This window comes from Pogona vitticeps, chromosome 5 (assembly GCF_051106095.1).
Source record: "Pogona vitticeps strain Pit_001003342236 chromosome 5, PviZW2.1, whole genome shotgun sequence".
NCBI classification, from domain to species: Eukaryota; Metazoa; Chordata; class Lepidosauria; order Squamata; family Agamidae; genus Pogona; species Pogona vitticeps.
In genome coordinates, this window is record NC_135787.1 from 110003079 (window position 1) to 110519353 (window position 516275).

The following is a 516275-nucleotide window of genomic DNA, read 5'->3' on the forward strand; positions in this document are numbered from 1 at the left end:
CAGTGGGTCCGAGGCAGGGAGTGGTGGCGCCCAACGCCTGCCCTGACACACACGCACGAGGGTTCACCCCCAAAGTGTGGCCAGACTTTTCTCCGCCTCCCCGCCCCGTTTTGAGCGCGCAGAAAGGAGGCCGGCGTGGCTCCCTGGGGGAAGACTCGCTTCCGAAGGTGGCATTTTAGAAGGCGCAACCCCAAGGAACACACCCCAACCCCCAAAGAGACAAAAACGTGGGGCACCTGGAAGGCTCGGCAAGGAGCCTGGCTTATGAGCTGGTGGGTCCTTACATTCGCCCCCTCCCGCATGGTCTGTCCACGCTGCTGGCGTTCCAGTCGGGCTCTGCCTCCCGGAGCCCGCCTGGAAAGCCAGCACCACAGACGGACCCAGCGGTGGGAGGCAAGAGCTGGGGAAATTCAAATAGCCTTCCCGCCATTATTTGTCATGGCTGCCACTGTGTCCCCGCGGCCCAGCTGATGGCTCCTCAGGGCCCGGCACCGGGCCGCGGACCGGGGGTTGGGGACCCCTGGGCTAGATTGGTCATCGTTGCCCTTGCACCCCTCTGCTGGACCACTGCACCAGCAGAGGGGAGTGCCAAAATCTGGGATCGGAGGATAGGCAAGTGTTACATACAGCACTGATGGTACCTGTCTGTCATGGGTTTGGAGGGAAAGTTCCATCCTATGGGGAGTGGAAGGCGGGACATCAGGGAGGAGGAGCTGTACTGTATATATATTTGGAGCTTGTGTGGAGAGTGAAGAGTGGGAGTCTGTGTGTCAGACTGAGTACAACTGTGTGTCAGTTAGTACATACCTGATAGGTTCAGGTTTCTTTATAGGTAGCCAGAACTGATAGGTTCAGGGTCTGTGCTTTACTTTAAAGTGTTCTGTGTGAACCAAACTGTTGTATGTATGATTGAGACTAAGCCACGTTACAGTATCTTATTTACTTGATCTTTTTATTTACCCTGTTTGTTATTTAAATAAACCTTGTTCTTTTGTTTAGTAAAATCCATTCCTGGTCTGTGTGACTTCTTATAGGGAATGGTTGGTGGCAGCATAATGAAAGTGTGATATACTCCAGTAGGTCTGGGGTTGTCACATTGATTGGTGTCCAGCGTGTGGGATACGACTGGTCCAGTTGTCCAGTGGTCCAGCAAAACCTTGGCAAGTGTGCCCAGAGCAAGGGGGGTCTAGTCAGGGAAAATCTGAGAGCGCGTAGGTAATCTTCTAGGCTTACCTCACGGGGAGGTACGCTAGTGGAAGAACGTGCCACCTCAGATTGGGGACTAGATTAGGGAGCTCTGAGGCAACCCGTTTTGGCGGGAAAGGGCTGAGGCAAAGCTGAGTGAAGTAACAGTGATCTAGCCTGTCTGCTGAGAGGCCTAGCAGAGGGGGTGGATTCTGCCTGGCAACAGTAGCAAGTTAGTGCTGAAGGAACAGCAGCAATCTATAGAAGGCTGTTCCTGAGGCAAAAGGAAAAAAGTCGTCGCTTTATTTTGAGGCTTGACTTTTGAAGGCAGCCTGTTCTGGGGGGGATTATGCCCTTGACTCGAAGCCAAATGGCAGAAATGGGTGAAGTGAGAGAACCACAGGGTTCTGAGGAGGAATTTGGCTCAGTGCAGGATGAGAGCACGGGAGAACAGAACCCAGAACTCAGAAAAATGCTCCTAGCCCAACAGCATGAACTGAGGGTGAGGGAAATGGAGGAAAGATTAGAGAGAGAAAGAAGGGAGGAAAGGGAGAAACAAAGACAATTTGAATTAGAGAGAGAGAAAGTTGCTCTGGAAAAAGAAAGAATGGCGTTTGAAAGGGAGGAGAAACAGAGACAGTTGGAGGTAGAAAAAATGGCGTTTGAGTTAAGAAAATTGGAAATGATGAACCAGAACAATAATAACAATAGAGATTCTGAGGGGGGCCAATTGTCTAAAACTGACTTGAAAAAATTCCCTGTGTACAACAAGGGAGATTGCCCTGAGGTGTTCTTTTCCCTCGTGGAAAGAGCGTTTGTGGACTTCTCAGTAAGGGAAACTGAGAAGATGACTATTATGCGATCTTTGATCAGTGGCAGCCTGGCAGAAGTCTATGCAGAGATGCCAGTGGAACTGTTGAAAGACTTCGCTGAGTTTAAAAAACTGGTGTTTGCCAGACATGGGATAAATGCTGAACAGCTGAGGCAAAGATTCAGGTCACTCACAAAGAAACCAGAGCAGACTTTTACCCAAGTGGGGGCCCAACTGGTGAGGCTGCTAGAGAAATGGCTGTCTCAGGAGGGGACAGAGACCTTTCAGCAGCTCAAAGACTTGATAGCGCTGGAACAGTTTTATTCAGTCCTGCATGGGGAACTGAAGTTCCAGGTGAGGGAGAGGAAACCGAAATCTGTGACAGAGGCGGCAGAGATCGCAGATTTTATTTACCAAATAAGAAAGCCCTTAGGTGCTGAGGGGAAATCTGTAGGTAAACCCAAAGAAACCTACAGCAAGTACTCTCAGGGACCAGGGAAAAACCAGCAAGGGGGAGGGGCCCATGTTGAAGGGAAGCCCTCAGACATGAAACCACAAAGACCTCAGATTTTGGAGGGAAAACCAAAAACAGATGAGAAAGACTCCAAGTACAGCAGAAAATGTTATTTCTGTCAAGGAAAGGGCCATCTAATCTCAGAGTGTGAGAAATTAAAGCAGCTAAAGGGAAATGTGCCTCATGATTTGAGTGGAACCAAGCCAAAAGCTGTGTTCTGTGTCCAGAAAGAGCAAAGCTCCTTGCCACTGAGGGAGCCTGTTGCCATGGCGACTCAATCTGGAACAGTTACATCTGCTGATCAGGCTGGGGAAAATGGTCCTCTTGTGGAGGTCAAGCGCTGCTTACTAGTGAGGACAGATTCGCAGTTGTTTGAGACCGCAGGGGTGGACGTAGGAATACTTGACCATCAGTATAGGGGGCTAAGGGATACTTGTTCCCAGGTGACCCTGTGCCATCCAGATATTATTCCTAGGGAGTATATAATCCCAAATGAGAGCTTGAAGGTGGCAGGGATTGAGGGGCAGGTGATCTCACTGCCAGTAGCTGAGGTACCTGTGAGCTTTCAAGGCTGGAGGGGAGTTTGGCGGCTAGCGATTTCATCGACTCTGCCAGCAGCCGTGCTCGTGGGAAATGACCTGGCTGAACATGTGAAACGGGTGCTAGTGATTACACGCTCACAAGCTACCACGGGGACAGTTCAGGGGGGTATTGAAGAGCCCGAGGCGGAAGCAGATGAGGGTAGTCCCGAAGCTGTGGTAGAAACCTTAACCACAGACAGCAAATTTGGCCAAGAGCAAAAGGCAGACGCCACTCTCCGACAGTGTTTTGAACAGGTGACAGACACCCAGCTAACACCTGAAACCACAGCGAGATTTCGTGAGAAAAAGGGAATTTTATATAGAGAGACCCTGAGGAATATCTCAAAAGGGGGAGATGGGATCAGAAGTCAGCTAGTGGTACCTGAAAAGTATCGCCCCATGATCTTACAAAGGGGGCACTCTGACATGTTTGCTGCGCACTTAGGGATGAACAAAACACAGCAGAGAATCACACAAAATTTTTACTGGCCTGAAATAGGGAAGCAGATCAAGGAGTTCTGTAAACAATGTGATGTGTGTCAGAGGCAGGGGAATAACCGTGACAGGACCAAAGCGAAGTTGTGCCCTTTGCCTGTGATTGACACCCCGTTCAAGTGTATAGGAGTGGATATTGTGGGACCTTTGCCCAAGGCCACAAAGAGGGGGAACCGGTTCATACTCACCATTGTGGACCATGCCACAAGGTACCCCGAAGCCATACCCTTGACTAACATCGAAACTAACACAGTGGCAGATGCCTTGGTGGGGTATATGTCCCGGATGGGATTTGCCTCAGAAATAATCACAGATTTGGGCACATCGTTTACATCGAAGCTCATGAAACGGTTATGGCAAATCTGTGGAATTAGACACAAGGAAACCACTGCCTATCACCCCGAAAGTAATGGGTTAACGGAGAAGTTCAATGGGACTCTGATGCGCATGATTAGGGCTTACTTGGCAGAGAATCCAAACAATTGGGACCAGAAGCTGCAATCCCTTTTGTTTGCTTATCGATCAGTGCCACAAGCCAGTACCGGGTTCAGTCCGTTTGAACTTTTGTTTGGGAGAAGGGTGAAAGGTCCACTTGATTTAATCAAACAAAATTGGGAGCAGATCACCCAGGATGACCCACAAGATGTTGTGACATATATAGACTCTTTAATGAATGACCTAAAGAGAAACCTAGAGCTAGCAGCAGAGAACCTGCAAGCTCAGAAGGTTAGACAGAAAACCTGGTATGACCAGAAAGCCAGGGAGAGGCACTTTAACCCAGGGGAGGAAGTGCTTTGGCCTAGGCCCTGCAAAGAGAACAAACTGCAGCTGGGTAGCCCAGAAATAAAATACTTGGGTCACATGGTAGGGGGAGGAGTGATTAAACCCCTAGAGGCCAAGATAGAAGCCGTTCGTGATTGGCCCAGACCCAACACCAAGAAAAAAGTCAAATCATTTCTTGGGTTGGTGGGCTACTACAGAAAGTTCATCCCGAGGTTTAGCGAGATGGCGACTCCGCTGACCGATCTGACGCGGAAGAAGACTGATGACCACATCCCGTGGACCAGCGACTGTGAGGAGGCGTTCCGGAGGTTGAAGGAGGCGCTCATCAATTATCCAGTGCTGCGTGCTCCAGACTTCGACCGGGAGTTCATCATCTACACCGATGCGTCTAACAGCGGGGTAGGAGCAGTTCTTTGCCAGGAGGATGAAAATGGTGACCAGCATCCAGTGTCCTACCCGAGTAGGAAACTCCAGAAAGGTGAGAGACATTTGGCAACCGTGGAAAAGGAGTGCCTGGCCATAGTATATGCGATCCAGAAGGCCAAACCTTACATCTGGGGAAGACATTTTGTTCTGTGCACTGACCACTCACCACTGCAGTGGTTAAAGACAATGAAAACCCACAATAGTAAACTTATGAGGTGGGCTTTAAACCTGCAAGATTATGACTTTGAAGTGAAGGTGGTCAGAGGGTCAATGAACTGTGTTGCTGACGCATTGTCAAGAAGACCCGAAGAGTGAAGACGGCGAAGAAACATGGACTATGTATATTTTGGTGACTAAAAGTTAAATGTACCTGGTTTTTTTTTTTGAACAGGCATGGTTTGTATTAATAAAGGTGACTTAATGTATTGTAAATGTTAATGTTTAAATGCCTAATTGATATGTTTAACCTAGAGTGTAAGTATGAGTAAGTATGGGATTGTGTTATTGTATAACTGTTTTTGTGTGTTTTGATCCTGGTTGTTTTTTTGGAGAAAAGCACTTTAGCTTTCCCCCTGCAAAACAACTTATAAAGAGGGGAGGTGTTACATACAGCACTGATGGTACCTGTCTGTCATGGGTTTGGAGGGAAAGTTCCATCCTATGGGGAGTGGAAGGCGGGACATCAGGGAGGAGGAGCTGTACTGTATATATATTTGGAGCTTGTGTGGAGAGTGAAGAGTGGGAGTCTGTGTGTCAGACTGAGTACAACTGTGTGTCAGTTAGTACCTACCTGATAGGTTCAGGTTTCTTTATAGGTAGCCAGAACTGATAGGTTCAGGGTCTGTGCTTTACTTTAAAGTGTTCTGTGTGAACCAAACTGTTGTATGTATGATTGAGACTAAGCCACGTTACAGTATCTTATTTACTTGATCTTTTTATTTACCCTGTTATTTAAATAAACCTTGTTCTTTTGTTTAGTAAAATCCATTCCTGGTCTGTGTGACTTCTTATAGGGAATGGTTGGTGGCAGCATAATGAAAGTGTGATATACTCCAGTAGGTCTGGGGTTGTCACAGCAAGTACTTCTTTGTGGCAGCTTATGGCTCGTGTGCCCACAGAGAGGGCTCTGTGTGCCAGCTGTGACATGCGTGCCATAGGTTTGCCATCACTGATCTAGACAATATGCTTCCTCCAGGAAACCCTGGAGCTGAGAAACCATCACATGTGCCAATACCTTGCCCAGAAATGAAATATTTGAGACTGGCAGATAGCTGTCCAATAAAGTAGGATTCGAGGAGGGCTTTTTCCAATAATGGTTTTACTACTGCCTCCTTTAAACATGCTGGGATCCTACCCTGCTGCAAGGAGACATTCACCTCCTTACCCAGTTGGCCATTGCCCTCTTTGGCTGCTTTTATAAGCCAGGAAGGACAACCTCTCCAATAGCACCCACATGGTGGCTGAATCAAAAGCATTAGAAGCACCAGATAACATGGACAAGACTAGAAGGAAGGAACCAGACTTTTTAGCTGCAGTAGAAGCACTCTCATATTGAAACATGTTAATGGTAAATGTGACACACTTGCATTTACTGAACTAAAGAAAAAAATCCAGATATTGCACCAAGAGGATTCCAAATTCTGCAGGAAATGTAAATGTAAAATGCTACATTTCTTAGAACAACAGGTTTCCTCACAGGCATATGGGATGTGGGAATCGTAGACTGAGGCCCATATTTTAGATCCTGAGACTAGGGGTCAAATTAAATGTGCAGGACAGTTGTTTCTTTCTTAAGCACAAAAGGCTGGCTCTACCTTTGGGCAAAGTGAGGTGGCCAACTCAAACAGGTGGGAGTCTCAAGAAAGGACAGTAATATTGCTGTTATTGCAGGACTGGGGAGTGACACAAGGTTTTCTGCTTCATGTGACCAACCAACTTGGTTGCCTTGACTTACTACATACCTTGACTTCAGTGGGCAAGGTGTACCCACTTGCTGTTCTGTTTTAGGAAGCAAAATGTCTTGATTCATCTCTTAAGAATGTGTTTTCCCTTCTTTGAATATAAAGTAAACACAAATGCATAGGGGGCACTAATTCTCTCATAGAAAGCAGCATATAGGAGAGACTGAAACCTGATACACACACACCCTGCCTTGGCTGATTCAAGCAGTTCCCCCCTCGCCTTGATAAGATACCAGCTGTGAGCTGAGAAGAGGGAAAACCACTGTAAAGCAACAGGTTCATCTGCCATCTTCCTTGTTCTTCTTCTTGTTTTAAAGGACAACTTCTCCAATCCTTGCCTTATGCGCAAAGGAACCAATGCATACATAAGATCTGTGCCTGTGTCTAGAAGAAGCCTTGGCTTCATTAAGGGTGTATATGGGGAACAGCAGGCTTCATATTCAAAAAGAAAACCTGCAGGCAGCAGCATGATTCAAGCAATCATCCCAAAGTCTTCTGTCTTGCTTCCGAGATGACAGGAAAGAGCAAGAGGCTCACATTAAATTTAGAAAGGATAGGGTAGAACCACCTACCTGCAGGGAATTCCAAACAGTAAGCTCCCATGGGAGGCCTGAATTGTTTCACCAAGACAACACAGTCATAGTGGAGAGTTCTTTGTAAGACAGGAATAACAGCAACACCTGCCAACGTGGAGAGGAAATTTATCAAAGCACACTGACAAGACTGCACTGAAACAGAGAAAGGCACTTAGGTGATCTAGAAAGCATCTTTCCTGTCTGTCTTCCCAATGAGACTTTAGCCCTGCACCTATGCATTTCACAACACCGCAGCCAAAGAGTGACTGGCCCCAAGACTAAGTCAATGAATTTCAAGAACAAGCAGGGATCCAGGTCTCTGTTTTCAGCACTTGAACCCCCTATTCCACTCTCTTTACTTTAGAGCAGCCATTCTCAACAGAGACCATATGCCCCCTCCCGGCACCTCTGAAGGGGACTACAGATTGGAAACCAAACATTGTGGGTCCTCCAATGCAATGGCCCTGCCTTCCTCCCACCCCTTTCTACAGCCTGATGGAAAGGTCACTCTCAGGAGATGGATGATGAAAGGAGGAGTCAAATGGAGTCAGCTTCTCTGGAAAGCTGATACGGGTCCTGTTGACACACTAGGTTATTCATTGTTATGAACCACTGAGTTATGATACAAAAATAGCATCATGGTAAGAATTATTTCAATACCTAGCAAAAGTATACATTACAGTAAATGTCTGATGTGGGGAATTTGATGTTCTCACATGTAGATGAATGAATTCAACCAACTATTTCTGGTCCAGTATTTCAGCTCCCCAGCTTTTCAGACATTTAGAAAACTCAGTATTTATGGGGAGCAAGAGTTTCACATTTAGAAACAAAAGACTTCCTTACCATCAGCAGAAACTCCCTCTCTTCTGGTAGTACGTTTTACAGACTCCCACACTCTGTTAAAATTGAAGAAATGGGGAATGGATAGATGTCACAGAAGATAGGTTAAGTACAAAAGTGAGACCTTCATTAAGACATTTCAAGCACAGTGTCTTTTCCAGTTCATTTGAATTTTTTTCCCTAAATGATAGACGACTCTCAAAAATAAATGCCAAGCTGCGTACACACTTGCATTTACTGAACTAAAGAAAAAAAATCCAGATATTGCAACAAGAGGATTCCAAATTCTGCAGGAAATATAGATTTTTGCAATCTGGGTACACTGTGCAGGGTGAACAAATATATATGACCTTTTGTTTTGCCAAATTGGTTTTGCATTTTTCCCAGTTTTGCAGAGTGACTTCTGCTCTTTCTTGTCACAGGAAACAGCAAGACAAAGTTCTAGGCAGCCATCTGACCAGGATTAATTCTTTTTAGCAGTTCCACTGGATTCCAAGGTTTATTTATTACCATCAACCAAGTATTTATGCAAACAAAGGTGAAAAAATACGAGTCATGCTCAGTGGAATCTGATCCACTAGGGCAAAAGGAAGCACTCCAACACTGGAGGCAATCAAGAGACAGATGGATAGCCATCTGTCAGATCTGCTTTGAATTTGGTTGCTACGCTGAACAGAAGGGGGGGTTTGGACTCGATAGTTTTATAGGCCCTTTTCAACTCAATTCTTCTACAATCCTATGGAAAGGAAGACGTCCCTGTGCTTCTGCTGCACAGCTAGAGGTGTTTTTTTTTTTAAACCAACATTCAAAATGGTGCAGCAGATTCAACATTCCTGGCTTAACAAACCATGGCTTCATCAGCAGCCATGAACAAGTGATGGCTCCGGCAGAGAATTTGGGAACATCACATAAGAGTTCAGGGCCACTTTACACAGAGCAATGGCCTAGCCTATTACGTCCCATCACTGTTCAGACAGAAGAGTGAGAGAACACCTTCGACACAGCCGAATAAAATTCTCATCCTGTGGATGGGTATTGCAGCAAAAGATGATTTCCAAGGAAATTTCCTCATTATCAGAATAAGGAACCAGTCTTCAAGCCCTGGGAGTCCCCAGAATATAGTGGTGCCTCACTTGACGAGGATAATCCGTTCCAGCAAAATCACTGCAGAACGAAATCGTTGTCAAGTGAAAGTAAAAAACCCATCGAAATGCATTGAAAACTGGTTCAATGCGTTCCAATGGGTGAAATACCTCAGCGTCCTGCGAAGATCCTCCATAGGGCGGCCATTTTCCGGTAGCTGTATAGTGAAGAATCCATCCTAAAACACAGCGGGGAGCCATTTTGCACAGCAGGCGGCCATTTTGAAAATCCGGCGATCAGCTGTTTTGATCGTCATTAAGCGAAAAATCGGTTCCTGAAGCAGGGAACCAATCGTCGTTAAATGAAAAAAAACATACAAACATTGTTTTGTGATCGCTATAGCAATCGCAAAATACTCATCGTTAAGCAATTTCCTCATCTAACGAGGTAATCGTCAAGCGGGGCACCACTGTAGTTTAAATCCACTGGTTTAGCACATGGTAATTCCTTCATGGGGACACAGATGAAATGATGGGTTACCTTGTTTTACCTGTAGGGTCAAGGTAAATAGTCTCATCAAGCTTCACCCATTTTCTTTCAGTAATGGTCTAAAGAGAAGCATCAATTAAAAAAAATGAAAACCTGACACTAATGACATTCTGAACAAGAACAACAAAAAATACTACTATTGGCATTACAATTGCTTGTGTGGAAAACCATTTAACTTAAACTTCGTGAACTAAGCCTTGCTGGATTAGACAAAAAGCCTACCTACCCTGTTTTCCCGAAAATAAGACCTAACCTGAAAATAAGCCCTAGTACGGTATGATTTTCCAGGATGCTTGTAATATAAGCCCTACCCCAAAAATAAGCCCCAGTGAAGTGAAACCCTGCCCCCCCCACCATTGTGCACAACCAGAAGATGACATGACTGTATTTGAATAAAAGTAGATTGTTGTCCATGAAAAAATTAAAATATCCCCTGAAAAATAAGTGCTAATGTGTTTTTTAGCAAAAATTAATATAAGACCCTGTCTTATTTTTGGGGAAACACAATAGTTCAGCATTCCGTTCCCACCATGACCAGATGGATGCCTCTGGGAAGTCCACTAGCAGAACAAAACTGCCAAAGTACTCCCCAATCTTCCACAACACTATATCAAGCCGTTCCCCTGCGGATGTGATATTGAAACGGAATGTATGTATCTCTCTCCATCACGACTAATTTAATGGTGACAGGATATTATCCATAGATGAATGGGCCAACTGTTTCCCCACTGCCAAAAGGATGGGTATCAACATACTGATCCATTCTGGAATGAATGAACAATGGCTTCCCATGAAGCCTTTCCACTTTTAGGATCATAATGAAGACAGCCTTTTATAAATTTTCTTATGCGCTGTGGAAAAGGGACACGTGACCTAATCAGGAATCTTTAGACACATTAGCTATAAGAACATTTCAAAAAAGGCTGAATTCATCTAGAAGACATAATTTTAACATCTGGAACAAACAATTTAAAGGCTAGCACTGGTATTTTTACAGCAATGTTTTCTATGGATTCTGTTAGAATCACTTGTTACAGGCAAGTGGAAATGGGTGGGTTTATTTAGAATCTTTCCAGTTCAATATTGGGTAGCATCCATTTTACAATGGTGAGTTTAATGCTTAAATAAATCCCACTGATTCAATGGGTCAGTGGTTAAGAATATCAGTTGGATTCAAGCCCTAGTAACTGGTTTCCTCAATAATTCCTAGGGCCCAGGGCCTTATGCAGTGGTACTCAGGCACATGACACAAACCCTGTATTTACTGTCAGAGCAAACCTGGCAAGAGAATGGAAGGAGACCATTTAGCCACTGCAGTCACTAAAGAATTTAGAAGGAGAGACTCCAGCTATGAAGAGAGAGAGAGAGAGAGAGAGAAAGGTAAGAAATACAGCAAAAGAGCAGAAGTCAGAGGACATGGAAAAAGCAAGGAAGTAGGAAGTTGCAAGCCTATACACTTACTTGTGACCAAGACCCACTGATCAAAATGGAGGCTTGTTTTTAAGTGAATATATCCAGGATTTCTTTGTAAGATACCAGTAACAGTGGCTCTTGACCCTGCTGAAATAAGAGGTACAAACAGGGGCAGAAGCGACACAGCTCTCTCCCACCAGCAAATGGGGAGATACAGTACCTCACTCAAAGATAGCCTTATGGGAAGGAGGGTTTGTTTTAAATTGCTTTGGGCTAGCTGTTTAACCACTAAGGTGGAAAATAAGAAGTAAGGCTATGTGAGATGTAGACATTTTGCAGGTAAAACATGGACAGGAATCACTGGATTATTATTTTTTAACTGTTACCACACTGGACCACATAAGTGAAGATTGAGCAATTAGCTGAAAAGTTACACAAAAAGTACCAAGAAGTTAATGGATTGTGACCCCTTGCAGTGTTGTGACATCAATGGCAAATCATTACCCCAGCAGATTTGTCAGAGCAACCAAAGGATGGATGAGTCATTGAGGGAAAGGTATTGGAGCATTAACACAGGCCATCAAAAATTCCATGAGAAATGAGGCCCTGAAAGCAACAGAACACTGAAAATGAACCCCATGTGCCGTTGATGCTATCAACACATCCCACTGCAGACACTGGAAAATAGCACTGATACAGCATCTTTTCTGGCTCCAACTTGTCCAACATAAAAGGTAAAGTCCATCTCATTTCTTAGAATGTTATGGAAGATGTCTAAGCAATGCTATTTCTAAGCAATGTCAAAAAGAACAACTCAGGATGGAGAAGATTCGGCTCTCTATATGTTTTGGTTTACAACTTCCATCAGCCTTATATGGCATGGCCAGTTGTAAAGGATCATGGGGAATGCAGTGCAAAACATCTGGAGGGCCAAAGATTCAACATCCTTGATTGAGCATGGCCTCTAACCAGACCTTCTCCACGATTCATAATCATTGACCTCTATAATTCACTCAATGTAATGCTATAGTCTTCTTCAGGGATACCAAATCATTCGCTTTGTGCTGGGGAAAATGTTCCAAACAGGAGAAGGTCCTCTGTCTATGGAGGCTCCACACAATTAAGAACTCTGGAAAACCAAACCATATAGGCAATCTCACTGCACAGAAGCAGCTCTCTGGGTTAGAATGCCTGTCCTCACAGATAAAGTAGAATGCAAATGTGTGTGCCTCCCACACATTTCCTCTGCCCTGCTTTGGAATGGCTGAAGGGGACCAAGTTCTTCAAGAATCCAGGCTACCATATAGACCATGAATATTCCCTTGATTTCAAAGGGACATAAGACTCCTTGTTCACAATAGACCACAACACATTATTCTCAATACGTTACACAAAATAAAGATCCAATATCCAGCTTCCTTGCCTCAGACAAAAGAGAATTTGCAAGATCTCTGGACAGAAATGGCTTTGCACAGTCAAATGAAGATGACTTTTCTTGCATTCTCATAGACAGAAATACTGCACAGGTAGAGAACAAGAAAATATACTACTCTTTAGCAAAAAATCTGAACACAACCTTCAACCATATGGAAATAAGACACCAGTCTTTTTTTGAAAGAAACTCCATACCTGTTCTTTAATAATTGCTTCTTGGGCAGATTTTGGAGCTTCAGTGGATCCTTCTTGTTCCATGTTGAGGGATGTTGGTTCTGTCACGTCGAGCACAAAGTTCACCTTTCTACAAACCAGAGTCAATATTTGCCTTCAGGACCCAATCAGACCATTCATGCTTTTCATTATAAATCTTAAAAAAACCCATCCCTGCAGCAAATATTGAGTAACAGTAGTTTGACTAGAGACTGGATCTCACCAGCCAATTATATTAGACAGGGTCTTGTCCTCAGACAGCTTTCTACATTCACCTGGTGGAATGTCTGATCCAACGCAGCCGCAATATCCAACTCAGACTGCAATAATTACTCCTTTAAATCGGTCAAGAATTTTAAAAACCACTTGGCTGCTTTTAAAAGTGTTTTCCAATTAAAATGGCTGATTTTAAAATTCTGTTACAAAAACTACGGATGAATGCCATTTCAGAAGGCACATTCCACCATGTCTTCTACAAAGGAAGCAAATATGGAAGAGAAACCAGACAATTATGTTATTAATTGGAAAGAAGGGGTTGTTCTATCATGTTTTAATGGAATTTTATTACCTTGCCTGACTTTACTTAATAATTATATGTATCTATTTTATATTGATTTGGTTTTACTGGTCTTTGACCGTAATAAAATATACTACTACAAAGGAAGGATGACTTCCAGGTTGGTGTTTAGTGTTAAACCAATGGTGCTATGTAATGCTAGGCCATGTTTCAGGCACACATGTATGCGCAAAAAGGACTTCAAATGAAGCTTAAGGCTTGTGCATCTCTTTTTTTCCCTTCTCTCATTCTCCCCCCCCCCCCCAATGGGTAAGATGATAAATAAACCAGAATTTGGCCCCATTTTGTTCAATTGGTCACTTATTATGCATTCATCAGAAATGGTAGGTAAAAAACTCCATTGCTGAACAAGACAGCTACAAACCATTCAATGTTTAGAAACACTTTATAAACTATATTTTAATTTTAAACTACGATTCCTAAGTTCCATGTAACAAAAAAACACAAGTTAAGCAGAGTGAGGCCAAAACCTGGTTAATTCCTCTCCCAACCCATGCAGAAGGAAACGAATAGTAAGGATATATAGGGTGCTTGCTGCTCGTGCATATAGCAGAATAGCATACTAATTCGTGCATATAGCATACTAATTTGTGTGTTTCAGTCTTCAAAACCATGTTTAAATGCATTCAATTAAATACATTGGATTAACTTATTTAAACTGCATTTTAGTTTACAATCCCTGTAAAATCATATCCTCTTCAACATTAAATGTTTTGAGCACATATTGCCAATAAAAGCCTAAGTATAAGATTAACTGAAAAACCAAGAATTTCTATGTACTGAGAGAATACAAAGTTACTCTTTATGGATATACTTTTAAGATTGTTGTTGTTGTTTAGTTGTTAAGTCATGTCCGACTCTTCGTGACCCCATGGACCAGAGCACGCCAGGTCATCCTGTCCTCCACTGCCTCCCAGAGTTGGGTCAAATTCATGTTGGTAGCTTTGATGACCCTGTCCAAACATCTCACCCTCTGTTGTCCCCTTCTCTTCCTGCCCTCACACTTTCCCAACATCAGAGTCTTGTCCAGGGAGTCTTCTCATCAGATGGCCAAAATATTGGAGCCTCAGCTTTAGGATCTGTTCTTCCAGTGAGCACTCAGGGTTGATTTCCTTCAGAATGGATAGGTTTGTTCTCTTTGCAATCCAGGGGACTCTCAAGAGTCCCCTCCAGCACCACAATTGAAAAGCATCAATTCTTCGGCGGTCAGCTTTCTTTATGGTCCAGCTCTCACTTCCATACATAGCTACTGAAAAAACCATAGCTTTGATTATGCAGACCTTTGTTGGCAAGGTGATGTCTCTGCTCTTTAAGTTGCTGTCTAGTTTGTCATCGCTTTCCTCCCAAGAAGCAGGCATCTTTTAATTTCATGGCTGCTGTCACCATCTGCAGTAATCATGGCGCCCAAGAAAGTAAAATCTGTCACTGCCTCCATATCTTCCCCTTCTGTTTCCCAGGAGGTGATGGGACCAGTGGTCTCAGTTTTTTTGATGTTGAGCTTCAGACCATTTTTTGCGCTCTCCTCGTTCACCCTCATTAAGAGGTTCTTTAATTCCTCCTCATTTTCTGTCATCAGAATGGTATCATAGATCCCACGTTCCAGGTTCCTATGCAGTATTTTTCCTTACAGCATGGGACTTTCCTTTCACTTCCAGGTGCGTCCGCAGCTGAGCGTCCTTTCGGCTTTGGCCCAACCACTTCATTAGCTCTGGAGCTACTTGTCCTTGTCCTCCGCTCTTCCTCAGTAGCATGTTGGATGCCTTCTGACCTGAGGGGCTCATCTTCCAGCATCATATCTTTTAGCCTTTTGTTTCTGGTCATGGAGTTTTCTTGGCAAAGATACTGGAACGGCTTGCCAGTTCCTGCTCCAGGTGAATTGCATTTAGTCGGAACTCTCCACTATGACCTGCCCGTCTTGGGTGTCCCTGCACAGCATAGCCCATAGCTTCTCTCAATTACTCAAGACCCTTTGCCAAGACAAGGCAGCAATCCGTGAAGGAGACTTTTAAGATACCTAAATACTAGTCATTAATGGATTAAAACTAGAAAACAAACTTGATGCTATCAGAAGTATATAAACTGCCCTTGGGGTCAAACAGATTCAAGCTGGTTTAACAGGTATTTAAAACTATAAAGCAGGCCAAAGGCAGTAAACAAAATGCCAAGGGCACATTGCCCTCTTGTCCTGTTGCCTATAGTGCAATGATCTCATAGAACAAAGTACAGTTCTGCCTCATTTTTCCAAACCCATAGAACCGCAAAGAATTGTGAACCCAGTTAAGGAATAAACATCAAGCCGTTAAAGCAAAATCCTGCAATATTGTTTCAAAAATTCAAAGTTTTAACCAGCAACATAACCTTACTGGCAACATAAGCAGTTTTATCTTATCCACATCTGCTATTCAATTGGTGCACACTTACCAGCATGATGTTACAACATATTACAGGCATATTTTAAATTAAAAGGTACAATTTGATCCTACCAGTTTGCTCCAGTTGACCACTAGTGTTTGAATGTGTGTTGTTTACAAATGAGTTTGAGGATTAAACCATACACAGTGGTGCCTCGCTAGACAGTTACCCCGCATGACAGTTTTTTTGCTAGACATTGGCTTTTTGCAATCGCTATAGCGATTTGCAAAACAGTGATTCCTATGGGGAATTTCGCCGGACAATGTTTGGTCCCTGCTTCGCAAACTGGTTTTCGCTAGACAACAACTTTGACAGCTCCCTCCGTGCTCGCAAACAGGTGTTTTCGGGACCTAAGCTTCACAAGACAGTGATTTAAACAGCTGATCGGCGGTTCGCAAAGCAGCTTTCCAATGGCCGATCTTCGCTAGACAACGACGGTTCTTCCCCATTGGAACGCATTAAACAGGTTTCAATGCATTCCAATGGGAAAATGCTTTTCGCTAGACAATGATTTCGCTAAACAGCAATTTCAGTGGAACGGATCATCATCATCTAGCGAGGCACCACGGTACTGTATACAGAGTGTGCCGTCCCAGCATCTTACAATAAACTTTACAGTATAAACACACACACACACACAACCAACATCAGGCACAGTTCACTGTAAATTTCTCCTGAGAAAGTAAATCTTATTGGAAAGAGAGTGAGTTAAGAAGTGCATTCGTTTTGATTTCTGTGAGTTGAATCCAGACTAATAAAGAGCCATTCTAACTTGCCAACTGAAGCTCTGCTGAATCCAAACCCTTCTCAGGGATGTTGCAAACTACTTAGGTCTATCCTTGTGCTGTCCCAACTTTGTAGGGACAGAACAGTTGTGCCCCTCAGCTGGAGATTTTGATTTGATATAATCCTCTTCTGGTAGATCTTTGAGATTAATCTTTGAGAGATTTCTGCTGGCAGAAGAACCTTGTGACTTTTCCAAATTTGCTACAGCTGGCACATCTTTGAGAAAAGACTGCAATGTCAGCTAATCATGCTTCGGTTTGTCTCAGGTCAGGGGACATGACTGAGTGAAATCTTATACAGATTTCAAAGGGAGCCAATCTAACAAAGGCAGTACGAAACACATAGTTTTGGCATATAATGTAAAGCAAATAGCTCATGCTCAACATATTCTAGGAAGCATTGTCCTGCAGATTCAAAGGCCAATTTGGAGCAGTTACTTGGCAGAAGAAGGAGCAATATTTGTGCTACATCTGGTCACTCCTTCCTCTTGCTATTGACTGTTGCTTCTGGAGAGAAACAGGACAATATTTGTGAGTAAGTGAACTCACTGTGGTGTAAGACAGTAGACAATAAAGGCTCACTTCCAAACACGGCTCAACAGTAATTTTATTTATTTATTTATTTTATTTAAAATATTTCTCTTTTAAAAGGATCCAAGGCAGCTGTCTTTCTCTGTATTAACACACACCCTTCCTCTGTTGCTTCCTTCAACCATGATATTGCTTACAGATGGTCTTTAAAGCACACAACAGGTGTTTTTTTTTCCTTTTGCCTTGTTTTGTGTCTGTTAGAATGTTTACAGAATGAGACTTCAAAAGTACTGAATACCAAACAGAGGGAACAAATAATTGCACATGTGAAAGGCAATCATACACTACTCTTCCTTAGAGCCTGACATGAAAGTTTTACTCTGTGATCTCTGTATTCTGATCTACCTCATACTGTTTGTCTGAAAAAGTGGGCAAACTTCCACAAAAGCTTACATTAAAATACAGTACAGCAGTTTTCAAAGTGCCACAACATTTTTGTCTTTTTTTACTTTTTTCTTTTCGCTAGATGTTGAGGGGGCTGCCACTGTGGCTACATCTCCCCATAACAGAAAAAACCAAGGAGCCTCACTTTTTATACAATGCAGGACAGGTTTTATTCACCACAGCAGGTAACATAACAGATCACTTTAGAAAAGTGACTTCCCAAACTGCTCGTTACCAATAAAACTTCAGCTATCCAGCCGTAAACGCCTTCTTTCTTCTCTTGCGAGTCTCTCCACTTTTCAGACCTAAACTGCTTTCTCGGTGGTTCCAATTATTCTTTTAGGCTTGAATTTTGATGGTATGGTTTGCATTCTGTTTTTGAAATTTTGCAAACCACTACGGATAAGACCAACAGAAATAAACAGATTATAGCTATTAACTGAAAGAATGCACTCTGCATACACTCAAAGGCACTCTTTTCCTTCATTAATACTTAATATAACCCAGATTAAACCCAATTTAGAGTCCCTATTTAAAGGTCTGTGTCAGAACTCCTGAACTCTCTCTGTCTTCTTTTCCTTTCTCCTTCTCCCCACTGGAAGGGGCGGAAAATTATGCCCAGCTCCCCGAGATTTCCCCTCCTCAAAAAAAAAACAAACCACCATGTGATTTCGACAGTCGGGGGGGGGGGTCTCTGCGGCCACTTACTCCGACTTTACAACTCGCCACGGACCGTACCTTCAACTCGAAGGGAGAGCGCCCTTCGCTTCCGCCCTGCTGATTGGCTGGAACGAACCCGAGTTCGGAACAAGCCGCCGAGCTTGACGTCCGAAGTCTAACAGCAAAGCGCTGCACAAGCTCAGAGGTTGGCGCATGCGCACTTCAGCACAATCGGGGCCGGGCTCTCAGCTTCGCTTTATCTCTCCCTTCGGGCGAGGAGCTAGACAAGTAGAGTCACACACAGTAGCATTCTTCGGGGCTCACTTTGGAAGTAATTTTGACTTACCCGTTGAGCATAAAAAGCAATGGAAAGAAGACAGTGTTTTAAAAAAAATTTAAAGCGAGGTTCTGATTGAGCAGCGGGGGGTTGCTCAGCCTGCCCCTTCAACAAACCGGCCTGCTTCTTTTGTTATTTTTTTTTTAAATAGCTGCCGTGCATGTCAATTTAGCACGTGTTTTCTGCATTGAAAGTAAGTTTTGGGTGGAAATTCGAACCTGCCTCCGCCGCATCCCTAACGTGCAATAGTAACTGCCAGTGGCGGATAAACGAGTCGTTCTCCCGATTTGCCGTTTCGCAGATAATTAGGTATAATACAGTTGCATTTAACAAAGCAATATGGAACGAAGCACGCAAAATAAAAAGTGGATACAGCCGCTGTCTTTGCTGTCTTTTTATGTGGATATTTCCTTATCATATAACAGGTAAGCTAAATCTTTCGTTTCTTGTTTGCTACGGGCAACTTCGGGCTTCCAAACTGAGGTAGAAAAAAAGGGAATCGAAAGGAACTGCATTCTCTCTCCCCCCCCCCCCCGGTGTTCTATATTTTGCTTATCTCCATGTTTTGTGAACCTGCCTTCGAAAGAATGCCTCAATGGTCTGCGACTGATTGGGTCGGAAATATGTTTGTCATACCGCTAATCCAACCAGAGTCAGCCTCCTTTATCTGCCTTATGACGATTGGTTTCTCTCGCGCGCACACCCCCTCCGTCGACGTGACAGCCTCAGCTGAAGGCGAGAGGGCGGGGTTTTGGAGTCCACCGTACGTTTTATTCGGCGACAGGCACGCTCGTAAGCTCTTAACCAAATCAGAATAACGCTGGGGTGTCCCGCCCCTTCCGTTGATTGGTTAGTCCGGCTCACGGTGTCGAGGAAGAGAGTGAAGTCGTGTAGTAACAGGACAGAAGGGTGAGAAAATATGACTTGAAAATAAAACTAGGGGAGCAGTAGTGGGCTGGAGCGGCAGATTTATTGATAAATGTCATTGTCTCAGTCATGGTTTAAAAGTGTCTGGAGAAAGTGGGTTCCGGGCCAGGAAGATTTTGTGCTCCTAAATAGGCAGCAAGGCTCTCCTCGGGTCCCTGCGAACTGAATCCTATTGAAATCAGTAGGACGTATTTTGGCAGGAGGTGGAAATAGGATCGATTGTTTCTTTACATTTTCTGCTGGATCTCAGCGCTGCTAGAAAATTTGCGCCAGGGAATGGAAAGTTCATGCTTTATATTGAAGAAAGACCCTCCTGAAGATATGGCTATTACTCATATGCAAGGGAAATGTTCCTTTCGTCAACTAATACCCTGCATCAGAGGCATTAGTCTGCCCGAATTCTGCTGTTTCTTAGCACATTACAACATTCACCTCTCGCTTGACAGTTGCTGAGATATTGTAAGAAGGGTAAAATTAGGGTGTTTAATAAAATACCTGAAGTTTTCTTTCTGTTCCTTTCCTCTTCTCACCCTGTTTCTCCTCTTTGTTTGGTAGTGATGGAGCTTCATCCTCACTTTGGGAATTATTTTATTTATTTATTGTATTTATACCCCGCCTATCGAGTCATTTCAACCACTCTAGGTGAAATGTTATTTATTTTATCTTTTCTGTTTTTCAGATCTGTGGTGCCTTTCCTAGAGGAAAAGGCAACATAATGAAAAAGGAGCAGGTGCTGAACTGTCAGTTCTCTGTTTGGTACCCTCATTTCAAGACGCAGACCATCCGCAGGTGAGAGCGAATCCGTTGAGGCAAAGTTTTTCCTGAAGTGTAGAGTCAGAGAACAAGGAATGGGAGATAGTTGTTGCTGCTGTTACTACATGTGGTCACTTCAAACTTATGGCAACCCTGTGAAGGTGCAACCTCCAATATGTCCTGTTTTAATTACCCTGCTCAGCTCTTGTAAGCTTCAGGTTCTCCAGGTTTTGGTTTCCTTTAGGGAGATACAGTAATTGTTTTTGCTTTTTCTGTGTTTTTCGTAAAGCCACTGGAATGCTTATATCTGTGACTATTGCTTGAAACAGAATAAATATATGTTTATTAACATCAGCCTTCATTTATAGTAGGTAGAGAAAACCTCCATTTGAGGTTTGTATACAAATAGAGACCCTTGGCTAGGTACATATTCTACAGCATTGTCTCCTAATATATATATTATATTAGGAGACATTTTTATATATATGTATGTGTGTGTGTGTTTTCTTCCTCTTTGCAGGAGAAACACTTCTGTTTTTTTCATGTGTACAATTTCAAAATATAGGGAATACATTATGCTAGATAAGATGCATGTTATTGTTATGGAAGGTAGTACTGATCAGTGTAAGTTTTGAAAGACATACTAGCTAATAACTTTTCTGTTTGTAATATACAAACTTGACATCAACACAAAGGAGTCTTTCTAGGAAAAGGTATGCACAGAAACAAAACTGTTTAGTGGGGGGATAGGGAATCTGTAGTCCTCCACATCTTTGTTGAGCTGTGGTTACTCATATCACTGGATATTAAGTATATTGACTGGGGTTGATGGGCATTGAGTTTCTGCAGTACTTAAATGGCCACCATTTCCCACCACTCAGGAATTCTGTGCCTGAACAAATATTCAGTTTTTCATACCTTTCCACCACTTTCTAGTGTTGTCCAATCTCTAAAAACAACTCATGCAGCATTTCTAGAATATATACCCTGTCCCTGTAAGTAGCCCTGGTTATTTCTGGCTACCCATTTGGATTGTAAACATCATATGAGGTTGGACAATAACTGATATGATCAATGGTACTATACATGACACAAGGAAATATTATTGCAACCTCTGACCTTATTTTGGATCTCAGTGATCTGTTATTTCCTCATGTAAGAGATTTGATTGGAAATGTATTGGAAATGTATTGAATGATCCTCCTGATAGCAAAGTGATAAGCTGATTATGGCACACAAGAAAATGAATGGTTGCATCACAACTCTTTAGGAATTGCTAGGTTCCTAACCTTCTGGTACTCAGAACTCTGGTGTACATTCTGAGTGTTCGTTTGAATAGAGACATAAACCATGGGAAAGAAATTGTCCTTCGGGTTAAAAGACCAAATGCAACTGTATTTTAAAAATGCATTCATAAATGTTAAAAATTATTTCAACTTTAAATTGTTAAAAAAAAGGATTCTTGTCTTTTAAAAAAAAATTTAACCACCCTAAATTTCTTTTCAGTATCATCATTCCACTGCCACAGAATGTAACGGATTATTTGCTGGATGATGGGACACTGGTAGTTTCAGGAAGGTAAGAGCTTCTATTGTAGGAAGATTTGCATGTATTTTAAAAATAAGCATGAATGAATTGCTCACGCTTTTCAGAGATGTTCTAAAGAGGTGCCAGCATCCAGTTTTAGTTTCCTCTGTCCCATGGTGGGCATAGCTTTAAAGCCAGAGTAAAATGTTCATAATGTCATAGTTTTAAAATACATGTAGAATAATTCTTTTGTTGCAGCTGCCTATGTGACCAACAGAATGCCCTTATCTTGAATTTGTGTTGCCATCGCCAGCATCAGATTGTAGTGGAGTTGGATATAGGGCCTCGGATGGCTTTAGCGCTTTCCCTTGGGCAGTCTGACTCTTCCAGTGCAGCCTGAGCCAGAGGTCCACAACCCCACCTGTGGCAGTACTTCCAAGCACTGGCCCCTGGAGCTGGGGCCAAATAGTTGGAGATATAGCAAAAGTAGGAAGGCACGACTGGGGCATGGGGGTCCTCCATTTACCCTGGAGCATTGAGACCTCGGTTCCTCTCTTCCACGCTGCTCTCTTTCTCTTGGTCTTGTACCTTTTCCTCCTTTATACTCCCAACCATGCCAGATGTGTCTCCTTCCCCCCTGGACATCATCAGGGCAGCTCTCCTGGATCTCTCACCAAGGGTAAAGCCCCAGTGCTGAGGTCCATCAGTGGTAGATATGTGGGTCAGTGTCAGCAACTTTCCTCGGTTAACTGGTTCCTAGGATGCTGTGAAGGATGCTACAGTCAACTGTATTCCAGGCCAGTGGCCACTTTCTCACAATATTTTATGGGAAATATTTTGAGATAGGATGGTGGGTGTGTTTTCTTCAGCATAACCTCAACATTAATAATATGTTGGTTGAAGGAAAAAGTTATGCTGGCAGGCAAAAAAATTTAAGTTGGAAATTGTAATGTGTAGTGTACCCAAAGGCTTAGACTAAAGGTTCTTTCCAAATGAATTGTTGTCAGACATGTTAAATGTTAAAGGTTTTGGGTCAGAGTATCATTTGACTGAAAGGGTGTGTTCCTTTACTTTTCTTCTAGGGAAGATCCCCACCCATGCTCACAAGAAGATGATAATGCAGATAGTGAAGAGACAGAGGAGATACAGGTTTAATTCTTTTTTTCCTCAGGAAGTTAGATTGTATATTGGTATATCTGTGTCACTGCATAGATGGGATGACTTTCTTGTAACCTGGCTAGTGCCTTTATTTTGACTGCTGAATTGAAAGAGAAGGCACTGGCAATAATTTTTTTCATGTGGTCCTCTTGTATATCTCTGCCTGCTGTGCATTACTCTTTGATCACTGCTGTACTCATATCTTGGAGACTGAGATATAGACTGCTCCTTCACATTCCCGCTTGGCTTCTTTCTCTTGTGTCTTTGACTAGTGCCACCTTTCTCCCCGTAGGGGACCCAAGGTGGTTCACAACAGCTAAAGCTATACAACAATCAGACCTGCTTGAAGCAAGTGCATGCCTTCAAATAACCAATCTTTTGCTGAAGTTAGAACTTGATCTTATTGGCTGACCATCTCTGATTTTAATAAATATCCCCCCCTTAAGAGCAGTGGAAGGAAAATTGCTGTCCTATGAGTTATCCCCTTTGCCCTTGTTACATTTGGGATTTATGAAAGCCAAAGAGAATATTAGGAAAAGGACCTGGGATACAGCCCTGCAACTTAGCAGAGGATGGGTCCCATATTATTCAGTAGCTGGAAATCACAGTAAGATCTTTATCCCAGCAGATTACCTTTGCAACTTAGAACTTGTGAGACATGAGAGAACTTCCACCCTGGCCCATTTCAATTCTTTGCCTTAAGCAATTTTAGATGGAAGATGCCCATTGTAACCTTTGCAACCAATGTTTTTGCTCCTGCCAATCTGGTATGGTGGAAACCATGGGACATGTCCTACTGTATTGCACCTTTTATAAAGATTCATGTAATCTACTTACTTCCCCAAATTTAAAACATTATCTAGGTAGAGCTGATAAATGTTTACATTTTTCCCTCCTCTCTGATTCCTCAAGGGAAATTACAGCTACGGTTGCAAAATTCTGTGCAGTGGCTTGTATCATGAGAAAATAAATGATTAAATCACTGCAGCCGTCAGATTAGAAAATTAAACTTAACTGCAGTTTGAACTTTAGTCTGCTCTGTATTGCTTGTAAATACTGTATGATTTGCTGTATTTTAGTTTTGTATATCTGACATGGCTGATCAATAGTTTTGACAATAAGGCACAACAATCAGCAGTTTTAAAATATTATAGAGATATATACGATGTTAAAGAACAATTAACCATATATCAAGATTAAAAACTATTTTAAAATATTTTTTAAACACTTAAACATCTCTAGGTTTGATAAACATAGCATTCATGAGATACTTATTGCTTAAAAGCCTGCCTGAAAGGGAAGGTCTTTTCCTTTCAAATCAACCCAACCTAAGTGTGATGGGAAGGCTTGAGAACCAAATCTGCAGGAAGAGAAGAAAGGATCATTTAACTAGATACCTTTGGGGAGGAAGATATTTTCCTCTCTGAAGTTCACATTTATTCTCAAACAGCTGCCACCTCTCCCTGTAGAATGTGGGAAAGAGTTACTTCTGGCTTACGATAAATGCTTCTTCTAAGACAGAATGAGGTCCCTGTATAGGTCTGGTGGGAGGTTTCTCTCCCTGTGCTCTAGAAAGGGTACCTACTGCAATGGAAGCAGTATTGCACCTTTTGAGTTGCTGATTGGGAAGCAGTAGATGTGGCCTTAAATACATCTTTACATTTAAAGTGCTGATTTAAAAAAAAAGCATCAGTTGTGTCTGTACATGCACACGTGTGATAATTATTAAGATGACAACAGGAATGAGGACAGTATTAAACAATATGGCTTTTCTTCCTAATGCAAATAATAGCTCCAGAAGGAAGGATTTCTCAGCATTTGGTAGCAGGCTAAAGGATTGATTTTGTTTTTTTATGCCTCCCATGGCTCCAGTAATTTTCAGCTGTCCCAAAACTGATTTGGATCTGAAAGATGGCACAGAGGCTTCTAAGGGCACTCTCTTGTTTCTTTGGATGAAGCAGCTTTTCCCCAGGCACGAGTGGTCCCTTTGTTTTTTTTATACTCATACTTTTTCAGCATGGTGCAGAGGCTTCTGGGACATCATCTCAAAGTATGCTCCCCCAGCAGTGAGTGAGCTCCTTAATCAGGGAGAAGAGACCAGATAAAGTAGGGAGGGATCCCACGAATTTAGTTCAACTCCATACCAGTGCAGGAAATCACTTGAACTATTCTGCAGAAATATTATAAGACTTCTATTTAAAGACATACACACACACCTTTTTTTTTGTCTTCAGTGGTCTGATGATGAGAATACCACAACACTTACGGTAAGTCTCTTGCAGTTTTTTACAGTAAATTCTTTTTTATTTGTGTTTGCAGTAATGATGGTTATCAGAACTGAGCTTTAGATAATGCATATAGACTGAAGAATTGTTTTTACTCAGATTGATGTGACCACACCAGAGTTGCAGCTTGATTAGAGGTGGAATTACCTTTCCTCAAGACTTTTCCTCTTTTTTTGATGAAAACTTTTTGGAAGGGGTGCAGGAGCTGCAAAGATGGCTTTGGGACTAGGACTTTCTAGTTTGAATTACAGTATTTGAAAGTGTTGGTTTAAAAAAACCCAAATCCAATGTTTGGGATGAAGAACTCCTGTACCAGTCAAAGCTTTTATTCTTATTTGTTTCCCCGTGAGGTAATCTTTTCCAGTTAAGTCCTGTTGTCTTTGCTTTAGCCATGATCTGTAACGAAAGCTGCCATTTCTGGCTAATACATAGGGCCTCATTTCCATGTGTTCTTACTGAAATAGTAAGACTTGTCTAGGTTCTTTCGCCTTAGATTGTGGTTTCTTTGAATTGTCTGTACTTTCTTTTCTTCTTCCCCTGACACTGAGCTAGTTTCCTGTACCAAAGCAGGTAGATGGACAGGATTGAAGCAGGATTGAAGCTCCATTCTCTCTTATCCTCTATTTATTCCCTATCTTCTGTATGTCTGGTAGGCTCTGAACAGGATTATAAGAGGGTTGGTTTGCGTGGAGGACAATTTTGTCCAGCACTGTTCCACGTATCATATGACAGTCACAATAATTTAATTGTTATGTCATTTAAGCAGTTTGATTTTCATCATTACCGTTTTGTATTCTTTAAAAAAATGCTGAGCTGTTTTCATTGCATGGGGCTTGAAACTCCAGATAGCAAGAGGAACACTGGGGAGTTTGAAACTGTGATCCTAAGTTGTTTGCTACATCTTCAACTCCATTACAAATGCCTTTGCAAATATTAGCTTGTATAAAACAACCTCAGTGGTTAAGTTTTTTTCAAACCTGTTCAGTCTATGGCTGGTTTTGTATTTTCAAGTTTTTTTTCTTTTTATCTCTCACTGCCCATCTAGGCACCAGAATTCCCTGAGTTTGCTCTTAAAGTCGAAGAAGCCATCTGTTCTCTGGGAGGCAGTGTTTTTCCTAAGCTCAACTGGAGTGCTCCAAGGGTGAGAACATTAAATCTTAAAGAAACTCAAATGGTTTGTAAGAAATCCATGTGTTTGGAACCATTTAGAATATCCAAGAAAATAAATAAAATTAAAAGAGTTGATGAGGTACAAGCCAGTCTCTCAGGAGCCGGATGCTACTGCTAGTTTAGCACAGTTGTGTCAACCAAGTATAATAATTTTATCTGCATATTAAAAGATTATGTGAATAGAAATCCTTGCCTCACTGTTTAGGAATTCAGAGGGGGGTTCTCCATCTAATGCTCACTACAAGTAGGATAGCGTTCAGGAGCTGATATTGTTACTACCTCATCACATATTGTAATGCACTACAGGCAGCAACAGCCCTGTACCAACTTGTTGTTCCTAATCATCTGAAGATGCATCTAGACGAGGGAATTTGGAGCACCCTCTGTTGCACTTAAAGGGCTGTCACCTTCAGTGTGATCTATTTTATCTTGCACTTAAGCAATCCTTCCGCTCACACCAGAGAAAGACCTAGACAGCACTTCAGGTTGCTCCAATTTCTCGGTGTTTTAATTACTGTCACTGCTCCCCCTCCCCTTTCCCTGCTTTTTGTTGTGGCTGCCATTGCATGAGCTACAGCAACTTACTTTTTTTTTTTTTTGGTTTAATTTACGAAGTGGCATAACTCGCGCAATGTACAGCAATACATTAATGTAGCATGGCTAGTTCTTTATATCTGAAATACTGCTTCATTACATCACAGGGTTGTCACCCAAGCAAATAGTGTCCACAGCTTTATCTGGGAGCAAATTAAGCAATCACGGAAACTGCAGAATGGGATAATCAGGAGTGCTCCCAATCATACTGAATAAACTGCAGCCCTAGCACTGTACTAGAAAGGAGGGGAACAGCTCACAAAAGCGGTAGGATGGATTGCTCTTACTTAAAACACCTCTGGTCGCTGGAAAACAGGGCAAACTGAACTGCACCAGAAATGAACAACGTAGCAAGCTATATAAGATATATGCTCATTTGATTGCCCCCCCGTCTACTTTTTAAAATCCTAGCTCCCAGAACTGGCCCAATATATTCTGCTGTCTGATGTAAAGCAGTGAATTCATCTCCTTCCCCCTGCCGTATCAGGATGCATAATATCCATTATCACCTGCTATACATAAAGCACATATGTACTCCTGAGCTATGACCTATTCTGAGTATTCTGTGTATGTACACAGTTGCCCCATCCTGTTAATTTCTTATACTTTATTTGTTTTTCAGATCTGTTGCTTTTGTCTTCAGTAATAAATAACAGAAATTCTAGTTTAATTGATGTCTTCAAAAACAAAAAACCAAAGCCCAAAACATAGTGCTATTGTAGCATTGTAGTTTGCATTGTGCAAAGGATATAATCTGTGCCAATCTTGTCATACAGATGAGTAGTGATTAGCAATTTTTTTGTCCAGTTATCTGAAAAAATACTTCTATTTCTTGAAAAAAAAAAGCCTTCCGCAGCTAGGATCTTTACTATTAGTTACATAGTAGACCAGTCTAGAGCGTATCTTGCCAAGTTTTGTTGAGAGATGCTATGGTGCAGTTGAGGAGGAAATTTGTACTGTGTAATGGCCAACACAGATATTGGATGAACATTTAATTCTGTGCTTGCTTTGACACTGAGATTGCAATCCAGTGATCACTTACCAGAGAACTCCACTGAACTAAGAGGAACTGCCACTAAGACTACATAGAACTGGGCTGTAAAAGTACTAATTACAGTTTCAGTTATTCTTTCATGACAGTTCCAAAGAAGCAAAATGGGATATATTTGATATTTAAATCTCTGGCCCTCAGTTAACACTCCAGTTAACATTCACGGCCCAGCCAAGATGTGCCACCTGAGACAGAACGGCAGATGATGCCTCCCACTCGTCAAAGCCAAGGTCCTTCATATGCAAAGCTAGCCATATTATTTGGGCACACGAGACAGAAAATCGTACATGCACTTCTCCTTAAGTCTGGCAGTAATATACAGCAGTGACAAACCAAATAAGAAACTATGTGTTTCTCTTCCGTGACATCCCAAGTCTGATGCTTGTGGCGACCACCTCATTGGACCTCAGCACAGGGCTGGGCATGGTGGTATTCCATGCGTAGAAGTGGGGAAGCATGGCTTGTGAAAGGTCGGGTGGCCAGAAAAATGAAACTGCAGTGTGAGGATGGACAAAGCGTAACCTTCCAGATGTTGCTGGACTGTCTTTCATATCAGCTATCCTTAGCAAAACAAATGATGAGTTATAATAGCAGTCCAGCAATATCAGGAAAGGTAGCATTTTGCTTAGCCCTACTGCTGCTCAATTTTACCTGCACTGTTTTTCATCAGCATTTCTATATTTCATTTAAATGCCACCATTCATATGAAGAACTGGAAGTGTAGTACATGGAACAGCCCTGTGTTACCTTTCTAAACCTAAAGAGATGTGTTGGGCAAGAAAACAACCCCCTGTCTGTGGCAGTCTAGGCAGTGTTGGTTGAAGATAAACAGGATTTTGCTCAGTGGCTCTCCAATGCCAGTGTGAAAAATGTGGTTAAAATGTGGTTAAAATAAAACTTTTTTTCCTTAGGATGCCTACTGGATAGCAATGAATAGTTCGCTGAAATGTAAATGTCTCAGTGACATTTTCCTACTTTTCAAAAGTTCAGACTTCATTACTCGAGATTTCACCCAACCGTAAGTTTAACTGTATCGGCGTATCTGTTTTTTAAAGGATGATTAGGCTGGATCTCTGTGCTGTTTTCTTGCTGAGTTTTCAGCTTTAAAGGGGGGGGGGGGAATTACTGCCAGTTCTGGAAACTTGATTTTTCAGCTAAGTTTTAGATTCGATTCATTGTTACTTCTGAGGAGCAATGATGACTGGATTATTCAGCTATAGTTTCACTTCACCTAATGAGTTTGCTGATCTTTAATTTTTTCTTAGCTTTATTCTATCTGTAGAGTTGATTACAGTAGAAACATAACTCCAGGGAAGACAGATTAATTAAAACCACTTGAGAATCGCAGCTTATGTCTTGGCTGATAAATAGCTTCACATGCACCTCCATTCCAGTGTTGTCTCTTTGGGCCTCCTTTTTCTCACACACACATTCTGAACACCAGTCTTTCATTTTCTTGCCCATCTATCTTCCCTTCCTTAATAAGCAGCCACACTGTTTCCACTTTCCCTCAATTAGATTCTGTTCTCTGAGACTATTCCTTCCATTCTGTGAGGGTTCGGTCTTGGGATTAGCGGCCTCCACAACAAAGTCACGTGTCTTGACTATCAGGTAGTCGCTCACTTCTACAGGGCCTAGCGTATCTACAATCTCCTGATGTAGTCCTGTGAGATAAGGGGTTAGGATCAGTGCCCATTGTTCAGGTGGCCATTACGCGGAAGTCTCCACTCTCTCGAAGGTGTTGAAAAAGGCTGCCGGATCGTCGTGTGGCCCCATTTTCTGTATTTTTATGGGTTGATGTTTGGCCAGCATTACCTTAGATTGTCAGTTGTCTGTCGTGATTGTTGGGCTGACGTGTGCCTGCATCAGTTGGTTTATCAATAGCTGTTGTTCTGCTAGTTGTTTGATCAACATTTCTTGCCCTCTGCAGATCCAGTCATCTGGGTGTGGAGGCCTCCCTCGTTGGGTGCCAATATGTGAGGGTTCGGTCTTGGGATTAACGACCTCGGCAACAAAATCACGAGTTGTCTTGAACTTTAAACTAGGATTCATGTTTACTGGGGTGTTCAACACAAAGTCCTTATCAAGCAAGTTATCCCATAATTTCTTTCCCATCACTAACTAGTCGGATGGGGGTAGTCATCCTTCTTTCGCAAACAACTTAGTCGTCAACATTATCCCAGGGTCCAGTCCAACGGGGAACCTCAGTTTCCTTCAATAATTTGTTGGTTCTCTTGTCCAGGAGTGGGGTGGTCTCATCCTCATCCGCTGGTCGTCTTGGATTTCTCTGGTCTCTTGAAAGGGGTTCCAGGGTCGTATAGAAAAACCCTCCCACTTGCCTCCTCCACTGACCATTCTCTTCTTTCTCCTCTTGTTCAACTCTTCCCTTTTCCTCCCTCAACTGCCTTCTTCGCTTCCTTGCTTCTGATTCACCCCAATATGAAGGCTTTTGAGGGATCCCCCTCCTTTTACGATAATCAGCCTCCTCTCTCAGCACTTGCACACGCTCCCATTTTCCAGAACATGGGTCTTGTACCCAAACCATCTCCCAACCCCCAAGTATCGGATCTTCCCTCCTTTTTATTTTAGCCGACCCCACCTCAATCTCCACCCTCTTGGTCCTGGGTATTCCTACCAACTCTGCCGGGGTTTCAACAGCAACGGTTATCCTGCACATTTGTTCCTCCAAATTCCGGGTATCAGTTCCCTTTTGAATAGCCTCTTTTGGTGGGTCTGTCAAAGCGGTCTTTACTTCCCTCCCCACGCGTGGAATGGATGGCACTCCGGCAAGAGCCTCTTTGCTCTCGTCCTGGGTCTCACACATTCCCACTTTCCTTTTCGCATTCCTACACTCTTCATCTCTCTCTTTTTTCCCCCCTCACACACACACACAACAATCATGGACAGGATTCACTTCCATAAGTACACTTCATAAGTATAGTTTAGCAGAAGATTGGCCAGAATAGTGAACTGAACCTTCAGAAGAAGCTCCACAAGATGTGACAACAGCTGTCAAGCTACTCAAGCTACACAGTTTTGAAAGAACGTTCAAAACATTGGGTCAGTTGAGGGATGATGTAACTGTCAGTAGCTATGAGTCATGGAGGATATATATTTCAGTTAGTATTGAAATATGTCACTGTGCGTCAGGCGCTGAGGAAAATGGAAAGTGCTGTTGAACTCAAGTTCTGCTTCTTTAACAACCTGCCCACTTAACCACTTGTTTTTGATCTCGTCAAGGGAAGTAATTGTATATCTAACATTTTACAATTTTACTTTCCGTATCTAGAGATCAGGAGTATGACCACAAGTGGTTAAGTTACCACAGCACAACTCCACTGAAATTTAGCATGCATGTAAGCAGATACTCTTTGCTTGTGAGAAGAAAGTTAAAACTTAGAATCAGTGCATTAGACAGACATGATTCATGAAAAATATTGAGTTTGCAATACAGAGGACAGCACTCTACAACTGAAATAGGAGAGCAACGGATGAGATGAAATATCTGCAGTCTCCTTGCTTACTGAATTATTCTTCTGTTCAGTCCAGAAAATGATGTGCTGTAAATGATGCAGACCTTTTAAGATTAGTACAGGAGGTGGATTCAATTTTTTTCTGAAAAGTATTATGTAATTCTTGAGTACTCATTCTCGTTTTCAGTAGAGGAGAACAGTGCCAGTAATGGTGATCCACAAAGGTGATAGTTATGAATCCACAGCTACTTTATTTTTAATTATTTTAGGCTGATTTTAAATGTGTAATTCTTAGATAGGGGAACCTAATTATCTAAAATATAACCAAGTTTGTTTATATTAGACTTTGCAAGCCAGCCATTGCTACATCTTGTGGTTCTGCTTCGGAAGATTCTGTTTATTATCATGGCTAAATTAGTTTAACATTTTTCAAATTGTAGATGCAAGAGCACCTAAATAAAGTCTGTAATAAATAGATCTGTCGAGTCACAAAAACAGTTTTTATTAGTTAAAACGTTGATTAAGCTCCATAACCCTTGTCAAGAGAAAATTTGAAATGTAATTGTCATATCGAGCAAGTGCTGAACAAGTGAAACTTGGGTACATTTGTGTATTTCTGTGTTCTATTACTTGAACAGGTTTATACAATAAATTAAAAGAAAAGTTAAAAACCTTTAAGTCTCAGGGTGCCAGTAGACAGTTCTATAATTTAATAGCTCCAAATAAATATTAGGCTAGTGGGAAACTGATGATGATTTTATGCTACTTCACTACCTAATAATGTGCAAATTTTAAATAAATAGCATCATCTGATGAGAAAGGACTAGATTGGAAATGTAGTCTCTTTATTTTTCCATTGCTACTGAATTCTCATCTTAGGGGAGCATATTGCCATGTGGGTTGATCTTTGGTAGATACACATGTATTACTTTGATGTAAGAAAACAGTGGGCTTCATCAGATGATCATCCCTACTGAAGTCCTGACCCACTGAGAAAAGATTTCTGTCCCAATGCACTTTTGCTAGTTATTGTGCCTTTACTGCTAGAACCATGTCAACCAGACCTTTGTCTCTTGAGGTGTTCAGTTCTGGTGCTGTATAGGCGCTACAGGCGAGGATTCACTACAGATTTATGTGCTTGGTCTGAAATGATCTTCTTGGGTTCAGGTATGATGCCTGACTTCCTTCTATGCAGAATTCATGGTCTGCTCCTGTCCTGAAGAGGATTCTTAGGCAAACAGTAAACAAAGCTGGGGAAACTGATTTCCTCCCCTCCGCCCTAACTTCATCTTCTGGAATCTTACAGCTGTATCACTCAGGATGGAAGTTTAGCACAAAAAAGTAACTTTTCCTGGCTTTGAGAAAAAGATGATGCCTCCCTCCCATTTCACATACAAAGCCCAGAGGGACTGGCAGTTTATTCTGTTCACTAATGATGGGTTATTCTGAAACTACACACCCGAAGGCAACAGGTAGGGCTGAGCAGTACAGGGCAGGCTGAGCTTGCTCCTCTAGTGCAGTGGTCCCCAGCCTTGGGCCTCCAGATGTTCTTGGACTACAATTCCCAGAAGCCTTCATCATCACCTCTGATGGCCAGGAGCTGAAGTCCAAGAACATCTGAAGACCCAAGGCTGGGGACCACTGCTCTAGTGTCTTGCTGCTGTCTTCCAGCATCTGCCACCTGAAGCAGCTCCTTTCACATTGGCTAATGGTAGGGCTGACTCTGCCCTCTTTCACTTTGGAGATGGGGTTGGCCTGTTTGATCTTAAGTATTTGACTCAGATCAGCAAAGAGTGTTTCTAGCCCCTGGCTGCTTCTGTACTTTAAACGTTTTGATTTCAAGCTTTCTTAGACCTTTTCAATTACTGCCAGGAGGCTCAGAGTTTGCTTGGGCAAAGAAGCTTATGAAACCTGAACTGTGCTCAGAATTAAAAGCTTGGATTCCAGATTTGCATTCAAGTGGGAAGAAGTGAGATCTTATCTAGTTGATATTTTTGCTGCTTCCTTTGTATGGAGGGATGTTTATGACAGGAGGAGAATCATACTGAAGCCAAATGTGCCTGGATTGCACTTCCTAGATATACCTGCAAGGTGGCAGTGTTGAGCTGGCATAGAAGGTGTTTTCACTTAGTATGTTATCTGCTCTTCAAGATTTCGGCAGTTTTCAAAGACAAATTTAGTTTTTCGTGTGGACTTGCTTATGATGGACAGTTCAAATGTAGTTTTATTTGGAATTTCACAGATCTTTTTATGACCCTAACACAGTCATGGAAAGGCATAAATTACTGTATAAGTGTTTTGGCTAAGCAGGTCTGGATCCTTATCACTGTCTGGATGGGACCCTGCTTCACAAACCCCCCTATGTTCCATAATCAGGGATGTTGCATGTTGTGATTCAGCCTCTGGAAGGCCACAAGTTCCCCACCACTTCTATATCTGCATCTGTCTACAAATGAAAACACGCTAATTCCAGTTTCTTTTAACTTCTGATTAAAAGAATGTTATGGAGGGAAGAGATTTATTACATCTGTATCCACAAATAATTGTTTTTCAAATATAGTATATTCTTTTAATCAGGAGCTAAAGGGAGGTGATGATATTCATGTATTTTCAATTGAAGACAGATAAAATATAAAGCAATAGTCGGAAACCCAGTCCAGTCCAGCTGTTGAACTACAAGTTCCATCAACCCTGATGCTTCCCTGTATCCCCAGTCATACAAACTTATTAGTCTGTGGATTTCACTGCATGCCACACTCTTACTTCTTGTAATAACTCTCTAATAGTTCTGCTAGATTTGGAAATAGGATCTAATTTTTTTCTTATTCCGTGTCATTTGAAAATGACAGGATGTAATGCTGTGTTTAGAGTTACCATGCTTAATTGTTCAAAGAAAATGTTTCAACAGCGGCAGGGACAGAACTGCTTGGATTCCTGCTGGTTGATGGATGAGATAATTGCTACTTGTCAAAAGGGAAAGAAGTAGAAGCAAATTCTAGACCTGAGTAGATCACTGGTTCTCAGTCAGTGGAGAGTGGAGCATTCCCATAATAGTTAACTCCTCTCCTCAGAAGAAAGGGCCACATGAAAGCAGTCCTCCTTGTTTTGCTCTTCTTCCAGGGAAGAGTTTGCTTGCTTGATTCTGGGACCTTCCAGGCAGTGAATAAAATAAGATTATTTTGAAAAAGAAAGGCCCTAAAGGGAGTGGACTTCTTTGACTGTTTTAGCAGCTCATCCCCCTCATCCTCTCCCTTAGAAGAATGTTCTTCCTACACTTTTTCCCACCTGCTCAGTAGAGGCAGCAAAAAGCAGCGGAAAGGAAAGCATTCCTGTCACAAACACATGACAGACAAACAGCCCAAAGAGGGGACGGTCTTCCTCTTAGTTTTCTTTATCTGCCTGTTCCTTGTCATCAGGATTGGGTGCAGGGGAGATTCCTTCCACATCTGATGGTTTTACCACCAGCCAACATTTGCAGGGGAAGAAGGAGTTTACCTGGAACAAGCTTCTGGTGCTCTCTATATGCATAGCGAAGATGGTCATGCTTCACAGGTGGAGGAAAGTGAGTTATCTAATGAAGCCATGTCTTTAACTGCCCTCTCAGAGAGACACTGATTTAAGCCAGAGTCTTTTCCATTTATATTGAACAAACTTCTAAAAATCCTGCAGCTCAGTTCTTCTGCACCAGCCACTGGGAAACTCAATAGGGTTTCAGTAATGTTTTTCTACATAAATGGCATCCATATACTGTACGTTGATTCTTTTTTTTTTCTCAGAGATCCTGAAAGATGGATGGAAAGAGCTTAAAAGAACCAAGATTCCTCAGTCTCTCAAAAAAGCTTTCTTAATTCTCTGGTTGTACTATGAACTATTGCAAATACTAACATTAGTGACCCACTGACAGCTCATGTATCAAAATCTTTAAGCTTCTTCTGCTTAAAAAAATTAGCCATGCCAAAGTATGTTCAGAATTTTTAAGAATTGTTTTGAAGGCACTTGATGTAGCGGTACTGCTAAATATAAGCAGACTGATCTCTGGTGGAGGCCACCTGCTAACCACAAATAAGCCACCCAGGGCTTCTTTGAGGGAATGAAGAGGTATGCACAAGTTAAAAAACAAAACGCTGTATCAGGAGAACAGTGCTAGTTGCCACAGGCAGTGTCTCGTAGGTGCAAGAATACTTATTCAGTCATGTTTCAAATGGTGCTCACAGAACTTAATGAGATTTAACTTCTGTAAAGATACATACAGGTTGTATTGGAAGTTGTTAAACCCAAGCCCCAGTGATTTCAGTAGAATTTGCTTTGGGCTGGATCCAGCCTGTTACATTGCACAATTGCCACATAAATGTTCTTTCACATTTTAAAGTTTTACTTCTCAATTAATATTTTTCATTACCACCCATTAATGATGTTTTTGTGTTGAGTTCTTCTGCTTTAAAAAAAATTAGGAGATGGGGAAAAAAAGACGTTTCTTGTATTTCCCCATAGATTTATCCACTGTAGTGATGATTCTCCTGACCCCAGTATGGAATATCAGGTAAGAAGCTTTGTATAAAAGGGTAGATAGCAGTGCTGTACAAAAGCTTAAGTCGAACATATGCTAGCAACTGACTGTTAACATAAAGGGACTTCCTTCTCTCCCCCCCCCCCCGAAGGTTTCCATGCACCAGAACTTCTTCTGGAGCTGTTTTTGGGGCATACAGAGGATTGAATGGCAAGAGAGGAATTGCCTCCTTCCTAATTCTGCTGACAAAAGCAGTATTGTCAGACAACCCTGTTGGATCCTAATTTTTTTTTTAATTTTCTTATTGTTTTTTTCCCCTGTACTGACAAAGGTGCTATTGATATGTTATGCCACTAATTAAGCAAACAGGACATCTTTGGTTTTACCTTGAATGAACTCAGATTACGTAATTGACTCTTGTTGCTTCGGCAGAATTTGAACTACAGTATTTAAGTTTGGGGGGGGGGGGACATTGCAAACATTGTGTGTATGTTTTTAGAAGTGCTGAACAAATGTTTTTGGCATACCTTACGAAAATGTTTGTTCATATATACACTGTTGCTCTCCAAGTGTACCGCAGATTCTGCTGCGGCCAGTCAGCTGTGTATGGTTATTTTGGCATCCATGCATTGCCCATAATTTTCCAGCCATCTGGTTGACCAGTGTTCCAAATGGAATGCAGGATTCGGTGGGTCTTTGACAGATTTCCCACCATTCTATTAATATTTGTAATAGAAGTTCACAAAATATTTTCATGTTAGCTAAGTGTTTCTTGCAGATAAAATGTATCAGAAATCTCCCTTGAAGAATACTTCAGCTCTTTGGATGGGTTTACAGCAATCTTGTTTGTTTCCAAGTACTATGCTGTAAAATATTATTGACTATTGCTTAGGTTGTAAATGCGTTGTTTTATGCTAATTAATAATTACCTAGTTGCAATGATGATGACTACCATTACTGTTTTTATGCTTGTTTCCAATAGCTTGTACTCAGAAAATGGTGTGAATTGATTCCTGGGGCAGAATTCAGATGCTTTGTAAAAGAAAACAAACTGATAGGTGAGCATATTCTTCATGGTTCTTCAATTCATTGCTTTTCTAAGGCTTTATTTTATTTGTTTTCACAGGAGGTATCATGCCTTTCATATGAGGAATACATACTGGCTTAAAGCTTAGCCTAGTACAGGGGTCTCAAACTCAATTTACCTGGGGGCTGCTGGAGGCAGAGGCTGGGTGAGGCTGGGCTGCACCAGATTTTCCGCCAAGCGGAGCAAGAGCCCAAGGAAGCGGCCCAGGAGTTTCCTTAGCCCGGCTGGTACTCCAAAGAGGAGAAGTGTGCAAGCCCTCCTCACCAGCCACGACCCCCTCCAGCTCCTTCTTCACTACCACCACCACCAGCAGCAGCAAAATGAAGAAGCAGAGAAGGGAGGCAGCGCCAGCGACCGCCTAGCCGGGGGAGGGGAGGAGGACACGACCTAAAACTTTTTTAAAAACCCTCACAGAATCGCCTTGCCAAAGGAGAAAAGCCCCCATGGGTACCCACGAAATTAAACAAAACGGGGCACCCCCACAGGTGCTTGCGGGCACATGCGCACACACAAATACACACACACACACGGAGGTCCGGCAACCTTTCTCTGAGGGCCTCCCTCAAAAAAAGGCACACAGCAGCAGCTCCTACCCCCACCACGACAGGGGAGCAAACGTTGCGAGGCAAGCCCAGGCAGCCTCCAGAGCCGAGGTGGCTGAAGCAGGATGAAGAGGAGGAGGAGGAAGCATCACTGGGTGCTGAGGCGGCCGCTGGCCGGGCTGGTGCTGGGGGTGCCGAGAAAGAGATCCAGAGAGCCGCTTCCCTAAAATAGGCGGTGGCAGCTGCTGGTGGCGGCTTGGAGGCGCTCTTCGAGGACGGGCCGGGAGCAAGCTCCGCTCTCAGGCATCACTCGGTGACGGCTCAGGCACTCGGGGAAAAGGGCCAGCAGCGCGCCTCGCTCACTGGCTCTCCCCAAAGACAGCGCCTCTTGCATCCTCCATCTGGAACTGCAGCCTGCCAGCCGGCAGACATGCGAGCTGGCTGGCAGGCTGCAGTACCGGATGGAGGGTGCAAGAGGCGCTGTCTTGGGGGAGAGCCAGCGAGTGAGGCTAGGCTTTTTTTTTTTGACTCTTGACAGCAGAGGACGCGTGGGTGCTTTCGGGGGCAGGCAAGGCGGGGGCCGCAAATGGCCCCCGGGCCGCATGTTTGAGACCCCTGGCCTAGTAAATCATTGTGCTCAAGCAAGGTGGAACTAGAGTTGGATCATTAGAATCAATGGACCTTACAAAGTGTTGACTCACTGATTCAATGGGCCTACTCTAGCACAAGTCACTACATTAAGCAGCAGGATTTCAGCCACTGTGACCTAGCCATTAGTCATTTTCTTTTTTCTATCCTTGTTTAGTTCATAGGCACTTTATTTGTATATCATCGTTCCATATACATTATCCTTCAAGTGGTTTACAATGAAAGGTGACAAAGCAAAAAGTTAATGATGCTTTGCTATCCCAATAACAGGTGTAGTCAGGGGATGTTGGTGAGTTTTATAATTCTGAACTCTTACCTACATTTTTACAGCTTTTTTTAAATTTCAGGTTCAGTTTGCATGGCTCTTTGGGTTCAGCATACAGAAAAGCAATTAAAAATCTGATTCATGTCTTCTATATAGATTTTCACCTTTGCTGTTACAGAGTGAAGGGAAAACTAGCTAGATTGTCTGGAATGTTTCTCTGATCCCACCTCAGAACATTTTAGTAGACTGACTCTGGTGCATATGCTGAGTTCGAATATGCCCCTTGACATATTGCTATCTCTTAACCAATCTCAGCAATCTCCTGCTCGACTATACCACTATGACATCCTTGGGAGAAGAACAGGGTGCAAAGAAATCTTTATTTGTAACACTGAGAAATAGGTAAACATGTTTGCATGTGGCTCTTTGTTGGACAAGCTTTTGTAAGACTCTCTGTGTGGAAGTTACCCTGCTCAGATTTTCTGTATTTAATTTCACAACTTCACTGACCACTCTTATGACTAGCGTGATGGAGAAAAGGGAGAAGCAGCTTCTACTTCTGGATAACTGTCTTGGTGAAATATTTTACTCTCCTTCTGAAGTATTTTTTAAGTCATGCCAGATTTCAAGTAGCCCTGAGGTAATTAGCACAAAGGCATATTATCTCAGCCGTAGTCCCAAACACCACATTTTAAATGTTTTGTAAAGGAGATGAATTATTTAAAAACTAGATCAGCTTGGCCATTTTACATCCCTTGGTATCTGTTGTTGCAAAGATGATCAAAGGCTTTTGTAAACACAAGTAAAGAGAATGGCTAAATACAGTAGTGAGAACTCTCATTTTTATAAATTTGTTCAAGAAACAGCATGCATAATTCCTATTCCTGCAACAACCTGGCGTTCCATTTAAATGTTACACTAGTTCTGGTGACTGATATAATTTTTCTGACAGGTATTTCCCAGCGAGACTACACTCAGTATTATGAGCATATCTTTAAACAAAAAGAAGAGATTTGCAGATGTATCCAGGAGTTTTTCAAGAAACACATACAGTATAAGTTCTTTGATGAAGACTGTAAGTAAATCAGGAAGGGTTTTTTTTTTTAAGTTACAGTTTCTCTTCATAATAGAGTCTGCTTACGGAAATGCAGACTTATTTGTTCATAAAGCTGGTTGTTTTCTCATAAAAATTATTGGGACTGCAGTCTAGTAGAACTAGAAGGATGTATTGGAGTTAGGAAAAGCGGGAGAACAATGTATAGAGAGAGAGACTGCTAAAATTTCAGCTGTAATCACTCACATGGTTTAAAGAGGCAAGTTGCTTTTTAGTTAAAATTGGCTTGCTCCTTTGGCTGGATTAGTAGTTTTCCTAGATTTTTCCAGCACCTTTTTCCTGTGGTTTTGCCCTAAGTGCCCATGTAGTTTGTCAGATTGTGATTCACACTCTAACGTTATTTTATTCATTACATTTGGGTAAAGTGGGAGTGTTAGTCCCCAAGAGCAGAGAGTGGGGAAAAAAACAGCATACAACCTTCAGATGTCTATTAGCATTGGTGTGTACGATTTTGTAACATATACTCTAAGATTAAGCAGTTGGCACTCTTTCGTAGAATAAATAATTGACCTTTAATCAGCTAATTTGTAATTGATTTTTTTCAATTAGAAGATAATGGAGGGAGGGTTTCTATAGACAGAAATATTAATGTTTATCTTCTGGTGCCAAACAAACTATCATTCTGGCACAGCTGACAGATATCAGTAAAGCTATGATGACCAGTCAAATAAAAATTGCATCTGAACTGGTATTTTCCTGTGTTAAACTCTTTAATGGTGTCCTGTGACCTGTGTAAAAGGTTAATCACTGTTCCAAGACAAGCAATGGAATTTTTTTTTTTTTTTTGCTAGAAAAAGCCTCTTCTTGTGAGGGTGGATTCTACTGGCGGCTAGGGGCTGCCAGACCAATCTTGAAAGCCAGCAAGCAGCCCTGGGCCATGATCTCTCTACCCTTATTTTACGGCCCCACTCCTTATAGATCTTTAGAAGATTATTAAAGACAGAGTTGTTTAAGGAGGCTTTTGGCAACCTCCTAGGCTAATTTTGAGACCTGTGCTTTATATTTGTAAGCTAGAGATGGGTATGCAGTTCATGACGGTTCATCCTTTGGACAAAAAGGTGTTCAGCGCTTCCCAGCTCTGCCTCCTCCAGTTGATGCCCACTCAGAAGCAGCATCTAGAGGAGATGGGGCAGGGAAGCCAGGGCACTGCCTCTGAACGGGTGCCTGTCAGAGGAGGCAGAACTGGACAACACCTGTTCATGCAAAGGGCAAATTTATTTTATTTATTTTTTATTTATTTTGTTTATATCCCACCTATCTGGTTGGTTAAGACCACTCTAGGCGGCTAGAGGAACCGCTGAACCAGGAACAGTTACTATTTGTAATGATGCTCATTGATTATTTTTTATTACATCAAAGCACATGTTGTTTATTATGTTATGTTTCATGTAATTGGGTTTAATTTTAAATCATCAGGTGTCATTCTTACGTTGCTGTTTCTGTTTAGTTTGTGGTATGTATTTTGTTATTTTAACTGGGTGTATGCTCTGCTTAATTACGCAAACTGCCCTGAATAGTGTTTCACTAAGTTGGGTGCTCTGTCAGACAGAAAGATGATGATACAGTCCAGTAAGATTTAGTTTTCCCCAGTAGAGAAGACCCAAGATTATTGTAGTTGTTATATTCTGTAAACGTTTGTCTTCTCATCCATATATTTTTGAGAATGGGGCACAACAGTTGTTCAGTGTATTCATAATGTAGCCACACAGTTAATTTATAATGAAGAGGTGCAGTGTGATGAAGGCCGGTGTTTCCATGGTTTCAGAAAGGCACGAGTGCTCAGGTGACAGGGCTGTTCCCCATGGACTGATGGGGCTACACACAACCTCTGTCGTCTTCTAACGCAAGTACCAACTGCTGAGGGACGAAGTGGAAATAGCTGACATCTTTAGGTGCAGCTTTCCCCTGGCCTCCTTCACTCTTCCCTAGCATAAGGGGAAAAATACACCGTGAATTTTCCAAAAGCCTCAGAATGTAAGGTGTGAAATTGTTCTATTTGCCCCCTTTTTTGCTTTCTGCTAGCAGAATAACTATATTAACCTAACTTCTCCTTTTCCCCCCAACCCTATTTTTATTCTTTCCAGTTGTGTTTGATGTCTATAGGGACAGCTGGGTAAGTGAACGTTTTGGTTGGGCAACGTCTCATTTTCTCTGTATACAAATTCTGTTGCTTCCTACGTAATTAGAGATAACTTTATTCTGTGGTCTTTTCCTTCCCAAGACAAAGGTATCATGTGGCCTACTTCGGTACTCTAATATAAAAAAAGTGAACCAACATTGTACTCAAGCATAATGCAACTCAGGGTGCTGCCAGTCTTTGACTTTCTTTGAAATTTATTTCTAGCAAGCGTGACTAGTGCAGCTGAGATCCAGAGGTGTGTGAGTGCCAAAAGGATTCCCTCCCTCACTCTGAACAGCATTTCAGGAACAGATTTCCACACTTCTCTGTTTCAAAAGAGATTTGCCATGTGCTGTGTTAAGCTGGACAAGTTGTTAAATGCCCTTGGGGAAATAAAACTACTACTGTACTTTGGATGCCTGCCTGCCTTGTAATGAAATTTATTGGGAGTTGTTTAGTGTGAAGACAGTGCAAATAAATACAAATGTCACACATATAGATTATGTCAAATTGCTTTAGTTAAAGCCTAGAAAGGAGTAGAAACTGAGGTTCTATAATCAAAACTGCTGTCTAGTGTCAGTGACTGCAGTTGATGCTAGTAGAGTCAGTGGTTTATGCCTTCTATTACCACTGAATGGCTAAAATTCAGTGGTAATAGTAAGTTGCAACTAGAGTAGGCCCATTGAATCAAGGGAACTTACAGAGGACTTACCAAATCCTCACTGATTTCTTAGTTGCAGGTTTCTACTGGTTTTCAGCCATTATTACATAACATATCTAAATTCTTTATTTAAGCCCATTTGAATTTATTCTGCAATAATAGCTGCATCCTTATTTATGCTTAAGTTATTCTGCCAAATTGTTAGTTATAGCTTGCCATATCAAGCCTTTCCTTCTTTTCTATTCAAGTTTTGCTTTGTTACCAGGTTTTTTTTTTGCATCAATACACTCCTTATCAAACCAGATATAGGACCTGAGCTTGATAGTGTGGATTTTTGTTGCGCTATTTGAACCAGCTAAATCTACTAGTTTATTTATTAGTGTTTCATACAGCGTACTGCTTTGTTTAATTTGAGCTCTGGTAACATTTTACTCAAAGTGACAATTTTTTTAAACTTGATTAAGTATTGATGATTAAATAAGTAATGAATTTCTGAAATCAGTTAAGTTATATTTGGCTTTGTGCAGCCATTCTGCTATTAATATGTTGTTTCCTTGGTTGCTTGCTATTACAACATTGATAAAGCTTTAAAATAGCAACTACCTGGCAGGGTTTACTGTAAAATTCCTGAGCTTAATCTTAAAGCTGGTTTTAATTGCAACCCTTTTGCTTTAGAAGAGGTAATGCTATTACTCCCCAAAATATAATTCTTTAAACATGAACAAAAAAATTGCAGAGCATGTAATAGAACTACTCTGCCGTAGGCACCTGGGAAATTAATTACTGTAGTTGTCTTCCAGATCTAAAGATAATATCTGCTTCCACCCTTTCAGAGATATCTTATTGAAATGTGTTTGTTGCCTTATTTGAGGATAGAGACAGGGAAGGGGGGATGTACAATCATACATTGCCCAGAATCCTATTAGTTATGCATGTTGGCGTAAGTCACAAGTCTCAGTTGTTGATTAAAAGTTCAGAAGTCATTTGTTGTCACACATCAGTTGTGTCATTCAGCATGTGACAGGAAATGCCTGTGCTGACTTTCTGCAGCAATTTGCACCTGAAATTTACAGCAGTAGTTTTATTTTTTTTTGCATAGCTTTAAAGTATGCCAGGTGGCTTTGAAGACTGGATATTTAGGGACACTTTCAAGGTGATAGTTGCAAACCTGGATTTGGAGAGGGCAAGATCCTAGACAGAGTGGCATTCCTTAGACTGCAAGGATGTGTGTATCACTTTCTCAGCTGATTCATTCCTCAAGAATAGGAGCAGTCTATCTGATTGATGAGGACTTGAAATTTAAGCAGCATTGCTGTCAAAGGTCCACACTGATTGCTAAAGCACCCCACACTTTTTCAGTGACTCACCGAGGCCAATCCTGCTGTAGCTCTATTCATGCTTTTCAATTTTCTTTTTTATAATTCTTAAAAACCTTAATGTCCAGATCAGACCAGACCAGTCACTACGGTGAACAAAGAATTGTCACTATGGTGAACAAAGAACTGTAGTATACAGATATAAACATGTGAATCTACAATGCCCCCCCACACACACCTTTAATCCCAGCACCATTTATTTGCCTTTGAACTCCCATTGCTGTGGATAGAAATTTGTCTACATACTGTGTAGTTGCAATCAGAGGACAACGTAAAGAAACAATTTCTAAGCCAAAACTTCAGTGTTACTAATAATCAAGATCCTGGTTGTAAAGGACACTGTTTAGTTTCCAGTAGGTCAGCTCCATTGCAAGCAGATCTTGGGAGTAGCCGTATTGAAATCAGACTTGAATATTGCTAAAATATAAATGCAGTGGGTTTTTGGTGGATGGGCAGTATAACCTACCTCTCTTCTAGCAAAAGTTTCTAATACTCTCCACGGAAGTTAGCAATCTGTGTGTCAGACTGCAGGGAGGGATCACTAATTAAAAAAACATCTACAGGCTATTCAGTTTTTCTATTTTTCCCCTGTTATTTACAAGGCTGATCTACTCACATCTTTGTAAACTCCCAAGCAACTTAGTTTAGTTTGACTGTTCTTATCTGTAGGATGTTGACAGCCTTCCCTACCACATCTTGCTGAAAATGTTATTCTTTCATCTTACTGGCCAAGGGGTTGTGTTATCTAATTTTCCAGCAAGGCCAGATAATATATTGCATTTGGTGGAAGGATTATATCTGAAGTTAAGAGATCCCTTTGAGCTATACCTACTGGAAGCTCTGCTTTTCCATCACCACAGAGAAAACCCTGCAGGTTCTGTTTCTCCTCTGTACTTGGAGAAGATAGACAGCCCTTAGGTGTTATATTTTAGATAGCGAGAGAAAGGCCACAGAAGGTGTCCTTTCATATTGTTCAATCATAAAGAGTTCTGTTCTCTAGAATATTAATCTTTCTTCAGGAAACAGCTGCATTGGGAGTGAAAGATAAATGTTATAAAGTGTTTTTTAGATAAGGAATACAGTGTAGCCCAGGACAGTGGTAAAGCAAAGGCAGGCAGGCAATCAATCAATCAATCAATCAATCAATCAATCTTTAAAAAATCAAATATAGGGTGATTGTTAAGCTATATTGCCTTCTATGGTTCAGCCTGGAATAATTACCTGTGTCAAGGAGATCATCTTGAACACCTGTGGGTTTTCAGAGACGCGTACCACCCAAATGGTCCTGTTACCAATGTACTGAGGAACTAGTTTCATTACAAAGTATATATATGTCACGGATTTTGGCAACAGTAGAAATACGCAGAATTATTGAAGACACTTACAAGTTCTTCTTTGCTGCAAGACGGTTGTATTTACAAGTATTTACAGATATTAACAGGCAGGCATCTCAACAGCATGGCAGGAACTCTTTATACAATCGGGCATAATGCATGGCAGCAAGTGGTAGAGGAGGAAGAGAAAGACACAAAGATACAGTCCACTTATATACATGTACATGGCATTTTTAGTCCAATCAGAAGACAGATGACTTCATCCTTTGCACCTGGTCTTCTTCTGGTTTCAAGACATTGCGTCATCTCCAGAGTGATTCAGCATTCTCACATCTGTGCACAATGGCAGCTCGTTAATGAAACACTTATACATGTTCAGGCCTACAAAATTTCTATATTCTGACAATATATATTTTTTAAAAAGTTATTATGGTAGAAAATAATGTTTGAGTATGTGTTTTGCATGAGCCTGAAAGATTTGCTGTGACATTTTGCTGCTGACTGTTTCTGCATTCACCAATTTGAAGTTTCATATAGGATCTTCCCCAGCATGAGTCTCTCAAAAGAGCTTAGATTCCAGCTTCCATCATGGCCATTTGCCAGGGCTGGTGGGAGTTGCAGCTGAAGACATGCAACAGGACCCACTTAAGAGAAGGTTCTCTGGAGCATCAGAATTTTTAAAACCATTGTTAAGAGCTTAGGAGAAAATAACAGGATTATACACTTATCCTGAACATGAATTTCCCTCTTAATCCCATGGGGGAGAATGACAAAGCCACATACTTAAATTAATGTTTGAAATGATTAGGAAGTCTGATGATGGAGAACCTGCTTAGTATCAGATGTTACTAGTCTCTAAAAAATACTAAGTTTACCCTCAACTGTAATTAAAGCAGGTATGGGGAAAGAGGATATTCTCTGGCCAAAGTGTCTGCAGACTGCAGTTAAGACAGCCCTTGTGCCGTTGCTTTACCAGATCAAGGAGAGGGAGTAGCTAACTTTCCTCCCCACCACGTACTCTTGGTCACAATCATCCAAAAAGAAACAGATTACTTGATTTGAAAAAAAAAAACATTTCCTAGATGCTGTTAATAATAAATGCTGACTGTAATCCTTGGCACCATACAAATTTATATTAGGTTAAAAAAAGGTCATAAAAGTGCAATTTTGAAATCTTGGAAACATATGGAACTCTGTGTATTCCTCCTAATTAATGTTGATGAATGACAAGATCTCTGCTGAGCAAGGTGTGCTCACTATTAAGATTTGAAAAAAAATATTGTACAGTATCCCAGCATGACTGATTGCACAATACATTAGCAGAAGTGCTTCAGGGAAAGCATTTCTGCCATGGTGTAAGTGCAACTACTGCACATAAAACAGGACTTTGGCCAATAAAATATAGTTATACTTAAATGAGCATGCAAATCAGTGCTATCTTGAATTTTCATTATATTCCGGAATGTATTTTTATGTTGTCCCCTATGAACAGACTTATGCATTACCTCTACTATTTTAATTCCTGCAGGGCAGAGTGTGGTTGATCGATTTTAATCCATTTGGTGAAGTAACAGATTCTCTACTCTTTACCTGGGAGGAACTGAGGTCTGGGAACATTTTAAAAGATGACCAGAGTGAAGGTGCAGCCATGGAACAGGTAAGAATCAAATCAATGTTAATTTTTTTTTTTTTTAAAAAGTGCCACATTAAGCAGGTTTTCTTGATTCCTGTAGTCTTTTTCATGCCTGAACATCAGAATTCATTTTCCATGCATCACATTGTTACATACAGCACTGATGTTACCTGTCTGTCATGGGTTTGGAGGGAAAGTTCCATCCTATGGGGAGTGGAAGGCGGGACATCAGGAGGAGGGGCTGTACTGTATATATATGTGGAGCGTGTGTGGAGAGCTGGAGGAGAAGAGCTGAGAGAAGAAGCTTGAGTGGGAGTCTGTGTGTCAGACAGGGTACTACTGTGTGTCAGTCAGTACCAACCTGATAGGTTCAGGTGTCTGTATGGTTAGCCAGAACTGATAGGTTCAGGGTCTGTGCTTCAAGTTAAGTGTTCTGTGTGAACCAAACTGTGTGTATGTATGATTGAGACTAAGCCACGTTACTGTATCTTATTCACCTGATCATTTTATTTTTCCCTGTGTGTTATTTAATAAACCTTGTTCTTTTATTTGTTAAAAATCCATCCCTGGTCTGTGTGACTTCTTACAGGGAATGGTTGGTGGCAGCTTAGTTAACGTGTGGCATATCCCAGTAGGTCTGGGTTTGTCACATTGATTGGTGTCCAGCGTGTGGGATACGACTGGTCCAGTTGTCCAGCAGTCCAGCAAAGCCTTGGCAAGTGTGCCCAGAGCAAGGGGGGTCTAGTCAGGGACAATCTGAGAGCGCGTAGGTAATCTTCTAGGTGTGCCTCACGGGGAGGTGCACTAGTAGAAGAACGTGTAACCTCAGATTGGGGGCTAGATTAGGGAGCTCTGAGGCAGCCTGTTTTGGCGGGAAAAAAGCTGAGGCAAAATTGTAAAGTAGAAGTGATTTAGCCTGCCTGCTGCGAGGCCCAGCAGAGGGGGGTAGACTCTAACTCGCAACTGTTGCAAGTTAGTGCTGAAGGACAGCAGCAATCTATAGAGAAAGCTGGTTCTGAGGCAAAAGAAAAAAAAAAGTGGTCGCTTTATTTTGAGGCTTGACTTTTGAAAGCAGCCTGTTCTGGGGGGGGGGATTATGCCCTTGACTCGAAGCCAAATGGCAGAAATGGGTGAAGTGAAAGACCCCCAGGTTGACCAAGGTTCTGAGGATGAATTTGGCTCAGTGCAGGGTGACAGCACAGGAGAGCAGAACCCAGAACTCAGAAAGATACTCCTAGCCCAACAGCATGAACTGAGGGTGAGGGAAATGGAGGAAAGGGAAAGAGAGAAACAAAGGCAATTTGAATTGGAATTGCAGAGAGAGAAAATGGCGTTTGAGTTAAGAAGATTGGAACTGATGAATCAGAACAATAATAACAATAGGGATTCTGAGGGAGGCCAATTGTCTAAAGCTGACCTGAAGAAATTCCCTGTGTACCACAAGGGAGATTGTCCTGAGGTGTTCTTTTCCTTAGTGGAAAGAGCGTTTGTGGACTTCTCAGTAAGGGAAACTGAGAAGATGACCATCATGCGATCTTTAATCAGTGGCAGCCTTGCTGAAGTTTATTCAGAGATGCCACAGGAACTGATGAAAGATTTTGCAGAGTTTAAAAAACTGGTGTTTGCTAGACATGGGATAAATGCGGAACAGCTGAGGCAAAGATTCAGGTCAATCACCAAGAAACCAGAGCAGACTTTTACCCAAGTGGGGGCCCAATTGGTGAGGCTGCTAGAGAAATGGCTATCTCAGGAGGGGACAGAGACCTTTCAGCAGCTCAAAGACTTGATAGCGCTGGAACAGTTCTATTCAGTCCTGCATGGGGAACTGAAATTCCAGGTGAGGGAAAGGAAACCGAAATCTGTGGCAGAAGCAGCCGAGATCGCAGATTTTATTTCCCAAATAAGAAAGCCCTTGGGTGAGGGGAAAGCGATGGGGAAACCTAAAGAAACCTACAGCAAGTACTCTCAGGGACCAGGGAAAAGCCAGCAAGGGGGAGGGGCCCATGGTGAAGGGAAGCCCTCAGACATGAAACCAAGACCTCAGATTTTGGAGGGAAAACCAAAACAGGATGAGAAAGACTCAAAATATAGCAGAAAATGTTATTTCTGTCAGGGAAAGGGCCATCTAATCTCAGAGTGTGAGAAATTAAAGCAGCTAAAAGGAATTATGCCTCAGGATTCGAGTGGAACCAAGCCAAAAGCTGTGTTCTGTGTCCAGAAAGAGCAAGGCTCATTGTCACTGAGGGAGCCTGTTGCCATGGCTACTCAATCTGGAACAAGTACATCTGCTGATCAGGCTGAGGAAAATGGTCCTCTTGTGGAGGTCAAGCGATGCTTGCTCGTGAGAACAGATTCTCAGTTGTTTGAAACAGCAGGGGTGGACGTAGGAATACTTGACCATCAGTATCGGGGGCTGCGGGACACTTGTTCCCAGGTGACCCTGTGCCATCCAGATATTATTCCTAGGGAATATATAATCCCAAATGAGAGCATGAAGGTGGCAGGGATTGAGGGGCAGGTGATCTCACTGCCAGTAGCGGAGGTACCTGTGAACTTTCAAGGCTGGAGGGGAGTTTGGCGGCTAGCAATTTCATCAACTCTGCCAGCAGCCGTGCTCGTGGGAAATGACCTGGCTGAACATGTGAAACGGGTGCTAGTGATTACACGTTCACAAGCCACCACGGGGACAGTTCAGGGGGGTAATGATGAGCCAGAGACGGAAGCAGAGGGGAGTTCAGAAGCTGTGGTGGAAACCTTAACCACAGACAGCCGATTTGGCCAAGAGCAAAAGGCAGACGCCACTCTCCAAAAGTGTTTTGAACAGGTGACTGACGCCCAGCTAACACCTGAAACCCCAGTGAGATTTCTAGAGAAAAAGGGGATTTTGTATAGAGAGACCCTGAGGGATATCTCAAAAGGGGGAGATGGGATCCGAAGTCAGCTAGTGGTACCTGAAAAGTATCGCCCCATGATCTTACAAAGGGGGCACTCTGACATGTTTGCTGCGCACTTAGGGGTGAACAAAACACAGCAGAGAATCACACAGAATTTTTACTGGCCTGAAATAGGGAAGCAGATCAAAGAATTCTGTAAACGATGTGATGTGTGTCAAAGGCAGGGGAATAACCGCGACAGGACCAAAGCAAAGTTGTGCCCTTTGCCTGTGATTGACACTCCGTTCAAATGCATAGGGGTGGATATTGTGGGACCCTTGCCCAAGGCCACAAAGAGGGGGAACAGGTTCATTCTCACCATTGTGGACCATGCCACGAGGTACCCTGAAGCCATACCCTTGACTAACATTGAAACTAACACAGTGGCAGATGTCTTGGTGGGGTATATGTCCAGGATGGGATTTGCCTCAGAAATAATCACAGATTTGGGCGCATCGTTTACATCGAAGCTCATGAAACGGTTATGGCAAATCTGTGGAATTAAACACAAGGAAACCACTGCCTATCACCCTGAAAGTAATGGGTTAACTGAGAAGTTCAATGGGACTCTAATGCGCATGATTAGGGCTTACTTGGCAGAGAATCCAAACAATTGGGACCAGAAGCTGCAATCCCTTTTGTTTGCGTATCGATCAGTGCCACAAGCCAGTACCGGGTTCAGTCCATTTGAACTTTTATTTGGGAGAAGGGTGAAAGGGCCCCTGGATCTGATCAAACAAAATTGGGAGCAGATCACCCAGGATGACCCACAAGATGTTGTGACATACATAGACACCTTGATGAATGACCTAAAGAGAAACCTAGAACTGGCAGCAGAAAACCTGCAAGCTCAGAAGGTCAGACAGAAAACATGGTATGACCACAAAGCTAGAGAGAGGCACTTTGACCCAGGGGAGGAAGTGCTTTGGCTTAGGCCCTGCAGAGAGAACAAACTGCAGCTCAAATGGGCAGGACCATATAGGGTCATTTCCAAGATGTCAGACCTGAACTACCTTATAGAGCATGAGGAGAACCAAGCAAGGAGGGTGGTTCATGTGAATGCCCTAAAACCCTACTACAGAGGGGAACAGAGGGTTTTATTTGCGATAAAAGCAGCTGAGAGTGAGGAAGCTGAATTACCCTTCTGGGAGGGTAGAGGGGAAGTAAAATACAACCCAGAGGAGGTAAAGATCAGTCCTGCACTCACCCAAGACCAGCAGCAAGAACTAAAAATGCTGCTCATTAAATATCAACAGGTGTTTTCCAACAAGCCGGGGATAGTGAAGGGAGTGATGCATCGGATCCACACAGGGGATGCACCCCCGCAGGCAATATCCCCATACCGAGTAACGGGACCCTATAGGGACAAGGTGCGGAAGGAGCTGGACGAGATGCTTAGGGAAAACATAATCGTCCCCTCTTCTAGTCCTTGGTCCTCTCCGATAGTCCTTGTGGACAAGCCTGATGGGAGCATTAGGTTTTGTGTTGATTACAGGAAATTAAACCGCGTAACCACTCCTGATGCCTACCCAATGCCCAGGCTAGACAACCTGATTGAAACCATAGGGGGTTGTCGGTTCATCTCATCATTGGACCTGGTAAAGGGATATTGGCAATTAAGAATTGATCCCAGGGATCAAGAAAAGACTGCCTTTTGCAGCCCTTTTGGTCTCTATGAGTTTCGAGTCCTGAGCTTTGGTCTCAGAAATGCACCAGCCACATTCCAAAGGCTGATGGATCAGACCTTGGCAGGGCTCAGTGACTTTACTGTGGCCTACATTGACGACATAGGGATCTTCAGTAATACCTGGGAAGATCACCTGAAACACCTGGAGTTAGTGCTGCAGAGGTTAAGTGCAGCAGGGCTAACAGTAAAGGCCAGCAAGTGTCAGCTGGGTAGCCCAGAAATAAAATACTTGGGTCACATGGTAGGGGGAGGAGTGATAAAACCCCTAGAGGCCAAAATAGAAGCTGTTCGTGATTGGCCTAGACCCAACACCAAGAAAAAGGTCAAATCATTTCTTGGGTTGGTGGGCTGCTACAGAAAGTTCATCCCGAGGTTTAGCGAGATTGCGGCTCCGCTGACCGATCTGACGAGGAAGAAGGCTGATGACCGCATCCCGTGGACCAGCGACTGTGAGGAGGCGTTCCAGAGGTTGAAGCAGGCGCTAATCAACTATCCAGTGCTGCGTGCTCCAGACTTCGACCGGGAGTTCATCATCTACACCGATGCGTCTAACAGCGGGGTAGGAGCAGTTCTTTGCCAGGAGGATGAGAATGGTGACCAGCATCCAGTGTCCTACCTGAGTAGGAAACTCCAGAAAGGTGAGAGACATTTGGCAACCGTGGAGAAGGAGTGCCTGGCAATAGTCTACGCGATCCAGAAGGCCAAGCCTTACATCTGGGGAAGACATTTTGTTCTGTGCACTGACCATTCACCACTGCAATGGTTAAAGACAATGAAAACCCACAATAGTAAACTTATGAGGTGGGCTTTAAATCTGCAGGACTATGACTTTGAAGTGAAGGTGGTCAGAGGGTCAGTGAACTGTGTTGCTGACGCCTTGTCAAGAAGACCTGAAGAATGAAGACGGCGAAAGAAACATGGACTATGTATATATATTGATGACAAAAAGTTAAATGTACCTGTTTTTTGAACTTGGTTTGTATGAATAAAGGTAACTTGATGTAATGTATATGGTAAATGTTTAAATGCCTAACTGATATGGTTAACTTAGAATGTAAGTATAAGTAAGTATGATATTGTATGTATAAATGTTTTTGTATGTTTTGGATTCAGGTTGTTTTTTGGGAAAAAGCACGTTAGCTTTCCCCCTACAAAACAACTTATAAAGAGGGGAGGTGTTACATACAGCACTGATGTTACCTGTCTGTCATGGGTTTGGAGGGAAAGTTCCATCCTATGGGGAGTGGAAGGCGGGACATCAGGAGGAGGGGCTGTACTGTATATATATGTGGAGCGTGTGTGGAGAGCTGGAGGAGAAGAGCTGAGAGAAGAAGCTTGAGTGGGAGTCTGTGTGTCAGACAGGGTACTACTGTGTGTCAGTCAGTACCAACCTGATAGGTTCAGGTGTCTGTATGGTTAGCCAGAACTGATAGGTTCAGGGTCTGTGCTTCAAGTTAAGTGTTCTGTGTGAACCAAACTGTGTGTATGTATGATTGAGACTAAGCCACGTTACTGTATCTTATTCACCTGATCATTTTATTTTTCCCTGTGTGTTATTTAATAAACCTTGTTCTTTTATTTGTTAAAAATCCATCCCTGGTCTGTGTGACTTCTTACAGGGAATGGTTGGTGGCAGCTTAGTTAACGTGTGGCATATCCCAGTAGGTCTGGGTTTGTCACACACATATCCACCAGAACAATTTTTCTCTTGCTGGAAATGGTTTTCTCAACTTCCCATTAAAGCTGAATTATTCAGATAATGATTCAGTTCTTCTCTATCAATGATTTAAAACACCAGGAAATGTGCCCATATTGATGCACAATATTGTGCCTATATGACCATAGCATATAGCAAAGGGCAACCCAAATGTTGAAAACACCAATGACAGCAGTGAAGATGGTCTCTAGGATACCATGTAGTGCTCACTACCATTTACAAAGAGGCACCAAGCCGGGGGAAATCTGAAATAGGTTGTTTGGCCTGGATGAATGAAAATGTTAGCTTAAGTGTCAGCTAATTGGGTCCTAATTGACATGCTCAAAAGTTCAGATAGCCCCGCATGTGGAGCTGATTTATCATTTGAAAGCCTGTGTCTGGAGACTGATCTTAAAAATACTGAGATGATGTTTATGAAACATTCTAGAACAAAACTCAGTTATCTGCTTTTCTAAGGTATGGAGAAATTGAACATGCCTTACAAAATTGTATGTTAATTCCCTGATGATACATGACAGATACATGTCCTCTTCTGGAGGACACTCTAGTCCAGTGCTGGCAAACATTTTTGAGCACGAGTGCCCAAACTGCAACACAAAACCAACTTATTTGTTTCAAAGTGCTAACACTGCAATTAAACTTGAATAATGAGGTTTTAGTTTAGAAAAAACAACTGCCCTGCACTGCAAGGGTTAAATGCTTTTTTTTGGTCTAGGGATAGTATTAACAGTAATACTTACCCATCCTCCAATCCCCCATTGGGCTAGATTGGTAATGGCCACCATTGCACCCCTCCGCTGGACCACTGCATCAGCAGAGGGGAGTGCCGAAATCTGGTAAGATGGATAAGTATTTCTTGATGGCTGTGTGTGCCAGCTGTGGCACGTGTGCCATAGGTTTGCCATTGCTGCTCTAGTCTCTCACTTTCTTTAATCAACCCCCTTCTTTTTTTACTATTTCCATAATAGCTGTGATGGTTAGTTGACTTACAGTTCTTAGCTACAATACAGTGTATCATTTCCCAAAGCTCTTGCTGGCAAGCCTGTACCACACATGCTCAGTGTTGTAACAAAATCACAGTTTCTCCCATATTTCAGCCTCTACAGCCTGGATTCTTTGAATAAAAAAAGGAGGTGGGGCCAAGAATTATCTTTCAAGATAAGCAAGATTGGTCTTTTAAGTTTATGTGATTTATTTTAAATCTGGGGTCATTTGGGGTTACTTATTTCTGAGCAGGGAGATAATATAGTTTTATTTCTAAAAAATCATAACTCAAAAATTTTGTGTCCATACTTCCCCAAATTCGGCACAGAGCAAGACCAGACTGTCTGCTAAAGTTGTGCCAACTTTCATACTGACCATGCTGGTCCAATGTAAAAATTACATTTTTTTTGTTTGAGCTGCCCTCATTTTTTAGAATTGCCTTGAACATTGATTACCAGAATACACTTCCCCTTTTGTAAAGGAAGCACACGCAGACTTCTTTCTAAGAAAATAAGAAACTATTTAGAGAAATATGCTTGGGATAGGAAGGGTTATGAGGCCTCCTCTATTGTGCCTAATGGGCATGGAAACTATGACTACCAGGAAGTATTGCAGCAGATTCCTTTTAAAAACAATAACAACAGACCTGAGAAGATCATCCAGCCTCAGAGGTAGGGCTTGCCCTGGGTGAATGGAAGTTAGCTCTCTGCAGGTGTATGTTTATCAACTGAAACTCCTGGAATTCTGCTTGGGGAATACCTGGAGTATTCTGGGACCTGGAATACGAAAACAGGTAAAAGGGATGCCTCTAATGGTCATCTTTAGATGACCATTCTGTTTGACCATTCTCCTCTTCTGTTTGCCAGGAGGTGATGGGACCAGTGACCATGATCTTAGTTTTTTTAATGTTGAGCTTCAGACCATTTTTGTGCTCTCCTCTTTCACCCTCATTAAGAGGCTAATTCCTCCTCACTTTCTGCCATCAGAGTGGTATCATCTGCATATTGCAGGTTGTTGATATTTCTTCCGGCAATCTTAATTCCGGCTTGGGATTCATCCAGTCTGGCCTTTCACATGATGTATTTTGCATATAAGTTAAATAAGCAGGGAGACAAGATACAACCTTGTCATACTCCTTTTCCAATTTTGAACCAATCAGTTGTTCCATATCCAGTTCTAACTGTTGCTTCCTGTCCCACATATAGATTTCTCGGGAGATAGATAGGATGCCACCTAGAGTAGACCTTTGGTCTAGATGGGCGGGGTAGAAATCCAATAATAATAATAATAGCTTCCTAGAGTGGTTGTAATGACCAGATAGGCGGGGTATAAATAAAATAAAATAAATCATAATCATGATGGTGGTGGTGGTGGTGGTGGTGGTGGTTGTTAGGCACTCCCATTTCTTTAAGAACTTGCCATAATTTGTTGTGGTCTACACAGTCAAAGGCTTTTTCGTAGTCAATGAAGCAGAAGTAGATGTTTTTCTGGAACTCTCTGGCTTTCTCCATAATCCAGCACATGCAAGTGCTGCGCATTCCCTTTCCCCACCACTCACCTGGCTCCCTCACTCACCAGCCAGTGCGTGCTGCTCATCTCCTTCTCTTTGTGTGACCAGTCACAGCAGTAATGTGTGCTTCCGTTCTCAGATGATTTGTGCCCATTTCTAGTTCATGAACAACAGCCCACTGGCACTAGATACAATCATTAGTCCAGTGGTCCCCAGCCTTGGGCCTCCAGATGTTCTTGGACTTCAACTCTCAGAAATCCTGGCTAGCAGAGGTGGTGAAGGCTTCTGGGAGCTGTAGTCCAAGAACATCTGGAGGCCCAAGGTTGGGGAACACTGATATAGTCCACAGAAGTTTAGGCCAAATACAAAATGCTAAAGTAAGATGATATAAGTCTCTTGGTACTGCTGCTGCACACATAACTACCCCAATGGAAACATTTATGTAGTATACGGCATTTGTCTCAAATTTTCTTTTTAATAAAGCTGTTGGGGGAGGTTGTGTGTAAATGAAGTAAACCAAACCTGCTGTCATACTTTGATTAAAACTTGATAGGGTCATGGCAGGCCAAATAAAATGGGCCAGTCAACCAATCAATTGATTGTTCTCTCTCATGACTACATTTGAACAGTAGGAGTGATGGGGAGATACCCTTTACAAACTCTATTCACGAGCTTCTGCATATGGGGATGCAAGAACTTCTAGGTGTCTGGGGGGAAAAGTGCGGCACAAGATTAATGTAAAACTGGCATCCCAAGTTACAATCCTTCTTTTTCAAGGTGCTCATAACATTCTGTGCTCCTGGCAGAAACATAATTTCTGACGGGTAATAGAATTCTCTCTGCAGCTCACTTTAATTTATGAACATTTGCCTTATACCTTTAACAATATTTCATTTTCTCATGTTACTTCATTTATAAATGATGGGTTCTGCTTCACCATAAAACTGAACTGTCAGTTCCATTTTCAGCTCAAGGACTGAGAATGCTGATTTCTCAGTCCTTGTTACAGAAATGGGAGGCAGCCAGAGGCTCAGGGGGCACTGTGAGCAATCCTATTACCCCCACCTTGCCAATTAAACGGGCAGTGGGAGGGTGCAGAGGCAGCTCTTTGGGAATAGACTCCGCCAGCAGGCAAATTTGAACTCATCCATTCTCAGAATAGCCCTCCTCCAAATTCAGCTGTTGACTAAAGCTCTGTGAAGTCTTGAAACATTGGACTGCTGCAAAACACTGTGCAGCATTTCCTAACACAATGTGCATTTAGAAAATTATTGGTAAAATACAACTAGCTGAATTAAGCTTCTCCAGTGTGTTACAGAGTACAGTATGTTGTGAGATTCGTGCAGAGAATTTCAGATCAATACAGTAGTGATTTTAATCTGGTATTTCATGTTTATTCCCCCTGAATTTAGGACTGTCCATCATTCCGTTATACAAACAGCAACCTGACTGTCCAGCCTAGTCCCTATCTCAGCTACAGACTACCAAAAGATTTTGTAGATCTTTCCACTGGAGAAGATGTTCACAAACTAATTGACTTGCTCAAATTGGTAGGTAAAATTTTATAATACAGGGCTTTATCTTCAGATGTTTGTGGCAGTCATGTGCACAATTCCCAAAGCTATGCAATTTTGAAGTAATTATGTTGAGAGCGGTGTGTGTTTTCAGACAGTCCCAGTGGACATTGAACTTATATATGTGAATCACTGGGATTCTCATCAGGTAATCATGGCCTTGAAAATCATTATAATGTCATATAATACAAAGATTCTGTCCTGCAATGGCTTTTTTTTAATACATCTGTTGCCACACAGTCTTACATGCTTCCAAAAGGTATAGCATCTATACCTTGCTCTACAGCACGAAATGCAGTAGGTCCCCTGTATCTGTGGGGGATGGGTTCCAAGCCATGCCACCCCCACAGATACAGTCAACCCTCGACTTACAAACGTCACTACATGCGAACTTTTCGATTTATGAATGGCTCCGTTGACAAAAATTGGCATCGACTTGCGAACGAAGCCTCGACCTACCAATGAGGTTGAGGCTCTGTTCGCAAGTGAATGCCATTTTTTTTTGCTAACGGAGCCGTTCGTAAATGACTCCCTGCAAAAAGGCAGGGAGAAAGGGCTGGAAATTCAAATTTCCCACCCTTTCTCCCTGCCTTTTTGCCTTCGGAGCTCTCAGAGGGGTTCCCCCCCCGACATCAGAGGAAGCCCTTTGAGAGCTCCGAAGGTGCGGATCGCGGTGGTGGGGACCCCCAGGGAGGTCTCCCAGGGCTTGCCAGCCACCATGGGCAGGAAAGGGGCTACTTCCAGCTACTGCTGGAGCCCTAACCCGGGGGGCGGGCGAACGGGCGGCAGGAGCACAGACAGGAACAAAGAGAACGAGCCTGATTCTCTCCTCCCCTCCCGTGGGGCAGTGGGACTCCCGCCAAAAGCAAACAAGCAAACAAAAACCCACCACCATCACCAGCAGCACGACTCCACTTTGCTTCCTTTCCCCACCCCGGCCCCGGCCCAGCCCTACTGCCAGAGGAAATAGGTGGGTAAGCTCTGCTGGCTTGGCAAGGAGGAGGGTGTGGGTGGAGAAGACCTCTTACCGTTGCCCCTCTCAGGGGGATCGAGAGGAGTGTGTGTGTGTGTCTGTGTGGTGAGGGGGAAAGGGATGTGGGGGGGGAAAGAGATGGAGTACTCAGTGGGAGAGCACGCGCGCAGGCTATGCAAGCCTCCCTGCTGGCCGGGAGAGGCAGAGCCCCCTTTCCGCGTCCTGCGGTGGGTCCAGAGGCAGCCCATCACAAAGTCTCCTTTTGTGAAGAATGCTGCAGGCCAAGACAAGGGGACGGCCAGCAGAAAGGCTGCTTGGCTCGGATTGCCTGCATGGGAGGCTCTGGCAGGCGAGGGTTGCACTGGGCTTTTTACATTGGCTTCCATGGTCCTAAATTACACAAGTGCCATGCCGCACTGCCGCTTGTGCATGCGCCCGAGCATGGGGGGGGTGCCCCACCTTCACCAGCCAGTCCATGGGGGGTGCCCCACCTTCACCAGCCAGTCCACAGACCAAAAAACATTGGGGATCGCTTTATTAGATGACCTGTGAGGCCCCTTGCAAGTTGGATGGAATCTCTGGAGAGAATCAAGATTTGAAAATGAAGTTTCTCCTGCATTACATCAGGCTTTCACAAGCTTTTCATTCTTTCAGCTTTCAAACGCTACTGTTCAGTTTCTGCTCCAAAAGAAGTGTTAGATAGGGCAGGTGGGCATTGTGTTTGACAGTTTATTCTCTGTAAATCAGGCACATTGATCATAGCACAGAAGGCACCAGTTTCTCCTTAAAAATCAATCAGCTGCCTACTTGTTTTTCTGACAAGTTTAATCATATTGCTCCTCAGACACAAAGAAAAGACCAAATAACCCTTGATATCACATAGATTGAAATCTTCTCAACATTTCATCAAGTATTTCCTGTTACTCAGTTGACAGCAACTGCAGGAAAAAGAACTTTAAACTAATAGAAAAGAAAATTATCCATTTGTAGTAATGTTCTGAAAGAGCATCCATTTCCCATACTTATTATAAGATGTGACATGTGTGCTCATCAAACCCCATTATTGATCTAAAACCTGGAAGTGCTATCAAACTCTATAGAAGACTCTTAGTGGTGGAACATAAGTATGAGAGTAAGCACCCCAAATGTTGTAGCTACAGATCATGAAGCCTCCAGTTTCAAAGACAGGCACAAAAAGGATATGGGGCATGATCCTAGAAGCCGCAAAGTTCCCTCCTGACCTTGTTTGAGTACTTCAGTAAGAGCTGGAGCTTGATTGTAGCATGACCTTTGTCATGTTTGTTGGAGAGACCATGTGCAACAATACAGGAGCAACGTAAACGTTGGCTAATTGCCTGAGGACACTTCTCCTTTGGTAAAGGAATTACATCCACATGTCTTTCTGAAAAAAATAAGGAATTATTAGAGAAACATACTTGAGATAGGAAAGGTTATAGAAGTCTTAGTTCCAACTGACTTAGTTGAAGATATTAGGAACCATGGCCACCCTTTTCATATCCACAGAACAAATGCAAGATGTTTCCTCCTTGGAGGGGCAAGAGAAACCTGTGATGGAGAAGGAAGTGATGTCATCGACCCTAAGAATAGCTATCTAAGGTCAAAGGAAGGTCAGAGCAGGTAGAGGACAGTGTAGGAAAACTGAGATTTTCTCTCTCCCCCCTGTGCAAAGACAGGCATCTACTCAAATGTATGCTGAGTTTTACGTATCACTTCCAACAACAGTAAGGTCACATTATGGAAATAGTAACAAGACTGAAGTCCTGTTGCTTATTGTAAAAATAATCATAGCTTTCAGTCCATTCTGAGCTGGCAAATAAAAAATCTCCACCACAATTCTTGGGGGCATGCACACATCCCAAGTATCATGAAAAAGACTTTTTATTTGCCAACTAAGAATGGACTGAAATAATGAATTTTGTTACACTAAGAAACAGGATTTCAGCCATTCTTTGCAAGTGCTGGAACAGGCCATCAGGTTTAATGAACCACTAACAGCCAGTGGTTCAAAAATTCCCCAGGAGGCGGGAACAGGAGGAAGCATCAATAGTAGCCAGAACAGTGTGATTTTATGTACACTTAGGAATGTAGTCAGAACCTCATTCGTGAGTGGCAGTTTGTTACCAAGACCAAACAGAGTCTCCCAAACATGAGCATAAATCAATGATACAGTCATGGCCAAAAATATTGGCACCCTTGCAATTCTGTCAGAAAATGCCACCCTTCTCTCAGAAAATGGTTGCAGTTGCAAATGTTTTGGTGCTCACATGTTCCTTTCTTTGGTTTGCGTTGGAACAAGACAAAAAAAAAAAAACAGAAGAAAAGTCAAATCTGATACAATCCCACACAGAAACCAAAAAATGCACTGGCCAAAATTATTGGCACCATGTAAGAAATAACTGCTTTTCAAGCATGTGATGCTCCTTTAATTTGTATTTAGACACAGCTGCCGCAAGTAAGGGGTATGGGCAATATAGTAATTATACCTGCAACCAGTTAAGATGGAGAAAAGTTGACTCAACCTTTGTGTTGTGTGTGACACTGAGCATGGAGAAAAGAATGAAGTGTGAAGAGTTGTCTGTGGATTTGAGAGAAAAAAATTGTGGAAAAACATGAACAATCTCAAGGCTACAAGTCCAGAGATCTTAACGTTCCTGTGTCCACTGTGTGCAATATCAGGGGCTTGACAGCCCATGGTACTATAGCTAACCTCCCTGGACATAGACAGAACAGCAAAATTATTGAAAAATTACAACAAAGGGTTGTTTGAAAGTGGATACAGAACCCCGATTAACTTCCCAACAAATTCAAGCTGATCTGCAGACACAGGGTACAACAGTGTCAGCTCACACTATCCATCACCATCTGAATGAAAAGGGTAGGAGACCCAGGAGTAGTAGCTATAGTAGGAGACCCAGGAGGACACCACTGCTGACACAAAGGCATAAAAAGCAAGACTGGAGGATGCCAAAGCTTACGTGACAAAACCATAATCCTCCTGGGAGAACGTACTGTGAACAGATGAGACAAAAGTAGAGCTTTTTGGTCAGGGACATCATGGCACTGTTTACAGAAAAAGAAATGAGGCATGCAAAGAAAAGAACACAGTCCCTACAGTCAAACATGGTGGAGGTTCAAAGATGTTTTGGGGTTGCTTTGCTGCGGGTTAAACCGCTGAAGCCTCTGTGCTGCAAGGTCAGAAGATCTGCAGTCGTAAGCTCGAATCCACGTGACTGAGTGAGCCCCCGTCGCTTGTCCCAGCCCCTGCCAACCTAGCGGTTCAAAAGCATGCAAAAAGGCGAATAGATAAATAGGTACCACCTCGGTGTGAAGATAAACGGCGTTCCGTGTCTAGTCACGCTGGCCACATGACCACGGAGGATTGTCTGCGGACAAAACGCTAGCTCTGTGGGTTGGAAACGGAGATGAACACTGCCACCTAGAGTCAGACACGACTGGACAGATGGTCAAGGGGAACCTTTACCTTTGTTGTTTCTGTCACTGGATGCCTTGACTATGTGAACAGTATCATGAAATCTGATGATTACCAAAGAATTTTGGGGCACAACGTAGTGGCCAGTGCCAGAAAGCTGCATCTCAAGAGGTCATGGATCTTCCAGCAGGACAATGATCCGAAAAACACTTCAAAAAGAACTCAGAAATGGTTACAAACAAAGTGCTGGAGAGTTCTGAAATGGCCAGCAATGAGTCCAAATCTGAATCCTATAGAACACCTGTGGAGAGATCTCAAAACAGCAGTTGGGAGAAGGCATCTTTCAAATCTGAAGGCCCTGGAGCAGTTTGCAAAAGAAGAGTGGTCCAAAATTCCAGTAGAGAGGTGTAAGGAACTCATTCATGGTTACAGGAAGCGATTGATTTCAGTTATTTTTTTTCCAAAGGGAAAATATTAAGTTAAAAATGCCAATAATTTTGGCCAGTGCATTCTTGGGTTTCTGTGTGGGATTGTATCTGATTTGACTTTTCTTCTCCGTTTTTTGTGTTGTTCCAAAGCAAACCAAAGAAAGGAACATGTGAGTACCAAAACATTTGGAACTGCAACAATTTTCTGAGAGAAGGGTTGCATTTTCTGACAGAATTGCAGGAGTGCCAATATTTTTCGCCATGACTATAAGATTCTAGCCAGTATATATTTATTAAATGGCCCACTATATGTACATAATGATGCATTCATTGGTTCTGAAAGTTTGAAAGAGAATCTGTTGTATCAACAGCAAACCTTTGAATTAAAGGAGAGCTGTTCCATCTTCATAATAATACCTCAGGAATTCTGTTTCTGTGGATTTCCCTGCTTGAAAGGAGAGTTCCTTGTTCGGACTTTTAAAAAAATATAGTGGTGTTTTATTTAAATTTTATTTACTTGAATTATTTTAATCCCACATTTCTCCTTAAAAGGATCCCAGGTGTTAATACCATCTAAGAGCTGCTTTCTTCCCTAGAATTCTTTGCCTATTCCTGTGTGTTATCTTTGTCGGTGATGGTCAGGAACTAATATTGGATAAGGCAATCTTTATTATTTTTAGTTCATTTAAAAAACTGGTGATGGGCAATCACTGTCTTTGTGGCTTGGTATGCCTGGATGCACAGCTCCTGGTTATAACATTGAGGGGAAGTGTCTTTAAGATACTAACACAATATCTTGGTTGTCTTCTCAGAAAAGAAATCAGCAAGATGATGAAGAATTGTGACATGCTAGATAATAGCAATGAGAGAGCCACAGCTTCAATGGATAATATTTTAATTGGACCAGCTCTGAGAACATCAACTGTTAATATTATTCTTGCAGAACTGCAATGATTCAAATTTTGTGTGGACATTCAGTTGAATAAATATGTTTGCAGTTGACTTGCCAACATCTACTTGGGGAGACAGCTGCCCCTTACTGATATTGTTGGGTCTCCCTTCCCTACTGCTAAAGCTTGCTGTCTGTTGTAATCCCCAATGTGTTGACAACTCACTGCAGCTAACAGACTTCTGGTTTTGCTGTAGTGCTTCCTTTCGAACCACATTATGTCTTTAAAGACAAACCTATTGTCACCATGGCTCTGTACTCAACGGTGTGTGTGTGTGGGGAGAACCCAAAGGAGGAGTTGTCACAATCCCCTTGTTGCCTGAGCTCATTTTTGATGTTCTGAAAAAGGGAAAGATGACAGGAATGAAAGGACAAGGAACGTGGGAGGTACAGGAAGCAGCCAAACAATTATTGTGAAGGGGAGTTTCTTCAACAGTTGTGACTGGAAGCCTTTAGCATGAGTGGGAGTCATCTGTATTTTCCTTGGGCCCAAGACATGATGTATTGGCACACTCGGCCAGATCACCATCTGCCTTGCCTCAGAAGATGGGAGTCCCTGAGGAATTTTTTCAATGATAATCCTACTGCATGGGCAGGATTGTTTCAAATGAGGGGATCCATTAAGTACCCTGGCCGAAAGCCATGAAGGACCAGCACCACAGAAAACGGTTAACCAGTGAAGATACCAAAATACCTGTGTGATACGTTCCCACCAGCTGGTTCTGTTCTTACTGCCATATTTTGGACTAGCCAAAGATTCTGAGCAAAAATAGATCTGGATAGAACGCAGGCATGGTATAATTTTTCCAGTGATTGGGCAATCTCTATCCAAAAGGTGGAGAGCAGCTGATACAACAGGAGACATAAAATACTCCCAAGCCACTGATGTCTTTTGGATTTTAATAATGAAGTTGGATTTGGAAGACCCCCAACCTACACACCTAAGTAGAATTTAAAGGGACCTCAATTAAAGGTCACTTATCTTGCATTCATAAGGTTGGAATTTTGCATCAACTAAGAGAATTATATGCTTGATCATCTTTGAGTTAGGGTGGGGGAAAGCCATGTGTAAGCAGCTAGCCTTCAGCCTTTATGCTCATGAAAAAAGTTTTAAAATATATGGGTGACGTGTAGTGCAGTTTATTAAAAGGGAAGGGAGGGAGAGGGGTAGCAAGAGGTCTTCTGAAATTGGGGTTTATTGCCCTGCTATACTTTCTAGAAATGGTGGGAGTTGTCTGACATCAGAGTGATAGGTTGAGGAAGCAAATTTATATGGCCTATACTTCTCCTCTGTATAGCTATTTAGTTTATGAATACTGAATATTTTGGCACAGCCATATTAATCTGGAAGGTGTAAGTCTATGACATTTACATAGCATTATAATTCCCTCCATTTTGTAAACCCCCCTAACCCCAATTGTTTTAAGTGGAGGTGGAGGTTGTATAAAGAAATCATTATAGTTTGACTTCAAACTTGTAACATCTGCTAAGGAATCAGAACCTGGACATGCCTAGGCCAAATCTAGTTCCCTTCAGGAGGTCCACCTCCCTTGAACTAGCTACAAAAAAGGAGCAGAGAATGTGGTAATAGACCTTACTAACTGGCCCCTTGAGGCAGTGCAGGTTAAGGTGGCTCCCAAAGCAATGCTAGCTTTTTTGCTTCCAAAATGATGCTGGGAGAAAATTGGAAATGGGCGTGGTTACTGAAAACTGGAAAGGACACTTTTGGTATTTAATAATGCTGGTGGCCCTTTGAACATATAATTTAGGTAAGTGTCCTTGGCAGTATGCTGACGTAGTGTAAGCAAACTTTCTACCAATTTGTTCATCAGATCTAGAAGAAGTTAGACTCTTATCTTACCAACCCAATAGCTAATCTTCCCATTTTTGAATGTCCTCATGGTACAGCACTCTTTCCTGCCACCACCAGATTTCAGTAACCACGCCCATTTGTTAACACAGAAATCCTGCTGTCTTAGCATCTATCACTTCCATCAATGGTGGATTGGTCATAGTGGGTTGTTCCATTTTTGCTCTAGTGCCAAGTCTGATGATCCTCGGAATTATATTTACTTGGAAGTAAACCTTATGTTCAAAAGAGCTTCCCTTGTGTTGGGGTCCTGTTACCAGAGAATGCTTATGTCCATGAAGTTGGCTTAACAGGTTCAGTCATTCCAGGCATTTCTTCAAAATTTTGGGAATTGGCAACCCTCTGCACAGGCCAGTTAGATAAGCCTTCTTCGCTTTCAGATGCTCAAATGTTGTTCTAGTTTTTTCCATGTGTGTGCCTACTCCCCACTACCAACACCAAGTGTAACAAACTTGTTATACTGGTAGAAAGATGCACAGCTTAGAAAAGTGTGACCTGATGGCATTGGATATATGCTTGGCCGGAAGATGTGTGAACTGAGGTCCAAAAAAAAGCAATATTTCCAAATTCTGGGGAGAATGGGATACAAAATGGCATTTGGGGCCGGTACTAATCCTACTCAGTGTTACTAAGCACTGCCTCAACAAACAGCCATTAAACTATTTTCAGCAGTTGTACTGGAAGGAAGCTTTTATGCTTTCTCCTGACTTACATTGATTTGGCTTGGGTCAACTGGAGTTTTCTTTCAGCAGATCTGCCAGCTTTCTGCTCCTAAAATAACCCGTAACCTAGATTGCATATGCTGGTTTACACATCATTTGTTTTCTCTATGCCCTACCATTATCATGTGCTTGGTAGCTGGAAGCTGAATTTGTCAACTGGTGCCATTTAGAACATGTTCCAGATGAGGCAATTTTCAATTGCTATCCGGAGTGGGGTTAGAGAAGAAGTTAGCCATCACAGAATGCCAGTCATCGCTGGAAGTTGCAGTCATCAGGGGGATGGTATGCATATGTGAATTACTCTGCAGTGTGATGCAAGCTCCATTTATTTCTGTTGCATACATTGTTTGAGCGCTTGCTCCTTACTGTAGTCCTTCCAAGCACACCAATGTAATTTATTGCTCTGTTGGACTCATTCTCAGATTGCATAAAGCAATAACATGTTTAAAAGTGCTGGTGTGTAATTCGTCAGTCAGTGAAATAAATGTCAGACATTAAGTCCTTGAAGTAGTCTTGGATGCACAAATAAGAAAGAGCTTCTCATAGCAACCAGTTGTTTTGCCGTCCCAATCTACGGGAGATAAAAAACGGTCTCTGGGACCATTCAGAGTGTCATGTAGCTCACTCTTTTTCTCTATTGAAAACAGCACTAAAGGGGAAACCTCCACTTTGCTGAACATGTCCCATCATAAATAATGCAGAGTTACCTGGTCCTGGTCTTTGGATATTGAAAAAGGATGATGGTAGATTATCAACTTCCAAACAAGAATTCTCTCTCAAGATGAAAATGATGGGGTTTCAGGGGAATGGATAATTATAAAGTAAAGGAAGCGATCCAGTCAATCTCCTTGAGCCATGCCTTTCCTCTCCATCCTTTTATCCTATCACTTTAGATTTTTACTCTAGATTTATACTACAGAGGGAAAATGGCCACTTTAACATGGCTGGTTCCGCGGTCTCACACAACTTCCTATTGGTTTTCTTTCTCACAAGTGCATCTCTTTACCTTTTCCCTTAGGAATAAATGGTAGCCATTTGCTGATGTAGGGACAAATAAGTGTATTCAGGGACACATCTGGGGGACAGAGACTAAGCCATCTTCCTAGATAACTCTCCATTTATAAATCAAACCTGCTGCTTAAACACTGTAGAGTAGACAGTGGTGGACTATTGGGTGAATAGGGGAGAACATTGCTATTTTGAGCATTTGTTATGCTATGTGGGGAATATTTGGAGTTGTTGTCCAACTTACCTGGATAACATGAGGTTGGGGAAGGCTAGTCCTTGTACTAGGTAGCCTTCAAGTTTTATTCTTCTAGCCATGCCACAGATTTCTTCAGTATCCACCATTTTCTTCCACTGACATCACCACACGTCTACAGGTGCAAGACAAGCTGGGACTTCTTGGTTAAGGCTTCACCTTTGCTTTGATCTTGCTCATAGCCTTAGGCAAGCCATTGCCTAGCCACAATTTCAATTGCAGTATATGGATGATGTATCTGAGCTAACTAATAGGTTGCTACAAAGTAGTGGTTCCAACCTTTGGTTATTCAGATGTTCTTGGACTACAATTCCCAGAAGACTTCATCAACAGCTGTGCTGGCTGGGGTTTCTGGGAACTGCAGTCCAAGAATACCCAAGCTACCCAAGGTTGAGAGCCGCAGCTACAAAGATTAGGGATGTGTCCATATTTCCCCAAAAATTTCTTAGGCAGTGTTGTTTTGCAACCCTGTAAGGCCACCCTAGGACCTCAAAATTGAAAAAATGAGAAATATGTTACATACATGTATGTATGATTACATATAAATGGTTACACTTTCTTCTGCCAAAAATAACTGTTCCTGCTCCTGGAGTGGTTTTCATTTTGGGGCCCTTGAGAGAATGCCCCCAAGACCTCATTCTCAAAATTAAAAAAAAAAAAAAAAAAAGCACAAATGCCTGTACAGGCACTTCCTAATTGCCTTCTTTTAAGGGAAAATGGATTTCTTAGGACTCCATTCTTATGCCCAATGCAGTCCACGATGGGGGCTGGGAGTAAACATGTGGCGCCAATGTCCCCTAAGAGCACCGACCACCTGCTGTGCAAGGTAATTTTCCTTTGGGGTGATCATTGCAAACTGAACAGAATCTCTGTAGCAATCTGTTTGCAAAAGTACAGAGGGAGAAGGCACTGGAGTTGTTGAGAAGCACTGCTATCTTCACTTTAACATCCATGCCATCCTGCCACATCAGCAATCTGTAGTCAAATCCACACTCCTGCTGTTCCTGTTTTCTTACAACCTCTCTTGCTACGTGGGGCTGCCTTTGAAGACGATCCGGCGACTGCAACTCGTCCAGAATCGAGCTGCGTGGCTGGTGAGTGGTGGGGCCACTAGGGGATATATCAAGCCGATTCTGTTTAAATTACATTGGCTACCAGTTGCTGCCCGGGCCCAATTCAAAGTGCTTGTTTTGACATATAAAGCCCTAAACGGCTTGGGCCCTGGATACCTGAAGGACTGCCTCCTTCCATGTGAACCTACCCGGCAATTAAGATCTACCCAGGGGGCCCTTTTGAAAGAGCCATCCCTCAAGGAGGTGAGAGGGACGGCTTGTAGACAAAGGGCCTTTTCGGCAGCTGCCCCCAGACTATGGAATGCCCTCCCGACTGAGATTCGTCTGGCGCCGACACTGATGACATTTCGGCGCCAGGTCAAAACCTTCCTGTTCCAGAAGGCTTTTAATTGAAATAGCATCAACTGTGGGTCCTGATGGCAACTTTTAGAGCATATATTTTAATTGTATTTTAATTTTTTAATCTTTTGATTGTATTTTAATTGCTGTAAACCACCCAGAGACCTTTGGATAATGTGGGTGGCATGTAAGTTAAGTAAATAAATAAATAATGTCAGGCCAAATGAGGCAAATGTCTCCAGGTGTTTGGAACAGCTTTCTAACTCTGGTACAGAATTCAGTAAGGTGTCTCCACTGATGGAACTGATCCTGGCAGCAGAACTGAAATGGGGCAGCCCCCCTGCGCTACTGCAGCACCTCCCAAACCTGCTCTGGAAAGTTGGAAAATCTTCAGGAGCAGATTTTGGGAGGCATGGCAGGCTACAAGAAGGAGGAAACAAAAGTCCCATGACACCTGCGGTTGGCCATCAGCACAATATCAGATATAATGGGATAGTAAAGCACCTCTGTGTATCCTCTACCTAGAAAATGTTGGAAAGGGTTGCCACAAGTTGAAATCGACAGCACATCATCATTCATCATCATCATCATTTTTAAATTTATTTTTTACTATGTGAAAATACAGTTATGACATGCCTTGGCCTGATGTACTTTTCCGTTGCTGTTTAGAACTTAAGTCATAGGAAATGTTCCAGCTCCAGTGCTGAATGCTAATTCTCTCCCCCCCCAAGCACTTCTAGGTGAGTTAATGCTGGCTCTCTTTGATGTATATTTTCAGACGATTGGAATCAATTAACTTTGCCTAAGCTCTGCATTTAATATTGCAAAATCAATTACATTACTAGGAAGCATAAATCAAGATAATTCTTAATTATTACCTCTGGCAAATAGCTATGCAGTCAGTTTCTGAATAATGTCCATTTGCCATGAAGGCCTACTTTATTATTACACTTTGAAGTTGGTTTTTGTTTTTATTTTTTGTGTATAACTCTGTATATGAGAGATGCATAACAAGGTAGGTAACCTAAGGCAGTTGCAGCAACCATAATGAAATGTATGAGATGTAATAACTTAATGCCTGCGGAAGCTTTCTTTAAAGCAAACCACAGCTTGGGAATAAATGAACTAGCAGCATGGCAGAGGCCTGCTTCCAGCTAGTTATTTCTTAAATCACAAATGGAGAGATAGGCATATCATTTTCCTTCTTTCAGATTTTCTTGATTTTAAACAATCAAAAGACCTGAGAGGCAGGGAGGTGGAGAGCAGTACTCAACAGAATCGTAATAATTCTGTTGCCCTCACCAGATCCCATGGGTCTGAGTATGGATACCTGAAAATGGGGGCCCAGGAGAGAATGGGGATTCTGTTGGTGTACTGCCCACCCTGATGCTCAGCAATCTCCCCTCCTAAGCCGGATGATCTGGGCTCTGAGGTAGTGCTGGGATCCTCTAGGCCAGTCGTCCTCAACCTTGGGCCTCCAGATGCTCTTGGACTGCAACTCCCAGAAATCCTGGCCAGCAGAGGTGGTGCTGAAGGCTTCTGGGGGTTGTAGTCCCAGAACATCTGGAGGCCCAAGGTTGGGGACCACTGCCCTAGGCTTCAAGTACTGGGGGACTTCCATGCTGAGGCCACCTCATTAGGAACAGCTTAGGACTTCATGTTCTCCATGAGGACCATAGGTCTGTCCCAAGTGCTATTTGGCCTCACTTATGCTGAGGATACACCCTAGATCTAGTTTTCTGTGATGGGTAGGATGGTTGTGATCTGGGTATGGAGGAACCTTTTGTAGTTCCATTGTCATGGACAGATCATCACCTGGTAAGGTTTAAATTTACCGGAACTCACAACCTCACAAGATAGATGAATGCAACTGGTCTTGTGACAGCTCTTGGGGAGTTACCTGTCGAAGCCCTGGTTGGAAAGGAGAAATGGCTGCAGCTGTGGATGCAATTGCCCCTAAGTGTCCTCTCCCACAGATGAGAACCAGATGAGCCCCATGGCTTACCAGGAGGGCAGAACACTTGGTGTGAATCTGACAGAACATGGGCTAGAGCTAATTTGAAGGTCTATTCCATGGCAGTGGCTGCAGCAAAGAAAGGATTCTTCTCTGCCACCACTGCATCTGCATAGAGTTGCCCAGTGGAGTTGTTTCAAGTGGTCAGGGGTTTAATACATGCACCACAAAAAGAACAAGTTGCTAACTGCTCAACAACCAGCTGTGAGGAAGGCAAAGTCCCTTGGACCCACTCTGAAGTGGATGCTGTATTTGATACAGGTACTATAATTTTGCCCTCAGCTTGTTCCTGTTATAATGAATATCTTTCAATTGGTGCAGCCTGAGGATATGGACAGAAGTCTTGGAGAGGTGAAACCCACCACGTGTGTGCTAGATCCTTGCCCTTCCTGGCTTATAAAAGCAACCAGAAGGGGAATGGGCAAGTCAGGGAGAAGAATGGTGAATGCCTCCTTGCAGCAGGGTTGGATCCTAGCAAGTTAAGCTGTCCATTTCTGGGCCTACTTCAAAGTGTTGGTTATTTACTTGTAAAACCCGGCACAGTTTGGGTACAAGCTATCTGGTGGACCTTACCAGGCAGCTGTATGAATCCCATGAAAAGAGAAGCAGTCCTTTCAAAACTATTGGAAAGGATAGCATATGTTCTGGATCATGATGGTCTGTCAAGTCATACTGGTTTGGGGGCATGTAAAGCAAAGTGTATACAGTATTGCCCATGGTTTTTCATATGTTTAATGTATGCTTTTCCTTGTCCATGTACATCATTCTGCTTGCATATCAGATGGGCTACACCAGTGGTTCTTAACCTTTTTGAAAGAAACGCCCCCTTGAGCCATTGAGGAAGTTATCATCGCCCCCCCTCCCTGCGGTGATGATATTTATTTATTTATTTATTTATTTATTTATTTATTTATTTATTTATTTATTTATTTATTTATTTATTTAAGACACTTAAATCCAATGACCCCTGAAAACAAAATTCAATTCCAAGAAAATGAAATGCCCCCCAAAAGTAACATTTAATGATTTAGTTGCAAGCAAATTTTAAGACGCAAAAAGAAATATAAAAAGGGCATAAAAACAGACCGTAATGCAGAAACTAAAAATTTCAACACAAAAACTCTGAAACTGAATTAAGATTGGAGGAAAATATATATTCATGCACACTGTAAAAAGGCTGCAACCATCTTCACAGGTTTGGCTTGCTCCACCGCCCCCCTACCGCCCCCCCTTGTGCTCCAGCACCCCCACGCTGCCCCTTTTTGTTCTAACGCCCCCCTGAAAAATGAAATCGCCCCCTGGGGGGCATTATCGCCCACGTTAAGAACCACTGGACTACACTTTATTGCTCAGGCATCAAATGTACTAGGCCAGTGATGGTGAACCTTTTTGAGGCCGAGTGCCCAAACAGAAAAAAAAACAAAACAATCCAGCGGGTGCCAGACAGCGGGTGGCGGTGGAAGTGGAAGTTGTGGCGGAACAGGGAATCCTGGGCACAGAAGTGCCTCCAGACCCCACTCTAGATCCGCCTCCAGTTGTACCCACCCTGCCACTGCCTATAGCTCGGCTGGCCAGCTGCTCCGGATCCTGGTCCGCCATCTGTCGGGACGCTACCACTGCAGCTGCACTCGCCTCCTCAGATTTTGCTGCAGGGAGTAGCGATCTGGCGACTTATGGCTTGCGTGCCCACAGAGAGGGCTCTGCATGCCAGCTGTGGCACGCATGCCATAGGTTCGCCACCACTGCACTAACCTCTCTTTTTGATGCATCTACATGAATGCAGTTAGCAATAAGAAAAAGGACAAGACATAGTAGGCTGGTTAATACATTCATCACTCACTGTCTCATGTGCGAATCTTCTTTGAAAACTCCTCCAAGTGTAAAAAAAATAGTTCTGCACCTGGAGTTTGATCTTCAGCGACTTTCTGACAATTCAAAAGCATTGCTTAATACTTATGAAGGGATGAAGAACATCTTGTGTAAATCAAAGCTGACTTGTTTGCAAAAAGTATTTTGGAAGGTCATTATAATTAATCTTAAATATACATATTTGCCATTAGATCTGCTTTTTACAACTTTGGAAGGTGATTAAAAAGAAATGGAACTTTAAAAGTGTGTGGAGGGGAAACAACAGAAATTAATTAGATTGAAATAGAAATAGAATTTTTCTCATTCAAACAATGGTGGGCCAAGACTTGCTCTATTGTTATTCAATAACTTTACATACTGTTACAACAATGCCTCTGGGAAATATTAATAGTCAGTAAAAACAGTTCACAAAAGATAATAAATGAATGAATTAGTGGACAAGAAAGGATAAGCCCAGTAAAACGTCTCTTAGTTTATACCACCTGAGAAGACACTCACTATACTTTTAGAAACTGCAGATAGTTTATATGATTATGTCTGTTGCCATGGCTTTTCTTCCAGGTTTTGCAAATATACATTGTCAGTTGGATAGGACATTAATTCAGTCACTTTAAAAACTCCTATTTAAAACCATAAAGTCCAGTCTTCAGGGGCAGTGTTTTCCATTTTCAGCAGGGGAAGATTTGTGGGAGGTGGAAAGGATTCACAGCTAAGTTCTAACACATAGCTGTATTCAAGATCAAACAGCAAACAAGTCAATTTTAAGAGGACATGTTGAGCTGACTTTTTATAGCTCTTAATAATGATAGATTTATGTTCAAAGAATAATCCCATGGGTTGGAAGCACTGGGAAAGCTCCTGCTCCCATGCCCCCCCCCTTCGTGGTGCCACTGTTATTCTTCAATTGGAAACCCACCAATAGCTAAGGAGAGTGAGTTGCTTGGATGAGGCTGAATTGTGCCAGCTGAACTTGGAACAGTTTCGCAGAAGAGCACTGATGAAGAAGAGATCTAACTAAAGATGAAAGACTGCTTCAGAGCGGAGATTATTAATCTGCACTACCTTGACCATTGATTGCCTGAAAGTTCTATTTTGGGTTGTCTCTCTAAGGGTTATGGATCAGTGAAGAATATTTGTACTTGGTCTTGAACTTAAAAAAAAAAATTACGCAGCTTGACACCATTTAGACCAGTAAGTCTTAGAATAGACTTACTAAATTATGAGTTTAATATGTCAAACAGACAGGCTACAGTCTAGGGTCTATTATTATTTTTCACAATGCAGCTTTGGAGACATCTACAAATATTTCCTTCAGAAAAAAAAATACTAGTTAGGGGGCCCTTCTCAGTGGCCACACCTAGGGCCTATGACTTTGACAGGTACAGATTTGATAATGTCTCAAGAAAAAAACATTATTAAGATATGGGTTTCATGCTTTGATATGAAGACCAAAGACATTTATGAAGGAATCTTCCATGTACATGCGCACATGCACTCACGCACACGAAGAGCAGAGAATGGCAGGTCTGTAATGTGGAAAGAAAGAACCACCTACCTCTTAAAATAGTCACATGGAGAACTAGATTACATAGAGGTCATGTAAAAGACTATGGATAGGAGTTGACAGAACCAAGGTGCACCCTAAGAAAATGGGAGTTTTGCATTGACAGAACTCCTTCAGAGTGTGGAGAAGAACAGGCAACATCACACCTATGCCAGTGTACTCCAGCCCTTAAACATTTACCAGGGAAGATTTGATGTTATCCAGCCAAAATGCTCTTGATGTTGCCCCTTTCTGAGTGAAAACGACTTGATATGTTAATTGCACTATAGTATTTCTAGCACAAGGAAAAAAAGAAGACACATACAGCAGTTTTCAAGTGGTTCCTGAAAAAAATGGTTTAGAGAAAACATTGGTATTAATTAAAGTACTAGTATTAATAAGGTCATGAGAACCTGTGATGGAAATTGGTATGACACATACATTTTCATTTGATGGTGACCTCAGTGGTTGATTTTGAAGGCTTATAATATGGAAAAGTAGTGACTCATTACTAGTTAGGACAAGGGTACACATTTTGTGAGTCATTATGATTGTAAGCATAGCTGTCACTCACTGACAACATATAATGATTCAATAGTAGGTTTGCTAGGTTGGTGGCTTACCATGACATTTCAAGTCAAAACTAGAGACCAAGGGACTGGGACCTTGTGATGTCACAGAGGACAGGACTGGTGTAATAACTGTGAAATAATGTGTGTCCATGTGTAAACTGGGGACTGATGCAGGTATGTGCCTTGGGTTTCATAGTTCAGAAAATTTCAAGAGAGATACTGAAACCTCTTAGCTGTCACTCACAATATTTATTTATTTATTTACATACTTACTTATTTGGTAAGAAGGGAACTGTGATGCTATAAGAAATAAGAAGTGGGAAACAGGAAAGGGCTGTGTGATTCAGGTGCCATGGAGTCCATTCCCGCCCCCTAGAACTTGCTGGTCCACTCACTGGTCGCTGTGCGGTGCACATGTCCATCGTCATCAACATCACACCTATCATGGAAGTAACCTGGCCAGCACTTCCCCACCTCTTCACACAGCTGACTGCTCAACAGCTAAGCAGGGAAACTCTTCATCCCACCTCCTCGCCAGAGTGGTTGGCTGTGCGGGGAGGCGGGGAAGCACCAGCTGGGGTATGTCTGCAATTGGTGCAATGTCAACAATGACAGATGCATGTGTCATGTGGCAACCAATGAGTGGACTGGCCAGCTCTGGGGGACAGGTTTGAGACGTGAGGTGAGAGTGTAGAGGCTCTCACCACAGTGTCGTCCTCCCTCAAAAAGGAACAAGAGGTACAGACAGACCCACCTGCACCACCCATTGAGACCACCCAGACCGAGAGTGAATTGGCGGGAAGAAAGGAAAGAGGGAGGTCCGTCGTGAAGGTGGGAATGGGAGATATAAAAGGGGAGGTAGATGTAATAACAGGAGGCTGGGAACTGATATGAGTAGAAGACCCTGTGATGGAGAGCTCTCAGAGCACTCCTTTCAGTCAGGTCAGAGCTCTGATATGGGAACCTATCACATAACATAGCCGCCTAGAGTGGTCGAAATGACTAGATAGGTGGGGTATAAATAAATAAATAAATAAATAAATAAATAAATAAATAAATAAATAAATAAATAAATAAATAAATAAATAAATGACTAGAGAGGCAGAACCAGGGAAATAAAAGGAGAGAAAAAAGACAGTTAAAGACAGTTTAGGCTGTTAGGGTTGTGGTTGTGTTAGAGAGAAGAGTAATAGAGAGATAGAGAAAGAGGTAGGAATAGGACGAGTCTTGGAAAGTTTATGTGGTTAAGATTGGAAAGAGTTAACATTGCTAATAAATAAATAAATAGTTGAATATATAAATACCTTGATTAAAGTGAATCTACATAAGCAAACATAAATGTAATCAAAGCAACGTTTATTGAATGAATAATAAAAGACCATCCATGATTTTCTTTATATGATTTACCTACAAACCCATAAATAAACGTTATATTGGACAACACTGATCTAATAGTCATATTTGATACAGAGAGAAGCATATCCTCTGGTGGCAGCGAAAAAGAGTGAAAAGTACATGTCGTGCCTGAAAGGGAACCTGGTTGTGTAGAAAAACAAACAGGGGAAATGGTGTGTGTGTGACAGACACGTGGACCAGAAAGCCAGACAGGTCGGTGCACTTCTGTATAGATTTTGGGAAGGTAAACACAGTCTCCAAATTTGACACGTAACCAATGCCCAAAGTTGGTGACCTACTGGACAAGCTAGGGGGCACTGAATACCTATCCTTGATCGACCTAACCAAGGAGTACTGGCAAATTCCCGTGAGACCCCAAGATAGGGAGAAGACTGCTTTCTGCATCCCAATAGGCTTGTATCAATTTGTAAAAATGCCATTTGGGCTGCATGGTGCAGCTGTAACTTTTCAGCGATTTATGGACAAAGTATTAGCCCCAGTTCAGTATTGTACAGCTGCATACATCGATTGACATCATTGCTTTAGTCTTTTAACAAGTGTAGAGGCTCTTGCCGGAGTGTCATCCTCCCTCAAAAAAGAACAAGAGGCACAGACAGACCCACCTGCACCACCCATCGAGACCAAACAGCAGGGAGTCAATACCCGGGAATTAGAGCAGGAACTGTCGAAGATGACAGTGGCCACCCAGACCGGGAGTGAATTGGTGAGAAGAGAGGAAAGAGGGAGGTCTGTCATAGAGGTGGAAATGGGAGATATAAAAGGGGAGGTAGATATAATACCAGGAGGCTGGGAACTGATATGGGTAGAAGACCCGTGGACTGGAAAGTGGGAAAAGGTACGGGTCCCCAGCGAAGAAGATGACTACCGGCGGAGAAGGGGACAATAGGAAGGACACGCAGCGTCCTTCCTATTGGGGTGAGTCGGAAGCCAGAGAGTAGCGTAGGTATCTCAGGGAGGAAAAGGAGGCGGTAGACAGGGAGGAAAAAGAATGCCGGATATGTTGGCTAGAAGAAGCCCCAATGAGGGGATACCTGATGGACCATGGACCCTTCTTTGAGGAGAGGAAGAACCTTATGAGTCGGAGGGGTGAGATGAAGAGACCACCCCGTTATTGAACCCTGAGATAGAAAGTGTTAAAATGGAAAACAGTAGCCCGTTTTTGAAGGGACCTTGGGAGTACTTGAACTGTAACCCTGTTGTTAAAGACATTTGGATGCCCTCGCTGGGCCCATTGGTGATGAGATAAAATGCAGACGTTGAATTTGAGCATACAGATTTGTCATTACAGGTTCCAATAAAACCCACTTATTATTTTTCAACATGAGTGTCTCCAGTGTCTCAGTTAAAACCAAGGGAGGCAAAGTATGAACCCTCACAGGAGGGAATGGATCTCTGTGGCACCTATGGTGCCTCTATTTGTATTCATATCCCCATGGATACAAATACGAATAGCCCATCTCTGTAAGTAGCCCACCAAGGAAACAGCTGAGAATGAGCAAAGGTATACAAAGGAGATGAAAAATCAGAACATCTGCTATACAAAATAACATTTCTTGGGGAGGGAGGGACAGATTTTCCTGGCTACCACTGCAATTATTTCATTCGTACATGTAAACTTTTAAAATAAAGTTTTTGCAATTGTTTGCACAGCACAGAACACAGAACTCATCAAGGTTCATCCTACACCATCTTTAAAGCACAATCATAAAAGAGACAATAGTGTGTTGCTTTGTATTGTTTCATAGTCCTTGCTAAACACTGAGCATCCAGATCACAGTAACACAAAACCATGGCAAACACCTTGACTTTAAAATAAATATTTCTGGTATGAAACTAGAAAATAAACTTGCATCATTTTTAAACTCTTAACATTCTCACCCACTGGTCTGCTTATGGAAGTCACAGCTTTCTCTTCATCATGCTCAGCTCCATTCTTACATACACTTGGTTCAAAAAGGAACCAGCACTTGTCCATCCTCTGGTAAAGCAAGAAGAGTGGGCACTTATTTGTGCCAGCGAAGCTAAAGCCCCACGCTCAATCTCACAGGTCCCTTCTCCCAAGACTCACCCTGAGGATCAGACTGTAGCTCACTTGATCTTCCCCATCCTTTTGGTTTGCTCTTTGCCACCCTGCCGCATTCATATGACGTGCTGAGGAGATGGTGTGCAATAAAATGGTTTATTAGAAATTAGTTACCAAGTACCAAAAAGATGGACAGAAGCTGAAAAAAACAAGTAAGGGCCAGATATAGGTTCTGTTTTCAACTGGCCTTGAACTACCTTCCTTCCTCATTGACACTCCTTCCTTTTTTCTTCAGTCTTCACACTCAAATGTCACTGCCTCCTTCTGTGTTTCCCCTTAGCCGTATCTCTGTGGCCATGTTAGAACTGCTGCCTTGACCATTATACGAGATTGTCATCACCACAACAAACCTCCTACCCCTCCCCCATACCTTTGAAGTGGATGGAACAAGTGGGAAAACCCACTATGTCATGAGTTCTATGTCACATTATAAGGCCTGAGGATGGGAAAGTCACCAACCTGGTAATGCCAGTCTCTAAAATAAATACATAGAATCATGTCAGCTCTCATGGAAAAACTGCATTTGTGACATCTGCAGCCATTACTTTATTCTCCCACCCATGCCAAACTAGACATTACACCATTGACAGAATTAGTAAGTGCATAGATGTTAATACTGTATTCTTCTTTTTTAAAAGTAAGCAATAGGCCTGGCATGAGTGCTGTTCCAGACTGGAGGTAGATATGGCAATGCCTTCAACTCTTTCCCCCCACATGCCAGACTTTTAAAAATAAAATCGTGTGCTAATTAAAAGCTTCTAGTTGAGACACTCTGGTGCAAAATTAGCTCTATGGCAAGTTCCAAAGTACTAAACTCTGCCCCCTTCAAACACACCCCTAGAACAGAATAATACATGGAGATAGCAGGGAGAAAAAGGCTTGGGAACATATGGATTTTACCACTTCTGTTACCAGGACAAGCATTACATTATGTGACTGGCAGGAAAAACACTGGAACAATTAGTGTAGAACCAGGTACTTTTTATATGAATATGTACATGCTTTTGATATGCTCTCATTTAAGTTCAGATGTGCCTGTCACCTAGGGCAAGCTGCTAAGAAAACCTGAGGAATAAGAGCCTGATATTAAGTTTAACTAAGATTAACAACAAAATGGCTAGTATCTTCTCTATTAATCCTGATGCTCCATCATCTGTGAAGGGAAGATGGAAGTACATGTATTTATTTATAGAGTTGTCATGGTAAGTGGAATAGTATGGACTGTTAAATAGCATGACTCAAGAAATGAAAGCTCAAAGTCTGACTTATTCATTGTGGAAACACAGACAAATGTCTTGCTTTTGTGGAACTGAAATCCTGTCAACAACTTTTTATTTTCCCCAGAAGATGATAGCAAATGTCTCTGAGACAATGACTGCAAAATAGAGTGGTTACTTACCTGTAACTATGGTTCTTCTAGTGGTCCTCTGTGAATGCACAAAACTGGATAAAAACTGTGCTTCTGCTGGATCCTCAGAATATTCTAGAGCTGAAATGAAAGAAACATAGCCTCTAATGTGCATGCTCTACCCGCCTACAGCCTCAGTTCCACTTGTCCACCATAATGGGGAGGTTGGGCAGGATGTGTGGATTCACAAAGGACCACTAGAAGAACCATAGTTACAAGTAAGTAACCACTCTACGTGGCCTCTGTGAATCCACACAACTGGGTGACTGCCAAGCTCAGTTACTGGAAGGTGGGCCGTCACTCCCGTACTGAAGTAAGGACAGCTCTTCCAAACTTAGCTTCCTTTTTGGCCCTAAGATCCAGGTGATAATGTGTTACAAAGGTGGAAGGAGTAGACCACGTAGTTGTTCTGCAGATGTCCGAGACATCAATGCCTCTCATTAAGGCTGTTGAGGTTACCACAGATATAGTGGAATGCGCCTTAAGGTGGGGTCTTGCCTAATAGTTCGTACGCCAGAATGTTTGTAGAGGTGATCCACTGTGAAATTGTTTGTGAAGTCACAGCAGAATCTTTGTTAGGGCCTTGGAAACAAAGAAACAATCTGGATGAATTATGGAAGTCCTTAGTCCAAGATGTATAGAAAGCCAACGCGCGTCGAACATCTAAGGAATGGAGCATGCACTCAACATCTGAAGAAGGGTTAGGGAATAATTCTGGAAGAACTAACCATGAAGCATGAATCTTGTGTGGTCCACAGTGAGTCCCCCAGCCTGTTGGACTTGCATCTGTTGTTACTTGTGTCGTGAGCTGCAATGGACGGAATGGGGGTCCCATTAGAAAATTTGTTTTGGATGTCCACAATTTAGCTGTTCCGCCAGCTCGGGTGTGACTTGGAGATGCTTGGATGGATGATTTGTCATGGCATTGAAATGAAAAAGCTACCAGGCCTGGAGGGCCCGCATCTTTAGCCTGGCACGAGCAAGGGCAAACATTGTGGAGGCCATCAGACCGAGGAGATGTTGAGTGTGATGAGCAGATATTCTTGCGTATGGCTGAAGGGAACATACGGTTCTCTTTATCTGATACGTTCGGGTGGAAGAAAGACCCTTGCTCTGACAGAGTCTAGATGTGCCCCTATATAATCTATGACTTGGATTGGTTGTAGGCAGGATTTGTCTCTGTTGAGTTCTAGGCTGAGGGCTGTCAGGGTCTGGAAAACAAACTCGGTGTCTAGTAGGGCTTTGAGGTGCCCTACGGTGCCCTATGGTGCTCTACGGTGGGGCTACTATTAGCCAATTATCGATACTGTATATGGAAATATAACAATGTTGTGAAGCCAGAGGTAAACAGCTATCGGTGCCATGCATTAGGTAAATGTTCTTGGGGCCGTGGACAATCCAGAAGGAAGGGCACAGAATTGATAGGGCGTATCTACGAAGAAAAAAGAAAGGTATTTTTGATAATGTGGGTGAATGGAGATATGAAAGTCAGCATCCTTTAAATCAATAACGACAAACCAATCTTTTCTTTTCAGGAGATGAATGATGGACTCTAGAGTGACCATCCGAAAGCGTCTTGATTGAACAGAAGTATTCAGCAGCCTGAGATCGAGAATAGGTCTGAGGCTGCCATCCTTTTTGGGTACCACGAAATAGCAGGAGTAAAAACCTCTTAATATGTCATGGAAAGCTACTTGCTGAATTGCTTGCTTTTCTAGTAGAGATGAAATTTCTTCCTGTAGAATTTATGTGAATGGAGTAACCTTTATTTGACCTATAGGAGGACGTTCTATGAACTCTAAGAGATAGCCGAATTGGATTATGGGGGATTTAGTTTCATCAGGAGCCATCTGTAGGGTGGGTAAAACCTTGGCCCAAAGTTGCCTTTGATAGGCTCCTAGTGCATCCTGGTAATTTGACACCCTCAATAGAAAGGAGGCAAAGGAGTACATTCGTCGTCCCAAGAAGTCAAGCTTTCTGCCTTCATGGTTTGTAGGCATCACTTTGGCTTTAGTCCCAGTTTTGGAGATATTTGTCTGAACGATAATTGAATTGGGAGCTGGATGTTTAGACAGGAACAGGGTGTCACTGCCGTGTACTCTGTAATGCCCCTCCATCCTTCTAGAGATCTGCAGACTCCAAGTGTCCTTAATGATGTCCATGGTGACAGGGATAAATGCCAGGCTGAGAGGGTGAGATCTGCCTTGATCAGTATCACCGAATACGAGATTTTGTTTGGGAGGTGGTGGCTGCTCCACGTCAAGCTGAAGTGACTTGGCCATGCGAGTGAACATTTGTGAATAGGATGTAAGGTCCTGAGATGGGGAGGGTGGGTGCGAGTCTCCCACATCCAAGTCAGGTGTATTGATATTGGGGGGGGGGCTTCTTTGGAAACATCTGACAAAGGTTCCTCATCCTGGTCAGAGTTAGAGGACCCTGAGGATTCCCTTAGGGGAAAGATAGATGGTGAGGAAGATAAATGGCACTTTTTGAAGTCCCAAAGGTTTCCTTTAGAGAATGTTGACTTTAGGGTGGAATAGTATGGTGCTGAGACGCCAGAACTGCCGTTTTCTCAGGAACTGTAGATTTCCTTGACACTGAAACTATATCTGTAACGTGGTGTCGATCAGAAGCTTGATGTCAAGAGACTTTGGGTATCGAAACTTCGATATTGTAAGTGGGTCGATGTTGACGTCTCAGTGGCGATGGTGATGAAGAAGAGGATGAGGCATAAACACATCTCACCTTCTTACGTCTGTTAAAGTCTTTGAATTCATAGACATGTTTGGTGTCGGAGTCATCACGACCTCGATGGCGTTTAGATTTCCTCTCGATCTCGATGTAAATGGGATTGTCATCCTCAGAGGAATCTCGGTGTCGAGAGCTTCTAGGCAGAACGAGAACCTCTTGGTGTGATGTTCAACGTTGAGGGGGAGAAATATGCTTCCTCTTTGCGGTCTTTTCCCTGGGAGAAGCGTGATGTAGAGAGTCCTCCAAATTCGATAACCTTACTATGATCGCCCACCTGGTAGAAACAGGGCTAGAATGGGCAGATTCATGGCTAGATATGATATCAGCTTGAATGTGATCCGGAGACTGGGGCAGGCTTGGTATTGAAGCCGAAGCCTGCATTGCTCGGTGTCGAGTGGGAAGTTCTCTCTCCGAAGCATAGTCATGATCAGGCAAATCCCCAGACATTTCCACCAATACAGGAGATGGTACAGAAGCTGAGACTGGGGGAATTTCCCGAGGTTTGTCTTTGGGGGGCTTGTCTTTCCTGCTTTTATTAGATTTTTCAACAATGTTCCTCTTTTTCAGGTTGTCTGCAGTAGAGTGCTTAGATGAGGAGCCCATCAAAGGCTTTTTTGCAGGCATTTTGGAGGATTTCACTGGAGGGGAGCAGGAAGGTAAGGAGGGCAAGGATGGGGTGCCAGAATCAGTACGTGCAGCGGGCGTTAGAGATGGGTTTTGCTCCACATGCATCTTACGGGGAGAAACAGACTTGCTCCAGAGAAAAGCTTTAAGCCTCTGCTCCTGAGATTTCAAGGCTGGCTTTGAAGGATTCTTGCAATGAGGGCAGGAGATGATGTTCTTCCCCCAGACAATATAAGCAACGCTCGTGCCCGTCATTAAAGGGAATTTTAGATTTGCAAGAACTACACCTCTTGAAAAGTCCCAACGAAGCCATAAACCGAGAAACCCCAAAAGGTATGAGGGGAGAAAATCACTTAGAGAGTAAACAAGTCCAAATCGTCAATCCAAGAGGAAACGATAACTAGTCCGAATTCAGTAGGGTAGAGAAAAGTCCGTATAGAAAAAGGGTGGGAAACCAATAAATGGCCCAATAGCAAACAAAAGGCAAGCCAAAGTAAAAAAGTCTGAAGGTCAGTCCAAAATCCCAAAAAACGAAGCAACATGCAGATAGTAATAGAGAATAAGCCGAAGTCAAAAACAATCCAATTTTAATCACGAAAGAAAGAGAGCTCTAGTGAGGAGGTTCCAAATGCGACGGCGGGAAAAATGGAACTGAGATTGTAGGCGGGTGGAGCATGCACATTAAGGGCAACATACTACTATGTTTCTTTCATTTCAGCTCTAAAATATTCTGAGGATCCAGCACAAGTGCAGTTTATACCCAGTTATGTGGATTCACAGAGGCCACATAGAAGAAACAGTTATATTCAGGGGGTGGGAATGGGGTAAAAATACCTTTGAAAAGCAAATTCCTTTCAAGAGTAGGAGCATAACCAAATTGTGTAGTTAGAAAGGTTATAAGAGATTAGCCCAAATCACAAAATGTCTTTAACAAAATTCCACAGTTGGGTGATATCTTTATTTTTCCCCTCATTCCTCCAACTCTATTGTTTGCTTTGTTTTTAGTGATGTTTACTAGCTGCCTTGAGCAGTGTTTTTAATAGGCTGGGTAAAAATCTATCAAATAAATCAAATAAATAACTAGTTCATGTTTGTTGAAATATGATGACTTTGAGGTAGTAGCTAAATATTCTGAAAGACTCAGGAGCACAGTAATCTTATTTTTCTATGGAAAACCAATACTGTGATTTCAGTTGCTAAAATCATAATTTTTTGACGTTTTTAAATAGTCAAACAAGGCAGTAGCAAAAGTCTTTGGTAACATGACCAACTAGTTGATTTTGTTAGAAAGAAGAGAAATGTCACAATTCCCTGAAAGTTGTCTTATTTTCTAGTTATGGTAATATAAGTTTAAACACGTAGAATGTTCAGGTTTCGCCCTATTGTTATGCAGAGTGAGGCAGGTACTTCAGACAGCAGATCTCAAGTGTCATGGAAGGGCTACACATGACCAGTTTTTAAATTTGTTGTTGTTTTTAATTCTTTGTTGCCAGAGATTGAAAAAAAACTGCTTGTGGGATTTGCTGCTTCGTGTGTGTAAATAATTGGGCTAGCTTTGCCTATCTCTCTCTGTTCCTCCCTCTGTGTGTATGTGTGTGTGTGTGTGTGTGTAAACCAGTTTCAACAAGGTTTTGTGTGCTAAGAATGCTTGAGAAAGAATTTAATCATCTCTCAATCCACAGTCATGTCTATTGCTTCACACAATATCATTTCCCCCACTCCACTCTGAGTGAAGTGCTTTTAGTTTTTTTCTGCAGTAATAATACTGAGCTCACTTTTAATTATATGATGGACAGAATCCTGTGTCATTCAGTTACACTTGTGCAAGAGAAATCACATGGGAGTTGGTGGCAATTGCCCCTCCTTAATAAAGTGTTGGCTGTGTGTCTGGGTGCCTGGCCACCATCTTATTAATGAGACAGAAATTTGCCACCAATATTTATTCAGTTTTCTGTTGTTTTAAATCAGAAACAGGATTCTAGCCTTTATTATAACTCTAGAGCAATGGGAAAGATGCGCATCATTTTGGAAGTCTCTTAATCCACCTAGATGTGGCATTTGCCTGAGCTACTGATCCAACTAGTATGTATCTGGCAGCCCATCTGAGAATGGCAGTCTGATTCAGGGAATGCACTCTCGCCCCCACAGCTCTGCCCTCCAATAGAAGGGAAGAGTTGAATGGGCTGCCCTCACCGATCCTCCTATACCCATGGCATCTATTGCCTGAGGCAGCTGCCTTGTTCTCAGAGATGGAACATATTTAATTCTGGGGCTACAGAATTCTGGGAAACCCAAACCCAAACCACATCCTTTCCATCTCTGCTAATTTTGCCTAGTGTTGAAAGGCTGTTGTGCCTAAGACAGAAAGGTGGGCAAGTCATGTGGAGGGCAAGCTAGCTTACTGAACCTATCATCATCATCATCATCATCATCATCATCATCATCATCATCATCATCATCATCATCATCATCATCATCATCATCATCATCATCATCAACAACAACAACAACAACAACAACAACAACAACAACAACAACAACAACAACAACTGTATTGGCATAAACCTATGGAATTACAAATGTATGCCGAGCAGCTGAAGTGATATGTACTTTTTTGAAGAGAAGATGCGTATAAATGCTCAGGCATACGGCTGTCAAAGACATTTTGAAATTTGTGTTTGAACATTTCCAAAAGAAAGCAAATGGCACAGCAGTCCAGAGTAATGCTGCTTTTTGGAATATATGCTTGCAGGTCCCTGGGAGAAGGCATACAGTTTTGGAGAGCCAGCAAATAGCCACTTGTGTGTGACAAGGAAGGAAAACAACTGCAGTTTTCAGATATACAACTGTGTTAATAATGTCATTGTCACCTTGGAGGCTCATTTCCAGGTGTTAATATGAAATTTGCCATTCTGCTGGGTCCAAACTTCACACTTGGTTCTACTCCAGTCTACACATCATCAGTGCTGCATAGAAACCTGTGTCTGAGAAGTGGGAGTAATTCCAAAATAAATGTGTTAGACTTAAAGGTGCTACAATACAGTTGCTTTTGTTTCTGTTGCTGCTGAAAGAGGCAGAAGATTAGCCATAATACCAAAAAGAGGGAGCAAAGTTGCCCTTGTCAGATTACCATCATATAGTAATGTAGGTATACTTCCATTATGGGAAAAGGAAGTTTTTTGTGACACATTATTTTGTAATTAATTAATTCCAGTCTCCACTGGGAGAGTGTGATTTGGCCAGCACAGTGTGCTCCTCAAGTGGTACTCACATGTCTGTGCTCTACTAACTATGTTAAATATAATTTTTGAAGGTTTAGAAGAAGGGAATGATAAACCACTTCTTTGCCTGGAAAATCCTGGAAAACGGTAGCCATAAGTCGGAATTGATTTGACGGCACATGATGATGATGATTAGCTTTCCTAGGAGCCGGTTGGTAACCTTCCCCAGCTTAGCAACAGATTTTCCTCAATTCCTGCAATTAACTTTTGTCCCAGGCCCTTACAGGCTATCACCTGGAGAAGTAATTTAACACTTCATTTACATCTCAGTGGGGAAGAATTTGAATACCTGTTACAGTTACAATAGTGGACCCTAGAATTTAACATGCCAGAAATCTTATGAAAATTTTTGATATTGCCTGCTTTGGGAGAAGATCTATGGCTTGTCTGTCTGCAGCTTCATGTGGTGGTCTTGGCAAAGGGTTGTACAGTGGTGCCTTGCTTAACGATTACCTCGTTAAATGACGAAACCGCTTGACAATGAAGTTTTTGCAATCGCTTTTGCGATCGCAAAACAATGTTTAGATAGGGAAATTTCGCTTGACAATGATCGGTTCCCTGCTTCGGGAACCGTTTTTTCACTAGACGATGATTTTTGAACAGCTGATCGGTGGCTCTAAAATGGCCACCCGTCGTGCAAAATGGATCCCCGCTATGTTTTAGGACAGATTCCTCGCTTTACAGGCACCAAAAATGGCTGCCCTTATGGAGGATCTTCGCTGGACACTGAGATATTGAACTGGTTTCAATGCATTTCAATGGGCTTTTTCGTTTCACTTGAAGAGGATTTCGCATTGAACTGGTTTCAATGCATTTCAATGGGCTTTTTTGTTTCGCTTGAAGAGGATTTCACTTAACAGCTATTTCAACAGAACGAATTATCCTTGAAACCTAAGATCATCAAGGACTGCAATATGTTGTTAACTTCTGTCGGGCAGGCACATTCAGGTGGGCAAACAAAATGTGTAAACTAGGAGACAATATCAAGAATTTGGGGTGTGGAGATGGGTCTGAGACAAGTCAGTCTTCCAGGTCAACAGCAAGAAGACTTACAGAGACAGTAGATTCCTTCTCCAGTAGTGTATTTACAAAATATGTACAGCAGAGTTACGTACAACAGACGAAACAATACACTTATCTGTAAAATAAATGGACAGCAGGTTGTACAGCAACTCGCCAACACAATACTGCACATAGCACTGTAGTGCACAGCACTTAAATAGTATGAAACAACCAATCACGGGCACATAACCTGTTGCCCTCTCCTAGATGCTACATCATACCCAATACACATTTCAAGGATTGCATCAACTATATGTGCTGACCTTGTGGCTGCAGACCTGTTATAAAAATGGATGTATAATAGAACACTCTGGTTCATGTACAAAGAGTAAATTCTACTTTATGGGCCATAATATCCTTACAGACAAAAGCCAGATTACATATAGGAACACACCTAGTTACCTGTGGAGAATAAGAATTTCCTCTAGGGGACCAGGTTAGGAAACACTACAAAACTGAGTGTTCATTTTTAAAAAAATAAACTGTCACATTTATATGCAAGTATTCTGCATATAGATGTGACAGTTTAGTTTAAAAATGTGGGCGACTAGTTTTTATGGCAATAATGTGCAAGGTGGGATGAAAAATATACGGTGTCAACTCCCTTGGCTACAGCCATATTGTCACCAGCTGTTGCAATCAAATAAATAGTTGTTGGCCATATATATCTCTGATTGCTCACTTGATGGTGGGACTGATCCAGTGGAGAGTATGAATATCTATCAGTCTGCCTTCCTAATCTGTGTCCTTTTTGCTTTGCAGAGGATTTAGTTTTCAACATGAATCAGGGAGGAACAGCAGCTGCAAGGTGTTGAAAGACAAATCCCGATTGGTAGATACAGTCACTTCAGCCGCAGGCTTGTCATCACTGTATATACTGCTAATATATGGTGCTGACAACTATGTTGCCAAGAGATGTCTACTGAGAAAAAAAGAGAGATATATATATCATTATTCTGGAAGATAATGCCAAAACTGCAAAAGAAGAATAAGAAGAAAGTAAGTGCTAAGACGGGGGGGGGGGGGGGGGAGAGATTGGAATCGAAAAGGGCAACAAATAGACCACCTAGGATGAATCAGAATCTACAGTCACAGAATGTGGAGTGGCTGTGGAGGATGGCTAGAGTTCCACGTTTATCCTGGAAGACAGCATAGTTGCTTCAATATTTTGCTTTTGGAAGCCCCTGCATCAAAGAAGAATGTGGCCGTATACCAATCAAGACATCATCCATCCATCCATCCATCCATCCATCCATCCATCCATCCATCCATCCATCCATCCATCCATCCATCCATCCATCCATCCATCCATCCAACCAAGCGGTGGGCAACCTTAGAGGGTCTAACAGCTCATTCCTGTTTCTTAAAACACAAATTTGAGGGCTGTAACAAGGTGCAAGGAGGGACAGATTTCTTTAGAGGTAATTCTGCATCCTGGAGGTTTCTAGAGGTATAAACCCTTCCTTCCTTCCTTCCTTCCTTCCTTCCTTCCTTCCTTCCTTCCTTCCTTCCTTGATTGGAGTGCCAGGGACTATAAACATTTTTGTGGCTCATATGCAGCCTGCACGTTGTGTGCTTCCTACACTTCTCTGTGCCAGCTTTCCATAACAATGCAGTGTGGTCAAGAAACAGAAACCTAGATGAATCTTCACAAACCCAATAGCGGAGCAGGGAGGATTTCCCCTTTCCAGCAGTGTTTCTAATATGAGTTTCCTTCCTTTGCTGGATATAAGAAAATGCATACAATTTCTTTGTGGAGTAGTTTCTGTGGAAGAGCAGGATTAAAGCTTGAAGACACTGCAATAGTGGAAGCTAGATTTGTTTCCCATACCTCCCCCATCTTCAGTAGCAGAGATCCTATACAGATTTTTGTTTCCTTACTGGTTTTTACAGTTTGCAAAGCTTCCCTGCAAACAAACCAATTAATGCAAATGAGTTTGTGTAACAATTTACCTCTTCACTGAACAAAATGTAGAAAGATGAGGCTATTTAGATGTGCAGGCTTTGCATCTGAGAATTTCTTCCATCAAAGGCAGCCAGTGGTTTACTGACAGGAGAATACTTGAGTGCTGGAAAGCTACATTTACAACACTTAATTAAAAGGCTTGTTTCCCTCTTCCCTATTCAATAGCATTAATGCACATGCGATACAATAAAAACCCCATGCCAAGCTAATTTCAGCTCTGTTAGAAGCAGAGCAACAGTAACTGTTTGGCAAGTGCAGAGGAGAAAATGGGAAGATAAAAGATATTTCAATTTTAAATTTGCATGGGAACGTTATCAATTGCAATATAAAGAGCAGATTTATTGTGTTTAAACAAGGAGAGTGATTACTGTAAAGGCAAGTAAATTGTGTTCCTGATGTTTTCTGCTTTGAGGAAGCCTCTTAATTTCTCACCTCTTTTAAAACTGGTAAATTTGCTGAGGACCCTATTTGATTTATGTTGATAAATCCAAATAGCCCCATTTATTCCACTGGCACTCTCAAGAGGATTATCGTTGTGGTGGGGGCACAGCCTTCATGCCAAGTGTTGGTGCTCTTGGGTGGGGCAAAGTCTCTCGGATAATCCCTGCTACTCTTGATTAGCAGGACCAGCATAGGATTTAGATCTACCATCCAATGAGCAACAGCAGAAACTACAAATCCAGGCAAGAAGAGGAAGCATCTCTTTGAGCAACTATATCCTGCTTTGTGACCTTGTCTCTGTGATGTTGTCACTGCTGTCAGACAGAACCTGCCTTACCCTCAGGCAGACTCAGGAAGCAGGTCCTGAAAAGGCAAGTCAGTGACCCAACAGCTTCTGCTGGTGGTCCTCACTTCCATCAACTGGTCCCTTCCCTCCTTTAAAGCCATCCAAATGGGCAGCCAGAACTACCTCCTGTAGCAGTGAATTCCAAAGTTCTACTAAGTGCTGTGTGAAGTGGTCTTTCCTTTTATCTCTCCTGAATCTCTTGCCATTCAGCTTCAGTGGATGGAGCTGAATGGCAAGAGATATACATTACTGGATTACTAGAGAATATTTAAAGGCATTTTATTCTGGTTTGCTCCAGTTTGTTTGTTTGTTTGTTTTTTTGACAGATTTTCTGCGACCCTTGAAGCAGGTGAAATTAGCCCATGGTTCTGCCAAAATTGCAGGCTTCCAGGAAGACAGAATTACACCTGCATCATCTTCTTCTACTTCCTTGCAAGATATGAGCAAGGTTCTAATAATTTCATGCTCAAGTGCTTTTAATTTTTCTTCTATATTTATGCATTTAAATTTAATTTCTTAATTTCAAAGGACATTTTACCCTGTTTTCAGTCAAAAGGGCTTCAAGAAAGACTGACACACGATATTAAAAAATGACAAGAGAAAAGAAAAACGATGAAGAAGGAAGAGAGGGGGGAGTAAAGTGAAGTCAAATGATTAAACATGGTTAGAGATGAAGCAAAGCAAAGTGTGCTGCTTATATGGTGCTTAACGCTTTCTCTGAGCAGTTTACAATTTAATTATGCAGGTTACACATTGTCCCTCAATTTACTAACCTCAGAAGGATGGACGGTTGAGTCAACTTCGAGCAGGCTGCCTGAGCCCAAGACTGAACTCAGATCGTGAACAGAGCATTGCAATAGTGCAGTTTAACCACTGCATCATGAATCAGGACAAGTCCAAGCTATTTTGCTGCCTGAGGCATAAGGCAAGATGTGCCATTGCCATTCCGTGTCTAGGAACAAGTGTGCTTCCACACTGGCAATGAGACAATCTCTTTCACTGTGGACCACAGGCTGGTTCAGGGGGTGCAGGATGGTCTGTATGGCACACACAGTCCTGTCTCACAAGACAGAGGAGCTGTTCTTGCTGCCGCCTCCCCATCTGCCATACGAAGTTGTTGACTCATCCTGCCCAATGGTAGGGCCAGCCCTGAGTAGAGTGTTTTATGTTTTCCCCCTATAATTTTTGTGCACTGGTGCTATTTTCACCCAGCACAAATTATATATAAGATGCAGTTCTGTGCCACTAGCTTAGTGGGCTAGTCACAGGCAAGACATTGAAAAAGAAAGAAAGAAAGAAAAAAGGGGGGGGGTCCACTTTCTCAGCAACATGATTCACAATAGCTTGGCTGGATTTGCCAATCAACCAGGATTAAAGCACCTGGGAATTCATACTGATTATAATTACTAAGAAGGAACAGCTAGAATCCTTTGTGTCACTGATCCACAGCAGGCAGGCATGTTGCAGGCACCTCGTGTTAAAAGCACCAATGATTCCAAGCCTTCTTCCATTAGTAGTTATTTTACACCCTAACCAGCTTCTGCTAGGACAAAATCTCTGTTGATGCACTGGCAATGTTGTCACCTCGGTGCTAGGTGAAAATTCAAAGCTGCTGGCTGTCACTCTCCATATGTAATTTGCACACTTTCGACGGCTTCAGAAGCACTCCTCACATTCAAATGCCAGCGCTGGCCTCAGGCACCTTGTGCTACCTACGGATGGAGTGGCATAGGAACTTTTCAAGATATGAAGGAGTTCACTTTTGAATGAGAAAAAGAAAGACCATCTCCAAGCTATTAACTGATATTTTATTCCAGTGTGAGAATATGATCTCATCGTCCTGCTTTTGCAATGGTTATATTTTCTAGACCAAGGGGAAAGAGGGAGAGAGAATTGCTCTCCAATTATTATAGCTCTGTGCAGTTATAATTTTTTCCAGTTCTCTTGGAATAGGAATGGTCATGTTTTGTCAAGTTAATTCTGACTTATGATGATCCTTCTCTGTCCTAGAGACAAAGTAATCAGAAGTGGTTTACTTCATCCTTCTTCTTCTGCGGGCACCTTCAGACTGTGCAGCTTGCCCAAAGCTACTTTCTAGAAGGGGGATACTGACCCTTTTCTCCATCATTGCTTTCTTCATGTGCAGAGCAACCTGTCTGTAGAGGACAGCATCCTGTCCACACACAGCCTCTAGACATTACCAAGAACCATGATTTTCCAGGCTTAAAAGCGAGGGGGGCATCTCATGATGCTTTGAATCTAGTGTGTAAATTCCAGAAGAACAGACAAGAAGCCTCTCTCATGCCGTTGATCGCCAATGGATATGTGTGCCATTCCTAAGAAAAGGACAAGCTCCTCTTTCAAGAACATCTCTTTCCATTGCCCATGAACTGATGCGACAAGCCAACGTGTCTGTGTTCAATTGGAGGAAGGGGGGAGAGAAAGAGAGAAAATCCATGGGCAGCTCGTAGGAATGTTCTTGATCAGTCTAGCATCAACTGTGATATTGGTGTTTATTTCTCTTCTGTTTACCATTGCTGCAACTGTCATGTCACCTGATTACACTGCTTGACATGAACTTGTTCATCCGTCCGCCCATCCATCTGTCCGTCCATCCGTCTGTCCATCCGTCTGTCCATCCATCCATCCATCCATCCATCCATCCATCCATCCATCCATCCATCCATCCATCCATCCATCCATCCATCCATCCATCCATCCATCCATCCATCCTGTCTGTCTGTCTGTCTGTCTGTCTGTCTGTCTGTCTGTCTGTCTGTCTGTCTGTCTGTCTGTCTGTCTGTCTGTCTATCTATCTATCTATCTATCTATCTATCTATCTATCTATCTATCTATCTATCTATCTATCTATCTATCTAATCATGCTGCCCATCTAACAAACCAGCTACTCTGGGCAGTTTACAACAATACACCAGACAAACTATACTATAAAACTAAACAACTACAACCAAAGACTATAAACAGCTATAGCCACTCTGTGGCAGAACAGCCAGCAATAGGATTGACTGTAATGCATTCTAATTATTATTCTTTCTTTTCCTTCTTTTCTCCTCTCTCCCTTAACTAAGGAGGATCTCCTCAAAAGCTTCCCTAAATAGCTCAATTTTTCAGGAGCATTCTGAGAGCTGTAGTCCAAGTAACTAACTTTTGTAAGCTCTTGTAGCATTCACCCTTATCATGTTAAGTAGTTATGAATATTCATGTTGCTGAGAGGCGGAGCCGAGTGATATGTAAAAGAGGCGGAGTCAGAGAGTCAGTAAGAGTCAAGAGTCAGGGAGAGTGAGAGAGTGGAGAAGGAGATAAGAGTGTGGTATTTGGGAGATCTGAGGTGTGATTAGAGTGTAAAGTGAATAAGAACTGTAATGACAAATAGTAGGTTGAAACTGAAGATAATAGAAGTTACCTAACATCCATAATCAATAAAAACGTTTTATTTAAAAGACAGTGAAGTTTGGACCTGCATCTTCATCCTTCCATAATTAATGTTGATTTAGGGATCAACTGGTGGCAGCGGGGTAAAAAGGAATAGTAGCTTGCCTTTGTGTGCTCTGAGTCTGGACGGTCAGGCAAGGGGCACAAGGGTGAACGCCACAGCTCTGTTCAGCTTGTGGTTGGTTTGGTTATGCATGAGGAGGATCCAGCTATTGGATTCTTGACTTAATGGAAAATGGATGTGCTGGACACAGAGAATTTCCGGCCATAGCCTCCTAAATTGCTTGCCAAAAGCACAGATGTGTATTTAGCTTTGTCTCATGTTGCTGCTGTGTTTCTGGTTTATTACCAGATCAGCTACTCGTGGCATCCTCTGTCTGACTCCTTGCTTTGGAATCAGGCCAAGGAGTTGTCTGTGGTGGACTGCCTTCCTGTCTGCCAAGTGTGGATTCTTTTAAAAGGAGCTCTGACTTAACCTTTATGTTCAGTACAGTAGTTTGATTAGTGATTTTCAAAATTGGGTTCCCAGATATTCCATGGATGACATCTCCCAGAAATCCTGGCCAGCACAGCTAGTGGTGAAGATTAGGAACCACTGAGTTAGATCATTCAGAATAAGGGGCAGTTCGCTGCACTGGCCTCTAGATGAGTGTCTGAGTTAGGAGACGTGTATTTCTGCAAAAGGCCAGCTGTCTCAGAGCAAAGGGGCAGGTCTCATGGTAGCTGCATGTTTGTGGGCAGCAAGTTCTGGGCCATATCCTGAAAGCCGGCCTGGTTTCCAGTTCCCAAAACCAGTTATCAATGTCTAGATGTCAGACCAAAAAGTCCAGTGCAAGTGATTCATCATCTTAAACACAGGGGGACAGGCAGAAGCAAGTTGTCAGACATTCCAGGCTACAGATTGTTCCAAGGAGTCCAGGCAAGGCAAAGGTGAGCATGAGTGAGAGATGAGTAGTCTTGACAAACTATCAGTGCTTACCAAACGTACAACTCTCAGCATGCCTCCTTTGGGTTTACAATTGTTTCCAAGGGACCTTGAGACGCTAGTTTGCCTGAATCTTCTTAGCCATTGCTTTTCTCTTGGGCAAATTGGCCTCACGTCTGTCCAACCCTCCTCGTTGTCAAATGTCTCACTGGCAAGAACTGACCCTCAGCCTTCCTCAGGGGTGCTGTCACCTGGACCACTGGGTTCCTTCTTCACTTTCTCCCTCTGACTGCAAATTATCCTCTTTCCCTTCCAAAGATAACTGATGAAGATGAGTTAGGACAGGAAGACTACGTGAGACTTTGAACTTCTAGTTCAAAAAATACTGTCCACGATCATTTGGTGGAGCATGGCAGAACTCAGAGGGTGGGACCAAGTCAGACCCTCATCGTTTTGAAATGTGGAGCTTGAGAAAATAATGCGGGCCACAAGCAGAGCCAGTAGAATCTGATAGGTTTAGAAGTCAGGACACTTTCAAAAGATCATAAAATATCTAGAAATTGTTTGATTTAGGGCCTCACTAGGTAAGATGCTAATTCCATATCTAGAATGTGTGCATCTTTAAGAGGAAAAGACTGGCCAGAATGTTATTGCAAAAATCCATGTGAATAAGGACAATCTCACAGGAGATAGAGCGTGTGTGTTACCACTCCTTGTACAACTGCTCTTATGTCATTGTATAATGCAACCGGATTCTGTTCTATCTGTTTATTCTAACATGGGCTTGCCTCAATCTATATTTTGCAAATTGGCTTTCTTTTGTTTTGTAATTTGTAAACTGGGAGATAGCACATGTTTAGCTTTCATTCCAGATATCTCTGGCAAGTGGCAATGAAAGATTTGCATGCCCAGAGGGATAATGTAAGAGAAAGAAACATGCATTTGCCATAAAGTGTAATCTGAACCAGCACTACAGTTTTCATGTGGTGATATTTTAATACTATTTGAAATACTGTAGCACTCATGAAATGTTTGAGAAATACAGCAACTTACCAACAACAGCGATGGACTGTTTCAGCACATCTTTACTGTCATTTCCCTTAAAAGTAATATCCTCATTTCTACAAACTCTTTCTGAGATTGACTCCAAAGTTTGCTGACTATTCAGAGTTTAATACTTTTTTCAGGATGCAGGTTTGCTGTATGGGCTAGTAAAAAACAACATCATATAATTTGGCTATAGCAATACCAGAGGTAACATGGTTACAGTGCATCCCCACCCACCCCTTGGCCCTTGGCCCACAAGCGGGTATGTAATTTAATTTCTCTTGTTTTTTATTCATTTAATGACTGTCCTAATTGCCCTTCAAGTCTGTCATCTTCCTAAGTTGGTTCACAAGAAACAAATTAACAAAATTAATTTTAAGAACAAATTAAAATTAAATCAATAACAAAAGCAGTATATAGTGGTGCCTCGCCTGACGAGGATAATCCATTCCAGCAAAATCGCTGTAGAATGAAATTGTCATCAAGCGAAAGTAAAAAACCCATTGAAATGCATTGAAAACTGGTTCAATGCATTCCAATGGGCGAAATACCTCAGCGTCCAGCGAAGATCCTCCATAGGGCGGCCATTTTCCGATGCCTGTAAAGTGAGGAATCTGTCCTAAAACACAGCGGGGAGCCATTTTACACAGCAGAGAGCCATTTTGAAAGCCTGACGATCAGCTGTTTTGATCATCTATAAGCAAAAAATCGGTTCACGATCATCGTGAAGCGATTTTTACCTATTAAAACATTGTTTTGCGATTGCAAAAGCAATTGCCAAAACTTCATTGTTAAGTCATTTCCTCGGCTAATGAGGTAATTGTCAAGCGGGGCACCACTGTATACCCCCAAAATACTATCAACTAAAAACAACAGAAAATAACTTTTAAAATCCTCTTAAAAATAGCAGTTGATGAAGTCAGCCCCATATCTCTTGGAAGGGAGTGCCAGAGGGCAAGACTGACCATCGACAAGCCCCTACATTAAAAGGCTTGCAGCGGAGGGCATTAATTGATTCTAATGGAAAGTTTTGTCTCAGGCTGTGTGAAGTAACATGAAAGTTCTAGCAGTGACATATCTATACATTGCATTATTATTATGCATCAGTGAACCAACCCTTTTAGTGCTTGGAAAGTGGTGAATTTCCTCAGGGGAAAACATGGAATCCTTGTACACTGCAGGATTAAGTTTTAAACTTTCTTGTAAAGATATCCTTCATGAATAAAATGCACTGTATTCTTGCTCTTACTGGCAGTTCAATTTATGAGTGCAATATCATATTGTGTGAGTTCTTTCATGACTGCAATTGCGAATAGCTCCAAAGTAATTCAGGAGAGAGATTCCATTGTTTCAGATTGTACTTCTGGTATGTTATAACTTCATATTGATTGCTGTAAAATTTTCTACATCCTCTGGGGAAAAAACCCCAATTTTGTTGGATTCAGACTGTTGAGAAATGACTGCCGACTCATTTCCTTCAGGGACCTGCTAGATTACAGCCATTTTATCTCATTTCAGATTTTCTGTATGAAGTTGCTACAACTCACATATCTTTCTGCAACATGTTTTGGTCCAAAGGGAGATGACCTCTATCTCTTCCAATAATAATTCTGTCCAGAATAGAATTAGCTGACTGCTAGAAACTTTTTGAGCAGTTTCTTCGTCTGAATTCAGCGTATAATACTTTTCTAGGGTTTCTGATCCATGGCACATAGGACTTTGCTATAGTTTAATTATTTTCAATGCCATCTTAACACGTTTTAAGCAAAAGCACCTTGAACTTACAAAACGGTTGTAAGTTAATTAAAGGTATCTTAGTAATTTAATTGGATGAATATCAATAAACAGATCAATGTAAGTGGTGCCTTGCTTAGCGACATTAATGCGTTCCTGGAAAAATGTTGCTAAGCGATTTCATCGCTAAGTGAAATTAAAAAGCCCATAGAAACGCATTAAAAAGCTATTAATGCGTTCCTATGGGCTTAAAAACCTACCTTAAGTGAAAATCCTTCATAGCGCCACCATTTTCACTGCCTCTTAAGCAAGGCAAAACAGCAGGTGGCCATTTTGTTTTTCCGGCGGCCATTTTGAAACCGCCAATCAGCTGGCCGAAAATGGGGGCTTTGCAATGATTGTTTCCCCGCGATCATTGCAAAGCGAAAAAACCCCCATAGGGACCATCGCAAAGCAATCACAAAAGCAATCGCAAACACCCCATCGCTAAGCAATTTCGTCGCTCAACGGAGCGATCGCTAAGCGAGGCACCACTGTAATTTGCTTATTAAGACAAATGGGTCATTTGGAATTGTGTGAGAATGAATTGCCTCTCCTGAGATGGTTCTGCCACATTTCAATAAGTATTTATAACAAGAAAATCAAACAACAACAATTGAAGTCAAGCCAGTCATAGGATATCCTACCATACTGTTAAAACACAGTGAGGGAAATAAAAAAAATCATCCTGGCAATAATTTTTTTTAAAAAAATCACCTTCTTAATATATGTTTAGAGAGGCCATCCAGTTTTGCCAGAAATAAAATTCAGCTTTAAATTTGGAATGTCCTAGGCAAACAAAAGATCTGCGTTACTTTCAAAGTTCATCACCCTGTTGACTCTGATTCATGTGGTCATTTCTGTATTTTGTTCCTCTTGTTAGGCTATTTGTGAAAAAGAGGAATCCACTCATGAATGCTCTGTGTTTGTAAACAAAAATCTGGCCCAATAACTTATTTTTTTTAAGACAAGTGTAACACTATTGAGTTGTCTGTTTCTTCCTAGCTCCAATGTTGTTGTGTTTAAATTTAAGCTTGTATGCAAACTTTTAACATTCTGTTGTACTGAATGCTGAAATATAATTGCGGAAACCCCCTGCTGCAGATGAGCAAAATCATTCCAAAAGGAGATCATGCATCAAGACAGATGAAGAGAGTGTGCCAAGGACTGCTTCTTGCACATATGCCAGACATCATCCTATGTCGCAACTACCCATTACACTTCTTTCTTCATTAAATTTAGATCCCATACTTCTGCCAAAAATCATGCTTAAAATAGCTGATGTAAATCATCCGACAGTGCAGCACTAACTTGGAACCGAGATTCATAGAATCATAAAACTGTAGAATAGAAAAAAACACCTAAGAGTTATCATATCAAATATTTAAATGTATTCCTGTACTGTTTTGTACATATTATTGTTATAAATGTAAGCTCTTCTAGGATGCAAATAACTATGGTGCTAAACAGACCCACATTACATTTAGAAAACCAGCTAAAAATCAACTACAGACTTGTCATCTATAAACCCTACCTTTCCAGCAAGTAAGTACAGTACAGCTTTTAAGATCTGCAACCATCCAGTAGAGGGCAGTGTTACACAACAACACAAGTTAGCAAATACTTAAATTTGATTGCAGTCCCTCTGATCCAAGAGGAAGCCTAGCCTTCTACAAAAATTGGAGTTAAAAATACTTTTAATAAGAAGCAAAACCAAAGTCATAGGATTTATCACACATCTTGTAAATAATGAATTTGGAGCCTGCTGACTTCAAATATAAGATCTTTTACATGTGCAGATTCTCACGCTATGCTGTCAGTTTCTTTGGAAGCAAGGTTTGCTGGCTGTAAAATCTTTCTGACTAAGATCAAGCTGGTGGCTCACCTTCACTGTTTATTGTGCTCCCAAACGGAGTTGTGCCTGGACAGGACAATTTGATATTTCTACTCCTTTAATGATCATCTCTTCCTCACCCCCCACCCCCCAGATAAGTTCACTGATGGAGAACATCACTGAATCATCTCCTGTTTTGTAACAGACAAAACCAGGATGAGACATGTGAGTATGGAGGACACACATGCACACACATGGAGGGAGGGAGGGAGGGAGGGAGAGAGAGATGGTGGTGGTGGTTTGTATATATTAGCACAGGTGCTATTCTGGGCAATTTACAGCCAAAGAAACATAAACATAAAATAAATTACAAATAATATCCTAGGAAATAAACCTCACATATACATAAAGTGCATATACTGTATATACTTAAAGAGTTTCTGTAATTGTTTAGAATTCCATTGAGAATTCAAAAACAAAAGAGTTTTGTTATTAAGATATTATACTTCTTTTGTAACTACTTAAAATTTTTCTATTCATGCTGTCAGTATAGATTCCCAGTGCAGTATAATGGACAGAGTGATGGGCTAGGACACTGGAGAACAGGATTTGAATCCCCACTTAGCCATGGGAACTCACTTTGGGTAGTGGAACTGGTAAAACCACACCTTAAATATCTCACTTTCTTTGAAAGCCCTATTAGGGTTGCTACGTGTTGGTTCCAACTTGACAGCACAGAACATACACTTCCGTGCTTTAGTGGAGAGGAAGGCAGGGTGAGAATTATGTTTAGTTTGTTTTTGATATAAACTTTCCAAAAGATGCAGGGACGTGGTGGCGCTGCGGGTTAAACCGCAGAAGCCTCTGTGCTGTAAGGTCTGTAGATCTTCAGCTGTAAGATCAAATCCATGTGACAGAGTGAGCGCCCGTCGCTGGTCCCAGCTCCCGCCAACCTAGTGGTTCGAAAGCATGCAAATGCGAGTAGATAAATAGGGACCACCACGGTGGGAAGATAACAGTGTTCCGTGTCTAAGTTGCACTGGCCATGTGACCACAGATGATTGTCTTTGAACAAACGCTAGTTCTATGGCTTGAAAATGGGGATGAGCACCGCCCCCTAGAGTCGAACATGACTGGACAAAAATTGTCAAGGGGAACCTTTACCTTTTCCTTTACCTTCCGAAAGGTACAAATTTCATCATAAACGCAACAAAAATTACTTAGGGTTGATAAAATTTGAACGTGGAACATCATAAAATGGACACATTTATCTATTTAGGTAGAACATTAGGCTTTTAAAAGCCTGGCTTTGAATCTTTGTTTATTTAACCACATTTGCAGTGTGAAATAAGAATTCCGTATCATCAGCATAGAAACATAGCAGGCAGGTACATCAAGGTCTTATTTCTGCTGAGAATGGCTGTAGTTTTTGGATCTGGCCAATGCAGATGGCTGAGAAGTACAAGTACAAAGCAGTGTGATTAATGTGTGTGGGTGTGTTCCAAGATGATGACTGTGGGTCTTTTAGAATAAGAAATATCATCTTCAGTTTTTAATCTCAACATTTCTTCAACATTTCTGGTCTGTGTGATCTGCCAGTCTGGTGTTAAGGCTGCAGCTTGAGCTATATGATCCAATCTACTTTAGTGGCTTAAAGAACAAGGGTCTCAAACTTTTGCTGGGCTTGTGTGCATATTTAGGGTGTTAAGAAAGTGCTGTGGGCACTATCAGAAAATGTTTACCATGGGTGGCTGGGTGGGTCATGACACTTTTCCCAAATCACCTATAAATAAATGCCCTTTAAAATAATACTCATTCCGTACTTAGTCTTTCTCCCTCAGAATAGCAGCCACCCAGGGTCTCTTGTTTACCCGAATTTCCCCAGCTTCCTTTCCTTTTCCAACTCCTCATTTCCTCCACTCCTGCATCACTGTCCACTTGCAAAAGGGCAGAACGGTCATTTCTCTCTCCTCAGAGGCCACATCCCTGCCTGCTGGTAGCATCCAATTGGCATGCTTCTTTCTCCTTTCTCCTGGCAGTGTCCTATTGGGTGCCACTAGAAGACAGAAATGGAAAACCTCATTAGCTTTTCTTCTCTCTGCTGACAAGAGTCCAATTAGTACTGTTCTACTGTCGATTCTCTCCTGTGCACCTAATGGCTAACCAAAATGGCATGAATGTCTCAGCAAAAAATGTGGATGAGACTGGGAGACTGCAGCAGCCATTTTAATTTATTAATCTGTGAGCAGAAGGCACAAAGAGATCTGTGGGCACGATGGGCCCAGGGATATATGTGGGCCCCATGTGGGAAATCCCAGGCCCATAACAATAGGATTCTGGTTGCAGGGGGCTCTGTTTATGAGAACAGGGATACTTCATATGTTTTAAGTGAATGTGTCAAAGGTCCATGTGTATATACTCAGCCCTTCACCTGTTATGTCAAACACACGGGTATTACACAGATATGTGCATAAGGAAGCCAAAGGTAGCAGCCACCCCCTCCTGGGTGCACACAATTTGCCGGATATTCTTGCCTGTTACAGCCGGTTGCATTCAATTAGTGAGACAGATTAGTCTGCACAGATGTATAACTATGGCAATAAACAGTGTCTTGACCAATGTGACTAAAGGACAGAGGGTCTGGGTTTGAAAAATGGGAACAAGCCTGCTGTGCTACGCTGGTGGTTACAGTCCTGCTGTTTGGCACCATGTACTATGCTGACACATTGGGTGCCTTAGGGAATAACGCTGTTTCAGGAAGATGTGTCACTCTGTTAAATTCTGTATCGCACAACTGCCTTGGACATGCTTCAGCAATAGCATTGCATGATGACAGGTTTTGTTAAAAGCATACAAGAAACAGATTTGTATTGAGGCCATCTCACAAAGAGTGAATGGCCTCAGTACAAAGCAGTTTCTTACATACTTTCAATAAGGACTCCAGCAATGGTCTGTTCATACTTAGCTTTCTGAGATTCTTCAGACTGAGATGTCACTTAAATCTAGGACTTTATAGTTGACATGCAATGCACATATTCTGCTGCTGAGCTCTGGCTCTTCCCCTCCAGGATGCTGGCATAGCAATACTGATCCGTATTGCTGTGCCAGCAAATATGTCTTGAGATGCCTTACCGTATCATGGATCATGGCATTATTTTGCTGCAAAAGCCACATAACATGTAGCTGTTTACCTCTCTGGTTGCAAACCCTAACACTCCATCTTGTGTGTTCACACTTTCTTTTGGAAGTAACCTTCTTGGGAAGGAAAAGAATGAAAGAAACACGCTTCAGAAGGTATACAGGCAGAAATTTTCCCCAAAGTCCCTGAGAATTTGAAAGGTTATTTTGAAATGCTATTCTCTACCTCATAGTTCCTATTCACACGTACATGCATTGATATAATTTGATTTTCCTGTACTCTACACTTTATATAGAATGCTGCCTTATACTAAGCAAGGCCATTGACCACAGGTTGCTCATGGAATAGCATCCCTTCTCCAATCACAAGCTGCCTCTGCCATTGGTCCATCCAGCTCAGCATAATCAATCCCCACTAGTAGCAGCAGTAGTAATCATCATAATCGTCTTAGAACTGCAGAGCTAGAAGGGACCCTATGGATCATTGAGTCTAGCCTGTCACGAAGGGACAGTGGAGAACTCTCAGCCTCTGTTTTTTTCAGACTGCAATTTTCATTACCTGCCACAATATGATTTATAGGCCTGATCAAAGACAGTTGGTCATCTATTTATTTATTTATTTATTTATTGTATTTATACCCCGCCTATCTAGTCATTTCGACCACTAAGTCAAAGAATGATATGATACCTTGTTCCACCACATCAATTTTAGAAAAGCTGGCTGGACTGGCAACTGAAAGCTTCCCTCAGGACAGGCTGTTATTTGACATGGAGCTTTCTCCAGCAGGTCACCCTCTCTCTTGGATGCCTCCCTGTCTTATCTCCCATCTACGTACAGTACTTCTTTCTGTTGCCTAATGGTAAGGTGCCATGAGCCCAGTCTGGTAAGCTACTTTGAAGCAGAATGGACACCGTAACATACCGAAGCCACTATAATTGAGGAAGGACAAGATGATGCCCTCTCTGGGTTCCTTCTTAAAATGATCTTCAGAAGCTCTGTAACCAACTTGTTAATCCAGTGGTTCTCAAACTGGGTCCTCAGATGCTCTTGGCCTGTGATTCCCAGAAGCCTTCACCACTTCCTGTGCTGGCCAGGATTTCTGAGAGTTGTAGTCCAAGAACATCTTGGGACCCAAGTTTGAGAACTGCTGTGTTAAACCAATTGTACGGTAATTTGTTATTAGGAAATTACGACAGGTCTAATAAAGAATAAAGCCCCAGCAAAGAAAAATAACCTATAATTAGCCTTGATAAGAAATGTTTAGTATGTGGATTTCACTCAGGGATTTTAAAAAAAAGTACTTGGAAGTCAGAAAGTTTTAAAGCAGGAGTTTTATAAAACATACACATACAGAGTACCTCTCATACTGTGCGCAATTTCCCAAGAACTGGTGTGTACTGGAGCAAAACCAAAAGAGATTTGTTACAGGCGTGCAGGCTTTATTTACTTTTTCTGGGCCGCAGCCCATTTCATCAGAAGCATGGAGAAAAGCCCCAGTGGGCAGACATTTCTACACAAGCAGTAGAAGTGTGTGAAATGTAATAGAAACGCAAAAGGGGCTGGAATTGGGGATTAAAGATGATCCTTAAAGAGTCACTCTGCAAACATTAGCAGAGGACAAGCCCACCCAAAAGGACTCTCCCACATGGCGTTGTGTGGTAGCACTAATTACCGAGGGGACTGTATTAATTCTGATTTTTGCCTCCCACAAACTACCCACACAAGGTCTCCGAGCGGGTTTCAGAGTCCCCTGTCATTCTCCCGCCCGGAGCGAGGGAGAACAGGCTATGCGCTGAGACGTGCCCGGGCTGCGCCCGCCTTTCCCCTTGGCAAGCGAGTCCCTCCAATGCGGAGGACCTCCCGGTCTGGGCTGTCGCATTGTTGCCCTTGCTGCACTGTACTCTGGGGTCGCGTCTCACTCTCGGCTCGCCGGGAGGGTGGGGAAGCCGGGAGGCGGAGGGGAGCGCGCCTCAGCCGGCTCGAACAGAGGCCGGGGCGGAGGAGAGAAGGCAGAGACGTCCACGTCCTGGGTTTCCTCTCTCCCCGCCCTCCTTGGGCGCTTACATTTGAGAGAAAAAAGAGAGAGAGAGAGGGAGAGACAGAAAGACGACGCTTGGAAGCATCAGAGAAAGAGGCTTTGGTAGTTGTCGCGCGCGCGCTGGGAGGGGGGGCGCGCGGGATTCCTCACGCGCGTCCTTTTGCTGCAATGCGAATTCGTCTCGAGCCATTGGGGGAAAGGGAACTTAAAGGAGCCAAAAGCAGAATCCTGGACGGGGAGAGGCTGTGGCGGGGGGAGGGGGAAGAGGGAAGAGCCGGCGGAAAAAGAAGGCGTCGGGTTGTGGTTTGCTTGTGTGTGTGTGTGTGTGTGTGTGGGGGGGTGGCTTTTGCGGACTCTGTTCCCCGCCCCGCTATTACCATAACAACCAACTACAGCCTAATGTGTCACTGAAAACCCACTTAGCCAACCAGAACAGCAGCCGCCCGAGGCAACGGGAAGAGTCCACAGCCCTATCTTTATCTATCTCCCTCACACTCTTGTCTCCCTCACACACACGCGCACATTCAAACACAAGCTATTTAGCTTGGCGCCGCTCTTGGGAGAAGTTCACTTCTTGCTGAAGAAGAACTAGCAAAAAGATAAAATAAATAAAAAATTTTAAAAAAAGGGGGAGCGCGCGCTCTTCCTTCTGGAGGGCAGCAAATAAAAGAGGCGCCCGGCGTTTCCTACGGGGTCAACCAAGTAAAAGTGGAAGGCGAAGCCTCCTTCCCAGCTCTCTTCTGAGAACTTTTCTTTTTCTTTTGCTTGGGTGTGGTGTGGAATCGGCCGCGCTCCTAATTTGCTCCCGAAGTTGGTGTAAAACGCTGTCATTTGTCAGTGAGGCGGCTTTCAAACAGCCCCCCTCCCAAAACCCAAACAAACCCAACTTTGAATTAAAGTCAGCAGACAGGAAAAAAGAAAGGGGGGGGGGAATTGGTGAAGAAAAGCGGGAAGGAGAGGAGGGGGAAAGGAAGGGAACGAAATCTCTTTTGAAAAGGGAAAGTAAAGCAAAGAAGGCGGCAAAAGAAGAAGAATCGGGGAAGACGAAAAAGAAACGGCGGTGGGTGGCGTAGACCCGAAGAAGGAGGGGGGGGAGAAGGAAGGGAGAGAGGTGTTGCCGGGGGGGGGGGCGGGGGCGGTGAAGGGGAAGCCGGGCGAGCGCGAGAAGGCAGCACGAGCGCAGCAGCAACCAGGAAGTCGGCGCGCTCTAGTCGAAGGGAGAGAGGAGGGAGCCGCCGCCGCTGCCGCCGCCGCCGCCGCCACCCTCGGTCGCCAGCGAGTGGAAAGAAAGAGGAAGCACCCGAAGAGAAAGCAAAAGCCAGCTGGGGAAGCGCTGGCTGGCTGGCCGGCTGCTCGCTCGCTCGCTCGCCTCTTCTCCGCCTGGCTCCCGCTCTCCCGGAGCATCCTCCTTTCCCCGGGTGGGCTTCTGCCTCCCTCGCCGCCTGCTGCTGCCATGGCCCAGGAGAACGGCGAGGACAGCTCCTCCTGGAAGAAGCAAGCCGGCGACATCAACAAGATCTTCGAGTTCAAGGAGACCTTGGGGACGTAAGTCTCGCCACCCTCTTTCCTTTTTCCTCTCCTTACACTCCCGCCATCGCTCGGGCCGTCCAGCTTGGGTACCAGCCCCCCCCCGGGGGGGAGGGGGAAAGGGAGGCGAGCGGTCGTTCTCTCGTCCGGTCTTTTCCTTCTTCGAGTTCGAGGCTGGTGCTGGGAAAGGGAGGCGGTGGGTGCTGCTGCTGCTTCCTCTTCCTCCTCCTCCTCCTCCTCTTGCGACGGAGATAGCAAAAGAGCGCCTCTGTCCTGTTCCAGCAGCATCTCTTTGCGCCAAGCAGAAGCCGAAGAAGGAACAAAAGGTGGGAAAGTTACTGCTTTCCACGGCTGTGCTTATGCGTGAAAAACCGTGCATTGCAAGGTTGCTAATTCCGCCGTCCGCTAAAGAGGCTCCCCTCTACGCTGCCCTTAACAGGGTGGATGGGGGGGGGGACCCCAATCGCTCATAACTTTATCTCCTGGAAAGGACAGACCTTTCTCAGTTGCAGAAAAATCTATGGGACAGGCATCCCTTAGTGTCATAACCTCTGCACCTCAGAACGTCCAATACAGTACTTTATTTATTTCATTTATTTATTGGATTTCTATCCCGCTCATCTAGACCAAAAGTCTACTCCGGGCGGTTTACAAATTTTAAAACAATAAAACCAAAAACATATATTACAACTGATCTGCTCCCCCCACCCCTTTTCAGGCATGTGTTGCAGAAATGCAATAAGTCTGCAGAGCACCCCCACACACACACTTTTAGCAGTCCTGTAGACTTGCCCTACAAATCTAATGCAACTGAGCAACCCCCCCCAAAAGACCCTCCTCTTCAGACTACCCCATTGGAAGACCATAGAAGAGCATCTTCAGAAAATAGTTGCTACATAGTGTTCTGCAAAGCTCTATAGCCTTGAAGACAGGGAAGCTTGCGGTGCTTTAGAAACCCTTGCATGACACCTGCTGTGAGTAATCATACAGTGCAGAGAGCAACATTAAGCCCTCTTGTGAAGTTCCTGTAAACCAGTGATAGAATCTGAGAGATTAAGCATCTCACCTCCTCACACTTGTCCTTATTTTAAAATTAGAGGGGCTGACAATTTCAGGTCATCTGTGGCCATACATAAATCAGTTTTTATGGAGAGGTAAAACGTCTGAGCCAGTGTACTTTGGTCATATGCCCAGTACAATGTTTGTTACATTACAGAGTGTATTTGAGAGAATAAGCTGATATGGGTGTTCTGATATGTTTGTTTTTCAAGTCCACAATGTACATAATAAAGAGATGGACGTAATATCTATCTGCGATAGTGTGAAGATGAGATGCTTTTGTGGCCACATGATTTCTGTTTAGAAGGGAGTATGCAGGAAATAAATGCGCATTATGATTGTAGATAAAGTAAGGGTATGATGTAGTACATTAGAGATGTATGAATATAAAAATGAATATTCAGTGCGAGTTTCAGAGAAAAATCTGTGTCAGTTTGTTTTAGCAAAAATGAGAATCCTGTCACTTCTATTATGGCATAAACTTTTGTGGGTCAGTGATACCTGATGAAATTGGCAAAATATTATGCCACAATAAATGTGCTATTCTATAAGGTGGCAAAAGATTTTTGTTGTGTTTATTCCACGTTTGTGAGAAGACAATTGGAATTGTCAATATATGTCTGCAGCAGTGTTAGGCGACTTTGAACCTCTTCCAAACTTTTGAAAGGGTGCTATTGAACTGTTCCGTGTTTCTTCATGAACTTGATCACAAAAAAACAGAATCAATTTTAATTATAACAACACCTACCTTTTGGCAAAAAGTGCACCCATGCTGTCTAGTCGCAATAGAGAGAGAGAGTCAGGTACACATATTAGTAGAAACGGAATTTAAAAGTATGAAATAAGTATGGTTTGACTCCTATGCTTTCCTGTAAAGCTGACAGCAGAGTCTATTCATAGAAAAAAGCTGAAATAATCAGAGTGGATTGGATCTATTTTATCCAGTGTGTCACTGTAGCTTAACTGCTGTGGATTGACTATTTCCCTCTCTTTATTTATAGAGCCTGTATATAAAGATTAGCAAAATTGAAGGTTGTGTTGTTTTTTTAAAAAAAATGTTAAAATCAATATGTTTAAATAGTTTAAAGAAACAAGGTGTGATAGAAAAATGGTTTGTAGGTCTGCAAAATGTTTTCTTTTTATATGTGTTTTTTTTTTTTTAAAAATGTTCCTGTTGCAGATGTCTATGCTTTATAGGAAAGGTCAACATGGGCTGCTATGTAGCTGTTGATTTTAGATTTGTAAACACATCTGCTTGGATATGAACTGCAGCTGTATTTTTCACATGCATGCCTCTTTAGGCATGATAGACGGGATGGTCATTATAGCTTTTATGTCCCTAGCTACACAATGCACTTTCAGAAACAGTGCGCTGTTAGAATGCGCTGTTAGAATAATATTATTTATGTAATATTTCATTTCTGTTTCACTTTGTTTCCTATGAGAGGTTTTACAAAAATATAGCATTGCAATAGACAAGCAACATTAATTTGCCAAAATGTGAGTACAAAAATCAAACATTTAACATGGAAGTGGTTAATGTCTGGATGTGGATTGGAACTGAGCAGGCATTGGTTGTAGGTAGCCACTCATACTTTACTTATTGTTGTTGTTTCAATTTTTATATCACCCCATAGTACTAGAGCACTGTAGGTGGTATACAACATAATTATGCAAGCAACATCCCCCTCCCCCTCCATCTGGGTACTAATTAATAGACTTTAGAAGGATGGAAGGCTAAGTCCACCTTGAGCCTGTCTGGATCATTATAATTAATTGAACTACGTGCACTCAACTTTTTGGACATACTCTTCTGCTTCTTTCTGTTTACTATATCTTGTTGTAACAATATTCTGCAAAACAAAAACATTTTTTCATACTGTCATAAATATGTAATACTTTGTATGAGAGCATGTAAAGTCATCAAATTGTAAGTCATAATAAGGAACTCATTTTCCTGATGGTTACATGATAGAATTCTGTGTCTCTGTGTAAATAGTCTTTAAGGCAAACCACTCAGAATAAATTTGGTTGCTAAAGATGGCCCAAAGAGCATATAAATGTGGGAGCCACTCCTTTGCTCTTTTCTTCATGATAATGGCCATCAACAAATACCATGTGATGAATAGGCAGATTCGTACAAATGGTTTCCTGTTGTTGTTTGGTCGTTAAGTCATGTCCGACTCTTCGTGCCCCATGGACCAGAGCACGCCTGGCCCTCATGTCTTCCACTGCCTCCCGGAGTTTGGTCAAATTCATGTTTGTAGCTTGGATGACACTGTCCAACCATCTCATCCTCTGCCGTCCCCTTCTCCTCTAGCCTTCACATTTCCCCAACATCAGAGTCTTTTCCAGGGAGTCTTCTCTTTTCATCAGATGGCCAAAGTACTGGAGCCTCAGCTTCAGGATCTGTCCTTCCAGTGAGCACTCAGGCTTGATTTCCTTGAAAATGGATAGGTTTGTTAGTCTCCTCCATCACCACAATTCAAGAGCATCAATTCTTCGACGGTCAGCCTTCTTTATGGTCCAGCTCTCACTTCCATACAGTACATCCCTACTGGAAAAACCACAGCTTTGACTATGCGGACCTTTGTCGGCAAGGTGATTTCTCTGCTTTTTAAGATGCTGTCTAGGTTTCTCATTGCTTTCCTCCCAAAAAGCAGGTGGCCATGATCTTAGGTTTTTTTATAGTGAGCTTTAGACCATTTTTGCGCTCTCCTCTTTCACCCTCATTAAGAGTTAATTTAATTCCTCTTCACTTTCTGCCATCAAAATTGTATCATCTGCATATCTGAGGTTGTTGATATTTCTTCTGGCAATCTTAATTCCGGTTTGGGATTCGTCCAGTCCAGCCTTTTGCATGATGTATTTTGCATATAAGTCAAATAAGCAGGGAGACAATATACAGCCTTGTGGTACTCCTTTCCCAATTTTGAACCAATCAGTTGTTCCATATCCAGTTCTAACTGTTGCTTCCTGTCCCGCATACAGATTTCTCAGGAGATAGATAAAGTGATCAGGCACTCCCATTTCTTTAAGAACTTGCCATAGTTTGTTGTGGTCCACACAGTCAAAGGCTTTTGCATAGTCAATGAAGCAGAAGTAGATGGTTTCCTGTACCTTGTGCCAAAGAAAATGACTACAAATGACTACTAGGTCACCAGTGTAATTAACCATTATGTGTTGGTGTTGTACTTTATGATATGTGGCTACAAGGCAATATTTAGCTATATAATTTTCAGTTAGGAGATTATGATGTTAGCGGTGTATTTTATAGAACATTTGGATTTAATTTTATGAATGAAAAGAGAGACTGAGACAAGCTTGGTTGAAAAATACTGAGTCATAGAAAGCTGCATTCTGTGACCTGCATAAAATCATGCATTTTAATTCGAATTTCTTTAGTTGGAGTAACCTATTTTGTATTTCTGCCTAATTACATGTGGGTTTTTATGGTCAAAGGAAGAAACAAAGAGGAACCCCAAACCTGCCTTGCAATTGGGAAAATCCTTAATCTAACTGTCTGGCTTTGCCACAGGTTGACTTCATGCTTTCAGATATTTTTTGCTGCCATGAAGGCTATGATCTTGAACCTTTCAATGAGCTAGAGTCTGTATCCAGTACCAAAGTATGTGGTTTTCCGAGAATATTAATGACATGAATATAGGCAGGTGCATACCACACTGTGATTATGGCTACTGTTGTTAAAACCATAACTAGCAATTTTGGTAGCTTAAGCTAGCAGTATCATCTCCCAACCTGTACCAATAACTCCACCTTGCAACATCCCCCCAAAAGGAAGAGGATAGTTTGGTGCCCTTCCCCTAAAACAGAAAGTCTCTCCTGTTAGGAAAATGAAAGTGAATGGAACTGGAAACTGTCTTCAGGTTAAAATACTGCCAGCAACTTGGGACCCTCTTTGTACAGGTGGTAGATAAGTATATATAACTTTTAAATTAAAAATGTCCATGTTCAATACAATATTAGAAACTGTTGACTGAAAGATGTGTGTGTGGGGGGGGGGGGAGAGAGAAAACATATGTGTACTATAATATAGTTATGCAGTTAAGATTACCGGTATATATTAAGATTAATTCAGGTTAAAATACTGTTAGCAACTTTGGACTCTCTTTTGTATAGGTGGTAGATAGGTATATATAACTTTTAAACTAGAAATGTCCATGTTAAATACAATAATAGAAATTGCTGAGTGAAAAGTAAACATATGTGTATTATAACATAGTTATGTTATAATAGTTATGTAGTTAAGATTATATATTAGATAGTGTATTATGGCAACCACTTCAAATTTACAAGGCTTTTGCTGAATTTAATACTAGAAGTTTTGATCTGAAATACAGTATATATGTGCATATATATATACAGAGTGGAGAATATAATATGGTTTAAAGTAGGTTAATATGGTTACGTAGTCAAGACTATATATTACATATGATTGTATGGAGAACACCTCCCTGTGTGTATGTTTGGTATGTCTTGTATGTTTGTTTGTGATACAGTAAAAATTAAAAAAAAAAAGAACTGTGACTTGCTTTTGAATAAATATGTATATAATTGAGTTCTGAAAGCTTCTTTACAGCTGGTGGTTGATTCAGTGTCTTCCTTTCTCATACTCAAAATACGTATGGATTGGGTCCAGTCAGTGCTGTTTTGTTAATGTAGTCCAGTGTCTTGACTCTAGCAGAATTTATTGGGTTCTGAACTGTTCACTGTCTGACTAGAATGATGACTTCCACCAGTAAGTATTGTTATTTAGTGACATGTATAATATTGAAATATCTTTAAAATACTGAATTTAGAAAGGAAGTGTCCCATGTTCTACTCCCAGTTCTCTTCGTTCACATGGGGGATTCCAAGAGGCTTTTATGTGAGGAATCAACAGATGTGGAGATACTTGTAATACCTGATATCACTGGTCTGATTAATAGCCTGTTTTAGCCTCCGAGAGAAAGGGACAGTAAGCTATGGGTGAATGATCAAAGCTAAAGCTTCATGTTTTTCTTCTTCTCCCTGTTCTAAAAGTGCCCCGAGGCTACCATTACATTTATTTGTGTATAATGTGTAGTTTTGGCCTGGGTGAGTGAGTGTGTCAGCAGTGGCAATGACTGCCTTTATTTCTCTGCTTGGCGTGCAGATATTCCTGCAGATGCACGGTTTTCTTCCACATGCAAAAATGTGCAGCTTCTTATCATATATTCAGCCAAAAAAGCAGTTGCAGTGACTGTATTTGATTGATTAAACTTTTAGACTGCCTGACAACAAAAGTTCTGTAGGTGGAATACAGAATATGACAATATAAAATACAAATGGCAAACAATTCAGTGGGGTTTCCTCCCACACACGTGATCATAGGATGCAGTGCTGTGCACATTTATTTACTAAGACCTATTGCGCCTTAAACTGTCTGTAGAACTGATGTTGGTAGCATTTTCTGGTAGCATATAGATTCTGAAAGCAGGACATCAAACTGATAATTGCATGTTTGTCTTGTTTCTGCGGCATCTTTCAAAAGACTTTGAGCATGTAACCAATCTTATTGAGTCTAAGAATAGCTGAAATCTTTATACATTGTTCTTTAATTTTTCATGTAATGTAACCAAGGACTGATACAGATTATTTTGGATGGCTGTGATACTTCTGTGTGGCTGAACTCCTTCACACAATTTTAGAACTTAATTTTTTTTTTGGTAGTGATATAGAAATTGAACCATGTTCTTCACTGCCATGAGTTAGTGGGTGTTGAGTAGATGATTAATACTTTTTGCATTGTTGAAAGCCCGTGTCCTAGTATTAGCTTCTTATGACAACTGGTTTAGTATTCTTGCATATAATTGACAATGTGAGAGGAAGGATGGAACACTTTTTCTGATAGTTTTGGAATCTTGCAACATTTTAACGATTTAGAAGCTTTTAGATTGCTCAGAGAATATTTACATTTTAGGCTTTTACATAAAAACTTTTAGGAGTTTTTTTTTATTATTATTATTATTATTTTTTCAGAGGTGCTAGCAGCTTTTACAGCACTTTAGGAAGGTACTCCGTTGCTTTCTCAGGGAAAAACCAAACAGGCATGGCCCCTGGAATAGTGCTATGATGAAGAGACCTGGGGAAGGGTCCACCAGTCTGGGTTCTAGCTGGAGGGTGAGGAGCCTCTTTCAGCCTGAAATGTCAATTCATCTGGGAATTGGGGGATGCATTCCCATAGCTAAAGGGACAGAACTAAAGACAAAAGGTGGGACCAAAATACCAGCATATTTTAGCTTAAAGGTCTCAGTGCTAGAACATAAACGTAGGAGGGGCACTTCTTCAGTCTTTCACACTAGAGGAAAATGTACAAAAGTTGGGAAACCACCAAGCCATAGGATAAATAGTCCTCTGTAGCTGGATTTAGGACCCTGGGAGAGTCAGATTCATCCGAGGTCCTGAGCTTCCCTACCCTTGTTTTAAAACATGCTGCCTTATACCTGTATTTCTTGCCAGCTTCTATAAATATCTTCCCTAAGTTTGCAAGGTGCTCCCTTTAATTAAAACTCTCAATACTGTGTTTTCACGAAAATAAGACAGAGTCTTATATTAATTTTTGCTCCAAAAAACGCATTAGGGCTTATTTTCAGGGGATGTTTTATTTTACAGTCATGTCATCTTCTTCTGGTTGCTGCACAATGCGGCACAATGGTGGAGGGTGGGGTTTTTAAGGGCTTATTTTTGGGGTAGGGCTTATATTACGAGCATCCTGAAAAATCATACTAGGGCTTATTTTCAGGGGAGGTCTTATTTTCATGGAAACAGGGTATGTGTAGGCTGAGAAATACATTTTTAACATTCCTGTAGAATATGAGATTGCTTGAGATTTAATGGTGGCAGAAAATTTGTGAAGCACTAAGCAAAACATGCTCAAGCTTGCCAGGCTGCTCTAGACTCCAAAATGTTACCCTGTACACATAAGCTTGATCCACTGATTCTGTAAGAGAGAGAGAGAGAGAGCAGCTCTGAAACATGGTTCACCTGTCTTCAGAGCATGCATTTTTGCCAGTTATAATTTTATCTTCATTTTATTTTAAAACAATTGTTTTGGAACCTCTCTATTTTGATTCTCTAAGTCAATATTTTGCATTAGAAACTGGATTTGATTGGGTGCAGTGTATCTGGTTTGGAAGCTAGCCTTATCTATGACTTGGGATACTGGGACAAAGATGCTGACTTGAATGGAAAGGAATAAAACAAAAAACCTGAAAAAGGTGTCTATCCTTTCTCTTCTGTCTGTGAACCTGGTTTGTTGTGTATTTAGCCCATACAAGCTACTGGAAACTCTGGCCATAGTGTTGCTCCTCTGATGAGCAGAAATAAAAGTTTTCTTGTAGGTCTTGATGCAGATAGTTTGGCTTATCTTGAGGGGGAATTGAAACATGGGAAGGGCACAAAAAGCTGTATCGCTGTATAAATGGTATTTGACCCTTGATCATTTTTGGGGAAAATATCTATTAGGATAGATATTGGAGATGTTCTGTGATAAGTGGAGGTTCAATAATAATTACATGCTGTCAAGCCAATTCTGACTTTTGGCAACCCTTTCTGGGGTTTTCTAGGTATAGAGTAGTAAGTAGTTTTCCATTCCTTTCTTCTGAAGGCATCCTGAGACTGGGCAGCTTGCCCAAGGCTATAGAGGCTGGTTTTTCCCTGGCTCCGCAGCCAGATGCCTAACTTTCTGAGCTATACAACCAGCATAAAGGAAGGTCTACTGTATCACTTTTCATATATACAGCAAAAAGCTGGATGCTTGTTGACTTATGTGGTTGTGTAAGGGCAATCACACAAGTAATGTGACCTGTTTTTCTCAGCCATCTGTTGCATGCTGGGATCTCCTCTGGCTGTGCAGTCGATCATGTGACAGATAGCCCGGAAAATATGAAAAACACTTATGCAAATCCTCTTAGGCGCACAGAAAACTTCAGTTGGATTTTGGCCAAAGAGTCTTGTGACATTTTAAGACTAGCAAGTTTTAGTTACTAGAATGAAGCCTGCCTCATTAGAGGCATAGGGTGACTATAGTCCCCATGAACTTCTCCCAAATTTGTTTTTACTCTTTAAGGTGTTATATGACTTTTTGTTGTTTTTGCTGCAATGGAAGATTTAGAATTAGTTACCTGCTTATGTTTTATTTAGTCAAACTACCATATTATCTTGAAAATTTCTCTTTTACTTTAAACATGGAGCAATTTTGTTTGGGCAGTGCTTTTTGTTTGTTTGTTTAAATAAGTTTATTTAATATATGATAGTGAAAGAAGGATGTCTACTCGATCGACTGTAAATGGAACCTTTTTATAAATTTAACGACAATACATACTCATATATGCTATGGTCTATTATATTAGTTTTTATTTAAATTGTTGTGTGTATTATGCTGCACTGTATCTATTATATATTTTTTGGATTAAAAAGTGAAAGAAGCACTCATAAATACACTTCTGCTCAGCCATGTTTAGTGTATGATGGCCATAATTCAGTGGTGTCCAGAGCTTGCTGAAAACAACCTAATACATAATCCCACCACAGACAAACACTCTCTTTCTCATTTTGCTCTGTGGTAACCTTAATTTACCAGTAATCATTTTCCTTGTAAGCAAATATGAAGAACAATATTATTTATCTCCACAGAGATAAATAAGAAACCTAAAAATAGAAGATCTTGACTTGAATATATAATTATTTAGCTTTTATTTGTTATTTTCCATTAAGGATGTTAATTTGCTTAAAATTCTAAAAAAGGATGAGTGCTCCTATGTTTCTATATCCACAGTTTTACCTTATGTATTGGCACATCTGCTTTAGTACTACAAGAGCAAGTAAAATCTGAACTAGGACATTGAAAAGTAAATATATATAAATGGTGTGGGACTTTTTTCCAGGCTAGTTTTATGCCACCCAGAAGTCATTTTATAGGTATTAACTTTGCTCAAGCATTCCATTAATAAAATATAATCTGTGGACATATATTTTTCATTTGTATATAAAACCTTTGTGTTAAATTTTCAGGATGTGAAAGCAAGAGACAGATTTTGGAATTATTGCTCTATTATTGAATTTACTATTTTGCATAAAAACATTCTTCTGTTGTTTATCTTCTTGAATCATGTTAAGTACTGGTTCCTCAGAAATTTACTAAATAAAAGTGTATTTAGTTACATTTGTAGCAATAAGATTCTGGTGTGGAGTATCATATGGCATACACAGAAACTGGTGTCCTCTTAAATTTGTTCACATCTTGGTCACTTGCCATCCCTGTATGCCACCTTGGCTTACATTTTAGAACGGGGCGGGCAATTAATTTCTATAGGGGGCCACATGAAAAATCTGAACTGTGTTCGGGGGCCGAACCAACTTTACTCAGGTAAAAAAAGGTGTAGCCCTGGTGATGTGAGTCAAATGAGTGTTCCTTTATGAATAGAAACCTTCAAAGAGAACACGAACTGCGAGCACACAAAGTGGGGGCATGGAGAGGTCACTGGCTCTGAAGGTGGGAGGCAGGTAGAGTTGTGTGGCTGTAACTTGAAAGGAGAAGTGGGGTGTGGACCGGAAAGGAAGGAAGGAAGGAGAGAGACAGAATGAAAGAAGGAAGGCAAGAAAGAAAGAAAGAGAGAAGGAAGGAAAAAGAGAGGGAAGGAAGGAAGGAAGGAAAGAAAAGGAGAGAAGGAAGGAAAGACGGGAAGGAGAGAGTGCTGTAATCATGCACTGGAGAAATCATGGTGGGGATCTGCGTGGATATCCTGAAAATAAGAGCGGGAAGAACTGTATGGTAGAGGACACTTCCTGGGCAGGCGTGGGTGCAGAAGGAAGTCCACCGGACAGTGATGGGAAGACAGTGGTGGGAAGACAGTGGTGAGAAGACCCCCATCTCCTGGTGACCCCCCCGCCTCCCACCTTACCTCTTTCCACCAGGTTGTTCAGGTGGAAATGTTACTTGCTGGTTATCAACACCCAGCAAGTAACATTTCCTCCAGAGGCCAGCGTAAGTGGTGAAGTGCGGCCGCCCACACGGGGACTGCAGGAGTCTGAGCCTGAAGAGGCCTCACCCGTCCTCCAGCAGCAGCAGGTCCCTGTGGGGGACGGCTGGCAGGCCAGGCACTGCACTGATGCCGTGGCGGCGGCAAGGGAGCCGCCGTGGCCAGGCGCATCGCAAGGGCAAGTGGGGCAGGGGTGGCAAGAGGCAGCAGCACTGCTCGGGTGAGTGGGCACTGCCGGCACACTCCTTGCAGCTCTCCCGGTGGCGCCGCGGGACGGTCTCATACCAGTGGTCTATGAAGATGGCTGTGACAAGCAGCGCCAAGGAGCAGAGGCTGAGCGACAGCCTGAGCGTGCCCCCCAGTGCCTGCCTGAACACCCCCCATGGTAGCCTCCCCCTTCAGCGGATGCCCCTTCAGTCCTCGGAGAGCCCGTGCATGGTGTCCAAAGGGGAGGCTGAGAGGGCGCACCTGCTGGCACCCGGACGACCGCACTGTCTCATCTGGCCAAGCCACGGAGTGGACAGGTGGCGGTGGCGGTGATGGTATTGGTGGCAGCGTACCAGGATGATATTCAAAATCAGTTCCCCTTTTTCTATTTATACGATATGGGTTGGTTTAATCATAGAATGTATTAATCCAGCCCAGTGAAGCAAATAATTTTCTGGTTCATATATAAAAAGCAGGATTATTTATTATGTGTGAATAACCTTTAACTCTCACTCTTTTCACTTGAGAAAAGAATAGGAATTGAACTCTCAAAAAATTTCATGTGTAGAACTGCTGTTGGGATTACTAAGATTATTTAGATGAACTGTTTAGAAAATGCTCGAGCACCTTTTATGCATGTTAACTATTTTATTAATGAGCCATGGTGTGTGTACCTAAAGATCTCCCAGAATATTTGCTGCTGCTTTTACTACCTTCTTCCATGTAAACTTACATTTCACCAGCATAGTAAGCTGTTATCCAGGTATTTGCCACCCTCAGAGCTGAGTGAATGTAGATGGTCTTTTCAGGAATGGTGTGTTGTTTATAGAATTTCATCTCCAGAGAGATTAATGCACCACTTGTGTGCTTCTGGTTCACTCCCCACGGGCGGGTCGTGCCACACAAAGGACAGCGTGGGCACTTGCAGCACCTTTCGCCCGGTGCCAGGCTTTCTGCCATGCTAGGTGACCAGAGCTGGAGCTCCAACTCAGGAGCGGGGATGGGCAGGCCAGACTGGAGCTAGAAGGCCATCCCAGAGGGGACAAAACCTTGTGATCCAGAACCCTATTGGTCATTTGCATTGGCTCAACCCAGGAGAACAGGCTGCAAGTCATTAACAGCAATTCATTGTTGTAATTTATGCCACTGCATTTATAGAGGCATAAGTAATTACAGTGGTGCCCCGCTTGACGAAGATAATCCGTTCCAGGAAAATCGCTGTTAAGCGATATCATCATCAAGAGGAAAAAAAACATTAGAATGCATGGAAAACCGGTCTATGCATTCCAATGGGAGAAATACCTCATCGTCCAGCAAAGATTGCCCATGGAGAACCGCCGATCAGCTGTTCAAAATCACTGTAATACGAAGCTTCCCTCCGGAAGGGAGGGAAGCCATTTTGTGGAGCTGGGAAAATCATTGTATAGCGAAAAAACGGTTTGCGAAGCAGGCTACTAATCAACGTGATGCAAAAAAACCCCATTAGAACCATTATTTTGCGATCGCAATAGCGATCGCAAAAATGTCATTGTTAAGCGATTTCCACGTCATGCGGGGTAAGCGTCTAGACGGGCACCACTGTAATAGGATTCTGGCTTGAGTAAGGGTCAAAGGCCTCCTTTTGGATATATTTAAGATTAAATGTGTAAAAAGCAGTGTGCTTCTCTTCAGAACTGAATGGGTGGCTAGAGAGTTGGGTACCAGAAGTCAGGAATTCAATTCATTAGCATGCCTCCCTGGGAGAAGAGCCAACATGTGTGGCCTTGGACAGATTAAGCAATCCCAGAGCACCCTCAGAAAAAGGGAATAATAATAAAATTACTGTATTATTATAATCTTTTTAATAATAAGATTCGAAGGATGCTTTCTCCCAACTGCTGTTTTGAGATCTTTCCACAGGTGTTCTGTGGCAAGGGTCATCAACTCCCAGTCCGTGGCCCAGTGCCGGTCCATGGACTTGCTGGAACTGGGCCATGGCTACGGATCTCCACCCCCCCACGTATGTGTGGGTGTCATGCTTGCGAGGTGGGTGTGACATGCCTGTGGTGGGCGTGTCTCACTCTTGCACATGTGTATGAGCTCGACACGCCCACCTTAGGCATGACAAACCCATCGTGTGAGTGAGGGGTGCCCCGCCCCCCGTGCATGGAGCTCGCTTCCCCCAGTCGGTCCACGGCCCAAAAACGGTTGGGGACCTCTGCTTTAAACTTAACAATAAGATGTATTTTATAAAGGGAAACATAACTGTATCTTTGATAGGCAGTTACCGTCTTAGAAACTGAGGTTCTCAATTTATTACCAGTTGTGATACATACCCAATGAGTCATAGCTGACAATTGTGATTGCTTAATAGAACCTAATTTTACACTCATTTTCAAGAGTTAGAAAACAGTTGAAGTGAAGTTATTATGCACAAGCAAGTTACTGAAGCACATATTTAAAAGAAGAATCAGAAAAGAAACTCACCTGAATAACTCACCTGTCAGTTTTATTGCTTTGAAAACTCGTGGTGTGTTTGCAATAAAAAAATAAAATGCTAACAATTGTAAAAATGGTCTGTAAACATATATTTCTGCCTTGTTTCTGAATGGTGCAACTGAAATTAAAATTTTATTTCACAGTATAAAGATAATAACATGAAGCTTAAATCTCCTTCCCAGTTTAGCTACTGGCATACACTTTAAGTTTTTCTTAAATATTTACTTAGAATATTAATAATTACTTAGAATTATTTACTTAAAATATTACTAAGTAATATTTACTTAGAATAGTAAGTAAATATTCTAATTGTCAATAACATTTTGAAGTAGAACATAATATTTTGAGTTGCATATGTGAAATATCTGCTAGTTAGTCAATATGTATTTATGTATGTTTTGATAAACAATCTCTTGACTAAACTGAACAACTTTCTGGTTGAAACTGACAAAAAGATAAGTGATGATATAGCTACACTTTAGTTTACCCCACTATTTGTGCCAGAGTCAATATGGTTAAATTTGATATTTTCCCCCGCCAACCATGCAACATAAAGCTAATTGTATGTGAACCCGGTTTCTCCCCCCTCCAGAGGTACAGTATTTGTTGCTCTTTTATTCGTCCAGCAGGGGTAGTGTTATTTTGTAGAGATTCTGCTTTTTCCAGTTTCTAGGACATGGGATGACCTCTATTGGTCCAAAGGGACAGTGGCAGGTGTGTCATAGGATGATGTTGATGGTAGTATGTCTTTTACAATGTTATTTTTGGCAAGTGGCATAGCACTGAAACGATAAAACAACTTGTGAAATTGCAGTGAGTATCTGACATAGCGCTAAATGGGGAAAACATAATAAAAACTGCTTGGACGCGAGACTAGATGCTCACTTGAGGGGAATGTTCTTTCTGTATTGGTATACTGCATTGTGCTGAAGTAGATGCCTCAAGTGAGCAGCTCTTGCTAAGCAGTTTCACAAGTTGTTGTATCAGTACAGCTCTATGTCATTTGCCAAACATTTTTTTAAAGTGGGAAAGAGAGTGGTGTTAATGGCAGAGAAGAGCGGGGGACCCATGGTCCTTGTAAGAATTGAAGCAATTTGTGATGTGGACTCTTGCCCCCAAAATTACCAGGGAAAATTAAACATTCTGTTTGAATAAGAAAAACGATTTAACTGCCATAGGAAGCTTCAAACTGGCCCCAATCAAGCTGTAACAGCTTCTCTGTCTAGTCTAACCCTAATGTAAGGCTGTCCTGTTTTAGTAGTGAAGATACTGGATTTGTCCTAAGTATACTAAGGTATCTCTGCCTAATCTGAACATAGAAGTTGTGGAATTTCCTTTGCAAGTAAGTCTGCTGTTAAGCCAATTAATATTAATTAATTAAATGTCATTTCTTGTTCTAATTAATTGTGCCCCTAATTAATTGGGCAATTAGTGTAAAAAATATAAGAAGGGATGGTACCTGCGATGAGGTGATTCTTTGAGATTTCCATTGCACCTTCTATATTGATGAAGAGAGATGCTGTTTCTCATGTTAAATTGTGAAATTTAAAGATTTCTTCTTCAGCATATGATAGAAATGCTTGAGGGAGGGAAGTGTCGTGATAAAGCATGATTTTGATGGACAGTTTGAAAGTATGGCAAAAGTTATTGTTGTTCTATAAACCACAGTTTAATAACCACTGATATAGTATGCATTGTTTTTAAGAAGAATGCTTATCGTTACACTTTCCAAAAAGTAGAATGCTTTTAAAAACACAATAGTTTTGCAACTTCTATCTTATTAGCATGTAGTGAGAAAGATATATAGGCATCCTTCAGTCTCGAGAGACTATGGCAACATGCTCTGAATCGAGGAGTGTCCTCTCCAGAGCATGAAGCCCGGGTAAAGTAATATGGAGGATAAACTGTTACCCAAGCAGCAGATCCCCCCTCTCCACATTGCTGAAATGGTCCAATGGAAAGGCAAGAGCCGATACAACTGGTTCCAGCGACTTTGCAGGAGTTGCCAGAACAACACGAACTGCCTTCGGGACTCCAGCTCTGGATTTTGCCTCTAGGTTAACTCCTGAAGCCTTTTCCATGAGTGGATATAGCCACAAGGCAGTGGAGGTTTGAAATCGGAGTTTTCCTTCTCCTAGATGGGCTGCCTTCCATGGCTGACGAGCCCCACCTACCCGGCCTGCTCGAATAGTGCGAAAGTATGATGAGAAAGATATAACAGCTGAATTTCTAACTTCCTTCTTTTATTTTTATTAACTCAGGGTGAATGGAGAAAAATGATCGCTTTAGGAGAAACATGAGCATTTGGAAACCAGAATAAATACTATCATATTCAAGATACTAGAAGGATGAACAAATGATTGTCAAAGAGCATGTATCAGATGTATTTGAAGGTCCAGTTGCCTGGATCCAAAACTCCTATTGTGTTGGCAAAAGTTATTTCTAGTCATGCAGTGGGACGTTTGCCCATCTTTTTTACCTTCCATGCATGACATCTCTCAAACCCCCTGAAAATTTGCTTTAGGCTTTCTGGATCCTGTTCTGGAATGCTGCAGATGAGTGAACTGGTAAATGTTCCCTCCTGTGATGCTCAATTGTCTTTTAAATGCAAATCTTTGTCTCTTCAGTGCTGTTACAAATAGAACAATTTAGGCTAAATAGTACATGGAGTAGGAGATTGACAAGAACAAGAAGCCCCAGCGTATGAAATGGTCTATAGTTTTCATATAGCAGTGTGGGGGAAGAGAGGAAAAGCTGTTTAATACACAGAGAGATTCACTACATCTTCCATCCTGTTTGTGGGTTTTTAAATTACCTGTCGTTGGATGTTTGCCAGCCCTTATTACTGTGTTAGTTAAATGTTCCTTTTGTGGTTAGTTTTTACTTATAGCCCAGCGAAGACAGTGCTATTTGATGGAGTTAGTGAAATGATAGGTATGGAACATTCTTGTCTAGATATTTGCGTCTCTGAGATATTTCTGAGGATTAGAAGGATCCAGACATTTAATTTTTGTTGCTTTACTATTTCTTGGATGTGAAAGCAAATCCAGTTTTTTTCAGTTTTGTGTAATTAGTACTCTTGTATATTCGCGAAGGCTTTCACGGCCAGGATCTAATGGTTGTTCTGGGTTTTTCGGGCTCTTTGGCCGTGTTCTGAAGGTTGTTCTTCCTGACGTTTTGCCAGTCTCTGTGGCCGGCATCTTCAGAGGACAGCAACCAAGAGCACAGGTTGTTGTCCTCTAAAGATGCTGGCCACAGAGACTGGCGAAACGTCAGGAAGAACAACCTTCAGAACACGGCCAAAGAGCCCGAAAAACCCAGAACAACCAGTACTCTTGTATCTTGCTCTGTTGTGCTTTACTTGGCCACTTATTATACTGCCATGAATTTTAACTTACACTCATCTGTGAAATGGCTGCAATTAATTTGAAAATACACTTGTCTGTGATAACAGTTGGTCTCAGGGACTACCGTGTTTCTCCGATAATAAGACCTATCCCGAAAGTAAGCCCTCCCCTTAATTTGTAGGATTCCTCTAAAGTAAGCCCTCCCCCAAAAATAAGCCCTGTTGCCCTACTCGCGCCCTGGGTAAGCTTACCGAGGGCGCGAAAAAACATCCCTTCAGCAGAGCAGAATGCAGTAGGGAGAAAGCAGAGCTTCGCCCTTCATGGCAGTGCTTTCGTCTCAGGGCGCGCCGAACGGGATCCCGGGAGCCAACAGCCGCGCAAGCTCCTCCTCCGCCTGGAACTCCCCTGCCTGGCGCGCGAGGGAGAGAGAGGCACGAGCCCCGCGGGCGCCGCGCGGGCGCTCCTGCCCCCGGACCAGAGAGGAGGAGAACAAAAGCTTCAAGGCGGAGGGGAGGAGGCGACCAAGGCAGCATAGCGAGGAGCATCGCCTGCAAGCCGAGGAGGCACGCTCGCTCGCTGTGTTTTCCCCCTTCCCGGCAAAGCCCGCCTTTTGGCTCCCCTTCCTCCTCGTTTCGCTTCCCCAGCGGTGAGGGCTTCGCAGAGAGCCAGAAAGCGAGAGGAGCCAAGCAGGAAAGCAGGAAGGAGAAGCCCAGTTCTTCTCAGCCGCTGCCTTTCCCCAGCCTCCGTCTCCTCCCTGGCCGAGCCCAAGTAGCCGCCGCCGCCGCCGCCGCCGCCGCTGCTGGTGCGGCTGTTGCCAGCTTTCGGGGGAAAATGCTCTGGTTTCTCTTCAGATCGCATTTTTGGGGGAGGGCTTATTTTAATGACGGGTCATTAAAATAAGCCCTCCCCCGAAAATAAGCCCTCTGCCCTTTTCTTTCCCCCAAAAAATAATAAGACAGTGTCTTATTATCGGAGAAACACGGTAAGTGTGAGGGAACCTGCCCCAATTATTTCATAGTAACATGACTCCTTCCCGGTCCTTAGCCACTACTAATTGTTCTGTTGTTCACACTGTCACTGATATTGATAGAAGACATTGAAGAGTCTTACGGTTCCTTAAAGACTTAACACATTTTATTATGACTTAAGCTTTCGTAAGCTAGAGTTCATGTTGAGAATGGGCTCAAGTTCGCAAAAAAAAGTTAAAAAGAAAAAAGAAAACACTGATCTTTAAGAAGCCACAAGGTTTTTTTTGATGCTTTTGGTGTGTCAGACTAATGTCCCTCTCTTAGAAAAAATGTCACATTCAGAGGGAAAGTTCCTCAAATTAGTTGCTTCAGGTTCTGAATAACCTCTTCGCTATATACACAAACTGAATAGCAAAGCATGTGAAGATATTAGTCTGTACATTTCTCTAAATAAGCCAGATTGTGTTAAAATGAAGTGAATATGGTAATGAAAGGCAGAAAAAGACTATGTGAATTTTCCATTGCATGAATTCACCATTCCTATTAGGATGCCATTTGCAAACACACACTCCCATTTTGTTTTGGATAAGCTCATACTTACCCAGTTCATATGAGAAAACAATGAGCAAAAGACATTGCTTTAGAGAGAGAGATTGTCTATGCATGTACCTGTGTATAGGCAGACAGAAAAATAAATAATTTTATGACAAGTGAGACAGAATGCACATTATAGCTCAAACTTTACAAAACTAGCACAAAGTCTGCTTGAGCTGAATCAAAATGTCAATTCCCCCCTGAATATAAAGAATGTTTACAAATCTATATGGATTTGTTCCATTTCCTGTTTCTGTTAAAGGTCCAGCTGGCTGGGATATTATGGTTCAGGACCTTCTCGACTATAGCAACTGGAGAATGCAGTTCCCTTCCTTGGAGGGCATAGTACAGAGTTATTGGTTTTAATGATGAACAAGTGTTAGTTCTATGTGAACAAAGGAAATGCAGAGAAAAATAGTTTTGGTGTAAATTTAAGCTCTGCAAGCTGGATAATGTCATTTTTAGGCAACAGATATCATTAATTTAAATAAAATGAAAACTTCACATTTCTCCCTTCAGTTGCTGAGGCTCCTCAGGGATCAGTGGGGTCAGTGCTCTCAACTGCCCAGCCTGGGAAGATGGACTAAGTTGGGCAGATCTCACTGGAAGGAGGTGTTCTGCCAGGTATTGAGATCCCAAACCATTTAGGGCCTTGTATGTTAGCATCATCACATTAAAGATATCCATCTGTGGATGATGACGCCATCTATTTTGCAAGGCATACATTTATGCCAACAGGATTACAGCCTCTGTTTCAATTTAGTAAAGCTTCCTGAGAAAAGGTTTGTGGTAGCTAACAACTGTGGTATCATAATTCAATAATAATACCATCCAGTTAATTCCAATTCATGACCACTGTTCCCAGGGTTTTTCTAGGTAAAAAGTACTCAGATGTGATGGACCACACCCTACTTCTGATGGTGCTGTAGGATTGCGCAGGTTGTCCACGATTGCACTGGTTGCAGAGTCTGTAACTCTATTAGCATATGCTGTAGAGACAATCTTGGTTTATGCATTTCCTGAAGATTTGAACTCCTAACCTCCATGTCAGGCACTCCAGTCTTCTGAGCTATACCAGCTGATGCACTGTGGTATCGTCGTCGTTTCGTTGTTTAGTCATGTCCAACTCTTCGTGACTCCATGGACCACAGCACGCCAGGCCCTCCTATCTTCCACTGCCTCCCATAGTTGTGTCAATTTCATGTTGGTAGCTTCGCAGACACTGTCCAGCCATCTCATCCTTGGTCGTCCCCTTCTCCTCTTGCCTTCACACTTTCCTAACATCAAGGTCTTTTCCAAGGATTTTTCTCTGCTCATGAGATGGCCAAAGTATTGGAGCCTCAGCTTCAGGATCTGTCCTTCCAGTGAGCACTCAAGGTTGATTTCCTTCAAAATGGATAGGTTTGTTCTCTTTGCAGTCCAGGTGATTTTCAAGAGTCTCCTCCAGCACCACAATTCAAAGGCATCAATTCTTCGGCGATCAGCCTTCTTTAGGGTACAGCTCTCACTTCCATACATCACGACAGGAAAAACCATAGCTTCGACTATTCGGACTTTTGTTGGCAAGGTGATGTCTCTGCTTTTTAAGATGCTGTCGAGGTTTGTCATTGTTTTCCTCCCAAGAAGCAGGCGTCTTTTAATTTCATGGCTGCCGTCTCCATCTGCAGTGATCATGGAGCTCAAGAAAGTAAAATCTGTCACTGCCTCCATATCTTCCCCTTCAATTTCCCAGGAGGTGATGGGACCAGTGGCCATAATCTTAGTTTTTTTGATGTTGCGTTTCAGGCCGTTTTTTGCACTCTCCTCTTTCACCCTCATTACAAGGTTCTTTAATTCCTCCTCACTTTCTGCCATCAGAGTGGTATCATCTGCATATCGGAGGTTGTTGATATTTCTTCCGGCAATCTTAATTCCGGTTTGGGATTCGTCCAGTCCTGCCTTCTGCATGATGTATTTTGCATATAAGTTAAATAAGCCGGGGGACAATATACAGCCTTGTCATACTCCTTTCCCAATTTTGAACCAATCAGTTGTTCCATATTCAGTTCTAACTGTTGCTTCCTGTCCTACATATAGGTTTCTCTGGAGATAGACAAGGTGGTCAGGCACTCCCATTTCTTTAAGGACTTGCCATAGTTTGCTGTGGTCCACACAGTCAAGGCTTTTGCATAGTCAATGAAGCAGAAGTAGATATTTTTCTGGAACTCTCCGTCTTTCTCCATAATCCAGCGCGTGTTAGCAATTTGGTCTCTAGTTCCTCTGCCCCTTCAGAATCCAGCTTGTACTTCTCGGAGTTCTCGGTCCACATACTGCTGAAGCGTACTTTGTAGGATTTTCAGCATAACCTTGCTAGTGTGTGAAATGAGTGCAATTGTATGGTAGTTGGAGCATTCTTTGGCACTGCCTTTCTTTGGGATTGGGTTGTAGACTGAGAGATTCACATGGAGGTTAGAACTTGTTACAGTGGTGCCTCGCTTAACGAGCGCACCGTACAACGAAGATCCGTATAGCGATCCCTTTTTGGGGATCGCTATACGGAGCTGCCCCTATCGCTGCACTCGCTTTGCGACGATCGGGGCGTCCGGCGGCCATTTTGGAGCCGCCGATCAGCTGATCGGCGGCTCCAAAATGGCCACCGGATGACCCGAAATGGCCCCCGTCAGTGTTTTCGCGCCCTCCCCTCGCTTGCTGAGGGTGTGAAAACCCGGGGCCATTTCGGGTCCGTTTTGAAGCCGCAAAACAGCTGTTTTGCGGCTTCAAAACGGCCGCGGACGACCCAAAACGGCCCTGCGCGGCGTTTTCGCGCCCTCAGCAAGCGAGGGGAGGGCGCGAAAACGCGGAGCGGGCCATTTTGGGTCTGTTTTGAAGCCGCAAAACAGCTGTTTTGCGGCTTCAAAACGGCCGCGGACGACTCGAAATGGCCCCGCGCGGCGTTTTCGCACCCTCGGCAAGCGAGGGGAGGGCGCGAAAACGCGGCGCGGGCCATTTCGGGTCCGTTTTGAAGCCGCAAAACAGCTGTTTTGCGGCTTCAAAACGGCCGCGGACGACCCGAAATGGCCCCGCGCGGCGTTTTCGCGCCCTCCCCTCGCTTGCCGAGGGCGCGAAAATGGCTGCCCGGGGCCAGGAAACTTCTCTAAGTGGGAAGTTTAGGGCCGATTTGGAACGCATTAAATGAAGTTTAATGTGTTCCAATGGCTTTTTACTTCCCACTTAGCGAAGATTTCACATAGCGAAGGTTAATCCGGAACGGATTAACCTCGCTATGCGGGGCACCACTGTACACCTGAGGAGACAACTATAGTAGTTATTCACAGAAGGCTGAACCATTAAAATTTTCAATCTCTGCAGGTAGTATCATTTATCCTGCACAATGTCTAGTGTGTTATATACGGAAAAGCCCCATTTGTGTACTGGAAGAGATTGTGTTGTAATAGAGCTGGGAAAATGTAGTACCATCTTTCAAAAGACAGTGAAAGCTCTCCAAGCTGAAGAAGATAACTGCACTTTGTAACTGTAAATTGGAATCTCCAAGCATTCATTTGAATTAACTAGCCTCTGTATTTTTCTCATTGTAAACTATACTAAGCAGCAGCACTCTTGTTGAGAGCTAAACAAAGGCTCTGTCATATAAATAAAGTGTTAAGAACTTGGAAGGAAGCAGGAAGAGCAAGATAAATTGTTTAGAAGGGCAGAGGTCTGCTCCCCCCATATGCACATATGGGGGGGATTATACATGTAATTCTACACATGTTTATTTAGGGTAACTTCGTCCATATTCTGGGGGCTTACTCCCTTGTAGTGTGTGTAAGATTGCAGCCTTAATGACATGTTTTGGGATATGATTTAACCATGTTCAAATTGGTGAAGCTATTTACTACATTTCCATATACAGTATATAAAATTACAGTGACCTTTTGTTACCACTAATTAAATGCTGACCAAATTGCTTTTTTGAATTACAAATCCCAGCATTCCTTTGCCAGCATGGCCACTGGCCTTGATTCCTAAGAGACTGATAATTATAATTTTAAAAAGGAACTTTTAAAGGTTCTGTCACTATATGAGTGACCATCTAGAAGAGAGGTGCAGATCATAGTTAACTTTTTCTGGAGTAATTAATTCTTTTCTTAAATATTCTTGATGCTGGCTATCTCTGTGTGGAGCGAACTGATCTGAATATCATTGGAATTTGGAGAACTTCCAATGTCATCCTCATGTCAGCAAGGTTTTTTCTTTTATGTCTGCTTTCTCCAAGCACTTGTATTTCATATGCTTCTCAGAGGGGCCAGCTTGCTGTCCTCAATTCCTGTGTTCTTCCAGAAGTAATAGTTTTGCTAATGCTTTGTGAGAGAAGGCCTGGGATGACCAGGAAGGGAGGTCAAATCAATTCCACTGCTAAGCACCCAGTGTGTATTATTTACTGTTTGCACTGAATACTGGAACATTTCTTCTTTATAGTCTTAACTTCTTGTGTATTTTTAAGCATGGTCAAGTTAACTTGGTGATCAAATACCTAAATTGGCATTAAGTTATATTTCTAGAATAATGTTTGTTGAGACTTCGATCAGGATGTACATAAAAATGAAGGAAGAATTTGTTTTCTCTTTTTGTATTTCTGTGGTCTGATTCACAGATCCACACTACACTGAGCCCACTGATGACTATAATATAAAGTGGTAAATGTTGTGTACGACTAAATCATAGGGATGTTCCTAAACAAAGAATACAGGTTTCACTTCCTCTCACCTCAGGCACTGTGACTGAAATTCCGTTATCCCAAGAATCAAAACAGACTGGCAAATGGTTACTGCTCTTCGTAAGCCATGGTTCTTCTTCATGGCCTCTGTGAATCACACTCTGGGTGATCCGCACCTGCGCAGAGCCTCATCGGAAAGTTCTAGAGCTTCTGTGGTAGCAAAAAACACACACATTAGAATAAGGCCCCTCCCCTATCGTATAAGTATCTTGGCTCCAAAGCTCCCCTTTCAGTTTCTTTCAACGGCCGCATTAAGAGCCTCATAGTTCTGCTTCTGTGAGTAAAAGAGAAAGAGAGTTTATTCTTGATTCCTTCCTGTTATCAATCTTTTTTCCTTTAAACTTTTAGATCATATTATCATCAGAGATTTTTTCCTTTCTGCTTCGCTCGGCCTCCAGCCGCAGCATCATCGTTTTTTCTCCTCAAATTATTTTCTCCTATTCATGGCCCCTTTGGGCCCGTTTAAACACTGTGTGGTCTGTGATAACAAAATACCACTCTCCGACAGCCACACAAAGTGTCTTTTTTGCTTGGGAGAGGTGCACAAGATGTTCTCCTGCCAGCATTGTAAGGACTTCAAGCGTGGAGTTCTCCATTCTCGCTTATCCAGATTAAAACTCCATCTTTGAGATAAATCCCTTCAACCAACCACAATGGCCCAACCTCCTTGTAAGACCACCTCGCAAACCAAAGCAATGGGGAAAGCTCTTTTTGAAGCCTCAAAACAACGTCCATCGACCACACCATCCCACTCCGCTCCATCCACTTTGTCTAAAACTTCAAAAACCCATAAATCGAAGCACTCGATACCGAAATCCTCGATATCAAAGCCCTCCACTAAACGTCAAATATCCACCGAAGCCTCTTTGGTTCTGGAGCCTTCTCTGCCTAAAAGACCTAAACAGCATAAATCTAAAGCTGCAGTCATCTCTCAGCAGCCTCAACAAACCGCCGAATCAATCTCTATTGGTTCGCCTTCTGACGATGACGGAATCCTCTCTCATCAACCCTGCTCCCAATCACTGGAATGGGATGACAGAGTCGATCGATTAACATCTTCTCCTCCCAGTCCTCAACACTCTGTTCATTCAAGCAACGCTTCCATAGTTGCTTCACCTGACAGGGTTGATTCCGAACAACAACTAGAGACCATACCTTATTCAGTAACATCTGATCGTCCATCATGACCGCCCCAGATACATCAGCCCCAACAGTCCCTGGAGCTGTCTATTTCATCACACGTGGCTCAGACCCGCATTCAGCACTCTCATCGGGTTGCCATTTACCCCGACCGCCAATCAACCAGTTGCTTTATCCAGCTTGGCCATAGCTTCTCATGGCGGGCCTCCATCTCGACAGCCATCGGTGTTGAAACGGCCATATCACCATGACCCACAGGGAGCCCAACCTGCTCCCTACCTGGCACCTAAAAGATAGGATGGTCGAGCAATTTTCTTCTACATGCGAGGCTTTTACAGCTCCAGCCTCCCAATATTTTCCCGCTAACCCAGACGAGGGAAATCATTCATCTTGCTCGGCATCTCCAGTGTCTATATACTCCACTGCTTTACCAGCTCGTCAACAACCTCCGTTTCAACATCACCGAGACACAGGCTCTGATATCGATGATCCTCTATATCCATCCTGGTCCATGGACACTTGTTCTGTCCCTCTATCAACACACAATTTCCGTCGCCCAATAGAACGAAGCCATTGAACTCTACATCAATATGACCCCGACTTTAACACCGACATGCAACCATATCAAGTGACGTCCATGGACACTCAAATGACATCTCTCCATGTTGAAAATCCTCGACACCAACAAATGCCCATGGACATGCCAGCTCCATTGACATCGAGCCACAAACATTAATACTATGACACTCAACCTATCGACACCGAAGTCGATTGACAATCCGTCGATTCCTGACGCAATCCTGATTATTCTGATCACGGATCCAGACCTCAAACGCCGTCAGTATTACTTACCTCACCGGAATCCGGTCTTGTCAATCCCAAACCACCATCACCGGCGGAAGACTTCCAAACTTACACCCAACTTATTATCCATATGGCTAAGTCTCTCAATCTTCAAATCCACCCTCCTTTGACAGAACTGGCCAATCATCTAGATGACCCAATCTCTAAAGATACAGTTACTCCAGTACACATCTCGATGCTTCCGTCTCTACTCAGCACCGCTCAACGATCCTGGACAAAACCAGCCTCATCCCATACGATGTCTAAATGAATCAATAACCTCTACAGAGTCCATGAACCAGGAGCAATATTTCTACAAAAACAACCAGCTCCAAACTCTATTTTTGCCAAAGCCTCACAATCCAGATCTCGATATCAACAAACCCTCATACTACCAAATAAAGTCAGTACAAGGACTGACTCAATAGGAGGATGAATTTATTCATCAGCAGCATTCACCATGTGTGTCGCTAACTACCAGGGAGCGATGGGTGCATATCAACGTTTCCTTTGGGACAATATATCAACCTTTGTCGAATCTTTACCAGAAGATAAAAAAGTACTCTCCCATACCTTTCAAAAAGAAGGTATTTCTGTTGCCAAACAATAGATGCTTTCTGCTAGGCACATGGTAGATGCCACAGCAATGTCAATGGCCACCTCAGTAGCTTTGCGACATTTCTCTTGGCTAAGGACAGCTGGCCTGGCTGAGGATGCCCGCGCATGTATCGAAGACCTTCCATTCCATGGGGCAGACCTCTTTAATGCTGAAATTGATGATATTTTGGAAAATGTGCAAAATAAGAGATCAGCAGCTAGATGTTGGGGAGTTTATCCATCTTACCCACAACATCCCCAACAAAATCAGTGGAGACGACCGTACAACTCATATCAAAAATTCCAATGCGATCCTCCAAAACAATCATCTTATACACCCTATTTCAGAAATCAAAGAAATAAACCCCACCCACAACCCATTACTAGGTGCAATGACCGCAAGCACAACATCACGTTTGACGCTCCCACGTTTGGGCCCATGGGCAAGGCTAAAAACAAAGAAGGATTGTCTGCAAACGCTGATAAATCTGAGACATTTCTATAGCAGATTCTTGAGCAATTAATCAGGTCTGTTCTTTTGTTTGTCAAGAGAACTATGGCAAAATCAAGACCAATTTGCAGAGCAGATAATAAATACTCCATCTCTTTTCCACTGAGTGTCACTTTCATAGAAACCTGACAATTCTAATCATTGGCAATCACAGTTCAGTCATTTGCTTTCAGCTGTATTGCTTGCATAAGGTCTCAGGAGAGAATAATGGTGCAGCTTAATGATGGTGCAGTCTGGTCCTGAATGAAAACTGGATGATGCATTGTTTCAGTAGTCACAGTTTTGATTTTTCCCATGCACACATTGGTTTTCAGACTTTCCCTCTTTTCAGGAAACTCTTTTTACATCACCTTCTTCTGCACAAGGATCCACTGTAGAATTCTGGGAAATGTTCTGGGTAGCAGAACATTCTGTTGGCGATTGTGCTGAATGAGTTCATGGCAGATGTGAGATTAGGAAGAAGCCACAGGGTTAGGTGAGAAACACAATGGTGGTTTGTCTACCAATCAACTTCCATTGAACCATGTTGCTTCTGGTGCATCCCCTATGCTTTTTCCAATGTCTTGTCAGTTCTTTTCCCCATTTCCATCCTGGAATAGACTTCTTGAATCACTGTCTAATATTGTATTTTAAAAACTTAACCCTTGTGTTAAACAACACAGAACTAGGGTGAGGCTGAATAATTTCATAGCTAGGTTGTGGTTAGAGAATGTTAGCAAAAAGTGATTTAACAGATGAGTTATTTTGTTCAGAAATTGTGGCAGATAACTATCTTACAAATTAAACAAAGCAAAGCAATTAGCCAGGAATGTTTAACTTTCAGTTGACTGCTGGAAGGAATTTTGTGAAGATGTGGCACTGCTGAGCATGATTCCAGCCTGCAATCCTTACCTTCTTGTATAGCTCTTCTGCTGTGGGGAGATCTTCAGGCAGGCAGCGAATTTAATTAGTCCTGGAAAAAGTTTTTTATAGTATGTGTTGGGGGGCAGTGTGAATTCAATGAGATCATATCGTGTGGTGCTGTAAATTAATCCTGCCATGGCAACCAGTTTGCTTTAGGTCAGATCAGCTAAAAATGTGTAGGTGTTAGTTGTCTTTACTTACTGTTTTCTGTAAAATGACACCACCATCCCTATTATTGCAAATCCTTTTGGCTGCACTGGTGCTTAAAATCCCCCTGTTGATTCATGCAAGAGGTAACTTACCCAACAACATTTTGATCTTGCCCAGATATTTCCATTGACACTGTACAAGTTTGTGCAGCTATTTAACCACACCTTATGTCACTCAACATCAAAACCAGCTAGCTCTGCTTAACTCCACTGTTAGGAGCTCCAGTTCCCAGGAAACAAATAAATATGCAAACCATTATTTATGATACTGTTTTTAAAAACAGTGCAATGTGGCTTCATTGCATAGGAATTCCGCATTTCTAGGATCCTGCAAAATTTTACTGGAATCTTTAACTGCCTGAGAAACAGAAGTCTTGTTGCGGACAACTCTTCCAAGAACTGAATCAGAACTGATTGCACAACTTACTTGATCCAATGTAATTCTTCCTACAGTAGAAAACAGTATACTGTACATAGAATGTTGCACAGTTCAACCTATGTAAGGCACAGAAAGAAGAAGGAGGGAAATCCCCTTAATTGGGCTTCTATGTACAGTAATTCAAGTGTTTCAGCATATATTTCAGACACAGGAGGGCTGCACATTGTCACCCTGGTCTGGATTTTGTTGCCTCTGGCCTGTGTGCAGTAAAACTAGAATTTGGATAGCAGTGTTCTGGGGGTTCTGTTCACGTCCATCTAGCAGCAGGGCAACGTGATCTGTAAGAACTCATTTCCCTTGTACTGCACAGTTCTGATGATAAACATGTTTCCGGATGGCCCATAATACACTCTTGATGTATTTTAATAGGGTGTGCAATGATCTAGGAAGAGATAAATCCTGAACAGAGATTGCTCATCTCTCTTTTCTTCCCACCTTAAGGAATGTATTAATTCAGAGGTCCCTGAGAAATGCAGAAGCAAGCTAGTGTGTGTGATAGACAGTCTGGGCTGGAAAGGAAAGAGGCGGAGAGCTGACTTTACTGTTTGTGTGTTTCCTCTGTACATCTGATGGGGAACAGTAATTTGCTGGAGTGTTAATACTGTGCGCTTTCCTCCCATGTTCAGCCTCCATATGTGTTTCGATAAACTTTGTCCCATGCACATTGTAAAGAACTTCCTTTCAAAGAAACTGAAACCTGGAGATGTGCCTTTGGGTATGTGAACTGCTGAATAGCTCAGTGGATTAGGTCAGTGGTTCTTAACCTTGGGCAATAATGCCCCCCAGGGGGCGATTTCATTTTTCAGAGGGGTGGTAGAACGAAAAGGGGCGGCATGGGGGCGCTGGAGCAGAAGGGGGGCGGTAGGGGGGCGCTGGAGCAAGCCAAACCTGTGAAGATGGCTGCAGCCTTTTTACAGTGTGCATGAATATATATTTTCCTCCAATCTTAATTTAGTTTCAGAGTTTTCGTCTTGAAATTTTTAGTTCCTGCATTGCGGTATATTTTATGCCCTTTTTATATTTCTTTTTGCGTCTTAAAATTCACTTGCAACTAAATCTTAAAATGTTACTTTTGGGGGGCATTTCATTTTCTTGCAATTGAATTTTGTTTTCAGGGATCATTGGATTTAAGTGTCAAGTAAGTAAGTAAGTAAGTAAGTAAGTAAGTAAGTAAGTAAGTAAGTAAGTAAGTAAGTAAGTAAGTAAGTAAGTAAGTAAGATATCATCACCGCGGGGAGGGGGGCGATGATAACTTCCTCAATGGCTCAAGGGGGCGTTTCTTTCAAAAAGGTTAAGAACCACTGGTTTAGGTGTCTGGCTGCAGAGCCAGTGGTTAGGAGTTCAGTTCCCCACTCTGCCTCCTTGACAAAGGTTGGATTTGATGATCCGTACGGTCCCTTCCATCTCTGCAGTTTTAAGGTGGTGATGAAACATCATGCAACTCAGAAGTGGGATGCACATGTATAACAACAGACTTCTTATCTGTGCTTTACAAAAGGCATATGAGTGCCAAATATCTGGCTTGAAGTTGGATTCAGATCAGCTGCTCCTGTTTTGTCCACATAAACCATGATACTGGCATTATATGGGGAGGGGAGGGCGTTCTTTAATAGGCATTCATAGCTCCTTTCCAAAATTACTATACAGAGAAGTGTTTGGCAGAGAATCATGCCATCCATACAGTTCTAAAACTGATTAATGTGTGTACAGCAGAGATGACACTCCTGTAATTATATATTTTTTTCATCTACATGAACAGACACCTTTATGTAAGGATTTTATGAAACATAATGAATGCTGTACCCTCTTCACCCACCTGAGTGTGCTTAATTTAATTTCTGTTAGTCTCCGCTTACCCTTTTTAGCAGTAATGAAACTGATGAAAATATTGGCAGGATGAAGCGAAGGAGATGAAAGTAGCAAAAAAAAAAGTGTTTGCGTTTTGTAGACATGATTACACACACAGTTTTGACAATCCTTGTGAAGAAATGCCTTTAAATGTAGACACACAGGAAATAAAGGCTAGAAATCACATTCCAGGTTGCTTTTAAAACTGTTGGCTGTTTTTTACATAGCAATGTATTTAATGATGCAACCCTCAGTGTATTTTATGCCCACAGCTGTTTCTTATGTTATATACTGCCCTTCCTTGAAAAGCTCGAAATGACTTACAGAAGGATCCCTACAGCCTGTTGTCTAGGCCCTGAATTTACTCCTCCATATGAATAATTACATTATGCTTTCACACCTTTGCTATTAAATGCAGGGTGCAATCCTGTACAGGTTTACTTCAGTGTAATTTCCACTGAAATCAATGGCAGCCTCTTCTTAGAATGCAAGTCTTAGATTGGATATTTAAGAGAAAATTAAGTGTTATCATGCCAACATGCAGAATTGCTTGTGGTTTTGCTCAAGTAGAGTTATTATAATTCAAAAGCCAGCAGTGAAACTTCACATAAATAAAGAGGAACACTAAGGTTCTCAGGCTCTCAATCCAAAACGCACATCTTGCCATTTTTAAATATATCCCCAAAGCTCTTAAGTAAACTCAGGTGACGTCGGTGGTCCGAACCGCCTTTTACCATCTCAGGCGGGTGGCCCAGCTGCGGCCCTATCTTGATGTTGGGGCGCTCACCACTTTGGTGCACGCGCTCGTAATCTCAAGATTAGACTACTGTAATGCGCTCTACGTGGGGCTACCTTTGAGGCTGCTGCGGAAACTTCAGGTGGTGCAGAACGCGGCGGCCAGACTCCTTAGTGGGGTGAGAAAATTCCAACATATCTCGCCCACTCTGGCCGCATTGCACTGGCTGCCCATCCGATTCCGCATCGACTTCAAGGTGTTGATGCTCACGTATAAAGCCCTAAACGGTTTAGGGCCTCGATATTTGGCGGAATGCCTTCTACCACCAAGTTCTACCCGTGTCACTCGCGCGAGCCAGGAGGTGAGGTTGAGGAGCCTAACGCTGAGGGAGGCCCGGAAGGAGAAGACAAGAAATCGGGCCTTCTCGGCGGTGGCTCCTCGCCTCTGGAACAACCTTCCCCCGGACATTCGCGCGGCCCCCTCGCTGGGTATTTTTAAAAAGCAATTAAAGACAATGATGTTTCGGCAGGCCTTCCCCCCCACCCCCCTTAGTTAATCCTGATTTTCCTTTTTTCTTTTTCTTAGTTTATAATTTCATGCTTGAAAGTTTTCTTCTTTGTAAATTCGTTTTTAGTTATTGTTGTACCCCTGTTGTGAGCCGCCTAGAGTGGTCTATTCACTAGATAGGCGGGATATAAATAAAATAAATAAATAAATAAATAATTTTTTTTTCCAGGAGTGGACTCATCATCTGAGCAGGGGCACCTCTCGTGCCAAAGGTTTGAGGCAACCCCCCCCCTTTGCTATTCATACAGTGACATAAACCTGCAGGATTACTTACAGAGTGGTGGGGGTGGTGGGGGTGGTGGGAAGACAAGTCCCTGCCCCAAGGAGCTTACAGTTCAGCTTTCATGGGAGCAGGAGAAGGGAAAGAAGGCAGATTTCTCTTGCATCATCCTGGGAGAAGCAGATTGTGGGCATCATTGCCTTTGAAATGCCAAAGTTTCAAATAATGTATTTAATCTATTATTAAGTACTTTTTTTAAAAAAAAGTACCAGAACAGACTATAATTATTATACAAATGTCTTCCAGTGCCCCTCCCCAATTACATAATATCTCTCTATTTTTATTCTACATATTGTGTTCTGTCTATCTCAGCTTGTCAGATTTAACATATTCTTCCCCAGTTTAGAAGTGTACTTGCCTTAGAATAAATGCTGTACTTATATTTGGATGGATATCATAAGGCTGCACATTAAACACTGATGTGTAACAGTTTCTCCTGTGAACCTTTGCTCAGGGGATGCTATAAGAGTGACAATTTAGGGATTGTCTTTGTTTTATGACTAACAGGTGATTAGCCTTCAGGGTAACATTTTGGAGATTTTAACCCAAAGTTCTTTTAATGGCAAAAATATTATTTCATCACAAAGAGGATGAAATAGATGAAACAGTCCAAGAAAATATATACACAGTTTTGCATAAAGCCTTAAATAAAATATTTTTCTTGTTCTTTTTTGTTAGTGTTTGAGGCAGAATAACTGCAGGGATAAGAAATGTCACGTTTACTTTTATGTCCTCAACTCGCTCCTTTTGTTAATCAGAATCTGTTTTGACAAGTCAGCATTTTCTTATGGCTTTGCTGTACTTATCATGAGGACAAATAGAGAACTTTATTTCCCATTATTATCAGCAAATATAAGTGTCACTCTCAGTATTCGTGTAGCTTGGTAGTTCATGTAATTTGTATTGCTAGCTTTGCCAGATAGGACAGGTGTGTGTGTGTGTGTGTGTGTGTGTGTGTGTGTGTGTGTGTGTGTGTGTGTGTGTGTGTGTGTGTGTGTGTGTGTGTGTGTGTGCGCGCGCGTGCGCGCGTGCGCGCGTGCGCTATTTTTGAGAAATGCAGTAACAGCAGAGATGCCATCAATTTATGTGGCTTGCATAAACACACCTTCTGGATCTGTTGGCAAAATTATAATCCTACTTTATGGAGAGGTTTTGTTGGTTCTACTGTGAAAGAGCTTCAGGGAAATAAATATTGAACAGTCAGAGGGGTTACAGAGGGTCTTCTCTTCAGACTGTTATTCTCCATAGTGATGTTGGACAGGATGAGGCTTGCATCCTCCTTCCTTCATGTGTTTATTTGAATGACATTGCAGAATGCCCAAACTGAGCTAAACAATTCAGTTCTTTTTCTTCTGTGAAATTTCAGGTGCATGTTTACAAGGATAAAAACACATCTAAATGTGTGTTCATGTCTCTCTCTCTCTCTCTCTCTCTCTCTCTCTCTCTCTCTCTGTGTGTGTGTGTATGTGTGTGTGTGTGTGAGAGAGAGAGAGAGAGAGAAAAGTACAGTAACTTTACTCAATGAACCTGGATCTTTTCAGTGTTCAGATGAGGAACCAGTCACGAGCCACTACTCTAGGGTAGAAGCAAGAAAGAATATAAATGTAACAAAGCACATAAAGCATAGGTAGATCCTCCTTTTGCATTTTTCCACATGTCTTCATATATGCTGTAAAGCAAAGCAAAGCAAAGTGTGCCGCTTATATACCGCCCCATAGTGCTTCAAACACTCTCTGGGCGGTTTACAAGTTAATTATGCAGGTTACACATTGCCCCCCCCCCCCAGTGAGCTGGGTACTCATTTTACCAACCTCGGAAGGATAGAAGGCTGAGTCAACCTTGAGCCAGCTACCTGGGATTGAACCCCAGGCCGTGAGCAGTTTAACTGCTGCGCCATGAGGCTCTATACAAGGACAAACTGATAATGACTGCTCTGTGGATATATTTGAGATGAAGAATTAATGTGATCAGACTCTCATATATTCTCAGATGTTGCAATATTTGTAGATCACAGTTGTGTGCATGTGGATAGTTTTTTAATTCATGCTAATGTTGGAAGAAGCCAAAGTTTGCAATTTGAATTGCAAGTAACTAAGTTTTTTTGTCTTGATATGAAATCTTTGTGATTAATATCTGCCTGTGAGCCAACTCTCCCATATTAGAGCATTCAGCATTTGTCAAAGGGAAAAAAAAACCTCCACATCTAAACAGTTTCATTATGCATACTTATACGAGTAAAAGTTCCTTATGGAAGGTAAAAGTGGTTTATCTCTTTCTTTTCTGAAGTGAGCTGCTGAGTGGATAGATTGCCCTATGATTTCTTATAAACTAACAGAAAGGAAAGAACAACTACAAGCTTCCTTTGGTTAATCACAGAGCACTCAAATTGGCTTTCTGTGGTGCAGGATCAGTCAATCAGAACAGCAGGCCATTATACATGGTACTGCATCAGTTGATGCATTCAAAAAAGTCCTCCTGTGAGAGCTATCCTGCTTGAGGATATTAATAAGGAAATCACATGACTGAGTGCTTTATAAGTCAGGGTTTCTCTGCCTATGGCAGGAAATCAAGTGTCTCTGGCCCATAATCCAAATTTGGCCTGCCAGTTTGAGCCTTCTCACCTGCAGAGAACTGAGGCATGGCCAGTGCCCTTGCTTGTAATCCAAAGCTCAGAAGGAAGAAAGTTAGAAAATAGTAGTGCTCTTACCCTCTTTCCTCCTCAACCCATTCTCTGACTGTACAAGTTGTAGCCACAAAAAGCACTCCTTCAGTCTGTGGCTGAAGCCACTTCTCTTATTTCTTGTGTCTCTCACCATGGAAAGCAAGCACACACATGCCCCTGCTGTCCAAACTAGAATGACAAGTAGCAGGCAAGCCAGAACTTAACCTGACCATCACCTGGAAGATCTGCTCTTCCAAATGCCATCACTGTCCTCCCCCCCCCCCCCGCCATTCAGTGTCTCAGTTCTGGAGCTCAAACACCAGGTCAAGCTACTACTTGACTCAGCCAGCATCTTTCCCCCATATACTTACCAAGCCTCTTTCTCAAAGTCATTCTCTCTCTCTCTCTGTCTCTCTCACTCACACTGCATTTCTCTTCTAGGTTTATAAAGCCCTAAAGAGCCAAATAAATCAGTGAGTTAAGTATTTGGCTGCAGAACCAGAGGCTGGAAGTTTAATTCCTGCTATGCTTCCCTGCATGTGCAGCCTTAGACAAACTGCAGTTCTAGGGTGCCCCCAGAAGAAAAGAGTGATAAACCACTTTTGAGTACGTATCTTATATGTACCTAGAAAAGGTAAGGGGTTGCTATAAGTTGAAATTGACTTGACAGTACATAATTATAATTAAAGAATTCAGAATCAAAGTATCTAAGAACACTGCTGGTTGCATCCTGAATGGATTATTATGTTAATGTACATAGATAGATGCATTGTGCTACACAGGTATGCTCTATGCATGCAAATTATATCACTACAGTGTTTTACAATGCAGCTTCCTACCCCATGCTGAAAATTTTCTATGGACATCCTTATCTTAGAATTCCTTCTCCTTTATGGGTCACCACAGTACAGTATTTACATTTCGAGGAAGCTGGAATGCTGGGAGAGTTTGCTCATCATATCAAGTCACTTGATGCTCAGTGCTACTCATGGTGTGGAGAAGTGGCACCTCCCACATGGACAGATTTCCTCACAGTTAGGTCGGCTCCTTGTGAGGAGTGTTTCTGCTATGAATTCAAAATGTCCAGGTGACTGCTAGTATCGTTGCTTGCTGTCAGCTCTTTGACACATTTTGCCATTTTATTATTTATTTAAATTATTGGCACTATTTAGAGGTGTGCACATTTGTATCTGTGGACTGTATGTATGCAGGCATCCTTCAGTCTCGAGAGACTATGGTATGGAGGTTTTGGAACAGTGTCTTGTGTGGCTGAGAAGGCCAATTCGAGAGTGACAATCTCTTCCACATTGAAGACAAATACAATCTGTCCCCTGTCCAGCTCCCTGGTTTTGCTTGTTTCGGGACTGCCTCTTTGCCTCGGCCTGCTGTACAAGTGTCTCTTCAAATTGGGAGAGGCCATGATGCATCGCCTGCCTCCAGGCTGAACGCTCAGACGTCAAGGTTTCCCATCTGTTGAGGTCCATTCCTAAGGCCTTCAGATCCCACTTGCAGATGTCCTTGTAACGCAGCTGTGGTCTCCCTCGGGGGCGGCTTCCCTGCACTAATTCTCCATACAGGAGATCTTCTGGAATCCGACCATCAGCCATTCTCACGACGTGCCCAAGCCAACGTAGACGGCACTGTTTCAATAATGTATACATGCTGAAAATTCCAGCTCGTTCTAGGACTACTCTATTTGGAACTTTGTCCTGCCAGGTGATACCAAAAATCCGTCGGAGTCAACGCATATGGAAGGTGTTCAACTTCCTCTCCTGCCGTGCACAAAGGGTCCAGGACTCGCTGCAGTATAGGAGTGTGCTCAGGACACAGGCTTTATAGACCTGGATTTTGGTGTATGCCGTCAACTTCTTATTAAGCCCTATTCTCTTTGTGACTCTAGAGAACATGGTAGCTGCTTTCCCAATGCGTTTATCCAGCTCGACATCTAGGGAGAGAGTGTCAGAGATTGTTGAGCCAAGGTACACAAATTCATGAACAACCTCCAATTCTTGCATGGAGATAGTAATAGAGGGAGGTGAATTCACGCCCTGGCACATGACTTGTGTTTTCTTCAGGCTGATAGTTAGTCCAAAGTCTTGGCAGGCCTTGCTAAAATGATTTATGAGTTTTTGGAGGTCTTCGGCAGAGTGGGCAACAATGGCTGCATCATCGGCAAAGAGGAAGTCCCGCATGCATTTCAGTTGGACTTTGGTCTTTGCTCTCAATCTAGTGAGATTAAAGAGCTTCCACCTGATCTGTGGACTACAGCTCCCAGAATTCCCTAGGGAGCTTCTCAGAGCTGCAATCCAAAAATAAAAAATAAAAAATCAGCACTTCATATATAATTTCCCCGATAAACCTCAATTGGTTAACCAAATAGTAATGTTTTTATATTTGGTAAACCTATATCGCCTTTTTTGTTGTTTTATACCAATATTTTTATTTATTCTAGATTTCTTCCCTTCATTACAATACTTGTTAACTATTACTTGCCAAAATTTCAAATCGTCCTCTGTTAACTGTATTGGTAGCATTCTAAATAAAAACTTAATTTTTGGTAGGATCTTCATTTTTATCAATGTAATCCTTCCAAACCAGGATAGCTTAACATTACCGTATTCCTGTAATTTCTTTTTAATCACTTCTTTTAGTTTATTATAGTTATATTTTTATTTTATTTATTTATTTATTTATTGGACTTATATACCGCCCCATAGCACTACAAGCACTCTCCGGGCGGTTTACAATTTTTAATTATACAGGCTACACATTGCCCCCCCAGCAAGCTGGGTACTCATTTTACCGACCTCGGAAGGATGGAAGGCTGAGTCAACCTTGAGCCGGCTACCTGGGATTTGAACCCCAGGCCGTGAGCACAGTTTTAGCTGCAGTATAGCGTTTTAACCACTGCGCCACGAGGCTCTTATGAGCCTCAGCTTCAGGATCTGTCCTTCCAGTGAGCACTCCTTTAGTCTTTGAATATTTTGCTTTGAATTTTTGTAAGAAATGAAAAGAAGTTACATTTTCTAAAATTAGTAAGCAAATAAATGATTTTTAAAAAAAACCCTACCATTTCAGAATGATGTGTTTTGGACTTCTCTCACTAATGTAACATTGCACTATGAATGCTTCACATTACCAACAGAACAACAGGGTCATTGGCTTTCTATCAGCACTAAGATACGAGTTTTCCGTGGTGTGATCCTCACGTTGTAGGATAAAGCTGCCAATGTTGTGCCTATGATAAACACACAGTATGATTGCCTTAGCCTAACCTTGCTTTATGCTCTTCTTTATTCTTTTTAAGAAGATATAGTTGAAGCAGCTGGCAAGTTACTGAAACGAACTTCTTGATGTTTAATTGGAGTTCCTTACAAGCAATTTTGGTATCAGTGAGGCAAGTACCATAGCAGAGGCAGAAATGCCCAGAGGTATAAAACTAATTTCTGAGCAAATTCTTCACCTTTTGTTCTGAGTCAGCGTTTGGATGTGGAAAGGTTTTTGTGCATGGACAGACCAAAGAAACAATTGAAGGTTGGCACTTCAGCAAATGTCTTTTGCCAGAAGCCACTCAAGAAACCTAAAATAGTTTCCAGGAAAATATGCATCATTTACAGTGCAGCTTTAAGAAGACCGAAGTACTCAACAAGGCTTGTAGAAAACAGTGTCCTTTGAAAATGAACACACTGTTGTCCTCAGATTATGCAAGTGAAAAATTTAACTCAAGTGGCCAAATTCCATTTAGCCATACATTTACTTTAGTATCTGGATGGCGTAGGAAAATTCCTTCCAGATTTGTGGCTGAGACTTAAGTTTTACCACAGGAGCAGGAGTTGACTCTGGGAGAGAAAGTGATAATCAGTAATCCTGCTAAAGCAGCCGTGCTGTGTGTTTGTTATGTGCTGTCAAGTCAGAGCTGACTTATAGCAACCCTCATAGGGCTTTCAAGGTAAATGAGATATACGAGGAGTGACTTTACCAATTCCACACCCCCAGTGAGTTTCCACGGCTGAGTGGAGATTAAAACCAGGGTTCCTGAGTCCTAGTCCATCAGTTTGTCCACTACACTACACTGGGTATCCCACTATGTTTATGCAGGGGTAAATATCACTTAAATCAATATATTTAGGATTGGGGGGAATCTCTCTTAACAGTAAATAGATAGTTGTCCTGGAATTGGGATGGGCTCTTTTTAAAATTTGTTTTGGCTAGTTGCCTTCAGCCCAGTGACTCCATGCATGCTGCTGTGTTATAACCCTCTTTGTTTGATGACTTCCTTGTAAACTGATGGTTATGCTATTAGTATAACATATAGGGCTTCAACTATGTAAATAGAGAAAAACCTGGAATTTTTGTTAAAATTATCTATTTTGGGATTAATTTTGCTTTCTGTACTTTTTTGAATGTCTTGCCAGTTTTCCAGATATCTCTGGAAATGTGAAACAATCTTGTTCTTTCTAGTGAAACTGCTATTTTAACTCTGTGTTTTTTAGCTGGCAGGAGTAAGACATTCTTGTAAAGGATGATCACATTCAAGAAGGCTTTTGAAGAATTCCATATGCATACATACATTGGTCAGGGCAGTTTCTGTGAAGAAATATTTATGCTGAAGATTTGATGAAAAACCCCAGACACAGTTATAGTACAAACCAAAATATTTTTACTCAGAATTGAGGCCTCTGTGCTTGGGGAAGCTTACTCCCAGAAAAGTTCTTTGGGGTTGTTGCAGCTTGTCATTCTCTTGATAATACAGGATTCTATGATTAAACTGAAAAGGTGGATTGGCCTAAAGCCTCAGCATGATGTTTTGAGTTTTAATTTTATATACCTTTCAGGAGATACTGATTGTTGAGCTATACACATAGGTTTGTCATAAACTGGTAAAGATTCATAGATCTTACATTCCAAGTATCTATGCAGTATTTTTCTTTGTGGCATCAGACTTTCCTTTCACTTCCAGGCGTGTCTGCAGCTGAGCGTTCTTTTGGCTTTGGCCCAACCACTTCATTATCTCTGGAGCTACTTTTACTTGTCCTTTGCTCTTCCTCAGTAGCATATTGGATGACCTCCGACCTGAGGGGCTCATCTTCCAGCATCATATCGTTTACCCTTTTGTTTCTGTTCATGGGGTATGCTTGGCAAAGATACTGGAGTGGCACTGACAAATCCTACTCCAGGTGGATCGCGTTTAGTCAGAACTCTCCACTATGACCTGTCCGTCTTGGGTGTCCCTGCACGGCATAGCCCATAGCTTCTCTGGATTACTCAAGCCCCTTCGCCACGACAAGGCAGCAATTCGTGAAGGGGTTTTTCATACAGTGGGGTCTTGACTTGCGAACTTAATCTGTACTAAGTTCTGCTAAACATTGTACAGCAAGACACTGACTACTAGCTGGCAACAAAGAGTAAAACGTGCACAAGCATCTCCGAGTGATGAGAATTGCATTTATATTACTCTTTGTAGATACATTTAGTGCACACGGATCTGCTACAGGCATTCCAGAGATTTGTCATGAGAATGGGGCTTACGTTGGAGGGATCTTCTATTTCCTGACAATACCAGCATGTCATGGCTAGCACGTGATGTACGGCTGTGACTGCCATGCAGGGTGAAATTGTGTAAAAAAACCTGTTGCCTGTTGGATGGTCGCTGTGCCACCACTTATGACTGAGTACCACCCAGATTCTTATCTTCTGTGTTACATATTATGGGTGCCTGTGAGTGTGTCTTTATGTATTTTATTATTTCAGAAACTAAGCAGGCCACTCCAGCACTTTTCTAGCTCATGTATTAGTTCTTTAAAACAGCAGAAAACATCAACAAGCACTGGCCTGTTAGGTCCCTACCATTAAATAATTAATTTATAACTATCAGGCATCAGAAGGTTTTTGCACAATCTGTTTGCAGCGCAGATGCAAGTGTTCCCCTGCTGCATTCATTCTGCCCACCCCCTCCACAATAAGATAGTGTCTTCATAATGCCAGTAAGCTGAGTATATGCGATTTACTGTTTGGATGAGAAGGTAAATCTTAGGTTTATTTTAGCTTGCATGACTTTCTTCATTCTCAATGGAGCAGATATCAGAAATCATCTCTCTGCGTCTTCTCTATCTTTGTCTTATATTAGGCTTTCAGGAAATAGCCACCTTGCAAGTCAGCCAACCATTTTACAACAGTTTTATCCAGTGTCTTTGGCAATGCAAGGTTATATAGCATTTCCTACTCTGTTGTAGGAAACGATCTGCGCACAAGCTGGCCTCATCTTGTCTGGCTGGAAAGAAAGACGTACAATTATTATTCCCTCCATCCCGAGGTTTTTATTTTTAAACTGATTGACCAGTAGGTGTAGTAATTGAATTATATAGTCCAGAGTTTTGTTTCTGCACAGTATCTGGATTTTCGAAGCATCTGCGTCTTCATGAATTTAACTTTCATGCATATGCATCACAGCCAGGTCTGGTTCATTTGATGTTGTAAATAATTTAGTCTTGATTTAGTGATTTTAATTAAGAAGAAAACACACTAAATTTGATTGTACTTCTAAATTAATTGATTCCTTTCTCTCTACCCCCAGGCATTGTCAAATGATGGTCAAGAGTCAGACTTCTGTTTATTCCCTCTTTTAGAGGCTCATTTGATTATTCCACAAAGCCCTTACAGGTTGTAAATCCAGTTGGGATCTTTTCCTTCTGTAGATACACACAGCTTTGTCTGAAATACAAAAGAGCATTAGTTCAAAATAAAAACAGGGTCATGTCAGGTGTTTCTTGCAATTACAAAGCAGCAGTAGCTGTGAAGGAAGCAGAGAGAACATGTGGAAAGGGGAAATGGGCACAGAATGAAATTGGATTTGGCACCTACTTACTCCTGAAGCGAAAAGAAGTCATGTGCAAATGCTCAGTCCCCATACTGTGGAATGAGAACTGAAAGAAAACCCAGTTTTGGAATTATCTTTATCTGAAAGGTTGTTTTTGTAAATATTAGTGCTATGCCTAAAATTCCTCCTATGAGAGTTTCAACACTTCTCATTTCATTTGACAACAAAGACAGTCAAGGGAAAAGAAATTTCAGGAGAAGCTCCCAAAGGTGTGAGATATGAGCTTCTTATGCTTACCTTAGAAGGTCACTGAGGAAGATGTATATCATTTCTTCCATTCTACAACCATGTCTTTGACATATAGCCTCCCCCTACTGCTGATTCCTATCCTTTGGTTACAGTCTCATAGCCCAGAAGATAACATGTTAGGTGTCTGGCTGCAGAGCCAGAGGTTGGAAATTGAATCCCCCCACTGTGCCTTCTGTGAGTAGAGCCAGTCTGTCTGGCCTTGGGCAAGCTGAACAGTCCCAGGGTGTTTCCAAAAGAAGGAAATGGTAAACTGCTTCTGAGTACTGCCTATCTAGAAAACCCTGCAAAGGGTTGTCATTAGTCAGAATTGACTTGACAGCACATGATTGTTATTATTTTAACCATCTTCCCTCGGAATCTTTTACACGAGAAAATATGGCAACCTGAGAATTGTGAAGTGATGAAACAAATGTGTAGGAGAAAGAACAACAGGTACAGTACCCCCAGACACTTTCCATCATGGTGGTAAGCTCAAATATATCACCAAAAGAAATTCTAAAAGCCCCTAAGAATTTTTTAAAAAAAATATGGAAATCTCTCCCTCAGGAACTAAAACCTCTGGAAAAATTAAATAAAAATTCTGGAAAAGTTCCCCTGATGGATTATCTTAGTGGCATGATTGGTCACATACTTGATTTACTGGCGGGGTGGGGGACTGCTTGCAACCTGCATTTTCCCAACAGAATTCAGAAACCGTTTAAACTAGAAATGTTATAGCTTGTTGCAGTAGTAGATATGGGCACAAACCTTGGTTTCCCTTCCCCTGCCTCCTCGGCCAGTGACCCACTGATGGGTCTGGAGTGCACTCCTCCTCCTTCTTTTCTGTTCAACTAGTCCCTGGCAGGAGCATAGGTTTGCCTGCCCTGTTTCCTTGTCTGAGTGGACAATCACCTAAGGAGGTAGGGCACAGAATCCCTGCCGGAGACTGGTTGAACAGCCAAAGAGGAGGAGAGGAGTGCACGCCAGCTGGTGAGTGGGCGATTGGGGAAGTGAACTCATGGCACTTCTGGTGCTACAAGTATGAATTGGCATGAAGCTCTGAATTGAGGTGCCCCTCTATACTCAGTAGCCATGTATCTCTAAAATTTCATACTTCTATCAGGTCTCCCAAAAATTATAATAAATGTAAGTTTTCAAGGTCTGCAGATATCCCCATCATACAAAATGTTACAATTTAATATTTAAAAGTTTTCTACAATTTTTCCATTCTGAACATTTCACATGCTTATTCTGAGACTTAGTGTGTGATCAGATGGTGATTTATTCCACAGATGGGTCCAATTTGGGAATGGGCTGGTTTACTCTTCCCCCCCCCCCGTAACCACATGATATGTGGCAATCATTAACCAGTCTTTCCTTGGTTGATGCCTATCTGTAGCTTTTTGGTTCCCTATGAGGGGCTATGTCTTTGGTGTGGGTAGAATGATTCCATTTTGGTTCAGTTCCAGCATGTGTGATCACTGGGACTGAAGAAATGTAAATGTCTGTTTAAGCTATCTGCTTAAGCCACTTCACAGCCTTGGGAAACTGAAAGCTTGCTCCTATTCCCCCACCAAGTAGGAAAAAGCAAATGCAAATTTGTTTTTTTTAAAAGCCTTTGTAAGGCAGTGCTTAAATAGTTGTTCGACAAGCCAATAAAGCAGTGTCCATTTAGAAATATTTTTTTTCAAACGGAAAAGTTCCACCTGCTCTGCTATGCAGGAGAGAACAGGAGGGATCAAAAAGGAAGATCTCATTTTTTGGTCAATTTTTCTATTTCATTTCTATTTCTTTGAGGTGCTGTGAGGTTTCCTGCCCCCTAACCATCCATTCAAAACACATGCAAGAATTGCTCCAAAACGGCAAACCACACCTCAAAGCAACCCTGTTCATTATGATCTAGCTTGATCCAGCCCAGGACAATTTGGCCATCTAATTGCACCCTTAGTTATTGGCGCAAGGAATTCCAAGCTGACATATGCTAGAATGTGGGTCCCACCTGTAATTGGAATGCGGCCTCTGAGAACTTCTCCGAAATTGAACTTGGCCTTCAGGCTGAAAATGTTCTCCACCTTGAGGTTACTGGAATGGATTCTGAGGACACAAACATGGAAATGAAGGATGTACTATATAGTACCTCAGATTGAGGGTGCAGGGTGTTCACATGCACTAAAATAGTCCATGGTCTCTGTGTTATTACTTAATCTGAACAGAAGCGTAACATAGGTTGTGAATCAAGCTGCAACAAAACTGAATCATTCCCAATTTGTTTTCCAGTGTAATCATAGAACCATACAATACTGGAGTTGGAAGGGGACCTATGATTCCATTGAACCCGACTCCCTGCTCAATGCAGGAATCCAAATCAAAGTAGATCTGACAGATGGCTGTCTAACTTTCTCTTGAATTGCACTGTTCCACTGTTGTACTGCTGTAGCAGTTAGGGAGTTTTTACCCGAGATTCAACCAAAATCTGGCTTCCTGTAATTTGAGCCTCTTATTATGTGTCCTGCACTCTGGAATGATTGAGAACAGATTCTGCCTCTCCTCTGTATAACTATTCTTTTTTATAAGTATTCTTTTTTCAAGGCTAAACATGCCAACACTTCCAGTGTTCCGTCATAGCAGTTGCTTTCCAGTCCCCTGATCATCCCTGTTGCCCTCCCCTGAAACAGTTCCAGTTTTTCTGTATCCTTTTTAAAGTGCAGTGTCAATAACTGGACACAATCACCACCTAACTTTGCCATGCAAGAGACATTGCATTCTGTTTCTTTCCATATGGGCTTTTGCTTCCAAGTCTACTGTCCTTTTTAAAAAAAGCTTCTGTAAGATGGGCAGTGCCCATAGTTTGTTAGGGTATGTTGCTCTAGGAACATTCAGGTCCCTCTGCTCTTTTGCTTCTTTTCTTTTTCTTTCTATGTCACTTTTGGTATGTCAGGCTCATTTGTTAACCTTATGAATAAATTCTATTCCATTACTACCCATTTCCTGATAGATGATTCAATTGTTTCAGGCCAGAAACAGACATTGAAGATAGCCCATAATTACAGCTACAAACATGTTAATCTTTGAGAGAAGAAATTGATTTGGTTTTCTCGGGTCTGTGAAATCAGACTTATAGGAATCCAATTGTGGGTCACACAATTTTCCTGTTTCCTTTTAAAGCTCTTAGAAGCATATTTGAGAATGGATTTTAAGCCCTTTTATTGGCCTTAGAAATCCCGACACCAACAAGGGAAACTGACTACAGTGGAGCTTCTTCACCCGCCAACTAGGCAGCCTGGTACCCATTGCCAGAATTTTCTCTTGGGGGTGAGTGGAGAATATGAAGTTCAGTAAGTAAAGCCACTTCCTCAGGCTGGATCCTTGCCACAACTTCATGGATCTAGTAGGATGCAAAGATGTGTATTGAAAGTATCCTGGATTGTAACACAGCACTAATATGAAAGCATGACACTAAGAATCATTGGCTTGATCAGAAACAGTGATGTTACCTGGGAGATGGAGTTAGCATTTTGATTCTAGATTACAGCAGGCCATTATGTATCACAGGCAGCTCCAATAACCAAGGCATTTCATCCCTTGACATCAATGGAAACAAATGTGTTGCCCAATTCTATTTATGTTTACCTGTAGGTAAGTGGCAATGTATTCAGAGTACAGTCTTAAGATTGCAGTCTCAAATTTTCTTTTGGAGGTTGTGGCAGTTATGTTGTAAAAAACAAAGGATAATTTTTGACATGGGAATTGAGAGTGGTAAACTTTGTCTAGCTGTTACATGAAACTATAATTACCTGTCTTGGAAAGCATGCAGTGCCTAATGTATAGCCTTGTATGTGATTTTTTCAGTATTAAAGGGTAGAAAAGCCTCAGTGTAGGGAAAAGGTGTGTTTCTGTTAGAGAAAACGGACTTACTTTCCTTTTTTGCTAATTCCCGTAGATCAGGGATGAGCAATCTCTGTGGGGCTGAGAGCCATTTTTCAGATTTTCTGGTAGGTCAAGGATTGCAACCCCAGGGATATAACAAAAAAGTTCACTTATTTTTGTTTGTCAGTTTCTTTAAAAGAAAACACAAAAAACACTGGTTGTGTACTGTAAATATTAACTGAAGAATGAGTTTAACTAAAAAAAAAATCCCAAACAAACCTGAAAAATCATCTCTTGCCTCTAGTGATCCATTTAAAAGAGAGAGAGAGAGAGAGAGAGAGCTTTTCACACTACTTCTGTGGATTATTGTTTTACACCAGTGGTTCTTAACGTGGGCGATAATGCCCCTCAGGGGGCGATTTCATTTTTCAGGGGGGCGGTAGAACGAAAAGGGGTGCCGTGGGGGCGCTGGAGCAAAAGGGGGCAGTAGGGGGGCGCTGGAGCAAGCCAAACCTGTGAAGATGGCTGCAGCCTTTTTACAGTGTCCATGAATATATATTTTCCTCCAATTTTAATTTAGTTTCAGACTTTTTGTCTTGAAATTTTTAGTTCCTGCATTTGTTTTTATGCCCTTTTTATATTTCTTTTTGCGTCTTAAAATTCACTTGCAACTAAATCATTAAATGTTACTTTTTGGGGGGCATTTCATTTTCTTGGAATTTAATTTTGTTTTCAGGGGTCATTGGATTTAAGTGTCTTAAATAAATAAATAAATAAATAAATAAATAAATAAATAAATAAATAAATAAATAAGATATCATCACTGTGGGGAGGGGGGCGATGATAACTTCCTCAATGGCTCAAGGGGGCGTTTCTTTCAAAAAGGTTAAGAACCACTGTTTTACACTTTGAAGTAAGAGACCAGCTTTCCTCATTTCAGCACTTTCTGTATGTTTTGAACTGCAATGCCTATATTCCCAGTTCATTTGACCACTAAGTACTGTATGTTTGCTGGTCTTGAGGGCAGGCAGTTGTCGCCCAGGACATGTTGTAAAAGGATGGGGAAGATTGTTGTGTTATTATGTACAATGAAAGATTGAGAGATAGTATTTTTTTTAAAAAATTGAAACACAGTATTTTTCGCCATTAAAATAAGTGTGTTCAAGAAACCCTAATAGTCTGTTTTTCAATTGTATTTCCCCCCGACAATCACCATCACCAGAGAGAGATTTGACCATGATCTTGTAAACTCCTGTTCCTTCCACTCTGGAGAGAAATTAATGACTGAAGGGGAAATCTGCCATTGCTTGAATGCAGACACTTCCCTGATCTTGTGCCACTGAAATTGCAATCCTATACGTAGTCATTTGGAAACAAGTCCCTTTAAACTCTTTGAGACTTGTTTACTTCTGAGTGGTCATGTATACAGCAGTGTTATAAATCTTTTGGATGACCTAGATTGGTAAACATAGCATCTCCCATTCAGTTTTTCACTAAAAGTAGGCAGGGGACACTACAAGCTAGAGATTTAATTCTACTTCTCCCCAGGGACAATTCTAGGAAATAAACAATGTCCAACAAGTCGGTGGCTATATGGATGAACCTTCTTTTTCTATTGAAACAGATAACTGCTTGGCGCTCCCTCTAACTATGATTGTGGTTTTATGGGTTGTTATTATAAAATGGTTTGGAATGCAACTGAGAAGTCATGTAGAAATATGTATCATAATGAAACAATAAAAATATTATTATATCTATTCTGATAATAATAATACTCTCATAAAGTTCTTCGAGACTAAAAGCAGAAATAAGACTCTATGAACTTTTCCTCTTCCTTGCAGTATAAGATAGGACTGCCAATCAAGAGATATTTTATTGATTTAGTCAGTGCTTTGTGTTTTGTCTGGTATTGGGATAGTAAAAACCAATATACAGTATTTGAAATCCTTCCAGGAACCAGACCATCTAGCAGTTTTTTCCCCATAGCTTCATCTTCTGTCCCTGCATAAGAGACTAATGTGGTTGAAATTTTTTAAAAGCCTGCCCTGACCCCTAAAAACATAGCCTGTTTGTTTTTTAAAAGCATATTTCATGTGTTGGCTGTCATCTTGAATTCTTACCTCATAGACTTTCTGCTCAGATAAGTGCCTGGGATGTCCAAGTTCGACAATATAAGGGTTGCTTAAGGGAACAGATTTGGAAACAAGAAGGGCAATGAAGTTCCTTTACCATGACATCAGTTTGTTTATTATTGGTTTTTTTTTTTTCATCCTTGGCTTTGGAATAAAATATGAAGCTATATTTATCTTAAAATCTGATTTACAATCTACGTCACTGAGTTCTATTTCTAGAAGAGTGTATTTTGGGATGAAACATTGCAGATAGAACATGCCCACAGAAAGCTGAGTAACACTTCTCTGGTGTGAATATGTATACAGACAGAAAGGTGGCATGACAGCAGAATGGATTTATTGCGGATCTGTCCACATTAGAGTTGCAAATCCAGGCCAGCAAATGGTGCTTCTTGCATGAGTGATGATGGAATTTTCAGCTATGTGGATTCCATACGGCATATGAACTGGCAAGTTTTTATGGAATGTTAATCTTGAGGTTGCCTCATGATTGTTCAGCTGCAAGCCCTGCCAAACTTTTATTGGCTATGAAGGCAAGTTTTGGTGTCTCTGAACCTGGGAGAAAGAAATGTCAGCCATACAAATATGTCATCCATGCATTCTCTTAGGCAAATTGCCCTCTTTCAGCCTCAGATTATTGAGAGATTTGCTTGCATACGGTTGGTGATTTGTGCAAGTGAAATTGTGTAACACACAGATGAAGTGCTGCTGACTTCCTACAAGATGCAACAAAACATTTTGGATGGTGCTTGTTGCCCACTATAAATATATTTCTTTCTCCATAAAGGGGAGAGTCCTGACTTCTTTAGGTGCCTCTGCTACCACTACTAACCTAGGAACTGGTAATAAGAATGATTCTGCATAATGAAAAAGCAAGTCCCTGACCACTTCCTGTTCAGAGTCCAAGGTGAGGAGAAATGTGGTATGGCAGAGGCTTGCTTTGCATCAGCATTTGTCAGGTGCCTCTGTGCTTCAAACTGGCATAGAAGGAAGCCTGCACATAATTTCATCCGCTTTCAGCTTGAAGATACAGTACTTGTTAGTTGCAGCTTTGTGTCTTCATCCAGAAGCACAAAGTGAAAATAAAAAGCTGTTGCTAAACTTTGTAGCAGAGGATCATTTGTACTTCTCTAGTTGGTGAGAACCAACTGTACATGACTTAAGAAGCTGCGGGACAGATGTTGCAAGTGCATTGACTTTCTGGGGGAATACGTAGAATAGTGTGGCAGTTACAGCTTCCTAGCTCAGTTTTTTTCTGGCAAAGGGTCAATACTTATCAGCGCCCCCTTGTACAAGAATCAGCATCTCGGGGGGGGGGGAGAAGGGGGGAAGTGCTAGCCTAATCTCCCTGAAATATGTTTTATGTGGATTAATCTTTTTCCTCCTAGTCTGAGAATAATAATATTGCATCCCACTGATGGTCTAAATCAAATTAGTATAGTCCTGACACTAGTTAGTGGAAACTAGGTTTATGTATTACAAACCATTAATTATCCTGGAATAAATTGGGACAACATTCTTTAAAATGTGAACAACCTCATATACTGTAATACATGGAACTAAAGCAATTGTCAAGCACCATTTCTAGGAGAGTTGTCTGAAGTTTCTCAGTGAAAAGATATCCCGGAAGACAGTTTCTTAGTCACTATGATTATCCTCTCTGAACTGCACTTTCAGAGATATGTTGGTTATGTCACGACTAATGCTCAAATACATTCGAAGGCCACGTCATAATGTAGTGACACTCCATATATTTAACCTAAGGATGGTCTTGCAAATAAATTTTCTACATTTATTAGCTCCTCAAGATTTTCACTAGTTAGACTTACTTATTTTTTTAAATTTATATACCACCCCATTAGTTCTCACTTATGCTTCAGAAAGTCAGCTATGACACAGATATAGTACAGTATCAAAGAAAAATGTGTACTGTATGAAAGTTGCAGTTTACAAATCTCCCCTGTTTAGTTTACCTAGAAATATTTTCAGTTGTTACAGGTTGATTCGAGTTTCCCAGCCATCCTCATTCTAAGTGTGAAGGCCCAGAAAGCACATCAGAGTTCTTGACAGTTGGAAAGAAACTCCCAAAATCTCTGCAGTGGGCACGTCCATTGGTTGTCCCAGTTAATACAGAAAGGAGTTCATGAAGCTTGAAAACAACTGAGCTAGATTATTATCAACAGAATATTTTATTTTAATAACCAGATAGCTTGGTGTTTAACCTGCATGGCAAACCCTACAGATTCTAAAACTAGATTTAGTTATTGATTCACATCTTTTTTTATCTTGCTTTAGATATGCATTAAATCGTACCATCAAATGATATTTGTGGCAGCTAACAGTGTTAACACTTAACAACAAGCAGTTGCAGATCTCAGAAATCACACCATCAGAGCTACAAAAATGGCAGTATTAGGAACAGCATATGAACTGTGCTGATATTTAACAGATACTTAGGGTTGTGGTTAAACTTGTATCTGTTATATAATACCAGTCAGTGTTTTTATAATTTTGACTGTGCCCGGTGTTTTGGAAAGAATGTCCCTTCATGGACACAGGCCACAGGACAAATTAGGAGGCCGTGGATTACTGCAAATACAGCAGGTAGTAGAGGAGGAAAAAAGAAGAAGAAGAAGAATCGGAAAAACTAACAAAGTACAGAAGACCTGGCCATTGAAACATCTCGCTTGTAGATGAAACACACTTCAGTGGTCCCTGTATATCGGGGCTTTGGGAACAATATCAAGAATTTTCACACAGTACTATAAGCAGTTTCAGATCTCAGAAATCACACCATCAGAGCTACAAAAAACTGGCACTATTAGGAATAGCATACATACTGCACTGACATTTAACAGATATTTAGGTTGTACAGTATGTGCTATGTAATATCAGTCAGTGTTTTTATAATTTTGACAGTGCCTGGAGATTTTGAACAAAACAACAACAAGAAATTTAAGAATACAAATAAAAATATATTTCTTTGATCCCTGAACATTTCCTTTGTCTTCTCTCCTGTTTTAATGATTGTAACTGAGAGCAGTCTTTGGCTTATAGCCATACATTAGTTAGGACCTGGTGTTGACAAACAGAACAAGTACAGGAAGATCAAGTGGCAAGATAGACCAAGCCTGATCAGACTTCAGTTTCCTGAGCCTTGGTACATCTAGGTGCTATGATAATGAGGCATTCTGGCAGACTGTCATTGTATCGGGCCTTACATTCTAATAACGATGCTTAGAATTGTCACTGTTAACAGAAGCACTGGGTTCTGTTGAGATGTTCCATCTGTGAATGGAAAGTGAAGTTTGTACTCTGTGAAAGATGCCCCTTTTACAGTGTCCTGAGATGCTCTGCATATTTCAAGCTGACAGCATATATGGTACTGTTAAGTGCTACATGACAAGACACATGCATATTCCATTCAACATGATAAAGTCTGAAGTGAAAGGTAATGGAAACAGTTGTCATCTGTATGCAGATAAATTATCTGTGACTATCTCCATCGCATTCTGTTTCTCAGTGAACAGAAGCATTACTACTCAGTTGAAAACAAGAAGCCTAAGGAAAGGTGATATTTGTTCCCAGTTGCCATGTTTTCCTCAGATTTGCCAAAATAGCTGAGACATTTGAACAGCCCTGAATTTGGAAGTGAGGGGAACTGGGGCATGACACATTGTGCAGATAAGAGCTCCAACGATGCCCACGAATACTAGATTCCTTGCAAGTTTTGTCTGATAGAGATTCGCCTCCCTCATCCTGTTAAAGAAACTAATAGCTTTTCAAAAACTTTGGAGGGGGATTTCACTCTAATTAGACAATTGAGAAAAATACATGGTAAGGATGATGAAGTACCAAGATTAGTAATGGATCGAGTTTATAAATTGTGCTGTGGGGAAGGATTTTCTTGGACTGGTAATTTGTGGCAGGGCTCTGTTTCCTGAGAAAATTGTTCTGCGGCACTCAGTCAAGATGTGAAAGACAGAATTTTACTAATCTCATCTTCTTTTGCTTATTGTTTGGGAGATAATGTAGAATCCTGCCAGAATTCTTGTAACTGAACAAAACAGTACGAAATCATATTGTATAAAATTTCAGTACAAATGAATTATCTCAATAATTTTATCTTAATAAGGTTTTGGAAGGGAATAGAACGAACAAAGCAGATATTTGTTATATTTTCATTTTAATTCCCAAACTTAAGATCCTTATCCAGTTTTTGTTATATCCAAGCAATGTATGTCCAGCCCTAGGTAATGACTGAGGATGTGCATTTGCATATTTATTCACACATATCTGTCCATTTGCACATCTGGGAGTGGGTGAGCTTTTGTACTAAAGATTGTAGATCCATACATGTGCACCATTACACATGTGCATCTGACTGTGCACAGTCAAATTGTTCATGTCGTAAAACAATGGAACCTATTTGCACATCTGTTTTTCCCTTGTACCAGGTAAAGTGCTGTCATTGTTTTCTTGAAAATACTGCTAGGAGGCTAAAAGAAAGGCAAGGCCTAAGAAGTCTGTGGTCATTTATAAAATTACATGTTTAGTCATTAACTTTGAACCAATAGCATTTGGTATGGAATTGTTTAGCTAGAGACTTCTGTGCAGTACACATGCTCCATACCACTGGATTTATTTATTTATTTATTTATTTATTTATTTATTTATTTATTTATTTATTTATTTATTTGCTTTTTTTACCCTGCCCCTCTAGACAACGTCTACTCGGGGCGGCTTACATAAGTTAAAACATGTTAAAATAGCATATAAAATGCAATTATACAGTTAATTCTAAGCAACAGATTTCCAAGATGGCAATACTCAAAAGAAGAAAAAGAAAAAGAAAGAGATAATCAGTTGACCGGGGGGGGGGAAGGCCTGTTTAAATAACCAAGTTTTTAATTGGCTTTTGAAAACACCCAGCGAGGGTGCCAGTTGAATTTCAGTAGGGAGTATGTTCCACAGCCAAGGGGCGACCACCAAGAAGGCCCGGTTTCTAGTTTTCTCCTTCTGGGCCTCCCTCGGTGTCAGTCCCCTCAGCCGTCCCTGCTGGCTATGTCGGGTGATTCGGGTAGATCTGGTACACATACACTCCACAGCAATGCAGTTGAAAGTGCAGTTGGAATGAATTTTCAGGCATTAGCAGACATGGCTAAAAGAATTTTGTCTGCCAGCAACTGCCTCTGGAATCCTCTTTAATAACATTAATGGGGCCAGCTGAAAAGTTTGCCGCAGTTGGGAGTAAGCAAATCTGGAACATTGCAGTATAAGTACAGCATGCAAAAGAATATAAAATTGTCCCCTCCAATATATACCAATCTGATAGGAGCTTACTAAGATATGCAAATTAGCTCCAGTCCTCTGGCTAGATGCATCACATGAAGTTTCCAATATGGAGCACTTTGGAAATAGTTAAGGATGTTTTAGAGGCAATATAAATCCTTATTCATCTAACTTGAAGTCTCCCACAGCTGCTAGGGAGGAGCTCTGAGAAAAATACATAGCCCTAGGGAGGACTTTTGCCCATGGGCAGCCCCTCCTTGGAGTTCCCTCTCTTGCCAGACTAGGACAAGTAGCCAGGACAGTATGACTACATGAATCTTTATTCTAGGAAAGACAGCTGCTTATGTTAGCTCTCTGGGTCTTAAAAGGCCAGAAGAGGAAGCCCTGCACACTCATGCCTCTTTTAAGCTCCTGCCTTACTGTTATTTGAGGCTGAACTTAGCCATGTAAGAAGGGCAGAAGTAGGATGGAATTTCCGTTGAGTAGGAAATCTGACAATTTCAAAATGTGGAAATGGTGTAGCTTCCTGAAGAGCCACATCCATACAACATGTTGCTTGGGGGTGGGAACCCCAACAAATTGGTATAACACATATTAAATTAATTGAACCTCTTATGCTTGAATCCTACTTTGGAATGTGGTTGGTTGTGCACATCAATATCAGAATAATGGCAGCCAATATGCAGTGTAAGTCCAGAATAGCAGAAACCGCTACATAACCTGACCATACTTTCCTTTTGGACAAAATTACACATCTTTGCTTGAGGTGCGCAGTAGACTACTTGCTTACAGTTCTTTGATAGTGTTAACAAGCATGTCTCCTTAGCAAACCTCACAGAAGAGAAAAGTCTTTGAATTCCAGTCTTGAGAGAAAGATGGGATATAAATTTAACAACTAAATAAGCAAGTCATCATCTTCTGGATCAGTAACTGGTTGAGGAATGGAAAGGACATAAATAAATGCATGATTCTTACTATGGAGAGTTGTAAAGTGCGGTCCCCTGAGGATTCTATACCTGGCTTCATACTTAATTTTTAACTTTATTATAAATGATCTGGAATTAAGGGTGAATAGTGAGGTGGCCAGGATCTTCCCAAACTAGGGCAATATGCATTGAAATTAAAATTGTACTTCAGTTCAAGCAACTGTTTTATTGTGTACCCCTTTGGGGTACACAATAAAATAAAATACAATAAAACAATAAAACAAAATCACAGCTTCTCAGATACGCTGGTGGAGTTTTATACCGGCAATGCTGTGTTTATTTTGGAAAAGTAATTTAGTTGCACTGTTATTGCCTATAAAACAAACTAGACATGGCATTGTGGGTGACATTTTTGGGGCCTCTAATGTTATTGCCAGAATAGGTGTGGGGACACAGTTGGCATCTACGTTTGTAGCAGGGCCTTGCTTCTGTCTCCCCATCCATGCCATATGGCCCACTATGTGCCAATAATTGTTTAAGACAGGCAATGGGTCTGTTTGTAAATGCAGACTGGGTTGTAAATCATTGTGTGTTGAGTGGTTTGGGGAGCTACCAATGTTAACATAGGATTCTGCATTGTGGCCTCTGTGAATGTACACAGTTCAGGCAATCCTTAGATGTTCACCTAGGTAAAAATTTCCTTAAGGGAGTTGTCCTGGTCTAGTGCAGAAACTGAATGTGGGAAGCTTCCAAGCAGACTTGCACTTAGATTATCTCTCATCAACTGGTTAAAGTTGTTGTTCATCCATTTTGTTGTTGTTGTGTAATATAGTGTTTGGAACATAATTGAAAGGCCTCTTTCAATCTTGCGTGAGTGTTTAAATGCCTTGTTTATATGCTTCCTGAGGATTATGCAGCGAACTAAAAACAAATGGTTTACAGGCATACAAATACTCTTCTATCACTGGGAAAAATAGAAAGCAGCAAATGAATAAGCAAATAAAGAAATCTTTCTATTTTTGCCTACTCTGCTTGCCCTTATTTCTCCTGTTCTTTACAGGGTTCAACAACAGCCCTACTGACAACTTTTATACTTTCAGATGTTAAAGGAAATTTAAGTATAGGTGGGTAAGAACAATTGCTATCTTTCTCCCTTCTCCATCATATTCGTAAATTCTGGACATTTCTTGACACAGTTCACAAAGAAGCAGTCTTTCATGCATCCCTCATAATACAAGATGAACCGTGCTGGATGACGTACTTAGCACATTTTGCTTACCCGATCATCTGGGTCAGAGTTTTATCGTCAGCTGTATAAAGCATTTAGAACAAGACACTTCCTCCATGGCTCTTTCACTATTTTTAGCTAATCTCCGTGGCTACTCTACAGCTTTGTTCAGCCTAATTCAGCTTAGACTAATAGAGAGAGACAATCAGTGGGGACCTTAATGACTTGTCTGTTGAGCTCTGTCATTCCCTGGCTTCTTATACTTCCAGAATGCTCTCTTCACTCTTCTCTATTACTCCATATTTCTGTCTTGGAATCTTTGCAAATGAGCTCCCATTGAATGCAGCGTGGCATACTTTTTAGTGGGCACATGTTGGCTTGCACTGTAATTTGTTTCCCAGTTCATTCACACAATTCTCCATAGAAAAGGGATAAGTCTTGGAAAAGTTCCTTCTTTGTGCTACAGCAAAGAATTCGCTGGACATTAGGGGCCTTCGTCATCCTAGCAGGATGATTCTGATAGTTGTAGTCCAAAAAAGTAAAGTTTCCAAGCTCTTCAAAGAGATATCCACAAACAGAGATATGTCTCCAAAGGGTCTGGAGAGCTTTGGTATTTAGGATAAATATTTGCATTAGAGTCTCAACAGAGAATTATACACTATTTAGCAAACACAGTTTTGCTATTTAATATCACTTCAGAAGCATATCAGTGAAGAAGGAGACATCAACCCTTTCGCTGCTGATTCTGCCCAGAACATGCTTCAGGTTGCCCTCACCTTTACAACCATCCTTTTCCTGATCCCAGAGCCTGGGTCTGGGGAATAGTAACTGTGATAGTGGTGTTTATTTGCAAGGAAGAATTGGCAAGCGTGGAAGAGGTTTAGCACCCCTTGCCTGCTGGTGCAACTATTTCTCACCCATATTAGGAGGCAAACAGAAGAATCATGTGCTTACCTGGTAATGTGTGGTTCTGCCCTCAGAAGGACTTCTTCTTTTTTTGAACCGGAATGAGTTGCTTTTAGATATCATTGTTTACGCAGAGGTTCCTCTCACCTTGTGCCCTACTATAGTATGCAAGAGAGGAAATGCGCCACGTCTTGGAATGCGCACCCATGACCTATTTAGATCAGGATGAAAGAATTCCAAACTTTGAATATTTTCGCTACATGAATTAAAATTCTCTCCCCACCCTTGATCAGTTTGTAATTTGAATATTTAATTTACTCTTTTTTTTAAAAAAAGACATTTTCTTTTAATTTCTGCCCTGGATTAATTATGCTAACGTGAGTATAGAAAGAGAAATTCAAAGCCACCTTTATTTTCATACATAAAAACTAATGGCAGAGGCAAAAAAAGAGAGTTAAAGACAGAAATCAACTATCAAAATATGAGTTTCTGAAGAGTCAATCCTAATACACTAGTTTGTGGAGGAACATCTAAATAGGCCACAATGTCAGTAAAATGTATCAGTGCCTAGAGAATTCTGCACAGGTTGCATGTGGAACAATAAAAAGCAGCTCTTTAGTAGTATGGTCGCCAAGGGTTTTCTTGACATTGGCAGATAGGTCCCAGTGTGCCATTCATAACCTGCAACATATGTGGAGATCTGCAGGTAATAGAATGGACTGATGTTATAATCAGACTCCTCCAGGCCTACAGGACCTTTGATGTTTTTGTATGTGCAAATATGCCAAACTGTGCTGTTTTTCTCGTATTCTCTTGGCTCAGACACTGGATTTCATCCAGATGACTAGATTTTTCACATACAGTGTTGCCTGGGATCTACTGAACCATCTGAAAGACAGATATGAACATAGGACTTTGCTTACTAATTTTACAAGTCCCCAGAGAAAATGCCAGATTCTGCTCCCTCTCCTAAATCTGCTTTGTGATATATTTTCATTCACCTCAGGAAAAAAAATCCAGAGAGTCCCAGAAAGATTCATGGCAACCTGCTTGCTTTATTACTTCTTCTAGTGTAAAAGGATGTGAGAGAAGCAAGGCTCCAGCCACACCAACAACTGTGTCTTTGATAAGAATTCAGAATGTAAAACCTTTCACATCACATCATTTCATTATTGGCAAAAAGCATATGTATTGAAGTTCTGCCTGCAGCGTTAGTTCTTAAAAATAATTAGGAATCCTTAACGTTCTCTGCAAATTGCTGCAAGTTCAGAAATTGCCATGGGCGTTGGCTATCATACATCAGTCATATGACATGGCACGGGATAGCAAATGACTTTTAATTTGTGGTAATTAGGGGCTGAGGTCTACACCAATGGAGATATGTTGGCATAATTCTTTATTTGGATCCCAGCCATGTATTGCCTTAAGTTATAGAAGTTGTGGTATTTTAAGGAGACGATGTGAGCTGCTTTCAATTATCTGAGCCTGGGAGAGTGATTTCTATATTCATAACTTCCTGTTCTAAATGAGTGAAGATTTTCTGACCCTCGTGGGGCTAAAACTATTTTAGTCAATTTAAGCTTCTCTTATTTCTTCTTTAATTTTTGGTTCTCAGGATACATTTTCTTTCTCCTTTATACAGTACAGAGTATTTTTGAGACAATTTCAAAAAATGCTATCTGCTGTTAATCCAATGTCTTAAATCAAAGAATCTATCACCCTGGAGTAGGTTCATTAAATCAGCAGGGATTTAGTGATTTAACTCCCCCGTAGGATCCATTAATTCAGTGGGCCTACTCTAGTTGCAACTTGCTACTGGATTTCAGCCAGTGAGTTATAAGAAAGTCTTAACCATCACTTTAAAAAGTCCTCGGTTTAAACATCTTATATTAATTTTGCTTCTCATTTTTTTTCATTCTTTAGAGATTGAGAGCATGGTTACTCTAATGAAACAAATCAGGAGATGGGTTGTTTTTGAAATTGATTTAAAGCCAGATGGCAATCATGTGGTTTTGGGTTGTTCTATGTGTCCTCTTGGGAAAACTTTTAATTTGCTTTTAAATTATGTTATATATTGATTAAGGGGCTTTTAGAATTGGTGCATTTGAAGCTTTGTCCTGCACCCATCTACTAGGTGCCTCCTAACTCCTCGCTACTGCTGCCGCTGCTATGAGTTATTTTTAATCTAGTTTTTTTATTGCTTGGCATCTGAAATAGCGATACTATGACATAACAGACACAGAGAGAAAAAATTAAAAGACTGGACTGCAAGCTTCCACTGAAGACCACCACCACCTTGCCAGCAAAATCATTGCACACTGAGAAGAGAAGCTTGGGCTAGGAGGCTGAGGGGTTGTGATTTATGCTCAGGTCGTTCACCCACAGGAAGGGGAGTGCCGATACCATGATGCTGTTCAGCTTACATTCCATCTCCTGGGAAGGATCCACATCCACCTCTGCTGGCCTGCCAGCAGCAGTGGCGGCAGCACCACCTGCACTCACTGCCACTTCCACACTGGCCAAGAAATAGCAGCAGTACCCACCATCTTGGGTATTCTTCACCTCACCTTTGCCTTGAAGGCACAGAGGAGGTAGCTGAAGGGATGGAGAGGAAGTTCCCTGGTATAGAAGGTGGCCTGTGGTTTTCTGCTTAGTGATGCAACCCAATGGCATCACAGGCTGAGATCGAGTCCCATCGGGCAAGGTGGAGCTCTGGACGTCTCTGCTCGATCTACTGTGTTCAAAAAAGGAGAGAGCTCCCGGCGGATGGCCTCCACTTCAGATTTTAAAAATGCTGCAAACTGGTCAGGGGAAATACTAGTGGGAGGCCTATCACTTAGACCAATTCCAGATAGATTGCGGACTATACGGAAAAGTTCCGCCTGCTCATTTGAAGCTTTGCTTATCCAGACAGTGAAGTAAGCTCGACTGCCAGACCTCACCCTGGTAAGGTAAAGGTTAGTTGCAATCCTGACAGCTTTATGATTATAATCCATCGGGTTACGTCTCCACTTGCACTCTAGCCTTCTCCTACTTTACTTCATAGCTCGCAGCTTCGGGTTAAACCAGAATGCTGAACGAGCTCTGCAACGGATAGGGTGTTTAGGAGTGATCATGTCAACAGCCCTGGTAGCAGCGGCAAGCCAGTCATCAACCAGAGCCTTGACAAGCGCCAGTCAGCAGGATAAAACTTTGGATGGAGGCTCATAACATTGTACAGGAGGCAGCAACAAAAACCATCCAAAAGAAAAGGAAATGGAAGAAAGCAAAGTGGCTGTCCAATGAGGCCTTACAAATAGCAGAGAAGAGAAGGGAAACAAAATGCAAGGGAGATAGGGAAAGTTACAGAAAATGGAATGCAGACTTCCAAAGAATAGCAAGGAGAGACAAGAGGGCCTTCTTAAATGAACAATGCAAAGAAATAGTGGAAAATAATAGAAAAGGAAAAACCAGAGATCTGTTCAGAAAAAATTAGAGATATTAAAGGAACATTTTGTGCAAAGATGGACATGATAAAGGACAAAAATGGTAGGGACCTAACAGAAGCAGAAGATATCAAGAAGAGGTGGCAAGAATACACAGAGGAATTATACCAGAAAGATTTGGATATCCCAGACAACCCAGATAGTGGGTTGTAACCTCTGCGGATTAGAACCCGATTCAGTTTCGCATATTCTGTGTCACTGCCCCAAGTTTAGAGATCTCCGAGACCGAATTCTAGGTCCAATCATCTCAGGCTTCTCTGGTCCCCCCCCCAGCTTCTGACAGGTTTCCTCCTCCATGACTTTTCTCTGGAAACTATGACTCCAGTAGCTGAGTTCCTCGCTAAGGTGCTCACTCTTCAAACCTCAAAAAAACTAACCTAACTTCTCCTACTACTTTAATTTATTATCGGATTGTATGTTTTAACTGTTTTATGCCAATAAAGGTTGCTTTGCTTTGCTTGTTAGATAGTGTGGTTGCTGAGCTTGAGCCAAACATCCTGGAGAGTGAAGTCAATGGGGCCTTGGAAAGCATGGCTAACAACAAGGCCAGTTTGAAAAACTCAACAGTGGCCAGAGGATAGGAAAAGATCAGTCTGCATACCAATCCCAAAGAAAGGCAGTGCCAAGGAATGCTACAACTACTGTACAATTGCACTTATTTCACACGCTAGCAAGGTTATGCTCAAAATCTTACAAGGTAGACTTCAGCAGTATGTGGCCCAAGAACTCCCAGAAGTACAAGCTGGATTTCAAAGGGGCAGAGGAACTAGAGACCAAATTGCTAACATGCGCTAGATTATGGAGAAAGCCAGAGAGTTCCAGAAAAACATCTACTTCTGCTTCATTGACTATGCAAAAGCCTTTGTCTGTGTGGACCACAGCAAACTATGGCAAAGAAATGGGGGTGCCTGACCACCTTATTTTTTCCTGAGAAATCTATATGTGGGACAGGAAGCAACAGTTAGAACTGGATATGGAACAACTGATTGGTTTAAAATTGGGAAAGGAGTACGACAAGGCTGTATATTGTCCCCTGGTTTATTTAACTTATATGCAGAATACATCTTGCAAAGGGCAGGACTGGATGAATTCCAAGCTGGAATTCAGATTGCCAGAAGAAATATCAACATCCTCCAATATGCAGATGATGTCAGAAAGTGAGGAGGAATTAAATAACCTCTTAATGAGGGTGAAAGAGGAGAGTGCAAAAAATGGTCTGAAGCTCAACATCAAAAAAACCAAGATCATGGCCACTGGTCCCATCACCTCCTGGCAAATAGAAGGGGCAGATATGGAGGCAGTGACAGGTTTTACTTTCTTGGGCTCCAGGATCACTGCAGATGGTGACAGCAGCCACAACATTAAGAGACGCCTGCTTCTGGGGAGGAAAGCGATGAGAAACCTCAACAGCATCTTAAGGAGCAGAGACATCACCTTGCTGACAAAGGTCCAGATAGTCAAAGCTATGGTTTTTCCAGTAGTGATGTATGGAAGTGAGAGCTGGACCATAAAGAAAGCAGACCGCCGAAGAATTGATGCTTTTGAATTGTGGTGCTGGAGAAGGCTCTTGAGAGTCCCCTGGACTGCAAGGAGAACAAACCTGTCCATTCTAAAGGAAATCAAACCTGAGTGCTCACTGGAAGGACAGATCCTGAAGCTGAGGCTCCAATACTTTGGCCATCTCATGAGAAGACTCCTTCATGTTAGGAAAGTGTGAAGGCAGGAGGAGAAGGGGATGGCAGAGGATAGATGGTTGGACAGTGTTATCGAAGCAACCAACATGAATTTGACCCAACTCCGGGAGGGCCTGGCGTGCTCTGGTCCATGGGGTCATGAAGAGTCGAACAGGACTAAACAACAAAAATGCCCCCTTAGTAATCCCCTTTGACTTCCTTCTCTTTCTTTTGGATCAATACCCAAGCAAACATATGTTGCATGCCAATTCCAGCCTAATCTGGGGCTAGAAACAGACATTAGCTAATCCTTTACTAGTACAAGCATGTAAGTGCCACAGCAGGAGTTCATCTTACCTGTGAAATAAGCAAATTAGCTTGTTTTGTTTGGTGATTGACCTTTAGGAGTTGAGCAAAGGATTCCTTTGAAAAGTGATTGTCAAACATTTCCTTGTAACTTGTTACTTGTAGCTGTAATTCTGGGCTATCTCTAAAAGATTTCTGGACTGGAACCTCTGGGGAATTAAATATTTTCAAATGTTTTATATCCTAAATAAACACAAACTTATGAGTTAAATTTTGGAAGTTTGCTTTTCTTTTACTGTTTTCATCACAGCATATGCTGGGGAAAGCAGGTGTGTCCTTTTGACATTCTTTGTAAATTGGGTGAAGCTAATTATTGTGTCTGCCAGGTACAGGTAATCCTTGACTTAGTCTCTCTCCCCCTGTGCTACCTTGCCAGGGAAGGTTAGTCTTGCAAGAGCAAGCTCAGTATGAGGCAAACTGTGACTTTAAATCTGCATCCTTTTAAGAAATTAATCCAGACTTGGAAAAAGTTTTTTTGGACCATAACTTTTAGAATCCTTCAGATAGTGTGGAAGCTGTATTATGAAAGGTAGTTTTTCCAAGCTGTGGCCTTAACATGCACCAAATGAACAATAATATTCGTTTGGGAGAGACTTGGATTCTGAGTATTACATGTTTTCTCAGATGAGAAAGATAGAATGGCTGAATTTTTGTTGCTTAGTGTAGTACGTCACAACTAGAGTGAGATGACTGACCAAATTCCCACTGATTCAGTGGCCCTACTCTACTTGTGACATACTACACCAAGCAACAGATTTTCAGCTAGTACCTACAGTTTAAGCCTTTGGCTAACAGCAGGTGCAAATGGAGCACCCTTCTAACCTTTCCAGCCCCTTATAATTAACTCTTATATAATAAATCAGATTATTATATAATCCAGTTTCCTTTCCTTGTCCTCCAAGGTGACTTGGTGTTGGGGATCTTTCAGATTAGATCTGCCTCAGCACAGAACTAGCTAGAGTGCCAGTGCTGCATACTGTGGACCATCTTTGCAAACATCCACTTCTGTGGTTGTCTGCAGTAGGTAACAGTGGCTTCTAGCAGGTGAGCAGATAAAAGAAGCCTTTACGAACTGCCGGAGAGTTTACTTTCCTGCCTTTCCCAGTCATCGGTGGGCCAGTACAGATAAAAATAGCATAGGTACTGTATCTGGAAAAAGGTGGGTTAGTAATATTCTTTGTAACTGTGTTAATTTTAGAAACTTTATTGAAAGGCTGGTATCCATCCTTTTACCACTGCAGATGCATATTTGCAGTCATTTGAAGCAAGCAAAGGAACCACTGTATCGTTTGCTCATATAGCATTGTAAGTAGGGCCGAGGGCCCTCCAGATGTTGTTAGGGTACAACTCACATCAGGCCTAGCCAGTATAGCTGGTGGGGAGGAGGTGGGGGTTATGTCTATCAATATATAGAGGGCCACACTTTCCCCATTCTTCAATCAACCTGCTTTCAGTAAGCAGAAAAATCAAAAGAAAAAACAACATAGAGACAGCACCCTGTATTTTGTATAAGGGAGTGGCACAGTAATAAGATTGTGTGCATATGTACTTAGGCTTTGTTTCTGTTCTGCACATGTAACAAACCAACTGAGCAAACAATTTACAGTATATGGGTTCTTTCTCACCTATCTTTGAAAGGACATTTATTTCATACGTCTTGTGCTGCTGCTTTTTTTTCTTGTCTGTTTGTATGAACAAAACATTTTGGGATTTTAAAATGCATTCACATGCTATTTGTGTCTGTTCAGAATTCAATGAAAACCAATACTGTTGTGGCAGTCAAATGGTCTGTGATTAATTTGGTGTCCGCCAGCATGCTGATCAATAGGGAGAGTTGCTGCCTAATCATTGTTTGGTGATTTACTATCCGACTTTCTCATATTTCAAGAACTACAATAACAGTAAACGTCATTGCAGCTCATATTTGTCTCTTTGGGGGCAGTGAGGGTAAATATTCCTATCTGAAGAAGTTGAAGGCACTGTTTTCTTTTCAGAGATATGAATGTAAATTATCTAGTCACTGATAAAATGGATTATGTCTTAACAGTTATAGTTCTTCCACTGAATGCTGTCTCTGATGTTGTGTGGAATATTAAAATACTGTATTATGACAGGTAGTTGCCAACAGCTGTGTCTCTCAAGCCCTACAAGCAAAGTATGAAGGTAATAGCTCTGCCATACTATTTGCTCCACTCAGACTGGGACTCAGGGTGTGTCTCTTCTCTGTGCTGGGTTTATGCAAAAGCTTAATGACAGATTTCTAGTTCTGTGGCATTAGGTTTATGGGAGGCATAAGATCCTGTTGAACCATTCTCCAATCTGCGTGCCAGGTTCCATTTTCCAGAGATACTTTCTGCTGGAGGGTTTGCATCTCCTGTCTTGTGTTGTGCTTCTGGGAGTGTCGCACACCCCCAGTGTCCCTAGTTTGCTTCCCTCAAACCCAGGTCAACCTTTGGACGTGACTTGCTTGTTTCTCCTTTCACCAACTGCCACCAGTGGATCTTTGTCCACACTTTACCAATAATGTTGTGTAGACACGTGTTGCCAATATACTGTAACTGATCATTTATTATTTGGTTGTTGAATCACACAACTAGATTCATAGATGTTTTATTAGGTTGCGCTCATTAAACTTGGATATTAAACACGTTTCTTTATTTGTATTACTTCACATCAATCACTGGAATAAGATCTGATGACTGTCTATCTGTTTTATTATACTTCTATCCTTTAAATATTCTTTAACACATCAACCAACTACACCAACTTTCCAATCTCTCCTTCCCTCTCAGTCACCAACTGTCTCTCTGTCTCCTTGACTCCACCCTCCTGTCCTCTCATAGGCTCCAGCTCTAGAGCTCCACATGATGGACAGGTGGGATATGGGCATTCTGCCACAGGGGGTCATATGGCTTCTTGTAAGGATCGTGTTCCAAAAAAAGAACCAAGAGGCAAGTTTTAAAAAGCATACACAATACTAATGAAGTGTACTCAGGCAGCAAGTAAGCATTAAAGAGAACTCTTCAGTATTCATTAATAGAGCTGGGCATGAACCTTGGCTTGGAGGTTTGTGCCACTTCATACGCATGGCACCACAGGTGCCTTGCATTCTCTTTCCCCCACCTCCCCCAACCAATAACCCAGTCTTCAGCTGGTGTGCCCTCTCCTCCTCCTCCTCCTCCTCCTCCTCTTCAGCTGCTTGACCAGTCCCTGGAAGGACCATAGATTTTCCTGTCCTACCTCCTTGTCTGAGTGGGCGATCAGCCAAGGAGGCAGGGCAGGGAAACCTGTTCGAACAGCCAAAGAGGAGGAGGAGAGGAGTGTGCATTGGGTGTTGAGTGGGGGGTCCAGCTGTGGAGGCTGGGGAAGGGAACATGCAGTGCCTGGGGTGCCATGCATATGAACCAGCGCGGACCTCCAAACAGAGGTTTGTGCCCATCTGTACTCATTAACAACCTGTAGAGGTAGTTAGGAGTGGGGTATTGTACTCATCACTGTTTGTGTTACAGCATGTACAGATAAGATGTTAGATTATATCATGACATGACATAGATATTAGATTATATCATGACATATGTGTCAGTGTTTGCATCATAAGTAATTGATGCTCTTTTGGGAAATGCAACAGAAATAGCATGAGGACCAAGTATGAAAGAACTTTATGACAGCTATGATACTTTGGGACATGGTGCTAGAAAGCTGGTTTGATAATATGCTCAGAAGTCATTGGATATACACTGTGTCTTTCAATCTCTTGCTAGGAAGTAAATCTGTTTTGAAGAGGAAAAATTCAGTTTTCGAAGAAAAAGTGGGTGGAGCTCACTTTACAAAACCTTCCATTAACATTTTATCCCTCAGCCAAGCCAGTGAAATAGCTCAGCTATTTTCAAGGTAAGTCAGAGAATTAAGAAGTGGTTTTACCATTTCTGCTTCTCAACCCGCATGGCTGAGCATGGATTTAGCCCATGCTTCCTGAGTTATAGTTCATCCACTGTTTCCACTATACTGCACTGGCTTTCTCCTTTCAGGCAATCCATCTTTATGTAGACAGTTTTCATATGCCACTCAAATGCCTCTGAAGTTGATGAAGGCTTCTGATTAACAGTGCATTCATTTAATACAAGAGATTATCATGTTCTAATGAAAACATGGAGCTGTTTGTTTAGTTAGTTAAGTGCTGTCAGGTCAGAACCAACTTATAGTGACCTTAATAGGAATTTCAAGTTGAGTAAGATATTTAAGAAGTAGTTTTACCCGTTCCACTCCCTCACTGAGTTTCCATGATCAAGTTGGTATTCAAACCCTGGTTTCCAGAATCCTAGTTCCTCACACTGTCCACCACACTGCGTATTCAGTTAGCAAGTACATATGGAATATAATTGGATCCACACGAAGGCAGGGCTCTTCTTATCCTCTAATAATTGTCCAGTTGATGAAATTTTGAAAGATGCAGCTTATTGTTCGTAGTTAGGGAAAGCTACATGCCCTAAAATTTCCTGATCTATATTTCCCCACCCCATCTCATTACATTATGCATATATAATCAATGTGTCTCCAGGGTCTTGCGGCCTCTTGGACCAGCTACACCCCTTAATTTCCTTAACTCTGCTCTGCAAACCAAACATTCTTTCATCCAGTCTCTTGCTCCTTTATGGCCAGAGCATGGAAAAAATTCTTCTTTTGACTGCAGCGCTCAGAGTCTCCCAGCCCCTGGGGGATTCTGGGAGTTGTAATTTAAAAAAAAGGAAACTTTTCTCAGCTCTGCTCATGTACTGGACTTTATGCAACAGTCAGTACTTGAAGATGCATGGGGAGGACCCAGCCTGTTTGCCCCAGCCAGTGCAAGCAATGGAGTTACTGGACTAAAAAGTCAGTCTGAATGTAACATTCAATCGTCCTTGGAACACAAGTCTTCTGAACACTTCCTTATGGAGAATCAGTATTGATTCAATGAATGCTGGTATAAAATCAGTGTACTGCTGTAGTCTCTGAGTATTTAACAAGGACCAGCCAAATCAACTAGCGTCCGTCCCTCCGTCCGTCCGTCCGTCCGTCCGTCCGTCCGTCCGTCCTTCCTTCCTTCCTTCCTTCCTTCCTTCCTTCCTTCCTTCCTTCCTTCCTTCCTTCCTTCCTTCCTTCCTTCCTTCCTTCCTTCCTTCCTTCCTTCCTTCCTTCCTTCTGCTAAAAAATAAAAATATTTCTTCTATCCCTTTCTCATATCCACAACATAAGAATAGTGCATTAAATGATCAAGAGTTGGAACAGGATACGGAAGTTCAATGGTTTTATTTAAGTTAAGCTATTTGTGTGCTACATGTCATCAAGTCGATTCTAACTTGTGGTGAACATGATAAGGTTTTCAAGGTATGTGAGATATTTAAGGAGATTTTACTATTTCCACCCCCTACCTAGTGAGTTTCCATGTCCAAATAGGGATTTGAACTCAAGTCTCCTGAGTCCTTGTATTGATCAGACTCATTGTCTCTCTGCCTCTACCTGAACTCTATCTACTACACCACAGAGGCTGTCACAAAACTTTGTTTATTTAACATGAACTAAATTAGTTTGTTAATTTGGACTAAATACTTATTGCAGATTCATTTGACACTGAAATTGATTCAAATCTATAGTTCACCAACAAACCTTAAAAAGAATATTTAAGCTGCCAAATTGCCTTTGCAAAATGGCTGTCTATTTTCCCTCTCTGGGTCACTGACATACCTGGTTTGATGGAATTCTGTCACCCCAAGCAAACACTGGCTTGCTTCTGCATGGTTGTTTCAGTTCTTCACTTGCTTTTACAGCATTAGTGAGGCAGAGAGACAATGAGTCTGATCAATACAAGGTCCCATTGGGAGCCCCCATGTAAGCTTCTCAGAATGTTCAAAAGTGAGTGCAGGACAGAGGTATGAGGCATAGATTTTAAACAGCAAAATTGCTTTGTTCTTTTTCTGCTGGAGGGCTAGCTTTAGCAGACATCAAAAGTTAGGTGTGAAGAGTTACTATTTTTCTGCAGGTTCATTCAATAAATGGGAGTTCAATGGTATCTTTGAAGGGAGCAACTTCATCTATAAAACATACATTTCCATTTGCTCTGTGCTTTGAATCTGGAAGCTGTGGCAGATTTTGCTGAAGCGCTGTCTAGAACTATTCACTTAGTGTTACATAAAATGAGGTTCTCTTTGCCAAGGTTTGTTACTACAAAGACTTTTCTGTGTTTTATCACAAATGCACATTTGGCAAACATCAATTGAAATAGCTGCTGTTGTAAGAACAAACGTCCTGTAGGATGTATTTATTTATTAGATAAATCCAGAACAGTATCTCTAAAGGATTTATTTAATTTTTTTTTTAAATGATGACTCTCAGAGGACCACTCTGATTTTCTGCAGGGAAAAATACTACAGCTCTCTCTGTACTGTTTGTTTCAGTTCCTGCCACACAGAGACACAGCAGACACAGGCTTTCTGTTTTTTTAAAAAATATATTTGTTAGCTCTTTTAGAGGAACAAAAGGAAGAAAGACATTTTCTGGCTCAAATGATGAATATTTTGAAAACTTGCAGATATCATCTTAAAAACACCATCACTAGGCTGAGGCTTAATTCTGACGCCAAACCATGTTTTACACTGTCCACAGTTCGGAATCCAGACTTTTGGACCTTGTAGGAAAAAAACATTTACATAATTCGTATTAATTTCTTTAGAAGCCTGAGAAGTAGTTCGCAGACAGTGGTTTTTAAAAAGGTTGTTGATCATTGCCTAAACATGGAACAGAGCTACAGTTTTAATGAAGTCTTCTGAGCTGGTTGTAATCCCTCCAACCCCCAGTAGCCTTTCTTGGGCTAAATGTGAGCTTGTGGTACCTATGAATAGAGGGAGATTTTTCTTTTGGGAGACTTCATACTATACTAGTACAGTATCCCTGTGAGAGAAAGTGGATTTGTTCTTTCTTGCTGGCCATGCCTCCTGGTCACTTTTCCTGCCAGCCCCATCCAACAGACACCTGCATGTGTTGCGACAAGCACAACCCTGAGACAGGGAACATTTAGACCTCCAAAAATGTTGGGTGGTGATTCTCACAATTCTTTAACATTTTACCTTGCTGAGAGGGCACTATGAGAATTTGTTCCTCACCCTTGGTCTAACTTGCTATCAGGTGCTGAAGGCGACACTTCAACTCTTGTATGCCATGCTCATTTACTATATGGCAGGGCAATGTGGGGGCCCTCCAGATTTTCGGTACATCTCACCAGTGTACTTCAGTGGTGAGGAATGATGAGAGTTGCCATCCAGGAATGTCTCGAGAGCTATATGTTCTCTTCCCTCTCTCCCCACCCAATGCAGTCAACCTAGTTTAAAAGCTCTGAGGATGATTGTTTTTCTCCTTAGTCTTTAATATGCCACAACGTTTGTCTTTCTTGTTTTTTGTTTTGTTTTTTGTCTGATTGCATTGCATGGTGCCTTAATGTAGGTGCACATGCATTGACGGGAGAGATGTTGGAGAAGCATCCACTGTCCGTGATCATCTCTACCCCAACTCTGAAATAGAAACCCCAAGTTGGGAGCTGGCCTATTCATATGCACCAAAATTTAGATTTTCTTTAAGGATGAGCAGGAACATAATAGGAGCTGTGGTTTGTCACAGTCAAATATGACAAAACAGAGACTTTCCTTGGTAAATCGGGACAGCTGGCACATATTTATCATGGCATGCATTGCACAGCCCTGAATTCCTTAACATGATTTTGCATTATGCGTTTGCATCAACACAATAATCATTTTCTTCTTTTTAAAAACTCTTTGAATTGTAGTAGTTTAGAGAGAGTATTTAAAAGCAGATACTTCTCTCAAACAAATATGTCAGTGTTTCTAAGAAGGAAAAAAAATGACAGCTTTTCAAGTCTGGAGTTTGTTTGATCTGCCTCAGTTGTTTTTGCTATCACTTGTCTTGCTTTGAAATTATAGCAAAAGAGAAAAGCAGACCATAGGAGTCCTCTCATCCCTTGATGTATTTGTATCTCTTTTATAATAACAAGAGTCATTTGTTTTAACAGAGGGGTATTAGTTAATGAACTGTAATGCAAAACCCAATTAGGCATGTGCCTGCAATTACTTTAAAATGCCTTGTGATCTTATTTCAAGCCATTTTGCAGATAAATGACAGCCCTACCTATGCTTATAGAAGAACAAGGCCCAATGTAATCAGAGAGACTGCCTTCTGAATGAACATGCATTGGGTCAGGGCTTTGCATGAAGAATACACTTGAGATGTTAACTAGTGTTGCCACATTTGAACTGGTAAATTTATTGATAGACTCCTCACTTGTACAGGCTTGGGTCCAGACATAATCTGAGCAGACCCATAGAATAAATAGCAATGTCTATGTTAAATTCTGTTGCTTTCACTGCTTCTATTCTATGTATGAATCAGTCTGGATCCAACCCTAAACCTATGGACAGGCTGAGTAGGGTATCTTGGAGATCATTATAACCACAGTGCAACCATGAGTGATGTATATACTATGTGCACCTCTGCTCAGAAGAAATCCACATTTCTTTTTCAAGAACATGTGCACAGCTCTGCTGGATATTTTTTTGCATGTCCACTCAAAACTGCAAGTTAGAATGCTGCTTTCAAAAAGTTATTAATTACTCATTACTTTTTTAAAGAAAGGAAAAGGTGGGGAAAAAAAAGAAAGCCTGCTCCTAGTAAGTTACATTCAGTTATTTTAATATGATGGATGGTAACTGTAAAAACAATATAAAGTAGTGCCCCCAAATCTCCAAAATAACCACCCCAAAACCAATATTTTAAGAATGATGAGCACACATTGCTCATTATACCACAAAAGTAAATGAAGTTACCATCCATCATATTATTATTTTTTTCAGAATCCTATTGAGATTTTACTCTGGAGTAAATGAAATTGTGTAAATTGTGACAGCAGATTGCTCCTATTTAATGAGGCAATGGTTGAATTCTTATATATGTACCAGGCCCACAAATGATACCTTGTTAATTAATTGCAATTCACTATCATGATGTACACAGTCTCACTTTGGAATAAAATCACAGTAGGGTTTTGTTGATGCCACCATCAAAAAAGTAATATGTTATAAGTAATGTTTTTATTTGTGTCAAATTCCGTCCAGTCTCTGTTTAGAAGTATGTTTCACTTTCAATCAATCTTATTAAATGGTAACTGGGTATTAGATTACAGTTCTAATGGTATAATTGAAATTAATTTCAATGTTAATGTTTAGACTTGGAAAACAAGTCAATAAAAACAGTTGTTTTCAGTCCTTTATTTGTGTTACTCAGCAATTTCAAATTATGGATTGGGGTTTATGAGTTAAATCTGTAATGAAGGTGTTACTGGATTTGTTCATCAACCAGAGGTCTTTACAGTCTTATGGATATATGAGTTGCACATATCTTTAAATACAATTCATATGGACAGAACATACATCACAGCAGATCACTGATCTTAAAACTATAAAATATCTCCATGGCAACCAATGTAGTTACACATTTCAGTAATTAACTGGGGAGCAGTTGCTTTGTGACTGCATTATATTGACAGAAGTCATATTGACTAATTCTACCAAAGGGGCATATAGATAATTTGTAATCTACCATCGACATGACAGGTACTTTTCTATTTACATTACAGCAAGACCTATGTCATTTCCTCAACCAGTTTTGTACTTTTAAAATCATGGGCTTGGAAGAAATCCTGAGAACAGAAAACAAAATTACAATAATATGTGTTGATTTGAAATGCATTTTAAAAGTCTATAAACTAGTAACAGGTGCTAGCAAGCAATACAGATAGTCATGTGATTGCTGCGTGTGACCTACAAATTATATTTTTCCAACTCCTTCTGCTCTCATGTTTGAGACCCTCACTAAATCTTTCTGTGTTTGGACAGGATGTTTGCTGTGAACAAACAGTACTTGTTTAAACCAGAGCATCTGGAAGTTTCACATGCATGCTTGGTCATGCTGCTTTAAATACTTAAATGGGCACACCAATTTTTTGTGCATGCACCTCTCCCCCAATTTCCTAGACAAAGCCACATTTCTGTGTAGCAAAACAGTCTTCATGAGTCTATGGACCTATTCAGGCATTCATTTGAATATGTTTAGGCTAAATGAGTGATGAGGATGTGATCGTGCACCTAAGTTTCACCCTTGAAGTGTCACAGACCTTTGTGTGTTGAGTGCAAAGGTCAGATACAGTCTCTAAAATCATAGTTAGCTGAATGTAGTTATAGATTGCTAGTGACTGGAAACCCTGATAAGGCCAGGTCTTTGATTATGTGAACACATTCAGTCAAACTTAATTCTAGAGATTTCTTTGCACATATGCATCTCTTATGTTTTTGGATGCCTTGGGGCTTTTGGGTTCATGAGTTATACCCGCACCCATACTACACATTGCCATTTAACTCTGCGCTGAGGCTTATACACACATACACAACCACACAGAGACATGCACTCCTACACATGGTTTGACCAGATGTACACATGGTCTGAAGCTTAAATTGGCCATAGGTTCCTATATGGATGAATTAAACATGATTGCAACAATATCCTATGACTACATATGTATATTTATGTGGTAGTCCTGTAGAATTTGAGAAGTTGCATTTAAGAAGAATAGATATAATAGTGTTCCTTAAACCATCCCATAACTGATATAATGATAAGCTGAAGCCATCCCATAACCATGTTAGCATGAGATCCAAAGCATCATTCTGCCACTTGTGCTTCAGAAGTCTTTGAATTCATAAAGGTAAAAGCCTTGCTATACAATTTCTCTCCACTGCCACTTTTGAACAAGATTGTTTCCTGAAGGATTTTCATCAAAGTTTTGATCTGTGTCATTGGAAAAGACTTAAGCATGAAGATATTTAACTGTCTCCAGTGATACTGCACTAAATCTTTCAAGCTTACATAACTCTCCTCGCCTCACTTCATTTAGTACTGTCTCAGTGTGTAGTCCGTCCTATCCAGACCCCGTATATTACTTTAATTACAGGAGTGGAGAAGTTTTAATAGAAATCTCTCCAGTGGTCTTTTTTGACATAATACAAATAGGAAACAGATTTGAATGGAAAGTATTACTTAATAATCTCTCACACTCTCAGGCCCCGAGAGTAAACGCCAAATCGCAGCTCAAAGCCAAGCTGTATATCTGTTACATAGCCCCGTGATACTAAGATTTTGAATAGAACTCTTGAGACATACAGTTCTAGTAGCGCCAGTTGCTGTAGCTGAAAGTTCAACCAGTCTGGTAGGAGGAAATTTTCAGTGTTTTATACAACAAAGATTAATTAATTGTAGTGTAGGATGGCTCATAACTGCAAGTTCAGTAGGAAGTAGTTTGCCATACTGTCATGAAGTCTCTCTACATACAGTACAGGACTTGTACTTTTAAGGTTCTTTTTGTGCTTCTCACATGCAAGGTATTTGAAAATACATACATCATACAGACGCACTTAATCAAGTTTGGCTGCAGCTCTCTTATCAATCTATTTGGCCAGTGTGAGCTGTGGAATGGCCCTTATCCTCTGCAGCGCTGAGTCTTCTACATGGCAGTGCAAAGCACACCCTAATGGGGTGCCTCTGGGATTATGCTATTAAGTTATTCAGTTCTAAGCGTATCTCTTATGAGCACATCTGAGTGGTCAGTAGATATCAGGCTTAAAAAAAGATAAGTAGTTCCAACATTCTCGTAACGGTTAATAACTACGTATTACCATCATTTGTGCAGTCTCTTTGTTGGATGATGTCGATATAATGCAATATGTCTATATCAGGGAAAAACAAACCTTGCTCTTCAAATCGTGGTTTTCAAATATAGAAAATGATCACACATAGATATTCTCAATCTCTTGTTTTTGTTTCCGAAGGCAAGTGTTAAGTTGGCAGCCTTCCGTCTTTCGTTTGGCAGCCATAAGGTTTTGGTTTTGGGGATTTCAGGAATTTTTTTTTTCCTTCAGCACTTCAGTGAAAAACTACTCAGGCATTGTGATTGCTTTATCATCATTTTATCAGGCCAATAAATAGTAGATTGGCAGTTTCTTCATTAACCAAGAGTATTTCCTGATGTGATACTGAAATAACAAATCACTTAGATGCTAGATGTTCATTTGGGTCACTATTCCAGAATCCAGTACTGGACACCAACCTTTCAGACTGAAAGTACCATTAAGCAGAGTGGGGCAGATGGCAAATACACTGCTTCAGGGTATCATGAGAACAAATTGTTGTTTTTAAATTGTATAACTATAATTTTTGAAGGAAGGAGAGAAAGACTTGTGAATGTTCTATCTCAGGTGCTGAAATAACTTGCCTTGCTTTGATTTGCGCCATTGCTTGAGAGAAGGAAGCACCTTTGGTTGTTTCACCTCAGCCAGCAGAAAGATTCGAGGCCTCCATTAAATATTATAATCTTGGATACTGTTCTGAAAATGCATCATTTTTGTGCTAAACAAAGTAAAAAAATACATGGAGTCAATAAAACTATCTTGTACTAGGATCAGCCACTGTTTGCAGTTAGGCAGTATGTGAATAGTGTGTTCATATAGAAATGTTTGAATTATTTTTTTTTTCCAACACAAAGAGGGCACAGAGATTCAATCTCTGGGGAATGAAAGTCTTTTGGGTATTATTGAAGGAGTTAGATTCATTTGTTTAGTACCTGGTCTGAAGAATTTCTTTTTACCCATGATCTCTTAGTTCCTACCTCTTTCTGTTCTTTTTTAAAAATATCTTTCATCCTTCTTTTCCTCCCTTTGTCTCGCTGAATCATAGGACTGTAGAGCTGGAAGGGACCTGAAGGGACACCGAGTCCAGCTCCCCGCAGAAGCAGAAAATCTACCACCAAAGCAACCCTGTGGGTGACCATCCAGCTCTGCTTAAAAAAGCTCCAGTGGAAAAAAAAATCCATCATTTCTTGAGGCAGTCTCTTCCACAGTCAAGCAGCTGTTACTGTCAGGAAGTTTTTTCTAATGTTTAGTCAAAATAACTTCTCTTGTAATTTGGATGCGTTACTTAGAGTCCTACCATCCAGGGCAGGAGAAAACAAGCTTACTCTATATTCCACATGACAGTCCTTCAAATATTTGAAAACAGCTTTCATGTTGCTCATCAGTCTTCTCTTCACTAGGCTAAATATGTCCTGTTCCCTCAACTGTTCATCATAAGGCTTGGTTTCCAGACAGTTTATCATCCTGGTTGCCCTCCTCTGAACACAAATGATGTGGCATCATTACTTCCCTTGACCTAGACCATAGGTTCCCAAAGTGGTCTATATGGACCCCCAGGGGTCGATTTCGACTTGCAGGGGGGCCACGTCAGAGAAAAAAAATTGGGGCTGCACAAGATGTAAATGGGGGTTCTACGTGAGCAGATCCCATTAAGCAGATCATAATAAATATTTAGGTGATTCGTAATTACACCAAACACAGATTCTGTGTACATAATATTTCATAATATTTCATAATATTATTTAATTAGGTACTATGTACTATGTAATACGAATACGAATCCATGGCAGACCTTTCAACATCACAGTAATCCAAGTTTATGCACCAACCACTGATGCTGAAGAGGCTGAAATTGACCAATTCTATGAAGACTTACAAAACCTTCTAGAACTGACATCAGAGAAAGATGTTCTTCTCATTATAGGGGATTGGAATGCTAAAGTAGGGAGTCAAGACATAAAAGGAACAACAGGGAAGTTTGGCATTGGAGTTCAGAACGAAGCAGGGCAAGGGCTAATAGAGTTTTGTTAAGAGAACAAGCTGGTCATCACAAACACTCTTTTTCAACAACACAAGAGGCACATGGACATCACCAGATGGGCAATACTGTAATCAGATTGATTATATTCTGTGCAGCCAAAGATAGAGAAGCTCTATACAGTTAGCAAAAACAAGACCTGGAGCTGATTGTGGCTCTGATCATCAGCTTCTTATAGCAAAACCCAAGCTTAAACTGAAGAGAGTAGGAAAAACCACTGGGCTAGTCAGGTATAATCTAAACCAGTGGTTCTTAACCTTTGTTACTCGGATGTTTTTGAACTGCAACTCCCAGAAACCCCAGCCAGCACAGGTGGTGGTGAAGGCTTCTGGGAGTTGCAGTCCAAAACTCCTGAGTAACCCAAGGTTAAGAACCAGTGATCTAAACCAAATCCCTTATGAATACACAGTGGAAGTAAAGAACAGATTTAAGGAACTAGATTTGGTGGACAGAGTGACTGAAGAACTTTGGATGGAGGCTCGTAACATTGTACAGGAGGCAGCAAAAAAACCATCCCAAAGAAAAGGAAAAGCAAGAAAGCAAAGTGGCTGTCGAACGAGGCCTTACAAACAGCAGAGAAGAGAAGGGAAACAAAATGCAAGGGAGATAGGGAAAGTTACAGAAAATTGAGTGCAGACTTCCAAAGAATAGCAAGGAGAGACAAGAGGGCCTTCTTAAATGAACAGTGCAAAGAAAAAGAGGAAAATAATAGAAAAGGAAAAACCAGAGATCTGTTCAAGAACATTGGAGCTATTAAAGGAACATTTTGTGCAAAGATGGACAAGATAAAGGACAAAAATGGGAGGGACCCAACAGAAGCAGAAGATATCAAGAAGAGGTGGCAAGAATACACAGAGGAATTATACCAGAAAGATTTGGTTATCCCAGACAACCCAAATAGTGTGGTTGCTGAGCTTGAATCAGACATCCTGGAGAGTGAAGCCAAGTGGGTCTTAGAAAGCCTGGCTAACAACAAGGCCAGTGGAGTTGATGGCATTCCAGTTGAACTATTTAAAATCTTAAAAGATGATGCTGTTAATGTGCTATATTCAATATGCCAGCAAGTTTGGAAAACTCAACAGTGACCAGAGGACTGGAAAAGATCAGTTTACATCCCAATCCCGAAGAAGGGCAGTGCCAAAGATTGTTCCAATTACCGTAGAATTGAATTTATTTCACACGCTAGCAAGGTTATGCTCAAAATCCTACAAGATAGGCTTCAGCAGTATGTGGACCGAGAACTCCCAGAAGTACAAGCTGCATTTTGAAGGGGCAAAGGAACTAGAGACCAAATTGCTAACATGCACTGGATTATGGAGAAAGCCAGAGAGTTCCAGAAAAACATCTACTTCTGCTTCATTGGCTACACAAAAGCCTTTGACTGCATGGACCACAGCAAACTATGGCCAGTCCTTAAAGAAATGGGAGTGCCTGACCACCTTGTCTATCTCCAGAGAAACCTATATGTCTGACAGGAAGCAACAGTTAGAACTGGATATGGAACAACTGATTGGTTCAAAATTGGGAAAGGAGTACGACAAGGCTGTATACTGTCCCGCGGCTTATTTAATTTATATGCAGAATACATCATGCGAAAGGCTGGACTGGAGAAATCCAAAGCCGGAATTAAGATGGCCGGAAGAAATGTCAACAACCTCAGATATGCAGTTGATACCACTCTGATGGCAGAAAATGAGGAGGAATTAAAGAACCTCTTAATGAGGGTGAAAGAGGAGAGCACAAAAAATGGCCTGAAGCTCAACATAAAATAAAAAAATCAAGATCATGGCCACTGGTCCCATCACCTCCTGGCAAATAGAAGGGGAATATATGGACGCAGTGACAGGTTTTACGTTCTTGGGCTCCATGATCACTGCAGATGGTGACAGCAACCCCGAAATTAAAAGACACCTGCTTCGTGGGAGGAAAGAGATGACAAACCTAGACAGCATCTTAAAAAGCAGAGATATCACCTTGCCGACAACAAGTCCACATAGTCAAAGCTATGGTTTTTCCTGTAGTGATGTATGGAAGTGAGAGCTGGACCATAAAGAAGGCTGACCGCCTTCAAGAATTGATGCCTTTGAATTGTGGTGCTGGAGGAAGCTCTTGAGAGTCCCCTGGACTGCAAGGAGAACAAACCTAGCCATTCTAAAGGAAATCAAACCTGAGTGCTCACTGGAAGGACAGATCCTGAAGCTGAGGCTCCAATACTTTGGCCATCCCATGAGAAGACTCCCTGATGTTAGGAAAGTGTGAAGGCAAGAAGAGAAGGGGACGACAGAGGATGAGATGGTTTGACAGTGTTATCGAAGCAACCTACATGAATTTGACTCAACTCCGGGAGGGCCTGGCGTGCTCTGGTCCATGGGGTCATGTGGATGCTTCCACACCAGAATCAAAGAACATGAGAGACGCTGCAGACTAAAACAACCAGAAAAATCTGCAGTAGCTGAACATGCCCTAAAACAATCTGGACATAAAATTCTATTTCAAAATACTGAAATACTGGACAACACCAGCAATCATTACGTCAGACTGCACAGGGATGCACCAGCAGAACTTCAACAAAAAAGAGGAAATTGTGAAGCTCAACAAAACTTGGCTCCCAGCTCTCAAAAATACAGCATGCAAAAGGTCAATTAACTCTACCCAGCCACAAGGACAGGGGATCACTACACACAAAGGACCAGCTAATGACACCCATCAACCACAGTGGCAGATAATCTCTTCTCCTTAGCATAACAATATACCCACAACAAAACACACTTATCACCCATCTACAGAAGAAGGCAAAAGCCTATCTCACAGCTATAAATACTGCACTCCCAAGCCAACTACACCAGAGCACAGAGTGCTGTCCTCTGAAGATGCCGGCCACAGAGACTGGCGAAACGTTAGGAAGAACAACCTTCAGAACACGTCCAAAGAGCCCGAAAAACCCACAACAACCATTAAAACATGGCCGTGAAAGCCTTCGCGAATAAACTGCAAGATATTTTGCTCTTGCATAACAGACCAAGGTTGGTTGCTTTAATTGTTTTGGGCAGCAGCATTAGGGCCAAAAACAGGGGAAAACCCCTCAACATTTGTGTATAAAAATCACTGTGTTTTACATTTGGAAAGAATTTCTGCAAATTTTCAACAGAAGTTCTAAAATGTGGAAAATGCACATACTGTACTGTCTCGTCACATCATCTGGGAGGGAGAAAACTTTTGCAATCTTTTCTCTCTCACATGCAAAAAAAATATGCAAAGACGCCATTCCTACTAGGGAATATGCTTTGATATTTGTGCTGCAGCCAAAGATGCATTTAATTCTGTAAAACAGCACCACCTTCCATTACATGTCTTTGGCATTATGATTTAACCCCAAGTAAATTCTTCTTCAAAATGAAGGCCTTCTGGAGGTAATAAAGCACCTGCATGAGAACTTGTAGTACTTGGAGCTATGGGTGGTACAACAGAGAAAAGTATTATAAGAAAATGTGTGGGCAGAATAAAAGGGGATTCAAAGTGTAGAAGAAAACATTAAGATTTAAAAAAAGAACAATGGGAAGCATTGCTTTAATGCATTCCTTTAAGTCTCTGTAACCTTGGGAAATTATTTCTATTGGCAAAAGATTTCTACCATTGATTTTTACAGGAGGAGGGACTTTCCTGTCTGCAAAAGGATATTGCAGCAGAACTGCTGTTGTGTAATAGAATTGCTGGATAGCTCAGTGGTTTAGGAATCTGACAATAGAGCCAGAGGCTGGGAGTTTAGATTCCCCATTTTGCCTCTTTGACAAGGTCATGGATCACACTCTGTGATCCATAGGGTCCCTTCCAGCTCTGCAGTTCTAAGATTATGATAAATGCATCTAAGGAAAGTGGTCTGTCTCTGAGAGCTTAAAGAGCTCTTGATGAAGGCATTTCAATAATATACCTAGTTTCCAGATAGCATAATAATTTTCATATAGGAAATTCCTGCTACCAAATATTTGCTGTAACACACCATGTCATTCAGATTCTGTACTATTGTCAGGATGGAAACATATGCCAAGGTTCCCAAAGGATTCCTAAGAACAAAAAGGGACCCTCAAAGAGCCTCAGAACCTGAAAGTGTGTGTGTTTGTGGGGGGAATAGTTCATCTAGCTTGTGTGGCATATTTTTATGCCAACAGGATTTCAGCCATTATACATAAGCCCTTTCGTTCGTTCGTTTAGTCATTTAGTCATGTCCGACTCTTCGTGACCCCATGGACCAGAGCACGCCAGGCCCTCCTATCTTCCACTGCCTCCCGGAGTTGGGTCAGATTCATGTTGGTTGCTTCGGTGACACTGTCCCCTTCTCCTCTTGCCTTCACACTTTCCTAACATTAAGGTCTTTTCCAGGGAGTCCTCTCTTCTCATGAGATGGCCAAAGTATTGGAGCCTCAGCTTCAGGATCTGTCCTTCCAGTGAGCACTCAGGGTTGAATTCCTTTAGAATGGATAGGTTTGTTCTCCTTGCAGTCCAGGGGACTCTCAAGAGCCTCCTCTAGCACCACAATTCAAAGGCATCAGTTCATCGGCGGTCAGCTTTCTTTATGGTCCAGCTCTCACTTCCATACATCACTACAGGAAAAACCATAGCTTTGACTATTCGGACTTTTGTTGGCAAGGTGATATCTCTGCTTTTAAAGATGCTGTCAAGGTTTGTCATCGCTTTCCTCCCAAGAAGCAGGCGTCTTTTAATTTCGTGACTGCTGTCTCCATCTGCCCTTATAAGCCCTCACTCTATCTAATTATAATGGATGGTGTGCTCTATTGTCATACTGTAGTGTGATCATAGAATGGTGAATCTGCCCTGAAATCCCACCCCTATACCCAACTTCAGTGAATGTCCTGGGGTTCTAGTATGAAACAGGCAGAAAAGCTTCTCCCTATAGCTTCTCTCTGTGCATCATTTTGTACATTTCCACTAGTCTCTCCTTATGGCAGACCTGGGCAAAGTGCGGCCCCGAGGGCCACCTACGGTCCGCGAGCCGCTCCTGTCCGGCCTGCGGACAGTTTTGAACATCAAAACCATTTATAGCCTTTTGTCTAAAATTGATCAGTTGCTTATCTTTAAAATACTGCAAAACCCCTCTTTAGTATTTGTGAAGATTAACAAGTTTAAAATAAAAACAATCATAAAATCACTGTTTCATTTTATTTTTAAGTAAAGTTGGTTCGGCCCCCGAACACAGTTCAGAGTTTTCATGTGACCCCCCCCATAGAAATTAATTGCCCACCCCTGCCTTATGGCAATCTTTCATCATAGGAGAGCTGCTTCAGTCCCTTTTGATTCCCCCTTTCTGTGCCTTTTCCAGTTCTACAATACCTTTCTTTTGTTGTGGTGACCAGATTTCCGGATGTGGATTTGCACTCTAGATTTGTAGAATACTGGCAATTCTTAAGATTCCTTTTCTTCTTACAACCAACATAACATTTGACTTTTTATTAGCAACCCAACAGCGTGTGGGTTATTTACAACAATCCAGGGGCTTCTTTCTTTGGTCAGTTGCTCCCAGCTCAGATCCCATCAGTATGTATGTGAAGTAGAGATTTTCCATGCTAGTATACATCACTTTACACACATTTTACTTCTCTGTACTGTGCAGTGACCTTCAAATTCACTCAAGAGAGTCTTATGTACTCCTCCCTTTGCTTGATATATTAATGTTATGCTTTAATCAATTTTATTCGACTGTGTTATGATATTCAGTTTAGTAATATCAAATGGAATAGAAAATATTTACTGTGTTATATATTTAGCCGATTATATAAGCAAATAGAAAATCATATCTACAGGTAGGCAGAATCCATAATGATTTGCCTTGCGATCTTGAAGTCACCCTCCTGCCCAAACAAATAGATCCAAGGCTCTCATGCAGAGTGGCCCCCAGACTTTTATGGCTCCCTAGATTCTAGTCCAGCTCACTAATTAGTATACCACACTAGGTAAGCTTCTCTCACAAGTTGAAATTAGTATTTCAGTAGTGGTCAGTTGTCCAGATCAGCATAGAATTGGTAATGCTATCCTTTTGTATCTGCAACTATTGGGAGCTTTCACCACATGTGCTTGCCTTGTAGGTCTTGCTCTCAGTGGCAAAACAATAATATGGCAGAGTGTCCTCACATATCCCATGTCCTGGCCCAACTGCGTTGGCTGCCTGTGGCATCCCAGACCAGATTCAAGATGTTACTTTTAACATACAAAGCCAATGATTTAGGACCTTGCTACCTGTCGGAGTGTCTCTGTGACATTTACCACATAACCCCTGCTTGTTTCTCCAAACAAAGGGCTCATGGTGTGTCTTCCCACCAGCAGATAACAATTGGGATGTTCCCCCTTTTTCTCATGCCACCAGTGGATTTCCTTTATCCATGATGTATAAAGAAGTTTAGTCAGACACTTGTCAGATTGCTGCCAACAGAACTTATTTATTGAATTGTATTAACTTTAATCAGAATCACAATGTTATTTATTCAAAGCATATAATCAAATCATTCAAATATCATATATCTTGCCACTTTCACCACCTGCTCTATCTATTTATCTTGACCAGCTTATCTCTATTATTTCTCACTGTCTCCTTGGCTATCTCTCTATCTCTCTCTTGCTTCTTTCTCTCTGCCTTTCTACCTATCTCTCCTCTACCAAAACCCCTCTTATCTCTCCTGACTCCGCCCCTCCACTCCTCTCATAGGCTCATGCAAATGAGAACCAGACTGTGAGTGACACGAGTGACGTGGGGCAACTGTCACAGTCTCCTACAAAAATGCTACTCATTTTACCCAGTCTTACCAGGCATCACTGTTGTAGGTGTGGCCACAGTGAGAGAGGTGAGGAAGGCCTCCACTGGAAGTCAGGTCTTCTCAGTAGTGGCCCCCGTACTCTGGAATGGCCTCCCACTAGAGATCTGTCAGGCCCCCTCTCTTCAGAGTTTTAACAAACAGCTGAAAACCACACTTTTTAAGAAAGTCTTTAAGGATATCTTTCCTCCCCCCCCCCCCGTTACTGTATGTTTTGACCCTGTGTCACCTAAGAGCTGTTGTCATCATTCTGTTTGTTTATTTGGTTTGTTTTACAGGGTCAGGGATTATTTTTATTTATTATGGTTTAGGTGGAATGGATGAGGGGGGTTTAAGGTTCATATGGTACTTTACAGTATTGTAATTATTTCCCAGAGTGGTGGTTTCGACTAAGTTGGGTAGGATACAAATGCTAGAAAAATAAGTAAGTATTTATTTATTTATTGTATTTAAGTAAGTAAGTTTTGGTTTCCTGCTCCAAACTTGACCTGTACTGTGGGTGACAATTTGCAAATTTTATTCAGTATTCTGGGCTTAATTTGCTGTATGTTCTGTTTTTAAGACGGAATTACTAGGGTAAATTTGCTGTTGACATTATGTGTTTACAACAAAACAGCCTTCCACTTTCCTGATAGACTACACCTCCCATAGTCCCCATATGTGGCATGTGATGTGTCATAGATTAGAAGTTTCATGTTATCTGAAAGACACTCCCCCCCCCCAAAAAAAATCTTATCTAGCATAATTTTTTTGTTGGACTGCAATGAAATGCAGGAAGAGTCTACAGAAGTTTATGCTAAATATAATTTGACATTCCTTAACGCAGCGGTCCCCAACCTTTTCAGTCTGCGGACCGGCTGGGGAAGGCGGGGCACCCCTGCATTCGTGTGCATCCGCGAACAAGCGCTCTCTTGCACGAGCGTGCACATGTCTGTGCACATGTGCAAACTGCTGCATGGTGCTTGTCTGGGTACCCTTGCGCTCCTGCACATGAGCAAATGGCAGCACGGTGCTTGTACGGGTGTGCTGGAGGGTGTGCGCAGGCGCAAGGGCTGTGCAGGGGTGAATGCATGGGGGGGTGAGGCAGGAGGTCTGTCTCGGCAGCCCGGTCCGGCTCAGGCCACGGACTGGCACCGGGCCACAGACTGGGAGTTGGGGACCTCTACCTTAAAGAACCACAGGACTTCTCATTGTTTTTGGCTGCAACATGTTTAACACGGTACATCCTTGGAGATTAAGAAAAATACTTATTTTTATGTCATAAAAGTGCTAAAGGGGTTACTGTTTGAACTGTCATTCCAAGAATCAGGCTCTGAAAGAGAAAACACACACAAACATTATTTTTAAAGTTGGGCTCATATTAATAGAGTTGGCAATAGAAAGGCTTCTTCTAGTCCCCTCCCCACTCCTGTGTAAAACTAAAGCTAATTTTATTCCACATGGCTGAGTCATGATCTTATCACCCAAGAACAGACACTTCATAAAGACTGAATTAAACGAATCAATATCTTTTTTTAAAAAAAAGATCAGAAGATACCCCTGTGATACAAAATCTTAACAAAAGCCACTGCAGAAAAAAGGAAACAACTGCTTTACATGACCTTGATAAACACAGCCATAATTGCAACCTTGATGTAAGCCTTCATGAGCATGAAACACAACAGAAGGAAATTGTGCCTCTAGAGCCCCAGGGAAGGTTCTTTGGCACCACTTGACAAGGTTTTGTCACATGTTGTTACTTCCTTTCCCTCTGATGTTGTCCAGTGCCCTAAATTTCTCCCTACATATTTTGCTTGCATTGCTCAGAGAAGTGGCAGGACTTTTGCTTCCTAACCTGAAAATTCGGAAGACTTCAGTATTCATTTCCACATTCAACGATTAGAGAAATCAGTGGAGCTTGCTCTGGGGAAGATGGTTCATGAATTGTGACTTCCACAAGTATTGGTTTCTCAAAAGACAAGGAACATTTCCCTACCTTTAAATAAGATAAGTTTTAAATAACTTTGACTTACATGAAAGGAATTTGAAAACATACAACCAAGATGTATTTCTCTATGAATATAAGAACGTTCTTCCTCTTTATTAGTCCATTGGCATCTAGTTGGATATAAGCTCCTGTTTTGCTTCCTTTTTTGCTTCCTTTTGTGCTGTACTAATCCATCCCAAATCTGCTGATCTTTCAAAACCATCCATCCATCCCTCTAGCTTCTGGTCTTCCTTTGCTCCTTCTTCCTGTGATCATTGATGTATTGCTTTATTTCACCACCCATTCATCTCCGTTTCAGTGTTATTTGTTCTTTTACATCAGGTTTTTTTTTGTCCTTTGTTGAATAACTTGATTTCTTACTTTATCTATTAGTCTGATACTAAATACCTATCTTTCCATTCCTCTTTGAGCTTTTTTGCAAGCTTTTCCATTATGTGCAGTATTTTGTTAAAGTTCAGCATAGGTTAGTACTAGTAACACACATTGATTATAAACTCATCTTCTTGATTTTAAAGGGTTTTTTGTTTTTGTTTTTAAGAATTGCATTTTGTCTACCAAAAGCTGATCATGCAAATCTTATTTGTCTCTCTGCTTCTGCTTTCTTATTGAATTTCCCACACTGTGATATTTGCACAGGGTACCTATATATTTTGTACTTCTTCATAGTCTCTGTGAATGCACACTAATGGGTTAATCTGCGATTGCACAGAGGTTTCTAAAATTTTCTAGAGCTTTATCACGCGCTCGCCAGGACCACCCCCCTAGTACACGTGGTCCACCCGTCCTGGCGATGGCCTAGTTCCTTTTTGTCGCTGCTGAAGTTTAATCTCTCGACGAGCTCTCCATTCGCCTTGCTTTCGATTTCTTTCTAAACATAAAAATACAGAGGGAAAATAGTAAGACACTTTTCATCTTGTTTCTCCCTCTCCTGATCGCCTTCCCCTTCTCTTTCCCTTCCCTTCTCGCCATTTTATGGCCCCCCACAGGACCGTTCAAACGGTGCACCTCCTGCCCTAACAAGATTCCCTTTTCTCATGGACACAATTCCTCTCTCTTTTTTCTTGGGGAATCACACCAGCCTTCTTGTCAGGCCTGTAGAAACCTTACTAAACAAACCCTAAAACAAGCCCCTCAGATCCTTCCTCTGGGAACGCTCCCTCTGTCCATTACCACCTTCAATGGAATCCACTTCGGCTCCTCAACCTCCAGCAATTTCCACAGATGGCTTCTACTTCTCTGATTCCGAAATTGACTCCTTCGAGACCTAAGTTGAAGTCAGCATCGAAATCTAGGACCTCGGAATTGACATTGAAATCAACACTGATGTCAAAAACAACTCCAGCATCTGATCATTGTAAGCCCACAAAGAAAAAAGAGAAGCCATCAATAGACTCTTCTTCTACTCAATCCAGGTTTCCCTTGCTCAGCCTGCGCCTTCTGTTCCCATTCAAGACCAGCCGACCATATGTCTTGATTCACCTTCCACAGATGACGTCTCCATTCCTCTGCCATCTGGACATCCATCATCTCCTCTACTTACACACTCATCAGACTGGCCTAATACTTCTGCCGAGGTAACGTGATTCCTCAGTTGGCATACTTGAGCCCCAAATCTGTGGGTTGCTCTGTCTCCATTTTTGAGTCCAATTCAGCCTCTCCCTTAGCTGACACATTGCCCCCGTGCAAACGATCTCAAAAAACTCACTATATATCAGAGACTTGCCAATCCCAATGCCGAACATGCACAACCTCCAATACCATTGGGGTTGAGGGCATCCCATGATGCTCAGGGTCGCTACCGCTGCCCAAAATGGGTCATTCTGTATGGGTCATTTCTCCTCCTTTTCCTGATCAAGGCTGGGGGATGGGGGGGGAGGCTTGCTTCTACCTCGGCTTGAAGGGTTACAGGATCTAATATGCTTTCATTAACTCGTTACTCGTTACACCCAGTTTTCTTCTGTGTCATTGTTTTAGGTCCATCAAGGTTTCTTTATATAAAACATATATCTTGACTTACTTAGAGTCCTGGTCAGGATATTTTCCAAAATCCTTCTGTACTCTGCAAGGGGTGTCCCAGCTCTTTGCCCAACATGGCTTCCTCCTCAATCTGTGCACTCAGATGAGACTTCGGGGGGGGGGGGAGAGCAGCTTCCACCAACTTCACTCACCTTTCTGTCACCTCTGCTGCTTCAGACACTGCTTTTCTAGTGGACCATCCATTTGCCCCCTACATTGGGGGCTTCAAAACTGAGGGGTCCCGGTCAGTTTCAGGAGCACTCTTGAAACCCAACTGGTCTCATCATGATGAAATACCATGAGAATATTACTGTCTTCAAATAATTCAGCATTACTTTTTTTAATTAAATGATGTTCTATATGATGGGATGTCATCTGTTGCCACTTCAATCAAAGTCTATTTATACTGATTTATACTGGTATAAATGGCTTAGTTGGTGTAATTGCTGCTAATTAATGAGTTGCTGTTGGATGTCAAATCACATGAAGCACACAACCAGGAATGTGAATGGCAACTCATTAATTTGTGGCAATTTATGGCATTAAATTTTCCTGGCATAACCCTACAACACCAAATACTGGCCATATATGCTTGCACTGTAGTTTCTTTGTAAACTGGATTTCTGAAATGCAGTGTAGTCCATTAAATCAATATCAGTTCACTTCTTCATAAATATATACCTTATGTCCACTGTTCCAATTCCATAATTCATAATGTTGTATTAGTAAATTCTGCTTCCTTTTCAGCTGACATCCTTAGTGACAGATGAATGTGATGTGAAGAAGTACAGAGAAAATTAAAAGAATCTGTTTAGTCAGTAGTGAAGGATCTGTTTAGTCAGTAGTGAAGGATATTTTTGTAAAAATTCAGTCTGCAAGGTGGGGTGTTCTATAATGCAGAGCTTCCAATAGTTAGACAATCTGAGTAAATAATGCTTTAGTAGAGGAAAATTTATTACACCAACAAAACTTTTTTTCTGAGAAACTATAATTTCATATAAACCCAGAGCTCTATAAAATATTACAAGGGGAAAGTGTCACCACATCTGAACCTTGGGGAACAGATATGAGAGACAACAGCAAAATCTGGTTGAATGTTATTACTTGTTGCTATTTTTTGTGTTGGATGAAAAACATCACTATGTAGAGAAGTATTGCTGTAAAGAACCAGTGAGTTGGTGGGAAATTCAGATTGCTCTTCCAGATCACATATTGACTAAAATTCAGAAATGGAGAACTCCCACCACTGCTTTTTGAATGCTGCTGCTTTTCTCCTTATTCATGTATGTTCTGTGCCATCACGTTGGAACCAATTTATAGTGACCCTAAAAGGGTTTTCAAAGTAAGTGAGATATTTAAGAAATAGGCTTATGAGTTTCACTCCCCTAGTCAGTTTCCATGACTGAGTGAGGATTCAAATCCTGTTCTCCAGAGTCTTAGTCTATCACTTTATCCACTACACCACACTGACAATCATCATGTTGAGGTAGAGCAACAACTGCTGTTATTGTTCACATATATAATTACAGTAATGTGTTTTACTTAGAAAGTGGTTGCAGTGATACAAGAGCCTGGTTTCTACCCCAATTCTGAATACATTACTTAGAAGCAAACTCTATTAAAATTCCTTCTGGTTTCTGGTAACCAAATATGATTAGGATCCATGTACAGTGGTACCTTGACCTACGAACTGAATCCGTATTGGAATGGTATTCGTAAGTCGAAATGTTCGTAAATCGAAGCACCATTTCCCATTGAAATGCCTGGGAACGGGATTAATCCGTTCCAGCATTTAAAAAACAACAACAAGAAAAATAAAAATAAACAGAGCAAGTCCCATGCTGGGACTGCAAAATAAATACAGTTGTGCCTCGCTTAACGAGCGCACCGTTTAACGACGAATCCGCATAGCGATGCGGATAGCGACGTTAATCCTGGAACGGATTAACGTCACTATGCGGGGCACCACTGTAAATAAACCCAAAAACAAAACAAAGCAACACAGGACAGAAACATAACCCCCCAGTCCAAACCCACCCTCCAAAACCCACCCAGAACAGTTTTTTTAAAAAAAGGAAAAAGCAGCACCTTACCAATCTGAAGCCTCCTCAGCCTCCCGGGCTTACACTGCTGCTGTGATCGCCGGGGGTGAGCAGCTGAAGCGCCCGGCCAGCTCAAGCTTCCCGGCGCTGGGCTTCTGCTGCTTCCGCCGCCCCTGCTAGAGCACTCAGGAGGCTCAATCCTCCTGGCTCTGGGCTTCCCCCAACGCATCCATTTCTCTCACTGTTGGGGCAAAAGAGCTACAAAGAAGCAGTCTCTTCATCACCAACAGTTAGTACAGTAAATTCAAATTTCTTGCCCCTTCCCCCTGCCTTTTTGTGTTTGTAAGTCGAAGCTCTGTTCGCAAGTCGAAGCAAAATTTTGTGAATGGAGCAGTTCGTAAGTCCAAATGTTCGTAGGTAGGGATGTTCGTAAGTCGAGGTACCACTGTATGCATTTAGGGAAGAAGATCACAGAAAACAACACAGCAAATACTTTTAGACCACTAGGATGTTGCTGTTACTACAATTTGGCAAAAAAGAGGATGATTCTGGGGCATGTTGAAGGGCAGAACTTCACTGGAGTCCCACAATCACAGAATGAATTGTGATTTGAATGCAAAATGAGCCCTGTGCACAATCACAAATAAACTAAATGGCTGTTGCCCAGTAGGCTTATAGCAGGCATAGGAACATCTTGTGTTTAAAAAATAAAGTCATTCAGAAATTCAAAATTACTATGCAAGTAAAACATATGTCTAGGTGATGGTTTTGGCAGCATATGGACCATTGGAAAAAATATTTCTGGAAAAGAGAACTCCTTAGTAAATGAAATACTTATTTTGTGGTCATAGTATATACATTATTTGAAAATGTGAACAATTCTGTTACAAGCTGCAGCTGGTGCCCATTACTTCTCTTAATTTTTTTCTCACACAATTCCATTTATTTATTGGAATTGTGAGTAGTTCTCTTGCTCGGAATAGCTAGGAACAATTCTTGAGTGATTTTATAACTGGATATGTTTTTCTTCTTGGAAAAAACATATCTTGGAAAAACATATCTTGTCCACTTAATATAGCGTTATTAGTAAACATTTACTACCTTTTTGTTGCCATTTTTAAAATGCGACTAATTTTGCAAAACTCATACTTTTATGTAGGCTATTTTGCAAAATTAATGAGAAAGCAAGGCATATTGCCTCCATATTGTTTTTCATAAATCAGTAAAGAACAGAGGAAATGTGATCTTGTTATGAATAAAGGTCAATTCAAACCCTCATTAGATTAGGAAATAACAGTTTATATTACATAAGGCACTGTCTCCTTGCTGTTAGATATTAGTATTTATATCCTACTGTTTGTTTGCAAGACTCTGAACGCTTACTGATTAGAGCTTCTTGTCCAGGCACTGATCAGACCCTCACTTCTTTAATTTCAAGCTGTGCAGCAAAATTGGTGCTACCTGATTAACGCATGAGTAAGAGAACATACAGGGCTGTCGGGCTGTCATTCCTATAACACTGTGCTGTTTGTTACCATGAAGAAAAACTCTTAACATTTGGGCTTGTCAGACCACTATAATATCAATTTGATGCTCAGGGTATTACATGGAAGCATGCATAATTGCATAAGCTTGGACTAGAGCATAGAGGACTGAAAATGAGCCACTAATTAGATTCCTTATGCATTTCTTTTTGGATGAGATACATGGTCCTTTCACCCATATATTTTATCTTGATAACTCTTTGAGATAGTATAAGTTTCTTAGATTATGCATGCCCAGAAACTTACAATCAACAACTTCCTGACATGTCCCTATAGTTCAATTTGTTTGAAATGTTTTTTTATTCATAGTTGCCTGCTTGATTTCACTGCCACTCCTTACATTTTATTTTCAGTGGGATACAATCTGCTGTTCAATATGTTCAGTTGAAGTAGATGGATCTTCTCATTTCATATTTGTTGGCAGCGTAGAATCACAGAAAATAAAATATACTGTCCACTGCCAGGTTGACATATTGGATTCCCATAAGATGATGTCTTGAAGAATGTATCATGTGACATTCTCAGTTATTCATAGATGGTGGAAATGTTTTAAGCTTATAATTCATTGTACTTGTTATTTAAAAAAATTAGTTGTAGCAGTTCTTATTGCAGACCACTCAAAAAAAAAAAGGAGTAAAATGCTGCTTGTAACAATTGGTTTGTGTATTTCAAAATTAGATTCAGAGTGTGTCTACACAGTGGGAAAAATATGAATGGTCCATTGTGAAATCACATCAAGATGTTATGTTTCCCTGGGTTAATTCACTTCAGCCAACCACACAGGAGTCAGAAGAGAGATGGGAGGAAGTTGGCATTCAGCCTTGTTTGCAACTTGTTAACCATTTGAATTGTCTCCTCAGATCAGGTTCTTCTTTGTGGCCTCTGTGAATGCATACAATTGGGTTGTTCTGCACCTGCACAGGACCTCTCAGAAGTTTCTAGAGCTTAAAGACATGATTAGTAGGATGTTCCCCCATGGAGTACATGCTCCGCCCGCCAGAAATCCCTCAGTTCTTTTTTGCTGCCACTTAGATTGGACCTATTTCAGGATGTTCGATCGTGTTATTGTTGAGATTATTGATCATTGAGATCCTTTCTTTATTTTTCAATCATCTTTCTTTGGACGTTTTCCCCTGTGAGTTATCCATTGTCCCCTTTCAATTTACTCATTTTTCAGTCTTCCTGTGGTATTTTCCCCCTCCCCCACCTTTCTCCATTCTCTTTCCCTGACCTTTTGTGGCCCCTCCTGGGCCTTCAAGTGGTGTGTGCTCTGCAGGAATAAGATCCCACTTACCAACAGACATGACTGTTGCACCGCATGTCGATCCCAACCAAATCAGCTCTCAAACGCACTCTTCTCCCACCTGTCCAAGAACACTCTCAATCCAAACAGGCGAGACAATCCTCCAAACAATCTCGACACCAAACCTCTCTATGAGTTACTACCACTTATAAGCATCCTCCCCCTCATCCTACCAGCACTGAACAACGTACTATTCCACAGTTACCACCTACCTCGGTATCTACGACTAAATCTCCACATCTATCACCATCTTCAGACTCTTCTTTTTCCATTCCTGATTCCAACTCTGAAGTTTCTCAAGAATCTCCCCCTAATCTACCTACCCCTTCTTCTGATATCACCGAGAATCATGGACCTTCCCCATCAGAAGAGTTTACCTCCTACTCTCAATTAGTGATACAAACGGCAAAATCCTTACAATTAGACATAGAAGAACCACCACCTCAAAAACAAGATCTGGTCTTTGACAGCCTTAATTATTATTTATTTATTTATTTAATTTATATCCCGCCTATCTAGTCCGATGGACTACTCTAGGCGGCCAACAACAAAGATAAAATACAATAAAATAAAACAACAGATTACAGAAGAATTAGAATAAAGAAACAATAAAGGGGAAAAGAAAATCAAAAATAATCTGGTGAGAAGGCCTGCCGAAACATCCAGGTCTTTAATAGATTCTTAAAGGTGCCCAGCGAGGGAGCTCCGCGAATACCAGGAGGTAAGTTATTCCACAAGCGAGGAGCCACTGCCGAGAAGGCCCTATTTCTTGTTTTCTCTTTTCGGGCCTCCCTCGGCGTTAAGCTCCTCAGCCTCACCTCCTGGCTCGCCCGTGTGATCCGGGTAGAACTTGGTGGGAATAGGCGTTCCGCCAGGTATCGAGGCCCTAAACCGTTTAGGGCTTTATACGTAAGCGTTAACACTTTGAAGTCGATGCGGAACCTGATGGGCAGCCAATGCAATGCAGCCAGAGTGGGCGAAATATGTTGGAATTTTTTCACTCCACTGAGTAATCTGGCCGCCGCATTCTGCACCACCTGTAATTTCCGCAGCAATCTCAAAGGAAGCCCCACGTAGAGCGCATTACAGTGGTCTAATCTTGAGATTACGAGCGCGTGTACTAAGGTGGTGAGCGCCCCCACTTCCAGGTAGGGCCGCAGCTGGGCTATCCGCCTGAGATGAAAAAAGGCGGTGCGGACCACCGATGCCACCTGTGATTCCATGGAAAGCACCGGGTCCAGGACAGGATACCACCTAATCAGGACAGGATACCACCTTTCAGCTTGACATTCATCCTTGCTATGCTTGAATTGGTGGAAGAATCATGGGACAAACCCCCTTCCTCACTACAAATCACGAGGAATGAAGAGAATCATTACAAGACCCACGGTCCCGACACAGTGTTTCTCTCTAAACATCCTACACCGAACTTGATCATTGTTGAATCCAGTCAGTCCAGAGCACGTAATAAATCATCTGTAGCCCCTACTAACTGGGAAGGGAGAAAACGCCTATATTCTCTTACATCCTTCCTTATGAGGGTTGCAAACTACCAAGCCGGAATGGGTGCGCACCGTCGCCAACTGTGGAACAAAATTCTACCCATACTCCAAGCGGCTCCTGACACTTCCAAGACAGAAGCCCTAAACATCCATGCCGAGGCTACAATCCTGGCTAAACAACAAAGGATTGCATCTTGCCATACTATGGACACCACTTCTAAGGCTATGTCAACTTCTATCGCCCTAAGACGACAAGCCTGGCTGAGATCTGCCGGCATCTCAGATGATACCAAATCACGAATTGAATACCTTCCATTTGATGGTGCTGGTCTCTTTAACGCAAAGACGGATGAAGTACTGTAATGGATAACCTTCATAAAATCCGTAAATCAGCATGCTCATATTCTACCTAACAACCTTATCACTACCAGCACTCTCAGTCTTGCAGGCAGCCTTTCTTGCAACAGCCTTTTCAACAATACCGATAACTGTACCAACCATACAAACCTATGACAGATCCTATTCCAGCTCATCAACATCACCTGCTTTTTGACCCCAGCAGCAACAGACCCATCATCAGCCCTTTCAACGCCAACAAAAGAAGGGTAAGCAATATCCATAGACCCCTTCTATCTGCATTCCAGACCAGCTTACATCCCTTCATCAGCTCTTGGTCTTGAAGCACTAATGACCAGTGGGTCCTTTCTATTATCAAAAGAGCTATTTTATTGAATTTGATCGTACTCCACCACCTGGACCCATTAAGACTACTCTATACTCACTGGCTCTCCAAGAAGAGGTTTCACTTCTTCTACCAAAACATGCCGTACTTACAGTCCTTTCCTCTGCCTTGCATGATGGATTTTACTTGAGATACTTTACAGTTCCCAAAAAGGATTGAGTTCTCCATACTATTTTCTATCTTAGACACCTCAATACATTCATTCAACCCAGATGCTTCAGAATGCTGACACTCAATACTATCATCTCTCTCCTTTCACAGGGAGACAGATTTGTCCTCATTGACCTCCAGGATGCGTACTTCCGCATTTCCATCCACCTGCATCATCACAAATTTCTTCGATTCCAATTCGACAACATCTCATACCACTTTTGCTCCCTCTCGTTCGGACTTTTCATGTCACTGAAAATTTTTACCAAATATATGGCACCAGTTCCTGCCTATCTCCGTCTTCAAGGTATCTCCATAGTCCCCTATATAGACGACTGGCTGACAGTTGCTACCTCCTATTACAGTGCTGTCAGAGCTACCCAATTCACTTTCGATACGCTTCAAGACCTTGGGCTCAAGGTGAATCTTGCCAAATCCCATCTCGAACCTTCACAGACCGCTACCTATATCAGAGCGTAATTCGACTCCCTACAAGCCAGAGCCTTTATCCCTCAAGGAAGAATCACTGAACTGAGATGAACAATCCAACCATTCCAACCTCTAGCCTCGGTATCAGCCCATCAAGCCCAGCACCTTCTTGGGCTCTGGCATCCACAACCGCTGTTATCCAACATGTGAGACTCAAAATGAGGTCCCTTCTATCATGGTACCTATCATTATTAAATCCCATGGTAGACTATCCATCCAAACACATCACAGTAACACTCAAGCTCACCTGTCAACTCACCTGGTGGTCATCTCTTTCCCACTTACTTTTTGGCAGACCCTTCCAACCTATACAACTCATGATACAGGTCACCACTGACGCCAGCCCCTTGGGATGGGGAGCCCATTGTCGACATTACAAAATCCATGGCCTAGGGACAACATGAGAGAAATTCTTACCTATCAACATCTGAAATGCTTAGCAATCATCAAGGCTTTTCATGCCTTCTTACCTTTCATTGCAGGACAAGCCGTACATCTCGTTACAGACAATACAACAGCTCTTTGCTATATAAACAAGCAAGGAGGCACCCACTCCCTCTCATTACTATACAGTATCTGGCTCTGGGAATGGTGTTACCTACACCGCATCTTCACAGTAGCTGTCCTCGGTGCCACAGACGACAACCTTGTAGCAGACCATCTCAGTCACCTTACCACGTGAACACATGAGTGGTCACTAGACAATGGCATTTTCGATCTGCTTTGCCCCAAGTGGGGTGTTCCATCCATCAATGTCTTTGCTTCCGAAACCAACACCAAATGTCAGAGATACTGCTCTTGAGCCAGTACCGACAGGAACTCACTCAGAGATGCCTTTATGATAAACTGGACTGGAGACCTGCTCTACTTATTTCCTCCGATACTGCTCATACAACGAACCATCATTTGACTTCGACAGTTCCAGTCAAATGCCATCCTCCTTGCTCCATGGTGGCTGCAACAACTGTGGTTCACACACCTGAGGTCGATGTCAATGAACGTGTTCCATCTCCTGTCGATCCCCAACCTTTTCACTCAGGTCAATGGGATGATTTGCCACCCAGACGTAGACTTTGAAACTAACTGTGTGGAGGATACTCCCATCATAAGAGACATACTTGATCAAGCTCAAAAAACCCTCGACCCAACAGTTATACCAAAATAAATGGAAGGCATTCGTCTCCTTTGCTAATTCTCAGAACTTACCTGCAACACCAGTGTCTCTGAAGACCTTACTTACCTTTATCCTTCATCTATTTCATCTCGGACTATCTCATTCTAAGTAAAGGTAAAGGTTCCCCTTGACGTTTAGTCCAGTCGGGTTTGACTCTAGGGTGCAGTGCTCATCCCCGTCTCCAAGCCGTAGAGCCAGCTTTTGTCCGTAGACTGTTTCCATGGTCACGTGGCCAGCACGACTAGACACAGAACGGCATTACCTTCCCACCGTGGTGATACCTATTCATCTACTCGCATTTACATGCTTTCAAACTGCTAGGTTGGCAGGAGCTGGGACAAACAACGGAAGCTCACTCCGTCGCATAGATTCGATCTTACAACTGCTGGTCTTCTGACCTTGCAGCACAGAGGCTTCTGTGATTTAACCCGCAGCGCCGCCACGCCCCCATCTCATTCTACCTTGAAGGTTTACATTTCAGCTATTGTAGCTCACCAACCTTCTCATTCTGATTCGGCTAGGCTTTTTTCCCATCCAACTTTGAAGAAATTCCTCAAGGGACTCCAAAATATTGCCCCCCACGGCAGTGTCCTCTTCCTCAGTGGTCTTTACAACTTGTCCTCAACATACTCACTCAACCACCCTTCGAACCAATGGCTACTTCCAATCTCAAATTATTTTCTCTGAAAGCATCCTTCCTTGTAACAATAACATCTGCTAAGCATGCTGGCGAACTTGCAGCCCTAAGATCAGATCCACCCTTCCTTCAATTCCATCCAGATAAGGTCACCCTTAATTTTGATTATCATTTTACCTAAAATTGTATTCCACCTTAATCAGCCATTAACTCTACCTACTTTATTTCCGTCTCCTTCTACACCTATTGAGTGAATGCTCCACATGCTTGATGTAAGACGCTCCTTGGCATTCTACATTGATAGGACTAAATCATTCAGAAAATCCCCAAGACTTTTTCTGTGTTTTCATGGCCCACATAAGGGTGCCTCAAACTATCTCTTGATGGATCTTTCAAACCATTTCATTGGCCTACGAGCTAGTAAGCAAAACACTGCCTTAACACTTTAAGGTTCATTCTACCAGAGAGCTGTCAACTTCTACTGCCTTCCAGCGGGGAATAGATCTTCTTCACATCTGTCGTGCAGCTACATGGTCTACTCCAGAGGTCATCAACCCCCAGTCCATGGACTGGTGCTGGTCCATGGCCTTCTTTTAACTGGGCCGCCAACAGTGATCTCTGCCCCCCCTGCCTGCCCGCCTGGGGTGTGTGTCATGCTTGTGCTGCCCGAAACAGCTGCCCGAAACACTGCTGCCTTCTCCCCTGCCAAAACACACACACACACACACACACACACACACTCAGCGTGGTGGGGCTGTTGATGCAAAGGCAGTTGGCTGCAGGAAGAAGTAATTGCCTTCCTCTCCCTCCGCCTGGCCTATTTTCCACCAGCCGGGGCGGCATGTGTCACCAGCCCACTTTGCGGAGCCGATCGAGGCTGGGGTGGGAGAGAAAACTGTGACTCGGTGTAAAGGTGAAGGCGCCACTGCCCAGCCTCTAACTCGCTCCTGCCCTGGATGCCTCCCGGGCTCCAGTTTGTGGGGATTGGAAACAGGGCGGCCCTTTTCCTGAGTCGGCGTTTTTTCTCTCAGCCTACGCTGATCAGCTCCGCTGGTGGAAAATAGGCCAGGTGGAGGGAGAGGGAGGGAGGTGATGACTTCTTCTTGCAGCCGATCACCTTTCCAGCAACAGCCCCCCACACCAAGGATGCGGGCATGTGTGTGTGTGTTTTGATGGGGGAGAAGGCAGCAATGGGTCTGTGCCTTTGCATTTCCTTTTGGGAGATCAACTTTCAAAAAATCCTGACACTTAGAATTATGATTTAGAACTATCTGCAGAGTATGAAAACAGCTAATCCTGAGAATTATGTCCAGAGGTTTCCCCTTGCTTTCTCCTGTTTTAAATCAGGAGCTAATGTAGAGTATATCTTAAGTTTGGTCATGGTTATTATTTTATGGCAGACCAGCCGTTTCCGTATGTGTTCCTTTATAAACAATGCACAAGAACAAATTCATATTGATTCTGCGCTCTTTGTACATTATAGCATTAATCACGGTCTCCGTCTTCTTTTTTCCATGTCTTCTCAAAGTGTGTTACACTGAACTGAAATGGCAGAATGTATGAAGGTGCATTTAGTTTTTACCTCCTTGAAAATAAGTCCCACTCCACTTGAAAATGAGATCCAAAAATGTGTAGGGTCATGTATTATTTATTTATTTTACTCCAGTGTTAGAAATATCACCTGTCACTTAGAAATGGTCCTGTGTGAAACCTTCTGGAAGAGAATAAATTCTGTCCAAACTGCAGTAAATACAGGTTAGCATCCCTTTTCAAATTTCAGACTTAAGATGTAAAAGGATATGCTGCACTTTTGATAGCATTTGAGATAGTATAATCTAAACAGGTTGTTGTCCTCTGAAGATGCCGGCCACAGAGACTAGCAAAACGTTAGGAAGAACAACCTTCAGAACATGGCCAAAGAGCCCGAAAAATCCAGAGTTATTTGGTTTCTCTTGTTATATCTGTATTTGAAGCTACTCAAAGCAGAAGCCAGTTAAAATGAATTTCTTTATGCAAATCACTGATAATTTGCCAACTAATTCAGATGGATATGGTTGTATTCTAAACTTTGGAGAATACTCAGTGTACCATATTCAGGGCACATCAAGCTCCCCTCTTTCTTTTCCTATTCAATTTAGAGTTTTATTTTTGTAGTAAGTTTCCTTGAAAATAGCATGATGCCAACTGTCAGTGCCATGCATCTGTTAATATTTTGTGGAAGCACAGTAGCACATTTTGAAACTTGGGAGTTATAATTTTGTGGTGGAGTATGAGACCAGCCGTTCTGCATGTTGAGAGTGTCATATTTTTGAATGCTTCTCATTGTTCCAAAGCTCCCTGTGTGTAGTAAACTAGTTGAGTTGAACAGTGTTATGATAAATCTATCTCCCTCGTGTCTCCCTCATAATGCAGATTTTTTTTTCCTGTGGGGAAGTATTTAAAAGTATAACTCTCTATGTACAAACTAAGGTGATGTGCTATTTATCTACTGCCCCATTCCAAATACTATGTAGATAATCTTTGCTGGTGGAATCAAGTTTCTTGGGACAACCAATGGAGCTCACATCCTCTCAGCAACACTCCTGGACATTTTGCCCTCCTGCCTAAAATGTATACTTTCAAACTGCACCTCTGCTTTCCTCTGCTCTCCACCTTACTATGTTATTAATGTACCACTAGCTCCTTTCTCATTCTGTTCGCTTGCACATTTCTGATGAGTGTATCACCATGGCCACGTACAAGGTGAAACTAGTTCATGAATTACCTATAGAGGACACCACCCCTCTCTTGTTTCTCTTTTCTGTTCAGACCTGCTGTTTGACAAATGAGTGGTGGTGATGCATGCAGATTATGGCAACATCTTCAAAGTGAGGAACTTGGAACATTGCAAATACGCTTCATAAGTTGCATCAGCTCTTAGGAACAGAAAAAGAAGGCATCAACAAACATGATTCCCAGGCTCACAGTATGCCTTTTGAGGGATGATACATTGTCCCTCTAAATAGAAATAAGCATTGGCCCAAATTATGTTGCTTAGTGTAGTAAATTGCACTTGAGTAGGCCTATTGAATCAATGCGGAATTGGTAAGTCACCTCTTTCATAACGGCCATTGATTCAAATGAACCTACTCTGCAATTTATTTTAGCACAATAAGTTGCAGTTAGAGTAAGCTCATTTGAATCAGTGGGGTTGATTCATTGAATCTCCACTAATTCAGCAGGCCTAGTGTGGTTTACTTTCTTAAGGGACAGGATTTTGGCCATTACTTTTGTAGGTGAGAAGTGGACCAAAATCCCTTTAGCCTTCTCTAGCTCCTTATCAATAGTTGAAAATAAAAATATGACAGTGACAAAGTAATTAAGGACAAGTAGCATAGGTTGATATTGTGCTCATGGCACAATCCAGGAGACATCTGCTCTGAAGTCCCATTGAATTTAATGTGGCTTACTCAAAGGTAAATGCCTACAGGGTTGTAGCTTGTTTCCCCCTGGTTTTGGTTTTAACAGATTTTAAAAAGATAATTGAAACAGATTGGAAGTTGCATTTAACCATAATCAGGCTAATTTATATTAATAATTCTTAGAAGTGTTTGGAAAGGTAAGTTGCTATGAGAAGAAGGGATGTGTTGCTTTGTCTGTATTAGTGCTGTGTGATGTACTGCAGAATTTTTATATTTAGCCAATACATTACCAGTACCTCTCTTTTCATTTTTATGGAAAAAGCAAACCATGCATTACATGTAGAGCTCTGATTAAGAGTATCTTTCTTTACAAAAAAACAGAAGTTTAGATTTGTAAACATCAGGACTTCCTCCAGTTCTAGTTTCTTCTTTATTCATTTTTAAAAAACTGTTCATTTTTTTCTTTTCTAATGAGTCATATCAAGTAGTAACCTTGCAATTCAGTACTTCCTTCATAACTGTACTGTACTGAACTTTTCTAACACTTGTCAAGGAATTTGTTTAATTAACCATGGCAAGAGCGAAAGAATCTTACCAATTACAGCAGAGACCTTGATTAGGTCATTTCACTTTCTGAGTGTTTTGATAGCTGTATGCTTTCCTTTGTTTGCTTGCTTGCTTTTCTTCATTGCTCTGTTGGTGGTTTGCCAGTTTAAAGACTAATTAGGATAGGGCTGCCTGCTCTTGGTGACTTAAAATCCAGAGCTCGGAGGAGTGAAAAGAACAAGAGTTAGAGACAAAATGAAGGTAAAGCCCCTCCTTTCCAACATTAATAATAACTGCATGCCATGAAATCAATTATCACTTATTACTGTTAAGCAAATCAGAGACAGACTGCTCCCACCACGGATAAAGGATTGCTGTTCCACTGTGAGCTACAAGTCTATTGAACTTGACATTCCACACTATGGATGGTGGTGGTATTGTGTGCAATCTCTGCATGTACAGTCTATGTTCCATTTATATCTGTGTCCATCCATACTTGTGTCCTCATAATTTCTTAATTTTTTAAATGATCACGTTGTCTGTGTGTATATGTTTTTGTTCTTTTGACTTATATACCGCCCGTAGTGCTAGAGCACTCTCTGGGCAGATAACAACATAATTGTGCAAACAACACTTTGCCCCTCATTGTGCTGGATATTCATTTTAAGGACCTCAGAAGGGTGGAAGACTAAGTCAACTTTGAGCAAACTCAGGTTGTAAACAGAGGCTTGATTGCAGTACTGCATATGTAATAGCAAAACCCACTTAAATAAAGGAGTGTTATAGCGTTACACCCCTATAATGAAAGATATGATTTTAGTAGCTTGCCTGTACTTGTTACCACTTTGACAAGCTGGTTGACAGCAGTGATCAGAAAGGTGCTTAATTACGGGTGTTTGAAAAATAGCATTATACGGGTATAGTAATATACTTCAGAAAGAGTTTAATGCTATTTCTTTAAAGTAAAATTAAAAATACCTTTTTGCTTACTGCCATTATCTTTCTTGCTAAAAATAATTTTTATTATATATGTAAAAAAATTAAAAAGCTAGAAAATTACTGCCTCTTACTTAAAAGAGCACTTAAAATAGATAAACAAAGCGAATGGGTGGCCTCTGCTCCAGTCTATGGAAAATGACAGGAGTCAGAGGATCAAGAGAATCAGGGAGCCTCATTGGAGACCTGAAAAATTGAGGAACAGAAAGAAATGATCAGGAAGGAGAGCTAATGGAGGGTGTCTCAGCTAGCAGGGAAAAGAAAGAGAGAGAGAAAGAGAGACAAGCCTCATCAGAGAGATTTAGATTAGGCATCCAGTATCGAGAGACTATGGTAACGTGCTCTGAATAGAGGACTTAGAAAAGCGTCTACTGTGGCTGAGAAGGCCAATTCGAGAGTGACAATTCCTTCCACACTGAAGACAAATGCAATCTGTCCCCTGTCCAGCTCCCTGATTTTGCTGGTTTTGGGATTGCCTCTTTGCCTCGGCCTGCTGAACAAGTGTCTCTTCAAATTGGGAGAGGCCATGATGCACCACCTGCCTCCAGGCTGAACACTCAGATGTCAGAGTTTCCCATCTATTGAGGTCCATTCCTAAGGCCTTCAGATCCCGCTTGCAGATATCCTTGTATTGCAGCTGTGGTCTCCTTCTGGGGCAATTTCCCTGCACTAAGGATCCAGAACTGTGAAGGAGGTCCAGAGGAGAGTGTGCTATCCCAAGAGAAAGAAGCAAAGGGGAAAAACTCAAGAGTGCGAAAGAGCAGGAGGACCAGAGGGAGAACTTAGCTTCGGAAGAGGGGAAAACGGAGCGAGGTGGGAAATTTGAAGTAAGCCTAGTACTGTAGAGGAGCATGGGAACAAGAAAGGAGAGGAGCAGGAGCTGTCAGTGTGGGAAGAGGGTATAAGTAACCAAGGAGAATGGCGGTTCGAGGTAGAACTAGAGTTGTGGAAGTGCAAGAGAGAGCTGGAAAGACTGAGAGAGTATGAGAGGGTGAAGACCCAAGAGTTACTGCGTGATTTCCCTAACTTCAAGTTAGGAGGGCTGTTACCCGACCCTGTCTCAAAGGAGGTGGGAGAGGTGCGACAAGAGACCTTAGAATGGTCAGTGGTAGTCTTCCCCAAGAACAAGGGTAGAGGACAACAGGTGATCCGCCCAGATTCCCGGTACAACACTCCTCCGCCTGAGGGGGACTGGGCTCGGCATCCATGCTGCGGCACCACTTGCGCAGTGAGGAGTGCACCTCTTCAGAAGCCCACCGATGCAGAGAAGTTTGGCTCAGTACCTCTGTGAGTTCAGCTGATCTGGGACAAGAATTTGTATTAGACAGTTATGGCATGTTGCCGGAGTTAAGTTTATTTGAGCCAATTATGAACGGAACAGAACAGCATGTAATCAATAAAGAAGAAGTTGTTAAAGAAAACCTCTCCTGTGATATTTCCAGCGCAAAATGAGGAGTTGCCAAAATTTGAAGTTCAACCCGATCACAAGGACTCACTGCAGTCAAGGAGTGTGCTCAGGACACAGGCTCTATAGACCTGGATTTTGGTATTAAACCATACTCTCCTTGTGAGTCTAGAGAACATGGTAGCTGTTTTGCCAATGCATTTATCCAGCTCGACATCTAGGGAGAGGGTGTCAGAGATTGTTGAGCCAATGTACACAAAGTCATGAACAACCTCCAATTCTTGTGTAGAGATGGTAATAGAGGGAGGTGAGTCCACACCCTGGCCCATGACTTGTGTTTTCTGCAGGCTGTGTGTTAATTCAAAGTCTTGGCAGGCCTTGCTAAAACAATTCATGTGTTGTTGGAGGTCTTCAGCAGAATGGGCAACAACAGCTGCATCATCAGCAAAGAGGAAGTCCTGCATGCATTGCAGCTGGACTTGGGTCTTCTTCTCAATCTAGAGAGATTAAAGAGCTTTCCATCTGATCTGGTCCGGAGGTAGACACCTTCTGTTGCAGTTCCAAAGGCATGCTTTAGCCTGACGGCAAAAAAGATCCCAAACATGGTCGGCGCGAGGACACAGCCCTGGTTCACTCCGCTTGGGATGTCAAAGGAAACTGATGTTGAGCTATCAAAAACTACAGTGCCCTTCATTTCCATATGAAAGGACCTGATGATGTTAAGGAATCAAGGTGCCTTGCCGGAGGCAAGGGAATCCAAGGCCACATTTATTTCTGCTAAAGTTAGTTTGCTGTCCAGTTCTTCCAAGACAAGCAGACACTCAATGTTATTTAATGCCTCTTTGGTTACTACATTCTCTCTGGAATATAGCTCAGAGTAGTGCTGCACCCAGCGTTCCATCTGCTGTGCTCGGTCCTGGATTATCATACCTGTAGCGGACTTCAAAGGAGCAGATTTCTTCTGTATTGGACCTAAAGCTTGCTTGATACCGTCATACATTCTCTTGATGTTACCTGTGTCTGCTGCTATCTGTATCTGAGAGCAGAGCTGAAGCCAATAATTGTTGGATCATCTCCTGGCAGTCTATTGGACTTTGCTACGAGTAACTCGAAGAGCCTGCAAATTGTATTCACTAGGACAGGCTTTGTATGCTGCTCGAACTTTCCTCTTATCCTCAATGGCTGGCATCAACTCCTCCAAATGGGCTTCAAACCAGTCTGCCGTCTTTTTGGTCTTCTTGCCAAATGTGGACAAGGCAGTGTTATAAACAGTGTTCTTGAAATGTTCCCATTGTTCAGGTGCATTTGCATCTGCTGGGCCAGGAAGGGTTTCCTCAAGCACTTGGGCAAATTCTTCCACTTTTCTTTGATCGCGAGTCTTGCTGATGTCGATACGTGGTCTTCCTTCCTTTTTCATGTGATATACTCTCTTTGTTCGCAGTTTTACTGTACTACACACCAGGAAGTGGTCAGTATCACAATCAGCACCCTGATAACTTTGTGTGATTGTAATACTAGGAAGGATAGAGTGTCTAGTGAGGATCAAATTGAGCTGATACCAATGCTTTGATCTTAGATCTCTCCAAGAAACTCTTTGTTGAAGCTTCGCATTAAAGAACTTGTTGTTGACACAAAGACCATAGTAACAGCAAAACTCCAGCAAAGGTTGGCCATTTTTGTTCATCTTCCCAATGCCAAAACGGCCTAGACAAGTGGGGCAAGAATTGTGATCAGCACCAACTCTAGCGTTAAAGTCTCAGAGAATGAACAGTGGCTCTCTCTCAAGCTATGCATCATTTTAAAAGACATGAATATGCTTCAGCACTTGATTGTCCTGATGCATTACTTATATTGTGGACAAGAAGCTACTGTTAAAAACAGAATGGTTTCCCATAGGCAACGGTGTCAGACAAGGTTTTATTTTATTTCTGTTCAATCTTTATGCAGAATATATCACATGGAAAGCTAGATTAGAATCAACCAGAGATATGAGCTGAGCTGGGGCTGTTGAGGACAGGACATTTTGGAGGTTGTTCATTCATAGGTACAGAGGCAACCTGATGGCACATAACAATGTCAATCGATAAGTGATAGCTTATATCTTTTTCTTTGATCCCCTTGCAATTTAGTTCCCATTTTGAAGAGTCCAACATTTTAATCGCCATGCTGGCTTAAAACACATTAACTGAATGTTGATTAGAGATGTAACATTTTCAGAAGTTTTGAAGCTATGTAAAATGGCTTCAGAATAAAATGGGAGGGGAAATCTGTTTTTTTTTTCTTCTTTTTCAGTTTTTCAGAGTTTTTTTCAGGCGTTCCCATCTCTACTCATACTTACTCCAGAGTCACAAGCGTGTTGTGTTGTTAATAGAGATGAGAAGGCCTGGAAAAATACCAGAAAAATTGTGGGAAAATCAGGTGTTTTTCTGTTTTTTTTTCCCCGAAAGCCATTTTATATGGCTTCAGAATTTCTTGAAATTTTACATCTCTAATGCTGATAAATTTACAGGGAAATATTTTCTGGTAAAAATATCTAATACTTAATGTGATTTCTTCTCTTGTTTGAGCTCGCAAATGAAATAGAAAATGAGCATCTAAGATTCAAAGCCTTGCTTAAATACATACACACATAGAAACTGCAAACCTCCAGCCTTTGCAGTGACAGAAATAGCTATAATTTTTGCCATGGCAACTATCATCTGATAAGATGGACTGGAATAAGGCATACATCCCTAACTTTACACTGTTGAGCATCTAGCTTTTTAAATAAAGGAATCCTGAACAGTGCTTTCCAGGGTGTGAGGGATAAATCAGGCATCTGAGTCTGAACAACACAGTGGTGGAGAGTCTACTTCTGTCAAATTAAGAGATGCAAACAATTGTATGAAATAACCTCAATTGGTCCATTGTCTACAGCCCTTTAGTTAGAAAGTCTAAAAGAGCAGACAAGACATTCATGAATAAAGAAATGTAAAATAACAGATAATGATGCCAAATCCTAGTGTGATTATCAAGTATTTAGGCTGCAATTCTATATGTGGCTTCCTGTGAGTAAACCACATTGAATTCAGTGAAGTTGAATTGCTAGAAATGCTTTGGGCTTCATTCCTAAACTCAGTGGACTTTTGGCTCAGACCTAGATGGAAGCCCACTCATTTACTCTTGAAGGAAGTCCTGTTCTTACTTGGAATAGCTGGAAGCCCCCCAACCTAGTCTGGGCACACAGATCAGGACTGTTCTGCTTTTTGTTCCTTTGGTGACACCTGAACCCAGTCCCTGTCTGGATGTACAATGGTATCTGTGTGGTTCCAGTTGCTTAAAGATCCCATTTCTGCAAATAGTGAAACACAAATGCCAACACCAGGTTATAGATTGAGTGGTGTAAGGAAGACAGGGCACTGGTAGCCATCTGCAGATCTAGGCATTCACTTTTAGTTTTATTTCCCTCCCTTTTTTTCAGCTACCAGGAGAAAGCCCTAAACAGCTTCCTAATTCAGTTTCTGAAAAGGGAGTGAGGAGGAAATTTTAAAAGGGCAATGAGCATGCCCTCTGTGATTCTTTCTTAAATGGGCAATCAAGGGAGCCTACTTTTTATTGTTTCCACCAAATCTTTCTGCCCCCATCCTTCTTGTTCTCTGGGTCTAAAATTATTGGTGCTGCAGCCACAGTACTTCAATGATTTCATCAAAGACTTTGCAGAAGGAAGGGCAATAAAGGTTCATTTTGAAGAGCATACTTACCTCTCTCATCCTGATTTTTTCTTTCTCTACTTCTGATCATGACACATGAATGCCAGATTTAACATGGAGGAGCTGTGAGTGTGCTGCTCCATGTCATTAATGCGTCTGTGCTCTTTGCTCCATCTTGTAGTAACCTTGGAAACAGATACGCCTTGATCTGGTATATTTTTTACACATTTGCCCAAAGTCAGTGCATATTCTTAATTGTAAGTCTGTGATTGCAGACTGTAGTTGTGCCAAGGTGAACAAAATGCTATTTTTGCATGCACAAATAAATATTCACTCTTTCATTATATAATATTCCATCATGCCTATTTGCTGTTCTAAGTGTCAAGGTTCAAAATTGCACTAAATCTGCATGGTTGTTAGAGAAGCCATGAATTTTTAAGACCAACAATACCTTCAAGATCTTTTTCTTTCTTCCTTCCACCATGGCCACATGGTGATTTTATTTTGCACTAGCCTGCATTCATACATGCTTGTACAGGTTTTTTAATGCTAGTTCAAATCATGCTGAAATATCAGCAGCACTTTGAACGTTGCTTAGCATTGACTGAAATCCAACTGTAAGTTGCAAATAGAGTAGGTGCATTGAAACAATGAAATTGACATAACTGTTGACTCATCAAATTCCAAGTACAGTAATCCATTGTGCCTTCTCTAGCTGTGACTAAGTTTCTGTCAGTGTATTTCTAAACAATTAAACAAAGACACTTGGCCTTTCATGTTCTTGGGTTGTGTTCCTTTCATTTTCATCCTGTCTCTCAAGATACACAGTCTGAACCATATTGAGTCAATTTGTTTATTAAGCCCTTGAGGATGGAAAGAGTTGATCTTCTGTGAGATGAATTTAATGCTTGTTAAAAGAACAGGAATGCTAATGATGGAAACTGAAGCCTCCTTATTTGTTCAGAAAATAAGTATATTCTGAGTGGCAATGGGAGTGCCAGCATTTTCTCACTGGTTTCTTAATATATGCTTGTACTGACTTTGATGGTTATTTTGATACAGTTACAGGCCTGGTGGATGAAGAGAATGCTGTGGATGTAGCATGTCTTGATTTCAGTAAGGCCTTCGACAAGGTTCCTCATGATATTCTTGCAAAGGAGCTAGTAGCATGTGGGATAGATAGTGCTACTTGTAATTGGTTGACTGTCTGAACCCAAAGGGTGATCACAAATGACTCCCTTTCATCTTGGAAAGAGGTGACTAGTGGGGTGCCCCAGGGTTCTCTTCTGGGTCCTGGTGTTATTCAACATTTTTATCAATGACTTGGATGAAGGAATAGAGAGTATGTTGATTAGATTTGCAGATGATACCACATTGGCAGGGGTTGCTAATTCCTCAGAGGACAGGATTAAAATTCAAAATGACCTTGACATATTAGAGTCCTGGGCCAAAACTAACAAAATGAATTTCAACAGGGAGAAATGTAAGGTCCTACAGCTGAGCAGAAAAAATTGAACTGTGCAGATATAGGAAGGACACCTGGCTAGACAACAGTATCTGTGAAAGGGATCTAGGAGCCTTGGTAGACCACAAGCTGAACATGAGTTAGCAGTGTGATGCGGCAGCCAAGAAAACCAATGTGATTCTTGGTTTTATCAACAGGAGCATAGATCAAGGGAAGTGACAGTACCACTCTACTGTGCTGTGATCAGACCTGACCTGGAATACTGTGTCCTGTTCTGGGCACCTCAGTTCAAAAAGAATGTTGACAACCTGGAATGTGTCCAGAGGAGGGCGACTAAAATGGTTAAAGATCTGGAAGCCATGTCCTACGAGAAGCAGCTTAGGGAGTTGGGAATGTTTACCCTTACAAAAGAAGGTTGAGAGGGGACCTGATAGCCATGTTTAAATGTTTGAAAGGATGTCATCTTGAAGAGGGGACAGGTTTGTTTTCCAGGGCTCCAGAGACTAGGACACGAAGCAATGGTTTCAAACTACAGGAAAAGAGATTCCATCTGAACATTAGGAAGAACTTCCTGACGGTCACAGCTGCCTGACAGTGGAATAGGCTGCCTCGAAGGGTGGTGGAGTCTCCTTCTTTGGAGGTTTTTAAGCAGAGGCTGGATAGCCATCTGTCGGGAGTGCTTTGATGGATGTTCCCACATGGTGGTGGTGGTGTGGGGGGGTTTGGCCTGGATGACCTCAGTGGTCTCTTCCAATATAACTATATTACTATATACTATTCTGTTTAGTTCTGTCAAGTGTACTGAAAGTCCTTTCTTGATTAGGTTGCTAACTGACAGTGACTGTGGCCATTTCCATAACGACCCATCACAAAAGACAGCCAGATTAGTGTAGTGGTTGGAGTTCTGGAATGAAATGTGGAAGATGCAGTTTCAAGTCTCTACTAAGCCATAAAATTCAATAGGTTGCCTTGGGTCAAACTCATCCTGGCCTTGCCTCATAGGGTTGTTATAAGGCTGAGCTGAGAAGGAAGCTATGTATACCACCACAAACTTTGGAAGAAAAGCAGGATATATGTGTGTAACAAATGAACTATATTAATATAACCAAAACAAATGAATGATTTTTTTTCTGCATAGCTCATTGTTGAAAATACAGTATGTCAAGGAACCTTTGTGGGAGCTGAAAAAGCAATCTGTGCAGTTTTGAGTATGGTCAGAAGAGTGACCAATTCTGAGATAGGGATCTGATGAGCTAGCAGTAAATTGACAGCTGGCAACTTCAACCATGCCTTATCCCTTAGTTTTTGTTACACTAACTCAAAGCATGGTTCCAACTCAGAATACTGTCTACATTCTAATTGGAAAATAAGGGGAAGCATGATAGACACAGTTACTGCTGTTTTGCATTTGGCGAGCACATAAAATGAGAATCTTTCTTAGAATGCTTTTTTTCTTTGTTTGTGTATGCCGCAGTAATTTCCTAGGAAACCTGTTTTGGGAATACATTGACATTGCATATTAGATTAAATTGTAGTTACACTTACTACCATAGTTACTATCTGTGTTTCTTTTTCATCATATTCCCAGGAGCCGGGGAAGTTCCCTGAACTATCCTAGCAGATAGCTTTTCTGAAAAGCTCGGCGCTCTAACTTAGGCCAAACCAAAGGATGTGGGCAGACCTGGGTTCAGACTCAGATTTGTAGTTTTTCAGGTGGATTTTTCACAATTTCAGTTTTCCTGTCTCCTGGAAAATAATGCTTCAAGTGAAAAAATGAATTCTTCATACAGATATACTGTGAAATCTTTCATCTAGTCATCCTGTGAATTGGATACAAAGCTATTGAGGGACTACCTACCTACTTTTATCTAAATAGCTATTTTTAACCCAGCAATATCCTCCCAGACATTGATCAGAGTGGAACGGGTGAGCTCTGTGTAACAGATGTCCTGCTTCTGAACTTTGACTGATCCTTAGAGTCTGAAGCTAGAATGGAAGGCTAAAAGTCTTGCATGAGGTAGTCTTTTTTTTCTACTTTTGATGTATATCCAAGCCCATTAGTTTCCTAATCTTGTAATACTTGATTATAGTCTCTTCAGAAGAGCCAAGAGTAATACCTGCTGCTGCTTCAAAGAGCTGGATGAAAAAAATATTCTTAGTTTATCATGACCAGAGACAGGAAAAGTTATTTTGTTGGATCACAACTCCCAGAATTTCCCAGCTAGTGTGACCAATATTCCAGGTTGCCTTAAATATTCTAGCTTTGTCTGCTCCATTTTGATGTCCTGAGAAAATGAAATAACAACAACAATAATAATCAGGCACTATGTGTATGTTTCATTCAATTCCTTTCCCAAGCCCATTCTTCTCATTGGCCTATTTTGGAACCAACGTTTTAAACTTAAGATTTTTATTTTATTTTATTTTAATGAGGAAGAAGATGTGAGAAAGAATAAGCAAAGCTGTGGCTTGGGGTATCCCAACAATTGAACACTCTCTGTTTCAGATGGACAAGCATGATAACCAGGGGGACAGCAAGCAGTCAATGGATACTGTCCATATAAAAAGATGGCCTTCATATGAACAACTTGGGAGCATCCCACCAGACTTGTGACTCTTTCAGAGCAGAAATGAGTAAATATGGCCCATGGACTAGGTACAGGCTGTTTTTTCATCCCCTCAGATTCCTTCAGGAAGATTTGTTTTTGAAATACAAAAAGGGGTTTTCTTGTTCTTGGATGCCTCGAAGATCAGTGGTTTTCACATGGGGGGGGCATAGTTTCCACCAACCCAACGGCCTAAACTGTTACAGTTCTCCAGGGATGTGGGAATCAGAAATTGATCAAAATTGGCCATCCTTGAAGTAGAGAAATTGCTTGTAAGAACTAGGCACCTGTGGATATTTTCTATAAATTTTCCTGACTGGCGGCATGTGACAGCATCACAAGCTGAGAACTGCTAAATAATGCAATAAGCAGGATGTGATGATGCCTGGTCAGGTGGCTGCCAACTCTTAGAGGGAAAAGTCTGATACTGAAAACTTAAATGACTTACTCCTTTCCTTTCAATTGCCCTCCCTGCTGTGCAAAGGTTGCTTCAGACCAGAAGACAAATGAAAGGGAGGTAGCACCTGCTACTGCAAAAGATCTTTTGTTGAAAGATGAAGTTACTGCTCAAGCTCTGTGCTTACTCATTTTTTTTCTGAGTACAAGTGCAGTTCAATTTGGGACTATGGAAAATGTGTGCTATGATCATTAATTTTTCCTCCTTTATTTGGTAATTTTTGTTTCGACAAGAAGCTGTGATTATGAGTGGGTGGGGGATGCTAAAATACGTGAACACTCTGAGTACAAATATTTGAGACAAACAATTGTGCCCAGCTGGATAGGTCTTTAACAGAATGCAAAGCAGCCAATTAGCATTTCCTGGCTGTATAAAGAAGAAGGGTATTTTAAAAATAAAAACAAAAATGGCTTCTTTTGGCTAGTTAATGAAGCACAGCCTTTCTGCAGATTTTCCTTGGGTTTGATAGTTGTATGATTTATAAATTTAAGAGTTTGCCTGTCTGCTAGAGCTAATATTTGAAACAAAACCCCTCCCAGCGCAAAAAGTCTACAGGTGCAACATGGAATGTCACTTAGCTGACTGCCATTTATTCTTTAGACATCAGTTTCTTCGTGTTGGTCAAAGATCCAGAGATACTTCTACCTGTAACTATGCTTACTTTGCATTATTTATTTTTATATTTTACCTTTTTTTTATCCAAGAAGCAACATGAGTTGTGATTAGGACAGCAGCATTTGTTTATCATTTCTCTGCCTCATTCACATTTAAGCCCCTCTCCAGCTAACTTGGCGAGTGGAATTGAAAACACTTCCTGTTTTCTCTCATTACGTATACTCTGTCACTAAAAGCACCCTTTCCTCCTCATTGTATAACTGAGTTGGCCTGGGAGAAAACAGCCATAAACCATGAACAGTAAGGAAAATCAACTGCTGTTGTAACAGTTACAGCATTTCTGTCCACACATTAGACGTGAACGGAAGAGATATACCCTGTTTCCCCGAAAATAAGACCTAACCTGAAAATAAGCCCTACAGTAGTATGATTTTTCAGGATGCTTGTAATATAAGCCCTACCCCGAAAATAAGCCCCAGTTAAGTTAAACCCCACCTTCCACCATTGTGCAGCAACCAGAAGAAGATGATATGGCTGTAAAATAAAACATCCCCTGAAAATAAGCCCTAATGCGTTTTTTTGAGCAAAAATTAATATAAGACCCTGTCTTATGTTCGGGGAAACATAGTATCAGTAAACTACTGTAGCTGTTTATGTCACATCTAGTTTATAGCCAACTTCGGTCTTACAATAGATGTGCCATCAAATAAATTCTGACTTATAACAACCCTTTTCTGAGTTTTCTGGGTACAGAGTACCCTTTTCTTCTTGGGGCATCCTGGAACTATGCAGATTACCCAAGGCCACACAGGCTGGCTCTTTTTCTGGAAGGCACACTGGGGAATCAAACTGCCACCCTCTGGTTCCATAGCCATATACCTGAATAAGAGCCTGATCCCACTGACAATAGAAACCATTCTCGTACTGGGTTCTGCTTAAAAAGAAAAATCCACAAATCCCTCAAATTGAGACATTCACACGCATGATTGCACAGTAGCATTGTGCCAGGGAAGTGAATTTTCTGCTCCTCTGGCAGAGGTACGTTTATTTTGAGGTGGATGTGGAATTGATTCATTGGAATCAATTTTACATATGTGTACACTCCTGATAGGAACAGAAAAACTTGCTCCCCTGCAGGTCCGATCACCCCCCACACACACCAGCCTGATCACCTCCCTGCCCCCTTGCTTGCCCCCCATTAGCTTGATTGCCAGCCTGATTGCCCCCCCCCCCATGCTTGCCACCTCCATGTGACTACAGCCTGAATCTAAAACAAACAGTGCTAGTTTATTCCAGCAGTGGGATCAGGCCACAACTGAGCGATCCAGCTAGTAAGACATAGCTCACATCAAAACCAGCTATGAAAAACAGGCATAAAGTGAATAGAATAAAATGCTGTAACAACAAAAGCAGAAGAATAAGTTTATCTTTGTGCCCCAAAAGCCTCTAAAACTGTTTTGACCTAAGACTAAAATGTGAGGTGCTCTTTCCTGGTGAAAGAACTGCACACAGTGAGCCCACCATTGGTGCAGCCATGAAGACAATGGAAGAGGACATATATGGAATGTTTAAGCAGACTGTTTTTGTTGACCCAAGTAGCTGATTCTCCTGGGCTCAGACTGTATGGCCAGTGAAGTTATATTACTTATTTGTGAAAATATTAATTTTCAAAAATTAATCTTATGTATAGGCACTAGCCCATGACAGTTCTGTTTCCCACCCATACTATAGGTGAGGAGTATTTATCTAATGCAGTCTCATAATAGTGACAAGGAATCAGAAAAGAATAAACTTCCATAAGTGATGCAGAATTCCATCCATACAGCACACATAATATGATTGTACTTAGCTAGTAAATATGATTTCAGCTGTTTTTTGTTTTTATTTTAATAATGATTATTACAGACATTAATTCTAATAAAATAATTGATGTGCATTATCCTGTTCTTGTGTAAAAGCAAGACATTGCCTTAATGACTGTCATTATCAGTTTCTAAATTGTGAACATCTTTTTTTCTGCCATAGTGAAAACAGATTCTAGGCTCTGTTCTAGTGGATGTGGTCCCGTTGGCAGTAGAGCGCTCTGAAATGTCTAAGAAAGTAGAACATTAATATTAAAATAACATCTATGATAGTCTTCAGTGAGAGAGACATCATCACATTTTGTGATGTACTTGTCTTTTGTGAGTGTGGTCTTGCAACACTTAGCTCTAAAATGTCCAGGAGGGATATAATTTAGAAGGAGGATAAGTCTGAATTTGCATAAAATGCACAGTATAAGCCCACTTCCACTTTGTGGCACTCAGGCTGTATTTAAGATGCTACTGCACTCAGACCTTCAGTATCTTTAATTTTATATTATTTCAGTATATTAGACTCAGAAGACAAAAAACTGTGTACCTTTGACTTTGTGAAAATGACACCAATAGTCTTGCTCGTCTTTTTAAAAAATTGTAAATTAAGGCTGCTGACTTATGCTTATAAATGGGACCCCAGTGAACACAGAGGATCTTGCAAGGAAACATGCAATAAATTTGCGCTAGAAGGCTGTAATCCTAAACTAATTAGGGAGGAACCTCCAGATGTCCATTCAGAAAGTTCATTGAGTTCAGAGAGATTAAGATCCTGTCTACATTTCTTAAAAAACCCATAGTATGTAGCATTTTAAATTTAGCTGACTCAAGTCATGTGGTTTTTGAGTCGTATCCTGTATTCCTGCTGAATAATTGAAATGCTCCCTTTTAAAAGCATATGGAAGGTTCCCAATGGGGCTTAAGTCAATTAAGAAAACAGTGTCCTAAAATAAACAGCCCTCTGGTGACCGTTTATTTTAACTTGTTTCCTAAGAAAATAATACGAGTCAGAGAAAAATAAATACATACTCTGGAATGCATTGTGTGAATGTGAAACTCAACATGGCTTTTAACACAGGTCAGATCCCAGCTTTTTTGGCTATGTGACCAGGCCCTAACTCCGAGCTAAGAGTGTGTATTGCACAACAATATAATGCTCTGTCTAAAAGGCTCATTGGCCCTCTAGATTCTTATCAGATTAGGTTTTAACTGATTCAGTTCTGTTTTATTAGTTTGTGGTCCTCCCTCTGTGTCAGAGGGCGAAGAAGCACTGTCTTTTTAAACCACCTGATTTCTCTGCCTCATCACACAGAATTGTCAGAAAAGAAACGTGTTCTGGTTAGCACTCTTAATTAAAGATGAGTTTTTTTCAACCTCATATCTGTCCCTCACTGTTTCCAGTCTGGATATAAAAACAATACTAGTCTGCTATGACTGACCTGATGCTCCTGCAAAAATTCCATCAAAGACCAAAGCATTCTGATCCTATATGCATGTAATCAGAAACGTCTCTTCCTGACTTCAACATGGCTTATTCCTGATTAAGTTTTCAAAAACTGCAATCCTAAAGACATTTGCTAGGGAATAAATCCCATAGAACGCAGATATTGTTATTTAAAGAGTAATGTAGTAAAATACTAGAAGTGTATCTGGTTGCTTTACTGTTTTTCACAATACAATTATAATTTGTGCCTGTATTAGACTTACAAGCTTGATATTGGGAGGGGAAAAATGGAAGAGCTATTTTACCTAATCTATCCATTCCCTATTCTTTCTCTCTTTACCTTTTTCTCATCCTTGAATGAGTCATATGCTTGCCTGGGGATTCATTACAGCCAGACAGTTCCAAGCCAGCTATTGTAGAGGCTGCATATTTCTATTATGACAGTAGAAGTGTGTGAATGGAGAAGGGCAGAGCTTAATCACAAAAGCGAATCCCTTAGAGATTTTCACACAAACAAACAGGACTGGGAAAGGATTATCAAAAGGTTGTTAATTTATTTATGGTAACAATGTATTTTAAATATTTTTTTTAGTTATTTAAAATTATTATTTTAGATAAGCAGAGTTTTATGCAACATTTTTAATGTTTACAAAAATAACTGGAATATATATAACTTTGATTTCAACCAGGCCATCCAAGGGTAAAGGTAAAGGTTCCCCTTGACAATTTTTGTCCAGTCGTGTTCGACTCTAGGGGGCGGTGCTCATCCCCGTTTCCAAGCCATAGAGCCAGCGTTTGTCCGAAGACAGTCTTCCGTGGTCACATGGCCAGTGCAACTTAGACACGGAACGCTGTTACCTTCCCACCGAGGGTGGTCCCTATTTATCTACTTGCATTTGCATGCTTTCAAACCGCTAGGTTGGAGGGAGCTGGGACAAGCGACGGGCACTCACTCCGTCGCGTGGATTCGATCTTACGACTGCTTGGTCTTCTGACCCTGCAGCACAGGCTTCTGCAGTTTAGCCCGCAGCGCCACCACGTCCCTGAGGCCATCCAAGTGCAGGTGAAATTATACATTTGAGACGCTTGTAATTTCTCAGGAGTCATGTCAGAATGAGTCAAGAATTTACTCCAGGTAAATTACATGGGGAACATTTTGTGAAGTGGGAGGACAGTCCAGTTCATTTAAGCTACAAATGAGTGACAGAAGTACACATAAGGAGGTAGACAAGGAAATATTTGGGACGTGGTAATTTTTATGGACATTTCTGCAACACACCTCTGATTAAACTGAAGCATTACTAAAGATCATACCATGTGTGTTGGTAGTGAGCAGTGTCTTTGGCAAATGTGACAGAAATCAGCTCCATATATGAGAATATACTAGCCTAGTCCACATAAGGGTGTCCAAGACTTGGTGTTTTGATGTAGTTTTGCTTTGGATCTGTTGAGTCAGGGAGTGGAAGGCCACTTAGCAGAGGAGAGGCCAGCTGGAGTGGAATGTGCCATAACTAAGTCAACAGGCCATATGTGTGCGCGCGTACTCCTCTTGTATGCCTGTACCATTGTTATCAATTTTACTATTTTCAGAGTGTTATAGGTGAAGGTCTGCATGGTATCCTACACCAAATGTGAGGTAAATTGGCTAAAGAATTTTGTGGTTGTAGTAGTTCTCCGTGGTTGCAATCCAGGTAAATTCAGGTTACAATTGTCTATATGCTCATATGTGACAAAGCTTCATTGGCTCAGTTGAACTTATTCCCATGCAAACATACATAGGAGGAACATGGACGGAGTAGAATTATACATGCAATAAAGCAATGCAATAATTTCAATAGAACAGCAGCAGTTAGGCAGGGATCCTCTGTGGCTTTCCACTCTGCAACATTTTCCCAGCTTGGTTTCCTTCTAGTATTGAGCCTAACAGAGAAGAACGTATCTGGGAAAAGGTCTTGCAAGAAGGAGAGAAGCAGAAAACATCAGAATTTTAAAGCACCCTCTTTTCTTCCTATACATGTGAAACTTTTTCTGGAAGAGTATTCGGAATGCTCCATGTGTGCACATATATGGACATTTTTATGAGGAAAATTCTGGGACTTCTGGCTCTGAATGTAAATGTGCCAATATTCTCAGTGTGTGTTCTTCTACCCCTTGTACAATGGGTCTTTTGGTATTTAATGAGTCTTGTACCGTTACACTGATTCAAGCAGAATCCTTGATCTTCTGAATGAATTGCATTCAACATTGACGATGATGATGATTAACAACAACAGCAGAATATGCACTACATAATACATGCATGCATGCAAGCAAGTATGTACTACTTACTTCCAGTGCAGAACCAAAGTTCCCGAGATCTAATCAGAAATACTTTTTTCTTCTTTTCTTTTTTTCCAGTGGTGCCTTTTCTGAAGTGGTTTTAGCAGAACACAGGGCTACTGGGAAGCTATTTGCTGTCAAGTGCATACCAAAGAAAGCACTGAAAGGAAAGGAAAGCAGCATAGAGAATGAAATTGCAGTTCTCAGAAAGTAAGTATGAAATCTGTTCTTTCATTATCCTGGCTTGAACAGAAAAATTGGGATTGTCCTCCAGACTACACTATAATGATAGGAAGGATCAGACCTTGTTGTGGAAGCACAGCTGCATCCTGTTTTGATTTGTAATCTGCTCAGAATAAACTTAAACTATTTTCCAATTTAGGATGAAGTAAATAGCTTATTTTGTCAAGTTCGATTCTAGATTGAACTAGATGAAGGTATTGACTTCTTGTTTTTTATATTTTAAGGAGAGAAGACATTTGTACTTAACAGTTGCCATTGTGAATTACCAAGTTACCCATTAAAATTATTTTTCTTGCATTTTAAGTTAAACTTGTTTAGCCCATTTTATTGCAAAAATATAAATTTTGTAAGAAGAATATTTAAATAAATGGATCTAAATATTGAATCCATTTGGCAGATCATGTGTTCAACTTGGACTTATGTATTTTGGCGGTAGTTTATGATCTATTGTTGGGAGAGTCCTCAGTAACTCTTTTATGTATCAATCATTGTTTGAGTTAAACGTTGGATTTCAGAATCCCTCCCAAATAGAAAAGGGAAAGGACTAAATATTATGGTCTGCCCTGGGAGACTTTACTGGTATCTCTAAATTCCCATTGTTTTGACTCACCATGCTACTGACATTCTAGTTGATATTAAGGTTGTCCCTAGAATCACTCCCAATTATCCTTGACTGAGGGTGTGACTACAAGCAGCAAAATGTCTGATAGAAAGTGTGTTCAGTAATGTGTACAAGCAGCATGTGCTGCTGAGTCACAGCCAGAATTATGTCAGAAATCATGAAAAGTGCTCACACAGGGGTTGTGGATTGTTTCAGGAGTTTACTCTTCCATGCTGGTTGTGAATCAAGTTGCATTCCAGCCCAAAGTGCCTCCCCAATTCCTTCCTGGTCCTGTCTCTGTTGACCCTTTAATGGTTTTCAGCCCAGAAGAATCCCTTCCTCAAAGCAAGAGTAAAAGGAGATAAAGGAGCTGCAGCTAAGACCCAAAGGAAATGTTGCCTCAGAAGGGATGTTATGCAGCTCAGTGAGACTTTGCCCAAAGGTCTCGGTGAAGCAGCTGAAACTCCCAACTGAATTGTTTTGGAAATTTCCTAGATGGTAGGAGTCTTATATGTGCAGCCAGGAAAGAGCCATGGGGCGGATGTTAGTGGGTATGTTGGTTGGATGCCAGGGTGTTCGGTGAGGTTGTAAAAGTTGTGTCGCTTGATATGGTCCAGGAGGACCCATGTGCCAGCACTCTCAGTCAGGTATCTTCTCTGGGAATCCTCCCCACTTAAGCCTCAGATTCCTACAGAATACAGAACATCAAAAGCTTGAACAATAATTTTGTGAAATACATCATGATTCACGACTCACAATTATTCTATACAGGATCACCACTTCCTATCACCCATCTGTTACTCCTTTCGCTTACTTTCAAATGACACATGCAGGAATTACTGATCTCTAGTTGCATCTAATTTTAAATTTGTCCCTCCCTCAAGTGGCCACATCACTGAACCTCATCACCTACAGACATGCTCCTGTCTTTACAAGAACTTTCTCAGGGGGAATAGCCCGATCAAATCCTTCTGCCTTGAAAAAGTAAAAGCCCTCTAGAGTCAGGAGAGGGGAAAGCCGCTTTGGCAGCAAAAAAAGGCTAGAAAGAACTGAATCAACCATAGCACCTTGGAGACAGAAAAAAAATATTTTGAATTTACCCATTTTGTGAGTGGAGCAAATCCCGCAGTATTTGACCATGTAGTCACCCTCTGAGTTGTAGAGTTGACAAAGAGTCTTCGTATTCTGATGAACTTATAGGGTCAACTGAAGGCCAACTCTGTGGTAATGATGGCCACAAAGAAAGTGGAGGGGGGGAAAGCAGCTTTGCAAAAAGTGGGGGTGTCTTATACACAGAAAATATGGTAGTTTAAGTGATGAGAGTCCTTATTGAGACAAAGTCAGTAGATTAGAGAATAGATTAGAAAATATCAAAAGCCTATTGTGACCACTTCACAATGTATTGTTTGGATGACATGCTTTGTATCTGTACCAGTATGTTTTTGTCTTCTTCTGAGCTGGATGTAGCTAGATTATTCCTGGGTCCTTTTGTAGTGGCATCTATATAGCTTTTGCAGCCTGACATTGACAGTCACATTCAGGGTCACTGCAGGAAAAGACTGGATCCATCACCTTCCACCACTTCCTCAAACTGGCCCTCTACTAAAATTAGTGTCAATAGCATGGCATTATTATTTCCCTTTTTTTCTATCCTTCCACACATTTTCCTACAGCTGAGCCCCTGACATGTAGGTGCCAAACCTGTCTGCATATCTAAAACACTTCCCAGCATATGCTACTAAAATTAGATACATACATATGCAGGTATTCTTTTGCCTTTGTTGCCTTCCTCATTGCTTACCATAAGATACATCTTCAGCCTCTGATGTCTGCATTGAATACCTCACTGCTAAATAAAAACTATAACCTCCTCTCTGGACAACTGTGCTGTGAATAAAAATATTATTCATTCTTGAAAATGATTAGAGCGCAGCCTGGACTGTGATGACTGGCAGTTCCCTTTTTATTCTAGCTTTATATGACAGCATGCAATGTAGAATGTTGGCTGGTGTTCATAACATGCTTTTCACCAAGCCGTAAGTCTCTAGTTTCAGATCAGAATCTATGCTATTGTAATTTAAGTAGGTCAGTTACTTAAATGGAAAATATGAGACTCTGTGCCTTCCAGTAGAGACAAGGAGAAAAACTTTGAAGCAGACTGTCTTGGTTTTGTTTGTATCCAAGGGGGTGTCTTCATTACCATATATTTATGGGTTGGGTGAATGTGCCCCAGTGTGCAGGTGTTCTCCTGTATTTATGGAGCCTGGGGGTGGGGAGGGAAAATATTTTAATTATTGCAACTCCCAGAGTCCCTCAGCCAACAAGGCAAGTGGCCATTCTGGTTGGGGGATTCAGGGGGTCGAGTCCAAAACAGTAACTTTTCCCATCTGTAGCAACAGGACCACTCAAGCTTTGTACATTAAGAAACTGTGGGAGAATGCTTTTGTGGGGGTACCATTCCCAAGGTTGCTAAGCCACATGGGTGTTCTAGTGAGGGAAAACTCTCGTAGCATCCTGTGGCTGCTTCTGAGGGGAGGAGCTGCCACCATTCCTCCTCTTTCTCATTATCATAGAGAGCTTGCTATAGAACCCCTTCCCTTAGGCCAATGAGAGGGCTTGATTAATTGCCTTTCTCCAGACCAACCCCAATAACATGATGTAACCATTGTCCTATCTGAACTCTGTCTACTACCTGTAGTGCTGTCACTACCTGTGGCCTTGTAATGTTAATAAAAGAGCAGTCTCCTGGGGGCAAGGAAGCAGAACATTGCAGAAGGCAGAACGTCACAGACGGAGAAGACTTCTCATTCTGCTTCCTTGCTGAGTCACCCACCAGGAGTACTGCTGGCAGACATCCATCTGTGTGTGTGTGGCTGACTTCTTTAATCTATTGCTAAGAGACTCTTTGCTATCCATTATCTGGTGATCACTACAAAGCCCATCAGCCTGCTCATTGCCTGAACCCAACATGCTTTCATCTCCCTGAATACTCTTATATTTGGCCTCAAGATGGTGATCTTTGAAAAAAGGAGCTTCATAAACAGAGGCCAAAGGGAAATAGCTAAATAAATACTTTCCATTCTTTCTCCATTGGCTTGATTACAAATCATTATATATTTTAATCAGCTCATTCATGTCAGTTTGCTTGTATTTCTACTCAGGTGCCATGTGTTTTGTGACAACTGTTGGTCAGTTTTCTCTAGTTGTAATTTTTATACTCCTATTTGTAATTTTTATAATCTGTCTCTCTGATCTCAACCCTAGACCAATTGTGAGCCATATTTTCCCACTACAATGGGCTTAAAACAAAGACTTTTCTCCAGATCTGTTTACCTATGCTAAGATGTACTTGTCACCCCTCGGTGGCCTTTGAACAAACCTTAACAACAACTGCCTCCAGGCCTTCAGCAGTCATTAACAGCCACTGATAGATAATTTCCAAACTGGCCCATTTGTCTTTATCTTACATTGTGGACTACCCTCCTCAGGTTTGCATCAAATTCTATCTAGCTAAAAAAACAGACACAGCTTCTAAAAATTTGAGCTAAATACACCATGTTGCCCAGTTAGGGAAGTCTAACTTTCTTAAGAAACCTGCTTTTATCATCTCCTTGTATTTTAGCTAGCACTATATCATCTAAAGCCATAAGGGATTTGTGATGTTTACCACGTGTAACCCCTGCTTGTTTTTCCCAAACAAAGGGCTCACACTATGTCTTCCCACCAGGAGATAACAATTGGGATGTTCCCCCTTTTTCTCACTGCCACCAGTGGATTTCCTTTATCCACAACGTATAAAGACTCAGACACTTGTCAGATTGCTGCCAACAGAACTGATTTATTGAAAGGTGTTAACTTTAATCAGAATCACAGATGTTATTTATTCAATGCATATACTCAAATCATTTAAATATCATAAATCTTGCCACCTTCACCACCTGCTCAATCTACAGTGATGCCTCGCAAGATGAAAATAATTCGTTTCGCGAGTCATGTCGTCTTGTGAAATTTTCATCTTGCGAGGTGCAGTTTCCCATAGGAATGCATTGAAATTTAATTAATGCATTCGTATGGGTGAAAAAAAGTCACTTACCAGGTAGCCCCGAAGACCAAGGAGTGTCTGTAACAAGGGCCTGGAACGCCGCCACCCCCTCCGCTCACCGCATTCATCCGCCTCTGCTTCTTTGGCATGCATGGGGCTTCTCCTCGGATGTTTGAATCCGGCTGTTCTAGTGGATCCTGACACTCTTTCCTCCTAAGGGATGTGTGTGAGCAGAGCGCCGAACAGCCATGCCGTGGTCATCTCCACTGGTTGCCGCCTTTCAGCTGTTTGGCGCTCTGCTCACACACATTCCTTAGGAGGAAACAGCACCAGAATCCAATAGAACAGCCCCTTCGCCCACCTCTCAGCTGTTCTATTGGATCCTGGTGCTCACATACACCCCTTAGGAGGAAACAGCACCAGGATCCAATAGAACAGCTAGACTCAAACATCCAGTGGAGAAGTCCCGTGCGCGCCAAAGAGGCAGATGAATGCAGCGCGGGCGAGCAGTGTTCTGGGCCATTGTTACAGATGCTCCTAGGTCTCCGGGGCTACCTGGTAAGTGACTTTTTTCGCCCATAGGAACGCATTAATTTAATTCCAATGTATTCCTATGGGAAACCGCACCTCGCAAGACGAAAATTTTTGAAAGACAACACGTCTTGTGGCTCACTGAAAAACTCACTAAACACTTTCTTCTTATGAGTTTTTCACTGCATGAGGCATTCGTCTTGTGAGGCATCACTGTATTTCTCTTGAGCAGCTTATCTCTATTATTATTATTCCTCTCTATCTCCTTGACTGTCTCTCTATCTCTCGCTGTTTCTTTCTCCGCTTCCCTCTGCGCTTCCCTCTGCTTATTCTACTTCGCCTTGCCACCTTCTTATATTATGCTGACTCCGCCTCTCCACTCCTGTCATAGGCTCATGCAAATGAGGACCAGACTGTGAGTGAAAGGAGTGACGTGGGGCAACCATCACAGGCTTTTATGCTAGCTAAGCTTAATGTACTGCCTTCTAAACTTCTGGAGGGAAGATTTCGAGGTTTGCCTACATCAGATTGTCTCTGCCCTTCAAAATTAGAATCAAGATATAAAAAAGACAGAGCTGTGGGTTTTTTTAAGGGCAAAGTTCAGGTAGACAGACTGTGGTTATATACAGATGAAGCAATAATTAAGAAAATGTATACCTATTTATTAGAATATGAACTAGAAGATGAAAGGGTGAAAGAAACAATGATAAAATGGGCAAAAAATTTTGGGTACAATGTAGATCTTGATAATTGGACAATGATGTGGAAAGAAAACAACAAGATTTTGAAACCAGCAAATTTAAGAGAAAATGTACTCAAAATGTTCTACCGATGGCACTATACACCCATAAGATTAGCAAAAATGTCAGAGGGTAACAGTAACATATGTTGGAAATGTAGGAAAAAGGTTGGAACTTACTACCATATGTGGTGGACATGTGAAAAGGTCAAAATATATTGGACACAGGTATGGGACTTAGCAAAAGAAATTATACAGCAGAGATTAGAGCTGAAACCTGAAATGGCATTATTGAATGTCATTTCAGGTGTAAATGACAATAAATTGAAGCATTGTCTTATGTATATACTCACAGCAGCTAGATTACTCTGGGCCCAGAAATGGAAAACAGAAGAGGTTCCGACGATGGAAGAGCTGTTAAAGAAACTATGGGACATGGCAGAGTTGGACACTCTATCAGAAGCATTGCGGGAACAGCCAAGAGACTATGTAAAACAAAGCTGGGGACTAATATATCTCTGGGCCCAGAAGAAGACTGAAGTTTAGGGTGAAATTTAGGATACATGTAGAAACTTATTAGTATATGCTGTAAACAGATGTAGGGAGAATAGAGGACTAATGAGGCTGGAATCTTTGACTCCAAGGGGGGGGCACTTCAGATAGAGGGGTTAAATTAGGTTTGCTTTTTTTCCTTTGCTATATGATTTTCTTTTTCTTTCTTTTTTCTCTTTTCTTTTCGTCTCTTCGTTTTGGTTTTCTTTTTCTTTTTTTGGTATCTTGTGGCTTTTTGTATGTTAAAAAACTCAATAAAATTTATTGGAAAAAAAAAAAAGATTGTCTCTGCCCTTGTAGTAGTGATAAAGTTGAATCAGTTGGTCATGTTCTCCTTTTATGTACTTGCTATCAGGAACTACATATGGAACTTTTACTACCTATTATCTGTAAATCTCCCGGGAGATCAGAGGAGGATTATGTACAGATGCTACTTTCTGACAATACCCCTTATATTATGAGACAAGTCGCCAAATTTGGTGCAGGACAAACCCAACATCATCCTCGTTGCTCCTTGGTGGCCAAGACAGCCTTGGTACCCAGTGCTACACCACCTGTCCTCCAACATCTATCACCTCCCCCGCCTACCACACCTCATGCAAAACAACTCCCGGGTCCTTCATCCCAACTTCCCTGTTCTGCACCTGGCAGCATGCAGGATTCTCCCTCCTTGATGGATGTCCCCCATCAAGCAAAGGAGCCCTCAACTAGAAAGGCTTACCTGTATAAATGGGAAAAAAATTCAATATTTTACTACAGCTCTTTCCTTTCCTGCCGTCAACCCATCTCTCTCCACGGTCCTCTGATATTTGCTCCATCTGAAATCTTCTGCCCTTTCTCTTTCGTCTATTAGAGTCTATCTCTCGGCAATCGTCTCTTACCAACCACCAACCTCTCCAACGACTCGATTTTTCAGACATCCCACGCTCAAGCACTTTCTTAAGGGATTGTCACACGCTTACCAAGATGTTCACCTGCCTTCTCCATAATGGTCCCTGACCCTAGTCTTGCAACACCTCACTAAGCCTCCCTTTGAACCGCTAGCCTCAGCGAATCTCCATTTACTTACCTTCAAAATGGCCTTTCTCATTGCAATTACTTCAGCTCGCTGAGCAAGCAACCTTGCGGCCCTATGCCATGATCATCTATATACAATTCTCTCCTGATAAAGTAAAGCTATTTCTTGATATCTCCTTCCTTCCTAAAATGGTGTTTCAGTTTCATCTCTCTCAACCACTAGTCCTCCCATCTTTCTTTCTGTCACCATCCACAACCCATGAACAACTTCTTCATACTTTGGATGTCAGGAGGGCCCTCTCCTTTTATTTGTCGCATGCACAACCTTTTCGACATTCCCCATGCCTTTTTGTCAGTCATCAACTTCCTAACAAAGGCCTAGAAGTCACTTCTCAGACAATTTCTCACTGGGTTGCCTCTACTATTCGGCTTGCATACCAGCTTGCTCGACAGCCGCTCCCTCGAGCTATTCGCGCTCATTCCACCAGAGCATTGGGGACATCTACAGCATTACTACGTGGTGTGCCTCTCCCTGACATCTGTGCCTCGGCTACATGGGCACAACCATCTACCTTCACCCAGCATTATAGACTGGATGTTCAACACAAGTCTGATGCGGCAGTTGGACATGCTGTTTGGGCTTCCGCCTTGGCGTGACACCCTGCCTCCAGGTAAGACAGCTTGCTAGTCACCCACAGTGTGATTCACAGAGGCCACAAAGAAGAACGGCAAGTTACTCACCTGTAATTGTAGTTCTTCAAGTGGAATTCTGTGATTCATACATCCCACCCAACCTTCCATCTGTCACGCCATGCAATATTTTTCTCCTTGTGGCGGTTGACACAAATGAAGGGAGTCCTGGTGCCAAGGTACTTATACTGAGGGGGAGGGATCTATTCTAATGTATTTTTTGCTACCACAAAAGCTCTAGAATATTCTGAAGAAGCTCAGTGCAGGTGCGGATCACCCACAGTGTGAATCACAGAGGTCCACTCGAAGAACTACAGTTACAGGTGAGTAACCTGCCATTCTTGGCCATGCAAGTGGCAAAGAAGGAAGATGGAAACATTTGGGCCTGGGAAAAAGGTAGCCTCTTCCTTTTCTGGCAAAGCTGTAGTTTATTGTGATATCCAAATGCAGTAGTTGTATCTTCATTAACTGTTCCCAGTTTAAATAGATGTTTCTTGATTGTTTTTATTTACATTTTACCAGTAGTCATGATATCTTAGCTGAAATACTGGAGCCATGAGGTATCATTGTTATTATTTTAAAGTGTTCATTCATTTTCAGTTTTTAGGAGACTTAAACAGCCCTCTACCTAGTACAGTATTACTTTTCTGAATCTTGTTACAGTGTGAATAACATGGTTTACTCATTTCCATACATAAAGTAAAGTGAATCTGTTAAAATTACATGGGGCATTTTCACATAAAGTAATAGAAAGCAGCTTCAGACACCCTCAGTCCATTATGAAACCAGACAGGAGTAATAAATAAACCATGTTTCAGGCAACAGAGACATGCTTGATACTTAATATTGGAGACCTGAGAAATATGTGCGCTGTGCAGAAGATGCTGTGTGCTCAGACTGCTGTAATGTAAGTTAATTCAGAACAAGCAGTATGATTTGCTTCTTAGCAACTGAAAATATAAATCCATAATAATTCTAATTTGTGTATTTATTTTTATTACCATTGGCCAGTATCCTGTTCAGATATTGATCTGCTTGGTGAGGTGTCAGTTACATGCCAACAACAGGACTAGGTATGTATCTGGCATGTACCCAGCATAGGCCTCGTTCCTTGCTGCTTGTGCAACTGCTGTTCTGCTTGCAATGATTCAAACATGATGCTGGTTATGGTGGTCTCATGTTTTTATTTAATGTGAGTAGTAAGTATGAAGCAGCTCAAAAATATCTCAAGAACAATATCTCAAAATGTTCTAATAACTGAATTTCAGACAAATGTGGGAGCTGTTTATGTATAGTTGTGGAAACTACTGTAACTCAGAGTTATAGTAAATCAGAGCTGTGGAACTGACAAGATAGTACAGAAATAACGGCTTTTGAAATAGCTATGCCATTTTAAAGTTATAGTTTTCAAACCCTGTATGAGTTGTGATGTGGCGGGGTGGGGGTCATACCTAACTATATCCCTTCGCCTAAGGCTTTGGACTTTTGCTGGAATTGCCAGAGTGCAGTGCAATATGCTGGCATAATTTGCAAGACAACAGTGGTTCTTGTGGCTGCTGCCTATCTCTCTGCTTTATTTTTTAACACCATCCCTAGACAGTTGTTTGGCAAGATGAGGTAGCAAGGAGGTGAATTCTGGAAGAAAGCAACAGGTGGAGGAAAGGTTCGTCTTTGTCTCCTGGTTTAAAAAAAAAAAAAGATCTCACCCAAGACATAAATAAGCAAAACTATAAAAATAAATTAATAAAGGAAGAATGAATGCAGTGAAACAGGGGCACAAAGCAAAATCATGCTCCAGTAAAGCAGTCAGATTATAAACCCTGATGCACATCAGTTAAAGAGTTAACCAGACTGTATAATTGAGAAGGTGAATACAAAAGAGAAAAATATATATCTGTCTGCCTGCCTGCCTGCCTGTCTGTCTCATCCACTTAGTACTTAGTACAAGGCTCCAACTACAATAAACATGAGGTTACAACCACAATTGAGCTCCTGCACTACTTCAGCATCTTCAGTAGAGGAAGATGGGCAGTCCCTTCAACTTTCATGTAAAAAGAGGGCCCGAACCTTTTCTGTCCCGTGGTAGGCAATGCTTTGGAGATGGAACAGTGCCTACCATCATGGAACTGATCGATCTAGTACTGTCTGTTGAAAACCTGAGTGTCACCTCATCATAAATCAACAGATCTAGAGCTGTCTGTGTTGGAAAGTTCTTGCTTAGATAAGTACTGCTAACTGTTCGTCAGCAGAGGCACAGTCTAATTCCATAATACTGTACTGAAGTCCTCCAAGCAATCTCAGCAAATCAATCCAGTAGCATGAGCAAATGGTGTCATAACTCAGTAGAATAAAATATTAATCTTAATGAGTTCACCAAAATTTAGCAACTACAATTATACTTAGTGTTTACCCACATAAACATCTGTGGTAATATCTTATTCCCCATAGGGTACGTTTGCCAGGTTCTCTTTTCATACTTGTGTCTGCTGCTGCTGTTTGCATCTAAGTTCTTTCTTTCCATCAACAAGTATACGTTCTTCAACAAACAATGGCAAATAATTTTTGGGAGGGTTCAAAGAAGTAGACTTGATCCACAAAAGCTGACATTAAAATATAACAGTTAGTCTTTAAGGTGTCATAATGGTCTTGTCTCTTGGTTGTTGTTTTTTTCTTTTTGTCTTATATATGCTTTTACGACACAGTGCAAGAGCTTGAAAAAGTTCCTATTTTGTGCTCCCCTAACCCAAACCCCCATGATCACTGTGGCCATTGCTGGGGACTGTGGTCCTCTCTGGCTATGGAGATTTTAAGAGCTTGTAAGTCCACAGGAGGTGACTTTTTCAAGTTCTTCCCTGAGAGCAGCCAATCCTTTATCAAACAGGCTCCCATCTTCTGTGGAGGCCTAAAGCTTCCTTAGCTGTAAGCCTTCTTTAAGTCTTTGTTCTAAATGCTGAGAGGATTGTTTTCAGCCAGATGTCTCTTGGCAAATTCCCCAGGGGGGATGGCATAATGGAGAAGATCTCCAATGGAGAACTAACTGTTTGTGACATCTCAGAAGGCGGAGGCTCTCATAACAGGTCCTCTTTTAAAAATCTCAAGTTGCAAATGAGAGGAGATGCTTGTTCACATATCCAGGATTCAAATAACTTGGAAAAGGGGTGGATAATCTGTGGACCTCCAGATGCTGTTGGATTGCAGCACCCCTTGCCAGCATGGGCAGTTGTGAGAAAAGATGGACGCTGTGCTCTTAACATTTGTAGGGTCCTCTTTTACCCAGTCATATTTTAGAATTAGACACTAGCTGATACCAAGAATTATACATTGGCCCTCTCCTTGGCTGCTGTGCATCAACAGTGGCACCCACATTTTCCACTCCCCTTATCAATTTGACTCTATACTTTCTGTATCACCTCTGTTTGATGTGTGCGGCATCAGAGTCTGTGGGCTTACATCATGAAATCACAACAAAAGAAAACACTCTAGTTAACTATTACACTGAAAACATTTATAACTCTTGTCTGTGAAAATTTGATACAAATGGAACTTCATGATCTAATGAATTTCTTCTTGGCGTGTTCATTGTCAAGCCACCAAACAAGAGACAGGGAGAGAACTTCAATGTTATCATGGTCTTTGTCTTTCTCACCTGTTCTCTAGAGCAGTGATCCCCAACCTTCAGCCTCCAGATGTTCTTGAACTACAACTCCCAGAAGCCTTCACCACCAACTCTGCTGGTCAGGATTTCTGGGAGTTGAAGTCCAAGAACATCTGGAGGGCCAAGGTTAGGGACCACTGCTCTAGAGCATTGCTTTATAGCCAGCTTCACCTTATGCTATAATTATCAAGTGCTACTGGTTTTAGTGGGAGGGTTAAACATGTTTTATATGTGGCAGAATCATGCTGTGTACAGTATGTGTCACATAAACCGTACTATGTGCATGTATATTGTTCATTAATTAATTTATTAATCTATGATAGGTGTATGTGTTTAATTGAAGAATCAGTGCTTTATCAGAAGATACTCATCAACTAAATTGATGTTTCATCGAAAAATTACTTAAACATACATTTCCATACTATTTCCCCAGTTTTTAAAGGTTTTGTTTAAGGAAATTTAAAAACCACAAATAATGTTTTAAAACTATAAAATTGAGGCACTAAAATGTAGGTTATACACATTTGCTTATTTACAATACTCTTTTATAGTCTAAGTGAATTAAACACAATAGCAGTATCTTTGCTTTGGGTAAATTTTGGTAAGCTTAATTGGATAAAATTCCTGAAAAACAATGTCAAGAATCATTTATATATGCAGCTAGTATTTAAACAAATATTTTGTACACAACATTTAAAAAATTACACCAAATGTGGAAACTAGATTGCTAATTAGACCAGGTTCAAATAAAATGTAGGATAGTGGGCAAGAAATAGTCAAAGAAACTGTGTGTTATGAAGAAAGCATGAGCTTACTTACTCTGTGATTCCCTAAAAATGGAAAATGGGTGGGGCAGAGTTGCTCTTGCACTGGTGAATGGTAAGGAAGGGGTGCTCAGATCTTCCCTTGCCAACCCCTTCTCCTGTGTGTGCATGCATGTGTGCACACAGTCACAGACACTGGTAAAAAAATTAAGACAGACATTCTGCATTTTTTTCTTCTAGCTTATGGACTCATGCTGCAATATTAGGCATATTTACTTGGAAGAAGACCCTGTTGAACCTGAGTTACTTTTTAGTAGACATGTGAAGGAGTGCACTATCAGAGGTATACTGTCAGAGAAGAAGGAAATTCTATTTTTTCTACTTTTATATATTGAGTGTACCATATATACTCAAGTATAAGCCAACCCAAATATAAGCCGAGGCACCCAATTTTACCACAAAAAATTGGGAAAACTTATTGACTCAACTATAAGCCAAGGGTGGAAAATACAGCAGCTACTGGTAAATTTCAAAAATAAAAATAGATACCAATAAAATTACATTAATTGAGGCATCAGTAAGTTAAATCTTTTTGAACATACTGCCCTTCTGAGCATGAACTAAAGTGCCGTCCAACAAACAAGGACAGAGGAAAATGCGGCAACAAAAGACAAAAACTAACTTGCCACCGAAGCAAAGCCAAGCTGGAAAGGTGGTGTGTGTATGCAACAACAACAGAGGTAAACAGAAACGCCGTCAAATCCAAGAAAAAATTGGGTGTGTGTGTGTGTTTGCGGCAACAGATGGCGAAACTAAAATGGCGCCAAACCCAAGTAACGCCAGAAAGGATGGGAGCTGGAAGCAGCAACAAATGGAGAGAAATAAGAAGCCACACAAACAAAGCCAATCCACCCGTAGGGAAACGGAAGTAAACCACAATCACCCCCAACCCGTCTGTATAATCTTATTATTTTTAGTGTAAACTGCTGTAACATTACTGTTTCCCCTTTTTATATTTTTTTTGGTTTTATTTGTTTGTTTTTAAAACCTCTCACGCCTAGGCACGGCAATGGGAATACCTTCCCCGCTGGTTTCCCCTATGCTCGGGACTCTAACAACTCAAGCTAATGCAAAATATATAAGAAATACAACAATTACTTAAACGGTTGATAAATATAGATGTAGGAAAGGAAAACGATTAGACTTAGCCCAGGGAGGGAGCCGTTGCTGCCTTCCCATCCTAGAAGCTCAATCGCCCTTCGACCCGGTTGGAAATTACAGCCATGCAGCCATTCTCCTTCTCACTTGAATGCCTGAAAAGAAGAGGGCAGTCTTAGAGGGGAAAGTGCCTTAAGTAACCTCTAATTTTGACACTGACTCAAGTATAAGCCAAGGGGATGCTTTTTCAGCCAAAAAATTGTGCTGAAAAACTCGGCTTATACTTGAGTATAAACGGTATGTTTACATTTTGTGCAAATTTTTTAAAAACTGCTGAAGAGGTTAAAAATGTAAGCAGCAGGCTCACATGTTGGAATGTATGTGTCCATAACACTTGGCTGATAGGCTTGAAATTTTCACCTGTTTAGAACAGAAATTTTACAGCCCATCTTTCTCCCAAATACTTTTTAAAGGGTAGGAGGCTTTTGGATGTTGCTTTTGTTTTAAAAATGGGACCATTCAAACACATTACGTCTTGCTCTACAGCCCAATACATTCCAAATACGATGAGTGTGTTTAGTTTTGGTGGTTCACCTGCAAAGCCTTTGACCACCCACGCATATTGTTTTAATGAGTTTCAGGATTTATGTATACCTTTTTTTGAAGAAATACTGTTCTCAATAGCTGTGCTTAGTTATACACTCTCATCTTCTCAGATAAATGTTAGGGCTGGCCCAACATATTTTGCTGTTCAAGGCAGAGAATAAGATGATCCCATCCTCCTAACTAGGCTACAAAGTCTGCTGAACTGACAGTGGAATCTCTCATTAATTTGGGCATCTTTCACTGAAAGTACCAAGATAGCTTGAGAACACAAAGCAAGCATACAGGTGTGTCTTCCAATACACTTCTGTATCCCAGCATCTGGTACCTAAGGCAGCTCCTTCACTCTGTCTAATAGTAGGCCTTAACTTATTCATGCTAGGAGAAATAAATTGTTAATGTAGATGTGTTTGTAGTATACTCATTTTATTAGCTAGGAAAATTTAACAAGCAAGGTTTGTGTGGGTTTCATCATTCCAGATGTTTTGCATAACTTGTAGGATCTCTAAACATAGTGCAGCATTCCAGATGTCTGAGCATCTTAAGTTTTAAGTCTCCATGGTAACATCTGTTGTATTTTACTAACTCAGTAGAACTGAATAAAGATTCATATCTGTAGTTCTGTGAAAGAAAGTCTCATGGGTTCAGCAAAGAATTGGCAAGCAGTTTTAGCAAGGGAAGGTGGTCAATACTGCTGTACCTTTCCAAAGTTATTTATTTATTTATTTATTTATTTATTTATTTATTTATTTATTTATTTATCTATCTATCTATCTATCTATCTATCTATCATTCATTCATTCATTCATTCATACATACATACATACATACATACATACATACATACATACATACATACATACATACATACATACATACATACATACATACATACATACATACATACATACATACATACATACATACATACATACATACATACATACATACATACATACCACCCCTTTAGTGTAAATCACTAATCTGGGCGGTTAAGAATGGAAAAAATCAAACAGAAGTGACAATAACTCAAGCAATAACAATGATAAAATAAAAGAACAAATCAAATCAACTTGAGCATCACATAACAAAGACACTGTGAACATTAGCCCATGATAAGGGTGGGCAGGGCTAGTGGCAAATTCATGTGAGGCTGCTATCAAAGGCCTCTTAGAGGTAGAAAATGTGTTCTTTTGCCCCGTTCTTTTGTTAAGCTGATGGGGAAGCTTGTGCCCTTTCTCCCATCTCAATGAAAGTAAATAAAACAGCTTCCATGGGAATTTATGTCACAAGAAGTTGGTGAGCTTGGGAAAACTGATGGAATATTTAAAGTAATCAAATCACTTACTAGAAGTGAGTGGAGCACAGTTTATTTTTCTAAGCTATGAGACACAGACTTTGTGTCTTTGCCTTTATTGTTAGTAGATTTTCAGGAAACTGAATAATCACCTGGCACTAATGAGATAGTTACAAGGGTAGCAAACCTTAATCTAGAAAACAGTGACTACAGATCAACAATGATCTAAGTGCTCTTAAGCTGTTTGACCTCTAGCCTCCTAGAGTGGTCCTGATCCGACCAGATAGGCGGGATATAAATAAAAAAAATAAAAAAAAATAAAATATGTTTAAGTGGCAATTGTGTATGTTGGAGGGAGGAACCTGCAGCTCATGGAGCTTTAAGTGCCAGTGGCCCAGTTTCATGCAGCCTTCACTGTTTCAAGTCCTCTCTTGCTTTCTACTTTTTGTGTATGAGAGAGGGAGAAGAAGGATGGGAGTGATGGAGAGACATTCAGAATACACATATAGTGGTGGAAATGGCCTATTTTGTTGCTAGCTGCACATATATTTGCACAAAATGAAGGATGGACATTAGGAAAAAGATTTCCCATCCATGATCTATATCAGTGGTCTGAAGACCTAGGAGAGAATGCACCCAGTAGGGCCACAAGATCACATGCCTTTCCTTTTTGGCTAGCACAGAATTAATTCGACCTTGCAGTGAAGAGCTGGTGGAGAAATCGTGACAGATGTAGTGGCTACATTCTATTGATGCATTGGGATGTTTCAGGATACAGGCACCATACATATATGAATACAGTTCTTTACAGTTTGGCAGGGGCAGACAAAATTACTCAGTCTGAAACTGGCCTGGAAGCCACTAGCTGGCTAGTCCCCATCTTTAGATGCCATGCTGTTGCTTGTTGTAGCAATACACCTTGTTTGTGTGGTGATTAGCCCGATATTAGGATGTTTAGCTTCACAGTATTGGAGATTTAAGAAATACCGTATTTTTCGCTCCATAAGACGCACCTTTTCATAAGACGCACAAATTTTTTTAGGAGAAGAAAACAGGAAAATATAATCTGTTTTCTTCGCTCCATAAGACGCACAGACTTTCCACACACACCCGTTTTGTGGGGAAAAAGTGTGTCTTATGGTGCGAAAAATACGGGTAAGTTATTAGTCTGAGTCAACCTCTTTGTAAATATATTTTGATAGAATTCTCCTGGTATGTCTTTTCGAATGTATCAATAGTCTAAATTATAGCTATCATCATGGACAAAAACCACATTGCCACAGAATTTAATATTTTACAGTTTGGTAGCAGATTGAAACATTGTTCAACCATGATAGCAAAATGTGATTTACATAGCTTTAGATTTAATGAAGGAGATAATTAAATGTTATGTAGCTTCACCATACCTAAGTAGGTGGGTGAGTTTGATCATTTCAGATGTTGGATTCCGGCTAGTAAGAATTGTGCAAGTAACAGGAACAGGCTACAAAATTTCAATGGTTTGTAGGAGATCTGAACTGGATGCAGATTTAGCAAGACATATTCAGTCTTTGGGGCAGTTTACTTTAATAGACAAAAATATAACTTAGGAAATTATATAGTAAGGTGTAATGGACTAGAAAAAAGTCAAATTTCAGGCATCAGTTTTCATAGCAGAAGAAGTAAGAGCTTCAAAAGATATCTGGTGGCAGAAGAAACAGGTTATAATTTTGTTTGTGTCATGTTGCAAAGCTTGTATCTTTTGACGAATCCTCATTTTCATGTAAATAATATATAGAATTCACCTAGGCTCTGCTTTATTTCTGTACTTGTCAAACACCTCTCTGACAACAGGGGACATGGTGTTATTCCCTGCATCAAGACAGTACTGCATCACTGCAGTATTCTGAATGTTTCATGTTTGTTGCCATCTAGTGGCTTAAAAGTCACAATGGTTGTTTAGCAAAATATGACTAAGCCTATTAGCATTATCTGTCTGTCCATCCAGCCAGCCATCAAATTTATTAATTGCTTTCTTGCCTACCAATGAATACCACACAGAATGCACATTTATGAACTAAGATCCAAAGCTAAAACCTTTGTTTGAACTTGATCTTCAAATGTTGCTTCCATATGTGCATCATGTTTTTCTTGTTTACTGTAGCAAGTCCTCTGTCATGGAACTTCCATGCAAAGGAAACCAGGCTTCCTCCATCCCTGGTGATCTTCTGACAAAGAGTTTAACTTTCTGTCTGGCCTTTGGTTTTTAAAACTGGCATTACCATTGTTTTAATCAATTTTTTAATTGAATACATTGTACGTACATTGGTTTGGAGGCCCTAGTGGGCAAGAAAGCAGTTAATAAATTAGAGAGAGAGAGAGAGAGAGAGATTTTAAGTAGTGCTACCCTAGATTTTTTTTTGCTTTGCCTCCTTGCAGGAATCCATATTCTCTGTAGTGGAAAGAACCATAATGTGAATATTGAAACCTCGCTCTGAGATATTTATCCAAGGAAACAGATAAGAACAGAAAATGAAAACATAGTTTGAAAATTTGGGATCCATCCAGATTTTCTAGAAACCAAAATGCAGTGTTTCCATTGCCAAACTAGTAGGTTTTATTGTTGTATGTGCTGCTGTTTTACTGGCTGGTTGAGTTGTTTTCAGCTTGATAAGCAGCTCTGTGTGCTGCAGGGCCAGCTTTGATGATCACTGTTAGAAGAACAGCCCAGTTATTTCCAACTGCTTTAATTCCTGTCAAACATTATTGCTGTTGTTCTGGTTATTGTTGTTACATTGAATTGATTTGTGATTTGTAGATTCTGCATTTAATAATGCACAATTTTAGTCACCCTGGATTGTCATCTCACAGGAAGGGTAGAAGATAAAATCTAAAAATGAATAATCGTCGACACAAAACAGCAGCAGCAGCAACAACAGAAACAATAATAAAAAATAGTGGCAGGCTGATAATTAAAAAAAAAGGGAGTTGCTCACCTGGATTTGATAAGACTAGAAGGAATGCTCAATAGTGTTTTGTGATTCTAGGGTAAAGTTACAACTAAGTCAGCATTCTCAGCCTGGTGCTTGCTGTCCAGGTCTGAAGCACTATAGTTCACCACTCACAGTCAGAAGGGAAAATGGTGGTGCTAGCTATAAATGATAGAAGTTTATATCATCTGGACAGGAGTTTCCTTCAGATGGTGGAAGCTGATCTTGAGTACATAGCTAAAAATAAAATGGGGGAAGAACACTTGCCCTCTCTCTTTCTTGCTGTTCTTCCTCCAAATCTGATAAATCACTAACTATACTAAAAAGAAAGACAGAGGATCAAGCATGCTAGTGACATTTTCTCCCCTTTTGATTAAACGGCCATCTTGTCATAGTGATCAAGCAATCATAAAACATTCACTTGCTAAATTTCTGCTGTCCAGCTGCTGTTAAGGACAGTTTTAAAACTTTGGCAGCTTTCTTCTCATGGGGTTCCCCCCCCCTTTCCTCATGACCCCTTGATGTGGATGATAAGGACTTGGTAGTTTCTGACTTCCTCAAGCTACTGGAACTTGTGTCATACCCATGAACTTGTACTCCTTTGAGAAATGTAAGTAATTGGGTTGGTTGGTTTTTAATCGTTAATTGGAGTAGAGAATGGTAAAGAATGGCTTTGAGTTAAAAGAGGAAAATATTATTTAGGCTTTTCGAAGAAGCTTCAAGATAAAAGATGCTGCCATGCTAAACTGATATTGAATTAAGACTAATGTTCTGCATTTGGTTGCTTGTTTGCATTCCACCTGCTAAATTTGTGTCTTTGTAAATAAAGCAGATAATATAAACTCACTAGAAGTCTACAGTATTTTTATCCTCAAAAAGAATGAGCCCTTAAGACCTCCCCTGAAAGTTTCAGTTATTCACAGAGGTGGCACAAAATGCTCTCTTGGGTTGTCCTCCCTTTGGGCAAAGCTGGGTGAAAACAGCTAGAAGGAAACAAACTTTCCTTATTTTCTTTTACGCTTTTTGCAGTGCCTGTTGATCATGTTCCTCATTTCTCCTGTTTCTGTGCCTGACAGAAGGAAGGGACAGAAAGGTTTGTGATGGTAGCTAGAGGTTGGAAAAGTTACTTTTTTAGATCAAGACTCCCAGAATCCCCAGCTAGCACGGCCACTGGGAGTTCTTATTTTTAAAAAAATTAGCGTGTCTGTGTTTTGGTGTCAGTCTTGAACTAGAAAACAATAGCGATGTTGGTATTGTAAGTTTCTGTGCAATGACCATTGTGTTTCTCAGTCTCTGGAGGAAGACAACCTTCAAAAAGAGGTTAAGAGGCATTACAATGATGCCTTGCAAGACAATTTTAATTCGTTCCATGGAAATTGCTGTCTTGTGAAAACATTGTCTTGTGAAACCCAGTTCTCCATTGGAATGCATTGAAACCCATTTAATGCGTTCCAATTGGGGGGGAAATTACTGTCTTGCGAAAATTGTCCATAGAAAACATCGTCTTGCAAAACACATTTCCCCATACTATATTGGGGAAAAGCAATCCCCTTACCTGCACTGCCTTTGGAAATTCAATGGGTCTCAGATAGCCTTCCCCCTCTTTTTCTTTCCAGCAACAAAGAAAGAGGGTAAAAGGAGTCAAGCAGCCCCCCCCCCGGCTCCTGATAATGATGACTTTTTTGCCCTGATCCTTTACCACAGGGGAGAAAAAGAAAAAGAATGTAATACAAGACATCACCAGGACTTGCTGCCTTTGCAGTAGGTTCTGATGAGGAGAAAGAGAGGTGAAAAGGAATCTAGAAAAAACAGGGAAATCACAAGTGTCATCTCCCATTAGCACAAATTATGCAGTTGAGTTCCTCACATTTGGGGAAAACACAGGGATCAGCAGCACACCCAAAGTGCAATGGATGAGCCTCCCCCTGGGAAAACCACTTTTATGGCATGCCATTTCCCCTGCAAGGTATGAGTTGGAATGGCTCTTGCATCTCCTACCCCCTTCTTTCCCCTAACCCCCCAAGTCATGGATACCCCCTGTTTGCACCTCCCACTCAGTACAGGGCTGCATAGCCCCAGTCCTGCCAGAGGCCAAGAGAGCTCCTCAGTGTTTTGGGGTGCCCTGCAGGACCCCCGTCAGGGGCTAGGTGTTCCTCCCACAATCCTCTAGTGCACAGGTATTATACCATGTTGTAAAAATGTTTTTCCCAGGGGGAGGCTCATCTGTTGAACTTTGGGTGTGCTGCTGATCCCTGTGATTTCCCCAAATGTGGGGAACTCAACTGCATAATTTGTGTTAATGGGGGCATTATGTTTGTGATTTCTCTGTTGTTGTTTTTTACAATCTCTTTACCCTTTGGTTCCTGGCTGTCTTCACCATCCTCTACAATTTAAATTTGCAGCCATAGCCCCATTGGTGAGGCTTTGCAAGATGGTACCCCCCATTGAAACACATTGATTACATAAGATCTACTTTTTTATCCTAAAAAAGGTGGGGGAGAAAGTGTATGCTGCTGTTTTTCTAGGAGGCAGACCCTGGAAAGCCATCAGCATACACTTTCTCCCCCACTTTTTTGGGATAAAAATGTAGGTCTTATGTAATTAATGTGTTCCAATTGGGGGGGGGGACTGTCTTGCGAAACAGTGTTTTTTAAAAAACCTATCTTGTGAGGCAAGGACCCAAACATCGTCCAGCGAAAATTGCCCATAGGAACAATCATTTTGTGAAGCACAACATCGCTCAAAAAGTCATCGTCTAGCGAATTCCTCATTTTGTGAGGCAATCATCTAGCGAGGCACCACTGTATTTTACTGGGCACCTCTTCAGTCTCCTGGTGCAGAAGCCTTTTGGGACATGCAGTTGCAGGATTGCAGAGCAACTTCTATTTCTGAGCCTCTACAGTTCAAAATGTACACTCATGTGCACACATTCCAGGGGTGGCCAGTATTGCTGTTTGGGTTACAGTGCCCAAGGCCAGCACTCTGGTATGAACCCAGTAGCAGCAGGGCTGTTGCCATGAGAAAAAACTGAAATAGAGGATTGGGAAGAGAAAGAAGCACACATTATTTTCTACTCTCATTTCATTGTAGCTTTTCTCAGCCTCCACAGGTGCTTAATTGCTCTTTCTAGCACTGTGAATGTACTTCCACATGACTGAGCAAATTCTCTTTTGCAGCAAATACAAACAAGAGGTCTTCAGTGCAAGACAGCTTATTTATATATTTATTTATTTTTAAGGTATGTGTTCCTCCAATGGATGAGAACTTCCTGGGGCTGCTGTGAAGAAGGGGCTTAGTATTATCCACCTGTATTCTGTCTGTGGTTGGTTGGGGCAGAATCCATATTGCTATACTATACCTTGAAAACACTAATTTTGATGAGTGGCGCTGTAGATGAGACAGTACAGCCCCACCCAGTTAGGCTCATAAGTGAGCTTTTAAAAACTTTGCTTCCCTTTGAAATTTGGAAAGTGTATTTTTTTAATTGATCCCAAATATGGGCCAAACAGACCCCACTAATATCAGAAATAGAACAGGATCTGATCTGTGCAATTGCATCAATATGCCTCCAGGAATTTGTACGAACTTGCAATCTGTCTGCTTCTCCACAGTACAAGATTTCCCTTCCTCCCTTCCCGCCTCCCTTTACTTCTGATGTCCAGCATGCTGAGTTAGGAGTTCAGTGGGGGAGTCAGCCAACACAAAGGAAATGCCTGCAGGGGAAAGAAGAAAGGGGTCTGACTGGTCAACTGACTCAGGCATGAAGAGTTCATTCCCCCCCCCCAGCTCATATTAGAAGGCTTAACCAGAACTGTGGAGTACTTTTATTTATTTATTTATTTATTTATTTATTTATTTATTTATTTATTTATTTGTTTATTTGTTTATTTGTTTGTTTGTTTGTTTATTTATTTATTTATTTATTTATTTATTTATTTATTTATTTATATTCCACCTTTCTCCTTTAAAAGGACCCAAGGCAGCTTACATAATTAAAAAGACAATATTTAAAAGCTAAGACAGTAAGTATACAAATGTATACCAGTTTAAGAAAGAATTAAACAAGTATAATATTAAAAACAGTAAGTAAAATCAATACTAAAACACAGTTGAAAACAACAGTTTTAACAGAGCATATATTTGACAAGAACATTAAGGGATTCCCGAGCACATTGCTAGAAAAATCCATTATCAGGAGTGCAAGAAACTCGCAAAGTAGCAGCATCAGTGCTGCTCTAGGATAGAACTTGGGGATTTTTCTTTTTATTTTGGAGTATTGCTCCCACAGTGTAACAGCAAGCATGGTGACCACTGGTTAGGTTGGGTGAGGAACTCTGGGGTGTAGTCCAAAACCAGAAAAATTTCCAAGCTTTGACTCATATGACATTTAAAGGTGGTTTTTCTTTTCATTGGGGCCATTTGCCTCTTCTTTTGATATACCAGCACTCACAAGGGGGAGAGACTTTTGTAGACAGTCTTGATGGAGATGTGTATCATCACTTTAACCTTAGAAAAACTAAGTTTTACATAAATATGAGAAATTTGGGTGTGAAAGATTGAAAGTTTTAAAGCCTCGCATCAGGAATTACTTATTCTAGGATAGGAATATTTAGCAATGCATGCTTAATAGCACATTGCATTGACATTACATTTATTATTTTTATGCCTATTGTAAGAAATTAAACACTGGATACCCGTGGTGTTGTTGTACTAGGACACAGGAGGCCTGGGTTTGAATCCTCACTCAGCCATGGAAGCCCACTAGAACTGGTAAAACCACTCCTTACATATCTCATTTCTCTTAAAAGTTCTGTTAGGGTCTCTATAAGTCAGTCCGGACGTGAAGGCACATAACAACAAAAGAAACAAAAGCCATCAAGCCAACAAATTGGATAGTAACAGAACTCTTCCTGCTGCCATCTGCCTCTCCAATCAGTGAAACATGAGAGAATCTCCCTCTATTCCTCCAATTCATCTATTTCTCCACTTCCTCCCATTGCACTAAACATCAGGGATGTCATCCACTACAGATACTGTGGAGGTCAGTATTTGGTTAGAACTTACTCCTTGACTGTTCACTTCTTTCTTGACAGCTTCTGCAACTATTGTTCCTCGTCCAGAAACCTCAAATCCATAGTGGCTTCTTGAAAAGACAAATGTACCACATAAATTTCTAGTTGGAATGTATGTGATATTAATAAAAGATAATTAAAATTCCAAGGTTTCAAAGTAACATTAAATCCATTAATATGCAAAGAAAAACAATTATGTTTCTAACTTGATTTTGTCATTCTGCTTGCTTTTTACTACAAGCTCAGTTTTTTACCTGCAACAGAGTCAATATAATGTTCATCCCAGCCCTATTCAGATTTACTGGGAACTGACTTGATAGCTCAGTGAGATGTGGCATCTCCAGAGGTCATGAGTTTGTTTCCCCACTTTGCCTTGTAGGAGATGAGATAGTCTTGTGTGGCCTTGGGCAAGTTGCACAGTCAGAAAGCATACACATGCACACAAACCAAAAAAGGGAATGGTAAACCTAGAAAACCCTAAAAGGAGTCCCCATAAATTGACATCAGCTTGATAAAATGAAATTACTATTATTGGTATTAAGTCTCAGTAATTCCAAATGCACTCAGTTCCAGGAAATTATGCATGGAAACTTAGTATTTACTTCTTGGTAGTTAAGTGAAAGTAAAATCTAGTTCAGGCAGATCAAAATAATTTTCATAAATAGACAAATTCTCCATGTAGTTGTTTTTCCTTGAAAAGAAATGGTGTAGAATTAATAAAAATGTGTTTATCTTTCAACTGTGTTGAACTTTAATAGCAGTAAAGTCTACTTTGATAGAATCTGTGCAAAAATTGCTGATCTATTGATTTTTTTTCTTATTTCTGTAGATTTTCACTTGTTGTTTCTAATTTATGAAAATCTGGAGCTGTTCAGTTTTGACAGGATAAAGCAGGACTGCTGACATGAACTTCAAGTGCTTAAAGACCACAAGGCCAGATCCTGCTTTGGATCTCCTCTGTGCATTTCCATCTCTTTCAGTGGAGACTGACAAGTCAATATTCTCTCTGATAGAGCTGCATTTTCAAATTGCCTAAAGAACCCACCAGTCAGCCCAAAAGAGTCACCGTTTTTTATTTTTATACAGAAAGGCAGTTAACTCATGTTAAGCATTAAAGCAAAGCAAAGCGTGCTGTTTATATACCGCCCCATAGTGCTTAAAGCACTCTCTGGGCGGTTTACAAGTTAATTATGCAGGCTACACATCGCTCCCCCAAGCAAGCTGGGTACTCATTTTACCGACCTCGGAAGGATGGAGGGCTGAGTCAGCCTTGAGCCGGCTACCTGGGATTGAACCCCAGGTCGTGAGCACAGTTTTGGCTGCAGTACAGCAGCTTAACCACTGCGCCACGAGGCTCTTTAAGAGTTTGTCTTTCAGTTCTGCACGTGTCTGCTATAAATATGAATCCATAAAGATGCTCTTGAACATCCTTGTTTTCTGCTAGTTACATTATAACACAAAGTAGCACACAAATATCCAAACATATTAAAATTAACCTATAATCATCAATTTCTTGTAGATTTAGAAGAGGTAATCGTGTTAGTCTGTGCCGGCTCTTCAGGCAAAACCCAAGGAAAAATATTTTAATGTGAGCTTTTGTGGAGGTTTCTTGTGTGTGTTATATCAAGTTGTGTTTGGATAATTTGAACTTTTCTTATTTATTTAATTAGAAATATATCCCCCCCCCCAATTCTTCACCCAAACACCACAAGCACATCTTTCTATGAAACATAAACAAATATAGTAAATTGTAATAAAAAGGTTATATACATTACCACCTTTCATAATTCAAAAATTTATAGAACATTTCCCTCTAAAGGTAAAAACTGTTCATTATTACAGTTTTTTAAGCAGTGTAGTTCAAAAAAAAAAGTATTCATCAGTCTGCTAGCTTATTTGGTCATCATTAGCAGGTGTATTCTAAATATAATTTGTCCCTAGTTTTCTGTATTTCACAAATTTGTTGATAATTTCTGCCATTATTTTGACAAATTAATATTGAGATAGCCCACATTTTCTTTCACCTTCCTAATTTTTCGAATCTGCTGAAAGATCTCCAACACTTTGTAAAACTACCATGTTTCCCTGAAAGACAGGGTCTTATATTAAGTTTTGCTCCAAAGTGCCATAGGGCTTATTTTCAGGGGATGTTTTATTTTTTTTCATGTACAACAGTCTACATTGATTCAAATACAGTCATGTCATCTTCTTCTGGTTGCTGCACAGTGACGGAGGGCGGGGTTTCACTTCACTGGGGCTTATTTTTGGGGTAGGGCTTATATTATGAGTATCCTGAAAAATCATACTAGGTCTTATTTTCAGGTTAGGTCTTATTTTCGGGGAAACAAGGTATTCCTAGCTGCATTTATGAATTACATAATTTAAATCTGAAAACTTTAGATATTTTAAAACAGTACATAGTTTTGAGTCTAACCTTAATGTGTTTTAAATACATCATATTGATACCCATTTTCTAAAAGTTCTACATACAAATGCACAGACACAAACACACATATGCACCATTATTATCAGAACAATCCTATCAGTTACGTTTGATCTGCCACTAACAGTGTTGTTGTGGTACTAGTCCTTGCAAAGTTGATCTGCTTCTGTTCTTTATTAGTCAAGATGGTGATATCATCTGCCATCTGCTTAGATTTCCTCCTACCCATTAAGCTTAGATGCTGCCCTCATGGGAGTAGAGAGATTAAATTCTGTTTCCCAACAACAATATATGGTTCTGAGCTATCTTTTTTTAATCCAACATACTGTATATTGGAGGGTGACTTTGTCCTGAATGGGCATTTAGGACTCATTAGCTTTACAAACAACCTGCTCCTGTGGTGTAGATAAAAATACTTACCGCTTGTTCAAAATGCTCTGTTCTTTTGGACTTCCCTAATTATGAATGCCCTAATTCATTATACTACTATACTATTATCTATCAAATATTATTCAGTCAGTTAATGGTGTTGAACTGTCTAAATCAGGGGGTGGGGAAGGTAGTTTTTTGTTAGTTACCAGAAAGCTTTATCTATGGTGTTTAATATTTCTTTATAAAAACTTAATAATGGAAATCGGAGGGAAAATAAACACCAAGTCCATAGCACTCTGCAATATAAAATATAAGGAAGGAGAGCCCTGTGTCAAGGAATAATCACCCATGTGAATAAATCTGAAAGGAAGCTCTTTACAGATCTCCTCTATACTGCACGCTGCCATTTAAATTGCTGTCACAGTTCTCACAGTAACATTTAATTATCCCAGAAAGGTGTGTTTCAAGTGTCTATAAGTCACACAGCCTTACTTACCCCATATCCTTCACTGCCAATATCATCAGCCTTTACCCATTCTTTTACCAGAATTCAAATGCCTTCTTTTTCAAAAAAAAAAAAAAAAAAAAAAAAAAGGTAAGTGAAATAGCACTGAACGGACAGGACATGGTGAGCATTTTAATTAGTGCTATATCAGTTTAGTGCTCTAGCACTAAACCAGGAGGGAAAAAAAATATACAGTAGGACCCCTTATCTGTGGAATCAGTATCTGCTGTTTCATTAATCTGTGGGCTGAAAATATTTAAAATATTGAAAGAAAAAATCCAGAAAAAATTATTTTCACATGCCATAGAGGGAGCCAGAGAGCATGCTATGAAGAATACATAACATGGCTTCTGGCTGCTTAAGGCCTCTTGTCTTGCAAGCTTTCTCCAGGGAAGTGGCAGTGGCAGCTCCTCCTGCTGCCTGCTGATTTACCTGGTGGAAGGAGGGAGCCGATTTCTCCCTGGCCGGCCGGCTTGCTTCCGAGGCCAAAAAGGCAGGGAGAAAGCGGGAGAAGTTCGAACTTCCCGCACTTTCTCCCTGCCTTTTTGGCTTCATAGAGCTTTCAGAAGGCTTCCTTCGATGTCGGAGGAAGCCCTTTGAAAGCTCCAAAGGCAGGGAGGAAGGGCAGGAAATTCGAATTTCCCACCCTTTCTCCCTGCCTTTTGGGTTTGTAACCTGATCTGAGTTCGCAAGTAGGGTTTACTACTTGCGATGAGATCGGGTTCATAACCCGAAATGTTCGTAACTAGGGCCGTTCGTAAGTCGAGGGCCCACTGTATTGGGTTTGCATGGATCAAAGAGAGGGCTGGGGCTTCCGTGGGCTCATTTGCCTTCACTTTCCACATAATCAATGAGAGCAGGAGAGTGTTCACTATAATCCACATTTCTCAGCATCCACAGGGGGGCTTGAAACTAATCCCGTGTGGATAAAAGAATCCTACAGTACTGTATTCTTAGAATGCAATGTATAAGTTGCATTGCATTTGTAGTCCTTACCAGTAGAAGCAGAAGGCAGTCAAAATGAATAGGATTCACTCATACAACTCCCCACTCTGCACATCATCAGTGATGTCAATGGGACAACCCCAGCAACTGCCCCAAAAGACCAATATCAATGTTCACACAAGCCAAAAGGAAGACTAATTTATGCAGCTGAAAACTCTGCAAACAAACAAACAAACCACAAGCCCTGCTGCCTGATTAAAATATACTGCATACTGATGCTGAAAGATCAAATCTACTTGTGATTAGTGCCAACATTGTATAGTTGAGAGAGCAACTATTGAACAGTGGGGAACCTGACACTAGCAGCAGGACAAATGCTTGTCTAGTTGCTCAGGGAATTACAACTGAAGCATTAAAAGTCCCTACTTTTGTGCTGTGAGAACTAGAAACTAAATGCAGATGCAGAAACTATTCTGAGATAGTTTTAATGAAGGAGATCAATGTAAAGTGTCACTTACACAGACAAGTCACCACAAGTGATGAATGTTCGTGTGTGGTTATGCAGTGAGGCTGTGGGAGGCTTAGGTGGATTCTGTATACTGTATTAGGTGCCATAGCAGCGGGAGAACAATATATTTTGTCCAGTAAGATAACTTAGGAAAAGCCAATTGCTGATGGGGTTCTCTCACATTCTCTCTGGGCAAATGGTCCTTTGCCACCATCTCCCGTTGAAAAGACCTCGGTCTTGAGAAGCTGAAGAGCTACTGCTCGTCACATGTGATCAGTCAGTGCAAAAGTACCCTATTTCATTTCCACAAAGTTACATAGGAGAGACATTTCTTGTCTCTCACCTTGTGTTGTTTCATCTTCCCTACTGTATCTGCAGATTCTCGGTATAGGTAAAGTGATACTATCGGTTTTGTTTTGTTTTTTAATTGTTGTTAATGAACAATAAAACACTAAGGCAGAGTTGGGCCATATACTAGTTCTTAAGCCTTTGTATTGTCCATTGTTGCTGTTTTAAACACACCTCAAACTGTAGGCAATTGGATGTGTTGCATGCACACTACCATCACTGTAATTTGTTTCTTTTCCTTTTGATAAGGAAATGCCAGGGGTGGCTTTATTTATTTATTTATTTATTTATTTATTTGATTTTTACCCCGCCCCTCTAGACCATGTCTACTCGGGGCGGCTTACAAAATAAAACAAAACAGTATGCCAGCTTCATATTATAAACAGGCTGAGAAAGATCAAGGTTGTCTCTACTGCATACACAAAAACAAACATGTTGCTAATTGTTCCTTGAGTAATGATTTCACATGAAAGGACTCAAAAGCAAATACTGTACAGTATTGGGTGTAGTACATAAGAAAATACTTCCTGATTTGTCATGTAATAACCTGTCTCTTGTGTTTGATTGCATGAGAATGTTTTTCTTACCAGTTATTTAATTTATTTGGAATTGTTACTCCCTGCCAATTTAAAGAATATATTTCCATGCTATGTCATCTGCTTATATTTTGTTGTGAACAACTAGTAATATGCATGTGGAGGTAGTTGGGTGCAGGTCTATGTAAAACATGAATGGGAAATTTTCTGGGACCAAATTGTTTTGTGATATCAAGGTGTCCTGTTGTCTTTGTCTTGATGTGTTTGGCATCTTACCACTATGATGGGGCTCAGTTTAGAAACCTATCTATCTTGTTTATCTATCAAGCTTATTTATTTATTTATTTATTTATTTATTTATTTATTTATTTATTTATTTATTTATTTATTTATTTATTTAATTATTTATTTATTTATTTAATTAATTAATTAATTAATTAATTAATTAATTAATTAATTAATTAATTAATTAATATCCCACCTATCTGGTCGTGTCAGGACCACTCTAGGCGGCTAACAACAATTAAAAGATAATACAATAAGTATACGTATAAACAATTTTACATAACAGAAATACTTTGTTTATTTACATTGCTTGCTCCCCCAAAACGAGGGGCTCCAATCATGATTTCCTGGTTCCTCCTCCCCCCAGTAATGAATCCTTTCCCGGTATTTTATTGTCTTATTGTTTTATTTATGCAGCATGCCAATAAAGGTTTCTGTACCTGTACCTGAAAATTACAGTACTTCAAAGTTGCAACATCCCAAGATCTTGCAGTCAGGTAGAAGCTGTGGGCACATATACTTAAAATTTTTTTTTTAAATATATTTTTTTCAATACGTAATAGAACTTATAAAGAATGCCATGTGGGTTCTCACCCTGACCTCCTAGTGGCACATCTGTTATTGGCTCCTTCAAAAGTGCTCTTTTTATAAAAGAACTGCTGGATAGCTCGGTGTTTTAGGTATCTGGTTGAGGAGCTAGAGTTTGGGAATTCAATTCTCCAATATTCATTCTTGATAGGATCTGGACTCAGTGATCCAAAGAATCACTTTCAGTTCTGTAACTCTATGATGATGATGATGAGTCTATAAAATTGGCCTCCCCAGTCTGGCACTTTTCCCCAAGTGAATTTATTTATTTATTTATTTATTTATTTATTTATTTATTTATTTATTTATTTATTTGATTTTTACCCCGCCCCTCTAGACCATGTCTACTCGGGGCGGCTTACAAAATAAAACGAAACAGTATAAAAATATATAAAATCATAAAATTACAAATTTCAATTTATTAGCTAGGGATAGTATTACATATCAGGAAGTTATGTGTTAATTAATGTTCACAGGGATGGAAGTTAGTTTTGTCCAGAGAGATTAAAATATTTCATATAGCTGGGATTGGGCATGAGTGTGTCCCTCTTCAGGCTCTTCACTCCCAACTCCTCAAAAGTAGCAGCTGTTCCTGCTCTTTCTTTCTCAGCCTTTTCAGGATGAAATATTTAAAGCTTTTTCAAAAAAAAAAACACCAAAAAAAAAAAACACCAGAAAATAAAAAACAAACAAACCAGAAATCCTGCTAACATTACTGCCAAAGTATATACAGTTTATTGTCCCTGCAAGTTTCCTGTTTCAGGTGGCACTGAAATGTAACCTCCAAGAACCATGCATCGTTGTCCATTATTTTAGTCTAAGCTTTGTAGTCTGAGCTCGGTGAATAGCATATAAGAACCATGAAGAATAATGTTTCCTGTGTCTTTATTGTTAGTTGGAGAGATTTTGCTGCCCTGTAGTTCAACCGGTTGCTTATATTAAAAGCTGGAAATGGGGCTGAGTGAATTGCTCCAGCAGACCACCTTCCAGTTGAAACCAAGCACTTAGTGGAATGCAGAAGCCTTGTTTCTATTGATTTGCATACAGGGTGGTTGCACTTTCAGATATTCAAAAATGAATATATAAACACATAAAAATTGCACTCAAAGTGAGGCCCAGGTTATGACAGTAATTTAAGTCTTTGATGATGCCTTCTGTTTCTATCAGCTTGCTCAATCACAAGCTCGGGTGACGCATACATATCTGGGATGCATTCCAACCTTTTTTGGGGAATGGGGGGTGGGTTCCTGCCATTCCCTCTGTTTTCACAGCTCAGAGGTGTCACCGCTTATGCATTACCCATGCTGGAATACTATCTGCTTTTAAGAAGGGGATGTATCTGCAGACTGGGATAAAGCCTAAGGGTTTTAAAAATGTACATAATCAGGGGCAAACCCTCCCTGAAAGGAATGGCAGTCCCTCCCCCAATGCCCCTGGACAACGCTTGTGTAAGTTTGGTGGCCACAAAATACCCTTTGCTGGGGTAGGAATAGAATATCAAGTGAAGGGGGGATTGGGATGGGTTATTGTGGGAAAGGGCACGGTTGATTTAGGCAGTGAATAGAAACACTCTGTGCTGCAAGTTTCATTGTAGGTGCCACTTGTAAATACAGTAGAGTCTTTGTTGTGGGCACATCTTCCTTCCACATTCCTCCTCAGCAGGAAAAAAGCCAAGTGGATTTATTTAGTCTGACTTCTCTGCATTGCTAATCGAAGCCTGGAAAAGTCACCCTTTTGGACTACAGCTCCAATAATGCACAACAGCTGGAATACAACTGGCCATGCTTGCTGGGGGATTTGGGAAATGTTATTCTAAAAAGCAAATATTTTCAAGTTCTGAATATTTTTGTTGTTATTGTTGTTTAGTCATTAAGTCGTGTTCGACTCTTCGTGACCCCATGGACCAGAGCACGCCAGGCCCTCCTGTCTTCCACTGCCTCCCGGAGTTTGGTCAAATTCATATTGGTAGCTTCGGTGACACTGTCCAACTCGTCCTCTGTTATCCTCTTCTCTTTTTGCCTTGACTCTTTCCCAACATCATGGTCTTTTCCAGGGAGTCTTCTCATGAGATGGCCAAAGTATTGGAGCCTCAGCTTCAGGATCTGTCCTTCCAGCGAGCACTCAGGGTTAATTTCCTTATGAATGGATAGGTTTGTTTTCCTTGCAGTCCAAGGGACTGTCAAGAGTCTCCTCCAGCACCACAATTCAAAAGCATCAATTTTTTGGCAGTCAGCTTTCTTTATGGTCCAGCTCTCGCTTCCATACATCACTACAGGAAAAACCATAGCTTTGACTATGCTGACTTTTGTTTACAAGGTGATGTCCCTGCTTTTTAAGATGCTGTCAAGGTTTGTCATTGCTTTCCTCCAAGAAGCAGGCGTCTTTTAATTTCATGGCTGCTGTCACCATCTGCAGTTATCATGGAGCCCAGGAAGATATAATCTGTCACTGCCTCCATATCTTCCCCTTCTATTTCCCAGGAGGTGATGGGACCAGTGGCCATGATCTTAGTTTTATTTTTTGCGCTCTCCTCTTTCACCGTTATTAAGAGGTTCTTTAATTCATCCCCACTTTCTGCCATCAGAGTTGTATCATCTGCATATGGGAAGTTGTTGATATTTCGTCCGGCAATCTTAATTCCAGCTTGGGATTCATTTAGTCCCGCCTTTCGCATGATGTATTCTGATTATAAGTTAAATAAGCAGGGAGATAATATACAGCCTTGTCATACTCCTTTCCCAGTTTTGAAACAATCAATTGTTCCATATCCAGTTCTAACTGTTGCTTCCTGTCCCACATAGAGATTTCAGGAGATAGATAAGGTGATCAGACACTCCCATTTCTTTAAGAACTTGCCATAGTTTGCTGTGGTCCATACAGTCAAAGGCTTTTGCGTAGTCAATGAAGCAGAAGTAGATATTTTTCTGGAACACTCTGGCTTTCTCCATAATCCAGTGCATGTTAGAATTTTGGTCTCTAATTCCTCTGCCCCTTCGAAATCCAGCTTGTACTTCTGTGAGTTCTCGGTCCACATACTGCTGAAGCCTACCTTGTAGGATTTTGAGCATAACCTTGCTAGCGTGTGAAATAAGTGCAATTCTACAGTAATTGGAACATTCTTTGGCACTGCCCTTCTTCAGGATCAGGTTGTAGACTGATCTTTTCCAATCCTCTGGCCACTGTTGAGTTTTCCAAACTTGCTGGCATATTGAGTGTAGCACCTTAACAGTATCATCTTTTAAGATTTTAAATATTTCCACTGGAATGCCATCACCTCTACTGGCCTTGTTGTTAGTCATACTTTCTAAGGCCCACTTGACTTCACTCTCCAGGATGTCTGGCTCAAGGTCAGCAGCCACACTATCTGGGTTGTCCGGAACATCCAAATCTTTCTGGTATAATTCCTCTGTGTATTGTTGCTACCTCTTCTTGATATCTTCTGCTTTTGTGAGGTCCCTAACATTTTTGTCCTTTATTGTGTCCATCTTTGCACAAAATGTTCCTTTAGTAGCTCCAATTTTCTTGAACAGATCTCTGCTTTTTCCTTTTCTATTATTTTCCTCTATATCTTTGCACTGTTTATTTAAGAAGGCCCTCTTGTCTCTCCTTGCTATTCTTTGGAAGTCTGCATTCAATTTTCTGTAACTTTCCCTATCTCCCTTGCATTTTGTTTCCCTTCTCCTCTCTGTTATTTCTAAGGCCTCGTTGGACAGCCACTTTGATTTCTTGCATTTCCTTTTCTTTGGGTTGGTTTTTATTGCTGCCTCCTGTACAATGTTATGAGCCTCCATCCATAGTTCTTCAGGCACTCTGTCCGCCCAGGATGACAATGTTTATTCTTGCCATCTCCGGTTTGACCACACCCAGCTTATCAAGGTTCATAGACCTTACATTCCAGGTTCCTATGCAGTATTTTTCTTTGCAGCATCGGACTTTCCTTTCACTTCCACACATGTCCGCAGTTGAGCGTCCTTTCGGCTTTGGCCCAACCACTTCATTAGCTCTGGAGCTACTTGTACTTGTCCTCTGCTCTTCCTCAATAGCATATTGAACGACTTCCGGCCTGAGTGGCTCATCTTGCAGCATCATATCTTTTAGCCTTTTGTTTCTGTTCATGGAGTTTTCTTGGCAAAGATACTGGAGTGACTTGCCAGTTCCTGCTCCAGGTGGATCACGTTTAGTAAGAACTCTCCACTGTGACCTGTCCGTCTTGGGTGTCCCTGCACAGCATAGCCCATCGCTTCTCTGGATTACTCAAGCCCTTTCACCATGACAAGGCAGCAATCCGTGAAGGGGCCTGCATCTAATAACATGAATTCAAATTGCAAGCAAGCAAACAAAGGCAGAACAGAGAGTGCTTTGAAAGACAGGGGCTCAGTAAGCATTCTCTTGCCTTGCTCTCAGATTTTGGTCAATGCATCATCCCAGCAAGACCTCTTTTGTTTTTCCATTTAATTCATGTGCTTAATATTTCAGGGTCCAATGCACACCATCCCCTCCCCTGTTCAAACCCCTCACTAAGAAATGGAAGGACAGACTTGCATTTGCAAGTTTTCTAGTTGCTGCTGCAGTTACAGAGGTGGAACAAAATAAGAGCTTTGGAGGTTACATGCGTGTCTCTCTGGGGATTCTGTCAGGCAGCAAGAGAACAGCCTTCCACTACGTAAGTGGTAGAGAAAATTTAACTACAGCCAGCTCATGCAGCGAAAGAAATCTGCAACCATAATTCAAAAAACAGAAATATCCACCCTTCATAGTAGCGAACGAAGTGAAATTGGCTGAGTCATAAATAGAGGATTAGTGCAGGATTTATCTACTTTAAAGTATTTTAACAGCTGATATTGAAAAATTAAATGCTGCCAGGTCCTAAGAGTCTCGTTATCTGCTTAGAAGTATACTCATATCTGTCACAGAGAAAAATAATGGCTCGAAATCAACAACCGCCTCCACTACCTCAGTTGTGTGTAGAATCTATAAATCATAGTTCTGTAGCTTTGTTTTCAATCAAAGCAATAAAGCTGAATGGCATTTGTATTAATCATATGCTTGACTGGTATGCTGCTGCAGAGGCAGGGTTTACTTTGGTAGGAATATGAATATAATTTGACTCTGCTGAAATTAAATATTTTAGAGCCTCTGTCCAATCCCAGCCAGCAGCTGTCCTGGAAATCAGAGTTCAGTTCTATGGGAAATGCCTTGTGGATGGAGGGTGGGTTATATAAACATAAAACTTTGCAAATTTATTCATACATCTATTTGAATGTAGAATAGTTTCATTTTCAACTGAACTTAGGTTTATTATGGCCAGCAAAACGTTAGTCAGAATGCTTTTTTCTTAAAAAAACAAAAAACAAAAAGGCCATGTTGTTTTATAACATTGAAACATTAAAAAGTCTGAAACAGAAAGCCAGATAAATAGACATACAGATAGGTGTCCAAAAAATATAATACCTCTCCCTGAGAATAATAAAAAAAACATAAAGAAGAATTGGTTGGTTGGCATAATGTCAATTTTTTTTAAAAAATTGCTAGTCACATGCCATCAGATGCCTGAGAGTAATGGAATATATTAACCTGGCACCGACTGGGGGAAAATATTTCATAGATAAGAGGCTGTAACCAAAAGAGCCCTCTGTCTTGCCACTGCTTTCTGAGTCCGAGTTGGAGGAGAAGGCACTTAAAGGACAATATCAGATGTTCATCTTAGAATGCAGGTGTAGTACCAATAGAAGAGGCATTCTGTGAAGCATTGGGCTCCTGAGCCACATAAAATTTTAGAGGTTAAAACCAGCACTTAGAATTTGGCCTAGAAACATACCACTATCTGGAGGAGCAGAACTATAAGAGGTGTTATATGATCAGATGTTTTAGTCTCTAACATTACTATGGCTGATGCATTCTCACTGGGTGCATGTTCCAAACTTATCTTCAAAGGCAGCGCCATGTATAGTGCACTGCAGTAAATGGATATGAAGGTTACTAGAGCATAGACCCACTAAAACTGGACCAACAAGCACTTAGGTTACTTTGTATAATCCTGAGGCCATTTGTGCCGCAAATGGTGGTAGTGCAGGAGATCCCCCCTCCCCTAGCTTTGAGCCTTTTCTTTTGGGGGAGTGCAACCTTGTCCAGAACAGTTTGAATGCCACTCAGTTGATCAGGAGAACCACTGACAAATAGAACATCAGCATGATTTAAATGAGCCCCAGTTTATTTGCTTTTATGCACCACATCTACTAGCTCCCCTGCCAAAGATGAAAATGAAAAACAGAGTCCCATGTCATTGGTATACTCCTGGCCACGTGCTCCAGGACTCAGTCTAGATGACCACACAAAGAGATTTCATGTAGCTGCTGAACAGCCTGGAGCATAAACACTTCTCCTATGGAACCCCAGTCTAAACAATCCATGGACTGAACAATATCCCCAAGCATCACCATCTCTTTTGAAGATGAGATATTTCAAAGACTCTTTTAGAAGAAGGCACAGCAGGCTGCTGTGCAAAGAAAACAAAGCCAAAATCTCACTTGGAAGTCCTACTATAGCTTTGGCCATATCTAAAGCAGCACGCTAGATATTGGGCATTAATTTCTGTTTCAATATGATTCTCCCTTGCCTTGAATCTTTTTTGTCACATAAATACTTGTAAAAGCTCATGTGAATAATTTTGGCAAATTAGACTGATAATACTTCTCATTCTTTGCTGTTGCAGAAGACAAAATGCAAAACTTGTGAAAATATGACTTTAGCATCTCTTAGGATAAAGGAAATCAATGGATATGCATTGTGTTTAATATTTTAAGTAATTGTGAATGCATTGTTTTAAAGTTTTCAACTGGTTGTCATAGTAACGGTGGTGATGTTTGTTTCACATTAGATAGTTTCTGTTTAGACTTTTCCCCCCTAGAAATGTGCTTTCTATAAGTTTGTTTTCAGTGGTGATGCCTCTGCTTTGAACAAACAAACATGCTTTTTATATATTTAATTTTAAAGAAAATAGTCAACAGGAAAAGATCATAGAGATAAAATTTTAAAAATAAACTGCAATTTCACAGTAGTGACTGTAGAACACTAACACTAAGCCTTCTCCATGCCAATTAAAAAACAAACATACTGTAATTGAAATTGCTATCTCCTCCCCAGTAGCTCATTTTTATGTGAGATGCCACTTCTTTAAAAAGAAAGAAACCAATACATTCCAGGGAAATTAATATAGATACTTGGCTGGCTACTAACATGATATGTTGCAAAGCACAAGTTCATTTTTCAAATATTTCTATATACTGTATTTCTATATTTATATATTTAAAATACTTTGCCCAGCCTTTCCCCTTAAAAAGGACCCAAAGTGACATACATAATTAAAAAACAATATTTAAAATTAAAAATATTAATTATACTAAAAAGGGTCAAACAAATGCCACACTAAAAGAAATGTAAAGAAAACAACATCAAAACACATTCAAAGCAGTAAGGCACAACAATCTGTTTAAGACCCCCACCAAGGCAGCCAACCACTAATGGAAAACTTTTTAGAGCCTTAATAGGTGAACAACACAACCTTAGATCTGAGCATGTTGTGATCAAGAGACTGAAATACTTCTTTCTCTTTTACTATATCCTTAATAATAATAATCCTGTGCTATCACGTCAATTCTGACTTATGGTGACCCTTTTCAGGTTTTCCAGGTAGGGAATACTCAGAAGTGGTTTACCATTCCCTTCTTCTGAGGGTGTCCTTGGACTGTACAGCTTGCCCAAGGCCACACAGGCTGACTCTACTCCCAGGAGGCATAGTGGGGAATTGAACTCCCAACATCTGGCTCCACAGTCAAATATCTAAAACACTGAGGTATCCAGCCAGCTACAATATCCTTAGCTGTGCAGTTTAGGATTATCACTTCTTTGTATGCTATTGCTAAATTAATAACTTACATCCCTGTTGCAGTTTGTCAAATGTCATTAATAGAAGTCTGGTAAATATAAAATATATTGGTCCAGGCATAACTGCCTACAAGGTTTCTGGCATATCAGAGAGAAAAAAGATGATTTTACCAAAGGGCCCAGTGTGCATTGATTCCAGTGTTGCATGCAATGCCCTTGTTTATTGTAATGTTTGTTTAATAGTTTCCTTTCATTCTGAATATCTTAAACTAATGAGATACAACATTCTAGAAAAAAATGAGTCACTATATGTGCATTGCTTCGCTTGAGAAGTGGGAAGCTTTCCCTTTAAATCTCCCTTGCCTTTGAAGGGAAAAGGAAACCAAAAAAAAAAAAAAATCCCATTTGTTTCTAATGGTTGCTAACTGGTGCAGTGAGACAGCAGTGCTTTAACAGCACTTTAATTTTCTTCAAAGCATCACTGATGTCAGCATTTAAAAAGAAATCCAGAACATCATCCCTCCCTTGCCCTCTATAATAATAATAATAATAATAATAATAATAATAATAATAATAATAATAATAATAATAATAATAATAATAATAATAATATTATTATTATTATTATTATTATTATTATTATTATTATTATTATTATTATTATTATTATTATTATTATTATTATTATTATTATTATTATTATTATTATTATTCATTTATTCATTTATTCATTTATTTCTATATATCCCACCTATCTGGTCAGTCATGACCACTCTAGGTGGCTTACAACATTAATAAAATACACATAAAATACACAGATAAATATAAAATTATTACATAGTGAACAATAAACAAAATCCAACAAAACGGAAAACAAATAGTAGAAAAGGAGAGCTTAAAAAAGTTTTTAGTTAAGCAGCTTCTTCAAGGCACAGCCAGACAGCTGCTTTGGTTCGATGGCAGAAATCACACATGCTTGAATTAAACAAAAATTGAATGTTTCTACCTACCCCTCAGGGACGTGGTGGCGCTGTGGGCTAAACCGCAGAAGCCTGTGGTGCAGGGTCAGAAGACCAAGCAGTTGTAAGATCGAATCCACGCGACGGAGTGAGCGCCTGTCGCTTGTCCCAGCTCCCGCCAACCTAGCGGTTCGAAAGCATGCAAATGCGAGTAGATAAATAGGTACCATCTCGGTGGGAAGGTAAACAGCGTTCCGTGTCTAAATCACACTGGCCATGTGACCACGGAAAGATTGTCTTCGGACAAACGCTGGCTCTGTGGCTTGAAGAGCGGGATGAGCGCCGCCCCCTAGGGTCGGACACAACTGGACAAAAAATTGTCAAGGGGAACCTTTACCTTTACCTTACCAACCCCTCAAAAAGAGTAGCTACTGAAAGGGACCCAAAATGGTGCAGGTAGGACTGCTCTTGGGGTGAGCAGGTTCACTTATAAGGAGACAGGTGATCCCTTAGATAGGCAAGTAACAACTTCTGGCAAAAACAGCAGGAGACAGCTTGAAGGAGACAGTCTCAGCATCCTCCTTTGAAAGAGGGCTTGAACAGAGGCATTTCCTGTTTTTCCTCTCTCTTTTTTTAACTGTTGCAAAGGGGTCAGATAAAGTGAGTACAGTAAAGGAGGGAAGGGAAAAGGGGAGGAGAGAAAGCTGGGACCTCTCTTTTATGGCACTGTTGATGTATCACTTTTGTTATTAAAAAAAAGTGGGGCCTGATTGCCCCAAGAAACAGTAGAGAAAATTAATCCATACAAAATTAAGAGCAGTGCAGCCTGCTATAATGGCTTAAATAGAAAGAAGTGAACTGGTAATGTTAAATAGGAACATTACCGCTGGTATATATATCACATGACTGCAATTTAATACAGCAGTGGTATAAAAAGAATTGATAAAATGGGTTCTTTTTGGCTCGTGTGATCAGGCCCTATAATACATCTGGGCATATACTGTATTTTCATGTGCATAAAATGACACTTTTTCCTAAAATAATTAGAGAAAAAATTGAGGGTCGTTTTATACACGGTAGTAAGGAGGGGGGAGGGATCAAAGTGCTTTGATCCCTGCTTTCTCCCTCCACTTTCTTGGGAGGAAAGAAATTTTGGGTTAAAAAAGTGGGGTGCATCTTATACATGGAAAAATATGGTAATATAGTTTATTATGTAGTTCTTCATTTCTCCCTATTTATTTTTGTGCCTGTCTCCCTGATCACATAATGAGAATGATTGCCACAAAATGACCAGATCATCTTTTTCTATATATTTATTTAGCTTTCAGCTCGCTAGTTAGAGAAGCTCAGCTAAACAATTTCAGAATTTCCTCTTTACTGGTTTTTGCCTATTTACTGCAGAATCTATCGTTCATAACTTTTTACAGTTTGCTGTGTGATGTCCTCCCTTCTCTTAAGCTATTTTGCGAGTTTGCCTTAATTAATATTCCTTTCCTTACAGCTAAATGATTTCTCGATTTGGGGTTAATGAAAATTAATTATGCACTGCATATTGTTTGGAACTGCTTTAAGCAATAATCCCAGAGAGAATTTGCCCTTGAGGAACTAATTAGATGGCAGTTTCTGTATCTCTCTTATAAAAAATCATAACCTAAACAGCAAAGACTCTGAAATGTGTAGGTCTGTGCCATTGATCAGTTGGTGGCTATGTGTTTGTTCCTGCTATTAAAATGCAATATTTGTGTTAAAACAGTGGGAATATTTGCTAGGTAATTTAAATTATATTTATAACAAATGTTCAGTTTCTTCCACATGCATTTGCATGATCCAGGTAATAAATAGTTCATGTTTACAGAAGAAAATTGTTATTTTATATAATCCTTTCATACTGTTGTATCCAGTATAGTGGCATATAGCAGTGGTTCCCAAACTTGGGTACCCAGATATTCTTGGACTGCAACTCTTAAGAAGCCTTCACTACTAGCAGTGATAGCCAAGATGGCTGGGGGATTTAGTTCAAGAAAATCTGGGGACCCAAAGTTGGGAACCACTGGCATATAGAAACGAACACTGTATTATATGGCCCTTTGCTGAATACAGTACTGACTAGTACTGGCCACTTGAATAAACCGTTGTAAAATCTTTAGTCTAGCAGACTACCATCACCATTTAAAAATCAGAAATATCACAAAGCTTTCACCCTAGCTAGGTTCAAAGCACTCCTTTCAGCAATCTCAAAAGGAAGATACTTGCATGTCCCCTGCAAGTAATGTCTTTTCTCCTGCCAGTCTGGCATTGTGGCAGCTGTTGACCTTGTTTTTCTGTACTGCTCATATTATAAGGACGTTTTGTTATTGATATATCACACCAATTTCTAAAAAGTTTCCTAGTAGGTCTGCACCAATTTTATACCTTCTTGTTCCTTTCTGACTCCTCAAGCAAAACATCATCCATGCGGCAAAATGCTGTGCCTCAATGTGTGCAATAAGGAAGCAGCTGGTACAGTCACCACATCAACCAGATTAGGAAATACTGTGCAACCACAGGGAAATGTGAACCTGTTCCATTAGCTGATTATAGATAGCACCTCCTTTATGGCACCCAATCTGTTGCTTTTGTGTTATTCTTGTTTTTAAAAGGCTGGCTTGTAGTTGTAACTAAGTAATTCTGAAATCAGCTCCTTGAATAGTTAACTTCACCAGTGCATGATTCTGCCTCATAAGTGACAGCTACATTTCCCCACACATGGAAAAATTATTTGTTGACATTCTGTCTTCTTTGGATGAATTATTCATATTCATGAAGTCTGTTGTAGAATTTGGTTACAGTACTGTCTCCCATTCAATCTGATTGCCAAGAATTTCACAATATAATTATACATCCTGTGATGATAGGTAAACCAAAGTAGCCATTCAGTTAAACATCAACTTGCTTAGGTTAAATAGATCTTAGCTTTTCTGCTGATAAAAACACTTAGGTCTGGTTCTTCTCCTTTGCTTCAGTACTTTGAACATAAAACTGTCATAGATTGTGGCCCTTTTTTTTCTCCACATGGAAAATGAGACTGTGATATTCATGAATAACTAAGGTTTAGAGCCCCATGCATAGAAAATGCACAGTTGAAGAAAATTACAACCAAGACCGCTACCGGCCCAACCACCAAGGTGACCAGATGTTTGCATTATGCAGTATAGATGAAGCTTGTAAACTATTGCATGTAGTTTATCATAACATACCTAGAAGGATTGGCAGAACTAGAGGCACTGAACCGTTTAAATGTCACTACAGCAAGAGGTCTCACACAGATTCCTTTTGAACTAACTGTATTGTCAAGACTTTGATAGTTTGTGTAAATCAATTGTGCTATTTTTGTATGAATGTGTTTCCAGAGGCTGCTGAACTTAACTTTATGGTATTACTTTTGATAAAAATTTTCAGGATCAAGCATGAAAATATTGTTGCGCTTGAAGACATCTATGAGAGTCCAAGCCACTTGTATCTCGTCATGCAACTGTAAGTACTTCTTCTGATTAATAATTATTGCAATAATAATTAATAATGCTTTATATTCAGTGGCTAATTTATTATAAACAAGAGGAGATAGTCCCCAAAATATAAGATCAAAGGATGGAATGAAGCGATGGTTACCACCATGTTGTAATCTTACAAGCTGTGTTTAGGTTATCATACCTGGACAGAGTCTATACATTCATGAAAAGCAACAAGGCTAGGCATCATGACCCTCCCCTCAGAGTCCTCAGCATTCCCAGGTTAAGCATGGAAGTCTGAAGGAGGATTTTATTCACTTGAATATTAATGAAACAATTCATATGATTGGAAACCCCATAGGATCTCAGAGTATACAAAGGAGTGTGCTTACAGTATGTTCTGGTGAATCTGAACTTCCTTTCAGACTTTGTCACTGAACTCAGCAGGATTGTGAACTGGGACAGTGGGGCTGGAGACAACAGAAGGATGATGAGCCTACATAGACCCTACCTCTTAAATGTGCTCCGCATTATGACAAATTTGCATTATGACGATCTTTTTGCGATCGCAAAACGATGGTCTGAATAGGGGTTTTTCGCTTTGCGATGATCGGTTCCCTGCTTTGGGAACCGATTCTTCGCAAAATGACGATTTTCGGACAGCTGATCGGCAGTTTCAAAATGGCCACCGGGTAAATAAAATGGCTCCCCACTGTTTTCTGGGACGGATTCCTCGCTGCACAGGCACCGAAAATGGCCGCCCTATGGAGGATCTTCACTGGACGGTGAGTTTCCAGCCCATTGGAACGCATTGAAGGGGTTTCAATGCGTTTCAATGGGCTTTTTATTTTTGCATTACGTTTTCGTTCTACAGCGATTTCGCTGGAACTAATTAACGTAATGCAAGGCACCACTGTACTGTAATGCCTGGATAGGACTATTGTATCTATGTATAAATGCCTCACAGAATTTTGGAAATCACTGTGTCTTCTCTGTAATTTCTTCCCTTTGAAGGCAAGATTCTTTCTCTGTTCATGTTTTGCAACTGAATGGCTTGTGGAATGTTAGACTGTTTTAAAGTACATTTTAATTGTACATTGTTGATGTTGAACTTTTTCTTCTTTGTCTTTTTCATATTAATTCTTTTATATATGATCAACATCAGTCTGAGTGTATTTGGAAAAATTGTAGCTACATATTTTAGAATAATAAAATACTAGTGCAAACTAGTATGGAATAACAGGCTCCTTCACATAGCTAAGAAATGAATGAAGCTTACCGTATGTTTCAAAACCACTACAAAAGTTTTGTTTTTAGGGGAAAAAACCACTGTCAACTTAATAACTGTGATCAATTGAACACAATCAATTTCTTAAATTCAGACTAGGACAAATGTTGATGGATAATTTCTTGTTTCCTTGGATACAGAAGTCAAAAGAGTTGACTTCTATTTTATTGCCACCTATTTTATTGCTTCGCTGCCCAGTTTACTCCTACAATCCCTTTGCTTTGTCATAGTTAACACATTATATTTGTCATTTTCCTTTGCACAGATATATTTTCATCTGCACAAGTATCTTTTTAAAAGAAGTCCACATAATACAGGGCTACTTTTTCTGTTTTTTAAAAACATGCTTACTGCTGGTAGATTTGTTTGGATGGGAACCTGGAATCTTTGTGTCTTTATACTCAGGGCTGATTCACATATTTTCTCTGACATGAGCATCAGAAATATAAGGCTTTAAGGATTACAAGGTCCAAACACAATTATGCTGACTGGAGTGTCTTGGGAGTTGTAGTCTAACAAAGTACTTTATGTCTAGCTATGAGCCCACACTAGCCTTGTGCTGACTGTGCAGAGAATTTTCTCAGCATGAGATCCTTTAATTCAGGGATCAGGGAACTTTTTTTTACCTTTTACCCCCTAAAAATTTTATATATGGCAACATTACCCCCTTGATTTGAAAGGAAGGAAATCTTACATTATTTGAATTCAAAATCTTATTGAATCTACACAGGCTGTGTACCGAACTAGCAGGATGCACAAATTTAATAAAGATTTGAACTATTTTTGCTGGAACACATTACACACAAGCCATGGGGTGGTATAGGGACTAGTAAGGTGCCCAATGTGCCTAGCAAGTTGCATTAACTTTTTGCTAGCTCACAGAGGATTTAATCATCATCAATGGCTCCCAGAGTGGCACTAGCAATGACGTGCTTGCTAGAGACAGCAAACACAGAATGGGGGGGGGGCTTTCCCTATATCTCAATGCCAAAGAAGGGCAGTGCCAAAGAATGCTCCAACTACCATACAATTGCACTCATTTCACACGCTAGCAAGGTTATCCTCAAAATTCTCCAAGGCAGGCTTCAGCAGGATGTGGACTGAGAACTCCCAGAAGTACAAGCTGGATTTCGAAGGGGCAGAGGAACTAGAGACCAAATTGCTAACAAGCGCTGGATTATGGAGAAAGCCAAAGAGTTCCAGAAAAACATCTACTTCTGCTTCATTGACTATGCAAAAGTATGGCAGAAAGTGAGGAGGAATTAAAGAACCTCTTAATGAGGGCGAGAGAGAAGAGTGCAAAAAATGGTCTGAAGCTGAACATAAAAAAAAACAAGATCATGGCCACTGGTCCCATCACCTCCTGGCAAATAGAAGGGGAAGATATGGAGGCAGTGACAGAGTTTACTTTCTTTGGCTCCATGATCACTGCAGATGGTGACAGCAGCCACGAAATTCAAAGACGCCTGCTTCTTGGGAGGAAAGCAATGACAAACCTAGACAGCATCTTAAAAAGCCACCCTTCCCCCCGCCTTAATTCAAGCCTTTTATTTTGCTTGCCTGTTCATTTTCAGAGTTTTGACTCAGTCTCTCACTCACTCACTCACTCACTCACTCACTCTCTCTCTCTCTCTCTCTTTCTCTCTCTCACACACACACACACACACACACACACACACACACACACACACACACACACACACACACACACACACACACACACACACACACACACACACACACACTTAATGCATGGGAGAAGATGGGGTAGGGAGAGAAACCCAACACATCTTGCCACAGAGGCTTGGATTCCTTTGCATACCCTAAAAACTTTCCACCCAGGGCAATCGCCCCTGTTGGGCCCCCATGCTACACCACTGCATCATATCAGATTCCCCCAAAATGCAATGTGATGCTGATAAGACATGCATGGACACTTTTTAAAATTACACCACAAGGTGCAGGTTCATCCATATCGTGTTAGAACAATCTGTCCAATACTCTCAAGAGAGCAGTTTTTATTGTTAAAAAGATGATCTCTCTATGTGTATATGTGTGCTATAGAAGGCAGTTTATGTTGTAACTCCCTTTGTGGTTTATGTTAACATATTACTAAGATCACACAATGGAAACATATTCTAGCAAAAGCACCATAGAACATTGAGTTTTCCCAGTACTATTAAAATCCAGTGTTTACTTTCCCTGTGAATACAAATGTTTTAGAAGCTGAAAAAAGAAGAAAAGAACAGGTACTGCTGTGTTCATAACGTTCACATATACTGGTAATAACATTAAAAACATAGCAACAGGCTACATGCTGAGAATGGAGACATATGACAAAATACTTAAGGGGTTTGTTTTTTTCTCTCAGCTCTCAGTCTTGAGTATGTTTAAGATCTGGAGAAGAGCAGTGTTCCACCAAACATAATTGTTGTAACACATGGTTTGCTTCAGTTATCCAATCTTCTTATACTGTAATTATTAATTTCTTGGATCTATACAATTTAAATACTCTGCAGGTTAGAAACTGTACTCTGGCAATAGTCTTATAAAGCTAAATCAATGAGCTAATCTCGACTAGAATAGACCAGTTGAATGAATCTGACATTAAAATCTCAACAGTTATTTAAGTTCCACTGATTTAATGGATCTTCTCTGTTTAGAACTAACAATAGGGTATAACTCACAGGCTCTACAGGCCACAGTCCAAAGAAAAGTCAAAAGTACTTAATTTTATGGATTATAGTGGCCTTAAGGATACTTAACACTGTATGGCAATGAGATTACTTGATTCAAAATCCAAATTCAGGGTCTAAACTCAATCACTGGGTGTGGATGGTGATATGAAATATGAAAATGAGAATCCTATTCTGAAAAGACTGAAAAAAACCCTCTCCTTTCCACTTCTATATTCATTTTTCAGTACATCAAATGAGAGTTCCCTAATTTAGCTAAAACTTATAAATACTTTAGGAAATAATGAAATGAAAATAAGATATCACAACGAATATTGCTGTACATGTTTGCTAGAAGAGTTATTTTATTCCAGTGCTGCAGTATACAAGACAATCAACATACAATTTTACATGCTTGGTTCATTCTAATGTATATCAGTTTAAGATTTGTATGCCAAGAACAGGCCACTGTTGGTGCTGTTCAGTAGAAATACCAGTGTTTCCCTGAAAATAAGACACGGTCTTAAATTGATTTTTGGTCCAAAAAAATGCATTAGGGCTTATTTTCAGGGGATGTTTTTGTATTTTTCATGTACAACAATCTACATTTATTCAAATACTGTCATGTTCTTCTGGTTGCTGCACAATGTTGAGGGTGGGGTTTCACTTAACTGGGGCTTATTTGGGGGGTAGGGCTTATATTATGAGCATTCTGAAAAATCATATGAGGGATTATTATCAGATTAGGTCTTATTTTTGGGGAAACAGGGTATACATGTTTACCATATATGATAGAGCTGTACTAAGTTGGCAGTCACTGTTGTTAGCTTGTGAGATGTTAAATGGACATTGTTAGTTTGTTATATGTTATGTTAGTTTCTAATATGTTAAATGGACCTCAGAAATTTGCTTGGAACTAATTTACAACAGCCAAAATATAGGAAAAAGAAATAATTTTTTCCAAGAACTAGAGAAAGAATTTAAGAGACAGAAGTACAGTATGGATACAGTTAGATAAAAATGAATGAAGATTTGAATGTGGTTTTTTTTCTGTGATGAATATAAAATTGAAAATATGTATTCAGTGTCATTTATGGCATTTCTGATCATGGATAATTTTGAACTCCTAATGTCTTTATTACTTGTATACATTGGAATGTGTTTCTAAACATTAGAAGAATAAATCTCTTGGCCTATACACAGTGTGTGAAATAATCCTAGAGAGTATGACTTGCTCCCATCATAGACTTGTTCAATAAAATCAGAATCTTGTTTATGGTGTTGTAAGTTTTTTTTCCTTCAAGAAATGAATTGAGAAGTAGACAAACATTGCAGTTCAATATGCTTTACAAAGGTATATTGATACCATTCTGTGAGACAGCCATCTAAGCCAGAAGAGTTCAGTACCTAACACTCTGAGAACATTCTAGGCTAGGAAAAATGAAGGCTAAGGCATTGCTAGGGAGTATCGTTTACTATCAGTGGGCCATCACAATTTTATCTATACAGTATTAGTTACTCACAATTTTCTTTGGTTTCCTTTCTTTGAAAGAAAAAAAGAAGGAAGTCTACATTAAGTGAGGTGTCTTTTCTTATTTCCATATGTGGAAGCTACTCTTTTATTTTTCTGTTTAAATGAAACATAAGAACCTATCAGAAAGGGATTAAAACCCCATAAAGTGATTGTGGGTGAGTAAGTAAATTCTTCAGATACAAATTAATGAGGGCAGAACAATGAGTACCAAAATGAATTTCAGATATGCCAGAATAAATCCCCCACCTATAACTAACAATTAGGTGTGTCTGAATATGTACATCTAAACAAGGCCCAGGGCTAGCCCAAGGCATTTCCCTGTCTGGGACAGAACAACGTATGGTACCCCTCACAAGCCAATGAGGTTATTTTGGCACAGGCCAGACAGAAAATACAACAAGCACCCCTCACATCACTTAATTTTTAAAAGGCTGTGTTTTCTTTCATGACACACGAAATCTGCTGCCCAAGGCATCAACACGACTCTTCACACAATGGAAGACCAGTAATGGCAATGAACCTGTGGGCAGCTTCCAAATTGCAGTGAAATACCTATTGCTTTTTGAAACATGGCCTAAGTAGCCATACTTAGAGAATCAAGCCTTTTACTACTTTTACAGACTGAGCCAACTGGATAGTTCAGTGAGTTGGCTGCAGAGCCAAGTGCTGGACTTCCTGGTGGAAGAGGCAGCCTATGTAGCCTTGAACAAGCTGCACAGTTGCAGAGCAGCCCTTAAAAAGGGGTATGATAACTCACTTCTGAGTACTGTATACTTAAAAAACCCTGGAAAGGGTTGCCATAAGTCAGAATCATCTTGATGGCATGTACTTATTATTATTACTCAGACTGTAAACTCAGAATATACTTTAGAATGGTTTATATTATCCCAGAGGATTCTGGGATTTTGTGTTTGAAATGCATTAAAAACCGGCTAATGTGTTCCAGTGGGTGAAATACCTCATCGTCCAGCGAAGATCCTCCATAGGACGGCCATTTTCTGGTGCCTGTAAAGCGAAAAGTCAGTCCTGAAAACAGGGGGGAGCCATTTTACACAGTGGGTGGCCATTTTGAAACCCGACGATCAGCTGTTTTTAGATCGTCGTGAAGCGAAAAATCGGTTCCCGAAGCAAGGAACCGATCATCGTCAAGTGGTTTTTTCCTATTTAAACATCGTTTTGTGATTGCAAAAGCGATCGCAAAAACATCATCGTGAAGCGGATTCATCGTGGAGCAGGGTAATGTTAAGTGGGGCACCACTGTAAGTGGATGTTAAATCAAATCAAGCCTGGACTCTTTTCTAAAAACCAAACAAAAAAATGACTAAACTGAGGCTATCATGCTTTGGTCACATCATGAGAAGATAGTAACCATTTTGACCTTTATCTTTACCTCTTTCGTACTCTGTAGTTGCTCTTTGCACAACGATTCCAAAACCACACTGATATTCCCTGTTAATCTGTCCTAAATTTTTAACCCTTAGCCCCATACTCACAGTCTGGCTAATTTGGATAAGAATTTTGGGGGTTCTGATTTTCAAACCATTGAATGATTGGAAGGAGGAAGCCAGTGCTTTATTAGTCTAACTCTCTTGGCAGGAAGGATTAACCCCTGTATTGATGCTCTTGCTTGCTATGCACTGCTCTCCCCCCACTTTCATTCTCTCTCTCTCTCTCTCTCTCTCTCTCTCTCTCTCTCTCTCTCTCTCTCTCTCTCTTTCACTCTCTCTTTTTCAATCCCTCATACAATTTCACACACCACAGCTGCTACTAAGCCCCAAACCTTCCTTCACCCACCCCATCAATTTTACTGACACAAACATGTCCTTACCCTCCCACATTACTTTCACCTACCCAGTTTGGCTCTCTGCACACTTTCCCCAATCATCCTGGCTGTTCTCACCTCCTTATCCAGCCCACCTGTCTTGCTGCTATTCTTGTCTACCCATCTTTCCTGTTTATCAGTGAACGCTGATGATTCTAGATTCACAAGGACAGTGAATACACTCTGTTTTTCAGTCTAAACTCAACTGTTCAAAGTGCTGAACCTGTTTTGGTGACATTGCTGTGAATTTGGACCGAAACCTGGAGCAAGTTCACTGCTTCCATTCATCAGCCTGCACTGTCATACACTGAGCAGTACAAAGCAATAGGCAAGTAATTGCCCCACCCTCACAAGCAACCACTTCAGGAAATTGGAAAAGTATAGGGACAGCTAGGTTTTGTTTCCAAGCAGGGAAAGATGGGTAACACCAGCTGGTTCTAGGGTGGGATCTTCAGTTTGCTCCTGTGGAGCTGGTCCTGCCCCAACCCATCTGCAAGGGGGGTGCTCCTTTAGCATCTAATACAGTAGAGGGAGTAAGAGCTGTTCCTCCTGCCATCTTTTCTTACTACCTTTCTGAAGTCTCTTTCTGCTTTGGGGCTCCTGATGTCCAGCATGCAAGATTTGTGTGACATGCCTCAGCTCCAGCTGGTTGCCTTCCGCCTGCTGAATGTGTCTCCCCACAACCTACTGTCCCCAGAGCCAGTATTGGCTGTGCGTTTGCTACAAAATAATGCAAGCTGGAAGGAAACAGAGGAAGAAAAACAGCAGATATGGTGAAGGTGTCACTAAAGATTTTAGGAAAGAAATTGCCTACATTCCGTTCCGTTCTTATCTGCATATGTCTGTGGTGTCTGAGAAAAAAATAGTCTTTAAGACATTTTTGACGGATGCTACTTGTTGCAAAGTTATCATTTTGACAAACAGCTTTTTTGTCAAGCTGTCTTCTGGTGTAGGAAATTGTCTGCCAAGCATTAATTGTGATGGTGATGGTGGGTCTTCCCTCCCTCTTTTTCTCCCATAGCTGTAATGTTTTTACAGCTATGTTTGCTATTTTAAAGTGTTTGACTCATGTTGGCATTTTATTATCTAACTATAGAAAGGCAAGATTTTTTGCCCTTGAACTTTTAGGAGGCACTTGAGAAGATACTGAGCAGATGACAGGAGACAAGCTTTAAAAATAAATAAACTTGGGAATTATTTTTTACATATTGTAATTACATTGTACATTACAGTCCCGAAGAACAAGGGAATTAAGATATAAATCCCTGCATACATTCATGCTGGCTTTTATACGCTATTTACAATATATCGTAGTGCTTGAAAACAATTTTACTCTAACACAAATAACAATAGAGGACATTGTAACAACGCTTCTTTCTGATACCAATGTCAAACCTCGCTTTGTTTTGTCACTTGATTATTGAGGCACTGGCCTCTTTATATCACCACAGAAATAAACATGTTTTATTTGATAATCTTCACTTATTACCTCTCCTCGTCTTTCCCTGTCACCACCTTTTGGCTGTACGTATATGTGTATCTATTTAACCCTTCACACAGGCACTTGTAATACCCTCCCCGTTGCCAGCACTCAGGTATTGAACAAATTTTCATGCACTGTGAATAGAACAAATAAGTTATTATAAAAATAACAATATTTAAAAGCATAATCCTTTATTCTATTATCTCTTTCCCACCCAAAACCCCAGACTCCAAAACCACCGTCACTCATTCAGTCCCATCACATACATAACCAACGATATAAACAATACATTTAAACGTCAGCAGGCATCACAAACATCTGCAGAAAAACATATTAGTCAGACCAATTTCTCTCTTTTGCTCTGGGGTATAATTGGCTTTGGGAGCCCTAAGAACTATTTAAAGCATTTTGGCATGATTTTATTCTGTAGCCCCTGGGTTGGTAGACACCATCCCATGACAATCCCCTATGTTTTTATCAGAGCTTGGAAATAATTAGTTACAAGTGATGTAGTTACTTTTGAGTAACAAGACTGAATACATTATATTGAAAAAGTAATACCATAAGTCATTGCAGTGTTATTTTGGAATGTTAAGAAGTAATATTTCTTCGTAATGGCCTCTGTGAATGCACACAAATGGATTTTCTCTGCGTCTACGCAGGACGTTTCAGAAGATTCTAGAGCTTAAAAAAGAGTAACAATTAAGATCCCCCCCCCAGGGCACAAGCTCTGCCTCCTCAACCTTCCCTTCAGTTCCTTTTTTCCGCCATTTGGTTAGGACGCGAGGAACAGTATACAGTATAAGGAAAGTGAACAGTGTATAGCCTTTTTCACCTAATTTTTATTTTTATTCTAGCTATTTCCTTTTGAAATCAATATTAGTTGTTTCCCTCAGCGATTAGAACCCTTTTTTCCCTATATGATATCATTCTTTTCGCTTTCCGCCTTCCCCCCCACCCCATCCCACCCCGGGGCTTTTTCCTCTTTCTCCTACGTTTTATGGCCCCTTGGGTATTTAAGAGGTGCTCCGTTTGTCTCCGAAAGATCCTATTGACCGACAGACACGACAAATGTCTATTTTGCTTGGGAGAATCCCACCAAAGTCAGTTGTGTGCCGTGTGCAAAAGCCTCTCTAAACCGGCAATCAAACTGAGGCTTCAGCACCTAAGATCTTTTTTGTACGAAAAGACTTTGAATCCAGCTATGGAAGTGGAGACCCCTCCTTTGTCTAACCTTCCGTGGCCAGAGGCTGCCAAAACCATATCCAGCCCAGCTACCTAGTCTCTGATTAGCATGACGTAGATACCTACCAAGTCCAAAGAATCACAAAAATCTTCTAAATCAGTCACTGTCTCTTCTAAGACTCACACATCCCTCCCTTCCTCCCCTCTATCCATCACATTGTCTCTTATTAGACCTGTTCTACTTGGCAACGGCGGACTGCAGGAACTGAGGGGAAGGTTGAGGAGGTGGAGCTTGCGCCCTGGGGGGGATCTTAATTGTTACTCCTTTTTAAGCTCTGGAATCTTCCAAAACATCCTGCACAGGCGCAGCAGAAACCCATTTGTGTGAATTCACAGAGGTCCACTAGAAGAGCCATGGTTACAGGTAGGTAACCTTTCTTTTCTGGTCACTTTCAAAAGTTACTAGTGTCATTTGAAAAGACTTTTATGATTTTATTCTATTTTTTTACTAGTTTTATGCAATGTTTCATCAGTGACATCTGTTTTGTCTTTTCTATTTTTGGTTTATCTTTTCATGGAGCAATATGGAAGCTACCCACCGAAAAGTATTTCCTATATTTATCATGCTGGTAACAACACAATAACCCATAACACAATAAATTACTTTTGTGAACAGAGTACCAAGAAAAATTAACTTACTTTGCCATCAAAAAATAAGAAGTAATGCAACAGTTCTTTAAAAAAGAATAGTAGGCCAAATTCTGATTCTTATAAAAAATAAAAAAATCAGACACTTAAAGTGTCCAGGCAACCTCAACCAGGCATACACCTTGTAATTTGTCACTGAATACGGTTGCCAGATGTACATTTCTTTTAAGAATATTTTTTTCACACATATTTGAGCCTTTTAGGGACTGAACTCTTAGAAAACATTGTGAGAGCTACTCAGTTTAGACTGCTGCAATTCAGTGTATGTGGGATGCCCTTGTATATGACTTGAAAACTACCATTAATTCAGAATTTGGGACTCTAATGATATCATACGTATTCTGCATTAGGTGCATAAGCTCCTTTCACTTTTTTCATTCAGCTCAGCCTGGTTTTAAATCACTTCATGGCCTGTTACTGAAGGACTAGCTGTGTATGTCCCTAGTCATATATTCAAAACTTTAGTAAATAATTTTCTATGGGTACCACTGCTATCCACAGTATTGCCATTGATTGCAGAGGAAAGGCCTTTCTCAGTGGTGATGTCTCAGTGTGGAGTGATCTCCCCAGAGAGATTTGCCTGATACCTACTTGGTTATCATTTTGGCTCCAAACTAGACATGGGATATTTGTATTCATCTCCTGAATATCGCCACCACAGGTGCCTGGGCCGTTTGGAACCTCCCCCCAGAACTGGCCAGTCCACTTACTGCTCAATGCACAGCCTGTGCAGCCATCATTATTCATCACATGCCAATTGTGGAAGTAGCCCTCCTCATGTTTCCCCACAGTAGCTGAGTGGGGAGACTCATAATCCCACCTGCCTTACCAGACTGGTCGGCTTTGCAGGGAAGTGCAGGCTGGGCTACTTCCATGATTGGTGTGTCACAAAAGACGACAGCTGTGCATGTCACATGGCGAACAGTAAGTGGACTGCCTGGTTTTGGGGAGGGTCCAAATGGCCCAGGCACATGTGGTGCTGATATTCATATCCATCTTTCCTGGGAGAAAAATACGAATATCCCATGTCTTTGACTGGTGTTATGTAACAGATACAAGTTTTAACCAAAAATATTGGTGTGTAAATATTGACGCAGTATGTATGCTGTTCCTAATATTGCCGGGTTTTTTATAGCTCTGATATTGTTATTTCTGAGATCTGCAACTGTTTATAGTACTGTGTGGAATTTCTTGATATTGTTCCCAAAGCCCCGTTGACTATGGGGACCACTGAAGTGTGTTTCATCCACAAGCGAGATGTTTCGATTGCCAGTTCTCTGTATTTTCTTAGTTTTTCCAATTCTTTATTTTCAACTCTGGCATCCCCTGGAATTGAATTGTTGTTTTTGTTGTAGTAGTAGTTAAGGGACTGTATAGTATTGGTAATAAACAAAATTTAGCAAACCTAAATTTGATTCCATCTAAATCAACAAACCCATTCACACTACCAGAATGTCCCAGTGAAAATATTTCAGCTTTTGTTCTTTTTCTCATACCAAGAAAGGGGTGAATTAATTTGCATGAGTCTTTGAATGATCCTATAGAACGTAGAGTTGCACTCATTGCTATAATTTTAAGGATACTCTGTGCCTGATTTGCAGCAAATGTGTTTATACCCTGTGAATCTCCTGTTACTGTAGTTCTGGGTACTCAGTGTTCCGTTTTCCCTGTCCTCATTCATTCATGGCTGCATCCTGCTAGGCATGACTTACTGGAGATGGTAGTAAAAGCAGCAGCCCGACCAACCATTCAATGCCATGAATGGCAGTCAGAAGAAGAATAGAAGGGTCACACTTTTTCCTTTGCATTTAGAGTAAGATTTGCTGAAAGTACCATCCATTTAGCTGAAGCTATCAGCAAGATGGAGAGGGGAGATAGATGATGGCTCGTCAAAGACCTTGCATTTTAAAACTGGCACCATTTTAGCTTGTCTAAAATTTGGAAGGAAGAATATAAGCAGATGCAGTTACATATGCTCAGGCCTTAATTAAATAGGTGCAAGGGGTAACCATTTGTCAGATAATTCAGTGTTCTTGATGTCCCACTCTATCCCATAGGTCAGAGCAGCTTAAATAAGCTGTTTTCAACTGTTCAATCCCTGAAAGCTTTCAGTTAGTGCAGTGGTGGCAAACCTTTTTGGGATCACATGCCCAAACTGGAGAAAACTAAAACAAAAACAGGGGGTGGTGGACCCAGAAGTGGTGGCAGAAGGGGGAATCCCGAGCACGCAGGTGCCTCGAGACCCCACTCTGGATCTGCCGCCAGTGCCAGCTGCTCTGGATCCTGACCTGCCACCTGTCCGGGGACCAGCACCACAGTTGCAGCCACCTGCTCAGGTTTGGCTGCTTGCGGGGGGGGGAGTAGCGATCCGGTGACTTATGGCTGGCGTGCTGGCAGAAAGGGCTCCATGTGCCAGCTGTGGCACGCATGCCATAGGTTCGCCATCACTGAGTTAGTGGATGAAAACCAAATGAAAATTTAAAAACAGCTGTGCAAAAATACAGTTGTTGTTTTTTTTAAATCACACAATAGCATCCATGCAACACCATCAAACAGTCAAAAAAGCTTTCTATAGGAAAGTCTTTTTTTTCCAGGTAGCCACATAGTAAATGCTTGTGTCTTAAAATACTGCAGATTGGACTGAACTGGGCAGAGAGCATCGCTCAGTTCCCGATACTATGGGGATGATAATTTCAAACCTTAAACATCCTTTCTTTTCAGTAGAGCTTGGAAAATTTAATTTTCAAGTTGCTTCCCAAAACCTTGCTCTGTAAGTGGAAGCACCAGCTGTCAGTGCTAACCATTGGAAAAGGAGCTGCAGATTTGGAACGGGGAAGAGAAACAGTACTCCCCCTGTTTTCCCCCCCAATAAAGCTTTCTCATCACAGACTAATTCTTTCATCACAGGTGCTTCTGAGCATATGTTGAGTGCCTTTTCACTGTGATGTCCTATCTTCTTATAGTGTACCTAGAATTCGGGTACAGATTTCCTCTGACATGGCCTTACTTTAAAAACATTTTATTATATAATCTCACTGGGAGAGGATCCTGAAATAATAAGGAGCTGTGTCTGGATGAGTTCTTTTAGATCTCTAATTAGTCTGCTCTTTCTCATTCTTTTTGCGTTTTTTTGTTAATATGCTTTTGCTATACATACTGTAGATGGTGCTGTTTTGCCCTAGTAATTACTGTCTTGTTTTTGGAGATTAGTTTCATTTTGCTGATAATAGGTCTGGATGATTTAAATGTACTGGATGAAGGTAGAGAACTGCTAAATGTCCCAAAGAAAAGGAAATTCAAGAAAGCAAAGTGGCTGTCCAACGAGGCCTTAGAAATAGCAGAGAGGAGAAGGGAAACAAAATGCAAGGGAGATAGGGAATGTTACAGAAAATTGAATGCAGACTTCCAAAGAATAGCAAGGAGAGACAAGAGGACCTTCTTAAATGAACAATGCAAAGAAATAGAGGAAAATAACAAAAAAGGAAAATCCAGAGATCTGTTCAAGAAAACTGGAGATATTAGAGGAACATTTTGTGCAAAGATGGACATGATAAAGGACAAAAAATAGGAGGGACCTAACAGAAGCAGAAGACATCAAGAAGAGGTGGCAAGAATACACAGAGGAATTATATCAGAAAGATTTGGATATCCCGAACAACCCAGACAATGTAGTTGCTGACCTTGAGCCAGACATCCTGGAGAGTGAAGTCAAGTGGGCCTTAGAAAGCCAGGCTAACAACAAGGCCGGTAGAGGTGATGGCATTCCAGTTGAACTATTTAAAATCTTAAAAGATGATGCTGTTAATGTGCTATATTCAATATGCCAGCAAGTTTGGAAAACTCAACAGTGACCAGAGGACTGGAAAAGATCAGTCTACATCCCAATCCCGAAGAAGGGCAGTGCCAAAGATTGTTTCAATTACCGTAGAATTGAACTTATTTCACACGCTAGCAAGGTTATGCTCAAAATCCTACAAGGTAGGCTTCAGCAGTATGTGGACCGAGAACTCCCAGAAGTACAAGCTGGATTTCGAAGGGGCAAAGGAACTAGAGACCAAATTGCTAACATGCACTGGATTATGGAGAAAGCCAGAGAGTTCCAGAAAAACATCTACTTCTGCTTCATTGACTACACAAAAGCCTTTGACTGTATGGACCACAGCAAACTATGGCAAGTCCTTAAAGAAATGGGAGTGCCTGACCACCTTGTCTATCTCCAGAGAAACCTATACTGTATGTCTGACAGGAAGCAACAGTTAGAACTGGATATGGAACAACTGATTGGTTCAAAATTGGGAAAGAAGTATGACAAGGCTGTATATTGTCTCCCTGCTTATTTAACATATGCAGAATACATCATGCGGAAGGCTGGACTGGAGGAATCCCAAGCTGGAATTAAGATTGCAGGAAGAAATATCAACAACCTCCAATATGCAGATGATACCACTCTGATGGCAGAAAGTGAGGAGGAATTAAAGAACCTTGTAATGAGGGTGAAAGAGGAGAGTGCAAAAAACGGTCTGAAATTCAACATCAAAAAAACTAAGATCATGGCCACTGGTCCCATCACTTCCTGGGAAATAGAAGGGGACGATATGGAGGCAGTGACAGATTTTACTTTCTTGGGCTCCATGATCACTGCAGATGGAGACAGCAGCCACGAAATTCAAAGACGCCTGCTTCTTGGGAGGAAAGCGATGACAAACCTTGACAGCATCTTAAAAAGCAGAGACATCACCTTGCCAACAAAAGTCCGAATAGTCAAAGCTATGGTTTTTCCTGCAGTGATGTATGGAAGTGAGAGCTGGACCATAAAGAAAGCTTTTGATGCTTTTGAATTGTGGTGCTGAAGGAGACTCTTGAGAGTCCCCTGGACTGCAAAGAGAACAAACCTATCCATTCTAAAGGAAATCAACCCTGAGCGCTCACTGGAAGGACAGATCCTGAAGCTGAAGCTCCAGTACTTTGGCCATCTCATGAGAAGAGAAGACTCCTTGGAAAAGACCTTGATGTTGGGAAAGTGTGAAGGCAAGAGCAGAAGGGGACGACAGAGGATGAGATGGTTGGACAGTGTCATTGAAGCAACCAAGATGAATTTGACACAACTACGGGAGGCAGTGGAAGATAGGAGGGCCTGGCGTGCTGTGGTCCATGGGGTCACGAAGAGTTGGACACGACTAAACGACTAGACAACGATACAGAGATAGTGCTGTTTTTCCCTAATAATTCCTGTCTTGTTTTTGGAGATTAGTTTCATTTTGCTGATAATAGGTCTGGATGATTTAAATGTACTGGATGAAGGTAGAGAACTGCTTAATGTCAGCCCAAGTTCTCCTCTTGGTGATAGATGTTGAGTTTTTGTGAGTTTGCAGACAGCAAATTAAGTGTGTTTTTTAAAAAAACCACAAACACAGATTTTGAATAATATTTTCCTTTGATGTATGTGTGTGTGCCGGGAGATAAAAGAATAATCATTCAGTCATCGTAAACTTTAAGAATATATACTTGAAAATATAGTATGTTGAAAAATGAGCTAACAATAATTGAATATTTGACTTGGTATAGATTTGATTTGTGCTTGACAGCCTTTTTAAAACAGTTTTGTAAGAGGCACTTAATAGTTTCCTAACATCTTCCTTACCTAACTGTTATAGACTAATAATAGACATACTAACAGCAGACAACCTAGCAGCAAACAGACCTAACTGAAAAATCAATTTATCAACAAGCAAGCCTCACACTTTTTCTTATATCTAACAGTAAACCCACTAAGCACCTATCGGCTGACACTAGACATAATCCTATTGCTTACACATTTTCTCTTATGCAAATAATATCAAAAACCCTGATAGCTCCAATTTCCCTTGTCTAGTCGTACCCTCAGTCATCTCTCTTGCCTTTTCCCTCTACTTCACAGGATTGCCCAGTTTGTACATTTTGTCTGTCTGTTGAAACAGTTACAAAATTCACTGGGCAGTCAAAGGAAATGTCTTGGTGATCTCACAAATACTAGGTAATTGGCACCATTAACTATCCACTTCTAATTTCCAATAGTTCCAGCAGAAGAATGGGACACAGACTCAAAGAATTGTGCTGTACTTATTTACCGTTCACACCTGTCAGGGTTACTAACAACAATTAAAAGTAGCCATAAATACAAGGTGCATAAAATACAAAAAAATTACAATAATCACAAATAAAATTACAATAGACTGGGAGCCCAATATTTTAACTACTATTGTTATGCAGAATGTTTATTTTTTGTTGCAAACTTGGAGAACAAGTTTGTCAGACCTTGTCCTTGAATAGGCTTTGTCTTTCTACCAGATCTATGTGATTTTCCTGCCTTGGTCTTTCTTTGCATGACAGTGCCCTTTTATAGTCTTAACTAGGCTCCAGAGCTTGGAAAAACTCATTTTCACAGCTGCAGAATTTCATAGCTAGGAGTGGGATTCTGGGAGTTATAGTCCTACAAAGTAACTTTTCCAAACTCAGCTGGATTTTGACCTATATGCACTTCAGTTTTTTGTTAATAAAATATTATGCATTATATGAGAGATATAAATTCAGAAATTCAATGTGTTCAGAGAACCCTGTGCCTGAATGGAACTACAATTAAGAGAGGAAGAACAAATGACATAGTCAAGAATGTAGTGAATCGCCTGTTGAACAGCACAATTTTGCAAGCTCTATGCCTACTTATGATATACTTTCCAAAGCAGCCATAGTATATACAGTAATTGGTATGTCTTTCCTCTCCATGTTGCTGAGCTTAAAAAATTGGGGACAGAGAGCACAGCGACCCAATTAAATTTTGATAGCAGTTGAAAGGCTGCATTTGAGTGATAGGTCCAGGATATAAATTGAGAGAATTCACACTCTACCCCCACATCTACATAGTGTGACTGTTGATTGGCATTTCAATGGTGTGTGGATGTGCCAAGAAGACTGCATTGGGATTGTGACCTCTTGTTGCAGTTATTTAATATTTGTGGTGTATATGGGTATTCAACACACAATGAGAGAAATAATGCATTCATCCTCTTTGACAGCATGCATAGTCTCTCTAGGCTAATTGCCTAAATATATAAAGGCTCATGTTCAGTATTCTCCACCAGTACATTGATTGATTGATTGATTGATTGATTGATTGATTGATTGATTGATTGATTGATTGATTGATTGATTGATTGATTGATTGATTGATATATTTACTTACAAGATTTTTTACCAATGGTCTCTGAGCGGCGTACAACAATATTAAAACTTCAAAAACATTAAAACCATTAAACATAGGCAATGTTATAATAATACCATATATTAAAACAGTTTTTAAAACATTAATATCAATAAATCCTGCCGCTCATATGGCTAGCTAAAGGATACTATTTAATTAAAATGCTGCCTAAACAGAAAGGTCTTTGCTTGGCGCCAAAAAGCCAAAAGTATTGGAGCCAGACGGATCTCTGTGGAGGGGGCAATAGCCGAGAAGGCTCTATTTCCTAATTATACATAATTAAAGTAGTTTCTCTATGATGCTTTCTGCATCACCTTTCTGGTGAAACTTAAGCTTTATGGGCATATTCAGCCAGAAAAGAATTGCATGAAGTTTGGAGCACATTAAGTATCCACAAAAATGAAGGTAACTCAGGACTGCATATCTTGGCCTGGATCGTGTGACAGGCCTTCCCATTCCCCCAAAAATGCAATAGACAAATTGTAATTCCATGAAATCATTGCAAGAGGCCCCATTGGATGTTTTGTCAATCTGAGGCTTATTTGACAACAACATGGATTAGAGCAGGGATGCTCTAAATTCCTAGACCCACCATAATTTTTTTTATTTATTTAAACTATTTTTATGCTGCCTTTCTCCCCATAGGAGACCCAAGGTGGGTGACAGCAGATAAAATAAGAAATTTGAAAATATTATACCAATATAACATTTAAAAAGAACTAAACATACATTAAGATTAAAACAATTAAGCATCAAAACAATTGAAAAACATTTTAAAACCTGCAAGTTAAAAGCCAGAATTCCCAATATAATATTAAGTTACTGTTGGAGAAAAAAACACAAAACTACAAAACAAGATTACAAAGAGAGAAATCAGATTCACCAACAAATTCCAGGATATCTAAAAGGGAATCAATATCAGTGAGGATTTATCATGTCATTATATACATTAATTAACACTTCTCCCTATATCTTGCATGGATTGGAACCTTTGACAGACCATCCAAAGGCAAGAGATACCTTTACTGCGTTACTAGTAAACAAACCACTCTGGCAAGAGTTGACCCTAGAAGAAACCTCCTGCTTTTACATTTCTTAGGTGTGAAGCTACCCAACACATACAAACATTCCCACAGTTCATTCTTTGGGTCAATAACGTCATTGTCCCCAATTTACGCTGGCCGAAAAGGACATGTATTTTTATTTCACTCAACTCTGACAAAGTGAATAATTCATATACACAGAAATATAAAATCTCACAGAAGGGAAGGATTCCCTTTTCCCCATTCAATGCATTGAACATGTCAACAAGAGGGTAAAGCTTCATAAGGTTTCCCCAAACCCCTTAGGTGGCTTGGATCGCATCATCCCTTCCTGATCAACCTTGTAATCCACTTTTAATTTCAAGAAATGTTAATTTGTTTACTTTTTTAAAAAGGCAAAACAAGGTGTGTGGCAGCTGGATGTTTAGATAAGGCAGCTATTTAGTTTATATAAAAACTGTGTTTCCTGGGGCATGATTAACCAAATAGTAATGGGGAGTGGGGTTTGGCAGCTACAACAACAGATAGTCAGGGTGCCTTATACTATAGGCCAGCGGTCCCCAACCTTTTTGGGACCCCGGACCGGCTGAGCCTATGAGGAAGGCGGGGCACCCCTCATTCTTGCGTGGGCACGCATGCTCTTGGGCGGATGTGCAAAGCGGTGGGGGAGCACCCATGCCAGCATCAGCGCAAGTGCTCCCCCACCCCTTTGCACATGCGCAGGAGCACCTGCATGCATGCCCGCACACCCACCCACCCCTACGCTCAGGCGCTTGGGTGCATGTATGACGGGGGGAGCGGTCATGCTGGCACTGATACGCATGTGCGTGTACAAAGCAGCTGTGGGGAGTGTTAAATGTTTCTGTAAGAAAGAAAATATTTCCACATATTAGTACCACTTTCACTGCAAATAATATGAAAAATTTCAGCCATTAAATTTCAGGATTCTAGTTAGACTGTCCATTTTACCTGACAAAGTAATCCTGGGCAGCAAGGCTACTGGCATACTACAAAGGATCAGGAAATTTTCAGATTCTTCCACAGATTCCACCTGTAGTACTATATATTTTGCAGTGTAATTTCCACCATTTTGAATCAGTGCAGGTCATATGGAATGCAATCCACCTACCAAATAGTGCAATATTATATATTCCTCTAGCAAACTGAGTGTTGTTGTATGCGGTGTTTTTTTTTACACATAGTAAATCACATTCATGACAGTTAATGTCCTCGTAAATGATTCTGAGTAACTATTAGCACAGTGCACTTTACTACACTGCTGTCTAGATGAAATGATTACATTTAACCTTAGCACACAGAAGCATTTTCAATAATGTGTGTGTCCTTCATCCATCTAAATAGTTTAGACCTTCACGGTGCAACTGTAACTCTGAATGAATGGCTCTGGTTATGGCAGCGCTGCTAAAGCTGATGGAATTAATGGGGAAAAATCAGTTACAAAGCTATGGTATATGCATAATGCTATAGATCAGCACCATACTTTATATTTCATGTATAACTGCCGCATGAACAGCAGAGTTACATTGATACATTTGAAAATGCAAGCAACAGACCTGCATTTTTGAATACCCTTGACTGGACCATGGTTGCCCTTGGGTGCACGTCCGCTTGCTATTTGCCCTTCATATGTCTCTTGTAAAGGAACATGGTTGGCATCCATGACAAAATGGTATGAAATAGAAGCATCAGTTTCTGCCCTCTTGCTTTGTCTCCACTTTAAGAGTTCATTTGCTAAACTGCATTTATATATTTGTATCTTGAAACCAAAGCTAAGAAAGTTGGTTGACAATGGGGAGAACAGCTGTGAATCTGAAATACATGCACAATATAAAACACAAGAGAAGGGGATAGGCCAATAGTTTCTGTAGAAACTAGCATTAAGGACAGAATCCATTGCATACAAATTCCTATGTATGCATTCTTAGAACCCAGTCCCACTGAGTTAACTGTGTATCACTCTCAAGTAAATGTTCATAATCTTTTGATTCTTTATGACTTGTTCCCAAAGTGCCCCCAGCAGTAGACCGTTGACTACAACATTCTAACACTCACATTTTTCCTTATTTTTGAACCAATGTGACACCAATTCAGCAGGTATCTTTTTAATTGCCTGGCCACACATTTTAAAAGACACATATTTGGATCTACAGAAAGAATGACCCCATGGAATGAACAGATTATGGAAACTAATTTACTCATAAATGAAGCGGAAACACTCAGAGAGCTTGGTAATTCTCTTTGACTTCACTTATCTTGACAGTTTCAAAATAGGAAAATAGCTTTTGTAAGCTTTTTTAGTATACCTTATTAGTAGCACACTATGCGTGTTTTCAACTCATTTTCTTCATAAGATGAATAGACTCTTTTCATGTGGACCTGCAGTTAATGATATTAATGAACTCTTTCTTTCAATTTGCTTATTATTTCTACATCATTTCCCTTCCCAGATTGAAGTTCCATGCTCTTAGATACAATAGGCAGTTCCAGAGATTAGCTGCTAAATTGAAGCAATGGACCTTGCAATGCAAACGCTAAGTGGACTAGAAGTGATGTCACAAAATGTGTATTGCATCAGGAGAGATGATGGGTATGTGGGGTTGTGGAATTGTGCTTAGCAAATGGATACATGCATGTAAAATGATAGTGTGCTCTGAAAGTATGAAGCTGAAGAACATGACCAGTCTGAAGCTTAATACTAGTGTCAAGCTAAGGGGGTTTCATTTCCACTCACTCCCTTTTAATTGCTTTATCAAAGGAGAATCTTTGTCTAATTGGCTTATTGTTTGTTAAGTCCAGTGCCTCAGAGGACTAGTACAACATATAAAGATTGAATGTCATTTATATAAAAAGCACTCGTGTTAATTGTAGCAGAAACAAATGGGAAATTAAAAGCAAACAATAACAGCAAATTAGGTTAAAAGGAAATGATATAGAAAGAGGAACAAAATAAGTGAAACAACAAGAGTGGAAAATAAAATGAATGGGGCTGCACAAAATGAGAAACGTGTAAGCACAGATTCCCTGTTGTCGAGTTCCAGCCCAGTGTGGAGCTAATCAGATGACGAGCAATGTCTGAGGAGAGGAATCTGGGGACAGAAGCCTATTGACCATCTGCAGACTGGAGCAGATAAGGCAACTACAGTAAACTGCTTAGAGAACTATAGGACCTGGGACAGCTCCCTGGGACAAGAGGAAATTGATCAAATGTGTGATTGCACAAGCCAGAGTCACTCAAGAAACAGGTTTCAGGGAATATAAAAGGGCACTCTGTCTTGATGTGTTGTCAGATCATGCTTTCTTCATGGACTGAAGGTTTGTGCATCTACTGTCAAAAATCAAGCTGGGGTGATATGGCCTTGTAAAATAAGTTTGTGGTGAATTCTTTTCATTCTCACTATAGCTGTCTAGGTGGATGCAAAGCTACTAGGTCAGAAGATCCACTGTCAGAGAAGTTGCTATGAGGGAGTATCTTGGATCTCAGGTCTCAGTAATGTTTGGCATGGTTACTGTTAGCGACTTCTGGTCAGGGTGGATAAAAAGCAATGATTTAAATCACAACTTAAATTTTTAAAAATCAGATTTTTGATTTAAATCATCAAAACATTTTAAAATTTAAATCATATTTAAATTGATTTGATTTGAACCAAATCCACCCTGCTTCTGATTTTGACCAATTATATCATATTCATTGAAATGCAGGGTTTTTTTTCTTATCAAAAACACTCAACAAATTTCATATGAGAAATATGTAATGTACTTACATGATAGAGGCACACTGATGTCCTCTATTTAAAATATGTAAGTGAAGGTGTCACATCAACATATTCTAGTTGAAGTAGGTACATATCATGCATTTGTATCGATGAAAAAAAAAAACTCCATAATCTTGTCGTGTATCTAGAATAATTCCAGCAATAGTAGATTTCTTTGTTTACTTAATATCATTTTTGACTGGTTACTTTTCAGTCTTGGGCAGATTCTAGCAGCAGCTGATAAGTAGGTGTTGCTGCAAAAGACCACATATAACACATCATGGGAAGTATGAAGAGTTGCATTGTGGTGGTAGGGGGGAGGAGTAGAAGGCAGTGGGAGAAGCAGCCCAGATGACCGTTTCAGTGCCATATACAGTCCTAAGAGCTGATGGGGGGGGGGGGGTCAGTGACACACCAGTGCTTTTTGTGGCTAGAGCTGTTTAAACATTAAAAACAAAATACTTAATTTAATTTTCTCTCTTTGTCTATCTATCATTTATTATTTCTTGGTATGTTTGTCAGTAATTGATGTTTATGGATTTATATTATTTTAAATGTATATATGTTGTTGTTAGCCACCCAGAGTGGTATGTTATACCAGATGGGCGGGATATAAATCAAATAAATAAATAAATAAATAAAATAAATACTGCATATGTCACACATACATGTAAGGCAAAGAGTGACAATTCTAAGATTGAAAGTGTGGTCTGTCAAAATAGGACTCCGGTTCTGAATACTTTAAGAAATTGCTCAGTGAGATGTGTTGGAGAAAAATGGCAGAGACTACAAAACACAAGGCAATTTAGCAGTGCTAATTCAGCACATAAATGTGTGTATGATGTGCCCTGCTTTCTACATGCCTTTTCTCCCCCAGAAGTGTTGGAACAGTCATAGTAATTATGTAAATTTTGTATACATGGGGACTTTCAATTGAATACAAGATCATTCATGAGCAAGTGATTGCACATGCTTATGTGGGTAGGGATTACTCCTCATATACGAAATGTGCTGCTGGAGCAAACAGACACCCTTGGTTTCCTGTGCTACTGGACGTATCTACTATAAACCTATGCTGGCTTCTTATTTCTTTAAATGTCATACCATATCCCAAAGGATCCTAGAGTGGTATCCTGGAGAGGTGTGAAGATTTCTTTGCTAGACATCTGTTTCCCCTCTTCTGCGCTTGAATATCTAGGGCTTTGCAGGAATAAAGAAGGGGAAAAAATAATGTAGAGCACCCTGTATCATCTAACAGTTGCAGAAGGAGATTGCTGAGGACTTGCTACATCCTTGCTAGGATCCCGCTCAGAAAACCTAAGACTCTAACAGATGGGAGAAATAGTTTTACAAGACAAATTTAAATAGACTTTAATTTTTAAACATAGCGCACGCACACACGTGCACATGCTCTCTCTCACACACACAATATTGTATATTTAGTATGTGTATGTATGTGCGTATATACACACACCTAAATTAAATGTACAATATTGTATTATAGGTTATTCATTTGTTGTGATGAATAACCTCAGGACCCATTTACTCTAAAAACTTAATAACCAGCTAAATGAGCACATTCCAGATTTTATATGAACTTGCTGCTTCATCCATGAAAGATTTAGAACTGTTTTTCCTTGTCCATTTTCTGCTGCTTCAGTTTTCCATCTCATTAGTCACATTAATAATTAAACAGCTGAGGCATAGATTTGTTTCTCCTCCTGCAATTTATCTTCTAGTCAGTCTAAAGATCTCTAATTAACCAGCACCAGAACACAGATGACAGTTTTGTTGTATCTATTTGTACAACCAGTGGGTGTTTTTTAACCTGGAAATGAATGTATATAATTTTCAGTTCCATAACGTTGGAATGGCAAAGAATTCCCCAATGACACTGTAAAAAAGTTGCAGTTCCATTCTGAAGGATGCTGTATGCCTCTAAAGAGCACCAGCTGTGTATAGCTGCAAATTTCAGAATGATAGAAGACTTCCTTGAATTGATCATTACAACCTGCCCCACAGACTACAACTCTGAAAAAGAGAGAAACTATCTTGGGCACCACACTTTTCAGCTCATGCATGATACACTTTTATGTTGTTTTCTTTGACTGTTTATGATGTGCCTCAACTGAGAATCAAGCAGCAATAGGATGGGCGACTAGCCTTTAAAGCAGAGTATCTCTTTCTCAATTACTCAGGAGAATGGCTGGTGCCAGAGTCTATAGCAGGGGTCTCAAACATGCAGCCCGGGGGCCATTTGTGGCCCACCGGATAATAGTTTGGCCCCGCCTTGCCTGTCCCCCCCGAAGCGCCCTGCATCTGCTGTCAAGAGTCAAAAAAAGCCTTGCCTCATTCGCCAGCTCTCTCCCAAGACAGTGACTCTTGCACCCTCCATCCGGAACTGCAGCCAGCCCGCCTGTCTGCCACCTGGCAGGCTGCAGTTCCAGATGGAGGGTGCAAAAAGACACTCTCTTTGGGGAGAGCCGGCCAGCGAGGTGCACTGCCGGCCCTTTTCCCCAAGCGCCCGAGCCGCTGCCAAGCGATGCCTGAGAGCAGAGCTCGCTCCTGGAGTGCCTCCAAGCCGCCAACAGCAGCTGCCGCCGCCACCTCTTCCAGGGAAGTGGTTCTCTGGCTCTCTTTCTCTCCCAGCACCCCCAGCACCAGCCCGGCCAGCAGACGCTTCAGCACCTGGCAGTGCTTCCTCCTCGTTGTCTTGCTTCAGCTGCCTCGGAGGCTGCCTGTGCTCACCTTGCAGAGTTTGCTCCTCTGTCGTGGTGGGGGTAGCTGCTGCTGCTGCTGAGTGCGCCTTTTTGGAGGGGGGCCCTCAGAGGAAGGTTGCCGGACCTCCATGTGTGTGCGCGTTTGTGTGTGTGCGTGCACACACATGCACCTGTGGGGGAGCCCACCCCATTCTGTTTAATTTCGTGGGTACCTATTGGGGCTTTTCTCCTTTGGCAAGGTGATTCTGTGAGAGGTTTTCTATTAAAAAAATCGTGCCCTCCCCCCCCCCGCTAGGCGGTCACCGGCGCTCCCTCCCTTCTCCGCTTCTTCATCCTGCTGGTGGTGGTGGTGGTAGTGAAGAAGGAGCCGGAGGGAGGTCATGGCCGGCGACAAGGGCTCACGCGCCCCTTCTCCTCGGAGCCCCAGCCAGGCTAAGGAAACTCCTGGGCGGCTTCCTAGGGCTCTTGCTCCGCTTGGCAGAAAATCTGATGTGGTCCAGCCTCACTCAGACTCTGCCTCCAGTAGCCCCCAGGTAAATTGAGTTTGAGACCCCTGGTCTACAGGAAGAGAAGCTGGGTGTCAACTGTCTAAATAGGTTGATGGACTGAGCCTGGTTCTCTCTCTCTCTCCTTCTGTTGGATTGTAGAAGGGAGGGTCCAGGTGATAATTGGTTTATGAGAGTTGAGGTAAGGGCCTCACCCCTGTCTGTCTCTGAGAGAGCTACATGTTCATGGGACAGAAAATGTGACATCTCTGTTCCCCTCTGCCTAAAGTCCCCCAAATAATCATCTGTAATGGAAGGAGACTTTCTTGTAAAGCTCACTTTGAGACATGAGCATGAGACTGTTATCAAGGACTTGTGCCCTTTAAGATTCCTTCTAGCTCACAGGGGAAGTAAAGACATTTCGTAGAAACCAGGGTTATTCTGATTCTCAGTTTAGCCTTTGACTCCCCTCCAAGGCAACAACAGGTATAGAAATCAGGAATCCCTGCATTGTCTAACTCTTCTTTCAAATCCAGCTTTCCTTCACTTCCATTCTCCATGTGACACCCATAATGAATGGTGAATCAAGCCCTAGTTCAGAAGTGTGACTTGCCTTTCTTCCCATGTCTTAGGCAGACTGTCTGCCTTTTTCACCCAAGAGCTGTATGGCATTTATTCAATTAAATACTATCTCCTTCCTTTTTTTAAAAAAATGTTTTATGCTGAAAAACTGATTGTAGGAGGAGTGGAAGGAAGATTTGTGAGTGTTTCTTTTTTCACTTCACTGACAATTCAATTCACTCAAACTTGATTTGGGAGGAAATATTGGACATTTGACCAAAGTGCAATGAGTGTGCTTCCATAGTGCACACCACAAGAACATTAAGTATATCCAGACATATCCCTTTTTGTTATGTAAGAACTCTTCTTTCTTCTACAAATCCAATTACTGATTTTCTGATTATTGCTACCCTGTCTCCTTACTGCTTGTTCTTTCACTCTTTGCTGCCAACTCCTGTTTGTCAAGATAGCCCTGGCTTCACTGACGATGTAGAAGTATGTTGAATAGAATAGAATAGTTTATTTACAGTCCTTAGACCAGTCAGATGTGTATAAAACCTTATAAAACCTTATAATTTCTAACATTCAATATTCTATTAAAACATGTTGGCATACATACAGCTGGGATCTACTATCTAGTTGGAATTTGACTTCCGCAATCCAAGTATTGCTTCACATAATTTCGCAACTTGACATCCTCGGATTCTTTCTATTAAGGGGGTAATAGTCTCTTTGCGCACTACTTCATACAATGGACAGGTGAAGAACATATGCTGTATGGTCTCAGTCTCCCTCAGGTGTCAGGAGCATAACCTTTCAGCAAAAGGAGTATTTTTATACTTTCCTTCTAGTACAGCAGAGGGGCGGGCCAAACACCTCGCCAAAGTAAAGGTTCTTCTAGTTCCTTTAATTTCCAGAGACGTAGAAGTATGCTGATATAGCTATGGATGCAGATGCTTCTTTCTTCTGGACATTTGCAAAAGTATAGTACACATTTTTCACATGCACCAAGCAGCTCCAACTGCACAGTGTTTTCAAGGATGCTCAAGTTCTTCCCCATGGTACAGCTTATATACATTGGAACTCATCAGTGGTCTACACCAGTGGTTTCCAACCTTGGGTCCCCAAATGTTCTTTGACTACAATTCCCAAAAATCCTGGCCAGTACAGGTAGTGGTGAAGACTCCTGGGAAGAACATCTGGGAACCCAAGTTTTGGAATCGCGAGTCTACACAGTCATGTGAAAAAGAAAGTGTGCCCTCTTTGAATTCAGTGGATCCTGGAACAGCTCAAGATCTGAGCAAAAAAGGAACCTCACCCCAAAATTCTGGAGTTTGGTATCCTCTTGCTTGGACCATGGGCTGCTGATTATTTATGGACACTTCCCTATCCATGTATCTGTCTGTCTGTCTATAGTCATGTGAAAGAGAAAGTACACCCTCTTTGAAGTCTATGGTTTTACGTATCAGGACATAATAAAAAAATCATCTGGTCCTTAGAAATATGTGAACAGTAGGTAAATACAACTTTAGATGAACAACAACACATGATATATTGCACTGCATCATGATTTATTTAATGAAAATGAAGCCAAAATGGAGAAACCATGTGTTAAAAACTAAGTACATCTTATAATTCAATCGCTTGTAGAACCACCTTTAGCAGCAATAACTCGAAGTAATCATTTTCTGTATGACTTCGACGCTCACATCATTGTGGAGGAATTTCGGCCCAGTCTTCTTTACAACGTTGCTTCAGTTCACTGAGGTCTGCCGACATTTGTTTCTGGACAGCTCTCTAAAGGTCCCACCACAGGATTCTGATTTGACTGAATCTGGACTTTTAACTGGACCATTGCAACACCTTGATTCTCTTTCCCCCCAGCCATTATATTGTAGATTTGCTTATGTGCTTGAGATCATTGTCCTGACAGATTTGGCTGTCAGACAGATGGCCTCACATTTGGCTGTCAGACAGATGGAGTCTAGAATACTTTGGTAAACAGAGGAGTTCATGGTTGACTCAATGACTGCAAGGTGCCTAAGTCCTGCAGCTGTAAAACAAGCCCATGTAATTACCCCTCCACCACCGTGCTTGACAGTTAATATGAAGTGTTTGTGCTCATATGTTGTGTTTGGTTTTCACCAAATGTGCTGCTGTGCATTATGGCCAGATATCTCCACTTTAGTCTCATCTGTCCAAAGGACATTGTTCCAGAAGTCTTGTGGTTTGTCCACATGCAACTTTGCAAACTTAAGCCACTGTGCCAGCACTACCATAATCATTCTAAATTCCAGACCTTTATTTTGAATATTAATGCAATATTTCTTATGTTTGTGATTGGTACACTTTTAAAGATGCAAAAGTTATAGGGTGAAGTCCTAGACACACTTACTTGAAAGTGTATACAGTTTGAAATCAGTGGGGCATACCTCTGAGTAGACACACAAATTGTGGGTTGTATATTAAGTGTTCATTAAAGGATAAACACTTTCAGATGAAAAAATGCCATTCACTGTATAGATATGATAAGATAGACAGGCACCTGGTTCAAAAACAATCATCTCAAATCACAAGTTCATGCATTCAGAGAATGAAAATATTAAAAGATCTCAATAAACACTAACATTCCCTAGAAATGGGTTTGTTTTGTTTTGTTTTTCATTGGGAAGCGCTGCCTTTTAGAGCAGAACTTGTAGCTATTGTTTATTGTCTTGCAGCAGAAAAAGACAGTGATCACAAAGCAGGTATTTTGCTTAAAGATCTCTGCTACCAAGCAGAGAAGGCAGTGGTACACTGGCTCCTCCTATGGGAAAATATTGGGAAGTAAAAAAGGATTTCTTAATAACAGAATAATTAAAAGGAAAACTGTAGAGAAGAGGGAATAGAATACAATAGGTCAGCTAAATCTTTCAAAGGTTACTTTGAATGAATAATAATCATAGTGGCAGCTATAACAGCACTTGCCTTTTTACCCACAAGCATTCTGCTTTGATAGTTTCCATCTCTGTGGGTGGCTCCTTATTCTACCTGAATGGCATATAACTATAACATTCTCAGTGGGATGGAACTGGTTTTCTCACCAGCTTTAATTACTTGCATGTCAAACCTGCCCCACACTATACAATAAGAAAAATGCACCAAGTTGTGGATGTCTGTTAAAGAGATTTGGGGGGGGGTGATATGAGTCTCTTTGGAGTGCTACAAAGGAGGTAACAGAATGTGCTTACTTAGAAAAAAATCTGGCAAACTTTCAGAAACCTGACCAACAAAACAAAACAAAAAACTTGAGTTTCCTGTTCTGTTCCAAATTCTACAGGTCACCTTTATTACCTTATAGGGGAAAGAGCCAGTCTCACCTAGTGAAGTATAGTCATACCAATCTTGTGTAAAATGTCCATAGGACCAAACCTTGATAATCTAGGAGCTGAGATATCCATAGATCCATTAGCTTTCTGATGGATGATCTCTACGAAAACACAAGGATACAGTATGTTCTTATGTTCAAATTAGTGTGTTAATGAATGTTTGGGAATGGCAGGCAGAAAGGATATCTGGAGGCCAGAAGGAGAGGGACATGTTGCTTAGGCTAAGTGAATAAAGCTGGGATCCTGAAAGTTTGTAGGAAGCAATTCTATTTGGTTTTGTTTTCTGGTATTACATAATTTATATTATTGATTAAAATGATTCTGGGGTATTGGATTAGCATCTTGACCAAAGTTTCCTCCACTGACCCATATCCCACCTCCATGATACAGGAAGTAAAGAACACTGGAGTCCAACTTTGAACCCAGCAACAGCTAACCTCTGTTTCTGTGCTTGTCCAACTGTTTTAGTATTTTACATGGAGGTCTTCAAGCTTTAATTAGGAGCTGACAACAAAATCCAATTTGTTTTTAATGTCCTAAATTCCGAAGTTCCAAGACTTCATATTTACTTATGCTATATAACAATACATAATTCCATCCTTTATATGCTTTGTGATGTTCAGTGTACCAGCGACAGCACAGAGCACATACATACAGGGAACTGGGAGCCCAAGAGACAGATTTTAATTAAAAGAGAACCAAGCCACCAGATGGCTCCCTGATGTTATAGATCTCTACTTCAGTTAAATTAATTGATTTTTCCTTGAAAATGCTTTTGAGGAACTGTTTGAAACAATGGAGGGAACTAATAAAAACAGAAGAGAACAACAGCTTCACTTAGTTGTACATCTAACACTCAGACCTCCTGAAATGTTAATTCGTTATCTTATAATACTGGCAGATTGTTTTTTTAAAAGACTTTGGTTTGTGCAAACTATGATCTTTTTCATGTAGAACCAACAACATGGATAGATTAACTAGGTGGGTGAAGTAATCAAGACTTCAAGCATAGTTTTAAAATTAAATTCCAGACAAAGCAGCATTGTTGCAGACATAACCTACTTTGGGCAGTAATAGTAAGTGATTTGCTCATGTCATTTAGAGAACAAAAAATGTTATCATAATTGACCATCATGATATATTTATATGCCTCTAGATATATATTCAAACTATATTCATAATCTAAATGTGCATTCAACCTGTATTTGTATAATGATTATTTGTATAGATTCATTGATGCAGAATTATTTAGTGATCAGTGCCATTATTTATAGGATGTCCATTTTGGGAAACAATGGCCAGAGTTTTTTTTCTCCGTAAGAGTGAACATGGTCCCAACCTTTCTATATATGCCAAGGGACTGTAATAAAGAGGTACAGTATTTGTTATTTATAATATGAATTATCAGATGAAAGAAACAAGTATTCACAAGGCTTCATGAAAGCAATACATTTGATTCTTGCACATGTACTTTTCCTTTAAAAAATAGTGTAGCAGAGAAAATGCATAATAAAGCATTAAGTGGAATATTTTCCAAATAAGAAATAATGCTAATAAGGTCACGGTGACTGTATGGAAATGCTTTGCTGGTGCGTGTGTTGTGAGATTACAAAAGGATTGGAGAAATTAAAGCTGCAATCCTATGCAAGTTTGCTGAGCATTGAGTACTATTAATGCAACACAGTTCCTTAGGGAAAATGCCTAAGATTGCATTATAAGGGATTTTAAATCTGGTGATAAACATTAACTGGGAATGAAGAAACATTTGGTATTTGGTATTTCTGTTTTCGTAACATCTTGAAACTCAACCAGAAAGGATTCCTCTTAATTGAGCTCTTAAACTGCTAATGTAATAAATGGGGATATTCATTTGCCATATGTTTTCCTTAGCCTTTTCAGTTGTTGACTAAGCCTGTACTTTGCCTGTAAAACTGGACTGGTGACATTTTTAATGTTACATGGGGAATAACAGGGCCAAACAGAAACCAGACATCTGGGGTGAAGTAGCATTTAAAACCGATTAATTCTTGGTTTTCAAGTAATGGCAGGGACTGTAGACTTTGGTACTAAGAATCAGGGCAGCATAAATAATATGCAGGAGCAGCAGACTATTTCCATCATCTGTAAATGCATAGACATTTTCTACAATACATGGCCTGAGGGATCTCTGCAAACACTTCATAAATAATAATTCCAACCCCCTTCCAACAATTCTTCTGACTGAATTGCAACAAATGATTTATGCAAATTGCCCCATTTGACTCAGAAATATACCTGAGGCATTCAGTGGACACACAGTTTCTTGTGGTGATTTACAATCTGGGTGTGTTTTAGTACTTGCGAGGTTTCTGTGATGTTGTTTTTTAACTTACACCATCCCACTAGAGCACTATCAGTTGCCTTCACAAAGATCAAATGGGTAAAATATGAAATCTTTTTGAAGTTTACCAAGCTATTAAATATATAACGAACTATATAGCGTAGTGGAGGCACAGCACCATAACTATATACTGAAACTAAAAAGAGATGTGATCACAGCACAATGCAAATAAAAGAGTAGGTGATACCTTTATGGACCACTAAAGAAATCATACAGTCTGTTCAATTTTGTGCATCAGGATGCCCACTCCATCAAACTTGCACCGGCGTCTTGTTTTTAGTGCAAAAAACTTAGTGTCCTAAAAGTACATGGCAGATGGCTTTTGCCAGGTGTTTATCTTGGATGTAAGCCAAATGGGAAGTTGTATGCATAATGCCTGTGCTTCTTCTTTTGAAGAACTAGAGTGTGATAGCCTTAGCTTTAATTTTAAAGACACAGTTCCAGTGCAGCCTACATATTGCTTAACTTACATCTAAGATAAACACCTGGCTAAAACTGTCAAGAACTTTTGAGGTTCTTACGTTTTTTGTACTAATGACAAGACACCAAGACGGATGAAGTGGACATCTTTATCGATGAAAGCTAGCAAATTGTACTATTTATTTAGTGGTCTTCTATAGAGGTGTCACCTCCTCCTCTTCCTGGTACATTACAAAGAACAGGTTAAAAAGATCCTTTGTCCAAGGTGAGTACATCTAAATGGACCTGGGGAATTGTCGAGGAAGTGTGTTGGTGGGAGGAGGAAGCAAGGGGAGATTATGTGATTATTTCATTTACTCTTCTTTTGTCTTTGTTATATTGAGGTACAGAGACTGGGGGAATGTTCCAAAGCCTCCCTCAAACAGATGGGGTTTGAGGAGAAGTTTAAAGAAGTATGGGAGAGAGCTCCAGATCTAAAGGGCAACTAGCCACATAGGCAAAGTTATTTCAGGAAGCTGGATAACTGAAAATGTGGTAGAAGTAATAAAGATCGCATAAATGGGTGTGTTGAGATATAAATGTAAGACATAAGGAAGGTCAAGACCAATTTTGAGATGTGTTCAAGAAGCTTATGTAGAGTCTCAGAATGGATAGGAAGGGAGTGACAGAATTTAAGAAGCAGAGTCATATAGTCAGACAGATAAGAGATTAATAATTGTGGCAGCAAAGTGCTGGGTGCATGTAAGTAGCCAAAGGCAAGATAGTGAAAACTAAATAAGAGCTTGCAGTAGACGAGGTGACAGATGATCAGGCGTAGACAAAACGTTTTGCTGAAAAGACAGAGACAAAGGGTGAATTATTGTAATTTTACAAAAGAAAACATGTTTTGGCAACAGACTGAAATTGGAAGTCAAAAGAGAGAGACGGGTAAAAAAAGAGAGAACAAAGGCTTTGCGCTTGATTAACAGGGTGGATGGCGACAGTCATTAGATTAAGCGGGATGTACAAGGAGATGAAGACTTGGCAGGAAATATGAGAAATGTGGTCCAGATAGGTTGAGTTTGAGATTATGATGATACATCTGAAGAGAGTATGCGAGAAGGAGTTGGAGAAGCAGGGTAAGGTAGAAGGCAAAACACTTGGACTCTTGGAGAAGTAGAGTTAACTGCCATCAGCATAGAGGTGGTACTGAAAGCCATGGGAATCAAAGAGGTTACCTAAGGACAAAGTATAGAGAAAGAATTGTAGAGGGCCTGATGCAGGGTCTGAGGGGCCCCATTGCAGAGAGGGAGAGAAGAATATTCTTTGTGGAGTCACTGAAAGAGAAGTTAGTCAAATAGAAAGAGAACAAGCTAAGGAGAGGATTATGGAGGCATTATTGATAAACAGAGTCTGGGAGTTAAATGTGGTCAGCTGTATCAAAGATGGCAGAAGGGTGAAGCAGAAGAAGGACTGAGTAAAGGGCCCGTGGATTTGGTGTGAGGAGATTATCAGTGTTTTCTGTGAGGACAGTTTCAGTGGCATGCAGAGGATGAAAGCCGAGTAGGAGAAGGGTAGTTTCATTTTCACAATGAACAGAAAACATTAAGCCAGTCTGCTCCATCCTTTCCACAAAGGGAGAAAATCTCTGGAATGGTTAGGATTGGTAGAAGGCAAGACTGTAGACACTGGTCCATGCTGCTGCGTTCCTCCATGAGCCTGCAACTTTGCAGAGAAAATTTATAATGTGACTTGCAGCTATCAGAGAGCCATTTCCATGGTTGTTGATAGAAGCTGGAAAACAGAGTGATTGCTTATCAATTTATTAAGAGTTTCAAACCTTTCACATTACAGTCATACTGTATGTCCATACATAACACATTGAAGAGGAATAGCTAATGCTCAGACAAATAAAAATTAAATTAGGTTTTTTTGTTTGTTTAATGAAAGGGATCTAAAGCCAAAAAGGGAGATTTTTTCTGCAAAGGAATGCTTTGGGTCAGGCTGAATTGGAAACCCTCTATGCTCCCTTTTTTGTATGCAGTTCTATTGCGCAGCCACAGGGGCTCTGCATATTATTAGTTTTTTGCTCTTGGATAAAGGTCTACAGACACATCACAGAGGCAGTTTTTAAATGCTCTGAAACTTAAAGCACAAGAGGCTTTTACACTGGAAAAATACAAAAACTCTGAATGAGTGGGATATATTAGGTAAGTGAGTAAATGCCCTTTATTCGGCTTCCCATTATAATACCACAAAAAGGACAACATGCCTTATAATATTTTAGGGATAAAAATGAATTGTGCCAGATTGCCATACCAAGAGGAGGAGAAATTTGTATGGAATGTATTTTCCCCCCAATTTATTTTGAAAGCAGATTAATGTCAGATTTGCTTTTAAAGCAAGCACAAATATTTGTATTTTAAAAGCGAGGACATTATTTTAAAATGCAGTCGGATCAACAAGGCAGCTAATTAGAGCTGGGTTTGAAATTAACCAGGATATCAGAAAAGAAATAGCAGACTCCAGGGACATAAATTTTTCAGGAGGGCCTCTTTTAAGTGGGGCCCACTTACTGCCTTGTCTACTGCTGGGGTAGCTTTGTTTCATTTCTGTCAAAAAGAGGAGCCACGTAGTATTATGGTGAGAAGTAAGGAAACCACAGACTGGTGAACACCAGAGTTTAAGGAAGTTTGAAGACTGTAATTTCCAGAATCTCCAGCCAATGTATGTTCACTGGTTATGTTGACTAGGGTTTCTCTGACCTTTTTTGGGCTCTAGCAAATACAGTGCATTTGAGTAATCACAAGATTGAGTGGACTGTGTCAAATAATGACTAAGGCCTGATATAGAAATATTTTTATATATTCTGCTTCAAGAGAAACTAATAATGGGCTGTTTTAGGGTTAGAAAAGTGCTAGATGCTGCAAGGGCAGTTCTACCTCAGTCTTCTTGCACAGTCTGCCATCAAATCACTGTTCACTGCTGAGACCCCATGAAGCTGAGTTTCCTTGACTGAATTATAGTGGATCTGGAAAGAATAACATTAATTAGAAGTAGACAAAAATGTGCCTATTCATTGAGAGGCTTACAATCAAAATTTAAGCAGTTCAAGAAGAACAAAGGTAGGAAGAGAAGAAATAAGGATTTTGATTGTAGTGCTGTTGCTGTTTAGTCATTAAGTCATGTCCGACTCTTCGTGACCCCATGGACCAGAGCACGCCAGGCCCTCCTGTCTTCCACTGCCTCCCGAAGTTGGGTCAAATTCATGTTGGTAGCTTCAGTGACACTGTCCAACCATCTCATCCTCTGTCATCCCCTTCTCCTCTTGCCTTCACACTTTCCCAACTTCAGGGTCTTTTCCAGGGAGTCTTCTCTTCTCATGAGATGGCCAAAGTATTGGAGCCTCAGCTTCAGGATCTGTCCTTCCAGTGAGCACCCAGGGTTGATCTCCTTTAGAACAGATAGGTTTGTTCTCTTTGCAGCCCAAGGGACTCTCAAGAGTCTCCTCCAACACTGATTGTAGTGTAAAGTAGCTCTATTGTTGAGACTAGAAAAATTAATTTTAAGTAACTAGTTAATTTCCTGATCTGATCAAAATTCAGTTTAGGTCATTTCAATGAGTGACAAAGGGAAGTAGATAATTGTTTCCATTCCATGATGCAAGTTTATTAATGTCCTAAGACATTCACTCTTCCCTGTGTTATTTTACATGAATATGAAACTGTGGAGTGGAGGGGTAGCGGCATAGTCTCTGAAGATATAAGGTGTTGTCTTCAGTATGCAAATGACATACACACACTTCTCTTTCTCTCCATGGATTCCAGGGAGGCTGCTGAAGTCCTGAAATACAGTACAGTGGTGCCTCGCATAGCGAGCGCCTCGTTTAACGACGAATCCACATAGCGATGCAGATTTAGCGATCGCAAAGTGATCGCATTGCGATGATTCCAGTGGGCGAAAATTGCATTGCGACGATCGGTAAGCGTTTCGCTTACCGATCTTTGCATTGCGATGTTTGCAGAACAGCTGATCGGTGGTTCCAAAATGGCCGCCGCATGAAGAAAATGGCCACCTGCAGCGTTTTCACTTCCTGCCCTCGCTTACCAAGGCGGCGAAAATGGCAGCCATATGGGGAATCTTCGCATAACAGTGAGTTTTGCCCCCATAGGAACGCATTAAACAGGGTTTTATGCGTTCCTATGGGGTTTTTGCCCCATATAGCGACGTTTCTGGATAGCAACGATTTATCCGGAACGTATTATCGTCGTTATGCGGGGCACCACTGTACATGGAGAGAGTAATGGGTTGGATGAAGACAAACATATTACAGAAACTTAATTCACATAAAACAGAGGTGCTCTGAGCAGAAATAGATAGCTTCGTCTGACACAATGTTTCAGTAAGTTCTTATTTCCCTTTAAAATAAGTCGGCAAGATGGATGTCTTCCTGGAACTGACCTTTCAACATGATGTCTAGATGACAGCTTTGGCTCAAATGTCCTTTGCCTGGCAGAAATTTGGGGGGAAACTGACATTGACACATGCTATGTTACATGGAGACTTGACTGCCATAATCCACTTCCCTTAATTAGCTTGACATCTCCCATCGCAAGCAACCAGAACCATGGCAGCTAAAACAGTCTTATACCTGAAACACAGCAGCACAGACTTTAGATTTACTCAGCTAGGTTATAACTTCATTGAGAGGGACTCACAGAATGCAAACATTCCAAATCATAAGGAGAGAAAATGTATAACCCAAAACGTATCTTGTTCTGTGTGTAGCATAAATCCAAAATTATTAGCTATGCAAACATTGTTCCAGGAAACAATCTAGCACCAGAGTCATTAGCAGGTTAAACTCCCTTCAGAGAAGCATTTTCATCTGATCTTCTGGTTTACCTTATAATGAGAAATACTGACAATTCAGAGGGAAAGGAAAACTCCCACTGCTACAAGCCTAAACTGTGCAGATATTAGGAAGCATATATCCATTGAGATTAGATGGCAGAAACAGCTGCAAGACAAAAACAGTCTGCAGCAAGATACAGTGGTGCCTCGCATAACGTTTTTAATTGGTTCCAAAAAAAAAACCTTATGCGAAAAAACTTTATGCGAAACACCATTTCCCATAGAGATGCATTGGAAACCGGTTAATCCGTTCCAATAGGCACGGATTGCCGTCCTTAAGCGAAAAAACCCATAGGAAACATCGTTAAACGATACAATGTATCCTCCATTGGAATGTATTGTAGCTGACTCAGTAGGTTTCAATGGCTTTGCGAAGTCAATTTTTGCAAAATTAAGTGTGTCATAAAAGGGTCAAAAATGGTTTTAAATGCTTGGATTAGCTTCTGCACCCTCTAAAACGGATGCAAAAGTTAATTTGGCTTTGATCTGACTTTTCGTTAATTAATGGTGAATTTTTTTCCCCCAACTTTTGACAGCTGTCAAAATCTGACAGCTCCATTATTTCCTATGGGGGAAGAAAAAATTCACAAAAAATTAATGAAGACTCAGCAACTGTTCTAAATTCTTGGGTTCGTTAGAGGACCCCCTAAGTTGTGTGCAAACCTGATTTGGCTTTGATCTGAACTTTCGTTAATTTTTTGTAAATTGTTTTCTCCCCCATAGGAAAGCATGGAGCTGTCAGATTTTGACAGGTCCATTGGTTCCTATGGGCCAAAAAACAAAAATTCACAAAAAATTAACGAAAAGTCAGATCAAAGCCAAATCAGGTTTGCACATGACTTAAGGGGTCCTCTAACGAATCCAAGCATTTAGAACCGTTTTGGACCCTTCTAAGACACTTTTTAAATTGAAAACAAAAAAAACGTTAAGCGAAGCAGGGGACCTAAAACCAAAAACGTTAAGCGAAGCATGGTCCCAAAAACGCTATGCGAAAATCGCCCATAGGGAAAAACGTTATACGAAGCACAATCTGCCTCTGAAAAAATAAACGTTAAGCGAAAAAAACGTTAAACGAAGCAAACGTTAAGCGAGGCACCACTGTACACTGATCACCATAATAATGAGAAATGTTTGCCCAGAAAATCACATTTTTTTATCTTTAAGAAAAGAGCACTGAAGTTCATTTTCTTCACCTTGAACTCATTGTGGTTGATCACAGAATAACTGAGTTGGAAGGGGCCTGTAAGGGCATTGAGTCCAACTCCATGCTCAGTGCAAGAATTCAAATCAAAGCAGATTTGACAGATGGTTATCCAATTTTCCCTTGAATGCCTCCAGCATTGGAGTATTCACCATCTCCCTAGGTAATTGGTTCCATTGTCGTACGTCACTAACGTTTAAGACATTTTTCCTGATATCCAGCCTAAATCTGGCTTCTTGTAACTTGAGCCCATTATTACGTGTATCACATCACTTTAATGAAGCAGAGGTAATGGCAACTGCATTTCAGCTTACAAGCAGCCACTCAAAGCCCACTCCCTTTGACGGCTAGTTGTAACTCTGCATACTTCAAAAACTCTGACTCTTGATCTGCATTCTTTTTTCTAGCTTCTGCAGCAGGACATTGTTGAAAAGATATGGACAAACCAAATCCTTCCCATATGCAGTTCATTAGGACATTGTTTTGTTTTTCTTGTTCATCTGAGAGAACAAAAACATAACCATTGAGGGCTCTAGCTTGACTGATTAGCTTATGCACTTGTGTGTGCCTGTGTGCATTTTGTGTGCATAGCAGCATTATGTTTCTACAGCTCTTGGTACTTAAATTTTTGAATACTTTTAATATTAGAAAGAACTCATGATCTGCAGCCTCACTGAGAGTGGCTCTTAGTCAAGCCCTCGACTGTCTCTGATGAACTCATCCTCTCCTCTGCCTGCATGTGTTCTGCTATCTTATGCAGGTTTCTCACAAAATATTTCATTTATTTTGAACTCCCATTCAAACCACATTCTACTTTGCAACAAAAATATTTTCCTATCTAGAGCATGTTTATAGTTTCCTACAGCAAAAAAATTTGAAAGATTTGCTGGTACAATCAGCTAAGCCTCTTCAGTGGAATAGAGGAGGGATCTGATCTGTAGTTCTCCAGTCTTAGAGGTCTGCTGCCATGTGAAAGCAAGAAAAAAAATTTCTTTTCATTTTGGCCATTCTACGTTCTGTTAATTTGGCCATTCTGAGCACTAATTGTGATGGCAAACAAATTTCAGTTTTAAATTCTTAAACTTCTAATGTTTAACGTCTAGAATGGCTTGGGCATGTCATGAAAATGGCTGATGGTCAGATTCCAAAAGAGCTCCTGTATGCATGGAAAGCTCCCCAGAGGGAGACCACAGATGTGGTACAAGGACATCTGCAAGCGGGGTCTGAAGGCCTTAGGAATGGACCTCGACAGATGGGAAACCTTGACATCCGACCATTCAGCCTGGAGCCAGGCAGTGCAGCATGGCCTCTCCCAATTTGAAGAGACATTTGTTCAGCAGACCGAGGCAAAGAGGCAGTCCTGAAACCAGCATAATCAGGGAGCTGGAGCAGGGGACAGATTGCATTTGTCTTCAGTTTGGAAGGGATTGTCACTCTCGAATTGGCCTTCTGAGCCACACTAGACCAAGATCTCTATTCAGAGCATGTTACTATATTCTCTCGAGACTGAAGGATCACATTGCTCTAGTGTGACATCAGCTAATTAAAAAGAAAGATGGAAGGTGAAGACTTCCCTAAAGGACTGGACCAGCCCTACTACAAGGTGGGTGTGGAGGTCAACTCAAGCAGCAGGATACAAGGAGATGGAACAGCTGTGAATTTTTCCATTACCCTCACCTAAAAGCACTCTAGTTGTTTTCCTTTTGTTTCTAGCTTGCCTGTACTTCATTTTGTCACTGCTGGCTTCGTTTGCTTGTGCTGCATCAATGACAGTCCATTTTACAGTCAATTTTTTCCCTCTTCCCATGCGCCTCTGCCAAGGAGCAGTGAAAGTGATTATTTCATTAGTATTTTGAAGTGGGTCACTTATTAGGTCACTTTACAATATTATCAAATTCAAACTGGAAGGCTTGCACTGGAACCAATCCAAAACCACACCAAAAAAGTAGAAGGCCCTGACAAGGGTCAGAAAGGTATGGATAAGACCACTCTGGGGGCAGGCTAGTCCACTGCAACAAAAACATTGCCTGATTGACATGTTTAGGAGCAGATCATGCCATTCCTGCAGCAGACCAATCAGCAGGCTTAAAAGCCCAGGTAGTTAGCCTCCAAGAAGGATAAACATCAACATATCTGTCTTCTTGGATCAAATGGACAGTTTATGTCAGTGGTCCCCAATCTTTTTAACACCATGGACTGGTGGGTTGGTTTTTTTTTGCACATACACTCGTGTGCATGTGCAAAGGACAGGGGCACTCATGCACGGGTGTGCACATATACACGCACACAAAGGGGCTGTGCGGGGGGGGGAGTGTGTGCAGGGTGAGTGGGAGATCTGTTTCTGCTGCCCGGTCCAGGCCACAGACCGGCACCAGGCTACGGACTGGGGGTTGGGGACCCCTGGTTTATGTAATAAACTGCAATAGTAATCCAGCATTCTGTCACTAACAGTGTTGATCAGACACCTTTAGTGATTTCCAAAAGACTCACAAGTAGTGGGTGAATTCCTTGCTGTTCACCTATCTGCTGATCTACAGTGGACCCTCTACTTACGGAATTAATCCATATTGGAACGGTGGCTACAGGTCGAAAAGTCTGTAGGTCGAGTCTCCATTTACCTACAATGCATTGAAAACCGATTAATCCATAACCGACCATTTTTGTTCCATTTTTGTTCCATTTTGGCTTTTTTTTTCTAGTCTGTAAGTCGATTCTCCAGCTGCAAGTTGAACCTAAATTTTGCGGCCAGAGAAGTCTGTAACTCGAAAAGTAAGTCGAGGGTCCACTGTACCTCTGAACTTGGATGTTCTTAGCAGAACTTGGCAACATTACCCTTTTGAGCTACAGTTTCCAGAATCTACAAGAACTTTCTTTTGAATGCTGCTCCACAAAAATGTTTGCTGGACAAATCTGAAATTGTAGTCCAAAAAAAGTAATTGTTCCATTGTCTAGGTTCTGCTGAAGTGTTTACGAACAACCACAAAAGCTCCTGTCCACCATGAACTTGTGTCATCTAGGCTGGTAGTCATTGCTACAATTAATGGTAATGCTTTTGAAGTAAATTCTTCTTCGACAAGTGTGGGGAAATCCCCAGGGAACCCTGCTTGGAAGCCAGTCCAAGCAGCAGTTGCATGAAAACCAGGGAGAGATCTCTGATAAATGAAGACAAACTAGTCTTTAGTTATGATGCATGTCACCGATGAAGAAGATGTCTGCCTGTAAAATGTCTCCAAAATGTCTCTAAAATGTCTACCTTCTTCTCCGGAGGCATGTCTTTTTTTATTAAGTACCATCATTTACATAAAGAAAAGATTTAGCCAAAGAGTGTCGAGAAACTTATCTTGTCTACACATTCCACACATGCGCAGAGAGAGAATCATAGAACAATGCATCTTTATACTACAATAGCTTGATTATGCTAAACACCACTGGTGTATCCCTTAATAGCCACAAGATGGAACTTTAGACTAAAAACTTCCCACAGGGAAGTTAAATCACTAAGGCTTCTGTCAGCACAGGAGGGAAATGCATTGTGAAAACCAGTGTAAGAAATGAGTGGCTTTCTTTTACTCCTAAAGTATGCAGAACACAGTTTGAACCTCAGGTTGTCTTACCATGATCTTTGAGAACACCTGGAGACCCCTCACTTACAATATCATCTAGTTATCATTATAAAATGGTGGATAGGGATTTGCTGCCCTACATGTATAAAATGTATTTCATATACAAGGACGCTTCATAATTGTTAGAAGGCTCATCTTTCTGTGCATTTTAATAGAAAACTTTATTTGACTAATTGTATTGCTGGGTCAGATGGTATGCTGTCCACCTAACTTCCCTCTCCCCCCCCAAAATATGTTGATTTATAGCAAGATGTTGATTTACAGCAGTTTATAATGAGTCTGTGTTGGACTATCATTGGATGTAATCTTAATCTTTGGAGTTTAGTGGAATAAATATTTTTCATTTAAAAAAAACATAAAGCTGCTTCTTTCCTTTGGATATTTGGAATTGTCGCAGGATTTAAACAAACAAAGAGGCAGACAAACCAAAGAATGAAGTGTTGAAGCCCCAATTATGGCATTGAAGCATTTGATCAGGCATTTAGAGGTTTGGAGAATCCTGTCACTCCAAAGATTTATGATTTGTGTTTATTATCCTTGTTCTATAATCCTGTTCAAGAGTACAGCTCATTTTCTGCTTCTCCCTGGTATCATGCCTTGATGCTTCACACGGGTGAATTAGAGGCCAGTGTATTTAGTCTGTTATCACAAGTTTCAGTCCTGGGTGTCTCAAACAGGCAGAATGGATTAGCTTGTGCAAGCTGCTGGCTCTCCTGCAGGGGGGTGTAACTGTTTTTATATTCATGCTCTGAATCAAAGAGAGGAAACTGTCTGAGGAACACTCACTTTGTGTCATTGCTGCATCTAGTTTTGTTTTCAATTCACTTCTCAAGAGGCTGAAAAATATATAGAGTGTCTTGAAAGAAAACCAGCTCTCTGGAACTGAGAGCGAGTGGGTAGTGGCTTCTAATCAAGTGAAAAGATTTAAGTACTTGGGACTAAGATGTTAAATGGCAGAAGACAAAGAATCAAAAGCATTTGCATGTAATAATTACCTGTAAATCATTTAAAGAATGGTAGTTAATTAATTAAGATATGGAATTAGGACCATACAGAGTTTTTAGCTGCAAATATTTCAGGTATGAAGAAAGGTCTACTAATGAGACACAAACTGTTCCAAATGGAAATAGACACTGTGCTTCCCCTGTCTAATGGCCCGTTGGTAATATAAAGCATGGGGTAATTGTTCTATCCCATGTGATCCTTGCCAGCTAGTGTTCAGAATGTGAGCTTGAGGACACCACACAGCTAACTGGATTTTGGTGTGTAGTAGCCTCACTGGAGTCTAATGAAACTCTGCCGCTACCCTCCCTCTGAATGGCAGAGAGGAAGAAAAAATGTGGTTTATTGTATCACTTTGTCTTGCTGCATCTCCATCAGACACACACATACACAATGCCCAAATGCTTTCATTCTTTTTCCCATCCTTCCAAAAATGCTCCGAACAGAGGGACTGCTTTTCAAAGGCTCCAGAAATATTGGCAGAATTTAGATCATTATTTTGCATTGGGTCTGGTATTTTGGGAGTTGTTTGGCAGACAGCTGAGTGTACAGTTTGCACATGTTGAAATTTGTGGTGGTGTTGTCTCCAGATCAGGACAGTATCTTAATGTTTCTAATGATACTGGGCCCAAAAAGTGTATAGGAAGGCTAAACACCTATGCCAATCAAGTCCCCAAGGCTGTGTTATAATATGGGTCTGTATTTGCAGCTACCCTTTGAGCATGGCCACCACCAGATCTGAAGAGGCCCAAGTAAGCTGCTCTCCACCCTTCCCCAGCAGGCCCAACTTGGAGACGGCACCTGTGTCAGTCTTAGTGCCAGAGTGAATTGCCACTGTCCATCCTACCTGAGCATGGCTTACCACTCAGCTAAGTTTATGAGGCATGTCAGGAACAAGAAGCACTGTCCTATCCAGGACTGAGAGGGAATATTGCTAAACAAATAACTGCAGAAGCAATGACCATCACAAACATCTGTTCACACATGCACAAGCACTCACCCTTCTTCCCTATATTCATCATCATTATCTTCCGGTTCCTCCTCTGCTTTTCTCTTATTTTCTCTCTCTTTTTCTCAGTTTCTCTGTCATTCATTCATTCATTCATTCACACATATACAAGCACCCACCACAGCTTTCCACCTCCTGCAAAGATGCCAGCTCCTTGCCAGTTTGGCTTGTTTTTGGAACACCACATGTGATTTCCCCCCAGCTGCTGCCTACTCTGCTTTTATTCTTCATCTCTTGCTCTCCTCCAACTCCTATCTCTTTCTTTCGGGCGGAAGCATGAGCTTGGAGACCAAACCATGCAATTTGGCCCATAAGAGTTCCAAAAGGCCCCCTACTTTGCATCTGGATCACAGAGCTATGTTCTTTCTTTCTCCAACATAGCAGAACCTGAGAGTTTTGGTCCCAAAAATTAACTTTTCAAGCTCTCCAACAGAATACTGGGGGTTGCCTGAGCCCCTGGCTGCTGGATGATTATTCTCATTTTGCAGTGCCTGCTCTTCTTTCCCAGTTCCTCCTCATTCTTCAGAGAGGGTAGCACTGGTGACAAGGTATAGAAAGTGCCATGAGCTGCACAGAAGGAAAGCAAAAGCTACATGTGACCACAGACAGCTGACTTGGACAGGTCAGCAGTGATAGCTGGCATGCATGCATTCCAAGTCAACTGGATGAAACTAAAGAGGCAAGGAACATTTAAAGTTGCAGTTCTACAGTCTTCATGGTGCTTTGGGGGTTTATTAACATTTAAACTTGTATTTGTTTTATCTTTATTATATAGGGATGTCTTCCATTCTCCTGTCCCCCATTTTGACTTAGGAAGTGACCCTTGTCGCTATTCAAATGAAAAAATGGCTTGGAGCGTTTGTGATAAAATTTCCATTTGACCATGCAGTGACAAGCAACCAGCCTGTTAGCTTTTAATGACTCTTGTAGCTCATTATACTTCCTCGATCATTATTCTTTTTCTTAAAGGAAGCTTAAGTTATTTTTTGATGTGGCGGAAGACTTCTCAAATTTCCGGTTTGAAATAAGGAAATCTTGTACTTAATCCACTGGAGGCAATTACATTTCTTCCCTTGATGGTTTTACAGCCTCACAAGGATGAGTAAGGTTGCCTCCTCCCTTTTGTTTCAAGAAGTGCTGCTGGCTTCTGGGCTGCAAAATATACTGTTCTTCCTTTAAGATGTGGAAATCCTTAGCATATCATGTACTAGCAGAGCAACAGGAAGTAATATTGTGAGTTGCACATTAACCAAGTCTGATTCCCTTTCCTTCAGCTCCAACACTGAAGGGTTTAAGAGACAATTAGACAACCATCAGACAGATATACTTTGATTTAGATTAGAGATGGGGGTATTCATATATGAAGACCCCCACACAGGTGGACATAACAAGGGTTCAGCCCCCTGGGGCCAGAACGTCCACTCACCTTCCACAATTTGCCATGAGCTCCACAATCCTTTCCTGTCGCTCCAGAGCTCGCAGTCTGCGAACCACTCTTCGACCTTGCAGCAAGGCTTGTTCTCCTGCCTCCTGCCAGGAGTGGCTTTGCAGACCACAAGCTCTGGAGCGATCGGAAAGGATTGTGGAGCTCGCGGCAACAGCAAAAGGTGAATGGACGGTCTGGCCCCAGGGGGTTGGACCCTCGTTATATCCACCTGTGTGGGGGTATTCATATTCGTATATGAATATAAACACCATCTCTAATTTAAATTCCTACATCTAGCAGGAAGTTGGACTCGATGGCCTTATAGGCCCCTTCCAGCTCCATTATGCAATGATTCTGTGCTGGAGACCTTTTCGCACCAACTGGCAGGTTGTAAATAACTGTACAGTGGTGCCCCGCTTAACGATTACCCCGCTCCACGACGAATCTTTTACGATGAGGTTTTTGTGATCGCAAAATGATGTTTAAATGGGGAACATTCACTTTACAATGATCGGTTCCCTGCTTTGGGAACCGATTCTTCGCTAAATGATGATTTTAAAACAGCTAGTCGGTGGCTCTCAAAATGGCTGCCCGCTGTGCAAAATGGCTCCCTGCTGTGTTTAGGACGGATTCCTCGCTTAACAGGCGCCTGAAATGGCCGCCCTATGGAGGATCTTCGCTGCACTATGAGGTATTTCACCCATTGGAATGCACTGAACCGGTTTTCAATGCATTTCAATGGGTTTTTTTACTTTCGCTTGATGACAATTTCGTTCTACAGCGATTTTGCTGGAACGGATTATCATCGTCAAGTGAGGCACCACTGTAGTTACACTGGTTAGTCTTTTGAGTGCTGCAAACCTAATGTAACTGCCCTGCAGAAGGAATAACAGATCCTGGGAGAGCAGAGATTAATTAACTCTTTTTCTTGATATACTACTGCCGAGGTGTCTCTTGAATTCTACATCAGAGTGGTACTGTACTTAACTTACTCCGTAATGCTGAGTATTACAATACTGAAATAACAATACTGAACATTATACGGAACACATCACACAGACACACACACACATCTCTCTCTTTGTTACATGTATCGAATCCCCTCCATTTCTTGCAGTTTTGTGCATGCCTAGCAATTTTGGCAGACTCTTGTAGATGCTTGGTAGAGGGACTTGTCCATTATGTGACAGAGGGGTGTGTAAAATAAAAAGGTCAAGAGAGTAAAACTTAATATTCTTGGGAAGCAAGACTTTAGCACAACTTCTTCCCTTGATGACTTAATGCAAGGTTTTAAAGTTCTGGTGGGAGAAGGTGATAAACAAACAGGGAAACGTGTTCGTACAGATAGGCAGTGTGGGCAGTGATCAGATTGGAGGGAATTACAAATTTTTGGCTCATCCAAGTGTTTTGAAGAAACGCTTTTAAAACACTCCTGTGCTTGCTTGCTTGCTTGCTTGCTTGCTTGCCTGCTTGCCTGCTTGCTTGCTTGCTTAAAAGTAAATTAGTGTTATTTTCAGTAGAGGCTCACTCTACTACTAATCAAGTTTAGAAATCAACTGTTTTGCAAAAAAATTCTTTCAATAACGAGGTACGCTTTAAAACCATTAAAGAGTGATCATCTGTGCTGGATTTGTGTATGTGCATGTTTGTAAATTACTGCCAATATTGAGTGCCTCCAACCTAAAACGTCTTGCTACCTGAGTTCTGCTGTGGAACAAAATAAAATGAAAACTAAACCACATTCTAAAGGGGGTTTTTTTAGGTCACAGTTTTCATCACTTATTTAAGCCTTGTGTCATCTGGACCGCTGGAAAATATTAGAGTTATCAGGACACAGTGAGGTACATATGGGGGAAAACGCACCATGTGAATGACCCACTAAAAAGCCACTAAAATATGGAAGGTTTAAGCCAGGGGTGTCCAACCTTTCACCTTCCCGGGGCCACATTAGAAGATGAAAATTTGGTTTGGGCCACACATACATTTGGTTTGGGCCGCATGGGGGGGCAGCCTTAGCCATCCTCCGCAGCCCCGCTCCAAGTGCGCTTACCGGCAGCTGCGATCTCAGACAGCAGAGGCTGCCAGCTTTGACTCCAGCGGCTTTATGGGGCCGGGAGGTCCACCTATTGATGGGGACGGCACAATGCAGTCATGCAGCGCCCCTGTCCCCTCCCCTCCCACTCCTTCCTTCCTTCCCTCTCTACCCCTCTACTGTTGCGACATGCCCTGGCCACAGTGCGCTGGCAGTGTAACTTGAAACTTTGGAATTTCTTTAAAAATAAAAACTTGCACTGGGCCACATTACGAGCTGACCTGGGCCGCATGCGGCCCTCGGGCCGCAGGTTGGACAAGCCTGGTTTAAGCTATAGTAAGCCTAGTTAAGGTTTCTGATGAGAGTCAGGAAGTTATGTAAAATGGTTTCTAATGAGAGTCAGGAAGTTATGTAAAATGTCTAATAAATTAGCACGGTGCCTATGTACTGTCTAGGAACCCAGTTCACAAAGCAGCACAACATTCAGTCATGTTATTATAAAGTGAGGCCTACACATTATGCAACACAAGGTCTATTGTTTTCATGCAGAAAACCATGTGAGGCCTATACACAGACTATCATGTCACATCTGTAAGTTGTCCTGTGAAAGGATGCAGTGAGTACACAGAGGGGACGCTTGTTATGCTCAGTCTCATATATGGACGATGCATTGTGTATTTTCATGTATGAAGCAGCTCTAATACCAGTGCTGATCCTAAAGTTGGGCAAAGTGAGTCAGTTGCCTGATCATGAGAAACAGGGTGGAAGCCATGGTATGCTAGAGGATAGAGCAGTGGGTGACGTACAGCTTGTCTTCTGCCTCCAACCTATCCTGATGTCCTAAGATGTGTGGGACAATTCTAAAGTAACATTCATCTGTCATTCAAGGATGTTCGTGTTTGTGGAATGGGACAGCATTTCATCTTTCTTCTCATGTAACATGTCTCAGACCTAATATATCTCCACTCTGCTAATACATTTTCCCTTGCAGAATTTGAAATTTATGGTATCTAAAGTACTGACTTCCTTCCTGTAAAATCCCACTGAAGTCTTTCAGTTTTCCCAAGATATACTAAATTTAAGAGGAAACCTGAGCAGCTTCACCTTGGTGAATACCTGTGGGATTTTTGATATTTTTTTTCTGTGTAACTGGGGTAGGCAAAAACCATATGAAGTATGTTTGCTTTCTCTTAATTAGCAGCATTACTGATAATTTTCAAATGAACATTTTTCTAGAAAATCCATGTTTTAAAAGAGTATGTAAAATGGCAGTTCTTTTCTTAAATTGCTCTGTTGTCCTATCTTTTTACCCGTGTTTTGATATTTGATTCTCACTGCTTTTCCCATTTTAATTAACTAAAAAACAATTATCAATTTGAATTCACGTTCTGTGTTTTCTAGGAAATGTAGTTGACCTCAGAGCACAATATATGACGTACTGTATTCAGAAGCAATATTTCATATCAGTATAAAAACTATTTAGAACGAAAGAGTGAAAACAGTTTTAGTTCTAGGGTGTGTGTGACTTGATTTAAAGTTCTGTTTTTCACTTCTGTTTTGTAGTGCTGAGCAAACATGAATGCACAGAAAATAAAAGGGCCTTTTCTAAACTTTGCTGTTTTCCCCTCTCCTAATAAATCACCTTTCTAGAGAGCTATTAGTTACATATTAATTACATATTTAACACTGGTGTATCCTATTGTGTTTTTTCTTTTAGGGTATCTGGAGGTGAGCTATTTGACCGCATTGTGGAGAAGGGATTTTACACTGAGAAAGATGCAAGCACTTTAATACGGCAAGTCTTGGATGCTGTGTATTATCTCCACAGAATGGGCATTGTTCATAGAGACCTCAAGGTAATATAATTTCCTGTCATGATGGATCGACTATAGAACAGCAATGGGAATATATGACCCTCCACATATTGTTGAACTTCGATTCCCATCAGTTCTAGCCACAATGTTGCCAAGTATGAGAACCGATGAGAGTTGTAATTCAGCAACAGCTGGGGAGCCATAGATTCCCATTTTTGTGTTAAGTTAGGAGAAATAGCTTGCTAAAATAATCCTTATGCTTCCTACATATTATTGTTTTAAAAATTTCCTAATGGATAGAGTGATGGGCCAGAACTGAGGAGACCTGGGTTCAAATTTCTATTCAGCCATGAAAACTCACTGGGGGGCGGGTGGTAAAACCGCTCCTTAAATATCTCACTTGAAATAACCCATTTGGGTCACTATAAGTTCTGACTTGATGGTGATTAAGGAAACAATGGTTGGAATGAGATATTATAAGAGAGATGGAGCTATTGCCAAAGAAAAAAGCCCTATGTTTAGTTTTCCTAATTTTCTAAATTAGTCTTTTCTACTCCACACCTCATTGTTGTCTAGCAGGGAACATTTAGTTGCTTTGCAGCAGCAATTCATGTGCCACAGTGGCCCTGAACTTCAGGTATCTTTGTTGGATCCAGTTCATGGTATCTTCCTAAGACACTCTCTTCCTAGGGATCCTGCTAGGCTGGCAAGTCTGTGTTACTTTTCATGCAAAGTGACCTTTTAAACAACAACAACAATGGCAACAGCATAGAATCCTGTGGCACCTTATAAACTAAAAATATTACGATGTCATAAGCTCTTCTGGTCCACAGTTCACCTCATCAAATCCATTAATGCTTTTCTTGTTATTATTCAGTTGCTTTACAAATATATATATAGATTTGTAAAGGTGATTTAGACCTATTCATTTTGATTAGTTGTAATGATGGGAATGCTGTCTGCTCTGCTTCCTTGTTGTTTCATTTTATTGTGTAATTGGGATTAGCATTTTTAGATGAACCACTTTGGGAGTTATTTCAGCTACAACACAGGATAAACAGTGTGCTAAGTTAATGGCTGAATTAATGAATGAATAAACAAACAAACCTAGAACAACAAGGGGGAGAAATTGGCACAGCCCAATGTCATTCATAATGTCAAATCCTATCCTCAGAGACAGGTTTTTGTCACAAGTTATTTTCATCTGAATGTGCAGCTTATACATGAGGAGCAGTATCTCTGTGACTGCAGATTCAACTTTAGCAGGATTATGCATCTCCCTGGATATTCTTGGGAAAACAACATTGAACTGCAAACTTTTCCTTCCTCCACCTTGTCCTCCCATGATTATTTATGACTGTAGTCATATGTGCAGTAGGACCTGGAAACATTATGCCGGAAAGGGTACAAGGGCATGACTTTTGAAAACTTTTCCCCCTTACTTTGACTTAGAGTCAAAGCTGAATTCTAGTTATAGTAGTGGTCCTGTTTGTTAGTCTGTTAGGAATTAGTTGCCTAGTATCATCTTTTGCTAACACAGCCTTGTCCTGAAATAATATGATTGGCACAAAATTGCTTTTAAGATTTATTCCTGACACAGAAGCTTTGAAGAGCAAACTCAAGTAATTCAGACAATGCTTTGGATAAGCTGCTAATGCTTCTACACTTTGCACCTAAAGGAATTCTTCAGTTATACTTTTTTTAAACAAGTTAATCTTATTAGCAACACATGCCAGAGAGAAATATGAAATGTGACTGGGATGGGGGGAGCTGAGGGAACTTACTTAAGAGTTTATGTAAGGACTCAGTAATGAAAATAGATCCTATAAGTCTGTGAATTCCTTGGCTGCATTCTTCAGGCACCTTTGTAGAGACGGCTCTGCAACTCAGCGAGTAAGACAATTAACATAGCTGTCAAGCAGTGGGATGGCAGTGCACTATACAAATGTCACCAGAAGGAAGCATGCAGGAGCTAGGTGAAGGCTGCAGTAGAAAGTTGTCAGTGCCCCACTTGTGGGTTTCCTGGAAGCATTTCATTGGCCACTGTGGGGAAACAAGTTTCCAGGCTAGATAAACTTTTAGCTGAATTTGAGCAATTCTTTTTATGTTATTATATTTGCATAATGCATCTATATGAGCTTGCATTGACAACTTGCTGCCTGCCCACCACAGCTGAAGGGATACAAGGCAAAAGAAGAGCCACAAGCAGGGTGAGCTTCAGCAGAGCCCTCCACTTGAAGGAGCCCAGAAGAGATGGCTGGCTCCCAAGCCAAAGGAGCCCTCCTCCTCCTGGATAAACTTGCTATATCAGTGAAAGGAGACCTGGCTGTAGCCACTGCCTGCAGCCCCTAGGGAACCATCCCACTTCTCTTTACTTGCTAGGGGTGCTGTGGGAAGTCTGAAGCTACTTGCTTCCAATAGCTGAGTGTTTATAGTGAAAGTATGTTATCAAGGTTTGGGATAACAGAGAAGGTGGAAGCTTGGGTGTACTGAACAAGAAGCATGAGGCTGAACCACTGGAGAAATAGTTTGTTAACCCACAAAGACTGCCTTTGAAGTGAAGAAAGGAATTTTCTGTGTTTGCAAGTATTCCATTCCATGAATGTGAGGGGAAAGAAGAGATACAAGAGCGACTCACCTCACCTGGGCTCTTACTTTGAAGAAGTCCACAAGAAGTTACTAAATTCACAGCAAAGGGGGCTTGCGTCTTTCCGTTTTCCTAGTGAACCTGGGTTAAGACACCCAACTGTAGTGACCTCGCTGGCTTGTTCCCACCCCTGGAATAATTTTGCCTCCACCTATAGCATCTTACCTGAAACTCCTAGGGAATGTCTAGCCATCTCTTTTCCGCATAGGTAGAATTGTGAGGAAGCTGATCTTATCCCGTTCCACTAACTGCTTCCCTGTAGTAAAGGGACATGATCAAGCTTTGGGACATTAAACAATCTGGACAATAAGGGGCCACAGACTATCTAAACAAGAAGCATGAGGCTGCTGTAATGGAGAAAATTCGTTAACTCCACAAGGGCTGATAAGGTAAAGAAGGGACACGTACCAGTGAGCAAAATGCTGTTCCATTCCTTGAATGAACTGCAGTAAAAAGCGCATCTTGTCCAGTAATAGAACTGGAAAAACCCAATAAATTCCTAAGCAACAATTAGCAGTCTTGTCCTTCATGGATCAACCAATGAGAGGATGGCAGCTTTGAAGTCTCCTTGGCCAGAGCTTCAAAATGTTATCTTGTAGGACTGCAGTTCCCAGAATCTCTCAGGTAGTATGACTTCAGGACGGACCTAAGAGTTCTAGTCCATAACAGTAATATTTCCAAGCTCTAACCTTGCTATGGAACAACCTTGGAGATGGGCAAAGGTTTCAGTGAAACATACAGTGTTTATTATGTGAGAAAAGTGTGTGTGTGTGTGACCTACACAATTGAATGTGTTTTGAAATAAAGAATGTCTTTGCTAAAGCCACAGTAATGAAATTTTAGAAAGCAGAAGTGATAAGCTATCATGTAATAACTGTAGCCATCACATAAATAAAATACCCACTGGGAATGTCTGTCCAATATGGACTATGGGAGCATTGTATCATAACAATGTTGCTGCCTTAAATGGTGGGGGTGTCCTTCTACATCAGCTTTGCGTTGGAACCAGGGAATGCAGTGGCATAAATCAGCCCATCTGTTTCTTGTCATTTCTTGGAAACTCCTGGCTGGAACATACGCTGAGTTTATAAAAGGAACTTGTTAAATTATGGTAGGAATTTGTATCACTTTTTGGCAACCCTGTTCCCTCTGTTATTGGGAATGCTGGCCACACCCCTCTTGTATGAATTTAGATATGTCTAAGGACTGATCCTGTGAGGCACAACTCACAGCTTCCAGGAATGTTCTGAATTAAGCTGCCAGGCCAGAAAGAGAGAGAGAGAGATGAGTTACTAACCTGAACAGGAGCACTGGTGATGTAACTACCACTGGAAGGAAATTAAATTCTGAGAAGTGCTTTTAGTAGGTTGCTAAAATATTAAAGCATCTGTCAAAAATTAACCATATTATACCAGATCATCTTGTGGCTGTTTAATCTGTAGCTAGATTCATATTACTATAACCCCCTGATAGTATCATGGAAAGTTTTGAATCACACTAGTAATATATACAAAAGTAGGTTCCTTTACCTACCATCCTTTCCCATTCACTTAGTCACAAATGAATTGTGAAATTTAATTCTGCTGACGAAAATGGATTATTCCCGTTTCCTAAACTGACATTTCCAGGAGTTAGCTGTGTTAATCTGTGGCAAAAAAACAACAACCCAGCAACAACAACAAAAAGGAGATTTGTAGGACAAAGTTTTGCAGCATCTTAACAACTGGCTAATAACAAATTGCATAAATAAATGAATAACACAATAATGAATAAATGAATAACACAATAACACCAGATGATTTTTATTATGACCTGATACGTAAAACCATAGACTTCAAAGAAGGTGTACTTTCTTTTTCACATGACTGTATGAATACATGTGTGAATTTGTTTGATGGGGGTAGGATGTCTTTCTTGTCTTACATCTACTACCTTTTGTATTCGCACACATCCTCTTCCCACTTTAGGATTTATATCTGACAAAACTCAAGTGCATTTGATGAAGTGGGCTGTAGCACACAAAAACAAATGCCAAATAAAACTTACAAGTTTCTAAGGTGTTACAAAATTCTTTGTTTTCTTTCCTAAAACCAAAGCCACCTTTAAACATACATGAATCATGAGCAAGCTTGTGGATTGGGACAGAGAGACACATCACCCCAGAATTTTAGCAGGATCACCCTGCCTGCCCTGGTCACAAGCTGTCAGTGATATTAATTGTTTCTGCTACATGCAACTTAATCCAGACAAGACAGAGGTGCTCTTGGTCAGTCAAAAGGCAGATCAAAGAATAAGGATTCAGCCAGTGCTGGAAGAAGTGACACTCCCTCTGAAAATACCAGGTACACAGCTTGAGGTTACTCGTGGATTCATCTCTGAGCTTGGATGTCCAGGTTTTGGCAGCAGCCAGGAGTATAATTGTATAATTAACGCCAGTGCACCAGTTGTGCCCGTTTCTTGAGAGGCCTTATCTAGCCATGGTGAAACATGTCCTAGTTACAGCTTGGCTGGATTACTGTAATGCTCTCTATGTGGGACTGCATTTGGAAAGTGTTTGGAAACTCTAGCAGATCAAAATGTCACAGCCACATTGTTAACTGGAGCTGGTCACAGGGAATATATAGCTCCCCTGTTACAGCAGCTGATCTGTTTCCAGGCTTTAATTTGTTCTGGAAATGGCCAATAGTTGGGCAGCAATAATTGCTTCTCTCCAATCATTGCTGATATGTTTTCTCCCTGGCATTGTGCTAACACACACCTGAATGCTCCAGACCAGCAAACTGCTAAGGCTTCAGCTTGTATAGAGGTGGTCGCACTTGCTGATGATCAATTGCTCAAGGGCATTTGGTTAGCAGCACCTGGCCACTACTTAGTTTTTCATACACAACTTCTCAATTTTGGCTTCATTCTTGTAAAATAAATCATGGCAGTGCAATATGTCATGTTGTTGTTCATCTGAAGTTGTATTTATCTAATTTCCAGACCTGCTAAAGACCAGATGATTTTTATTATGACCTGATACGTAAAACCATAGACTTCAAAGAAGGTGTACTTTCTTTTTCACATGACTGTAGACAGATAGATAGACAGACAGACAGACAGACAGACAGACAGACAGACAGACAGACAGACACATGGATAGGGAAGTGTCCATAGTCAGCAGCCCATAGTCCAAGCAGGGAGGAAACCATACTCCAGAATTTCAGGGTGAGGCTCCTTTTTTTGCTCAGATATTAAGCTGCTCCAGGATCCAAACATATTTTACTTGAGGATGAATACATGCAAAGAGTGATTAACTATTGCTAATCTGTAGGATTGTTATTTCTTTATGGGATCCTATATCATTCACATTGCATGATAGGCAGAAATTCAACTGATAACACTCCTTTTTGATTTGAGGAACAGTTCTTAGGAATATGTCCAGCTATAGGAGCTTATTTTTTAAAAAAAGTTGGCAATCCTACTTACCTAAGATGACCCCAGCATGAAACAGTATATGACTTTTTATATGACTGTATATAACAGCAACTTTTTATATAACTATAGAACAGCCCGACTGCAGGTGCAATTTTGAGAAGTTGTGCCTATCAAAATTCTCTCTTCTATCACCTGTTAAAGGTGCATTGTATCTGGGTACTGTATCTTACTTATTACATGTGTGCACATTATGATAGCTTCTGTACTAAACTGTACATTTGTTGAACAGAGATGTTAAAGGATTATTATACTAAGAAATTGGGTGGCAGATAAAGTAGATGAATTATGGCCAGATCTTTTCACTTTTATGATCTCTTACATTACCAACTGTACTTTCTTACTGTTCCTACAGCCTGAAAACTTGTTGTACTACAGCCAGGATGAAGAATCCAAAATCATGATTAGTGATTTTGGGCTTTCAAAAATGGAGGGTAAAGGTGATGTCATGTCCACAGCTTGTGGCACCCCAGGATATGTTGGTAAGTGCACAAATAACTTCATGTGATGTTTCTGGCAGGATAGTTGCCATATTTATTTATTTATTTATTTATTTATTTATTTATTTATTTATTTATTTATTTAATTAATTAATTAATTAATTAATTAATCATTTAATTAATTAATTAATTAATTTTTCCCTTTTGGTCTTGAGTAGAGATGGGGTTATATCCCTGCACAGGTGGTCATAACGAAGGTCCAGCTCCCTGGGGCCAGACGGTCCATTCACCGATCTGCCACTGCCGCGGATGCCGCGATTCTTCCAATGGCTCTGCAGATTGCGATCTGCAAGCCACTCTTCAACCTTGCAGCGAGGCTTGTCCTCCCGCCTCCTGTCAGGAGTGGCTAGCCATGGGGCCAGACATGGACCCTCGTAATTGGCACCTGCGCAGGGATATTCGAATACGAATACCCCCATCTCTAGTCTTGAGCTTGAACAAGTGCTAATGACAATAGGAGCCTGTGATCCAAGCAAAGGGAGCATTTCATTCCAAAATGATGGACTGAGTCCCTAACCCCTGTCTGGGCTCTGGGGGTAATGGCAACTCAGCAGCTCACATGTAGTCCAACATGCCCATCTTAGTTCACTAGAAAAGGTTTTTATTATCCAGGACAGGAAAAAGAAATGGTGAGTTGGGAAATTAAGTATTTAATTCATGGCTGATTAGTTACAGCTGGCCTGGTTCGGCAAAACGTGCATACATCAAGGCAGTGTCTATAGGGCAGTTTTTGATGGCTTCAAAGGACAGTGGGGAAAGTTTTAAAAAATAAAAATACTTTCACACATGTTCTGGTGTTGATCCTTATCCTAAACCCTCTCCTTAACAACTGCTTTTTTTCAAAGCCAACACATTAATTTTATACACAGATCTAATGTATCATCTAGTTTAGCTTTCAGGCAGAGAAGATATAAGCTTGAGATGGATTTGAGACTTGATTCCTCTTATGTCTAAACTTTCTGTCCTTTATTCAAAGGGACAGAATTCTGAAGTATCATAATTAGGAGACAGGTTTGCTTGCGGCTAGCATTTGCTTCTGGTTGGAAAAAAAGTAAATTGTATCCTGTTTATTTGTGCTATTGGCAGGAAGCCATTTGGTTGGAAGGCAAATATATACAGTCCATATATCTTATGTCACATTTTTAATTAATTATAAAGGGTCAGGTTCTCTCTTTCTTTGTTTTTACCATCTAACTCTAAGGGGAGTGATAGCAGCTATGATATATGAGATGCATTTATGTTGAGGTTTCCAGTTAGGCTTTCTCTACTGTAGTAAATTCATCTTAAAAGGCCATTTGTCTTTGAATTCACTGCTTTTGTCTAAAACAGGGATGGGCAGCCTTTTTTTTAAACAGAGGGCTAAGCTAAAAGTTGAAGAATTGTTACAGTACATTCTTGGATGGCAGCAGGAGAAGCCCAGAAAAGCTACAGAACAGAGAACTGAGAGTAGAGTCAGTACCAGTTTTCTTTTAAAAAAAAAGTCCAGGTGGGTAGGTCTTACTATTGTTGTTGATTTGTTTATATAATAGTGTCAGTGTGCAAAATAGTGGTGAGAAGACAGTACCCTGCCCTAAAAAGTTTGCAGTTTAAAACTCAATGGAAGGGAATCATAAATAGAGCAGGGATGAGCTTCCATCAGCTCTAACCAACATATGACAGTTGTGGCCCAGAAACATTGGGAGGGCTACACTGTACAGTGGTGTCTTGCTAGATGATGATAATCCATTCCACTGAAATCGCTGTTTAGCGAAATCATCGTCTAGCGAAAAGCATTTCCCCATTGGAATGCATTGAACCCTGTTTAATGCGTTCCAATGGGGAAGTATCGTCGTTGTCTAGTGAAGATCGGCCATAGGAAAGCCACTTTGCGAACCGCCGATCAGCTGTTTAAATAGCTGTCTTGCGAAGCCTAGGTCCCGAAAACACCCGTTTTGCAAGCACGGAGGGAGCTGTCAAAATCGGTGTCTAGCGAAAATCAGTTTGCAAAACAGGGACCAAACATTGTCCAGCGAAATTCCCTCATAGGAATCACTGTTTTGCAAATCGCTACAGCGATCACAAAAAGTCAATGTCTAGCAAAAAAAAAAAAAAAACCTGTCATGCGGGGTAACTGTCTAGCGAGGCACCACTGTACTCACTTCTGCAGGAGAGAGAGAGAGAGAGAGAGAGATAGGAAACTGAGGAGGAGTAAACAGGTGGCTTAATTTCACAGTTTAGTGAGGACTAAAGAGATGTGTTGATCTGACATACCAGCAGTCATTCGTGCCTTAGTTACATCATATCTTGATTACCACAATGAAATCTGTGTTGGAACTGACATTGAAGAAGGTCCGGGATTCTCAATTGGTGTAGTATGTGGCAGCTAGGCTGTTAACTGAGGCACAGTATCATGTTAATAAAACCCCGATACTGAAAGACCTGCACTGGTTGCCAACTGCTTGTCAGGTTCACTTGAAGGTATTGGTTTTAACTTTTAAAGCCCCAAATGGCTCAGGGCTTGGCTATCTAAGGGAGTTGTCTCACCAGCCTGTCTAAATGGTCAGATTTTTGGGAGAGGCCTTTTTAAAAATACCAACAGTTTCAGAGGCCTACGTAACAGGCATGTGGCAAAGGGCTATTTCCTGTGTGGCTTCCAGAGTCTGGAATGCACTGCCTTCATAACTGTGATCTGTTTCCACCGTGACTGATTATAAGAAGGGTATAAAAATACATATTTTTAAACAGGCACATGATGCTTAATCTACCCTGCTCTATTTTTTTAACTCCACAGATTTCAGTGGTTTTAATACATAGTTGATTTTAACAGTTTTTATGGTGGTGCTTTTTCTTGATATTATTATTTTATTGTTAAAAGTGGATTTTACATTCTTCTATGAAGACTGTCAGTGTCTTGAGCACTTCTCTCCAGTGAAAAGGCAAAGCATACAGTAAATGTAAAAAGCAAACAAATATGATATTGGAAAGAATCATGTGGCAAAAATCTTAATGCATAAGCAGAATAGCATGGAAGCAATGAGAATAATAATAACAGTAAAACCACATTAACGGCAGGCAGAGCATGGAGTCCTTGGTCATAACCATAAGAAAGGAAGAGTACGCATGCAGGAAGAAAATTTCTTCCTTAATTTGTGGCTGTAGCAGTCATGTAACAGCCATTCTTCAGAATACACATTTTATAGTAGTAGAACAGAACACCTTCTCAAGGGTAAAACTATATTGCAATGTGGATGTCCCTTCGGTTACCATACATTTTCTAAACACACATCATGTCTGACCCACTATATACAAAAGGACCAAGGAACTACACAACCAACTCAAGCATGACTTCAGATTGCAGTAAGTTTAAGAGGACTAGTCATTTGACTGTTTGACACCAAGATTGTACTGCATGTCCTCAGAAGTGTATCCCAGGATCTGTTGCACCGTCGCGGAACATGTTAGGTGCAGCTTGTCAGCTACACATCAGCATCCGCTAGTAATACAGCATGGAGTAGCTTCTACAATCATGTTATGCAACTTCTGGGGATAGCAAAATGACTTAGATCTGTACTGAAACAAATATACATATGGAAATATATACAGTCATGGCCAAAAATATTGGCACCCTTACAATTCTGTGAGAAAATGCAACCCTTCTCTTAGAAAATTGTTGCAGTTCCAAATGTTTTGGTGCTCACATGTTCATTTCTTTGGTTTGCATTGGAACAACACAAAACAAATGGAGAAGAAAAGTCAGATCTGATACAATCCCACACAGAAACCCTAAAATGCACTGGCCAAAATTATTGGCACCTTAACTTAATATTTGGTAGCACCCCCTTTGGAAAAAACTGAAATCAGTTGCTTCCTGTAACCATGGATGAGTTTCTTATGCCTCTCTACTGGAATTTTGGACCACTCTTCTTTTGCAACCTGGCCCAGAGCCTTCAGATTTGAAAGACGCCTTCTCTGAATTGCTGTTTTGAGATCTCCCCACAGGTGTTCTATGGCAGTGGTCCCCAACCTTGGGCCTCCAGATGTTCTTAGACTACAACTCCCAGAAGCCTTCACCACCACCTCTGCTGGCCAGGATTTCTGGGAGCTGAAGTCCAAGAACATCTGGAGGCCCAAGGTTGGGGACCACTGTTCTATGGGATTCAGATCTGGACTCATTGCTGGCCATTTCAGAACTCTCCAGCACTTTGTTTGTAACCATTTCTGAGTTCTTTTTGAAGTGTTTTTTGGATCATTGTCCTGCTGGAAGACCCATGACCTCTGGTGGAGACGCAGCTTTCTGACTCTGTTCTTTTCTTGGAATGCCTCATTTCTTTTTCTGTAAACAGTGCCATGATGTCCTTGACCAAAAAGCTCTACTTTTGTCTCATCTGTCCACAGTACGTACTCCCAGAAGGATTGTGGTTTTGTCACATAAATTCTGGCATCCTCCAGTCTTGCTTTTTATGCCTTTGTGTCAGCAGTGGTGTCCTCCTGGGTCTCCTACCCTTTTCATTCAGATGGTGATGGATAGTGCCAGTTGACACTGTTGTACCCTGTGTCTGCAGATCAGCTTGAATTTGTTTGGAAGTTAATCTGGGTTCTGTATCCACCATTCAAACAACCCTTTGTTGTAATTTTTCAGTAATCTTGCTCTTCCGTCGACCTCCAGGGAGGTTAGCTACAGTGCCATGAGCTGTAAACCTTTTGATGATACTGCACACAGTGGACACAGGAACATTAAGATCTCTGGAGATGGACTTGTATTCTTGAGATTGTTGATGTTTTTCCACAATTTTTTTCTCTCAGATCCACAGACAACTCTTCGCACTTCATTCTTTTCTCCATGCTCCGTGTCACACACAACACAAAGGTTGAGTCAACTTTTCTCCATCTTAACTGGTTGCAAGTGTGATTACTATGTTGCCCACACCTCTTGCTTGAAACAGGTGTGTCTAAATACAAATTAAAGGAGCACTACATGCTTGAAAAGCAATTATAATTTAGACAGGGTGCCAATAATTTTTGCCAGAGCATTTTGGTTTCTTTGTGGGATTGTATCAGATATGACTTTTATTATTTATTTATTTATTTATACCCCGCCTATCTGGTCATTTTCTTCTCTGTTTGTTTGTTTGTTTTTTGGTATTGTTCCAATGCAAACCAAAGAAATGAACATGTGAGTACCAAAAAATTTGGAACTGCAACATTTTTCTGAGAGAAGGTTTGCATTTTCTCACAGAATTGCAAGGGTGACAATACTTTTGACCATGACTGTAGCATTGGGTGAGTTCTAGGAATCATTCATCATTTGAAATGTGTGAACACATGGAGCCATGCACAGATCACTTGACTATTTTCCTTTGTAATATTGAAATAAGGGGAAGATACATGATGAAGTACTCATCATCTTCCATAAATGATACTTATATTTGTTTTCTTACTTGCTGAAAAAATAGACTACCTATATTAGATTGGACTTGGATATTCAACCTGAGTTGTTTGAATGCTAAAAAAGCTCATTTTAAAAATTCTTCATATTGCCTGCTTACCTCTTTTAATTAAATTTTCATCATTAATCAGAAAGGTGTATGTCTCTAAAAAGCCTTTCTTTTTCTTTCTTTCTTTCTTTCTTTCTTTCTTTCTTTCTTTCTTTCTTTCTTTCTTTCTTTCTTTCTTTCTTTCTTTCTTTCTTTCTTTCTTTCTTTCTTTCTTTCTTTCTTTCTTTTGATTGAAAAGTGACCGATGATCAGAGTTTTTGATTTCTATTTTTCATAAAAAATATCATACTTTCTAATGCTGTAATTAATATAAGAAGGCAACTGTTTTTAAAAATAGATATACAGTGGTGCCTCGACTTACGAACACCCCTACTTATGACCATTTCGACTTACGACCAGCTCCGGCCACAAAATTTTGCTTCGACTTGCGACCGGAGCTTCCATTTATGAACACAAAAAGGCAGGGGTTGTCTTGTACATCTTATGTATAAGACAACATCTTCTGTCTTATAAACAGAAAAATACTGTAACTTGATTCCATGCTTTTTCCAGGCTCAATTCAAAGTGGTAGTGCTTACTTTTAAAGTAAGGGTGGACAAAGTCTGAGGTCCAGATACCTGCCCCAAGACTCACTGGTGGCTTCAGTGAATCCTCCAAAATTGAATCAGTCCATCAATAAAATAAAACTGGAAGTTAATGGTTTTCTGGACACTATTTGTAACATTTTTATACCATCCTGGAACATAAAGCCATCTTGGGCAGCTTGCTCTCTCTTTGCAAGGAAAGAAAAGAAACAGATTGTAAAGGCCATCTCAGCAAAATCATCAGCCATATAAGATATAACAAGAAACAAGACTCACAGAAACCCCAAAAAATGAAATGAAATGAAAAACAGAGACCCAGAACAAATGAGTTATTTAAAAATCCTGGGTGAACTGAAAGATATGAGGTACCACTAACAAAAAGAACAGCATGGAAGGAGCCCCTGATTGGGACCATTATGGAAAAATTCATGAGGGAAAAGCCAATGTCACACATCTATGTTGATTTTCAGGTTTATGGCCACAATCCTGTGTACAGTATCTTGGAGTAAGCCCCATTGTACTCCGTGTTAACACATCTTACATTATTTTGTGTCTGAAATGTGTTTTGTGTTCGTTATTATTACTGATGAATGCGAGATCCTTTTCTGCATTACTCTCTTCTCTCTTTGGCTTGTTGCCCAGGCAACATGAGACAAGCACACTAAAATGACTCTGTTATTCTGTGTGATTATACCCTTCACAAATTCTGCTGCACTATTATACCTGATGGAATACTCCTAGATTTTCCCCACTCTTTTGTACATTAGGTGGCTATTCCAACTCACAGGGCCACCCTTATTATCAACAGTTTCCTAGTGTTCCCAGATGCATAATTTTACTTCCCTTTCCCCAAAGCAAGTTAGTTTACATGCATATTACCTGTAGTGTATATGAGGCTCAGTATACAACAGAATATATTCAAATAATTGTACTGAAATTAAGCACAGCAAAAACCATCATTCATTTTCCATCTACAAAACCCAGCCATAAGACAGATTATTTTGTGCTGGTAGAGTGTGAACTAGATTTGGCCTTTGGGTAGTCAAAAAACAATAGAGGGTGATATCCTGTTGCGGGTTACCATGTACAGAACTCAAGTTGTAGAAGTAGCAGCTCTTTGGCAGTATCCCTGATTTATATCAAATATTTAAATTAAAGATCAGAGTATGCATAATCATCACACACATACACACACCATTAAGTTATTACTCTCTATTTAGTCAAGCAAAATAACCTATTCCTCTACACAGAAAATAAATAACACTTCAACCTCCTCTAATTATTATTCAGTGCTACTATTAAATAGTTATCTCAGTATATTATACAGAGATATTTTGAATCAATGGAAAGCAACAGTAAAGCTGTAAAAATTACAGTTCCAGAATGTGGCAAATATTTATTTTTGTTATTCTGTTCTGAAACCTTTAATGGCATTTACAAGTTACAACAACACAAGCAAAATAGGAAAAGTAAAATTACACAGATTTCACAAATTAGGAGCGAGAAGCAGGGGACAATTTCAGAATTGCTGCAACAGCAGCAGTCAGGGCATTACATTCATCGCTCATGAAAATAGAAAGAATTGTCTCAGGAGAATTGGAAAAATAAGAAATCCAAGGTTCAAGGTTTGTTATTTATTATTAGTATTTCTATATTAGCATGTTTGCTAGGACTAAGCTGACCGTTTTGAAGGAAAGTCACTTAGTGCCAAATCTCAAATACTGGCACTTTTTGGTGCCAGTAAAGTAGCTAGTCCTGTTTGTGTTACTGTTACTATTTTATTGTTGTTTAAAAGCTGTTAACTCTGTTGAGTTTTTGCATTGTCATCAGTGTGTGTGTGTGTGTGTGTGTGTGTGTGTGTGTGTGTGTGTGTGTGTGTGTGTGTTTTTCCTGTAGGTGATTTGATCCTTACTTTATTACATGCCACTGTAGGAGTTCTTGAACTGTGTGACTGTCACTATATTTCTTAAGCAAATAAATAAGTTTGACAGAAGAATGTTCTTGGAGGACCCCCACCCCATTAATTTGAATTGTTTTTGCTATGCCCTTAGACCTCTGCCTCTATTGCAACTGGATTCTCCTTGGAAATTATGGCTCACTGGCAGCTTTCATTACTGCTATCCATTTGACAGTGTTGTCAGTTACAACTCCTGTATGCACAATGAGTCCATGCCTCCTGGACATTGGGCTAGGTGTAATCAGGGCATACAGCAGCCATCCGATTACTGTCATTCTTTCCCTTGAAAAAGTGACAAGGATTGTAGAATTCTGACCTAAGCAAATAACCTTGTTTTTGCTGCATTCCTGATGCTGGACTGTGTTTACCCAGGGGACAATTCTCTGCCAGGGATAGTGTGAACAGGAACTTGATTCAGCCAAGCACAAGTTCATACGCATTCCCAAAACGAGGATGCTTCAGTGTCCACAGACAGAGCAGTCCTGTAATCTCTTTGGTTTCCTCTTCAGATTCATCTGTTGCCTGGGTTTCCCCAGAGTGCAGTGACAAGTGTATTATCACAGCATGTTATATGAAGAAGGGGCTATATTTTCTATCATTATATTGCTCCCTTCTGATGTTATAGAACTAGTTGAATATGTTTGAACAATGCCAGGAGGTTAAAGTAGGACAAAAATATTGCAGGTTGGAGCCATAATAATGGGCAAGAGAGGGACCTGGGCCAAGTGCGACCTTTTGAAGTAATGGTCTCCATGATGCCCCCTGTGAACTGAAAAATCTGGGGGGGGGGGTAATAATTTTCTCTTCCTGGAAGCTTGAGGAGCAAGACCTAAACCCTTCAAAAAACCACACAAAACCTTCAAACCCCACAAAAATGAAACCCAGTCTGGACTTCCAACCATATTCTTTTTTTCTGTGTGTTTTAGCATTTAATCTTTAAACATTATTGTTCATGTTAGGGGCTGGCACATCCACAAATGTGCCCCAGAGAATTTAAAAAATGCCCTTAAACCTCCAAAAATTGGCCACCCTATCTTAGAGGAACTGAAAACACATTATGCAATATATTGCTTACTTGCTATGTGCCCTCATAACATTCATATTTGTAAAAGGGATTGAGAGAAATCATAAAATCTCTTAAAGCTCAGTTGTGTTCTTCTCACAAGGAAATATGACTTGCATATCTACCTATTTTGCCTACTAGAAGCCCAAGATCCACCAGTAGAAGTGCAAACATATCTGCTTAGAATTAAAAAATTCTGAACCACTAAATTTCTTTGGAGTATCAGAACTAAATAGATTTCACAGTTGTTCCATATGAAAATCAGTTATTGGTTATTCACATCCTTTTCATTTTTGCAGTATCGGTTAGAGCAGCATGAGGAGCATATTTTTGCAGCTGTTATTCAAGCATTTAAATCAATAATCCTGCCAATACAGGCCAAAAGGAGATGTTCTGGTAATCCTGCATCTAGAAAGCAGTGTTCTCTCAAGTTCTGAAACATCTAGCTGTTGAAGTACATTAATCTTCCCAGCGACACATCTTGCATTTCCCCAGCTTTGTTTCAGGAAAATGAGCCTAAAATCCTAGACCTCAGTTCCTCATTACAGAGAAAACAATAGAGAGTCAGAAAGCGTAAGGACAAGCATCCGTATTTCTTTTGTTTATTGTTGTTTTTTTAAAAAAGAAAATTCTTCCATTGGTTCCAAGAGATAATAAAAATGTGTTTTGCAGAGGGTGTTCCATTTCCCGCATAGACACATACACATTCATGGGCAGACTACTCCACTGGAATACAAAGGACCTTCTTCCTGGTGGACAGATGGTTGCAATAAGAGTTTCTATGTATAGCAACAGAGATGGGTGTTGATAGAGGGACAGGAAGAGATGGATCATGGGATACTGGGACTTCATCAGCATATACATAATTAGTCACTGAACGGTAAACACAGGCTTCCCTCATGGGCCTGGCTACATATTCATGCTGGATCTAAAATGTTGTAAGAGCAAGAAATAGGATCCGGCAGTAAATTCAAATCTACCTCCAGCCAATTGTTTTCTTTCTGTAGCATCTACCCCAGAATCTTCTGTGTCTTAGGGCAGAGGTCCCCAACCCCCGGTCTGTGGCCAGGTGCCGGGCTGAGTCGGACCGGGCTGCGGATACAGACCTCCCACCCCCGCACGCACTCACCCCACACAGCTGATTTGTGCATGCACATGCAAGCGCCATGTCGTTTGCGCCCACACAAGTGCCACACTGCCGTTTGTACATGCACGCAAGTGCCGCACCGCTGTTTGTGCATGCGTTCGTTCATGCATGTGCAAAAGCGCAGGGGGTGCCCCACCTTCCCCAGCCGATCCACGGGATGAAAAAGGTTGGGGACCCTTGTCTTAGGAAAGAGAGGAGCCAAACACAACTACAGTGGTGCCTCGCTTAGCGAGCGCACCGTATAACAACGAATCCATATAGCGATCCCCTTTTTCGGGATCGCTATACGGAGCACCCAATTGCCGCACTCGCATTGCGACGATTGGGGAGTCCGGCGGCCATTTTGGAGCCACGTTCGGCGGCTCCAAAATGGGCGCCGGATGACCCAAAATGGCCCCGCACAGTGTTTTCGCGCCCTCGGCAAGCGAGGGGAGGGCGCGAAAACGCGGTGCGGGGCCATTTCGGGTCCGTTTTGAAGCCGCAAAACAGCTGTTTTGCGGCTTCAAAACGGCCGCGGACGACCCGAAATGGCCCCGCGCGGCGTTTTCGCGCCCTCCCCTCGCTTGCCGAGGGCACGAAAATGGCTGCCCGGGGCCAGGAAACTTCTGTAAGTGGGAAGTTTAGGGCCGATTTGGAACACATTAAATGAAGTTTAATGCGTTCCAATGGCTTTTTACTTCCCGCTTAGCGAAGATTTCACATAGCGAAGGTTAATCCGGAACGGATTAACCTCGCTATGCGGGGCACCACTGTACATTAAAGTGGCATGTGGTGTGTGAATCAAAGTGTAGTGTTACCTTATAATGCAACTTCCATTGTTAAAACAGACTGAAGACAACTCCAGGGAATTGCTCCGTTACCCAGATGTGTTCCAGATGGTGATTCTCAATATTTTATTCTTTCAAAATGGCCATGCCGGCAATATTAATTGCTTGAACTGACAAAGTCACAATAATCTATTTTGTAGGGTTCTCCATTTTTCACAATAAATGTAATATCAAAAACTGTTATCTAAACAATTCTGGGTAGTATTGTATAGTATGTATACCGCATCACATCCAAATCTCCCACTTTATAGCTTTATTAGTGTTTGTGAGCATTTACTGTTGGCATTCATTAATTTGAATGCCAAATTAATGAATGCCAATGGTTAGCTGTCTTATTCTAGGATTTTATCCAACTCTCCTTGAAATGGAATACAGTGGCTTTTTATTTCAGTAGGATATTACTGAGCCTTTGATAAATATATGTTTAATTATCTTATTCCAGAGCAATTGGCCTTTCATTCCAACAGGCAATTTCACTAGTTTCCTGAGTAGACAAAATCCAGCTGAGCATCCAGTTAAAGTTCACATGCTGTAATAAGCAATAGCTGGCTATACACATTTCTGTTCCTTTTATTCCATCATGTTTCTGGGCAGCGTTAAAGCTACCATTTTGGTCAAGAAAGGAATTGGTCTGAATATGCAAATGTTTACTTATTTACTGTGGAATATAAACAACAACAAACCAGCTCTTCTTTGATTTGCTGAAAGTGAATCGAAATGGAGATGGTGTACAAAAACAGAAATATGTACAAAAAGCCAATCATCCCCTTACAGGGACCCAGAAAAGTGCAGGTAGGAACTGTGAGGACAGGCTGGTTCTCTTTGCCAGTTACTTTACCCAATCGGCAGTAGAAGAAGCCCCTCCCCACAGTGGACCAAAAAGTGAGATAAGTGCCCATCTGATCACACCTTGAATTTCACAAAGCTATTTCCCAGTTTTGGTCTCTTCAAATATGTGATCTATCTAATTTTCTCCTTCCCTCAGTTCTAGTACTGGCACAGCTAGGCACCAAGTTACAAGTGTACTAGTCATACCTCCAAAATGCCAGCATTATTTTGGGACCCATATATCTTTATTAGCCTAAATGGATGAGAGTTTGATCTGTACTTAGCTTACTATATAGAACAAAAGCAGTTAAAAATTTACTGATGACTTAGATAATGCAACCTTGCAAGATATCATTAAAGGAAAATTCATTTCAATCCCCACCCTATCTCATTTGGATATTATTCTGCATATGCGTCACAATTGTGCCTTGCTAGATTAGATCCAGTGGTGCATGAGGAAAGAGAGTTTTGCTTCTCCTTTCAGGTTTGTTTAAAAAGGCTGTATAAATTTTAACTGTACTAGAGTGTTGTTTTAGACACGGAAGAAAGCAGTCTCGCGCGTGTGTGCCTCTTGTTGCCGCTGCCCAATTGCCTCTTCCAGAGCTCAGGGCTTGTCTCCTCTGCCCCGAGGCAGCAGCAGAAGGAGGCGGAGGTGATGGAGCATTCACACACGCTCCGGCACCTCTTGCTGCTACCTTCCCCGCCTGCCCGATCACCACCTCCACTGGGACTGACAGGCTCAGCTCACGTCGCCGCCTTGTCCCCTCAGGTGGTGGAGGCAGGAGGAGATGGAGGCAAACAAGCACTTGCGTGTTTTGGGGCACCTTTTCCTGCTGCCACCGCCAGATCACCTCCTCCCACGATCTCCTTAGGGCAGGGGACAAGGCAGTGACGTGAGCTGGAGGTGAGCCCCGGCAGTCGCACTGGAGGAGGTAATCAGGCAGGCAGCGGAGACAGCAGGAGATGGAGGTGGAGGAGCAGTTTCACATTATCTGCTCCTCCACCTCCATCAAGGGTCAAAATTGGGGGGGGGGGGTGTTTTATACATTGGGGGGTTGTATACACAGTAAAATATGGTAGTTTTATATGCCTGTTTGTTGTTGTTTGTCTTTTCACTATTTTCAATGGCAAGCCTAGCAATTCTTCTAGCTCCCATTACTTTGATGTTTTCTAGAAAATTGAATAGAATTTCCATGGTCATTACTATTCTTGTGAGACAACAAACGTGCCACATGTCAGAGGGAAAATCCATTTTGAAACCAAACACGCATATATAAACGAAAAGTGCTAGCTATTTAATTGAAATTCTAGATACCAACGGAGCTGCTTATAGATAGGCTTTTGGAATGGGTGGGCTAGCCCAGTGTCAACAGAACATGAAATATCCCTTAGTAACTGTAATGTAAAATGAGCTCTTTTTGAAGAGAACAAAGCCTTGCACTCCCAGAGTTTTGTTTGTGTTGTTTTGAAATGCTTATCTGTCCAATATATTTTAAGAATCTAAAGACAGAAGGTCATTGCCATGAATTAATTCACCTTGCCATGAATTAAGGGGAAACCTCACCTGGACCCACTTGAACCTGGAAAATGTAGTTTAAAAGTCTGTTATGCTTAATGCGTTTCCTTCTAGCACTTAAAACTATAATTGCTGACAGGGCAACTATTATGAATATTCAGTCTATAAGCCAACCTTTTGCTTTGAAATTCAATAGCTGTTTTACATTAGAAAGGATTGGAGTCATGGGGCTTTAAAATCCAATGCTAAGCATTTGCAAATGAAAGATGTGGAACAAAATAGCAGCTATTGTAAATTTCATCCATTCAAGCAAAGCAATTATTAACAAACAAGCCCAAAACCTATGTATTACAGCCCATTTAATAACCTGTGGAGATAATAGTATATTTACTACACATGTTGCATTTCTTCACTGCTTAGAAATAGAAATGGAATGTTTAGAAGCAATGTAATTGATTGTTAAAGGAGTATCTCATTTTAAACTATGAAACAAGGTAGTACATCTAATACATAATACACATAATAAATAAGTGAAATCTTTATATATTACTTTCCAGTTTGCCTGATTTTCCTCTTTTTCCACTGTTGAATATCTTGACTCCAGGTTGTATCCTGTGTGAGCGCCACTGGACCCACTTCTGGTGATGTGGCACTGCTAGGTCTCCTGGCAATAATTACCTAGGCTCTAGGTTGTGAGAGCGACCAAGAACATGCTTGCTTGCAACAAAGGAATTGACAGAAATAGGAACACTGCCCTTAATTCCCTCTGGGAGCTTTCTGGAGAGTTTAGTTTCCTGAAGTACAAAAAAAATACCCCATGTCCTTTGAAAGCTTCACTGTTAAAGCCATAGGATGTCCTGAGAATCCTGGTCTCTGAAAGCAGGAGGGGAGGATGACTCCCAGCCCTGGTTGAAGACTTTTCAAGGACAGCCAGAAGAGCCAGCTGGGGGATATTGGAGCCTATGCTCCTCCTGGAGCCTCCACTCCTTCTTGCACTGGTGCTTTCATCTTCAGCGTTGCAATTGGTTTGGAGTGAACATTGCTGCTCATGTTGGCTTCTAGAGTCCTGAGCCCAGGATACCTTGTCTGCGGCCTCTTCCTCTACTGAACAGGTGGGGCTTGGGGACTTTAGCCTGGGTCCTTCTTCTCACTCACTCTCCACCTCAACTGAGACACAAAATTGAGGATCCCAAACCTTCATGGCCTCTCCCCATGTCTTCTCTTCCTCCAAAGTCTCAATCTTTCCCTCTGTTTCTCTGAAGAATCTTCTTCCTTTATCCCAGTGCCCACCTTGCCCTCTCTCCTCACAGGGGGTCTTCATCAGCTGCTCCCCCACAGGAACCTGTTCTCCCTCCCCCTTGCCTGCTAAAGGCACAGGAGCAATGGCCTATCCAGGGCACTGGCAGTGATCCCATCACGTACTGTGCAAGACAAGGATCTGCTTCTCTCATATTTTGTGAAGCACCATGTATATACCTAGAATTATATGAAGTAGCAGTAGTAGTAATAACGAGAGCCAGAGTGGTACAGTAGATAAGATGATGGACCAGGACTGAGGAAACCGGGGTTCAAAATCCTGCTTGGCCATGGAAAACCACCAGCGGGGAAGCTGATATTTATTTATTTGTTTGTTTGTTTGTTTGTTTGTTTGTTTGTTTGTTTATTTATTTATTTATTTATTTATTTATTTATTTATTTATTTATTTATTTATTTATTTATTTAATTGCATTTATATGCCGTCCATCTAGACATAGTCTACTCTGGGCGGCTCACAACATATACAAGAAAAACAATTTAAAATATACACAGTTTTACATAGATAAAAACAAAGCAATACAAAAAAATAATTCATAAGTTTACAATTTTAACAATTAATTAATTTAAAGTAAACAGTTCCAAGATGGCATAGATCAAAAGAAAAAAATAAGAAATAAGAGTCACTTAGTTGACTGAAGGGAAGGCCTGCTTGAATAGCCAAGTTTTCAACTGGCTTTTGAAAATGCCCAGCGAGGGTGCCAGCTGAGAAGGCCCGGTTTCTTGTTTTTTCCTTCCGGGCCTCTCTCGGCGTCAGACCCCTCAGCCGTCCCTGCTGGCTATGTCGGGTGATTCGGGTAGATCTGGGTGGGAGAAGACGATCTGCCACATATTGAGGTCCCAAACCATTTAGGATAAAACCACTCCTTCAATATCTTACATACCTTGGAAACCCTGTTAGGGTCACCATACATGGGATGTGACTTGATGGAGCATGACAACAACAATAATAGTGTTAACTGTCAGATTGTCTTGAAAGTTCCATGCAAACATACAGGAAAGCAGAGTTGCCCATAAGCATTCATTCTTATCACTCTTTTATTCTAATGTCGTTGATACAGAATGGCAGGCAGCTAGACCGGTCTGTGACAACCACGGCATTTCATTAATCAGTTTGCAGGGGCAACTGAGGGGCAGTGACAGCTGTCTCTCTTGGATCCCATTGCAGGAGAGGTAGTATATCAGGGTGACACACTGCACTAGATTCTTGTCTTGTCCCAGAATCTTTCGTTTGGCAGCATGCTGCTTTGGAGCTGTCAAGACTTCTTAGTGATCAATGTGAGCTAAAGTGGTTGTGAAATATTTCTTTTCCAAGTTTCCAAAAGTTCTGTGTTTGTTTTTCCCCTTGGCAGGAATTTTATGGCCTTCCATCATCCCCCACCCCACCGCACTTCATATTTTTATTTGCTGTCCTCTGATTTGACAGATGCTGGTTAGCAATACGATTCACAGCTTTAAAATAAAACCTCTTTAATACTGTAACATTTCAAATTGTGAATGTGGGGGATCATGCCAGGAAGCGGGCAATCAGAAATGGATCATATCTATTAGCAGGTGAATGGCAGGCCTCCCCTCATCCATCTGTTGGCTTTTCAGTCATGTACGTTTGGGATGGAGAGGAAGGAGCAGAGCTAGGAAAATATATGTCTTTAAATACAACCTCCTGAATTGGTTGGTTAGCTGAGAGATTCTGGTTGTTGTAATTTAAAAAAAAAACTTTCAGGCTGTGAGAAGGACACAATTTAGCACCCTCTTCTGTCATTGTCACCCCTCTTCTATGGAAACAAGATCGGTTAAGCATTTTCTTCCTAGTCTGAATACTGTCATACTGAATTACTTTCACCTATCTGAGAAGTCAGTAAATGCCAATGTGCTCTGTGCCCCTCAACATATACTATGGAAAGCTTGATGTTAGCTACCCCAAATGTTATTGATGTTTTTTGTTACTGGGTGGAAATTAATAATTGGACTGTGGCAATTCTTGACATGAACAAAGGAAGAAAAGGAAGACCTAGTTGCAGTTTATCAATTTATTTATTTATTTATTCAATTTTTTACCCCGCCCCTCTAGACAACGTCTACTCGGGGTGGCCAATGATGTTTTTATATTAGTACTTTCAATGATGTTTTTATACTAGTAGTTTCACCAGCCACATCTATATTTTCTTTAGTGGTTTTCCTATCTTTTACTGAAGTCCTAATCCAGTGTCTTGACTGGTCTAGACTAAGGAAAGGGCTGTAGTTCAGTGGCAGAAGGCACAATTTGTATGAAGGGGTCCAGAGGTTTCAATCCCTGGCATCTCTAGATAGAACTGTAGAAAACTCCTGTCTGAAAATCTGGAGAGGAATGTTTTCCTCTTCCTTAGTATGATACCAAGCTGTGAGAAATGGTAAGGGAAACAAGTCCACTGAACATTGAAACTAGAAGGAATACTTAACTTCCAATTAGAAGCTCCTCTAAATGGTTAAAGATATTTGTGTCCATGAGCTTTTCTTACCACCAGCTCTTCCAAATTAGCTTGCTTTGTCTTGTGATTGGTCATTGTGAGGTAAACATGGACTAATCTGGAATCCTGAGTGCTCAGGCATGCAGCTCTAAGGAAATTCCATTACTGGATAACAAATGTGCTATCCTCTTCTAAATGTGAGCTATTTCATTTTGGTTGACACTAAGTAAATACGTTTAGGATTTTTCTTCAGTGCAGCAGTATTTGGTAAAAACTGTATAATACTGCTGCAAATCTTGTATTGAGAGCGAAGACCAAAGTCCAACTGAAATGCATGCGGGACTTCCTCTTCGCAGATGATGCAGCCATTGTTGCCCACTCTGCTGAAGACCTCCAACAACTCATAAATCGATTCAGCAAGGCCTGCCAAGACTTTGGACTAACAATCAGCCTGAAGAAAACACAAGTCATGGGCCAGGGTGTGGACTCACCTCCTTCTATTACCATCTCCACACAAGAACTGGAGGTTGTTCATGACTTTGTGTACCTGGGCTCAACCATCTCTGACACCCTGTCTCTGGATGTCGAGCTGGACAAACACATTGGCAAAGCAGCTACCATGTTCTCTAGACTCACAAAGAGAGTATGGCTCAATAAGAAGCTGACAACACATACGAAGATCCAGGTCTATAGAGCCTGTGTCCTAAGCACACTCCTGTACTGTAGTGAGTCCTGGATCATTTGTGCATGGCAGGAGAGGAAGCTGAACACCTTCCATATGCGTTGCCTCCGACGGATTTTTGGTATCACCTGGCAGGACATAGTTCCAAACAGAGTAGTCCTAGAACGAGCTGGAATTTTCAGCATGAACACATTACTGAAACAGCGACGTCTACGTTGGCTTGGGCATGTCGTGAGAATGGCTGATGGTCGGATTCCAAAGGATCTCCTGTATGGAGAATTAGTGCAGGGAAACTGCCCCAGAGGGAGACCACAGCTGCGATACAAGGATATCTGCAAGCGAGATCTGAAGGCCTTAGGAATGGACCTCAACAGATGGGAAGCCCTGACATCTGAGCGTTCAGCCTGGAGGCAGACATTGCATCACGGCCTCTCCCAATTTGAAGAGACCCTTGCCCAGCAGGCTGAGGCAAAGAGGAAGTCAGAAAAGCAGCAAAGCCAGGGAGATGGACAGGGGACAGATTGGATTTGACTTCAGTGTGGAAGAGACTGTCACTCTCGAATCGGCCTCCTCAGCCACACTAGACGCTGCTCCAAGTCCTCCATACAGAGCACGGTACCATAGTCTTTTGAGACTGAAGGATGCCTAACTTGTATATAACTAGTTGCCAGAACTGCAGCTAAAATCTAAGTCACTAAATTTAGCATATATATATATGCTGCATTTAGTAACTTAGATTTTAGCTGCAGTTCTGGCAACTAACTATATACAAGATTTGCGAAGGTATTATACAGTTTTTACAAGAAGATGCAGTGAATAGATTCTTATTTATGCAAGGTGATACTTCTGTGAAAAAGCAGAGTGGATGATGGTAGTGTATGGATCAAAATTCTTACAATGTTAACATTTGCTTTAGGTATTCCTCTGACCTGCAGAAGTAATGGTATTAGAAAGTGAATAATTTCTATCTGGATTTACCAAACAACAGTGAATAACCTCATATGGTATCTGTTTGCTCTTGAAAACAGCTATTTTCTGAGTGCTCAGTTGGGAAGGGAAGATTTACTTACTTACTTACTTACTTACTTACTTACTTACTTACTTACTTACTTACTTACTTACTTACTTACTTACTTACTTACTTACTTACTCACTCGCTCGCTCGCTCGCTCGCTTACAATTCCTCATCCAGAAAGAAGGCGGGTGTTTTTCTACATATGGATTGGATGGTGTTATCTTCAGGATGTTCCTCCCTCTAAGATAATACTGTCCACCTGAGTAGAACAAGTAGAGCACTTTGTATACACACATGTTGGTATAAGCTAGCTGAAACTTTGGCCTGATTTAGCTCCTAGGATACTGCTCTTACCTCTGTTTCTAATAAGAGATACTGTAAGAGTGCATTCTTTAGCTGCTAACAAATGTTAGCAAGCTGCAGTAATGTGTTGAAGCTGAAGAGGAAGTCCTAGAATTTAGACTGCAAACCTCTGTCAGATTGTCCTGCCTTCCCTTATGAGCAGGGCTTGAAAAATTTTAGAATGTCTCACCAGTCAGTCAAAAATTTCACCATTCAGCATGACCGGACTATAGCCTAGCAAATTATGTTAACAAATTTAAACTAGGCACTTGTTCACTTTCATTTCTATTGAACAATGCGTGCAAACCCAAAATAAATTGTATTACATACATGGTATTCGCCTATGTCTACTTAGTAGAAAATGAACTGCTGTCAGAAGTGTTGCACTTGTGTCCTTGTACATGCCTGGTAATTTTAGCACTGAAGTACCATTTATCAATGGCTTTAGGAGGGTTAAACTGTGGTAGTGAAGGTCCATTTAGATTCACCATCATAAGGTCATCTAAGTATCAGTCTCTAAACATGATCTTAATTTATTTTTGATCAGATTCATCTGGCTGAAACCCCTTTCACAGCTAACTGTAGAAACTAGTAAAACAGAGGCAGTTTTAAGAAGCTACAGAAGAACAAGAAACCTACCCCCATGGTAGTTCATTGCCTTTCCCAGTAAATCCACTGATGACAGACCTTTTGCACATATTTTGAATTTATACCATTCATCCAGGACTTTCTGAATTTTGTCTTCTTTGCCCTTGTGTTGCAAAAAGTCTTTGTAATGAGATAAAAGTAAGATTACTTCGTTTTTACCAAAACTTTCCAAGGACGTTTCTGGCCATGTGAAAGTCTCAAATATTGTCATAGATGTTAGTATGCCATCTGTAGCAGCTGCATGCCTGAGGGGTTATGAAGCTTGTATTTTGAATGCCTTTCTTTTGAATGTCTCCAGCAAAAATAAAACTGAAGGCAAAAGAGCCTGGCCTCTTAAGGAGCCACGGTTCCCTCCCACCTCAGGATGTGTCCTCGTTTGGTTGAAATTGGCGACAGGGAATCTCCATATTCTCCAGCATGGGACTACTATACATTCTCCTGCAGAGCTATATCTCTATGTGCCACTAGAACTCTCTTCTTGCGAGAAGAGGACAGTTTTCCTTTTGCAATGGGAAGGGGAGGGGAGTACTGCAGGATTAGAGAGAGAGAGACAGGTGGAAGGGAAGGAGGCAGGCAGGCAGGGAGCTGTGACTCATCAAGCAGCATTTTTCACTCATCACAGACGAGTGGACGAGTGCATTTTTCAAGCCCTGCTTATGAGTTACAGTTTGGTGATACAGCTGAAAACTCTTGGGTTAGGGTTTCTTTACTCCTTGGGGACCAATCATTCCTAAGTTTCCTTGAGAAGAAGAAATGACTATTCAAACATTTCAAGTCAGTACTGCATGCAAAAGTCACAGTAAGCTCTGGTTTCTGTTAAAAATGTTTTGTTGCTTAAGTACATACTGTACTTCAGCAAGAAAGTGTCCAATGACTTCTTTTCCCCATTTTCTGTTCGTCCCCCCACCCATGTACTTTCTCAGCTCCTTTTTTTCAGACGAGCATCTGGGGAAACAAGTGATGGTTGCAAGCTGGTATCACAACAAGCCATAGTTTAAACAACCAAGAGTCCAGAAGCCAACAACAAATCATGAGATTGTGACCATAACCAGAATCCTATTGATATTTTTGTTAGGTTTGGCCAACATACTGCAACCATTTGTGACTGACTGGCAAGGTGCCTTAGTTACATGCCTGATCATGTACTGAACTGTGCAACTATGATTTGCCCCAGCATCTCATCAATTAGTTGCAGTTAGCCACGGCAAGTTACACATCTGTACACAAACACCGATAGGATTTTGGCCTATGGCTTTTTAATAGAGGTGTGTTTGTAGAACACAAGAAGCAAGCTATTAGCAAACCATGGATTGTTGTGAATATGGTCTTAGTGTTGAGGTGCTCTGAGAATTATTTACCTTAATTTCATTATAGGTTTCTTGTATACGTCTGTCTGTGAACAAGTATGTATATTGATAGTTCCTTGTAACACATCTGGTACCTACTAATAGTCTTCTTTTTTTAGAGGTTCCTAATTCTAAAATTCTGCTCCAGCATCAATTGAATGTACATGAATTTAAGTGAACAGTCTTTAACTCCTCTGTTTGAACTTTGGCCACCTTCATCGGATTTTGCCTCATTTACTGATTCCCCCCTATTCCTTATTACAGCTCCTGAAGTGCTTGCCCAGAAACCCTACAGCAAAGCAGTGGACTGTTGGTCCATTGGAGTTATTGCATATATTCTGTAAGTATTATCAACTGAGTTTGTGTTACTAATTTTATAGTTAAATATCATCTCCTTGCCTTTGAGTGACACGCCTGAGTGGGTGAATGACAGCAGATATTCTAGCACTCCAAAAAGTTTTATACACATTTTTCCAAAGCGTCAATAACTTTAAGCATCAGGACACATTTTAGATGGAGAGTCAGCCCACATAAAGATCACTTGTCAAAGTTTGTCAGATCACAACCCTGCTTAAGATCACTGCTTGTTGAACACATTTCTTTGTGTTTCCCTTATATGTGTGAATGCATGGATTACATCACATTAATCCTTTTTCATCCTGCTTTAAATGCTGGATTATTGTTTGTGAATGTTTCTGAGGCAAAAGGGAATGCTTGGAGGCACAAAATACCTTCCAGGCCCTGATCCAACTTCTTCTTCTCTTTTTCCTCCTCCTAAAGAACAGCTTCTGGGCAAGAGGTTTTAACTGAAAACATAATACATGCAAAAAGAGTTAGCTTCCACTTGCACAACTTAATGGTCCTAGTTCAGTTTAGGCGCCTTGAGACATTAAAACTGACCGCTAATCCCATTTCATCAAATTTGGCCAAGACTTTGCAAATTTTAAAAAACTGTCCAACATTGTTCTGCAGCTGATCTTTATTTTAGTGTTTTAATTATGATAAACCTATTATAATGATAAATTTTCCTTGAATGAAAGCTGTCATAAAAGCCTGAATTGGCTAGTTTAGCAGCATAATATTTTTAAAAGAAAAGAATGTACTCCCACTTGTCCTTTGAACGATTTGGCTATAGAATAGTGGGAAAAGAACCTAATTCTGTTTTCAAATACATGATTGAATAAATCATAGATATATACAACCAAAAATGCAAAAAAAATCTCATCATATTGAATGTGTTAAAGAATACTTACCTTCAATACCAGCCTTTAGAGCTTCACTTTAATTGCATCCAGTTCTCAGTAAACTTGTGATCAGAGTATTTAACTACAAAACTATTTTTATGAAAAAATAATTACTAATTTTACCAACTTGAAACAGCTTGAAACTTCTTGTCATTCTACATGTTACTTTTATTGTCTTTTATTTAAAACAACTGGACTACAAATCCCAGATTTTTGCATTCTGTTTTTCAAAATTAGAAAATACAAGGGCTTCAAATCCAACACTCCTATTCTGTCCAAAGATGGAAATGTTTGGTTTTTGAATCACAGTTCAAATAATACCTCAGCCAGCATGGCAAATAAGTTGTTGTCCAGAAATGAACTTTCCACTAGCACCACCAGCACTTCTCCAGAACTGTGCAAAGAATAAGAAGCTTGCATCTGTCCGCTCAGTCAAGGAACAGTAACTCATGCCTATGCTGGGAGGAGAGGACCTTCAGCTCATGCACCTGAGCCAGAGTAGAGAGAAGCAAGATCTGGCCTGCAGAGGGTGCATATCCTCCCAAGCCCCCCTTCTCCAGGCTAATGGAGAAAATATAAAAGGGTGCTGACAACTCTGATCACAGACTAGAGATAAAGGAGTTCCCCTGCCCTAATAATCAGCCAGTACTTCCAGTAGCTGGCTGAGTCCAGTGGCTGGCTGAGTCCTTGTATTAAAAATACAAGAAAAGCAAAGACCAGATACTTTCCAGTCCCTGTAATGCCCTGACACAGTACACCAATTAGGCATAGTACAAAGGAGATGCTCCTTGGGTAGAGACGACTGTCCTCTTCAAGTTTAGCTTTGCACAGACCAAAAGCTAAGAGGCAGAGAGCAGGTCTGGCACTTTCCTTCCATCACATGTTTACTGTAACTGCTTCCATAGAATGTCTAAATATGTGCATTCCACCGGGTTATTGGAAAAAAGATCTTTTAGACCCTGTGAAAATGTTGCACCTGTTCAAGACTAGATCAAACCTTTAGTTAGTTAACAGATACACAAAATTTAAGACATAGTATGCTACTTCCTTTTTCAGATGTTTGTGTTGCCATTAGCTAAGATGCAGTAACATGGTGAAATGCTAAAAGATAATTCTAATTGCTAATGCTAAACTCACCTAAAATGCTGATAAACAATATAGGTTCTAGGGAAAGACTGTAATGATAAATATTTTTGAAACAAGCCCTAAACAAAATTAGCTGCATAATGTTTGGTGGAACAATGGTTTGTAGGCAAGAAGGCTGACGATTAAGAAATTGAGTGAGGAGAGGATCTAGGAGATGGGAATGGACCTCCAGGAAGCAGCTGTATCTGAAGGAAAGGACTCTGGTCATCAGCAATCAGTCAAACCTCTTATTACCAGAGTCGGTTAGCGATGTAATTAGCCATTTGAATGGACTTGTCCCAGAATTTCTCAGACAAACTTGAGTCCTGAAGCATTGGATCAGATATGGTCTGAATAATTGCATTTTTTTCTCTCTCCACAACCCCATTCTGGAATGGGGAGTAAATGACTGTTTCTTAACCATTGCTGGAACTTCCCCGCTATAAATTCTGAGCCTCGATCAGTTTGCAACTGATGTAGTTTGCAATTATATATCCTCTCCACAAAGGTCAGCCACTGTTTACATTTCATAAAAGTCTAAAACTTCTTTTTCATCAAATAAATGAATGAAAATTTGCTATAGTTGTCCACTATATTTAAAATATATATTGCACCCCCAAATGAGGGCTGCATTGAACCAACTAGGTCTGCATGAACCTGCTGAAATGGCTTCTCAGCTCTCTCACAATGCTTTCTGTTTATAGGGCTGATTTTGTTCTTTGTCATTTTACAAACTGAGAAATCAATGTACAGTAATTATCACAGTTTTTCATATTCATTCCTTCTGCAAACTCAGACATTTTTCTATTGCTTTAAAACTAGCATGACCTAGTCTTCTGTGCCACAAATGAATGCAGTTGTAATGTGCAGTTGTAATTTGCTTTGGATTTTTCACTCTTGTTTTTCATAACATACAACCCATCAATCTTTTTCCCTTGAGCACACTTTCTCCCCCCTCATTACTTTACACATTCATTTAGAGAAAACAACATCGTACCCATCTGAGTCCAGCACTGATACAATGAAGAAAGAATAATCTAAAATTGGCACATATAATATATGTTTTAAATTCTGTCCCATACTTGGGACAAACAACTCTCGTTGACCTTTAACAGAAACTTTCCCCCCGTCTGCCAGAGAGACACTCTCTCTTGGAGCTTCACCTAAAACAGAAAAACTTTCAGAGTTACTACAAATGCGGTTGCTGGCACTGCTGTCCAGGATCCACCAATTTTCTTAATCTTTCTCCAGTGCCTTAATTGCAACAGACACTGTTGTGGGGTTTTTCAAATGTTACTCTTCAAAGGCTGCTTCTTAGCCTTGTAGTCTCTCAGGAAATGTTTATCCGAGCCACTTCAGAAGCAACGATGAATGGAGTAGACTTTCTCAGTCTGTTCTCCCTCTTGCTTAGGCACAGCATTTCTCCTCTTGGACTGCTTACAGACACATTGGAAATCAACTTCTTCCTCTGTCTGGCTATGCTCCTCCCACTTGGTCTGTTCCTGCAGCAAATGTCCAGTCTCTGACATGGACTCCAAGCTGGAGCAAGCATATCAAAGGATAACATACACCTTATGACTCTCTGAATGCTGCAATCCTCTGTTCCAATTCCATAAATGTGTAAAGCATTTCTTTCACGTGCTCGCCCACATTCTGCCCTGGCTTTTATCTGGCACGATAAAGACGTCAGGTTAGGTAAACTATACCGGCAGCCATCTCTCTGACATAAACCTTTTTCAGAGGCGCCAACAATCATGAGCTAAGTTTAGTCCTCGGACATGGATGAGCTGACTGTCCTCCAAGCACAAAATAATACTAGATAACGCCTTCTCAGTTAATTCCTTCTTTTCTTCATCAGGCTCGTCAGGTGGAGTATCAACTACAGTCCCATGTTTTTCTCTGTCTTCAAAAACATCTCTGTTTTAAAGGATCATGACATGTAGTTATTTAACTTCACTAGAGGAAATCCTTCCATAGCTGCTGAGTTAGACTGCATCTTTGAACTTTAAATTAGTTCCTTCTGTCTCTAGCCGTCCTCTTACCCCTCTTGGGCTTGACAAGCAGGATGCCCACCTTCTTTGGACCTCTGAAAGCTCCCAGTACTTCTGGACTCCCTCAGGACCCACAAATTGCTCAGCAGTGACTCATATGCTCACTTGCACAGCGGAAGCGTGCTGGGCCCATAATCTTTGTCAATGAAGTATTAGGGTGCGCTGAACAAAGCAGGGGTACAACAAGCCTCCAAGGTCCTCTCAGAGAAGAAAAACATGAGACAACAGCTTCTTCCTTAAAGCTTATATTGCATATGTACATTCTTTACAAAATACTTCAACAGCATACCCTCTAGCAAATCTCCAAACCCTCCACACCACATATGTGTTCCTCTGTACAATATATAGTATATATGACCAAGCAGGTAACATTACCTCATCTCAGGTGATTTTATATGAATTACAACAACCTTCTGTGTAGTCATTATGACTCAAGTTTATGCACAGCTGTACAATATGACTGATTAACAACTTCCTTTACACATTCAGTCTAAGATGTCAGTTTCTCCTATTACAATCGTTGTAATTTCCTAACAAGTACCTCTGCCTCTTTTTTCTTTCAGTATTTCTCTTCTTCCCTTGTCTGTTTAGCCACATTCATATTCTGCCTCAAGGAACCATCCCAGAATCTGCTGCAGAATAATGAAAACATGAATCAGATGGTGCCAAAATCATTGTCAGCTTTTCATTACGTATCTTGAATAAACGAGATATAATTGAACACATAGAAACTGTGTTGTTATTTTTTTACTCTTTCAGATTAAGGATTTAAAGAAGGGAAAGAGATGTTTTGTTTTTTAAGGAGAGACTCCTGTGAGGAAAAAAATGCTAAGCCACAAAGAAATCCTGTTGAGTTATGAGAGGTTACTGAATGACCCCTGGGGGGGGGGGGAGCTATTTGAATTTTTGGTTACTTTGTTTTGTCTCCGTAAAGATGTGTTTTTTTTTAAAAAAAAAAACTTGATCCCATAAGCTGTTTGGGGTTTGTAGAAAAGATTGGAAATTTAACAAAACTGACATGAAAATAAAACTGTCAACATCTGATAGCAAGTTAAAAACTTTGTCATTCACTGAGGTCAGTCATAACAATGACAAATAAATTGAGTTAGGCAACTATGATTTTTTTGCACAATGAGAAGTTAACTCCATTTAAATTTCATCTTATACTAAACTCCACTTGACTGTTTTAAAATTCAGTGAAACCTTTTAGTGTTATTAGTAACCGTGTCTTAGACTGAAGAAAGATCTAAGTGGCAGCACTGTAGGTTGCTAAGTTCCCTCTTCTGCAGTGACCACAGGCTATCTATCCCTTTCCATCTCACCCCTGTCTCAAAGATGGCAGAGTTTGAGGAGCAAAGTTTGCAGACAGCTGCTTCTCCCTCTCTCTTCAAAGCAGTTTGTTCATGAATACAGCCCATGTTAGAGTGATAAGATCCCCAAATGGTGTCTGAAGTTCTTTACACTGCACAAGTACTGTAGGTTGATGTCCTACTTGTGGGATTATTATTAATATTAATGTTTAATATTAATAGTAATAGTAATGGGAATATTAAATTTAAATTCCCGTTTACACACACACACAAACACTTTCACACACAGTTTTGAGCTTTCTAACGGCTCCCTTTTGCTCTGGGGAAGCCTTTGGGAGCCTTGAAACTTTGGAGTGAAGGCTGTAATAGTAAAAGATTGCTGCTGAATTGCCAACTGCTGGGATCAGGGCCACTGCCAGCTATCCAGTACCAATTTTTTTGCTATTAAAAGGTTTCCCCTTCCTTGTCCCAAGGCTCCCAAAAGTTTCCAGAGGCCAAAAGGGAATCCTAGGGAGCCTCAAAAACTTGGGGGGGGGGGTAGGAGTTTTTCTATTAATTTAAATTAATGGATGGTTATGTCATCTGGCTTGCATGGCTTACATTACACCAAGAGGACTCTGGCCACTGCATCTGAGCTGCTTGTGGATCCCCACTGGGAGCTAAAATTGGGTATCTAGCCATGCCTCCCTGTGCAAGGGCTTCTGTCATCTTCCTTTGCATCTCCTTCTATGATTAGTCATCCTGTTCTTGCAGTCTTGCTCCCATAGTTTGTGGGGAGTACACGTGTTTTAAATATATTTTCATCCCCTCCCCCCCAAATATTGCCTTTTTGCTGTTTGAGAAAAGGATATGAGCACTCTGGATACACTTTTTAGTGATTCCATTCATATCTCAGTGGTTAAAATGAGAGATGTTCCTTCACTTTTGAAACTGCATTCTTATTAAATTCATTTAAAGCTTCTATTCCACTGTGATCACTGGGGTTTACTTGTAGGTATGTGGATATAGGATTGCAGCCTTAGTTAATGGATATGTAACAAGGATGGAAAAATTAAAAATGCCCAGGCAACACAGAATAGAAGGGTATGAGCAAATATTCTGGGTACTAAGATTTAGCTCTGTCCTAGCATATGTGTGTGTGTGTTTAGTCGTTTAGTCGTGTCCGACTCTTCGTGACCCCATGGACCAGAGCACGCCAGGCCCTCCTGTCTTCTACTGCCTCCCGGAGTTGTGTCAGGTTCATGTTGGTTGCTTCGCAGACACTGTCCAGCCATCTCATCCTCGGTCGTCCCCTTCTCCTCTTGCCATCACACCTTCCCAACATCAAGGTTTTTTCCAAGGACTCTTTTCTTCTCATGAGATGGCCAAAGTACTGGAGCCTCAGCTTCAGGATCTGTCCTTCCAGTGAGCACTCAGGGTTGATTTCCTTTAGAACTGATAGGTTTGTTCTCCTTGCAGTCCAGGGGATTCTCAAGAGCCTCCTCCAGCACCACAATTCAAAGGCATCAATTCTTCGGCGGTCTGCTTTCTTTATGGTCCAGCTCTCACTTCCATACATCACGACAGGAAAAACCATAGCTTTGACTATTCGGACTTTTGTTGGCAAGGTGATGTCTCTGCTTTTCAAGATGCTGTCAAGATTTGTCATCACTTTCCTCCCAAGAAGAAGGCGTCTTTTAATTTCGTGGCTGCTGTCTCCATCTGCAGTGATCATGGAGCCCAGGAAAATAAAATTTGACACTGCCTCCATATCTTCCCCTTCTATTTCCCAGGAGGTGATGGGACCAGTGGCCATGATCTTAGTTTTTTTGATGTTGAGTTTCAGACCGTTTTTTGCACTCTCCTCTTTCACTCTCATTACAAGGTTCTTCAATTCCTCCTCACTTTCTGCCATCAGAGTGGTATCATCTGCATATCGGAGGTTGTTGATATTTCTTCCTGCAATCTTAATTCCGGCTTGGGCTTCTTCCAGTCCAGCCTTCCGCATGATGTATTCTGCATACAAGTTAAATAAGCTGGGGGACAGTATACAGCCTTGCCGTACTCCTTTCCCAATTTTGAAACACTCAGTTGTTCCATGACCAGTTCTGACTGTTGCTTCCTGTCCCACATATAGGTTTCTCAGGAGACAGATAAAGTGGTCAGGCACTCCCATTTCTTTAAGAACTTGCCATAGTTTGCTGTGGTCCACACAGTCAAAGGCTTTCGCATAGTCAATGAAGCAGAAGTAGATATTTTTCTGGAACTCTCTGGCTTTCTCCATAATCCAGCGCAAGTTAGCCATTTGGTCTCGAGTTCCTCTGCCTCTTCGGAATCCAGCTTGTACTTCTGGGAGTTCTCGGTCCACATACTGCTGAAGCCTACCTTGGAGGATTTTGAGCATAACCTTGCTAGTGTGTGAAATGAGTGCAATTGTGCGGTAGTTGGAGCATTCTTTGGCACTGCCTTTCTTTGGGATTGGGGTGTAGACTGATCTTTTCCAATCCTCTGGCCACTGTTGAGTTTTCCAAACTTGCTGGCATATTGAATGTAGCACCTTAACAGCATCATCTTTCAAGATTTTAAATAGTTCAACTGGAATGCCATCACCTCCACTGGCCTTGTTGTTAGCCAGGCTTTCTAAGGCCCACTTGACTTCGCTCTCCAGGATGTCTGGCTCAAGGTCAGCAACTACATTGTCTGGGTTGTCCGGGATATCCAAATCTTTCTGATATAATTCCTCTGTGTATTCTTGCCACCTCTTCTTGACCTAGCATATAGATAGTAATAATTGTTATTATTAAACCTTCAGAAGTCCTTAATCTGCAAAATAAAATTCCATAGCACGTTAGGGAAAATTTATTTCCAGGAAAAGAGAGTGATGACATTTCTGCTCTTAGAAACTGTGTCACAGGTGTGAAGATTTTCATGAGACAACTAATCCATGTTAAATGATAATGAATAGCGTATCTATAAGTTTGGGGGTGGGGCACATAATAATGATAACGATACTGATGAAGGAAATTGAAGCTGAATTCCAAATTTGAAAATGGCAAGGACATCGTGGAAGTAGCAAAACCAAATATTTTGAGTTGTAAGACTCAGTCCTGCCATTACGTCCATACCTCTCAGGTGTCATGGTAAACAAATGGCAACTTGTACATTATTTAATTATCTATTATTTTTAAAGATCCCATTAGGGGATCTCTCTAGCTTCAGGAGTGCTTTTAAACACCCCTTAATATAACACTGAACCAGCTTGTTTTCTAATATCTGAAACCCATCCTGTAATTCAAATTCAAGCTCCTCAGAATCTATTGTTATGAAAAAAGGAATAGGACAGGAGCTAGTAGAGGGACTACGGCTTGCTGTAATTAAACATTTTTTATTTGGAGGTTCTCCAGTGAAAGAAAAATGTGTAAAGACTACAACATTGTAAAGACTGACTTGAAGTCGTCGTATCTCTGCTATGTGTTGTCTTTAGACAAAATGCAGATAATGCTGCAAAAATACATAAATGACAACATGTGCAGCTGAGTACACTATTTTATGTAACAGAGCCAATTTAATTCTGTGTACATCTATGCAGAATTTAGTCCTACTATATTTAGTGGGGTTTAGCAGACTGTGGGTTAATTCTCAGGTGCACAGATGTGCAATTGCAGTTTCGGTGTCTTCTGACCATAGCCTCTCTCTCCCACCCCAAGAAAATAACTGAAATAATGCATATTTAACTGAGCCTTTTCATGTTTATGGAATGAAGGAACATCAGCTACCCTAAAGATGTCAGTCTAGATTGAAAAAAAGGTCAGCATAGATCAAAGTAGGTTTAAAAAAACAGTCTAGGAAACCACAGGAGGCCCTTTATTCTCTGTCCTTTCTTCCCCATGCAGAGGTACGAATCATTTTCAGAGTAATTTAAATTGCACCTACAATACTCTGGATTTGAAGAAGCAATCATGGGGCCACAGATGAGGCACCAGCATTTTCTAATCCCACAGCTGCAATATGGGAGAAAGTATCACTTGGATACTGTATGTCAGACCTGGAATGGGAATGGCATTTGATAGGTTGCCCATTACAACCTACACCTCAAAACTTTTATGAAAGGTTTTCATTGTTCTGTGTTCGTGGTTCACAAGCATAGACCTCATACTCCTAAAATAAGAATGTTGCTCTGTTATAATTATGAGGACAGATCACACAATTTACAACCTCTTAAGACAAACATAGCTCATTAGCACTGTATTAAGGTCTCCATGGGTCTTGTTTGTCTGACTCTGCATCCTCTTTTCTGTGTCCTGTGCTGGCAGCAAAAATAGGAGGCTCAAACTCCTGAATAGGCAAGAGGTTTTAGAGGCTTCATATACCTTTTCAGACCTCTACGGTAATTGTGAGAAACTGAAGACATTCCTAAGTTGCTTGTTCTTCTATGACTGAAGGTGTATTTTTTTTTTTTTGTTTGGTTTGGTTTTTAGGCTCTGTGGTTATCCACCTTTCTATGATGAAAATGACTCCAAGCTTTTTGAGCAAATTCTCAAGGCAGAATATGAATTTGACTCTCCATATTGGGATGATATATCTGACTCTGGTAAGGGACAAATCAAATTAGATACTTACGCATTAGTTAAGATCCCTTCATTGATAGTATCATGCATGTTTTTGTATTATGAGAGCAAGGGTAATACAAGCTCGTAGAGAAGGAGTGGGCAGCAACCAAGGGTCTCAATAAATCATTTCCACCACTTTCACACGTTCCTGGACCTCAACAGGGCACACCTGTCCATTCCTCAAGATTGAAATTGACCCAAAGCCACAGTAACCCATATTTTGCCACGTTTTGTGGGTTCTGCCCATCTAGTATGTGGAACATTTTCAGAGTGTGGCAAAGAATACAGAATTCAGCTGAGAGTCTTAGTTCCTTTTCCCCCCCCTATTTTCACAGTAGTCCTTCCTCAAGCTCCTGGCTATCTGATTGTGAAGAAAATACTTGAATCTTTTTCCTTAAATCTCAAAATCAAGAGACTTGGCTGAATAAACTTTCCAGTATATAAAGTCAGGGCTTCAGTGTCTATCATTGTCAAGTCCAGTTATTTTTTATGTGGAATTTGGATTATCTTGTTACGCATGTTACTTCAGTCCTCCCCATGACCAGCAAAACTCAAATAAATGATCCAAAATGAGAAGAACCATGCATATTTGCTTTTTTTGGGGAAAAAATCATATATACTCTATAAATCCAGGTATTCTTGATGTGGAAATTGGATAACCTTGTTGGAGGGAGAGTTAGAATATGCAGTCTTAGGATACAAATCAGTAATACCATGGAACTTAATGTATTTGAGTAATTTAATGGAATTGTCGTTCTGAGTCTTAACAACAAAGCAAGAAACCCATCTACTATCTTATGTGAGAAAACATGGGTTTTTGAATGAAAATGATTGTTGGAAAACAATGTAGAATTGAATTACTTTATATAAGATCATTACTTGATTACTTGATTCCTTTTTACTGCTATAATACTGCATTGTGTAATGCTTTTTACATAAATCTACCACAAGAAAATTAGTATTTTATTTTTTAATCCTTCATTGTGGGATAATGTTATATTGCTTCAAAGAATCAAATGTATGTGGTTTTAGATTAATATGAACCTTTAATACTTCTGAGAATCTTTGTTGCTTCAGACATCAACTATGTTTCCCACTCACTCCCTCTCTCAAAACAGCAAAAGATTTTATTCGGAATTTGATGGAAAAAGATCCCAATAAAAGATATACATGTGAGCAAGCAGCACGGCATCCATGGTAAGCAGTTATTTGGTCAAAAAGCAAATGCCATATCTTGAAATCTTCATCACTATTTGTCTCCACAGTTAATTGATGATATCAAACCCTTGATGCAAGGAATGAGTACAAGCAGGTTAGACAGAAAAGAAAGCCAGGTATAAAAAAGGAAGGAACAAACAAGGAAACAAAGAGTAATTACCCTGCAAATTTTAATTTAATTGTGATGTCCTAGACTCACTAGATAAATTGAAAAAACAGGAGATGGCCCTATATGTCAGCATTCCCCATTCTGGGCATCCTCCAGAGGTATTGGACTATAGTTCCTCATGTCCCCAGTAGGGTGATGGCAGCTTCACTCCTATATACTGTACCTGAAGGGCACCTGATCATGGAAGGTTGCTTACTATATGTGATGGTGGCAGTGCAATATCTTCATATGAGATTAAATACTGGAGCAAGGGAAGAGGTAAAGGATGGCAATTTGAAGTGCTCACCAAACTGAGATGGCAGATTATAAACAGGTTTAAGCCTTGGTCTTTGTAAGCAAGAAAGATCAATGGAGAGCAGAAGCAGAAGAAAATAGAACTCTATTTCACTCATAATAAAACTGAGCCATAGAACTATTCCTGATTCCATACACTGTATTTTTCCATGTATAAGACACTACTTTTTTTCTTAAAACCATTACATTAAGAATTGAGGGGCGTCTTATACATGGAAGTAAGCTGAGGAGAGAACAAAACTGTCTGCACCTTGCCTCTGCAAACAGGCTGCCTCCAATCAGGAGGCTTAGCTTCCTACAGTCAGGAGACTTTGCTTCCTCCAATCACAAGCCTTATGAAACTGGTGTCAGCTGATGGTTAACAAACCAATTAGAACACACTTCATTGGAGGTGGAGCCTGTAGGCTTAGATGCAATAGGGACTCTGAGCCCAGAGGCTGAATTCTCAAAGCTAAGTTAAGATTTCTTAATTTGGGGTTAGAAAAAGGGAGGAGGATGTCTTATAAATAGGGTGTCTTATACTCGGAATAATACGGTATGTCAAATTGTGTACGCTGAAGGTTGAAATGTGTGTATTCACATTGGTATGGTGATTTCTCTTCACAAACCATACATATGCTATAACACTTGTATAGTGCATACATTTGTACATTGTAAAGTGCATATACATAATGGCATTTTAACTTCAGGTATACAAATCAGGTTTGAATACATGTAGATAAGTTGTATTGGCCTGATATATATTGAAGTATATGTACTTATGCACTATTCCAGTGTTACAGCAAGCAAGCAACTGAAGGCAAAGCACGGGTAAGCAAGTCATTGTGATCCCACTGTGCCATTAACTACTCCCATATGTGTTAAAAGCCTATATAAGTGTGTGTAAAATACATTTATAGAGCGCACAGCATATCCCAAAGTATTTCAAAGCATATAATACAAACTATAAAATATTATACTGAAACTATAACTACTCTCACATGTGTTAAAGGCCTACATGTTTGTGTGTGTAGTATACATTTTATAGAGCACATGCCATTTTGAAAAGTATTTCAAAGTATATAATACAAATATAAAATATATGCTAAAATATAAAACATCTCAATAATATTTGCGAATCATTATCAGTTAGATAGATGTGATAGGATATGGACTGGGTATGAATGATACAGATTTTTCTTTATTGCTTTACCTCTTTATGGCAAAAATAATTTATTGATTTAATACATTAATGTCATGATAATATAAGAAGAGCTGTGCTGGGATTGGCCCACAGACCTGCTTTTCACAGTAGCCAAGCAGATGCCTGTAGCAAGCCCACAAATAGAAGATGAGGGCAATGGTCTTTCACTGCTGTCGTCCTTAATTCACCCAACATCTGCCTTTCTTTCGAGATAAACTTACTCCAGTTTCCTCTTCAATGGGGGAAAGCCAACTTTAACTGTCTTGTGGCACTTACTGGTGGCCAAAAGATGGTATGTAAATACTTCTAGTAAAAGGTAGACCGACAAGCAAGCAGTTTTTGCAGACATGAAGATGTATGTGGAACCAGAGGTTGGGAGTTCATTCCCCTCTGCCCTTCCTAAACAGGGGCTGGACTCAATGATCTATAGCAGGGGTCTCAAACATGTGGCCCCTGCCTTGCCTGCCCCCCTCTGAAGCACCCACACATCCTCTGCTGTCAAGAGTCAAAAAAAGCCTAGCCTCGCTCGCCAGCTCTCTGCCAAGACAGCGCCTCTTGCACCACCACCCCATCCAGAACTGCAGCCTGCCAGCTGGCAGACAGGCTGGCTGGCTGGCAGGCTGCAGTTCTGGCAGGAGGGTACAAGAGGTACTGTCTTGGGGGAGAGCCGGCAAGTGAGGCGCACTACTGGCTCTTTTCTCCAAGCATCCAAGCCACCACCGAGCGATGCCTGAGAGAGGAGCTCACTCCCGGCCTGTCCTCAAAGAGTGCCTCCAACAGCGCCGCCAACAGCATCTGCTGCCGTCTCTTCCAGGGAAACGGCTCTCTAGCTCTCTTTCTTTCTCAGCACCGCCAGCACCAGCCCGGCCAGTGGCTGCCTCAGCACCCAGCGGTGCTTCCTCCTCCTCCTCCTCCTCCTCCTCCTCCTCCTCCTCGTCCTGCTTCAGCTGCCTCGGCTCCAGAGGCTGCCTGGGCTTGCCTTGCAAAGTATGCTCCCCTGTTGTGGTGGGGGTAGCTGCTGCTGCTGAGTGTGCCTTTTTTTTGAGGGGGACCCTCAGAGGAAGGTTGCTGGACCTCCGTGTGTGTGTTTGTGTGTGTGCGTGCGCACACCTGTGGAGGGGCCGCCCCGTTCTGTTTCATTTTGCAAGTACCGATGGGGGCTTTTCTCCTTTGGCAAGGTGATTCTGTGAGGGTTTTTTTAAAAAATCTGATGCGGCTCAGCCTCACCCAGACTCTGTCTCCAGCAGCCCCCAGGTAAATTGAGTTTGAGACCCCTGATCTATAGTGTTCCTTCCAGCCCTGCAGCTCTAAGATTTAAGATTATATAGCACTGAAGTATCCCTGAAGTCCACACAGAACTATTTCTAACAAAAAAGACACTTTGGAAGGTTGGAAAACTTTCAACCATTGTTCAAAAATGTCTAGAGGAGGAAAAACAATGTGTATTTGAATGACATAATTTACTCAAGGGTCTCAGGAAATTAAATAAGTCATAAAATTGATAATTCAAACAAAGATCAAATTATCAGGGACATGCCTCACAGTAAAGTAGGTCACCTTTTAAATGTTTTTGAAGGAAAAAGATTTTTTTATCCAACATACACACAGTGTGCACAGCTGACTACTGGCTTGGAAGATCATTTCTATTAGTTACTGGAATAAAATAAGAAACAAAGAAAATGTGGCAAAGTTGACATGCCCTTTTGAAGTCTTCATAAAATACAGTACTGTAAGCTTTTTTTCTCTCACTTAACTCAGACATCTCCCTACCAGCATTTTTAACTATTCCTGGAGGCCTAACAAAATTTGTCTCTCAATATTTTAGTCAGGGCAGGTAAAAAACATAGACTATTCATTACCAAAATAGGTTTTCATTTTTATGGCCGTTGTTTATAATTCCAGCTTCTCACAAACAGTGGTCTTGATACACAGCGAGTTAACTGTGCCAAATGTCAGGGTGAAATTAATGCTGTATGTTGACCAAAGTCTGAACAATGTGAATTAAACCTACTTTCACATAAAGGTGCTTAAGCATACAACTATGATATTGAATAGATTGTCACTTCATTGGGATGAATTTGCCATTCCCTATCTTTTCTCACACTTTGGAGGAAAAATATCTAAACTCTCCTAGTGAGCAAGGGCAGATTCTAAGACCTGTAATCTATCGTGGTGGTGGTGGTGTTATATATTCCAAGCTCAGATCAGGTTCACTAATAAGTCAGTTCCATTGCTTTCAGCTGGAAAAAATCATAAGGCTACTTACCTCCCAGTATTTAGCACCACTATAATTTCCTTCCGCTGACTCTAGTCAGGCTTAGATCCAAGGGGGAGGATAGGAAAGGGCAGATATTTAGTGGTATATTTGGCTATCTATCTCCCAAGGCTCTATGTTTGCTTAATAGCTTGTTTATAAATATTAGCAGTTTTGGTAAACAGTAGTTCAATTTTTTGATTGTTTGTCAAATACATCTTTCTTTAAAAAAGCAAAGCAAAGCGTGCTGCTTATATACCGCCCCATAGCGCTTCAAGCACTCTCTGGGCGGTTTACAAGTTAATTATGCAGACTACACATTAAGGCTTTCCTGCTTTCATGTGGTCTTTTTAAAATACATTTGATGTGAACATTTGGTGCAAATAGATATGGGAGATGATTTGCTGGCCCTAATAAGTCTTTTAAATGTATTCTTTCTCTGCTACATCTGTGGTAGCAAATGGCCCGTTCCCTGATTAAGATGGGGAAGAAATACCTGTGAAAGTAATAGTCCATACAGGTTGCTCTGCTGTTGGTTTCAGTACTTTCAATACTTTTTCTGCTATCAATATGACTCAAAGATTGATCCTGTGTCTTCCAAGCCGTTTTCTTTGCCTTTCTGTGGTTTGGTTTGGTTTGGATTGCTGAGGGTACTTTGATTTGTCTCAGGGATCTGTTTCAAGAGGATGAGTTTAACACAAATATGCTTTCTACACCATCGGCTCCCAGTCAGAAAATTTATTTGGATTTTTCAAGATATTTCTTTAAAAAATTAAGTAGAAAGAAAGAAAGAAAGAAAGAAAGAAAGAAAGAAAGAAAGAAAGAAAGAAAGAAAGAAAGAAAGAAAGAAAGAAAGAAAAAGAGATCAAAAAGCGGAAAAGGGATCTAAGGGGAAATTTATAATTTAATTGAAAGATCTTTCAGGAGAGAATATAGGAGCAAACTGGGGTCTGATTTAATCTCTTTCATAGTCCCAGTAATTGTTGCTATGGGAGGGCACGTAGTATTAAATTTGCATCATTTTACAACTATTTATAGAAAAGGATTATATATCATTCTGTGGAAAAGATGATTTAGAGAAGAACTTGCTTCTCAGATAATCCTATTTCGTGTGAAATGGCTCTCTAAAGAGTAGCAGAGATGTTTATACCATAAGTTTAAACGCTAACACAACCCTATTGTAGTGCTTTGTTTGTTTTGGGGGGTTTCTTTGGAACCGGACGTATTTATATCTCAGCAGTTATATTCCAGCTGCATTATCCATTACTCATGTTTCATATCAACCCAGTGATGATTCCAAGGAGAATTTGCCGGCAGAAAGTCCCTAGGAGTTGGTTTTTGTCTTTGTTTTGTTTTTTGTAATTCGGGCTGTAAAAATAAAGCATTGTTTGCAAAGGAGATGGGGCTTTAAGCAGGGGCTATGTCTGTAACATCCTCTCTTATACGCAGTCGGCTTGACCCACAGAACATGACTCTTCTGAAAACCTTTAGGCATCTGAGATGAGCATCAGCATGCTACCCATCCAGTAAATACAGAAAACTCTTCTGTGACCATTTTGCTCTGTTGGAATTGCCAGATGAGGTGACATTTAATGTCACTTGTTTTGTACACACCTCCCCATTACCAGAGACACTTTTGATCCCATTTTAATCCTGAGGTTGTCATCTGGACAGCCAGGTTGGTTAAGGTCAGTAACCCAGCAGGTCAGTGACTCGGCAATGAAGAAGGTTCCAGTCACAGACCAAAAGGCAATCCAACAACTTTGTTCTGTTTATGTCATCAGTTTTGTCTTATAAAGACATTTATTATATTCTTGATTCCAGACATGTGTGGCATGTGTGCAAAGAGGTTTACAAAGGACTTTAAATGTTAACAGAAGGATCTTATGGATGACTAATCAGATGACTAACACTGCATTTGTTCTGGGGGCTTACTCTGAAATAAATTGGCACAGGATTACATTTACACCTTCAATCCTAAACATATTTGTTGTCGCTGCTGCTGATGTTGTTATGGTCTTTCAAGTCTGAACTGCTTTATAGCGACCCTAATAGGGCTTTCAAGGTAAGTGAGATATTTAAGGAGTGGTTTCATGAGTAAGATTCCAAGGCTGAGCAGGGATTTGGACCTAGGCCTCCTGAATCCTAGTTTGTGACTCTATCCACTATACCATGCTGGTGAATAATAATTCTTACCGAACACAGAGGGAATGAATTCCACAGAAACTTACATAGAATTGCACAGAACTGCCAGTTGCTACAAAACCAGTTGCTACAAAATAAGTTCCACTGATTTTATTGTGACTTCTGAGTAAACAAGCATAGGACTGCTCCATAGAATCAGGAGTAAAACAGAATAAAATATTGTTAGGAAAAAATAAAACTAAAAAGAGCAGAGTCTAGAATCAACCAAATCTCATGTCTTTCACCAGATATTAAACAGTTCATCTCTCACTAAATGGAAAGGTTTTAGGATTCTGATAGAACCAACAACTAACATTAAATTTCAGCTAAGACAACCTATGAAAAGAACAGAGGGAAAACAGACAGTTCTTGCGATGCGACTGTGTAGTGTACTACAGGGAAATAACAGCATTTATTTTCCTCTCTGGAGACAGAGGGATAAAGGGGAAAAAATCAAATATACCTGAAAGAGGTATATTAAAATAAAGAGGTGCAAAGGTATAAAGATAAGAGCCGAGACACCTGATATGCTCTTTTGAGAGACATTTCTAACATTTTTCCTTGCAATATATCAATAATGATTTAGAAGAATATTTGGAGATAAAGTGCTGCCTGTGTTACATATGTTGCATGGTTCTGTTGGACTTTTCTATTGTCCTGGGCAAAGTGACCATGTGCCCAGGGCCCCTCCTGTCTATGTTCTTGTGATTTGCAGAGGAAATTTAATTCCAGAGACAGATCTGCAAACCCTTATCCTCTTCTTTTAAGTAATCAGAATGGGATGGTGTGAGACTCCAGACGAGAGTATAAAGGCTCTCGCTAGAGTGTTGTCCTTGCTCAAAATAGAGCAGGAGGCATAGACAAACCCACCTACACTGCCCATCAAAACTAAACAGTGGGGAGTTGACACCCGGGAGTTGGAGCGGGAACTTTTGAAAATGACAGTGGCCACACAAACAGAAATTGGCGGGAAGAGAGGAAAAGGGGAGGCCTGCTGTGGAGGCAGGAATGGGGGATATAAAAGGACATGTTGACTGGATACCAGGGGGTTGGGAGATGATATGGTTGGAAAACCCATGGACCAGTAAATGGGAAACAGTGAAGGTTCCTTGGGAGGAGGCAGACTACCAGAGGCGAAAGGGTCTGCCGCAACATCCTTTGTATTGGGGAGAGTCTGAGGCTTGGGAGTGGCGCAGACACCTCAGGGAAGAAAAGGAAGCAGCATCCTGAGAGGAGAGGGAACAACGGGCATGGTGTTTAGAGGAAGCCCGGAAGAAGGGGTTACCGGACCCTGGACCCCTCTACGAGGAGAGGAGGATGCCTATGGGGCAGAGAACAGAGATGATGAGACTATCCCACTGTTAAACCCTCAGACTATGGTCCATGACTTTGAGGACAGTAACCCATTTATGAGAGGACCCTGGGACAAGCTGATCAACAATCCCTTTGTTAAAGATGTTTGGATGCCCTCACCGGACCCATTGGCGACGAGAGAAAAGATGGAAACTGAGGTCACACAGCAAGATTTATTGTTAAATGTTCCAATAAAAACTAGTTATGATTTTACAACAGATGTGCCTCCAGAGTCTCAGTTGGACACCAGGGAGGTAAAGCTTGAACCCTCACAGATAGGTCCTTTATTGACCCTCTGTGTATATACGAAGACCCGTGCTGAATCGGAGCTCTGCCTGTGAAGTTTTAGCCACCACTGCTTGTAGATTCTGGGCAGTGAACTGTCAGTTTATCTGTCATTTGGATTTTAAGCTCCTAGTGGCATTCAAATTCCTGGTTCAAAGGAGGAGCACACGGATTAATAATCAAAAGCCCCGCTTGTTAAGTTGTGACCCAGAGATGCTAAATATAATTATTACAATACAACTTCGAGCTCTCAAGAACTGGAAGACCATGGCCCATATCATCTTCTCCTCCCACAGTCGCTTCATATTTCCCCCCTTCCTTATGTATTGAAGCACAGAGGGCTCCAGTTCAACCACTCAGCAAGGAGAGGGACAATTCCACTGTCCACCAAAGGCCGGCCATTTTCACTCTAAGCTTACAGTTGATAAGTGCCATAGATTTGGTTTTGATGTATTCATGTAAGTGTTACTTCTGAGTGTGTCTGCTTGAAGCAGACCTGAGAAATTACAGTCATGGGTCAGAATACTGGTATTTAGCCATACCGTTTCAGATACAGTGAAAAGGAAAACCCAAGAGTTCTGGAAGATCAGCCCAAAAGGAGCTAAAGTGCAAGAAGCATTTTAGTAAGAAGGGCTTTGAAAACGAGAGATACCCACAATGTTGGGGCCTGCCTCCCTCCCTCCCCCCCTTATTTTAAAAAAATATCCCTTGCCTAATTTAAGTTTTAGAGAAGGAAGAAGGAAGAGGTATCTTAGTAATCTAAGGCATTTTTAGTGCCAGGCCTGCTGAGAGTTTTACTGATTGCAGTAGGAACTCCCCCCCCCCGTACATCACGTCCCAAGCTTTGAGGAAGAGATAGATAAGCTTCTGACAACAATACTGTGAGCTACATTAGTGTGTTGACTGATAGAACAGTCTCCCATCTTCCTCATTCCCATTTCGCAGCTATTTTTCCCAGATTTGAATGTGTGCGTCTCAATTTCATTGATCTAGAATGTCATAACAATCACACACAAGGCTTCAATTTGTCTATTTGCATGGATTATACCATTGATATAATGCATGCTGGAATGTGGTAAGAGAACATTCTGTTCAGGCTGAGTTATCTTGTGCAGCCTGTGCTTCTCTGGTAAAACAGCAAATGTCCATTACTAGTTTTGAGTAAAAGCTATGCATGGTTAGTTCCCTGCTGTGCTGAAAGAGCCTCTCCAACACAAACAGCCCTTGAGTGGTCTTGAAATGATTGTATGTCTTGAGGCAGGAAGATGAATTGCAAGCCAGCCAGTTGAGCTTAAAAGTTAGGTCAAAAATATATATATTTGAATTTCAAAAAGGGCCTTGAAATCCATTTTCTTGACAGAATTCCAATGCTTTTAACAGAAAGATGACTAGGAGAAAATGAGCAGGTGGAGACTTTCCTCAGTTTAGAAACAGAGATGGGAAAGCTTCCACCAGCCATCTTTTTAATCCAGCAGGAAGCATTGATTCCACTTCTTATGAAAGGAAAAGAAAATAGCAAGTAAATAAGCTGAGGACATGGGGCCCCATCCAAAATGAAAACAGTAAGAATATCTGCATTTGTTCAAGAGTTATTCATTGTATCCAAGGTGGATAATAGCAGTTAGAAACAGTAAAACAGTGGGTGGGATAGATAATACCCTAGAAGACAAACGAAATTCAAAAATATCTTAATAAGCTAAAGCACTGGGTTGAAAAAAACTGAGTGAAAATTAACGTGGATGAGTTCAAAGTTCTACGGGTGGGGGAACCAAACACACAGTTACAAGATGTGGGATACTTGGCTCAGTAATATCATGAGTGAGAAGGATGTTATAATTGTTGTAGATTGCAAGGTGAATATGAGCCAACAGTGAGGGACTCTTAGTAAACCCCTCTGGAGCAGGCTTTTCAGCAAAAAACTGGGCTGCAACAGGAGAGGGAGGGGAAGTAAATTCTACTGTCTTTGGGTGGCAAATACCATTGGCCTTAGAACAGAAGTGAATGGTTTCATCAGGTTCAAGGGGCATTTTTTAGCTTAGTCAGCAGCACCAACTTGCTGAACGCCAGGGTCTGCACAGAGCTTTGTTGAGCTCAAACTATTAGGAAGAAGAGATACATTTTCCAAGTAAAAAAAAGGAAATAAGGTTTACGTTCATGTTTCTTTGGTAATAATTATTGGCATTCTATCATTCTAGGAAGTCAGTGTTTAAAACTTGAACTAATTTCTCAGGGGGGGAATGGTGCCCTTCTTTGTATGTTTTTCAACTGCAGCCTTTTCCTTTGAGAAGGGGTTGTGTGGTGTGACACAGCCCTGCAGAGAGCACATAGAACTAACATTTTAATTATCACATTGGTAACATTAACATCAACATTAATTCAGCATTCTGAATTTAATCATTACTAGCACAAGTTAATTTCCTAGTTTCCAATGTTTCATGCTAACACATCAGTTTTTCAGATCTCATGTTCCAAGCACTGGTAACAACTTCTGTTGGGCTACAGTTGCCTATCCTGCATGTAGAATGAAGGACAGGGAAAATGAGATCTCTATAAATGAATCACCAGTCAAATATCTCCTTGGCCTTCTTTTTCCTTCTTTTAGGATTGCTGGAGACACCGCCCTCAATAAAAATATCCATGAATCTGTCAGTGCTCAGATACGCAAGAATTTTGCAAAAAGCAAATGGAGGGTAAGTTATCATATTCTCAGTTGGTTGCAAGAGCTGGCTTTTACCTTTCTAAGGAAGTATGTGTTATGGAGCTGAATATGAAGACTTCCCCAGCCTTCTTAAATGAATGTGGTTTTTTTTTCAATTGCAAAGTTTAGCTTTGCAGAATGATGCTATTCTTCTGTGAAAAAATGCTGTTGAACAGGTCCCCAGAACCAGTTTTCAGAGATAAGGGACTGATAATGGTTTTCCATCCTCTCCTTCTTGTTTCTGCTTTGCTGCTGGGGGAGAGGGGAAAGGATCTTCTACTCTTTCCCTTCCTCCTATTGAAGCATAATTCCAGTTCTGTAAATCCAAAAGTTATATCCTCCAATTGTGTCGATTTAATTGCTAAAGCAAATATTTGACATTACCCATAACCCAGTTTAAGTAAGTGAAGTTTAAACCATGCAGTAATAAAAGCAAAGTCACTTCATTCAATTGAAAAGAACCAATCCCCTTGATTTCCACGGAATCTTAGCAGGAGGAGGTATTTTGAGGTGTGGAACCCTGGATGGCTCCAGGGATCTGGAGAGGAACATTTGGGCCTCTTGGTGGCTGAATGTGGCTCACCTCATCTTAAACCCTCAGCTGTTTAGCATTTCAGTGTGAAATATTTGATAAAACATATGTACAAAAGTGTAATGTTCTCAAAATGAGACAATAGTGTGGAAATTAGCAGTCTATCCTATCCTTAAAGAAAGAAAGAAAGAAAGAAAGAAAGAAAGAAAGAAAGAAAGAAAGAAAGAAAGAAAGAAAGAAAGAAAGAAAGAAAGAAAGAAAGAAAGAAAGAAAGAAAGAAAGAAAGAAAGAAAGAAAGAAAGAAAGAAAGAAAGAGAAATGGTTGTCTCCGAATGACTTGGTAGGAAGCAAGATGTTAGAGCTGATGAAGGAGTTCATTTAGTTTGATGACTGTAATGCTTTGTAGAAGTACCACTCATTTTCTTTCTTCAAATGTCAAAGGCAATGCAAATCTCCAACAGCCATTTCTTTCTTTTTCTATTTCCTTTTTCAGCAAGCTTTTAATGCTACAGCAGTTGTGAGACACATGAGAAGGTTACATCTTGGCAGCAGTTTGGACAGTTCAAATGTAAGCGTATCAAGCTCCCTCAGTTTGGCCAAACCTTTACCTGACGGAACAGCCAGGAAAGACTGTGAGTAAATAACTGCCATCTGGCCATCAAGATTTATTTGGAAGCCTTGTCTGTCAGTTATGTGCTCTTACAAACAAATTCCCTATCAACAGCAGTCTACTTAGGTTAAAACTTTCCCATCCAGTCTTCCTCCTGTCAGAATTTTGCTAATCAAACTTGATAGGATGATGTAACATATTTGATTTTGAATCTAACGTTTCATAGTCTCCTTCAAAAAGGGCTCAAGCTGGCAAGAATGTAGGTCAGTAGTGAATGAAGTCCTTCTTATAGCCAACTATGAATAAAATACTCCGTCCTATACCATTCAGTTTAAACTAGGCAAGTAAACATACAAGGGGAAGTTGGTTATTTTATTGGGTACAAGAAACTCTGTGATAAAATCCAGCACACACGTTGATGATGTTGTTGGTAATCAAAGGCCTTTTATACCAGATATATTCATATAATTGGCAGTTAAAAGCTGCATGAAAGCTGAAGATTAGATGACAGAGGACAAGAGATACAAAAAAAGGAGTACAATAATAATTATATATACTCTCACTCTTGTTGTTCACTTTGTAATTTAAGAACCCTTTATGATTTTAATAATAATATTATTCTCAGTGGAAAGGTTCTCAACAGCATCCAGTATAAAAACAACACACTATTACTAGATGATAATGTAGATGGTCTATAAAAATTACTTGATAAAATCAGTACAGGCTAAAAGTTATAGCTGAGAAAATCAAATTCAAGGTAATACTTAAAAAGAAAGCAGGCCCAAGATTGCAATTAGTAATTCAAAATGAAACTGTGGAGTGCATCAATCAAATGCATTGAAGTACTTAAAGAAATTTTGTACCTTGAAATTTTGTTGAAGAAACAGTGGGATCATATGTGATAGAAGTCAGAATAGAGATGGCCTGGAGCAGCTTCCATAAAATGGAGAATACAACATCATTTGGCTTGAGGATGCAAACTGCATGGTTCTAATAATTCTCAGTTCTATAACATGGCATGGAATCACAGACTTTAACACAGGCAACCATAAAAAATGAAAGCATTTGAAATAAGGGCAAAATCCTGTTGCACCGTTGTTTATTTATTTTATTTTATTTTATTTTATTTAACTTAACTTATATGCCACCCACACTACCCAAATTTATGCAAAAAGCATAGTTTTTAGTGGCAAACTGTCATACGTTAAGAAATCTCTGTAGACATTATCTGCTGCATACAGACTCACAAGGCTTGGCATGCAACATATGCGGACAGAGATTTCTTAATTTTTCCCAATTCACTGCTAATTAATTTCGGCCATGGATTTATTGCAGGATGGTAAGAATCTCTTGGATTGCGAGGGTGACTAATAAACTACTAAAGCAAGAGTATAGAGACAAATCACATAACATATAAAATGGAAAAATCTGGAATAATTTAGTTGTATAGTATGAAACAGAAGGTACAGATTGATAATTCAGGGTAAATTAAATAAGGAAAGATGTGCTGGAAGGAAGTGAGCTTATTGGCTAAGGAACACGTTAATAAGTTCCTTAATGGTTTAGATGCAACAGAACATTATTTACTGCTATCACATCCAAAGTCAAAATAGCAGTGATGATGTTCAGCCTCTGATGGGACAGGATCAAGAAAAGGAAAAGTTCCATGCTTCATATTAGCACTACCCTGCATGTCTGATAAACCACCACCAAGCCTAATGCAATCTATGAATATCCAGACAGCCAGGTGCAGAAGAGGATAGAGCTGCTGAACATTTGATCATTGTGCGAAGAAGTTTGTCATGCAAGTTAGGCCTAATTCAACCCAATCTTCTACGTAACTGTGAAAGGGCCATGAGCCCTGCATATGCAGATGAACAGCTTTCATGTATTTTTAAGATGTTTGGCCATACACAGAGTTGTTCTTTGTTCAGATATATTTCTAGAAAAGAGAAAGAAAGATAGGGTTTATCACAAAGACAAAGTACAAAAAGCACCAACATTACCCAGTCCTCATACACAAGTAACTGGACTGAATCTTACTTCAGACTAGATCCTTGGGTACACCTGAGCGCCAAGGCTAGCTTAGAGGGTGCTGGAGTAATCATGGGCCACACACAAGTCTGTGCTGTGACACCTAACAATTGCTATTCCACCTTGTTCTTGCTCACTGCTTGCTCCAAGGCTAAAATGAAAGAGTACCAGCATGCATCATGTGAACAGAGTGGAAGGTACTGTATACACCCATGTGTTGCCTCTCAGTGTGTGTAACTTCCTCTCTGCCTACTGGCTTGGCCAGGGATTTTCCCATTGGGTCTAGCTGTAATAACTGGGAGATAGTGATTAAGTAGGAAAGGTAGCTGAAGAGTGCAACAAGCAAACATTGTCACCATGAGGGTGCCAGTTCCATAGTATAGGACCAGTTGCAGTGGTCAGAGCATTCAAGACAATAGCTGAGATGTTGACGAGCATGGGATGCTGACAAGGAGCCTTGTGATGTAGTGGTTACACTGCAGTACTGCAGTGAAGACTCTGCTCATGACCTGGGTTCAATCCTGAGCTTAGGCAACTGGCTCAAAGTTGGCTCAGCTCTCCATCCTTTCAAGGGCAGTAAATTGAATGCCCAGCTGGCTTGGGGGCAATGTGGAGCCTATATAATTAAATTGTAAACTGCCCAGAGAGAGCTGTAAGCACCATTGGGCAGCATATTAGCACCACACTTCGCTTTGACTTATAAGACGGTATGCCCATCTCAGCTCATCTATGTCTACAGTGACACAGGAAGCTGCTTTATATTGAGTCAGACCATTGATCTTTCTAGCCAAGTATTATCAACTCTGTCAGTGTTGATTTTGTGGGTTTGAAGCAAGATTGTGTCCTAATCCTACCTGGAGATCCCTAGTATGCCTCCTAGACAAGTGTGAAGCAGGCCCAGTTCTGCTTGGATTCTGAAATCAGACAAGATTGCTTGAGTTAAGAATGGCATGGCAGTGCTTGGCTTGGGGCTGTTCCCTAGGGCAGTGGTCCCCAACCTTGGGCCTCCAGATGTTCTTGGACCAGCTCACAGAAATCCTGGCCAGCAGAGGAGATGGTGAAGTCTTCTGGGAGTTGTAGTCCAAGAACATCTGGAGACCCAGGGTTGGGGACCACTGCCCTAGGGTGTGAGAAAGAGTTTTTTCATTTCAGCTTTCACCTGATCTATTCAAGTGAAACACAGCTTTCTGCATTCAAAGCATGTGCCCTAGGACTGAGTGATATTCTATTCTCCCATGATATTTTTAAAGGTATTATAGGGCCTGTGTTTCCAAGAACAGAGTGAATCAACCTAGTGCCAAATTGTTTTGTTCACAAAAAACACAACGTGTCTCCCTGGTGGTCTACTTGGACCACACAGCTGCCACTTGTATCTGAATGATGGGATGCTTCTTATCTGCAAATGCTCCTTGCTCTTTGGAGCTTGAAACATTCAGTGCTGGTATGTTGTCAACAACTCAGTCCTGTAGGGAGCTTCTGCCATAGATACCTGAAGATTTATTCCAATTTGGAATGCAGCATCTAAATAAAACCCCAGGAGAGAATCCTAGCCATCACTGTAACTGTAAGGGAAAGTGCTTCTTTCCCCTCCTCTGGAATAATTGCACTATGCTAAAATGAGGATAATAGTGTTTGCCAAAAGATACAGTAGGGGAGAATGAGGACAAAAGCAAATATAATTTAAAATGTTGCCAGTGCCCAGGTACACTAATGGAGCTTGATAGCAGAAGGCTGAGGTATGACTAATTGTTCAAGCCTGTACATTATCTCTGACTATAATGTAAGGATGAACAGTTTCACTAAGAACTGCAAAGACTCCAAAACATTTCATATTAAAACATTGCTCTGCTCATCATCTTCAGTAAGCTCCTCACTGCCAAAATTATTTGAAATGAACATTGCATGAGGGAGCCCAAATAAATTGGGTTTTGAGATGGTTGAATTCTTTTTCTCCATGTTTGCTATTACTCAGAAGCCCTCAAACTATTATCTGAATCAGGTCTTCTGGGAAGCTCATCAGAATTTCTCAATGAGACGATTTATGACAAAGAGCAAGCAAGAGCCTGCTTTTTCCCCCACTTCTGATATGCCCCTGACATTTACTGTACAGATGCAGCAAAGTACAGTGTGCATTTTAGAGAATATTCTGAATTCAAGGAGGACAATGGACCTTGCTTAAATTTGCTCAAGTATGCTTCACACCAGTTGAACATCCAACTGAATGGGGCTTATACGTAGATACACAAAGGATTGTACTTTACATGTAGATTCTTCAGATACTTCCTACTCAGTTTGAAATCAGTTCTACTTGTCTTTTTCTGGTGGGTATAGTGAGTGTTCCATATACACTGTACTCCCATAAGTTGGTCCTGCAGATAAATGACATTGTTAAGGTGAATGACAAAAAACAAGGTTGAAGCCTGAAGAAAACGTGGATGGCAGGGATAAGGAACACCGGACACACAAATCAGATCCTCAAATTAAGGAGTATGGTTAAGCCCTTGAAGAGTATTCTGTGTGGAAGTGTCCTTGGACATCTTAATTTGAGCCATATGTAATACTCAAATCCAGCTATCTAAAATATTTTATTTGTTGTATAAAAAATTATATGCCATAAATTAGCGAAGTATATAGAGCAGTTTACAGATTTTAAAACAAAAGCAAATACTGCCAGATTTTGGCCACCTCAATGCCAAAGATTCTGAATCTCATGGTGCAAAAGTTAAAAGACTTTCCATTTGTTGCACAAAATGAAGGTTTCTTTCATGAATACAGTTAGCAAAAGTTTTTTTAAAAAAGCAAACAGTGTATTGAGTGTATTTATGATAAAATGTGAGATCACGCTCTCTTCCAGAGCAAGCTGCAGCACTGCCATCATGCAAGAAAACACAGTGTTTTATGCACTAATTGGTTTGCTTTGTGAGGAATGTACGCATTGCCTGAGTCTCTGCAGGGAAGCTGGTTGTGGCGCAGGTGGGGAGAATATGCCCCACTGAATCCACAGCTGCTGAGAGAATGAGCAAGACATGCGGACTGTCATTCCAATTCTTTCTTACATTCGTTTGAGAGACAGTGCTTGTGAGGAATGGTTTGGCTGGAAACCAGACTTTTCTTTCCATTCTTCTCTTGACTCTTTGAGATAATAGGAATGTTGCCATAATTGTAGAATTCATAAGATCACAGTCTTATGCCACCTTTCCTCCAAGAAACAAGATAGGTTACCCTGAGATACCCCAGTTCAGCTACAATGTGACCCTATTGGATAAAGTAGACTGAGGCAATTTCTGGCCCAGTCAGCTTCCTGAATGAGGGCAGAGATATATCTATGGAAGTGCCATCAAAAAATGGTGGGTCTGTGTGATATCAGCCTCCTTGTCTGCACTGGTAACTTCGAGTAGAACTTGCCTGTGGCGATCTCCTCTGAAGCCCCTATTCCCTCAGGCCTTCATGAGGTTCTCACTCTTCTTTCTTCACTGCCACCAGGTATTGCTGTCTCAATACCAGTCACTCAAGGAGACATGTGTACTTTTGAAACTTAACTCATTTATTTGATCAGGGAGGTTAACATCTGATTAATATACAGGAGGTAAATCACAGGTTGCTAATCACTTTTATTAGAATCAATTCTACTTTAACTTTAAAGCTCTGTCAACTCTCTGTTCCATTCAGCATTCTTACAGATCTCTAACTCACTCTTAGTACACTTTTAAGTTTCACACTGTCACTCACAGAATCTCTCACACAGGCTCCATACACCAGCCTTTATATCCTGCCCCCTCCCCCCTTGGCACCACCTTCCGTCCACTCATTGGCTCTTTCTCCACTGCTCAGCTGTGACGGACAGGTGAGGGCAGGGCTGTTCGCTACATTGCCCAACGTCCTGACATCATTGTATGTTCCATTTCCGTATCCCCAGTCCACAACACTGGTTCAGTAATTTCTTCAGAGGATGAGGTAGGGTACAGTAGAAGGGGATTATAGTATAAGAAAGGAGCTTAATACAGGAGTGCCATTTTTGGCAGTACTCCCAAGTTTATCCTAAAGTTTAGTTCTTTGTTAAGTGGAGATTTAATTACGAATGCAATTGATCCAAGTCCTAGCTGTTAACAATTTCACTATACAGTCTCTCTGTTTACTCCGTGATAACTCTTGTTTTCTGTTTCTTCCCTTTCAGGTATGTCCCCATCCACTCTCTGTAGTTTTGCATCATCAGCATCAACTGGCATCTCAGCTGTAGGAGAGAGGAGACCAAGGCAGACCACAGTCACAACAGTGCACACGGGGAGCAAGTAATCCAGACCCTTCCCCCAACCTCAGGAAGACGTCAGAGATGGGGGAAGGTGCCCAGGTGGGCAAGGAGGCAGGCAAGCTAACCTTCTCCTGGGTGATTTCATCCTGCATTACAAAGTCGGCGAAGGACTAAAAGGAATGAAGCTTTTTTTAAAATGGCCATATTTTATACTGCAATTCTGAAATGTTTGCATTTGTCACAAACTTCAGGGGAGGGCTAGGGGCTGGGGAACAGATCTAACAATATCTGGTGCTGGGTCAGCAAATCTAGAAATGTTCTAACTGAAGGACACTCATGTTAGTTCCTCAGTGATTTATTCTGTTCTCACTGTAGGTAACAGTACATGCTTTGTTTCATTAACTAAAGGTTTCAACTGGATTATTTAATTAGCGTTAATTTCCAAGCATTATTACTTTTTGTTTTCATTTTTCATATTTTTAGCTGTGTTTATTTTGTTCAGGGCTAGAGAGTACGTAGAATTTTGCATTAACCTTTCAAACCGAGATGATTGCAAATGTTTGTTATATATATTATTCCTTAGTTCCTAACTGTGGGTTGCAAACTTGTCTGGATCTTATAGTGAGGGTGAAAATTAGCAGATTTCCTCCGCTCTCTTGTTGTGGAACATGAGGCAAGAACAAGGTTTCGTTCCCTACCAGTCACATGAAGATTTACTCTGCAGCGGCCTAATTCTGAGTAGATGCTCTGTACCCACAGGAAAGGATGGCCTTTGAGTATAAAGGATAACAGTAGTGGCATTCTGCAATCTGAGATGATAGGAAAGCTATGGCTGATAGTTTCTTTAGCCTGTCACTTTCCATCGTACTCTGTACATCATATATAAGCTCCATCCCAGTTGTTCCTGTTGCATTCTTCCTTCCTTAAGCTTATCTCTCTGTATCAATGAAATATGCCCACACCATTCAAGGCAGTGCCTTCTTTCAGAAAGAACTTGATCCATCAAGCTAAATGGGTGATCATCACAAAATACTTCACACAAAGGCACACTTTTGTTTGCCTCTATCCATGTATACATACATAGGTGTGAAGTGGGATTCATTGAGGAGGACTGGTAAACTGGATCTTACCTGTAATTTGTTAGGAGGTATTTATGCAACCACATTGACTGTATGAGGGCATCACCTGATTATCCTCATGGTGTTGTGAGTGGTCTCTTAAACACACTGATACTTCTGTGGCACATGGACTAGAGTTTAGATCTGGGCTCAATGTCTCCTGAAAAGTCTTACTTAGGAGAAGGTGAACTTCAGTTTTTGATCCATGCTGGAATATGTGCAGGACTAGCCACTGCACATTAATCATCATGTGGTGGCCTTAGAGTGTCAGAAAGTTTATGTAAGTTATATTTGCTAAAGTAAGCAGTCTGTTCCCTCCTGGTGATTTCAGGTACAAATTCTGTGAACAAGGATCATTTACTGTGCTGGCTGGAGCTTCTGAGACTTCAAATCCTGGGGAGGACATTGAGTCACCAACTCGCCATACTTTGTCACAGATCAGGCTAGCCATATTTGAATCTTCTGAGGGAAAGAACTTCCAGTTTATTATCATGGCATAACAGCACTGAGCATCTGCATTTCTCACTTAATGTGTTGGTGCTCATTTGTAGTCTGTTGTCATCCTGTGTTGCGCTTTGCTGGTGGTTTACAAGCCGTCCACTTCTGGTGGTTGGGGGAGCACTCCAGAGAAGGGACAGGAGTGGAAGTGTGTTGGGCCTCTCCTTCCTCTCCCCAGGATTTCAGGCCTTGTCCTAAAGGGGAGAGAAGGACCTTTTCTCTTCAGAGAGATTGTGATATTTTCTCCCAACATTGAGAACATGCATCTCCTTCCTTTGGTCGAAAGCCAAAACCTAGAGCACAATACAAATCATGTGTACGTCTTCACTCACTGTCTTTCTCCAGTATCCCAAGCAATATTTTAAAAACAAACGGAATACCAGAAATTCCCTTTGAAAGATCTTCTTTTTACATTTCTATAGTTAGCATGTTTTGCAAAATACACCATTAACCTCTGAAAGGAAGGGCTCCATATGTAAGTACAATTATTATTAATGCTTACTACACCAAGGGCTGTAGTATGTTGTTCTAGCAAGGAGGAAAAGGCTGAGCTTTGTGAGCAAGGCTGATAAAAGACTCATGAGAGGCGCTACTGTAGGTGATCACCCACCCTATCCCACTCACTAAAAATTGCATCTGATCAGTGTACATGATCTCTAGATGGTACAGAGCCATGCTTCTTTGATGACACTCTTTGACTCACATTCATTTGAACAGCTCATGGCCCTCCTGATCTTGTTGGGCTCCACCTTCCAGCATTCCTCTGCTGGCTAGGCCTCTATCTAGAAGGCTGCCCTTTGCCCACTTCTGCCAGAGCTCTTCAGCAAAACATGAGCTCTTGATGCCAGAAGTTTCAGATTCAGTGTTGCCATCTGCTTAAAGCAAGGTGGTGCAACCTGTGGCCCACCAGATGCTGTAGGACTGTAATTTCCATCAGTCCCAGAAAGCATAACCAGTTGCAGGACAACTATATATGAAGAGTGGAATGTTGTGCACACCTAGATTAAAAGATAACAGGGCCAGGTACGGCTTCTGTTGGGGGCTTTTGGACGACTGCTGCTGTTTACTGTAGAGACAGTTACTAGCCTAAATAGGTTGGAATCCTGTTGTTTTGTGCAGGCCTTCTGCAGGCAGAGCACTATTCCTAAGCCTTGTTGTCTTGTAGTTATATAAGCTGTGGTTGCCCCTTGCTTTAAACGGGGGTGTTCTGCTCTTGCAAGGAGTTGTTGGACTCCCTTGCATAATGCTTTCCCTGTCACAAGGATATTAAACACAGTATGGAAGACTTGGTTGTTGTTTTTTTAAAAAAACTATAAGTCCCATAATACCATAGTTATTGGCAACACTGAGAGTCAGTTCTGGGAATTGTAGTCCAAAAAGTAATTTCTCCAATGTCTTGATTAGATGGGTCAATAATCTGTTTTAATATAAGGCAACTTCATGTATCCTTCATAAGTCTCCTGTCCTGTATGATATAGAATAGTGAGAGCTGTGTTTTTGCTTACAGCACCTGCCCATCTAATTTAGCATGCTTTTTCCCAGACAACTCTGGCTGCTCCAAAGCAAGGCATAAAGGTAATGTCCTTCCACTGTTCTGTGTCCCCAGGATCTGCTACTTAGAGGTATATTGTATCCACACTGAAGTTCAATAAAACTCTTTCAGATGTATACAAGAGCCAGCAAATATGCTGTAAAAGGCTTCAACATATTTATCATTTTAAGAGGCTTTGAAGCTGTTGTTTTAGATCAAGCCCCCTAAGCAGAAGCACCTAGCAGATTTAAAATCAGTTGCACCATGACAAAGATATTACCCTAGAGAGATCCCAGTACTGACCTGTTCATGATGTATAGTGAGGCCTGGAACCATTATGGAATTAGTTTTCTCCAGTTTCCACAACCACTGTATGATATTCTACCTTGTAGAACAATGTGATTTCTCGTGACATAACAGGAGTTTCCTGAAATACACGGATGAGCACCTGTTTTTTCCATTGTGCCTACATAATTCACAAGTATATCCCTTTGTAAATCCTGCAGCTTCTAACACCCGCTGCCAAACAGCTTCTTGCAAAAACTATAGTTTTGTTGGAGTCTGTTTTATAATATTCTGCCAAAGAACAAGGTTATGATTTAGGGGAACAAACAACAGAAAATTGCAATAGCATTCCCTTAACGCTCTTTTGATAACATAAAACAGCCCCACTGATTAATGATTATTCCATAAAATAGATAAATGTCAGCTAAATAAATATATTTCCAATTTCTCTCCTTTGTTCTGGTTTATTTGTCTTTTACCACACTAAGGCTTATTTGAAACAGATGCCCCATATGATAATCTGTTGCTGGTGCTGTGGCATTTTAGATCTATGGGAGGGTCAAATGTCCAAAAGCTCCCCCACATAAAGTGTTTCTTGCACTTACAAATGTCACAGAGAAGGTTTTTAGGCTAGTCTTTAGAGCAGTACTTCCCAGTTTTGGTCCCCAGTTGTTCTTGGACTACAGCTCCCAGAACTCCTGGTCAACACAGCTTGTAGTGAAGGCTTCTAGGAGTTTTATCCCAAAAAAAAGTCTGGGGACCCAAGGTTCGGAACCTTCCTCCCAAGGTATACCTACATCAGATGTTCCCAGCCTAGTACCTTTCACCAACCTGTGACGGTACCAGCTTGTGAAAGACCAGCCTAGATCAACCTCTGTTCTAGTGCACCTCGAAATGAAGAGGACACCTGGGGAAGGTGCCTAATGCTGGAGGTGCGTGACTGATTTAAAAAATAGGTGACACACCAATATCAGGTAATCATCCATCCAAATTTAAGCACACAGAAGCCCGTGCATGTCAGTGGAAAAGTAGCGTACTTTTCAAGTACCTCCCATTATAATCATTGGATCTGGAAAGTACTTAATTTTGACTGATTCATATTCTGTGTCAGGAACAAAGTTCTGATAGCTTCTCTTTCTACCTTTCACTGCTTCTCCTTTTCCTTTATTCTAAGATATTACAGTACAAAATATGTCCCTCTTGTTTTCTTATTTTCTGCATAATGTAAACAGCACTTTCATCTGATAATTTTTCTTATGATTTGAAACCTGTGGCAGCTAAGTGACCTGCTTAGTTCTTTCTACCTGGAGAGAAATCTTATAATTGTCTCCGTTTTTTCTCTCTCAGTTCTTTATGTTAGATATCTTTTCATGGTTGACAGTCTTAGTGGTAATTATTATAAGGTTCAGAATCCAGATAAATGAAATACACGCCATCTGTTTGCTTTATGTTAGGATCCAGAAAAGTCTAACATCCAAAGGGATTTTCTCCTTCATCTCCCAGAATTTGTGTCAAAAACATACTTTCAAAAGTTATTTGCAATGGATAGTCAAGGAGTAAATATGATTCTTGTCTTTGTTTATGCCATGGTCACCAGCCAAAAAGTGCAGCCATACATTTCTGGAACTGGAAGACAATTTGGCCAAGACCCACAACAAGAAAGTAAAAAATATGTGCTCTTTTGTGGCAGAGAAAACAGTAGCAAATTATCTCTAGTTTTGTTACATCTGTCTTCAGCCAAAAGAAAAAGAGAAATAGCAGAGGCTGTTCTTAATAGGATTAAGATTTTATTTATTATTTGATATAAGAGATGGTGAAGACTAGGCATTTGAACCCCAAATGTGGGCTGTGGGGCAGGAATCACTGCAGGACTAACAGTGACAACAGAATGTCCAATGAATGCATGCAACTATTATGCATGTTTTTAATTGTATGCTGATTCTATACTTACCTTCCTTGGCTTTGCCACTGTGTTTGCACATCCTAACCCTCTAGGCTTTCTTCTATGTCCTGAATTGGATTTTGTAAAGATAGTCTGGTTCCATAACTTGTGATCTGTCTCTTACTGTAGCTGAATACAAAAGCTGATATGAGCAAAACACGGCAATGGTTGATAAAGAGTTTTCTCCCCTTTCCCCCTCATTTTGGAGTATTGTGGTTACTAAAGAAACATTAGCTATCTACAGAGGCTTCTGTCTGTGCATTAGCCCAGAGAATAGAGAAGGGCGGCGGGGGGGGGGGGGGGGCTCTATGAAATCTACTTTTTAAAAGACTTTTTTGAGTTTAAGATTAAGGAAGACTAAGGAAATCAGATGTTCCGGCAAGCAGCCTTATCTTAAGATTTGTAGCATCTACACAGAAGTACTAAAGGGGGGGGGGTGGCATGTTCCGGAACAATGCATCCCAAGCCAGCCCATCTAACTCTAACCTGCCAGAGATACTCTAGCACAAGTGGTTAGCCTCAAGGCATCAGTCAATCTCCCAAAGAAAGAAGGAGCCCACCTATATGTCCAGAAGATCAATCATAAACAAAGCAAAAGAATTTGCAAACTATGGGAGGTACTAAAAGCTCCCGCTGAGTAAATCAGATTTCTTTAGTAGTTAGAGAATTCCCTCTTCTAACAGGAGTCTGTAAAGGTATAGTCTGGCCCATTTATGAGCTGGGGTGCTTTGATTAGAATATCAGTCAGAGCAGACATCAGAGAGGTTGTCTAGTGTTACAACTCTTCCCATGTTCAGAAAACCATTAGGGAGCATTCTAGGATTCTTCCCTCAGTTTGTGTAAAGCAACCCCTAGGTGTAACAGGCAAGGCTAGGTCAGACCCTCATACAAAAAGGCCAGGTTTGGAGAACAACTACATTGTATGCCCTAGAGTAAACTCCAGAATCCTATGCCATGTGCCGACTTTATGACCAATGCAAAGGCATTTCTGGGCCGATTAAACTATTTGGAAAGAGTACCCTCAGGGTAGGAAGTTTGAAAGCCACTATTTAAGACTGGGATGTTGACTCAAGCCATGCATGTTTTTAATCCTTTCTCCAGGGTGCAGCCAGCCTTCAGGGTTGGCACTTAGCTAAGAGAATGTTCTATATCTGTACAATCAAGCCAGAATAATAATTTGCATGCACGAAACAATTACGCACAGTGAAATCAAGGGCTGGAGTATTTTGCAAAGCAGTAAACATATGAATGTGTTTTCAATTAATTGATTTCTGTGGTACTTCACAACATCATGTTCTTGTTCATCAACAAAAGATTCTCCTCCTTATTTCCGAGCTACATCTTTGACCACTGGACATTTCTGTTCATCAGTTTGCTCTCATTTTTCTCCTCCTTTCCAAAGCAGCTGGAAGTGAATGAGGATCTTGTGGAATCTCACTGAGCATCTGTGATTATTAAGAGTATTATTTGCATTAACCCTTTGGTTTCTGTCCTCAGATTTAATATAAGGTGTGTAATAGAAAATGCATATTAAACATTGTATCACTGTTTAAACCTGTGTAACTTCCATCCAAGCCATACAATTTCCAACAGTGCAACCATACAACCAAGGTGGGATTGCTGTTTAAATATGTGGATAACCAATTTCTAGCTAGGTTAACCATTGTAGATTCCCATACAGAATGGCAGTGTGTTGCAATCTGGTGAAAATGGAACAAAATTTCAGTATGACTGCCAATGTTGGCTGGGCAAGTGTCTTCTCATGCAGTGGGATCTTCTCCCATCTGTATCTGAATACTGGTTACACCCCATATGGTTACTCAACCGTGTAGAGCAAGTGTTGGGTGCACTAACGGTGCTATAGTGGGAATGGGAGGCTATTCCACCAATACTGGCCATTCTGTTGTCAGACAAGACAATGCCAGATTTCATTCTATATGCTCATTTTATTTCCTTAGGAAGATATGTTGGGAACAGGAGCTTTGAGTTTGCAAGAAACATTTCAAGCAGCAGAAATCTCCACATGCATAATATAGTCCATTGTGATAGAGTAACATCTGCATCTGTACACACTCACATATAATAAACTTAAATCAACAGTATAAACTTCTTCAGTGCTAAATGGAAGATTTTCAGGAAGGTCCCAACTTTTAGTGTTATTGCAACAGCATTATGGTTTAACGAAACTTGATGTACAGTACAGTGCTAGTGCTGGCTGGTAAATACAGTAATATGAATGTTGATTATGCTCTTATGGAGCATAGAAAGTCATCCATCCAGTCCTTTTAAAAGGGCAACAAGAATAGATTTTGACATTTTATTTTATTTTGGAACCTGCCCCTGCAGCTCTTATTACACACATCCTTATAGGATCTATTTTTGTAGGAAATAAAGTTGGCATGATCCAATCACAACTGAGCATTTTCAAGCCGTCTTCATTTCATTGGTAGAGAGATGATGATGTACTTTAAAACTCCACTGAAAGACATAGTTGTGAAAAAATACTTCAGTTTGGTCTCCTGATGCCCAGCATCCATAGACTTGAGCCACAATCGAACAATGAGTGATGATGTATACTTACCCTCTCCTTTAAATAAACCTTCACCCCAAGCCTTTGCATTGTTACTCAGAAGTAAGTGTCCTTATGTTCAAAATATAATGTGACTATTACACAGAGTGGAAAGGCAGTTGCATTCACCCTGCTCCAGCAGGCTCCCAGCCATGTGCACTTATGTGCTTGGGCATACCAACCAGTCACATGCTAGAGGGCCTGCAAAAGCAAGGGAAATGCTTAGATGAATGTCCTTCCATTGCATTTTCCCTCAAGATGACATGGGCCTATGTTTTTATACATGAAAAAGGCTTACTATTTAAGGATTCTTAAAATAGCATTTGCTGCAAACCATTTCTTCACACTCATTTTTCAATAGGTCTTTCTCCTGGAGAAGGGTATGTATTGTGTCTTTACATTTGTTGGATTGTCTTGGATCAATATCACTTTTGCCCTAATCCAGCCAGAGAGGTATAAGTATGGAAACAATGGAGTTGTACATCCCTATCTCTTTCAGGATGCCCATTGGAGCCCTGCTAAACTAGCTGGGTCCTTCTTCAGGTGCACAAACTGCATAAAAAGTCATCCTTTGTTATGCGTGACTGACTGCTTGTGACTGAAGTTCAACTGGGATTTCAATTCCTAACCAGGACTCAGCATTTCTTGTACATAGGCATTCATTTCAGATTTTTAAAATCTGTTTATAAAGGGGATGGAAAACTAAACCCTAATATGATTCTTATTGCAAAACATCTCTTTATTGTTTTTTATTTTTTTTAGAAAAAAAAACACACACATAAAAACTCAATGATGCAAGCACGTTTTATAATATAAATGTAAAATGGGAAAATGTTACAAATTTAATCCAGGAATGCCAGGAATGTTGGTATGCCTAATATTATAAGTCTTGTGATTGATTCAGTTCCATAACACCATCCTTGTTCCAGGAGAAGGAAAACTGTATATTTAATCAATGCATGTAATAAGACATTGCAAAATGTTTAACCTGCATATGGAATTCACAATGCTGCAAATTGTTAATGGGGCTCAGTTGCAAATTATTCTCTGCCTTGACAATCATGTATACATATCAAGATTTCTATCATAATGATAATTTAAGGGAGTATTGAGAATGGTTTTCCTCCAATAAATCCAATTAAATCACTCTAATCCAAGATACTTTAATTTTGTTATGTGTATGCATGAGAAAACATAGGTCACACTAGGTTGTGACCTATGCATGAGAAAACAAAAGATACACTAATCACCCATCTCCTGAATAGGACAAAAGCCTATATCACAGCTATAAATACTCCACTCCCAAGCAAACTACACTAGAGCACAGAGTGCTGTCCTCTGAAGATGCCGGCCACAGAGACTGGCGAAACGTTAGGAAGAACTACCTTCAGAACACGGCCAAAGAGCCCGAAAAACCCACAACAACCAAACATAGGTCAGTTTGTTCATTACATTTATTTCCCTGCTGTTCTACCAATCAAAGCCTTCAAAAGTGGCTTACAACATTACACAAAGAAAGTCATCTTATTAAAAAAAATAGGGAAAAGGAAACAGCTTTTCAAGCTAGTTATTCAATCTAATAATTCTGAACTTCAAGGGCTCCAAGAAATGGAGATGGGCTCGCTTAACATGGAAAATCACCAACTAAATGTTGCTGCTAAGTCCTAAGAGGGAATTCCCAAGAAAGGAGGACCACCACCAAAAAGTCCTGCATCAAGTCAAGTTGCTGGTTCTAATGTTCGATGGACAACTTCATTCCCTGAAGTTTAGACAGTTATGTGATTTTGTGCAAGGTAGAACTATAAGGCATTATAAGTTGGTTCTGACTTGATGGCACATAACAACAGTGTTATGCATTCTGTCTCAGTTTTATGTCTTCCCATAGCTCAGCCATTTGCTTCTAAGTAAATCGGTGCAACTTGGACAAGCAACTTTGCTTTGGGCAAGAGAACAGTGCTTAGACTTTTGCTGCTTGTCAGCTCCTACCTAGTGTCAGGTAACCAAGACAGTCAAACACTTCCCCTTCCCCCCTACCATTTGTGTTTAGAAAATCAGGTTTGGGGCCAATTATTGGGTGGTAGGGCTAAATGCCCAAGGCTTCTGTGCTGCAAATTCTGCCATCTTGACCCTGGTATAAAAAAAAAAAACTGCCAGAAAAGCCAAAATGTTGGGAAATTCAAGCCTCGGAAATGTTGCTTTTTAGACTGACAGCAATTCTGGAAGTTGTATTCCAATAAAGTAATTTCCAAACATTGTGATTCTTGCCTCCCTGTAGATATCTGAACTAGCGATAACTCTCCAGAAGGTTTGGGCCTTGCTATGCATTGTAAAGTTCAGTGAGTTGGAGCAGCTGGGAGTTAGGAGTTGGACTCCCCACTGTGCCTGCTAGAGAGGGGCCAGCTGAGATCACCAGAAATGTATGGCCAGTAGGTTTATATTCCCAGCCATGTAGGCAGCCTAGGGTACCACCAGAAGCAGGGATTGATAAACAACTTCTGAGTTCTAGGTACTTAGAAAACCCTGGGAAGGTCACCATAAGTTGGAATCAATAGAACATCAGTATTAATATGTTCACTAATGTTCAAGGTGATTTTAGGGTGTCCAGTTTTAACCGTTTTCAACTAAACCCAATAGATACAGTAATATATCAGAGTATGGCATTTTGAGCAATACCGTAGTTATTTTTCTATCTCTTGAGCCAGCAGCCACATGCTTGGGATTTTAGTTATTATCCCATGTTTTCTCTCCTAATTACGGTTTGGGAGTCAATGGTTACTTTGGGAATCAAAAAATTGTATCTTGTTTCCACTCTCTTGGACGGCAGGCACTCTGGAACTGCTGTGAAGCTGGTTCTGTTTCTGAAGGCACAGTGGTTCTGGAGTACAACATTGCTTTGCCCCATCTGTGGGAGAGCAGGAAATTGCACATCTAGCACCATCTTAAGAAGCATCATATCCCAAACTGGTTATGTTATTTTGCCAAGGCAAAAAAGTCACACATGGTTTTTTTCCCCCTTCTCTGGTGGTAAAAGCTACAATACATTTAATGCATAATGTGTTTGTGCCTTTCATGAGGCCTACAACCAGATGCTGCAGGAAGCTGCCCCTGCACTCAGACAAATATCAAATGGTGAGCTGTCTGCTCGTCATGAATTGCCCATGCAATCAAGCTGCAAGCTTAAATCAATTTAATCACAAAATTGATAAAGTTGACATACTGCAGAATTCTATGCAGGACTGAATTTACCCAGGGTTAAATTAATTTGAGATAGCTTTATTTCCAAGTAGGGTTTGAAAAAGTTGCCTGTCTAAAGTACAGCTCCTATAATCACCTATCCACCACAGCCAGCAGCCAGGGTGACTGTGGGTTTCCAGGAGTTATATTCCATAAAAAGAAATGCTTCTGAGTAACTGCACATAGGACGATGCCCTTGAATTGAATAAACTGTCAGCCAGTTTTAATCAATGAGAGTGATTTTATAACAGTGGAAAGGGAGTCTAAGAATGTAGCTACTCATTCCTTTCTGCTACTTTAGTTTTGATTTCTTAGGTACTCAAGCATAGACGTATACAAAAAAGGCCTATAATGTATGAAATAGGCAAAGAAGCCTTGCTTTATTCAATTTCCAGCTGGCCTATGTTCATTACTCATAAGAATTTAGCTTCAAAAAATTATAGAGATGGACACTTAGCTAACCCATTTTTAAAAAATCAATGATGGTTAATCATGATGGCAAAAAGTAGAAGCATCATATTTCAAAAGGGATGTAAATTGGATTGTAAGAGTCAGATAACAGTTAACAGCAGAATGGTTTTTTGACACACTAGAAACATCTCAGAGGTACCTAGGAAAAAGTAAAATTTTAGCAGGACTGAAGCATGCCATTGGTTGCACAGATTTTCCTCAGCTTCTGATTAATATCAACCTAAATTCAAAAAAAGGGGGACATGGTGGCGCTGCAGGCAAAACCGCAGAAGCCTTTGTATGCTGCAGGGTCAGAAGACCAGCAGTTGTAAGATCGAATCCACGTGACGGAGTGAGCTCCCGTCGCTTTGTCCCAGCTCCTCACCAACCTAGCAGTTCGAAAGCATATAAATGCAAGTAGATAGGTACCATCTCGGTGGGAAGGTAAACAGTGTTCCGTGTATAGCCACGCTGGCCACATGACAACAGAAACTGTCTTTGGACAAATGCTGGCTCTACGGTTTGGAAACGGGGATGATCACCATCCCCTAGAGTCGAACACGACTGACTAAAATGTAAAGGGGAACCTTTACCTTTACCTACGTAAGTTCATTCTGAGAGTTTTTGCTCCACTTCTGGCTTGTTTTAAATTCTAATAAAGTTTTATATATATTCTCATGTCATCTCAAGTACACATTTTTGCATGCAGTTTTCATAATATAATGTCTTTTGTGTGTTTTCAGTAATATAGAAAGGTATGGCCACACTTAACTCAATATAAATATGTATTCAAAACACTTTTTTCCTAACTGGAGCATTGTAATGTTTAGGAAAGGGTCAGCATGGACATGTTTTTTTATTTTATTTAAAATATTGTTACCCTGCCTTTCTCCTTGAAAAGGACCCCAGGGCAGCTTACAACATTGAAAGACAATATCTAAGGTGGAAAACAATGAGTATACAACAGTGGTTAACATCATTAAAAGACAATATTTAAAACTAAGAACAATGAGTGTGAAGAGGCATCTTACATCATTAAAAGGCAATATTAAAGCTAAGAAGAGTACGTATACAAATATTTTTTAAAATGCTACTCTGAGAAATGAAAAACACAAAAATGGAAAACGCAGGTGGTACTGAAAATCTCATCAAAAGAATAATGCATAGCAATCCATCTAAAAACACACAGGTAGCTAGTTAATGAGAGAAGGCTTTCCTGAAGACAAAGCCTGGGCCCAAATAAATCCTTGTCCACTTAAGTATACAGTACTCAGAAATACTTCATTCCTTCTGGGGTTTCTCTGGCACTGTGCAGTTAGCCCAGATCTACACAGGAGACACCGTCTCATGACCTCAACTGAGAAGCCCTCAAGCTTCAAGGCAAGCCTGAGGAAATGGAGACTCCGAAGCCTGATGGGGTAAAGGAATTGCTTGAGCTCGGAGATGCTGGAAACTTAGAGTCCAGAGTCCAGAGATCCTGGACCCTTAGGGACCCAGGATCAGGGGCTAACGGGGAATGGCGGCTCCAGGGCTAAATCTGAGGAGAAGGTAGGACAACCTTCCAGCCCTCAGGAGCAAAGGAGTCTGAAGGCATGAAGTCCCCAGATAGAGTGTTGTTGTGCAGCAGAGGTCTCCTTGTGAGTTATGTTCTCATGAGTGGTTCCTTCTCCAAGGGAGATTCAGGAGCCAAGCACTGCAGCTGGGTTCTTCCTTTGCTGCCTGAACCCATGGTGGAGCTCCAGCAACAGAGCGAGAAAACAGCCTGGTCTGCTAGGCTCTGCCTTGTTCCTGAACCATTTGCTCTGGATTACCTAATCATTGTTTGACTGTTTGCTTCTCAGACTACAATGCTCCTCAGCATTTTTATTAATGACTTGGATGAGTGCAGGGAATACTTATCAGATCTGCAGATGACACAAAACTGGGTGGAAGAGCCAACATCCTGGAAGATGGGAACAAAATTTAAAAAGATCTTGGTAGCCTTGAGCACTGGGCTGAAAACAGCAGAATGAAATTTAATAGGGATAAGTAAAAACTTCTCTACATGGGAGGCAGAGGAAACCCAACACACAGTTACAAAATGTAGGATACTTGGCTCATTAATGCTATGAGTGAGAAGAATACTATGAGTGACTGTTTCACACGGTCCCTCGCCAAAGGCTGCTGAGAAAACTCCACAGTCAGGGAATAAGAGGGAAGGCCCTCTTATGAACTGAGAATTGCTTGAGAACCAGGAAACAGAGAGTAGGTGTCAATGGGCAATTTTCTCGATGGAGAGAGGTGAAGAGCAGATCCCTGGTGTGCCCCAGGGATCTGTCCTGGGACCAGTGCTTTTCAACCTGTTCATAAATGACCTGGGGACAGGGATAAGCAGTGAGGTGGCCAAGTTTGCAGATGACACACATTTTTTCTGAGTGGTGAAGACCAGAAGGGATTGTGAAGAGCTCCAGAAGGATCTCTCCAAACTGGGAGAATGGGCAGCAAAATGGCAAATGCGTTTCAGTATAAGAAAATGTAAAGTTATGCACATTACGGCAAAAAAATCAAAACTTTAGTTGCCAGTTAAAGGGTTCTGAGCTGTCTGTGACGGTTTAGGAAAGAGATCTTGGTGTGCTGATGGACAGCTCAATGAAAGTGTTAACCCAGCGTGCAGCAGCGGTGAAGAAGTCTAATTCCATGCTGGGAATCATTAAAAAGGGGATTGAAAATAAAACAGCCAACATTATAATGCCATTGTACAAAAGACTTGGAAGGCCACACCTAGAGTACTGTGTACAGTTCTGGTCACCACATCTCAAAAATATAGTGGAACTGGAAAAGATGCAGAAGACAGTGACTAATGATGAGTGGGCTGAGGCACCTCGCTTATGAGGAAAAGCTCCAGTGTTTGAAGATCTTTAGTCTAGAGAAAAGGTGCCTGAGGGGGGACATGATTGAGACGTATAAAATTATGCAGGGGTTGGATAAAGTGGATAGAGGGAAGTTCTTTCCCCTCTCACACAATACTAGAACCAGGGGACATCGACTCAAATTGAATGTTAGGAGAGTGAGAACAGGCAAAAGAAAAAATTTCTCTACCCAGCGTGTTGTTAGTCTGTCAAACCCTTTGCCACAGGATGTGGTGATGACATCTGGCCTAGATGCCTTTAAAAGGGGATTGGACAGATTTCCGGAGGAAAAGTCCATCGCAGGTTACAAGTCATGATAGGGATGTATAATCTCCAGGCTTAGAAGGAAGGTACCTCAAAATGGCAGATGCAAGGGAGGGGTATCAGGAGACAGGTATCTAATCTAGTTGTCTCGTGTGCTCCCAGAGGCATCTGGGGCCACTGTGAGATACAGGAGGCTGGATGAGATGGGCCCTTGGCCTGATGCAGCAGAGCTCTTCTTATGTTTTTATGATCTTGAAATTGTTCTTGATCAAAAGCTGAATATGAGCCAACAGTGTGATGTGACTGCAAAAAAAGCAAATGCAATTTTAGGACTCATTAACAGAAGTATACTTCCCCTCTATTCAGCACTGGTTAGGCCTCATCTTGAGTACCATGTCCAGTTCTGAACACCACACTTTAAGAAGGCTATAAGCAAAGAATGAAAGAACTTGGCATATGTCTATATAGAAGATATATTAGTACTCTTCAAATACTTGAAAGGCTGCCATGCAGAGGTGGAGTATAGTCTGTTACTGATCATTCTAGAGTGCAGAATATGTAATAATGGACTCAAGTGACAGGAAGCCAGATTTAGGCTGAATATCAGGAAAAACCTCATAAATGTTAGAGCAGTATGACAATGGAACCAATTACCTCGGTGGTGGTGAGCGCTCCAATGCTGGAGGCATTCAGGAGAAAATTAAGACAACCATTTGTCCTACATTGAGTAAGGGGTTGGACTCAATGGCTTTACAGGCCCCGTCCAACTCAATTATTTTATATAATTGCTCTATCTGGTCTTTTGCTATGGTGAGTTTTACAGTCCCTGCTTCATCTTTTCCTGAATCTAAGACTATTAACCAGTAGCTTTGCTTGTCTCCCAGAAAGTGGAACAGGACACACACTCCTGGAATCTGGCATCCAGATATCCACTGAGATATCTAGCAAGCTATACTGACCAGGAAAAAAAAAACAAGAGATGGCAGAAGGTTTACATTTTACTGGCTAGTGAGATAGAATAATACCTGCCTACCTTTTTTTCCTCACACCTTTCCTAAGAGAATGGTTGTGGTATTTTTTATTTTTTTTATTTTATTTGTTTTATTTATTTATTTATTTATTCATTTATTTATTTATTTACTTACTTACTTACTTACTTACTTATTTACTTATTTATTATTTATACCTCATCCATCTAGACCGAAGTCTGCTCTGGGCGGCTAACAATAAAAAATGGAATAAAAACAATATACTGTAATAAAATAAAAAACAACAATAGTTATATAGTTCAAGATGGGGGGGGGGAATTCTAAAGTAATGACAGGATGGAAAGCCTGCCTAAACAGCCAGGTCTTAAATCTGTTCTTAAAAACACCCAGCGAGGGAGCCAGACAGATCTCTGGGGGCAGACTGTTCCAAAGGCGAGGCGCCACTGCCGAGAAGGCCCGGTTTCTTGTTCTTTCTCTTCAGGCCTCCCTCGGCGTTAGGCCCCCTCAGCCGCCCTTCGTGGCTAGAATGAGTGGTTTGGGTAGATCTAGGAGGGAGGAGGCATTCCGCTAGATATCGAGGTCCTAAACTGTTTAGGGCTTTATATGTTATCATTAACACTTGGAAATCAATGCAGAAATGAATGCGCAGCCAATGCAAGGCAGCCAGAGTGGGGGAAATATGGTGATATTTTTGCACCCCAGTGAGAAGTCTGGCTGCTGCATTTTGCACCATTTGAAGCTTCCGCATCAATCTCAAAGGTAGCCCCACCTAGAATGCATTACAGTAGTCTAATCGCAAGATTACAAGCGCATGAACCAGAGTGGTGAGTGCCCCAACATCAAGATAGGGACACACCTGGGCAATCCACCACAGAGCAGACCATGGACGCTACCTGGGTTTCCATGGTGAGCGCCAGATCCAGGTGGACCCCCAAGCTGTGAACCTCACTCTTCGTGGTGAGAGTCACTCCCCCAAAAGACAGGGAGTTTCCCAAACCACGGCCACCCACCCTCAGGACCTCCGTCTTGTCTGTGTTCAGCCTCAGTCCATTCTCCTGCATCCATTGCATTACTGCCTCCCAGCAGCGCTGAAGGGACGGAACGGCATCCACTGTGGTTGGAGAAAAGGAGATGTAGAGCTGGGTGTCATCAGCGTACTCATGGCACAGGGCCCCACACCCCCTGATGACCTCACCCAGCAGCCTCATATAGATATTAAACATCATTGGGGGAGATAATCGAGCCCTGTGGAACCCCACAATTGAGGCTCCACGGGGCCAAAACACTCTCCCAAAGCTGTACTCTCTGAGGACAGTCCTCCAAGAAGGATCAGAGCCAGGCAAGCACCAGCTTGGAGAGCCTCCCCAGGAGGATACCATGGTTGACGGTTGTTGAATTTTCCTCAGAGCTTCCCCTTTCTGTAGTCCTTCCCTGGTCTGCACTCAGGAGTCCCTTTTTAAGCTTTTCTCCAAGCTACTTTCAAGGGTCCCACTCCTGCCCTTATAGCACCAGACTACTAGGTTCCCTAAGCTCAGGAAATTCAAGTTTTTCTTTGGTTTACTGGATTCTTTTTGGCTTACTGGATTATTTTTCGATCCCACCGCTGCCACCACTTGTGGCGATCACACGTTTCTTGCCCCTATTTCTTTGGGCCTCACAAAGGAGCACACGCCCTTTTCGCTGCCACCAGGTATTCTTCTAATACCACTTCAAGTCCCTCTATCCTTGGCTCCTCCCCTTAGCTGCTGTGATGGGCAGGCAGGAATGACGTCACCTTTTTGGATTCCGCTACAACGATATCAAAGGCGGCTGACATATCAAGGAGGACCAACAAAGACATTTTGCCCCTGTCAGCCTCTCTCAGCAGGTCATCAACAGGGCGACCAATGGCGTTTCTGTAACATGGCACGGACTGAAGCCCGACTGGAATGGATCCAGGGCATTGGTTTCATCCAAAAGAGCCTGGAGCCAGTCAGCCACAACCCTTTCTACCATTTTGCTAAGGAAAGAAACATTCGTGACGGGCCTATAATTGCCAATGTTGTCCGCCACCAAACTTGGTTTCTTCCTTATGGGCCTAATGAGTGTCTCCTTGCCATGGCCCATTCAGTTGTTGTAGGCCTGGCTGCTATGATTTTTCCCTGCTTCCATTTTATTTCTTATAATGAAGGTAGAAATTTTATGAAAGCGATGTAAAATACTATCCCTGAAAGATTTCGATCCTTGCATGTCATCACAGCTCTGATAATAATGCAGAACATCTTTTTAAAGCAAAAAACAAAAACAGACACAAATTCTGGACAATTTCTGAACGCCTTCCTAATCTGAAGTGGATCTTTGGCCTGAGATAAATCTATCTACTAGGACTAAGAAGCTTCAGATACAGGTAGTCTTTCCAATATTTCATTAATATGTTTCAAAAATAACACAAATAACAGCTTTGAATCTATTTTTATAATAGAGTTGACTATTGGAGTTCTCAAGAATGATTTATTGCATGTACATTTCTTTTATTTCAATGGAATTTAATAGCCCTTGGCAGAAATGTGACATTTGTGATTATGCTTTTTTTTCTTTCTCTCATAGAGTAAGTCCAGCTTCTTCTTCCTTCATCGTGCTCAAGACAGTTTTATATATGCACTAGTAATTTGAACCCCAGTTCAGCTGCTGGTTTTACACTTCCTCGGTTGTCTATTTTTGTAAGTGCTATATTGTTAACATAAGCAATCATTTGTCACTTCATTTTCAAGTAAAAAAATTGTTTTTTAGAGTTACAAACCTGTTCCAGAGACTGGGTAGGAAGAGAGGTTTGATATCACAGGCACTTGGTAATCAGGACTGTGCAAAGTTCATTTTGCAAGTTCACTGAAACAGTTTTCTTTAAGCTTGATTTTGGAGAGAAAATTGTTCACCTGAATACAACACAAGTCAGTGATGCTCCATTTGAACATTCTGGAATATAAATGTTCTTTGAACAAGGAGAACCATTTATGCAGTGGTTCCCTTACTCGCTTGAGCCTTATATGCCCACACCAGACCTTGCCATGCATCCACTCCACATCTGTTTTGCCAGGGTGCAATTTTCAAAATACCTTGCAATTGAGATGATATCACAATGCCCAAAAACTGCATGTGTTGTTTTTTATGAACCTACCTGCCTTGGTACATTTATGTGAGCATCAGCAATCAAGGATTAAGACTTCTTATGAGTAAGCATAAAAGGTAAAGGTAAAGGTTCCCCTTGACAATTTTTGTCCAGTCGTGTTTGACTCTAGGGGGCGGTGCTCATCCCCGTTTCCAAGCCATAGAGCCAGCGTTTTGTCCGAAGACAATCTTCCGTGGTCACATGGCCAGTGTGACTTAGACACGGAAAGCTGTTGCCTTCCCACCGAGGTGGTCCCTATTTATCTACTCACATTTGCATGCTTTCGAACCGCTAGGTTAGCAGGAGCTGGGACAAGCAACAGGCGCTCACTCCGTCGCGTGGATTCGATCTTACGACTGCTGGTCTTCTGACCCTGCAGCACAGGCTTCTGCGGTTTAGCCCACAGCGCCACCACGTCCCTTATGAGTAAGCATAATGTTGTATAATTCATATGGATGTGGTCTTTTTGCTTTGTGGCTCTGATTGAAAAGGCCTCTTAAAATAACAAATAAAATTTCAGCCTTTATCTAGCATACATTTCTACTATTGTTTTCCCACATATGATACTCCCCCCCCCCCTCTCTCTCATATTCAAGTTTTTACAGGGCATGTATTTTGGAAACATGCAGACACCCGTCCCTTGATGAAACCCCAAATATTGGCCACATCCCCAGCCAACACAAAGAGTTCTGTCTTCAAAGAGGAAACTCAATGTGCATGGAAGCACACCTTTTCAGACTGATCCTGATCCTATAGCTATCAAGGATCATGACTGACTCAAGGGCAACATAGGGGTGGCACTACTAAGGCTTGAAAGTAGTCACTTACAGTATTTAACACAGAGTCACTGGACAGCAGTTTTTATTATTTTAATCATAAAATATTATTTTAAATAATATTTATTGATACATCAATATATCAGGAACAAGTCTCCCTCTAGAGTGTGCAAGCATGCTTGACTTCTCCTCCCTCCCCCGCTCCTCAGAGCTCCCCTCCTCTCCTGTGAAGTTTAAATCACATGTGCACCAAAGTAATGGCAGCCACCTTCCTGGCTTTGATTCAGAAAAGAAGCAGGCCAGGTCATGCACACAGGCAACCCCAGTAAGAAATGCACCAGTACAACAAAGATACAAAATAAAACAACCCTCCGGATGATGGGGAAATGTTCTGCAGTTACACCGCTAGCTGGGGAAATGTCTTGGTCTTGACTCTGTGTCATGTGACCGGGGGGAAAATGCCCACATAAGTGGTGGATAACTACATAACATTTCTCTTGTGTGACCAGGGCCTGACTTATGGCAACTCTTATATGGCATTCAAGGTAAATGAGACTCAAGGAGTGGTTTTTCTGGGACCATTCCCCTCCCACAAGTGAGTTTTCATGGCCGATCAGGAATCTGGGCCTAGGTTTCTTGAGTCCTACTCTGTCACTCTGTTCACTGCATCATACTGGGTACCACCACATTAGCTTAGATATTCTAAATTGTGAGCAGGTACCTAAAAACTCACAGGTTCACTGCATTCTGTGGCATTTGCTTTCTGTTCCACAAATATGTGTGAATTTCTCTCAGTAGTTCAGGTATCTGGCTGCAGAGTGAGAGGCTAAGACTTCAGTTCCCTCACCGAGCCAGCCTGTGTGGCTTTGTGCAAGCCCTCAGAGGAAGGGAATGGTAAACCGTTTCTGAGTACTCTTTACTTAGAAAAAAACTGGAAAGGGTTGCCATAAGTCAGAATTGAATTGTCGGCACACAATTAATATTTTTATGTCTACCTCTCTTTAGACGTCATGGCTGTAGGCGACAACAAAAAGAAGAAGGATTAACCCAGAGGCTTCATTAAACGTTGGGTTCTGGGAACAGAATGAGAGGGAGGGAGGGAGGCATACCATCAAGGCGATTCATGATGGTGTTGCTGGCTTGTGCCACCAAAAAGATGAATGAATTTGTTGACGAGAGCAAGTGACCAATGAATGATTATTATATTAACGATGAAATCTACTCCACCAAACAGAACATTAGCGTGGTGAAGAAGCAAAACTAGTGCAGATACAGTACTGTTAAACGCAATGAAATGTAGCTATGCAGACAGATACAATGTTTCATAAGCTGAAAAAACAGTACCACCTACAAAATAAATGGTATTGGCCATCTTAATACAACAACTGCCTTAAGAAAGGGTTGTGTTTGCTAGAATGTGTGTCTGTGATGATCTAGGCTAGCTTTTGAAGAGCATTTTGAAGGCGCATTCCTATAGCTTACATGATAGCCGTTGGCACTTCAGACAGATCCGGAAAGTTGTAATCAAGAAGAGATGGATGTGAAACTTCTTTTTTCCCCACAAGGGAACTACATAGTTATTATACTATTCATATTTCCTGCTGCTACAACCTTAACTTGCAGGCACTTGTCTTTCGTTTAGCAATATGATTCAGTTGTATATCTAAGGAAGCATGAATTAAAGTGATTCAGCAGGAGGGAATTTTATGGCATGGCGTTTGCTTTAGGAATGTATCCTATGGTATGGCAGAGACACAACACAGAAAAGTTTGTGTGTGTGTGTGTGTGTGTGTGTGTGTGTGTTTAAAAAAATCCTCAAATTGACAATAAATCTATCCAGAGGAGAATGAACCTCAGCCACAACTAGGAAGTCTCAGGAACTGTGTGGCTTATGTGAAACTGCCAGAATGTGTTTGGCCAAGACAGCTAGTTTCTGGAATGGAGTCAGTCATAAGCTGTTAGAGTGATCAGGAATCTCTACAGTAAATGTGAAGCTAGGCTTTATTTATTCCCTGGTGTACATTCCCCGCTCCCCTCACATGTTATTGATCCCATGCATCACAAAGATACATCTTAACTAAAGGTGCCAGTTTTGCAACCAACAAGATCCACTCCGATCATGAGATGCAAGATGCCTGCCTCTCCCTATCCAGAGACTGCTACATGGTCCATACCCAAGGAAAGCTGAAAAATAACTTTCATTCAAAAACAGGCAACATATCAAGACATCAAAGATGGGGCACACCAAATGGAAAGCAGGGCTGCCAGCTTTTTAAGAGCTTTTTTGCCTTTCAGGTAGTTATTCCCCCCCACAGCCTTGGACCTGCAAGCGATGGCAGAAGTGCAGGTGGGGATTCTATGAAATGTCATTCAAAAAGTAATGTTTACAAGTTATGTAGGCATTGTGGCTTCTCCAAAAGTTTTAAATCTACTTTCTATAAGAGTCACAGAACACTGTTGAGCTTGCTTCCAAGTACATCCTATACAGAATTATGATGTATTTGTTTTCCCTAAAAGTTGTTCAGCCAGGCTTTCCTTTGAATAATTCAGTAGTTTTCTGACAAAGTGAGGGGGGAATACCTATTTCCATCTTTGTTGCTATCTGAACTGTGCCTGTCCTATATGTCTATGACTCTATGTGGGAACCACAATTGTAAGAATCACTTTCTCTTTTTAAGGCCTGCCCCAATACTTTTATTACAAAAGAATTATTCTGTAACTTTTAAAAAAATCCCCCATATTGGATAATGCTTCAGGATAATAGCATGCTTCAGAAGAGGCTTTGTGTCCATTGAAGTGGTGAAATTCTGTCTAGGCTTATCACTTGCAGGTGCAGAGATGGGGGTATTCATATTTCTATACGAATATGAATACCCCCCCCACACACACACACACAGGTGGAGATAACAAGGGTCCAGCCCCCTGGAGCCAGAGCGTCCACTCACAGTTCTACTGCTGCCTCGGGCTCCGCACTCCCTTCCTATCACTCCAGAGCTTGCGGTGGATTAGCCACTCCTGGCAGGAGGCAGGATGACGAGCATCTCTGCCAGGTCAAAGAGTGGCTAATCCACCATGAGCTACAGAGTGATAGGAAGGGAGCGCAGAGCCCACGGCAACAGCGGAATGGTGAGTGGTCGGTCTGGCCCCAGGGGGGTGGACCCTCGTTATCTCCACCTGTGGGGGAGTATTCGTATACAAATATGAATACCCCCATCTCTAATGGGGATTCTTGAGAACATGGTTCCCAACTTTGGTTCTCCAAATGTTCTTGGACTGAAATTCCCCAAAGCTTTAAGCACTAGCTGTGCTGGCCAGGATTTTTGGAGACCCAAGGTTGGGTTCTACGTACACAATGAAGTGTATATACATCGAAAATTACACACCATAGAGAAGAGTTCTGCTCTAGCTAGTGTAATACAGCGGCCAGAACATTGAGTTGGGAATCTTGAGAAATCCAGATTCTAGTCTCCATGGATCCATTAAGTTCACCTTGGGCCAGTCACTGTCTCAGTCTAACATACAGTACCTTACATGTCTGAGGAAGCTCAAATTAAAATATAGCAGTTGGTCTTTAAGAAGTCACAACATTTTTCCTTCTTTATTTAAAATGTTTATTTTGTTTTAGCCAGATATGTTACCTTACAGGGTTATTGCGAAGGTAAAAGAGGGTAGAAGATTCATTCTTTAGCAGATAGATAGATAGATAGATAGATAGATAGATAGATAGATAGATAGATAGATAGATAGATAGATAGATAGATAGATAGATAGATAGATAGATAGATAGATAGATAGATAGATAGATAGATAGATAGATAGATAGATAGATAGATAGATAGATACGGACGGACGGACGGACGGACGGACGGACAGACGGCTAGGCATTCACTTAATATTTCTTGTTTTCTATGTATGTGGTATTAATATTAACACTGGAGTAACATTCAATCATATTTCTTCTCACTAGTAGTCCTTAAGTGGTCCAGTTGAGACACACAACCTTCTACCTCAGTAAGAACTATAGGTCTTGTTATCTAGCACACTTTAAACTGTTAATACTGTTCACAATGCTTACCTCAGCAGAAATGGACATTTTTTTAAAGCCTCTTCATGCAAAGCAAAGCATGCTGCTTAAATATTGCTCAATGGGACTTAAAGCACTCTTTGGGCAATTTACAAGATAATTATGCAGGCTACACATTGCCCCCCAGCACGCTGGGTACTCATTTTATCAATCTCTTCAACACAAACTGTAAATTGTAAATTTGTAAATTTAAAAACTTTATCCCCAAACACCTACTTCCTTAGCTACACTCTGTGAAAGAACACAGAGTGCTTCACTACATCCTCACCCCCACCAGAAGTTAAACTTTCTCTCAGCCTGAAGCTGAATTTCTGTGTGGTTTCATCCTAAAATGAAGCCAAAACATTTCTCTGATGGAATGTTACCCTCTGCTTATTTTTCTTAGTATGAAAGCAAAATAGTAGTTTGCATTTTTCCAAAAAAAAATTTTCAAGAGAAGTGCTGAAGCTAGGATGAAATCATTTCTCAAAAGTAAAATCATATCAGTGGGAAAAGCTGCTTCTATAAGACAAAAATTAGAGAATGATGCTTCATTTGATACCAAGAACAATAAGGTTCAAATGTACCCATGTAGCAAATATCATCCGGGCCCTTCATGCACCAAACCATTACACCATTTAGGGCTTTGAATGTCATCATCATAACCTTGAAGTCGATGCAGAAACAAACCAGTAACCGATGAAGGGCGGCCAGAGTAGGAGAGATGTGCTGGAATTTCTTCACCTCAGCTATTAATCTGGCCTCTGAATTCCGGACCAGTTGAAATCTCTGCATCAGCCTCAAAGGTAGCCCCACGTAGAGAGCACTGCAGTAGTCTATTCTTGAGATTATAAGGGCATGAATCAGCGTTGTGAGTGCCCCCACGTCTAGATAGGGATGCAGCTGGGCAATCATCCAAAGATAAAAATGGGTTGCCCAAACCACAGATGCCACCTGGGTTTCCATGGTGAGATCCAGGTCCAGACAGATGCCCAAGCTGCAAACTTCACTCTTTGTGGGAAGAGTCACTCCCCCAAAGGAGAGGGAGTTTCCTAACCCACTGATTCCAGGGCCACCCACGCACAGGATTTCCATCTTGTCCTGATTCAACCTCAGTCCGTTTGCCCTCATCCACTCCAGAACAGTCCACAAGCAGCGTTCAAGGGTTCGACAGCATCCACTGTTGTTGGGAAAAAAGAGATGTAGAGCTGGGTGCCATCAGCATACTGATGACACAAAGCCCCACACCCCCTGATGACCTGACCCAGTGGCCTCATATAGATATTAAATGGCATTGGTGAGATTATCAACCCCTGCGGAACCTCACAATTGAGGATCCACGAGGTGGAAGTCATCTTGCCAAACTGTACTCTCTGGGGATGGTCCTCCAAGAAGGAACGGAGCCACACCAAAGCGAGATCACTGATTCCCAACTCAGAGAGCCACCCCAGGACGATACCGTGGCCGATGGTATCAAAAGCGGCTGAGATAACGAGGAGGACCAACAAGGATATATTGCCCCTGCCAGCCTCCCTCAGGAGGTCATCCTGCAGGGCGACCAATGCTGTTTCTGTACCATCAAGGGCATCAGTTTCCTCCAGGAGGGCCTGGAGCTGATCAGCTGCCACCCTCTTGACCACTTTACTCATGAAAGAAACATTGGCGATGGGCCTATAATTCCCAATTTCATCCGCCACCAAATTAGGTTTCTTTCTAATGGGCCTAATGAGTGTCTCCTTGAGGGCAGGGGGCCATGCCCTCCTGGAGAGACCCATTAATTATTGCGGTAGGGCATTCTGTTGTTACTGGTTTGGCTGCTTTGATGAGTGAGGCTGGACAAGGGTCTAAGGAGGAGGTGGTGGCATGACAGTGCACAAGCACCCTGCCCACCTCATTGGACATTTCACTGGGCAAGATGATGCACTGGGCAAGATGATGCACTGGACATCTCAGTTCGATTTACTGTCTATAAAAATGGATCAAGGTCCTGGTGGGTGGCCTCCACTTTAGATTTTAAAAATGCCACAAATTAGTCACAAGAGATACTAGAGGGAAGCCTTTCACTGTGGCCAACTCCGGATAGATCGTGTACTATATGAAAAAGTTCAGTCTGCTGGTTGTGAGCTTCACTTATCCAGTCAGCAAAGAATGCTCTTCTAGCAACCTTTACTCTAGCTAGGTAAGGATTAGACGTGATCCTGGTGGTTTTTAAATTAGTTTCTGTCAGGGCCGTTCTCCAAATGCTCTCTAGCCTTCTCCGATTACACTTCATGGCCCTCACCTGCTGGTTAAACCAGGGAGCCGGTCAGGCTCAGCAGTGGAGAGGGGGTTTAGGTGCGATCATGGCAGCCACCCTGGTGGCAGTGGAATACCAGCCATCCACCAGAGCATTGACAGGAGCACAAACCAAGTCAGCCAGAATCCCCTGCATGGTATCTTGGAATCTGTCAGGGTCCAGTAACCTGCGGGGGTGGGCCATTTTAATGGGTCCAAGCTCCCCGTGGGAGGGAAGTGCTACTGAAAAGCTGCATTTAATTAGATGGTGATCTGACCATGACAAGGGGGGTGATACCAAGTCGGCCACCGTTGGAGCACACTCTCTCTGCTCAACAGCAAAGATCAAATCCAGCATATGGCTGCCCACATGGGTGGAACCGTTAACTTGCTTTGTCACGTCCAAGGAAGCCAAGGTTTCCAGGAACTCATGAGCTGGGCCGGAAACCTCAGCCTCCGTGTGAATGTTGAAGTCCCTGAGAACCAATAGTCTGGGGGACCTCAACAATGCAGCAGAGATGAAATCCACCAGCTCCAGCAGGGACTGCGCAAGATCATGGGGAGCGCGGTAAGCCAGCGCAATTCCAAAGCCACGTCGTCATTTAGTCGTTTAGTCGTGTCCAACTCTTCGTGACCCCCATGGACCAGAGCACGCCAGGCCCTCCTGTCTTCCACTGCTTCCCGGAGTTGGGTCAAATTCGTGTTGGTAGCTTCGATGACACCGTTCAACCATCTCATCCTCTGTCGTCCCCTTCTCCTCTTGCCTTCATACTCTCCCAACATCAGGGTCTTTTCCAGGGAGTCTTCTCTTCTCATGAGATGGCCAAAGTACTGGAGCCTCAGGTTCAGGATCTGTCCTTCCAGTGAGCACTCTGGTTTGATTTCCTTTAGAATTGATAGGTTTGTTCTCCTTGCAGTCCAGGGGACTCTCAAGAGCCTCCTCCAGCACCACAATTCAAAGGCATCAATTTTTCGGCAGTCAGCTTTCTTTATGGTCCAGCTCTCACTTCCATACATCACTGCAGGAAAAACCATAGCTTTGACTATTCAGACTTTTATAGGCAAGGTGATGTCTCTGCTTTTCAAGATGCTGTCAAGGTTTGTCATCGCTTTCCTCCCAAGAAGCAGGCATCTTTTAATTTCATGGCTGCTGTCTCCATCTGCAGTGATCATGGAGCCCAAGAAAATAAAATCTGTCACTGCCTCCATATCTTCCCCTTCTATTTCGCAGGAAGTGATGGGACCAGTGGCCATGATCTTAGTTTTTTTGATGTTGAGTTTCAGGCCGTTTTTTGCACTCCAAGTCATTTGGAGAGTATGAAAAAGTGTGAAAGATATGGGAAAGGCACAACTGAAAGAGCAATGAACTCTTTTGCCTGTACGTGGACAAACGCTAAGTAGAGCTGTAACCATAGACAACATATCTCCCAAAGATGCAGTAATAGACAGCTGATGGAGGGTAACCTTCTAATGCAGTGGTCAGGCAACAGGGGTAAATTACTCCAAATGGGGTAAAAATGAAAATCCTGGGGGTAATGAGGATGTGACCCTAACCCCCTTTCCTCCTCCTCCTTCTCCTCCTCCTCTTCTGCCCAGAGGGCAGGGGTCCCCGACTGCCCGATTGCCCCCTTCCCACCCCTTTCCCCAGCCTGGCTGCAACCGAGCTATGGCGGATGGTGGCTGGCAATGGGCCCAGGTTGGCGGCATATGGCAGCCGAAGCAGCGGTGGTAGGGCAAGGTTGGGGGGAGTGGTCAGAGCGCCCCAGCCAGGAGGAGCCTCTCCTTCCAGTGCCTGGAGAGGTGGATAGTGGCAGAGGGGGGCAGTTGTGGCTGTGACAACGGCCCAGGCCAGGCTCAGCCTCCTGGCTCTGGGATGTTACCACTGCCCCACGCCCCATCCCCGTTCCTGGAGGAGCCTGTTGGATGGCGGCGGTGCTTGCCCGGCCATGTGGCCTCCTGTGGTGGCACCTCTATGCTGGCCGGCCAGGCCTGGCAGAGCTTCTCGCCCTCCGTGTGGCAGCTGTTTTGGTGCTTTGACGGCAAGACCCGGGGGAGCCCTGATGCCAAGGCCTGATGTGGCCGCCCCAGTGAGCAGCAGCCGGAGCCGGTGCTGGAGCGGGAGGTGGCATTGGGTGCCCCTGGCGGGTGAACCACCTGCTGCTCTTCGACGGCTGCCCAGGAACCGCCCGCCAGCGGAGAAAGGGAGCCGCCCCTGTGGGGCCAAAGACTGAGCCCTGCCAGGTGGAAGAGGAGGAGGCAGTGGTGGCCCAGGCACAGGCCATGAGGTGGGGGCGGCGCTCAACTGGCCGCATGTAACCACGATCCTTCCTTTCAAATCAAGGGGTTACTGTATGTTGGTGTATATAAATATTTTAGGGGGTAAAAGATTAAAAAGTTCCCTGACCCCTGTTGTAATGTGTTACACTGGGCTGGAGAATAGCTGAAGAAGTCACCGGTGATAAGTGAAAATGAGGCACAGTTCTCCCCTTCCTCTCTTCAAAGAAATGTGCTACTTGAGACTCTGCTGAGAACAGAAGGAAAATCTACGGCCTGAAGCTTCAAGACTGGAAAGCATACTTCAAGGAGGTAGAGCATTGCTTTTGCTCCTGGTAGGATATCTTGGGAAGGATTTGAGGCATATTTCCCTGGGAAGCTCATGAGGCACAGGAATCTGCTGGAGTGTTATTATTGTGAATCCTTTTGTTATGCCCTGGCTGTATATATGTATGTAAATACACCTTAAATGTCACAGAAATTCTGTAAGTGCTTAGCAATTTGCTTGATACAAAGCTAGTTGTTCTGGGCAAGTGCTGAGCCCCTGAAAATTCATGCTGCTTGGACATACAGTGCATTCACACAATAATAAGGCTGCATTTTAACCAATTGTGTATTATGCTTGCTTTTCTTTAACGAGGCCCAATGTTTTGTTTGAAAAAAAAAACCCTCAAATCAGCACTGGTTCTTTACATGAATTTCAGAAGCAGATTGTATGGAAAAATGCTACTGAAAATAGAGCCTAAGTCTCAGTGGATGCATGGCTTGACATGGGCAAAAAACAAAACAAAACCCTACCCTTACCGAACCAGCAAACTGAATGAAAAGTTAGACTAGAAATCTTCTCTTGCCAAACAGGAGAAGAATGTTTGATTTAGGTAACATGATGGTTCCCTTCCAACTGCATGCTGTTGTACAAACTCATCTGCAAGGCTGCAAAGTAGATTTTAGTCCAGGATCAAACTACGACAGAGAGACTGCCAGGTTCTGCCAATTTGGATGCCAAGCAATGTTTTGGATTTTAATGATGACAGTGACTGGCCATAATATTTCACAGCACTTCAGCCAAAGGAGCGATATGAAAGTAAGTGCAGCTTGTCTTCAAATTTTAGTCTATACAAAATTTCTCATGGATGACTAAAACTTTTGGAACCATGGTGCTTAATCACGCCTAGAATTCAAGAAACTTAATTTTTAAAATCAGAACTTCCATGATAGCTGGGAGTTTCTGGGAGTTGTAGTTAAGAACAAGTAACTTCTCCATACTTTGATCAAACCTTGGAAAAGCAAGTGACCCATCTTTTCTGTGCAGAATCATCCCTCTCATTATATTTTCTATATGTCATTGTTTTCAACTTGATGAACTTTTCCTTTCTTATGTCAAGTCTAAAATTTACATGACCTTGTAAGGGCAGATATTTCTTCTGTAATCCCAAAGTTTCTTTGGTTCCTTCTCCGCTGCTGCCTGAAATTAGATTTCTGAACTTGTACTTGGGCTCAACCACATTAAAGCAATAAAAAAATGTTAAACAAATGCTAGCCTTGTGCAGATAAGGGAAGGAGGGAGAAAGAGCACAGTGATATTCTAATGGAGAGAGCATGTCTTCATTTAAACATTTCTAATAGGCAAACTCTCAGATTTTGCTCTTGTGCCTTGGGAATTAGAACGGTCTGTGATATCTTGAAAGCAAATCCCCTTTGCTCTGCAGGATTAGATGGCTTCATTATTGTATAGATAGTTCAAAAAAGAAAACAGGGCAATCTGCTATCATCTTTTTCCTGTGACATTGCTAAAGACTCCACTTAATTTCTTAGGCCTGCAAGCCAGATTTTACAGGATTGAGTGACATTCCCCACTTCCATGCCAGGTCATCAGATGACCATTTGTGGATAGATAGAAATAGGGATTGGTTGATTTAAGAGTAAGTAAGTAGAGAGCCCAACCAGGAATAATAAAAAGGCAGAGACTGCAACAAAGATACAAATAACTAGAGGCACACTGGCTCTGGAAGTCTTTGCAGCACCACCGTGAAAAAGCTGCTCCTTGTGTCTTAATTGTTCTTAAAGAGATACCATAACAGAAAATGACCTGGGACATGTTGGTGACGTCACTTGAATTCAGCATGAAAAGTGAGTGAAGACTGGGATTCTGAACTGAACTACTGATGTGGAAGAAACCAGAACATCTGAGAGTTAGCTTACTGAAATAACTCTCTATTTCATTCCTCCACCGCCAACACAAGTTAGGGATTATCTGTACAAGAGCGGGCTTAGCGCTTGCTTACAGAGTTTCCTCGTTAGAATGAAATTTTGCAATTAGTCTTGGATTTTAAAGATCATTTTAACACACTTTACTACATGGGGTGGCAATTCCTCCTACAAAGCTTTACAAGGTGGCAAGAAAATAATATGAAACAAAGTTGGTGGCTGCATGATTCCTTGGTAAAAATGTAGCTTGCCTGGGATCATGCCAATTATTGACAAAAGGCAAAATATTTGGCTCTCTCCCATCACTGATTAACTACATCTGTTTTTCAGATACCATTTCCTGATGGGAACTCATACCCATAGAACAGCTGTGTGTGCCTAACAAGCCACAAAGACTGTGGGTTGGCTTCCAACAAGCAGCTCCTGCACTGCGTGGAGGAGTGGAGGGAGTGATGGCAAAGAAAGAACATCTTGATCTTACATAAGATGCCCCGCTGAAAAGATTTAGCATGAAAAGTTCCAGCAACACCAAAAGTTTCCATGGGAGTTCATGAAACTTTAGCACAAGAGTGAAAGAACGGAGCAGATGATGTAATGAAAACCTGCCTGGCTTCAACAGGAGATTTTGATTGAAGCTCATAAAACACACACAAACAACAAATCAGTGTTTGGATTATCATATATCTTGGAGAATAATTCCTCCCCCCAGGTAATCTTGGGGGGGGGAGGAAACATTATTTAACCTCTAGGGAAAACACCTGGAGAAAGGAAGCAGCCCTTTCAGTTCACCCCGTCTGTACTAAGCAAGATGAATAATATAAGGCTCAAGGACAAGATGGATGTGGAAGACGGCCACTTGAATGGCTCACTTGCCTCATTGTGTTTAGCACAGTTGCCACAACGTTTTATATTAAGCAGGCACCGTCAAATACAAAATACTTTCCTCTTTCTCAGAACATCCATGATAACAACTTTGGTCTATTTATTACAGTGAATTATTTGGGCAAAAGGGGGTAGTTGTTTTTTATGGGCATCGGGGATTTGACAAAAGACCTTTGATGTTCCTAGCCTTTGGAACATGCCCCTCCACTTGGCTGGGGTGGGTAGGTGGGTGAGGCAGAGGGAGTTAGTTTGGCCATTTCAGTTAGACATCCAGAGAGAATTGCAATAGCTGACGTAGGCTCACCGTGTTCTGTCTCTCTTCGGGGACTAGATGAAGCTGTACTCCTTGTACCTCTGCTTGTACATTTGTTACCTACTCGAACTGATGGTTGGCAGTACTAGAAACAGGAAACTCGTAGCTCCACACAGCTGTCCTTCTGGGGTGGGGGGGGGTGTCTCTAATACTGCAGGATGAAGAATCCCTCTAAGCTAAGGACGGGACATGTTGGTGATGTCACTTGAATTCAGCATGGCCTGCATGTGACACACACACACACACATTTTTTGTAGTCACTAGACCATTGCATCAGACCTCTACTGCTGGTTTTATAAAGAGTCTTTTCTTTAACACAGAAAAAGATAATTATCCATCTGGACGATTCCAGGAACAGTGCCCCTCCTCTGTAGTGAGGTATAGGGTCTTGCTTTATTGTTTTGCCCTCCCCCCATGCTGGCCAAACTGAAAGTGAACTCCAGTCTCTTCCAGTAAGATAGGAATGGGGGAGGGAGCATTTCCAGTGGGGCTTTGGCCCCCAAGAGGGCAATTTGTGCCCCATTGAAGTTGCTTGCCCCTTGTTATAGGTAGCACAGCGCTCCAGCCAGGGTCTCAGAAGGACACTAGTTTAGCATGAGGCTTTTCTACCTCAGAAATAGTTTTCGTGATTATCTCTAGTTCACAGCCTGTCCTCTGATTCCAGTTTCCTGTTACCGACTCCCGGTTCTTTCACATCTTTACACATCCTGTTTCTGTATTGGTACAGAACAAAGGAGCCTTGTGGTGCAGTGGATAAACTGCTGTACTGCAGTGAAGACTCTGCATGACTTGAGTTTGATCCTGAGTTCAGGTAGCTGGCTTGAGGTTGCTCAACCTTCCATCCTCCTGAGGTTGGTAAATTGACTACCCAGCTTGCTGAGGAGATGGGGTTTGTGTCACCTGCATAATTAAATTATAAACTGCCCAGACAGAGCTTTAAGCATTATGGGGCAGAATATAAGCAGCATGCTTTGCTTTGCTTTGACTTGTTTACACAGCGCAGCAAAAGGTATTATTCCCAGTACTCCCACTGCTCTCAACCAACAGGAGACACCGCTGCCTTTTAATAATAGTCTCTTAGTGATAAAAGAAGTTTGATTGTCCTAGAGCAGTGATGGCGAACCTATGGCACGCGTGCCACAGCTGGCACGCAGAGCCCTTTCTGCGGGCATATAAGCCATAAGTTGCTGGATCGCTACTCCCCCCCACAGCCAAACCTGCAGAGGTGGCTGCAGCAGCTGTGCTGGTGCTTTGACAAGCAGTGGGCCAGGATCCAGTGCAGCTGGCCCTGGCGGCAGATCCGGAGTGGGGTCTCGAGGCATCGCCGTGCCCGGGATTCCCCCTTCTGTCGCCACTTCCAGTTCCGCCGCCACCGCCTCTGCGGCCCACCACCTGCTGGGTTTTGTTTTTTCTTTCATTTTGGGCACTTAGGCCCAAAAGGTTTCGGCGTCACTGTCCTACAGCAAAGTCTCTCAGCTCTGCACCTTGTCAATTCGCTTGCTTTATCTTAGGTTTGATCATTGGGGAGGTAAACACAGGTTTCATTTGCAAAATGGATCATTCAGGCACAAAGCTCTGAGGGAATCATGTCACTAGAAGGAAAGTGCACTGTCAGCTTCTTATGAGCTCAGCATCTGGTGCCATCTGACCTGCATTAGCATAAAGTCTACCCACTCTTCAGAGCCTTCCTTTGCTGCAGCACTCAGCTTTTGTTCATCAACACATTATCGATTCATACATTGCTTCATCCAGTTCTAATGCATCTACTTCTGGTGAATTAATTAATCAATTTTCATTCATCAGGGTTCCCAGAGCAGTCCTCAGAGACGTCTGCTCTCGCTGGATTCCTGAACTAAACCTGACATTGTATCTTGGCTACCTGATATTCTGCCCTGCTAATTAAAAATCCACTCTTTTCTTTGCCTTTGAGGATTTGTTTGAAATCAATACATGGGCCTGCAATCATGGAAAGAGCACACTCCTCTGCCTGGAGCGGGAGAGCCATTTCTGCAGTTGAGAGAAGACTGATTGATGAGTGTGATGAGATGTGTCAAGAAAGAAGCTGCTGTTTCAGATATGTGATGTGTGGTAATTTCCATCCTCTCTGCCGGATGATTTAATGTGGTTAAAATATCCCCAAGAAACCAAAGTAATGTCAAGCCCTTAAAGAATGCTGATTGCTTCTTGCCATGAGAACACCCTTACAGGATAATGTAATACGTGGCTTATAATCACAACTGCTTCTTTAGTGTGCCCACTGCAACCATCCTGAAGCGAGTTAATGACTCCCACTGGCACCACCTCTTAATTACTTTTGTGATAGTAAAGGCTGCTGATAGATCATGTTTCCTCCAGGCAACAATCCAAGTTTGCTGGATGCCAGATCACATTATTGATTTGGACAACTTGAAAGCTTATCGCGGGAGCAATAAATAAAAGTATGAGTGTATGGGCAGTGCTGGCACAAGCTACCCCACTGCCTGAGGTGGGAAGAAAAGGGCCACTGTGTATGGCCCCTGCAACACTCACTGCGGGGGCACCTTCTCCCCCACACACTTATTTTGAATGCTTCCTGGCTGGTTATTTGAAGAATGAATTGGCCCCAGGCGTTCTTATTCCGGACTTCTTTGGCTTTTCTTTCACCTTTCTCTTCCTAGCTCTGTTCCCCACCACGGTCAGGTATGAGGAATTTCTTTCCCTCTCCCAACGCTTTCCAAACTATGCATAAAGTTGCTTTCTTTTTAAAGCCAGTTAACAATTCAAGTCAGTTAATAATTCAATTCAACAATTAGGGGAAGAGGAATTCAATTAGCAGTGAGGTCAATAAATCTTACTCCTAGGCTGGGATGTATCAAGAGCCTGAAAAACAACATGGCCTATAAAAGAACATTTAACCCCCACAGTATTTGGTCTTGGTCTCTCTCTTGGACATAGGCACATACACACACATATATGCCCTTGAACTCCCGAAATTTCAAAATGCTGCTAGAACACACAAAAAGCTGCTCTTTATCCAAGAAAGGGAAGACGTAAAGCAACCTTTACCATCTGCCCTTAACCAGAGCTTGGGCTGTTCCAGCATTCACAGCTGAGAACTGTTATTTAAAGCTTAACCCATTTATAGGGGTGCCAGTTAATGTGACTACACAAAACATATGTCTGTGCCCACACAGAGTTCAGCAGGTCACCCTTCAATTCTAAATCTCTAAAGAGATTTTTCACTCTTTGTATATGTGTAAATAGGTACACCCTTGCATTTTCTATCTGTCTGCATACCCATTTATACACATACTTGGAATAAGAAACAAAAAAGGTTCAGCGGGAAATGGGTTACAAAGAAGTATGACTGGCGTTGTTACAGCAGTGGTAATGTAAGAAGTGAAAACATTGTTCTAGTAGTGTTATTTTTCCAGAGTGCCACCTGAAAGGTACTGTAAACAGCTGACCAAATCTTCCTGCTCTTAATGAAACCTCTACTCTTGAGGAGCCTTATTATTTCCAGAAGCTCTCTAACTACAGAGGAGACTGGTGCCTGCCACCTATTGACTCAACTTGATGCTGCAGGCAATAAATTAGTTTGAATTAATTAATTGATCTACTTTCAAAAATAAAATAACCCCAAGATGCATGCCCGCATGTTCCCTTGGTATCTGTGCAAAGCATCATATGCCTCCATTTTAAAGTCTTGAACTGTGAAACACACGTGTACGATTACAGATTCATTATATTAATCTCTGAAACATTCCCAGAATTACTTGTCTGCCTCTAGAAACTTTCTTTTCCTAAGCATATTAGCCATCCTCCAGTGATCCATTTCAAATAAAAACATCAAATTAAATAACAGGTCATTGGCTACCTTAATTTAATGGCAGCCCAAAGCCTGTTGCTTGAAGTGGGTTTCCTTATACTGCTTAACTCCAGGGTTAGCCCAGCATTAGCAGCATATTTAGTGCTCCCCAGTTTGATCTCTTTCTCTTTCCCCTCCTCAAGCATTAAGGCATATGGAAATCATTGACTTGATTCAATCCGATTGGTTCTGGAATCCAAAGAAAATGGCAAGCCCTTGTCTGGCGCCTAAAAACACCTTTCCTTGAGACGTAGGCTTCCTTTTCCTCTACCTGTGTGGCATAGTTCAGATATAACGAAGCTTGCAAGTTTTGTGAAGAAATCATCCCACTCATTTATGTTCCAAAAATATCCACGCTCTGCAAATCAAGTGGACCAAGGAAACCAGCATAAACTGTACATGCACACGAGGTATGTGGCTGCTCTGAAGGTCCATGCCTTTGGTGAGGATTCAAGCCTACTATGAGTGGCATAGCAGAAATGGTGGAGGGGAGGATGATATGACCAGCAGATGAAAGAGGAAACCCCTGGCTTTGGTTACATGTCAGGCTGAGTGACACAAGGTTTGTTTTGGCTGCTTGTTTTTAAAAGCCTAGAATGAAACAGAATTGAAACGAGTATAGATTTTTTTCCCCTTGTAGGAACAAAACAAATCTGCACAAAGTGGTAGTAAGCAGAGAGATTATTTTAAGTTTGAATTGGAGATGAATTACAAGAGGCCAAATCTATCAACACTCAGGTTTCTCTAGCTGACTGGATGACTAGTCTAGCTGTCGATGGCAGAAGAGGACACTTCCATAGCTAACCCATGATCTTCCGAAGTAATTCCACAACTGGCTTCTGCTTCTGGAAACAGAATGAAAAAAATCGTAACTGACAAATCTGCAACACTTTGTCTTTCCTCCCTTGATCACCTGCTTATTTTGCATGGCTGAGGTGCATGTGACTGAATAGTGCCCTGAGGAGGAGGAGGAGGAGGAGAGGAACGTTAGTCAAGCAGGGGAAGAAGAGAAGCCAGGGTAGAATCGGGGAGTGAGGGTTGCAAGAGTAGGAGGCAGAAAGAGCACAAACACTGCCCACATTGCAGCAGTGAACAGTGACGGCACTCTTGCCTCCAGAACTGCCCCCTCCTATTGCCAGAGAACAAGTGGGAGCAAGGAGCCAGGTGTTCCTCATGCCCGTCTTTCACTGTAAGAAGCAGCTCTCCAGAGTGGCAGTGGACCTTCAAGGACAAGTATTACTAACATGCAGTTAAAATCACTCAGGGGGCAGGAAATGTGTGCTGGAAATGTCTCCCCCCCCCCAAAAAAAATAGATAAGGTATTTTCTACATACATTCAGAGGCTGAGGTTTCTGATCGAAGGATGAGAGGTACAGTTGCCAGATTTTTCACCTGCTTATGTTGTGCTTAGTCGTTAAGTCATGTCCGACTCTTCGTGACCCCGTGGACCAGAGCATGCCAGGCCCTCCTGTCTTCCACTGCCTCCCAGAGTTGGGTCAAATTCATGTTGGTAGCTTCACAGTATTGATCAGTTTCAGCCTCTTCAGCATTGGTGGTTGGTGCATAAACTTGGATTACTGTGATGTTGAAAGGTCTGCCTTGGATTCGTATTGAAGCTTATGTAGTTGTACCTTTAACAACACTTATATCTGTAGATATTATCAAACAATGGCCAGAATCTTATGGGAATTTTATTCCACAGTAACCAGACATGTGACCAGAACCTTGTTAATTAGCTGTAATTTGCCACCAAGACTTGCCCATTTCATTTACTCCAAAATAAAATTCCCATAAAATTCCAGCTAGTGGTATTCAGCAGGGTTTGCCCTACCATGAGGCCAGGTGATGCAGGTAGCAGGTTTGTTGTGTCATGAAATGACAGAAAATATATAATTTGTTGTGTGTGGCTGTATTTGCCATGTGCAATTTAGCACTGGGAAATAGTTCCTCGGAGTATAATCTACTGCCTCCAAACCACTCTGCTTCGTATGTGGAACAAAATTTAGACCAGATTTGGATGCCCAGCATAGGTTGTGCACATAAATTATTATTTGAGCTAGTTAGCTGACAAACTTCAAGTGTCCTAGACAGACCCAAACACAGAAAATGTAAGCTGCACGTACACCTGACTGATTAACCATATCTTAAACAACTTGTGACAAACCTCTTCTATTGATATCCAAGTAACCTGACTATGAATGACTCAACTTTTTCTTGGCCAGGGCAATGATATAGAATTAACAACAGCAGGAGCAGCTATCACAACAACAGTAAGTACTTTTTTTTTCATAGAATCATAAAGACATAACTGAAACCATTCATGTTTATTTCTTTAAATCATAACGACAGGGAAGAATTTAATTTTATAGTAGATCTGAAATGTTAATACCAAATATAGCAGAGAATTTCTGTAGTGTTTTCTAAAAGCGATGTGTAACCTGTTGGGGGACCATCAAGTCTCAATTTCTTCTAAGAATTACAATTTCAGCTCAAGTAGTGCTAAGTCAGCAGTAAGTTATCTTAACACTCACAATGAAGACAACAACAACAACAGTGGTTATATTCTGAAACTGGGCATTTATGAAAATTCATAAGTCAATGTGAAAATCTTCTGATATTAAAATTCATAGCAGGCTATAACAAATCATTGCATGAGAACTATCCTTCGTTCTTCCTACCACATTTGATCAATCTGGGACAACTTTTGGCCTCTGCAGATTTTTGTCTAATTCATATAGTCACCAAACTATCTACTGTGTTTGCAAAAAGATCCCACAAACATGGGCAAATTGCATGCATGCAGGATCCACTTTGTAGTCTACCAGAGCCCAAAGCATGGCAACGTTACATTATCTGAGACAGAATCCCCAGAATCAAATTAAAAATAGCAGTTCTGAGGGCACAACTATATATCTACTGTAGCTTATGAACTGAGATAATTTGTATATACAGGGCCAGGCAAGATATTATGCTATCAGTAACAAATGCTAAAATGTGACCCTTTGCACACAGGGAAATCCATAGTGATATTTTGGACTTTATTTTAACACTGGTGAAAGTATGGTGTTCTCCATCACATCTGGGACAGCAAAGTAGCCTAGAGGGAACAAGTCAAGTTGTATAACATTGACAGCTCTATCTTCTTAATATTTCCCTGCTGCTCAGCCCTCTGCCTGCCAACATTCAACATCTGTGGTAGGTCCCTCACTATGCCTAATAGTAGGGCACTGTGAATATTGATTCCCCAGTTTCAATGGTGAATCCACTCCAGGATTTAGTCTCAGCTTTCAGGAGCTAACCAAAGTGTTGAACTTAATCCCCAAAAAAGCTTTTGCACCTTGAATAGCTCCTGTGAAAGTTCAGGACAGAACCAGGAGTGGATTTACCCTGTGTAATCAGGGCACTAAGCTCCACTGGTCGGACCACCCCTGTGCCTAATATAAATAGGTGTAATTCTATGCCAAACTTTTATATAGACCAGAGATTGTAGTAGCCCAATTTAGAGGGGCGGAGCTATTAAACAAATCAGCCAGTGATCTGCTAGATAATCCTGATCTACCTTCTTCCTACTTCTGTTTTATGAAAGTAAGCCATCAGGACTGAATGTGCATAGATAGCACCATAATTAATTGGGCATATATGCCAATTTCCCAGTATTCTTGCCCTTTCAAAAAGGTAAGGGTCTGCTATTGATATAACTGAGGAAGGGGGGAAATGTAGGGAATACTATGGGTTTAGGTCAGGCTCATTCACATATTTTTCCCATTGATCAAACAGCACAACAGGAAATGCCAATTAGCTCAGAGTCCCAGAGCTCCAACCCATAGTCTTTCCTCCCCACCAGAGACCTTTTACTTTTTTGAAGTTGAATCTTTTTGCTTTGGCTAAAAGCATGTGATCTCTTTGAACCAATGCAGAAAGACTGAGTGAGCAGCCGTATGCAGACACACACAAAACAGTGCTTTGACAAAGCACCTTCCTCCTCACTTCTTGCCTCTTGAGGGAAGAAAAGGAGCTTGAGTGTGTGTGCACACACCAATGTACACATATATACAAGTAGTACCAGCACTCACCCCGGTCCACAAAGCCCCTCCTCTCCCAAGATATTTCTTCTTCTTTTTAAACATATTTTCTTGCGTGGCCAGTCTTGCTTGTTTATTTTTTTTCCTAACAGCTTAATGAGCTCTACAAGCCAGTAAGTTAAGATACAGAAATAAGTCATTAAGGAAGGAAATATTTTAACCATGGAGCTATAAGAACTTCAAATGGAACTACAATTAGAAGAATTTTTTCTCCTTCCTGTGTAGCCACTTATGCCGAAGAGAATTTAATGTCCCGGTTCAACTTAACAAGATAGTAAGAGTTATTTGACATTCCCCTCATTGTGCAGGAGGGGAAACGTCACAATGAGTGTACTATTTGAAGCACCTCTTTGAAGACTACATATCCCAACATACAATGTTCCTTTTTGATCTGACTTGCCTTGTGCAACCTAAAACAGCATTAGAGTATAACAGGTCATCACATGGGGTCATCCAATGTCTTTATTAATTTCAATTCTTTGGAAAAGGACAGCTGATAACCATCCTTTTTATATTAGCCTTGGCAAACTGTTAGCATTCCTATTGGCCGAGCCAAGCCTGCAAGCCTTCCTCCCAAATGTGGCAAGTAGGTAGTTAAGTGTTAGACTGTATTTAAACAAATATGCAGTAAATATTTGTTTCAAGGGGAAAACATTCAGAGTATTTCCCTTTGTTTCTTTCCTACCTTTTCATGGAAGATGATCTCATGTAAATCAGTTTAAAAGGGAACTTACTTGATGCTTTGATGCAATAGACCAAAAGCTCACGTTACTGTCAACCATCAAAGACACTGCCGTAACCTAAATCCATGCATTTAGGAACATAATTTCTAATCAATGTCAACGGTCTAATAGAGGATGAATTGCCTCACCAAGAAAACACACAGAAACATTCACATATCCATAAGCAAAATCAAGGCTCGCATCATATTTTGTGAACTTAGATTACAGCAAATAGGCAATAAAATACTTTCTCTAGGATTTAAAAACATATACAGATGCAAACTACCATAACTTTAATGTCCCAACGATATTGGTGTCAACTATTTTGAAGTAACTTTTTCATGTCCGCTACAGCTTGGGCATCACCCCCATCTCACTTGCTTGAGATTAAAACTGGAGTCATCACAGTTTTCTTCAGCAGGTGAGAAAAGGAAGAGACCATTGTACAAATGAGACAGAAGTTACCGATCCTGCCTCTGCTGTCATGGCTTCAGGACAATGAAAGGCACAGCCACCTGAAATACCTTCACTCTGTCAGGCGTCAGACATTAGCATGACATTGCTCCTTTCATCCAAGCAGAGCTTCTCCAGCTCAATGCACTTCTGGATGGAAAGGCACACAGCACAGACTGATTTTAAATCAAGATTGTGTGGCTTTTTGGCTGGAAAAACAGCAAGATCTGTGTATTCTTGTCTACTGAGCACATCTACAGCCTTTGAACCTTCTACACCCCTGTGCAGAAACAGTACTTGTTTGAGCCAAAGGATCTGGTACATCTGGAAGGGAATCACATCCAGATGTCATGTAGCATTTTGAAATTTATTTTACTTAGGTCTGTACTAAGCAGCCTGAATTTTAATTAATCTGCTGATGTCCTCAGAAAATGCTTGCTGAATGGCTCTCCCAGTTCACAGTCTTCTTGCTGCCAATTTTTCTTGCTAGCCAGACGGTAACTAAATGTTCAAGAGGACCTTATGTGTCACAAGCCAAGGCTGCCCAGAAAACCTCCATCATACCCTAAAAGAAAGAAGACACTCTGCAGCCTTCCCCAAGCTGGTGCTCTCCAGACATACTACTTCCAACACGAGATGGTCACTTTAAACAGAGCGCTTCTATATAAAGCAGCTGACATTCCTGTGAAGAGATAAGCCACCTGGCCAGCTACCACCAGGCAGTAGCAGGAGTGGTGAACTCTGCCGACACCCCCAACCATGAGCAAGTACTCATCTAAGAAGAGAAGCAGGGAGGAGGAGGAGGCATTGGTGGCAAGATGATGAACAGAGTGGGGTTGGTGATGACCATCTGCCTAGAGAGAAGCTGGCGAAATTTGCTGCTCCCAGATTCCTGCCACCTAAGGCAGCTGTACTGCCCTGTAACAACAGGACTGGCCATGCTGGATAGGGGATATTGGGACCTGTAGTCCAAAACAGCACCTTTTCCAAACTCTGAAAAGAAGGTTGCCCCTGCTCGTGGTGGAGATGAGAATACTCGTTTGCATTTTTATTTTACACATATATGTACGTATTTCAGCTTTGTAATACCAGTTACTTAGCACAGAAACAAAACTTTTATAGAAACAAGTAGGAGCTCACCCTGTCCTTAGATTGGCTAAAATAAACCCACTGTCTGTATTTCAAGGAAAAGGAAATGAAATTGTCAGAAGTGAAAGGAATTAGTATGCAGAAACTTTTCTATGGTTAGCAGTGCCTTAATTAATATTAATTTTTAATTATAAGAATAGTAAAACAAACTGAAGAGACAAGGTTAGATTTTTCTATGTAGATTTAGACATCCAACTCAAGTAAAGTTGGATTGCATTCTGGAAATGTTGAAGAAATATGTAGTTTGCATTTTAATATCACATAGGAATCCCTTTTTTAAAATAGCAAAACATTTCAGGGCCTAATTTAAAACCTGTCAGTTGGCATCCATCTTTGGAAATCAGATATTAACATAGGCCTGTTCCAGATCTTGTTAAAAATGGCTGTGTATTAAAACCTGTATCAACAAATTCAGGATATATCCTTCTTTAAATTTAGACTTTACTCTCCATGAGAAGTTCAGTCAGCTTATGCTCTTTGGTGGTCTTCTGTCCAGGCTCTGGTCAGCTCCAGCTATTTCCTAGAGCTCTTAAATGAATCGTAGCTGGACATTAGGGCAAGTGGGGACCTGCCCTCCCCTGCTTTGTGGCTATTAAGGGTGATAGAGGCAACCCTTTTCTCCTCAGTAGAGAGTCAATTTTGATAGCGTGGAACCCTAAGGAACCAACCTCAGAGGCTATTCTTCAGCTGGGTGATAACTGAAGTTAAAGACTTGTTAAGCAATGCCATTTCAAAGAAGAAGGGAAGAAATCCAAAATCAGTCAGCCTCAGCTACTGTTGCCTTTGACTTCCCATCCACTGGCCCGCTCTGAAAGTCCTGATCGGCACCAGCTGCTGTGACCATTAATTGGGCTCAGGCTTGGCCAGCCTTGGTATCTGCTTGTGAAGCCCAATGCTAATTTTATCTCAAATGTGGCCTTTGAAGACAAAGAAAAGACTCTGTGAATACAGTTTATTCCTGTCCGCATGATCCCTTGGCAAACAAGAAGTTGGACCTTTTCAAATCACTTCCGTGCATCACTTTAATGCATCCCTATGCGTCCACGGAAACAGTCGAGGGCCTTGAAGTCATAATGACCTTTTTGGATTGCATGAAGAAATAAGGAAAACAAGTGAACATCACAAAGTCACCAGCAACTTTGCCTGGAGCACCAAACTTGGCATTATACTTTAAGGTATGTGGCGTGAGAGTTTGCTTGCTTGAAGGAGTTGATGTATGGGCTTGGGTTTCCTACTGCGGACAGCTTCTCGCTAAGCTTTCGGTTGATCAGCTCTATGTGTCGGGTGTTCTTCCGGGCTTGTCTAAGTGACCTCTTGACTTTCTTTACTCGGTCCCTCAGCTGCTTGTTGCGCTTCTCCAGGGTCGCCACCTTTTGCTGTAGCTTCTTGACATGGTCTTCCTCATCAAACAAGGCTTTCTGGACTGAAGAGCACAGGAGCTGAAAAGACATACACAGAAGAAGACTAAACACAGATAAATTCAAGAAGCTGACAGAAGAGACCGATTCCACGTGCAGAAGTCAAACAAGGATGGCAGGTAAATCCCGCTTGGACACTGGTGACAGGACATGCTAGTTTAGTGGGATATAGGACCAGTCAGGTGCCCTACACAGCTCTGTCTTCCACCTCAGCCCATGGAGGGCTGCCACTGCTACCACCCCAAAATCTGCCTGACAGAGTTGACTTGTTTGCTTAATGTGTCCCTAACTTTATCACCATCATCATCATCTTAGAACTGCATTGCTGGAAGGAACCGAAGGGATCATCATGACCAGCCCCTGTTAAGCAGGCACAGTGGGGAATCGAACTCACAACCTCTGGCTCCACAGCCAAAGACCTAAATCACTGAGCTATTCAGCAGTTCCTGCCCTTGTCTTTTGCTTCTGCAGGAGGCTCACAGTGATCTTCCAGCCCTGTTTCTGATCAGGTCTGCACCTGGGTGGTTTCATCAGCATTGCAGTTTCAGAGTTTGTGCCCAGAACTTGGAACAGTTACTTTTCCATATTGCAGTTCCCTACGTGCACACTCCACAAGCCATGGTGGCCATGCTAGCTATGGGATTCTGGCTGCTGCTCTCCAAAGATGTAACTTTTCCAAATTCTGGACAATACAGAGAAGGAGTGTGCACACAAGTGCACGTGACACATAATCCGAAGGACTGAAATGTCATTTCTGAACTGGACAAAAAAAAAAAAAACTCTCCAAAGCTGTTAAAACCACAATTTACAAAAATCAGACTAGCAACAGAGAAAGCAAGTCAATTCCCACCTTAAGGAGAGATTACAAAGACAATTTGCATTTTTTTAAAAAAAATGAGCTAATTGACAAATTGTTACAAAGGGAGTAGTGATAAAAATATTTAAACAAATGTACCAGCATGGCATCAAACACATATTTTACTGAAACTGCCACCTCTTCAACAACCTACCACAATGACTCAAGTCTCACTTCTTTTTGTAATTGCTGATTCATTCCTTTTTATGATTTATTTTACATTTCTCTGATATGCCTACAGATGGTATTGTATTTTTTTAAAAAAACAGAATTTCTGTTGAAGTTTTATTTTATTTTTCCTCAGTACTAGTATCGAGTTTCTGACGCACCTCAGAGTTGAAATGGACCTCATAAGAAACATGGGGAGGCCCACTGAAAACAGCACGCCTTCCTCAAATCCCAGCCTCCACAACCTTTCTCTTCAGTAACATCCAATAGTAAAACTTATCATAAATGACACATGTGCATTTCAGCAGTCCAGATCCACATCATCAGTGGCTGGTAGGCATTATGGAATAGCCAATGTGATGACATGAGGACAAAACGAAACTTTGATTTCTTGTCACAGATAATAGCATTTTCAGTAGCACCCCAGTGCTCTTTCTAATATGCTGCTTCACCTCCCAGTGAAGCACATTAAGGAAAGTAGTTTTAGACATTTCTGGCTTTTTGCTAGTGCTTAAGTAGGATGGCTACAGAAACAAAGAAGCAGGGGGTTTAAAGCTGATTAGGAATTGTGCACTGCAAGGCCTTCCTTGTTCTTTGGAGAAGGACCCAGGCTTAATGGCTTACCCCTGTCCTGGGGATAGCATAGGTCAAGAGGAGACAGTACATAGTACAGTGACCCCATGTTGCCCCTGAAGCCATTTTTGCAGCTCCTACGGCCTCCCCTTGCCAGAAAAAATGGCGCCACCTGAAATCTTTGATGTTGCTACACACACACACACACAAAGCCACATTTTCCTCTTTCTCTTTACTTCCAGCTGGGAAGGGGATTCTCTGCCATGCAGATTGTCAGGGCTCTGTGGGATAGAAGGACAATCTTTCAGGCTCCTTGGAGGTCCAGTGCAGCCCCCAGTCCCATTCCTTCCCCTGCCCCCAGAGGTGCCCCACCTTGATCAAGGTGTTGCCTCTGTTTTGTTTGGTGTGGCAGACTTAGCTCATCTCCCTCCTTATCCCTTATATCTCTGTATTTTACTCAAAGCTGATATTGTCTCTTGTCTCTACACGGTACAGTAAGAGGACCGAGTTCTGAGGTGATAAAGCAAACTGTACCTTGATAGACTGTTGATGAGGAATCGGAATGTTAATAGGCCTGTAATGAAATAACGAATAGCACAGCAAGGATCAGACTGGACTCTCCCTGAATATCATCTTTCCCTTGTATATGCCAAACAAAGCATGTCAGCCTTTAAGGCATCACAAGAGCCTTTGTTCTTTTTCTTTGAGCCCAGTTTTACTTCATGTCTTTTTGTACGCACACCAATTCCCCACACGGCCCTCCCCTCTTCTTCCCTACCTCTCGGAGCTTCAGGGAGGCAACCTTTGCACAGCCCGGTCTAAATAAATAAATAAGCCCTCTCTTGTTGTAATAATGACTAATTACATGCTATTACATTTAATTTTTTGTTCTCTGTTTTCTAATATATTCTCTAATAAGCTCAAGAGGCTGGGGAGGGGGAAGACTCATTTATCTTGGAGAAACACCAACACCTAACAATGCTCTACAGAGAACAGCCCACCAAAACTCCCATTCCCAGTTGATTACTTTAACCAAGTCAGCCTTACTAATCGGTTCTGACAATTTGCCAGGATCTGAGCTCCATGCAGGAAGTGCCCTCCTCCACTTCCAATCCCAGGAGATGATTTTGAAAGGCCGACTCAAGGACCACGTGGGGTGTGTGTGTGTGTGTGTGTGTGTGTGTGTGTGTGTGTGTGTGTGTGTGTGTGTGTGTGTGTGTGTGTGTGTGTGTGTGAGAAGTTATTTCTTTTTTTAAAAAACAAAGCTAAGTGTGATTGCACAGGGCATCTGACTCAGATAAGATTAACTGAGCACCCATTACCCCTACTGCTAGCTGTAAGCTACTGCTCTAAACATCTCTGTATTGTTTGGACAATTTTTAAAATTTAAGAATAACTATGAAGTGTTCTAGCTACATTCTCATTGGATTGAAAGCAATAGGTTGGCCCGAATTCTGTCCATCTCAGGGCCAAACTATATATTTCAGATAAAACATTATTTGAATTTGATAGTCCATTAGTGCTCCAAATACATGATGCTGACAGAACATAGTGGCTGAGAAATCTGACTTGCAAAAAAGGCCCATATTTGCATCCCAAAGACCAATCATAATACAAAGCAACAAAACTAGAGGTGAAAAATGCTCCTGCTCTTACCATCAGATCCCCTCAGCACTTAAGGAATTCATTCTTATCATGACATGTTCTCTGTAATGCACAGTTTAACCCAGCACACAAGCAGCACCTTCACCTTACTTTATTTATGGATGTACTTTGCACACTGTTGGATCGCTACCTAGGCCCTTTCAGCCAATCTGTTCTTAAGACCTATCCAACATTTACGAAGCATATCAGATGCATATCATGCACGTGCAGGTGATATATTTTCATTAATTGAGGCTGAAATGAAGTTACACCTGTGACAATTTCAGTTTGTGTATCTCTGCAATCCATAAAGTTGGCATGTGTTGTGTATATAGATGTGTGCAAGTTAGGAGTGCATGAAAGAAAGAAAGAAAGTGCTGCGAAGAATGACAGATGGGTGTTGGAATGCTCCTGTGCTGTGCTCAATGCTGACTAGCTGGTGAGAATGAGTGGGGGAAAGTACATCCGGTCAGCTCAGTGGTTTAGGCATCTGGCTGCAGAGCCAGAGGTTGGGAGTTTGATTCCTCCCTGTGCCTCCCTGACAGGGGCTGGACTCAATGATCCTATAGGGTCCCTTCCAGCCCTGCAGTTCCAAGGTTTTTATCAGATAGGAGAAGAGTGGCGCTTGGCTTTATCAGGTGATTTGAGAGTCTGTTGAGAACCAGTTGGGTTTTTGTATAATAGCGAGATGTTTGTTTAGTGTGTTGTGTGAATATTTTAGTGAAGAAATATCAAGGCTGTAACCTCATGGTCAAATATTGAAGGATCTGCTCCAATTATAAAATGGGTGAATTTGAAATATTTTTATGGACCACATGATGCAAAGTCTGATTCAAATCAGTCCAGCCTTTTTTGCTCCCAATGGGACTTTTTTTTCCTCTGTCACTGGGGGGCTCCTATTTTTTTCCAAGCCAAAACTATTCAAACTGGCATTTATCCATGTGATCAGCTGATTGGTTCTTGTAAAAATGGAGGGGAGTGTCCGTGGGTGATGTTTCAGTGACAGAGACAGTTGAAGCATGATGTCTGGGACAAGAGGAACACCTCTCCACTGTATTCTTTCATCTTCCCTCAATTTGTTTTTAATTTCTTACATATATGAGATTAGTGCTAGATTATTCTATCACCTTATCACTGGGTCATCATTATTATGTTCTGTATTTATACCCCTGTCAGTTCCCCAACAGATTGGCAAAGATGGGAGGGAGGGAGGGAGGGAGGGAGGGAGGGAGGGAGGGAGGGAAGGAAGGAAGGAAGGAAGGAAGGAAGGAAGGAAGGAAGGAAGGAAGGAAGGAAGGAAGGAAGGAAGGAAGGAAGGAAGGAAGGAAGGAAGGAAGGAAGGAAGGAAGGAAGGAAGGAAGGAAGGAAGGAAGGAAGGAAGGAAGGAAGGAAGGAAGGAAGGAAGGAAGGAAGGAAGGAAGGAAGGAAGGAAGGAAGGAAGGAAGGAAGGAAGGAAGGAAGGAAGGAAGGAAGGAAGGAAGGAAGGAAGGAAGGAAGGAAGGAAGGAAGGAAGGAAGGAAGGAAGGAAGGAAGGAAGGAAGGAAGGAAGGAAGGAAGGAAGAAAGAAAGAAAGAAAGAAAGAAAGAAAGAAAGAAAGAAAGAAAGAAAGAAAGAAAGAAAGAAAGAAAGAAAGAAAGAAAGAAAGAAAGAAAGAAAGAAAGAAAGAAGAAAGAAAGAAAGAAAGAAAGAAAAGGGAGCTATGGGCTGGAATGCAAACTGCACTGCATCCTGAATGAACAGTAAATTCCTGAATTAATTTCCAGCCCCTGTGTGAGCACTGACTGTGATTTCAAACGTAATACATGCTGCAAATCAAATTGCAGCAAAGCTGAATTGCTCCTTAATTAAACCCTAAGATAAAGATTATTTTTGCTCCTATTATACCAGAAATGTATCTTTACCTTCTGCTTACCTACTTGTTGTTCCAGAATAAATCCCTTTAGTTTTGTTCAAACTGAATTCACATTATTTAATTTTTTATTAATTTTAATAAGTTTTCTTAGCAGTCAGTCAAAGCATTACACACACATGCTAGCAGGATACACTACAGACCTAAGCAATACCTTCATCAAAGAGGTTATTTCCACACATCAAAGTACTGAGTAAACCCAAGCATGGGGCTTTTATGGTACACTTTAAATGAAACCAGCAGTGTCAAGGTGGCATCAGCTGGGAAGGAATAATTAATAGAGGCAACCCTAAATACTGACAGAGGTTTTTGGTGTTGAATGTCTATGATAAAACAACAGCACCAGCAACACAAATGCATAAGCGGCTGGGTGTGAGATAACTATACAGAATGTGAATTTGCTCTTCAGGTTGTCACAACATCTGCTGGGATTTCCTTTTCTGTTTCCAGGACAGCAATGTTGCCTTCCCCTCTGCCAGCATTTAAATTGATTTGATTTAATTTTCTTCCTTTTCTCTATCTATTATTTATCATCTGTTGGTATATTGTCAGTATTGCTAATAATTGATGTTTGGATTTTTATTTTAATTGTATATCTTTTGTTGTTAGCCACCCAGAGTGGTATGATATATCAGATGGGCGGGATTTAAATCAAATAAATAAATAAATAAATAAATAAATAAATAAATAAATAAATAAATAAATAAATAAATAAATTCTGTATCAGGTCACTCTACATATGCACACATGCAAATCCATTTAAAAAGTGAATGGTCTTGACTTCAGAATAGTCTTGAGGTTAGTTTCTTGTTACATTTGTATTTGGGGGGGGGAGGGAGGGAGGAAGTATGTCAGTCTTCCCCGAACTGGGCCCTACCATATTGGTGGAAGCACACTTTCCTGACTAGGAATGGGGGTTGTAGACAAATAGATCTGGTGAATACTAGTTTGGGGAAGGTTGGAGTTTGGGTTAATGCACATGATATGAAAATCGATCTGCATTTACCTGGTTACTCAGGATACTTACTTACTTACTTACTTGCACACTTACTTACATACTTACTTACTAATTAAACAAATAAACAAATAAATGTCACATTCACTACAGTAGTTTTCTGCAGCTAATGAATGACATTTTTCAAAAAGCATTTTATTGATTCCTAGTGTTGTGTGCCAAAATAATGTGCAGTAAATCAGGTTCCCAAGCCAGTAGAAGCCCTGAAAATTCCTTCATGTTGTGTTCCCCTGTTACATATGGTCGGGCACATTGTTTGAATCTCCATGGTCATCTATCTATCTATCTATCTATCTATCTATCTATCTATCTATCTATCTATCTATCTATCTATCTATCTGTCTGTCTGTCTGTCTGTCTGTCTGTCTGTCTGTCTGTCTGTCTGTCCGTCCGTCCGTCCGTCCGTCCGTCCGTCCGTCCGTCCGTCCGTCCGTCCGTCCGTCCGTCCGTCCGTCCGTCCGTCCGTCCGTCTGTCTGTCTATACCTACCTACCTACCTACCTACCTACCTACCCACCCACCCACCCACTATCTATCTATCTATCTATCTATCTATCTATCTATCTATCTATCTATCTATCTATCTATCTATCTATCTATCTATCTATCTGTCTGTCTGTCTGTCTGTCTGTCTGTCTGTCTGTCTGTCTGTCTGTCTGTCTGTCTGTCTGTCTGTCTGTCTGTCAAAGAATGAATCTTCTACCCTCTTTTACCTTCACAATAACCCTATTGGTAGCATATCTGGCTAAAACAAAATAAAAATTTTAAATAAAGAAGGAAAAAAATGTTGTGACATCTTAAAGACCAACTGCTATATTTTAATGTGAGCTTCCTCAGACATGTAAGGTAGGTTAGACTGAAACAGTGACTGGCCCAAGGTGAACTTAATGGATCCATGGAGACTAGAATCTGGATTTCTCAAGATTCCCAATTCAATGTTCTGGCCGCTGTATTACAATAGCTAGAGCAGAACCCTTCTCTATGGTGTGTAATTTTTGATGTACTGTATATACACTTCATTGTGTAGAACCCAACCTTGGATCTCCAGAAATCCTGGCCAGCACAGCTAGTGCTTAAAGCTTTGGGGAATTTCAGTCCAAGAACATCTGGAGACCCAAAGTTGGGAACCATGTTCTCAAGAATCCCCATTAGAGATGTGGATATTCATATTTGTATACGAATACTCCCCCACAGGTGGAGATAACGAGGGTCCACCCCCCTGGGGCCAGACCGACCACTCACCATTCCGCTGTTGCCATGGGATCCGTGCTCCCTTCCTATCACTCTGGAGCTCATGGTGGATTAGCCACTCTTTGACCTGGCAGAGATGCTCGTCATCCTGCCTCCTGCCAGGAGTGGCTAATCCACTGCTAGCTCTGGAGTGATAGGAAGGGAGCGCGGAGCCCGCAGCAGCAGCAGAATGATGAGTGGATGCTCTGGCCCCAGGGGGCTGGACCCTTGTTATCTCCACCTGTGAAGGGGTATTCATATTCATATAGAAATATTAATACCCCCATCTCTGCACCTGCAAGTGATAAGCCTAGACAGAATTTCACCACTTCAATGGACACAAAGCCTCTTCTGAAGCATGCTATTATCCTGAAGCATTATCCAATATGGGGGATTTTAAAAAAAGTTACAGAATAATTCTTTTGTAATAAAAGTATTGGGGCAGGCCTTAAAAAGAGAAAGTGATTCTTACAATTGTGGTTCCCACCTAGAGTCATAGACATATAGGACAGGCACAGTTCAGATAGCAACAAAGATGGAAATAGGTATTCCCCCCTCACTTTCCAAAAGTCAGAAAACTACTGAATTATTCAAAGGAAAGCCTGGCTGAACAACTTTTAGGGAAAACAAATACTTCATAATTCTGTATAGGATGATCATATATATATGTACTTGGAAGCAAGCTCAACAGTGTTCTGTGACTCTTATATCTATCTATCTATCTATCTATCTATCTATCTATCTATCTATCTATCTATCTATCTATCTATCTATCTATCTATCTGTATGTATGTATGTATGTATGTATGTATGTATGTATGTATGTATGTATGTATGTATGTATGTATGTATGTATTTATTTATTTATTTATTTATTTATTTATTTATTTATTTATTTATTTATTTATTTATTTATTTATTTGATTTCTATCCCACCCATCTAGACCAAAGGTCTACTCTGGGCTGTTTACAAATTTAAAAACAATAAAACCAATAAACATATATTATAGATCCAATGTGGCAAAAGTATAAGAAAGTAAGATACGGCAGGAGGGAAAGCCTGCCTAAATAGCCAGGTTTTAAGTTTATTCCTGAAACACCCAGAGAGGGAGCCAGGCAGATCTCCATTGGCAAGTTGTTCCAAAGGCGAGGGGCCACTGCCAAGAAGGCCCGGTTCCTCGTTCTTTCCTTCTGGACTTCCCTTGACATTAGGCCCCCCAGCTGCCTGGCCTGGCTGGATCGAGTGACTCTGGCAGAACTGGGTGGGAGAAGGCGCTCTGCCAGATATTGAGGTCCTAAACCGTTTAGGGCTTTAAATGTAATTGTAAGAACTTTGAAATCAACGCAGAAATGAATAGGCAGCCAATGCAAGGTGGCCAGAGAGGGGGAAATATGATGGTATGTGTAGCAGATTTCAAAAGATGACATCATTCCTGCCTGTCAATCAGAGGATAGGGCAGGAGGGGCGGAGTCAGAATGACAGACAGCTGGAAGAGACAGTTAGAGAGAGTCGAAATGAGACAGGGTTAGAGAGAAATAGGGACAAGAAGATGTGAAGAGAGTGCTAGGGTTTAGGAATAGATAAGAAGGGAAATTGAAAGATTGAACTATATTGAACAAGCAGGAATGAACACAAATACCATTGATTAAATACATGATCTGATCTAATATATGCACACCTGACATAGTCATATATTTGATTCTCCTGATGATTTTGTTATTAATAAAAGAATGTTTAATTGAAAACCCCTGATTCTTGAGTTATATGATCAGCTCCTATGTGTGTGGGACTTGAATTGGTATTAAGAGAATACCTGGTGGCAGCGAAAAGGGCGTATTTACCTTTGTAGAGCCCAAAGATATAAATTGTGCAAAGGGGGATCGGCACAAGTGGTGGCAGCGGTGGGATTAGAAAGATAATCCAGTGAGCCAAAAGATTTCAGTAAACCAGAGAAAACTTGAATTTCCTGAGTGTAGAGAACCTAGTAGTCTGGTGCTGTCAGGGCAGGAGTGGGACCCTTGAAAGTAGCTTTGTGAAAAGCTTAAAAAGGGACTCCTGAGGCAGACCAGGGAAGGACTACAGAAAAGGGGAAGCTCTGAGGGAAAATTCAGCAGTTTAAGGTTTACCTCAAGATTGAACTATGGGCTAGCTTTGGGGCTAGCTTTGGGGTCCTAGGCTTTGGGGTCCTAGCAAGTGGGCTAGCTTTGGGGTCCTAGGCTCTGAGAAGAGAGGGCTGAGGGGACAAGAAGCGGAAGCCAGGGTCAAACCCAGATCTGAGGGGAATAAGAGCAAGCAGAGGAGCTTGGAAATCAGAAAAATAAACAGAAATAGGTGTGTGGCTGAAAGCCAAAAAAGAAACAGTGTATCCCACAAGGAGCTCAGGCAGGGTGCCTGGAATAACAAAGTAGCAAAGCAAGCCTAGGCTGGTCTGTCTAAGCTACTAAGTATCTCTCCCTAGCATAGAGAGAAAAAAATAGGTCCCTTTTAAAACAAGGCTTGTGTTTTGGAAACTGAGAACACAGATAAGCCATGCTTCCTAAGAGAGGGAAAAAGTTAACAATGGAGGTACCTGAAGCACAAAGGTTACCTCACGAAGAGGAAAGTACTCTTGAGGTAGCGGGGAGGAGGATGTTACTCAGGATGATGATGATGATGCCTCAAGGGGAGGAGAAACTACTTTAACCTCCCAAGAGTTTCTAAAATGGAAATGGGAAAGGGAATTTCAGCTAAGACAGGCTGAGTTAGAAGCAAAGGAAAGAGCTGAAGCCAGACAGGCAGAGGCAGAAGCCAGAAAAAGAGAAATGGAACATGAATTGCGAATGAGACAACTAGAAATAACCACCCTAAATCAGAATAATAACAATTCAGCCAGTGAAGAGATTTTTAAAATAGACCTCAAGAAATTCCCACAATTCAGAAAGGGGGATAATCCAGAGGCATTTCTGATTCTATTTGAGAAAGCCTGCTGGGACTATAAAATCCCAGAATCTGATAAAATGATCCTTTTAAGGACCCAAATTAGTGGCAAACTCACCAAAATATATGCCCGTATGCCTCAGGAAAAAGTGAGAGAATACAAAGCTTTTTAAAAGATGGTTTTTGCTAGTTTTGGGATCAATGCAGAGCATTTGAGGCGGAAATTTAGGACATTGACCAAAAAGCCTAATGAAACCTATTCTCAATTAGGGGCAAATATGGCGAAGTATTTAGATTGCCACAGTATGTTTTCACCCCAGTAAGAAGTCTGGGCGCCACATTCTGTACCATCTGAAGTTTCCGCATCAGTCTCAAAGGCAGCCCCACGTAGAGCACATTACAGTAGTCTAATCTTGAGACTATGAGCGCATGGACCAAAGTGGTGAGCGCCCCCACATCAAGATAGGGATGCAGCTGGGCAATCCGCTGAAGGTGGAAATGTGCAGAATGGACCACTGACAACACCTGGGTCTCCATGGTGAGTGCCAGGTCCAGATGTACACCCAAAGTGCGAACCTCACTCTTAGTGGTAAGAGTCACCGCCCCCCAAAGGAAAGGGAGTTTCCCAGACCACTGATGTCTGGGACACCCACCCAACCACTGATGTCTGGGACACCCACACCTCTGTCTTGCCCAGATTCAGCCCCAGTCCATTCACCTGCATCCATTGCTGAACAGGCCCAGGCATCACTCAAGTGACAAAACAGCATCCACTGTTGTTGGAAAAAAGGAGATGTAGAGCTAAGTATCATCAGTGTACTGATGACATGAAGCCCCACATCTCCTGATGACCCCTCCCAGTGGCCTCATATAGATGTTAAATAGCATTGGAGAGATAATCGAGCCCTGCAGAATGCCACAATTGAGCCTCCACAGGCCCGAGAAACTTTCTCCAATCTGCACTCTCTGGGGACAGTCCTCCAAGAAGGAATGGAGCCAGGCAAGTGCCAGGCCACCAATTCCCAACTCAGAGAGAGCCTCTCCAGGAGAATACAGTGGTCGACGATATCAAAGGCGGCTGAAATATTGTGGAGGACCAGCAGAGACATTTTGCCTCTGTCGGCCTCCCACAGTAGGTCATCAGACAAGAGTACCAATGCCATATCCATGCCATGGCACAGCCTGAAGCCCAACTGGAATGGATCCAGGGCACTGGTTTCATCCAGAAGAGCCTGCAGCTGATCAGCCACCACCCTCTCAACTACCTTGCTGAGGAAAGAAACATTGGCGATGGGCCTATAAGTGCCAATATCGTCCTCCGCCAAACTCAGTTTCTTCCTAATGAGCCTAATGAGTGTCTCCTTGAGGGCAAGGGGAACCTTGCCCTCCTGGAGAGACCCACTAATTATTGCTGTAGCCCATTCAGATGTTATAGGCCTGGCTGCTTTGATTAGCCAGGCCAGGCAAGGTTCAAGGGAGGAGGTGGTGGCGCAACAGTGCTCAAGCACTCTGTCCACTATGTGTGACATCAAAGGCTGATAGTGGTTAAGTCTCATTGGGCAAGACAGAGTGCTGGATGTCTAGGAAGAAGCTCGGTTTTGCTTTGAAGTGAGATTATGAATCTAGATGCTGCTTGGTCCTACTGCTTTCTATAGAATTTTCTCTCTTTTTCTCTTTCCTTCTCCACCATTTTCCAGCCAGCAAATATCCTCCCCCCCCCCCGTGAAAACCATGAAAATAATTCCTGGGGCACTGCACAGGAAGTGATGCCCTTCTCAGCAGGATTCCTCATTGTTCGTTCGTTTAGTCATTTAGTCGTGTCCGACTCTTCGTGACCCCATGGACCAGAGGACGCCAGGCCCTCCTATCTTCCACTGCCTCCTGGAGTTGGGTCAGATTCATGTTAGTTGCTTCCGTGACACTGTCCAACCATCTCATCCTCTGTTGTCCCCTTCTCCTCTTGCCATCACACCTTCCCAATATCAAGGTCTTTTCCAGGGAGTCCTCTCTTCTCATGAGGTGGCCAAAGTATTGGAGCCTCAGCTTCAGAATCTGTCCTTCCAGTGAGCACTCAGGGTTGATTTCCTTTAGAATTGATAGGTTTGTTCTCCTTGCAGTCCAGGGGACTCTCAAGAGCCTCCTCCAGCACCACAATTCAAAGGCATCAATTCTTCAGCGGTCAGCTTTCTTTATGGTCCAGCTCTCACTTCCATACATCACGACAGGAAAAACCATAGCTTTGACTATCCGGACTTTTGTTGGCAAGGTGATATCTCTGCTTTTTAAGATGCTGTCAAGGTTTGTCATCGCTTTCCTCCCAAGAAGCAGGTGTCTTTTAATTTCGTGGCTGCTGTCTCCATCTGCAGTGATTATGGAGCCCAAGAAAGTAAAATCTGTCACTGCCTCCGTTTCTTCCCCTTCTATTTGCCAGGACGTGATGAGGCCAGTGGCCATGATCTTAGTTTTTTTGATGTTGAGTTTCAGACCATTTTTTGCACTCTCCTCTTTCAACCTCATTACAAGGTTCTTTAGTTCCTCCTCACTTTCTGCCATCAGAGTGGTATCATCTGCATATCGGAGGTTGTTGATATTTCTTCCGGCAATCTTAATTCCGGCTTGGGATTCCTCCAGTCCATCCTTCCTCATGATGTATTCTGCATATAAATTAAATAAGCCGGGGGACAATATACAGCCTTGTCGTACTCCTTTCCCAATTTTGAACCAATCAGTTGTTCCATATCCAGTTCTAACTGTTGCTTCCTGTCCCACATATAGGTTTCTCAGGAGATGGGTAAGGTGGTCAGGCACGCCCATTTCTTTAAGGACTTGCCATAGTTTGCTGTGGTCCACACAGTCAAAGGCTTTTGCATAATCAATGAAGCAGAAGTAGATGTTTTTCTGGAACTCTCTGGCTTTCTCCATAATCCAGCGCATGTTAGCAATTTGGTCTCGAGTTCCTCTGCCCCTTCCGGCTTGTACTTCTGGGAGTTCTTGGTCCACATATTGCTGAAGCCTACCTTGTCGAATTTTGAGCATAACCTTGCTCATCAGCATCTTGATAAATTTTACTTACTGCTTCCTGTCTGAAGTACCATCCTCTGCCAGATTTCTACCTAACTGCCACTCTTATCAATTTCAGGCTTTTGTACTGGTCAATTTCAAATAGTTTTATCCAGTCCCATGCACTTAACACTGCCATTTGAAACTGACCAATGTAAAAACCTGAAACTGACAAAACTATCAAAGAAATAGGCACAAAGCAGTACAGGGTTCACATATTCTGTCTTGCTCACAGTCACTTCTCATCACTGCTGCTTTGGGAAATCTCCCATTCTCTGTGGAAGTCCAGGAGGAGCAAAATGTCAAAAATTGTTGGAATTAAACAAATTGCTAACTATTCTCTGCCTTGTAGCATGAAGGTGAAGAGCTGACCACCCTGATATTCAGTGCAGAAGGGGAGATGAAAAGAGCTGTACTTTGTTTATAGAATTCCCAAAGAGAAACAGAATGGTGACGGATAGCAGGAAGTAAAAGGCAAAGCCTTGCATTCCTATTTCAGCATGATGCCCAAGAAAAAACATGAGAAATATTTATACCCTGCCTTTCTCCTCAAGAGGACCCAAGATGGCTTACTACATTAAAATGAACAATATAAAATTGGAACTGGGGGTAACACAGCAGCCCACCTTTTAGGCATCCAGTTACTGAGGAAAAAGCCTGCCTGAAGAAAGGGCAGGAAAGAGGGAGCCTGCCTGACCTCCTGTGGGAGGGAGTTCCACAACTTGGGAGCAGAGACCAAGAAGGTCCTTTTCAGGTCCTCACCAAACATCCTCACCTGTAAGGATGGCAGGACAGAGAGAGAGAGAGGAAGGCCTCTCTTGATGATTTTAAAATCCAGATATAAAGGGAGATGCAGTCTTTCAGGGAGCTTGGATCCAAGTTGTTTAGGGATTTATAGGTCAAAAACAGTGCTTGAACTTGTGTTGGGAAACATGGTAATTGCCACTGTGCATTAGCTACTTGAGTAACAGGCATAGGTAGAGACCTTAAGCCTTCAGAAGGCGTCAGGACTAAAAGCACCAGTGCAGTATTGGAGAATAACAGTTTAACAAAACAAAAAACCTTCCAAAATGGAAAAAAAAATGAGGCACAGATTTGACCATTAATTTCAATGGGAAAGATAACATGAAAACCAGTCATCAAGTCTTCCTATCCACCTCCTTTGCCTTGAGCTTTCAAAAGTTATCTTGCGTAACTACAGCCCCGGAATCTTGAATGAGCATGATAGCCTGCAAGCAAGGGAGTCATGCTAGCTAGGGTGTGTATGTGTGTGAATTCAAAGTTAGGTTCCAAAACAGAAGAAAAACAAAAGCACCCTTTCCCAACCACAACCTCAGTCTGTGTCAGGCTGCTGTCAGGTACAGGACCAATCTATCCTTGGCAACGGTATCCACAACAGATCAGGATTTATGGTCAAAAGTGATGGTTTTCATGTGAAAAATAAACAAGCCATAGCTTTCTAAAGTTGACCTGGTGATTTCTATAAGAATACAAAGGGAGAAGATGTTTGAGAGTGATCCGGCCTAATTTCTCTTGGGTGTATTATGTTTACATGGCACTGACATCCTAGTAACTGGCTGAAGAGAACCAAGAATTTCCTGCCACTGTGTGTCATGCTGGAAAAAAGCGAGAGCAATTTGCCAGTTTTGGCTTACCAAGAGGTAACTCAGCAGAACAGTAAGATTGCAGGGAAGTTAAGCTCTGCATGCGTGCACAGAAACTCAACAGAAGCTCTTCTTAAAATGTTCTTAAAAGTACTGTGCTCAGCAGTTTTATTATTATTTTTTAAATCTCTAGAGAAAAGACTCATTCATTTTTTTAAAAAAATGATCTTTGTTTCACTAAAGTACTTCTGTGCCTGCCAACTCTGTGTTCTGTGCAAAGAAATATTAAAAGGGTCCAAGGGCATCATTTTGAAGTTTGGGTGCAGGGATAGATGCGAAGATGTGCAGTAAAGCTGAAAGTAGTTCTTGAATGCATTCCAGGAGAAGTGGTGAAAATGGCTTTTATTTTAAGACCAATTCTTCTGGTTATATTTCTTTCTTGTTATAGCAGCTGCACTGGCTGCCAATCCAATTCCAGGTACATGCAATTCAAAGTGCTGCTTTTAACCTATAAAGCCCTAAACAGCTTGGGTCCAAACAATCTCAAGGACTATGTTTCCTTTCATGAGCCTGCCGGGTGTTAAGATCATCAGGGGAGGTCTTTGAAATAAATAAACAACAAACCTCTCCTTCAAAAAGAGGGATGACAAATATAACCATTTTTATGTTTTTGATCACCAAAGATTGTGTACTTTTCACTTTTTCCATGGAAGTCTACACAGAGTCACAGAGGAAGCTGCGTATTTCCGAAAGGACATCCACATCCATCAGCTGCAGTAAAAACAACAGAACGATGTTTTAGTGCCTCAAATGTTTATTTTAAAAGAAACATCTGATGCAGTAGATTGTAGTCCACAAAAGCTTACATCAGTCGGTCTCCAAGATGCCACAAGACCCGCTTTCTTAATTCTTTTTTTAAACTGTCCCTTTTCACTTTTTTTCATACCGTTGCAGTTTGAGGAGCTGAAGAGATTGGGATGTGCGGGACTGCCCATGAGAAAAGGTTCTTCCTACCTCCACCCTGAAGCAAAATGTACTTGATGACTGTCATCACGCACACCGCTTTGCTGTGACTTGTCATCCAAGAATTGCCTTGAGTAAGAAATTTATGGCAAGATGATGAAGTAAATCATCAAAAGCTTGAAATATGCTCAATAATGATTGGATTGTGATACACACCATCTCTTTACACTGCAGCAGCAGCTACAGACACACGGGCATCCTTCTCTTTTGCTTACTATATAATTTGGCTCTTGTGGAAAAATCTTCTACAACCAGCAGATCCTGATGCCAGTGGTGGTAAGCCGCAAGCTAGATGGCAGCCTTACAATCAGGTAGGTAAAGGGTAAAGGTTCCCCTTGACAATTTGTCCAGTCATGTCCAACTCTAGGGGGCGGTGCTCATCTCCATTTCCAACCCACAGAGCTAGCGTTTATCCGAAGACAATCTTCTGTGGTCACGTGGCCAGTATGACGAGACACAGAACACCGTTACTTTCCCACCGTGGGAAGTAGTTAAGTAGTTTTAATGACATACTATCAGATAGTATGTCATTAAAACTACTCAAGATACATACTGAATTGTGCATATGTGAGAGAGCGTGGGAAGGAAAGTCCTGTCCTACTTTTCTTGGTGAAGCAAAGCAAGAGAAGATATATGATCCTCTTGACTTTATATCCAGGTTGGGATAGAAGAGAGGGACAGATCCTCCTGTGTTCTTGCATTAGAGTCCCAGGAAGTCTTTGTAACGGGGTGGCCCCTCACACATCATTTCCCCCCTCCGCAAAAAGCAAACCAGAACAATCACATAAAATTACACCTACTGATTTTCATGTATAAATGCAATTTTTTAAAAAATGTAAGTCATTATACTATATCTCACCTGAGTGAGATCATGCTGAAATCCTGTTGTGTATACATGGGCACAGCCCAACATTATGCCCGCAGCAGATGTGCCAAGGCAGAAGTACTTCCATAATGTTATGCTATGCAGGGAGGAACTGAATTCCAGTCTTACTGCAGGAAGGTAGAATCTTCTTTAAAATTTAATTAACCTTTACATTTAATCCACCATCTCTCTCTCTCTCTCTCTCTCTCTCTCTCTCACACACACACACACACACACACACATACACACACACACACACACACACACACACACACACAGAGAGAGAGAGAGAGAGAGAGAGAGAGAGAGAGAGAGAGAGATTTTAATCCCAATATTTATTCTGGGAATTCAGGGGAGCATTCTGTATGAGGACTTCCTATTTTCTCCTCTAAAAAGCTCTGCAAGAGAGACAAAGACTTGCAGAAGGACATCCACCCAAATCCAGGGCTAGAAAAGTCTTTCACCCTTCATTTAGACAGGAGGGTCCTCATTAGCCTTCCTAAAATACCTGCAGATCTAGGGGTATCAGTATATAGGCAGCATACTATCAATTCTTTTTTCAGGGGGTTTCTGTTTACTGCTATATCAAGGGTAGAGTAGGTTGTTTTGTTTTCTTTCTTTTTTCTTTTTTACTCTAGGCAACAAAAGTCTTGGTCCACCACTGTCTTTCTGGGCCAAATCCTCTAAACCAGTGGTCCCCAACCTTGGGCCTCCAGATGTTCTTGGACTACAACTTCCAGAAGCCTTCACCACTACCTCTGCTGGCCAGGATTTCTGGGAGTTGAAGTCCAAGAACATCTGGAGGCCCAAGGTTGGGGACCATGGCTCTAAACCATGCTGATACAGTGGGGTCTTGACTTGAGAACTTAATCCGTATTGGAAGGTGGTTCTCAAGTCAAAAAGTCTGTAAGTCAAGTCTCCATTGACCTACAGTGCATTGAAAACTGATTAATCCCGTAACAGGCCGTTTTTGTTCCATTTTGGGTTTTTTCTGGTCTGTAAGTCAAATCTCAGTCTGCAAGTCAAATCTAAATTTTGCGGCCAGAGAAGTCTGTAACTCAAAAAGTCTGTAAGTCAAGCCGTCTGTAAGTCAAGGGTCCACTGTATATAGAGCCCTTGTAAAATGATGCTTCTGTCTTTTCAGTGTTGGAAAAATGCTTCAATTTGTATTCTCTGGCCTGGCTGAAGTTTGGATAGATCTATTTTAAAACGTATTAAGGAAGGAAGGAAGGAAGGAAGGAAGGAAGGAAGGAAGGAAGGAAGGAAGGAAGGAAGGAAGGAAGGAAGGAAGGAAGGAAGGAAGGAAGGAAGGAAGGAAGGAAGGAAGGAAGGGAGGAAGGAAGGAAGGAAGGAAGGAAGGAAGGAAGGAAGGAAGGAAGGAAGGAAGGGGTTTCTGCATTTCTTTACTATGCAAAGCACAAAACTGAAAGGCTTCTAACTCAGCTCTTCTCTGAGAATAAGTCTTCTGACATATTCAGTCCATGTCCTGACCCCCCTTGCATCTATTTTGATTTTCTTCAGCCACACAAGATGAATCTAAATGTATCAGAACAGTTTTTACCTATCACTATTCCACAGCACTAAATTAATTCCTAAAAGCTGTTTTGACTGCATCATTGTTCTTAGCAGCTCAGCTACAATGCACCTACATCTCTCCAAGTGAATTGCCATGTTCCTTTAAGCATATATGCTTTACAACATGTAAAGCTGCCTTGGGAGCAGGTGGCCACTTGAATGGGTTTCAGCTCCTTCCAGGAAGATCATTTTGCACCACTTATGCATGCTTTTGCAATTATCAGGTCATGAAATCTTGAGTGCAGTGGGGGTCTGCTGGCAGAGTAGCGTTTAACAAGAGTTTCAACAATCTATTAACATGTTCCAGCCTCTGGGCTGCAAGGTTGAAATATCAGCAGTTCGAATCCATACAACAGAGTGAGCTCCCGTCGTTTGTTCCAACTCCTGCCAACCTAGCAGTTCAAAAGCATGTAAAAATGTGAGTAGATAAATAGGTACCATCTCAGTGGGAAGGTAACGGCGTTCCGTGTCTAGTCATGCTGGCCACATGGCCACGGAAACTGTCTATGGACAAACGCTGGCTCTATGGCTTGGAAATGGGGATGAGCACTGCCCCCTAGAATCAGACACGACTGGACAATTTGTCAAGGGAACCTTTACCTTTACGTATTAACATGTTCCAATCCTGAATTTTGCTTATGAGAACAGTGACTGAAGAGAGATGCAGAAGGAAAATGGATTATCAGACAGAAGGGGCTCAAGGAATTTAAACTTAGGCAAATGGGTCACTTTCTTCTTTGGCTGCACCCAGAAGAACAGTTTCCTCAGCAGTCCATATTTTATTTAATAGTTGGCAGTGAATTAACTCATGCCATTCGTGGCAAGGGGGATGGTGTATGCACCAAGGTTTAGTCGTGTTCCATAAGGAATGAAGAACATACAGTGGACCCTCTACTTACGGAATTAATCCGTATTGGAATGGTGGCTGCAGGTCGAAAAGTCTGTAGGTCGAATATCCATTGACCTACAATGCGTTGAAAACCGATTAATCCGTAACATGAACCCTCAGACCCTGGCGTTCCACCTCACTAATCTGTACCAACTTTTTGTCTTTTATTTTACATTCCAGCAATTGGGAGGGATAAGTACAGACTAAGGATGCGCAGTACCGATGAGAAACAGAACCATACCCAGATTGATCACTCCACACCTAGGACCTTCTGAATGAGGGTATCCAAACGAAAAACAATAGTTTCTTTAACCTCTCTTTTGAAATCCCTAATCTATTGTATTTTAGAGCCACTCTATTATAAAGCTGCATAAAACTCTGAAAACAAAAGAAAGTGCCTCTTTCATGTTTTCCCCATTCCACTTAACCCAAAATCCCATTCCTGGTATAGAAAAGAAATTATTTCTATAGTAACATCAGTTTGTGTGCCTTCAGAATTTCATACGCTAACCAAAAAAAAATTCTCTGTCTCTCTAAAGAGTTTAGAATAGATTAAAACTAGATGCTCTGAGGGAAATCTGGCTACCCAAATTGAACTTTCACTAATAATGTTGAAGATCATGCTGTCCCCTCTAATGGGTCACTTTTACAACTACAGTAATGAGAGCATATAGTAAAGTTGTATTTCTAAAGCAAGGTAATGAACAGGAACAAAGTGACTTTACTGGAGCAATGAGTCACATTTCCACTTACGGCCGGAGTAGGCTGCAAGGAGTGTGGGAGGCAGCCACCTCCACTTTCTGCAGTCCTGTCACAAAATCGTCTAAGAAACAACAGAGAAGGCCCCACACATATCACCTCTGATTGAATCAGAACCCTTATTTTCCAATTAAAACAACAATCCAGAACCTAACACACACACCAACAGCCAGCTTATGTAGCTTAACGAAAATACTAATAATTAATACAGCAGGAATGAAAAGAGTGAAGATAATGGTAGACTGACATTTCCCAGCTGCAAGAAGAGGCAAAGGTTCATTTTGAGAAGGAACATTCCAAGCTTTGAATGGACTTCAGTGGTCAAGTAGGAACTCCAGCAATGGGAGCATCCCTTCTAACGTCACTTGATTCTGGGACTTACCAAGATTCACTTCCAAACTTCTTTCTGAAAACTAGAATCCCCTCTCTTTAGGAAACCTAATTATTTTAAATACATCTTTAAGAAAATAGAAGTATTAAAAAATGTAGTTTCTTGCTGAAGCTTCTCCGTTGGGAGTTTTTAGAAAGAGAATGCTAGCTGGAAGCTTCCAGACTGCAGCTTCTGGAGAGAAATTCCCTCTCCAAATATATACCAATATTAAAAGCAAGCCGTGCTTTCAAGAGGACTAAAAAAGAGTGGAATGTCACAGAGGAAAGTGCTGGGTGAAACAAGATGAGGGGAACATTATATGTCCATCAGGAAAAGTATCAATAACTTTAGCACAGAACATGGTACTTTAGGGAGAACCAATGTGCCATATGGAGCAGTCCTACCATTCTTCAGATTCAGGCTGCAGTTAGGTAGCGAGAAGTGTTGGAAAATAAAGATTAACTGTAAAGATGTTTCTATAGCATTTCAGCATGACAAGAGGAAAGGGGGCCAAACCCAGAAAAGTGGGACTTGCTAAGAGGCCTGTAGTAGAATGAAATTCTTTGATTTGACTTGTTGACAGCAGACACAAAGTGTAGACTTTGTCATGGCGGGTCCTACCATTAGGCAGTGTGAGGCAACTGTGCCTGGTGGGAGATGCTGCAAGGTGTGGGGAGGACTCTCCCAACATTCCTCCTGAGCCCCCAGACAGAGTAGAGAAAAGAGCTATGTAACCTCCACTGCAACCCATAAACTTGCCTATGCACTAAGGTCTAGAGGAGGATATTGTCGAAGTGACCATCGAAGTGAAATTCAGCTACCACTTCAGAGTACTTCTCTGCAAGGAATCAGGGGTGAGGCGAGACATTTGTCTTTTGCCTCAGGCAAAAAAAATGTCAGCCAGTCCTGGACTAGATAATGTCCCATTAGAGCAACAGACTCCACATAAGACTTTTCTTAGCCCCATCTACAGAGATTAAGCCCATAAATACATTGTAATTGCATTACAGATTTACACAGGAATGCCTCCGGGATAGCTGTGTTCACCCCTTGAAACAAATAGTTTATTTTGTTTTATTAGGCATGAAGTTTATAGACCAGAGATTACTTCATCAGATGTACCTTGTAAACTTTATTGTTATGGGTAGTCACCCTGAGGGAGGCAGAGAAGTCCACAATCAGGAGCTGGGCCTTTTCAATGGTGGCTGCCTCATTATGGAATACATTGCTGGTGAACGTTCATCAGTCTCCATCCTAGTGATGCTTAGGCAGGAAATAAAGACATTGCTCTTCAGCCAGGCTTTTGAGAATCTTCTCCCTACTTAATTTCTATTTGATTGTTCATTCTTTAATTGTTTGAGCTCTACTGCTGTTGTCACCATCCTGGGGTCTGCTTATGTTTGTTTGTTTGTTTGTTTGTTTGTAGGTGGATTTTAGGGGTGGATTTTTTTCTTTTTCTTTTCTTTTATGTTTACATTATGTTGTAAGCTGCCCAGAGGAGTGGCTTGCCACTAGATGCTCAGGGTAGAAATTTAACAAATAAATAAATCTGTTGAAGTGGGCTGCAGTGTATAAAATAGTATGTCAAATCAATCTTGTTAGTTTTAAGATGCTCAAAGTCCTCACTGCAGACATGCTAGCTCAATACATATGTCACCAAGTTGCCGGCTCAGCAGGATTCTCCAACACAGTGGTTCCCACCCTTGGGTTCTGTTCTTGGACTAAAACGCCCAGAAGCCTTCACCACTAGCTGTGCTGGCCAGGATTTCTGGGAGTTGTAGTCCAAGAACATCTGGTGACCCAAGTTTGGGAAGCACTGCTGTAACAGAAATCTCAGCACTTATATGAATTACATTTCCAAGGATTCTATGCTTGCAACAGAGTATGATTCTGTTTGTTCTTTGTCTGGTAAATGTCTGTACCGCCATTCAAATACAAGCATTCCCAGGATGTCATAATAAAATTAAATATGACAAAAATTTTACAGCCACAAAAAACGTGAACATCAAAACACAGGTAAAAATAATAGTTTCCTGCCTAGAGAACAAAATGGATGTGTGACTATATGATAACTATTTTTAGAATCTCTTATTTCATCATGTTGTGCAGCATTAGACTTGGGGAAACTTGCAGCTCTAAGCAACTTCCAAGCAACCACAAAGCTTATGTAAAAGCCAGGATTTAAGAAATCCACAAGACAATTTGACCAGTATTAAGTAAACTGATCTGAGTTTGATCACAGAATCTGATACCCATTCATATTTTGAGCTTTGACATCCAATTATAGGTTACCCAAAATTTGGCCTTGCCTGACGAAGAGTCATAATTAACATACTTGGTTTGTTTCATAATGAATTGCTAGGTCCACTGACCATGATGTGTTGACCTCAGATGCTGGAGAAATTTTTTGCTGTATATCTCTTATTTGTTGACTTCTAGTAGAAGAATTTTCCATGTAAGCTTATGCCAAACAAAGGTCATTGGTCTTTAAGAAAAGGGTGAACAAAGCGTGGCCTTCAGTTACACATAGCCTCACCAGCTACCAATTTGTAAAAGAAAAGGAAAAAGGGAAAAAAAGGCACAAAATGTTTTTTTTTACATCCTCTAGAACAGTGATCCCCAACCTTGGGCCTCCAGATGTTCTTGGACTTCAACTCCCAGAAATCCTGGTCAGCAGAGGTGGTGGTGAAGGCTTCTGGGAGTTGAAGTCCAAGAACATCTGGAGGCCCAACGTTGGGGACCACTGCTCTAGAAGGCACGGGGCAGTTTTGCCATGTTTGACCTCACTCCCTTCTCCACTGTGGGTTCATATAGTCAATTTTGGTTTAATTTTTTTAAATGGCCACTAGAAGGATCAACAGTTATTTGTTTCTAAGTTTTTTTAAAAAAGGTGTGGCCCTCCACAGTTGAGTCCTTGGGATGTGCATCCCTTGGACCCCTGGAGGCTTCCTATCACTACTTTAAGGTATCACAAGATCCTTTGGTGTTTTCCCTGCAACGGTCTAACACAGCAAGAGTTCTGGAAGTTGTTTACTTCTTGTTAGTTCTGGATCCAGTATCAACCTTTCTACAGCATTGTGGTGCTATAGATAAAATGTGATCCTCCAAACTGTATTACATGTGGATGAAGATGACAAACAGGGTATCATCTGTTCCTGTTTCTAAACCTAGATGGCTTACACTTATAAATGCATCAGGTTCTTTAAATTAATGTTTATTTGTATCCACCATGCAGTATAAATATTTCTATATATTAAATTTGCTTCTGTCTTTAAGTAAGAGTGTAGTGGCTTTTCAGCGGGGATGTGCATTTGAATTTGGGTGATGATGATGATTAAATTAAGCAACTTGCCTCACCCTCCCGAAAAAGTAAAAGTAATAGGCACACAATTACAGGGGGAGGGGGGCAAGATGAGTTATACAACATATTCCTTTTTCATAGTTACATTTGAAGCTCTTTCCACCTACCCTTTTCAAAACTTATCTTACTAATCTATGAATCCCCTAAATCTATGATAATATGATCTATAGCACCATATTCTGTGCTAACTTAGACCACTGTCCAAATACTATCTGTTTGTGGAGGTCTAAAAGCATATTATGGGCATCTTGAGTCTACTGCTTTTGTCTAACCCTTTGTTTGCCTTCTTGGTTATTCAACTGTTGATCCCACAAACACCAAGGCTTTTCTTGACCACCTGACATACACCATACTTGATGTAATAGAGGAGAAAAGCAAGTAAGTGATAAATGGGAAAGCTACCAACATTTTAAACATAAGCATAACCATGTGCCACCCAACTCCTTTCCACCTAATGCACAAAGAAAGAGGTAATGTAGAGGTTGCTTGCTACCAACATTAGGTCTGATGATGCTGAGTAAACCCCATTCAACTTGGATTAAGGTGGTTTGAGGAATGAGAAGAGGGTGTCACCCAGAATATTATCTGGATTGTCCCGGTAGCAGTGAGAGCTCGTTGTTTACACTGTGGTGTCTGTGCTTATCTCAGTTTATAACAACAGCCTTGGAATATTCCATCTATTTTCATCCAAAAGACACAACATTTTTGACAAGTGACTTATAAGCATTCTAATTATAAACTGTGTTTATTTAAAGCAGGTTGGGTAAAAGGAGTGAGCGCTTCCTGTTCTATGGATGAACAAGCGGGCGACGGTGGCATTCCTCTCATGGTTCTGTCTCCCGTCTGCTGCTCCAAAGGCTTTTAGGAAACAAGAGGGAGCACCTGCAGCCACATTCCTTGCTCTGGCAGCTGGCAGCTGTCTCGGCAGCTGAGCTATCGTGCCCCTCCTGAATGGGTTAAACACTGCCTGGCCGCAAAATGAGCAAAAAGGCCTACCGTTATCTTGTGACAGATTCCCAAATGGTGGGAATCTGAGGAAACCAACAGTGTTTCCCAGTCAAGGAGTAAGACTCTTCGTGTGGGAGCAAACGTTTCCCAGAGTGCTTCTAGGAGCATCAAGGCTATGTTTCATAAACACCAGGCCGTGTCTAGAGCAGAAAGTGTTTAAAAAGAAAAAAAAATTAACCTCTCTGTATCCCAATGTCCTTGCTGCTCTCCAACACACGAGCCCTTCCCAACTCTGTTATCATTCCCTCATGTTCCAGAGGTCCTCAAGCCCATCAGCAATGTGGTTGTTTCTGCATTCCCTATCCTAACAGTCAGCCATCAGTGATCCTAGATCTAATCTAGGTTCTTGTGTGGTGCCATCTGGTTCTCCAGTTGACAGCCTCAGAGGCCAAGATACCATATATGAAAAGGTAGATTGGAGCCATCTCTATCTCCATCCTTTTTGTCAGAGTGACCCACCAGTAAAACTACTCAGTAATCCAAAACTATTTAGGGAAGCTCTAATAAAACAGGTTTAGCCACTGGTTTCCTGAGGCAGACCATTGTAATACCTTCCTGTGGCATTCCTTGCCCTTTTCCACAAGCCAGTACCTTTCACCTAAACCCCATCCCTTCAGGACTGACTGCATGGTTTAAATCACACCTTGGGCAAATACAAATGCCTTCACATGCCCTCTTGTTTGGGTCATTCTGCCACCAGGATTTGTACACAGATTCATCTCTCAATATCAAAAGTATGTAAGGCACTGTTGTAATACCATGGATTAGATCAGACTCCCCAACCCACGGTCCGTGGCCCGGTGCCAGTCCATGGCCTGAGCTGGACTGGGCCATGAAGACAAACCTCCCACCCCCCCACACGCACTCACCCCTGCACAGCCTGTTTGCGCCTGCACGTGCACTCCAGCGTGCCCTTGCAAGCACCGTGGTGCCATCTGCGCATGTGCATGAGCGAGTGAGCACCTGCACAAGAGCCATGCCGCCATTTGCGCATGCACACGAACACACGAGAGAGTGTGTGCATTCATTTGCGCATGCGCATGAGCATGGGGGTGCCCTGCCTTCCCCAGCCGGTCTGCAGGGTGAAAAGAGTTGGGTACCCCTGAATGACTCAACTCTTCTGTTGCTCATGGTAGCAATCAAACAGAGGCATGGCCAATATTTTATAATTTATATTTTCAGGGTGTAGTGTAATAATATCTGACTTCTCACCTAAATTTCTGGTTACAGGTTAGACTAGATAAGATATTTTCTTCTACAGACCTATATTAAATGTATATTAACAGCCTTCCCTGTGGTTCTTCCCCGGCTCATTTACTGGTTATTATTAAGTTTTGCTGACAGCCCTTGGGGGTAAGAGACAGCCCTCATGATGGTGGCTATTAACAGTCATTCAAGGATCATTAGTGTATGGTAAGTATATTCAAGCATAGATAAGCAATTAATATATGTAAGAAGGATTTTGCTGAGGCCCAGGACTCTGGAGGACTATGGCACGCAGTTGGTCTAGAGTTGAAATGAGAAGGTGCTGAGGAAGCAGATTTCTCTAGGAAAAAAAATTAAAAAACTGAGACCGTTGTACTTTGGACACATAATGAGAAAACAACACTAGATTGAAAGAACAATCCGTGGGATCTACTCCAGGTCTGCAGTTCTAAGATGATGGTGGTGATTCTAGGAAAAGGTGAAGGGAGCAGGAAAAGAGGAAGACCAAATATGAGATGGTTTGACTTTACAAAGGACGCCACAGGCTTGAGTTTGCAAGACCTGAGCAGTGCTGTTAGTTATAAGTCCTTTTGTAAGTCACTTATGCATAGGCTCACATTATGTTGAAGGCAACATGAGGGTATAGCAACAACACAGGAAATAGGAGTGCAGAAATTCCTAGCAAACTGTCCAGACTGTTGTCATAAAGAATATAACAGTTGGGAATAATACAGAGAAACCTGCATAGATGTGGAAAAACCCTGAGAGATCTAGAACTGAACCTGCGGAAGCATTCTTGCTCAGCACTTTCCCATGGGGATCTATTCTTGAAGATCCTTTGTTCAAGAATGGTCACCTTAAAGTCCAGAGGTGGGCAGTGCAAGCACCCTTTGGCCCATCATCTGTAAAATGTAGGCCTGTCCTTTCCCTTGGCCAGGTGCAGCATCAATAAAACCCCCTCCCAGATGAAAGGGCTGCTGCCATACTTTCAGAGGGCCTTGCCAGTCGCTCTCTGGTCGTAACAAATGCCGGCTCTGGACTCTCCAAAACAAGCTACTAATGGGATATGGATATTCAGGGCTAGCTGTCTTTCTACTGCAGGATGCTACATAGCAGAAACAGCCAGAGAAATGTCCAGAGAACACCAGGCATTGACACTTTGCTCTGAGGGATTCATGAAGGGAGGCAGAGAGGCCAAAATGTTTGCTTGTGCATAGCCATCCCACCAGTTGATAACATAATTCATTACAGAAAAACTATTTTGCATTTAATAATAATACACAGGAAGATAATGCATACACATTTCATGTTATGTTACTGGTTCCTCAAAGGAGATTTATTTTCCTTCCCCCACCATATCCCTGCTGCTGGCTTTAAAAAAAGGCCTGCTAGCATCCTCATCTGCACTAACCATTACTGCTCCTGTTTTAAAACAGTTGAGCTGACCTAAGGTGAAGTCCATTAAGATATCTTGTCAGTGGCTTAGCATTTCCTTTGACATGTGGTAAAGGAAGGCAGATTTCCATGGTACGGTTGCATTTGCTGTTTGTATCAGGCCATAGTGCGACTAGAAATTTCATAAAACCATAAAATTTCACACTGTGACTCTCTCCTCACCCCCAATTCATATGCAAAGAAGAGCATGTTCTGATTTAAAAGTGAAAGCAAAACACGCAAGGGTCTGGCATCTAATGCTTACCCGCCATCACAATACCTGATTAGTACAAACACGGGTGGGCATATGCATAGTTTCAACATGAGTTCACAGAAAAAATTCAGCATATGAGGCAGGACAAAGGATTTTGCTTCCACAGAAACCATCCGAGTTAGTGTCCTTCTCTTTCAACAGTCACTCTATTTCATCCATTTAACTGAGCAACACTGCATTCTAGGATTAGGAGAGAGTGAGAGGCGAAAGCTTTGTCTAGACAATGTAAGCAGACCATTTTTCTCAGCTTCATATTATCACAGCAAAGAAGGGCACCCATTGTACATCTTCTGTCTTCACAAGTCCCTCCTGCTCTTCTGTTCCCCCAAGACTGCTTTTTCCTAAACTATGATGCTCCCACACAGAATGTGCTCCAAATGCTCAATAATTTTAGTGCCTTTTCCATTTCATGATTCTTGGCGGTGGCACCAAATCTCTGGAATCATCCCCTAACAGAGCAACGCTTGGCCTCCTCCCTCCCAAATTTCAAAAGGCTGCTGAAGACTCATCTCTTCAAGAGGCCTTTGGTGGCACCCTCATTTGAACCTGTTTGCCTTGTATTATTGCTCAGCCTTGCTGTGTCATCTGGGCTTGATGCCTGGATTATTTCAGTCTACAGTAATCTGGTTTTTACTATATTTGATTATGTTATGTCGTTCATTTAATTACGTACACTGCCCAGAATAGTGTTGTACACTAATGGGGCAGTATATAAATAATTCTAATATAACTATGGGGTGCAGTAAGGAACTGTTTTTCATCCTCAGAGCACAGCAACACCACAACTGAACCTTCACATCCTAGTTAGTGTTTGTAGGTTTGAAAAGATGGCCACCTGTGTGGACTGAGGAAAGGAAAAAATAAAAAAATAAGGAAGTAACAGTAGACTGAACTGCTGGTGTCAAAGAAGAAAGTGAAGGATAACTGTACTCCCCCATAAAGTCCAAAATCTCTCCTGGACATTCCAACCACTAAGGCATTAAGAAGGGCTCAGACTGAGGTCACAGCACTCTGTGTATACATGTGTGCATGAGAGAGAGAGAGAGAGAGAATATAGTTTTACCAAAATTTTATTACACTACTAGGATTGAGTGTCTGTGTTTGTGTGTGTCATGATAGTTGTTGTATGGGCTTAGAGTAGATAGATCACAGAATTAGCGTGCTGCATATTCGCCACAAGCACCATTAGGTCATAACTCTATTCATGGATTTATTTTAATGGAGATCTGGAAATGTACAGATTATGTCACTAACATGGAGATGGAGCATAGTAAACACTCTGCTACAGGTTGCAGGATGGGTTGGCTGTGATCTGTGTGACTTTGCTTCAGGTTCAGAATGAGCTACGGAGCTTTTGTTACCCTGTATTGTATTCACTTTTTTGGAAGAATGTGTCATAATGCTTTTACAGTATATGTATAGTTTAACTATATATTTCTCATATAAAGATCCAGCCAGTGCCTGTTTGCTCTGCATGCACAACAGAGACTTCTCTGGGTTAATACATGGGGGTCCAAACTTTAGGCATGGTTTTTTGTTTATTTGGTCTCCTAGTCACAGGGAAGGAAACATATTTCCACATTAGGAATGCTCTTTCTGCCTGTTGTATAGAACGACGCAAGATGGGTTGACAGCAGCAACTTTACTACCCAGTAAGGGCATAAGGAAGGCCCTCCATCTGTTCACCAAAGAGCAGACAAAGGGAAAAGCTTTTACAGGAGCAACAAAAACGTGCAATATATTGTAAATAAAGCTATAAGAACATTATAATACTGAGATTTTTATTTTCAATTCTTTAATCCTGTTCTTAATAAGTAAAGCAAAGCAAAGCAAAGCGTGCTGCTTATATATATATATAAAAATAAATCTTATTCTGAGGATAATGAGAGTTGTAGTTCACCACCTCTGTTCAGGAAGGCTGACCAAGGGGGAAAAGCAGAGGAATATATGTTTAACAATGGCTGAAATTCTGTTCACACAATTATTTCATATAAGACTGATGACATCATCAGCTGTGCTAATTTTTTGGGAAATAAAAATTTTTCAGTTCCACCCCTCTGAAGGTCCTGGGGCTCCCAAGTAATTGCCTTCATTTTGAGGAGACCATTGGAGGCTACAGGATGAGGAGAAAGTCCTTAACTTCCTAAGATTGCCACTGCTGGGATGACTTCACTGGTGGCAACAATTTTTGGATATTAAAGACCTGCCCCATCCCAAGCTCTCCCACAAGGAAATGAATTCCATGGGAGTCTTCCTTGGGAAGATTGGGGGAAAATATTTTCATAAAATTCCTATGGATGATGATGTCATCAGTATAACATACAGAACCAGATTTCAGCCACTGAATCCACCCTAGTCTCATGTGAATCCTATAGTGGTATCATGGCGACGTTCACCATTTTATCTTCTCAGAAATTGCCCCTCTATTCCTTTTGGCAGAGCTCTTCCAAAGACCCTGGGGCTCCACTATCTCAAATACATACAGTACATAGGCTTCAGCTCTGTTGAAGGAGAGGACGCAGTGAACAACTGGACATAAAGGACTGGATAAAAAGAAGGTACGCAAAATGGCAGAGGCCTTGTGTAGAGAAGGGTGGCCTTGCTAGCAGGGTGATTTGAAGGGCAGTATGAGCCATAGTGTGTTCCTCAGAGCAAACTCTGAAAAAGTATATGTGTGTGTGATAAATATTTTTCTTAGAAACACACAGTATGTGGCGGGGATTGTGGTAGGATTGTTTTGCTCACTTCCAGATGTCTGCCACCCATAATACAGCCAAATTCCACACTGTACTCACTACTGCAAGGATGGCAATGTATGGCAGATGTTGTTAAACTGCAAATCTCATAATCCCTTACCACTGCCTGTAGTGGCTCAAGGCAGGCAGGAACTGCAGCTGAACAAGACCTGGAGAGTCATACATTCTCCACATCTACGCTACTGAATCTGAAGCAGAAAAAAATGGGGGAGCTCTTGTTTATGGGAGGTTTGAATACACCGTCTGGATGGCCATCTGTCTCCACCAAGCAGTGAAAATACATCAGGTTTGTTTAAAAATGGCAGCATCACCCATTAAGCAAGCCCCTTTTAGCTATCAAGTAATACAGAAGCTTCAAGAGCTGGTCCTTTTGCACCTCTACAGAGCATGCCATCAAAAGCAGAGTGTCCTGAAAAGCTTCTGGTGGTGATGGTGGTGGTAATGGCTCTACATACATAGAACCATTTTCTCCAGGGAAAACATCTGGATTGCCTGGGATAAATGAATAACAGCTACACTATCATTCAAAAGCACCTTGGGAGATGTTTGCCCTCTGGCCAAAAAAAGAGAGAGAGAGAGAGCAGAATCAGACCCTGAGCCTACGTTCCACATGTGGAATTTATGAGGCAGAAGTGACCTCTCTGTTAGATGGCTCACCTTACTCAGCAAGTAAATTTGTTTCCATTTGGAAACCCAGTAAAGTACCAGAAATCTTGGCGATCTGCACTTTCTCTCTGCTCTGGTGAGCAAACCTATTTTCATATTCCATCTGAACTTGAATGACCTTATAGAGGCTGTGCTTACTTCTCCTTTCCAATTGGCTGGATGTGTTTCATGTACCTTTATTCTCAGTAATCAACAGATTGAGATGCCATTTTTCAAGGGGAACTCATTGCATTATTCATTCATTTGAAACCAACAGATCGTTGTTAACCTTACTGCTGCTCTGTTCACAAAGCTATTTGATGTACTGGGCATTATTAACAAAATGTGTTTGGTTACCCACACAACATAATTCACGGGAACTATCCACCCCTCTAGTGGCCTGGCCTGATACTGAACTTTGAAAATACAAAAATAATAACAAAAATAACCCCTAAACTGAAAAATATTCCATCATACAGGACAGATAAGACAATGGCATACATTCTGAATGCCCCTAAAATGGACTTTAATAGGAATTGGGTTAGTAGAAAATATGGGTTATTACACCCAAAAAGTAATGTTGTAATTATGTGATATTTAACATTGTGTTGCTGTGTTTTAAAATGTAACTCAGTTACACTATCATTGCCTCAGGTAATTTGTTACAGATAGCTATGTAACTAGTTAGTTCTGAGTACTGATAACTGGAGCTTGGAAAAATTAAGGACAGGGCTACTACAATTTCTAGAATTCCTCAGCTAGCATGGCCACTAGCCATGACTGCTGAGAGACACTGAGAGTAGAGATGGGCACATACCTCAGTTTGAAGGTTTGTGCCAATTCATACGCACAGTGCTGTGTGTTCTCTCCCACCACCTCCCCAGCCAACGGCCCACTCACCAGTCTCCTCCTCCTCTTTGGCTTTTCAACCTGTCCCTGACAGGAGTATGGGTTTGCCTGTCCTGCCTCCTTATCTGAGTGGGTAACCAGCTAAGGCAGCAGAGCAGGGAAGCCTGTACTCCTGCTGGAGGCTGATCAAACAGCCGGAGGAGGAGAGGAGTGTGTGCTGGCTGATGAGTGGGGGATCCAGTTGGGGAGGTGTGGGAAGGGAACTTGCAATGCGACCCTCTGAACTGAGGTACTTGCCCATCTCTAAGACTTAAAATTCAAATCCTAAATTTTCCAGGTTGTGCTGGTAAATGTCTGCTCTGACTGACGCTGGCTGTCTGAGGTATCAAGAATCCAGTGAGATACCTTGTATCTAGGAATCACTTGTATGCCATGTTTTCCAAGTGCCATAGAGTTACAGGTCCTCAGCTGACAGAAACACTTCAAAAACATGTGTGCCTTTCTGTGGTGGGGCAGGAGAATGTTCTACCCTGAACACACCCCATCTTGTTTAATTTAGGAAGTTATGCAATGCTAGGCCTAGTTAATATCTGGATGAGAGACCATCAAGGAGAGACCACCTCCGGGTACTATAGGGAAAGAATCCTGCTGCCAGTCAGAGAGGACAATAGTACTAGGCTACATGGACTAATGGTCAGATTCAATATAAGACAACTTCCTATATAACTTAAATAAACTTGAATCTCTGCTTTCCCAAATGACATTAAGTAAAGATTAATCTGTGAGGCTTTAAATTTATTTATTTATTTTATTTAAAATATTTTTACCCTGCCTTTCTCTTTTAAAAAAGGACCAACAGTGGTTTACATCGTTAAAATATGATAGCTAAAAGCGAAGAACAGTAAGTATACAGACGTTTTAAAGAATCAAACAAATACCATACTAGAAATGGTAAACAAAATCAAGACCAAAGAAGGATTCAAAGCAAAATTAATTTCTTCTGATATTCCTTCAGGGAAAACTACTTCTGACATCTATCGTGTATCTTACTATTATTACACTATTTTGCAAAATGTTTCCCATTAAAGTTCTCTCTCTCTCTCTCTCTCTCTCTCTCTCTCTCTCATTTAATTAAAGGAATATTGTCTTCTAGAAAGTGGTATTATTATCTGACGGTTGCTGTTTTTTTGCCTCCTCCCACCAGCTGGTCAGTGATGCATCAACCTCCCGAACTCTGAGGCTAGAGAGAAATTTCATGTCATCAGAAGGATATCTCTTGCATTTAGTTTTCACTGACTAAACAACATTGAGTAAGACTGGCTAACTAGTTGTCTCCTGAACAAAGAATAGTCAGGCAACATCCATAATAATATCTTTCCCAGTGGCTGCGATTACTACGATTAACTGGGCAGAAAGCTGTTTGCTTTTTACTTATCCTGATGGTGCCCTGAAACATTCGTCCCACCCCTGTACTGCCATGATGGCAGGCACTGTGCTAGGCATAATGCAAATTGCCGTTAATACAATTCATTTCAAGGATTTTTCTATATCTAACTCAGCTTGATGGAAGACTGAGCTTGCTTTTTCTCCTGGCCATCTGTTAAGTGTTTTCAAGAGTAGCAATAATTTATACTGGGCGGGACGCATTCCGGTGGCTGGAGAATGCCACTGAGTTGGAAGAACTAAAACGACTTTCTATGTTCATATGTCAGCAATTTGGTTTAATATAGAAAAGGGAATGTTGCTTTGAACAATTTTTAAATGAAGTGGGGGGAATGATGACTATAAAATGCTAGCGCCCGGATACTTTTAATCAGCAGCCTTAGATCTCTGAAAATAATGATAATAATTCTGTCTTCTCTTTAAGCAAAAATCTATATATGTGCCATGCACCCTGCAGATTTAACTGTAAACTTTTAGCCTGCCAGAAGGAGATTGTGGCTATAATTACAGGAGGTGACATCTCCCATCTCCCGCAGCTTTAGAAGCTGGGCATACAATTAGCATCCTCCTCCTTGTCAGTATAAACTTGTTTGGTATTGTGTGGGAGACATGGGGGAGTGGATGCCAGGAATTTTCTTTTCTTTAAAATGGCTTCCCAAAATGGTCCATTGTGGAGATCATTATAAGTGTTTTTCTCTGGCCTTTTAAAGACTATTTGATCTTAACATCTGATCAATGCAAAACTATAATTTCACTAGGCTCAGAAACAGAAGGTGAGGGCAATTACATCACACCTCACAGAAGCAGAAGGCAGGCACACGTTAGCACTTCAGGAGATTGTAGTTCAAAAAAAGGAACTTTCCCAAATTCTGTAATATTCCTGTGTTAAGGATGCATTGTCAGTGTGTTTTTTGTCTGTCTGTATACTCACCTGGCCATGACTCCTACCAGCATAGGGATATGTATAAACATAGAGGACATTGTGTTTGCACTTGTGTCAAAGAAGCGGATATTAATCCCAAAAAGATCACACTGGAATAAATCTGTTAGCCTTTAAAGTACCAGAATATATTGCCTCCCTTTTCCCTTCCCTCTTTAATTTTACCAGCATAACTGGTGGGAAGCTCCTGCCCAAGGCTGCTAGTTGTTATCTGTTCCAGTGAGAGCAAACACTTCTGCCAGAGAAGCAGCAGCTCCCAGCGGGTGGGATAACCTCTCATTCTTCCTTTTCCCTTAGAGTTAGGGCATAGGTTCAAAGACTTTCTCCAGCCAATCCTAGTGGCGATTAGGTAACCAGTATCCTATCTGAATTTTCACAACATTCTGTGTAATCATGCTAAGTTAATAAAAAGAGTTCTCAAGGCATTGCTTTTAAGCTCCGCTGGCTCGGACATCTGTGGTTGACTTCTTTGTACTTTCACTAAGGTTAATAGCCTTCCTTTGTTCTGTGATCACCTACAATAACTAATAGAAAGCTCTGCCGTTGGCTCACATCTGCCATGACAGGTCTTGCCACAGTGTTGTTGGCTTTGTCCCAGAATACTACTATCTCAGTAAACCTAAAGAGGAAAACCACAAACTCCACTATGTTTATCACAAGTTTAGTAAATACAATACAGTTGTGCCCCGCTTAACGATTGCCCCGCATTACGACAAATCCGCTTTATGATGAAGTTTTTGTGATTGCAATTACAATTGCAATACGATGCTCTAAATGGGGGAATTTTGCTTAGCGATGATCAGTTCCCTGCTTCGGGAACCGATTTTCGCTTTACGACGATCAAAAACAGCTGATAGTCGGGTTTTCAAAATGGCCACCAGGTGCTTAAAATGGCTCCCCACTGTGCTTAGGGACAGATTCCTGACTATACAGGCACCGAAAATGGCCGCCGTATGGAGGATCTTTGCTGGACGGTGAATTTTTAGCCATTGGAACGCATTGAACGGTTTCAATGCGTTTCAATGGGGTTTTTAATTTCACTTTACAACATTTTCGCTTAACAGCGATTTTCTTCGAACGGATTATTGTCGTTAAGTGAGGCACCACTGTACACCTTAGATACACACATTACTTGTAGGCAGTGCATCATCAAATAGACATCTTTTCAGAAGAGGAATCAGCTATTCTTATACCTTATCAGAAGAACCAAAGGGCAAGCCAGGGAACTTGTCTGAGAGAGAGAGAACTACAGATCAACTCTGGCAACAAATCTTTTTATTATGATTTCTGTCTTTCCTTGTGAGATTGGTTTCAGAATGGCTAGGAACAAACTATTGCAAAAAGTCAAGTTAGACTAAACTAGGCCTAGCTTTTAGGATTATCAGCTCTCAGGGCATGGGCTGAATCTCCAAGAACTGCTACATTTATCTGGGACTCCAGGTGGGGAGAGAAAAGTAGGAATATGCTAAGAGCTTGACAATAAAGGCTGTTCCACAAAGGAAAGGACTATCCCCAAGGGTGGTAGACTCTCCTTCAGTGGATGGCGATTAGGTGGCCAATTGCCAAAGATGCTTTAGCTATGGATTTCCTGTTTTCCAAAGAGTAGGAAGTAATGACCTTTGGGTTCCCTTCTACAGGTCTATAAGTCTATGATTCTGTGATTCTAAGTGGTGGAGAAGACAAAGAGTTTGCATTTTTTAGTGTGGGATGGCGTTAAAGCCTGGGCAGCTACCTCTACCCATTCCCAGACATTATCAGGTCCACTGACATAGCATTAAATTCCCTTTAACATCTAGTTTAACCCATCAGTCTCCATCTACCCAGCAACACAACTTGAAAGTAACAAGCTTACAAATAACCAATTCCTTGCAATTAATTCATTTTCCCAATAATGAAGATACAGTATCTGTTTACATTACCACTGCAATGCAACAAACGATGACTTGGCTCTTCTGTGCTGTAACTCAACATGTCTAATTACCTATATATGTACTATATTCTGAGGGTGGCCTCACTAAATCATCATGCTGCAGCCTTTTGAGGCAACCAGATCGACAGAAGGACTGTGTTCTACAACCAGTTTGTGGCATGCAGACACTTTCTTCAAAAGGTAACTAAAAAGTACTCATGAAATGCAAAAAGAGTTATTTTACAGACTAATATCTCTAACACGTTCGGCCTTGAAGCCATACCAGCAGCTAACTTCCCAAATTCTAGGAGACAGATAAAAATGAAATGAGCTTAAAACTCCATCCTTCTTAGGAGACAGTAAAGCCTTGGGCAGCTGTCCATACATGTGCTGAAAGGGCAACAGATGGTTATTACTTCTTCTTATTATTGTATTTCTACTGCCTTGGAAGCAGAGAGACACTTCTGGAAATTTCTGCTTTGGGCACAAAAGTCACTTGAACAGCCTTGGGTTTTAGGCTTTTGGATGGGAACTGAAAGGAACTCTCCACCTCTCATCACTCCTCCCTCCTGAGATGATTTAGTCTATTCTTGTCTTATCTCCCATTTTCTGAGAACAGGATTTTCAGGATAACTGACTTACATGTAATGCAGGAACCAGAGAATTCATTGCTTTGTGAGTAACTCCTCCTTCCTCTGATTTCTTCTATCTCAGTAATTCAGGAAGGAGGGGTTATGTAGGCTTTTTTTTTACTCCTATGTCCCTCCAAGAATGTCAAGCCTCTCTGTAACTTTGAATATATTTTCCTGAGAATACAGTATATGTGGGCGGTGGCATCAGTGATGAGTACGCAGATACGGATTATATTGAAAGTACATGGTAGACATATGTAACAATTGTTTCAGTTATTGCTTAAATTATTTTAAAAATGGAATTTAAACTGTCCACTTCCAACTGTGTTATCATCAAGCGTTTTCAAGTAGTTAAGAGATTCCTTCTTCTAAAGATTAGTTAGCTGCAATCTTTAGTTCAGCCAAGTTGGCTGGATAGCGAGTTGAGTAGCTCTCTGAGGAACCAAAAGTTGAGGATTTGATTCCCCAACATACCTCCCAGTAGAAGAGCTGGTGTGTGTAGCCTTGGCAAGCTCCACAGCTGCAGAGTGGCCCCCAGATGAAGAGAATGGTAAACCACCTCTGAGTACTCTATATTAGAAAGCCTTGGGAAGGGCCACCATAACTCAGAATCAAACAAATGACATGTCATTATTAAATTATAGGTCAGCCCAGAGACTTAAAAGGTCTGGGTTGCATCTTAGGCAGTTATGGAGTTACGTGGCACTGAATATTTAAAAGTAATATTTGAGATAAAGGGGGAAATTTCTTAGTCCTATTCTGCATCTATAGGGGCATGGTGGCACTGCGGGTTAAACCGCAGAAGCCTCTGTGCTGCAAGATCAGAAGACCAGCAGTCGTAAGATCGAATCCACGCAACAGAGTGAGCTCCCGGCACTTGTCCCAGCTCCTGCCAACCTAGCAGTTTGAAAGCATGTAAAAATGTGAGTAGATAAATAGGTACCACCTCAGTGGTAAAGGTAACAGCTTTCTGTGTCTAGTCACGCTGGCCACGTGACCATGGAAACTGTCTTCGGACAAACACTGGCTCTATGGCTTGGAAATGGGGATGAGCACCATACCCTAGAGTCGGACACGACTGGACTAAATGTCAAGGGGAACCTTTACCTTTACTTTTATTCTGCATCTAACAACTCCCTATCCTGTGTGTTCTGTGTTCTGAATGAAAGCGGTTTAACATTGCATTTTGTCTGTTTTCTTGGCTTCTTTGAAAAATGCAGTAAACTGTTTAAAAAGGTACTCATGCTTCCCCACCACCAACACACACATTTCTGTGGTTTCTGGTGAACAGATTCTATAGCTTTTGAAGTCCAAAAAAAAAAAAAACCTAAAAAACCTCAGCCTTACAAAATCTATTTGACCATGTGCCGTGGTGTGCTAGAGTGGGTGAGGAGACAGAACACCAATGGGCTTTACTGTGTTGCCTTTAAGTTTTTTTAAAAGTACAGTATTCCCTTTATACAGCCTTTGTCTGGGGAATGAAATGGTCTTGTTCCAGTGGCCTATACAGCTGATCCAACCTCAACCATTTTCTCCATTAGCCTAGTCAGTTGTAGTCCCAACAGATCCAGGGTGCACCATCTTGAGAAAGGCTGAGCTAAGTTACGCGCATCTGTCTCAGAAACAGAATGAAGGATGCTTGTCTAGGAGCAAAATCTATTTCTTAATATTTGGGATTTCTGCTCTTCAGTTCAAAGGATTGTTTTGTTCTTACAGATCATGTATTGGAGCATCTGGTGAAGTACACTAAAGCAGCAGGACATTGTGTCTCTCAAAACTGCTGAAATCCAGCCAGCTGCCAGTAAACAAGACCTGCCGTGTTGCCTGTAACCCAGTCATTTTTTTTGGCTTAGAGAAGATTCAGTCTTTCAGCTGAAGACCTATTTTATTCTGCTCTAGGTATTTTGACATTTATTTAAACTTCTTGCAGTCCAGCTTGGCATACAAGTGAACGCTAATGGAAGATACAGACGGAACCTCTTAAAACCTGGACCACACTTCACTGGATGACAATGTTTCCAAAATTACCCCAAGTAACTTCCTTTTTCTAATGTCCTTAGTTCGGAGCAAGTCACATAACTTCATGATCTTGGCAGCGTTCTTTGATTCCCCAAATTCTCTGCACATTAAAAGGGCAAAGCAAATACTGGAAAAATAGGACAAACTAGGACAGAGGATGCTATGGTAGCTGGGATTTTAAGACTCATGGAATCCTTGTTTATTTTCACATCTGGAACACTGGAGTATGTGTGTTCCTGTTTGCCTCTTGCATTAACCTTGTTTTTCAAAATGTCTGCCATTGCCCAAAAAGTTGCTAAAAGAATAAATAAGCATGTAACTGACATATCATGAAGATCATCTTCTTATATAAACTTCTGGGAGACAATACAGATGAAATGAAAACCAGGCCTATATACTTTTGACAAAACCTCTGCTTGGATGTCACATTTCACATTTCCATACCTTGATGCCAATATAGATGTCTATCCAATCAACACCATTTGAGCAGTCATAACCACCTCAAGCACACTCAATTTCATCTAATTTCAGAAGCCAAACAGGGTCAGTCCTGACTAGTGCTTGGATGAGAGGCCACCAAGGAATACCAGGGATCTCCAGGCATGAAATCATGAAGAATCATTGCCAGTCAGAGTTGAAAGATAGACCATTGCTCTACCTCAGTTTAAGGCGCCTCTGATGCCCTTCATAGAAGCAGTGTACAGCTCATGCCCTAGCATCAGCCTAGCAACTCCTCAGTGTAATACAGGCTTGGTGCTTTCAGATATGGGGTACCACCATCAGGAGTGATCGTAATGTATAAAAATTTATTACAGTACACCAAATTTGTTTCAGACACTACTATCTGAGTCCTGCTAGCAATCAAATGTGTTCAGTGAGACCAAGAGAGTATTTTAAACCATCTAAAGATGTAACTTGTGCTTCCTGTCTTTCCAATTGGAAATTCTGTATGGCCAAAACAGAGGAGAAGGATATGTGTGGTCCCTCTCTAAGGGAGGCGATCTCCACACAGTCACATAGAAAACCCAAAATTTTAGGAATGGAAGTATGTGTTACGTTCACTACCTTAGGCAGTGCCTCCAGTGGAAGGGAAAGGTACCTTTTAATGTTGTATAGAGATCCAGACAGCCCAGTCTAGACTGTAATCCCCTTTACTACAAGGAAAAATGTGAAGCTAAACATGAGATCATGCCTAAGGACAGAGTATGAGAAGAGAGATTATAGTATCTGTGTGAGAGAGTGTGTGTGTCGTGTGTGTGTGTGTGTGTGTTACAAATTTGCATACCCCCCCCAAAAAAAATAATGTTGGAACTCATGCGATTCTTCTTCAGAATGTCAAAAACTGAGTAATCTTGCTACCTGGTGACACAGGAGCTGCAGTAGCATCACAATATCCTGGGCGACTGGGATAATGTGATAGGCCCCACCAAGATGTGGTGAGACCAGAACAAGCTGTAGGGAGAGCTGCACTATTGGGATAATAGGATTAGAGAGCCTGACACTGTCCTTTGCCTCAGAAGATGATACTTTCTGGGCAGTAAGAGTACTGTACTGTCATGTAGATCTCTTCTCCTTGTATGATACCTTGGTGTTGAGGGGGTTTACAAATAAAAATAATTTTCATGAGACTCAGTAGCAGAAGTCACGTCGCTCAAATGTCTCTGTTTCTGCTTCCTTACTTAAATTGTCTGTGAAACACCCTATGCTGGACTGTACAGATGTTGCCTAAACCTATAAAACATATCCTTTTCTTTCACCTCCTGCCCCTTTCATATCTCTCACTCTCACACACCCTCAACTATTATTTAGCTACAGCTAGGTATATTTCTCTAGTGCTTTTGTTAAGGATGTTCCCAAGACTCCCAACAAAAATCTGAGAAGATATTGCACTGGCAACTGCAAGGGCAGGAACAATTTCAGGGAAAGACTCGGATGTCTCCTACATGCCTGTAATTAATTTTAGCCCATTCCAAAAATTCAGTGTATACATTTGGCACAGCACATGGCTGTTTTCATTTGCGAGATTATCATCGTAGTCTCACATGCTTCTTTCCATGTGAAACTGTCCACTTTTAAGATCTTTTTGTGGAAGTGTCTTATTCATGTCACTGCCTTCTGAGGCAAAAAAAAAAATTCAAAATACAAAAATCATTTCCAACTGCATATTTTAGAATCAATGGCACATTAAAAGAAACACTGTTCTGAGATACTTTTTGAGGTACATTTCATGTTCTGCAGCACCACCTGAGACAGCCAAAGAGATTAGGATGCTTTCTCCTCTGTCAGTGTTCTGCTGGCAATTTTTGGAGGGCTTTTTTTTCCCCAATGGGCTTTCAACTCCTCTGCTGTAAACTATTATGCTTATTACACGTAAGTCAAAATTACTTAAACTCTGATGATGTTTTTAGTTCCAGTTCTGTTTTTCTGCTGTTTTTAGTCTAGAGTGTTATTTCATTTATTTCTTGACTTTTTAATGACTGGATGATGGAGTTGGCTAATATGATTTTCACAGACAATCTGAAATCTCCAGAAAGGAAAACATTATAAACAAAATGGTATTTGGAGCCTTCTAAATGGTTGCTGCCCGAGTGGAATGCGCTGCTCTGAGAAGCCAGGTTGGCCCCTTCCCTCTTCTCCTTCCACTGTCAGGCAAAGACCTTCCTTTCATGCAAACCTTAAAGCAGTAAGTGCCTCAGGAATGTTGTTTACTAAACTTAGAAATTTTTAAATGTTTTTCTAAAGTTTTAAAATTACTTTTATTCTTGACATATGTTTAATTGTGTTTTTTTTAACTATGGTGTTTATATGGTATTTTAAAACTATTGCTCAATAAGAAATATTTAATAATTCTTACGATATTTTAATGAAAAGGACTGGGGAAAGTGCTTGCAAACAGTTCTGTCAGAAGTGCCAAAATAACTATGAACCTAAATAGCTTGGCCACTTGGCTGGTGCAGGCAGGATTTAATGTTCTAGTTTGGCAGTAAAATGTATCGGGCCAGCCCTCTTAAACTTCTTCTTTTGGATAATTGGCTGATTATGATAGGTATACAAATAATACATAAATACATTAATAGATTGTGGTATTGTAAAATACAGTTGGTGACACAGATTGATAATTTCAGAACTATAAGCATATTTCCCCTCTGGGAAAGTCCTTACAAAATCTACTAGGAACAAATGATAACTATCTTTTCACATACTGTTACTGGATGTGTTTTCTTTATTGAATTTTTAGCAACTGTGTCATTTCTCTTATTGCTTTAAAGATGAACAATGATCTATAACTTTGGCACCAGAAAATGTGTGATGCTTGGAAAACCTTGTTATTTCTCGTACAAAGAATGTAAGTTCTTCACAGAGTGTTTATATTTCAGTGGCTTAGCTGATTAAGCAGCTTCATACTGGCTAACTACATGACTGACTGACTGAATGACTGACTGACTGAATCCATACTCTAACTGAATGACAGGGCTAACTAATTGAGCACAGATGACTGGCCACTGACTAAAAAAAAGAGTGGGGAGGGGAGATTCTTAAGTAAAGAGGTGTCACTTTCTTCAAAAACTGAGGAACAATTGTTTGTTGCTGGATTGATTGACAATAACTGCAGCCAGAAAGGTCCCTTCCAGCCAAAATCTCTTAAAGGCAGCATATGAAGGTTGCTAAGTATATACATTTTCTTCACTTAATATTCTGTAACATTTAGGGTTTTGTTTTGTTTTGTTGCAATAGTGAATGTGATGTGAGGGCAAAAATGCAAGGCAATCAAAAAAAAAAAACAATAAAAAACAGGACATGAAATGGTTTTGTCTTTAAGGGTACAAGTCCTAGGACTGCTTAGGAGCTCACTGGGCAGCTTGGCCAATACCTTTTGACCTAGGTTATGTCACAGTGCAGCAGAAATGGGCTATAAAATCCTAGGTAAAGGTAAAGGTTCCCCTTGACAATTTTTGTCCAGTCGTGTTCGACTCTAGGGGGCGGTGCTCATCCCCGTTTCCAAGCCATAGAGCCAGCGTTTTTGTCCGAAGACAATCTTCCGTGATCACATGGCCAGTGCGACTTAGACACGGAACGCTGTTACCTTCCCACCGAGGTGGTCCCTATTTATCTATTTGCATTTGCATGCTTTCGAACCGCTAGGTTGGTGGGAGCTGGGACAAGCGATGGGCACTCACTCTGTCGCGTGGATTCGATCTTACAACTGCTGGTCTTCTGACCCTGCAGCACAGGCTTCTGTGGTTTAGCCCACAGCGCCACCACGTCCCTACAGAAGCTTTAAGTAGAAATAAAATAGACACGATTTTGAAGATTTCAGATATTTGTAGAACTATACTGTATACTATCAAGCCTGGAAAGGCTTCTTTGGAAATTCTGGGAACTGCAGTCCAAAAAACACTAACTTTTCCAAGCTCTGTAAAGGATGTTACTTGTGGTAGATAAAAAACCTGAGCAGAAATAATACAGCTTTCAATATGAAAAGCTAAAGACAGATAGTGCCTGAAATCCTTTGGCTTAGCATAATAGGTCACACTAGAGTAGGCCCACTGAATTAGTGGGGATTGGGTGAGTCAATTCCTCCATGAGTTCCATTCATGCAAACAGGCCTACTCTAGTCACACTTACTAAGTCACATTTACAGTTAGGCCTATTTGAATCCATGGAGGTGGCAAAATTGACTCACCACATCCTCACTGATTCTGACTAGACAAAGCAACAAGATTTTAGCCTGTGTGGGATGCAATTCTGGAGTTCAAACAGGTTATTTTTCTAAGCCCTGAGCTGCATGTGTTTCGCTAGTTAACTACAGCAGGAGAGTGTATTAGACTGGAAGAACTTTTGTCTGTTTAATAGAATCTAAGCATGGATGCCTCAGAATGAGGCTCGTGCTCACAAATCGCTTCTCCAACTTTCCTAACAATTATAGTTGTGAAGAGGAAGCCTGCTTCAAATGAATTAGTTCTGAAGAAGTGGTAGGATCCTGACAGCCACCTATGCACGTCTCTTCAGGGGAGATCAGATACAGCAGATGATACCAGAGAACCATGAACAACACAGTGTATTTGACAGGACTTTTTGAAACATCAGCTCTGGATAATTACCAGCAGCCTTAAGCAACAGAGCAGCATGTTGCCATTCACCCTTGGCTTAGGAGAAGGGTTTGCAGTTAACCCTTTGGAGCTGGGGCACTCATTAGGAATTATCTGGTTGGCCGCTGGGATGGCAAATTGTGAGCATTTCAGGAGCAAAGTACTGTACTGTTTAGTGTGGTGATGCGCCCACTGACAAACTGCTGAAAAAGCTCCTGATGTGTGCTCAGGAAATGGGTTGTAGCACTTATAGTGGCTTCGCTAAAGACCCATGCTGCATTCCTCATACAATATCTTATGCCAAGTTCATTAAATATAATCCAAAGACAAGGGTGGGTGATACGTTTATTAGACCATTAAAATTTCACAAACAGAACCTAGCTTTTAAGTCCTGCGCAACCCTTCATCAGTCTGGCCATTACAGTGCTGCAGAAGAAACATAAAACTTCCAAAAATCATAGCCAGGGATACAGGCCAGGTTCCTCTTATTGTTCTATAAAATAAAAAGAGCAAAGTCCCAGCTTGTCCAGTGCAGCAAAGTGTTATGTGGCACATCACATCTAATGTACAATTTCAATTATGTTATAGTCCACACAGTAAATTGGAGCGGGGGAGTCCTCAAGTGTTTTATGCCCCCAATTGGAAGGGAAGCCTCTGATTAGTCAATCTGTCCCTAGTTACTCTGGACTGCATGTTCCTGTTGCCCTGGATTTCCCTTCAGGGGAATCTGCCCATCACACAGATGGAAAGACATTAATGATGAACTTCATCTAGGCACCATAGACAGGCAACCTCAGGAGGTTTGAGGACCTCAAACATCTATTCCTGGACTTGGTGAGCAGCATCTACTTTCAGGCCCTAAGCTGCTTTCCTTTTATGAAGTTTTTCCCCCAAAAACTGGAAAAAAGACTCATGCCCTCTAATGGCCACAAAAACCTTCTTCTTGTTGTTGTTTAGTCATTTAGTCATGTCTGACTCTTCGTGACCCCATGGACCAGAGCACGTCAGGCCCTCCTGTCTTCCACTGCCTCCCGGAGTTGAGTTAAATTCACTATCCAACCATCTCATCCTCTGTCATCCCCTTCTCCTCCTGCCTTCACACTTTCCCAACATCAGCATCTTTTCCAGGGAGTCGTCTCTTACCTTACGGTTATTGGGGGGACAAGGCAAAAACATCTCTAAAGAGCACATGGGGACTTTTTTAACAAAAACACTTTTGAAAAATTGCAGGGGGAGTGGAGGGGCTGCGGTCCCCTAGGACTCCTGGGGGCTGCATTTGGGGGCCTCTGGTACTGCACATGACCTACATGCCACGACTTTGCCCATCCCTGATCACATCACTTTTTGCATATTCATTGGTTTTATTTGTTTTAAATTTTGTAATGCTGCCCAGAGTAGACTATCTGTCTAGATGGGCGGGGTATAAATCTAATTAATTAATAAATTAACTTATAGCCAAACTTGTTGGAATATTGGGAATGAAGGAAATAAATGAGAAATTCTACCCTTTTGGTTCCCTGTTATTCTATTGTCAAAACCCTTTTGCAGAGGTTCATCGCCAGAAGCAGGAAAAAATAGCCGGGTGATCCATGAGTAGGAACTAAATTCCAGTTTGAGCAACCCCATTATTGCATCACTGAAAGTTACAAATAAAGTAAGCTTTCAGCTTCTCCAGAACTCTTCATTAGGCTTGGAAGATATAAGATTGCAGGGTGTAGGAGGAAAAGAAGCCTAAATTCCCTTCCAAAAATCTGGCTGCATGTAATAATCATTGCAAAGTCCCTTGTCATGGACACTGGATATGTGCTTGTTGTAAAGGACTTTGTAATATCCACTTGTAATTGAGATTATATATCTCCATCACAATACTCATGGGCAAATCTGTCATTGGTCATCACTTCTTCTACCTGGGCTTTATCACACAGGAGGCTTTAGGTGAATTTCAGCCTTTGTTGCACCCTTTACATAAATGAAAGGTGACTGCTTATGACACAGTGGCATAATGAATATACACATTATTTGGCCATGAAAATCAGCCAACAATCTCAAGCACGCTACACTTTGTCTCGGCCTAATTCTTCCATTGGTGTTGTGAGGCTAGAACTAGATGGCTCTCAAGCACAACCCGCTGCCTGATGCAACATATTTTTGATGTCACAAAATGGCAGCAAATTCCTAGTGATCTGAATGGTGCCTGTTCAGTCAGGGGAAAACATTTGAGATTTTTTGCCCCCAATATCAGAATAATTTGGCTGGTTTTGGGGAATCACTTAACAAATGGCATGCTATTTGCTGCTCCACCTCAGAGTTAAAGAGTCTCGGATCATCCCTGTTCTCAAGTACATCACCTCAAACTGCCTGATGGAAAGGTAGGGGAGAAGAGGGACTCATGGAAAATAGTATGGGTGGCCATTTTGCCATGTGAATTAACATTCTCGCCAACATAGGCTTTACATTTCTGTGAAAACTACATCAGTGCCCCCAGTAACATTATGTGGGAAGAATGAATTTGGACAATCTCATACATTTTTAATTATCTCCATCTGTGAAGGCAGATGGAGATATAAATAAACATTGTATCCACAAAAGGGAGCATCCAAGTATGTATTTCATATGTGGACAACGTTTCTGGACAGATTTTAGATATTCACCAGAAGACACTATTTTTGCAAATGTTAATTGGGTATATTTTTAAATTTCAGCCTCGCTCAGATAAATGAAACTATTTTAATTATAGAAGAATGGACAATGCATCACAGTAATACTGATGACACGTTTATGCTGCTGATTTATGATAGCTAAATTTATGTATTTTCCCCTAGGGAACCCTGGGAATTATAGTCTTGTTCAAAAGCTTCTGAGAATTCTCAGTAGGAGATCTCTAGGCTGCTCCAAGAACAATTGAATTTGTGAATAGAATTTGGCACTGTAAAAAATGTTCAAAGAGTATAACTAACATGTAATATAAACTAGTAACATAGTTTAAAGTAATCTATTGCTAAATAAACAATATTTATTTATTATTTATTATTTATAAATAAATATTGTTTATAAAATAAACATAAATAATGTTATTATAAAATAATACTTATTTAATATTTGTCATTGTGGCAATCACCCTGCTTTGGCTCATGTAAGAGGTTATTTGCATGTACCAATGGAAGCTGTTGAGAGGAGGAGCCAGAGAAACCAAAAAGGAGGGGTGAGTCAGATAAGAGAAGTTTAGTGAGTTAATTCAGTCAGTGAGAGTCAGAGATGAGAACCTGAAGAGAAAGGTTAGTCTGTGACAGTTAGAGAGTGTGGTAGAGTTAGGTATCTGGCATCCAAGGAACTGGACCTAACCATTTTTGTTAAGGCAGATTTGGAAGTGATTCATAGTTGCTGCCCCACTTTCAGGAATATACATCTAAGCCATTTCCCCCAAGATGGAACAGAATAACTGGTGGAGGTCTCTTGAGCTTCAGCCAGCACCATCGAAAGGGCATAAGCTGGAGCCAGTGCATACCCTTACATCCCGAACATGTGTTATGTGCCACCCTGCTAGTACTGACTATGGTGATTATTAAAATATATTGTATAGCTGTGCTCAGCAGCAATCAATGTTGAAGGCACAGACATCTGCCCAAATGCTGATCCTAAGTGGGGACCACAAGGCAGTAAAAACTTGGTTAGCTTTTATAAAAGTGTCTATTAAGAGAGAGTGCAATTAGAGCTTGGAAAATTACTTTTTTGGATGTTAGCTCCCAGAATTCACCAGTGAGAATGCTGGCTTGGGTATTCATGGAACAGTTATTCAAAAAATTAACTTTTCCATGCTGCATGTGTAACTCTGTATACCTCAATTACATTAGTGGGACTTACATGAGAGTACAATATGTGTCACATTTACTGAGGCATATAGGGCTACAGCCCTCTTTCAGACTTCCTTGGAGTAAATGCAGAAATGTGCTTCATGCCTCTCTTTTTGCCCCACTGCAAAAGGCAGGCTTATTCATCCACAGTATTAAAGCCCCTTGATGGTATTACACAGCAGTTACAATTTCTTAAAGAATGTGTGACATAGGTCAGCAATGCTTACATTTAGTTCACATCCACTGCTATCTGACGAACATTATCTGGAAAAGGTTCTCATTAATAAGGTTACAAGGATTTCTCCTCTTCTGTTAATGGAGATAATTCTCTAGCTAATGGCAGCTATTTTGATAGTATTACATTATGATGAGGCCTAATCTCTAGTGGGCTCAAAAGTACTTGTTTCATCTAAGCTAGTTCCATTTATTTTTTTGTGAAAGCCGAGGACTTCCTACAACTGCTGTGCATGAATGTGCACTGTTCCCTGACCTTATGTGCAGCACGTTAGCCAAGTTTGTTTAGTTAAGAAGACAAAGGAACATCAATAAGGCCATTAGCATATTTATGAATTGGGCTTAGTTCTCAGCATGTCCCCTGAAATAGAAAAATAAAGAAAAGCCTCCAGACTTGGCCTTATTGCCTGGCGAATAATATAATGCCCAAGCATGTGGAAAGGCCAAGTCTAACCTCAGCTTCTGAAGCAAATGGGTTGGCGAGATCTCTCTCCTTTTCCAACCAGAACAGCATTACATGTAGGTCCAGAACAGAAAGGCAGAACATGGACACCTAGGAACAAATATAGGGAAAAACAGTAACAAGAGATGGGGTTGCAGCAGTCAGAGGTCAGAGAAGAGGTTCAACTGATTGGTAAGAAAGCTCATTAGGCCCATTACACAGTTCATGCCTCTGAAGTAGGACAAATGGAGCTTAGCAATGTATTCTCGAAGGCTTTCATGGCCAGGATCCAATGGTTGTTGTAGGTTTTTTGGACTGTTTGGCCATATTCTGAAGGTTGTTCTTCCTAACGTTTCGCCAGTCTCTGTGGCCGGCATCTTCAGAGGACAGGAGTCAGAACTGTGTCTGTGCTCTGGTGCAATTTTGTGGGATAGTTGAGTATAGCTGTGGGATCGGCTTTTGTCCTTTTCAGGAGATTGGGTGATTATGGTGATCAGCACATTTTTTGTTGTGGGTGTATTGTTGTGATAAGGGGAAGAGATTATCTGTCACTGTGATTGATGGGTGTCATTAGCTGATCTTTTGTGTGTAGTGATCACTGGTCCTTGTGGCTGGGTAGAGTTCGTTGACCTTTTGCAGGCTGTATTTTTTAGTGCTAGAAGCCAGGCTTTGTTGAGTTTTAGACTTTCTTCTTTTTTGTTGAAGCTCTGCTGGTGTTTGTGGATTTCAAAGGCTTCCCTGTGCAGTCTAACATAATGATTGCTAGCATTGTCCAGTACTTCTGTGTTTTGAAATATAATGTCATGTCCAGCTTGTTTCAAGGCATGTTCAGCTACTGCCAATTTTTCCAGTTGTTTTAGTCTGCAGTGTCTCTCATGTTCTTTGATTCTGGTGTGGATGCTACGTTTTGTGGTTCCAGATATACATTGACATTTCTTATCAAGCGAGAGTGGAGAGAGCAGGAGAGAGAAAAGGGATGAAGTTCTGTGACTAGCTTTTGTAGCTCCTCATCACAGCAAGTGGTTTTATTAAGACTCACCAACCCATGTCTTTGAGAAAGGAACCCTGAAAGAATGATTGAAGTCCTGTTGCTTAGTATTGTACGTCACACTAGAACTAGGCCCATTGAATCACTGGGTTCCATTGATTCAAATGGGCCTACTCTAGTTTTGACTTACTTTAGTGTAGTAGGTTGCAACTAGAGGTGACCCATTTGACTCAATGGAACTTACAGAGGACTTGATTCACCAGGTCACCCCTGATTTAATGGGCTACTCTAGTGTGACTTACTATGCTAAGCACCAGATTTCAGCCAATATATTGCAAGACTCATTAGGTGTCCAATACTACTTCCCAGTTCTCTCTCTCCCAAGAGCAGGAATATGTGTTCCACAGCCATCATTCACTCCAGCCTCACTGACCATATTTCCGATCTGGCGGCCACTGAGGGAAACAAAAAGAAGTTTCCAACTTTTTCTCGTTCATCCCAGTTCTGTAGCCACTAAACAACCCTTCTGAAATTTGCACATGTCTTGCCTATGGACACCACCAAATGTCCATGCCATTTTCACACCAACAGCCAGGAACTAAAGACATAATGAGCTAGCAAGGGGAAGCGAACCCTGTTTCTGTTCTCAAATTTGAATACTCTGTGCCTGTCTTTTCAAAATGTTGCAGATTTCTTCATGTACCATTTTTACAATTCCCCGTTTAAAAACCAAAGAGAGAGAATTAGCACCTCCAAAGGATGCAAATATAGCCAATCTGAATTAAAAGTAAAGTCTAGCAACATGGCCAGGATTGTGAAAATTTTTCCTTTTGTTTCCCCTATTGCAGATTCTTAATTCGTCTGTCTACCTGAATATTCCACAAAGGAGGAGAAAAAAGAAAAAGACAGCTGAGGTCTGGAAGCCAACTATCTTTTTTCTTTCTTTTTTAAATGTAGGAACACAGCAGCACTTTTAATGCACATTATCTCTTTCTCTTATCCATCCTGGAGATAGGCCAGCAAGCAGGTCCCTCAGGAACGCAGCTCTGTGAACAAAAAGGTCTTCAATGTGCAATTATAAGGCTGTGCAAGGAAACCCATGAAAAGAGAGCAGATTGTTACAAATCCACTTTCAAAAGCTCAGCAGCACACTAGATAAACCCTCTGCTGCTGACAAAAGCCCAGGTTTTTGCGGGATTACATGTTTATTATACAGCCTTTACCAACAATACCTTACTATGCATATAGTTCTTTACATGAAAGGTGAAAATGGAACAACACAGAGGCACAGGCTGGCTACCCGAGAGGAGCCAGAAGCCTTTTCTCCATTGAAACTTTTTGCTCATTCCTTGATTGGGTCATAAGAATTTCTTTCCTTTTGATCGATATAAACAGCTGTTGGGCCATTTAGTTTGACTGGCAATGGTTAAGGCCCATAGAGCAACCCATTATTTTTAACTGACTATTTTGTTCCCTGGAGCATGTGGTTCTTGAGGCCTTTAAAAGAATGCCCCAGTCTAAAAGGTCTTAATCTCCCCTGTGATCTGCTTGCCTCCAGGGCTGGGAGAATGAGTGTTCCAAGACCAACTAAATGTTTTCATTACCTTTGAAGTGTTTGTCTATGTATCTCGGAGATCATAAACTCCAATCTATTTAACTGCTGTACCTTCTTTGGACCAGAATAACTCCTATGGCTTACCACAGAGGAATCTCTAACTAGTTTGCAGAGTGCTCCAATGGGGAGCTATAGAAGCTAAACTGGTTGACATTCCCTAAAAAGAAAAATATGTTCATGGACAGAGGTGGGTGGATGACAGATCTCAGTGTATGGATCAGTCACTTGACAATTTGCAATTGATGGGCAAGGATTTTTGGCTCTCATTTTATTTGAGTGAGTGAGTCAGGGAGTAAGTGATTTACTGCCCCATTAGTGCTAGTACTACTCTGGGTGGTTTACAGATTCAAACTAAAAACCCACAAAACCCCAAGTAACAGAATACATTCAACAATATGGCAACGCTCAAGTATAGGTCTTAAATTCAAACAAAAATAGGAGGGGGATTAAAATTAACAGCATCCGAGAAAATCAGTTGTTGGAGGCAGCTTGGAATAATTCTGCTTTCCTCAACATAAGGCGCGAAGGAGGCTGGCGTATCTCCATGCATAAATTATTCCAGAGACTGGGGGCCAACACCAAAAATGGCTGATTCCTTGTCATCACCTTTTTGGACTGCCTCAGTGTGGCCACTTTTAACACCAAGGACTGAGCGGAACAGGTGAAATGTGTAGCTGATTTCTTGATTCCAAAAAGTGTAGAGGTCCTAAACTGTTACGATCTTTATAGGTCATAACCAGCACCTTGAATTAAGCATGGAAAATGACAGGGAGCCAATGAAGGTATACCATGACTGGGAATATATAACTGAATTTACTGTTCCCTGAAGCAGTAGTATCTCCATCTTATCTAGATTCAGTTTCAATTTATTGGCCCTCATCCAGTCCATTATCAGCAAAAGACAGCGCTTAAGGACTTGTGCAGTGTCACCTGCAGATGAAGCAAAGGAGAGACAGAGCTACATGTTACAGCATACTGGTAACAGCAGTCGCCAAATCTCCATATGACTTCTCCCAGTGGTTTTGTGTAGCTGTCAAACAGTTGCTTAACAATTGTTTTGTTCTTCCAAGTTGGAACTGACTTGTAGCAGCCCTAATACGGCTATCTCTTGCAGTTTTTACAACCTCACGTGCTGTCTCCAGTAGATGTGTCTGGGAGGGGCCTTTCTGGGCTGAGGGGTGACTGTAAATCTATCCAGCAGTAACCAATCACTCCCTCCTGAATGCAGAGAGAGCCCCACCTTTCTACTCAGTGTTTTTCCCCTCTCGAGAGTCCTTTGAAAACTGTTGCTGAAAGCAGTCATGTTTGTCAGTTTGCTGCTCAAATGTAAATAAATGAAACCCCTTTTATCCTATCTCCTACTGATGTCTCAGAGTGAGTTATTGAGACTGTTAAGTGACAGCTTAATGAGAAAGGGGTGGACTACTCTGGGAAACCTGAAATGATTCTGCTCTCCAACTCCCTGCACTTCTGCTGTGCAGCTAGAGGAATTTAACCAAAAACTCAAAACTGTGCAACACTTTCAAAGTGAGTGAGATATATGAGGAATGGTTTTACCACTGCTGCCATTGCCACCACTGCCACTACCAAGTTTCCATGGATAAGCAGGAATTCTAATTCTGCTCTCCTGAATATATCACTCTATCCGCAGCATTATACTGGGTTATCCCTGTTTTAGAACAGCAGCAGCAAAATGGTGCCTCTGTCATACATTATTTTGTTGAAACTAAGAATACTTAGAACAACAGTTGCCAAACTTTTTAGTACCATGCCCCCATTGGGTTTTTGAGAAACCCTCATGTCTCTCTACCCCTCTTTTACCACCATCCAACCCCTTTTAACAAAATGAACACCAAAAAAACTTGGTAATTTTAAAAAAAATTTAAAAATGTTAAAAAAAGAAAAATAAGAATAAATCATTTATCTTGTTATGAATAGTTGATAAAAAATGGAATTTACCTTAAGAAACAGCAGAAATAAAATGATATGCACACATGCATTTGCCACTGGGAAAGCTTAGCTGAGTAATTAGTGAGGGACGAGGAACCAGTGACTCAGAACAGAACAGGCAAGAACGTCCAAAGGACATATCAACCCCTACCATAATGCTGATCACCCTGAGCGGACAGAGGGTGTGGGTTTTTGTTTTGTTTTGGCACTTAGGTGTGTCACCCTCTGATCTTTTACATCAACATAGACCATGGCCAACAGTCTTGGGATGTTGGGAGGTCTATTTCCAATTAATTTATTTTCCTCCAAATTCTACAAAAAAAAGGGGGTGGTATATCTGTTAGGTTGCTAAGCGTTTCTTTGGGGGCTGCCCCAACATATTTAGTCCATTCAATATGGTGGGAAAATCCTAAAGTCTAGTAGGACTCATAGCCCCTTGGAAGTAATGTCTTCACGTCCCCCGGGGAGAGGTGGGGGGGTTAAAGTCTGTGAGTTCCAGTCAATCCTGGCACTCAAACCAAATTCCTGGACTCAGATTTCTTCAGTTCTAAATGCTGAAAAACATCTACTTCTGCTTCATTGACTATGCAAAAGCCTTTGACTGTGTGGACCACAGCAAACTATGGCAAGTCCTAAAAGAAATGGGTGTGCCTGACCACCTTATCCATCTCCTGAGAAACCTATATGTCGGAAAGGAAGCAACAGTTAGAACTGGATATGGAACAACGGATTGGTTCAAAATTGGGAAAGCAGTACGACAAGGCTGTATACTGTCACCCTGCTTATTTAACTTATATGCAGAATACATCATGCGGAAGGCTGGACTGGAGGAATCCCAAGCTGGAATTAAGACTGCAGGAAGAAATATCAACAACCTCCGATATGCAGATGATACCACTCTGATGGCGGAAAGTGAGGAGGAACTAAAGAACCTTGTAATGAGGGTGAAAGACAAGAGTGCAAAAAACGGCCTGAAACTCAACATCAAAAAAACTAAGATCATGGCCACTGGTCCCATCATCTCCTGGGAAATAGAAGGGGAAGATATGGAGGCAGTGACAGATTTTACTTTCTTGGGCTCCATGATCACTGCAGATGGAGACAGCAGCCCCGAAATTAAAAGACGCCTGCTTCTTGGGAGAAAGCAATGACAAACCTTGACAGCATCTTAAAAAGCAGAGACATCACCTTGCTAAAAAAAGTCCGAATAGTCAAAGCTATGTTTTTTCCTGTAGTGTTGTATGGAAGTGAGAGCTGGACCATAAAGAAAGCTGACCGCCAAAGAATTGATGCCTTTGAATTGTGGTGCCTGAGGAGACTCTTCAGAGTTCCCTGGACTGCAAAGAGAACAAACCTATCAATTCTAAAGGAAATTAACCCCGAGTGCTCATTGGAAGGACAGATCCTGAAGCTGAGGCTCCAGTACTTTGGCCATCTCATGAGAAGAGAAGACTCCTTGGAAAAGACTTTGATGTTGGGAAAGTGTGAAGGCAAGAGGAGAAGGGGACGACCGAGGATGAGATGGTTGGACAGTGTCATCGAAGCAACCAACATGAATTTGACACAACTCCGGGAGGCGGTGGAGGATAGGAGGGCCTGGCGTGCTCTGGTCCATGGGGTCACGAAGAGTCGGACACGACTAAATGACTGAACAAACAAACAAAAATGCTGAATCTGGGGGTTCTAGTAAAAATATATATATATTAGTTTATTTATTTATTTATTGGCTTTTACCCTGCCCATTTAGATTCAATGAATCTACTCAGGGCGGCTTACAGTCCGAGGTAAAGGCAAATAAGGTAAATCCTGCAAGTCCAAGATGTGCCTCTCTATGCTCCTGGATACACTTGGTTTGTACTACTGTGCTATATATGAGAGGAATGCAGAGATGTGTATTATTGTTTCAGAATGTCACTTCTAGAAGACGAAGGAAGTAATGCTCGGTCATACACAGCCAAGAACTCCACATTCATTATGGTACTGGCCTTCCTATTTATTTGACATGTCAGAGAGCAGAGCTCAAAGGACAGCAAATGGCATTTTCTTTCTCCTCACCAGCCACTGCTTCTCTCGGGAATCTTACAGAATCCACAGTGGCACATGTGATGCCCCAGGGCAGACAGTCTGCAATGTCTGGCTTCAAGGAAGGACTTTGTGGAGCCAGTCCTTAGGTCCTTATCAATTCAATGAAGCACTTCATGCCACTGCTTCTGCTCTCCATAGTGCCCTTGGGCCCTTTCTGTCTCTCCCTCTCTGAGTGAGACAGAGAAAAGATGGTGATGGTAAAGTGACACGATCGGGGGGATGCAAGAATGTGGCAGCAACATGAGGACAGTGGTAGTAGTTTGCCTCATGCCTGAGTTGATGGGACAGCTCAGGTTGCTACTCTGCACATCTAGCAGGAGGGGGCACCACATATCCCAATGGTTCCACATAAGGCCCCCACCCATTTTTTCAGAGGCTGCTCAGAAACACAATTCTCCCTCAAGACAGAGCTCACGTTCTTTGTTCCCTTGCTTTTAAGCAGAAGGGGTGTTTATAAACTTCTGCTGCACTGCCAAATTTTGGCAAAACTGAGCAGCAGAAGGGTGATGACGACCCTGTTGGATTCCAAGGGCCTCTGGGCCTGACGAACTCACAGAAAGCTCTCTGTGAAGCTGCAAGTGAGCGGGAAAGAATAGATACGTGCAATAAATAAATTAATAAGTAGTGCAAGGAAAATAGCTAAACAGAGCATTAGCATATTATGAAAACAGAGTTGGAAACCTGTTCCCAAACACAAAGACAACATTCAGATATACAGGCCCTCCACTACAGTCTGAATAAAACAACTCAGGAAAAAATACCTGTGCCATGTGATTTTGATGCAATGTATAGGTGGATACATAATATGTATTATTATGGACACGGTTTAAGAACCTCTGGAATGCAACGATTTGTATAGCTGCAAATGACAAGAAAGGTGAGTTTGGTTGAAAGTGTGTCATTCCTTCTAACATTAAATCTGTCTAAAAAATACCTGCCTACAATGCAACAATAAATTACCTTCAGCAACCCATCAATTACCCTAACAACAGGGTCCACAAGTCCAGGCCAAGAAGTCCCCAGTCTACAGAGCAATTTCCAAAGGAGGTTTTTATTTTTCTTAAGTGCATTGCAAAAGAGGGAGGTGGGAAGCAATGTACATATGCTGTTTTGCTTGCCTAGGAGAGTATTTTTCAGATACAAGACCAAAGAAGAAGAGCCTGAGGCTTTTCATATGTTGTCATCCTCCTGCCAGGGGTTCCTCTCTCTGAGGGCCTTTTGCAGCTCTTTAGCTGACTTTGTCAATTGAGTGACTGTGGAAGGAAGGAAGGAAGGAAGGAAGGAAGGAAGGAAGGAAGGAAGGAAGGAAGGAAGGAAGGAAGGAAGGAAGGAAGGAAGGAAGGAAGGAAGGAAGGAAGGAAGGAAGGAAATCTGCAGGGCAAACTTAATCAATTTAACTAGGAGACCCTAATGGAATCAATATTTAGGATAGAGTAAGATCTGTCAGGATTGAAGTGCAATGGGTTTCTTATGGAATCCAAACAGTTTCCCCACAACCAGAGAACTCTCTGAATTGTTCAGTGCAAAGTATACATTGCCTTTATCCCATACCAATAACTTTAAATGGAAGACTTAACTTTTTCCTAAATGACAATGCCCACGTGGTGCTTTAGTAGCAGTGATCCATTTTGGGGAGGGATATGGAGAAAACCATTTTAAAGTGGTCAAAATGTAATCTGTGGTCCAGCATTGGGGATGGATACCTGATTTCCCAACTCTATGGAACAGTTTTAGAGAATGCATGGGGTGGGTGGGAGGTAAAACTTGGTGGAATACACCTCTTTCCAATTCTGCTAAAGCATCGTCAATGGAATCACCTCACTGGATTCTATTCATTGTAGTATGTACTTGAACAGTGCCTTTAAACTGGGAGATTCTACCTAGCAGTTAGCCAGCAAGGTTTACACCAGTGGTTTTCAATAGCTGCTACATATATCACAGGGATCTCAACAGTATTATTCTAATTCTTAACTTATATTAGAATCATTATTTTTGTTTGCCCATGCTTCAGTCATAGCGAAGACATTTATTCCCAATAAGACTCCTTTGTTTTTAAATTTTACTACCTTTATTGTTAACATACTGTAGCAGTAAAGTTCACAGTCAGTAGTATTACAACATTCAGCTACAGTTGGAATTATTATTTTTGTTTGCAATAATTTTGTTTGCATTTATTCCCAACAATGGTTTTGTTCTTTTGTATTAAAACTTACTGTAAAGAATAAATATAATAATAATGTGATGCCTGAAAACACGCGTCCTTCTTAGAAAAAGCAGCCACTTTGTTCGTATTGTAGAAGGGCCCTAGTCCTTTGATGCTGTAATTGATGATACATAACATATGAACAATTGAGAAACCTATCACTGTGAAATCTGATGCGGTACTTCCTGTGAGACCATTCATGCACTGAATCTACTTTTAAAACGTATATGAAAAAAAAACATTTAAAATGCACATACTGTCATCTTTTCTTAAAGAAAGCCTGAATATGGAATCTGAGGATCTATGCATTTTTTAAAATATTGCTTCTTTGAGGAAATGCTTCCATATGTAAAGAAAAGAGTGCAACTGATGTGTTTTAAGATGTGGAAATAAAAAAGTGCCCAAGTATCTCTATTTAAATATCGATTCAAACAGCCGTTTCTTTGCTTTGTAATCTGCTCACAGCTGCAAGAGGTTGGGGCATGACAGCTGAAGCTTAGCTTTTCACACATTTTCTTCTCAGTTTCCAGTGCTGCCACTGGGAGTGTTCACATGTTCCTTCTATTCTTCAAGTTCCTGGGCCAGATTCATTGCTAATATATAGAACCCCAACTCTGTAGCACACTGAAATTAATAGGGCAAGAATATAGAGCAAGAATTCTGGCAAAGCTCTGCAGACAGGGAGGATAGAAAGCCACCGCCACCGCCCTCACCACTGCCCCCATCTTCCAAAATCTTCCAAACAACAAAGCCCCTAGCCATACTAGCCACAGGATTATGGGAGTTTTGATCCCCCAAAAAGGTAACAATAAACAGTAACTTTTCCATCCTCCGTTACAGAGAGATGGCTCCTATTACCATTCTTCTCTTTTTCTTTTCCCCGTACAGTCCAAATAAATCCTTAGATTTTAAATTCCTTGGGACAGGGGCTTGCCTTTATATTCTTCTCCGGTGGTTCCCAAATGGAAGACTGTGGATGATGTTATTGATTGGTTAGCAATGCCGTAATTAGCAGAGGGGAGTGAAATGGGTGAACTAATCATAAAGAGAGACCTGAAGAAAATTCCTAGTGATGGAATCATTCCCCCTTTTCCTTGAAACATGCCAGCTATTAAAGATCAGGTGCAATCTGTATCATGAATAAACATACTAATAGTAACAAGCACCATATAAGGTCTTTGTTGTTATGCTCCATCAAGTCACTGTCAACCTATGGTTACCCCCATGAATTAATGGCTTCCAGGAAGCCCTCTCATTAACAGCCCTGATCAAATCTTGCAGACAGTGGTATCCTATATTAAATCAACATGCTTCATATTTGGTCTTCCTCTTTTCTGTCTTCAGCTTATCCTGGCATTATTGTCTTTTTACAACTATTCTTGTTTTTTCATGATATGCCCAAAATTAGCTTTGTTTTAGTCATATTAGCTTCAGGTTAGAGGTCAAGCTTGACTTGATCTAGAACCCTCAGAACATTTACAGTGGTGCCTCGCTTAGCGACGTTAATCCATTCCAGGAAAAACGTTGCTAAGCGATTTAATCGCTAAGCAATTTTTAAAAGCCCATAGAAATGCATTAAAATGTGTTTAATGCGTTCCTATGGGCTTAAAAACTGACCTTATGCAAAGATCCTCCATAGGGGCGGCCATGTTTGGTGCCTCTAAAGCAAGGCAAAACAGCGGGTGGCCATTTTGGAACCACCGATCAGCTGTGCAAAAAGGGTCGCTTTGCCATGATCACTTCCCCGCGATCATGGCAAAGTGTTTTTCCCCATAGGGGTCATCGCTAAGCAATAATAATAATATAATTTATTGTCATTGTAAGTATATACACAGTATACCCATACAACGAAATTCACAGACACCCAGAGACCAGACACATGCACACACATAACATTCCCCAAACACTCCCCACCCACTAAAAAATTCCCCACTAAAAATACAAACATCTACACCTCAGGCCAAGTAACACAGTCCAACTAATTATTCACTACTGGTGGTCTTTAAGCTCATTATTAATTGCAATTATAGCTCTAGGATAAAAACTATTTAGAAAACGTGTGGTCCGAGTCTTAATTGTTCTATATCTTCTGCCAGACGGTAACAGTTCAAAAAAGTTATAAGCAGGATGGGAAGAGTCTCTCAGGATGCTGTGTGACTTCCTCAGACAGCGGGATGTGAAGATGTCATCCAGGGTTGGTAGCTGGAGCCCGATGATATTCTGGGCAATTTTAATGGTTCTCTGTAGAGCTTTTTTGTCCGCTACAGAGCTACTCCCAAACCATGCCAGAATGCCATAGGTTAGGACACTCTCAATGGTGCTACGATAGTAGGACAGAAGTAAATGCTGTGATAAATTTAACTTCCCGAGCATTCTCAGGAAATACAGCCTCTTCTGTGCCTTCTTTATTAGCATGTTGCCATTTATAGTCCATGAGAGGTCCTCTGAGATGTAAGTACCCAGAAATTTAAAACTACCAACTCTCTCCACTTCCTCACCAAAACCCCATCGCTAAGCGATTTCATTGCTCAACGGAGCGATCGCTAAGTGAGGCACCACTATATTTATCTTTCTGGTAATCAGTCATATCCATGAGCATTTGACAGATGCTATCGATTCACTAGATGTTTTAAATGGCCTGCTTAAATTATCATTTGCTATGTTTTCAATGATAGGTTAATAGTCTGGATAACAGAAAAGACAAGAAACCCCTGTTCTACTCTGTAAAGTGTATTCTTCTCTGATGTTCCTACACAACTGACAAATAGAAATATAGTTCAAATAGACACCATTTTACAAATAAAGATAAGACAACCATTCTTCCTCCACTAAAACTACAAGCAAGAGTTTTTGCAAATCTCTGATTTACCTTATGGGGTGAAAGTAAACCAAGTCAGATGACGTAGACATGCCTAATATTTTTGTTTTGGAAAATATGTTAATTAAATTGTGTGAGTTGCCTGCAGTCCTCAAGGCCACAGGATTTGGCGTCAGCTCTAATGAGGGAAAGATCATAAAAGGAAAGGCTGATACCACACACTGTCTCTGCCCCAGGAATTATTGTGGGAGTTTACTAATATGATGCCACTTTCAAACACATGGCTAAAACAAAGGTGGATGTTCTGGTCATATGGCCATTTTCTAGAAGATAATAGCCTCTTAGGAGAATGTAACACAAAATAACCTTACCCTGTTATCCTCTTGTATCTCCCAGTCACTGGAGGAGATGATGGTATGTTGCCCTTGAGTGCAGTTGGAAAACTGGAAGAGACTGGAAAACATCCGCCTGTTTTCCTGGGTATCTGGAAATATTGCATCCTGGAAATTCACTCCATGTGGAAGGAGGTTATAATTCTCATCCATTCTGAAAAGAAAAATTAGGGATAATAGTTAAGTAACGTACATCAATTTTTTAAAATACATCCAGACATTTTGAACCCTCCATGATTCTCCAAACTAGGCAAATGCTAATTATATAGCCTCAAGTCCTTAAACTCAAAGTTCACTTTTATAACTATTTCTTTATGTTTCCTACCTCTACCTGACAAAAAAAGCAACAACCCTCTAATGTTGTCCAAATGGACACCATGAAAAAAAAACACAAAAATAGGCTTCGTCTCATATCCTGTTATAGAAATACTTAACAACAAGTTAAAACTTGTATCTGTTACATAATAGCAGTCAATGGTTTTGTAATTTTGATTCACTAGGCCCAGTATTTTAGAACAACAGCAACAATACTGATGATGTGACATCAAGTCAAGAGTTTTCTAGGTACAAGTACTCAGAAGTGGTTGCCCATTCCCTTCTTCTAGGTGTGCTTTGGGACTATGCAATTTATCCAGAATTGCACAAGCTGGTTCTTCTCCTTGGAGGCACAGTGCAGAGGCAAACTCACAAGCCCCTGGTGCTCCAACTCACTGAGCTATTCAGCCAACTACTATTTTAATGCCCACCCAATCATATATCCAGGTGGTGTGGTACCTGAGGGGGGAACGACATTGACAAATAATGCAGGAGATGCTGCAGGATTGAGATGGTCAACATTGTTTTCTATTGACTACTCAACATACCAATCAATGTGAATCAGCCCAGATTCTTCCCCATCTGTAGTTTCTTTCCTCCACTGCAGGAGCTTCTGGTTTTTGGGGTTTTTTGACAGCAGATGCATTTGCATCAGTTCAATCAGTGTGATGACTTGAAACCATGCAGAGAGGTTTGTAGCCATTCTACTTCAAGCCTTTCCACCCAGCTACAGTAGCAGTTAGACTTGTTGCCCTAGCATTTGGGCAGCTAGGTGACAAAAGGAGGGCAAGGAGAAAAGCAAGGAGTTGGTAGAAAGAGAGGAGGAAATTATCAATCAGCTTTGTTCGCAGTTTGTTATCGTAGCTCTGCTACAACCATGCCTCCTGAAGATCTGGAGGGCCACAGAGGACCTACCTTAACTAACTGCAAACAATGCTGTTTCCCCTTCTCTTGGCTGACTGCTGGCTGGTTTGTTGAAGTGAATTAACCTGACTTCTCAGTTGCAATCCATCCACATTTTTCCTACTGTACAGGTGTATCTCCCCTTTTGTAGATGCAGGACAGATAAGAGTCCCTTAATTCCACAGTTGCTGCCCATAGTATAAACATCAATTGCTAAACATGAGGGATAATTCCAGAATAGGGCAATATTAGAGTGATCCCATGTCATCTGAAGAGTCATATGTTTCTGAGTTTGGAAAAGTTAATTTTTGTTTTCTTATAATTCTCCGAACTAGCCCCTGCCTCCACTTGCAGCCAACATGACCAGTGCTAGCTGAGAGGTTCAAAATTTGTTCAAAATGTATCTCTTCCAAGTTCTGCTATATTTAGCAAGGCAAGGAGAGATGGGTCAGAGAGAAATAATGACTGCATTTTCTGATTTGCATTGTTGTTGTATTCTGTGCATTTTGATTAAAGTTCCAGTGCACATTGAAACCTTGTTTCTTCCTTTACCAATAATTGGGGATACTATTGAAATTGCACAAATCTTGTTTTATGAATCTTGTCACAGGAGATTGATTTACGATGCTGGACTTGAAAATATAATTTTGATTGTCACCTATGGAGGAACCTGTTAAGTTTTTCAGGTTAAAATAAAGCACTGGAAGGGGGAAACATCTGTGATTTGTAAAAATGGACACCTTATTCAATAGCTACAGATCAAGATGAAGCACACCTGTTTGAGCCTCTGAAAGAGAAGTAGGTTGATGCTATTTTTGTAGCAATGCCTGTTCCACAAACTATTGCCTGCTTCTCTTCCTTCAAAGGCAGGCCAAGGAATTACAAGACTAAAATGAGGTGTGATGGGAACAGATTCATCCCTTTGAAAGTAGATTTGTCCCAACCAGCTTGGGAGTAAAAGAAGGTGATTTTAAGAGCTAAAGTGGGACATGGATGATGGAGCTTAACCCCTCCTATACCTCCCTGTAGCTTTTCCTCCACTTCCCATAAGTGCTCTTCACCCACACAAGCTCACTGCTACGTCTGGAGCACAGCTGAGATAAATGCACCTGGGGAAGGAGGATGCAGGGAAGTAGGACTGAAATGCTCCCTTTGCTCTTAAGGCCTGCCTCTCTCTCTCTTCAGATGCAGCAATGGCAAACCCAGGTATGAAAGCCTGCAGCTTCTTACAAGCTGCAATGCTGGTAAACAGAATGCTTACCCTGGTTGGGAAGACAATTCCTTTCTTCACTAGGGGTTCACAGCATGATTTTAGGGCAGGGATTGGGAAAACTGACCTTTCAACTGCTGTTGGACTGCCAAATGCTATGATGCCTGACTCTTGGCCATGCAAGGTGGTGATGGGAATTAATAATAATAGTCATGTGCTGTCAAGTCAATTCTGATTTATGGAGACTCTTCTCAGGGTATTCCAACTAGAGAATACTCAGAAATGGTTGGTTGGTTGGTTGGTTTAACTTATATGCCGTCTACACTACCCAAAAGTCTCTGAGCGGCTTACAACAATTTAAATACAATAAAAAGGTTAAAAGATAAAACAATTAAAGTACAATTAAAAACACAGTACTTTAAAAATTGCCATCATCAGGACCCACAGTTGATATTATTTCAATTAAAAATCTTCAGGAACAGGAAGGTTTTGACCTGACGCCGAAACATCATCAACATCGGCACCAGACAAATCTCCCTCAGGAGGGCATTCCATAGTCTACGGGCGGCTGCCGAAAAGGCCCTTTGTCTACAAGCCCTCCCTCTTACCTCCTTGAGGGGTGGCTCTTTCAGGAGGGCCCCCTGCTTAGCTCTTAACTGCCGGGAAGGTTCATATAGAAGGAAGCGGTCCTTCAGGTATCCAGGGCCCAAGCCGTTTAGGGCTTTATGTATACGTCAAAACAAGCACTTTGAATTAAGCCCAGGCAATAGGGCTGGTTCTTCTCCTTGGAGAAGAATCAGTCTACCTGATGTGTCCCCTAGTGGTGGCACCTCTCACAAGCCATGCAGCTTGATTCTGAACCAGTTGCAGTCATTGGACTGCCTCCAAAGGCAACTCCACATACAGCACATTGCAGTAATCTATATGGGATGTTATCAGTGCATGCGTAACTGTCATGAAACTCTACTCATCCGGGTAGGGTCGTAGCTCGTATAATTTATGCAGCTGAAGGAAGGCGCCCCTGACCGCTGAGTCCACCTGGGCTTCCAGTGTTAGACTGGGGTCCAGGACCACCCCCAGGCTGTGGACCCTGTCCCTTAGGGGGAGTGTAACCCCATTCAGGGCAGGGAAATGGCCCTCCAGCCTGTTCGGCAAAGCATCCACTAACAGCACTTCTGTCTTGTCTGGACTGAGTTTCAATTTATTAACCCTCATCCAGTCCATTATCAGGTCCAGACATGAGTTCAGCACAGAAGCCGCCTCACCTGGATTGGTGGAAACAAGAGGTACATAGAGCTCAGTGTCGTCAGCATATTGCTGACTCCTCAGCCCAAACCTCATGATGACATCTCCCAGTGGTTCCATGTGGATGTTAAACAGCATGGGGGACACTACTGAGCCCTGAGGAACCCCATGACATAACCGCCATGGGGCAGAGCAACTGTCTCCCAGCACCATCCTCTTGACACGGTCAGCCAGGAAGGAGCAGAACCACTGTAAAGTGGTGCCCCTGACTCCCAACCCAGCCAGCCTATCCAGAAGGACACCATGGTCGATGGTGTCGAAAGCTGCTGAGAGGTCCAGGAGTATCAACAGGGCCACATTCCCCATGTCTCTCTCTTGGCAAAGATCATCGTACAGGGTGACCAAGGCAGTCTTAGTACCAAAGCCGGCCTGAAACCCAATTGAAATGGATCCAGAAAATCCATTTCATCCAGCACTGCCTGGAGTTCCCGGCCACAACCTACTCCAACACCTTGCCCAAATAAGAGAGGTTTGCCACTGGTCGGTAGTTAACCACCAGCCCTGGGTCCCGGTTAGGCTTTTTTAAGAGTGGCTGAATCTCTGCCTCTTTTAAGGCAGTAGGGAGGGAGTGGTGTCCTGGACCCAGGTGCTAACCCCCCTGGCAGATCTTCCAATTAGCCAAGATGAGCAAGGGTCTACTGAACTGGTAGAATGGACAGATCCAAGTACCCCGTCCACATCCTCATGTCTCAACAACTGAAATTCATCCATTAATAACCTAAGCACAACACACTGGATACAGCCTCTGATTCTGCTAATGGTGGAGTCCAACCCACTCCACTAATGGTGGAGCCCAACCCACTGTGAATCTGAGCAATTTTCCCCTCAAAGTGAAAGGCAAACTCATCACAGCAAGCTGAGTGGCCCAGGACCCCCACTGGATTTCCTGATTGAAGAAGATCCCGGACCATCCAAAACAGCTCTGCTGGATGACATTTTGAGGAAGCAATATGGATGGCAAAATATTGCCGTTTCGCCAGCTGTACTGCCACAAAATAGGCCCAACAATGGGCTCTAAGTCATGTTTGATTGGACTCTCTGTGGGATTTCCTCCTGTGCTCCAGCTGTCTCTCCTCTCACTTCATCACCCACAGTTCAGAAGTATACCAAGGAGCTGTCAGGGTTCTGCATGCAGGGAGAGGGTGCTTAGGTGCAATCATGTCAACCTCCCGGGTAATCTCCCTATTCCTTAGGGTGACCTGTGCTTCGACAGGAGCGCTGACCATATCAGTCAGATAATCCCCCAGAGCATTCAGGAAACCATCCAGATCCATTAATTTCCGAGGGCGGATCATCTTAATAAATCTCCCACCCTTGCAGAGGAGAGAAGAAGCTAATAGACTAAACTTGACCAGGAAGTGGTTTGACCTTGACAATGGGGTCACAACCAGCCCTTCCACATCCAAACCACCATCCTCCTATTCTGTTGAGAAAACCAGGTCCAAAGTATGGGTCTTCTCAAGTGTTCGGCCAATGACACATTGAGACAGCTCCATGGTTGTCATGGCAGCCATGAAGTCCTGAGCCACCGCAGTCAAGGCAGCCTTGGCATGGATGTTGAGTTCCCCCAGCACCAACAGCCTGGGAGTCCTCAACACCAAGTCCAAGACGACCTCCGTCAGCTCAGGCAGGGAGACCGTTGGTACACAGCAGGGTGGGCGGTACACCAACAGAATCCCTAATCTGTTTTATAAGCCCAATACAAGCCCTCAAGCCCTCCTCTCAAAGGGATAGGAAGCCTGGTCAAGGAGAACTCCTATAGACTATAGCAACGTCCCCTCCCCAACCCTCTGAGTGACATTGGTTTTGGACCGAGTAACCAGGCGGACACAGCTGGGAGAGGGGAACACCACCCTCCTCTCCCACCCAGCTCTCAGTAATACATGCCAGGTCAGCAGCCCCATCCAGAATAACATCATGGATGAGGGCAGCCTTATTTTGTACTGACCTGGCATTCATCAACAGCACCAGGTGGCTTGAGGGTTTGCTGATATGGTCACCTGATACCATCTGGTTGGTGGTAGGACTAGAAGAGGGGATAGATGTAAAATATCTAACCCCTCTTCTCCTACATGGGCATGTTCTACCCCCACCATTTCTTTCCACTGGGTCTGTGCAGTTTGCCCAAGGCCACACAGGCTGGCTCTATTTGCAGGAGGTACAGTGGGGGGGGGCAATCAAACTTCCACCCTCTGGTTCTGCAGCAACATACTGTACCTAATCCATTGAGCTATCTAGCCAGATAGGGACTAGAGTCTGATAATATTTGGAAGGCTGGAAGTTCCCTACTCATTTTTTGATATGACTGGGGAAGGAAGAGGGATCAGGATGCGGCTGATATGGTAGTAGAGCACCTCTGGTTCAGACTTACTGCCTGTTGATCCTTGTCAGGTAGTGGCTGGTAGAAGTTACTTATGAGACATGAAAATTAACAACGAGTGAAGTTATTTATGTGAAATGCAAACTGACAACCATGCAGGTTGTGTGTGTTAGAAAAAGTCACAGGAGTCTTTTTTTTCCTCCTCAGTTCGTGAAGAAAACATCTGTGAAATTCAAGCACTTGCACATTTTTATTCGTGTAAGTTCTATCTCTTTGCTCTGTTTTGCATATGTTTTCCTGTATTACACAGAGGACTTGTGTATCTGGCAGTCCAATGGTATATTTCAAACTTCCTAAAACACTGGTGGCTGCATGACTGAACAACTGACATTCAATTTCTCTTAGGAAAAAACCCCTCTAATGTTTAATGTTGGAAACTATAATTAAAACACATTTATCTCAAAACATGTCTAAGACAAGATATTAATGTTGCTAAATCATGTTTCCAGCACACCTAAGACTGCAATTCTATATTCATTCATCTGAGAAAAGGCTCTACTGAACTGAGCTGGGCCTACTTCTTACATATATAAGATTATATTATTAAATACAGAATTCCATGGACAGGCAAATGGAAAAGAACAAAGGATAAAATGGTTGATCTATAATATTCATTTGCTATCTCCTTCTTTCACTGCAGGCAACTAGCCGGGTAGCTTAGTGGTTTAGATCAGTGGTTCTTAAACTTTGTTACTCAGGTGTTTTTGAACTGCAACTCCCAGAAACCCCAGCCAGCAGAGCTGATGGTGAAGGCTTCTGGGAGTTGCAGTCCAAAAACATCTGAGTAACAAAGGTTAAGAACCAGTGGTTTAGATCAGTGGTCCCCAACCTTGGGCCTCCAGATGTTCTTGGACTTCAACTCCCAGAAATCCTAGCCAGCAGAGGTGGTGGTGAAGGTTTCTGGGAGTTGTAGTCCAAGAACATCTGGAGGCCCAAGGTTGGGGAACACTGGTTTAGATCTCTGGCGGTGGAGCCAGAGGCTGGGTTCAGGCAGCTCGCTCCAAAATAGAACAGAGATCCTATAAGAACTGCCTAGAAGAGAGAGTTTACGCAATTTCAGCTCAGCAGGTGAAAGGAGACAATGATTTTTTTGCACATCAAAGGTGGAGTGTATTGGCCCTCCCAATATATTGGACTACACATTCCATAATCCTTAGCCACTGGCCTTTCCTGGCTAAACATCTGGAAACTGGAGCTCAAAACAGCTAGAGGAGCAAAAGGTCTCTATTCCACACAGTTGTAATGTTGGCATAGTAATAATTTAAAGCTATCACAGATGACATTGTTTGCACATGTCCAGAGATATGTACCCTTTGTGCACAATCAGACAAGCTCAAGTGACTTTCATTGACTTGCTCTGCTGTCAATTTTTATTGGCACCTGAATTTGATCTATTATGACTATTCATTTAGGCAAGATAGATACAGAACCCCCTGCTGACAGCAAAACAGTGAGTAGTTGTGAATCACCTATCCTACAATCTTTTCTCCAAGAAGTTCAGTTACCAGTTAATTTTCTAAACAATACTGGGCAAAAGGCAACAGAAAGATGGGATCTATTTAACAAGTGGACAGAATCAACAGGCAGCTTGTGAACAGTACATATTGAAAGGAGAACTGAATCTAGAAGGCAGAAAAGAGTAAATAGAATAATTTAAAATCTTGATATGGCAATAGGTACAGAATGGATGAAAGTATGTTATTGTCTCCCCTCTTCCTCATTAATCCCAATTCCCTTTTCCTTTTTGTTATCCCTTATAAAAAATAAAAAATACAAAAAAAAATTTCTAAACAATACTGGGAGGTGGGTTAGGCTGAGATCGTCTGTGTAAGGTAGTTGCTGCTGGACCCATACTAAAATCACAATTCGGCTGTAAAGTTTATGGAACAACCTTGAGCAAGTAACTCTCAACCTAACCTATTTCACAGGGATGTTGTTTAGACCAAACTAGAGGGCTTGAGCCTTAAGAAAAAAAAGTAATTAGATAGATTGACAGACAGACAGATAAACAGATGAATGCATGCATGCATGCCAAGAGCAGTTTCACGGCTGAGTGGTAATTTGAACTGAAATCGCCATCACCAAGGCCCATGAATTTCTCCTACACTAGACTTAAAAACTATTTTACACACTGCACAGAATGTTGTGATAGAATTGTGGTTTGTATCACTACAATTGTATGTAGTGTGTCAAATGGTTTGTCCACATCTTCCTATTTTTTTAAACTTCTCCCATTATGTTAAAAAAAAGAGACTTGATCACGTGTACTTGCACATCAGGGAGAAAAGCAAGCCCCTCTGTCGCATCTTACTTTCTGCTATGTCTGGGAATATTTTAAAACTGCAACATCTCCCTGCACTCTATATGCAGCTTGAAGTGATACACTCCAGAAATCTACCATCTCACTGACCTGGCATGATACATCCATAGCTCTCGCTCTCAGTCTGTATGTTTATTCAGTCTCACCCCTGCCATGAACTCAACGGACAAACCACTGTTTCTCATCCTCCCATCTCCACTGCTAAAATAACAATTCTGGCCTGCCTACCAAAGCTGTTGTAAAGAAGAGGCATACATGTGCCCCTCCACATGTTGTTGGACTGCAACTCCCATTGGACCTGGCCAGCACACCCAAAGGTGAAGGAAGATGCATGCTGCCACAACTCCAGCAGCATCTGGATGCACTTTTGCTCCTCCCTGCACTAGAGGGAGGGAAGGAAGGAAAACTGAAGAGGCATGAACAGAGGGTGAATGTACCTCATACTGGCTATCCCTGTTTCAAGGGCTGCTTAGACACAGCAGGGTGTTTTGGTTTTTTTTTTAAAGCTATGTAAATTTATTTATTTTATTCATTTCTTTTCATTCTTATGCCACCTTTCTCCCAGTGAAGTGACCCTAGGTGGTTCACAAATTATTATTTTTAAATAGTACATAAAATGCTGTGTGTGTGTGTGTTTCTTAGATAGGTAAATATAACTCACGTGGTATCCGGAACAGACCGCTGGATTAGACTCAGGAGACCTGGTTCAAATCTCACCCCATCCCACCCACCCACGCACCCCCCCCCCAGACTCGTGGAGGATGGCAGTTAGTAAGCCACTCCTTGAACAGCTCACCTGCCTTGAAAGCCCTATTAGGTCACCGTGGTTGGAAGCCACTGGACAGCGCAAAACACAAAAACGGGCTGCAGTACACAAAAAACTTATGCCCATGAAAACCTCTAAGACTTCAAGGTCTCACAAGGCTTCTTGCTGGTGGTTGTTGTTGTTTTGCTGCTGAAAAGAGTGTGTCACTAGTGAACGAGCGAACAAAAAAAAAAATGAAAACCAGCGTTTGCAAGAGGTACTCACCTGAGGAAGAAGAAGTAGGAGTAATCCTGCATGACGGTGTGAGAGTGGCAGGAGAAATACCCCAGTCCCGTCAAGTTGAGCCGGGAGCCCGCGGGCACCTCCAGCATGCTGCCCCAAGCCTGGTCACACAGCATCTCGATCTCGGCGGAGTAGAAGAGGCCCCCGTCGGTGGCTTCGTACTGCCAGGGCAGGTAGTTGTACATGCTGTACATGTCCTGGTGCAAGGCTAAGACTTTGGCATAGACGATGATTTCTGCCAGCTCCGCCCGGCAGCTTTCGCTCAGGGGTCTCCAGTCCGAGGGCAGCTGGCAGCCCCGGGCCGGACGGAGCGGCAGCCGGAGGCACAGCAGGGTCAGCAGCACCGGCAGCAGGTTCTGCGGCATGATGGAGGGATGGGATGGGATGGGAAGGGAAGGGAGGACGCGCGCTCCAGGCGGGATACTCACCTTCCCCGAGTAACTCCAGGCGGGGGATAAAACCCCAGTCGCCGACACCAAAACTTGAGGCTAAGTTGATGAAACAGGAGCCCTGCGGAACGGCAGCCTCCGATTGGCCAGCGACTGGGGTCTAAGGCGCACCCCTGGCTCCGGGGCTGGCCAATGGGAGCCGCTTCTCGAAGAAAAGGGCAGGGCAGTAACAAGAGACGGGAGAAGGTCGGCTGTCAACCCGCTCGGAGGAACCGGGAATGGTCGTAGGCGGGGAGGGCGATGCGGTCGTCTCCTCACCAGCGCTTCGGAGAAGTTACTATGTGGGTCTAAGTTACTACAAGGGTCTCCCTCAAGGGCTGTTCGGGGGATACTGGGGCCTGTAGTCCCAAGCTTTCCCCATTTGAGGGGAATTCTGAGAGTTGTCCAAAAAGTAACTTTTTTCCAAGCTTTTATCTACATCAGTCTTAAAACTTCTGGAGTCAAAAGACTGGGATGGGCAAGCGTTGCTTTTTGTTTTCTTTTTAGCCATGGATTGCTTATACAGTTGAGAAGATAAGAAGAGCTGGAATAACAGAAAAAGTGGCCAGGGAGCTAATTGCTAGAGGCGTGATGTGTTTCATCCCCTTCTCGTTATTTTCTGCAGGGCTTAAAAATGCTGAATGAAAATCGAGAAAGCTAAATCTGGCTTGCAGCCTCCCAGTCACGGAGAAATGAAGAGTACAAGGAACAAAGGACAGGGAAACCAAAAGACCAAAAAGTGCCATTTGAAAAGGAGTGTGTGCTCCCGCACTTTTTTTAAAAAAAAGCAAGAACTGATGCAGAATGGAATTGAGATGGTTCAGAAGCAAGGAAAACGTGCTGGGAGAGACCCAGGTTCGCTGCTAGAGCATATGGGCATCCTTGTGGAAGGTCTGGAGGCTGCTAAACCAGCCTTGGGAGTCACATGTGGTCACACAATCACATTTTGAAGGACTCTGTAGAAGCTCAGAGAAGTATATAAAAGACCCCTGCTGGGTTAGAACAAAGGCCTTCTAGCCCATCCTGCTCTTCCTACCAAGGGCTAGCCAAGTGCTTCCCTAAGTCTTATGTGCCAGTAAGTCAGGACTGACTGACAGTGACCCTAATAGGGCTTTCAAGGTAGGTGAGTTATTGAAGGAGAGGTGTTACAACTTCCTGGTGGGTTTCTATGGCCAAGCAGGATTCGAATCCAGGTCTCCTGAATCCTACTCCGTCAGTCTGTCCACTACACCACACTGAGTATTTCATCTGTTTCTGAGGAGCCCACAAACCAGGCCTTCTCTCCTTCTGTTTGCCTCACAGCAGCTGATATGCAAAAGCATGAGGTACATGAATATGGAGTGTTAACAACAGTCTTCGTGACCAATAATCATCGCTTTTCTCCATGATTGTCTTAACACCCATTAAATCCTGTGGTCATCATCATTACATCCTGTTATCATAGATCCCAGACACTATTTTTGTTTTGTTGAATTCATTATTTCTAGACTCTGAAGTCTAAACTTTCTTTTAAAAGGAGGGGGGAAACTTTTTTTTTCTCCTTTCCCTCTGCATCATGCATAATTTTAAACATTTCTATCTAAATGGCTTCCCCATTTAGCCATGTTTTCCTTAACTTAAATGTCCCAGATGCTTTAGCCTCTGCCCTTTTATTATTCCTCCTAAATCTGAGATCAGCAGGATGCAGTCTTCTCCCCCCCCCACTCTACATTCTTATGAATTTATTCCTTGGCAAGCAGTACATTTTTTCATAATGCCCAGGAAATACTTGATCAGAGAAGCCGCAGTTTGTGTAGTTTTTTTAATTAACTCCTTTTCCTATTTTGGATAGAACAAGTTACATGTGATTTCTAAATGAATACTCTAAAAATGCTTTTTTATTCCCCCCCCCTTTTTTTTTTCTTTCTAAAGGTCATAAATGCAATAGGAGTGGTGTGGAATGGAATAACAGAAGCGTTCACTCTCTAAATCAAAGATGGGGAACTTAGTCCTCCAGATGGTTTGTATTTCAACTCCCCAAAGCCTCAGCCAGCATGGCCAAAGGGAAAAGACAATGGGAGCTACAGTCCAGCAGCATATGGAGGGCTAGAAACTTCTCGACTCATGTCTTAGGATAACCTAAAATGCTCTTTATCCTACCTCGTGTCAATACTGATTCCAGGACACATCACCCACCCACCCCTGCAGAGCCCTTTCTCACAGTGACCTCTGTTTCATCTTGCCACTGGCTGATGCCCTGCTCTTCCTCTCCATCAGCCACTGCTCCAGGGTTGGGCAGATTCTGCTCCTCCAGATGTTGCTAGACTGCAACCTGCAGCAGTGTTGCCAGAAGTGAGAGACTGGGAGTTGCAGCTCAAGAATATCTTGAATGTCACATGTTGTGTGCACACACACACACTCACCACCCACCCACACCTCTGACTCAGCAGGGGGCAAACTGGCAGGTGAAGCTATGTCCATATTGCAGCTACCTCCTTGACCTTGTTTTCACTGGATGTTCTCCTTTTCTGGTCCAGAAGGTGGGGGCAAGGGAGGGAGTAAGCAGGAGGCATTAAGACAGACCAGGAGCTATGGAGGCTTGGACCGAGGGTAACATTTGTCTTGAACCCAAGGTACAAACAGAAACATAATCTTGTCTGCCAAAGTAGACCCCTGATCAGCAAGAGATGCAACATCCACCAGGATGTTCATCAGCTTGAGCCTTGTTCCAATGACCAAAACCAAGCAAGAAACAATTACTATGAGTCATCAAGTGATACATTCTTCAATCTGGATGGGCAAAGTTGATTTTTAAAATGTTGCAATTCCCAGAATCTTTGGGGCTGGATGTGGAATTGGATTACAGTCCCATAGCCATAGGGACTACCTTTTTGGATTCTCTAGCACTGGAGTACAAAAGTGTAACTTCACTGTTCTCAGCCACTGGGTTATGAGCAAGGATGATGAATTCATTGGGCGGGGGGGGGCATGAATCAGCCTGACATCTTATCACATTGTGCTAAGATGAAACAGCTCCTGGGGAGTCCCACTTTCTGCCCACCTCTGCATTAAAATGTCACTCTCTCTCTCTTTGTTCTTCACAGGATTCTTTTCACCTTCTTCTACCTCTAGACAACAAGGTATTAGGAATATCAGTGAGGGTTTTCCGAAACCTGCTGAGAAGTTCACATCTTTCAAAACCTGTGTTTGCTGTTTCTTCACATGTGATCTAAAGGTCAATCAGAGACATTCTTCTATGGAGCTTGCTAAAAATGACCCCCACCACCTTCCCATCTGAACTCAGCATGGATCTGACAAAGCAGTGCAGCCAAAACCAGCTAATCAGAATAAACTCAATAGAGCCAATTACTGCTGGGCCTCTGCTCTTAGCCATTCATGCATGTGGGGCTTATTCATTCACTTCCTTTTCTCAGATAAGTAGCAAACAGACAGACCTCCTCCCCCCCACCCCCACCCCTGCAGCCTTTTCAGGCAGGAACTACCTTTCTTTTTTTTTCTTTTTTATTCTAAAAAGTCCTTTATAGATGTGTAAAGTTAGGAAGGCTTTGACGTTTTCCTCTGAACTTCTATAGTAATACAAAGTAATTTCAGAATTCAGCTTTGCTTTTGATGCCTTCATGACGTTCACCACCAGCATCAGGTACCTAACAAAAGAAGTACAGTATAGTCAGGAACTGGCTATGGGTTTTTGTTGGGCATGGGGACTCAGAAACCTTCCGCCAGCTGTCTTTTATTTCCATATCCACATCCACTCCTTTGTAGTCTGGAATGAAAAAAAAATTAAACTCAGACTGTGCCCACCCAACACACAAACAGCTTTAAACCTGAGAATGTACATAGTTGGACAACTGATATTTCCCACATCCTTAAAAGAAGCAGTTTCGTTTTTGTCCTATTTACTTCAGCATTCTCATATTACCCTTTTCTGGTAGTCTTTTCATTACTTTTTTACTTTTAGAACATATATCAGAAAAATATACAAATATATGAATTTCATATGAACAGTGCATGGCTATCAAGAGTGATTTTACACAAAGCTACAGAAAGCCACAAATTAGGAATCAAATATGAAAAGACTGGGTTTTTTTGGGACTACAGCTCCCAAAATCCCTAAGCCAGCATAGCCAGGAGATTCTGGGGATTGTCACCATAAAATAAAACTTTACCACACTCTGGAGAGGATTCTGTCATGAGAACTGAATGAGTGGAGACCAACACACTTACTTACAGAGGTACAGGAGGATATTTGCGTAGGAAGGGATAGGGTGTAGATCCCCAGAGGAACTAGGTACGGGCTCTGGCATTCAGCCCAGCTGTTGGAGTCCTTTTCCCGGAACAAGAGCCTTCCAAACTGTAGAGCCAGTATCTTTCTTTCCATGGCCCCATTTTTTTATTTTATTCTTTAAAAATTACCACACTTTTCCTTAAAAAGGACCCTAATTGGCTAAAATCATTAACAGAAGATATTTAAAACTGAAAACAATAAGTATACAAATATTTTAAAAGGATCAAAAAATGGCACATGAGCAAGGTCCACTCATAAGTTTAAAAAATATCCAAGTACGACTAATAGATTGATAACAATGTACAAATGCAAAGGTTTCTGCTAGCAAGATGTCCTTTAAGACTTTCTATTCATCAAAAGAGAGAGAGAGAGAGAGAGAGAGAGAGAGAGAGATGGAGGTTAAGGGATAGTAAGGCCCATATGTTATATGGAACTCCACTGAAGACAAAAGCATTTTGGAAAGAGTTGGGATCTGTCCAGGGTTCTGAAAGACCTTCCTGTTGACTACCCTTGTTTCCTGAATTCATAATCCCAGATTCCCTTCCGTTTGTTCTCTCCAATCGCTCAAGATGACGTGCTGGCCCATTTGCTCCATGTTGTGGACTGGGACTCACCAGGGCTAGACAAGCTGTCCACGTGAGATAGAAATATGCAAGAACATCTTTACGGACTTGAACTGAAAGGACACAGGTTACATAATTACGCTGACTGAAAAGCATGAGCTACCTAACCCAGAAGCTGGCAAACAGAAAAATGAACAAATGCTGAAGTAAGGTACAATTCTCACCATCTTGAAGTGGCCAGCCCTCTCCCATTTTCACTGATACTGCAGAGTGCATACAAGGCATGTGCACAATCATCCTTCAGTTCTCAAATAGCTGGTTGTTTAACACAGTGGTCCTCAACCTTGGGCCTCCAGATGTTCTTGGACTTCAACTCCCAGAAATCCTGGCCAGAAGAGGTGGTAGTGTAGGCTTCTGGGAGTTGTAGTCCAAGAACATCTGGAGGCCCAAGGTTGGGGACCACTGGTTTAACACATGTAGGGCTACTTAGACCAGACAGAAGCAACATCTGGCCCACAAGCCCAATTTTGGCTCATGGGCATCCCAATCCAACTACCCATTTCACCCTCTAGCCATGGCCTTCTTCCAATGCCATGAAGGGTTTGGGGGGGAATGGTGAGTGGATCACATATCAGGCAAGCCTAGCATAGAAGCTGAGAATGGACAAAAGCCCTATTTTTCTTGTATTTCCCAATAATATTGTCAGAAATGATCTGAGCAGATAAAAGACAGCTTCATACGGTCATATATACCTTGACTGTTCTGGCCTTTTTCTTGTCAACCACAGTTTCTGACTCCCCTTTCCAAGCAAGGAATAGTTAAGCAAGAATGAGGAACCCCATGTTTGAATTCAAGAGTTCCTTTGGCTTGTGGCTAATCTTCTAGCATGACCTCTTGTCAAATCCTTCCTCAGCTCAACCTGAATTAGTGACTTAAGCCACTCACCATCTCTCCAACTATAGAAATAATGATCTCTATACCACTTCCAGCTTCCTAGAGGGATGTTGAGATATAATGATAATAATCTTAAAACGGCAGAGCTGGAATGGACCTTATAGGTCATTGAGTCCAGCTCCTTTCAAGGAGCACAATGGGGTATCAAACTCCCAAACTCTGGCTTCACTGCCAGAGACCTAAACCATTGAGCTATCCAGCAGTTATAAGTTACAGGCTACCTGATATGTAGTTTTTGTCCATACCCTGTCTGTTATACTCATTGAAGATGCACTTAGCATGTTCTTTTTCACTTAATTTATTAAAGCCTGCATCTAGACAGCAGTTTACTCAGGCAATGCTACTGCATATGATATACACACACCAGGTCTGGTTTCAATGACAGAACAGCCAATCTCATTTTCCCAACACCTCTGTCTTTCTTCTGACTAGAAGTCCTGTTATGTCGCAGAAGAAGAAATACCAAAATTAGAAAGGCTCCCAACAGTATAGACTTTTTTTCCTAATGCACCTAAATTTATCCCAGCTGCTACGAACAGCTGCAAACTTTTTTAAAAAGAGCATAAGTCTTTTGCTGTTTTCAGAACTGTGGTATTCCTCCACTTACTCCCTTACAGCTACTAAGCACAGGGAAGGAAGTATTTGATAAAAGTGCTGCCCAGGGGCACTAAACCACAATTCTGTATAATTCTGTCATTTTGATTTCCCCTCAAAAACTAAAGCAAACCTGGAAAATAACATTGCCAAGGGTGGGGGTAGACAATCACAGGTGTTAGCTTAAAAAAAAAAGACTGAGGCATAGCCCATAAGTAAATGATTGCTTCAAACTTTGTTAATTCTGCAGTGACAGATACAATTTTTGATTAATAGATGGCAGAAGCAACATCATCAACCAAATTGTGCTGAAGAGGATCTAGCTGAAACATTTTAAAGCCTTTAAAGTGGATTTCAGTGGGCAGGTCTGCATCACAAATGTGGATGGACTTTACAGCTTTACACATTTACCAAAGAATCCTGGAAAACTACAATTCCCAGAATTATTTTGAGGAAAACATGGCAATTGAACTGACAGAAATAAGCCACAGATTTGTGATCCTGATTATGCCATAGAAATAACAGACTTTCAAAAGGTTTTGTCAATGTTTTCCTGTCTATTTGGACTCACTGTGAACTTTGCTGCAACCAGTCCTTGCTGCAATGGAACTTAAAGACCTTTCTTTCTTTCTTTCTTTCTTTCTTTCTTTCTTTCTTTCTTTCTTTCTTTCTTTCTTTCTTTCTTTCTTTCTTTCTTTCTTTCTTTCTTTCTTTCTTTCTTTCTTTCTTTCTTTCTTTCTTTCTTTCTTTCTTTCTTTCTTTCTTTCTTTCTTTCTTTCTTTCTTTCTTTCTTTCTTTCTTTCTTTCTTTCTTTCTTTCTAGTGTCTTATTGGAGCAGAAGAGTAATTGCATAAGACTCTACCCCAGTCTGTGGTGTAGTGGATAGGGTGACCGACTAGGACTCTGGAGAACAGGGTTCAAATCCCCACTCATCCATGGAAAACTGACTGGGGGAATGGCCCTGGTAAAACCACTCCTTAAATATCTCACTTACCTTGAGAACCCTATTAGGGTCAACTTGATGGCACAGAACATACACACACACACACACCAGTCTGACAGGTTTTCTGTCACACAACCAATTGCACCACTGATTTTGCAATCACACTGAGACTAGGCACACTCTCCGGAGCATGCCAGGATGTAGGCGAGGCACTTGCATCGTAATCCTTCTCTATCACATATAGGTAACTGGATGCTGACCTATGCCTTTTATTTGTGTATCACAATGCTGTTGAAAAAGAAGGAATCATGTTCTTGTATATCTCTCTTACGTTCCTACATGGATCTGCTGTATTCCGTAGGTCAAAGAAATCTGATATTTAGCGCAAGTGGGGGGAACCAAAACAGGCTGCAACCTCATATGTGTAAGACCCTGGAAGTAAGTCCCAATGAGCCCTGTAGGGCTGACAAGTATAAATATAGTAAGATGGAAGTGTTATACTGTGACCTTGAGTTAAATACTTACTTTTAAGTTCAGAAGGACTCTTTTGTGTAAGTAGGTATGATACTGTTTTATTAATAATAACAACATACTCTTGGACCTGACTTCAAATGACCACCCTTGAAGTCAATTTCTTTGGTTTCATTGGAGTCAATTTCTGCATAAATGACACTGAGAAAAGGAAGACAATTTTCAACCACTATTTATTTTCAGTCCACTCCAAGTAAGGGAAATATTGCTGGATGAGCAAGTCTGCTTTGCACCCTTGATCTTGTAAGAAATAATGGGTGGAAATAGACTTTTTCTCAGACAACTGATGATATGAGAAAGCCAGAGTTGCCTGCTGAGTTCTTATTCATAATTCTCCATCATCTCTGGATGCAAGAAAACTGGAATACTGAGTATAATTATGCACCTCACATACATAAGGCTGCATAGGATTTCATACTTCATTCAAAAGATAGTGTAGTGCTGGAAAAGGTGCAGAAAATAGGAACCAAAAAAGGATTGAGGGGTTTGAGAAATCCCTATAAGGAAAGTTTACAATGTTTGGACTTTGAGGCTTAGAAAAAAAAGATAAGTAAACAAGAAGATGATAGAAATGTATACAATTGTGCAGAAAGTTGTTAGAGTTAAGAGCGGAGATAAAATATATACAGATGCTGGACATCCATCCCAATGGATTAAATATTAGTCAAGGACTCAATTCTTGAGTTATTACAAAATGTAATAATTATGTTATTTGCTGTTATTTTCCTTCCCAGCTAATCAGCCAGACATTTTCAGAACAAGGGCCAAAGATAAAGTGTGTCATCCTCTACAATACCACATATTGTTACCAAACAAAAGTCTTAAATCATTACTAGGTGTGAAATGTATCCAAACACCCGCATTCCTTTATCTTAGAGCCTTGCATAAATATTTCTCCCCCCCCCCCCATATAGTCTATATATTCTACTGCATTATCTTAGCACTGGAGAGCTGGAAAGGACCTTATGGATCATGAGTCCAGCCCCTGTCAGGGAGGCACAATGAGGAATCAAACTCCCAACATCTGGCCCCGCAGCCAGATGCCTAAACCACTGAGCTATCCAGCAGTTCTAACTCATATGTCTAACAAAGTGAACATGTCCCACAGAAGTTTACATTAAAATATAGCAGATAGTCTTTAAGGTCCCACAAACATTGTCTTTTAATAGTTATTTAAATAAAATAAATAAAGTCTCTTTTTGCTTTTGTTTGTGTTTCTTATGGTTAGAGAGAGGATCCTCTCCATCTTATAACACCTCCCTCATAACCTTGCACATTCACATGGTGTAAAAATTCAGGATAGATGAGGGGAAGCAATTCAGACACTGCAGAGTTCAGTTATGGAGTATACTGTCACAGGTTGTAGCTAAGACCATTAAAGGGGGAACTAGACAAATTCTAATGAGAAAATGAGCAAAGGAAGAGTGTAAAGATAGCTGACACCCTCTAGCCAGTGATTCTTAACCTTGGATTACTCAGGTGTTTTTGAACTGCAACTCCCAGAAACCCCATCCAGCACAGCTGGTGGTGAAGGCTTCTGGGAGTTGCAGTCCAAAAACACCTGAGCAACCCAAGGTTAAGAACCACTGCTCTAGCCCATGCTGTCATCTGCCTAGCATCACCTGGTGAAGCCGCAGGATTAGCAGGTATAGGCCTCCACATGTACTGTAGCAGCCACTGGGCAGTCTCTTTATGTGACAACATTTATCTTAGACAGAAAACTGTACCAATAAGAACATTTTTTCTTGATTAAGAAAGATGAAGAATGTTCTCATGCTTATATATAGAATAAAAAGACTGCAGAAAAAGCCTGAGCCAAATGGCCTTCTCTCTCACCCCTCACCCCAGCTCACTTAGTAAAGCGAGGAAAAGCTGAAAGATAAACCTCAGAGAGATGCCAAACCAAATAAATATGTTTTAGAAAAAATAGAGTGGAAATTAGATTAGATGAGAGAGGGAAAGAGAAAGAGAGAGGTCCATGAGAAATTCAAGAGGAAAGCCCCCCACCCCAGTCAGATTCTCTGAGGACTTGGAATTCATGTACCAATGGAAATGCAGTGCAGTGCTGGAATAGCAAAGCTGCCTATCCTTTGGGATCCTCCAGTTATCCATTCTTTCAGCTGCTGTCACCAATTACTCTGACACTTCTAAGTGTCCGTGAGCAGGGTCGGCTGAAGACATTTTGAAACTCATAATCAACGTTCCTTTTTGCCTGGAAGTTTTTCCTAAGCCAGAATCTGGGGCTGGGGGTGGGATGTGCACATATAACAGAAACCAGGGAAGTTGCAGTAACTAATTGAAGCTTATTAACCAAGTGCTGATTGTATACGTGGTTACATGAAATCTACAGGATTCTCACACTAATATTTACTTGAAACCTCCTTTCTTTCATTGCCACCAGAGAAAACAAGCTTGCTCCACCAAGCAAGGAGCCTGTTCGACCTTACAGTTTTGGCTGGTATTAGGGTTCCTGAAGTGTCCATTACTACTTTGTCTCTTCTCTTTGAAGGACTGGTAATCTGATCTATGAAGGCATCATTCAAATCTTCAATCTGGCTAGAAGGTCTGCAGCAGCCTCAAAGGTGATGTCACTGTTTTTTCTCTCTATTAGTCAAGTGTTATTAAACACCAGCACTCCCTGCCCTCAACTCATGGCTCCCCTCCCAGCTGTACACATCTGTCATAGATAGTGCTACATCTCCTAGTTTTATCTATTCTTTTTGAACAAGTAGTAATTTTCAGTCACTACATTCCATTCACGAATCTCACCCCACCAGGTATCCTTAATGCCCACTGTATTTTTGCCTTCCTGTGTCAAGAGTTCGGTCTCACCATGTTTATTTCCTGTGCACTAGTATAGAGGCATTTGAAATGGTAATTCTTTCAAGCTGCTTTGTTATCGTGTTTTGCCCCACACTGATGGATTCCTGTTCCACAATCCATCTTTCAGGTGCATCACTGTCACTCTAGTCCCCCAGTATTTGAGATCTCCCTATACTCCATAATACTGTGTCTCTCCTCCTCTGGATTCAAAATTGACTTGACCAGGTTTGTAAATATCCTAGCAAGCACATTCTTCCTAACACCTGTGGGGTGCAACCCTTCACTTGCCAACAGTCTTCCTTCATGGAAATGCAGGTCATTGTCAAACGTTCATCACGTTCCTTCAAGTGCTTGCCTCCTGCACTTGGCATTTTTCTTCCTTCCTTCCTACAGGCATCCCTCCTCTGTTGCTATTGCAGGAGAATCTGTTGGGGATGTCCAGAAACACTTCAGCATCAAATCCACATTTTACCAGCCTGGGCACAAAAACACTGTGAAAAATCTTGCACAATGGCTACTTTTCTGCCATGACTTCTAGAGCTCATAGGTTAATGTTCCAGGAGGAAAATTGCATGTAAATTAAACATTATCTTTCTCCAAGTCCTTTATGGAATCCACAGACTTAAAGAAAGAAGGACAATGTTATATGTACTCTATTCAGTGTACTTCCTTTGCCTTTCTGATGGACTGCAAGGAGAACAAACCTATCAATTCTAAAGGAAATCAACCCTGAGTGCTCACTGGAAGGACAGATCCTGAAGCTCAGGCTCCAGTACTTTGGCCATCTCATGAGAAGACTCCTTGGAAAAGACCTTGATGTTAGGAAAGTGTGAAGGAAAGAGGAGAAGGGGACGACAGAGGATGAGATGGCTGGACAGTGTCTGCGAAGCAACCAACATGAAATTGACACAATTCCGGGAGGCAGTGGAAGATAGGAGGGCCTGGCGTGCTCTGGTCCATGGGGTCACAAAGAATCGGACACAACTAAATGACTAAACAATGACAACGACGAAATGCAATTCACAACCATATTAAAATATGGGAACCTTACATGCAGTAGGATCCCTTGGGAGGTGGACACATTAAAAATCATTTAATGTGTATTGTATATGTTTCATACATAAGAAATAAAATGTGTCAACAAAGACTATTTAGGGGATTTTAGTTTGGCAGTACAAACAAAATTGGCTCATATTAACAGCTGGGTTTCCAGCATCAGCCAAGATAATGGAGGTGGTGGAAGTAATCTTCGGTGCATTACTTTTTCAGGAGTCCATTGAGTAGTGGAACGATTTCTAGAAAGTAAGTGTACAAATAGCATTCCTGAATTTTACTACACTTATAGTGTCTGAAGCTTTTCTTCAGTAGTCATTACTTTGCATTGGATACTCACATCTGTGCTTTGAAAAGGCATACTAGTATACTCATTAAATAAGCCCTGTTCATCTACGTTTTGAGTATCAACCAGGACTAATTCTGCCTTAACAAGACAGTAGCCCAATGCCACACAATTCTCGCGTAGGAAAGCCTCTGGGAAGTTCACCCTCCATTGCTTCTCCAAAGCAAGAGGAGTGGGTTTTGGGCAGCTGCTCTGCCAACACCTAGACCCCATTGTATCCCTAATTTCCCTTTTCTCCATTTTCTCTTGGGTGCTCCTGCAAACCCTTTTTGCTTCCATGGAGAGAAAACTCACCTTTCTGGGATTCTTTTCCAGTTAGGAAAGGGTGTGACACTTCCCTTCTGCCTAGCTGTAGCAAAACTAGTCCTGGCTGATTCTAAAACTCAGTTTGGCCCAGTTCCTTTGGACCATTTTCCATTTGTCTGTCACAGGATGGAAGTGAGCCCTTTCCCTAACTAAAAGAGATTCAGCTTTTTACTTATGGGGGTGGGTGGGAGCTCTGCCATGAAATGTCAGTGGATTAAAAATAGTGAATTGGCCAGAATAGCCTGTAGGTATGCGGGGGGGGGGGAATGAAGTATGTAAATTAGTTTTAGCTACAACACCACAGAGAATATCTCCTGGCATTAAACAAACTTTCTTTGCCTAGCCAGTAGGATACAGCTGTCTTACTTACAATGACTTTGTAATAATCCACTTGCTCATGTATTAGCTCGATAAGCTTTGAAATGAATGCATGGGCACACGGTGATAATTCCAAAGCAACATCAGAAGCAAACATGTTACCTAGCAGGTGATGAGGAAAATATAGTTTTTGAACTGCGGTTCCCCCAATCATCACGGCCAGCAGTCATGCCTATGGGAACTGTAGTCTAAAAAATTAATTTTCCCCTTTTCTGGTTATGTATCAGATGAAAGGAATATCATTTTCTTTTTCAGAATAAGCGGCAACAGGCCCCCAAAGAAAACTAGTACATATACAGGACTATGAACTGAACTAGTTTACAAACTGTAATATGTTGCAAATTAGTTTTTATAAATGGGATCTTCATTTTTGGTAATTAAGGCCACTCTCAGCAGTGGCCTCCAAGTGGTATCTTGAAAGCTTTCTCTGAATTCATTGTCCGAGGAGTGAGAAATTTATATACTATTTTGAAATAGTTAATGGTGGTAGAAAGAACGTCTTTCCAAGCATAATCATGCATGGTGCAAAATAAAGTTCTGAGCACATCCACACTGCCACCTGCTGCACAGGGAGGACAGCTATACAATGAGAGTTGAGATCCCTATTTTTAAAAAGGCTGATGCGTTAGCATCTAGGAGGGCACTTGTTTTGCTTTTGTGTATCTGCGTGTAAGTTGTGTACTATATATAGAATTAATATTAAATGCATGAAGTTTCACCCACCAAAATTGACACTAGGATGACTAGCTGCTGCATGATGGGATTTCTTCCTTCCCAGCTATGTTTGCAGCAAAGTAGTAAAGAAGGACAGTGATAAATGGGAGAGGGGTCTTTCTTATGGAAAGGTAGCAAAAAGAAAGTGGTTAGGAAAAGCTCTGGGAAAAGGCTTGTTTACAGGTGCAATTATAGGCAAATATCACCATCATGGGCTGTCGAGTCTAACTTATGGCAACCTTTTCAGGGTTTTCCAGGTGGAGAATACCCAGAAGTGGCTTGCCTTTCCCATCTCCTGGGGACACCCGGGAACTGTGTAGCTTGCTCAAGGCTACGCAGACTGGTTCTTCTGAGATGCACAATGGGGATTTGAACACCCAAACCCTGGCTCTCCAGTTAGAAACCTAATTCACTGAACTATCCAGGCAGCCGTTTCAAAAATATCCAATGATTAATCAGTAGGTTAATAACCCATTGCTTAAACATGGAGTGGAAGGTCAATTGAATAAACATTCCCTTCCAATCCCCTCTGGCAGGCTTCCTGCCGCATGAAGCAGAAACTAAAAGAACTGGTACATCCAATGACAGCAGAAGTCAAAATGAGAGACGAGGTCTCAGGAGGTAGAAAGATGTGAATAATCTTTATTCTGATTTTAAAATGGTCAACATGTTTTGGCATACAGCCTTCTTTAGGAGCTACATATAAAGATAAAAATAAATTAGTATCTAAACAACAGACTAAGGACAGCTGTAAATGCTTATACCTAATATTCCTTTTTTTATATCCATACAGACAATATTGTATCAATGAATATGCATTCAGTTTTCCTCAGCGTGATCTATAAGCTTCTAATAGTAATATGAACTGATAACAAGATTTATTATACATACCAAGATTTTAGAAAGAAAACTTCATTCGCTCCTTAATCTGTACCCACTCAAACTACTAATCTGAAGCACAATTTCAGGAGGAATGATATATACTTGTTTGCAGATAACAGCTGGGTCAAGGACAATTAGATAATCTTTAAGACAGTGTGGGCAGTGCTATAGCAAGGGCAAAAAAAAATCCATTTCTTCATTAAGCTAGTGTTCAATCTCAATAGCCAGTTTATTTCCTTCCTCAACAAAGGCCTCTCATATTGCACATGGACTAAATCCACAACTCAAAATTTTAAAACTTTGAAGAATTGGTTGAAGATTACCCAATATTATTTCTGAAGTTGCTCAGATGTTCTCCTCTATGTGCCTTGGGGGATCTAGAGGTTTTACCTATGTACGATTTATTACAGGGACACCTTATAGCATAGAGCACTCTCTTAGTATTGCATGTAGTGAACTTCTTTAAGATAAATTTCTTGCCATTCTATTGATCCAGTGGGAGCGCAGATCAACCCATTAGTGTGTATTCACAGAGGCCACAAAGGAGAACCTTCTGTGCTCTCCAAAATGTGCCAATGTCTCTTTATACAATTCTGTAATTTGTTAGTAACATTGTCATATGGTAAAACACAATTGACATGGTGTGTAGGAAGTCTGCCAAAATGGAACAGGAGAAACTTATGTGGTTGCCCTTCTCATTCACGTTTAGGCAAGAGGATACTGTTCTCAAAGTCTGGTTGCAGGCCTAGGAAGATATCCCTGGAAGGAACCCGTCTGCATTTTTTACTGGTTATTATATTCTGCCTTAAAGATGACAGTCCATCATCTTTATGTCAGCTCTTCATATTTCTTAGGGATGAGCTGAAATAGGGATGAGGGTGGGCAGTTGTCTGGGAAGAAAGTAGTGAGATTGGGGGAAGATATGGGGAGGAAGAACAAGGCTCCTTTGACTGATGATCTCTCAGAAACAGAGTAGTTGTAGACAAAAACTTTGTCCGATCTTAACCTATTTTTAGCCACTCATCTCCCTGTGGATGCCACAGCTACAAGAGAAGCACTGTAGTTTGAAAAACTTTTCATGGCAAAATCCATGACAATTGAGAACAGTTTTAAGATGTTTGCAGCTTTTAGGCATTTATAATATAGCATTGCTCTGTACCTCTAGGAATGTGCTTCACTTCTGTTATTATGCATGTTATTAGAACTAAAATGTTCATAGTATTCCCAAATCAGCGCTCAATAACCTGATTTTTCCTCCTACTCTTTCTTCTTCTCTTTCTTTCATTTGACATATAAAACAAAGCCAGTTGGGTCACATTCTTTTTATCAGTTTCAAAAGCATTTAAAATGTTCCTCCAATTTACGTGAGTTTAACTCCCACTTCTCCCAGGGGGGTCTTATTACCTCTCTGCAGGATACAAACCATTCCCACTGAAACTCTGAGAACTTTTTATCACCTGCTGTGATGCCAGTTATTACACATAAGGCTCTGTCATATGTTACCCACTCTGCCCAGAACATTAATTTACTCTAGCTAGTAAGCTGGTTCAGTTAACAACATTTCAAACATTGTTACAGTGAATTTCAGGGGCTAAAATTCCCAAAATCCTCATAGTCAGTGGTCACCATGTCTGGAAGGTTCTGGAAATTGTAAACCAAAAGAAGTTCATTTTTCTGAAGCTCTAATGAGTTCCTCCTCATCTGATGAGCCTTCTGTAGATCAACAGCACCTCTGCATTTCCAAAGGCAGGGTTTCTTATGGTGTCTAGTTTAGCATGGAATTAGCAACAGAATTTTTCCAAGACGGGATGTTAAATGCTGCCTATGTACTGATACACATCTTACTGTAGTTTAGCAGAGCTGTGAAGCAGGAGGGAACATATGTTCACTACAAATCACAAATCATTACCCCCAATGAAGACCACATACTTTATAACCTATGCTGAGCAGGTTTTAAAGTGAAATAAATCTACATTTTTGATCCATCCTGAGAAGTCTTTGTTTCATAATTGAGTCTCTTGGATGTTCTTGGTTCCTTAAAAAAAAAACTTTTAAACTTCGTCTGGGTTAACAAGTGTTGCCAGAGAAACAATCTCTGCAGCAACCATCTCTTGGGCGGGGGGGGGGGGGGGAATCAGGTCACATCTGACTTATAGTACCCCTAATATGATTCTCCAGGTATGCGACATATTTAAAGAGTGGGTTTACCATTTCCTCCTCCTGATGTGGGATTCCATAGCAGAGTGGGAATTTGAATCTGGGTGCCTAGAACCCTGGTCCATCACCATATCAGCTGCACTACACTGGCAGCAATGTTGGGGAAAGCATCAGAGTCACTTGCCATGTCACTTACAATGAATAAGCACTGCAGTCGGGCAACTAGAATTGGGAGTTAGTTAAATTTTTTCATTACAGGCAATAAAGATATTTTATAGACTTCATATATATTCATTAGCAGTCTGATAAACATTATCTTCACTTTGCAAAAAAAGATATTTTCCCCACAGGGACAGAGCCTCATTAGTCTGTCACAGCAAAAATGAGAAAGAGATCCACAGGGCTCATTGTTGTTTACAGCAGGCTTGTAATTCTTGTAGATTTATTCACAAGGCTGCAAATTTAATGTGGACTAACATGTGTAACTTCGTTTTTCCCAGCCAATACGTTCTCCTACATGCTTGCATCCTTTCCTCTACCCCCTTCAGCACCTCTCTTTTCCTGCTTCAAGCAGAAGAGCTTAAACATGTTATTCTTATGGACTATGACTCCTAAAATCTCCTGTTCAGGATCTAAGCTTTAGGTTTTGTCACCAAAGGTATATCATTCTGTTCATCACCATCACAATTCATCCCCACCCCCAAAAAGCTGTACTGAGTACAACCAAGGGACCATTTATTGAGTATTCTGTTTCTCTTTCTGTACGGGGCTGAAGGCCAGAAGTCCTCCCTTATAAAGCATTCCTCTGAAAATGGAAGGTATATTCATTGTTAAAACTGCCTCTGACGACAAGCTCAGATGATGAGTTCTTCCAGGGCTGGAATGAAAGCAGGACTACGGAGAAACAAGTTATTATTGTACCTTGGGGAAGAACCCAAATTTTGCAAAATTATGAAATACTTTTTAAAGCACCATTCTAATGGGGAAGGGGGGTGAAACAACTCAGTGAGGACTCAGCAGTAAAAACAACATTTCTCTTATGTTAGAACAGAATTGTGCATGTTTTTGCACCAACTTTCTTTCTAACCAAAAGCAACACGTGTATGAGAATTTGCATTGAAAAAAATCCCCCAAAATAGACTACTTCACTGTCATCCCTCCAAATGAATTCATGCACATTTCCCCACATCAGTTGCTCTTCACTGTTATAGGAAAGATACTGGGTTTTATTTTCCTTCGAGGAATCTCTTTTTTCTAAGCAATGACCTCTATGCTATATTTTAAAAGAATGTCTAAGTCTGCAGACATCTAAATAGATACAGGATCTAAATATATACAATATCTGCATGTAATCAGACAGAAAGGATTGTGTCTGATTGCACTAGAAAAGAGTGGTTGGCTCGGAGTGATCTTCCATCTGTGCAGGAGTTTACTTCAGCCTGGCCCCAAAGAAGAAGAGCTCTGCCAGTGGACCAAAAAAGTCCACCTTGGACATGAAATAGAGCTGGGATGGATCAGTACTGCCCGTATATCATGGGATTGCTGGGAAACAGCTTGGATCACACCATGCCACAAGCAGCCCAAAATGCAACCTCTTGTATGCTCTTGATCAGGCTTGTCCACCCTGCGGCCCGTGGGCCACATGCAGCCCAGGTCGGCTCGTAATGCAGCCCAGTGCAATTTTTTATTTATTTTTAAAGAAATTCCAAAGTTTCAAGTTACACTGCCGGCGCTTGTGGCTGGGGCATGTTACAACGGTAGGGGGGGAGAGAGGGAAGGAAGGAGCGGGAGGGGAGGGGAGAGAGGGGCTGTGTGACTGCATTGCGCTGTCCCTGTCAATAATTGGACCCCCTCCCGGCCACATAAAGCCACCGGAGTCGAAGCTGGCAGCCTCTGCTGTCTGAGATCGCAGCTGCCGGTAAGCGCGCTTGGAGCGGGGCTGCGGAGGACAGCTAGGGCTGCCCCCCCCCCATGTGGCCCAAACCAAATTTATGTGTGGCCCAAATCAAATTTTCATCTTCTAATGTGGCCCAGGGAAGGTGAAAGGTTGGACACCCCTGGGTTAAAGCCTTTAACACCAAACATAACAGCCTATCTGGTTTGTTGATTATTGTGAAAAAACTACCACCTGTCACGCACCCATTCCCCTGTTTGTTTTTCCACACAACCCAGGTTCACTTTCGGGTGTGACATTTATTTTTCAACCCTTTTTTCCACTGCCACCAGAGGAGATATTCCTCACTGTATAACTCTTCAATCAGTGTTATTCAATAAAACAATGTTTATTAAAGTGTTCACAAGTAAATCATGTGAAGTAGATCATGTATGGTCTTATTTTATTCATGCAATCAACTGTGCTTTTATAACATTTATATTTGCTTAGATAGAATCATGTTAATCCAAGTATTTATTCATTTCACATCTTATTCTCTATCTCTCTATTCTTCTCTAACACCAGACTGGTCCTAACTGCCAGAACTGCATCTCTCTAACTCATATCCCTAACTCATCCCTAACTGACTCCAAACTCAGACTCTAACTCCAAAACTTGTTATTTAACTGTCATCCATTCTCTTATATATCCCTAGCCCCGCCTTTTCTGTACAGCCATTGGCTGCTGAATCAGGGTTCCATTGTGATGGACAGGAGTTGTTCCTGACCTGTCCGTCACACCACCTAATTCAAATATATTAGTAACGAGGGAAAATGTCTGGGTTTATAAAAATGGCACCTTTGCATTTTGTGGCCTGAACCTAGAGGACAACCTCTGACATCCAATCGCCACTTCAGATTAATCTGCCCTCTTGGTTTTATAATCGCCATCTGGGGCAGGGGAAACACTTTTATTGAAAGCAGCCGAAGAAAGTGGAAACCAAATAATCTAATATAATTTTTCTTGGTTTATTAATCTCTCGGTTGGTTGGTTAGATACCTCAGTGGTTTTAGACGAATGCCTGTGGCACCTGAGGTTGGGAGTTTGATTCCCCACTGTGCCCCACAGAGTTGCAACCACCTCTGTGGCCTTAAACAAACTGCACAGTCTCAAGATGACCCCAGAAGAAGGTATTTAAAAAACTACCTCTGAGTATTCTCTTCCTGGGAAACCCTGCAAAGGGTCACCATAAATCAGAATTGACTTGATGTTAGATGATGATGATGATTGATGATGATGATGATGATGATGATGATGATGATGATGATTAATCACTCTGCTAATGATTTGTGATTAACCAAATCCTTCTGTGACCTAGAACAGATGTTTAAAACACTTTGATTCTTTTGTGGTCATAGGTATGTATATTGTGTGTACTCTTTGGTATTGAAGTTTGCCCCCGAAACCTCCTCAGACTGAAGCAATTATTATTATAAGAGATTAATTTTGTTTATGATGATGAAATTTTTATACATTCGCTTTTTGTGACAAAAGCAATAGTGTAGGCAGCAACTGATTGTGTAAATAAGTGAGGCTATTATTGAAATAACTACACTAAATTTCCTATTGTCTTAACAAAGGAGTAGGATTATGTTTCAGTGACAAAGGATTGACTTAAAGACCAGTTAAGGCAAATGCTGGGGAAATACTTATATTTAGGTAATAAAAGGTTTCCTCTTTCAACTTAGAGTGGAAGATTTACAAAAGAAAGCAGATTTCATGAAATCAAGTGACAAACTCCAATTTAGATTTTAGTTTATTTTTTAATTCTCAAATGCATTGAGGAGGCGCACAAAAATGATATGGGAGTTGAATGTGACCCACATTCTGCACTGTGCTCACTGTGTTCTATGGCCTCAACCGTTGTTATCTTAATGTAGTGGCTCTCCTTCATGTAAGGTGTACATGAAATGAGAATACTTTGGATGCAACCACATTGGTTAAAAAAATGCTGGAAATGTTCTGGGAATGGAATGGGCTGATTGCATGGTTTTTGTTGACCACATGATGGAAAAGGAAATGCAAATCAGCCTGAACTCCCATCCTCATCTGAGGTTTTTGCCTCAGCCGCAAAAGTATGCTTTTTTAAAAAAAAAATGATCCATTTGCATCAGTTTATAGGCTGTGTGACTGAACGCATGCTGAAAAGTCACTGCATCTCCTTTGGCAAGACTTTTCTCTCTTTTTTGGATAGCTTAGGAACAGTGAGCAAAGCCTCTCTCCGTCAACAAGAATTTAAAAAGAAAACCAACTTGATGCCAACACTGTTGTGCCAGAGCATCTAGACATCCTCCCCCACAAAAACAAAAGGGTGGAGGAAATAAGATGAAGAAACCCTTGTTTACAGCTTGTAAACTTATAACTGTGCCTTCTGCAGGGCTACAACAGAGCTGCAAACAAGGTTTTCCTCCTCTCTGCCTGTGCAGTCAGTTAATGCAAATAGACCCATAGGGGAACCTGAATTCCCTGGTTCAACCTCATAGCAAGTGATTGTGAGTGAATTCACATTTTCTTCACTGTGTAATTGCACCCTTTATAAGATTCCATATCCACTAAGAAAATGAAATTTCATCATTAACATCATTATCTTGCAACTGCAGGGCCAGAAAGGACCCTATAGATCATCCATTCTAGACCCTGTCCATTTCAAAATTGTTGTTGTTGCAGGTCCACTCCACTTTTCTAGCAATAGATGGTCAAGGCATTTTCGATACAGCACAGAACATAATAGAAACAAATAAAAACAAAGTCAGCCATGAAATAGTTAAAATCAATTAAATGAAATACAAAGAAACCATTGAAGTGCATAAACAGTATCATCATTGCAAAAATTAATTCATTAAACATTATTATACACCTTGCTGATAACTTAGTTAAGCATCTGGCTGTGACATCAGGGGACAGTTCCTAGGAGAACAGCCAGCCTGTCCAGCCTTGGGCAAGCTGCACCATCCCAGAGAACCCTGAGGAGAAGAAACGAGTGGTAAATCAGTTGGGATTACTTCATACCAAGAAAAACCTGGAAGAGGTCACCCTAAGTTGGAATGACTTGACAGCACAAAATTACTATTACTATTATAATTCCATTCAAAAAGATGTGTTCTCACATCCTCCCTAAAAGCAAGAGCAGAAAATGCAGGCAGGGGTGAATTCCACAGCCTGAGAAAACCCTCTCCCATCAAGTAAGTCTGTGTATCTTTTCGTATTCTTCAGAGAACCTCTCCTGGAGCTTTTAACATCCAGTCAGTTTCATAACGGAGTCCTTTGGACAGCCAGGTTTGAAGCTGTTTGGGGCTTTAGCATTTAAAACCAGTACTGACTGCTCCCTTAGATGAAATGAAAAGTTTGAAAACAATAGTACAGGGTGATAATCCTATAGAGAGAACTGCCATCTCTCTAAAAAGACTTCGACAGTTTTCTGATGCTTAGGACACATAGACCGGTAACAGTGTAAGGAGGTGGGTTTTACTTCCTCTGTATTTCTTATGTGGTAGAAGCAGACCCATGAATCTGTTTGTTTCTATCAAACACAGTCTGAATCCTTAGTTTCCTTTTAAATTAAGCTTCGGCTTTTTTCTTCTCATCCCGACACCAGAAACCAAGAGCCGAATCCCATGGACAAAACCCCTGCTGCTGGACCAGCTTCTCGCATCAAAAACATGAGACAAACGTTAGCGTACGCAAGAGGCACGTGCATGCGCAGACTGCTGTACCGGGGGAAAATGTTTTTCTGCTCCCTCGCCAGAGGTCTGTTTATTTTGGGGCGAATGTGGAATTGATTTTTTGGAATGCCAAAGAGTCAGTTCCACATAGGTGAATGCCCCTGCCGCTTTTTAAAAGAATTCCTGCTGATACAGTGCAATTCCAGAAAGCAGAATTTATTTATTTTTTTAAAAAAAGGAAATTAGAAATTAGAAACATAGCTCCACCACCACTACTTGTCCAATTGCTGGCTTGCCCACCCATCACACCCATCAACCGTTCAGTCACGTTTCCCCACCCACCCACATTCCCACCCTCACCCATGCCCTCTCTTTTGCTTTTCATGCCTTGTCCTCTTACCCCCTTACCCCCCCCCAAACAATTGCTCTCTGCCTGCCACTCCTAAACAACCTTGTTTTGACAAGTGGCAGCAGTGGAGGGCGGGGAGGGGGCTCCTTCTAGCTGTGAGATTCCCTGCCATGGAGGCTCCTAAGTGGCCTCGAGCAACCTCAGGGCAAACCAACCATCGGCAGTTGGGCTCCGTCCAGGAAGATGCACAAAATGGTGGAGCAGAATCCCCCAGTTGGGATTGTGCACTGGGTCTCCTCCCGGCTGCTGCCTGGCACTGCCTGCTCTGCTTGCAGCCACTTTGTTAGGTGAAACAGAAAGTCCCACAGGCTGCTCCTCCCAACCACCAATTGAATAACTAACATTATGCTGCCCTTTCATGACCCTGGCCCCTGTTGCCAGAGACAGCGGCCTCCCTTGGTAGGGCTGGCTGTGCTTCGTAGACCTCTCCTTGTGGCCTCTCAGGGAGACTCACCTGGACCAGGTGACGCCTTGGTCTGACTGCTTGCCTCAGCTTGCCAAAACAATGAGGTTATTCCCAGTGATGTCATTCAAGACAAGATGATTATCCTTGTGGCAACATCTGTGACATCACAATATGTTTGTATTTACCCTAAATTAGTGGTCCCCAACCTTGGGCCTCCAGATGTTCTTGGACTACAACTCCCAGAAGCCTTCACCACCATCTCTGCTGGCCAGGATATCTGGGAGTTGAAGTCCAAGAACATCTGGAGGCCCAAGGTTGGGGACCACTGCTTAAATCATCCCTGTGCTAATGGGGTAATGAACTCCTGCAGCTAGGCAACCATCAGCCTGACTCTCCTGGAACTGTGATGTTTCATTATATAAACTAATTTTGAAGAACAGTATAGAATAATCTGAAAACCAGCTTCCGGTAGCACTAGGGTAGGTCCTGCAGAACATGGGACGTATTTACATGTCCATGTGTCATGTGTGTCAGAGATGTGCTTGTGTGTGTGTGTGTGTGTGTGTGTGTGTGTGTGTGTGTGTGTGTGTGTGTGTGTGTGTGTGTGCGCGTGCGTGCGTGCGTGCGTGTAATGAACAGTATGTGCACGGCGCCCCCTGTACTCCAACCCTAAGTGGTCTGAGACTGAAAGCAGAATAATTTTAGCCCTCTCCCCAGCTATGACTCCTGAAAAAACAACCACCATCTGCCCTACCTCCAGCCACTATAAACTGGACAGGGCAGTCTAATGCTTGGTCCCAAAAGAAGCACGGTCAGAAAGGTGTCCCTTGAAAATACTTCCTAATAGCTTTTGGGAAAGGCTTGGTCTCCTTTAGAACTGTGTGGGAACTCATTAGGATTCACCAGTCCTGACAGGAAAGACACTTTGGGGCCTCCTCCTCCTCAGACATCATCATGTCCTCTTCTTCCTAATGCCTTGTAACCTTCCCAGGAGCCTTGGAGGAATCCAGTGGCTTTTAAGAACATGAGCTCTGCTGGATCAAAGGGAAGGTCTATCGGTTGGTCAACTAGATGCCTCCATGGGATGCCCCTAAATGGGACATGAGCACAACAGCATCATGAGGATCCCAGATCCCGTCATGGTGGGAGGCTAGAAACAGTTTCTGAAGTGCTTTGTATGAGTTGCCCAGAGTGTTTTGTCTTTAGCAGAGGGCCACAAGAGGCAAACTGACAGGAACATAGTCAGATGCTGTGAATGGTGAAGAACTGCAGGTAGGAGAAGGCCCTCCATTTTGAGCCCAAAGGCTAATCTCCGAGGAAAAGGAGGAAGCAGCCGTCTCCTGTGAAATGTGGTGTGGGAACAGGAGATAAGCAAGTCTGACACAGCCAAGGGGAAGGCTGGGATGCCTTCCTGAGTAGTCAGCACGATCCACATAAGCCGTTTCTCTCTCTCTCTGCACTGATGTGCACAAGCCTAGGATGTTAATTTCTTAATGCAGCGAGGGGAGAACTAGGTGGACTCTCAGGCTGAGGGGCTCTTTTCATCCCTGTCTGTCACCGATGCATATTTTTGGCCTTCCTATAGCCTTAAAAATCAAATAACATCAAACCAAATCATGCACACTAATGGGTACCAAATCAAATTATTGTCTTTAATTCTAACTTGCACCAATTTTAAAATTCCTTTTCTCCATATAATATACTATATGTTGGTACTTATTTCCTTACTGAAATTGACTTCCCATGTTACCTTGAGAATGTTTTTTTCTAACATTTGCTATCCCTAATAACGAATTATAAATCATTACTACCTGTCTGATTGATTTTTTAAAATAAAGGCATTGCCTGCTCTTGTATTCAGCAATACAATTCAGTCCTTTTATTACATCACATTGTAAGTATGGATCTTCTCTCAAAATATTTGCTAGAGGATCAGATGTGAGCGCAGCCCAGATAGGCAAAGGGACAACCATGCTTCGTCCATGCTGTCCTGTAAACAGGTGAGCGTCCCCGAGTGTTTGTATTAGAGCCTGATGTGTGTTGAGCTAGAGTTAAAATAAACACAAAAGAAGCCCCTATGCCCAGTTCCCCACATTTTCCCTTGTGAAACACCCTCCAGCATTAGATCCACCAAACTTGTCCTACCTAAGGGAGGAAGTTAGAAAACCACAGATCATCCCAGATTTTCTACTGTGCATTCTCAATTTAGATAAAAGATGCAAGTAGAGACCATCTGCTTTTAGAAGGTGAAGGACAAAGAGATAGAGTTGTACCATCCACAAGTACTGGTGGGAGGGGTGGGGGGAGCTAAATCCACCACCATTTGTTTCTGGGAGGAGAAGACTATTGAAACCAGACATAGGCCATTCTTCTCTGCAGTTAGATCTACTTTGGGAGGTCAGAATGAGAAAACCCATGGTATGGACGGGGATGGGAATGAACCTGTGGTGAAATTGGGACCTTTCAACATGCAGGTTTCCAATTCATGGCACCTCCATGACAGCATACCAGTTCTCCAGAGGGTACCATCCAAGTTCAGCCATGACAGAAATCGAAAGATCCAAGAGACTGCAGGCTCCTTGACCTTGCCAGGCCTCATACCTCTTCTTCAATTTCACCTCCATGATGTTTTGGAAAGCATGCTCAACTGGAACAAATGGCTTCCACCTGGGACACTGGAACATTCCATTTTAAGGCACTTCCTTGCCTGCACACTGTCACGCCAATGGCTCCATCAAGCAGCTGTAACTTCATGACCCAAAAGACATAAAGAGTATCAGCAAGAAGACTTGGTCGTGCAGTAGCCTGTAGCTGTCATTCACATACATCATCATGGCTTTTAGAAAAATAGAAAGCATGCTGTGTTGGTCTCCCATCAAAAGAAACCACAAAGAGAATTTCTCATGATCACCTATGTTTGATGAAAGTGGCCATCAAATGCTAAGTCTCCCTTGCAAAGTCAAGGCCAAGATGATGGGGAATGGATGGAGAAATAGACTAACAGAGATAAGGAACTTGTGAAAATGGCTTGTCCATCAGAAACATGAAAGGGTCCATGTCTTGTCTTCCTGCCTTAGTTCTTCCTGGCTGCCCTGGTTGATCTTGGGTAATGACATCATCATATTCTATGGCGGTTATGCTCCCTGCCCCTGCCCCCAGGTTACCATAGGAACAGCCATAAACAATTCTGCATCATCACCATTCCACTGCCTACTCCGTACCGGACGCTTCATCGGTTAGGAGTGTTGGAAGTGGTCTCCTGTGATTAGGAAAATAAACTTCCCCAATCAGCTTCTTCACGATGGCAGGTAGGTCATGATATCATTTCAAGGTTCAAATGGATCTTTTCTTTTCTTTCTAGGTTTTCCCAAGACGCTCCCAGAAAAGTCAACCAAGAAGCTATGGATGCTTAGCTGGAAAAAGCAAAGGGCCTTACGTTAGATTAGACTAGGTAGAACAAATGAAAGTGGAGGTGGAAACAGAGGGGGATGACATGGCAGGAAGGGAAAGGACGTTGCAGCTGCACAGGCACAAGGCACAAGCCAGCCATTTCAGTTACATGGGGACTTCCCAGTCATGCTAATGGGGTTTAGGTGGGCCAAGCCTAAGGCCTGTTACCTGACCCTCCATGGGACTTGGGTTTGAGCCAGAAGGCCCTGGGCAAAGGACTGAAAGAAAGTAACACCTCTGAAAAGGGGGAGGGGAAGGAGAGGCACTGCTTTCCTGTCAGGCCTGCCTACAGGGAGGTCTACATGCTCTGTACAGGTCCCTGAGCTTCATTCTGGGAGAGGGAAGGGGACGAAGAGGCCTCTGAAGGTCCTAAAGGGAGTCCTGACCCCCTTAAAGGGTCTGACCCATGGCTTGGGGCTCCGTCAGGCCAGTGCTTGCCTCTGCACCAAACCTTCGGAATAATCTTGATTTTGGAGGACTCTTCACCTGGCAGACAGTCAACAAGGGCTTATTTTGGTTTGCTTGTTTTGGTTGGACTTAGGCGTTGGCTCTTAACGGACACTCAGCCTCCCAGCTCAAGCCAACTGCCCTCCATTCTAGAATCCCTTTTGGACCCAAACACTCTCAGAATTCTGGGGTTCCCGAGGCAACAGCAGCAAGCCTGCTTCTATGCTCCTGGTCCCAAATGTTCCCCATTCCCTGCAGCTTAACTTAAGCCAACCCCTCAGAACTAGTTCCCCAAAAATGCTGTGTTTGGCAGTGCAAATACTCTGTAGGCTGATCTGGGACTTGGCAGCTTCAAACACCATTGAGGGCTAGCAGGGTCTGTTAGTTGTTAAGGGCATGTGATTGCTTTCAGAAGCAAACCCCTCCCACACCCCCACCTGGAGGGCTGGAGCTCAATGGGAGAGCTCTGTGGGAAGAAGAAGGTCCCGACTCCAGGGTCTGGCACCTCTTGTTAAAGAGACACATGAGCACAAGGAGATCAGTCTAGGGAGAAGAGCCAGGGGAGCGGATGGAACGACTGACAGCCAGCAACGGTGGCTTTGGACGTAAAGGAGGGAGGCTTCAGCCCCAGAAGAGGCAGCTTTGAAATTACACACAAGAGGGATGCCCTGGGGGACTTCTTTCTTTTATTAAATGGGATGGGACAGAAGATTGTTAAAATTCAGATAATCAAGAGTTAGGAAACAAAACACACACAAAGTAGCCAAGGAGACACCGGTAAGATCGGCACTCGGTGACTGACCTGCAAAAGGGCCCCTGGCTTACATACATTGGGGGTGCAGGCAGGACTCTGAAATGCATGCTGAGATCCACAGGTGTCTGTTCTGGGCATCTCTCGCAGACTGCTTCTAGAGGCTATGCCTGCTCTTCATCCAGCTTAATGGGACTTCCAGTGGAGAAGGTCCCCCAATGTTGGCCCAGGGACCTCCTTCTACCAGAGGGCAGGACCAGGCAAGCTTAGAACAGAGGCTCAGGCATCCTCTCTTCTCTCTTTCAGAAGCAAGCACCTCCTCTCTTGTCAAAGGACTCACCAACCCTCCGGGAGAGCCTGTTGAGACCAACAGCCAGAGCAGCATCTGCTCCCAGTCCTCTTCTGCCTGTCCCTCCGTTTCCTCTGCCACAGCATCTGCGGAGAATACCAAGACACTCCATGAAGGATCCCACGGTGAGTGCAGAAGGGAAACAAGCACACATGGAACCTGTAGAGGCAACTTGGTTTTTGTTCTGTCTTCCCGAGGGATCCCAGGAGCTGGAAAGCCTTTATTAGACGTGGGCTGATCCACCTTCACTTTCTCGCTTTGCCCGTTCAGCCCAAAAAGGAGAGAGCCAGTCACATACATACAGCATGTCCCACATCCTTCCCTTGAAACATGAAGGAATCGCATATCCCAAGTGACACCAAGGCGGGCAAGCAGATGTTCCTGGCAAACCTCAGACCCGTCTAACCCCAGGTTGCATCAGAGGGCAAGTGATGTACCAAGGTTTCTCTAGAGAAACGCAAGGAAGTGGTTCGAAAGGGAGACTCCTGCTTTTCTCTTTCCCTTAAGCGGGTGAGGGGAGGCAGCTCCACTGGATCGGGGGGGGGGGGCGGTGAAGGAGCTCCACCCCCAGTGCTGGAACCAGACAGCTGCTCAGGCTCTGTCCTGGCAATCAAGGGAAGAGTCCGTGCCTTCTGATTGAGGGTCCTGGTTTTGTTCCTTCTCTTCCAGGAGGGGATGGTCAAATAAACCCATTGTTGGAGTCTCAGCTGCTGCCTCCTGCCCAAGAGAGAAGTCTCCTTATGAGCTTGGGAGATGATATCCAGCTGCCGGAGAATTTCCTCACTGAGTCCCCAGATTTTGAGGACCCTGTCTCTTCCATGGAGCCCCTCCTTCCGGAGAGCATCTTTCCCTCTCTGGATCCAACAGAGCCCAGGGAGTCCGGGCAGGCCCAGGAAGTGTTGGCAACCCCTCCTCGGCCCTGTGATGACACTGGAGGCCAGTCTCAGGAGCCCCAAGCCAAGACAGACATGCCCATCCCAAGACCCTCCCCAGGGAAACCATCCAAGGCATCCAACAAGCCTGAACTCAATACAAAGGCAAAGAAAGGGAAAAGGCCAGCAAGTGAAGGGGAACCAAGGAGGAAGGGGACAAAGACAAACAAAAGCTCAGATACCACCACAGCTCCAAATGCTTCTGGGGAGGGAACGGCTTTGGGAGCACATAAGCCTTGCAGTTCCCTCGTCAGTGGCAAAAAAGGTGGCGGAGGTGCCACCTCTTTTGATGACATTGGAGGCCCGTCTCAGGAGCCCCAAGCCAAGAAACATGTGCCCATCCCAAGACCCTCCCAAGGGAAACCATCTGAGGCACCTGACAAGGCCAAACTCAATACCAAGGCAAAGAGGGGGAAAAGCCCAACAGGTGAAGAGGAACCAAGCAGGAAAGTGAGGAAGACAAAGAAAAGGTCAGATCTCACCACAGCTTCAGATGATTCTGGGGAGGGAACGGCTTTGGAGGCTCAGAAGAAGCCTTGCAGCTCCCTCGCCAGTGGCAAAAATGGAGGCAGAGGCGCAAAAAAGTCAGCAAAGGGCCCTGCAAACCGAGACATCAATCTCACGGTGCAAAGTGCTGAGTCTGGAAAGGATCTTGCCCTGAGCAAGGCATCGAAAGCCACGATAAAGAAGACGCCAACCTCAGTGACAGCAGGGGTGGGACCTAAGCAAGTGGCCACTCAGGAGCCCCCGAAGCCTGTTCCTAAGAGCCATCTGGCCATGCAGATGACTGAGTCCCTGAATGTCTTCAACCCACTGAGGAAGGACAAACCCCAGCTGACGCAAGTGAAGAAACAGCTCCCTCTGGCTCGCTCTGCTCCACAATACCCATTCCCACTGCCAGAAACATGGGCAAGACCCCTGCCTACCCTGCCAAGGATCCCTAAAATTTCGGCATCTCACTCAAGCCGTCAGCCACCCTCACAGCCACCATCAAAATCTGTGGCATCCTCCATTCCGGCTGTCACCTACAGAGCCTGCAATCTTATGCCACACCTGCAAACCAAAGGCCTCCCCATCCCAGCTGTACGAGGCCCCTGGATGGAGACAGGCAGCCGGCACCTCCATGAAGACCAGCGCTCCCCTTCCTCATCCTCCCATGTCTGGGCAAAGTCACTGGACGGTGGCCACAAACACCCAGACACCCTTGGTCGTTATGCGATGGCTTTGGGGGCACAGAAGAAGCCTTGTAGTTCCCTCATCAGTGGCAAAAAAGGTGGTGGAAGTGCCACCTCTTTTGATGACATTGGAGGCCCGTCTCAGGAGCCCCAAGCCAAGAAACATGTGCCCATCCCAAGACCCTCCCAAGGGAAACCATCTGAGGCACCCGACAAGGCCAAACTCAATACCAAGGCAAAGAGGGGGAAAAGCCCAACAGGTGAAGAGGAACCAAGCAGGAAAGTGAGGAAGACAAAGAAAAGGTCAGATCTCACCACAGCTTCAGATGATTCTGGGGAGGGAACGGCTTTGGAGGCTCAGAAGAAGCCTTGCAGCTCCCTCGCCAGTGGCAAAAATGGAGGCAGAGGCGCAAAAAAGTCAGCAAAGGGCCCTGCAAACCGAGACATCAATCTCACGGTGCAAAGTGCTGAGTCTGGAAAGGATCTTGCCCTGAGCAAGGCATCGAAAGCCACAATAAAGAAGACGCCAACCTCAGTGACAGCAGGGGTGGGACCTAAGCAAGTGGCCACTCAGGAGCCCCCGAAGCCTGTTCCTAAGAGCCATCTGGCCATGCAGATGACTGAGTCCCTGAATGTCTTCAACCCACTGAGGAAGGACAAACCCCAGCTGGCGCAAGTGAAGAAACAGCTCCCTCTGGCTCGCTCTGCTCCACAATACCCATTCCCACTGCCAGAAACATGGGCAAGACCCCTGCCTACCCTGCCAAGGATCCCTAAAATTTCGGCGTCTCACACAAGCCGTCAGCCACCCTCGCAGCCACCATCAAAATCTGTGGCATCCTCCATTCCAGCTGTCACCTACAGAGCCTGCAATCTTATGCCACACCTGCAAACCAAAGGCCACCCCATCCCAGCTGTACGAGGCCCCTGGATGGAGACAGGCAGCCGGCACCTCCATGAAGACCAGTGCTCCCCTTCCTCATCTTCCCATGTCTGGGCAAAGTCACTGGACGGTGGCCACAAACACCCAGACACCCTTGCTCGTTGTGCGATGGCTTTGGGGGCACAGAAGAAGCCTTGTAGTTCCCTCATC

General features: G+C 41.5%; 4 protein-coding genes, 3 long non-coding RNA genes and 1 other non-coding gene across 9 annotated transcripts in view; 4 read left to right on the plus strand and 4 right to left on the minus strand.

Moving 5' to 3' along the window:
* NUDT5 (nudix hydrolase 5) overlaps positions 1-18505 on the minus strand; it is a 29657-nt gene extending 11152 nt beyond the window's left edge. Inside the window, exons 1-5 of the mRNA XM_078394262.1 lie at positions 18354-18505; positions 12849-12957; positions 9798-9865; positions 8178-8230; positions 7329-7436 (exon numbers count right to left, since the gene is read on the minus strand). Coding sequence (XP_078250388.1) covers positions 7329-7436; positions 8178-8230; positions 9798-9865; positions 12849-12911 — 292 coding nt within the window. The 5' untranslated portion in view covers positions 12912-12957; positions 18354-18505. The remainder of the gene's footprint in view (positions 1-7328; positions 7437-8177; positions 8231-9797; positions 9866-12848; positions 12958-18353) is intronic.
* Positions 18506-19511: 1006 nt separating this feature from the next.
* On the plus strand, positions 19512-63222 carry CDC123 (cell division cycle 123). Its single transcript, XM_078394263.1, has 13 exons — positions 19512-20328; positions 21799-21870; positions 22902-22968; positions 25212-25244; positions 26308-26403; positions 28989-29095; positions 36042-36090; positions 37040-37115; positions 39552-39674; positions 41798-41826; positions 46732-46860; positions 57080-57217; positions 62906-63222. Exons 1-13 carry the CDS (start codon positions 20255-20257, stop codon positions 62936-62938), a joined length of 1026 nt encoding a protein of 341 aa, XP_078250389.1. The 5' UTR covers positions 19512-20254; the 3' UTR covers positions 62939-63222.
* A 17474-nt stretch (positions 63223-80696) lies between these two features.
* Positions 80697-98222, plus strand: LOC144589498 (uncharacterized). Its single transcript, XR_013545645.1, has 2 exons — positions 80697-87929; positions 90010-98222. It is a non-coding gene; the product is annotated as an uncharacterized LOC144589498 (long non-coding RNA).
* Positions 98223-104988: 6766 nt separating this feature from the next.
* Positions 104989-374703, plus strand: CAMK1D (calcium/calmodulin dependent protein kinase ID). Its single transcript, XM_020797778.3, has 11 exons — positions 104989-105437; positions 221665-221796; positions 264331-264405; positions 313966-314104; positions 320539-320665; positions 342139-342214; positions 352062-352174; positions 353312-353390; positions 363736-363823; positions 364857-364995; positions 371182-374703. The coding sequence occupies exons 1-11, from the start codon at positions 105346-105348 to the stop codon at positions 371298-371300; spliced, it is 1179 nt and encodes a 392-aa protein (XP_020653437.1). The 5' UTR covers positions 104989-105345; the 3' UTR covers positions 371301-374703.
* LOC144589499 (uncharacterized) lies at positions 189995-199370 on the minus strand. The gene is made up of 2 exons (XR_013545646.1): positions 199239-199370; positions 189995-190059 (listed from the first exon to the last, which is right to left on the minus strand). It is a non-coding gene; the product is annotated as an uncharacterized LOC144589499 (long non-coding RNA).
* On the minus strand, positions 242258-242421 carry LOC140707865 (U1 spliceosomal RNA). Its single transcript, XR_012088024.2, has one exon. It is a non-coding gene; the product is annotated as a U1 spliceosomal RNA (small nuclear RNA).
* A 34408-nt stretch (positions 374704-409111) lies between the features above and the next one.
* On the minus strand, positions 409112-485202 carry CCDC3 (coiled-coil domain containing 3). 2 transcript variants are annotated; one of them, XM_020797757.3, is made up of 3 exons: positions 484694-485189; positions 475210-475384; positions 409112-414651 (listed from the first exon to the last, which is right to left on the minus strand). In XM_020797757.3, exons 1-3 carry the CDS (start codon positions 485074-485076, stop codon positions 414376-414378), a joined length of 834 nt encoding a protein of 277 aa, XP_020653416.1. In that variant the 5' UTR covers positions 485077-485189; the 3' UTR covers positions 409112-414375. The 2 variants fall into 2 exon arrangements, with proteins under 2 accessions (XP_020653416.1, XP_078250390.1); XM_078394264.1 differs by lacking the exon at positions 409112-414651 and adding an exon at positions 471731-472644 and having other exon boundaries at positions 484694-485202.
* Positions 475289-483783, plus strand: LOC144589500 (uncharacterized). The gene is made up of 3 exons (XR_013545647.1): positions 475289-477654; positions 481491-481541; positions 483714-483783. It is a non-coding gene; the product is annotated as an uncharacterized LOC144589500 (long non-coding RNA).
* Positions 485203-516275: the final 31073 nt, after the last annotated feature.

Bases quoted from the DNA above. Each gene is read 5' to 3' on its own strand.
- CDC123 (XM_078394263.1), top strand. From the start codon at position 20,255: ATGAAAAAGGAGCAGGTGCTGAACTGTCAGTTCTCTGTTTGGTACCCT. The intron at 22,969-25,211 runs GTTTAATTCTTT...TTTTGTCTTCAG, and splicing joins AAGAGACAGAGGAGATACAG to TGGTCTGATGATGAGAATAC. The intron at 37,116-39,551 runs GTGAGCATATTC...TTTTTCTGACAG, and splicing joins AAAAGAAAACAAACTGATAG to GTATTTCCCAGCGAGACTAC.
- CAMK1D (XM_020797778.3), top strand. From the start codon at position 105,346: ATGGCCCAGGAGAACGGCGAGGACAGCTCCTCCTGGAAGAAGCAAGCC. The intron at 342,215-352,061 runs GTAAGTATTATC...TTTGGTTTTTAG, and splicing joins GGAGTTATTGCATATATTCT to GCTCTGTGGTTATCCACCTT. The intron at 364,996-371,181 runs GTGAGTAAATAA...CTTCCCTTTCAG, and splicing joins CGGAACAGCCAGGAAAGACT to GTATGTCCCCATCCACTCTC.
- CCDC3 (XM_020797757.3), bottom strand. From the start codon at position 485,076: ATGCCGCAGAACCTGCTGCCGGTGCTGCTGACCCTGCTGTGCCTCCGG. The intron at 475,385-484,693 runs GTGAGTACCTCT...TTTTCTTTTCAG, and splicing joins TCCTACTTCTTCTTCCTCAG to AATGGATGAGAATTATAACC. The intron at 414,652-475,209 runs GTAAGGTTATTT...ATGTCTTTTCAG, and splicing joins AGATACAAGAGGATAACAGG to CTCCTGTGCTCTTCAGTCCA.